Below are 513,562 nucleotides of genomic sequence, written 5' to 3' on the forward strand. Positions count from 1 at the left end.
CCCAGGATCCTCACCACCCACTTAGAAGCTAGAGTAGTCAGGGTAAATGGAAGAATTTAGGCCTCTCTGAAAAGAGTCAGCAGTGACCCTTAGAAATTTTACTTCTTTTTAAAAATAATGGTATTTTGAAATATTTTCACTTGAGGTAGAAACAAATTGCATGTATACCTAGCTCTTGATTTCACCAGTGTCTATATAACATCCCATTCTTCTAATAATGAACCATTTTCCTTTGGCCACAGGGTGGGCACATTACCCAGGCTAGGTGAATCATATTACACCATCCACAGTGAATGGTCCAATAGGTGGGCATATGACACAGACCTGGCCAGTTTCCACCATAGGTCTCTCAAGCTGAACCTAGGAAAGAGAAGTGCTTTAGCTGAGAGGTTGTGATGTTGAACCTGGCTGAGGTGCTATTTCTCACTCCCTGAAGAAAAGAGACCACATCTGAGTCTCTAGTTCCAGCCTGCAAGTCCCCAAAATAACCTAGGTTCCCGCAGTACTTCTTTACTCTGTGAGCTAACCCAGTATATTTCCAATAAATCCTCCTTTTTGGCTTATTACCAGTTGGGCTTCTGAAAAAAAAAAGCCCTAAAATATGCAGTTCAAGGAATGCCTCTAGCTTAGAAAAATGTACTTTGAAGTTTTAGGAGGGTCTTTGCCTAAAAGTTACACTGACTCAAAAGCATGTCAACCTGAGTTCACTAAAGAATTCAAGTTGCCTACATTTTTTTAAAGAGACAGGATCTCCTTCTGTCTCCCAGGCTGGAGTGCAGTGGCACAATCAAAACTCACTGCAGCCTCAAACTCCTAGGCTCAAGCAATTCTCCCACCTCAGCCTCCCAAGTAGCTAGGATTACAGGCACACACCACCATGCCCAGCTAATTTTTTTAGTTTTTCTAGAGATGGGATCTTGCTATGCTTCCCAGGCTGGTCTTGAACTTCTGGCCTCAATCAATGCTCTTGCCTCAGCCTCCCAAAGTGTTGGAATTACAAGCATGAGCCACCACACCCAGCCGTGCTTACATTTTATAAAGCATGAAGCTCACACTTAGCCTTCCTTTTGAACCAGGGAAGATTAAATTTATGATTTATATTTTTTTTTCATGTGAAACCTCTCCTTGGACTTCTTGAGGCAGTCAGAAGTGCTGTGGATAGATGCAAAGAAGGTGGGGGGTTCTATTTCCCACTTTGGTGTTTTGAAGATGAGGGATCGGGGGATAGGATGAGACAGGCAGTCCTGGTCCTAGATGGGGAGATAATGGAGCCAATCTCATTATTGCTCCAGAGCTGGCTGGATGCTGGTTTTACAGGTAACTGAAAGAAAGCCTGAGGAAGTAGCTTGTACTATGATCTGGCACAAGCCAGAACAGGGTTTGTGCTTCTACCGCTGTGCTCTAGAAGCGTGACTCTAATTAGCTCATTTTGCCCTTCCTTAAGGTCAGAGCGGGAATGATAAATAGAGCTAGACTAAGCACTCTAATAAAAAACCTGGGTTGGGAGGCCGAGGCAGGCAGATCGCAAGGTCAGGAATTCTCGAGACCAGCCTGGCCAACGTGGTAAAACCCCATCTCTACTAAAAATACAAAAATTGGCCGGGCATGGTGGTGGGCACCTGTAATCCCAGCTACTCAGGAGGCTGAGGCAGGAGAACTGCTTGAACCCGGGAAGCAGAGGTTGCAGTGAGCCGAGATCACGCCAGCGCACTCCGGCCTAGGTGACCAAGCGACACTCCATCTCAAAAAAAAAAAAAAAAAGACCTGAGGAGACAATGGAAAGGGCATTGACCTAGATTAGTCACTCTTATTGACAAGTGGGTAGAACGTTCTAGTATCTGTTCAGGAAGAACAGGCAAGCATTCTAGTTGTTTTCAATGACATTTATGAGATGCTTGTTGTAAGATCCCATGTTCGCCTGTCACTCAGGCTTTCTTGAACCTACATTAAATCAGTGCTTGTTTTCAGAAAATTAAGCTGGTTGGGTCCTAAGGGAGAGTAATGTGCTTCATATACTAAAATCATCCCCAAAGCATTTTAACTACTTAAAAAAAAATAAAAATCCTTGAGATCTGCTATGTCCTTTAAAACAAAATAAATAAAAATAAAAATCCTACTCTTAATAACATAGCCAAAGTTGCCCACTTAGGGGAGATGATGCCCAGAATTGCAGTGAAGACTGCAGAAACATTAGCCCAGAAGAAGTTCATTAGCCTTGTTAGGAAATTTAGATGTTTAGAATTCCTAAAATATTTTATTTAAAATGAGAAGTCACGCTAATTTTCTAATACAATTTAAATCAAATGATAATTTATTCTAAGGGTTTTTACAAAATACGAAAATTTTACATACATAAGAAGAACAGTATAACTGAGCAACTTACATTCTAATTAAAACTTTGTTGCAAAACATGTTTGTGACTACTCTTATGCTGCTTTCATATAGTAAAGTTATAAGAAAAACAATCATATATATGCAGGGTTTTAAAAAAATAAACTCATAAAAATACAGGCTTGAGACCTATTTTAGAATTAAGTCAAAACAAGCCAACAACTGAATTGTACCTATGGCCAGTGGGTGGCACTAAAATACATTTGAGGCTTGTTTTAACTGTTTGTTTTCTCAAGGCAGAAAAACACCAGTAGTTTCAGTCTCATTGCCCTAATATGGAATTCCATATTTTATTAGAGATTACAGAGTAAATAGTTTCTTAAGGTCCATTTTTTTTTTTATCATCACTGATGTCTGTCTCCATTCCCTGCTCCACTTTGAGTATCTTTCTGCGACTTTTTCCCACAACCTACAAAGGTCCTGCAAGGGTACCAGACCCTCTTAACTGTGGCACAGAATTGTGGTGTGAAACACATGATGGCAAACAAGAACATTTTGCTTCTTAACAATACCCCATGTTTAATGCTCTGGGGCAGCTTTTTCTTTGAAGCAGCAGCAGAAATTCAATTTTCCTAGCTTGTTCAAATATCTTATTTAATATTAGAGTCACAAATTACACATTTTGTTATATTTAAATCCCTTGGGCCTTGTAATCAAAGAAGCACATGCAGATTGACTTTTACATGCTGTGTAGTATTCCTTAGGTGCAATAGATAGAAAGTGAGGATATTTGTCCACCTACTCAGATTTTCAAGATCAGATTCCACCGGTTTAGTAGTTTTCAGTGGAGGAGCCAGTGGAATTTGGGCTCATTTGGAAATCTTGGCAATCAAAAGCATTCTGAGAGGCAGTGTTGCTTCAATCCAAGTATTGGGGGAGTTTACCATCTTCTCCCAGAGAGCAACTTCCTCTGAAGTAGAGTCCATCCAGTCCACTTCAGTCCCATAACTTTTACCTGAAAAAAGGAAGCTTTGCATTTAGAAAGAAACAGCTCATTGGGGGTAGGGGAAAGAGGGAAAGTTATTCCCTAATTATAACCACCAGTGGAAGCTAGGAGGAGCTTTCTTCACTGGGAGGGCAGATGTGAGACTCAACATAAGGAAGAACTGTTCAATTGTCTGAGTGACTTCATGTTTGTAATCATTACCATAATTCCTAGAGCAATGATTTTTCTTCAAGTTAATGTAAAGGCCAGATGAAAATTCATCAGGGAATAAGGGAGTTGGGAGGACTCCTGCACTGGGTTGGAGATGACACTAGATAATCTCTAGGTTAGTGTGACTAAGGCTTTAGTGTCTAACAGACTCAATTTTGAATCTTGGCTCTGCCACTTTGTAGCTATGTTACTTACTTTCTTGGACTATCAGTTCCTTTGGGGTAACATTAGTAACTACCTCATAGACTTGTGAGGATTCAATGAAATAATGTAAATGAAGCATTTAATACAGTGACTGGTGCTCCAAAAATGTTATTGTTATTACTCAAAGCATATATTTAGCCTTGAAGGACCATAAATGTTTTTGCAGGGCAGACTAGTGATGAAGGCTTTTCTGTCCCTGCCACTGCCACAATAACTTAAACTCTATATGCAGAGACACTTCACCCTGTTAATCCTCATATCTGGAGCCCTTGGCATACAACCTGACATTTCTTTACTCATTTATTTCACTATACTTAAGAGATATCTGTTTTCAGGATATCTCGGTTTTCACTGGGAAGAAGCAAAGCAACAAACAAACCTCTAGTATCTCTAGAAAAATTTGGCTCATGGAGAATTAAAAATGTAGCAAACAGTACCTGTTCCAAAGCCAATACGAAGACCTCCCAAAAATTGGTTGGTTAATTTGTAATGGTCCCAGACAGTAAGCTCTACACAGGCTTCCATCAGATCTTCAGGCCTGAACCCATCATACACCATAGTGTGGTTGAAGATAGGGTTGGTGGTTTTCCCTACAGCTCTTGTCTTCTGGCGACTTTTCCTACTTGTATCTGGAAGGATGGTACTACAAAAAGAGGCATGATTGTGGGAGCATTTTAGTAAGATAGTGAACATTCATGCTTTCAATACATAACAACACAGCTATTAAAGATTGACAATGGAGGAAAAGATGTGGAGAGATAGTGGTGGTGGTGGTTTGGCAGACAGTGGGGTAGGGGGTAGGAACACATCATGCTGAAAAGACTCTGGACCTAGAGTCAGCTATACTTGGTTTGAATCCTGACTCTGCTACCTCCTGGGTATGCATTTTAGGGAAAGTTACTCAACCTTACGGACACTTGCTTCTTCATCTATAAAATGGGAATGGTGATGCTGATTTCATAAGGCTAAAATTAGAATTAAATAACATATGCAAAACACTTAGCTCCATGCCTGCATTTAGTAAGTGCTTAATATGCTAGTAATCATTTGAGGATTCCTTTAAAATTTGCAAGCACAGGCTATCCTGATTAGCTGTGATAGCCTAAGACATTTGTGTTATACAGAATAGAAAAAGAAGAGAAACCTCTCCAAATTGCTAGATTTGACTTTGGAAATAAATTATGTAATTTTTTTTTTACAATCACTTACATTTCATTTATGATAACAATTAAATGAACTTTAACCTACCATGCCTCTTGTAAGTGGCAATATAAGACAATACAAGTGGCAACACAAGGCAAGAAGGTCTGTGAATGGTCTCAGAATGTGACTGACTGACTTGGTCTTAGAATGAGGCTGACTTGAGCCAAAAAAATCTTACCAGCTGACATCTATAAAGATAATGTGTAGGGAAAATCATAAATAATATCATCTATGCTACTTAGATATATGTCACATATATATTTATTTATTTAATAGAGAAGGGGTTTGGCTATGTTGACCAGGCTGGTCTTGAACTCCTGGGCTCCAGTGATCCGTCCGCCTTGGCCTCCCAAAGTGCTGGAATTATAGGCGTGAGACACCTCGCTGTACCAGATATATGTCACATATATTTAAAAAGCTACAGTTGGTCTTCTGGTAGACTATATATAAATAAAATTAGAGAAACTAGGAGAGCATACTAATATCTGTTTAGTTATTATTTACTAGATGCCAGTCACTTTATATGTATAACAGAGAGAAGAGTTTGCCACTTAAAAACCCAAACTGTCTCAAGCTCTTAGTAAGGGTTGATTAGCAAATCATTTTCCAAATATCTGCAGTCTCATACAATGACCGTTTGCAAATAGGCCACAAAACAGGTGGGACAAAGGAGAGAAGGAATTCTCCCTGCTCCATAAAGGAGTCAAGGGGTGTGACATCTTACCATTAGAAATTTAATAAACTCTTTTGAACTGATTATTGCCCTCACCAACAGATGTTTTCCCTAGAACACATTACACATTGAGTATGAGGTCTCTAGTTTCATTTGACCTCTTACTTTATGATTTTAAAGCCAAATGAAGCCTTGAGAGTTCATGATATAGATTCCTCCAATTCATGTCTCCATTATCCCAAGTAAATTCATTTAAATTATGAATGATGAGTCAGTATTACAGATATAGAGAACCGAAACTAACCAGCAAAGACCAGGCTACAGAACTGTTGCAGACAGAGTCATCAATACTATTACCATTTAACAAAAGAATTTAGATGACTTCCCCTTAGCAGTGGTAGATCAAGGCATTCCTTCACCCAGATGTGCACTTCTCCAGTTGTAGGAAGCTTTTTACCTACAATAGAAAAAGAAGAGAAAATTTTCACTGCCAGTTCTCCCTTGGCAATACTGCGTCCAAAGATGTCAGCCTAAAAATGTTCTGGCATGGAGATACTAGCTAGTATTTGATGATATCATCTGAACTGATTAAATCTATACAGTCTTAACTAAGTCTTCATAATCTGGTTTTACTGAACTCGATAGCTCTATAAAAATAATTCATATTGGCTTTAAGTACCAAGTATTACATCATTAGCACATCATTCATTTGGGGTTTTGCTTGATTCAACAAAATCAAACACCAGGAATGTGAATCATCCATTTACAGTTATATTCAAAACATTTCAATGAAATGCATATACCTTGCAAACATTAATACCAGTATCAGTTGGTGCTAGTGGAAGACATTTAAAACATATTTGGGTATAAAGTAACCAAAACAGGTATTGGCTAAGGTATAGTCATTTTTAAGAGTAGTTATACTTTTTTTTTTGAGACAGGGTCTCACTCTGTCACCCAGGTTGGAGTTCAGTGGCACAATCATGGCTCACTGCAGCCTCAACCTCCTGGGCTCAAGTGATCCTCCTACCTCAGCCCTCCCAGAGGAGCTGCAACTACAGGCATGTGCCACCACACTTGGCTAATTTTTAAATTTTTGTAGAGACAGAGTTTCGTCATGTTGCCCAGGCTTGTCTTGAACTCTTAAGCTCAAGGGATCCACCAGCCTCAGCCTCCTAAAGTGTTGGGATTACAGGCGTGAGCCACCACCCCCAGTCAAGAGTGGTTAAACATTTTATAGGGATACTGTATGTACATACGTAATAGTTAATATTATGGGCAGATAGTTACTAAGAAGTTGGCTTAGTCTGAAATTGTTGTCTAGGCTGGGTTCATACGAACAGAGGAATGCCACCAGATTTTTCTGAATGGGTTAGCTCAATCAGTCAACCAAACAGTACTTAGTGAGGATCTATCATAAGCTCATCTCTATGCTATGCTAGGAACATCATTAGATATACAGAGAATACATGAAATAATCTATGCCCTTGGGAAATGTTTATAGTTATGTTGGAGAGAATAATTCAAATAAAATGATAAAAATGTAATATACAGTGAAACTCCAAGTTATTACTGTAATGTTCTAGAAGATGATATGATCAGTGAGATCTAATATAGTTAGGGAAAGCTTTATGGAGGAGATGGGGCTTCATCTAAGACTTTGGTAGGTTGAGGAGAAGAGGAAGCCATTTCAAAGAAGAAAAACTACGTGGACAAAAATTCAGACATGGTGGCACCCATCACAACACACAATACCCCTGCCCTCTACTACCAAGTGATAGAAGGAAAAAGGGAAATGGGATTTCTATGAATGTTGACTTTAAATGATAGGATACAAATTATATGCAAAAGAATCTACCTTTTAGGAAAATCCAGAAGTTCAAAGGTGGCAGTCTGACAGCAATCCAGCCTGAAAATATGCTTTACTTGCCCTCTAATTCTTTCTTTTTTGGGGGGCGGGGGGCGGTATAAACTACATCAGAATGCTTTTCTTTAGTTCAGTCACTATCCTCACCATCAATTATTTCTTCCATCTCACTAGCTTCACTGCCTGGTTACTGAAAGCATTTGAGTTTACAACCTCTGATTTCAGCCATAACATTCATACAGATTCTTAAAGAGACTAACTTGGGGAACTTGCTTGGGAAATGGAGCAAGGAGCTGGCTGGCATTCATTTCCTGCTAGTCTCTTGCTCCTTAACTGGGCTGAAGACCTGACAAGGAGGCAATTAATAATCTTGAGGGAAAAGCTTTATCTCTTAATGAGACCCTGAGAGTGGAGGGTGAATGAGCTTTAAGTTCTCTGGAGTCCTCTTAATTCCCACCTGTGAAAAAGAACACTCAGGTTCTATTCTTATAGCACTATCAATAAGTCCAAATTCCAAACACAGGAATACACAAATTCTGAATACAGGCCATTCACATTGTGCAGATACAAATTTTTGGAGAGTGAGGTGAAACCTAATGACTATAAACTAAACTAAAAAAAAAAATGAGAACTTTCTTATAGAAACAGAAAGTAAAATGATGATTACCAGAAGCTGGTAGTAGAGGAAAAGGAAATTGTTGGTTAATAGATAAACAGGTTCAGATTTGCAAGATGAAAAGGTTCTGGAGATCTGTTTCCCAACAGTGTGAATATACTTAGCACTACTAAGCTGTACAGTTAAAAATGGTGAAGATGGTAGATTTTATGTTTTCTTTTTTTTTTTTTTTTGCCACAATAACAAAAAAAGAATTTTCTTATTTACAACTGTGAATAGACTCATTTGGTCTATACGTTACTAACTTGATAAGTTTCTTTAGGGCCTCACCTTTGAAAACGCATAGTAAATACTGTGAGAAGGGAGGGATAAGGAAAGGACATAAATCTGAATAGAAAGTCATTACATACCAGGGACTGGCTCTGGGACATACTGGAGAGCTAGTTTCATTTCACCTCTGTTTTCTGCTTCAAGGGCAACTGGTGCTGTCTGAAAAGTGAAGAAATGTCAGCAGGTGGGAGACAAACTTTTCATCCTGTTTGTTGGTATAGGTCTCATTACAGAACCATATCTGTCCCATTTCTGGGACCATGTGTCACTCATGAGTGCTCTGGATTAAAATTTCTCTCTGCATCAGAACTAGACTGTTGCCTTAATACCTGGGAAAACTAGGTTGTATATCTTGAAAAATCTTGCAGGATACCCAGAAAATATTTCAAGGCCTTTAGTCTCAAAGATGGTGAAGAAACCAGAATGGCTTTCTTGGAGATGGGAGAGGTTTCTTTGAATGCTTTAATTTTGATCAAAACACAAATATTTTGTTAGCTATTCAGCCAGCATATAAAACAATTTATTTGTATTCCCTTTATTTGAAGGAGTATGAGATAGTGTGTGAAAGTAAGGGGGGAAAGGCCATATCTTACATTTTCAAAGCTGCACTAATCTGATTATTTTAGGCCAAATGCATAGAAGTCTGTAAGTATAACAAAGACTGAACAATAATTTTTTAAACTTCTATCTGTTATTTTCAAGTACACGTTGAATATTCCTTATCTGAAATGCTTGGGATCAGAAAAGTTTCAGATTTCGGATTTGTTTTTTGAAATTCGTAATATTTGCATATACGTAATGAGATATCTTAGGGATGGGACCCAAGTCTAAACACAAAATTCATTTATGTTTCATATACATCTTCTACACATAGCCTGAAGGTAATTTTATATAACATTTTTAATAACTTTATGCAACCCATCACATGAAGCAGGTGTGGAATTTTCCACTTACGGCATCATATCGGCACTCAAAAAGTTTCAGATTTTGGAGCATTATGGATTTGAAATTTTTGAATTAGGGATGCTAAACCTGTATAAGAAACCTGCATAAGATAGTTTTTTACTTTCAAATTCTGGCTCTTTAGAGCTTTATTTTCAAAATATGGGTATGTATCAGAAACGTAATGGTAGCCAGTTAAAAATGAGATGCTTTTGATATCTTCTGAGGAGTTCAGGTCTTGGGTAGGGCTAGAAATAAGTGCTTCAAGTGATTTTGATATAACATTTGAGAACCATTTCTTTAGTGGAACTAAAACAGTTCCACTGTTGTGTAGACACTAAGTTATGGTTTGTATTAGTTATTTATATTTATCACTTCCTACTATGATGGACTAGCTTGGATCACATCAACCCCTAAACTAATAACAATTTAAAAGGTGGGATTTTAAATATCAGTTTGAAAGTGCTAAAGAATTATTAACACAGACAGGACTCAAATGAACAAGATCTTAGAGTCTGACATTCTTCTCTGCTTTTCACTTTGAGACATTTAAGTAGTGCCAAACTGAGCACATAAAAAGCCTAACAGAATGAGACTGAAAAGGTAAGCAGGACTTTTAGCAGTTTCATGAGGCTGGGGAGACAAAACTTGGAGCCCACGGCCTGTCAAGAAGGAATGGCACTGGAAAAACACTCTAGACCAGTGGTTTTCAAAGTACCGTTTCTAGGTCAGCTGCATTGACAGGGAACCTGTTAAAAATGTATATTCTTGGGCCCGTAAACCTTGGGAATAGGGCTCAGAATCTAGTGGGTCTATTTTTTTTTTTTTTTTGAGACAGGGTCTCGCTTTGTTGCCCACACTGGAGTGCAATGGCGTGATCTCAGTTCATTGCAACCACCACCTCCTGGGTTCAAGTGATCCTCCCATTTCAGCCTCTTGAGTAGCTGGGGCTATAGGTGCATGCCACCAAGCCTGGTTAATTTCTTTGCAAAGGCAGGGTTTTGCCACGTTCCTCAGGCTTGTCTCCATCCAACTCCTGGACTCAAGCAATCCACACCTCAGCCTCCCAAAGTGCTGGGATTAAAGCTGAGAGCCACCGCACCCAGCCCCAGAATCTGTGATTTAATAAGTCCTTCAGGTGAATCAGATGCATGCTGATTTTGAGAACTATTTCCCATGGCTTTCAGTTGGAACCTCTGAAGGGCCTTAGCCTAGGAATATAAGCAAACAAAAACTAGACCAGATCACATGAAAACTGGGCTTGTGCTTCAAAGTCAGTTTATTCCCAGATTAAATGAAGGTGGTCTGTGCCTGCTGTATCAGAAGCAAAAGTAAATCCTCCCCAATTATTCCTAGAACGTTCTCATATGCAATACCCCACATATGATCAAAAAATGAACGGGCATACCAAGACAAAGAACTAAGTGTCCAAACTAAGATTTTAAAAAATAGATAAGCAGGACTCACAAATGTTTAAGATACTGGAATTTTTAAGTACATACATTAAATAACTTTGCATGCTATATTTTTAAAGACAATGTTAAGATAGAGAATTTTAGGAGAGAAATGGAATCAAAATAGTCAAAAGAAAATATGCTTTCGAAAATATAAGCTTTATATTATAGATTGGCTTAAATTGTAGATGGTTTTAACAACAGAATAGACATAGCAGATAAAATTGTTGAATTGTGAAAAGGTTAGCAAAACATGGACTGAAATATAAGAAAAAAAGTATACAGAAAAGACCATAAGAGACATGTTGGACAGAATAAAAAGGTATAACATACTTGTAATTGGAGTTTCCAGAAGGAGAGGAGAAAATAGTGGGGCAAAAGTAATATTTGAAGAAATAGTTGCTGAGAAATTTTCAAAGTGATGAAAGATACCAAAACATAGATAGATTCAAGCAGCTCACTGAACCCCAAACCTCAGGATAAATTAAAGAAAACTACACCTAGGCTCATTATAGTACAATTGCTAAAAATCAAAGACAAAGAAAAGTATCCTAAAATCTGGAAAAGAACACATAACCTTCAAAGGAGCAAAAATAAGACTAACAGCTGACTTCACAACAGAAATGACCAAATACTATGAAATGACATCTTCAAAACACTGAAAGAAATAATTGTCAACCTAGCAACAGAGCAAAAATATCCCTCCAAGATTGAAAAAGATGTTATGATACCAAGAAAATCTGAAATAATCTGTTGCCAGGAGATATTCACTAAGAGTAAAACTAAAGGAGAGTCTTGAACAGAAGAAACAACTCCACGGATAAATCCAGGAAAGGATAAAGAGCAAGGGAAAGGCAAATATGTGGTTAAATCTAAATTAATAGACCGTATAAAACAATAACGGTAATGTCTTATGGGACTTAAAAATATATACAATTAAAACATGACCAAAAATAGCACAAAGGATGAGAGAATGGGTAAATGGAGTTAAAATGTTCTTGGTTCCTTCCACTGTTCTGAAAGTGGCAAAAGTTCTAATTTATATTACAGTTTGAATTCAAGGGTGCATATTATAATCTCTACAGGAACTAATAAAGAAAAATGAAAATAAACTATGACTGACATATTAAGAGAGAGAAAAAATGGAATAATAATCCCAAAGGAGGCAATTACGAAAATAAGAAAACAGGACAAATAGTAAGATACTAGATTTGGACCCAAATACATCAATATTTATATTAAGTGCAAATGGACTAGATAATCCAATTAAGAGACAAATATTTTAAGACTGGAAAAACATCAAAACTATTGCTTATAAAAATATATCTGAACTATAAGAATTTTAAAAGGCTGAAAATCAAAAGATAGAAACAAACTTCTAATCAAAAGGAAGCTAATAGAGCTATATAAATACAGGCAAAGTAGATTTTAAGGCAATAAGCATTACTAGAGATAAAAAGGGAATTTCAAAATGATAAAATGGTTAATTCATCAAGAAAATATAACAATTACAGTTGTATGTATATGTAATAAGACAATCTCAAATATAGTGAATCAAAAATAATAAAACTAAAAGGAGAAAAAGACAAATTCACAATTGTAACTCTCCTAGTAATTCACAGTACACACAGACATAAAACCCATGAGGATATAAAAGATTTCAGGAACTAGTTTTGACTTAATTGATAAATATAGAACATTACATCCTTTAATCATTGAATACACTTTGGTCTCAAGTAACACATGGAACATTTATCAAAATTCAGCCAAATATTAGGCTAAAAGTCAGTATCAAATTTCAAAGGACTGAATTATTTAAAAGACCTTCCTGAAGTCTCTGAAACATTTGTGTTAAATGATTTAAACATGTTCCCAATAACCTTTTTTACCTTTCTTTTTTTTCCTCTAGTTTAAAATTCTCCCAAACTACAGATCTGTACTCTGAATTAAATGCAATTAAGCTTTTTCCTATACACTAGGTACCACATCAACCAACCAAATAAACAAACAAAAAATTCCGGACTCACCTTCCGCTTCAGAGGGTACCATCTCAATTGTTTATTCTGTTTGTTATCCCAGTCCCATGTTTCCAAATCAAGTTCCACCTCCCCTAGGAAACTATTGCGCTTAAATGTATCCCGATGCCAAATGGACAGGTTCAATTTCTGTGTCTTTAAGATTTGTTTTTCAATTTTATACTGAAGTTCAAAGAAGAAAATTAAATGATGAAAAACATTACTTGATGCCAAAGTTATAACACAGAGATGAAGAGAAATTCATCTGTATATAGCAAATTTTCTTATCTGTTAGGTTTCGAGTCCCAAAAATATTGCAAAGTCATCTTATTCTAAGCATCTTGTTTCAAAGAGCTAAAATCCATCTTTCATAAAAGCTGATTTGCTTCCCCACTCTGGAAAAGCAAACCAAGGCTCAGATATCATAGTTGGTAATAGCTCTCTAACAATAAAAGCCAGTTTTTCAATTTTCGCTGAATATTTTTAGACTAGATGTAATACAAAATTGAGTCTAAAATACAAATCAAATGTAACCGAATTCTCTGTTTTCTACTTAAGAACAAGGTCTTTTTTAAAATAGTCTTTTTAGAGCAGTTTTCGGTTTACAGCAAAACTGAGCAGAAAGAACAGAGTTCCCATATGCCATGTATGCTGCCACATACACACACCTCCCCCACTATCAACATCCCACACAGATGAGGTATTTAAAATAAATAAATAAATAAACTTGTCTTTTCCTGCTGCATATGGCCAAGTAGAAAAGGTCTGGCATCCTAACAGTTTTTCATCTCAAATGTAGTCAATCTTTAATTACATATAATCATGGAAAGGACAATAGTACTTCTAATCTAAAAATAATTTCCATTTGGCTTCATGATGTACTACTTGAATGTCCACTGTGGTTGTAGTAAGTCTGCCTTTCTCTGAGCTTAACATTTAAATTATCTGGCTTTTCCTGAGTATAGGGTTGAAGTAGCTGACCCAGAAATAGCCAGGGTACTAGGGTATATCATAGTCAAACTGTAATTAAAAACTTGGTACAAAAATTCTACAGGTGGTTAATTCAGACCATGGATGACTGAGTGTTGATTTAACTGCTTATTTTTCCAGAGGATGATCAAATACTTGGACAGAGTTTTCAGAAAGAGGGAATGAACAACACTTATTTTTAGTTTTAAATGATCTGTTAGTCATGACTAAGGCAGCATGATGTAGTTTTGGGAAGAAAAAGAATATGAGCCAAGTATACTTTCTATTCATCTGTCCATTTATCTTTCCAGTAAACATATTTTGAATACCTATCCCAGATTAAGGATCAAGATTTATTAAATGCTTAATGTGTGTTGATCTTTCACACAAATTAACTAATTTACTGTTCTCCACTGCTAAGGTAGGTAGGTAAGTACTATTATTATCTTCCTTTTGCAAATCTGAAAACTAGCATTAACCCGACTTGGCAGATCTGAGGTGCCCAAAGACACACAGTTTACAAACAACACCAAGTTGGTCCCTACCCTCATGGAACTTACAATTTAGTGGCAAGGAAGACAATAAAACCACTAGTTAAACTGCTGTTAACATATCCTGCTATAAAGCAAGATTACTGAGGCAGCAGACAGCAGGAGAACTTAGGGGTTAAGCACAGCCCCTCATAAGAGGAGGTATTTAAGACAGTACAGGAGGCAGTTAGGGAAATAATGTGTGGAAGAATATTCCAGCCTGAAGGAACAGAAATTCACAGAATTGTGAGAAAATGTACTTCCTTAAAATAATGAAAAGAATTCAGGGTGACTGGAACAAAGACTATGAGAGAGGAAAGTTGAGGCTGGAGTTCAGGTTGTGAAGGGACTGGTGTGCATGTTAAGAAAGATGGCTTTGACCCTAAGGGTTATAGAAAGCAGAAAAATAGCATAATCAGAATTGTGCTTTTATAAGATCATTCTGGTTGCAATGCTCAACTTTATCAGCTGTGGGTTTTTTTTGTTTTTTGTTTTGTTTTGTTGTTTTGTTTTTTGAGACAGAGTTTCACTCGTCACCCATGCTGGAGTGCAGTGGTGTGATCTTGGCTCACTGCAACCTCCGCCTCCCTGGTTCAAGTCATTCTCCTGCCTCAGCTTCCCAAGTAGCTGGGATTACAGGTGCCTGCCACCATGCTGGCTCATTTTTGTATTTTTAGTACAGACAGGGTTTCACCATGTTGGCCAGACTGGTCTTGAACTCCTGACCTCAAGGGATCCACCCACCTCGGCCTCCCAAAGTTGCTGGGATTACAGGCGTGAACCACCTCACCCAGCCAAGCTGTGTGTTTTTAAATAAGTTACTTCATTTCTCCAAGTTTCATTTGCCTCATCTGTGAGATGCAGATACCAATACCAGCCTGGCAGTTTATATATGGGGAGTGAATGAAATAACGTATACAACATTCAGGTTGTTTTGTCTCAAACAAAACAGTCTCAGAACATTTGTATTCCCTTCCTTCTCCTCTCTTGGTGACTGACTTTATCCTGTAGAGCTACTACCCAAAGAAGACATGGTAAACAGGTCACCATCTAGGATTTTCCTATAGAGAGAGTTCATAGATACCCGCAGTATTTCGTTATACACAGGATTCAAGGTTTTCTTCACTACGAGTGTTTTCTTCTTGCCCATTTTGCCTTTGTCTGGTAGCAAATAGGCCTTTACATATCTGAAAAGGAGAATTGAACAGACAAAGTCAAAGAAAATAAAAGTTATGTTTCCACCTCTAGTTTTTTAAATACATTGAAAACTGACAGCAGAAATAATTATTTCATGACACTGAGAAAAGCAGTGAATAACAAATTTTCCTACCAATACCTTTATACTTAAATGTGTAAAGGGTTTTAGTGGAATTGATCATTTTATATTGTTTTGAAGATTTTTAACGGGCATTTCCTGCATTCCTTTTTTCCTTTGGCCTTAACTAATATGCAGGGGTGGAAAGGGGCAGAAAACACACTTCCAGGCCAGGCACGGTGGCTCACACCTGTAATCCCAGCACTCTGGGAGGCCAAGGTGAGCAGATCACCTGAGGTCGGGAGTTCAAGACCAGCCTGACCAACATGGAAAAACCCCATGAGCCAGGCTGGTCTCAAAAAAAAAAAAAAAAAAACCACACACACACACACACACACACACAGAGCTACAAAGTTAGCTGGGTGTGGTGATGCATGCCTGTAATTCCAGCTAGTCAGGAGGCTGAGGCAGGAGAATCGCTTGAACCCGGGAGGCGAAGGTTGCTGTGAGCTGAGATCGTGCCAGCCTGGGCAACAACAGTGAAACTCCACCTCAAAAAAAAAAAAGAAAAAAAGAAAACACACTTTCAGCATAGAGCTTAAATCTGTTTGTTCCCCTAGTTTGTTCCCCTCTGAGAAAACGCTTTGGTGCTTGCAGTATTTTTAAGTTTTTGTTACCGTCTTTTGAAATAAATTAATCTTAGTAAATACCTAGTCAAGTTATCTTCAATGTTAAAAAAATAAAGGATGTTGAGCTCAGTTGTTTTTATAATAAGAATAAAAGAAAAAAGGATTGCACTTGTCTCAGCAAAATAATTAAGAATCAGACTTCTGTATAGGGATAAGTAGGGAATACCATTCAGCGTTTGCAAAAAAAGAAAAAAAACTGAAGTGCAATTAAACCTGTGATTTAAAACAATAATTTTAGTAATTTCCCCTAAAGTTCTGTAAGATATAATTTAAATATGAAAATTCTCTCATTCTAGAGTCTTAACTATTTTTATACCACTGAGCTTTATGAAGTGTGTCCCATGTATCCCTAATTTTGTAAAAAGTTTGAGAGTGTGGTGGAAAGAGATGGGTTCAGGTCCTCATTCCTCATTTTGCTTCTATCTGAATTCACATATATGGGTTACTTGTCTTCTCTGGTCCTTGCGTTCTTATCTGTAAAATGAAGGAACTGAACAAGATGACCCCAAAGGTTCTTTCCAAGTTGAAACATTTTGTGCTTCTCTGTGATTTTTTTTTTTTTTTTTTTTTTTTTTGAGATGGAGTCTCACTCTGTCGCCCAGGCTGGAGTGCAGTGGCCCGATCTCAGCTCACTGCAAGCTCCGCCTCCTCGCCATTCTCCTGCCTCAGCCTCCCGAGTAGCTGGGACTACAGGCGCCCGCCACCACGCCCAGCTAATTTTTTGTATTTTTAGTAGAGATGGGGTTTCACCATGTTAGCCAGGATGGTCTCGATCTCCTGACCTTGTGATCCGCCCGCCTCGGCCTCCCAAAGTGCTGGGATTACAGGCGTGAGCCACCGTGCCCGGCCTTTCTCTGTGATTTTTATAATTTAATGTTTGACATATGAATTTATAGAATAAAACAGCATTTCCCCCCAACTTTTCAAACATTCCTCTTAACACATACCCTCCCTCCTCTTGATTACTTTATTTCCTTCCAATTCCTGTAAGATTGACAGTTGGAGAACTAAGAGAAGGTAGGTGACTCTAAAATGTACTTACGGGTCTGAACGCTGTTTTTTTACATCCGCTGCTGCTAAGTCCTTACACTGGGCCACAAAAACATGCAACTCCTTCAGTGACTCCACATATTCAATTGCAAACTGAATATTTCCTTTAACTTCCAGATTGCCAAAGTCTCCACTATAAACACTCATCACACTGCCACTCACCTGAAAGCATCAGAAATACATAGTGTTTGTCTCTATCTCATTCTTAAACCTAGCACAAGGATCATGGATATAATCCCTGCTGGCATTATTTCTTTAGCTTGCTTATAAAAGCAGTTAATTCAATATAGCATAAAGACATATCTATAAAGACAACCTGACATGATATACATGACTAGAGTTTTTTGTTTCATTTTGTTTTTGAGACAGAGTCTCACTCTGTTGCCCAGGATGGAGTGCAGTGGCTTGATCTCGGCTCACTGCAACCTCCACCTCCCAGGTTCAGGCGATTCTCCTGACTCAGCTTCCCAAGCAGCTGGGATTACAGGCGCACGCCACCATGCCCAGCTAATTTTTATATTTTTAGTAGAGATGGGGTTTCACCAGGTTAGCCAGGCTGGTCTCAAACTCCTGACCTCAAGTAATCTGCCCACCTCGGCCTCCCAAAGTGCTGGAATTACAGGCATGAGCCACCGCGCCCAGCCGACTAATGTTTTTAAATAATTTTCCCTATAAGACATAGATGAAAAGTGAAATGCAATGTTATTTAGATGCTGGCTCATTTCAAAGCAGGGTGATTTTATGCTAGGTGGCATTCAAAGGCATCCATTTTCTGGCATGCTTAATATTTAAAATCCAAAAGAAAGAAGATGTGAGAAAACCCAGACACTCTAATCATAGTGACACACTGCTGTATCGAATTTCCAAGGCACTAAAAAGGAATTTTACCATGTTACCCATCCACTGAATCTAGAAAAATGCTTACTGAGCCATGCGCTTTTAGAGGTCAGGAAGGGTAGAAAATGGATGATTGATGAAGGGAGTTTAAAACCTTCCCAAAGGCAGATGTTAGATTTTTATCAGCAGAAACTCAATTTAAATAGGTTTTTAAAAAAGGTTTCAGAAACACAAGGCTAGCAAGAATTTAAGCACAGTTTTATCATTTCTTCAGCATACTTGGGTGAATATATGTATGTGTATGCACATCTGATACTCAGATAAGTGTATGTGGATATATTTACATATATTTTTACATACATACTACATGCACATACAACTTCACCTTATGCAAGAAGTTCTATGTAAAGTCAAATTAGTTAGATTCCCTTAAATCAAATCTGAGTAACTACACTTAAGGATATTTCCTTTTAAAATGCTGCTCAGATGCCTTCTAAAAGGCAAGGAATTACCTCTCATATTCTTTCATGTCAACCAGTATATTGATTGCTCAGGATTACTAAAAGAGAGGTTCAATTCTATGCCTGCAAATCATATATAAAAGCATATCTGATACAAGCAGATTTTATCATAGTTACCCCATTTGTTGCACAGAAAAATTTAGTGGTTCATCTTCTTGGCAATTTAAGTTTATTTGTGAAGTACTTACATCAACAACAACAAAAAACCCCACAAAGATTTGTTTATGATGGATATGAACCCCGTTAGTCTAAAAAAAAAAAGATAGATGTAGCTAGCCAGAAGCTAATTATGGATTAGAGAAACTGTTTGTGCCCTGAGAAATACAGGAGGAGGCTGTTTTACAATGAGCATGAGCATGTCAGAGCAAGGTTCAGAGACGCGGAGAGATATTAATATGGAGCCTTTGTTTACATACAGAAGACAAGGACGTCATGCCAGAGGAGCTGCTAAGATTGGTTAAAGAGCTCGGGCTCTTCTTGTGTCTGCTGAGCTGGTAACTGCTTTCTGATGCTGTATCTGTTTCTCTGTCATCACTCTACAAAACAGCATATAATATGCACAATATTTAAATTCAGAATGAGTCAAGATCAGAATCTCTGTTTAGGCAAAGATGAGATTTTGGTATTCCACTGACATTTACGCAAGGTCAAAGGATGCTAGTGCTAATTGCCAGGGTATGGGATTCAGGATGGAGTGGGTGGTCTGCCTTGACCTCACCTAAGGAGGAAGGCAGTGCTTAGCTACCAAAATAACGAAGTGATTTCTTTTCACCTACAAAGTAGTCTTTCCCAAAGTGCTGCAGAAGACAGCACTATTGTGAGCTTTCTTGCCAGTCTTTTAATATTATATATTTATTTGCCTGGGGAACTCTATTGGTATATATGAGAAATTAACTTTACCCAGATAATAAAAAGATTTACTGTTAAAACCAAAACATCATGTTTAATTCCTCTTATTAGCACAGCCCCTAACTTCTCTAAAAATCAAATCTTTTACTTGACACACTATTAAACTAGGAAAAAAGAAATGCTAGTCTCATCTGTTTCAACTCAAGGCCATATATATATATTTTTTAATGTTTAAAATTTTTAAACTTCCCCTTACATATTCCTGTGTTATTATGCTTATCTTTTTGTTCCTAGAGTTAAGTATATTAAATTATACATTCTACCCACATTAGATTTTAACACATTTTTTAAAAAGAAGTAAAATACAGGTATTTATTTTAAATATGTCCGAGGAAGTATTTACCTGGGACAAGAAAGAAAAGTGACAGTAACAAATTTTGTTATATTTGAATCTAAAGTTTATTAAATAGTAGCTTTAAAAATTTATGATTCAGAGTGAGCTCCTTTTAGGGTTAGAGAGCTTATGGAACAGTTCAGTGGCACCAGGGGTTAAGGGACACCTTTATGGAGTAGTTAGTTCATGCCAGCATATTCCAGGACCATGCAATTATGCATCAATATAATGGATGCCAATTGTAATGCAGATTAATAAAGGAGTTAAAGGAAAGCAAAATTAATGCTTTACGTGGATAAGAATCCTTTCTCAAGGATTAAAAAAATTCATATCTTTTAAATGTCTCTGTTGTCACACTCTCTCCCCACATGCTGATAGTCATTTCCCTCTATTTTAGCGCCTACTGCATTCTACCTAGTATATCAGATCATTAGTGAATTATTGGAAGGATAGGACTCTGCCTTGTTGATCTGGAATGGTGTTTTACATGTAACTGGCACTCAACAAATGTGACTGATGATAAGTCTCAAAGGGAACAGATGAGCAAGGCCTGATTGCATTTCCACTTTCTTTAATACCTAGTTCAACCCTATACCCCATGCAAAATGATAGAGCTTAATTCTGGCATCTCTGATACACAAACCCAGATGATTTGAACTCTCTTCTGTGTGGAGCTATGAGACAGCAGGTTAAAACTGAAGGAAGGAGAAAAATTAAAAACCAGGAACTTATATAATTTGCCTCGAAAATACATATACACACACACACACACACACACACACACACTTTTTTTTTCAATTAGAGTCTCACTCTATCGCCTAGGCTGGAGTGCAGTGGCACAATCTCGGCTCACTACAGCCTCTGCCTCCCGGGTTCAAGCAATTCCCCTGCCTTACCCTCTCAAGTAGCTGGGATTATAGACATGAGCCACCATGCCCGGCTAATTTTTTGAATTTTTAGTAGAGACAGGGTTTTGCTATGTTGGCCAGGCTGGTCTCAAACTCCTGGGCCTCAAGGGATCTGCCCGTCTCAGTTTCCCAAAGTGCCAGGATTACAGGCATAAGCTACCATGCCCGGCCTCATATTATTATATGGTTGAACTGCATGGCATGCCTACTGTTGGCTTCTAGCTAATGAATTACTTCCAAAGAATGAGTGATTCTTTCCAAAGGAAACTGTAACATGTGCTCTTAACCATAGGCAAGGGCTGAATATTTGCAGATACAGTTCATCAAAGGCCCAAGAATGGACAAAAGGATGCCCAGGCCAGTGACAGAATATAATTTATGTGTTGCCCAGAGCTTTCCTCAACATTCCATCTACTAAGAGAATTCTTGATAATGAAGCCTTTTATTTCACCGTTAGAAATCAGACCAAAACTACAAACAGTAGCAGCTAACATTTACCAGGTACTCATTATATGCCAAGCACTGTGCTATGTGTTTTCCCTGCATTATCCTACCGATACCCCACAACCTCACGTGGTAGGTGCAAGGAAACCAGACTCAGAGAAGGTACTGAATGTGTCCATGATCACACAGAAAATTAGTATCATAACCAGGACTAGGGATATCTGGCTCCAAAGCTTAGGCTCCTAACTACCTGACTGCAAGAACATGGAATCTTAATTAAGTCAAAGGACCTGAGTTAAAGTCCTAGATCTACTCTTCAGTAGCTATTGGATTTGGGGAAAGTTATTTAACCTCTCTGCGGCTCTTTCTTCATTTGTAAAATGAAGAAAATAGTCCTTACCACATATAGTTAGTAAGAGTGAGATGACAGAATGAGTATTAGGTACCTGGCACATATTAGGTACTCAATGAATAGTAAATTATAGTCATGTGCTTTCTTAAGACCGTACAGTATATAGTATAGTCATTAACAGCAGGCAACTTGGATCTGTGCTCCAGTCCTGGTTGAACCCCCTTCTAGCTGAGTGAGGTTAATCTCCCTTAGTCTCAGTTTCCTCACCTGTAATGTGTGGGGATAATGATGGTGCCTGCCTCCTAGGGTTGTTGAAGGATTAAATGATATATGTAAAGTGCCTGGCACCCAGTAAATACTCCTTAAAGCTTGATGTGTCATTGTTACTTTATTAACAAACACTTTCAAACTAGTCATGCTGCCTAAATTAAGTTTTCACAAATCAAGTCTACTCCAAACTACAGAGGAATAATCAGTTCATATACCTTCCTGGATTTCTTATTTTGTACTAACTTTGAAACAAAAGTCACATTCCCAAATCTATGCAATTTGACTTCACTAACCAAAAGGAGTTACTGTTTGAGTCAAATGAGATGTGCCTTTCCCTGTTCCAGGATGAACAACACTACTTCTATTGACTTGAAAGGCAAGGGCCAGTCCTTCTGACCTCTTTGATCTCTGCCACAGTGGAATACAAACACACCAACCTTGGCATAGCAATTCCAACCCTCTGTCTCCATTTTTCTGAAGGTACAAAAGACAAACTTGCCTCATCTTGGAGAAATGCTGGAACAGACTTGCTCATCCTTTTGAGTTTGTCAGGGTGAGAAAATGGATTATCAGGTTGTGTAGGCACTGTGGAAACTAAACAGCAGCATTTCCATTTCAAAATTATTCTTACAATTGTCAGAAAACATTAGACATTAAGTTGAAAACATACTTTTATTTAATCTATGAACAAACATGTTTTTGTAAAAAAGTTAAAGGCAGAGTAGTCCACATGCACAGGATCATGAGATTAGCAACATGCAGTTTTTATAAATTATATAGAGAGAGAACTAGCAAGGAGTTGAACCAAATACAAAACAAAGTTAATTTTAAAAACATTAGTTTTTATTGAACTGGAGCTGCACTTGAATCAAATTATACTGTCAGTGTGAATTGGTTTAGCTTATTTTTTCACAACAGAGCTTCAGACCACAAAGTCTGTACTTTATTGGTTCATCTCCTTGAGATATATCACTAACACACTGCAGGCTGAAAAACTATTTCATCTGGACAGTCAAGATTTTTGTACACAACTCAATAATAAAACTGTTCTGGTTGTTGAGTGTCTTAGAGTAGGTTTGTTTAGTGAGCATGAGGATTACTTTTCTGATAGTGTTTTACACTCAGAATTATAAAATAAACATTATTTTTTGAAAATATAAATTATTTAGATACCTCACTGATTCAGAATTTTCAATATCCCAAGGCAAAGTTAGAATGGTTAAAGTTAGGGTACTCTAAGAATTTAATAAGAAAATGTAGCATATGTCTTCTTTCTGATATAGAAAGTATATGTGTAGAAGGTACAAGAAGAGGATAAATTATAATCCTAATTTGCATACACCTAGTTAGAAAACTATTTTCTTCTTTTTCTAAGAATCACAACATCTAAGCTTTTCTTATGGTGAATCACAGCTCTTATAATGAATAAGTTAATATTTTCCAAGGCACTTAGTGCCTAGCACAGAGTAAGCTCTATATAAGTATTTTCTAATCTAATAAATATCATATGATAAAGAATCTTAAATTATATTGTGAATGAAACAGATACATTGACTTTATCATTATAAGAGATATTAAGAAAATAGGTAAAAATCAAATTATATTTATATACATAACACAAAAGACTCAAATTCATGCTTAAACATTAAATTCATCTTTAAAGAAATCTAATGAAGGAAAAACTAAAAATTTAGCTACACGTACTAAAGATATCCTTGCTCACATAACAATTTTCACCTATCCTTAGGCTCCCATAGGTAAATGCACATCAGAATGCATTTATGGTGTCTCACTAAAATGACACCTACTTTAATCACTTCCCATGAAACAACAATGTGTGTGTATTAGGGAGAGTTATACTGGTAGCAGTGTAAGATTAGGTCCCACAATATGGTCCAATGAGAATGCAAAAACTTTTTTGTTATAACATTGCACCCTACTATTTTCAAAGTATATTGTTGGATGATGCTATGAAGGTCAAATTCAATTATACCCACTACTCAAATGTAATCAATTTTAGATTTATGGGCTTTCATCATTTGTGTTTGGATCATGTATTTGATTTTTGTGGTAAGAATATACTCTTTACCAGTGAAAAGGCACTAACAGTCATTTTGGAAAATATCACAAAAAAGGGACAAATTAATTTACCCAGAGTTCAGCACAGGAGTAGTCTATGTGCCTTGACCAATAAACTAAGCCAATTAGGAGATCATGAATAAAGATACAGATATTTAGGCATATATGTCTATGTGTGTTTTGCTTTTACTCCACAGACTAAATTTTGAACAAAACATAGCAAGATATTATAAGATGCTCAAAATTAAATATGTCCTAGTTCAAAAGTAACTGGAAAAGCCCCTTTACCTAACACCCCTTAGGGGCAGAAGGCTTGTTTCATCTGCAGTAGTCAGACAGAGAGCACATACTCACAAGAGCTGAAGCCTGGACTCTCTTCTTTCCTAGGCAGTTCTTAAGAATTTGTCAAGTCATGTGCCAAAGTTCAGCACCTTCACTGCTGGCAGGAGGACCTCATAAGCAAAGTTTCAGGTTTCCCACTACATGTCACTGACTTTTAGCCATCAGCACATTGGTTTTCTATCTAATGGCTCCTCCGTTTAGCTGCTTTCCTCATTAAGCCCTATTAGCATATCCAAAGACTGTTGGGAAATTATTATTTAAAATATTGTGGCCCTGAGGGTAGACATGTGTATCATTATCTTCATACCCCCAGTGCCTAGGGTTTATGAAACAGAGTGAAACCAAGAAGCTAAAAAATCATACACACACACACACACACACACACACACACACACACAGAGCTGCATGCTTTACTAGGCCATCTGAGTACTTTTTAAATGTGTTATTTGTCCTTAAGATAGTAGTCACAGCTAAGTAGAGTAATCTTAAGATTGAACAGAAAAGATCGAACAAACATTATCTTTGCTTGATGATAGACATTAATTAGTAGATGGGCATTAGTCACCACAGGTATACATTTACTTCTTAGATTCACTTGTTCACTTGGTTTATACTTAGAACATTTACCATTCAAGGCAGTTTTGAAACTCAGAGTTTAAACCCTGGGCATAATAAGATTTGCTTTTATGGATATGGAGAGAAGCACATACTCTAACAGTTCTTTCATAGGTCCAAATAAGTTATAAATGAATTCACATCTACAGTTTCGTACAGAGGCCACAAGAGATCCAATACTCAAAATCATACTGCAACATAAAAACCAAATGAAATCAGAAGGTGCCAACTTGCTTTTAAGCAGAGATTCAAACAGCATAGAGACTGACAAAAGCACAATAATATCAGCAATAACATATATATATATATTTAATATACAACTCTCCCTCAGTGGAACCACAAATCATTCTTTCAACACAGACAATAGTAAAATGTTTTCAATAAAACCCTTATCGTAATGAAATAGCTTTGCAAGCTGCAGGAGTTTAGTGCCAATAATAAATACTGTGTTATTAATGGGGTTAGTTATTTCAGTATATTTAATATGTAAAGTGGAATGTTTAGTCATTTGTGAGAAAGATCCTGCTACTCACTTCTTGGTACGCATTCATTTGTAACTGGCTTCTGATCTGGTTTCTCATCTACTCAGGAGGGCAACATTGAGAATAAATACCATTTTAACAGAAGGATTAAAGAGACATGAAAGTAAAGCTCAAATGTCAGTTTCACAACTGAGACAGCAGAATACATCTGACAGGTTTTCATCTTGCTTTCATCCATTCCTCACTGTGACTCTTCTTCATTAGCCTCTTTAAGGTCTCCTGTTCAACTAAAAATCTGGGATCAAACAAAAGAGATACGGAGCATCCTTCCTGTAATTCACTAGACCACAGTATGGAAAATGGGAAGGAGCACTGGACTAGGAGTAATGAAGCTGAGATTCTATTTCCTGCCCTCCCAGTGACTGACTAACTATAGGATCTTAGAAAAGTCACCTAATTTCTCTGAGTTTTTCTTATCAGCAAAATGAAGATAAAAATCCCTGCCCCATCAACTTCAGTGAGGTTGTTGTAAACATAAAATAAGAAAGACAGAACGATTACATAAAAGTAAAGAATGACCTTTAAGGAGCTCTGTTGCTGCATTTATATGGGAAAGCTCAGTGAGTACACATTTTTATGATTATAGTGAAGGCAAATTTAACAACAAGTAAATAAAATCCAGCATGCAAATACAAATTATACATTTGCATAAATTCTGCAATATAAAAATCAGACTCATTTCTGTCTCTCCCTCAACCAAGGCACCACTATACTATTCATCTTATAACAGAGCCAAGTAATACCTGATCCACTGACAAGCTTCAAGATCTTCTGGCTCCATTATATTCAGAATCAACTTCACCCTCTGTCTATATTTAGTTATTTATATAAGCAGAGGCACGATTTCCCACCCTTGTTCTGGGACTCTTTCCTTTGAATTTAAGATTTTACCAGTTGTGCCCAGAGAGATCTAAATGCTGAGACTTGAGAATCAAACAGAAGAATAACTTAACCCAGGAATTCACTCCACTCTTCCTGCCTTTACAAAGAGTTCTGCAAGTCAGAGTAGCAAAAATCAGCTCACATCCAAAGAAATACAATTTTCTATTTATAGAAACCCTTGCTTCACAAGGGTCTCTGATGAGATCCTCATGACAGTATCACCAGAAGAAGCCTTAAGAATACAAACTATATTAAATGTACCAAATCAGAACTGTTTTATAGTAACTTAGGCACTATTCACCACATAGTGGCAAATGACGTTCTTCTGTTTACCCAACAGCTGCGTCCCGGAGACTGCCCAAATCACCCCAGAAGTTAATACAAAGACAGACACGCAAATACATAAAGATATTTACCATCTTCAGCACTACGCACTAATTCTTCTGGCTGATTATCTACTTTTGCTTGATCTGTTCAGAAGAAATTAACAAATGGTTAACATGGCTGACCCTTGGAGAGAAAAGAACAATGAGATTGTCCCTGGAAGCCCCCGGAGTTGGAAGCAATTAGTCAAGATGCAATGAGGGGTGCAACCAAGATGTCTTCCCCAAAATACTTTCTCTTTAGATTAGCTCCTTGAGCCAGTGCCATAGCGGGAGCTCCCATTTCAGCCCGGATGCAGCTCACATCACTGCTGCACACAGACTCCCAAGGGTTAGAGGGTTAGTTCAGAGCAAGCAATCGGCCAGCAGCAGGAGAAAGCACGGGGCTGCAACAGCCTCTCTATTCTTCTGTAAAGGGTATGATGCTAGCCATGACTAACACCTTCCCAAACCCATGGTCATTAACAAATATTTGTGTGTGTGCATCATCATTCACATATGCCTCTGGGAGGCTTGCTTGGGAAGTCAACTGAAGAGATGTAACTGGGGACCAGCTGCTAAGTGGAATCTTGGCAGGCTAGTGTGAGAGTGGGTATCAGTATTTGGAAGGGAGCGTGCAGGAATACCCGTCAGCTGATGGTGATTTTTTTTTAACCCTATACATTCCTGAGTACTTTAAAGCTGCACCATGGAAATAGCCCCATGTTTCACAGGCAAGAGGTTTGCTAAATGGGCCAATTGTTCTGAGATTTTTTTTTTCTTTTTTTCTTTTTCTCAAGGCCCATCACCAACATCAGGAAAAACAATCAGGGCTGTCCAACAAAGGATTCGACTCGCCTTCTCTGGAAGCATTCAGGCGGATATGGGGGTTGGCCGCCTGTTGAGGAGGCTTTAGAGAGAATTCCTGCATTGAGGGGAGGTTAAAATGGGTGATTTTTAAGATCCCTTCTAACCCTGAGATTCCAAGATCCTTGGGATAGTCAGGACTACATTCCAAATTGGGAATACTGTCTTCAAACCCCTGGGAATCTGTGAATTTTAGGAAATGTTTGGTGAAGTGGCTTTTTCTTTTCTTTTTTTCATTTTTAAATTCTGACTTTTTATTCTTAATTGCAAATGCACAAAAAATATTCTAAACATAACAATGGCCAATTTTCAATCATATGAGTTTGGCAGTGGTTAACTTTTCACTTGATAATTTTTCTTATGACCATCTGCAATCCCAGGGGTGCATTTTAGCTTGAAAATAGCAAGAACAAAACCCCAAGAAATCATGGTTTCTTAGTCCATTTGTCTAGCACACAACTCTCTTTATATATTATGTTTTCTGCTAGTACTCAAGAAATCCTTCACCATTAAAGCAGCTGCCAGTGGGGAATCGTGTACCTAAAGTCTTTCATGTTAAGTAGTTTTGGGCTTATAGTTCCAGTATCTAGAAGAAAAGTGTGAACAGAATAGAAGGGATAAAAGAGAAAGGAAAGTCCTTGAAGCCAGGGACTAATTCAACTCCGTATCATGCAAAATTCACTGGACATCCAACGCTGTCATATATAATGTGGTCCCTTCATAAATGTTCTTGATAATAGCCTGTTAATTTTGAGTCCCAGATCTTCCGTGTAATACTAAAAAGGTCATTTCACATTTCTGAGCTTCATTTTCCTCATCTTTAAATTTGGATAACAATAATTCACCTCTCATAGGGTTGCTTGTGCTGGTTAAATGAGATAATACATGTAAAATTGTTAGGCACGTTTTGGCAAATAATATTCAATAAATGCTAGTTATGACTATTTTCACTAATACTACTAGCTACCACTATCCTTTGAAACTCACTGTACTTGAGAAACACTCAAACTGGGATTCTTCAATTAAAGGAAACCTAGTGTTTTAGTAACCAAATGTAATATATTATTTTATAAGCAAAGTTCCAGCCACTTTAGGTTGAGCCTCTTCAGCGCACTTTGGAGAGGTTATTTTCATCTGTTAACTGCCCCCATTAGAGGGTGCAGTGCACAACAGCACGCAGTGAGGCTACAGGAGAGCACATAGGCATTTTTAAGCTTAGATGGGGCATGAACAGTGAGGCGAACTTTATTCTCACTTGATGAATCTGATGAAATGTCTTCTAGACTTTTGGAAGGCATTTTCCTAGCGGCACTCCTTTCCAAAGTTTTCAAAACAGGACTGGGTTCTTCTTCTGAACCTGTTATAAAACAAAATCGATGAACACTGCACAATACCAAAAAAAAAAAAAATCCTCTAACATATGGACATAGAAATGGTAGGCTGAAAAGAGACATTATGCTATGAGTTTCTACTTTAAGAAGCACTTATTTCACAGAAGAAAATAAAATTTCTCCACTATTAATATGCTCTTAAACATAATTTTCCTGGTCAAGAAATATTTGCAAACGTAAACCCTACAAAAACAAGATTACCACATTAATAGAAATGTGATCTCTTAGTTGTTTACTCCTATTTTAGACATATGATTTGTCCTATGCCAGACATTGACTCTTCCCATTTAACATTCTAGCTTTTGAAGACAGCCATGAAATACTTCTAGGAGCATTAATAAAATTAATTCAAAACCGTGGAAGGCAGGATTCAGATGTTTAACATCTGTGTATAATTGGGTACACATATGAGTGCATTCTCCAGATCAAAGGTTGTAGACTTTCTGGGTTTCATGATCTAGTATAATTTCCAATGAAATGTTGGGAAATAACATGGGATAGTCAAATTTTTATTTTAGTAAGGCATTTTAAAGTTGCGGGAGGGAGGCCTCTATCATTTACTAATGCCGTTATTTTATAAAAGGAATGGCTGCATCATGAATAAGCTTAAGTACTGACATTTATTACTGCTGTATTCTCAGTGCCTAGAACAGTGGCTGGAAATAAACACTTCAAAATATTTGCTGAATCAATGAGTGATTCGATTAAGGAATCAATTAATTTAAGAACCACTTCTCTAGACAATAATTTCCTGAAATACATTCCAGTTCTGCCTAGTACATTCCATAGCAAATGGATTCTAAGATGAATTAGATTTGGATGTTCTCTGTTCAAATTTAAAATGTTCCTTACTGCGGACCTTCTCTGTGCATAATGGCCCAGCATTTCCAAAAGTATTTGACTACTGAACCTTTAATTTTTCCCAAAGGAGCATACTGAGGTATTGCTTAGTTAAGAGCTCAGCCGCAAGTCAAATGTGTTAGCTTGCTCCCCAAAATTACAGTACCCTTATAGTAGGTTTCTCTTCATTTTTCACCCCACCCCCACTGCAGTTTGCTTTAAAATAATAATTTAGGTTAGAGTATATAAACCTAAATTAAAATCATGACTATACCATTTGATACTTCTTAATTGGCTTGTTATTCTAAAATGTCTTCTCTGGGCTCTGTTTAGGTGATTTTTTTTTTTTTTTTTTTTTTTTTTGAGATGAAGTCTTGCTCTGTAGCCCAGGCTGGAGTGCAGTGGCGTGATCTCGACTCACTGCAAGCTCCGCCTCAGGGTTCACACCATTCTGCTGCCTCAGCCTCCCGAGTAGCTGGGACTACAGCCACCACCACGCCCGGCTACTTTATTGTATTTTTTAGTAGAGATGGGGTTTCACCATGTTAGCCAGGATGGTCTCGATATCCTCACCTCATGATCTGCCCGCCTTGGCCTCCCAAAGTGCTGGGATTACAGGCGTGAGCCACCGTGCCCAGCCTAGGTGATTATTTAACGCTGCCTTTTTAGATAGGCTTTTTACTATTCAGTCAGTTATGCTGGGATACACATTAGATGATAGTCTCTAACATAATTGCAAATTTGCAAGCGCTCCTTCTCCTGTGGGTCAGTTTACACTAGCAACTCATGGGCAGTTTAGTAAGAGCCTACCTCAACAAGTTTAACATGCTGGCTTTATTCTTGCCATTACATTAATTAATTATTAATTAATTAAATTTATTTACTTTAGAGATTAAATAAATTTAGAGATTTAATTAGAGATTTATAAATAAATATGTATGGTTTTAGAGATTGATATTTCAATTTCTTTCTTTTTTTTATTAACAACAAAATTTTTTAGAGGGGCTTCAACTTAACTGAATAGGATTAAAGGTGGATTCTTTGGTCAGTGTTCAAGAAGAGACCCTATAGCTACTTACAAAGGAGTCCACACCTCAAAGTAAGCCACTCAGTAAAGCTTATCTATTTTCACTGGAACGAAAAGGAGCTAAACAAATGACAAATTCTACTAAACTACAAGGAAGGCAATCAGCATCAGTTGTGCAACTTTGGTTAAAATGTCCCAGCCAAAAAACATTCTCTATCATTTCATCATTTTAATCAGGTAGCTTCTCATTCCTATTTGCTCTGGGGTTTCTCTGCTAAAATGTCCACATGTTGATTAAATAGCAAACTGAGACAAGCCCTACATTTTACAGCCTGGCCGCCAAAACCAACGCCCCCACGTTCATGTAGATGAATGTGGAGATCGACTCAGGTCATCAACTTAGCCAAGGCTGGAGCCAGAGAAATGTACCTGGCCAGGCAATGCCCTTAGGTGGCATCAGGTGAGTCATCTGGCCAAAGTCATACTCTAGAAAGGGAAGATTGTGCATATAATTGAAAATGAGAGGGAGAAAGTGGCAACAAAACACCACAGCACAAGGTATCTGAGGGAAGGAAAGTTCCGGCCTTGTATTTTGTCCCTAGCATTTAGCCACCACTGTGGTAAGATATTGCTCCCGAATGGGAAATTTGTGTCCATCTGTGGCACATCTTTGCGACAAATCTTACCAGACTTCTATAAAGGTTGCCAATTAAGGAAGAAATTCTAAATATTTCCAGGAGGAAAACTAGCTTAAATGTATTAAAGGTACTTTCCAAACCCAAAAAGTCATTTAAAAAGTATTTTTTGAAACCTAAAAGTTCTATAGGTAGATTAAAGAGAAGTCAACTCAGACTCTGAAACAGCCTTATAGGAAAGCTGTTTTACGTAATGCATTTGATTAAAAAATATAAATAATTTTTTTAATTAAGAAAGTCTCAGGAACACAGAAGTGGTAAGAAGAATTTAACATCATTTAAGAATTATGTAATGCATTTGATTAAAAAATATAAATAATTTTTTTAATTAAGAAAGTCTCAGGAACACAGAAGTGGTAAGAAGAATTTAACATCATTTAAGAATATCAAATTAATCCCAATTAAAAAAAATCATCCTTTACATCAGCATTCCATAAAGCAGACTCACTGTGAGTTAAAAAATTTTAAATGCTCACTGGAAGGATTTCTCCAGCTCTCTGCATTAGAACTGGTGTTTCCATCTGAAAAATCAGACTCAGAGAAACCTTCTTTTTCTTCCTCTTTCTCTTGTTTCATATATGGCGATGCTAGAGTCAATTCAACTTTACTTGTTTTTGTAGAGTTTTCTTTGTTCATCAGGAGAGGAATGGGTTGCCTATTTCTGGACACACTAATTGCTTCAGAAGCCTCTCCAAAGCCAGGTTCCTGAAGAGTCCCTTGTCCCCCTGCAACCCCACTTTCACTGTCCCTGTCCTCTGGGGGGGTTACAGTTTTAATGGTCCCTATTTCATGAGCCACATAAAGTTGTGGGGTTCTAGGGATCTCAACTCCACTTCTGGAACCACAAAAATCTACCAATAAATCAGTCACAAGTGCGTCTCCTCCCAACATTTTATCACATTGGTTGACTTGAGATTCCAAACCATTACTTTTATCCTTCATTTCAGAGGTCTGTGAGGCTGCCCTGTAAAAATGGGGCACTGTCCCCAAGAACCTGGTCTGCTCTGACTGTGAGGACTCCTTCTCGTGAGTTTCTTCTCTCACTGACACCTGGGGCTGATAAGGAGGAGCTTCAGTTATTTCTTTAAGAAGTTTCTCAAAACCAGCATCAAAAGCACTCTCAGTTATTAACGGAGCCTCGGCCTTTTCTACTGTTTCTTTTAATTCCTCAGGATGGCATTCAGAAGTGGCTCGCCTGGGCTCCTCTGTACTACCTATTAACTTTGATGGAGAAAGATTCCCTGTATCACTTTCATATTTTGAGGGGAAGGTTTCAGTTTCTTCCTTCAGTAGTTTTTCTAAGCCAGCACTGAATTCGAGGAACTCTGATTTGGGTTGAACAATTGTTTCCCTCACAATTTCTTCCACTTCCTGAGGGAGGCCTTTGCCATATTGAGCAACAATGGAAGCAAATGAGCTAAGCGTCTGGTCTGATGGAGACATTTGGGCAGCTAAATAAGATCCAACTTCATGAGTTTTATCAGGAACTACATTGGAGGAATAAAAATCCTTCCTGTCTGGAACTATGGTGTCCATCGTAGCCCATGGTGATATCACTCCTGGAGGATTTAGGGGGCTACATACTGGCTGTACTGCTTCAGGAAATTCTGGGTTCACTTCTCCAGGACCTACTTCCCTTCCAGCTGGATAACTTAACCATACTTCTCCACACAGCTTCTGTAATGCAGCACTTACATCATTCAATACAGGTCTGGGTGGAAGAATGACTTTCTCTACAGTCTCCGAAATTTCCGTTTGAGAAGGGTGTACCCTAGCCTGGGGAACAAGATGAGCATCCTGGGGAAAAAGCATATCTTGGGGAGGGCTGGCCACATCCCCAAAAGAACCCTTTCTGGAAAGCTGGGAAGTTGGATCCAATGGATGAGAATCTTCTGCAGCCATCTGAATCAAATTCTGTGTGCTTAGCTGGCACTCACCACTTTCAGCTTTCTTGAGGAGAGCTGTATTTCCAAAAGTTTCATCTCTCACTGGAAAAGGAGCTAGTATTTCTCTCTTATCAGCTGAAGTATTGTGACTCTGTTCTATCCCTTTTCCAAAAAATCTCCCCTCTTCCAGCTTAGAGTTGGTTCCAGTGATAACAGGCGCCAACTTGGCTTGCAAGGGAGAGGGTGAAGTTCCAGTTGCTTCCTTCAGGAGTTTGTCTAGACTAGCAGTCAAAGAGTTCCGTTTAACCTTTGGATGAACTACTGTTTTGTCAACATGCTCATTAATGATCTTCTCAGGTCCTTTGACTTCTTCCTCAGTATCAGCAAAATCTGTTTTTTGAGGCCATGTCCTATTTTCAGAAACACTTGGTTCAAGCACTTGTTTTCCATGAACTTTTCCACCAGAGGGTTGAATTGCTGGTGTTGAGGTTTCTGAAAGCAGTTTCTGCAAGCTGTCATTAAAAGTGTCTTTGCAGTCTTTAGACAAAACATTGGTTTTTATTATGGATTCTTGAATCTCTTGTTCTGAGTAATCCTTTTCTTCCTTAAACACTGGAGTAACAATCCCTTCCGTATTCTTTTCCACATTTTCCTTTGATGACTCATTTCCTGGCAACTGATAAGTATACTTTCTAAGTGGACTCAAAGGAAATGTGATTTCATCTGGTAGCACCTGGAGTATGCCCTTTGAATTTAATTTCTCCATTTCCTCTCTTGCCATAACTTTTTTTGGGCTTAGAAGCACCTCTGCTTCATGGGTATTTTTACCTGATAATTTAATGTCGCTGAATTCCTTGTGTTTCTGCCTATTAAAAGGTGCAGAATTTTTTTGGCTTGTGGTGGTAATATTCTTGTCATTATCCTTACTGTTTGAATTAGCTTCTAAGTCCCAAAACTTTCTCAAATTCTCAAACTGAGAGGGATTATAGACCTGTTCTGCATTGGGTTCATCCATTCTTTCTTTTAGGGACATAACTTTAAAGTTGGCATTTGATTCACGAACTAGAGGTCTGTCTTTCTCCAATGGAGCATGTCGTTCACTCCCGACATTTGAGGGAGGTTGCAGTGCTGGTAAAGTAATGTTTCTTCTAGAAGGCAAACTGTCTGCCACTTGTGATCTTTTTATAGGCTCATTTTTCTTATTCTGAAACAGAGACACTTTATCTGATTGCTCAGCTGAAAGATAGTATCTGGATGGACCTGCTATTTGTGGCTTGGTCTCTTTAGATTTATTTGAGGAATAAGAATTGGAGAGCTGGGATGCTTGATCATCCTCATCTAAGACCACTCGTTTGGGAATGGCCTGATTATATTCACTCTGGTCTGTAGATAAACTGTCCATGGATGATACACCCTGTGACTTCTTCACAGGCTGATATGCTTTAGCAGAAGGTTGTTCCTGGCTACATGAAGATGTGGGTTTTTCATGAGTTATCTTAGCACCAGCTTTCTCTCCTTCCCAAAAGGATATTCTGTCACTCACTCTTTTGTATTTCTCTCTCTGCACTTGGTTCTTGGGAACCTCACCAGCTTCTTGCTGGAATTGGACCTCAGGCTTCTTCCAAGGAGAGCCATTGTTGGCAACCCCAGGTGTTGACTTAATATTCTCTGGCTCTAAGGAGGCTTTCAGGATATAGGTATTTCCTACTTTGCTCTTTCTCTCTGCATTCATGTTATCTTTCAAACCTGGTTCTTTGACAACTGTTGAAGAGTCAAAATTCACTTCTGAGTGTCCTCTATTTTCTTCATGAGCATGAAACTTGGGTTCTTCTTCACCCAAGTTGCCAATATTATTAGTGTTGCATGGAACTTGGTTTTCTGCATCAGATTCCTTGAGAACACTGTAGGAATAGTTACTATTTGAAGGAGATGCCCCATTCCCTTTTCCTGGGCTTTTTGAATCTTGGCTATAGTCCATATTTTTACTCCCTTGACTTGGGGTGCCATAGCTTTCAAATGGTTGCAATATACCTGGGCCTTCCTTTGGGGTGCCTTTTTGGGACAAATTCATGAATTTGGATTTGATATTCACATTATTATCTTGGCAACTTTCAGAAACCAGCATATCTCCCTCTGCTTGGAATGGTGAGTCAGATCTCACAGGCTTCAATTCAATTTTGCTGGGTGATAGGGTCTTTGAGCCATTTTCTCTTAAAGTAGTGTCATCTGTCACCAAGTCAACAGCAACCTGTGATTTTGAGTCTGTTTTTTCTTTGGACTCTATTCCTCGGGGATGTTGGAGGAATGACTTATTGTCATCTGAATAAGAACTTCGGTTAAACCAGTCTAGAACTTTAAATATGGAATCATCAGTTGACTTCTTTATCTCAGTGGCATATGGACCAGAACGTGAAGATGTCTTAGCTTTTAGAGCCGGGAGAGGAGGGGGCTTACCTTGCTGACGGTCTCTAGAACTGCCACCTGGCACCTGAGATGGCTCAGGCTCAACACAATGAGACAGTTCATCTGCAACATAGAAATACTTTTCTAAATAAGAAAAGAGCATGCTTAAAGAACTGTTAATCATTCACATCATCATCTTTATAAAAGCACTTTGTATTTGCACTTTCTATACCAATAGCTGTTTATACCAGCATTTTTCAGGGGTTAAAATGTAAGTTGTCCTAATTAAGGTATTCTACCAAAGGTGCCCTATGACAGTAAAGGAAAGGAAATGTAGAGACCTGGAAGTACATGGTATAGACCTAACCGAAAAATTTCTTTGTAGTTCCTTCTTTATTTTAAAAATACATGTGAATTTTGCATTCTGTTTCATGTTACATTTTATTTTATTATTTTTTTTGAGATGGAGTCTCGCTCTGTTGCCTAGGCCAGAGTGCAGTGGCGGGATCTCGGCTCACTGCAACCTCCGCCTCCCAGGTTCAAGCGATTCTTCTGCTTCAGCCTCCCAAATAGCTGGGATTACAGCCATGCACCACCACGCTCAGCTAATTTTTGTATTTTTAGTAGAGACGGGGTTTCACCATATTGGCCAGGCTGGTCTCGAACTCCTGACCTCATGATCCACTCACCTCAGCCTCCGAAAGTGCTGGGATTACAGTCATGAGCCACCACACCCAGCTCCATGTTACATTTTAAATGTTAATTTTCTCTTACTTTTAAATCTTTGTATAAAACTGACACTCCAGGAAGATATGCCATGCCGATTTTATGACTTCACCCATCCCCTGGCACATATCATAAACCCTAGAGGGGGCTTAAACCCAGGTTTGAGAAGCACAGACTTAAGTGATTTCAGGAGTTAGAAAAATAACTTTCAAATAAGACTAAACAAGGAATTTTATCCACAATATTTAAATGGGAAAATGAGGATATTTCCATTCCTGGGCCTTACTATTGATGTATTGAATGAGAAGAATTTCTGAAGATTGGGCACAGTAATCTTTACTAACAGCTATTCTAGTGATTGTTCTGCATACTGGGGTTTAAGAACCGTGTTTTCAATCCAACAAAGATCAAAAAGACAAAGAAGGGCATTACATAATGGTAAAGGGATCAATGCAACAAGAAGAGCTAGCTATCCTAAATATATATGCACCCAATACAGGAGCACCCAGATTCATAAAGCAAGTTCTTAGAAACCTACAAAGAGACTTAGACTCCCACACAGTAATAGTGGGAGACTTTAACACCCCACTGTCAATATTACACAGATCAACGATACAGAAAATTAACAAGGATATTCAGGATTTGAACTAAGCTCTGGACCAAGTGGACCTAAAAGACATCTACAGAACTCTCCACCCCAAATCAACAGAATACACGTTCTTCTCAGCACCACATCGCACTTATTCTAAAATTGACCACATAATTGGAAGTAAAACACTCCTCAGCAAATGCAAAAGAATAGAAATAATAACAAACGGTCTCTCAGACCACAGTGCAATCAAATTAGAACTCAGGATTAAGAAACTCACTCAAAACTGCACAACTATATGGAAACTGAACAACTTGCTCCTGAGTGACTACTGGGTAAATAACGAAATAAAGGCAGAAATAAATAAGTTCTTTGAAACCAATGAGAATAAAGACACAGCATTCCAGAATCTCTGGGACACAGCTAAACCAGTGTTTAGAGGGAAATTTATAGCACTAAATGCCCACAGGAGAAAGTGGGAAAGATCTAAAATCAACACCCTAACATCACAATTAGAAAAACTGGAAAAGCAAGAGCAAACAAATTCAAAAGCTAGCAGAAGACAAGAAATAACTAAAATCAGAGCAGAACTGAAGGAGATAGTGACACAAAAAACCCTTCAAAAAATCAATGAATCCAGGAGCAGGTTCAGGTTTTTTGAAAAGATCAATAAAATAGATAGACCATTAGCCAGACTAATAAGAAAAGACAGAAGAATCAAATAGACACAATAAAAAATGATAAAGGGGATATCACCACTGATCCCACAGAAATACAAACCACCATCAGAGAATACTATAAACACTTCTATGCAAACAAACTAGAAAATCTAGAAGAAATGGATAAATTCCTGGACACACACACCCTCCCAAGACTAAACCAGGAAGACGTTGAATCCCTGAATAGACCAATAACAAGTTCAGAAATGGAGGCAGCAATTAATAGCCTAGCAACCAAAAAAAGTCCAGGACCAGATGGATTCACAGCCGAATTCTACCGGAGGTACAAAGAGGAGCTGGTACCATTCGTTCTGAAACTATCCCAAACAACAGAAAAAGAGGGACTCCTCCCTAACTCATTTTGTGGGGCCAACATCAACCTGATACCAAACCCTGGCAGAGACAACACAAGAAAAGAAAATTTCAGACCAATATCCCTGATGAACATTGATACCAACATTCTCAATAAAATACTGGCAAACAGAATCCAGCAGCACATCAAAAAGCTTATCGACTATGATCAAGTCAGCTTCATCCCTGGGATGAAAGGCTGGTGCAACATATGCAAATCAATAAACGTAATCCATCACGTAAACAGAACCAATGACAAAAACCACATGATTATCTCAATAGATGCAGAAAAGGCCTTCGAAAAAATTCAACAGCCCTTCTTGCTAAAAACCCTCAATAAACTAGGTATTGATGGAACGTATCTCAAAATAATAAAAGCTATTTATAACAAACCCACAGCCAATATCATACTGAATGGGCAAAAGCTGGAAGCATTCTCTTTGAAAACTGGCACAAGACAAGGATGCCCTCTCTCACCACTCCTATTCAACATAGTATTGGAAGTTCTGGCTAGGACAATCAGGCAAGAGAAAAAAAAAAATGGTATTCAAATAGGAAGAGAGGAGGTCAAATTGTCTCTTTTTGCAGATGACATGATTGTATATTTAGAAAACCTCATCGTCTCAGCCCAAAATCTCCTTAAGCTGATAAGCAACTTCAGCAAAGTCTCAGGATACAAAATCAATGTGCAAAAATCACAAGCATTCCTATACACCAATAATAAAGAGCCAAATCATGAGTGAACTCCCATTCACAATTGCTACAAAGAGAACAAAATACCTAGGAATCCAGTTTACAAGGGATGTGAAGGATCTCTTCAAGGAGAACTACAAACCACTGCTCAAGGAAATAAGAGAGGACACAAACAAATGGAAAAACATTCCATGCTCATGGATAGGAAGAATCAGTATCATGAAAATGGCCATACTGACCAAAGTAATTTATAGATTCAATGCTATCCCCACAGAGCTACCATTGACTCTCATCACAGAATTAGAAAAAAGTTTAAATTTCATGTGGAACCAAAAAAGAGGTTGCATAGCCAACACGTTCCTAAGCAAAAAGAACAAAGCTGGAGGCATCACGCTACCTGACTTCAAACTATACTACAAGGCTACCATAACCAAAACTGCATGGTACTGGTACCAAAACAGATATATAGACCAATGGGACAGAACAGAGGCCTCAGAAATAATGCCACATATCTACAACCATCTGATCTTTGCCAAAACTGACAAAAACAAGCAATGGGGAAAGGATTCCCTATTTAATAAATGGTGTTGGGAAAACTGGCTAGCCATACGCAGAAAACTGAAACTGGACCCCTTCCTTACACCTTATACAAAAATTAACTCAACTAGATTAAAGACTTAAATGTAAGCCCTAAAACCATAAAAACCCTAGAAGAAAACCTAGGCAATACCACTCAGGACATAGGCATGGGCAAAGACTTCATGACTAAAACACCAAAAGCAATGGCAACAAAAGTCAAAATTGACAAACGGGATCTAATTAAACTAAAGAGCTTCTTCATAGCAAAAGAATCTATCATCAGAGTGAAGAGGCAACCTACAGAATGGGAGAAAATTTTTGCAATCTATCCATCTGACAAAGGGCTAATATACAGAATCTACAAGGAACTTAAATTTACAAGAAAATTTACAAATTTACAAGAAAAAACAACCCCATTAAAAAGTGGGTGAAGGATATGAACAGACACTTCTCAAAAGAAGATATTTATGCAGCCAACAAACATGATAAAAAGCTCATTATCACTGGTCATTAGAGAAATGCAAATCAAAACCACAATGAGATACCATCTCACTCCAGTTAGAATGGTGATCATTAAAAAGTCAGGAAACAACCGATGCTGGAGAGGATGTGGAGAAATAGGAACGCTTTTACACTGTTGGTGGGAGTGTAAATGAGTTCAACTGTTGTGAAGACAGTGTGGTGATTCCTCAAGGATCTAGAACCAGAAATACCATTTGACCCAGCAATCCCATTACTGGGTATATATCTAAAGTATTATAAATCATTCTACTACAAAGACACATGCACACGTGTGTTTACTGCAGCACTGTTCACAACAGCAGAAACTTGGAACCAACCCAAATGCCCATCAATGATAGACTGGAAAAAGAAAATGTGGCACATATACAGCATGGAATACTATGCCACCACAAAAAAGGATGAGTTCATGTCCTCTGCAGGGACATGGATGAAGCTGGAAACCATCATTCTCAGCAAACTATCACAAGATCAGAAAACCAACCACCGCATGTTCTCACCCATAAGTGGGAGTTCAACAATGAGAACACACGGAAAACAAGGAGGGAAACATCACACACCAGGGCCTGTTGGGGTGGGCAGGGGGTGGGGAGGGACTGCATTAGGAGAAATACCTAATGTAGGTGACAGGTTGATGGGTGCAGCAAACCACCATGGCATGTGTATACCTATGTAACAAACCTGCACGTTCTTCACATGTATCCCAGAACTTAAAGTATATATTTAAAAAAAATTTTTTTTAAAAAAGCAAACTTGATTGTTGCTATTGTGAATTATCCTGACTATAAAGAAACTATCATAGGGTTCGATGCAGGCTTACTGAAGATGGCAGAGGGTACACAGCATGTTTTTTTCTATTGTTTCTGTTTTTTTAAAAAACATAAGAAATTATGATTATAAAACATTATGATTACTTCATGATCATATAGGTATAAAAGTAGTTTCAGGCATCCCCTGAGAGTGGTAAGACCTTCAAGACAAGGCTAGTTAGCAGGGAAAAGCAGTACCCTCATTGCCTCTCAACTCACACAAGCTGAAGGAGAAAGTGCCTTCAGGGCTTTTAAAGCCTAAGAACAAATGGCTGGAGGCCTGAGCAGGCCAAAGTCTGAGGCTTTTGCATAGTAAGGCCTCAAAGTCTAGTTTCCCATCCTTTGACACTAAGAAAGTGAAGGTTCTCTTGAGATTACAAGAGAAACCAAAGTCTGGTAAAATTGTAATTAATAAATTTGCATTAGGTGAGTAATAATACATTTACCCTGTACAAAGGTATTAGCTAATGAAAGGAAGTCTTTCTTACTCTATTCCACCTTGATTTAACTAAAAACATTGTCATTTGTTTAAATAGTTGATATGGTTATATATATTTTAGGGTAAAGCATAATGGGCCAGAAACTGTGCTATCCTGGTACTTTTAGTTATTGGTGATTGAGGAAAATCTCCAAGCCCATTAAGAGGTATAAACATTTCCAGTGGCATCTGTCTGAATTGTAGATGGAATGCCTAGAAGGTTAAATTGGGCTTCTACAGGACTAGCTGGCCTGGGCATTTCAAGCCCACCAAGTTTTTTTTTTTTGTTTTTTTTTTTTTTTTGAGACGGAGTCTCGCTCTGTCGCCCAGGCCGGACTGCGGACTGCAGTGGCGCAATCTCGGCTCACTGCAAGCTCCGCTTCCCGGGTTCACGCCATTCTCCTGCCTCAGCCTCCCGAGTAGCTGGGACTACAGGCGCCCGCCACCGCGCCCGGCTAATTTTTTGTATTTTTAGTAGAGACGGGGTTTCACCTTGTTAGCCAGGATGGTCTCGATCTCCTGACCTCATGATCCACCCGCCTCGGCCTCCCAAAGTGCTGGGATTACAGGCGTGAGCCACCGCGCCCGGCCCCACCAAGTTTTTATAATCTAGTAGTGACAACTCTCTTACCAGCAGGGCTTCTGGGTAATACAGATTCAAGCCTTGTTAATTCTGATGATTTATCTTTGGGTTCATTGATGGTTGGTGAATTCTCCATAGACTGTGGTCTTGCAGTTAAAACTTCTGAATGAGAATGCAGCCCATTAATTGGAAAAGAACCAGAAGTCATTGGCTGATGTGTTTCACTTTTTGATACATATGGGCTTGAGGTTGATTGATGAAAAAGCGAAGGCTTTCTGTATTGAGAAGGCTTAGGGTCACTCTGAAACTCTTCTGTGTCCCCTGCATCTTCCATTCCATTTTTCAATCTGTCAGATTCTAAAACACTAAATTCTCCTACTTCCCGACCATGGATTAGCCCAGGACTCTGTGGAAGCTCATCCTTCACTGCAGAGAATCTCACATGCTTTAATGGCTCCAGGGAGTTTGGGGAAGAGTTGTCTTCTAAAGAATGCTCCTTCTCAGAAATTCTCTCATGGATGGTTAGGCCAGGTGACACAATTTTGCTTTTGGGTTCAAAGTTGTGATTATAACGAAGGGTTTCTGAGTCTGTGCTACTGGAACTGGAGTTGCGCTTGAGGATCCCTCTCGGAGCCCCTCTCGCTTTCAGGGAGTCTGTCCTTTGTCTAGGAAAAGACTGGTTATCATCTTTGTTTAAATCAGTTGATTTGTAGATCATCTTCCTGGCTTTGGGGATTGGAGCCTTGATTTGGGACCCATTTGAAAGGCCTGGCAAAGTCTGCTTTGATTTCTCTAACTTTTGGATTGAAGTATCTGCGACAGTTGACTTTTCTTTTGACTCTGACAATTCATCTGAAAATTAAAACACAGTAGGTGATATATCATATAGAGAGTAATATATAATTTAAAATACCTGTCATAAACTTAACCTACACTTAGTGAAACTATTAAAATATTAAAGACAGTAAAGTATGTGGCACAACTACAGGCCTAATGTGAAAAGCTTTTAAAAATTCATGCATTGGAGCACAGAGGACTTTTAGGGCACTGGAACTACTCTATGACACTACAATGGTGGCCGCACACTATTATACTTTTGTCTAAACCCATAGAATGTACACCATGAAGAGTGAACCCTGATGTAAACGATGTACTTTGGGTGATAGTGATGTCTCAATGTGGTTCATCACGTGTAACAAATGTACCATTCTCATGAGGAATGTTGATAATGAGGGAGGCTATGCCTGTGTGGGGAGAGGGTGTATATGGAAAACGTCTGTATCTTTTGCTCAATATTGTGAACCTAAAACTGCTCTAAAAAATAACGTCTATTCGAAAAATCATGTATAAACTTCATTGCACTGTACATTTAAGATTACTGTGCTTTATATAGTTTGTGATTATTTTACACCCAATACAGAAAGTTTTTTTAAGAATGAAAAGAAAATTTCTCAAAAGAGGCTTAAAGAAAAACATAGAAGTCACTTAAATTCACCTGCAGAAATCAGAAAAGGAAATTCAGTTTAAAAAAATAAAACCCCATTACCTAACACAAAATTTATTTTTGTCAGAAAGTTAAAAACAGGCCAAGCGCAGTGGCTCACACCTGTAATCCCAGCACTTTGGGAAGCCGAGGTGGGTGGATCACTTGAGTCCAGGAGTTTGAGACCAGCCTGGCCAAAAGGGTGAAACCTCATTTCTACTAAAAATACAAAAATTAGGCGGGTGTGGTAGAGCACGCCTGTAGTCCCAGCTACTCAGAAGGCTGAGGCACTAGAAGCCCCGGAACCCGGGAGGCGAAGGGTGCAGTGAGCCGAGATTGCACCACTGCACTCCAGCCTGGGCAATAGAGTGGGACTCCATGGCCAAAAAAAAAAAAGAAAAGTTAAAAACAAACATCTAACATGTTCCAGTGATTTTCTTCTACAAAATATTTTATGTAATCTAAAACGTGCCCAGTGGAAAGTATTTTAATATTCAGACAGGCTAATTGAAAACCCCAGCTCCACTGTTTTTTAATTTTCTACCCCTAACCACTCTTTAATGCTTGTGGAATCTTCTTCAAGTTGCTTTTGAAGAGATTGAAATGTTTAGCATTTCCTCTTAACAGTATATAAAAATGATAAAATTCCATAGCAGGCTGACTTACATCAATTGAGCCACAAACCTGATCAAACGCTTTTGGGCGGCTGGGCTGAGAATTACAGATTAGAGGATCATAACATTGTCAACAGGCTTTTTCTTCTTGAGGCAAGCCCTTTTAAACAGAACTTTGTGAACACACAGTAGGCATCTAATAAATACTGTTAAGTGGAAGACTGAATGTCTTGGGTCAAAAAATCTCCCAATTTACTGATGAGGGAATCCAAGACACAATGGAAGTCACGTAACAAGTCACAGCTCTGAGACTGGAATGCGTGAGCTATCAGTTTCTCAAATTTCTGCTTCCTCTCCCTCAGGAAGGAAACCAACAAGCACCGTAAAATAAGAAAACCATCAGGACTTTTCACTTTCTCTTGGAAGTTATTTGAGCAAAAGGAACTCTGAGAATTTCCCTTAGTCCACAGATAACAAAGATAAAAAAATCAAGTTCATAAAAATAATATTTACCCTCTTTTGAAGTCTGAAATAAACCAGTTCTTCCATTTTTTGACTGTTCATTTTTAGTTTGTTGTGATGAGTGACCTTCTGGCAACTTGGAGCTATTAAACGGATTCTTCCTCTGCTGGGGACAAATATTGTTTATTAAACTTATTTTAAATGTCATGACAGCAACTCAGTGTTGGCAAATGCCTATTATCTTCAATTTTGATAGTTTTATCCCATAAACTCCATTATTTGGCATGTTTGAAAAACAGTTGTCCTGATTAATCTGCTTAGCACAGAGTTACCATATATGCCATTTAAAAATTATATAAAATATATGCAAAGCCAGAGTCCTACAAAGTTAGCTCAGAATCAGACACTTAAATCAAAATCCCACATTTTACAGGTGAAAAAACTTGGCCCCGGATATAGCAAAGACCAGATCAAGGTCAAAGGAAACTTGGGTCTCTAATCAGGTCAGAGTCCCACCAGTGATTCTTCTACCATACCAGACTCTCAGTGTGCTAGATCACAAGTGTACAAAATACAACTGTAATTGACCTTTCCTAAAGATTTTGGAGACATTTTAGGTATCTTGAAGTGCTTCATAGTCATTATTATTATCATCAATTCTAATGATAAAAATGGTATCAATAGAGGTTTTAAAAATTAATATAGGAATCAATAACAATGTTTACTGTCTATAGTTTAATAAATTAGCAATTCTCTCCCAGAAGCAGATCTCTAACAGAGATTTAGGAAGCTATGCATAGGAATATAGGAATAAGGACTGACATGGAACTAACAAGCCTTATTCCATATGCTAAAAAGCAGCAGCACCAAATAGCTTCAGACTTTTTACCCTCTAGGGCAAGAAATCTGGGTCTTCAGCAATGCAATGACATGGTATCCATCCACTTTTTCCACCATGAGAGTGACTTCTTAAACTAGTGACTTCTTAAAATAGTGAAAATTACCTGTATTTGGTACCAAAAAACTGTACTACAAAATTCTCTTTATTTTGTGGTGCTTTGACACAATGAGGAAAAATGGCATTCCTAACAAATACAAGATTTTCAAAATCTGGGCTCAGTCTACCTTCTCTGGAGACACATTTGGTTTCCTTGTGTTTTCCTGGGACATATCAATCACACTGGAAGCTGGATTTACCACACTGGAACTGCAAAAGAAACAATAATTCAGAGAATAAAACCTCACCTTTTGAGGAATCATAAATTATGCCTCTGAAGTGGAAAGCTATCAGCAGGCTAGGAGAGGAAGCTGGTGCAGAAGAATAAGAAGGATTCTCTAGAGAATTATTCCCTATCCCAGGGACAGGACAGCACCAGAGTGAGAGTAAGGCAAGAGTGAGTGGAGACAAGTGAAGTGAGCAGGCTCCCTCCAGAACCACCACACCCTTGACTGTTGATTGAGAAGGGCAAAAGAGGGTCACGGAGGCCCTGGGTGGGGAGAGGAACAACCTGCTCAGACTTCCTGTTCCAGTGGTCTTGCCTCAGGCACAGGAGGTGAAGTTGCTATTGGCTGAAGCCTTCGTGTCCTGTTACCACCACCAGTTCTCTCAGTGGCATCACAGAGTCAGGAGCTTGGAAAACACCTTAGTTTGTGGAGGTAGGGGTAAGATTCCTGCTTTTCCCCATGAAGTAAGGAACCAAAGGCCTGGAGAGGAGGGGAATAATTTGCCCCCAAGGCCACAGAACCTCAACCAAGATTGTTGTCACTAAAACCATGGGCTAGATGTTCCTGCAGCCTCATTTCTTTTCTTTATCTCTGTACTTCAATTGCTATTTTTACACAATTACTCCCAAGAAAAGGCTGAGCTCTTGAAGAAGCCATTCTTCCTTTCATTACTTCCTTTCATTGTTCCAGAAAGGCATTATAGCAGATGAGCAGAAGGATATAAAATACAGCCTGATTACATAGAGGCGAGAAAGGGGGAAAATAGAGGATGGGAGGGAAAGGGGAGGGAACAGAATAGGAATGTATAATGGAGCCCGAATTAAGACTAATAGACACATTACAGGAGTCCTCCATTCCTGTAATAGGTGTGCACAAACTTGAATCAAGCTATCTAGAAACAGTGAAAAAAGAAACCTAGTCACTGATATAATTCAGTCTCTATATAATAAAAACAACCAATAGCTCAGAACCAGAAAGCAATTTCTCTTGAATGTCATTTTTAGAAGCCAGTGGGTGATATGAGGAACAACATCCCTATAGTCGATGCTATGCTCAGTTTCTCAGAGTGTTCTGCATAATCTTCCTTAGTAAATAAAGCAGTTACATAATCAGAAGACCTGAGCCAAGTGCTGATGGTTGGGGGTCTCTGTGGAACACCTGTCTTTTTCCACCATCTTTCTCCTTTCCCCTTCCCACTCACCAAGCCCAAAGGATAAGCAGAGTGTCTATATCCTTCTCCCTCTGCTCCCTGAAATTCCAGTTCCTGTGCCTCCAGGCCGCCAGCCTCAACAGCCCATATTGCAAATCATGTAGTCCCTACCTCCTAGAGATGAGGTCTCTCCCTTACTGAGCTGTACCTAGCTATGTATTTCATGTCTACTATGCAACCTCCTCTGTGTATACATATCTTACCTCGCATAGTAAAGTGGGAGATCCCTCAAGAGTATCTCAAACATCTTTATATCCCCTGCAGTGCCTTGCACAGTGCCTGGTACATAACTGGTGAATGGCTAAATAAACGAAGGCCAATTGAGCCAGTGCCAGGAGAAGCAGCAACAGATAGTAAGCAGGAGGCTGGCTTTTTTTTTTTTTTTTTTTTAATCCATGTTATTTGCAAAACTGCAGTGAGGCAGACTATTCAGGTATTAAACAAAATGTCTGTTTCCGCTATTCGGAAAGAAAAAGAGAGGAAGAAACAAAACAGTCAGAACACATAGTCAGACACTAAAATATTAGAAACACACAGGATTCATTCAGTTACCTTGTGGTTGGGATAGGGGCAAACTGGGATGAGGGGGGATACTCAGTTAAAGTTTACAGTCTGCTTAATAGGAAAAAATTAAAACAAGAGTCTTATTTCCTCAAATTTTGTCTGAAAATGCAGCTACTTCCTAGTAGCTTTGTTTCTCTCAAGGGATACTATAATGTTTTGCTTGTCTGTCTTTTATTGGGCAATCAGTACTGCAACCACCTTATTCTCAATTGATCCTTGCATCATCTCTATGTTATCTATCATTTTATCTATCATTCTCTCCATCTCACTTATGAAAAAACTGAGGTTCACAGAGGTTAAGTCACCTGCTTGATGTTACAAAATTGGCAAAAGAGCTGGGGATTTGAACCCAGGTGTGTCTGACTCCAAAGACAATCATGGTAATGGCTAGGCTATACTGCCTCTGGTTTCTTGCATTAAAGCAGTGGCTTGTGGCAAGAGGACTGGAGGCAAGTCTGGGTGATTCTTCCCTCCCAGAGACTCCCACATCTGTCTCTTCTACCTCTACTGACACCTCCTTTATTTGTGTCAACTCTATTGGCCTCACATTTGGCTTCCTGACTCCCAAGTTCCACTCTCCTAAACCATTCTACGTTCTACCACTACGCTGGAGTGGTCCAAAATGCAACTTTGGTGGTGTCTTTCTTCTGTTCATTACCTTTGCAGGATCCTCAAGGCCTGTGGAATGAAGTCTGAACTCCTTGGCAAGGTACTGGAGACCATCCACCATCTGCCCCAATATACTTCCCATTCTTCCTTTCTATTGACCTTTCATGCCAAACAAAATGGTCAATCTACTTACTGCCCCAGAAACTCACCTGACTCTGCTATTTCCACTTAACCTATTCCCAGTCCCTCCTTGTAAGTGTTCTTTTTGCTTTCTTTGTCTACCCAAATCGTCCCTATCCTCTTCATGCCCAGTCCAAATCTCACCTCTTATATCAACCTGGCTAGGAGTATGTCTCTCTTGCCTCAATTATTGCAGCACATTTTATTGGTACTTTGGATTAGGAATTTCCTTTCTTCCTGGCACTATTTGCTATCATGTGGTCATATCTTCATAAATCGGTGCATTATTTTTCCTAAGAGAATACAGAATAGAGCCAGATACTGTGTCTTCTGTTTCTTAGAATTCCTCTCAGAGGGTAGCAGACTGTGTCCTGAATATAAAAGATACTCCATACATTCCACATGATAAGATTTTTAAACTATGAAGCAAGCCAAATTCCATACCCTGTGTTCTGTAACCTTCCCTCAGGCACTCTTCAAAAAAGGAACTGCAACATTAGAAGCAGCACTCAGACAGAATTAGTTTACTTTGTTAAGAAGATTATTAAAATATTAGACTATGGTATTGGCATCAGGGTGCCCCTCCTAAAAGCATCTTCATTTTAATACAAGTCTTTGAAATCTTAAATAAAAAGAATAAATAACATCAGGAAGGGCCACTGGGGGAAGAGGTTTTACAGCCGTTTTAAAATTATACCACACAGGCAGCTGCCTGCTATACCCAGCCACAAGGTGCTTCTATGCACATGCAGTCATTTAAAAAAGGTTTTTAACGTTCACCAGCCTTTCTCTCTACAACAGTTAAAAATAGTAGCAGATATGCCTTTTTCTGAGGTTTTTTTTTTTTTCTTAGCTTAAATGTTGTTTATAGAACCAAATTCTACAAGTGTTGTTGACTTGTTTTTTGTTGTTTTGATCTCTCCCTTTGTACTGTGACTTCCTTGGGGGCTCAAGCTGTGTCTCATCCCCAGCACCCAGAACTGTGCTGGCATGTGTTGGCACTTAATGAAGCATGAACAAATGAGCAAACAAATGAAGAAACGGCTCAGGGATGGAGTGAGGGAAGCAAATTAGAAAATATCTTATCTGAAGCACCTCAAGTCAGTATTTCTTTAAGTAAAATATTACTTGTGAGTATACATAGTTCTCCAGTGTTCCCACTGTTCAGGCTACAGAGTTGTTGAACATGCATATAAAAGTATGAGGCATTTTTATGTCACAGTGAAACTATTCTTACTACAACTGATATGAGTAAATCTGAGCTCTTATAGAATTAAGAATTATTATTTTAAGAGTTCAATATAAATGACTTTGTAGGCCAGGCCTCCAAGAAATGAAATCTTCACATTACTAGATTTGCTATCAATCCTGGGAAAAAATATCAGATGCATTATCTCAGATTGGCTCATCTCTACCCTGCCTTTGGGAGCAAGCTAGGTACCTTACACTCATCTTAATACTAGGGGTAAACGCAATAGCTAATCCTTCTGGGAGAGGGAAATTAATATCTACGAAAGACTTTCAGGAAAAAGAGCATTGTGGGGGAAAACTAAGAGCTAAAGATGTGGCTTTAATTGATTGGTTCCTATTCAACAGACGGTAAGAAGGAGACTGGTGTCAGAAGCATCCCTAAGGCACAGGCAATGAAGCACAAAGACTTACCAAATAGTGTTTTAATTCTACCAAAAACAAAGTTAGGTGTAAATGCACAGTTTTTCTTGCAAGGAAATTTATCATTTTCTTGCGATTTTACAGGTAAGTGCCCAGAAGAAAACCTGCCAATGCCATGGACTGAAATACAACAGTGAAGGGTTGATCTTGTTCTCCCTGAACTCATTTGGGAGACATTCTCTAGAGATGTTTGATTACTAGCCATTACAAACCTCTGCAGCAGCCAAGCCTCCTTACAAGCCAAGGACAGGGCATGGCCACGCAGAGGTTTATTGGCTACCTCCTGCAGTCTAGTTCTCCATCTTGAATGCTCTTCTCTCATAGCTATGCAAATCTGAGAGGGCCCTCAAATTCTCCTCTATTTTTCTATAATTGCCAGGGCTTATGGGGACACTTCTGAAGTGACAGCTTCTTAGTAAAACCAGAACAGACCTAATTTGATAGTCAGGAAACATTATACCTCATTTACGGACAGGGTCCTGACCTTCATGGGATGAGTCTTCATTCTGTACTCCCCACCTTGGCTCAGCCATGTCCTGTGGATTACTGTGTACATATTCAAGAGTTATTTTCTGTTGTGGGGGGCACACAATGTGCTATCAGCATATGGTTCATGGACCAGTGCCCATCCATGCACTGTTTGCCACTGGTTCACAATGAGATAAGTACAGAAACGGAGGCTATGTGCTGAAGAACTATTTATAGCAAACATGATCGACGGGCTTATCTTTTGCATGCCACTGTTGTTTTCTGTATTTTATTTTTCTAGTATTTATTTTCATTATATTTTACATAAGATATCAATCTGTGATGATTAGAAATAAAAACTTTAAAATGAAACAAAACTAGTCCTTCACTACAAAGGGTTTATGAAGTGCTGGTCCAACCAACACTGCCCACCTGAAAAGTCTGTAACCAGAACTAGAAATGTGAGCATTCAGGGTTTTCCTTTTGCTACTCCAGAACAAGCCTTATTTTCTTCTCCTCTGCTCATAAACCTCTCTGCTTCCTTGTACTCCAGGTGCAAACAAAGGTGAGTTAAGAAAGAATGCAGTCAGCTGCCAATGCTTGACTACATGCTGGGTACCCACAGTGTTTTACTTCTTCATGTGTGGAACCCCACAGAATCGTGCCCACAACAGAAAGAAAGATGTTGCCACAGAGCCTATTAGCAAAACTCCAGAAACTACAATAACCAGCCTATCACCTTACACTCCCCAACTTCTGACTCCTGGCTAAGGAAATACTGACAGGTATTGAGTCATTCTATTAAAGTTCACTTAGTCTAAAAGTACAGGCCCCAAAATACACTTAACACACCCAGTTCACAAAGGTTAAAGTATAGGTAAGAAACATTGCAGGAACTTGATACTGAGTAAGGTAGTAGTTTCTAATATAGAAAGAAGGAAGTAAAAAATAGCTCATTCTAACTTTCTGGATAATTACCACCCATGGCATGTGTTATAGGACTGGCCTTTAATGAGCAAAGCATCCTGGATACGCCTAACATCTTTATTCTTGCCTTCTCAAACATACTTCATCCATGTAATAATAACAATTTTCATGCCACCGGAAAATGGCCAATTTTCTTTCTTCCTGAGAAATGCTGACTGATTCTCATACCTTGTTTCATTTAATCTCACAATGTCCTGGTGAGGAAATTCTGTTCTGATTTACAGATGAGACCTGAAAGACTTGCCTGAAGTCACACAAGGAATGCAGAAAATAACGGAGATGCTAATCTTGAATACTATGTTATTAGCCTCAAGTTGAGGAAGAGTGGGAGAATACCCACCAGCCCCACGGTTCATGAAGAAAAAGTTAGGCTATGAGGACAGTGGCACCTCTGACCCTCAGGCCCACTGAGATAGAATAAGTTCCTGGAAGAAGGATGGAAAGTCTGACCCAGATAAAATGGGGCAATGAGCTATTTGTCTCTGATGCTCCCAAATCATCTCCTTTCCCCTTCTGTGGCACCTGCTCCCTCCTCCCTCAGCTGGTCAGTGTTCTAGTGCTCCCCAGTCCCCATCAAAGCCAGCTCTTAAGAGCTTCTCTCAGCTTCTTGGTGGTAAATATAAATAACTATGTTCTCTCTCTTTGTGTTTCTTTAACATGACAATATTTTAGGTCTCATCTTTCTTTATGAAGGAAGGCCTTCATTCCATTAGAGAGATTATAGGCAGGTGGCAAGTGGGGAGTCACCCAGGGGGACAGAATAGTGTGTCCTTCACACTCCTTCCTGGTGTTCCTGAAATATCTTATATGTAGGCAAGAGCTCATGCTTCCATTTCTTGAGCACTTACTACGTGCTAATGGGCTGCACTGGGAATTCTATATTCACTGGCTAATTAACTTCTCAGTAATTCTGCTAGCAAACTATTAATATTATTGTTCCCATTTTAAAACTGAGGAAATAAAAGTCCAAGGAGTTAAGTCAGTACTACTGTAAGGTCACATTATCAATTAGTGACTACTATTAAGGTGTTTTATCCCCAGCAAAGATGGCCTCTACAGATATAAAAGAATATTACAAATAGTCCCAGAGGGGAAACAGTGCAGCCTGCCATTCATGGGAAACAGAATGATCCCCTTTCCAAATGGGAAATAGATAAATAAAGGGTACCCTTAGAGTACCCATAGAGTCAGTATTCCATTATCCACATGATATAACTTTACTCATATTTGACTTTAAAATACCTATTGGTACTTATATCATATACCCTCCCTGACACCTATAAACTATGCTAGAAATATCCCTGTTTCCAGGTGCCTCAGCCTTAGACCCTGATTCAGTGACATCCCACCAGTAAATTCATCAACTTCATCCCAATTGAAGACTCTGAATTGAACTAACTTAATTGAGGAGCTACAGGTAAAAGGCAACTGCCCCTCTCACTAAAGGGTAACAACTATGCCCTCAAGGAACAGACACCCATGAGAAGATCCTTAAATACCTAAAAACAAATCATTATGGCTCAAAAGGTTTATAGCAATGTAGGCCCACAATTGGCTGCATCTCAGCAAAGATGTACAAATGTACATTTTGATTGGTCAGATAACAACATGTAGGAAAAACACCAAAAAACCCCAAGACTATAATATTGAAGATAATCTATATCCTTAAGAGGCATTTACTGAGTATCTATCATGCCAGGTATTCTACATACCTTATCACTAATTCTTGCCATAGCTTTTCAGGTATATATTATTGTTCCTAGCTATAGTTAAGAATATAGACTCAGAAAGGTTAAATGTCTTGCCCATAGTCAAATGGCTAATAAATCGCAGATTCGGCAATTGAATTCACATCTATCTGGTTCTTGTGCTTGAGCTTCTTCCATTGCACTAGGCTGTTACAATCTGATCATAGTTTATCTTTTCCCTGAAATGACTTATTCCTTGATATTCAAATTGAAGTACCTCTTCATTCTACTCTAAGGAGAAATCCATGGGAGAAATAAAAACGGCTCTTGCTGGTACTGGAAGAAATCACCACTTAACATTTTTATTTTATTTAAGATATAGATTTGTTGGAAATTCTGGAAGCTGAGAAAGAGTACCACTTGGGCTTTATCTGCATCGGGGCCCAGAATTCTCTCATACACTGCCCCTTCCCCATGCCCATGACCCCAGTCTGGCATCTGTACTCATAGCCTGCCATTCTGCCCATGTGACACCCCAGGCCATGAAAGCCACATGCAGCAGCTCTCCCCAGAAGCTTTGCCTTACCTCGGGCTTGCTGGTGCTGCATCTTCTTCTGGCTCTTCTACAACGCCAGCCAGCTCTGGAGGAAGGAAAGCATCTTTGTTGACATTATTCACCCAGCTTTCCTTTGCCCCATTTTCTCTGTCTTTACTCTGCTCAGCTGAAACAGGAAACAGTAAAGACAGGAAGGTTATCTCTCACCTCCATGACCTACAACTCTCTTATCAGCTCTTATCACTGAAGCCTTGAACCTGAACCTCAGGCCTTCCCAGTGCCAAGGCAATCACTGGGTCTAAGTAGTTGATCAGAATTACATCTAAGAGAGAAGTCAGTAAATTCCCACGACATTAGATTTCCCCAAGCAGAGTCTCTTGAGAGAATGAGCATACCTTTAAATGTGAGAGTAACTCCAGAGACCATTAAAGCAAAATTCTGACTGCCTCTAGGTTAATCTGAACTGAGTTGGGGTCAGGTCTAAATGTGCATGGCCAGGGGATGCTCAGGGCAGGAAGTCCTCAGTGGGATAGAAGCACCATCATTACCAAGCATTTACTGAATAGCTACAATGTGTTCAAATATCTTGTATGTGCTCTAAGATACAAAGGGGAACAAATGATTATGGTCTAGGAATGTCTTCCTCTGCTGCCTTCTCCTCCTCCCCACAGTCTCTACAAATCCAAAACTACATATTCTTCAATCCCAGCTCAGGTGTCAGAGCCCCCATAAAACCTCTGTGCTCCTGCTTCAGAAAATAACCTCTTTTGCCTCTGAACATCCAGCACTCACTCTTTACCTGAACATCTCTGATAATTAGCAGCAACTGAATGATAACTAACTACCAGGCACTGTGCTGAGTTCTTTGCATGCATTATTCTATGAGAGCTATTTTCCAAGTACACAGATTTGAAAACTGAGGATCAAAAAGTTCAAGAAACTTGCCTAAGGCCACAGAGCCAGTAAGTGCCCAGAATACTTTCATCAATATTAGGATGAAGCAGTGCTGGAGCTTCCAGTTTCCAAATACCCATATTCCAGGAGAGTATCCCCCCACAGGTCCTGTTACATGTAAGCCTAGTTTCTTCAACTGCAAAATGGGGTCACCTGGTACTAACCAGTACCCTCAAGATTTCTGAAGGTCTGGGTGATTTTGAAAAGCAAGAGGGCTACAAACAATGCACTGTACGTACTAAGCAGTCAGTCCTTTTCTGCAAGGAGTATGGCACTAATTCAGAAATATTTTGAAATCCTGGCTCTGCCATTTGCCAATTACATAATCTCGGGCAAGTTACTTAACTTCTCTGAGCTTCATATGCCCCATGTATAGAATGGGGGAAATAATGCCTACCTCACAGGATTACTGCAACAATTAGAAATAATAGAAATTAAATGCCTATCCTATATCACATGCTCAAAAGATGATGGCTATTTTCCTTATTGAGTACAGGGTAGACCTTGACAAGGCTTTACATGGACTAAGCCAGAGTTAATTAGAGAGAAGGCAACCAGTAAGTATTTAATGAACTTGATAGAATTTTAAACAAGCCCTCAAAAGATTGCCTTTGCCAGGCATGGTGGCTTATGTCTATAATCGCAGCACTTTGGGAGGGTGAGGCAGGAAGATTGCTTGAGGCCAGTAGTTCGAGACCAGCCTGGCCAAAATAGTAAGACTCTATGTCTATTAAAAAAAAAAAAGACATAAAAATAATGCCATGATATAAGGAATACGCACTATCATAGTAACCTCCCTGGCCACAGAAACCATGCTACAAGCCCATCTGGGGTGGGATGCTGGCTGCCTTTGCCACTTTTAAATGGGCATTGTCATGATAGTATAAATCCCATCAATTCAGTAGATGGGTGGATAAGTAAAGATTTCCCCCCAAACCTTTAGGCAGAAGTGGGTTTTTGGTTGGTTGGCATTTTTATTTCCCCCCTCTTTTGACTTTCACTTTTAAATGTTACTATTGTAGGCCACAGGCATGACAGGCAATAAGCAGGTGAAGAACCAATGGAAAAGTGTTTTAAAACTCCTGTGTTAGCTAACAGGCTCTTGAATATATCACTGTGGTCCACAGAGAGGGCTGGAGTAGGTAGCAAGGAGATGCTGTGTCAGCTACTACAGCCTCAAAACAAAGTTGATGTCTGTCTGGACTTTAAACTTGTTCCTATACAGCTTAATTTATTTTTGTTTAATCAAATAAACAAGAAGGTTTTTCCATTAAAAAAATGTCTTTACGGTCTCTTAAATAATGTACTTGGTTAATTAAGAAAGTACTACCATATGTTAAGATCACTGAAAAGAGAGGCTGATATCTTTTTGTCTAAGCCCTTCATTTTACTCAGAAGATTCTGAATCTTCAGAGTTAAAAGCCAAAGAAGAGGTGGTAGATCCTTTACAGGCCCCAACTATCTATGCTACTATAATTCAACAGGGCACCTAAAGGGCTTCCTATGTTCCTCTACACCACACTGAGTCACTTAGCTCTGCCCTCATCCATCCAAATCCAAGGCAAGGGAAATTTAAACTAGAGGGCCACACATTATGAAAAGTGTACATCCAAATGATTTCCATCAGCAGATTTCTGACACCATTCCCTTCTCCCCGCTCCTCCTTCCCAAACGAATGCTTGTTGTAAATGCACTAGCCAAGTCAACTCACCTGCTATCTGGGGCCTCTTCTTTCTCATAGATGCTCTGATGATATCTGCGCCATGGATTTTGTCCCTGTGCCTTTTTGCCTTGGCTTCATAAAACCATTGGCCACTCATATTCTTCAGCTGCTGGTCATCCTTAATTTTTTCAGGCAAATGTCTACAAAAGGAAAAGATCTTTAGTTTGCTGAGAACCCACAGTAAATAAATGAGTTCATTATGACACCGCATAAAGACATGTGTAAACACACAGATAAAATGAAGCTTTAATATTTCAGATGATCCCAGAAACTTCCCAGATGACTAACAAGTGTATGTTCACCTTTGAAAAGTCAGAGAAGACAAGGCCAACATTTTTTCAAATAAAGGTTTAATCCACGATTCCCGTATGATGCCTGAAATTTCTCAAGAGCAGATTCACTTTTTGGCTGCATTCTTCAGTGTCTGCTGTTCAAATGCAAATACCCCAGGGAGGGATAATACGGTAGGCTTCCCTAAGCCTTGGTTTCCTTATCCGTAAAAAAGCATTAGTAATAGTAACCTTTGGACTTTAAAATTGGGGTTTCTTTGAGGTTTAACCGAGTGAATTCATTCAATAGCTCTCTGCACCTCCCTGGCACCTAATAAACACTGGATGGGGTAGTCATTAGCTCATCAGTCCTTTCCATTTTGGGTGATATGAGTTTATTAGAGACTTTCCTGGAAGCCTGTGGAGGAGGAGTGATGTCTCTGATGCTTATTGTTAGGGAAAGGCATCTTTAAAAGGCTGCTGGAATCAGGGAAGACCAAAATTGAGGAGGAGTGTGTACAGGCAAGTTCCATTTGTGCAGATCCTGCATTTAAGAGTTTCACAATTATTCATGCTTACTGAAAAGCTAAAACCTAAAGAACAAACAAGATAGTCTGCCCTCCTAAAACTTCCCTAAAAACTTTGTTCTAACTGACAAGTCTTAACCTCTCCATCTCTCTATCCATCTCAGTAAAATAAAAAAATCACAAAATCTCTCTTGTTTATAGAGATGTACTTAGAATAAAGTGGAATAAAAGCTGTAAGGGAACACTATACTCTTGGAAGATAATGTGCTAACATAAATCCAAGAGGGTTTTAAGATAGTCATACAAACTAATATGCACTCTTCCTCAATTAGCAAATCAAAGTGCTTCAGGCAGAGAATGTGAATGGGCCAAGGTGGTAGCAGCGCTGCATGTAAGGGTTGCACACAGGCATACCTGGGAGTGGGAAAAAGAGGGGGAGCAGTTATCCCAGGTCTAGCAAGAATGTCTCCTCTCTCCCAAGCGTGCCTGGAGAGTGTCCTTCCACCCAGAGTAAACTCTTACAGGAACTTCCTCTCTTTGTCATGACAGCCCCATCTATAAACCCTAACAGGGAGAGCATCATTGCTTCATAGTTCTCAGTCAGCAACGATATCATGGTTTTTATTAAATGTTCCTAATGGTTTGACACTGCTTTCAACACTGTTTTCAGCAGAGCAAACAACTGCTGGACTGTTGGTGAACCTTTGCCTTCTCCTCCCAAAAGGACCAAGTTTGAGTTCAATTCCAGAATGGAGAAGTTCTTCTACTTCTCCCTGGTGAGTTCCTGGGGGCAGGGTCTGTACTCAATACATCTTTGTTTAGTGTCTGGAAAATACGGGGTATTTATTCAGATCTTGCAGAGTGGAGGAATATCAGATGAGGCTCCTGACCACCTAAAAAGGCTTCAGGTTACCTTTTCAGATTCATTTTTCCAGCACTCACGCCCATACCCCACTTGCCAGCAGGCTCAGCTTCTTACAATTCTCCAGTGCTCTTCTGTGACCTCTGTAGATGACAGAGGCAGGAAGTTGTGGCAGAAAGACTCTGGGTTTTCAAGGCTCCCCAAATTACATCCAAATCTCAGTTCTGACCCTTCCTAGATGGGATCTTGGACAGTTTACCAAACTCCTCTAAGCTTTAGTCTCCTTGTTTTTAAGGATCAGGGAAAATAAGACCTACCCTCCAGGACTTCTGAGATGATTGAGATGTTTAACTGAAAGTACTTAGTACTGCCTAGATCTTGGTACAAGGCCAGTTAATGTGAAGTCTCATGGGATGTCTTTCCCTCACTTCTCTGTCCAGCCCGTTGCTCCTCATCCTTCAAATCCAGCTCAAACACTGCCTCACTGGGAAGCTTTCCCTAACTCAGGAGGGCACAGTTATTACAGTTTCTCCTTTTCCATTGCTCCCACAGCACCTCCACTTCAGTCCTTACTATATCATATTCCAGTGATCTGTTTGCACATCTGTTGTACTCACTAACCTGTGGTCTTTGCAAACTCCTTGAAAGTGAGGACTATGTCTTAACCACCTTTGTAATGCCAGCACCTAGCACGGAGCCTGGAACAGAGCTGATACCCAATAACTGTCTGTTGAGTGAATAAATCAAAGAACAAATAAACGCTCAGCAGCCATCCTGAGTCAGGCAAGAGATCAAGAAGATCCTGTCACTGCTGTGATTAAGTGAACCTCAGACCCCATCACAATGAATGGTGTCTCCTCCTGATGCAGCAGGACATGCTCATCTCTCATCAGAACAGGAAAAAACATCATGAAATGTGGTGTCGGTCAGCATTCTTGTTGAAGGAGGCCACAAACCCTTATAGCAGAACAACACCCAATTTCTTTTCATAAGATTGTTTATTTTTGTTTTTCAACTAAAATGCACTTTGTGGGGATTCTTGTGCAACCCTTGATCTGTTCCTGCCTAAATGACTGTCTGTAAGCCCACGATCAATGCACAATGAGCACAGGTTTTGCATCGACTCCCTGAAACACATGGTCCCTACAAAGGCTGATAGCCATTATAGTAAGGAAAGGGTTTCTGGCTCACTTGTTTTAAAGTGGCAAAAGAACAGGAAATTCTTTCAAATGTAGTTAAGTGCCACTTACATATTTCCTTACATGACTATCACTACTAGGTTTAATAATCAACTTCTTTTTCTATCTTAGTCACTTGTACTATTTCGTAGATAAATCCATATGTATAACATCAAAGTTTTGTAAAGATGTAGATCATTTTTAGAATCCCACTATCTAGTGCTGCTGTTAAAATCTTCTCGTTTTCCAGCCCACGTTCATCTCTCATTTTTTTCTGAACTCTAATTACATCAACAAAATGAGCATTTGATTCTCTAATTATCGTACCATCTAGATGAAGAGAGAAAGGGGTAAGTTTCTTGGGACTGACATTTATCCTTTACCATCCTCTCCACACACACACGTTATGTTTAGCAGAGAGTTAAGTAGAGAGAAGACGCTCAGTAAACACCGGTGGGCTGGTGGGCAGAAGTGAGGGCTGAAGAAGAGCACTCAATCCAGAAAGTACACTGGCCTGCTGGCCTCCCAGGTGGGATGTCCTGGTCATTCTCTCGTTCATTCTCCCATTCCTTCAGCTAGCACACAGTATCTGCTTTGTGCTGAACCACACATCTGACACTTAACAAGCCTCTTATCATTTCATCCTTACAATTTCACCATGCTGTTCAAAGAATTTCATCCATTTCAAAAGATGGCCATTTTACCTCTTCTGTATGCTAAAAGCCATATCTAAACCCTGTCTGGCTATTTGTTCACTGACTCATTAATTCCCATACCAGCCATCTGCTTCAAATTGGACATTAAAAATTCTATCTACAGCCCTAACTGTCAATGTCAACTCCTTTTCATGCCAAGAGTGTGAGCACTTACAGAGGAAAGCCAGAAGAGCAGAAATGCCCTCTGGGCTGGATTCAACACATTTGCCCTCAGCCTACCCCTTTTCTCCTTGTGCTCACTTATGTACACCTCAGCTTCCAGCTACTCAACAGGACTAGGCAAAGCTCGAACATCACCTGCAGGACCTGGTTCATAGTATTTAGTCAACTGTGGACAGCTGCTGGCCAGATAGGTTGACTGGTCTATTCTCCAGCCTTTCTTTTTTCATCTTGCCCAGAATATACTGGGCAAGATGTTTAGACTGTGTGATTTGGAGGTGCTCTCAGATGTTTGTTTTGAATGTGAGAGCTGAAAGGTACCTTAGATAGTTACAAATGACCTCACTTTCTAGATAAAATGATAGAAGCCCAGAGAAGTTAAGAGGCTTGCCCAAGGTCACACAGAGCTGGCAGCAGAAGCCAGTCTGACTCCCAGCCAACACACTTTCTACTACCCGATCCTGCCTCAGAGAGCCAAACATGATTTCGGTTTCTAAGATGGCTGTCACACTTCACTCTTTCTCCTAAGGAACTCAATCTTTGATGAAGAATCTGAAAACCAACATGTGGAAAACAAACTACAAACCTTCCTTAGAGTAGAAAACAAGAAATATCCACCTTTTACATGACACATCGTAGATCTCTGCAGTCTGCTGAGAGGCAGCACAGTGTAAGGGAAGTGCACAGGCCTTGATGTTGGATCAACAAGGCTTCAATCCTGCGGGGCACTTACCCTCTTCAACCCTATCTCCTCATCTGTTAAGTGGATTCAGCTACACTGTTTTGAAGATGAAATAGGAAAATCTATGTGAAGATCCATGTACAGTCCCTTGACAAATGTTAGTTCCTTTCCCCTTTGCTTTGACAGAAAAACACCATGAGAGGTCCTGGAAATTAGTCCTTCAATGACAACTGCCTTCATTAAAAAAAAAAAAAAAAAAAAAAAAAAAAAAAAAACACAACTAGGTCTAAGGAGGCAGCTGAGAATCATAAGATGTGGTGGCGGTTGAGATCGTATCTACTGCAAAAACACCCATCGCTGTAGATGTGGTTGTGTGTATATGGGGGTGGGGGATGCAGTGCTGGTGGTGGTGTACAGACAGACATGAGCAGCAATTTCCTGCTGGCAGTGTGACGCAAAGCACAGGAAATGCCACCTTTTGAGTATGTGATTTTCAAACCATAAAAGACTAAAATTACATATGTGTATGTATGGTTATGTTTCCTTAAAGGTGGGTCAGGGCAGCAGGAGAGAAGACACAGGATAGGGGTGGAAGAGAGAGAAAGAATCCACCCTGATGTCTCCTTCACTGCTGGTCTGTGAAATGTCTCCACATGGGAGTTAGGGAAGCAGGCTGTGTAGCGATACATGGTAATAACTGGGTCCAGTACTTGTGGCTACAGGTAGTGGAGCAACATAAAAGACAGTGTGGTAGCAACAGTGATCTGGAACCGTTATTGTCTCAGCTGTACCCCAGAGACACCCCAGTGACTATTTCCTTGGGTACGAGTCCATGTTCTACCATTAACAGACCAAGTGATTTAGGAACTGGATATGTCTCTGTGCAACACTCACTTTTCCTATCCATGAAATCAAGATGGGAAGTAACAAAACCTTTTTTTTTAATTAGCTGGATGTGGTAGTACACACATGTGGTTTTAGCTACTTGGGAGACAGGAGGATCACTTGAGCCCAGGAGTTGGAGGCTGCACTGAGCTATGATTGCCTCACTGCACTCCAGCCTGGGTCACAGAGAGAAACTCTCTTTTTTAAAAAAAAAAAAAAAAAAAAAAAGATGGGAAGTGACATATAAACTAAATCATCTCCAAAGTATCTTGAATGAGCTTGGCTGTGAACAAGTCAAAGCACTGGACATATTAGGAATGGCAACATTTCCATTTGAATGCCAGATCTCATCTACCGCCATACTGAAAAAGATTCTAAAGTGATATCTGGTCTTGCAGGCAACAGTGGTGTATCCATTAGTGATGTCCTCTTGGCTACGGGAGAGTTATACTCCAAAGTCTATAAAACATTAGTATTTAAAAGAAAAGTCTGAATTTTAGTAATAAATTGGCCTTTCTAATGATGTTTTGATTGGGCTGATATAATTATATAATGTGTTTCTAAGCCAAATAACACCTAGGAGGAATGAGGCATTGTAAAGTCATGTTAGGGAAACAAAATTGAGATTTTAAATTTGCAACTGATAATCCATTAAATGGATAAAGGTCATTAGATAGTAAATTCCTTGAGAGCTGGGGCCATGTTTTCAATCACCCTGGAATTCTCTTCATATCATTGTCCAGAGCAGTTCCTTGTACTTAATAGGTGCTCAATTAACTTCTACTACATTAAATAATTAAGAGTTTTAGGAGTAATTTCCTTCTAAGGAATCAGTCTACTAACTAGAATCTCCTGCCCCTTTTTGGAGGTATAGGTAGAGTGGTGAATAAAGGAATTAAAATGAACTATCACATATTATGTGCCAGGAAGATTAAAAATTATTTTTAATTTAATTGACAAATAATAATTTTGTATATTCATGAGGAAACAGTGATGTTTTGATATACATAACATATAGTCATCAGGTCACTGTAATTTTGTATCCTTTATCAAATCTCTCGCTATCTCTTGCTTCCTAAAAATTATTTTACTTAATCCTGACATTAATCTTTTGAATTTAAATGTAGTATTATGATCATGCCCACTCTGAGTTGAGGCTCAGAGAGGTTAAATAACTTGCCCAGTGAAACACAGTTCATTAGTGGTAGGAATGAGATGCAAACGCATGTCAGTTTCATCTCCGGTTCCAAGCAGCAGAGTTTTTTGTGTCATGATCAAACCCTTACTGTTCCTTTCTGAAAGAATAACAACGATGAGCAGAATAGAGCAGAGGGAAAAGCACCGGCCCAAGAGATTTCTCATCATGGCTTTGGCACTGACTTAATGTGTGGCCCTGGGCAAGTCATTTACCCTTTCTGGGCTTTATCTTTTTTTCTGTAAAATGACTGATATGGAACAACAACAAAAAAAAATTTCATAGTTATTAGGCTATAACTCTGGTAGAAGAGGCAAAGACAAACAGCAATGGAATGGAAAAGGCGCTGACAAACAAAAGCCCATGGAGTAACATTTTCAGAGATCCAGTTCTGGTTCCACCATCCGAGGAGCAGAACAACCTCCAAACTATCCCCACAAGTCCCTTCAGGCCTAAAGCAAAGAGGGGGTCAGGCTATGAGTTGAGCCTTTTTCAGGGTCCACAAGCCATAGGTCTGCCATCTATCTGTGCACTGTCACTGCTCCCTAGCTCCAGGGTCCTGAAACTGTCCATGGCCAAGTCCACATGAGGTACATGGTGCCTAACTAGAAAGTCTCTTGGGAAAATGATGGTAGGTAGGGCTTGACTCACACCAGGCTTTTCACCAATCCAAGCCTTCTTCCTGCCATTTAGTCACAAAAGCAAAACACAAAGGCAGCACCAGTCGCAGCTGCTGGGGCACCTTCAGAAACAACAGACAGAAGGAGTGTCTGCAACACCAACACTAGGAAGGGACTCACACCATTTTCGCTGAAGTTGTAGATTGGCTGATGCCAGAGGGTACACACTCACACCCCTTATAAGGCCTAATTTCAGGCAGAACTTTGCATTTTTTGAGGATATTTTCATCAACCAATGCAAGTGCCCAAGAAACACCTTCACTCTATTCAGACAGAATCATAGAACTACAGACAAGACTCAGCAGCTTGGAATCCCAGGTGCCAAGAAAAGATAGAAGGGAGGGAGGAAATGAAAGGAGGCTTTCTCCTCGTAAGCTGACTATCTAGAGGGGCAGAATTGCAGACCATAAATAACACCTCCTGAGCAGAAGGAATCAAAGGTACTTGCACCTCTCCAAAATGCAGGGGCCCACATCCTGAGGTAGAAAGAGAGACTCAGTGCAGTCCCAGCTCTACTGCTTTCTAAGTCCTTCCCCCAATCTTTTCTTTTGGGAGGGTAAAGGAAATACCATTTCCCCTTATGCTTAAAGAATCAATATTTTCTCTATGCTCCCCCACCTCCTGCCCTTACTCCTCAATGGTTGCAATAGTCCCTGCTTTGCCAAATGTCAGGGTTGCTGTGAAGAACATAAGAGGATAACATTCATAAAAGGGCTTTATAAACTGTCAATGGGTAGAGGATTAATGCTACCAAGAGGCTCTAATGCCTGGGTTAGTGACAATCCTTCACCTCTCCTGGGGACACTGTTTAAGGCACACCATTTGCGGAGAAGGCACAGCAGAGCCCCATCCAGGTGTGCATTGCAAGGGACCTTTGAGGAACAGCATGATCCCCACTACCTACAGCCACTGCTTGTCATCATAGCTCAGTGTCCTACTTCACACCATGACAGCCAGCCCCTTCCTCCATTGCCAGGTCCTGGGATGGCCTGTCTGTTATTGTTTTCTCAGGGAGAGGAGGTGGAGTTAACAAATGAGTACCTAAGACTGGGATTTGATTCTCACTTCTGACACCTACCAGTTGTGTGATATTGGGCGAGTCACCTGACTTGTCTCAAAGTCAACTTCCTGACACATCAAATGGGGTAATTATATCCCACTCCACCCACCAACCGCAAAAGAGTATGTGAGCTCATAAAAAATAATGGGCATGTTAAGCCCTTTGCAACTTGTTAAATACTGTCTATATAGAAGTTATTTTAGTAGTCATAATCAGACATTCTGTAGTGGTTGAAGTGAATTCTAGCATGTTCTTTTATAAATCATCCACGTTAAATCAGTGTCAAGATACGGAAATGGTAAAAATAAAGCCATTATTCATGGTCCTGTGTCCCAGGAAGTAAGAACATATCTTATGCTCCTTTTGGATAACTCCTGGAGCGAGAATCATAAAATTAATAATACTAACTTACATTCAGGAAGCCTGTCGCTGCCTTCAAAGCCCAAGATTACACAGGCAGTAAATGGCAGGGCCTGGACAAAGTCAAGTTCTTCAGCATCCTGGCCTAGTGCTTGTTTGACAACAAAGGTGAATGAAAGTGGCAGGAATGTTGACATGGAACATTTGGGTTCCACCCAACAAGAATAGTGTATCAAAGTTGCCACTCCTCTTTATGGGACCCAAGACAAATGAAAAATTGGCTCAGAGAATACTTTCAGTTGCCATTAAAACCAATTCCAACATTTCTGAAAGCATGCAGAAATGTGAGCTAGTTTAATTTATTTTCTTTTCAAAATTCTAAAAATTTTTTAAAATTCTAATTTGGTTCATGATTCAGTTAAAAAAAAGTAGATCCAGTTTTTTTAAGTGGATAGAAATACACACACACACACAAATGTAGATGTATGTGGTTGTATACATTTCATTTTTATCTCAGTATTTAATAAGTTAAAGGAATTTAGTTAGGTTTTTAATCAAGACCCTATTTCTGGTAGGAGTCCAGTAGGATAAATTAAGAGGCACCAAGAGGAAAAATGTTTTGTCCAGGAAGTAAACCTAAAATTGGAATCCATAAATTCAGTCTTCGAGTCAGAACTACCACTTATAGTTGAAAAAAACCCCAGTGTCCTATTTTCGTACAGACTGCCTCTTCCTTCCCTCATGCCCAAGGCTTCTCTGGCCTCTTACCTGACTCTCTCTTCTTCGGCCCTCTTCAGAGCAGCATCCCGCTGCAAAACCTTCATGATGGCCTCTTGTTCCTCTTCAGTCAGGAAGCTTAAGTCAATCATTTTGAAAAGTGCATGCAAAAATAATAGCAACAAATGTGGCTCAAAATTCTCAGGGCTGAACAACTAAGACTGCAACCAGGAAGATTAAAACACACAAAAATGAAATATCTTGTTCAGTTCTGCATCAAAGTCTTATTTTGGCTCAGCAAAAGTTTAGGGCAGCTGATAGCAAGATCCTAAGTGCTCTTTCCCATGAGGAAGTCCTGGTCTGTGGGATAGTGTCGAGAAGAGGCTCTCAGAAGGATGCTGTATTCCTTGCCAAACAGGTCGCTTGTTCCTATGGTGGCTTCCAGCACACTCACTCTCTGGTCCAGTCTTAGACACAGTTTATTCTCTCTCTGCACCTGTCGTCAATTCATAAGAGGCAGCAGCATCAGAGCATCACCTACCTGGGGAATCATGAGACAGCAAACACCAGACAGTGAGAGGCAGTTCCTATAAGCACTACTCATTACTACAAGATTTTTAAATGGCCATGCGAGATGGTCTCTGAGATCAAGGAAACCAGTTCAGCCAGCTTCCTGAGCAAATGGTAAATGGGTCATGAAACATGCTTCAACCCTATTCCAGACGGCCAAGATGGAGAACCCACAAAAATGCCTGTCAGTGTTTAACGATCCACCTGAGTAAAGGATGGTTGCAAAAATGAACTGGTTCTCTCTCTGCAAACTCTGGGGATGCTAGGCTAAAAAGTCATGTTAAAGGTCAGTAAGATCAGGGATATGTGATTCCAGTGGTCAAGCAAGAATCTAGAAATAAAAATTTTAAATGCTCACCTCTTCACAAGTAAGAATATTCCACTGTACTATATATGTGCTCCATATTAACAGGAGAACTAGTATTAGATAGAGATAGTTTGCAGAAGAGTGAGAATTGTTATTCTTCATCCAGTCTCACTGCTAACCTTTGCTGGACCTAGAGGAACCTAACAAGCTTGTCTACTTTCATTTCTCAGGGGAAAAACACCTACCTGTGTGTGTATATAAACTGGAGGAAAGGAAGAGGCAGAGTTTCAAAACACCTCACCATCCAAAGTGAGGATTTTTCAGTTGCACAATGTGCAAGAATCCTATTTTCTTTGAGGCATCTTCAATACATATGTAATGGGAAGGAAGTGAGAAGTGAAGAATGACACAGCCCTACAGAAATTCGGAGGTGATCCACTCAAGGTTGGGGCACTTTTAACAAGTGCAGTGCTGAACATACACACTAAAAACCTTTAGTAAATTTTAAAGCAGGCTGGGTGCAGTGGTTCATGCCTGTAATCCTAGCACTTTGGGAGGCCAAGGTGGGTGGATCACCTGAGGTCAGGAGTTCGAGACCAGCCTGACCAACATGGTGAAACCCCGTCTCTACTAAAAAATACAAAAATTAGCTGGGTGTGGTGACACACGCCTGTAATCCCAGCTACTCAGGAGGCTGAGGCAGGAGAATCTCTTGAACCCGGGAGGCGGAGGTTGCAGTGAGCCGGGATCACACCACTGCACTCCAGCCTGGGTGACAGAGTGAGACTCCTTATCAAAAAAAAAAAAAAAGAAAGAAAAAAAAATTTTAAAGCAGCCCCACTTAAGAATAAAACAGTATGTACATTAGTGAATAAAATTTATAAAAATTAATTACTTGAAAAACAGAATTACTGGGAAGTTATCCTTCTACCACTTACTAGCTATAAGTCATTGGGCAAGTTACCGACCACTGTGAAGCTGTTTTCTCATTTGTGCTTGACATTAGGATGTCCCTCACAGATTGTAAGGATTAAATGAAATAATGAATATAAAAAGAGCACATGTCTTGCATTCTGTACCAAAAATAGCTACTAAAACTATATTCTAGCTTCCGCTCTGAGTTCACACTTTTTTTCCATCCAGCTGAATAAGACTATACTTAGTAATATATTTCTCTTTTGTATTATGTCTCTTTCTGATCTCCCCCCATGAAGTTTGGGCTTCATTGACAGGGAATCTAATGACCTTTGTTTTAATTTCCTCTAGCTCTCTGCATACTGTCCACAGTAATTACTCAAATAAATATTAAGACATTACTTCATTTTCTTTTTAATTTGCATGTGCTTGCATATGCTACTACCTGCTTGTTCATCTTGAAAACTACTTACCCTTCAAGACAAATCAAAGTTACCACCTCCATGAAGCCTTCCATAACTTCCATACCCCAAGTTAAAGTTGCAGCAGATTCAATGATTATTCCTAACTCTTCATTTCCTCCCTGTAACAGAACTATACTATCATGTTCCCACCAGAGTAAGCAAAGAATTCATCCCTATCCTCCTAATGTTGGGCTTGGCCTGTGACTCGCTTTGGCCAATGGAATGTTAGCAAATGTGATGCAAGCATAGGCTGTAAATGTGCTTTTGTGGTTTGATCTGGCTTCTTGTATTCCTGCCACATGCCATGAGAAGAGCTTGTCCCAGTTATTCATTGCCTCTTCATCCTGGGTTCCAGAAAGAGATAAAAGGACAGACCTGAACCTGACCTCCCTGAAGCAGGTATCCCTGCTGACCTATAGATATAAAAGAAAAAACTAAGTATTTGTTGTTGGAAGCCACTGAGGTTTGGGAGTTGTTATACGATACTCCCGCAGCAGGAACCTGCTAATACAAACACTTTCTCCTCCAAATACACATCCACTGCTGTGATGATCTACTCTCAGTCTCTCTTGATTGTGAGTCTCTGAATGTGAACAAATAAAAGAATGAGCAAATGAATAAATGAACCTGATTCAAATATACAATATCACCAAGAGATGGCTATCTCAATTATTTCCTTTCTTTCACGTGCAGTAACTTCCTTAGATCTCAAAAGCTGGCAAGAAAATAGATTTAGGCCACATTCTGGGACCCAGGTTCCCAATGAGGTCTTACACTGCCATTTGGTTGGTTCGATGTGAGACTTTAAATTCAAGGAGTGGTGGACAGGAAGAAAACAACAACAATGAAAAACTTAGGTCGTCTAGCAGTGGTAACTGGCAGGGTTGCTGAAATGGGCAACATTGGCTTCCACGCCTTCAAGCAGAATACAACCTAACAAGTGCTTCTGTGTCAAAGCTCTGAGGGTTAAAATTTCTCCCTTAAAATAGGCTGTTAGTGAGGCAAAGGGCAATGTTTCCACTTTACAAAGGAGTGAAGGGCTGGAACCCTTCCCTTTTAATTGGGTAGGTAGGAATCAGTGCCCAATCAAACTGTAAGAGAGCCCTCAGAGGGCAATCAAGATTCTGCAGTATGAGGTGCTCACCCAACTCCTAATATTCTGGATGATGTCCAGCATGGGAGCTAACTGAACATTTCCCTCACTCACTTGACAAAGATTTATTGAGAGACTGGCACTATTCTAAGCACTGGAGGTGCAGCAAGGGAACAAGACAGAAAAACTTCCTGCCTTTGTGGAGTTCATATGGCAATGGATGGAAACAATCAAACTAAATAATAAAAATAAGTTTTTGAATACCAAATAATTAAATTATAACACATTGGAAGGTGATGAGAACTATGGAGGAAAACAAAAAAGGGAAGGGAGGAGAATAATAACTCAGGGAGAGTAGGAATTTTAAAGAGAGTGGTTAGGGTAGGCCTCATTGAGAAGGTGATATTTGAACAAAAACGTGACAGCGATGAGGAAACAAGCCATGCAGATATCCCAGGGTTCTGAGGTGGGAGTTGTCTGGCACATTCAAGAAATGGCAAGGTGACCAGTGCTGGTACACCAGAATGCCCCCAGGAGAGCAGGAGGAGAGGAGGCCGGAAAGGACACGGGTAAGACTGTATTAGGCCTTGTGAGGACAGTAAGACTTCTGGCTTTTACTCTGAGATGAAGCAGCATTAAAGAAAGCCAGACAAAAAGGCAGCAAACATTTACTTGGTCCCTTCTACACATGTGGCGCTGTACATACCTCTCATGGAATCCTCACAAAGACACTCTGAGGTAGGTCTTATGTATTGAGACAGGGTCTCACTCCATTGCCCAGGCTGTAGTACAGTGACACAATCTCGGCTCACTGCAACTTCCACCTCCTGGGTTTAAGCAATTCTCATGCCTCAGCCTTCCAAGTAGCTGGGATTACAGGCGCCCACGACCATGCCCAGCTAATTTTTGTATTTTTGGTAGAGTTGCAGCTTTGCCACGTTGTACAGGCTGGTCTTGAACTCCTGGCTTCAAGTGATCTGCCGGCCTCGGCCTCCCAAAGTATTGGGATTACAGGCATGAGCCACCACACCCAGCCCAAGGTAGGTCTTATTATCTGTGTTTTTCACATGAGGAGAGTGAGGCTGAGGGGGGCATTTGCCACCAAGCTTATGTCTGACTGGCATTTGCTGATGGTTGTGTCAGAATAAGCCAACCCAACATTGACATTTCATTTAATTCTTCTCTTCACACAGATTCCTCCAATCAGCGAGGCAGAACAAAACCCCTGTCTCTGTGGACCCTCATTCTCTGCTTAAGTATAAGAGACTCACCGACCCAGACCCGGCAGTCAGAACGGGGGCAACCTCAGTGCTAAACTGTGAGGGAAGAATTTTGGCTACTACAGTGTCTTGCATTCTCACCAGAGCCTCACAATAACCTCAGTAAAGAAGGGAGGGTAGGAGTGAATATACCCATTGTTCACAGATATTATTGATGTGTTCACAGGAGGAACTCCTGGGGCAAGTTCTCCTTGGGTTCAGCCTCTCCTACCCATCCTCCATTCAGCATGATGCTGAGTCATTTTTCTAAAACTCAGTTCTGACCAAGACACATTCTCAGGCTTAAAATCCTTCACCAACTTCCCACTGACCATTGACTAAAACTCAAAATCCTTAAGCGGCCTGTAGGACTCTCCATGAACTAGCACCTGCTTTACTCTCCAAGCTCTTTTCCTTAGGCTCCAGCCATTCTGAAATTTTCCAGTTCTTCTTGCCTTCAGGCTTTTGCATGTGCTGTTCCTTCGTCCTGGAACAGCATTTCCCTGGTTAATACTTGTTAGGTCTCAAGTTACATGTCACTTACTGCACAAAAGTCTTCCCTAACCCCTCCAAGCCAGCTTAGGTGCCCCTCCTATGTGCTCAATTAGCACCTGACTTCATCAGTCACAGTACTCATCACACGGTCTCAAATCCCTACTTACTCATGTTTGTCTCTTGCCAGTTTATGAACAAGGCTTGTGTCTCCCAGTGATTTGTATTCCCAGCTCTTGCCACTGTCTTGCATCTACTAGGCACTCAAGTGTTCATGAAAAAAAAAAATGATGAACACAGGTGGAAGGGGATTGAGCTTCTATTTCCCCCTGAACATGAACATAGCTCTAGGGCCCATAAATGAAAAACTAGGTCAATATTATTCAATGGGTTCCAGCTCCAGATCTTTCACATCATTCTGTGGTTTGAATAAGTTGAATGACTTCTCTAAGTCTTGGTTATCTCATGCATATGATGGGTATATTCTCTTCCTTGTGGAGATTACTGTGAGGCTCTGGTGAGAATTCAGGACACCGCAGAGGACAAAGAAGGATAAGGAGCAGCGGTAGAAATAGCAGCACAAAGGGAAATTGGAGGACTCCAAATGTGGACTCTGCTTAATTCATATTTTCCATGTGTCAGCCCTACCATGCCACATCTATGAATACTAATACTCTTCTTGTCAATTGTCCAAAAGTTAAGCTAGAGAGAAAAACTAAGGCCCCACATAGTTGGTGCTTGCCTTTGATAGGCAGCAAAGAGTGGATCTGGGCTTCTAACTCTAATTCCAATTAAAATTCTAATCCCAGGTTAAAGTCTAATTAACAACCAAATTTCCTTCCCAGCAGGCTCTGCTGTGAGGAGGGGCCCAGATAACACAGATAGCATCTTCTGCTTTCCCAGACAGTATTGTTGTACCAAAGGCAAGGAGTGTAAAACTTACATAAATGGTGACTCTCACATGATGAGGATTTCAGAAGACAGGCAAATTGTCCTGACAGTCCCATGACATCAAGAATGAAGGCTTCAAAAAAAAAAAAAATCCAGGCAGCAACAGAAGAGCAGTAATATGCCTGAGTTGGGGAGAATGCCGCCAGACAAAAAGGCCCTGATCAACAAGAAGGCTCATCCCCACCGGAACACTTACGAAACCATTGTGCATAAAACTAAATGCTTTGTAAACTTCCTAGGATCACAGCAGCATCAAAGGATGGAAGGAAGGAGAAGCCAAAGACGGAACAAGTTGAATGTGACAATCAGAGACTCTTTGCTCACCTCCCTCTCAGCAGAAAGATTTCCCTCCAGTGTACCAGCCCGATGATCATCAGATCACACTGCCAGGGCATCCATGCCTAAAGCTGCTAACTGCACAGCTGGGCTGCTCCGCTTCTCAGGCTCACTTGGTTGGACTTGCCCCTAAGTTCTTCACATTGGCTACATTTTACCCTGCCCACTTGAACCCCATTTAATTTATTCTCCCTTGCACATAATAGTTTACAAAAAAGATGTCATGCTCTCCCCACCTCTTCTTAGTTGAGGGGATAAAAAACTTTGTTGTTCCCTCAACTGTTCCTCACATGTTGTTCTCTAAGCCTCTCATGATCTTGGTCATTTCCCTCCAGACTGAAAAAATGCGCAGGCGGTGCTAAGCCCTTTACACATATTTTAGTTTAACCACTCTGACCACCATGCAGATAGGTATTCTCCACATCCCATGGAAGAGAACACTGGCGCTCAAGTTAAATAACTTGCCTAAGGCTACTCAACCAGGATATGATTTGAACCCAAGTCTTCAGATTCTGAAGCCACTATTTTTCATCTTTCACTGCATCACTAATCCCCTACTTCTCAGAGAGATCACACAGCTGGTTAGGGGCAAAGATGACACTAGAACCCAAGTTTCCTGATTCCTAGACTGTTCTCTTTTCACCCTGCTGTTTCTCCCTCTGTACATTTGACTTTGTCATTTCTTATGGGCAACATGCATCAGCCCTCAAGGCATGGCATGCTCTTCTAAGGACAACTTGTTAGGAATTAGAAAATGATCAGTCCCTTTGGATTTGGTTTATGGATAGACATGGAAAAGAGGATATGCATGAGATAGAGGGGAAAAAAGGCATCTGTGTCAACATGCACCTATTTATATATGCCTACTAGCCTCTTAGAATGGTATCAATCCCTCGAACCAGAAACTATTACTGAAAGAACCTACATTTTATATGCTTAGGCTCAATCAAAATGTTTTGTAATATGCGTACACAGAAATGTGTTTATACGAAAAGCAAACTTTGTCCACGCACAGGTGGGTAACAATGCTACATGAATATTTTGTTTCTGTGTGGTCAGAGTCTTCAGTGTTCTATTTTTAAAAAACACATAAATTACTCAATGTAGTGGGTGGCTTAAGTTGGGCTTCTTGAGAGGAAAGAATTGTCTTGTGACTGGTTCAAGGTAGCCTCTTAAAAAATAATAGTTGAATGAACAAATAAAATGAACTTCTTTATAAAGAGGTGAACAAATGAAAGGATATAGATAGAATAAGAAAGGATAAGCTATCCAACAATAGGTTGCCTTTTTTTTTGAGACAGAGTCTCGCCCTGTCACCCACGCTGGAGTGCAAGGGCGTGATCTCCGCTCACTGCAACCGCCGCCTCCCAGGTTCAAATGATTCTCCTGCCTCAGCCTCCTGAGTAGCTGGGATTATAGGCACCTGCCACCATGCCAAGCTAATTTTTGTGTGTTTAGTAGAGACGGGGTTTCACCATGTTGCCCAGGCTGGTCTCAAACTCCTGACCTCGTGATCTGCCCACCTTGTCCTCCCAAAGTGCTGGGATTGCAGGCGTGAGCCACCGCGCCTGGCAGTTGCCATTTTTTATAGAGCCAACTGAAAATTAAAAATGGACAGCATCTCAAAATACAAAGCTTTCACTTTTGTAAGGATTCTTCCAAAGATGGAAGCCATCTTTCTACTTCATTCATCTCCTCCAGGTCCAGGCTGAGTAGCAGACAGCTAGTATCTTCTGGAAACTGGCTTGGTGGTCTCAAATTATGAATGAAGAGGGAAAGACAGGTAGAAAGACTACCTTATCTGACAATTCCCCCTACTCCTTAATCTCATATTCACACCTAACAATAACATCCCTGGGTTTCTGAAAAGCTCATTTTCTGCAATTGCTAGGCCACAGGTTTAAACTTACAATACCCCTAGGAATAAAATATGTTAACCAAGCCCCAACCAAGCGCAAGATAATGGGCTATGTGAGGAGACAGCATCACACATGACCAACCATAATACAAGTATGTCAGCTACTAATAAAGGAGGCACACACCAAGTGTCAGGTAGGCCACAGAGATTTAGGAAGGAGATAAAATGAGGTGAGCCTTGAAGGCTGTATTAGAGAAGGAGGTAGGCATTCTGGGCAAGAGCGCTGGACCCTGAAACCATAAAGGTATTCAAAAAGAAGGCTGGTAACGGGAGTACAGGGTGTAAATGGGGCAAGTGACCAAGGTTGGACCCCAAGAGGCCTAAAGTGTCAAGGGGGGGAGTTTGAACCTGAATTTTTCATGCTTGCCAGTCTTGATAAATGTGCTAGAACCATCCTTTTAATCTATATTTTCTTGATCAGCATTCTAAGAAAGAAAAACAGTAAAGAAAGAAAAGATCTGAGGAAATGGGCAGCTGAAAGTTCATTTTAAACTTCATACCTGAGCTGAAAATTCAAATCATATGTAGAAGAGAGACGGCAGTCTACAAAAGGGGTGACTTATCTTTGACAACATATCACGAAGGACTTTAAGCCACATAGAACAGAGTTCTGATATTGCATGAAGCTGCTGCAAAAGCCACCATATCCATGGGCTTTTATTAACTACACAGCTTGGGAAGCACCAAGAGGCTTGCCTAAGTTCAAAATACCAGAGAGAAACTTCCTCTCTCCTTGGAATGGCAGCATCCACCGCAGGCCCAGATCTCATTCTGGAAGAGGGTAATTTGTATGCGCCAGAAGTTCTGATAATGTATGCCGTCCCCTGCCTCAGAGAGTTTAGATTCTGGAAAGGAGGGCAGATACTGAACAAGCCCAAGAAGTCTCACAGAGCAGAAAGGCAGTGGGCTATAAAACTTTTAACCAGAGGATTTAATGTACTCTTGGGGAGCCAGGGAAGGCTTCCTTGAAGAGAAGTACGATCTCTGTCAACAGCACACTCTACAGTGACATCTAAATTGGGAGTGCTATCACTTTCATTATATTCATGATTGCTTCAATAAACAGCAGTATTCAAATCTGGCTGATCAGCAGCAGATTCCCAGACATTGCTCAAGGCTTACTGAACCAAACTCTTCAAAGCTGATGTCCAGCAATCTGCATTTTCTAAAATGTTCCCACATGATGTGGATACACAGCAATTAGCAAAGTTAAACACGCATATTTGTATATCAATTGTTTTCAGCTGTTACAAGAGAAAACACATGAAACAAAGTAACAGTCAAATCAGAGAGTCATAACTAATTCTTTGCGTGGATGAGGAATCTGTGATGAAAAAGGGTTAGACCAATTGCTTAAGGTCACACAACTGCCTAACATTGGAGCTAGGACATGCAGAGAAGATCTCCTTTACCCTCTAGGACATACACAATTTCAACGTAAATAAGGATTTGCAAACTGGCTAATAAATGGTTTGGGCTGCATTTCACAGCACCCCTAAAAGCCAAACACTGATAACAGCCCAAATTACAGATGAATATCAGATTTAATTATTTTCTAGGTTTCAAATTCAAAGGAAGGGAGTGGAAGAACAAGCTGATTTATTAACTAGGCTGGAATTAAACTCAGGATCATAAAGTTAACTGAACTGTAGCCATCACCAGCCCAGACTTTAAAAGGACCACAGAAAAACTCAAAGTGAGAAAGCCTCACTTTTGGTACAATCACATACACTCCTAACCAGACTGGGAATGAGGGACTCTCCCCAAATGTACCAACTTGGGGGTTCCAAAAATTGGCTGTACATTAGCATCATCTGAAAAGATTTTTCTAAAAATACCAATGCCCAAGTCTCTTCATCCTCCCTCTCTCCCCCAACAATTCTGATTTAAATGGCCTGGGGTGAGACTCCCACCTAGGATATTTTTCAGAATGGTGCCTAGATGATTGTAATATGCAGCCAGAATTAAAACAATTTAACCGGTTCTCTCCCACTTCTAGCTTCTGCTCAAATCCAGGACCTATAGGTGAAGCAAGCAAGGCACCCAGAGCACAAAATACAAAGAGGCAAGGTCACGTGAGCTCAGCACTATGCACCTGCAGCACTCTGAGAATTAGTGTCTCCTTAAGAGCAAGACACCCAGGGCACATAGTTAGACACTCACTATCAGGGTACTACAAGTGAGCATCAGCACTTGCATGACCTTGTCTCCAAGGACTTTGTGCTCTAGGCACTTCACCTGCCTCAGCCTAGTCCCAGACCTGCTCAATTCCATCTGGTCAGGCCAAATTGCCCCACTAAAGATGCACTGAGCTCCTACTGTGTGCAAGATCTTCCTTGATCCTTACCATCCTCTAAAGAGACACTGATTTTGAAACTAATACAGGTAAATAATGTCTACTATATTCATTTTCTATACCCCCAATAGAAGAAGTGTTGTGATGTAGTAGAATGCACTTGTAGCTTTGGAGTCAAAAGATAATTGAAAGTGGATTAATCTATTAGTTCTTTGGCAGTTTCCCTAATGACTCTCGTTTGTTTCTTCATCTATTCAACATGGGCAGCAAAACAGATCTACCTTACAGGGTTACCATGAGGATGACATTATGCTGTAAGTAAAATGGCCTGGGACACAGTAAGTGCTCCATAAACACCTAATGACAATACATAAATCCCCAACATTTCACTAACTCAATCCCTTTCCATGCCATTATAAGGTTGGAGAACTACTTCTGCTACCTTTTCTATTTACCTCACTAGACTGTTTCCTATCCTCTAACCTCCTACACCATTTTAAGAATGAGTCAAATTCTTGGTTTCTGCAAGCACACACACTCCCACCCCCTGCTGCAGAGACCTTTGAGGAGGGTTTTTTAAATCTTCTAAATTTGAGATGGGGTATTGGTAGGAGAAAAGTTGGGTGAAAGGATCTCATTCTTCAAACACAAGAATTCTCCTAAATCTTTCCATCTTAGGCCTGGACCCCAATCTCAGAGAATCAAAAGCCAAGAGTTTGATATCTTGGTCTCTGGTTCTGCAGTAACAGCCCTCCTCTAGCTTCCTCCAGCAGTGGGCAGAAAGGCTTTGGTAACCTGTGTCTCCAGCATATAGCAGGCGCCTCATTTATTGAGTAAATGAAGAAGAGGAAAAAAAAGATCATTAAGAAAAAAAGCAAAACAATTCAATGGAATACAGAAAAGGCCAAAAAAGGGCTGTGCAAAAAAGTTTGATAAGTTATGTTCCATAAGTATGTTAATTCTATGGTAGGCAGAATAACAGTCCTCCAAAGATACCCACATCCTAATCCCTGGAACCTGAAGATATGCTGCCTTACATGGTAAAAGAAACTTTGTAGATATCATTGTTAAGAATCTTGTGGGGAGATTATCCTAGATTATCTAATGAGGCCCAATGTAATCACAAGGTCCTTATAAGAAGGAATTAGAATAGTCAGAAGGAGAGAGAGGAGATATGAGGCTGAAAATGTTGGAGTGATGTGTTTTGAAGATGGAGGAAGGGGCCATGAGCCAAGGAATGCAGGCAGCCTGTAGCAGCTGGAAAAGGCAAGGAAACAGATTCTCCCCTAGAGCCTCCTGAAGGAATTCAGCTCTGTTGATCTCTTGATTTTAGCCTGTAAGATCCATTTCAGACTTCTGACTTCTAGAATTATATAAGTTTGTGTTGTCTTAAGCCCCTAAGTTCATCACAGCAGTAATAGAAAATTAATACACAGTCTGAGGACACGATGTTACTTATTCATCTCTGAGTCCATCTGTGAGTTGTGCCAAACCCCTATTGACTCCAACAGGGATGGCACCCAGTTTAAGAGGCTGAAGAAGAGACCCAAAGCCTGCAAATGAAACATGGGGTTTTATCAGCGGCTTACATACAGGGAAGAGAGTCCAGTAGCGGTGGGCTGGACAGGAGAACCACCAGTCCAGTGGCAGCAGGCTGGACAGAATAACCGCACAGGCCCGTGGTGGTAGGCTGGGCAGGAGAACCACAACCACTTGCAAAAACACGCAGTTTATGTAGCATTTTCACTTGGCACCCTTCCCCTAACAACCTCCACCTGGCAACCATCATTTAACCCAAAACAAAGGGCCTCATTTCACAGGACAGCTGGGGGCTCAGATGTTCCTCATAGATAAGGAATAGATCTCCAGGTTGGCCACTCCCAGATTCATTAGCTCAGAACTCTGAACACACATTCTGGTAAATCTGCCACACAGTCATGCTCAGGGTGTGCTCAAGTCAAGTTATTGCTGTTGGATTCGTATTGCATCTGCTATACAAATCCCTAGCATGCTGCCTGGAACCTGTTAACTAAGTACATCCTCATAAGTAACTCTGAGGTGACACTATGGATGCTTTCCTCTCCTCATCCTAAAAACCAATCATTGCCAGACTGAACCTGTGCAATCTCCCTCCAGTACAACTCTTTCTCCCCTTGTCTACCACTCATGTAGGCGGATGTAATTTTCTCTGAACATGGCTTCATTCACTCCTGGTTCTCCCTCATTTCTGTCTACCATACACAATCCAGCTAGACTCATATCCAAAGCACCACTCTCATCATGCCATGCCTTGACTCGAAAACCTTCCCAAGCACTTCCCTGATGGCAGAGAAGTCCAAATTCCTTACTCCAGTATTGGCATCCTTCTCATTTCATTCCAAGTTCCCTATCCAATCTTCTTTCCTACAGGACCATTCCTACCCCTTGAACTACAGCCCATCCATTCCCCACATATCACCTGTACACTATCATCGCCAGACCATTGTTTATGCCATTCTCTCTACCTGGAATGTCTTTACCTTTTATCTGCACACATCCAACCCTTTCCTATCACTCAAGTCCCAGTGTAAATGACACCTCCTCCATGAAACTGCTCCTGCAGCCCATTTCCCCTCACAAATACCCCTACCACAAGCAGGCAACATTTTCTCTTTCACTGAGCCCAATAATACTTATCCGTACATCTCTCATCTGAAGTAGGAAAGAGCCCAGGCTCTAGAGTCAGATAGACCCGAATATAATGTGGCCCTATTATACAAGTTACTTAGCTTCCCTGAGCCTCGGGTTTCTCATCTGTAAAATGGGCATCATACCTATCTTACTGAGTTGTCAAGAAAATTAATGCTTATATATAGGTACCCAACACAGTAATTATTCAATAACTAACATTTTGTAACTTATAGATATATCAAATTCCCACTTCTAGACTCTTTGAGGGAAGGATTTTTGTCCATTTTTAGCCACACTGCACCTGATACATAGTAGTGGAAAAAAACATAAATAGTTACCAAAGTGTTGAGAGCATCTCTCGAGACTTCCTGACCGGTGTAGTCTAAGGATGGTTTCACCTTTAGACACTTCAGAGAGCAGGGGAGAAGCACACTGGATCTCTGCGATCATCAGTGTTCAATATAATTCTTAAAATGGAAACTTGGCAAGACTCCCTGTCTTTGGTTAATTAACGTAAATGAATGTAAACAACTATTCATCCCAACCAACAGTAATAAAGTAATAAATCAGTATTTCTTTCATTAGCATAAGTTACATACCGTTAGTTTAATGTCACTGAGTTCTAGCTCAGACAACTGTTGTTTCAGAGCTGGGGGGACAAAGCTCACGTTTATTCCATCCTGTTTAGAAACCCCATGCTGTGGATTCTCCTTCATTCCTTGGTTGTGTATGCAACAGAATTCCCTCGCTTTCAAGGCATTCCCTGAACCACTTTTACACTGTAGGAGAAACTGGCCCTTTTTCCGCAGTCTAGTTGGCAGTGTCATGAAGGAAAAAGAACGTAAGATTTAAAGTCACAAGATCTGGTTTGAAATCTGATTACCCACTTACTAGCTTGGTGACCACCAACAGCATTTGCTTGAGCCTTAGTTTGCTCATCTCTAAAATTGAGACTAACCACTGCCTACCCTCTTTGCTGAATCACCACAGGGAGCTGATGAGACCCTGCATGGAAAGACATTTTATAAAGTGCAAAATATTATATATAATTATAGTTATATATATATATATTTTTTGAGACAGGATCTTGCTCTATCACCCAGGCTAGAGTGCAGTGGCACAATCTCAGCTCACTGCAAACTCCGCCTCCTGGGCTTAAGCGATCCTCCCATCTCAGCCTCCTAAACAGCTAGGCCTACAGGCATATGACACAACGCCTGGCTAATTTTTTTATTTTTTGGTAGAGACAAGGTTTCGTCACACTGCCCAGGCTGGTCTCAAACTCCTGAGCTCGAGCCACTCGCCTTGGCCTCCCAAAGTGCTGGGATTACAGGCACGTGCCTGGCTGATCCATTCTCCTTCTAACATAGCATGATCTCTAAGCAGATACCCATAAATTTGGTTAAGAAGAAAGGTTCATAGTACAGTCTAGAAGAAATGAAGAATGCTTTTACTTCGCCTATCTTCATATATATAGTTCCTGAGACACAATAGGAAGTAGTATTCTACTTGTAGAAAACAAATAGCCACAAGCATGCTCCCATTGAATAAGTCTTAATGAATATCTGACTTGCTATCTATGAAGTCCTATAAGGTTGTATTACTAAATAAAAGGTGCTATTACATGGTAGTTACACCAGTCAGTCAGCACCAACTCTGCCCAGGCATTATGTCTCTGAATCTGCAAAATCCAGTCATCCTTCATGATAGCTGTCATATTCCAGAAGGACCTTCACTATGCGTATGAAGGCAGAATGACCAACCATATCTAAAACTCCATTTAACATTAGATATCAAAATGGGCAGCAACCAGCCCAGCCCCAGTTTTGTTTTCCCCAAACTCCAGTCCCCTTACTTATATCTCAGGCCAGCCTGAGCTCAGACTCAGTATAATGCCTCACAGAAGGATAAAAACCCTAATGAGCAAATTTCATAAAATATTCAGCTGGCCTTTTGGAGAAAAACAGCTGGAGCTAACCTTAGGAATTCCACTAATTCCCCCTACCACACAGCCTAAAAATAGCCAAAGAGCATTTCTTGCTAGTGATGGCCTTTCCTTTAAAGGAAATAATATGCAAAAGGCATGCTGGGGTCATTAGCCCAAACCATGCAGTCCCCATGATAAATCCTTGGCCAAATGTTCCTATGAGAATCTGCCTTCATAAGGTCAACACTGAAATTTCCTTGGGAAGGTTCCCTTCTCCCTACTTCCCACTGTATAAAAGACATAGGTTATCAGCCACTAATTCCCTGTATGGCCATGAGTGTTTCACTTTCCTTTCCTTTCCTTGGCCTCAGTTTCCACATCTGCAAAAACAAGAGGGCTCAGTTCTGACCTCTAAGGTCTTCTGCCATTGTAAGACTCCCTGGCAGGTACAGTCAATGGCTTCACTGCCTTCAGGATAAAATTCAAACCACTCAGCGTTACATTAGCCCCTCCAGATCTACACCCTGACTTCCTTTCCATTTCTCCCGACACAGTACCTTGAAGTTAGTTCTTTAAACTTACCTTTCACACCTCTGTCTTTGGAACATGCAGCTCCTTTTGCCTGCAAGGTCTTTCTCCAGCTTCTTAAACTCCTAGTCATCTTTCAAGACAGAGTCCAGGTGTCACCTCCTGTCGGAAGATGAGTCTAGCCCCTTCCTGATAAGTGGAGTTAGAGTCTCCTCCTCTTTGGTCTCACAGGACTCGGCATTATATAGCAACTGTCTGTTTCCTTATCCGTCTCCTTTATCAGCCTGAGCTCTCCTGGAAGAAGGAGATGCCATGTTCATCTCCTCTGTATTTCCAACACCTGACCTGTGCCCGCCACTCCATGTTTGGTGATATTGTTCCAAATTCCATCAAAGTACCACATTCATTTTATAGTGTTATTCCAAAAGACCAGAAATTTATTTTTTCAATAAATGTTTTCTCTATTCAAAAAAGAAAGTAAACTGTCTCTAAGCCTTTGCCTTATTAGGAAAAAATATATAGCTATTCAGATTTATAATGTAATCTTTGCAGAGCTGAAAAATATATATTAAATTTGTCCCTGAAAAACCTCTCTTTAAACCAACTAAACCATAGTTCTTAAAAAGGCAATTCAAAGTTAGAAATGATGTCCAGCTATGTGGTTTTTTCTTTTACCAAGAGGAAGGAAAATCTCTAAAAGGAATAAATTATACACTAAACTTTCTGAAAATCTCAAGCCCTGGAAATTCAGATGAAAGCCAGCAAGAAAGAATGTGATATTACACAGAAAACCAAAAAGCCTTGTTCACTACTAATAACATTAAAAGTTATGTGCATATATTATAGAAAATAAAAAACTAAATTAATGCAATTAATTGGTAGGACTTGAATTTTATTGAAGAATTAGAGAAGGAACTGACATTTAATCTTTCTCCAATACCTTTTTTAATCTTTACACACATTTTCTCTACACCATAAGGCAAACCAGCAAAGTAGGCACCATCACCCGCATTTTATCAATGAGGAAACTGAAGTTCATGGATCTTAAGGGACTTCATTAAATTCAAATTGCTTCCAAGTAACACAGTTGGGATTTGAACTCAGGTCTACCTAGCTCCAAAGTTCTGACATAACAGGAAGAGCAGCAGTAAAGGTGGAAGAAAAGGCCAGGTACACAGTGCCCTGCAAAGGAACCCCAAGAGGCAAACAGGAGCTGGGGTTTCCCTCAAACCCCTACACACCCCAAATACCGAGCTTTGCAAGATAGAATGTTGTTAAACTTGATGTGAAATGAGACCAGTTAAAAAGGAATTTTTATTTTTTACGTGATCCCAATTTAGAAGCTTATATAAATAAACTCAAAGTGTGGAGAGCAAGCAGGAAGTATGAGGTTATAGCATCAGCAAATCTATTTCTCCTATACCCTCATGAACAACAAAAATCCTTGCACTGATCTGGACAAGAGCTTTATAGTATTAATCAAACCTTAAACCCTTCCAAAGGCAGGCACAAATGATCATTAGTACTTCATTAATTAGGGTCAGCCTGTGCCCTGCCTAGAGCAGTTGAAGATCTGGGTTCTGGTCTTCGCTCTGCTACTGAAAACTGAAACTCTTTGTTTCACTCACCTCTCTGGGTGACTTCACCTGTAAAATGAGGCATTTGGACTCTGATCTCTCAGGTGCCTTCCTGTTTTTTTTTTTCTCATGGACATAAAATCAAATGACAAAATGAATGCCAACACCATCACCAAGCTAGCTTAGGGAGAAAGAGATGAATAGGCAGACTACTGGAGAAAAATGTCACCCTGCTGCCCAGTGCAAAGCCTTTTTAGAAACTAAACACTTTTCATAAGACATCACTACAGTGAAGGAGAGAATAATTAGGAAAATAGGGTATAAAACCTAACAAAAGTCTTTCTTTTCTTCTTTCTGTCCCTCCCTCCCTCCTTCCTGAATGACAGTATCCTCTGTTTGGGATTAAGCTAGGCACAATGGGTACAACTATTAAGTCCTAAGACCTGGTTCCTGTTGTGAAGAACATATTGGCCCACAGCAATAATAATAGCTCCCATTTGTACAATGTTGGGGGTTTACACTGTACTGTAGCACACGTACTCTTCACAACCCTTCTTGGGAGGTAGGTAGAGCGGATAGGAATAAGTATCTTCATAATCCCCCATTTATTTATTTATTTATTTAGAGACAGAGTCCCACTCTATCATCCAGGCTAGAGTACAGTGGCGCTATCTCGGCACACTCCAGCCTCCACCTCCTGGGTTCAAGTGATTCTCCTGCCCCAGCGTCCAGAGCAGCTGGAATTACATGCATGTGCGACCACGCCTGGCTAATTTTTGTATTTTTACTAAGACGGGTTTCACCATGTTGACCAGGCTGATCTTGAACTCCTGACCTCAAGTAATCTGCCCGCCTCAGCCTCCCAAAGTGCTAGGATTACGGGTATAAACCACCATGCCCAGCCCACCCTTTTATTGATATGAAAACTGAGGTTCAGCAAGGTCAAGTGGCTTAGCCAAGATCACACAGGTGTTAAGTGACAGAGCTGAGAACACATTTGTAAAGGAAGAGAAGAACTAAAAGCAATGGGTGCTATGGTTTGGATGTTTATCCCTCCAAATCTCATATTGAAATTTAATCCCAATGATGGAGGTACGGCCTAATGGCAGGTGTTTTGGTGATGGGGGTAGATCCCTCACAAATAGATTAATACTCTCCTTCAGAAGATGAGTGAGTCCTCACTCTATTAGTTCCCTTGAGAGCTGATTGTTTTAAAAAGAGCTACCCAGTTCTCTCACCCTTTGCTTCCTCTCTTGCCAAGTGATCTCTGCACAGCTGGCTCCCCTTCTGCCTTCCTCTAGGAGTGGAAGCAGCTGAAGGTCCTCACCAGATATAGATGCCCAATCTTGAACTTCCCAGCCATCAGAATCATGAGCCAAATAAACCTTTTATTATTATTAAGTTCTGGATTACATGTGCAGAACATGCAGTTTTGTTACATAGGTATACACATGCCATGGTTTGCTGCACCCATCAACCCGTCATCTACATTAGGTATTTCTCCTAATGTTATCCCTCCCCTAGCCTCCCACCGCGCAACAGGCCCCGGTGTGTTATGTTCCCCTCCCTGTGTCCATCTGTTCTCATTGTTCAACTCTCATTTATGAGTGAGAACGTGTGGTGTTTGATTTTCTGATCTTGTGATAGTTTGCTGAGAATGATGGTTTCCAGCTTCATCCATGTCCCTGCAAAGGACATGAACTCATCCCTTTTTTGTGGCTGCATAGTATCCATGCTGTATATGTGCCACATTTTCTTAATCCAGTCTATCACTGATGGACATTTGGGCTGGTTCCAAGTCTTTGCTATTGTGAATAGTGATGCAATAAACATGCGTGTGCATGTGTCTTTATTGTAGAATGACTTATAATCCTTTGGGTATATGCCCAGTAATGGGATTGCTGGGTCAAATGATATTTCTAGTTCTAGATCCTTGAGGAATCACCACAAACCTTTTTTAAAAAATAAATTACCCAGCTTCGGGTATTTCTTTATAGCAACACAAAATGGAGTAAGACAATGGGGTGTATTTAAGTGTCAGCTCTGTGGTTAGAGGGGTAGTGAAGAGATCAGGGCAAAAACCAGGGTGAGGTAAGACTTAACCTGAGCTTTGGACAGGGGGAAAGATTCAGACAAGTCACATGCCAACTCACTGAATTCAATGCAGAAGACAGCATAGTACAGCTTTGGAGAGGGTGGAGTACAGGAAAACAAAAGGACATCTATTTTCCTACATACACAAAAGAGCATTGTCTTTCATTGAAGAAGTGGACATTCTTTAGTCACCTCAGTAATTAGCATGTGTATGCTCTGAGTATTTTTCTTGGTAGCAGAAATGGGTGGCCCCAAGCCCTACTTTTCCCTTGGCAGTAACAGTAAGTATCAGGAAGAGGGCTAACATGGGGTTAAGAACATGTAATCTGTACCACTGAGTGAAGGTGAAAACAACTAATCTTGGCACTCTTGACCATTACCAAAAGTGTCTGAGCTAATTGGCCTTTTAGTCAAGGTATTCCTCTCTGCAGGTGTGACTTATCACATGCCTGTACAGCAAGCCTACCTTCCCAGACTGCATTCATTGCTACCAACACTCAAGAATGTAATTAATGAGCACCCTGAACCTGCTTCTGAGGCACGAAGGGAGAGGAGGGGAATGGCTAGAAAAGATTTCAAGGTGAAGATAAAGCATCAAAATTATAGAAGGGATTATAAAACAGGCCCAGGCTCTGTACACTAAAAGAATGGGATTTAATCCCCCCCCAACCCACACCCCCTGCCAAAAAAAAGAAAAAGAAAAAAAACTACCAAAAAACAGGAATTGGGACTCTGGAATCAGGTAGAGGTCCTTAACAGAGTAGGCTTCAGACACAAGAAGAGTAAAACTTAGGTCATAGGAATCCTAAGGTTTCACTTACCAGAATTACAGGTCTTACTTCTTTTTTTTTTTTTTTTTTTTTTTTTGAGACCGAGTTTTGCTCTTGTTGCCCAGGCTGGAGTGCAATGGCATAATCTCGGCTCACTGCAACCTCTGACTCCCTATTCAAGTGATTCTCCTGCCTCAGCCTCCCGAGTAGATGGGACTACAGGTGCCCACCACCATGCAGGCTACTTTTTGTATTTTTAGTGAAGATGGGGTTTCACCACGTTGGCCAGGCTGGTCTCCAACGCCTGACCTCAGGTGATCTGCCCGCCTCGGCCTCCCAAACTGCTGGGATTACAGGCAGGAACCATCATGCCCGGCCGGTCTTCTTACTAGTGAGACTTTAGTCAACCTGCAGATTCCAATTTATTTTCATCAAGTAACACTTCAAACAATTTCACCAAGGGTTCTGAGATGAAATTCACAGGTGTAATTCATACAATGTAGGTTATGATAAGATTAAACAATCCTCCCTCACCCTTACCCCATCCCCTCACCCCCCAAAGCAATTAGCAAGCAGTGGGGATGGGGTAGAGCCCAGGACTATTTGATAGTGTTACCCAGGAGTGGTTTTGGAGTTTGGACTCGAAGCTGAAAGTGACTTTCTACCAAAGAGAATTTAAACCGTCTTTTCCATCACAACAGTACCCGGTACTAATTGCAGAGTGAATGCAGTGACCAAAGAGAAGCAGAGCTCCCAAGTTAGAAAGCAGAACCAGTTCTAGCATCTTTTCAGCCATTCTGGCATCTTGAGCAACTCAACAGAAGGCAGCAAGACCTGTAGACATGCACCACTGAAGTCTTGAAGACTTATCCTTGAGCAAGTGCCTAACAATGTCTAAGCTTAGTGAAGAGGAGTAGCATAGACACATGCATGCACTATCTATTTAAAATAAGGCTGGGCGTGCAGTGGCTCACACTTGTAATCCCAGCACTTTGGGAGGCTGAGTCAGGCGGATCACTTAAGCTCACAAGTTTGAGACCAGCCTGGGCCACGTGGCAAAACCCTATCTCTACAGAAAATACAAAAATTAGCTAGGTGTAGTGGTGCATGCCAAGTAGTCCCAGCTACTTGAGAGGCTGAGGTGGGAGAATGGCTTGAGACTGGGAGGCAGAGGTTGCGGTGAGAGGAGATTGCCCCACTGCACTCAAGCCTGGGTGATAGAGCCAGACCTTGTCTCAAGAAACAAATACATGAATAAAATAAAAACAAAATATAGAATCTATATATTCTGTAGTGTACTATACTATATATATTATATAACATATACATCTATATACATAAAAACTACTATACATTTAGTTCTCAGTCATTTGCAACCAATTTATGAAATCGTGAAAACCTCTTGACCTATTATTACATAGAAAATTAGGCTCGGTGGCTGCTAAGTGATGATAAAACCAGGATCCTCATCCCCAGGTAGTAAAATAAGGCATCCCTTTGCCATAGAAGAGTGTTCTAACAAGGGTATTTTGGTTCAGATGTGGTTGTTTATTGGGAGGGGGACAGCAGGATTACATGTGAAGTTATTGCTATTGCTATTATTTCTATGAAGAGCCACCAGTCTGGAACACTTACACGGGCTATCTCCCCAAATCCTCAGTCCAACACTGTAAGGAAAGTGTCATTATCATTCCTATTTCACAAAAGAGGAACTGGGTTCAGAGAAGCAGAATAATTTCACCTCCATATGTGCTCTTAATTACTATGTTGTGTATAGATATGTGTATATATGGATATATTATAGATATAAGTTACTATCTACAAACTGACATAATGGAATTTCAAATGTTCATTTCAAAAGCTATAAACATATGGAACAGATAAAACTCATCAAGTGTTTTTTTTTTTCCCTAGCAGAAGTAGGACTTAAAAAAGGTCACACTATCATGGAAAACTGAAAATATTTAGGTAAAACAATCTTCAGTTTCAGAAGAAGAAAAACAGTCATTTTATAAATTTTTAATCAACAAAGATCAATCAGTAAATACTTCCTAAGGACATACTGTGTGAGAAGACTTGTTAGGTACATCTCACTGAAGAGAGGGGCCATGATTTTAGAAAACTGGTGTGTACTAGAGAAAGAACACTGTCCAGGGATTAGGCAAGGTCAACTTTGCTCCCAGCTCAGTCTCTCTCTCTTGCTATGTGATGCTGGGCAAGTCACTTAACCTTCTGAAGCTTCTATCTCCTCATCTGCAAAGTGAGGGAACTAAAAAGGATGATCTCTCACATAGACTCCTTCTGACGATAAAATGCTGTGACTCACACTGGTGAAAGAAGACAATTCAGGCCACAGCAGAATTTGTCTACAATGAACTATGGCCCTATACCTCTTATTGCATTTCAAAGCCCAGAGTAAAACCATCCCAAAGTCTGTAGTCAAGCAAGCAACAGTCATTCTTTCAATAGTGCTTATGCTCATCTAAAGAGTAGGATAATTTTCCACCAAATGAAATGTCTCTCTGTGATATTGTGAAATATCTTTGTTCTCTTTTCCTGGTACATAGCTCCTAAAACCCTTGGAATCTCTGGAGTGATAAGAGTGTCTTTTGTATGCTAAGGTGATAACTGGTGGCTGGCAGCCACTAGGTAGCTTCAGAATGGGGGCTGGTCACAATAAAGACTAAAGCATGATTAAACTTTTCAGTCCAAAGCCCCAGTCTCTGGGGAGAAGAGAGGTCCCTGCCAGCACAAAGGTTAAGCTAATCACTGTGTCCATTGGTTTAATCAGTCACGCCTATGTAACGAAGCTGCCATAAAATCCCAAAGGGATTGGGTTTGAAGAGCTTCTTGTTAGCTGAACACATGGAAGCTCCATGCCCCTTCTCCCATACTTTGCCCTATGCATTTCTTCTATCTGGCTGTTCATCCATATCCTTTGCAATATCCTTTATAATAAACTGGTAAATACAAGTAAAGTTTTTCTCTGAGTTCTGTAACATTCTAGTGAATTAGTCAAACCCAAAAAAAGGAGTAGTGAGAAATCCAATTTACAGTCAGTCAATCAGAAATATAGGTGACAACCTATTACTTGCGATTGGCATCTGAATTAGGGACAGTCTTGTGGGACTGGGCCCTCAGCCTGTGAGATCTGATGCTATCTTCAGTTAGGCAATGTCAGAATTGAATTGAATTAGAGGATACCCAGCTGGTGTTTGCTGTAGAACTGATTGCTTGCTTGGTATGTGTGGGGAAAACCCCTGCACATCTGGGGTACAGAAGTGTTCTGCGCTGTGGTGAGTAGAGAATAGGAAGAACACTGCAGTAGTCCATTCCAATGCTGCTAATGAAGACATACCTAAGACTGGGTAATTTATAAAGGAAAGAGGTTTAATTGACTCAAAGTTCAGCATGGCTGGGGAGGCCTCAGGAAACTTACAATCATGACAGAAGGGGAAGCAAACACATCCTTCTTCACATGGTAGCAGCAAGGAGAAGTGCTAAGCAAAAGGGGAAAAAGCCCCTTATAAAACCATCAGATCTTGTAAGAACTGACTCACTGTCACTAGAACAGCGGCATGGGGGTAATCACCCCCATGATTCAATTACCTCCCACCAAGTCCCTCCCACAGCACACAGGGATTATGAGAACTACAATTCAAGATGAGATTAGGGTGGGGACACAGCCAAACCATATCATTCTGCCCTGGCCCCTCCAAAATCTCATGTCCTCACATTTCAAAACCAGTTATGCCCTCCCAACAGTCCCACAAATTCTTAACTCATTTCAGCATTAACTCAGAAGCCCACAGTTCAAAGACTCATCTGAGACAAACCAAGTCCCTTATACTTATGAGCCTGTAAAATCAAAAGGAAGTTAATTACTTCCTGGATACAATGAGGGTACAGGCATTGGGTAAATACACCCATTCTAAATGGGAAAAGTTGGCAGAAATGAAGGGGCAACAGGCCCCAGGCAAGTCCAAAATCCAGTAGGGCAGTCAAATCTTAAAGCTCCAAAATGATCTCCTTTGAGATCTCCATGTCTCATATCTAGGTCATGCTGATGCAAAAGGTTGGCTCCCACAGCCTTGCGCAACTCCACCCCTGTGGCTTTGTAGGATACAGCACCCCCTCCCAACTGCTTTCACAGGCTGGCATTGAGTGTCTACAGCTTTTCCAGGCACACAGTGCAAGTGTTGGTGGATCTACCATTCTGGGGTCTGGAGGATAGTAGCCCTCTTCTCACAGCTCCACTAGGCAGTGCCCCAGTGGGGACTGGGTGTGGGGTCTCCAACCCCACAGTTCCCTTCTGCACTGCCCTAGCAGAGGTTCTCCATGAGAGTCCCACCCCTGCAGAAAACTTCTGCCTAGACATCAGGCATTTCCACACATCCTCTGAAATCTAGGTGGACGTTCCCAAACGTCAATTCTTGACTTCTGTGCACTGGTAGGCTCAAAACCATGTGGAAGCTGCCAAGGCTTGGGGCTTACAACCTCTGAAGTAACAACTTGAGCTGTACCTTGGTCTCTTTAAGCCATGGCTGGAGTAGCTGGGATGGAGGGCACCAACAAGTCCTAGAGGCTGCACACAGCAGGGGGGCCCTGGACCCAGCCCAGGAAACCATTTTCCCTTCCTAGGCCTCCAGACCTGTGATGGGTGGGGGGGCTGCTGTGAAGGTCTCTGACATGCCCTGGAGACATTTTCCCCATTGTCTTGCTGATTAACATTTGGTTCCTCATTACTTATGCAAATGTATGCAGCCAGCTTGAATTTCTCTCCAGAAAATGGTTTTTTCTTTTCTGTCACACAGTCAGGCTGCAAATTCTCCAAACTTTTATGCTCTGCTTCTTTTTTAAACGTAAGTTCCAATTCCAAACCATATCTTTGTGAATACATAAAACTGAATGCTTTTAACAGCATTCAGGTCACATCTTGAACACTTTACCGCTTAGAAATTTCTTCTTACAGATATCCTAATCATCTCTCTCAAGTTCAAAGTTTCATCTCTCTCTAGTTCAAATCTCTAAGACAGGGGCAAAATGCCACCAGTCTCTTTACCAAAGCATGATGAGCTTTGCTCCAGTTCCCAACAAGTTCTTCATCTCCATCTGAGACCACCTCAATCTGGACTTCGTTGTCCACATCAATATCAGCATTTTGGTCAAAACCATTCAACAAGTCTCTAGGAAGTTCCAAACTTTCTCACATTTTCCTTTCTTCTTCAGAGCCCTCCAAACTGTTCCAACCTCTGTCTGTTACACAGTTCCAAAGCCGCTTCCACATTTTTGGATATCTTTACAGCAGCAACCCACTCCCAGTACCAAATCACTGTATTAGTCCATTCTTATGCTGCTAATAAAGACATACCCGAGACTGGGTAACTTATAAAGGAAAAAGGTTTAATGGACTTACAGTTCCATGTGGCTGGGGAGGCCTCGGGAAACTTACGATCATGACAGAAGGGGAAGCAAACATGTCCTTTTTTACATGGTGGCAGCAAGGAGAAGTGCCAAGCAAAAGGGGGAAAGCCCCTTATAAAGCCATCAGATCTCGTGAGAACTCACTCACTATCACTAGAATAGCAGCATAGAGGTAACCACCCCCATGATTCAATTACCTCCCATCAAGTCCCTCCCACAACAGGTGGGGATTATGGGAACTACAATTCAAGATGATATTTCGGTGGGGACATAGCCAAACCATATAAAACACTTTGATTTTTATATATAGAACTCTGGTTCTTCATATATCCTAACACCCTTGTTCTTGATGGTATATAGCAAACTAGGCAAAAATAGTTAATATTAGTTAATAAAAACAATAAGACTATCAAAGTCTTACATAACAGAATATTCTAGGCACGGTTTTAAGTACCTTACATATATTAACTCATTAATTTCTCACAGCAACATGAAGTAAGCATTCTACAGATAAGAAAACAGGTTTAGAGAGGCCAAGTAACTGCTCATTACTCAGTTAACTGCTAGTAATGGCAGCACAACTCCAGCCAGATTGTCCAATTCCAGTGTCCATGCTCTGTGCTTCCACCCCATGCTGCCTTCTTGGACAGAAGTGTCACAAAGCACAGAATCATTCTCCAGGTGGCTTGGGTTGTACATTTTTCAGTCCTTGGCTCTTCTTGCTCCTTTCTCTATGATCCCTGCACACTCTGTGGCCTGGCTCATTTTCTGATCTCTGGCTCAGATTCTGGCCACAGATTTCCTCAGACTGGACTTCCCCAGGCAGCCCAGGAAGAGGAGGTCTTTACCTATCTGATGGGCATTACTTGGCCACAACAACCACGTGCCATGTGCCCATGGCAGGCTTCCTAGTATGACCCAGAACAGAGTCCTGAAATCAACCTTCACAAGGTAACTGGAAATTCATCTTTCTTAAACCTGGCAGAACCCTCACCTTTCTAGAGACCCTGACAGAGGAGAAAAGCAGCATTTCCCCCAGGAAAGACATTCAGTGAATTCAGCTGAGACTATGCTTTGCAATATTTAATGACAGAGACGGTGCAATGCAATGGTTTGAAAACAGAGCTTTCTAGGCTATGAACCACTAACGCCTCAAATTCCTTCTGCTGTATTCTCCCATTAGGAAACCAAAGCCACCAAAATAGAAAAAAAAAAAATTATGGTAAACCTCATTAATGTCTTGCAAAAAAGAATAAGTAAAATAACAGAGATGTGAAGAAAAAAAATCCCATCTAAAGATATGATATTCTCTGTCTTACTGGTTTTCTTCCTTCCATCTTAGATAGAAGAGAAGAAGAAAAACAAGTGGAAGTAAACATCAAAGGAGATCAAGGAGAATAGTAAGGCTGAATTGCTTTACTTCAAATTCAGGGTCCATAATTATATTATTCTCTAACATAATGGCTTTCAAATGCCACTACTATTTAGGCTGAGATACAAGGGAAATAAATGATATCATCATGCAGCTTAACTTTATTACATGTTCGTTTTATTAAATCTATGCACATTAGAAGCATAGGAAATTGCCAGCCTTTAACATTCACACACACGCAAAGAATTATACAAAAAATACATCATCTTGAATCCTGGTCTTCAATTTCTTTCCACAATTCCACAGAGCTGGTAAGGGGTAAAGAAAAAAAAATGTTCCTATCATTGAGATTTATAAACTGATTTCTTTCATCCTCGGAATCACTAGTTACTCACACCACAGCCTGTGGCTGCCGGCAGCAACACATCAGCACTTGCATGTATTTAATGCGGTATCTTCTTATTTGGGTATTATTTCTCATTAAACCAATCAGAAGAGGCTTCAAGGTAGAGAGGGAGAAGTGGGAGGTGAGAAAGGGGAAATTTGAGCCAAGAGAAATGCCACACCCATTCCACATGGAAACCACAACCATGTATGGTCGCTGAGTGAAAAGGACTTGAGTGCCCAGCTAAGAGCTGGAAGGCAAAACACCAATGAGGTCCCCTCTGTGGAATTCAGTCTTTCACCTCAGGATAAAGGTTTTTGTAATTCTCAACAAAACTAAAATGAAAAGACATTAACTAAATACCAAAATGGATAGGACAGAGTTTCAGGATGAGCTCAAGCAAGCAACACAGCTGGACCCAGGACAGCCAGAAATGAACCCCCGTCAGGTACGGAAAACAGAAGGAAAAGTGGGATTTTGCCTTTTCCCTTAACTATTATTCAGAAAGTGTTTACTATCTTCCTAAAAGTAAAAATCCTTGTCTAACAGTTTTATAAAAAGAAAAACAGATCTTAAAACAATTGTTGCAGAAACTTCTTCCATTTCTGTTTCTAAAATAATTCAAAACACTAATTTTTAAGATTTTTAATGAGAATTTGAATCATCATGAAATCTTACAGAAAATATGAGTTGGCTCAGGAGAATTAAAGAAGGTATACTCCCCAAGTTTTAACTCTCAAGGTCAATCAGAGTCCGCAGGAGCTTAAATGAGGCTCATGGTCTGGACTGGCTGTTTTCCTCCAAAGAAGCTACATATTAAGATGTATGAAGCCTGAGAGTCAACAGATTTTCACTCATCTATTTCTCAGTAGAATGTAAGTAGCACAATGCCTAGCTCAAAAAATACCTGTTGAATGAGTGCTAAATGAAAGAATAAAATATTCCCAAGGAAGGAATGACAGTGACTTCCACTTCACGCTCTGCCTAAGGTTAGACCTGACTATGTTACATAATACTATGTTTAAAAAAGTCCTGTTCATTCCAGCTTTATTTGTAATAGCCAAAAATTAGAAATAACCCCAGTGCTCTTCAACAGGTGAATGGTTAAACAAACTCTGGTACATCCATACCGTGGGATACTACTAAGCAACAAAAAGGAAAAACTCTTGATAGACACAACTTGGATGAATCTCAAGGGAATTGTGCTAAATATAAAAAGGCCAATCCTAAAAGGCCACTACTGCATGGTTCTGTTTATATGACACTCTTGAAATGGCAAAATTATAGAAATGAAGAACAGATTAGTGGTTGATAGGGGTTAGGGATGGGGGCTGTGGAGGCTGTAGGGAGGTGGGTGTGATTATCAAAGAACAAATGGAAAGAATCTGTGGTGGTGTAACTGGTCAGTATCTGGCCAGTGATGGTTGACACATGTGATAAAATTGTATACAACTTAATACACACAGGCCCATATGCACACACACATTAGTAAACTGGAAAAAGTCTATGCCAATATCTGAGTTGTGATATACTATAGTTGTACAAAATGTTACCATAGGGGAAACTGGGTAAAGGGTACACGGATCTCTGCACTATTTCTTACAGCCTCATGTGATCTACAATTGTCTCAAAATAAAAAGATTAATTTAAAAACATTCTGAAGCGACCTCTCCTCTGCTACCATCAGCACTACCAGTTTGAGAGTGTGTGTATGTGTGTGCATGGCAGGTCGAGAGAGGGGGCATCAACACATAAAACTTAACCACCTCCACAGAGCTCTCTATGGGGAGTTTAGAGGCATCTCTAACTTCCTTTAAACTTCCAATGCACCAATTGTTTTTCACACAACCTAAATTTTGCTCTTATATTAAAAACAAATATTTCAGGACTCTTATCTCCATATCTGGGATAAAAGGTCATGAAGTAAGCATTCTTACTTACCATGAGAGCCCATGTTTTATACCTGTTTGATACCCTCTCAGTGCCTAGCACAATGCTCAACCCAGAGTAGAGCCTGAATAAAAGTGCTTTTAATAAATGGATAAGCAAATGAATGGATGGATGAACTTTCTCATCATAGTAGAACCAGATAAGCTGAAAATTCACAATGTTTTTGCTCCAATTTTCTCAACTTCAAAAGGTCAGCAATAGGTGTGCCCACCTGCCTCACAGGCCTGGGGAGAGGATCCGAGCCTGCTGTAGTAGCAAGTGCATACATAGCTTTGTTTAGAGATCTGCCCTAATTATTTCTTGTGTGTTCTTGTGCCAGCTTATTTCTCTGAACCTGCGATTTCCCATTTGTAAAATGTGGGATAATATTTATTTCTGCAAGGCTGCTATGTGAAGGAGACATGGTGTTCATAAAAGGCCTTGCTCAATGTCACCCTCACTAGATGATCACTAAATGTTTTCACCCTTCCATAGATACTTCCAGGAACTAGTGCTCACCTCATAGCTCAAAATAGCAGCCATTTCTTAGTAACTTTATGGTTTTTTATAAATAAGTAACCAGTGTTGTATTCATGTAGCATCTTCCTCTAAAGATCAAACTTTGCTTACATTTCCAGTGGCAAAGTAGTGTGGACAAAGTAAATGTAGATAGAGGATGGAGTAAATGGGAAGAGACAAGTTCAAGTGGAAGATGACAAGGGCATTTGTGGGTAGCTGTTAGGACTGTACCGCAAGTCCTCTCCCACTACATCACTTCAGAAAGCAACTTGTCTTGGGCTTGGTCTCCTCCCCAATGGTTTATTTCTTTTTTCTGTTTTTTTTTCTTTTCCTTTTTTTTTTTTTTTTTTGTATTTTTATGGTATTTAGTATATTCATACCCAAGGCAGCCTAGATAATGGAGGAAGACACCTGAAAAGTCTACTGGCCTCTAAGAATGGTGGGCTAGAGGTATGGAAAGGAAGGAGAAGGGGCCTCTGTTTATTTTCTCTGCTGTGAAAGCTACTTGTACTCAGGAAATATCTACTGCTTCCTTCTCAGGGCTGGGAATGCCCTAGTCTGTTCTTACCCAAGGGTGGTAACTTTTCCTCCAAGTGTGCAGCTGTCTGAAAATATATTTGCTCTTGATGTGTCACCGGGTCATGAGTAGTTATCTGAGAAATACTTTACACATGGGTGTCTCCTGAGCCCAGGCAGTGGAGATATTTGCTTACCCATGGGGCAGGGAAGGACAAACAGGGGATATGGTTCCAGGGTCCAGTTTTTAAAGACTATGCTAATTCAGTCAGTTTGTCAACTGCATTTTGAACCCTAACTATGTGCCTGGCCTCTGATGAAAATGAGAAGGACTTTTTCTAAGGTAATAATGATACTGAGAGAGGTGACATTTTTTATTAGTTACTAAATGCCATGTCTTCTTCTTAAGACTTTGCACGCTTTATCTTATTCAGTCTTCGCAACAAGTTTGTGAGATGAGTCATATTATTAACCTCCTTTTAGGTAAGAAAATGGGGTACAGAAACAGTAAGTTGCAGAGTTAGTGTCAGATCCCAAAGATAAGGGAAGTAAATAGCATGTTTTCTATTAGTTGAACCAATTGCTTATAAATATGTTGTGAAGCTGTGAAATATACACAAGTTGTGAAAAAGACACCATGCAAAAGTCTGGAAACTTGCCAAAGTAATCACATCACCTTTAATAATGAGTGTGGAAATGTACCTTCTGGGTTCCAGAGACCCTTAGTTCATCCAGGTTTCTAAGGCATCCATTACATCATAGTAAAATAGCTAACATTCCTTTTCCCTTCCTCTTTGTCAATAGCTGCTCTGACCTTAATTATCTGTAGAAGGCCTCTAGGATGAGATTTTTGACAATATGCATTACAAGTAAAATTATTCTATAATTATAAAAAAAAAAGAAAGGAAATGAGAAGGAATCATCCATGACTGAGACACAGAATGTCCCCTCCCTTTATAGAGCTCATGGTCTCATTCTGCATACTCACATTTGGTTGCTTTACTTCTATCATAATAATCTTGTGTGGCACACAGCACATGTGTCAAAGCAACGGTCTCAAAAATAGAATATCATTCCACACATGTTCCCTATAACAAGCAGAAGAATATGAAATAGAGATAATATAAAGATATGTCCCTGTTAGACAACAAAGGTTTGGCATATCTTGCAAACCTCAAAAAGATGAATGTTCTTTCCAGAAAAATTACACATTTTATTTATTTATATATTTATTTATCATTTTGAGATAGGGTCTCACTCTGTTGCCCAGGCACAATCCTAGCTCACTGCAGCCTCGACCTCCTGGGCTCAAGCAATCCTCCCATCTCAGCCTCCTGAGTAGCTGGGACTACAGGCACACACCACCATACCTGGCTGATGTATGTGTGTGTGTGTGTATATATATATATATTTATTTATTTATATGATGTGTGTGTGTATGTGTGTGTGTGTGTGTATATATATATATATATATATATATATATATATATATGTATATATATATATATATATATAATTTTTTTTTTTTTTGTAGAGACAAAGTCTCCCTATCTTGCACAGGCTGGTTTTGAACTCCTGGGCTCAAGCAAGCCTCTCACCTTGGCCTCCCAAAGTGTTGGGATTACATGTATCTTCCACCGCCCCTGGCCAAATTATACATTTTGAAAGCCTTATCAGTTTTATTCTCTTCCTTTTTGATACAATTAACAATAGCATATACTTATTAGGTACTTACTATGTGCCAGGTACTATACTAAGCCCTTCAAAGAATCATCTCAATCTTTTAAACAATCTTATGAGTGATGCACATAATATTATTCCTATTCTATTGATGAGGAAACTTCAGCTTAGAAAGAACAAGGGATGTAAACCCAGGATCAACAGATTCCGAACAAATGTGGATCTCTACATTAAGCTGTAATATTATATGCTTGCTTGGTTTAGAGAGAAGGCCAAAGTTATGATTTCTATTATTGAAATAAGAATGTATACAGTATAGATCCTTCAAAACATATTAGGGTGAACCAGTATTAAATTGCCAATACCGGTTGAGTATCCCTTATCCAAAATGCTTGGGATCAGAACTGTTTGGGATTTTTGGATTTTTTTTCAGATTTTGGAATATTTGCATATATATAAGATATCTTGGGGATGAGACCCAAGACTAAACCCAGATTCGTTTGTCTCATATACACCTTATACACACAGCCTGAAGGTAATTTTTTATAATATTTTTAATACTTTTGTGCATAGAACAAAGTTTGTGTACACTGAATCATCAGAAAGTGAAGATGCCAGGTGTGGAATTTTCCACTTGTAGGGTCATGTCAGGGCTCAAAATGTTTAGGTTTTGGAACATTTTGGATTTCAGATTAGAGATGCTCAACCTGTATACAACTGTTTTGACCTACAGAAATAGCAATTTCACTTGGTTCAACCTAATATAATATCAAGAGACAGAATGACCTAAGCCTATCCCAAGCACAACCCCTGACTAGCTGTATGAATTTTAACAAGTCACTTAACATTTCTAGACTTCACTTGCTTTACTGCATAATATAAAGCATAACTATAAAAGTTAGACTGGATTTGTCTTTAGGTTCCCCAGCTCCATAATTATAAGAGAAGAGGTGAGGAGAAGTATAATTTATTTGTTCAACAATTATTTATTAAGTACCTACAATGTGCCCAACCCTGTGCCTTCTCTCCCATTCCAGGTTCACCTGTATTTCAAAGACAGGCTCCCAGTAGCTTCCCATGATTCCAGGGATTCTACATGTTAGAAATAAAGAACAAACTTGAAGATTCTCGCTTGTCTGTTCAGGATAACTGGGATGTGCCCTATGGTGCTGGCAGGTCCTCCCAGATCACAATTCCACAGCAGAAGAGATAAACATAGGACCTGGAAACCACTTTAATGTGAAGAGATGAAATGCAGCAGAAGAAATGTTCATGTGAACAAATGTGTATCTTCCAATAAAAAAGAAATATCAGTAGGCTGGGCGTGGTGGCTCATGTCTGTAATCCCAACATTTTGGGAGGCTGAGGCAGGTAGATCACCTGGGGTCAGGAGTTTGAGACCAGCTTGACCAACACAGTGAAACCTCGTTTCTACTAAAAATACAAAAAAAATTAGCCGGGCATGGTGATGCACACCTGTAATCCCGGCTACTTGGGAGGCGGAGGCAGGAAAATTGCTTGAACCCCAGAGACGGAGGTTGCAATGAGCCAAGATCACGCCACTGCACTCCAGCCTGGGCAGCAGAGCTAGAGTCTGCCTCAAAAAAAAAAAAAAAAAAAAAAAAAAAAACAACCTTAGTAAATATTCTGGCTCACAGAAAATATCTTACTTTACTTGTACCTCCCAGGAAGACAATGATTTAGACTTTTAACTTAAAAATATACAAAATTCCACAAAGAAAGAGCCCTCACTCAGCTTTGCTGGGTACAGCACCTTAGCAACTAGCCACAATCTTTGCAATGATTAAGGATTGGGAGTAGAGAGATACAGAAAAACATTAAACAGCAAGTTCAAAGACACCAATTCAATACCTAGCTATGTGACTCACTAGCTTTGTGAGCCTGGACTTAACATTCAGCCAGCCTCAGCCTCAGTATCTCATCCATATAATGAGGATTGGGATGATGAACTCTAAACATCTTTCCTGTTCTAAAGGTCAACCAGTTCCTTATCATCTAAGTTTTTACCATCTAACTGCCATCTGTTCCCTTTTGTACTACTATCCATTGTGAACACAGCAAACAGTTGTTTTCCAATGTGCCTGCAATAGCTCTTCAAATACGTACCTGAAGACTCTTTTGACTCCCTCTCTTCTAACATAAGTCAATGGCCCAGATGGAGTCATGTGGTTAGCAAGATGTTTGGAATAACTCATGTGGAGTCATATGTCTAAACTTGGAGCCATAAGGAAGGGAATACATGCAGCAAAGAGCTGCTTGCTTTCTCAACATCTTGTAACTGAGAAAGGCCCATAACTCCCAATCTCATTTCCTGGGAATTCTACCAGCAGCTGCGATAGGATTACAAAAGTTGCAAGAGAAAGGGATTAATAACCTTGATGAGCTGACCATCTAGCTGAGAAAACTGAACCTATAGAAAGTATATAACTGGCGAATTGTATAGAACAGATTATTACTACATACAAAATTTGGGGATGTACCCAGTAAGAGTCACAGGAAGTTAGACAAAAAAAATGGTTAGATGAGGGGTATAGTCTGCTCCAGGGAAAGCCTATTGCTCTGTAGGAGGTCAGACTTTGAATCACTGAAGAGGACATGACTTACTTGGGAAACCATGACACCAACCCAGCCTCTAGTGGGTGGTGATCTTCAAATTAGGGGTGACTTGGGGCTCTGCCAATAGAGTTCTCTCAAACCCACCCTAACGGGGTAGTTAAGAATAGACTATCTGACAGGGCAGTGGAGGCAATTGCAAGCCAAATGTCACTTGGCTTTTCTATGTTCTAAGTCAAGGATGTTCATTTCTCTCTTAACTTGTAGATTAACTTTGGAGCCCATTTAATGAAAACCATCTCTGAATGGGGGACCTATGAAATGTGTCACTCTGAAGTTGCAGAAAGTTATTTTTTCTTCTTCAAACAAGCACTCCTTGGAAACAATAAACCAGTAAGTAAAAATAATTCCACAAAAGAAATCACAGAAGCAAATGATTAATAAATACCACCCCCACCTAAGATTCTTAGTTTCAGAGCTTTTTTTTTTAATTTTATTATTATTATACTTTAAGTTTTAGGGTACATGTGCACAATGTGCAGGTTAGTTACATATGTATACATGTGCCATGCTGGTGTGCTGCACCCATTAACTCGTCATTTAGCATTAGGTAGATCTCCTAAAGCTATCCCTCCCCGCTCCCCACACCCCACAACAGTCCCCAGAGTGTGATGATCCCCTTCCTGTGTCCATGTGTTCTCACTGTTCAATTCCCACCTATGAGTGAGAACATGCAGTGTTTGGGTTTTTGTTCTTGCGATAGTTTACTGAGAATGATGATTTCCAATTTCATCCATGTCCCTACAAAGGACATGAACTCATCATTTTTTATGGCTGCATAGTATTCCATGGTGTATATGTGCCACATTTTCTTAATCCAGTCTATCATTGTTGAACATTTGGGTTGGTTCCAAGTCTTTGCTATCGTGAATAGTGCCGCAATAAACATACGTGTGCATGTGTCTTTATAGCAGCATGATTTATAGTCCTTTGGGTATATACCCAGTAATGGGATGGCTGGGTCAAATGGTATTTCTAGTTCTAGATCCCTGAGGAATCGCCACACTGACTTCCACAATGGTTGAACTAGTTTACAGTCCCACCAACAGTGTAGAAGTGTTCCTATTTCTCCACATCCTCTCCAGCACCTGTTGTTTCCTGACTTTTTAATGATTGCCATTCTAACTGGTGTGAGATGGTATCTCATTGTAGTTTTGATTTGCATTTCTCTGACAGCCAGTGATGGTGAGCATAGTTTCAGAGCTTTTATCATGTCTTCTTTATTTCAAAATACAAATACCTTTAAGGAAGGAAATAATTTGAGAACTCTTATCATAATATTTTATGTTTTAAAGATGAACAGTTTTCTTTTTCCTGTTCAGGGACTTTGAATTTAAAAATTTCTCAAAGAGGCAGACAGGGAGAAAAGTTTCAGCCACCTCAAACTCTGATAACATCCATGAAATTTAATTTGAGATATCTCATAACCAATATTTTATAACCTGTCCTTAAAAATGAAGGACATGCTCTCAACACTTCCTGTCATGGAAATTGTTCCAACAGACAAAGAAATAGGCATATCCATGGTTAAAATCTCACAGCTGTCACATTATTTAGTTCTGCACAAATGAAAAATCCTATTACCCAAAAAAGGTTGGAGAATCTGTAGCTTTAATTTGGCAAGCAATTGCATTTCCACATTGTTTTAGTCATATCTTCCCTCATACAGATATGAACCCTGGAAAATATTTAATTAAATATAACTATGTGGTATGAAAAATAAGTCAAAAAAAGAAGTTAATGCTTTGCCATCTTTAATGCTGTTATGCAATTCATTAGAGAAAAGAGCACACAATCCCTCAATCCCCATCCTCCAAAGATTCAAAAGAGCAGATTCAGTTTTTTTTTCTTGTAGAGACAGGGTCTCACTATGCTGCCCAGGCTGGTCTTGAACTCCTGGGCTCAAGCAACTCTCCCACCTCAGCCTCCCAAAGTGCCAGGATTACAGGCATAAGCCACCTTGCCTGGCCAGATTTAAATTTTTTTTTCTTTTTTTAGAGACAGGGCCTCTTTCTGTCACCCAGGCTGAAGTGCAACAGCACAGTTATGGCTCACTGTAACTTCAAACTCCTGGGTTTAAGCAATCCTCCTGCCTCAGCCTCCCAAGTAGCTGAGACTAGAGGCACATGCCATTACATCCAGCTAATTTTTAAATTTTTTTTCTAGAGACAGGTTCTCCCTATGTTTCCAGGGTGTCTCAAACCTCAGGCCTCAAGTGATCCTCACACCTCAGCCTCCCAAAGTGCTGGGATTACAGTCACGAGCCACCACGCCCAGCCAGTTTTAAATTTTAAAGGACAACAGAACAAATAACAAAACCTCCCACTTTCTCAAGGTCACAAAAGAGACTTTCATATCACCAAACTCAAAAGAATCCAGATTCTCAAATGGGCATCACATCTCTCCATGAATTATCCCTTGGTGAGGAAACTTGCATTTATCAAGACTTTTCTACTTGCTTGGGCTTGATTTCTGCTATTTGTCTGGTATTTGAAGGGAGGAAAAAAAATCATTATATTGCTGGGGACGTACAGGAAGTAAGTCTCAAACATGAAATTGAATTTGTATTTCTTTCTGAAAAGAAAAGTTCATTTGAGGTTTATACAGAAGTAAAAGAAAAGCAGAATTTCCAGGAATTGCTCCAGGAATTCATGGAAAGTAGATCCCTTCATCATTTTTTTCTAATAAAGAAAACCAAGAAAAAACAATAAAGAGATGGTCTTTCAAAATGCCTAGCTTCCCATTCCTTTACAATATCACTAAGGAGAGGTTAAGTGGCTGTACTTCGGTCTCCACATTTACATTTCAGAAGTATTGCCCACTGTGTGGCCTTGGGCAAGTTACTTAGCTTCCTCACTGGTAAAATATCTACTTAAAATTGTGTTATAAGGATTACATGCACTTGTATGTATAAAAGACTTAGTCTAGCATGAGTCCATAGTGAACCTTGTATTAGCTGTAATACTTATATTAGCTAATATAAGTATTAGCTGTTATTATTACTACCACCACCGCTAAGTTTATTTTCAGCCCCCCAAATAAAGTCACATCCCCCCAAGGAATAATGCTTGCATTTTATTTTCTGAAATGATGATGGCCTGGCTCCAGGCTCACCATCAGATCTAAAAAAAAACTGAACCCTCTCAGCCAGAGCACACTAATGTGAACTGGGGTCTGGGCTGCTCTGTGATTTGGGCAGCAGAAAAGGCCAGATACTTACGCCCAGTAGCCTGAGTTGCACTCATTTAACAAATGTTAATTGTATCCCTAGTCTGTGCCAGGCAGTGTACCAAAAATTTATTTGTTCATGATCAGCACTTTCACTGTATTTTCTAGAGCCCAAGGCCGTGTTTTTTGTTTTTTACTATAATGTGCTGCTTATGTTAAAAAAAGAAAAAGTTACATAGGAAACATTTTCCAGGATGAAACTAACAAGAATAGTAAAAGCCACTCCAAACCATCTATTTCTATCTTCTTCCTTATATTTCTACAATATAAAAATTTTCACCTTTTTAAATTTGATAAAGCAGATTATTCCCAGATGAGTTTTTGCCAAATATCTGCAAGAAAGGATGACTTCAGGTGAGCTGGCTCTGAAATCAGCAAACTGACAGAGCAGGCCACAACTCCCCTTCCCTCATATCTACCAAACTGCAAATAGTGCTGGGAAGGCTGCCACTCTGGAAATCCCAAAGGACTCAGGAAAGGTGACACACAAGCACAGAGCATACACATAAGCCATCATCACCAGGGGAATCTCCTGCTGTAAAAACTCTGAGTAGGCACCAGAAGCTTAAACTTCTTCATAGAAGAGCCTTAACATTCACTGAGGCTCAGGTTAGATTTAACCACTTACATAAGAACTGATCTAATGATTATTATTTTATGAAGTTGCATCATTGTGTTCAGGCAGCACAGGGAAGAAAAAGAGCACTGACTTGGGAGTCGGGCTTGAGCTTGAATTCCAGGGCTACCCCTTAAAAGCTGTGAGACTCTGGGCAAATATTTAACTTCTCCAAGTCTAATTTTTCTTATCTAGGTTATATGGCATCAAATTTCTACCTTTGAAGATCTTTGTAAGAATTAAAAGGATGATTCACGTTAAACACCCAGCTGATATCTGACACACCATAGAAACTTAACACGATATATGCTCTGACCAACTCTTATTTTGGGGCAGGAAAAATGTCCCAAGAACTCCTCCCCTGATTTAGAGAAATAATGAAAGTGAATCCGAGGCAAATATTGCCCCTCATTTTTCTAAGAGTCTAATTCTGATAAGTGATATTTTTAGGACTCTGACAGTATCTGAGATATTATGAAAAATGCAACCAAACCTTCTCCAATAGCTCTTTGTCACCCAGATCTTACAGTGGGCAATCAAGAAGGCTTCAACTTTCTCCTGCAGAGTACCATGAGCTTTGGAACTGGAGCCCACATCCTCCCAGCTCCTCTGTTCTAGTCTCTTTCTATCCAAATCCCAAATGCAGCTTCTAAAAAGAAAGATCAACTGTTTCCCCACAATCTATACACAGGATGGCACAGAGTGAAAGTAGGCAATTTGCCTCAACTTCTTTTCATTCATTCAGTAATATCTGTCAGGTCTGAGACTTGACTGATATATACTTTTAAATAAACTTAAATATATCAGGAAGCTAAGAGACTTTATAGTTCTTATATTTCCCAGGATCTAGGTTTAAAATCAAAAGGATTGAATTTGGGCTCACGCCTGCAATCCCAGCACCTTAGGAGGCCAAGGCTGGAGGATCGCTTGGGCCCAGGCATTCAAGAGCAGCCTGGGCAACATAGCAATACCCCATCTCTATAAAAAAAAATTTTAAATGATCCAGGTGCAGTGGCATGCACCTGTAGTCCTAGCTACTCAGAAGGCTGAGGCAGGAGGATTGCTCGAGCCCAGGAGGTCAAGGCTGAATAGCTAGGACTACAGGTGTGCAGCTCAAACCGACCATATTACTCTGGGCAAGCTATTCAGTTCTTCTGAATTATAGTTTCCCTAGCTGTGGAAACTAATAATACTTCCTACCTTATAGGATTATTTTAGCATTAAATGATATTGTATGTGAAAACATTTTGAAAACTGTAAAGTTCTATACAAATGTTATATTAGAAAATGTTAGTCTTTTTTGGCCAGGAGCAGTGGCTCACACCTGTAATCCCAGCACTTTGGGAGGCTGAGGTGGGAGGATCCCTTGAGGTCAGGAATTCGAGACCAGCCTGGCCAACATGGTGAAACCCCGTCTCTACTGAAAATACAAAAATTAGCTGGGCATGGTGGCAGGCATCTGTAATCCCAGTTACTTGGGAAGCTGAGGCACAAGAATCATTTGAACCTAGGAGGCAGACATTGCAGTGAGCTGAGATCAGCCACTGTACTCCAGCCTGGGAGACAGAGCGAGACTCCTTCTCAAAAAAAAAAAAAAGAAAAGAAAAAGAAAAAGAAAACATTAGTCTTTATTATTATTGTCCCTTTTGTCAGCTACAGCCTATGTGATCTAATAAAATCTTAAGAAGTCTGTGTTTATACACAGCTTCCCCAGCTGGCCATACCCCACCTGGCCACTCATCTATCTCATACCATACCTTAGTCTATACCCACTGATCTCAAGACCACAAAGTTTTTGTTGTTGTTGTTGTTGTTGTTCTTGCTGCTTGAGAAGGAGTCTCACTCTGTCACCCAGGCTGGAGTGCAGTGGTGCAATGTCGGCTCACTGCAACCTTTACCTCCCAGGTTCAAGAGATTCTCCTGCCTCAGCCTCCCGAGTAGCTGGGATTACAGGTGCACACCACTATGCCAGCTATTTTTTTTTTTTTCATTTTCAATAGAGATGGGGTTTCACCATGTTGGCCAGACTGGTTTCAAACTCCTGACCTCAAGTGATCCACCTGCCTCAGCTTCCCAAAGTGCTGGGATTACAGGCGTGAGCCACTGCACCCAGCCTATACCCACTGATCTCAAGTTCAGTTTTTTTGTCAGCCCTCCCATTCCCTGTTCATTTTCAAACAAACGGATCATCACAGCTTCTGACACTCTCAAAGTTTGAAATTTTAAAGCTTGACACTTATTTCTAAAAGGTGAAATGTGATTTGGTTTACGGAATGACAAGAGAAACCCGTGAAACTTTCTTAAGCACCTTCTTCACATGCCTAAATACATAGCGTCTTGAGAAATGGGCCCTTCTCTTATGTAAAGACCAATAACTTCTCAGAGTCTTTAATATCTTCAGAGTCTTAGCCAAAAACAAACCAAAAATAAAAAACAATTGGCTTCACATATGTGGCATTTCATGGTGCGTTGAAGGGATCTCCAAGTCCAGTCCCAGGTTTGATGATTCACTAGGATAACTCAACAGGACAACATACAGTCATATTCACAGCTATGACTTATTACAGTGAAAAGATACAAAGCAAACTCAACAATGGAAAAAGGTGCGTGGGGTGAAGTCTGCATAAAACTGGGTGGGAGCTCCCACGGGTCTTCTCCAAGAGGAGTCACACTGGACACACAAGTTGTGACAATGCATCTGAAATGTTACCAACCAGACTGTTCATTAGAGATTCAGTGCCCAGAGTTTTTAATGGGGACAAGTCATGTAGGCACCCCTTCCCTGGCATGTACCCAAATTCCAGACTCCCAGAAGAAAAGCAGGTGCTCGGCATAAACCATATTGCTTGCACAAACAGTTTAGGCACAGTGAGCTACTCAATCATTTAGATTTGTGGGAATCCTCCTGAAATCCAAGTTCCCTAATGCCAGCCAAAGGCCAACTTGCAAGCAGGCCTTTCTATGGACAGGCAGTTTCACACCCACTATGTTAATTCTTTTCTGCACACATGAGAATAAAAAGCCAAATATCTAATTAATTGATAACTGCCCATTGACCACTAAATTCTTAAAGCCCATCAATGTACTAAAAACCTTAAAAAGACAGGGAACATAACTTAGCACTTCAAAATATATTCATTTAACACACTTGTACTATCTCAGCCTTCTGGGCTTTGGGCATTAAGGAAATAGTAAGTCCCTTTAGTCCCAGCGCTCTAAGAACTTTTGGAACAAAAGGGAAGATAAGATGAGGACATAAAGAATGATAACACACAGTGGTATGTGATGATGGCCATAAAAGAGGTATAAGCCGAACACTAAACCAGTTAGAGGAGGGAAAGAAAACTTCCTGCCATGATGAACCAGGAAGATTTCAGGAAGAATTAGCATAGAGCTGCAGTTTTAAGAACAGCTAGGATTTCAGAGTTAGAAACAGGGTTAGGAAGAGCTCAACAAAAGGGACTAAAAGTCCATAAAAAGCATCCAATCTCCTTAATAACATGTACTACACTCTTCATGATCAGCCCACTACCTACTTCACTGGCCTCAGCTCCTGCCAGCCTTACCTTGAACATGAAACCATGCTTGCCATGCTATTTCCCAGCCTTTTGACCTTCTGATTCTTATTCACCCAGATCGCCTCTCAAATGCCACCTCTTCCAGGAAGCCCTACCTTGGCACTTGATCTCCCTTCCCTCTTACCACCCCACCTCCTTCCTCTGTGCTCACATCTGACTATGAACATCACACTGAGTGGTAATTACAGATATCTATTTTCCCCACTGGACTCTGAGCCTAAAACAATTTGGCACACAAACATAGAAAACACTCAGTGAGTATCTATCAAATAAATTAACTCTTGCCTCTAAATCTGATATTCTTCCCACTACAGCATGCTGACCCTTTTATCAACAAATGTTCACTGTTTAATAATAGTTTAAAGAGAATAGCAAGAGATTTTCTGTAAAGATCAATCATACCATACTTAAGTATTAAACTAAGCTCACACCCTTGGTCACTGCATCTACAGGTAGTGATGCACACAAACACACCCTCAAGGACCTAACCATTCCCACACACAGTTCATCAGTTTTGGTGCTTTGGTCTCAAAGTAAAGAGACCAAACCAGAATCTATCAAAGGACTAGACTGAGACTTGACTAACACAGTGAAAGGGCTTGGGGATTGGCACATGAAAGAGTCCAGGTTCAAAGGTCTAGTATTCCAAAACCCCAATGTAGGATGTCTCCAAGAGTTTCCTGGGTTTCTGCCGCCCAGGCTGGAGTTCAGCAGCACAATCATGGCTCACTGCACCCTTGATATCCCAGGCTCAAGTGATCCTCCCACTTCAGCCTCCTGAGTAGCTGGGACTACAGGTGTGCACCAACATGCCCTGCTAATTTTTTTCTATTTTTCTGTAGAGATGGGGTCTTGCTATGTTGCTCAGGCTGGTCTCAAACTCCTGGGTTCAAGCAATCCTCCCACCTCAGCCTCCCAAACTGCTGAGATTACAGGAATGAGCCACTATGCCTGGCCCCCAGGAATTTAAAAGGTACAACTTACTCCCTATGCACTGAATGTCAGCCCAAGACTTGCTTTTAGTTCCTGGCTGCTGAGAGAGTGGACTTGGAAAAAGTATGCCAGAGAAGGAAAAAAACAAACACATCCACTCCCTCCTCACTTCCTCACACACCAAGCAAATACCTGTGCTCAGTTCCACAACAGGGTCACATCTGTCCCCTGCAGAATCTGACCGGTAGAGCCACGTCTCCTCCACACCCTTGGCTCCTGGCCACACATTATTAATAGTTCAAGTGCAGATGCAGGTGACTGTCTTCACATTGAGGCACCTCTAGTAACCAAGGCTAATCTCCCCAGTGGCTTTCCCCAAGGAACCCAGGTAATGTCGGGTTTTCCCTCCAGCATAGATAAAGCAGGCAACTATCCGGAAAACATAAACACAGGGCTAGAAACACAGAAACACACATCTGTGTGTACCTGGGTCTGATCCTGACTGCTTAGGGAGAAGGGCCACCTAGCTTCTTGCCATTTCCCATAGATGATAGTTTTGTAGTCTGAGCCTCTCTGCTCCTCCCTCTAAGAAACTCAACAGCTGCTAACCACAATAGTGCATGCTAAGCACAAGAAATTCTACAAAGCACTAACCAAATTCAGCATGCATTAGGTATCTACTATCCCTAGAACCTTAAACTCAATTTTGGAAATACAAAAAGGGGCCTTAAACTTTTTTTTTCTGGATTCAAGCTTCAATCATTTTGCCAGAAACACACCTGGTCCTTTGTTGAAAAGTGGTAAACATGCTTAACTCAAGGTAAGACATATTTATATTTTTGGAACAATTTGGCTCCAATGTGATCCAGTCCATAAATTAGCATATGGAGTCACCATTTTCCAACACATTATGTACTCTCCTATAGAAGTCTTGAATAGCAGCACCATCTCTACAAGTACCATTACCTTTTACCAAAAAAGCTTTAATATATGTTATCTCCTCTGTACACACAAGTGCAAACAAGTATGCCAATCAACCCCAAACCCATCTTTCATACTGTGAGCAGTGTTATTATCCTAAAGAGAAATTTCATTATCTCACTTACAATATTGAGAAACTTCAAAGATAAAGGGCAGCCTCCAAGATAAAGGGTCAGATTGTAGCCTCATTTCACCTTTGGTCTTTGGTGAAACTCCACTACATTAGCAGCGCCACCAACCATAATTTACCTGTCCTGTGTGCCAACTCAGTAGTCTCTTCCCCGTTCTTTTTTTTTTTTTTTTCAGATGGAGTCTTACACTGTCGCTGGAGTGCAATGGCGCGATCTCGGCTCACTGCAAACTCCACCTCCCAGGTTCAAGCGATACTCCTGCCTCAGCCTCCAGAGTAGCTGGGATTACAGGCACCCACCACCATGCCCGGCTAAGTTTTTGTATTTTTAGTAGAGATGGGGTTTTACTATGTTAGCCAGGCTGGTCTTGAACTCATGACCTTGTGATCCACACGCCTCAGGCTCCCAAAGTGCTGGGAATACAGGCATGGGCCACCGTGCCTGGCCTCCCCATTCTCCTGGTATCCCTTCTCTCCCTGCCTCCATGGCTTTGAACTTGAAACATCCTTCAACGTTTCCTCCCCACCACACTCTCTTTTCTTCTTTTTCTTTTCTTTTTTTTTTTTTTTTTGTGAGCCGGAGCCTTGCTCTGTCACCCAGGCTGGAGTGCAGTGGCATGATCTCAGCTCACTGCAACCTCTGCCTCCCAGGTTCAAGCAATTCTCCTGCCTCAGCCTCCCAAGTAGCTGGAATTACAGGTGCCCACCACCAGGCCCAGCCTCCCAAAGTGCTAGGATTACAGGCATGAGCCAATGCACCCAGCCCTCAGTCTCTTCTTAACCTAGCAAACTCCTACTCAGCCATAGGTCTAGCTTATCTGTCACCTTCCTACTTTCCCTGGCAGTTGCTCTCTCAGCAATCTCACAATAAGCTGTATGCATTTCTAACTAGAACACTTACCACACTGTACTGTAAGTACTACTTCACCATTGTCACCTTCAATAGCCAAGAGGAAGGGAAGGAAAGAGAAGGAAAGAGAGGAAAGAAAGAGAAGGGAAGAGAGAAAGGAAAGGAAGAAAAGGAAAATGAATAGAACTGACATTTATTGAATAGTGACTCTATGCAAGACACAAAGTCAGAGGCTTTAATATATTTATTACCCCATCTTGTGAGAAAATGAATGCAATTTTTGCAGAAAAGGAAGTTGAGAGTCCTATCCCAAAGAAACTCAAAAGCTGCTAACCACAGTTAAATTAGTTGCTTTATAACACAACTAGTAAGTGCATTCATGTTTAAATTCAAGCTTATCTTATTCCAAAGCCAAGTTTATTTCCACTACAAAGTGGCCTCTATGGGAAACATGGACACTAGCCAGAAACATCTTCTTAACCATGACCCCTCTCCCATCACCTTGTTGGCCACTATGCTTCATAACTCTGGCTTCTGACCTTCCACCTATGATTGCACCTCAAAATCATCTGCTATAACCATCAGATGGCAAGGTGTTGCTAGGAATCTGGCAAGAACACAGTGAATACATTTGCAGAAAGGTAGTATGATACTATTTCAAAAAGGTTCAAGAATGCATATTATAAAACTGTAAAAATGTGTCATATCTAAGTGGTCCTGCTAGGACAACTCATATAAAAATTCTTTATCTTTATAAAATCCTCATATCATGCACAACATGAAAATCAACTTCATTTCTACTCAAGTTCTTCAGTATATTCCCTCTCACTTATCAAGTTGTGATGCCCCAAAATAAACTGTAATTAAGGTCTTCTTGCCAGTTCTCCATAGTATTTCAGTTGCTCTAGTCCTGGGTGGTGCTGCTTCATAACTGCAGGAATAAGTGGCTGACTCCTTAGGCCATGGAGCGCTGGGAGAACCCAGTTGTTTTTCCTGGAAGATTATGTTAAGCCCATCATTACATCTCTATGGTAACAGAAATATCCTAGGTTTTCTGGAACAGTCCTAGTTTTGAATATTTATAATCTGTTTCAAGACTAGTGACAAACATATGTCTTAACACAGGATTCAGTAAGCATGAATATAACATCTTTCCTTTAGAGAACTCCCCCCAAAGAGGCAATACTGGGTTGTGAAAAGAGTACAGGTTTTCCAGTCAAAGTAACCTGGGATCAATTGTTTGTTTGGCCATTTACCACCTCTGTGACCTTGGGCAAAGGACTTGTCTGTGCTTCCATTTCCTCATCAGTAAAGTGGATAATTATCACCTACTTTAGAGAGTAGTCCTGCCAATTAGAGGAACAAGGACATAGCAAAGGGACTGACACAGAGTATGCACTAGATAGATAACAGACATTCTGTTTATTATGTTGTTGTTATTTGTAGCATCCCTAAAAGGAATGGAAAAGAAAGATACTATTTTTGCTTTTCTAAGTAAAGGACTATAAATTATGTGATTTACCTGTATTCAACTTCCTAAACACAACACTTCAGTTACTACATTCCAGGTAGTGTTGATTCTTAAATAGTATACTAAGTTGCTGACTCATCACTTTGTAGTCTGGTGTCACCCCCTAATATTTCCTGAAATACTTAAACTTTATTAATTATTACTATCTCTGTGTAACAAAATTTTCTAAATTTTTGCAACAAGCCCATTTTCAAGGGTTATCCTGTGTAGTCAAAACACTATCGCAAGCTATGTACCCTCATTCTGCATCTAGAACTCAGTTTGCAGCTTCGTACGTAATTTCATGAACAGTAGAGCAGAATACAAGTAGGGTACAGATAGCGTACAATTATATCAGATTATCTTCCAAAGATCCAAGGCATGGGCTCTGGAGTCAAACTGCCTGGATTCAAATCTCTGTTGTTGTTCTTATTGGCTGTGTCACCTTGGGCAACTTATTTAAATTATATGGGCCTCAATTTCCTCATCATAAAATAGAAACAATCATAGTACCAAAAATAGTATCAATAATAGATTATTGTGAGGATTAAATAAATTGATGTAGGTATAGTGCTTGGAATACTGCCTGGTACATAGTAAGTGCTCAATAAATGTCAGACATCTTCATCATTCACTTGCTTCAGACTGTTTTTCAGTCTGAAGCAATTAGACGTGATATAGTATGTTACATTAGCAACCAAAAATACCAGATCAGGTAAAATACCTTTAAAATAACTGAATAAAATGAATCCTACATAACCAGTTACTACCTCTAGGTGCCATAACAGCAGTAGATCTATCATATTTGCATTTGAATGCCGGTGGCTCCAACTATTCATAACTTACCTTGAAGACGTCATGTAGAAATTGTAGCTAAATCAACAGTAGCACCAGAAAGGAATGAAGTCGTGAGTCCTTGGCTGGTAAGTCTTTGGTCAACCACCCAGCACAGCATCTCAATCTGCTTTTGCTGGTTTTCATTAAATACAGGACCTCATTTAATCCTCTAAACAATCTTGTCAAACAAATCTGATCATTCTCATTTTATAGACACATGGAGGGAATTACATGCTATGACAATAGTTGCAGTCTTGGGGATAGCAAAGGTCTCAGGATGAAAACCCTGAACGTGTCCCAAAATGGCATAACTGAAACAACCCTAGACTATAACTAAAAGAAAAAGGGCCGAGTGTGGTGGCTCATGCCTGTAACCCCAGTGTTTTGGGTGGCCAAGGTGGGAAGACTGCTTGAGCCCAGGAGTTCAAGACCAGCCTGAGCAACACAGTGAGATCCCATCTCTACAAAAAAAAAAAAACAAAAAAACTGAAAACCTAAACCTTTTACTTATAAAACTCAAATGCTAGTCTAAAACCAACAGTGGTAAAGAATCTGCCCTAAGAAATCTAACACAATACAGCTCAGCCTTCCTCCCAACACAGATCACTGGCAAAGGGAATGGGAATTGTCAGGCAATAGATTTGACTGAGGAACTTAGCTTGCCTGGGATCCAGCTAATGCCCTCAGCCTCAAAGCCCTGTGTTTTAATCAAGTGACTCAGCCAGAGGCAGGAGAGTCCAGGCTCCTGTGGCCGGGAGGGATGGCAGCACAAAACACATCTGTCTAATCAGAAGCTAGTGGTGCTGGCATCCATTCTGTCAAGACTTACAGTAAAACAATGCTTCTGCAAGGGAAAAAAAGAAACTTATATTCACTCAGAAATCAACTGATACCTTTCTTTCCCCCTCTAACTCAGAAGGCAAATACGTGGAATTGTTTGCTACGTCTTATATCTACCTACCCCCAAATATTTACTGATGCATTTATAGAAAGAGGACAACTTATCTCGGAATAATAAACCAAATCTATACTAGTAGCTACAAACTGTTTAGAAAGTATAAGATTAGGAAATGCTCTTATTTTGGCCTTCTTTTATCTCAATCATCAATACAAGGGATAACACATAGGAAAGTGGTTTTGTAGGTTGCAGGTAGTTCACATAGGTGAAGAAGTCACTGCAGTAATCTGAGGACACTGCACCACATTTCAGCAGAGTGATTCATTCATTCTTTTATTTGTTCATTTATTAATTAATTTAAATTACTTATACTAAGTTCCCATTGAGTGCCAGGAACAGTGCCAGGCTATGTGGATACAGAAATAAACCACAAAGTCTGAGCCCTCAGGGGCTCAATCTTTTCCTAAATTGTTCTTTTCATCTCCATCCTATTCCAATCATAGCTGCACATGTCTTTGCTCCCTTTTTCCTTCTCTTTCTCCCCCTCTCCAGTTCTGAGCCACTTAAGAGTGAGGTCATGTGCTTCTCCCACATTCTGCAAAAGTCCTAGCACAGGTCCAAGTGCCCAAATGGGCACTAGGCAAAAATACTGTATGTAGTGACTTTAGAGGCAAATACTTAGTGAAACACATGGCTTTATTACCATTTTTTAAACCTGCTTTCATTATACTGTATTTCTGTCAACCTACCTTCCCCAAAATTCCCTTAAAGCAGTTTTCCTAACAATCTCAAGAGGTTATAGATTAATAATAAAAAATAAATAAGCAGAAACCACTCTCCTCTCAATGATCTGTGGATCATGTGTTCTGCATGAAGGCAGTCAATAGAGGAGGCCCTTAGAAAATCAGGAGGAGGCGTCAAAAGCTTGAAGCAACAGAAAGTAGAAACATTTTCTCATATCTCATTCATCTGGATGTGGAAATTCTCTACCAGACTTCAACTTGGGAAACCATGAATAGAAAACAACCCAGAATCAGACTTTTAAGACAAGAAGGACCCTCATCTGGTCCAATTCTCTAACTTTATAAGGAAACCAAGGCTCAGGGAGAAAGTGTGACTAAACCCAGATTGCACAGATTGTCTTTGCCAGATGCAGAAGTTGAAACCAAGCCACCTGCCTCCCAGTGCAGGGCCCATTGTTTCCTCAGAGCATCCAGGAGCACGGCGTATGCCTGAGAGCAGTCCTTGAGGCAATGGCTACTGGCACTCACATGCCCCCATGGGTACACTGCCTTTCCAGTGGCTCTCATTGCTTCCTCTTAGCAAGCCTCTGCCTTGCTTAGGGCAAGTCAAGACAGCTCCCAGGAGCTCTGAGACTCCCTGTGTAACTGAACAATTCCCTTGAGTGGCAAGCCTGCTTTCATTCTATAAAATGGGACTATCTTCTGTCCTCTTCTGTTCAGGATTGTGATGAGGATCAATGAGATACTAGCCACCAAGGAAACCTACATTCTTTGAAGAAAACTTGAGTCCCAATAGAGCATTTACATCATGATTAAGTCCTACTAATACCAAGAGTTGGATTCCAGGATTTTATAAAGACTGATAATGTTTTATTGCCTCTATGTTTAAACATTTTTAAAATATTAATAGCATACACACATGCATGCAATCCAAGTAACAAACAATAACACCTGACACTTGATCCTTATAGTGATTCTGGTAAGTGAGGATAGAATTTGTTTATTATCATCAATTTATAAAAGTGGAAACCAGCTCAGAGAAGCCATCTGTCTTGCCCAAGGTCACACAGGTAATAAAATGCAATGCTGGGGCAATGACTTTCTCCAGGACCCTCCTGAATTTTCTGCAAATTACTGTGCAAATTAGTTTTTTAATTTTCTGCTCAAATTTTGCACATCAGCAACACTAAAGAGCTACCTTTTCTGTTATATTTGAGATGTTTAGCAAGAGTACAGCTTGACCCTGCATTTTCAACAGCAGCCCCATGGCCCAGCACTCATCTCTCCCACAAGATAAATACAGGGAAATTATGAGGGGTGAACTTCGGGGCTCACAAACAAGATTAACCTTCATGATGCTTTTAATTATTCATGATTTTTTCTCTACATTCTGTCAAAAACAATCTGAGATGGCTCTTAGCTCTGACAATAATTCAGTCAAAAGGGCTGTATTTGTGTGTGTGTTTTTAAAATTTGTTAATATAGATGCAAAGAAAAAGATTTGGAACGCTATATCCCAAGTTTTGCTTTAATTATTTGAGTATAGATGTATTTATATCATTATTATTATTATTATTATTTGAGATGGAGTCTTGCTCTGTCACCCAGGCTGGAGTACAGTGGCATGATCTCAGCTCACTGCAACCTCCGCCTCCCGGGTTCAAGAGATTCTCCTGCCTTAGCCTCCTGAGCAGCTGGGACTACAGGCGCATGCCACCACGCGCAGCTAAGTTTTGTATTTTTAGTAGAGATGGGGTTTCACTATATTGGCCAGGCTGGTCTCGAACTCCTGACCTTGTGATCCACCTGCCTCGGCCTCCCAAAGTGCTGGGATTCCAGGCATTAGCCACTGCACCCGGCCTGATATTATTATTAATGTTAATCTGGATCTTATATTTTTTTCTACAATGAATATGTTTAGTTTTGGTAATAAGAAAATAAAGGATATTTTTATTTTTAAAACATTCTTCATTCTGAAAAATGGGAAAAAAGTGGATGTCTCCCCAGGGACTAGAGAAGCTCTATTACTGTGAACCAGAGAGTGGAAAATTCAAACAGTAGTCTAAGCCCTCTAGAACCTTGGTCCTACTTCTCCATCTGGGTACTCGAAGCCCCTAAGAATATATAACAATCTGCCAGGACACCAGTTTTATTCAGATATTTTGAAGAAAAAACTTTATATTTTTAAATCAAAGTCCATATATTATGAAATCAAATGAAAAAAATTGCATAAGCACAGGAGCATGTGTTGGTCTTCTTTTCCATTGCAGGATCTTCTATGGAAAAGTTTGGTAAGCCCTAAGACAAACATTATAATCTTATCCCCCCAACTTTTGAGAGAGTGACAACCTCATTAATACCAAGTAAGTTTTCCTCTTAATTTAAAAAAAAAAAAAGCCACATTTTTCTTCATCTACTGTATGTTTAAAAATTCTTTGTAAAACAGGTGACAAGCAAACATATTTCCAGGGAGCTCTGGAAGCCTATACAGGCACAGTTCACCCTACCTCCCTTGCCCAAAGAGGAGAAACACCTAGACTAGCATCTGGGTTTTGAAGATGGTGGAACCTGGGCTTCCCCTAGGCTGCCTCACATTTCTACAAGGCAGCAGACCACTCTGCACAAGGTGCTAATTCATTCATTCCACAAATGTTTATTGAGCAAAACCTGAAAAAGGCCTCTTAGGGGACAGTGGAATCATTCACCAGCCAACGGTTAGGGCTAACGGGTCAGATGTGGACAATCAATCTTTCATTAGACCCCAAACCACCTCTAGGATAAAGCAAACAGGGCCCTGCCCCACCCACGCACTAGCAGCTGGGCAGGATTAGGGTAGGCCTTCTAGAACAGTACTGCTGCTGAGAGGCTAAGGCAGTCACAGATTACCTCCAGAATAACGGAAACTCCTGCACCATAAATGACATAATAGCTCTAAGATGTTTTGCATAGTGCCTGACACCTGGTGAGAACACAATGTTAGACATTTTTGCTCTCCTTATTCCAGCTTGCTCTTACTTAAGGAGCACAAAGACAGTGTAAAGAACACAGGTTTTAGAATCAGAGATTGGATTTGAATTCCAGCTATGCTACTTCCTAGCTAAGTGACTAAAGGAAGCAATCTTTCTGAGCCTGTTTCTCACCTATAAAATAGGGTATAGTACATCACCCCTCATGTGGCTTTGTGAGAATTAAGGATATATTACATACAAAGAAGTGTCTGGCCCATAGTAAGTGCCCACTAAACAGCAGTCAACATTGCCCTGCTGCCGTCCCCACACCTCTTCTCCTTCCTAGCTGCTCTTGATGGGTTCTGCAATCTGATTTCACCTGGATACCACACTAAGGGTGAGAAGGGGCAGAACTTCAGGGGTGGAGGAAAGTGAGGGAAGGGAAATGCTGGAGACCTTCCATAGAAATCCAGCCAAGTCCTCAGCTCCTTTCAATCATCCTACTCTATCTGGCTGCTCCATCCAGCAGACAGCAGGGGTCACCATCCTGGTGGGGAATGGCTGCCAACAAGGGGACGGGAAGCTGGATGGCAGTTTGCATCCACCCCACCTTCCAGGGTCTATCTGTCTGAAGCCCCACCGGGCTTCCTCTGCACATCCCTGCCGGGCTGTGTGGCTCAGGGGGCTGACAGGGTGATTCATAGCCTGTTCTTATCTAGGCTTCTATCTCAACCCTGCGCCCAAAGCCCTGGAGGCTGCTGGTCACAAACCAGCACTAAATGAAAAGAAGAACTTTTCATTAAGGCAGGAAGTGGAGCCCCTCAAGGTCAAAGGGGATTTATAAAGAGAGGAGGAAAGAAAGGGAAGACGCGGCAGGATGGGTGCAGAGAAAGAGAGACCCACTTCCTATATGCTGGTGGAGCCCTGTGTCTTAGACGCTAAAAACAGTCGCTTTTCCACTTCAAAGGATGATAAAGCCCACTCGTGTAGTTTATAGCTCGCCGTGGGACGAGGTGTGGGTATGGAAGAGAATTCCAAAACACGTCTTATTTTCAAAGGAGAAATCATCATCCCCTGGCCGGCCCTTCCCAACACCCCACCTGTAAACAGGTGCTGACGCTCCTACCTTTCTGCACCTGAGCAATCTGGGGGCAGTTACTCTGCAGCCAGGTCTCCCCAGCACCCAGCCCCAAGCCCAGGTCAGTCCCTGAAAGCCCTAGAAAACGCGATAGCTCAGCAGAACCCTCGCCTACCCGGGCATCCCAGCTTCCTGGCCGCCTGGGCAGCGGAGGTGGCTCTGGAGTAGGTGGGAAACTGAGGAAAGGAGCTTTCCCCGTGCCAAAACGCAGTTCCCATTTTAGAACTGGTTAGACTAAGGAACAACATTCTACACCACCTCCCTCACTTAACAGAGGAGGAAGCAGAGACCAAGAGAGGGAAACAAAGTTGCCCGAGGTAACACAGCGAGTGGGCCAAGTAGAGACTGGAACCCGAGTGCGCACCTCCGAGTCGCTGCCGGGCAGGGAGCGCGCCTCGCCGTCTCTCTTGTCTTCTGGCCCCCAGCCCTCGGCCTGGCGGTGCAAACCGCGCAGCCCCGGGCGCGGCGCGTTACCTTCCCCCGGGCAAGGCGTTGCGAGCCTTCACTCTCCCGACGGACGCTGGCGGCACGGCCCGGGTGTCGCCCGGCACTGTCAACGCAGAGCGGCGTGCGCGAGTCCCTCCCCGCTACCCCCGCCCCCGGCGGGCGGTGCGGTGGGGCCGGTCCCGGGTGCTCGGGCCAATGGCGCTTCGCCCGCTCCCCGCCCCGGCCCGCCCCGGCCTCCTCGCCCGGCACACAGCGCCTGCCAGCCCCTGCCCTCTCCCCTTCCCTCCCTTCGCCCTCCGCCCCCGCCTGCTGCTTCTCTCCGGTTCCTAGCCTCCTTCTCAAGTGTACCTTGCCCCGAAACAACCTGTTTTCTGTGCAAATAAAGCAGCACTGTTGTTATTGTTATTATTATTTTTATCACGGCGCGTTAGGGGGCCTTGGAGCCCGAGAGTGTGGAGCACTAGGAGCCTCTGCACTCCGAGAAGGGACAGCCACCGCGCAGGGAAAGGGGCGCGGAGGGTATGGAGCCCGGTCATGGGGTAACTTGCTTTAACCCTCGGGACGTCAATTTCCTCACATGTGAAATAGAAGAAGGGGGGAAAAAAGTTGTTGAGAGGACTAAATGAAGTGATGCTTTAAAATACAATAATACCTAGAGAAAGGTGAGGGCGTCATGCACTGCCTGAGCTACTTACTGGGGTATGCACAGAGGACTGGTAAGCTCCTGGAAGACGCTGTGTGGCAGGGAGGCAGACAATGCAATACAGTAAATACAATATTGTGGTCGGGCGCGGTGGCTCACACCTGTAATCCCAGCATTATGGGAGGCCGAGGCAGGTGGATAACCCGAGGTCAGGAGTTCGGGACCAGCCCGGCCAACATAGCAAAACTCTGTTCTAATTAGAAAAGAAAAAAGAAAAATTAGCTGGGTGTGGTGGCGAGCGCCCGTAGTCCCAACTACTTAGGAAGCTGAGGCAGGAGAATCGCTTTAACCCGAGAGGTGGAGGCTGCCGTGAGCCAAGATCGCACCACTGCACCCCATCCTGGGTGACAGAGCAAGACTCTGTCTCAAAAAAATAAATAAAATAATTTAAAAATTGTATCACGACCTATTTTTTACAAGTTACCCATGATGGGGCCAGCCCAGGCAAACCTCTGAAGGAGATGAACCTTAAAGCCTTTTTCCTTATCATTTCCTGGACTAGTGTTGTCCATTTAACTGAGGGTGGCCCAGGTCTGCCTTTGGTTCTTCCAAAGGTCTTCCTTCTCCCAAACTTACAAATACTTATCCCCAAGGGCTTCAGTTAGTGCCCAGTGCAGGCTGCTAGCCTGGCCCAAGAGTCCTGGCACTGTGCAGAGATGTGTATTCTGGCTTCCTTCAGCCTTTGAGAGCCTGGTGTGTCCCTGTGCTGGGTGAGCATGCCACATGCAAAAGAGGAATAAGCCACTGGTCTTGCCTTTGAAGAAACAAATTTGTAAATAATTTCATTTTAGGGTAAGTGTTATAATAGGTTGACAAAGTGTTGTAGAGTCACTACGCTGAAGGAGGGGGACAATAAAAAATACAAATGTGACCAAGGTAGGTCTTGAAGGAGGGCTACAAATTAGGTCAGATTGAAGGGGTGACAGAAGACTGGGCACAGAGAGGCAGGCAGAGACATGGAGATGCCTGTCATATGTCACGGCTATTGCACAGGATTTGGGACAATGAGGCAGAGATGAAGCTAAGGAGGTAGGTGGGCAGATGTTGGAGGAGTGGCTGTACCTGCCTTGCTGAGGGAAGCAGGCTGTGTCCTGTTGGTGATGGCTGTTGGCGAATGATTTTAGGCAGGGGAGTAGCGTGACCTCAGATGCTTTTGGTACTTCACTTTTATTGTTGATTGCACCTGCCTTGGTTATCCCCTTCCTGCCCCTCTCTAGCTCTGGAGGGCAGGCACTGGGTCTTGCTCACCTCTGGGTGCCTTGTATCATCTGGCATAGGACTTTGAAGGAACTAAATACATGCTGTTCCCAGTATCACTCGTCCCCTGGAAACAAATAGCAATGCCTAAATGCTAGAGAGGGTCACAGGATCCTTGCTTCAGGTTGTGGGGCAGGCAAGTGGGGGAGAAATTTTAAGGCAGGGTCTTGTTATGGCTCCCAATTCATCTAAATCTTGTATGGCTCAGAGACTAAATCTTAGAGCTCTTGGCCAAGATCCAAATGCTGTTAGAAATGTCAATTTCTAATAAGACCTTAGACCAATTACTCAACCTCCCTGTGCTTCAGTTTGCTCATTTGTTAGAGAGAAAATAATTGCACTGCTCTCTCAGGCCTACTGTGAAGATTAAAAGAAGATGCACATGTTTAGCATGATGCCTTGCACATACAGTGCACTGAAAAAGCCTTGGTTAACACGATCATATCAAGTCAGCAATGGCCTGTTCCACTTATCCCATAGGAACCCTTCAAAATGGTTTACATATAAGTGACACTTAAACTTTAGAGAATTCTAGGTTGACATTGAAGGGGAAGGCAAGAGGGTAGGGATAGCATGGTGTAAGGTTAAATGCACAGACTTTGGTGTATCTCCTGGCTCTACCACAGAACTCGCTGGTTGACTTTGGACAAGTCACTTAATTTCCTTCTTTCTCTGGGTGACTTTAGACAAGTCTCCTCCCTCCCTCCCTCCCTCCCTCCTTTCCTTCCTTCCTTCCTTCCTTCCTTCCTTTTTTGGCAGGGTCTCACTTTGTTGCCCAGGCAGTGGCACAAACACAGCGCACTGCAGCCTCAACCTCCCAGGCTCAAGCCATCCTCCCACCTCAGCCTTCCAGGTAGCTGGGACTACAAGCACACACCACCACGCCCAGTTAATTATTGTATTCTTAGTAGAGACGTGGTTTCGCAATGTTGACCTCTTGAGCTGAAGCGATCTGCCCGCCTCAGCATCTCTAAGTGTTGGGATTACGGGCGTGAGCCACTGCACCCAGCCTAAGTCACTTAACTTCTGTTAGCGATTGTTCTTCTATAAAATAGAAGTAGTCATATTACCTGCCCCATGCCAAGGAGATAACACATAACACATATAGCATATTGCCTGGCCCAAGGTAAGATCTCAATTCCTGTTAGCTAATGGTGTGATAATGGTTGGAAGAGAGTTATTATAGTTTTTGGAAAGAATAATCTCCATGCCTCTGCCTGCCTCTCTGCACCCCAGTTTTCTGTCACCCCTTCCAGATGACCTAACTTGTAGCCCTCCTTCAACATCTACCTTGGTCACATTTGAATGTAAGCTTTTATTGTCCCCCTCCTTCAGTGTATGTGACTGTAACTAATATATTGGAAAGGGGAAATGTAATCCTGGAAAAAACTAAACCTACATGTAAAGGTTGGTGCTGGATCTGTGAAAACTAACTGGGACAGGAGTAGAAGTGAGCTTAGAAAACTGCAGGTAGGGCATGGGCCTGAAAGAGTTTTGTAGGTAGACTTATTTAAGTTGAGAACCCCTGTCTGAACAAGGATAAGATTCTTGTAGCTCTATGGAACTGAACAAAATGGAATATTGTTTGCAGAATTGAGTATGACCACTCTCTGAGCTGCCTTCTTGGAATGGTGGAAGGCTGGTGCTTTTAAATGATAATCTGAAATTTAACCCCTAACACCACCCAACACCACCTGTGACTTTGTAGAGTCACAGGCACATTGCTAAATCGTTTAGTTTTATCAGCTAGTAAGTAAATATTTATTGGTAGCATAAGCTAGGTGTGGTTCCTTCAAGCTTGAAATATCCTTCCCTCTGTTTCTGACCCAAGGAATCCTTCTTATGCATCAAGGCCTAGGACAAGTGTCACCAGATTCACCCTCCTAGACTGAAAAAATTAATCCTTGCAACCTCTCCAATTCCCATGGTGTATTCCTCAAGCATTTTCTTGGCATCGATTTCATCCTGTCTTTATAGTTACTTGTCACAGGATCTGCCACCCCCTACTAGTTTTAAAGCTCACCCACTTCTGGGACCCCTTCTTTCTCTTGTATTTCTTCTTACCACCTCCATCCTTCTCCCCACCTCATTGATACCCAAAATGACTTATACACAATAGGCACTAAATAAATGCTTGATAAGTTGCATTGACAAACAGGTCTCTCATAGTATGCATGTTACAAAGAGCAGCACTTTTGCCACAATGAAAAAGTAAAAGAACCTTTCTCTTAAAGACATGACTTTGTCTTTAAGCTATGTGAATTTATAACTTCTTAACCACCAGAAATTGTAGATATTGCTAAAATGCTATATAATTATATCTGGCATGGTAATGTGGTTAGATGACTTATACCAGTTACGTATCAAATGTACAGCATTTAAAACACAATTTAGTCATGGTACTGAGTCACCAAAGCAAGAATTTGGTTTTTTAAATAATTTGTAAATACTGAATATTCTTTTAACTTTCAAAAGTATAAAACTTTGGCCTTGAATCAAATTGTGTTAGCAATCTCTCCACAGTCTTTAATAATGCCTTGAACTTCTACAGCTCTTTGTATTTTTCAAAGCCCTTTCACTTTGATTATCTTGTTTGATCTTCATTCAACCCTATGATGTAGGAAGCGCAGCTATTAGTGTCTGCATTTTACAGATGAAGATAGGAGGCACATGAGAGGATCAGGCCCTTAAACCAAGGCCAAATTGCAAATGACAAAGTCAAGGTTAGGACCCACGGATCTACTACACCAGAGGTATTTCATATATTCATGAAAACTGTGGCATCATTATGTATCATCTTTATGAGCAACAATCTCATATATTATAATTTATAACCCTGTGTATGTATTTTCATATGGCCTTCCTTTAAAAAGTAAAGAAAAACTGGCTGGGCACGGTGACTCATTCCTGTAATCCCAGCACTTTGGGAAGCCAGGGCTGGTGGATTGCTTGAGCTCAGGAGTTCGAGACCACCCTAGACAACATGGTAAAACCCCATCTCTACCAAAAGTACAAAAAATTAGCCAGGTGTGGTGGTGCATGCCTGTAATCCCAGCTACTCGAGAGGCTGAGGCAGGAGAATCGCTTGAACCTGGGAGGCGGAGGTTGCAGTGAGCCGAGATCACGCCACTGCATTCCAGCCTGGGTGACAGAGTGAGACTCCTTCTCAATAAATTAAAAAATAAGGAAAGAAAAAGAAAAAGTAAAGAACAACTTTTGTAGTGATCACTTCCCTCAGATATGTATGTGTCATCATCATTAGTTATTACTTCAGTGTCTTTCATCTGTGACTGTCAACATTACACTTTTTTAAAAACCTCTAGGTTTCCTCTATAACTGTTTTAGAACAGATTTTGTTATTTTGTTTAATGAAAAAAACAAATATTACTTCAAAAAATAGAGGACCTCCACTTATATGAGGTACCTAGAATAGTCAAAAGCAAAGAGACAGAAAGTAGAATAGTTGTTACCAGGGGCTAGGGAGGAGAAGGTAATAGGGAGTTACTGTTTAATGGATACAGAGTCTCAGTGTGGGACAATGAGAAAGTTCTGGAGATGTTCTGCATACACGTGCAAAACAATGTGACTGTACTTCATACCATAGAACTGTACATTTATAAATGGTTAGAATGGCTGGGTACAGTGGCTCACGCCTGTAATACCAACACTTTGGGACGCTGAAGCAGTAAGAACGCTTGAGCACAGGAGTTTGAGACCAGCCTGGGCAGCATAGTGAGACTTGTTCTCTACAAAAAATAAAAATAAAAAATAGCTGGACGTGGTGGCACATGCCTGTGGTCCCAGCTACTCAGGAGACTGAGGTGGGAGGATCACTGGAGCCCAGGAGGTCAAGGCTACAGTGAGCCATGATCATGCCACTAAACTTTCCAGCCTGGGTGACAGAGCAAAACCCTGTCTCAAAAAAAAAAAAAAAAAAAAGACCATCTTATAAGAGAGTCTTTCTGGTAGAAGAAGTCTAGTTATAATGTCATAACCCATGACCTTTTTAGTTTTATTTATTTAATCTTTGAAATTCATCTTACCTAAGAGCCCCTCTGCACCTACTGCAGAAGAGAAAACAGTAATCTGTGTAGTGACTCTTACTAACTTTTTAAAATAATCCAGAATGGGGTTGAGCACTTGTGTGACAAAGTGAGATCCTGGTAGATTATTACAGCTACTACTATTTGAGTACGTCCTACCTGCCAGGAACTAGACTAAATTCGTGTATACCCATTATTTCATGTAATCATCTAAGCAGCTCTCAGTGGTTACAGATGAGAAGCTGAGTTATATGAGGGTAGTTACTTACCCAAGGATACACAGCCTGTGCTGTTTAAAATGGTAGCCACCAGCCCCCTGGGGCTAGTGACTAGTCTAGATTGAGACGTACTGTAAGTGTAAAATATATACACACACACACCCCTCATCAGTAATTTTGTATTGATTACATGTTGAAATGATATTTTGAATATATTAAATGAAATATGTTATGAAAATTAATTTCATCTGTTTATTTTTACTTTTTAGTGTGGCTACTGGAATATTTTAAATTAAATATGTGGCTTATATTATATTTCTTTTGTAAAGGCCTGCTTGAAGCTGACTGGGTACATTCCCTACCTCAGTTTTCCCACTTGGGAGAAGAGGCAGTCAGCTCTATTTCTCATTGTTTCAGTGGCAAGTTCTCCCATCACCTCCTTCCTACCACGGTGCCACATCCAGAGAGGGACTTGTGAGTTATTGTATACAGGATAAGAGAGTCATGTTGAAAGATCTTACATCTGTGTTAGTTACTCTGCTTTAGAATTCAAAGCACAATAATTACAAAATGTTATCATTGCTACTGACTGGGGTTTTTATCCCCTGTTTATTTTCAAGTACAGAAGGACCTTTGTGTCTTTTCTTTTTTTTTTTTTTTTTTTGAGACAGAGTCTCACTCTGTGGTCCAGGATGCAGTGCAGTGGTGTGATCTTGGCTCACTGCAACCTCTACCTCCCGGATTCAGCGATTTTCTTGGCTCAGCCTCCCAAGTAGTTAGAATCACAGGCATGGACCACCATGCCCAGCTAATTTTTGTAGTTTTAGTAGAGACAGGGTTTCACCATGTTGGTCAGACTAGTCTTGAACTCGTGACCTCAAGTGATCCACCTGCCCCAGCCTCCCAAAGTGCTGGTATTACAGGCGTGAGCCACCGTGCCTGGCCAGAGGAACCTTGATTAACCATACACTTCAAGGATGAAGTGCGTGGTGCACATGAGACATACACATGAAACATAATTTTGTTACATCCCTTGTTTATTAAATTACTCATTCATGTACTTATTTCATATTATAAATACTTATTGAATGACCATTATATATGGTATATTGCTATGAAGAATTCAAAGATGAATCAGATTAGGGTTTGCTGTTGATTCTCTTTCAAAAATAGTTTATTTCCTTGCTTTTTATATTGAATATCACAGACAACGTAAGTAAAAAGCCCTGGACCGGGGGTCATATGGCCAAGAATCTAGTTCTGGTTTTATGTAAAAATCAGCAGGTCTCTTCAACTCTGAATCTCAGATTTTCCATCAATAAAAATTGGAAAGGATGGAAAAAAATATCCACTTGCCTATAGTAAAAATGTAAATAAGATCATGGTAATGTATAAATTACTATCTATCTATCTATCTATCTATCTATCTATCTACCTATCTATTTATTTATTTAAGACGGTCTCGCTCTATCACCCAGACTGCAGGGAAGTGGTGTGATCATAGTTCACTGCAGCCTTGACCTCCCGAACTCAAGCATTCCTCCCACCTCAGCCTCCAGAGTAGCTGGGACTATAAGCATGCACCACCATACCCAGCTAATATTTTGTATTTATTAAAAGATACTGAATTTGAAGTCAGAGATTTGTCTTTTCTTCTGGACCCTACTAACAACATACTGTGTGGCCTTGAATAGGTCATTTAACCTCTCCTGCCTCGGTGTCCTTATCTCTAAAAATAAGAAGTCAGGCTGCATAGATTCCAAGATCTCTTCAGCTCAAAATCCCAGGTTTTAAGAGTTTATGATTTTTAAGACAGTCACTCTCTGAAGATCAGCATTTAAATTTACCTGTCATAATTTTCATATCAATTCTCTAGTCATAGATCTTATAGGGTTTAAACATATAAAATACTAGTAGCTTTTCTGAAAATTGTGCTTACTTGTTTGCAAAAAAATCTCTGCTTCAGATTATGTTACCCTCTGCATCTTTAAAAGACAAATGGAAAAGGAAAAATATTAAAGAAATTTAAAACAACTGTTTCAGTTATCTATTGGTATGCTTGCTGCAAACCACTCCAAAATGCAGTGGTCAAATGATGATTTATAATTTCTCACGATTCTGTGGGTTGGATGGTTCTGTTGCCGCACTCACTACTTGGGATTCCTTATGCGGCTGCACTCAGCTGAGAGCTCAGCTGAGGGTGGAAGCCCCAAGATGGTCTCTCCTTCTCCTAGGCCTCTGCCCACATGGCCTCTCATTCAGTAATTTAGCCTAAGCTTTTCACATGGCTGCTGGATCCCAAGCATTGCAAGAGTCAAGCCTCAATGTGCAAGTGTTTATGTCATGCTTGCTAATGTTCATTTGGCCAAAGCAGGTTTTGTAGCCAAGTTCAGTATCAATGTGGGAGGGCCTGAATATCTGGAAGCATGTTTCATCAGGGACCACCAATGTAACAGTCTGCTGCCACAACTTCCATTCAACTGGATTCTAGTTAACTGAGATCTCATCCCTCTCTCTCATGCTCTAACATAAATCATTCCATCTTCTACTTACATGCTTTGTGCATTCTTGTATTTCTGCATATGTAACACTCCACTTTAATTATTGTTTATATTTTGGTGTTCACTCTCCAAAATGGAAGTTTCATGAATAAGGGAAGAGACAGTATCTTATTCCTCTCTCTCAATGTCCAGCATCACTGTCTCTGCATGAGGGACACTGCACTGAATTGAATTTTTGAGAACTTCACCAAATACAAAGCGCAGATCATTTCATTTTAGATTGCAGCATGGCAAGGATTCCTAACCTAGGTTCTTTATTTTCATCAATGCCTATTTGAAATTTAGCATTTCCTTCCATTATAAATGTAAGCAACAACCCACAGTAGTATTATCAGTAGATGCAACTTTATCACCAATAGAAATCTCACATTTTTATTTAACACTACAGTTGACTTGTTGCAGATATTGTAAATACTAAATTTTTAAAAATAACTTTAAAATAATTTGAACAACGATTTAAATATAATTGATTTTCTATGTAATCCTGGGTATTTTATTTTATTTCATTTAGAAACATTATTCTGAGAAGGAGCACATGGGTTTTACCAAACTTCCCAGACTGCCCATGGCAAAATAAAGATAAAGAACCCCTGCCTAGAGTGAGCACCTGATTTGGAAGACATTTAATACCCAGAAAAAGAATCTATTTTCCACCCCATAGAAGCAGCATCAGCATCACCTGGGAACATGTTAGAAAAGCAGATTATCAGGCTCTACCACAGACATTCTAACTCTGGGGGTGAGGCCAAGCAGTCTGCACTTCTGTAAGCCTTCCAGGTGATTCTGGCATGTACGAGAGTTTAAGAGCCATTAAACTAGGAAAAATAGTTGCATCTGAGGTATACAGGGGTTGCTAAAGCCTATTTAATCAATCAGTAAGTATTGATAAATACTGATGTGTATCTCCTATTCCTCAGCACTGGGAAACATACCACAAGAAAACGTTCTACATCTTCATTTGAGAGATGTATACATACGTAAAAAGACTTTAGGCTGCACACTTAAGATTTGGGCACTTTACTAAATGCATGTTATATCTCAATTTTTAAAGTAAGTATACTGTAGGAGACATATAAGAGTTCAGTGCATAATCCCTGCCTTCAAGGAACTTTTCAATCACTTTAGAAATCCATTTATCCAATCATTTATTGAGTGCCAGGCAGGGTGCTGCATGCTGGGGGATACAACAGTGAATGAGCCAGGCATGAAGTCTGTCCTCATGAAGTGTACTTTCTAGTGGGTGAGTCAGTGAAATAAACAGGCAACTCTGAAACAGTGATAACACCTATTAATTATGAATAATATCCATACTAGTTACCATATTTCATTGATTCTAAGATGCACATCTTTTTTTATAGCTTAACATTTCTGAAATAAGGATGTGTTCTGCATTCTACAATTGCCAGTTTAATTAGAAGTGTTTTTCTAATGGTACATAAAGTAATGGTTTATCTTCAGTTTAGAGCATCTTATAGATTCTAAAATATTAAGTATCACAGGAGTTCAGAGACATGTAGACCAATAAGGACTCCAGGAGTCAAAAAAGGGAAAGGTGAGACTTGAGCCACGTTAAAGAAAGAGTAGGATTTTTAAAAGAGGAATAACAGGGACAACTGGAGGTGAAGGCACCAGAGCTGGGAGAAGCAAGCCGTGATTGAGAGACACAGGTTCCAGTGGGACAAAGAAGGCGAGTGTTAGGAAGCAAAGGGAGCAGAATGGCCAGACATGTTAAAATCAGATTATAAAAGGCCTGGAAAGTCCAGCAATGGTACAGTTAAATATAACAAGCAACTGAAGATTTCTGAGCAGAAGAATGAAAGAAGCTTAAGTATGTGGAACGGACTCAGGGACAGGAGCTATATATATGTCCATTTTCAGTTTTTGGTCAATGTTTTTTGAGATTAAAGGAAGTAGATTCAGTACCCAGAGAGGTAATGTGCTCACAGCAGAGCCAAGACAAACATAAGATGACTATATACACATGAGCATGTGGCAGAGATGAATGAGCCAACATCCAACCACTCCCCAGAATCCAGTGGGAGAGCACAACCACTGGGTGTTGTTGCTCTTGAATAGCTCTACCTGAATGACTGTGCTAGACCCTGCCAGTGGCAGCAGAGCCAGCCACACCAGCACTGGGGCCCTGGCCATTTCCACCCTTAGTTGGGCCTCATAGAGAGCCCTAGGTGCTCAAAGACTCATTTATCTGCTTTCCATTTCAAAGAGATCTAATAGTTATACCAAATTCATTGAATCCTTACCACATCCCTGTAAGGCAGGTGTTACCACTCCCATTTTACAAGTGAGGATACTAAGGATCAGAGAGGTGAAGGGATTCGCACCCTAGTCTGTCTCCTCTCAAAGTCTGTTCTTGCAGCCAGTTTTCTCTGTGAGTCTCAGGTGTAAGCAGACTACCAGATCAATGATCTCGGACTCCTAGTCATGGGGTCTGGAATGGCTACTGCTAACAAAAAATGAGCTTGGAGCCCACCCCTTGCAGCAAGGTACAGCCTTGCCCCAACCTTGGCCATGCTCAAGCATCTATAAGACTGGATCTTACTATTTGCTCTACACTTTACTTATTCTGCCAGGGCAGAGAACCTGTCTTGAATCCCTGAGCCATTGACCTTCTCCTGTCAAACTCCTCCTCCTAGTTGTGGTCCTATTCCAAATTAGATGAACCCCTGCAAACTCAGCCTTGCTGCCTGCCTGGATCTGAGAGCCATCACTGTCTGGAAACTGCTGCTGCTAAGTTCCACTCCCTGACATCTCATTTCCCATTAGGTCAGGGAGTATCTAAGGCTTCAAATCAGAAACTATAGCTGTGCTCAGATTGGGATAGATCTGGCCATTAGCTAGGGGAAGTAGTAGATAAAGACAAGAAGGAATCCCAAGGAAAGTATTTAGGGACAAAGGCAAGAAGAGGAATCCACAGTCAGGCCAAAGAAGTATCAATCCAAAGAGCCTGGCAGAGAGGACGGACAAGCTGACAGGGAGTAGGACCGTAACTAACGCCAACATTAAGGAACAAGTGCATGCAAAAGGGAGGATGGAGGTGCAAAAAGCAATGACTTCCCAAGCAAGCACTTGAATATGGAGACAGGGCCTCCTTGTAGGCCTCTGAGTGTGAAGAGAATGGTAAGGTCGCCATGCTGGCTTAAACACTTGGACCTAACCTTGTGGCTGTGACTAAGCCCTCAGGCATTATCATGGAACATTGGTTGCTTTCACCACAATCCAGCCTAGTCCCAGCCTCCTCCCTCTTGCCACCCTCCTTCATTTATTCACTTACTCAACTAACAAACATTTGAGCCTCCACTAGAATATAAGTTCCATGCAGGCAGAAACATTGTCTTTTTCATCATTTTAAGGCTTAAAATCCAAAGCAGTTTCTGACACATAGTAGGCACTGGATATATTTGTAGAATGAATAAATAATTGATGAGTGTTTGGGAAATGTGCTGAGTCCTAGATTATCTTCTAGTGTGCCAATAGCCTTAAATAGAATATCAAGTACATGTTGCCGGCTGACATTCACCAACAGTAAAATTCAAGATTTTAGTAGTCTAGCAGCTGCCAGCTTGCACAGTCTTCAGTCAGATACTTTCTACATTAAGATCATTTACAAATTTCTAAGGCAAGAAATAGCATGTGGACTTGAAAGAAGGTAAAGATATAGTTTACCCATTATGCTTTATATTAGTACTTTAATCCACTTTTAAAACATCTAAAATGTACTAATTTATTTCCCTTTTTGTTTCTTTAAGTTTCCTATTTTTAAAACACTTGTGGTCAATTCTATCAATACTACTAAGTATCCGTTACTGGGTTGAAAGGAATTTTCCATAGAAAAATGCCTGGAAATTGCCAAAATTATACAGTCAAAAATTATAGAGTTGGACCACAAGACCTTTTATACTTGAGTGGAATACCAAAAAGAAAATATTGATGCAAAGCTTTAAGATTTTACTCCGGGTTACTTCTTAAGGCACTAGCTCAAATAACACTCAAAAGTTTTCAAGATGCATGTAAACTCTACGTAAGCTCCAGTCATCTATGTGCTGACTACAGGATGCTGTGGTTAGTCAGGTTGAACTTCCATCAGCCACCTTCATGTTCAGAGTAAACAAGTAACAATTCTGGGACTTGCAAAGAAACCATGGGAAACCCTGAATGGGACTTTAACTTTGAATTAAAGGAAACCACAGGCCACCACACTGCCACCCATGAACATGTTTACATTTTGTCTGAGTGCGGGTGAGTGCAAATGGAGTCTCAGTGACTTACAGAGCACTGTTTTAACTATGATGTGGTTAAAACAGTCTAATAATATAACTCCTCCAGCAGGCTGCTGAGTAGTATATGCTGGGGCCTCAGCAATACAGACAGAGGTGGGGAAGAAGATTGGAGAGGTTAGGATCAGAGCATCCAGCTGACATTAAACTACAGGGTCTGAAGGTCCACGGCAAACTTGGGTTTGTGCAGGATGGGTATTACTGACTGTTGGGTGTGTGTGAGGAGGGAAGGAACATTTATACAAGCAGGAGGCATCATTCAAAATGACATACCATCCACAGAAGATTTACCTAAGATCAGCTTTATGATCATCTTCCTTGAGGATTAGAATGTGAAAGAAAGGATCAGCCTGGGTATGGTTTATAGAATTTCACTGAAGATTTCCCACTAAAAGTCACACTGAGTGTCTTGGGGTAGAATGGTTTGTATTGAGTAACAGAAAATATTGCAATGGTCAGTGAGAACTGGCAATTATACATTTCTCAATTCCTATTTCTAAATTCTGCCATTCTAAAATAAAATAGTTGAGGCCATAGCAAAGATTTCTCCTTTTCCCTGTCCTCCAGGAAAACTAAATGAGTAAGGGAGCCAATAGAAAGTAAGCTCCTTGCTTGCTTGAGAAGCAGGTCCTGCTTAGCAGGGCAGGGGAAAAGAAAGTGCGGGCACTAGGAGAAGTCAAAGCCATGACCACAGAGGAGAGCTGCTATGGCCTGTGTAACATTTATCCTGCGAAGACGACTCCTCCAGAATCTATCCCACCCTTTCTGCTCTCCCTAGAGCGCTGGCAGAGAGACTAGCACAGCTGAGATAGGGTTTGGGACAAGCCACTTCAGGAGCTCCACTAGCTGCTACGTCCATCCCTAGGAAAAGGATGTCTGGATCATTAGTGCATTGCCCTGGGTTAAGAGGCTGGAGAATGAATGCTGCATAAATCAGTGTCACTTCCTTCTTTGTTCACTACGCCTAATACATAGCTTACTTATGTTTTGAAGTGCCTGATGCTGAGTGTGCAGCTCTAAAGGACCATGAGTTGGGAGGCCGAGGCGGGCGGATCACGAGGTCAGGAGATCGAGACCATCCCGGCTAAAACGGTGAAACCCCGTCTCTACTAAAAATACAAAAAATTAGCCGGGCGTAGTGGCGGGCGCCTGTAGTCCCAGCTACTTGGGAGGCTGAGGCAGGAGAATGGCGTGAACCCGGGAGGCGGAGCTTGCAGTGAGCCGAGATCCCGCCACTGCACTCCAGCCTGGGCGACAGAGCGAGACTCCGTCTCAAAAAAAAAAAAAAAAAGGACCATGAGGTTGAGTTATAGAGGGAAGAGAACATTTTCCTGGCTAGTTCCTAGAAGCTATTTTGCAACATGGAGCAACGGTTTGTGTTTCCAAGCAACTGGACTATCTATAGGAAGACCCCACAGGGGATGGGTAGGTGAGGAAAGACTGGAAAGAGCTGGGTCCCTGATCTCTAGCAAGATTTGGGGAAGAGGGTTGGAGCATAGCTCAGCCTAATCCACAACTAAAGTGTTAGGCAAGGAAACTGAGGCAGAAACACAACTGTATGGATTTGGGCAGCACAAAAATATCAAGAAAAAGGTGCATGAGATATCCTAGAAAGCATGAAGGCCCAGAGCCAGAGCAATGTTTTAACTGGAATCCAGGCTGTCATTTCCCGTTAGTGTAATCTTTCACAAATCTCTTAACTTCTCTAAGACTGTTTCCTTATGTATAAAATGGCACTAATCATGATTTCATAGGGATCTTGTGAGAATTAAGCAACGGAAATATTATTTTGTTAGATTGTAAGCTCCTTGGAAAGCAAAGAATGGGTCTTAGCAGCATAGCAACTGCCACGGAGAGAAAGAGTGTTTAATAAATGTGTACTAATAAGTGAAAAACTCTTAAGAAACTAATTCCAGATCCCATTCTCAGGTGAGGCTGAGGCTGCTAGTCTATTCACATTCTCTTTCTTATTACTCAAAGTGGAGTTCATGAACATTGATATTCCCTGGGAACGTCTTAGAAATGCAGGCTGTCTGGCCCCACCCCAGACCTATAATTTTGGCCAGATCCCCAGGTGATTCTTTTGACATTAAACATTGAAAAGCACTGCTTATGTCAGGATGCACAGGAGGACTGAGGAGGCCTGTCTCCTGCTGGAAGACATCTAGTGGCTGCAGCTGGGAGTGGCTGGGGAAGGCAGAGCTGTCAAGTAGTGTCCAAACTGATTCCCTAAATTAGGACCACTGTCTGTGAGGGTTTGGGCAGATGGCCAGGCTGCTCTGCATCAGAGGAGCCAGGCCCTCAATCCATCTGTGCAGAGACAGTCTGCAGATTCCATGTGTATGTGAGCAAAGGTTGAATTTCAGACCAGGAGCCTGGTCTTGAGGCAATGTCCAGAGGTCAAGGAGGCAAGAAATCAAGTCCAGGGGAGTCAGGTGAGAGAGAAGCTAAAACAGGCTGTGCTGGTCTAGGGAGCCAGCGTCTGGAGGACAAGGGGCTGGGGAGAAACAGAAAGCAAACAATTCTGCTGATACTTGCTGAGCCTCTAACGGTATGTCAGAGAGAGAGCTCTCACTTTAGGAGAAGTTGCTACCCATGCTCGTTTAACTCCCTTCAGCCTGGAGGTGGATGTGCTATAAAGCTCTAGTTCACAGTCGGCAGGGACTCAGCATCACAACATATTCACTCCTCGTGAAGGCAGGTATGAATCCTGCCGAAAGGTCTTCTCTCCTGCTGACATGAAGAGATGAACAGTGAAAGTGGGAAAGTGAAATTTCAGGGACCATTTCTGAAAGTTCTGTGAAAAACAGGCTAGCAAGTCCCAGGACCTTTGCTCACACCATAACCCTGAGTGTTTTCAGTCAGGAATGGGCTCCTCCTTAGGAGATAATAAGCCGAAGGACCCAGTAACCCAGAAAGCATAGTCTCAGGGAGATCAGCATGGAATACTATTATCCAAGGATGTCAGAGTCAGAGGGGACCTGGTGGCTTTCAATCATTTTTTTAATCCATGGAGCCCTGTCTTCCAATGTGATCTTACTCAGATCCCCAACATTTGAAATGGATATTAGCAATGCTGTTGTTACTGAGGCAGAAGTTGGATCCCAGAGCCATTCCCTTCCCACCTCTATTCCCCAAGGCCCTCTGAGGCCCCTAGGTGGACCCCACTGGATTCCATGGAGCAGTTGGGAAGCACTGCTCTGCACCGGTCCTAGCTTTAAAGAAATGAGGAAAAGGGATCCCATGATGACAAGGTCCTCCAGCATCTGGCACCAGCTCACCTCACTACCCCTATGGCTCCCTGTACTTTATCTATTGTGGTCTCTCTTCAGTCTTCACAATATGCCATTCATTCTTTTCTGGGCCTTTCCAGGGGCTGTTCTCTCTGCTGGAAGCACTCTCTGCTCCCCTCCATGCTTCTTTGTCTCCCCACCCCTAATTCCTGCCTGCCAACTCCTCCATATTCTATGGATCCTAGCAAAGGCCTGTTTTGTCCACTGTGGCCAGCACAGTGCCTTATAAATAGTAAGTTCTGGGTATCTGTCTCTTTTTTGAATGAGTGAATGAGCACACTTACAGGAAGCTTGTTCCATGTCTCCTAGCTAGCTCCAAGGTTCAGAAATGTTGACAGCCCCTCCACCCAGATATGGGGTAGTCATAAGAAAATCCTTGTCAAGTCTGTGTTGATTCCCACTCAGAGAGTTTTGACTGGAGTACAACAGTGTTAGGTTGAAGATCTAGGTAGTGATAAGAATGTGTTTAGCAAATGCAAAGTGAAACACACTCACAAAAAGTTGCTAGGCAACCTCAATGTGGCCATTGAGAGTTACTGGCAAATATCTGTTTCTTAGGATGACAGTTTTCAGACTTTATCTTAACCCTCTGCCATCCTGAGGGTTTGGAAATAAATAGGTCTTCAACCTCACTACTAGCTAACTGTAGTGACTACGTTTGGCATTCCTACTAGATTGTCTTCTAAAAGTTCCACAAGGAATTATTTATAACTTCCCTGATGGCAAAATACAGCCATAAAACATGCTGTTTGGTATTTCTCAGGCATCTCTGTGGTGGATGAATGAGTCACTCCCAGAAGACTTATCTGGCAGAAAAATGAACTAAATAAATATGAATTAATGTTATACTAAATTTTTTCTGCATATGCAAGCAGCTGCAAACACTAAGGTCAACATATTCCAAAATATGTTTGAATTATTAGTATGTAGGCAGTAAATGGTTAAGAAAAATGATCTCTTTAGATAGTATTACTCAAACATTACTTTTACAAGCTTTGTAGAATGATTCAACCGGTTAACTCAAGTCTCTGCTTAAGTGACTCATCATAGTAAACAGGTTTTTAATTAAAAAGGAAAATTATATTTGCATCCCTCTAAGATAAGGCAGAAACTACAGACCATTTAACTATTTACATTCTCTGTCTATCTCTACCTATCTTTGGCACCAGTTACAAAGGAAAACTACCTGGAAGGATAATTTCTCCCACAATAATCCCTTTCAACTAAACAAGACTTAGCAATTTATAAACTATAATCACATGCATGATTTCATTTGATCCTCTCAACAGCCCTCTAAGACAGGTTTGACAAGAATCAGAGTCAATGCCATTTAATAAATGAGGATGCTAAGGCCACGGAGACTACATGATTTGTCCATGGTTGTCCTGCTAGTAGGGGTACAGCCAAGGCCTTGAACCCAAGGTTTATGATCCCAGGTCTATGTTAATGTCATCATCAAGTAAATAGTGGTTAAGTCTGCCTGCTGTCTCAGATCATATTGCAGTAGGACCCTGGTCTTCTGTGCAGTAGCTCTCAAACTATACTTCTTGAAACCCTGAAGATCCACAGTGGTGCTTGGGAAGCCACCTTAGGGAAGGTAAGAAGACAGGATACTGGGCCACCATACCCAAAAAAGAGCTCTGTTTTTTTTTTTTTGTTTGTTTGTTTGTTTTATAGTTTCAACTTTTATTATAGATTAAGGGGTAAATGTGCAGGTTTGTTATGGGGGTATATTATGTGATGCTGAAGTTTGAGGTACAAATGATTGGGTCACCAGTTAGTAAGCATAGTACCAAATAGGTGGTTTTTAAGCCCATGCCCTGCTCCCTCCCTCATCTGGTAGTCCTGAGTGTCTATTGTTCCCATCTTTATGTTTATGTGTATTCAATATTTAGCTCCCACTTATAAGTGATAGCATGCAGTTCTTAGGATAATGGTCTCCAGGTCCATCCATGTTGCTGCAAAGGACATGATTTTGTTCTTTTTTATGGCTGTGTAGTATTCCATGGTGTATATGTACCACATTTGCTTTATCCAATCCACTGTCGATGGGCACGTAGGTTGATTCCATGTCTTTGCTATTGTGAGTACTGTTGAAATGAGCATACAAGTTCACATGTCTTTTTGATAGAATGAATCACTTTTCTTTGGGTATACACCCAGTAGTGGGATTGCTGGGTCAAATGGTAGTTCTGTTTTAAGTTCTTTGAGAAACCTCTCAACTGCTTTCCACAGTGGCTGAACTGGTTTGCATTCCCACTAACAGTGTATAAGTGTTTCCTTTTCTCCACAGCCTCCCCAGCATCTGTTATTTTTTAATAATTGCCATTCTGACTGGTGTACTATGGTATCTCATTGTAGTTTTGATTTGCATTTCTCTGATGATTAATGATGCTGGAGCTCTGTTTTTATATGTCTTGTATACCGACATTTTAGTATATAAGGGTTGATGTTTCAAGTAAAATTTCTTTGGAAGAAGGTAGGTATTCCACTTCTTTAAAAAACTTTGAAACAGCAGTACACTAATCCAAACTTCTCATTTTACAGATTGGAAACAATTTCTAAATGTCAACTAATTGGTCCATATTCACATCCAACTAAGACCAGAAACCAAACAGTTCTCTTTATACACAGTTAACTACCCTGTGGTTGGGATAAAGTTACGTCTCACAGTACAGTGTTTTGTCTAATATCAATCATTCTCAAACTTCAGTGTGTATCAAGATTTCTTGGAGGGCTTGGCACAGATTTTTGAGTACCACTCCGGAGTTTCTGAGTCAATAGGGCTGTGGTGGGCCCCTATTCATTTCATTCCTAACTAATTTTAAGTGATGTTGATGTTGCAGGACTGGAGACCATGCTTTGAAAACCAATGGTCTACTGGATACCAAACAACTGAGTTGACTAGCCAATTGTGCACTTCATCAATTTTCATTCTGAGAAAAAAATGGTGAAGGACTCCTTCAGAGTTTATAAACCCATTGCTTTAACCATGCCACTACACATTCATTGACACCTTGCATTGAAAATCTGTCACATCAAAGATCCTAAACCTTCCATGCAGCATGTGGTGTTTATGCTCCAGACATATCCCCTTGTCCAACCTCTGAGTTTACCTGCAGCTCTATCTCAATGGCTGATGTCTCTTTGTGTCTTTGTCTAGGACTTTCTTCAGCTCACAAGAGTTTGCTCAGCCCACAAAGGGGTGGGAGAAAGGGACAGATGCCCCTAATTCTCAGGGACATATTTCAAACAATGAAGATAGGAATATGTGGATAAATACTCTAGCTTCTCTATCCTGTGGTGGGACAATTTTGGAGCTTCTTCCTTCAGCGTCCTTACAGCATCCCTAGTGAGATGGACCCCAGTTTCCTGCAGCAGAAACTTACTCATTAACACATTTTTAAATTAACATTTCTCCCTTCCCTCTCCACTTCCCCCACTTCCTGATTTATGCTTCCTAGGATCACTTCCTTAAAAAACTACCTACATCCCAAGTTCTTGCATTAGGGTCAGCTTTGGGGCAACAAAAACTAGGCCACTATATCTCAAAATTCTTCGCCAGATTCATGGAAGCAGCACCTGCTCTTGATCAACTTTCAGTTCTACGCCCTGGGGTTTTATTCATGGGTCTTTGGGCTGGCTAACCCAAGTTGAGTGTATTCAGTGGGTGTTAATAAATAAATAATAAAGATTGTTGCTGCCTTAACAATAGCAGAAATACAGACTATTGAGTCATGTGTGGATACTCATAATTCATCAATTGTGTGCTTAAGTAGTCACTCTTCAGAAAAAGGCTCAAGTTCACCAGTATCAGATCTATGAAGGATACTAGCTTTAAAAGAAACTGGCATTATGCAGATTTTTCAGGGCACCACTGTGAAAAGCACCTGCCAACTTTGAAATGTAGAAAGTTTGCTTTTGTACTATCAAAGCAAGATTAACCTTCAGCAAATATTTACATTTGAGGAGTGGAGTTTCAGCAGTGATGGTCAAACTGCAGAGCAAATCTCAAAGAGAAAAACCCATCTGAAAAACAATTAAACTGTCCTCAAGTTGAAGCCAAATAATGGAAATAGATCCTTTTGGTTAAAAAAAAATTAAATGATCAAACTTGCTCCTAAATAGCAGAACTAATTCACATAGTTCATTATACATGATGATGGCTTAATATTTTTCTATTTTAAAAAACAGATTTCTAAAAACACAAGAAAAATTCTGGAGGTGATGGATACGTTTAGTACTTTGGTTGTGGTGATAGTATTGTAGGGTATGCATATATCCAAACTCATAAAGATATATACATTAAATGTGTACAATTGTTTGCATATCAAGACACTAACTGCAAAAGCCATAAAGGAAAATGATGGACAGATTTGACCACAACAAAAAACTCAGGAGTGATAAGAAATAAGCTAAACATAAGGAACAAACTTGGAAGCTACACATAATAAGCTGCACATACTTAAAATGTACAACTTAATAAATTTTGACATAGGTATACATCCATGAAACCATCATGCTGGCTTATTTTTAAAAAGTAAATTTTACCTAGTTTTAAGTCTGTATCACTTTTAAATGACAATTTCTGGAATAATTCATTAATTATTATCTTTATATAGTGACTCATCAAGGGCTGAAAGTTCTTTACATTATTCTGTATTTGAAATGCTACAGGAGTATGCTGAAATTGCATATGTGCAAAAAACTGGTTGGCACAACTCTGCAGAACTTAGGAGGCATATCTGGCAAACAATAATAAAAGCTACCACTTATTGGGCATCTATCATTGCCAGGCTCCATTATGTCAGTCTTTGGGTACATCATTTGTTACCCTCATAACAACCATATGAGGTGGGTATTACTAATTCTATTTTATAAATGAACAAGACTTTGAGACATTAAATAATTTAGACATGTTTACATAGCAAGAACATTGCAGAGCTAGGAACTAAGTTTGTTCCATGGTAATATTTCCCAAACTATTAATTCATTTTTGTATTCATTCAACAAATATGCACCAGGCCCTACGTTAGATGTTAGACATATAGCAGTGAAAGTTGTTGACAAAGTTCCCAAAAACAGTAACTTTACAGCCAGTGATGAAGAGAGTCACTGAAATATAACTACACAAATAATTGAATTCAAGTGTCATGAATGCTATGAGAAGAAGTACAAGGAGGTATAAGAACATGCATTGGAAATCTGACTTAGTTTCACGATAGGCAGTTAGTGGAGGTATTTATGAGGAAATAATGTTCAAGCTGAGACCAGACAAATGAGTTGGTCTATAGGTTTTTAAGGCCTAGTTTAGTGGTCCATGCTTCTAATCTCAGCAGTTTGGGAGGATGATGCAGTAAGAATTGTTTGAGCCTAGGAGTTCAAGACCAGCCTGGGCAACATAGTGAGACCTTGTATCTACAAAAAAAAAAAATTTTAATTAGCTGGGTATGGTGGCATGTGCCTGTAGTCCCAGCTACTTGAGAGGCTGAGCTGGGAGGATCACTTGAGCCCAGGAGGTCAAGGCTGCAGTGAGCTATGATTGCTCCACTGCACTGTAGCCTGGCCAACACAGGGAGACCCTGTCTCAAAAAAAAAAGAAAGAAAAGAAAGAAAGAAAGAAAGAAAGAAAGAAAGAAAGAAAGAAAGAAAGAAAGAAAGAAAGAAAGAAAGAAAGAAAGAAAGAAAGAAAGAAGGAAGGAAGGAAGGAAGGAAGGAAGGAAGGAAGGAAGGAAGGAAGGAAGGAAGGAAAGAAAGAAAGAAAGAAAGAAAGAAACAAAGAAAAAATAGGCAGCAATGTAAACAATCCTTTAAAAAAATTATATCATATAACATATTGGGCATCTATCATTGCCAGACTCCATTATGTAGGTATTTGGGTACATCATTATATCATATATATCATATATATACACAATATATATCATATATATCATATATATACACGATATATATATGAGATATATGATATATCTCATATATATATCATACATACCTATATATCATATATATGTATATCACATATATATGATTATATATATGATATGTATATATGTTTTTAAGTAGAGGAAAGTGACATGATCAGATTTGCAAGACTAATAACGGGAAAGCCATTTGGACACTGGGGAGAAGTGAAGGGGGAAAATTGCTAACTACAAGTTCAGCCCTCAGGCAGGTTTGGAACCAGAATCCACAAATCTGTGTAGCATAAGAAAACCTCACACATAAATATCCTTCAAAGTGGTTCTGGGTTGGTAATGCTCTGAGGCAATTAGTTAGTAAAAGCAAACTTTCAGGAAAAGGACCTTTGAGTCGAAGATTTCTTTTTTTTTTTTTTTTTTTGAGACAGAGTCTCACTCCGTCATCCAGGCTGTAGTGTTGTAGTGTAGTGGTACGATCGTGGCTCACTGCAACCTCCGCCTCTCGGGTTCAAGCTTTTCTCCTGCCTCAGCTTCCTGAGTAGCTGGGATTACAAGCATACGTCACCATGCCCGGCTAATTTTTGTATTTTTAGTAGAGACGGGGTTTCGCCAAGTTGCCCAGGCTAGTCTCAAACTCCTGACCTCAAGTGATCCACCCATCTCGGCCTCCCAAATTGCTGGGATTAAAGGTGTGAGCCACCACAGCCAGCCAAAGTTTTAAAGAGTTCTCACATATAAGGTTTCAATGAACATGAACTTGCAATTAAAACACAAGGAAACAAGCTACCATGCACAAGAGTTCACAGAAAAAATAAAATATAGAATCAGAACTACAAATACTGCAGATATTATCACATTCAGAATATAAAATAAGACAGATTGAAAAAGAACAAAATGGGACTACTATTAATAAAAAGTATATATGTAGCTAGATAAATAATATTAATCCATTATTTCTTAAAATATGTTGCACATATTTTCTTCCAAGTTTGTTGCTTCTATTTACCTTGTTTCTTATTACTTCTAAGTTTTTCATTCTTTTGAAGTCAAATCTGTCCATCCTTTTTCTTTATGGTTTTGCAGCTTGTTTCTTGCTTAGGAAGGCTGTTTCTATTCCAAGGTTATTTTTAAAGCCCTTATCTTAAAATGTTTATTACAGACAGTCCTCACCTCATGATGTTCAAATTAATAATATCTATCTTATAATTTTATGACTTTATGATGGTGTGAAAGCAATACACCTTCGGTAGAAACTGTACTTCAGTACAGTATTTAATAGATTACATGAGATACTCAATACTTTATTATAAAATGGGCTTTATATTCTGTGATTTTGCCCAACTGCAAGCTAATGTAAGTGTTCTGAGGACATTTAAGGCAGGATAGATTAAGCTATGATGTTCAGAAAAGCATATTAAATGCTTTTCTTTTTCTTTTTTTTTTTTCTTTTTTGAGACAGGGTCTTTCTCTGTCACCCAGGTTGGAATGTAGTGGCACAATCAGCTCACCATAACCTCAAACTCCTGGGCTCAAGTGATCCTCTCACCTCAGCACCCCAAGTAGCTAGGACTACAGGTACACACCACCATGCCTGGCTACTTTTTAAAATTTTTGTAGAGACTGGATGTCAGTATGCTGACCAGGCTGGTCTTCAACTCCTGGCTGCAAGCAATCCTCCCACTTCGGCCTTACAAAGTGCTGGGATTACAGGACTGAGCCACCATACCCAGCCCTTAAATGCATTTTTGGCTTATAACATTTTCAACTTATGATGGGTTTATTAAGACATAACACCATCATAAGTTGAGGAATATCTGTACTTTAATTATTTAAATATGGGTTTTATATTAAGATAAGGGTCTAATTTTTATTTTTAATAGATTCCATTTGGAAATTCCAGCACTGCTTATTAAATATACCATTCCTTCTCACTAATTTGAAATATCACTTTTAACAAAAACTAAATTAATTTCTCGTTATGGTAGATGAGAATTAAGTTATCCAACAACTTCTAACTTCACTTACTCCATCCTCTAGCCTCCCAATTTTTGGTTAAATAATTAGTCACTATTTATATAACAAAAATGCATACAAATATTATGCAGTGTTGAGCCAGGTAGTATACTATGATTATTTTTCCTTTCTTGAACAACTTTTTATTTTTCCAAGTGTTAATACTTGCCTTGTTATTTTCAGTTGCACAGTTTTCTGTGAATCTATACAAATGCTTATTTGGGCCTGTCAAGGTCCTATTATTATTGTCCAAATACTCAGATATATCCAATAATCTTTCTACTCCATTGTTTTCCTGGCAATATCCCTCTCAGAACCCTCCAACTCTCCTGCTCCAGTTGGGGTGATTACTGTCTAGATCTACTGCACAACTATCATAATGGGATTTCCTTCACTGCTTTCTTGTATTGGAGGCTTCAAATGTCAGTATGTAGACGTGTTTTCTCTTGAGAAAAAGCCTCCAATCTCCTGCCTGCAGGGGAGGGCAGCATATGTCTAGTTGCTATTTGGTAGTAGGGTCTTTCTGGGACAAGGTTTGAGAAAGAAGGCTGAGGATCTCACTGTTCATTACTCGAATTTTCCCATAATCAGCATGTTTCAGCCTCTTGCTATAAATTCAATTCCACCTCACCCCTACATGTGTGGCATCCCTGAGTCTGTCTGGGCTCTCTCTGGTTCATTGTCTCCAGAGAACTTGTCTTCTGTCACCTGCGGAGGGTAGCTGCATAGCATCAAGAGATGGGGAAGAGGTCCTTTGGTGCTAATAGCTCCAAACAAACATATAACTAATCCCTGCACCTCACTTATCTTCCATGGTATTGGTACCACTTTAAGTCCTGTGTTCTCTATGCGTTCTCACATAGTAACCTCTTCTGCTCAAAATCATTGTTTCTCTCCTCTACTAATTTTCTACCTTCCAAATTTTTTTTTCTGAAATTTCCCATTTGCTGATGTCTCCTTTCCAATTCTCTGTCTTTTTGGATTTACACCACACCCCACACCTACCCAACCCCACCATACACGTATACATTTAGTGAGGTTTCAGTAGGAAGAGGAGATAAACTTTGCCATGTTTAACTGGAAATCTCTAATCTTATAGTCTCATACATGTATATACGTATGGCACTATGAGGTATGTAAAATTATCATGATAATAATAATAATATATTAAGAATAATGGTAATCAACCCTAAATGCCCCCTTCTACCATTTCTCCCAAAGCCCCAGGGCCCTCTGACAAACAGGCCTCTAACATCCCAGAGTTTCTCAGGGTAGATATGCATGATGGCTCTTGACACATATGATATAACAAAGAGATATGTTGAGAAGTAAAAAATAATTACTTAGTAATTGAAAGAAAACATATTTCTAGCTAATAAATATGAAATATATTACATATTATATTTTATTACAAACTTTGTTATACTTAGTATACTTTATGCCTCCAAAGTCATAATGTGACCTTAGATCTGTTTGGAAATGTGTATACACACACACACACAGATACATAGATAGATGATTAATAGATAGACAAGGTAATTTAGAATTTAGATACATAGACATATATTCCTTCTGGCATTTTTAACCCTCAGAAATGACTATTTCTCCACCCCATTCCATGGCTTCACTGTTACAAAAGTTGTTTACTATGTTTTGGTTTCAACCCTTTGCTCCTTTCTGTAATTAACCCAAAAAGTAGTGAGGAGAGAAAATTCCAAATGTTCTCCTCAAGCAATCAATATGCATCCTTTTTCTAACATTCCATTTACAGAATCAGGCTCCAAATTCAGTCATCATTATATCCCACACTTATTTGTAATGCTCCTCTTAGAGACAGAATTGTATCCTCCCAAATTCATATGTTGAAGCCCTAACCCACAATGTGATTGTATTTTGAGGCAGGGCCTTCACGGAGGCAATTAAGGTAATGAAGGGTATAAGAGTGTGGCCCAATTCAGTAGAACTGCTATCTTCATAAGAAGAGGAAGACCTAGCAGCGATCTCTCTCTTTCTCCACGTGAACAGAAGAAAGGCAATGTGAGGACACAGTAAGGAGGCAGCCATCTGTAAGTCAGGAAGAAAGCCCTCCCCAAGTCAGGAAGAAAACCCAACCCTGATGGCACCTTAATCTGGACCACTTTCTACTGTTTATATCCAGTCTGTGGTATTTTGTTATGGCTGCCCTATCAGAAGAATATACTTCCCCCTATTTTTCCGAATACATCCTTTTTAAGTCAAAATGATGAGGCTGGGAAGCCATATGATGGAGCTACTCTCCTGATGATTGCTGACAACAGAATTAAGCCCTAGTGACAGCAGAACCAGGGTCTCTGGCTACTGCTATGACTCCAAATCTGATTTCTACCCTGGAGGAACACACATTATAATGACTAGTCCTCCCTCAGAATGGAGCCTCTTGATTATTTATAAGAGCATATGAAGAATAGGTGAATAATGATGGAGCACTTTACTTTCTGCAATCCCACAATGATATTAACCCTTCTGTAACTGGTCTTTTCCAAACCACGCTTTCTCAATCTCAGTACTGTTGAAATTCAGGCCAATTGTTGGGGGCATCCTGTACACTGCAGGATGGTTAGCAGCATCCCTGGCCTCTACCCACTAATTATACTCACAAATGTTATAGAACGTTTAAAAGCAAGTTTTTATTTATTTATGCCGGTAGCACCCCTTCCCCAGTCATGACAATTTAAAATGTCTTCAGGCATAGCCAGATGTCTCCGGGGGAACAAAATCACTCTGTTTAAGAACCACTGTTAAGCCTTTAGTGGTTCTGGGTTACTGTTATTAAAACCTGTCAACCTCTGACAAACCTGTGTCAAAAATAAGTGATAATGAAAAGTAATACTGTATTTCCCCCTCAAATATAAGCATTGGGACAAGAATTTGTGAAGAGAAAAAAATTCTTGTGATACCAGCAGGAAATATATTATTTCTTGGGAGATAGTATGTATCCATATTTTGCGTTACACAAAGGTATTTTCTCTGGAGATATAGATATGGATGTAGATATAGACATAGGTGTATGTATTAGGACGTTCTTGCTTTGCTATAAAGAAATGCCTGAGACTGGGTAATTTATAAAGAAAAGAGGTTGAATTGGCTTACAATGCTGCAGGCCTTACAGGAATCATGGTGCCAGCATCTGCTTGGCCTCTAGGGAAGCCTCAGGAAGCTTCCAAACCCAGCAGAAGGCAAATGGGAAGCAGGTATCTCACACGGTGAAAGCAGGAACAAGTGCGAGAGAGTGCCAGGGGAGGTGCCATGCACTTTTAAATAACCAGATCTCAAGAGAACTCACTATGGCAAAGACAGCACCAAGCCATGAGGGATTCACCCCCGTGACCCAAACACCTCCCACCAGGGCTCATCTCCAGCACTGGGGATTACAATTAAACATGAGATTTGGATGGGGATAAATATCCAAATTATATCAGCAAAGATATCTCCACATATATAATAGTCATATGAGTTTTCACATATCTATACACTCATGAAACCAACAGCACAATCAAGATGTAAAACATTTAAAAGCAAGTTTTTATTTGTTTATTTACTTATTTTTAGAGACAGGATCTCACTATGTTGCCAAGGCTGGCCTCAAATTCCTGGGCTCAAAGGATCCTCCTCATCCTCTAGAATACTAAGACTATAGATGCCCACCACTGTGTTGGGCCTTTTTAAATTTAAAAATTTAAGGGAAGCACAAAGTTTATTAGTTTCAGAGAAAGTCATATGATGTACATGGGGGATATTCATGAGTTATCCCATGAACATACAAAAATAAATGCCACTTTACCTCCTTTTTAAACTTAAACAGCTATAGGAACTTGCATTCTTGATTTTTTTCAAATGTACAATTAAGTTATTATTGACTGTAGTCACTCTGTTTTGCTATCAAATAGCAAGTCTTATTCACTCTTTCTAACTATGATGGAACACTTTACTGTCTGCTATCCCACAGTGATATTCACCCTTTCGTAACAGATCTTTTCCAAACCAGGCTTTCTCAATTTCACCATCCCCACCTCCCAGCAGCACATCTGAAGCCCATCTGAAGGATAGTTACCAGAGGATGGGAAGGGTATGGGGGATTGAGGGGAGGTGGGGATGGTTGAACTCTCATGAGTTCAATTGTTTTCATTTCTAGACCCCACAAATAAGTGAGAACATGGAATGTTTGTCTTTCTGTTCCTGGCTTATTTCACTTAACATAATGATATTCAGTTTCATCCATGTTGCTGCAAATGACTGAATCTCATTCGTGATTAAATAGTACTCCATTGTGTATATATGTTACATTCTCTTTATCCATTCATCTGCTGGTGGACACTTAGGTTGCTTCCAAATCTTAGCTATTGTAAACAGTGCTGCAGTAAACATAAGAGTGTACATATCTCGTCAATATACTGATTTCCTTTCTTTTGAGTATATACCCAGCAGTGGAATTGCTAGATCATATGGTAGCTCTATTTTTAGCTTTTTGAGGAACCTCCAAACTGTTCTCCATAGTGGTTGTACTAATTTACATTCCCACCAACAGTGTACAAGGATTCCCATTTCTCCACATCCTCGCCACTATTTGTTGTTGCCTGTCTTTTGGATATAAACCATTTTAACAGGGTGAGATGATGATATCTCATTATAGTTTTGATTTGCATTTCTCTGATGATCAATGATGTTGAGCACCTTTTTATATGCCTGTTTGCCATTTGTATGTCTTCTTTCAAGAAATGTCTATTCAAATCTTTTGCCCATTTCTTATCAGATTATTAGATTTTTTTTCCTATAGAGTCACCTGAGGTCCTTACATATTCTGGTTATTAATCCCTTGTCAGATGGGTAGTTTGCAAATATCTTCGCCCATATTGTAGATTATCTCTTCACTTTATTGATTGTATTCTTTGTTGCGCAAAAGCTTTTTAACTTGATGTGATCCCATTTGTCTGTCTTTGCTTTGCTTGCCTGTGCTTGTGGGGTATTACTCAAGAAAGCATTGCCCAGTCCAATGTTCTGGAGATTTTCCCCAATGTTTTCTTGTAGTAGTTTCATAGTTTGAGGGCTTGCACTCAACTGGGTATTGTCAAAAAATATCAGAGATCTGCTATCCAACTTCAAACTATACTACAGGGCTACCAAAACAGCATGGTACTGGTACAAAAACAGACAAACAGACCAATGGAACAGAATAGAGAGCTCAGAAATAAGGCCACACACCTACAAATACCTGTTCTGTAACAAAGGTGACAATAACCAACAATGGGGAAAAACTCCCTATTCAATAAGTGGTGCTGGGAAAACTGGCTAGCCATATGCAGATTGAAACTGGACCCCTTCCTAACATCAAAATTAACTCAAGATGGATTAAAAACTTAAATGTAAAACCCAAAACTATAAAAACCATGGAAGGCAACCCAGGCAATACCATTCTGGACATAGGCACAGGCAATGATTTCAAGATGAAGACACCAAAAGCAATTGCAATAAAACAAAAATTGAGCTTCTGCACAGCAAAAGAAACCATCAACAGAGTAAACAGACCAGCTAAGGAATGGGAGAAAATATTTTCAAACTATGCATCTGACAAAGGTTTAATATCCAGCATCTATAAGGAACTAACAAATTTACAAGCAAAAAACAACTCCATTAGAAAGTGGGCAAATGATATGAACAGACACTTCTCAAAAGAAGACAGACATGTGGCCAATAAACATGAAAAAAAGCTCAACATCACTGATCAGCAAATCAAAACCACAATGAGACATCATCTCACATCAGTCAGAATGGCTGTTACTAAAAAGTCAAAAAATAGATGCTAGTGAGGTTACAGAGAAAAAGGAATGATTATACAAGGTTGGTGGGAGTATACACTAGTTCAACCATTGTAGAAGACAGTGTGGCAATTCCTCAAAGACCTAAAAACAGAAATACCATTCAACCCAGCAAACCCATTACTGGGTATATACTCAAAGGAATATAATCGTCCTACTACAAAGACACATGCACGCATATGTTCGTTGCAGCACTATTCACAATGGCAAAGACATGGAATCAACCTAAATTACCATCAATGGTAGACTGGATAAAGAAAACGTGGCACACATACACCATGGAATACTATGCAGCCATAAGGAAGAATAAGATCTTGTCCTTTGCAGGGAAATGGATGGAGCTGGAGGCCATTATCCTTAGCAAACTAATGGAGGAACAGAAAACCAAATACCACATGTTCTCATTTATAAGTGGGAGCTAAATGATGAGAACACATGGACACATAAAGGGGAACAAGACACACTGGAGCCTATCAGAGTATGGAGGGTGGGAAGAGGGAGAGGATGAGGAAAAATAACTAACGGGTACTAGGCTTGGTACCTGGGTGACAGAATAATCTGTACAACAAATCCCCATGACACAAGTTTACCTATATAACAAACCTGCACATGTACCCCTGAACTTAAAATAAAAGTTAAATTTTAAAAAATCAAGTGATTTATGTGAATTCAGATGTCACAATAACATAGAGGTTTTATTACACAGGTGTAACTTATTTGTCAGGTACTACTTTCTGGCATTCTCACAGTATGGCATGCCTGGTTTACTTTCTGGAAAGAATAATCATTTATTCATTTATCCAAACATTCGCTAAATATCTCTGACCACCTTTTACATGTCAGGCCCTGTGCTAGGCAATGGTGGTATAATGGTGAAGCAGAGAGACATGGTCTACACCCTTACAGAGTTAAGAGATTAGCTTGAAAGACTGACACTGAATGAGTTCATTTCAAGGGTAAGGAGAGCTACAAAGGGGAGGTCAAGTGCATTCTGAAAGCTGTGGTCACTCCAGTGGCTGCCCATATCCCCTCAGCATTCACCAGGCAAACCCTTAGCTTCTTCCTGTAAGCACCTCAATACTCAGTCCTGAGTGAGGACTTCTCTGACCTGCAGTGGGTAGGGGCATGGTTAGCCCCTGTAGGCTATTGGGGCCGGGGAATCGATGCCCTCAGGACCATCCTCAACTGATGATAAATGAGAGTTAACCACCCAGCTTCCTCACCCTTTGGGTAAGACAATTCTGAGCGTATTTTCTCCTGTCTCCCAGGGTTCTCAGTGAAACCAAGCCCCAGTTACCCATCTCCCAATAACTTGTTTGTTAGCGTATCCTGATTGGCTTTTCTTCCTCCCTCATCTCCCCATTTTCCTACCATAGCTTTCTAAGACTCCCTCCCTAATAAACTACTTGCACTAAAACCCCCATATAAGGGTGTTTTTGGGGGAACCCAACTGGAGCATATAACAAGGGGACCTGACCTAGACCTGGGTGGGCCTGGATCTTGGAGGGCCTTATCAGCCATGTCAGAAACTCTTTCCTAAGAGATCTGTGGAAAGTCATTTATGGTCTTAAACAAGGGAATGGGTCTGTGGAAGAATGCGAAGACAGGAATGAATTCAGGATAGCTGGGTAGGAAGCCATCTCATCAGTCAACTCAGGAAAGATTGGGACCTGTACTAGGGAGGAGGCAGTGAAGAGAGAGCCTACCATAGTGCCTAGCTCATAGTAGCTGCTCAACAAATATCATCCAAAATACTTTTGGATGAAAATTAATGACTCGGTTAAATCTACTGTAGAATGTGTTCAGTTCCAGCTGTGGCCAATGGAATCTGTCAATAGACTGCTGAAACTTGAAGCTTGTTTAGATCTGGAGGTGAGGAAAATTAAAGAGTCTAAAATGGGCCAGGCATGGTGGCTCATGCCTATAATCCCAGCACTTTGGGAGGCCGAGGCGGGCAGATCACTCGAGGTCTGGAGTTCAAGACCAGCCTGGCCAACATGGTGAAACCCTGTCTGTAATAAAAACACAAATTGGGTGTGCTGACACACTCTTGAAATCCCAGTTACTTGGGAGGCTGAGGCAGAAGAATTACTCGAACCTGGGAGGCAGAGGTTGCAGTGAGCCAAGATCATGCCACTGCACTCCAGCCTGGGTGACAGAGCAAGATTCTGTCTCAAAAATAAAAATAAAATAAAAAATAACAGTCTAGAATGACTCCTAATCTTCAGGTTTGAAAAGCTAAGTGGAGGCTGGTGTCATTTACTAAATACGGAACATAGCCTTGAGGAGGAGGGGCAAATTGGAGGGGGTGGAAGATAATGAGTTTGGGGCATGGTGCGACTGTGAGCCATCTAACTGATGCTGAGTGTGTGTGTGCAGGCTTGGAGCTGGGTCCAAGATGCATATTTGGGTCCCATCAAATTTAGACACTAACTAGGTGGAGAAAGCCCTCTCTGGTTACATGGGAAATGTGACACAGAAAAGTTTCACATTCTCCTACTTTCCAGCATTCTCACATAACAGTTAAAAGGCTACAAGGAAGAATTAACATTTATTGAGAACCTACTATGTGCCAGGAATTGTACCCAGTAATCTTCAGAACAGCCCTGAGAAGTATGCAATATTATGTCCATTTTATAGATAAGGAAATTGAGACACAGAAAGGTAGAGTAACTCATCCAAGGTCACACAACTAGTAAGCAGCTTCAGAACCCTGAACTGACCCCAAGTTCATGTTCTTAAACAAAATAAGCATCAACAAAGTGTGGTTACAGAAAGTATATCTCTCAGTCTCACCAGATGCCTCAGTGGGTAGTTCCCAAAGTCAGGGGCATTCGATAGAAGAAGGATTTTTCAATTTCAGGGTCAAAGAATATTCTTCTCTGCAATACCCCTTTCAACTGTTGATGGCTTCACTTGGACAGCCTCCTCTCCAAGCAGTCCCCCTGTTGGTGACTCTATCGTGTAAGCCCTAGCTGAAGCCTCTCAATTTCTGTCTCAGTAAATTTGCCTTTTGTAGACATTTCATTTACATAGAATAAGAAAGTGGTCTTCTGGCAGTGGGTGTTCTTAGCTAGTGTGCTGTATAAAGGGTAAAATAGTATGTCCTCAAAACCATATGAAGCGTGTAGGGAGTAATTCACAACCTTATTATTCCCTTATTTAAAAATGGAGCACAGTACCTTGGGTTTGCTAATATTGGTACATATTCCTGAAAATGTCATTTTATTTTCCTTTCCATAAACACAGTTCTTAAAATATGGAAGTTAGAATGTATACTGCCTCATTCTCCAGATGTGAGGTAGTGTTACTCCACATATTCTCTGGTGGTGTGGTAATAGTAGTTTCATAGACTACTTCCTGGTGTGGAGGTGGGCATCTCACCTGAGTCATAGAAGACTTCAGAGATTAGGCAAGCTGATAACTTGAGCCAAAGAGATGAGGTCATTCTTTTTGCCAGTCACTGCAATCTTGCAAAGGGCAGAGCCTGAGACAAGCTCCTTGGACCAGAAACTGGAACCAAGTGAGTGACCCTTAGGCAAAAGAAAGATTGAAACTGTGGTCAGTGGAACTCATTCTGGAACCTGACCCTGTCCTGCCTGTTCCCAGCCTCCTCTACACTTGCCAGAGTGAACTTCTGTCATCATCACAGAGCCTGTAATCTTCTGTATGGCTCAGAGGACCCGCCATGATTTGTCCCTACTTGCTTCTCCAGCCTCCTGTCTCACTTCTCTCCTATCCCTGGGAGCCTATTATCCAACCATGGTAATCTCTTCTGCTCCATTAGAAACTCATCATTTTCGTTTTTACCTCTAGGGCTTTGTGTTTGCAATGCCCTCTGTCCCAGGCCCTCCCACTCAATGTTCCAGTCTTCCTGCACATTGTCAAGTTCCTGCTCATTGTCAAGTTTTAATTTAGATCTCAATTCCTCTGGAAAATTTTCCCTGACTCTCAAGACTGGATTAGGTTTTCCACAGCACCTTGCTTTTACCCCTTTTCTGGAAAGTATCCAACTGTTTTATAATTGCAGAATAACTTGATTGCTCATCACTTCCCCTAAAATGAGAACTCCTTCAGGCAGAGATAGAATCTGTCCAACATCTGACCTCATGAGTTACAACAAGCTACAACTGCCCAATGAAGTTGCTCCCAAATTCCTGATCCACAGAAACTGGGAGATAATAAATGATTATTATTGTCTTGAATTGCTAAATTTTGGAGTAATTTGTTGTGCAATAATAGACAACTAATACACTAACAAAACTAATTAGTTTAAAACAACAACCTGGGCTGGGTGCAGTGGCTCATGCCTGTAATCCCAACACTTTGGGAGACTGAGGCGGGAGGATCACTTGAGCCTAGGAGTTCAAGGTGAGCCTGGGCAACACAGAGAGACCTGGTCTCTACAAAAAAAAATTAAAAATAAATAAAATAGGCCAGGCGTGGTGGCTCACACCTGTAATCCCAGCACTTTGGGAGGCCGAGGTGGGCGGATCACGAGGTCAGGAGATCGAGACCATCCTGGCTAGCACAGTGAAACCTGGTCTCTACTAATACACACACACACACAAAAATTAGCCGGGCATGGTGGCAGGCACCTGTAGTCCCAGCTACTTGGGAGGCTGAGGCAGGAGAATGGCGTGAACCTGGGAGGTGGAGCTTGCAGTGAGCCAAGATCGTGCCACTGCACTCAGCCTGGGCAACAGAGCAAGACTCTGTCTCAAAAAAAAATAATAATAAAATAAATAAATAACATAAAACCACCACCACTTTATTACAGCTCACAGATCCTGTAGGTTAGTAATTGGTGATCTCTCGCTCCTGTGGCTTCAACTGAGATTAACTCAGCTATACTTAGAGGATGGATGGGCCAGCTGGGACAGTCCAAGATGACTTTGTTCACATGTCTGGCACTTTGTGGGTTATAAGGTGGGGTCAGCTAGAATGGTGGACCACAGTACCTATACTCAGCCTCTCCAGCATGGTTGTCTCATAGGAGATAGACTTCTTACATGGCAGCTGGCTTCCTCTAGAGCAAGTATCCCAAAAGAACCATGGGGAAGCTGCATGACTTTTTATAACCTAGCCTCAGAAGTAACACAGAGTCATTTCCATACTCTCTTGCTTACAGTAGTCATAAGACCACCAGATTCAAGGAGAGGGAACAGAGATGCCACCTCTTGAAGAGAGGAGTGTTAAAGAATATGAAACCTTTATTTATTTTGTTGTTGTTTCATTTCGTTTTGTTTTTTTGAGACAGAGTTTTGCTCTTGTTACCCAGGCTGGAGTACAATGGTGCAAATTCAGCTCACTGTACCCTCTGCTTCCAGGTCCAAGCGATTCTCCTGCCTCAACTTCCCAAGTAGCTGGGATTACAGGTGTGCACCACCACACCCAGCTAATTTTGAATTTTTAGTAGAGATGCAGTTTCACCATGTTGGTCAGGCTGGTCTCAAACTCCTGACCTTAGGTGATCCACGCACCTCAGCCTCCCAAAGTGCTGGGATTACAGAGGTGAGTCACCACGCCCAGGTTGAAACTATTTTTTTTTTTTTTTTTGAGATGGAGTCTCGCTGTCGCCCAGGCTGGAGTGTGCAGTGGCACAGTCTCGCCTCACTGCAACCTCCGCCTCTCGGGTTCAAGCGATTCTCCTACCTCAGCCTCCCAAGTAGCTGGGATTTACAGGCATGCACCACCACACCCAGCTAATTTTGTATTTTCAGTAGAGATGGGGTGTCACTATGTTGGTCAGGCTGGTCTCAAACTCCTGACCTCAGGTGATCCACCTGCCTCGGCCTCCCGAAGCGCTGAGATTACAGGCATGAGCCACCGTGCCCAGCCTGAAACCATTTTAAAAAAATTAACTTTGTTAAAGTACAATTTATATACAATAAAATGTACCCATTTTAAATATATAGTTCAATGGGTTTTAACAAATCTATACACCCTTGTAACCACCACCACAATCAAGATACAGAGCATTTCCTTTATTCCGGCAAGTACTCTCCTGCCCCCTTGCAGTCAATCCCACACCCCAGCCCCTGAGCTCAGGGCCATCACTGATCTGCTTCCAGGCTTTTCTAGAATTTCATATGATACAGCATATAGTTTTCACACTTGGCTTCTTCACTTAGCTCAATTCTTTTGAGACCCATCCAGGTTGTTGCATGTATCAATAGTTATTCCCCCCACCCTTTTTTTTTTCATTCCTAAGTGCTGGCAACATTCCTTTTTTTATTAAGTAGTATTACAAGCAGCTATGAACATTCATTTTCATTTGTCTTGAATAAATATCTAAGAGTGGGTTTGCTGGGTCATACAGTATATGTGTTTAACCTTATAAGAGACTGCTAAACTGTTTTCCAAAATGGTTGCACAATTTTGTTTTTCCATCAGGAATATATGAAAGTTCCAGTTACTCCACATCCTTGCCAACACATGGTATTGTCAGTCTTTTAGGGTTAGCCATTCCAGTAGGTGTGTAGTAGTATCTCACTGTGGTTTCAATTTGCATTTGCCTGATAACTAATGATATTGAGCATCTTTTCATGTGCCAATTGGCCATGAATATATCTATTTTTTGGAGCATCTATTCAAATCTTTTGGCATTTGTAATTAGTTGGTTTTTTTCCTATTGAGCTTGAGGAATTATTTATAAATTCTAGATCCCAGTCTTCTGGCAGGTATATGTATTGCAAACGTTTTCTTCCAGACTGTGGCTTGCCTTTTCATCTTCTTAAAACTAAAGAACAGCCTGGGCATGGTGGCTCACACCTATGATCCCAGCACTTTGGGAGGCTAAGGCGGGAGAATCGCCTCAGGTTGGGTGTTTGAGACCAGCCTAGGCAACAAGACAAGACCCCCATCTCTACAAAAAATAAAATAAAAAACTAAAAAATCAGTTGAGCATGGTGGCACGTGCCTGTGGTCCCAGCTACTTGGTAGGCTGAGGCAGGAGGATCACTTAAGCTTGAGAGTTTGAGGCTACAACGAGCCATTTCCATACTGCTGCATTCCAGCCTGGTGACAGAGCAAGACCCTGACTCAAAAAACAAACAAACCAAAAAAAGAAAAAAGAAAAAAAAAAAACCAAACCCTCAAGAGCAGATATTTTAAATTTAAATTTGATGAAGTTCAAGTTCTTTTTTTCTTTTTTGAATCATGTTTTTTGTGTCCTATATAACACTTGGCTGATGCAAAGTCAAAAAGATTTTTTGTCTTATTCTAGAAATTTTATAGTTTTCACCTTTATGATTCATTTTGAGTTAATTTTTTGTATGGTTTTTGGTCTGAGTGAAGCTTCATTTTTTTTTTCCAAATAGATATCCAATAGTTACAGTCACATTTGTTCAAAAGATTATGCTTTGCTTATCGAGTTACTTTTACAATTTTGTCTGAAGCAATTGATCCTATATGTACAAGTATGTTTCTTGATTTTTTGTTATATTCTATTGGTCTATATGTTTGTCCTTTTGTGTTCATATTTTAAAACTATAGCAAGCAGGCAGCAATTCATTGTTGCTAAATACTCTTGTGATGTCACATGCTAAAGCCCTCAGGCACAATTCAAATCATATAGTCCAGGTTCCTGGGATAAGAAACCCTGGCTCCAGCTTACTGTCCTGGGCTCCTCTTATATCTGAGAAAACAAAGAGATCATAAGAGTAATTTCAAACATTAATTAGGCAGACGAAGTAAGAAGGAAAAAAAAGACATGTGGTATCTTTTTGCCAGAATTCTGGTTATTTAAGTTAAACTTGGTTTGGAGAGACAAAGAAAAAAAAGTGAACTGCAGGTATGTGCCTCTGGCTTAAAGTGAAAAAATATGACCCTTATAAACAGTGAGACACCATCCCATTTTATAATACAATATTGCAACGTGACAATGGACGTTGGGTTAAAACAATCTCCTTCTTAAAGGTAGCATATACTTTCTTCCTCTTAAGAGAATATTTTCTTGTAAATTTGTTTGAGTTCATTGTAGATTCTGGATATTAGCCCTTTGTCAGATGAGTAGGTTGTGAAAATTTTCTCCCATTTTGGAGGCTGCCTGTTCACTCTGATGGTAGTTTCTTTTGCTGTGCAGAAGCTCTTTAGTTTAATTAGATCCCATTTGTCAATTTTGTCTTTTGTTGCCGTTGCTTTTGGTGTTTTGGACATGAAGTCCTTGCCCATGCCTGTGTCCTGAATGGTAATGCCTAGGTTTTCTTCTAGGGTTTTTATGGTTTTAGGTCTAACGTTTAAGTCTTTAATCCATCTTGAATTGATTTTTGTATAAGGTGTAAGGAAGGGATCAAGTTTCAGCTTTCTACATACGGCTAGCCAGTTTTCCCAGCACCATTAAATAGGGAATCCTTTCCCCATTGCTTGTTTTTCTCAGGTTTGTCAAAGATCAGATAGTTGTAGATATGCGGCGTTATTTCTGAGGGCTCTGTTCTGTTCCATTGATCTATATCTCTGTTTTGGTACCAGTACCATGCTGTTTTGGTTACTGTAGCCTTGTAGTATAGTTTGAAGTCAGGTAGGGTGATGCCTCCAGCTTTGTTCTTTTGGCTTAGGATTGACTTGGCGATGCGGGCTCTTTTTTGGTTCCATATGAACTTTAAAGTAGTTTTTTCCAATTCTGTGAAGAAAGTCATTGGTAGCTTGATGGGGATGGCATTGAATCTGTAAATTACCTTGGGCAGTATGGCCATTTTCACGATATTGATTCTTCCTACCCATGAGCATGGAATGTTCTCCCATTTGTTTGTATCCTCTTTTATTTCGTTGAGCAGTGGTTTGTAGTTCTCCTTGAAGAGGTCCTTCACATCCCTTGTAAGTTGGATTCCTAGGTATTTTATTCTCTTTGAAGCAATTGTGAATGGGAGTTCACTCACGATTTGGCTCTCTGTTTGTCTGTTGTTGGTGTATAAGAATGCTTGTGATTTTTGTACATTGATTTTGTATCCTGAGACTTTGCTGAAGTTGCTTATCAGCTTAAGGAGATTTTGGGCTGAGACAATGGGGTTTTCTAGATATACAATCATGTCGTCTGCAAACAGGGACAATTTGACTTCCTCTTTTCCTAATTGAATACCCTTTATTTCCTTCTCCTGCCTAATTGCCCTGGCCAGAACTTCCAACAAATTTACAAGAAAAAAACAAACAACCCCATCAAAAAGCGGGCAAAGGACATCAACACACACTTCTCAAAAGAAGACATTTATGCAGCCAAAAAACACATGAAAAAATGCTCATCATCACTGGCCATCAGAGAAATGCAAATCAAAACCACTATGAGATACCATCTCACACCAGTTAGAATGGCCATCATTAAAAAGTCAGGAAACAACAGGTGCTGGAGAGGATGTGGAGAAATAGGAACACTTTTACACTGTTGGTGGGACTGTAAACTAGTTCAACCATTGTGGAAGTCAGTGTGGCGATTCCTCAGGGATCTAGAACTAGAAATACCATTTGACCCAGCCATTCCATTACTGGGTATATACCCAAATGACTATAAATCATGCTGCTATAAAGACACATGCACACGTATGTTTATTGCGGCATTATTCACAATAGCAAAGACTTGGAACCAACCCAAATGTCCGACAATGATAGACTGGATTAAGAAAATGTGGCACATATACACCATGGAATACTATGCAGCCATAAAAAATGATGAGTTCATGTCCTTTGTAGGGACATGGATGAAATTGGAAATCATCATTCTCAGTAAACTATCGCAAGAACAAAAAACCAAACACCGCATATTCTCACTCACAGGTGGGAACTGAACAATGAGATCACATGGACACAGGAAGGGGAATATCACACTCTGGGGACTGTGGTGGGGTGGGGGGAGGGGGGAGGGATAGCATCGGGAGACATACCTAATGCTAGATGACGAGTTAGTGGGTGCAGCGCACCAGCATGGCACATGTATACATATGTATCTAACCTGCACCATGTGCACATGTACCCTAAAACTGAAAGTATAATAAAAAAAAAAGAGAATATTTTAGTTCATGATTATTTATTTTTGCAAAACATCTATTTAATTGTTTCAAGTTTGTGAGGAACAAAGTTATTGGACAGGAAGTTGTAGCAAAAATTTTCTATTTCTCAAAAGTAACTGCTGTAGGTAAAATGTCTGATTTACCAAAAGTTTGAACTGGTTCGCAAAGGCAGTAAGTTCATTCCTAGTTCGGGTCTTTACAAATTATTGTGAGATTTAATAATAATAAGACCCTGCAGTTGTTTCTGTTTAGCAATTGCTCATCTCAAACAGGTTCTTTGTGGTTTTTCCAAAAACAGACAGCATATTTGGCTTCTTCTACTATAGATACTTTCCTACGTCTATTTCTACATCATTCAACATGGCAAGGCTAACAGAAAATCAAGGTCAAATGAGGAAACTCAGCAAATGGTTTTTATCTGGCTTCACACTGACCACCAACTGGTAAACACTATAAGAAAAACTGTGCAGGATATAAATGATAGGTAAAAGTACATTTTTTCACTATGGGCCCAGGCTCTCATAATAGAAGCAGGCCTAAGATTTAAAACAAATGATGTGGGAATCAATTCAAAGTGCTGAAGAATCACAAATTGCTTTTCTATTTAACTAAAAAATCTCCATGCTTTAAAAATTTTCCGCTGGTAGCTTTTTCTCCTGAATTTGCACTCTTAATAATTTTATCCTATAATCCCATCTGATGATGTTATTTTAGGGAAAACCAGGTTAACAGAAGAACATTTATCAGATGTGTAGATCATAGCAAATTCCTGGCACTTAATAAACACAATACTGATAGACTAAAGGGAGGTTAAAATGAGGTGGAACACGTAAGTTATCTCTAACAATGATTAATTTTTGTATATTTTACTGATGAGAAAAACTCCTTTAACCAAAAGCTGCTTAATATTTTTATTAACTGCTTCAGTTCCCTTCAAGTTCTTAATACGTTATTAATATAACACAGCATGAATAAAAAATATGATAATCCATTTTTTAAAAAACAAATTCAAGAATGCCAAACAGGTGACTTACGAAGGGAGCAGGGAAGCCTAAAGGGGCCTCATTTCTGTCTTCCTGGGACAAAAGGATAAGTAATTGACTGAAATGTAACTACCAGGACATAGACGCTCCTAGGATGTAAAAGAAAGTTGTCTGCCTCCCCCTCCCCCTCTCCCTCTCCCCACGGTCTCCCTCTCCCTCTCTATCCACAGTCTCCCTCTGATACCCAGCGGAAGCTGGACTGTACTGCTGCCATCTCGGCTCACTGCAACCTCCCTGCCTGATTCTCCCGCCTCAGCCTGCCGAGTGCCTGCGGTTGCAGGCGCGCACCGCCACACCTGACTGGTTTTCGTATTTTTTTTGGTGGAGACGGGGTTTCACGTGTTGGCTGGGCTGATCTCCAGCTCCTAACCGCGAGTGATCTGCCAGCCTCGGCCTCCCGAGGTGCCGGGATTGCAGACGGAGTCTCGTTCACTCAGTGCTCAATGTTGCCCAGGCTGGAGTGCAGTGGCATGATCACGGCTAGCTATAACCTCCACCTCCCAGCCGCCTCCCTTGGCCTCCCAAAGTGCCAAGATTGCAGCCTCTGCCCGGCCGCCACCCCGTCTGGGAAGTGAGGAGTGTTTCTGCCTGGCCGCCCATCGTCTGGGATGTGAGGAGCCCCTCTGCCCGCCTGCCCAGTCTGGGAAGTCAGGAGCACCTCTGCCCGGCCGCGACCCCGTCTGGGAGGTGAGGAGCGTCTCTACCCGGCCGCCCCGTCTGAGAAGTGAGGAGCCCCTCCGCCCAGCAGCCGCCCCGTCTGAGAAGTGAGGAGCCCCTGCGCCCGGCAGCCACCCTGTCTGGGAAGTGAGGAGCGCCTCCGCCCGGCCGCCTCCCCGTCCGGGAGGTCGGGGGCGCCTCTGCCCGGCCGCCCCTTCTGGGAAGCGAGGAGCCCCTCTGCCCGGCCGCCACCCCGTCTGGGAGGCGTACCCAACAGCTCATTGAGAACAGGCCATGATGACAATGGCGGTTTTGTGGAATAGAAAAGGGGGAAATGTGGGGAAAAGATAGAGAAATCAGATTGTTGCCGTGTCTTGAGTAGAAAAAAGTAGACATAGGAGACTCCATTTTGTTCTGTACTAGGAAAGATTCTTCTGCCTTGGGATGCTGTTGATCTATGACCTTGCCCCCAACCCGGTGCTCTCTGAAACATGTGCTGTGTCCACTCAGGGTTAAATGGATTAAGGGCGGTGCAAGATGGGCTTTGTTAAACAGATGCTTGAAGGCAGCATGCTCCTTAAGAGTCATCACCACTCCCTAATCTCAAGTACCCAGGGACACAAACACTGCGGAAGGCCACAGGGTCCTCTGCCTAGGAAAACCAGAGACCTTTGTTCACTTGTTTATCTGCTGACCTTCCCTCCACTATTGTCCTATGACCCTGCCAAATCCCCCTCTGCGAGAAACACCCAAGAATGATCAATAAAAAAAAAAAAAAAAAAGAAGAAAAGAAAAGGGCCCCAAAGTGACGTCAGCCCCATCTCAAATTCAAACCCCATAGTAAACGAACAAGATAGACCTTAACTACTGACTAATTCTCCAAAGCAAAAAGTCAGGAAAATAAAAAAATCTCGTTAAGCTGTAAAAAATAAAAATAAAAATAAAAATACATATCCAGGTACATACTCTTTCTTTCTTTGAGACAGAGGCTCGCTCTGTCACCCGTGCAGTGGCAGTCTCGGCTCACTGAGATCTCAGCCTTCCAGGCTCAAGCAATTCTTCGGCCTCCACCTCCGAAGTAGCTGGGACTACAGGCACTCACCACTATGCCTGGCTAATTTTTCGTAGAGATGGGGTTTCGCCATGTTGCCTACGCTGGTCTCAAACTCCTTACCGCAAGCAATCTGTCCACCTCGGCCTCCCAAACTGCTGAGATTACAGGCGTGAGGGATTGTAGGCGTGAGGGATTACAAGCATGAGCCACCGCGCCCTGCTATATTACTTATTTCTTAAACACCTGCAATTCATTAAAATACACCATGTATAAATTATAAATCATAATATTATCAAGAACTGTTATTTCTAAGTGCTGAATAAATGAATATTTCCACTCATTAAAAAAAAAAAAAGTTGTCCGTTCAAAGCCAGTGTCAAGTACCAAAAAAAGAAAATTATCTTGCGGCAGATAATGAGAAATAATGCAGGAGAGGAAAGAGGAACTTTAAAGGCTGTACGTGTAGGATTTTCTTTTTCTCTCTCGGAGGAAAGAACAGCAAAAAGCGAAGAGTGGGAAATGCTGGACTTAAATTCCTTTCTTTAGGTTTACGAACAAAAAAGGAAAGCGAGAAGAAAAACAGAATCAAGGACTTATACAGCAGGAAGTTGCCCTGTAAGCATTTAGTCCAGGGACCTGCCATTCTTATTAAGAGCTAAAACCAAAGAATTAGTGCACGAAAGTAGAAAGAAGACAAGCCGCCATTGTGGAAGGAGCGCAGCGGGACAGAGGCGCGCAGAAGCCTCACCAGACAACCAGGCCCCGTCCCCGTCCCCCGAACTGTGCGGAAAGCGCCACCGAGTCCAGGCGTCTCATTTTACAGCGGAAGACACAAACTCTGAGATCCAAATGACCTGCTCACGGTCACAGCACGAAGCCCGTGGGCCCTGTGTCTACAGTCACCAACTTCCAGGCTTGCGACTAAAGGGAGCCAACGAGCGCGTGAGCGTTTGAGACCAGCTGGCTGAGGGACGCCGAAAATCCCGCGCGGAGGAAGGCGGGAGAGCGCTACCGCTGCTACCAAGGCGGCGGCGCGGGCGCTCGGCCGGGACCCTTCCCTGCGTCGCCACCAGATGGCGCGCTCGGCCCGCCGTTCGCGGCTAAGCTAGGGCGGGTGGGGAGGGAGTAGGGAGGAGGACGTCGGTTGCCTTGGAAATGCAGGGCGCAGCAGCCGCTGCAGTGGAGCCGGTAGGCCTGGCCGGCGGGCTGAAAGGAAGTGCGAGCTGTCCGCCCAGGGCCGGGTATCCGCCCCTGCAGGCTGTGGAGGGGATGTCAGGAGACTGGCTGGCCTCTTTTCTTGGCCCCCGACTCCTTCCAGTCTGACACTGAAGACTTTATAAGCTTCCCCCCGACCACCCTCCACGGGCTCCACTCTCCACGGGCCTGGGCTTGCGCCGCTTCGAGATCAGCCTGGGGGTCGCGCCCTCCTGGTCTTGTCCACGAAGCGCCGTTCTTGGGCCGTTAGGAGCTGCTGGGAAGGGCTCTGATAGGCCCACTCCTCTTCTCCACCCAGGAGATGAGAAGGAGGGCAGGCCTTTTTAATCTGATCAGAATGTTAACCCATCTCTCCGCCTTGCGGTAGAACCCCTGGATACATTATTTGCCCTCTCGAAAGGCAGGCTCTGAATTTGATTCAGGTTTGTAACCTTCACGGTGCCCTCACACAGCCCCTAGCACACAGCAGACGCAGAGCAGACTAAGAATGCCTTCCATTCTTATGAGGCTTTATCACTTGACAGTTTTCCCAAAGCGTTTGGAGCCTCATAGCCCGGACAGCAACTAGGACAGATGGAGGAGGAAACAGGTCAGAGGTTCAGAGACTTGGCCTAGGTTATACAACTCTGTGCAGGAGCTGGGACTAAGCTCGGTCTTGCTTCTCTTAGTGCCTCTCTCACCAAATTCTGAGTCTAGTGAATGCTTTCTGAGGACCTCACATACTCTTGCATCCTTCTCAATACCAGCGCAATGCTCTTCCGCTGTAGGTACTTCATATGTGCTAAGTGTGTTATTGATGTCTTTTACCCTCATATCCCAATTCATAGATTGGTTTCAACTTCTTGCTCTGGATACTACAACATTCTTCTAAAGAAAACACTTGGTTTCTTTTATGAATTTGTCACATTTGTACAGTGCCATGTTGTTGCCTCACTCCCTTCCTTATCCCATAATTTTCTGCTGGGCAAGAGAGAGAGTTGAGGAAGTGATTAAGAGATGGGAAAAAGTGCCCTATCTAAGCCAAAAAAAAAAAAAAAAAAAGGAAAAGAAAGATTCCTGTGATGACAGAGGGGAAAAATAATGACTGGGTATTTATCAGTCTATGTGATAATTGCTCATGGATTGCCTTACAGCCACCTCCAGAAGATCCTCTTTAGACTCACTACTGCTATTTGAAGGTAGAAAGAAGCCTTTTTGTTCTCTACCATTATTATTGCATATTTTTCCCTTATCCTCATAATAATATTTTCATAGTTATTTTTCTTTTCTTTGTTGATAATTCTAAAACTGAAGGACAGTAAGAGTGGGAAAAAAATGTAGTTCTGGTTACTAGAGAAGTTAGTGTAATATACTGCAGTTCAAACTATTTGATATTAGCAACTCTGGATCAGAAGACGGACTAATTTTAAAGCTAAGACTCCAATATCTTTGGGTACTGCAGTAGAAAAATGTGCCATGACTAAAGGATTGGTGAAGAAAATACATGCTAATGTAATGTACATCATCAGTCGTCCAAGTGAAACTTGAAAATGTCACTCATCTAGATATTTTTAAATACCTTGATTTTAATATATGATTTTAACATATTTCCAAACCGGGCAAATTTTACATTTTAACACTAACAATTTTGGTCCCTATCATATATACATAATCAATATGAAAAGCGGTCTCAATTTTTAAAATTAATGTTTTAGGTGGTACTATTACCACTGAATGGCTTTAAATTAATTCAGGATTTTTAAAAACATTTACTGGAGACCATTTCTAATTAAGTTAAACATGTGTTCTGTGCAATCTCATTTGCAGTAGCCACAAAACGAATAAACTACCTGGGAACCCCCTGCCCAGTGCCATACCCCCAGTGCCTGTCCCCAGATCGAGGCTTGGGCCCCTTCAGCCATGTCTATCACAAGCACCACCAGCATGTCTGACAAACTGCCCTACAAAGTCACTGACATTGGCCTGGACTTCTGGGGATGCAAAGCCCTGGATATTGTGGAGAACCAGATGCCGGGCCTGACGTGCATGTGGGAGCTGTACTCAACCCTCCAAGCCCTCGAAGGGCACGCGCATCACCAGTTGCCTCCATAGGACCCATGGAGATGGCCATCCTCATTGAGACCCTCATTACCCTGGGTGCCAAGCTGCAGTGGTCCAGCTGCAACATCACCCAGGACCATGAGGCAGCTGCCATTGCCAAGGCTGGCATTCCAGTTGTACGCCTGGAAGGGCGAAACAGAGGAGGAGTACCTGTGGTGCACCAAGCAGACATTATACTTCAAAGACGGCCTCCTCAACGTGATTCTGGATGTCGCTTGGGCCCCCACCAACCTCATCCACACCAAGTACCCACAGCTCTTGTCGGGGATGTGAGGCATCTTCAAGGAGACCATGATTGGGGTCCACAAGCTACACAAGATGATGGCCAATGGGATCCTGAAAGTGCCTGCCATCAATGTCAACAACTCCGTCACCAAGAGCAAGTTTGACAACCTCTCCGGCTGCCAGGAGTCCCTCATAGATAGCATCAAGTGGGCCACAGACGTGATGATTGCCAGCAAGGTAGCAGTGGTAGCAGGCTGTGGCGACATGGGCAAAGGCTGTGCCCAGGCCCTGTGGGGTTTCAGGCCCATGTCATCATCATCAAGATCGACCCCATCAACATACTGCAGGCTGCCATGAAGGGCTATGAGGTGGCCACCATAGACGAGGCCTGTCAGGAGGACAACATCTTTGTCACCACCACAGGCTGTGTTAACATCATCCTTGGCTGGCACTTTAAGCAGATGAAGGATGATGCCATCATTTGTAACACTGGACACTTTGACATGGAGATTGATGTCAAGTGGCTCAACAAGAATACTGTGGAGAGAGTCAACATCAAGCCCCAGGTGGACTGGTATCAGCTGAAGAATGCACACCACATCATCCTGCTAGCTGAGGGTCAGCTGGTCAACCTGGGTTGTGCCATGGGCCACCTCAGCTTCTTGATAAGTAACTCCTTCACCAACCAAGTGATGGCGCAGACTGAGCTGCAGACCCACCCAGACAAGTACCAGGTTATGGTTCTCTTCCTGCCCAAGAAGCTGAATGAGGCAATGGCTGAAGCCCACCTGGGCAAGCTGAATGTGAAATTGACCAAGCTGACTGAGCTGCAAGCCCATTACCTGTACTTGTCCCGTGATGGCCCCTTCAAGCCAGATCACTACCACTACTGAAAGCCAGACCTGCCCTTCGCCTTCCAACTGCTGTCCTTGTCCAGGCCCTGCCTCTCCTCCCTAAGAGCAAATGGCACCCACTTTGTGATTGGTTTGTCAGTGTCCCCTATTGACTCCCTGGGGCTGGTCACTCAGTTTTTGGCCTCTGCTGCATCCCTCATACTGTTCCAAGTGTGGCAGGGGGAATTGAGAGGCCCCTCCTCAAGCCTTGGTCATGATAGGGGTACAAGGGAGACAGCCACAGGGAACTATGAATTCAATGATCTTGGAACTTCTCACTAAGTCAGTCCTTCCTTAGCCTGGAAGTTGGTAATGGAGTCACAAAGCCCATATACTTTACCATCTAGGCATTCACCCGGTCTGTGGACTTATACCTGTGTGCTTGGTTCACAGGTTCAGTGGTACCTCAGCCCATGACAGAAAAGCAGCAGCTATATTGAAGGGCAAAGAGGAACTGTTGTTTGAATTTTCCTGAGAGCCTGACTTAGTGCTGGGCCTTCTCTTCCACCTCATAACAATGAGGTTGGTACTTTTAGTCTCTGTTTTATAGGAGTTAGAATAGACTGTTAAGGGACAACTGAGAAAGGACAGAGAATTGATAGCCAGAGGTTGAGAGGGGCCATAAAAACATAAAAGCAAGCATAGATCTGCTACCACTTTGTAACAAGATAATTCCTATCACAACCCTGGGTCAAAAAGAGAATAATCTGGTCCATAATGTTTATGTTAAAAAAAAATAAAAAGCAGGAAGGTGGGTAAATAAAAATCTTGGTGCCTTAAAAAAAAAAAAAAAAAAAAAACCCCTAGGAATACAGCTTACCAAGAAGGTAAATGAGTTCTACAATGAGAATTTCAAAACACTGCTGAAATAAGTCAGAGATGAACACAAACAAATGGAAAAACATTCAATGTCATTTTTCATGGAATTAAACAAAACTATTCTAAAATTCATATGGAACCAAAACAGAGCCCTAATCACCAAATCAACCCCAAACAATAAGAGCAAAGCCAGGGGAATCACACTACCCAACTTCAAACTATATTACAAGGCTACAGTAACCCAAACAACATGGTACTGTTACAAAAACAGACATATAAACTAATGGAACAGGTTAAAGGACCCAGAAATAAAGCCACACACCTACAACTACTGGTTTTGTGACAGAGTCAATGATAACAAACAATGGGGAAAGAACTCCCTATTCAATAAATGGTGCTGGGATAACTGGCTAGCCATATGTGGAAGATTGAAACTGGACCCCTTCCTTTTACCACATACAAAAATTAACTCAAGATGAATTAAATACTTAAATGTAAGACCTAAAACAACAAACACTCTAGAAGAAAACCTAGGAAATACCATTCTGGACATTGGCCTTGGCAAAGAATTTATGACTAAATTCCCAAAAGCAACTGCAACAACAACAAAAAATAGACAAGTGGGACTAATTAAAGAGCTTCTGCACAGCAAAAGAAACTATCAACAGAGTAAACAGACAACCTGCAGAATGGGAGAAAATATTCACAAGCCATGCATCCAACAAAGGTCTAATATCCAGAATCTATAAGGAACTTAATTCAGCAAACAAAAAGCAAATAACCCCATTTAAAAATAAGAGAAGGACAGGCTGGGTGTGGTGGCTCCCGCCTGTAATCCCAGCACTTTGGGAGGCTGAGGCAGTCAGATCACAAGGTCAGGAGATCGAGATAGTCCTGGCTAACACGGTGAAACCCCGACTCTACTAAAAATACAAAACAAATAAATAAATAAATTAGCCAGGCATGGTGGCACGTGCCTGTAGTCCCAGCTACTCGGGAGGCTGAGGCAGGAGAATCACTTGAACCCTGGAGGCAAAGGTTGCAGTGAGCCGAGATTGTGCCACTGCACTCCAGCCTGGGCAACAGAGTGAGACTCCGTCTCAAAAAAAAAAAAAAAAAAAAAGAAGGCAAAGAACATGAACAGATACTTTTCAAAAGAAAACATACATGTGGCCAACAAATATATGAAAAAATGCTCATCATCACTAATCATTAGATAAATGCAGATCAAAACCATGATAAGATACTATCACACAGGAATCACAATGGTAATTATTAAAAAGACAAAAAACAACAGATGCTGGTGAGGTTTAGCAGAAAAGGGAACACTTATACACTGCTGGTGGGAGTATTAAAGAACACGTGGAAAGCAGTGTGAAGATTTCTCAAAGAACTTAAAACAGAAATACCATTCAACCCAGCAATCTCGCTACTGGATATATACCCTAAGGAAAATAAATCATTCTGTGAAACAGACACATGGACTCATGTTCATCGCAGCACTGTTCACAGTAGCAAACACATAAAATCAACCAAGATGCTAATCAGTGGTGGACTAGATAAAGAAAATGTGGTACACATACACCATGGAATGCTACACAGCCATAAAAAGAACAAAATCGTGTCCTTTGTAGCAACATGGATGCAGCTGGAGGCCATTATCCTAAGCAAACTAATGCAAGAACCCAAAAGCAATACTGCATGTTCTCACTATAAGTGCAAGCTAAACATTGAATAAACATGAACACAAAGATGGGAAAAATAGACACTGTCTATTACAAGCCATAAATTGTGGGGAAAAAAAAAAGTACAAATTGTGGGGCCACAAGGCGAGGTTATTTATCACTAGTTAGGACAATAAGAAGAGGCTTCTCAAGATGAATTTAAATATTAAAGGATACAACATCTCTTTTTGAATTCCCAAGATGAGGGTTTATAGAAGTAGTTAGGTGTCACTGGCATTAAAGGAATTGTATTTTGTTGAAGATGAGTACCATGAATGGTTTTGAATATGTATTTCAGCTTTGCAATTAACATTATAGTGAGGTATGTGCCTTCTAAGTTAGATTGCTCTTTAATAAGGCTTTTGGAAGTACTGCATTACTACTACTACTATTACTTTTATTAGCCTTACAGTTTATAGCTGAGAATCCAGTATAATTTGGGAACTGCAGTTCAAAACCATGCAGTTAATGGCTCAGTTTCTAGCTAGTTAATGGCTGAGCCACAACTAGACTTCAAGACTCCTAGCACCCAAATAGAGATCTTTTATATCATGCACTCATGCCTTGATGGAATCTTATTCTGAACTTCTGTCATTGCTAATGCTGTTAAGTAAATATCTTTCATTTTAATCTACATTGTATGTAAAACATTAGCTATCAAACCTCAAACTCCATTTTATATGTCCAGAAAGGTATTAGGGCAGAACTGCCATCCCTCCCAGCCTCCACAGAATTAGGAAAGGAGTCATTGGGAGGCTTCTGGATATTCACGCCTTCACAAAGTCATTAAAATAGTCATTTTGGGCCAAGTGCGGTGGCTCATGCCTGTAATCCTAGCACTTTGGGAGGCCAAAGTGGGTGGATCCCTTGAGCTCAGGAGTTCAAGACCATCCTGAGAAACATGGCAAAACCCCCTCTTTACAAAAAATTAAAAAATTAGCCAGGCATGGTAGCATGCGCCTGTAATCCCAGCTACTCTGGAGGTGATGTGGGAGGATGACTTGCACCTGGGAGGCAGAAGTTGGAATGACCCTGCATTTTTAGCTTGGGCGACGGAGCCAGACCCTGTCTCATTAAAAAAAAAAAAAAAAAAAAAAAGAGAGTCATTTATTTTAAGCTTTCTAGATACTGAGCCAGGATGCTGAGATAGTGCAGGAAGGGATACACTGTGTGTTCTATAGGTAACTTTGCAGAGCCAAAGCAGTATGGGATAACTACATATGAAAAAAATGATTGTGATATGTCCATTTTTAGTAAATAAACTTCTGGCTTTTCACTGAGAGGCGTTTGGGAAATATTTATTGCAAGATTTTATGACAGAAAATGATGGAGTAGATTCTGGAAAGGTTGGCTGGAGTCCTGAGTCTTTCAAACCCAGGATGCTCACCTGTCCTTACATCACGGTGTATGTTTTAGAGACCTCAGACACAGTCGGGAGAGGAAAACACACATGGCCACAAAAGGGAGGTCACATGCTGGATGAAGATCTCCCTAGCATTATCTGCATGATTTTGCAATGAATTTTAAAGCTGCTCATTTTTTTAAAGTTCTGCTGCAGTGTGCTTCTGTCTTCCTATCTGTCTGAGAAGGGTCTTGCCTCATCTATACTTTATAATTGGGGGCCAGGTAAAGCACCATGCACAGAGCAGGCATTGAATAGATGTTTGTAGTTACTGACAGATTCGACGTCTATTTGTCAGATATTCTAAGTGTAACCTTCCTGGAAGATAATTGCTTTTACTTTGTGAATATTTTTCTAGGATTCTCACCCTTTACTGAGAGAAATCTTCTGGGTGGTCAGGAACTGTGAATCCTTGTAAATGTTTATGAAAGTCCCCATGATTTATAGCACATTATCAAATGCAAAAATAGATGTTGAGGTACTATCATTAGCCCATTGGAAAAATGCAGCTATTAAGCAGACAGTCCAATTGGCTTACTAATTTTCTTAAAGTGTGTGAAACAATGAATCTTAATAGAGTTTATGTATAAAGCATTTGTGCTTTAATGGGTCCACATTTTCACTCATATTTTATTAAAATCCTTTGCCATAAGCTGCAGTTAGGTAAGTAATTATACATTAGTCAGAGAGTTAAAAACATAAAAGCCAGGTAACTAAGGTAATTGAGCAGGATGAGGTCATTTTTCCTCCAGCACCAGATGGGTACCACAGGTAAAAACCGTAACACTTGATCTCTTCCATATGACTTAGAAAGAGATTAATGTTGGCATTGGTTTTAACTTTTAAATATTTTATAGTAAAAATTATTACTAAATGGTAAGTTATTGTTTTAAAATGAAACATTTGTTAGTATGCTTTTTGTGCAACAGCCAAGTTTAAAATTCTAATTCTAAAATGGAAAATAATATAAAAATTCAACTCTGCATCTGAAACAAAGAGTAATCTTCTCTTAGCTGATAATTTTCTGTGAACTGTGGTGGTATCATGATGACACCTTTTGGTGGGAGCCTATTAAATTATTCTCAATACTTTCATATTTGAGAAGACACTACTTAATGTACTAATGTATTAGATCTTTTTGTTGTGTCATCTGTGTGCTTTTCAGTTGGAAAGTATTGTGGTATATTTGCATTCATGTATATGCTCAAATTAGTTAGCATACAGAGTAGTGCAAACTTGGTTAGAAAAGTCACAGACATAAAGACAGCCTGACTGGAAGTCTGAGTGTGCAGGCAGCATGTCTACAGAGAAAAAGCGTGTTTTCATATTAACAAGTTTCTCCACTTTGGAGCTGAATGGTCTACAAAGATCTATGTGGATTGCCAATTCAGTGATCCAAATCAATGAAGGTTGACAACAGCAAACCTTATGGATTAGTCTTTCCACGCATCATCGTACTTGCAGAAGGCAGCCATTCTATGCTTTAGTTACCCAGAATTTGAAGAAGCTTGACCTGGAGCAACAACTGAAGGGAAAGAGGAAGGGGCACTATACAGAGATAGAGCTAGAGATATATGCCCTTTTTCTATATCTCAGACACTATGCTAGGTGCTTTAAATATTAGCTTATTTAATCCTTACAATAGCTCTTAGAGTAGAATTGTTATCCTTCTCCCTTGACAGATGATGCAACTGAAGTTCCTCAAAAAGATTAAGTAACCTATTCAGGGTCACAGAGATAACAGTGATGGATCTAGGATTAAAGCCCATGTCTGCCTGATTCGTTCATGCATCCACTCATGTGTTTATCTGACAAGCATTTATTGTGTGTCTATTGTGCTTAGTGAGGAAATACAGTGGTGCACAAGAATTACATTATCCTCACCCTCATGAGAGTTTCCAGCCACTTAAATAATTACAAAGGTTATATTTTATGCTTTCTACCACACTTAACTACTGATACATTTATTTAAGGCTAGGTACTTATTCTTTTAAGATTAGTGGAAATTAAAAGATAAAAATGTGTTAAGGAAGACTATAATCTGAAAAGTCTACTTTAGTACCCAAACCAAACCTATGAAAGTACTCCTGCTTACTATAAACATCTGTGAACAGTGGGTCTTGATTTTCCCTTTTAAAAGGTGTTTTTGATTTTTTTATTATTAGGTATGAAACCAGTTAATAGCTGATGAGCAGTTATTAGTACATTATTATTATTCGCATGTGTAAATCTCAACCATTTTAAAAGTACTTCAATGTGTGCTTTTATTTGCTGTTTGTAACAACCCTGCCCAAACCTAATTTTTTTGGATCCTGATTCTAATTCTTAAGTCTTTTGGATCCTAGCTTCTTCGTGCTCATAGAAAATTGTAGTTTTGTTTTCATTTTCTTTGAAAAATTAATAGACATTTAATTAATGTCTCTCTGCCAAACACTGTGGAGAAATAAAATTATTGAAAAGCTCAGTTCTTTGCTCTTAAAAGACCTAGATACGGGCAACAGATATAGATGAATAACATAAGAGAGGGAGTCTCTTAGAAAGTTTTGGGTGGAGGGAATGCTATACATGGGCTAAACATGGAATTCACCAGAATCAAGAATCCAATCATTTCATGATGTTCCACCATTGTGGTGAATGTTAGATCTGGGGACATGGAAGCAATCAGGATAGAAAGCCAGTATTAAGTCCCAGAGGTACCTTATCTAGAGTAAACAAAAGTAGGGAGGCAAAGATGGAATTTTTCACTTTCGTATGTCTCCTTTCTAAACAGGTATATTTCTTCATAGCTAACCAGCACAATGGAAAACTCAGGGAAAGCAAATAAAAAGGATACACATGACGGGCCACCAAAAGAAATTAAACTGCCTACCAGTGAAGCACTTCTAGACTATCAGTAAGTTTTTATTCTGAAATCTGAAAGTTGCCATAGATAAAAGGCAGTCATTGTTAAGACTCATATAACTGCAAATGCAAACAATACATGCAGCAGCTGCCAAAAGAATAGAGGTGGGTTTGGAGGCCTAATTGCACTCTTGTGCTATGCACATATTTTTAAAGGTTTTTGAAACTTTGAATATAACATAGTCCAAGTAGTAGCTATGACTACTTAGACTATTTTATGAAATGAAATGAGAGCTGCTATGAAACAGCTTTCATTGATGTACTATTGGCTCCTTCAGTTGTTTATTGGTTACTCTCACCTATGTATACAACAGCTTGCTAGCTTACCTCTTAAAATACAACACAGAATGGTTAGTTTACATTTATAGAGAGTAGAAGAGGCCGGGCATGGTGGCTCACACCTGTATTCCCAGCCCTTTGGGAGACCAAAGCAGGCGGATCACCTGAGGTTGGGAGTTCGAGACCAGCCTGACCAACATGGTGAAACCAGGTCTCCACTAAAAATCCAAAAATTAGTCGGGCATGGTGGCGCGTGCCTGTAATCCCAGCTTCTCGGGAGACTGAGGCAGGAGAATTGCTCAAACCCAGGAGGCAGACGTTGCAGTGAGCCAAGATCATGCCACTGCACTCCAGCCTGGGCAACAGAGCAAGATTCCATTGAGGTTCCATCTCGAAAAAAAAAAAAAAAGAGAGAATGGAAGAGAAATTTTCCCTTTATGTGACCTTTTATTTCTTAGACATTCCAACTTACATTATTCCTAAATGGCTACATATCAAATCCAAATGATTTACAGAAAATTCTTTTTAATAATAATAAAATTTTATAATGTCTCACTCCTAGGAGCTGGAGACAAAACCATGGGTAACATTTATTCCATATTTATGTTTTATTCCAACAAATAGCTCCTTGAGGGTCTGTGAACCTTAGCTTTTGGCACAAGGTAAGTGTTTTAACTTGTAATTCTTACAGAATTAATAGATAAGTGTTAGTCTTTTCTTGCATAAGGCTGAAATATACTTCATTCATGTACTTATTCAATAAATACTTGGGTGTTTACCAAGTGCAAGTCAAGTGCTGGGTACTGGAATGTAGCAGCAAACAGGACCACATGGTCCCTGCCTTGATGAAGCATGGGAGACAGACAATAAACCACTAATTTGAGCTTTAAAAAAAATGACAGGGTGGTATGGTGGCTCATGCCTATAATCCCAGCCCTTTGAGAGGCCAAGGCAGGTGGATGAGCCCAGGAGTTTGAGATCAGCCTGAGTAACATGATGAAAACTCATCTTTACAAAATAAAAATTAGTCCCTGCTATTTAGGAGGTGGAGACGGGAGGATTGCCTGAGCCCAGGGAGGTCAAGGTTACAGTGAGCCATGATTGTGTCACTGCACTCCAGCCTTGGTGACAGAGAGGGACCCTGTCTCAAAAAAACAAAACAAAAAAAAAAAACAGAAAAAAACATGGCTATAATAAAGGTACTATAAAAGAAAACTGTAGGGTGCTGTTTAACAGTGTAACTAAAGGACTTTAGTCAGAGGAGTTAGGAAAAACTTGTTTGAGAAAGCTTTGAGCTGATTTCTGGAAAAGGAACAGGCATTATGGAAACTCAGAGCAGTGAAGAGCATGACTTATGGAAGACAGGAGGGTAGGAAAGAGCTTATCACAGGCCAGAAACTGAGAAAAGGGAGGGTGAGGGAGGCAGGGCAAGAGCAGATGCTGGTGATTTAGGCAAGGGTCAGATCAAGAAGAACACTTGGGTTTTTATTAGAGGAGTATAAAGTTGAAGATGGAGAGCCCATGATGCTAGTGACTAGGTCTTTGTTTAAGAGAGTTGTTGTTGTTTAAAGACAGAGTCTCACTCTGTCACCCAGGCTGGAGTGTAGTAGCCTGATTATAGCTCATTGCAGTATCAAACTCCTGGGCTCAAGTGTTCCTCCTGCCTCAGATTTCTGAGTAGCTGGGAAGACAGGCATACACCACCAGGCCCAGCTAATTTTTTAATTTTGGGTAGAGCTGGGTCTTAAACTCCTGGCCTCAAGCGATCCTCCTGCCTCAGCCTCCCAAAGTGCTGGGATTTCAGGCATGAGCCACCTCACCTGGCCAAGAAGGATTTTAGATTTTAAAATCTAAAAGAAGGATTTATTTTAAAAAATGTACCATAAAAGATGTATGTTGTCCTTAACAACATTCAGGGAAAATCTGTCTCCTTCTTTGGAGATCCCAATATATTCGTATGAACTTTTTAGGATTGAGTGAAGGGATCAGAACACCAAGAGAGAAGAGGCTTTCACCTGTTTCCTTTTATTTTCTACTTGAAATAACATTAACTAATAACTAGATACTATTCATACTCATTTCTCAACATAACTGAAAACTTTGTTCATCTCATCTTAGGAGAGGTGGACAAAAAGCCAAGCTCTGTGAATGTAACCTGGTCTCTAATTTGCTCCCATGGTGTAACTGGTGACATCCAGTTAACAGCTGTTTTTCTCTCTTTTGGGTGGACCAGAAACCAGTCTTTCTCCTCTTTAACAAAGGTTTACAAAAAGGCAAACGTTTAAAAATTCTCATGATCTAGTGCAAGTTATAAACTGAACATCTCATACCCTTGTTCTTTTGTATTTGGTAAAACTAAATAAATAATCTCATGGACTGGAACAGCCAAGGCCTTGCTGTACCATGCTCTACTGATGACAGTTTATGCATTCCATGTGTTCCTCGGTGACAGAACTGTTGTCACATGACACATAGCCAAGACATTTCCTCTCACCATCTGAGGAAGGATTGTCCAGGAGTTCCCTGGCGCCTCTTATATCTCTCTCAGCTCCTAACAAAGCAGTGAGCACATAGTAGATAGTTAATTCATGGTTTTTGAGCAACTGAACTTTTTTCAAATTTATCCCAAGAAAAGAAAGTCATGAACTTCTATGGTTGTTTGTGAAGAGCTGATACTACCAATGTTCAGTCTATAAAATTATCGTCTCTGAATAATGATGGTTTTTATTTTCTCCTTTATACTTGTCTTGCCCCCCGTTTTCTACAATAAGTATGGATATAGATATAGAAACGGGTGAGAATATGGTCGTGAGTGAAAAAATGGAGATTATGATATAGATTTTTTTGAAAGTCAAGTTTATTTGGATCAGTGATTTGTTTGTTTTTGAGACAAGAGTCTCACTCTGTCACCCAGGCTGGAGTGCAGTGGCATGATCTCGGCTCACTACAACCCCCGCCTCCTGGATTCAAGCAATTCTCCCACCTCAGCCTCCCCAGTAGCTGGAATTACAGGCATGTGCCACCACACCCAGCTAATTTTTTGTGTTTTTAGTAGAGATGGGGTTTTGCCATGTTGGCCAGGCTGGTCTTGAACTCCTGATCTTGGCCTCCTGCCTTGGCCTCCCAAAGTGCTGGGAGCCTCCCAAAGTGCTGGGATTACAGGTGTTAGCCATGTTTGTTTATTTTTATAGAGACAGGGTCTCCCTATGTTGACCAGGCTGGTCTCAAACTCCTGGGCTCAAGGGATCAGCCCACCTCAACCTCCTGAAATGTTAGGATTACAGGCGTGAGCCACTGCGCCCAGCCCAGATTTGTGTTTTTATATGAATAAGGCAGTTAGAATATTTGAGGTGAAGGAAAAAATATGGCAGGTCATGTGTGCTTCATTCTCCCTCAACAAACTGTGAGCTCCTTGAAGACTATTCTTTACTCATCTCTGTACCTCTAGTATCTAGCACAGCCTTATAGTATGAGCTCAGAGTTTCTTTGTTGAGTAAATGTTGTCGGATCTTGTCTGAAAGCAAAATCACACTCATGAAAACAAATACAATGTTATTTTTGCCTGTTGATACAGGAAACAAATTTTTTAACGTACTAACACTCAGTGATGAAATGCCCACCAATAAACAAGCTCTTTCTTACCCACTGGTGAGTATAAATTGTTCAAATATTCTGAAAACATTTGTAACAAAGCAATCCTGCCCTTTTATCAGGTAATTTCATGGATATAGGAACTCTTTCCCGGAACATAAGGTCATGAACTTCTATGGTTGTTTGTGAAGAACTGATACTAAATCTATAAACCAATACTAAATCTATAAAGTGATCATCTCTAAGTAACGGTAGTTTTTATTTTCTCCTTTATACTTGTTGTCTCCCAGTTTTCTACAATGAATATGGATAGAGATATAAAAACATGTGGGTATGGTTATAGGTTTAAAGAAAAAAACACAAAAATATAGTTTTTTTGGAATTCAAATTTATTTGTTTTCCTTCCCAGAATTTTCAATGAAATTGCATGGGTGGGGGGAACATTGACACATTACTAACATTTTAACAATATAGAGAGTGGGGGAAAGGTGACATATTGTCTTACTAACAATTTAATATCACTGTGCTTTAGAATAGTGCCATAACCTTTTCAAACTGCTTTAATGTATATTGCTTTATTATCACCCCACTTGCTTCAGCACCTAGTGTGACATGTCAGATTCTAGGGCACTGAGTAGATGGGGGAGATATTAAAAAGGAAAAAAGTGTATAAGGAACAATGATGCTTGAAGTCCCCATAATAGTGTTGAGTTCTGAAGTTAAGCTTCATCTGCTTCCTGGTAAAACACACCTTTTCATGAAGCCAGAGAAGGCTGAAGTGGCTTTCAAAGACAGGCTCAGCTAAATTAGACCCACAGCTACCATAAGCTCCACAAGCGGGCCAGTGAAGCTGCCAAAGCATTTAGGGCATCTCAGAATTCCCCACTGAGGCCTGCTGCTGCCACTCACATCATCCTGAACTGCTCACTCCACAAATGGACAAGAGACAAAGCCTGAGGCCATTTGCTCCTAAATGCTCTGAGGGAGGGGTGGTGGGCTTAAGTGTGGGGATGCCAGTTGTAGCAAATAGAAATAAACGATGCCCAATTAAATATGAGTTTCAGATAAACAGCAAATAATTTGCTTAGTATAAATATGACCCATGCAATGGGGCTGGGGCTGCACATGGTCTCCAGCCCAATCGTTGCATGCTCAGTCATCACCAAGGAAAGCTCTCAGCTGCAGCCAGGGAATTGGTCTATTAACGAGCCCATCTGTAGACTCAGTTTAACCAATGAAGACCACATCTTGAGATTCATTTGCCTGCTCTACCCATGTAAAGAAGTAGTATTAATAGATTTATAACTGCAGAAATTATGTCAGTAATTTGCACATTTGCATAGGTTCTTTTCAGATAATTTTCATTTATAATACTTTTTTTTTAATCTCCTGAAAAACGGGAGGTAGAAAAGGCACTCCTTCAAAATTTTTGCACAAATGTAAGCTTTAGGTAAGAAGTCAAAGATGAGCCAAGTGTCGTGGTGCACATCTGTAACCCCAGCTACTTGGGAGGCTGAGGCTGGAGGATTCCTTGAGCCCAGGAGTTCAAGCCCAGCCTGGGCAGCACAGAGCCTTATTTTCTTATTATTTTGTGGAGGCTGCCCTATCTACTATAGTAGTCCCCTCCATTTATGGTCCTTCTTATATCCTGTTATTTTCCCCATGGTATTTATCATAATGTGTAAACAATATGTTTCAATATGTTTATGTGTTTACTTCTTATTATCCAGTAAAAGGTACTCCTTGAAGGCAAGGATCATGAAGGTGTTGTTCAAAATTATCTCTGTAGGCCAGGCGCAGTGGCTCATGCCTATAATCCTAGCACTTCGGGAGGCTGAGGCAGGTGGATCACTTGAGACCAGGATTTCAAGACCAGCCTGGCCAACATGGTGAAACCTCGTCTCTGCAAAAAATTCAAAAATTAGCTGGGTGTGGTGGCGTGTGCCTGTAATCCCAGTTACTGGGGAGGCTGAGGTGGGACAAGCGCTTGAACCTGGGAGGGGGAGTTTGCAGTGAGCCGAGATCATGCTGCTGCACTCCAGCCTAGGTGACAGAGCAAGACTCTATTTCAAAAAAACAAACAAACAAACAAACAATCTCTATAATGCCTAAAACAATGCTGGGCACCTTTCAGCTCTTTAAATCTACATTGTATGTATGACTGTTTGAAAGGGAATATTGGTCCATTTAAATTGCAGAATTTTGTAACTGAAAAGGAAGCATAGAGTTCATCTCCATCAATCCTCTTATTTCTGGAGGTTAAATATCCTTAGAGAACTGGAAAACCAGCTCTAAAATTCAAGTTTCATAGTATCCAAACGAGCTTTTTTTTGACCAGTAAAGGATTTTTTTTTAATGTTGCATTTTCTCATTATTGGGAAAGAAAGAGCCTAGTTTTTCTCTCTAATGAGTATACAATGTCACAAATATAATTGATGTTTGGGGGAAAGGGCTAAGGATATAAGGTTTAATTCAACTGAAATTTACTAAGCATTTATTTTATGCTAGAAACATTCACATATGATTTCTTATTTTAATCCTTACGATAATATGCAGAGCTAGGTATTTTTATCCCATTTGACTGCTTGGACATTTAGGCCCAGGGAATTGACTTGCCTGAGATCATGTAGACAAGAAGTGATAAGGGCAAGACTTAAAACCAGAGTTTCTCATTCTTTAACTACTCTTCACTCTACTACAGAGGTACTATATTTCTGTTTTTGTTTTATTTTGTTTTTAATTGAGCCAAAGGGTTTAGGTAACACACTTCTGTTGCCTTATTTTGGTCTCAGATTTAAAGTTATAAGATTTATTAGGTTATAGTGATACAAGATATACTATAAAGTTTTAAAAATTATTTTATTTATTTACTTTAAGACTGCATCTCACTCTGTCACCCAGGCTGGAGTGCAGTGGCATGATCTTGGTTTGCTGCAACCTCCGCCTCCTGGGTTCAAGCGATTCTCATGCCTCAGCCTCCCGAGTAGCTAGAACTACAGGCATTCACCTCCACACCTGGCTAATTTTTGTATTTCTAGTAGGGACAGGGTTTTGCCATGTTGGCCAGCCTGGTCTGGAACTCCTGTCCTCAAGAGATCCACCTGCTGGCCGGGCACGGTGGCTCACACCTGTAACCCCAGCACTTTGAGAGCCCGAAGCGGGCAGATCACTTGAGGTCAGGAGTTTGAGACCAGCCTGGCCAACATGGTGAAACTCCGTCTCTACAAAAAATAGAAAAATTAGCCGGGTGTGGGGGCAGGCGCCTATAATCCCAGTTACTCGGGAGGCTGAGGCAGGACAATCGCTTGAACCCAGGAGGCAGAGGTTGCAGTCAGCCGAGAACATGCAACTGCACTCCAGCCTGGGCGACAGAGCGAGATTCCATCTCAAAACAACAACAACAACAACAACAACAAAAACCCAGATCCACCTGCCACGGCCTCCCAGAGTGCTGGGATTACAGGTGTGAGCCACCATGCCTGGCACATGTTTAAAGAGATACACTATACTTAACACCTCAAATAGCTATCAAATAGCCTATAAGAAAGTCTTTCTGCACTTTTCTATCTCTCTTTCATACCTTACAGACACTCAACAAATACTTGTTGAGTGTTAAAGAAATGTATTTGTGCCAGGAAAGAAGTTTTTATTATTTGTAGAAGAGATGGCACACTAATGAACTTGAACCAATAGGCATGCCTAGTTTACCTTAGTATTTCAAGAAGGTGTGCTTGCCCTTATAAAGTCTTAGATTTGTTCGTCGTTTTTGTCTAAATGTTTTTAGAATTCTAGAAAGCATGTTTTCTGTATGCCCACTCCTAGTTTTCCTTTAGGCTAAATTATTTATAAACAATTAGAAAGTATAAAATTATGACTATAAAACATGAACAGGGATTTTTTTTTCAAAAAAAAACAAACAACTTTGAAGTTTTCTCTCCAATATATATTTTAGTGAGTAAAATAGATTCAGAAACACAAAACCGTTTAGGAAAGGTTTTTATCCCTAAATGTGTTTTCATAATACATTTAATAATTCACTTCAAATACCTTTTAAATTTTTTCTCATTTCCTAAGATAAATGATTCTAACACATTTTATCTTTGTTGATTCTCAGATGTCAAATAAAGGAAGATGCCGTGGAGCAATTCATGTTTCAAATAAAGACACTTAGGAAAAAGAACCAAAAATATCATGAAAGAGTGAGTATAAAATTTAGAACCTATATATAGTCATTAAATATTTACACTCATGCTTTAAAAAATTGTGGATTATGGTGAAATATACTCTAGGAAATTATCTTCTTCAAAGCTTGGAATTGATTGATTTACAATCTATTTAAGTTTCTTTATACATGTGAGGCAGAAGGATACTGCTGTTCCCATTATATTAGTTATAATGTCAGTGGAAGTTGGGTTGAATTATGTTATTTAGACCCTGAAGACACTGAATCTTAACTTCAAAATTTTAAAGTTTTGAAACCACATTTATCTTTTGACTTTTTATTTAACCAAACCATAAAACATTGGTTCTCCATTTTAAATCTCTTTGTCTTTTTTCTTTTAGATTTTCAGAGAGTATGCGTATGTAAATACCATTTGAAAAGCACAATCTCAGTTGTTAAAATTAGTAATTGCATATTTAAGATGATATACTGTTTTTATAAAATCAGATTAAAATGAATATCAAAAAGGTGCTATATATGACTATCGGGACTAAAGATCAACAGAAATAAAGTTTGGGAGCAATCAATGATAATTAACACAATTTATCCCTCAAGGTATCTCATGAATGATGAAATACTGAGAGTGCCCCCTTTTAACACATTTATTTTATATGGGCCCTGAAACTTTCACAGCTAACTGTTTTATTTTGGCTTCTGTCTAAAAAGAATATATCTACAAATTTTAGTAGAGCCTGGAGTCAGAGACCTGAGTTTGCATCCTGACTGTACAGCTTACTGCTGATGTCATTTTGGTCAGATTTGGTATGAGCCTCAATTTCACTCTTGTAAAATGGGGATTCCTGTCTCCCCCATAGGGCTAATTTATTTGTTCATTCAGTACATATTTAGTGGATAAGACAAGCCAGTAATATAACTGTGACTCTGACACTATCACGATTCTTAAGGTTCATTCACTTGTAATAGGGACTAAAACAGAAGCTCAGTTTGGCCTGGTGCCTGAATGCAGGCTCCACATGAGATCCAGAGCACTAAAGAGAAGTAAGTCCCATCGATGCACCCATGCACATCCTCCAGTGATCAGCACAGGGACTTGTAGATCAGGACTTGGTTGTGGAAAGTAAAACAAATCAGGATTGAGTAATCATTTTCCCCTTAGCCCATCATTTGGAGCCAGAAATAGTTAAAGTTCTTGTTTCCATGAAGATTGGCTCAAGAATGCACATTAGTGGACCCAGCAGTGAGGAGCAAGGAAAGACAGATTCTAACTACAACTCTGTATCTGAATATCATCCATTTCTTTCCTTTTATGTTGTTATTGCTGTAATTTAAACCACCATCTCTTACTCATCCTTCCCTCAAAGTACATTTTCCACAGTGCAACCAAATTACCTTTTGAATATTGTAAACCAGGTCCATTCTTTCATTCCTACTATTCTACCACGACTGCTCTAGCAAAAGTTATTAATGACTAATTTGCCAGGTCTAATAGACTCTTCTTAGTCCTTAAACTTTACCTCTCATCTCTTAACATCCTTCAGTGGCTTCCTATTGCACAGAAAATAAAATCTATCGTCTTTACTAAAGTCTTCAGCGCCCTTCAAAATCTGACCCCTGTTCACCTCTCAAACCTTGTCTCCAGCTGCTGATGGAGGATTTTTTGCTCCTTAGCTCAGCTAGGTCTGGGTTCTTGACTCACAACCAGGAAGAGGTAGGCATGCAGACATGCGAAGAGTGAGCAAGGCGGGAAGTTTTATTGAGTGATGAAACAGCTTTTAGCAGGGAGGGGATGCAGGGGTGGTCCCCCTACCCAAAGGCAGGAAAGTTCCCAATATGGCTGAGCCCAGGGATTTTTATGGGTTCAGAGTAGAGACTGTGTGCTGATTGGTTTCTGAGCATGCAAAAAATGTTAGGGTGGGCACAATAGTGTAGAAAACCAATTAGGAAAGGGTAGGTATATGTAAAATAGGTGAAGGATGAGGACCAATCAGAGGAAAGCTCGCCAAACAGGAAGGCGGGTTATCAATATGGTTGGAGGATTTACCCAGGACTGTTTCCAGCTTGAAGGTTGGATTTCACTGGGGACCGGCCCCATCTGCCTAGGCATTTGTCTGCCTCCTGCCTCTATCACTGCTCCACCTTTTGCTTACCATCTCTTCTTTGAAATCTTGAAAAACCAATCTATTTATTTATGCCTTTACTCATGCTGTTTCCTCTTCCTGGAATGCTTTTTTCTTGGTTAGCTCCTTTTCATTCCCCCAACCTAAGTTGGAATATTGTGTAAAATTATATCTCCATTATTAAACAGCAAGCTTTTTAGACAGCAGCAATCCAGTCTTACTTCTTTGTTTCTCCAGAAGAGTCCAGCTTAAGTAGGTGTTCAATAAATATTTGTTGAGTTGATTCATGCTAACACTAGTGGAAGAAAAAATGTTTTGAGGTCATAGATATTTAACATGACTCATGTTTTCTCTTCAGTTATTTCAAAATCAGAAATGCCCCTCTTCTTTCCTACACATCATCTCTTCCTATGTATATTTAGTTCTGTTTGGATTATCACCCCATTTATTATCTTTCTCTCAGTTTGCATTCATTGCTCCACCTACCTCATTAGATGTTCCGTAGTTCACTCTGTCTACTTCCCTACTCTCCATTCATTCTTTCATTCCTACTATTCCACCACAACTGCTCTAGCAAAAGTTATTAATGACCAATTTGCCAGGTCCAATAGACTCTTTTTAGTCCTTTCTTTACCTCTCACCTCTCCAGCAGCCACTTCCTTTATCTTAAAACCCTTTTCTCCTTTGGGTTCCAGGACCTCACTGCAACTTAACTACTTCACTGACCATTTCTTCTCATTTTTCATTCACTGCTCTTTGCCTAGACCCATCCCTTAATTATCACATTTAGCAGAGTTCTGATCTCAACCCTTTTCTCTCACTCCTTTTTGGGGTCATCTCACTTAACACTATGGCTTCAAATAACCATCTATTTGTTAATAATTTTCATATCTATATTTGATAAATTTCATAATATTGTACACCAAAAAAAATGAGTGTATGTACAAACGGAAATGAATAAAGTCTCTAGCTTAGTTAATAACATTGTACTAATGTCACTTTCCTGGATTTGATAATGTACTATGGTTATGTGGAATCTTATCACTGGGGAAAGTAAGGTGAATAGTAGATTGGAACTCTCTGCTCTGTTTTGGCAACTTCCTTTCTTGTTTTTTCATTTGTTTGTTTGAGACAGTCTCACTCCGTCACCCAGGCTGGAGTGCAGTGGCGCGATCTCTGCTCATTACAATCTCCACCTCCCAGTTTCGAGGGATTCTCGTGCCTCAGCCACCCAAATAGCTGGGATTACAGGCATGCGCCACCACACCCAACTAATTTGTGTACTTTTTGTAGAGACAGGGTTTCACCGTGTTGGCCAGGCTGGTCTCAAACTCTTGACCTCAAGTGATCCATTTGCCTCAGCTTCCCAAAATGTTGGGATTACAGGGGTGAGCCACCACACCCAGCCTCTTTTCTTGTTCTTATGAGTCTTAAAAAGTTAAAAGGGTAAGCATGACATGACTTTATATGAAAACAAAATCAATCTTTTTTTTGTAGCTTATTTACTGAATATCCTTTTTCCATTTTTATAATGTGATAATTATTCTTACCTTAAATAGTAATTATTTACCTCACTTTGTAGGATAAACATATTTTTAGCACATTAGTGATACAGCTAACTAAATTTCGTTTCTGTATATTACTCAAAATAATTTTTGAGACATTGAATTCTGTCAAATGCTATCAGACACATTCTCCTTCCATTCAAAATTCATATGGGGTTTGGGAAATTAATATAGATGATATTAAATTTATATATAATGTCAAATAGTGTTTAATAATGCTTATGCAGGCCAGGCACAGTGGCTCATGCCTGTAATCCCAACACTTTGGGAGGCCAAGGCAGGAGGATCGCTTGAGGCCAGGTGTTTTGAGACCAGCCTGGGCAACATAGTGAGAGCCTGTCTCTACAAAAAATTGTAGAAAGTAGCCAGGTGCAGTGGTGTGCACCTGTAGTCCCACCTACTCAGGGGGCTGAGGCAGGAAGATGCTTGAGCCCAGGAGTTTGAGGTTACAGTGAGCTATGACCATGCCACTGTACTCCAGCTTGGGCAACAGACTAAGATCCTGTCTCTAAAATGGTAAAAATTAAACAATTTTTTTTAAATTTTGTAAATGAAAAATATCACATGCTTGAAAAGAATAGTCATTGTGTTAAATATTTGATCTAGGAGATCTGGATTTATTTTAAGAAGTATTGTGTCAAGTATGGAAATAAAACTAAAATTTCTTTGTATATTATATACATTTCTTTGTCACTTGTATGTAGTGGTTTTAAAATTACCACTCTTTGGAATTTTTTGCCTGTATATCATGGTAAATATTTTTGAGCTGGGATTGAATTTAGAGGCCACTGTTGTCTTACTAAAATTAACTAACATAAGTAAAATCAGATATCTTTACTTAGGATTCAAAACATAGTTGATAAAGGAATTTTCCACTTCTACAAAAATAAGTGGAAAAGTCCATATTAAGAAAAAGTAGTAGCAGAGCAATAGTTTGGCAAGTGATATTTCCATTGCTATTATTCAAGTTTCTATAAATATTTCATTTTAAAATAACATGTCAAACTAAAATAATTCAATTTATTTATAAGCAAACAAAACATGAATCTATTTCATTTCAGAAAATAAAATATCTGAGAATTGGTTAAAGAGTAGTAAATTATTTATTTTTCAGTTGTTAATATTCATTGGCCTTCATTTTTTAGTTAAACTTCATTTTGAAATAAGTATAGATTAACTTATAGTTATAAAAATGATATAAAAATGATAGAAAGTTCCTATGTACCTACTACCTAGCTTCTCATAACATACTACAAAATCACAGTACAATATTATAACTAGGATATTGACAAGTTTAACATGGAAAGTCAAGATACAGAAGATTTCCATCACCACAAGTATCCCTCATGTGACCTTTAAAGCCACTCACTCCCCTCCCAGTTCTGCCCCCTCATTAGACCCTGGCAACCATTATTCTGTTCTCCATTATTATAACGTCACTTCAGGAATGTTATACAAATGGAATCATACAATAAGTAACCTTTTGGTACTTGGCTTTTTAAAATTCAGCATAACTCTCTGGAGGTACATCCAGGTTGTTGTGTGTGTTATCAGTTAGTTTCTTTGTATTGCTGACTAGCAGCATGGTGGGGATGTACCAGTTTGTTTAACCATTCACCTGGAGGACATCTGGGTTGTTTCCAGTTATTGGACATTTTACATAAAGCTAATATAAACATTCATGGACAGGTATTTTTAAGAACAAAAGTTTTCATTTCTTTGGAATAAATGCCCAGGAGTTCAATTGCTGGGTAGTATGATAGTTACACGTTAGTTTTTAAAGAAACTTGAACTACTTTCCAAACTGGCTGTACCTTTTACATTCCCACCATCATATAAGAGGGATCCAGTTTCTCCTCATCCTCTTCAGAATTTAGTGATGCCGCTATGCACTATTTTATGTTAGCCTTCTGGTAGGTGTGTAGTAATATCTTAGTGTGGTTTTAATTTGCATTTCCCTAGTGGCTAATGATGTTGAATATCTTTTCATGTGCCTGTCTTTTGCTAATTTTATAATTAGACTTTTTGTACTCTTGAGTTTTACGTATATATATAATCTTCTAAAACTAGTCCTTTCTTGGATATGTTATTTGCAAATATTTTCTCCTAGTCTGTAGTTTGTCTTTCATCCTCACAAAAAGGTCTGTAACAGAGTAAAAGTTTTTAATTTTAATGAAGTCCAGTTTATCAATTTTTCCTTTATGGATTATGCTTTCAGTGTCAAGTTTTCAAACTCTTTGCCTAGCCCTAAATCTCAAAGATTTTCTCCTATGTTTTATTCTAAAATTTTTGTAGTTTCACCTTTTACATTTAAATCATGGTCCATTTTGAGTTAGTTTGTGTATAAGGTGTGAGGCTTAGATCAAGATTCTTCTTTTTTTTTTCTACCTGCAGATGTCCAGTTGCGTCTGCACTATTAGTTGATAAAGCTCTCTTTCCTGCATTGAATTGCTCTCATACCTTTGTCAAAAATCAGTTCGACATTGAATAGGCATTTCTCCAAAGAAGATATACAAATGGCTAACAAGCACATGAAAAGATGCTCAACATAGTTATTAGAGAAATGCAAATAAAAACCACAATGAGGTACCACTTTCTCCTAATAACTGAGCCTCAAAATACATAAAGTAAAATTTGATAAGGATAAGTTTGAGGATTAACAATTTTTTTTTTTTTGAGATAGAATTTTGCTTTGTTGCCCAAGCTGGAGTGCAGTGGCATGATCTCAGCTCACTGCAACCTCTACCTCCTGGGTTCAAACGATTCTGCTGCCTCAGCCTCCTCAGTAGCTGGGATTACAAGCAGCTGCCACCATGCCCGGCTAATTTTGTATTTTTAATAGAGATGTGGTTTCACCATATTGTCCAGGCTGGTCTTGAACTGACCTCAGGTGATCCGCTCGCCTCAGCCTCCCAAAGTGTTGGAATTACAGGCGTGAGCCACCGCGCCCTGCCTTGTGTGCGTCTGTTTCTGAGTTCTCTACTCTCTTCAGTTGATCTCTATGCCTACCCCTCTGTCTATACCACATAGTCTTGACTACTATAGCTATATAATACGTCTTGAAATAAGGTAAATTAATTCCTCTTACTTTATTCTTGTTTTTCAAAATCATTTTAGCTATACTGTTTCCTTTGTCTTCCCATATAAATTTTAGAATTATCTTGTATATATTTGCCCCCTGACCCAAAGAAAACTTACTAAGCTTTACATAGGGATTATATTAAAGCTGTATATCAAAATTGGGATATCTTTACTATGCTGTCTTCCAATCCATGAACATGATATGTTTCTCCATTTATTTAGATCTTGTTTTATTTTTATTTATTTAATTAATTTATTTATTGAGACAGGATCTCCTTCAGTCAACCAGCCTTGAGTGCAGTGGCACAATTACGGCTCACTGCAGCCTCAACCTTCTGGGCTCCCACCTCAGCCTTCCAAGTAGCTGGGACTACAGGCATGCACCACCACACCTGGCTAATTTTTAAATTTTCTGTAGAGATGGGGTTTCACCATGTTGCCCAGGCTGGTCTTGAACTCCTAAGCTCAAGCAATTCACCTTCCTTGGCCTCCCAAAGTGCAGGGATTACAGGCAAGAGCCACTGTGCTGGGCCCAGATCTTGATTTTTTTTTTAATCAGCGTTTTCTAGTTTTCACTATGCAAGTCCTATACATGTTTTGTTAGATATTTTCACTGGGTCTAGCATTCTAGATGGACAGTTCTTTATTTTCATCACATAAAAAATAATGTGCCACTTCCTATTACCTTTCTTCTAGCTAGCATGGTTTCTGATGAAAAATATGCTGACATAGTTCGAGTACCCCTTAACTGAAATTCTTGGGACCAGAAGTGTTTCCAATTTCAGATTCTTTTAGATTTTGGAATATCTGCATATACAGAATGATATATCTTGGGGATGGGACTCAAGTCTAAACATGAAATTCATTTATGTTGCATATACACCTTATACACATAGCCTGAAGTTAACTTTATTTTCCCCTTGGGGATGCTGAATAAACTGTGTTTGGTGTGCCTGCATTTTGACTGCAACCTGTCACATGACATCAGGTGTGTCATTTTCCATTTGTGGCATCATGTTAGTACTCAAGAAGTTTCAGATTTTAGGCTGGGCACAGTGGCTTATGCCTGTAGTCCCAGCACTTTGGGAGGCCGCGGCAGATGGATCACCTGAGGTCAAGAGTTCGAGACCAGCCTGGCCAACATGGTGAAATCCCGTCTCTACTAAAAATACAAAAAAAAATTAGCCAGGTATGGTGGTGGGCGTCTATAATCCCAGCTACTTGGGAGGCTGAGGCAGGAGAATCGCTTGAACCAGGGAAGTGGAGGTTGCAGTGAGCCAAGATCCCACCACTGCACGCCAGCCTTGGTGACAGAGCAAGACTCCATCCCCCCCCAAAAAAAAAAAGTTTCAGATTTTAAAGCATTTCAGATTTTGAATTTTCTTATTTTTATTTTTTGAAACTGGGTCTTTCTCTGTCACCCAAGCTGGAGTGCAATGGTGCGATCATAGCTCACTGTAACCTCAAACTCCTGGGCTAAAGTGATCCTCCCTCCTCAGCCTCCTGAATAGCTGAGACTACAAGCACCACCATGCCTGACTAAATTTTAAATTTTTTGTAGAGACAGGGTATCACTATGTTGTCCAGGCTAGTCTTGAACTCCTGGCCTCAAGTAATCCCCCCAGCTCTGCCTCCCAAAGCACTGGAATTACAGGCATGAGCCACCACACGCTGCCCAGATTTTGGATATTCTAATTAGGTATGCCCTGTATGCTAATTGTTTTTCTCCTATAGGTAAGGTGTGGTTTTTCTCTGACTGCTTTTAAGACTTTTCCCTTGTATTTAGTTTTCAGAAGTTTGATTATGATGTGTCTTAACATGGATTTCTTTCTGCTTATCTTGTTTGGGGTATGCTTAGCTTCTTGAATTCATAGGTTTATGTCTCTTGGAAATTTGGGAAGTTTCCAGCCATTATTTATTTGAGTACTTTTTCAGTCCTGCCCTCTTTCTCTCCCTCTAATACTCCAGTAACATGAATCTTTTGTTATAGGCCAGGCTTGCTGGCTCACACCTGTAATCCCAGCACTTTGAGAGGTCAAGGGAGTTTCAGACCAGCATAGCAACATAGCAAGACCTCATCTCTAAAAAAACAAAAATAATAATAATAATAATAATTCTAAAATGTCAGCCACCTTAGTATTGGCATCTACATATTGTCATTTTTCATTTAGTTTACAATCTTCCTGGTTCTTGGTATGATGAGTGATTTATTGAAACCTGGACATTTTTTTAATAATGTCATAAGACTCTAGATCTTATTTGTAATCTTCTGTTTTACCTAGCTTTTACTGGCATTGCTCTGCCAGGGGAAGTAGGGATACCACCTCATAATGTCTGATGGAAGTAGAAGTCCAGGCTTCCCACTTGCCTTCCTGTGATACCCAAAGGCCGGGAACTTCTTGACTCTATTTTGAGGAAACATAGTGTACATAGTTGATCAAACGTGAATTACTGTTGATTTTCATGACAGAATAGCCGCTTAAAAGAAGAACAGATTTGGCACATACGGCATCTACTAAAGGAACTGAGTGAAGAGAAGGCAGAGGGATTGCCAGTTGTAACAAGAGAGGATGTTGAAGAAGCGATGAAGGAAAAATGGAAGTTTGAAAGAGACCAGGAAAAAAACTTGAGAGGTGATTTAGGAACATAGAAAACTATCATAGAGTTGTGCCAAGTTATTTCTTGAATATATTAATGCTTTATTCTTCCAATATGTTCAAAATGCTGTTAAGTGTATTTTAAACGGCATCATTACCACCGCAGCCACAAACACATGTAGGTAAATGGGCAGGAGAGGGAAATAATAAAGTGGGTAGAGGTAATGAAGCCAAGCAAGGAGGTGGAAGAAGGGTAGTGATCAGAAACAGATGAAATTTATCTGACTGTTTTTTTTGGGATAGGGTGTAGTTCAGTCACCCAGGCTGGAGTGCAGTGGTGCGATCTCAGCTTACTGCAATCTTAACCTCCTGGGCTCATGCAGTCCTCCCACCTCAGCCTCCCAAGTAGCTGGGACTCCAGGTGCACACCACTATGCCTGAGAATTTTGTTCCTTTTTTGTAGAGATGAGGTCTTGCTATGTTGCCCAGGCTGGTCTCGAACTCCTGGGCTCAAGGGATAGTCCCACCTCAGTCTCCCAAAGTTCTGGGATTACAGGCGTGAGCCACCATGCCCAGCCTCATCTGACTCTTACAACAGGACAGTATCTTGTTAAACACCATTACTCATAGTAGGGTTTTGTTCTTTTTCTTTTTTTTCTTTTTTTTTTTAATTCTGTTGTTTGGTGGTTTCATTGACTTCAGCTTCAGCTTAGATTTGGGAATGATAAGGCAAATAAAACCATGAAAAATGTTTCTCCCAATATCTCTAAGGGAGCCAAGCACCCCATTAGATGGAGGAAATAGGGATTAGCGTTGGGAAAGGGGAAGTTTGGAGAACATGGGTAGTAATGACACTAGGTGCAGGCAATGAAAGACCCAGGGCATACTCTTGCTGTAGGCTTAGGAAATACCATGGTACTGAGGGTAAATCATGCAGTTCTGACATACACATTTTGAAATTCCTATTCTTTCATTCTAAACTTGCTGCTAAGATTTCTAGGACCACTTTTGCCAAAACCTCCATAAATAACATCCCTGCTAGGAAGCTGGAAAACATGAGAAAGAGACCTAAGTGCTATCATTTGTTAGCCCTTAGGAAATCCACGTATTTCTGGATTTCTCCAAGTGCCTACTTAGCTGAGCACTTTGCACACAGCAGGCTCTCCACTCAATAGATATTTGCTGTTTTGAGTGAAATCGTTTCCAAGACCAAACATCAATAGGCAAGTTTCATTTTTAGGGGAGTCCAAAACTGTTCCCATAGACCTCCTCCTACCCAAGTCTCTTCATTGGCAATAGGGATGTCATGACATGGTAGATAGTATATTTTGCATGACTTCTTTCCAAAAGAGTTCTGCTTATATTTGGAAGGAATACTTTAGTAAGTCCCTTGAGATGGAGTGAGACCCCAAAGGATGCTCAGCTGTGCTCGCTAAACTGCCTTCTAAAGGAATGGGCCCAGTTAGTTGAGATGCGCCTGTTGATGGTTTGGGCTGAGCATGGGGATGTGTCATACAAGACTGGGCCACACGGCATGACTGAGCACAATAGAGGAGGACTGGACATGCATGGGAAGAAAGGAAGCTCACAGACATGGAGGAAGAGAGGGAAAGTAAGAGAACAGAAGTGTCTGGAAAACATTTCCGAGGTAGTCACTTTATGTCCCAGGTAGTCCCTTGCAACTCATTTTGGTGTGGAGCAGCAGCAAGTGCTTCACCTATCAGCTTGTTACAATGCCAATTCCCAGGCCCCACCCAGACCTACTGAATCAGAATCCGCATTCTGACAAGATCCCAGGGGATTCCTATGCACAGTAAGGTTTGAGAAATACTGCTGCAACCCTTTTCATCCAACTTTTAGTAAGGACTCTTTCAGTTGCAAGGATAAAAAATCCAAGTCAAACTAGCCTAAGCATAAAGGGGATGTTAGTCTTTTCACATCACTTAACACAGAAAGACAGAGTGCTTCTGACCTGGATACAAGGCTTCACATGCTGTCAGATCTCAGCTTAAACAAACAAACAAAAATCTCTGGGGCGTATGTGTTACTAGAAGGGAAGGGAAGAAGTTCTAAGAAAGTAGAAAAACAGCCACTACATCCATCTCCCTTTTACAATCTTCAGTGACATCTACCAACCCTCCCCTCAAAGGCCAAATGGGGCACTGGCCTGAGACAGTAGCAGTCTGCTCGAATGAGAGAACAACTACCCATCTGGCTTATAGTAGTACTGATAATTGTTTAATGAAAATAACCACCATTTGTTAAGAGATTTTAAATATAGTATCTTGTGGCCAGGCATGGTGACTCATACCTGTAATCCTAGCACTTTGGGATGCCAAGGCGGGCAGATTGCCTGAGGTCAGGAGTTCGAGACCAGCCTGGCCAACATAGTGAATGAAACCCTGTCTCTACTAAAAATACAAAATTAGCCGGACGTGGTGGTGGGTGCCTGTGATCTCAGCTACTTGGGAGACTGAGGCAGGAGAATCACTTGAACCTGGGAGGTGGAGGTTGCAGTGAGCCGAGATCGCGCCACTGCTCTCCAGTCTGAGTGACAGAGCAAAACTCCATCTCAAAAAAAAAAAATTAGTATCTTGTGTACATCTTTGGAAAAAGATGAGTCCTGAGTCCTTCTGGACCTCTGGACTGAAGAATATCACCCTGGCCTGATTGAAATGCTTCAGTCATTCAACAGACATTTATTGAGCGCCAACTAATTGCCAGGCTCTGTGCTAAGTGCTGGATTTACAGAGATGAATATAATGTAGTCTTTCCTTCAAAGAACTCTCAAACAAGGTGATATATGGTGATGAGATAAACAGCCATTAAGTTTGTTGTACTTGACTCTTTTGTAATGCTTCTTTTTCAAAAATATTCAGCAACATGATATTCGGCCTAAAGATTGAATAGAATATCATGTTTAGCAAACAAAGTTTATATCCCTGAAATAGTTCAGTATTTGTACACATTTAACTGGGGAACTTGCCCATCACTCTGGTTTTACCAAAGGGGGGTGGGAAAAGACATGTTATTATGACTATCAGAGGCTATCATTTCATACAAGAGAAATCCAAATAAATGAACTTTAGATGACTGAATCAAACAATTTACTTACAAAAATGGTTGCCAAGGACCTGGGAAGGACACAAGTTGAAATCACTTTTGCTCAGAGGGTATAATGGCCAGAAAAATGACAATTTCCTAATAAAGAATACATATTATACATATTATATGATACACTGTACAAAATAGGACCCTTATCAGGAATGATGTAAACTTGCAGCTTCCTAGGCATATGGGTTGTCTATTACGTCTTTCAATCAACCCTCAAACCACACATCTACTTTGTAGTCAGAAGTTTAATTTTGCTTAGATTTTGAATCAGGGGAGATAGATAAACAACAGTTTGAATAGTTTAGAATTTCCTAAATTTTAGATATAAAATAGTATTTATGAGTTAACAGTATTTTAATATCAGATCTTAACTTCTTAAAACCAGATTGCAACATATAATGGTTACAAGGAAAACAGAAATGACACAGTGTCTTTATTTTCAACAGATATGCGCATGCAAATAAGTAATGCTGAGAAACTATTTCTTGAGAAACTCAGTGAAAAGGAATATTGGGAGGAGTACAAGAATGTAGGGAGTGAACGACATGCTAAACTCATTACCTCCTTACAAAATGACATCAACACAGTTAAAGAGAATGCAGAGAAAATGTCAGGTCAGTTGCAACAAAACTAGTTCAAGTTCAGTAAAAAACATCTTTAGTAGGGCATACATTGATGGAAGAAAAAAGTGCATACTCCCTGAATCATTCATTACTCTGCTGTCAGCACAAGCAGCTGTGAGCCTAAGGGTAAAGGTGGAGGGAGGAAGCAGAAAAATGATCCCAGGACCACCTGTGAAACTGAGAAGGGGAAATAAAGAAATGGGCGGGTGGGGGGCAGTGTGCAGAAGCCCTGTGACCAAGTGACTTTAAGAAAGACGCTTCTGGCTGGATGCGGTGGCTCATGCCTGTAATCTCAACAGCCTGAGGCTGGAGGATCGCTTGAGCCAAGAAGTTTGAGACCAGCCTGGGCAACACAGTGAGACCATATCTCTACAAAAAATTAAAAAATCAGTTGGGCATGGTGGCTCATGCCTGTAGCCCCAGCTACTTGAGAGGCTGAGGTGGGAGGATCAGTTGAGCCCCGTGGTCAAGGCTGCAGGGAGCTGTGATTGTGCCACTGCATTCCAGCCTGGGTGACAGAGCAGACCTTGTCTCAAAAAAAAGAAGAAAGAATCTTCATTCAATGGATGGGGTCTGTATGTTTCCACACTGGGACAGAAGCAATTCCACCAAGATAGGAGTGTCCTGAGGCCAGGTTATATTAGAAAGAGAATTCACCTGGGGCAAGCTAAGTCAGCTTAGCCAGGCTGGATAGCCAGAATCATCATGGAGAAACGTCAAAGTCAATTAAGTTGTAACCAGGGAAAAACTGGGGAACAAACATGAGATGAGAAGTGGAGAGGCTATAGAGTAGGATGCCGTCAGGAGCAATGAAGCTTACCAGGACTAGATCTGGACACGATGAGGGCCAGCTGTCTGTTACTGAGGCAAGCATAGCAGCTTAAAAGAACACCAGAGACCCAGACACAGAAGAATCATAGGACAGAATTAATGGGGGAAATCTGGCCCAAAAGAGTTGCTGTGGGTGGACAACAGTCCAGGACTCAGCTGGAGATAGTGCCCTGCGTTGTGGAGGGGTTCCTGTGGGTGGTTCCCATGTCCCCCTATCAGGGCTCTCTGCTTGTGGACCAATTTGTATGTAAGTTTCTCAGCTTAGGGCCTCTGCACCACAGTGGTGGTGTAAACTTGGCCCCATATCAGTCTGGGCATGAAGTTCCAATTTGTCAAAAGGTTCTTCTTCTGAAAAGAGAACAAGAGTGCCAGCCTGCTACTCCCTCTGTCCGCACTCAAATCCTCTCCCACTACTACCAGTTTCTTATTTAGCAGTCAGAAATATTCTATGCATATATATATATATATATCACAAATAGCATGCTATAAATATGATGTCTTACTTGCTTTTCATGTAACAACATGAACATCCTTCTAAATCAGTATATCTTAATACTGCCTCATTCTTCCAGTGGTTGCATGGTTTTATTGTACCTTTTTTTTTTTTTTTTTCGAGACACGGTCTCACTCTGTCACCCAAGATGAAGTGCAATTGCATGAACACAGCTCACTGCAGCCTCAACCTCCCAGGCTCAAACAATCCTCCCATCTCAGTCTCCTGAGTAGCTGGGACAGCAGGTATGTGCCACCATACCTAGCTAATTTTATTTATTTTTTGTAGAGGTCTCACTGTGTTTCCCAGGCTGGTAACCATAATTTTTTGACCAGTTTCTTACACATAAGCATTAAGGTTGTTTCTAGTGTTTTAGTATTACAAATAATGCTGCAATGACTATCCTTACACATGTCTCATTTTCCTATGACAAATATTCTTGTATTTATGTCATTTCACTTATGTGTATCTCTGAAAGAAATGGTTGTGTGAAACAGACTATTTTACTGTGATAAATGTGGCCCTCCATAAAGGTTGTACCAAGTGGTACTTCTAACAGTATGCATGAGGATACCTATTTTCCCACATCTTCAGCAACAGGGGGTGGTATCCAAATTTTTGTTCTTTGTCAGTCTTATGGGTCGAAAATGGTATCTCATTGTAGTTTTAATTTCCATTTCTTTTATTAAAAGTGACACTGAATGTGTCTTTTCATAACTTCAAGAGCTATATGAATTTCCTTTTCCATAAACCATCTGTTCATATCTGTCACCCATTTTTCTAATGTGTTGTGGCACTCTTTACATTTTAAAAAAATTAGCTCTTTAACTGTGATATAAATTGCAAATATTTTTCCCATTTGTCATTAGTTTTTTTGTTTGTGGGTTTTTTAATGAAGAAATGATGTGCTTTTAAAGTGCCCAACTTATCAGTCTTTGATTTTACGTTTATGAGATTATGAATGAATTCTCCAATATTTTATTCTAAAATTTTTATGGTTTTGTTTTTATATTTAAGTCTTTGTTTTTGTGTGAGAGAGTGATCCAACTTTATTTTTTTACCAAATGGTTTTCCAGTTGTTCCAACATCATTTATCATCAATTTTTATCCTACTGATTTGAAGTGCTAACTTTATTATACTTTTATTTCTCATATATATCTGAATCTTATTCTCTACTATCTATTCTGATTCACTGATCTGCCTATGCATTTGTTAACCAGTAGAATACTTTTTAAAAAGTTATTGTTCTGGTACATTTTCAAAATTTCAAATATTTTAGCCAGTATTTATTTCACATTTTTAAAGTAGGAAAAGTGATCTTCTCATATAAACTTAACCCATTATCTTGATCAGAAGTTTGGATGATTGGGCCAGGCGTGGTGTCTCACGCCTGTAATACCAGCATTTTGGGGGGTCCACGGTGGATGGGTCACCTGAGCTCAGGGGTTCGAGACAAGCCTGAGCAACAGGGTGAAACCCCATCTCTACCAAAAATACAAAAGTTAGCTGGGTGTGGTGCCGCACACCTGCAGTTCCAGCTCCTGTGAGGCTTAGGTGGGAGGACGACCTGAGCCTAGTAGGCAGAGGTTGCAGTGAGCTAAGATTGCACCACTGCACTGTAGTCTAGGTGACAGAGAGAGACCTTGTCTTAAATTAATGAATTATTAACTAGGATGATTTCTTTGACTTAAAAATTTTCATGTGGTTGTATTCAACTTTGGGGTGGTAAAAACATTTATATATTGAATTACTTGCTGGTCAAGCCATGGGGCGCAGCCATAAGAAAATGGTTGTTATGGGCTTGTGTTATTTTCCATTAGTTTTAGGGACTTGTCTTAACCATCCAGGTAGCAGCAGCCACTCCACCAGGGGAACTATTAGAACATGTTGGGGACCACTAACTGGACACAATGAATATGAGCAAGACTCCTAAATCAATCTATCTGAAGGCTTACTACCATCATCCCCTCTTTTTCTCCTACCTTCTACACAGGCTGCCTTCTTTCATGATTTTCCTGGAATTCTCCTCCAATGATTATGGGGTTTGCGTTAGTTAGGCTGCTTTACATGCAAGGAAGAGAGATCAAGTCAGGCTATTGTTGTGGGCTGGGAGGTTGCTGTAAGTGAAAGAGGATATTAAAACTTTTTAAAGTCTCAGTTTACGCTGAGGTGGCAAAATGAGATGAGATACCACCACATAGATTTGCAATTTGATGAAGAAGAAAACCAGTTTCGCACCTTTGATCATCGAATTCCAGTCTATACAAGAAGTTAGAGAGGCCAGGAAAAGGTTGTTAGAAATTAGGGGACAACTTTTGGAAAGAGCTTTTGGTGTGCTATCAGTCCTACTCTTTCCCCCACCGAGGAGCAGGTAAAAGGTAATTCCTCCTCCATCTCAAATCTGGGTGAAAGGTCTTCAGAGAGATTTCTCAGATGGTTCAGTATGTGTCCCCTGCAGTCTGGGCATTCAGGTCTAGTTTATGACTCATCCCTGAGAAATCTAGGGAGTAAGTGGCTGAGGAGCTAACCGCACTGACAGCAGAACACAGAAGAGGTGGCTGCTGCCCTGGGCTGGGCCTGCACTCCCGAGTTTGTCAGGGCAAAGAATGGAGGAGTGTTTCTTGTCAACTTGTTATGAGAGAGAGTTGGGGAACAGTCATGTGAAATCTTGCTGGAGACAGCTGACTAGGGTGTTGGGGGCCGGTGATAGGTCCCCAACAGAAAAACAGGGATTTTGTATGTGTGGGAGGGGAGTGCAGAATTGAAAACCAGGGACCAACAGAAAAGTTGTTACCAACTTCTAAGGACAGTACTTGCCCTGGATCAAGGGAATGCAGATGAAATCCCATTTGAAATGGGGAAGCTTGTCCTCCAAAGAACCTACTAAAACACTCCCATGAGACAATGTGTCAGCCTTAAATGCCAGCTAGGTCCAGAAAGTAGACATGAGCTTGAGACAGTATCAGTCAAGTGAGAGCTTTCTTACCGTTTTCCATGTTTCCCTCTTCCCTTCAGCACTGAGAGAGGAATCATGGAAGCTCAAGGCAAAGAAAATGGCAGCAGGCCCAAGTTAGGAAAGGGGATTGGCATAACTTTGAAAGAAGTTTAAATTGTTGCAATATTCTGAACATACTAATTACTCATTGGAGGACCTTTTGTTACCACAAAGAAACCAGAAGTCATAGGATTTACCATATATTTTATTGAGCAGAAGTCAATAGCCTCACAGTATGAGTTTTAAAGGAAAGAGACAAAAATTAAGTTGCTTGACTCCCCAAGAGTAATGCTTGTTGGGTGTAACACAAATGAGGAAAGGGAAGACTGAAGACAGAATGATATCAGCGGTGGTTCTAGGCATGGCTCCTCCCCACATTTCTCTCCCCTGATCTGTGACTGTCCCTCTCATTGGCACCTCTGCTTTGCTCTGCATACCTGTCCCCCTTCTCTTCTACTTCCCACAGAACAGTCCTTGCAGTATTCTCCAGCCCATTTCTAAAGACATCTGGTGCCATCATGCACCTTATCAAACATGACCAATGGCCTTTGTCCATACCACCTCATGGGTCACCAGTCAGCCCCAGCACAAACTGTTCCTCGGTCACCTGCCTTACTCAGCAGCCTCTGCTGAAACCCAGGGGGCGAGGAGGAGAAAACACTTAGAGCTGCTTCCCTGAACTTTAGCTAGAATGGGATATTGGGATACTAGTATAGAAAACAGTCACTAACATATCCAGGCCAAGGTTACTTCTCCTCAATAAAAGGAAAAGGAACCTTAGAATAAGCCCAGGAATGAGAAGGTGAGGGGTTATTACAAGTCATTAGATAATTACAGTCACAGAGCATTTTTATTTTTGTCCTTTACTGGGGCACAGGACAGGGATTCTTAAAAGTTCTTTGTACACTAACAGTGAATTTTTTTAAATTAGGTTCAAGACTCCGTACAAAAAAGTAACATTGTTTCTTTGAATGTTAATTTTCTTGCCTATAAAATCAGAGTCCCTAGGTGATCTCCAAGAGGACTCACATTTCCAGCATTTGCTTTTCCATGTCTTGTCTAATCCTTACAAGTTCCTTTGAGTTAGATATAATTAGGCCAGTTTAAAGATAAGAAAACAGGCCCAGGGAAGTTAATTGCCCTAACCAAAGTCACAATGCTAGTAACAAATGGAACAGGGATTTGAACCTAGGTGTGTTAGGCCCCAAATCCATCTGCTTCAAATAGTCCCCCTGAATCTGTGATTCAGTGAGTTGGGGCGGCTCTAAAAAGATTACTACCTGGCCAGTGTTTCTGCTAGCTCCTGTTCAGTTTTCTGCAAAAGGGACTAAGAAGAGGCCACTGCCACAGGAGAGGGTCAACACAATGGAGCTATGTGACCCCAGAAGTCAGAGAAGAGTATATAATAAAGCTCTCAACAGGCCAGGAGGAGTGAACCAAAGCAGAGCCAGACACAGCAGGGAAGGTGGAACAGTGCAAAGCAAACTTTAGCCAGTGCAGTGTGGGGTCAGCTTCTGGGAAGGGACGCCATTAGATGGGGTGTCTGAGAAGCAAGGAGTCTTCTGCACAGTCCTAATCTGCCAAGCTCCCCCTTGCAGTGTTTCGAGCTTTTACGAGGAGACTTTTACATGCCCCACTTTCTTTGGCTGCATTCACCAATAAATGGTTAATTGTTACCAGAAGCATCATCTGAATCACAGAGGCTAACAATGAGATTCTCACATTCACCCTTGTCCTGGGTACTGTGTTTTTAAGAAGAAAAACGGTCCATACACTTTTATATGGAAGTTGGAAGAGAATAGATTGTGAATATTGCTTTTTCAGTATTAATAAGGCAATAGAGAAAGCTACATCTTTAGTCAGAGTGTATTTGATAATCTATTTTTAAATTATTTATAGCAAAGAATTAATACTTCATGTTATCAAGCTCCAGGTTTTATGGTTTCTTTTAGATGCTAAGAATGTAAAATCCATTATGCTCCTGATCCATTGCAACTTTTAGATTGATTATTGTGTTTTGTTGGGTAGAAGTTCAAATAAATAACCAACATTAAGCTGATGGGCTAGGGTAAATTGAAAAAAGAAATTCCATCAGAAATTAGTTTGGAAGGATTAAAATATTCATGAGATTAGTTCAAATAAGTAAGAAAAACGCAGGCTGTATAAACAGGAATATGTAGGTTGGAATAATAAAGGCTTCCACTTCTTATTCTCTAGATGTCAAATTAGACTAACTCCAAAAACCTAATGAATTCTTGCTTATGAACTACTGCCTCACTCTAGTCCATCTCTATTAGAGGCAGAAACTGCCCTCTCCTGACCACCTTTTCTGGCCACCCCACAAGTTAGGAGAACTCTCCCTTTCTCTCTCTCTCTACTCCCTCTTCCCCTTCCCACCCAAGCTGCCAGAGAAGGGGAAGAGCCAATATTTGCTTTCTGGTGCTGAAGCCTCAGATCACTGCCCACCAAAGACTTGCAGTTTGCCAAATTTGATTTTCTTCAAAATATTTTTTGGCACGTATTGTGTCCCAGGGATACAGTAATGAAAAGATATGGAAGAGAAGTTTTTACTTTCTGCTCTCAGCGTTTTCATCTAATGGGAGAAACAGTTATGCTAGTACAAAGTATAGACGAGGGCTGAATAACTCTTGCCCAGCTCTCTGGCCTGAGTTCTGGTGGTAGCTGCCTTAGCTGGGCTCCTGGTCAATTGAAAGACCAGACCTGCAGATCTCCTTCCCTACAGCATAAAATCCCTGAGGGTTCTGCTTTGGCTGACTTGGTCTGTGAAGAAAATTTTCCCTTTGAAACAACGCCCTAAGTCAGGGGTTCCCCAACCCCCAAGGCCACAGGCCAAGATTAGTCTGTGGCCTGTTAAGAACCGGGCCACACAGCAGGAGGTGAACAGTGGAGAAGCAAGTGAATCTTTGTCTGTATTTACAGCGGCTCTCCATCACTTGCATTACCGTCTGAGCTCCGCCTCCTGTCAGATCAGCAGAAACCTTAGATTCTTTTAGGAGCGCAAACCCTATTGTGAACTGCACATGTGAGGGATCTAGGCTGCATGCTCCTTATAAGAATCTAATGACTAATGATCTGTCACTGTCTCCCATCACCCCCAGATGGGACCATCTATAACCAAGAAAACATATCACAAGGACAGGGTTTTTTTCTGTCTTAACCAGCAATATTTGCAGTGTCTTACATACTGTTTGGCATACAGAAAGAGCTTGATAGTTACTTGTTGAAAAAAGGAATGAACAAATTGGACTCACTTGTCCAGCTTTCTTATAATGTAGAATCAGGGCTCCCACTGATTCTACATTATAGTGAGTTGTATAATTATTTCATTATATATTACAATGTAATAATAATAGAAATAAAGTGCATATGTAATGCACTTGAATCATCCCAAAACCATCCCCCTCTGCCACCCAGTCTGGGGAAAAATTGTCTTCCAGGAAAACAGTTCCTCATGCAGAAAATGTTGGGGACCGCTATCCTAAATGGAAATAAGGTTCTATAGTACTGTTAGTACAATACTGTTGTTTAGCTGTAGAATAAGTTAAGTGAGCCTCTGGACCTGCCCAGAAATCTAGCAGCCACGATTTTCAACATCATTTGTATGGGAAAATACTTTCTGAATTCCAAACAATTGCCCTGCCTATGTTACATAAATAAAGCACAACTAATGGGAACATATAACACAGAAGTAATAAAACACAACTAACTTTGATTATTCTCAGATTAACTCGTTTGGAGTAGTACAGGTTCCTCATTTTTCACATTGCTGACTACCTGACTCAGTCCCTGAATGTTACCTCCTCAAAAAAAGCTTTCTCTGATCACCCGATCTAAAATTGAGAATTTTAGTTTTTCTTCCTCATACACATCACCACCTGAAATATTATTTATTTACCTGCTTACTTATTTATGATCTGGCTTCCCCATTAGAATGTACATATCACAAGGACGGGTTTTTTTTCTGTCTTAACCAGCAATATTTGCAGTGTCTTACATACTGTTTGGCATACAGAAAGAGCTTGATAGTTACTTGTTGAAAAAAGGAATGAACAAATTGGACTCATTTGTCCAGCTTTCTTATTCTCCACTCTTTAAAGCAGCCTTGCTGTCACAGTGTCTCATAGTCCTTAAGAAGGGATATTGATTTCATGATCTCTAAGCATCTTTCAAGGCCTAAAATTTTATGATTCTTTGCTCTCTCAATAATGACATTTGTGAGCATATGAAAATCTTGAGAGGACAGAGAATCCTGTGCTTCATTTCTGTCTGTATTTCTCACCTGAGCCTAACTTATAACCAGGTCTATCAACTTTCTGAGCCCCCTTAATCCCTCTCTACTCTCCTCTCCTCGTTCTGTCTTTCCTGGCCCAGGAAACATATGCCAAGAATAGTGGAAATCTAGTTAGATGAAGTCAGACAGAATGCTACCCGAACAGATAATAAAGTCTTCATACTTCTGTTGTGGAGTAGTAAGTTGTGTGATATGAAGAGTAGACTGCCACACATAGTTTTACCTAGAATCATGCTTGATAAGGCTTTTAATTTTCTTTTTTTTTTTTTTTTTTTTTTTTAAAGAACACTATAAAATCACTCTGGAAGATACTAGAAAGAAAATAATCAAGGAAACTTTGTTGCAACTGGACCAAAAGAAGGAATGGGCCACACAGGTATAATTCAATTTTCTTAAAAACAGAACAAAACAAACATTTTCCCCCTATTTTTTCTTTGGGTATATTATAGTGGTTAAGAACTTTGGATAGATTCTCAGATTTGGGATGCTCAACCTGTAATAATGGCTGTAACATAATATTAAAAGTTTTGAACGATTTATAAAATGAAATATAATTTGTCTAAAAAATACTTTATTTTATATCCAAACCTAAGAACGTGGATTCTGAAGTTAGACAGTTTGAGTTTAAATCACAGTTCTACACTTACTGGCTGTATAATGAATTTGTTACTTAGCTTTTCTGGGCTTCTGTTTCCTAACCTATAAAATGGAGAATAATACCAGTATTTACCTTAAAGAAATAGTGTGAGGGTTAAATGAGATGATTTAAGTACTATAATCTCTCACAAGAAGCAACAGCTCAGTGAATTTTTTCTTTTTTTTTGAGGCAGGATCTTGCTCTGTCGCCCAGGCTGGAGTGCAGCGGCACAATCACAGCTCACTGCAGTCTTCACCTTTTGGGCTCAAGCAATCCTCTCACGTCAGCCTCCTGAGTAGCTGGGACTACAGGCATGTGCCACCACTCTTGGCTAATCAGTGAATTATTAATCAGTTATTTTTTTAAGTATAAGAAATATACGTTGAGTATCCCTTATCTGACACATGTTTCAGATTTTGGATTTTTTCAGATTCCGGAATATTTGTATTATACCAGTTGAGCATCTCAAATCCCCAAATCCAAAATCCAAAGAAGTCTGGCCTGGGTGCAGTGGCACACTCCTGCAATCCCAGCACTTTGAGAGGCCAAGGCGGGTGGATTGCTTGAACTCAGGAGTTTGAGATCAAGCTTGGGCAACAGGGCAAAACCCTGTCTCAGCTAGTCCCAGCTCAGTAGTGCCAGCTACTTGGGGCACTGAGGTGGAAGGATTGCTTGAGCCCAGGAGATCGAGGCTGTAGTGAGCCGTATTTGCGCCACTGCACTCCAGCATGGGCAACAAAGTGAGACCTTGTCTCAAAAAAAAAAAAAAAAAAAAAAAAAAACCAAAAAACTGAAATTCTCCACAATCTGAAATTTTTTGAGAGCCAACTTGATGCTTAAAGGAAATGTTCTTTGGAGCATTTTAGATTTCAGATTCTCAGATTTTGGATGCTCAACCTGTGATAATGGTTGTAACAAAATATTAAAATAAAAGTTTTGAATGAATTATAAAATGAAATATAATTTGTCCAAAAAGTACTTTCTTATATACCCAAACCTAAAAGAGTATATTCTACACTGCTGGCACTTTAAAAATCTGGAATATAAAATATTTTTGAGGCATAATTTTCAATCTTATATGTTCTCTAATTCCTTTGTTTTTACACAAAATATCTGATTTTTTTTTTTTTTTAACAATCTTGACCTCTCTTCAAACTATCTGCAAAATCAGTGAGGTCCCCACTAAGATTGTCTGTTCATCTGGGACATTTCTGTCTCAGAATCATAAACATCTGGTCTTTTTTCAAAAGGTTCCTTACTGAATTTCAGTTGCTGTTATTGGTTGCATCCATGTTGGTTCAGTTGTTCTTTTAGTCTTACTTTCTTATTGCATTATTTTTACTAATTTACACAAATACAGAAGGTTTTGGAAAACTGATCAGCAATTTGTTTGCTCATGCAATTCAGCTACTTTGTAAGTGAATCTGACTCACTCACATGGTGAAATCAACCATTAAGTAATCGGACCATAGTTAGACGATTCAAAGTAGATATATAGGCCAAATAAGCCTATAATTTCAAGCATATATCGTGAGGACTATTCTAAATATTCTTTCAAGCATTACACATTTAAGTCCCTCAGCAACCCAGTAAGCTGTAGAGACTTGCTAATGAGGAGACTGGAGCACAGAGAAGTTTTATGACTTGCCTAGAGCAAGTGGGAGAATCGAGATTCATTTCAGGAGGGCTCCTTCAGATCACTGCTCCTAATCACTAAACTATACATTTTCTTTTCTCCACATAATGTCGAACACTCACATGCTTGAATGAACTTTCCTCATTTTAGCTGGCTATTTTATCATACAGTTCAACATCCTATAATCCCAATGCTGTGCAACCTTAGATGCACATTAGAGTCACCTGAGAAATTTTTTTAACCCAGGTGATGCCTGTATCTCACCCATACAGAAGGCTGATATATTGCCCTGGGATGTTGTGTGGGCTTCTGGATTTTTCAAAGCTTCTAGGAGATTCAAATGTGTAACTAAGGTTGAAATCACTGATCCACTGTTAGTGAATCCAGCCATTAGCCAATTAACTTCAGTTAGGAGCAACTTCTTGCTTTTGTCCACATGAAATTCTATGTTGGAGGAAACTAGAATTATTAGTTGTAACTGGAGTATAAAAATTCCCGGCTCCTAAGAAATATAGGTCCACTTATAATGTAATAAGCATGACTTACAGAAAAATTTTTATGGCAAATCTTTCAACTCTTAAAGACTTTAATAGGGCTGGGCGCGGTGGCTCACACCTGTAATCCCAGCATTTGGGGAGGCCAAGGCGGGTGGATCACTTGAGATCAGGAGTTCGAGACCAGCCTGGCCAACATGGTGAAACCCCATCTTCTACTAAAAATACAAAACTTGGCCAGGCACAGTGGTGGGCGCCTGTAATCCCAGCTACTCAGGAGGCTGAGACAGAAGAATCTCTTGAACCCAGGAGCAGAGGTTGCAGTGAGCCAAGATCACACTATCACACTCCAGCCTGGGTGACAGAGCAAGACTCCATCTCAAAAAAAAAAAAAAGACTTTAACAGATAAATTTACCCTTAACACACTTTTAAATCATTTCTGTCCCTGTTTGTGATCTAGATTATTTTTCTTAATTTTTCTTCTTTTGATCGTGCCCTTCAGTTACTAAATATTGAATTTGTACCATAGTATCCATATAAAAGCATCTCGCAGAGAAATACAGTTGGTTATTCACTATAAAATTCTTTTCAATATCTATGTAATTGAAAATAAATTTATATTTTATGAACCTACTGACAAAGTAAGACTTTTTTGTCTTCTTTGTCTAAAATGCCTTTCTTCAGGAGACTAGCTACAGCCTACCCTGAAACTACTTGCTGTTAGATTTACAAATAAGTACGTTGTTATTACTGACATGCAAAATCTTTTCAAATTAAAAAGATAGTAATCTGTTCATGTTTTTGCTATATGTTGGATTATGTCTGTGACTATAAACTTAAAGAATGTTTGATCACTGCAGTTTAACCATCTGAATTGTGAAACATGATTTCACCATAGCAGTCAGATTCGGTCACAATGGAGGTGAATTGAATGGTCAGTTACACATTGTCCAGTTCTCCAAATCACCTGTAATAGACAGTGTAAAACAGCAAAAGCAATACAATAGGATAGTAAAGAATGAACAACCAAACCAAAAGTTCTTAAGTATGTTCCTAAAGTAATTGCAGACACAATCTAAAATGAATGATCAGAATAACTGCACATCACTATTGCTAAAATTGTGAATCAGCATGTGGCAACTCTTCCTTAATCCAGAAACTTTCTTTTAGAATGCTGTAAAGCTCATTGACAAGGGCAGTTATCTAGAGATCTGGGAGAATGACTGGCTCAAAAAAGAGGTAAGTGGAATTTATCAAAACAAACAATTTCTTCGTTCTCATTTTTTTAAGTGGAAATGACTTTTAATTATGAACTGAAGTCATGGGAAAAGCATGGTACCATGACTGACTGAGACAAAATAAAATTCAAGTGGAGTCCTCATCTCATTACAAGCTGTTACTCAAAAAATATCATAATCTCAATAATAATCAGAAAAAAATGTTGGGGTTTATAATTCACACAGTAAACTCAAATGTGCAGTTTCTTTATGTCCTAAAACTTGATTTGGTCTTCCTCATGAGCCTGCTTCCTCCTGGGTGATGGGGCAAGTCTAAAGGACCATTCTAAGCTGATTCTCTGCTGGGTTAAATTGTCTCTTTTGAATGACATGTTCTCCTTTGGTCTGTACCACTGACATTTGAACCAGATAATTCTTTGTTGTGAGGTACTGTACTGTTTTCTCTAGATTGTACATGCTGGTCCTCTGGTCTTACTTCCATATCTCCTTATCCTCATCTGTCTAGAAAACTCCAACTCACCCTCAGGCTTGGACTTTGATTATCAATTTCTTTGTGAATCATTTTGTAATCTCTCCAGGAAATCTTGGGAGCTCCTTCCCCAGTGTTTTCTTGTTTTATTGTAATTCTTGCTGAAAGATGTTGAAATTGTCTATTTATGCATCTGTCTCATTAATACACAGAGCAGGCTATATCTTTTCAACTATATTTCCATGGCACCTGATAAATAATCTGTGCTTATTAGTTATTGAATGACTGAATGTCAATGAATATAGATATATTCATTGAAGGGATTAATCAAATAAATAGCTTAGATCATAGGTTAAAACCTTTGTGAATTGTTTATTGTAGTTCAAGATGGTAGGCTGCATCCTACCTCTCCTGAGGGCTCGCTGAAATAAAATTATAAAAATTATAAAAATACAAAAAGAACTCATCCACAAAGAGAACAAGAGGAGTTAACTAGCAGGTGAGATTTCAGAAATCTTCTGAAAGACAAAAAGTAGATGTGAGAGTATGTTGTTGGATGAAACGAGAAGGTATTGCTTGGGCCAGACGTTACAAGAGAACTACAGAGGATGTGCAAAACTCAATGTTTTTGGAATCCTGGGAGATTCTCTGCTCAGAGTCTGTGTGTGCTATAGATGGTGGGAATGGGAACTGGAGCAGAAAACAAGAGGGTTACTTGATGATCTGAATAGGGAGCATCTGTATCAGTAAGCATCTGCCATCACCCTCTACAATTTCCCTCACATACCACCAAAGTGTTTACTTTTGACCTAAGAACCTGATGACTGTCCTCTGAGAACACTAAACAAATTATCAGATAAAGGCAAAGGTTTCTAGTGTAGACCTTAGATGTTTCTGTGCCCCACAGAAAATCCTTCCTATGTTGGCATTTAGGAAGCCACAACCTAATATCCCACTCTTGCCTTCTCATCCTTTGGGATTTGCCAGTTCACACCACCTGCCATACCACATACAGTCTCCAGTCCACATTCCCATTCAGAGGAAAAATTTGGTATGAAAACAGTCCTATTTACACAGTGGTGGGGAAAATCCATGCCACTCCCCAGACTTTTCTTAAATATAAATAGACATCCAAGGACCACCAGGCATTTGAGTACATTTGGCACAACAGAAGAGAAAGGCCAAGTGAATTAACAACAAAATAAAAAATAAACAATAACAACAAAAACAGCCTGTGGAAGAAATAGAAAAAATTTAGGGAACTGTGAAGGTCTTTTGTTAGTATACTCAAAATAATCTGGCCAGGCATAGTGGCTCACACCTCTAATCCCAGCACTTTGGGAGGCTGAGGAGGGCAGATCGCTTGAGGCCAGGAGTTCAAGACCAGCCTGGCCAACATGGCAAAACCTCATCTCTACTAAAAATACAAAAGTTAGCTGGTCACGGTGGCTCACACCTGTAGTCCCAGCTACTTGGGAGGCTAAAGTATGAGAATCGCTTGAGCCCGGGAGGCAGAGGTTGCAATGAGCCAACATCCCATCAATGCATTCCAGCCTGGGCGACAGAGCGAGACCCTGTCTAAAAAAAAAAAAAAAAATTCTGGCCAGACACATTGGCTCACATCTATAATCCCAGCATTTTGGGCGACCAATGCAGGCAGATCACTTGAGTGCAGGAGTTTGAGACCAGCCTAGGCAACATGGTGAAACTCCATCTCAATATATATATATATTTTAAATTTGAGAAGGCATTTTATTTATAAAACAAGATGCTTTAAGAACAAAAATCAAATATAAAACAGGAAATAGACCAGGCATGGTGGCCCATGCCTGTAATTCCAGCACTTTGGCAAGTCAATGCAGGAGGATTGCTTTAGCCCAGGAGTTTGAGACCAGCCTGGGTAACATAGTGAAACCCCATCTATACAAAAAATAGAAAAGTTAACCAGGCATGGTGGTGAGCACCCGTAGTCCCAAATACCCAGGAGGCTGAAGTGGGAGAACTGCTTCAGCTCAGCAGGTCAAGGCTGCAGTCAGCTGTGATTGAGCCACTGCACTCCAGCCTGGGCAACAGATTGAGACTCTGTCTCAAAAATAAAATAAAATAAAATAAAATAGGGAACAGAGAACAAATCTCAAAACAGGGAAGACCACAATACAAAAAAAAAAAAGGAAGAAGAAAAATAAGAGACATAGAGTACTAATGTAAGATGTACAATATCCAACTAATACAAATACACAGTAATTTCAGAAAGAAAGAATAAGAACCAGAGCAGTGGCTCACTCCTGTAATCCCAACACATTGGGAAGCTGGGGTGGGAGGATTGCTAGAGCCCAGGCATTCAAGACCAGACTAGGCAACATAGCAAGATCCCGGCTCTACAAAAAATAAAAAAAAATTAGCCAGGCATGGTGGTGCAGGCCTGTGGTCTCAGCTACTCAGGAGGCTGGAGTGGGAGAATCACTTGAGCCCAGGAGGTCAAGGCTGCAGTGAGCTATGATCGCACCATTGCACTCCTGCCTGGGTGACAGACTGTCTCAAAGAAAGAAAAAAGAAAGAAAAAAAGGGCAAATAGAGGGAAGGGAATCATCAATGAAATAATAGAAGAAAATTTCAGGGTTCTGAAAAGGACATGAATTTTCAGAACACCAAGAACAAAAGGAAAATCCTAAAAGATTCTGGCAGAAGCAGGTGGGGGTGGGGGTGAAGTTAACTACAAGGGAATAAGACCCAAACTGACATTTGATTTTTCAATAGCAAAGTTCAGATGAAAAATTATTTTTAACTTGGAGTTCTATAGTCAGCTAAAGTAGATTAAGGACAAATAAAGCTATTTTCAGAAATGCAAGGGCTCAGAATACTTCTCATGTTTTCTCAAGAATTTACTTAACCATGTATGTCAGCAAAACAAGAAAGTAAACTGATGAAGAGAAAAACAGGAAACAGTATACTTCCCAGTATACCAGGGAAGAAGTGTCTGAGGATGATAATTGTGTTGCAGGCCTAAAAAGCATCCCGTCCAAGTTGAAACTGATCTCAATTCCAGGCTCTAAAACCACATATTCAACAACCAGCTGTGCAACCGGTGCAGACATCTCAAACTCCTAAATTGACCGCATCTTCCCTTTTTCTGAAAACTGCCTCCTCTTCTACTCTATCTGTCCCACTTAAGGATCCCACCATTATCCAGTCACCCAAGCCAGAAACTTGGGAGTTAAGTCACCCCTGTGTATACTCAGGGGATTTGTTCTAGGACCCCTCCACCTTCCCCACCCTGCCACTTATACCAAAATCCAAGCACACTCAAATCTGGCAGTCAGCCCTGCAGAGCCCATGTTTATACCATGGGTCATAGTATACAGCATGGGTTATAGCATGTTTATAGTATATACCTCTGTATATGCCGGTTTTGCATCCCAGGAATACTGCATTTTTTATGTGTTTGATTGAAAAAAATCTGCATGTTGGCCAGGTATGGTGGCTTATGCCTGTAATCCCAACACTTTGGGAGGCTGAGGCATGTGGATCGCTTGAGGTCAGGAGTTAGAGACTAGCCTGGCCAACATGGTGAAACCCCCATCTCTACTAAAAATACAAAAATTAGCTAGACGTGGTTGTGGGCACCTATAATCCCAGCTACATAGGAGGCTGAGGCAGGAGAATCGCTTGAACCCAGGAGGCAGAGGTTGCAGTGAGCTGAGAGTGCACCACTGCACTCCAGCCTGGGTGGCAGAGCAATCTAAAACAAACAAACATACAAAAAATCTGCATGTGTTGTTCAAGCACCAACTATTTTATTTTTATTTTATTTATGTATTCATTTACTTTTGAGACAGAGTCTCACTCTGTCACCCAGGCTGGAATGCAGTGGCATGATCTCGGCCCACTGCAAACTCTGCCTCCCAGGTTCAAGCAATTCTTGTACCTCAGCCTCCCAAGAAGCTGGGATTACAGGCACATGCCACCACGTTCCATCTAATTTTTTTTTTTTGTATTTTTAGTACAGATGGGGTTTCATCATGTTGACCAGGCTGGTCTTGAATTCCTGACCTCAAGTGATCCACCCGCCTCGGCCTCCAACAGTGCTGGTATTACAGGCGTGAGCCACCACCCCCAGCCAAAGAGCCAACTATTTTAGAAATGTTCTTTTCACTTTCCATATTCAGAAGGCCTCCAAGTCCCATCAGTTCTACTTTGACCACTTCTCCTTCTCTGCCATGGTCCTAGTTCAGGCCTTATTATCTCTCACCCAGATCTTTCAATTGTGTCTTACCTGGTTTTCTTCCCTGACTAGACTGGAATCTTTCCATTTCTCCTTCACACTGCCTCAGAGTCACCTTTCTAAAACATAAACCTGCCTGTAGTCCCTGCTACTTGGGAGGATGAGGCAGCAGGATCACTTGAGCCCAGGAGGCGGAGGTTGTAGTGAGCCAAGATTGTTCCATTGCACTCCAGCCTGGGCAACACAGCGAGACTCTGTCTTAAAAAATCAAATTAAATTTAAAAAATTAAATTTAAAAATTAAATAAAATAAAAAATTAATTAAAAAAATAAAATAAATGAAACATAAACCTGGTCTTGTCAATCTTCTGCATAAAACCATTCAATTAATGACTCTCCCGTCAGTTCAGAGGTGCCAGGGAGCATGAAAGGGGTTTTGTTCTTGACTGCTTTTTTAAAAAAATAAACTTTTAAAATCAGTTTTAAATTTACAGAATTATTGCAAGGATACTAAGAGAGTTCTCATATACGCCACAACAGTTTCCTCTATTACTGACATCTTACATTGTACGGTACATCTATCATAATAAATGGAGAAGTAGGTCTGGCCCAAATTGTGTGCCATTCAGAGAAGTTTGAACTCTAGCAGGTAATAGAGAGTCATGGAATTCTGTTTCTTAGTAGCCTGTTTCTGGTTTATGAGGACAGCAGTACCTTAAGCTTATCTAGCCCAATCTACCCTTCTACTTGAAATTCCCTTTAGATACAAAGTAGCCACCCAACCTGTGATTCAATGCCATCTATAAAACAAAGCTCACTGCCTTTTGAGAGAACGCACTTCAGCTACATGCAGTTCTTGTTAATGAGTTATTTTTATATGATTCTCAAATGTACATCTTCAGCACAAACTGATGTGTGTCCTCGTCTCTGGAACTACATTTTTTTTCCCTGCCAAATATTTTCACGTGGATGTCCCAAAGGCATTTCAAATTCAATGTACCTAAAGCAGGACTCATTAAGTTTCTCTTCAAAAATTTTCTCCTCCATTTCCTTTTTACCATCTGCCCAGACACTCAAGATAAAAATGTCACCGTCAGCTTCTACTCTTTCCTTTTTCTTGCTCCCTATTTGACTGAGTATAGTGAGTCTAGGAAACAAGGAATTTAAACATTCATATGGCTTCTATGATAACTGACAATTATCTTTAAATTGTCATTATTAAGTCATGGTGAATAGGAGTTCATACTATCTCCCCAAACTAACTAGGATGAATTCACAATTTTTAAAAAGGTATTAACAATTTTTAAGGCTGGGCATGTTGTTGGCTCATGCCTGTAATCCCAGCACTTTGGGAGGCTGAGGCAGGCAAATCACCTCAGGTCAAGAATTCGAGACCAGCCTGGCCAACATGGTAAAACCTCATCTCTACTAAAAATACAAAAATTAGCCAGGCGTGGGCCAGGCGCAGTGGCTCACACCTGTAATCTCAGCACTTTGGGAGGCTGAGGTGAGAGGATCACCTGAAGTCAAGAGTTCGAGACCAGCCTTACCAACATGGAGAAACCCCGTCTCTACTAAAAATACAAAATTAGCCGGGCGTGATGGTGCATGCCTGTAATCCCAGCTACTCGGGAGGCTGAGGCAGGAGAATTGCTTGAACCCAGGAGGCAAAGTTTGCAGTGAGCCGAGATTGCGCCATTGCACTCCAGCCTGGGCAACAAGAGTGAAACTCCGCCTCAAAAAAAAAAAAAAAAAATTAGCCAGGCGTGGTGGCATGCATCTGTAATCCCAGCTACATGGGAGGCTGAGGTAGGAGAATTGCTTGAACCCGGGAGGTGGAGGTTGCAGTGAGCAGAGATTGTGCTACTTTACTCCAGCCTGGGCAACAAGAGCCAGACTCAGACTCAAAAAAATAAAAAAAAAAAAGGTATTAACAATTTTAAAACCTCAAGGTGAGCTCAACAGTTAAAGAATATTAGGGAGGGCCAGGCGCAGTGGCTCATGCCTGTAATCCCAGCACTTTGGGAGGCCGAGGCAGGTGGATCACGAGGTCAGAAGATCGAGACCATCCTGGCTAACACGGTGAAACCCCGTCTCTATTAAAAACACAAAAAATTAGCCAGGCATGGTGGCGGGCTCCTGTAGTCCCAGCTACTCAGTAGGCTGAGGCAGGAGAATGTCGTGATCCCGGGAGGTGGAGCTTGCAGTGAGCTGAGATCCTGCCACTGCACTCCAGCCTGGGCGACAAGAGCATGACTCCGTCTCAAAAAAAAAAAAAAAAAAAAAAGAGTATTAGGGAGAAACTTACTTCTTATACATTTATTAAATACAAAGTATGATCCTAATCAAATAACTTAACAATTCTCTCTTTTTTTTTTTGAGACGGAGCCTCACTCTGTTGCCCAGGCTTGAGTGAAATGGCACAACCTTGGCTCACTGAAACCTCCACCTCCCAGGTTCAAGCGATTCTCCTGCCTCAGCCTCCCAAGTAGCTGGGATTACAGCTGCCCACCACCACACCTGGCTAATTTTTCTATTTTTTAGTAGAGGTGAGGTTTCATCATGTTGGTCAGGCTAGTCTCAAAGTCCCGACCTCAGGTGATCCACCAGCCTTAGCCTCCCCAAATGGTGGGATTACAGAAGTGAGCCACCTTGCCCAGCCTCAATTCACTTAATCTCATGAGATGTCATAAATCTTAGGTTTAGGGAAAATGACTACAAAAAATTTGCATTTGACTAATAAGAAGGGCTGTTTTCATGACTTGACTCTTCCTACTGAAGCCAGAAATTATGTTTCTGCTTCTCACAGTTCAATGGAAATAAATGACAGAAAAAAAAGTCTAAGTTTAATGGCATCAGGAACAAAAAGAGCTTTATAATAAAGAACAAATCACCTGGGCATGGTGGCTCCCACCTATACTACCAGCACTTCGGGAGCCAAAGGCAGGAGGATTGCTTGAGCCTAGGAGTTTGAGACAAACCTGGGCAATATAGTGAGACCACATCTCTACAAAAAAAAAATTTTTTTAAAGTAGCCAGGCATTGTGGCACACATCTGTGGTCCCAGCTACTTATGAGGCCGAGATAGGAGCATCACTTGAGCCTGGAAGGTTGAGGCTGTAGTAAGCCATGTTCAGGCCGTTATACTCCAGCCTGGGTGACAGAATGAGATCCTGTCTCAAAAAATTAAATTAAATTAAATTAAATTAAATTAAATAAATAACAAATCATTTTATGGAAATGTAATAGATTTAATTTCTCTTTGTTTTAATAAATATTCATTTTTAACATTATTAAGTTTACTTGCAAAAGTAATTAAAACTATTTCTGGTACCATCACAAGAATTGAAAATTGCCTGGAAATAGAACAATATATGTTAATTAATTTCTTTGGTGAAAGTTTAGAATGAGTAACAAAGGATATTTAATAATGGAACTAATGAAAATATTTCTCCATTTATCTCTCAGCAATAACCAAAAATATAAATCACTGGGAAGGCTACACAGCTGTTTTGTTACATGATTATCTTTTTTTGTTGTTGTTTTAATTTATAACTATTTTCTTTTTTTCATGTATTAGTTGTTATAAGTAACACTGCATGATTTCAATTATCTGGTTTTATTTAGCATGCTTATTAGAAAATGAAGGAAACTGGAATTTCCAAATGATTGAGATTAACAAATGGAAAGCTGGAGAAACTAGACAAAGGGAATCAAGGAAATTACCATCAGGATTTCAAGTATGAGGAGACATAAGGCTAACTTGGATCTTTCAGGAGAAAATTTCAAGAACATATATTTTAATCAGGATCCTAGGTCCCCAACTTAACGTTTTAACTAAATTATCTCTCCCAGTTTCTATGTATATTTCTTGGGCATTTTGCTGGGGGGCAGCTGAGGCAGGGAGGGAAATGTGGTCTTCCACTTCTTCCTCCTTTTTACTTTCTGACCCCAGAAATCCAAAGGTGTTTGTAGGGTTATGAAAAAGAAGTAGTTTTTATTCCCTAACATTTCAAAAGGCCGAGGGAGATAGCTATTGAGGAGCACATTACTATTCTAAAGGGATACGTGATGTCATAGGAGAGCCTTAGCCTCTAAGAGTGGATGCAACATCTCAAAAGGGCCCCCATTCCCAGCTTTCGAAAGAGACCAAGAACTGTGTGTGCTACCTCCCAAGCATGCCAGGCCCTTAGGTCAAACATCTCCCAAATGTTGCATTAATTCCTTCTGTTTACAGTGTCTAACTATAGTTTTTTTTCCTCATCCTTTGACATTTGAAAATCATAAATTTTCCTTAAGGCATTCAAGCTTGTAATCAAAATAATTATCTCTCAACATATGAGATCCTAAAACACCAAACCCTAGCTTTGTAATTTAGTAATCTGGACTTAAACGGTTTTACTAAATTGTTTGAGGCAGATAAATAATATATGCCTTTCTTTCTAACTTCAAGCCACCAGCAATATTTGAGCCTTTTCCATGGGACTGGTATTGCTTTATATTATAATTATTTGTGGTTTTAATCATTGGATTATAAGCTCTCTTGAGGGAAGGAGCCATGCCTTATTCACCCTTGCATCCTTCTACATCTAGCTCTGAACCTTGCCCATAATAAGAATTTATGGCTGGGCACCGTGGCTCACACCTATAATCCCAGGTGTGATGATGAAACCCCGTCTCTACTAAAGATGCAAAAAAAATAGCTGGGCATGGTGGCGGGCGCCCGTGGAAGGCACCCGTGGAGGCTGAGGCAGGAGAATCGCTTGAACCTGGGAGGTGGAGGCTGTGGTCAGCCAAGATCACGCCACTGCATTCCAACCTGGGCAACACAGCATAGACTAGATGATTAGATAGATAGATAGATAGATAGATAGATAGATAGATAGATAGATAGATAGATAGATAGACAGATAGAATTCATGGCCGGGTGGCTCATGCCTGTAATCCCAGCACTTCGGGAGGCCGAAGCAAGCAGCTTGCTTGAAGCCCAGGAGTTTGAGACCAACCTGACCAACATGATGAAACCCCGACTCTACAAAAAAAATACCAAAAAAAAAAAAAAAGATTAGCCAAGTGTTCTACTACTGCAGTTTCGCTACTCAGGAGGCTGAGGTGGAAGGATCACCTGAGCCTCAGGAGGTTGAAGCTAAAGTGAAGCTGAGATGGTACCACTGCACTCCAGTCTGGGTGACAGAGCAAGCCCTGTCTCATGTTTTTGGTTTTTTTGGTTTTTTGTTTGTTTGTTTTGAGACAGGGTCTCGCTCTGTCACCTGGGCTGAAGTGTCATGGTGCAGTCATAGCTCACTGTAACATTGAACTTCTGGGCTCAAGCAATCCTCCCGCCTCAGTCTCTCAAGTAGTGGGGACTACAGGTGCACACCACTACGCCCAGCTAATTTTTTATTTTTATTTTTGGTTTTTGTGTTATTTGCTAAGAATTCCTGCATTTAAGAAATGATCATGTGATAGAGATATGCATGTGGTAACATATTGAATGCTTTAAGATTCCTAAATACAATTAAATCTCAGTGACAAAGCAGAAAATGTTATCATCTCCTTCTAAGTACCCATCTCAGTTACACTCTTGGCAGCTTCTGACAAGAGATACTGAATCTAAACCCCTGTGCCTTTTTTCTTTCATCATATTCCCTCAAGACTTTTATTACTTCCTCCAGTTTATATCACCATTATTCTCACCAGCCTACCTCTTTCTATTTTATGCTCTTGCTTCTAATTCTCCTATTGCTCTGTTGTCTCCCCATGAGCACCTCCTGATCCAGCACCTGTGTAGCTCAGGCTGCTTTGGGTGGTGGAGAGGTGGGTTTGGATGTTCTATCTAGTAACATTCTTCTATATACTCTTCCCACTATCAAGCCCTCTTTGGACAAAAGTCATCAAAATACACTTTTTTTTTTTTTTTTTTTTTTTTTTTTTTTGAGACGGAGTCTCGCTCTGTTGCCCAGGCTGGAGTGCAGTGGCGTGATCTCAGCTCACTGTGACCTCCACTTCCCGGGTTCAAGTGATTCTCCTGCCTCAGCCTCCCGACAAAATACACTTCTTAAAAACAGATGAGAATTCTACCAACAGAACCAGGACATTTTTTCCTATTTGAATTAGCCACATTATTTTTCTTCTTCTTTTTTACAGGCCCAATTGATGTACAAAAGTTAGTCAATTTCTTCAGTAAACATTAAGCCTGCTATGTTTATCAATGACCTTCCATCACCTACAGGATAAAAACCAGACTCTTTAGCATTATTTGGCCCTTCCTTAATTGTCCAGTTCCTCTCCTGCTTCTCCCCATTCTTATTTTGTATCTATCCACACTAAAATGGTCATGCCTTTGCACATGTGGTTTCTTCTGCCTAGAGCACAGCCTCCTGTGTCTGCCCAGGGAGTCCCTGCTTAGTTTTCAGGATCCAGATTAAGTGTCATCTCTTCTATTAATGCTCCCTTATCCCCGACAACTGATAGAAGTAGGGTGAACCTCTCTCTCCTCCGATGGCACCAGGATGGCTTCCATTATGGTTATTATCATGCTATTTTCTGTTTTCATTACCATCTTTCCCACTAGGGTACAAGATCCTTGAAGGTTACTACACCTTGTTGATCCTTTGTTCCCAAAGTGTAATATCATTTCTGCCACATGATAGCCATATGATACAACTGAATGAATGAACGAATGGACAAACAATATTTCATCTACCTGACAGTTCTCAGAATTACCTAGCACTCAGAGAGAACATCATTGTATTCTAGAGGCTGACAGAAGGACTACTAGCCTGTGCTTCTCCTTTAAAAAGTCCCAATAATATAGCATTTTCCCAGTGTTATTGGTTTTCATTGTATTGTTTATAATTACCCTTAGATAGGGCCTAACTTAGCTACTAATATGCCCTATTGCTAAATTCATCAGCCATGTTTTCTTAGTTATGTCTGCCTCTGACTTATACCTAAGTTCAGCAGTGTTTTTGAAGGGTACAAAAGGACAATTCCTGCTATTCTATCATAACTGCCTAACTATTCAGACAAGTTCTGCTGATGATCTAAAAATGATTTCCACCTATTCCTTTTAAGGGAGGAAGGACAAAGCAAGCCCAGTAATAAATGATACACAATAGGTCTTCCCCTCAGGCAAATGCACTTTTAGAAGTTGAGTTTATTATAGAAAACTTAATAGAACTTGGCCAGTCATGGTGGCTCACACCTGTAATCCCAGCACTTTGGGAGGCCGAGGCAGGCAGATCACCTGAGGTCAGGAGTTTGACACCAGCCTGACCAACATGGAGAAACCCTGTTTCTAATAAAAATACAAAATTAGCTGGGCATGGTGGCACATGCCTGTAATCCCAGCTACTCAGGAGGCTGAGGCAGGAGAATCGCTTGAACCCAGGAGGTAGAGGTTGCAGTGAGCCAAGATTGCACCACCGCACTCCAGCCTGGGAGACAAAAGTGAAACTCCGTCTCAAATAAAAAAAAAAAAAAAAAGAAAGAAAAAAGAAAAAAATAAAGAAAAGAAAACTTAATAGAACTGAATCAATAAGTACCAACATTCATTCTCTTCTTCTGAGAACAGGTTGCAATTCACAGGAAGGAAGTTGAAGAATTAAAAAATGCTATTCATGAACTGGAAGCAGAAAATTTGGTGCTTATTGATCAACTATCCAACTGTAGACTTGTGGATCTCAAGATACCCAGGTGAAAATTGTTAATATATAGAGAGTATTTTGTAAACATTTGTATCTGCTGTAAAAAGTTGTTTTTTTAAAACAAAAAAAGATGATTTAATTATTCAGTGCTCCAGCAGTAGTCAAAAAGAAAGGGACAAAAAAAATGCTCATGGTGAAGGTATAGGATTATTACTATTGACCATTGGTACAATGTAAAGTTTGGCTTGTTTTATCTTGCAATGAACTGTAGTCACAATAGCCAGCACATAACATGAACATCATAACTGCCAACATTCAGGAGCCTCCAGACCAGCAGGGGTAATGGTCATGAAAATAAGTACATAACAGTACGGCAGAAGATAGAGGAGGTAGAGAGTTAGCACAGAGGAGGAGGTGATCCACTTGCTGGAAGTTTCATGGAGGTGATCTGGGCTCCTGTGGATTGTAGAATTATTTCTTTCGGTTGAAAGAGTCAAAACTACTCTGTAGGCCGAGAAAAGGGCTTGGCATTCCAAGTCATATTTGTTCTTGCATACAAGAAACCAAGTGGTGCATATACCTTTATATGTTTGGTTAGCTGTCTTCCTTATCTGACAAAAAAAAAAGTCTTAATATATTTATCCTGACAGAAACCTAGGGCCCTTGAATATAAAATTAAAATTCAAAATGGCACTCATAATTTAGACAAGTAGTCAAAACCAAAAAATAATCTAAATAGTAGCATGTTTAGGAAGAGAGGGGAAGTCACACAAATGTAGGGTGCATGTGTGCAAGTATGGGAGAGAAATGTCTAGGTCTAGGAATTAAAGCAGATGTTAAGTTGAACCTGGTGGAATAGCCAGGAAAAACTTTCCACACAAGTAGTTCCTATTGTTTGTGTGACATGGAAGACTACTATTTGAGACATGATCATGTATTTGTTATGTATAAACTTTCTATTGTTTTCCAGGAAAGGTGGATACAGGTAAATTATGGGTTCCCTGTTTGCTAGGCTAAATGATGGGTGTCAGGATACAAGATTAGAGAAATTGGGAGATAAGCTGGGTGGGGCAGGATAGAGAAAGAGGCCATCTGCCCCCTTTGCATTATTACTTTGTGTGCTTCAGAGAGAGTAGATACCAATATAGATGAGGTGAGGCTGAATGAGGATTGATTACTGAACTCCTGTACTTCCAGTCTCTTGAGCTGATGCCCTAGAGGGCCCCTAGGGGTAGGTGCTCACTGTTGCCCAGTAGGCAATGCTCACTTTTGCCAGCCCTCCTCTCTGTGATCAGGTATCCAGTGCTACATTCCTGTCCCACCTCTAATCCTCGTCATCTGCTGCTGCTGCCTTTGGAATCATGTCTAATCTCTGCCAGGCGTTGCTGGTATGTGGCTTCTAACTACCTACTGCTATAGCTGCTGTCCACTGCCCTCTTTTCTGAACTGGCTAATCTTTAGGAAAGAGATACCCTCTAAACTGCCAGACCCGTGTCTCTACCTGGATCAACTCAGTCTGGTATATTTGATTTTGTTCTGACATGGTTGTAAAGTGCTAATAATTCTAAAAAAGGGAATTATTTCATTGGCCAAAGGGGACTTGGCAAGAACAGAATGGGAGACTGAGAAACTTTTAATGGGGATTTTCATTGAGTTGTTTACTGTGCAGTATATAATCTAACGTCATCCTCGCTCTTCCCTATAAAAATCTTCTGTAAAATCCACACTGTTCATCAGTGCTTTAGGGGCTGGTTTTCCTGAGAGTAATAGAATGCTTAGTCTAGCTTCAGAGTTGGAAGAAATGAAGTCAAAATATTTTCAAGGGAAAAGAAACACCATGGGTGACATTTATAGGAACTGATATATGTGTCCTTGCTATATGCTCCCACAACACCCTGAACTTTTCCTTTGTAACCAACCTTTATCACACTTTTGATTACTTATTTAATGTCTGCTGCTTTACTAGATTGTAAACTCCTTGAGGCAACTGTTTTGGACACTTTAGAAAGACCTGCATAAAGAAACTGGAAAATTTGAAAGCCCTCAATTATCTGCTAGACTTCTTATGCAGAAAGATAACCTGAAGGATGTTCAGGAGATTTTACTGTACCCATTTCCAAGCCAAAGGAATATTACACATATTATATCTTTTTGGTAACTTCCCCCTCCATCTCTTTGTTGAGAATTAAGTTTTGTAAAATACTAGTAGGGTGATAAGAAATAGACATGAACTGTCTCCAGTGGACACAGAAGAAGTTCTATTTCCCTATTTGGATGAGGAATGGGATATTGTGGTTAATAGAGTTACCACATTTCCTATGTAGTTACTCAAACTTTTTCCCATCTCAACTCACATAGAATGTCATAGGATTTGTTTGACACATTGGGGCAAACAGATGAGGAAACTGTCAGCCAGAGGTGACTGCCCAGGACTCCAGTGCCACAGGGCTGAGGCTAAGTGGGCCAACACCTACAAATCTAACACTAACTTACCATAATAACATCTTTTAAACTATTTTCCATATCATTAAGTATCAAGTGTTGTTACCCTGTAGTAGTACAGAAGTAACAGTAAACTAGCAATTAATAGAAAAAGCTAGATTCCTGAAGGTTATGGCATTTAGAAAGATCTTAATTGTTCACAATGGTAAAACTAGGAAACAAAAGAATTCTATAGCCTCAGACATGTCTCCCTGAAGACCACAGCTACATGTGAAACTTACGTTTACTAAGGTACCTTTACTAAACTTACCTTAACTAAAGTTAAGTTTTTAGAAGTTTTCATAGGTGTAAATATTGTATGTAGTTACAGTATTTGCTGGAGCCATTAGCATCTGGATAACACTTTATTCATGTTCTTTAAATAACTCACAGCCCCTAATTTAGGGGATTCACTTTACTTGCTTAGCTGCTAAGCGTGAAGGGTTGTTTGCACATTTGCAAGCGTTCAATTACTTCATGCTGTCTTCAGGTAAACCTCATGGAAATGCCATACAGAGTTTTCAAAGCATGATATTTTCTGATTGAAAATTCAGTGGACACTCTAAAAAGGAGAGCACAGAATTAAACAATGTAGAGAGAGCTACAACAGCATATGGACATCAGTTCGCTGGGCTTGTAGGTGAAGCATACCACTAAGCAAAAGCCAGGACCTAGATGGTATCTTGGATTCCTACTGTTCGCTTTCTCTTTCTCTCTTCATCTCAAAACGAAAACCACTCAAAAGTGGTCTTTCAGGACACTATCATTCCGCACCTGAAATACTACAACAGCGACCTGACTAGTGCCATGCTCACTCTCAATTTTTTGAACTTTAAGTGTGTTATTTCCTTATTTGGAATGCCCTTCTTTCACCCCTAGCTCTTCCCTGGCAACCACCTCCAGGTTCAAGACTGTATTAGTCCATTCTCATGCTGCTATAAAAAACTGCCCGAGACTGGGTAATTTAGAAAAGAAAGAGGTTTAAGTGACTCACAGTTCCACCAGGCTGGGGAGGACTCAGGAAACTTAGATTCATGGCAGAAGGGGAAGCAAACATGACCTTCTTCACATGGCAGCAGGAAGAAGTGCAGAGCGAAGGTTGGAGAAAAGCCCCTTATAAATTATCAGATCTCATGGGAACTCACTAACACGAGAACAGCATGGAGGTAACCGCTCCCATAATTCAATTACTTCCCACTGGGTCCCTCTCCCACAACATATGGGGATTATGGGAACTACAGTTCAAGATGGGATTTGGGTGGGGCCCAGCTAAACTGTATCAAAGACTAAGATCAGGTTTCATCCAGGAAAACTTTCCTTCCCCCTAAAGCTGACTCAGGTGCTGCTTCTTTCTGCATCCCATTATTCTCACACTATGGTAATTACCCATCATGGTACACACCATGACTTTAAAATACCGTAAGGCTGTCTGCCACCCCACTGGGCTTTATGCTCCTCAGGGTAGAAATTATGTCTCATTTTTCATCTATGCATTTCTAGCACCTAGTAGAGAGATAGACCCTAGTAAGCATGCAATGCAATATTTATTGACTGACAGATTGTTTTTCTCATTTGTTCTTTTAGGCGACTATATCTTACCCAAGCTGCTGGACTAGAAGTGCCACCTGAAGAAATGTCTTTGGAATTGCCAGAAACACATATAGGTATTACTTTATTGCAATAATGATGATGATTTTTTTCAAACTCTTGTTTTTCAATTTAAAAAACACTTACCTATTGTGAGCAGGTGCCCCACATACAAAAGCTATTCAGAGAATAGACACCTGCCAGCTTCTCTAAATTTCTCCTCTTGCAGTGCTTGTCCTAATCTATCTCCTGTCTGTAGTCCCACTTTCAAATTAAGGTCACCATGTTTCACAGTAAATTAAATAAATACTGGTGAAGAGGGATGAGACTGCTGTCTACACTGGCAAGGTTTAGGGCCCTATTTAGCCAACCAAAATGACAACATATACTTAGGCACCAATATAATTACTATAACTTATTAGCTAACAGAAAGAAATACAACTTAGAGTTTCTACAAATGGGACTCCCTCTTACTTTAATACATAAATTCTACATTTGCAATTCTCAAAGTTCCATCCAATTAAAAATGTGACAAAGTATGTATTGCATTTTTATTTGTATATGTTCAAAATGTATACATAATTAATTCCTTTGTATTTATCCAAGAAGAGAAGTCAGAATTGCAACCCACAGAAGTAGAAAGTAGAGACTTGATGTCCTCATCAGATGAGAGCACTATCTTACATCTTAGTCATGAAAATAGCATCGAAGATCTCCAGTATGTGAAGATAGATAAAGAGGAAAACTCAGGCACAGAGTTTGGGGACACTGATATGAAGTACTTACTATATGAGGATGAGAAGGATTTCAAGGTAAGATTCATAACAACACAACTTTGACTACTAAGAAAATGCTGTTTTGAGAAATGCTGTTTTAATTGAGAAAATTAACCTAAAATATGGATATTGAAAATTCCATTTGCAATTATTAGTAAAATTGGCCCACCATTCACATCTCTCATTTGGATACCATTTTCACTCCTACTCTTGCCCAATTTGCTACCTATATTCCTCTATAGGCCTCCATTAATAGTATACAAAGTAAGTTATCTAATGCTACATAACAATCCCCAAAACCTAGTGGCTTATAACAATAACTATTTATTCTCGCTTAGGGCTCTGTTGGTTAGAAATTCAGGAAGGGCTCCACTAGACAGTTCTCACTTGGTGGACTCTCAGTCAGTTGCAACCATATGTTGGCTAGGGCTGCACTCATCTGAAGGCTTGATCGGGGCAGGAGTCTTCATTTCCAAGGTGGTTTATATGGCTAGCATGTTGATGCTGGCTAAACTGAGGGCCTCACTTCTTCTTCACATGTGCCTCCTGACAGGGTGTTTTGAATTTCTTTTGTTATAGTGTCTGTCTTCTCCCAAAACAAGCAACCCTAGAGACCAAGATAAAAGCAGCAATTTGGCTGCAGTGGCTCATGCCTGTAACCCCAGCACTTTGGGAAGCTGAGGTGGGCGGATCACCTGAGATCGGAAATTTGAGACCAGCCTGGCCAACACGGTGAAACCCTATCTCTACTAAATATACCAAAAATAGCTGGGCATGGTGGTGCGTGCCTGTAATCCCAGCTAGTTGACAGGCTGAGGCAGGAGAATTGCCTGAACCTGGGAAGCAGAGGTTGCAGTGAGCAGAGACTGTATCATTGCACTCCAGCCTGGGTGACAGAGCGAGACTCTGAAAAGAAAGAAAGAAAAAAGAAAAAGAAAGAGAGAGAGAGAGAGAGAGAGAGAGAGAGAGAGAAAGAAAGAAAGAAAGAAAGAAAGAGAAAGAAAGAAAGAAGGAAAGAAAGAAAGAAAGAAAGAAAAGAAAGAAAGAGGGAAGGAGGAAAGGAAGGAAGGAAGGAAGGAAAGAAGGAAGGAAAGAAAGAAAGAAAAGAAAGAAGGCAGTTTTATATGGCTTAGCCTTGGAAATCATACATTGTCACTTCCATCATATTCTACTGGTTGATGTAGTTACAAAGTTCCATCCAAGGGGAAGGAACATAGCTCCTACATCTTGATGGAGGAAGGTCAGTATCACATTGTAAGAGAAGCACTTGGGATAGGATATGAATTAGGCTATCTTTGGAAAGTACAGATTGCACATATACCATTCATTAAAACCTGGAGTATTAAGCCTTTTAATTTTGAAACTTCTTTCTAGTACATTCCAGTTACTCCCACAGCCATCCCTTGTTATTTTCCCTCTTGATACTTTAAAAGTTCTCCTAGAATTTGATGTCTGGTAGTGGAAAAAATGATGTAAGAAAGCAGAAGAAACTGAATAAACCAACACAAACCATTTTAACTAACTACAATTCAATCCTGCTGCCATCAAGCGATGATTTAAAGACTAAAGTTCTAGTTCCTCTAGCACTGAAACATCTCCATGCGTATCTTGGAATCATGACTCCTGGGATGTCATGATGATCTCAGGCTAGTGGACAGTTGTCTACAAAATCCCCAAATAGCATACCATTTGGTTGAATGAAAGACTTACTTTCCATGAAAGTTTTTGATGTAGTCAAACTGCCATGGCCATGGTGTATTACTTGAGAATCCTCCTCCCAGTGATTCTGAAATATGTGGTAGGTCTCCATCAACTTGCTTTTCTACTATCTTACATTTATCACAGCTACATATTTTGAAAGCTAAATAGAATTATATGTATTTTGAGAAATAAGACATCACCTTCCTTTTTCATTCTTTGATTCTTCTAAATTCAAATAAATATTTATTGAGAACCCCACAACATGCCAGGTCCTTGTTAAATGCTTGTGCATTTAAGGGAGAGAACAGCAAGAAATGAAATCTCAAATATGCCTATACAGCAGGCCTTGCCCCCAAATCACTTACAGACTTGTAGAAGACAGGTAAGAAAATCAACAAGTACCATATAAGAGTAAACAGACCACCTGTACCTGTGTCCCTGATCAGTCTGTGCTTATCATTGCACCCCAGCACTTGATATAGGGCCTGGCATACAGTGAACACTTGGGAAAGGTTTGCTAAAGTGACGTGTCAAAGGAATTAAAAAGCAAGAGTTATGGCATGGGAGACTTCCTGGAGGAAGGGACATTGGGTAGGGCGTGAGCTCTGTCCACCCAGTTTTGGGTTGGCTATGGATTTCATATCAGTTAGACTTCAAATTCTGTTTGTTGATATCTTAGATTTGTAAACCAAAAGCTATCTGAGACAGGTCTCAATCAATTTAGAAGTTGATTTTGCCAATGTTAAGGACAGTACCTGGGAGAAAAAAAACCCACAAAATCACAGAAATAGTGTGTGGTCTGTGCCTGTCTCCAAAGATGACTTGGAGGCCTTCAATATTTAAAGGAGAAAAGTGGGCTGGAGGGGAAAGCAGGAAGGTATGGTCATCCACATGTTGCAAGAGAAAAGGAGCAGGTAGGGGAACAGTCAATTATGTATTCACCTCGCACTTTACAAAAGATCAGCTGAACATAGAGTAGCTACCTGTGGGGATATTTAACCTTTTATCTGTACATATCTGCTTAGGAACAAAAGCAAAGGCAGTTGCTTACATGACTCAGCTTTCAGCTTAATTTTTTCCTTTTGGCAAAGTGAATTGGGGTCCCATGTTTTTATTTTCCTTTCACAGACTATAGTTAGTTTTGCACTAACTATAGCCAGCATCCCTCCCCCATTAACCCACTATGAGACAAGCCTTCCAGCCTTGCTGCCTGCTTTTGGAAGATCTTGCCTACTGTGTATGCCCTACTGGGTATATAAGTTTCCTGAGTATTTTGTTTTTTTCCCATTTATAGTGGCTCTCATATTTCATGTGCTACACAGCATCAGGCAATTAGGGGGCAATGAAGTCTGTCAGATAAAGGCCAACTGTAATAAAGAAAGCCTAATCTATCAAGCTGGTAATTTGCTGAATCACCTCTCCTATTCTTTTTTGTGCCTGTTCACCATAGGATTATGTAAACTTGGGCCCCCTGGGAGTGAAGCTTATGAGTGTGGAGAGCAAGAAAATGCCCATTCATTTTCAAGAGAAGGAAATTCCAGTCAAACTCTATAAAGATGTCAGGAGCCCAGAAAGCCACATCACATATAAGATGATGAAGTCTTTTCTCTAAGACGGAAAGCTGCAAAGGAAACACAACTTTTCCTTATAAATGTTCTTTGGGAACTGAAGTATATCCGTTGCCCATTTTACTTACACTTTGGCTCATTTTTAAACCAGCTGTTATTTCTAAAGGTCATATTTACATTTAAAATCAAAGGTATTCAGCTATTCATTTACTTGCATGGTATGAGTGACCAAAACGGAAGCACGCTTTGTATTTCTACACTGAAGTATTCAGAAGCATGACAGTGGGTTCAAGGTAGTCTCTGAGGTTCCTTTTCACACACAAAAAATTCACTGATTAATCTGTGATTCCAGTATGAAATAGTTCCATTAGAAATGTTTCTAAGAAAAACTTAGAAGTTTGCATAGCATTGTCTACACATCTTTCCCTCTGAGGATGCTCAATGTGATAGACAGCCAGTCTATAATGCAAGCCAATTCTCCGTAGTTTAACCCTGTGTATTAGTCTGTTCTCATGCTGCTAATAAAGACATAATTGAAACTGGGTAATTTATAAAGGAGGTTTAATTTATTTACAGTTCAACATGGCTGGGGAGGCCTCACAATCATGTCAGAAGGCAAATGAGGAGCAAAGTCACATCATACATGGTGGCAGGAAAGAGAGGGCTTGTGTAGGGGAATTCCCATTTATAAAACTATCAGATCTTGTGAGACTTATTTACTACTTCAAGAACAGTATGGGAAAAACCTGCCTCCATGATTCAATTACCTCCTACCAGGTCCCTCCCACAACACATGGGGATTATGGGAACTATAATTCAAGATGAGATTTGGGTGGGGACATAGCCAAACCATATCACCCTGTTTATAATGAATATAAAAAATGAATGTTGGAAATAAACTTGAGAGTGTTAATTTGTTGTATAAAAATATTCCACTGATAGGGAGCACTCCCTCCCTCCAGCTGTATCTAGTCTAAACTACCACATTCCTATCCAAAGCAAATACCACTTCTCTCAGGGCTACCACAAGCCAAGGACACTGTGAGTACCTGGATGTGACATCAGCATTCCATTTGGATCCTTGAGACCAGATAATACCACCATATGTCATATTTCTGTAATCTTTAGTGATATAAGGATTAATTTAATCATCAGTGGGGGATGTTATTGGCATTTAAAGTAAGGACAATTGTGCAGCACTGTCTTGAGCCCACAGGATGTTAGCACTCCTGCTCCCTCAATCTCAAATGCTGCTACATTAACACTCTTCATTGTAGAAGTTGAAAACACTCGTCATCTTTCCCAACACCCCTTACATTGTAGTACCATCACCAATTGAACATCTTTGAGTTTCTCAATTTTTGGAGACAAGGACTCACTCTGTCACCCAGGCTAGAGTGCAGTGGCACTATCATAGCTCACAGCATCCTGAAACTCCTGGGCTCAAGCAATCCTCCTGCCTCAACCTCCCGAGTAGCTGGGACTGCAGGTCTGTACTATCATGCCTCAACCTCCAACAGTGCTAGGATTACAGGCATGAGCCACCGACCGGCCTCTCCTGTACTTTAATCTCCATTGTGTTCGGTGCTTTCCTGGACCCTTCCCATTCTCTCCCAAAACTTCCAACAACAACCTCTAAAAAAACAATAAACAAGACAAATGCCACTGTTGAAGGTGTAAATGTCCAAGGGGTTCACCTTGCCTGCTGCCTATACAGAGCCAATTCCTCAAGACAGGGGAGCCGGGCATGGTGGCTCACCCCTGTAATCCCAGCATTTTGGGAGGCCGAGGCGGGTAGATCACAAGGTCAGCAGATCAAGACCATCCTGTCAAGACCATCCTGGCTAACACGGTGAAACCCCTTCTCTACTAAAATTACAAAAAAATTAGCCAGGTGTGGTGGCAGGCGCCTGTAGTCCCAGCTACTTGGGAGGCTGAGGCAGGAGAATGGAGTGAACCCGGGAGGCGGAGGTTGCAGTGAGCCGAGATCGCACCACTGCACTCCAGCCTGGGCAACACAGCAAGACTCCGCCTCAAAAAAAAAAAAAAAAAAAAAAAAAAGAGGGGAATTGCAACAGACAAAAGAGTAATTCACACAGAGCCAGCTGTGCGGGAGACCAGCGTTGTTTTATTACTCAAATCATTCTCCCTTAGCATTCGGGGAGCAGAGTTTTTAAGGACAACATGGTAGATGTGGGGAAGCCAGTGAGCCGGGACTGCTGATTGGTCAGAGATGAAATCATAGGGAGCCAAAGCTGTCCTCCTGACCAAATCAGTTCCTAGATGGGGGGGCCACAAGATCAGATGAGCCAGTTTATCAATCTAGGTAGTGCCAGCTGATTCATGATGTGCAGGGTCTGCAAAATATCTCAAGCACTGATCTTAGGAGCAGTTTAGAGACAGTCAGAATCTTGTAGCCTCCAGCTGCATGACTCCCAAACCATAATTTCTAATCTTGTGGCTAATGTTAGTCCTACAAATGCAATCTACTCCCTAGGCAAGAAGGAAGACTGCTTTGGGAAAGGGCTGTTATCATCTTTGTTTTAAACTGTATACTAAGTTTTTCCCAAAGTTAGTTGACCCTCCGCCCAAGAATGAAAAGGACAGTTTGGAGATTAGAAGCAAGATGGAGTCAATTAAATTAGATCTCTTTCGCCGTCTTGGTCATAATTTTGCAAAGGCAGTTTCAAAGGTGTCTTTTCTTTTTGAGACAGGGTCTCACTGTCATCTAGGCTGGAGTGCAGCAGCATGATCATGGCTCACTGCAGCCTTAGCCTGCCAGGCTCAAGGGATCCTCTCACCTCACCCTCCCAAATAGCTGAGATCACAGAAGCACACCACCATGCCCAGCTAATTTTTTATTTTTTGTAGAGATGGTGTGGGGCGGCGGGGGGGGGGGAGGTCTTACCATGTGACCTAGGCTGGTCTTAAACTCCTGAGCTCAAGTGGTCTTCTTGGCTCAACTTCTCAAAGTGCTAGGATTATAGATGTGAACCGCCATGCCCAGCCTGTTGAAGGTTTCTTTTACTCTCTGGTTTTGACTGGCACCTGGCTTTCCCCAGAAAGAGCTCACTTCCCCTGTGGCTCTCTCTCTAGTGGTTGGTATTGATTCTTCTCTGCCACCACCTTCTGTGGGGCTACATGCTTTCACTAATGCAATGCCTCTTCTAGACCACAATTCCACCAGTCTCATGTAAAAACATGCCTTTTGAAGCTCAGTATATATATCACCCTCTACTACTATTCTTTGCTATAAATTTCTAACCCTTCTCATCACTCTTCTCCATAATCTTTAATTTGGCACCTGGTTCACAGGCCTCTTTTCCACTCTACTCCATTCCCTAACAGATCCATCTATTGAGATACCTATTAGTCATTCATGAGTATAAAATTGTTGCATGTATGTGTGCTTCTGTTTGACCATCCCAGATCCACTCTCTACCCTTATCTCTGTGTCTCAAAGGGTGACCTTTATGGACTGCGTCAATGTCCTTTGCTTCTAACCTTCTACTGAGTTTGTTTAATAGGAGTTTCTAGCAGGAGATCAAAGAAAGTGAGAAGGGTGAGATTTCTTCCCCCAGCTCTTTCTCTAACAGGTCATGTAGATTAGCAGGGTTCCTCTATCAAAGGCCACTATTCCTGTTGGAAGGCTCACCTAACAAAGGTTGAGCATCCCTAATGTGAAAATCCAAAATCCAAAATGTTCCAAAATCTGAAACATTCTAAGCACTGACACAATGCTACAAGTGGAAAATTCCACACCTGACCTCATGTGATGGGTTGCAGTAAAAACTTTGTTTCATACACAAAAAAAAATTTTAAATAGTATATAAACTTACCTTCAGGTTATGTGTATATGGTGTATCTGAAATATAAATGAAGTTTGCGTTTGGACTTGGGTCTACCCCCAAGATATCTTATTACGTATATGCAAATATTCCAAAATCCTAAAAAATCTGAAATCTGAAACACTTCTGGTCCCAATCATCTCAGACGAGAAATACTGAATCAGTATAGCTACTCTCTAGGTCTGGTAAGTACTCCCTCCCTCTCCCCCTTTAGACCCAGGAGTGGAACAGTTCCCATCTGTTGATAGCCCCAGGGAGTGTTACCATTCCTGTTGGTTTTCCTTGATGCTGCCCACACCTTTGTATATATTGCCTTTGTTAAATTTTCTCCAGGTATCCTGTTTGAATGTGCCCTTTGTTTCCTGCTAGGAAAGGTAAAGGCTGGAGATTCAGATCTGGGAATCAACAGCCCAGGACTGAATTTAAAGCCATGAAAGCTTAAATGACATAACCTAGGGACTGAGTTTCAATAGAGAAAAGAGACATGGATGCACCTGGAATAATTCATTCTGTAGATGTGGGCCCTGAAACTAAAAGGTATCACTCTCAAGAGATTTCAGAGCAGAGGTGGACTGAATCTAAGTAAAACGGCAAACTAGCCCTGACCCAGTTCAACTCTATTTTTTTTCTTCGCTCTCCTCTCTTTCCTTTCCCTCTCCCTCCTCACTCACCACCTACACACGGCACCCACTCCTCACCAGAGCCTCTCGATTCCCCCAGCTCAATTCTTGATTCCTTTGAGGTGATTTTCTCCTCACCTAATATAACTAACAGAGGATAGATTCTTTTTTCTCTGGGGAACAAAGAATACCAACCCAGACACTATACTCCTTGTATTCACAATGTTGAGCATACAAAACTTTATACGTGTGTGTGTGTGTGCACGCGCGTGTACAGTGCAAAGAAGCAGGAAAATAAGACTAAGAATCAGGAGGAAAAGCAAACAATTAAAGCATGCCCACCAATGACCCAGATATTCAAGTCAGTAGGCTAGGACTTTAAGAATATTATTATATGGTGGCTGGCAATATGGCCGAATAGGAACAGCCCTGGTCTGCAGCTCCCAGTGAGATCAACACAGAAAGTGAGTGATTTCTGCATTTCCACCTGAGGTACCCAGCTCATCTCACTGGAACTGGTTAGACAGTGGGTGCAGCCCACGGAGGACGAGCTGAAGCAATGTAGGGCGTCGCCTCACTCGGGAAGCACAAGGGGTCAGGGAAGCCGTGAGGGACTGTGCCATGAGGAATGGTGCATTCTGGCACAGATACTATGCTTTTCTCACGGTCTTCACAACCTGCAGACCAGGAGATTCTCTCAGATGCCTACACCACCAGGGCCCTGGGTTTCAAGCACAAAACTGGATGGCCATTTGGGTAGACACCGAGCTAGCTGCAGGAGTTTTTTTTCATACCCCAGTGGTGCCTGGAATGCCAGCAAGACAGAAACTTTCACTCCCCTGGAAAGGGGGCTGAAGCCAGGGAGCCAAGTGGTCTAGCTCAGCAGATTCCATCCCCATGGAGCCCAGCAAGCTGATATCGACTGGCTTGAAATTCTTGCTGCCAGCACAGCAGTCTGAAGTCAACCTGGGATGCTGGAGCTTGGTGAGGGGAGGGGCATCTGCCATTACTGAGGCTTGAGTAGGAGGTTTTCCCCTCACAGTGTAAACAAAGCCACTGGGAAGTTCGAAGTGGGCAGAGCCCATCACAGCTCAGCAAAGCCCCTGTAGCCAGACTGCCTCTCTAGATTCCTTCTCTCTGGGCAGGGCATCCCTGAAAGAAAGGCAGCAGCCAGCAGCCCCAGTCAGGGGATTATAGAAAAAAGTCCCATCTCCCTGTGATAGAGCACCTGGGAGAAGGGGCGGCTGTGGGCACAGCTTCAGCAGACTTAAACATTCCTGCCTGCCAGCTCTGAAGGGACCAGCAGATCTCCCAGCAAAGCACTTGTGCTCTGCTAAGGGACAGACTGCCTCCTCAAGTGAGTTCCTTAACCCCGTGCCTCCTGACTGGGAGACACCTCCCAGCAGGAATCAACAGATACCTCATACAGGAGAGCTCTGGCTGGCATCTGACGGGCGCCTCTCTGGGATGAAGCTTCCAGAGGAAGGAAGAGGCAGCAATCTTTGCTGCTCTGCAGCCTCCACTGGTGATACCCAGGCAAACAGGATCTGGAGTAGACCTCCAGCAAACTCCAGCAGACCTGCAGCAGAGGGGCCTGACTGTTAGAAGGAAAACTAACAAACAGAAAGGAATAGCATCAACATCAACAAAAAGGACGTCCACACAAAAACCCCATCTGAAGGTCACCAACATCAAAGACCAAAGGTAGATAAATCCATGAAAAGGAGGAAAAACCATCACGAAAAGGCTGAAAATTCCAAAAATCAGAGTGCCTCTTCTCCAAAGGATCACAACTCCTCGCCTGCAAGAGAACAAAACTGGACAGAGAATTGAGTTTGACGAATTGACAGAAGTAGACTTCAGAAGGTGGGTAATAACAAACTCCTTTGAGCTAAAGGAGCATGTTCCAACCCAATGCAAGGAAGCTAAGAACCTTGAAAAAAGGTTAGAAGAATTGCTAACTAGAATAACCAGTTTAGAGAAGGACATAAATGACCTGATGGAGCTGAAAAACACAGCATGAGAACTTTGTGACGCATACACAAGTATCAATAGCCGAATCAATCAAGCAGAAGAAACAATATCAGAGACTGAAGATCAACTTCATGAAATAAAGCAAGAAGACAAGATTAGAGAAAAAAAGAATGAAAAGGAATGAACAAAGGCTCCAAGAAATATGGGACTATATGAAAGTGACGGGGAGAATGGAACCAAGTTGGAAAACACTCTGCAGGATATTATCCAGGAGAACTTCCCCAACCTAGCAAGACAGGCCAACATTCAAATTCAGGAAATACAGAGAACACCGCAAAGATACTCCTCGAGAAAAGCAACCCCAAGACACGTAATCGTCAGATTCACCAAGGTTGAAATGAAGAAAAAATTGTTACCGGCAGCCAGAGAGATAGGTCGGGTTGCCCCCAAAGGGAAGCTCATCAGACTAACAGCGGATCTCTCTGCAGAAATCCTACAAGCCAGAAGAGAGTGGGGGCCAATATTCAACATTCTTAAAGAAAAGAATTTTCAATCCAGAATTTCATATCCAGCCAAACTAAGCTTCATAAGCAAAGGAGAAATAAAACCCTTTACAGACAAGCAAATGCTGAGAGATTTTGTCACCACCAGGCCTGCCTTACAGGAGCTCCTGAAGGAAGTACTAAATATGGAAAGGAAAAGCCAGTACCAGCCACTGCAAAAACATACCAAATTGTAAAGACCATCGACACTATGAAGAAACTGCATCAACTAATGGGCAAAATAACCAGCTAGCATCATAATGACAGGATCAAACACATAACAATATTAACCTTAAATGTAAATGGGCTAAATGCCCCAATTAAAAGACACAGACTGGCAAATGGGATAAAGAGGCAAGACCTATCAGTGTGCTGTATTCAGGAAACCCATCTCACGTGCAAAGATACACATAGGCTCAAAATAAAGGGATAGAGGAATATTTACCAAGCAAATGGAAAGTAAAAAAAAAAAAAAAAAAAAAAAAAGCAGGTGTTGCAATCCTAGTCTCTGATAAAATACACTTTAAACCAACAAAGATCAAAAAAGACAAAGAAGGGCATTACATAATGGTAAAGGGATCAATTCAACCAGAAGAGCTAACTATTCTAAATATATATGCATCCAATACAGAAGCACCCAGATTCATAAAGCAAGTTCTCATAGACCTATGAAGAGACTTACACTCCCACACAATAATAGTGGGAGACTTTAACATCCCACTGTCAATATTAGACAGATCAATGAGACAGAAAATTAACAAGGATATTCAGGACTTGAACTCTGCTCTGGACAAAGTGGACCTAACAGACAGCTACAGAACTCTCCACCCAAAATCAGCAGAATATACATTCTTCTCAGCACCACATTGCACTTATTCTAAAGTTGACCACATAATTGGAAGTAAAACACTCCTTAGCAAATGCAAAAGAACGGAAATCGTAACAAGCAGTCTTTCAGACCACAGTGCAATCAAATTAGAACTCAGGATTAAGAAACTCACTCAAAATCACACAACTACATGGAAACTGAACAACCTGCTCCTGAATGACTACTGAGTAAATAACGAAATTAAGGCAGAAATAAATAAGTTCTTTGAAACCAATGAGAACAAACACACAATCTACCAGAATCTCTGGGACACAGCTAAAGCAGTGTTTAGAGGGAAATTTGCAGCACCAGATGCCCACAGGAGAAAGTAGGAAAGATCTAAAATCGTCACCCTAACATCACAATTAAAAGAACTAGAGAAGCAAGAGCAAACAAATTCAAAAGCTAACAGAAGACAAGAAATAACTAAGATCAGAGCAGAAATGAAGGAGATAGAGACACGAAAAACCCTTCAAAATACAAAAATTAGCTGGGCATGGTGGCATGTGCCTGTAATCCCAACTACTCAGGACGCTGAGGCAGCAGAATCGCTTGAACCAGGGAGGCGGAGGTTGCAGTGAGCTGAGATTGCACCACTGCACTCCATCCTTGCGACAGAGCAAGACTCCGTCTCAAAAAAAAAAAAAAATTTAATGAATCCAGGAGGTGTTTTTTTGAAAAGGTTAACAAAATAGATAGACTGCTAGCTGGGCTAACAAAAAAGAAAAGAGAGAAGAATCAAAAGACACAATAAAAAACGATAAAGGAGATATCACCTCTGATCTCACAGAAATACAAACTACTATCAGAGCATACTATAAACACCTCTATGCAAACAGACTAGAAAATCTAGAAGAAATGGATACATTCCTGGACACATACACCTTCCCAAGACTAAACCAGGAAGTTGAATCCCTGAATAGACCAATAACAAGTTCTGAAATTGAGGCAGTCATTAATAGCCTACCAGCCAAAACAAGCCCAGGACCAGACTGATTCACAGCTGAATTCCACCACAGGTACAAAGAGGAGTTGGTACCATTCCTTCTGAAACTATTCCAAACAATAGAAAAAGAGGGACTCCTCCCTAACTCACTTAATGAGGCCAGCATCATCGTGATACCAAAACCTGGCAGAGACAACACAAAAGAAAATTTCAGACCAATATCCCTGATGAACATCGATGCGAAGACCCTCAGTAAAATACTGGCAAACCGAATCCAGCAGCACATCAAAAAGCTTATCCACCATGATCAAGTCAGCTTCATCCCTGGGATGCAAGGCTGGTTCAACATATGCTAATCAATAAACTTAATCCATCACATAAACAGAACCAATGACAAAAACCACATGATTATCTCGATAGATGCAGAAAAGACCTTCAATAAAATTCAACACCCATTCATGCTAAAAACTCTCAATAAACTAGGTATTGATGAAACGTATCTCAAATAATAAGAGCTATCTATGACAAACCCACAGCCAATACCATACTGAAGGGGCAAAAGCTGGAAGCATTCCCTTTGAAAACCAGCACAAGACAAGGATGCCCTCTCTCACCACTCCTATTCAGCATAGTATTGGAGGTTCTGGCCAGGGCAATCAGGCAAGAGAAAGAAATAAAGGGTATTCAAATAGGAAGAGAGAAGTCAAATTGTCTCTGTTGGCAGATGACATGATTGTATATTTAGAAAACCCCATCCTCTCAGCCCAAAATCTCTTTAAGCTGATAAGCAGCTTCAGCAAAGGCTCAGGATATAAAATCAATGTGCAAAAATCACAAGCATTCCTATACACCAATAATAGACAAACAGCCAAATCATGACTGAACTCCTATTCACAATTGCTACAAAGAGAATAAAATACCTAGGAATACAACTTACAAGGGATGTGAAGGACCTTTTCAAGGAGAACTATAAACCACTGCTCAAGGAATTAAGAGAGGACACAAAAAAAAAAATGGAAAAACATTCCATGCTCACGGATAGGAAGAATCAATATTGTGAAAATGGCCATACTGCCCAAAGTAATTTATAGATTCAATGCTATTTTTATCAAGCTACCATTGACTTTCTTCACAGAATTAGAAAAAAAAACTACTTTAAATTTCATATGGAACCAAAAAAGAGCCCGTATAGCCAAGACAATCTTAAGCAAAAAGAACAAAGCTGGAGGCATCACACCACCTGATTTCAAACTATACTACAAGGCTACAGTAACTAAAACAGCACGGTACTAGTACCAAAACAGATATATAAACCAATGGAACAGAACAGAGGCTTCAGAAATAACACCATACATTTACAACCATGTGATCTTTGACAAACCTGACAAAAACAAGCAATGGGGAAAGGATTCCCTATTTAATAAAAGGTGTTGGGAAAACGGGCTAGTCATATGCAGGAAACTGAAACTGGACCCCTTCCTTACAGCTTATACAAATATTAACTCAAGATGGATTAAAGACTTAAAGGTAAGACATAAAATCATAAAAGCCCTAGAAGAAAACCTAGCAATACCATTCAGGACATAGGCATGGGCAAAGACTTTGTGACTAAAACACCAAAAGCAATGGCAACAAAAGCCAAAATTGACAAATGGTATTTAATTAAACTAAAGAGCTTCTGCACAGCAAAAGAAACTATCATCAGAGTGAACAGGCAACCTATAGAATGGGAGAAAATTTTTGTAATCTATCCATCTGACAAAGGGCTAATATCCAGAATCTACAAGGAACTTAAACAAATTTACAAGAAAAAAACAACCCCATCAAAAAGTGGGCAAAGGATATGAACAGACACTTCTCAAAAGAAGACATTTATGCAGCCAACAAACATATGAAAAAAAAAAAGCTCATCATCACTGGTCATTAGAGAAATGCAAATCAAAACCACAATTAGATACCATCTCACACCAGTTAGAATTACGATCATTAAACAGTCAGGAAACAACAAGTGCTGGAGAGGATGTGGAGAAATAGAAATTATTTTACACTGTTGGTGGGAGTATAAATTAGTTCAACTATTGTGGAAGAGAGTGTGGCGATTCCTCAAGTATCTAGAACCAGAAATACCATTTAACCCAGCAATTCCATCACTTGGTATATACCCAAAGGATTATAAATCATTCTACTATAAAGACACATGCACATGTATGTTTATTGCAGCACTGTTCACAATAGAAAGACTTGGAACCAACCCGAATGCCCATCAGTGATAGGCTGGATAAAGAAAACGTGGCACATATACACCATGAAATACTACGCAGTCATAGAAAAGGATGAATTCATGTCCTTTGCAGGGACATGGATGAAGCTGAAAACCATCATTCTCAGCAAACTAACACAGGAACAGAAAAACAAACACCGCACGTTCTCACTCATAAGTGGGAGGTGAACAATGAGAACACATAGACACAGGGAGGGGAGCGTCACACACTGTGGCCTGTCGGTGGGTGGGGGGACTAGGGGAGGGATAGTATTAGGAGAAATTCCTAATGTAGATGACGGGTTGATGGGTGCAGCAAATCACCATGGCACATGTATACCTATGTAACAAACCTGCACGTTCTGTGAGGTATTGCTCCTCACAAGATGACATTAGCTGCAGGGGTCTGCCCACCGACCCAGACCCAAACGATGGATGAATAAAACGTACACTGACACACAGATACTCTGTTTCGCCAGTCTTGCTGAGTGTCCAACCGCCTACACACCAAGAGAGGTTTGTGACGTGGCCGGTCCTGAGCAGCCCGCACTTCAGGCATTTATTTAGTATAAAATTAACAACAGAAGCTTTGAATAAACACACTTGTGGATAATTAACATGGTTAAGAGAGTAGTTCTACTAATGATTAAAGCTCAGGTACTGCAGTTTAAAGTAAATACCATTGGGGGCAATATCCTTGGTCGACCTCCCTCCGAGAGGGCCATCTGGCTCAAAGGTTAGTTAATGGAGGTAGGGTAAACAGACATAACTGGGGAAGCCTCTATTGTCCCTAGTATTTACCCTATGACCTAATGCTCTAAGGTAAGAACCCACTGCCTTCAGCCTGTTCAATTATTACAATCTATGTAATCTTGCAGCCTTCCAAAAAGGTTTGTGACTATTCTCTAAAACTTTCCCTAATATTTCCCTTTAATATTTCTGCCACTATCCTGAGTGAATCCCAACAGCTCTGCACATGTATCCCAGAACTTAAAGTATAAAAAAAGAGAATATTATTATAAATATGTTAAAGAAAGCAAGGAAAAGATGAATAAAACAGGTAAAAATATGAAGAATTTCAACAGAGCATTAGACTCTATAAAGAAGAACCCAACGGACATTCTAGAAATCAAAATATACAAAATCAAAAAGTAATAAATCAGTCTAATGGCAGACTGGATATGGAAGAAACCAGAAATAGTGAAATTTGGGATAAGTCAATATCCAATATCCAAAAATAGTCAAACACAATTCCAGAAAGAATAAAGAATAGAAAGAGCAGAACACAGTGGTAATGAACATGTGCAATTAAGCAGTCCAACATCCGCTAACTGCAGTTAGTGTTCAAGGAAAAGCGGTAGTAGGGATAAAGGAGAAGAAATATTTGAAGACATAATGGCTGAGTTTACCAAAACTGATTAAAGACAATCTACAGATTCAAGTTCTAAAGAACTGACACATGGAATCTAAGCATAATGCTGTTAGCAGTGGCCAATCTGTATGGGTCTGCAGCAAACTGAATTCTTGCCTCCTCAGAAGAAAGAATTCAACCAAGAGGCATAAGGCAAAGGGAGAGACCAGGGCAAGTTTTAGAGCAGGAGTATTAAAAAGTTTAGAGCAGGAATGAAAGGAAGAAAAGTACACTTGGAAGAGGGCCTAGCAGGTGACTTGAGAAATCAAGTGGATGGTGTGACCTTCGACTTGGAGTTTTACATGCTGGCATGCTTCTGGGGTCTTGCGTTACTTCTCCCCTGGTTCTTCTCATGGGCTGAGCTGACCGCATGTGCAGTGGCTTGCCAGCCCTTGGGAGGGGCTGCATGTCCAATGTGTTAACAGGAGTTGTATGCATGCTCACTTGAGGCACTCTTACCTTACCAGTTGAATGTTCCTAGAAGGTCATATAGCAGTTAAAGTCCCCCATTTTGCCTCTCAATGTACATGCTTGAGCCCACTCCCCCAACTACTGAGATCTTATCAGGAAGCTGCTGATCACGAGTTCCAGGTGTTTCTATCTATTGGGAGACCGCCTTTCCCTGGCACCAGTTGTAACCAATATTTATTTATTTATTTGTTTATTTATTTGTTTATTTAGAGATGGAGTCTGGCTCTATCACCTAGGCTGGAGTGCAGCAGCGCAATCTCAGCTCACTGCAACCTCCACCTCCTGGATTCAAGCGATTCTCCTGCCTCAGCCTCCCAAATAGCTGAGATTACAGGCATGAGCCACCACGCCCTGCTACTTTTTTTGGATTTTTAGTAGAGCCCGGGTTTCACCGTGTTGGCCAGGCGGGTCTCAAATTCCTTAGCTCTGGTAATACGCTGGCCTCGACCTCCCAAAGTGCTGGGATTACAGGCATGAGCCACTGTGCCCTGCCAATTATTATTTTAAAGAGACAGTTAAAACCGCCTGACCATCACTTGATGGTTGCCTGATGTTCCTGGTGGAGTGGGGACCCTCTCCTGCCTGCTAATGTCTGCCTGACTACCTACTGTAACAATGCCATATCTTGAAAGGGGGTCCTGATACAGAGAATGAGACATTTGGCCAAAACTAAGCAAATCTGAATAAATGTATAAACTTTAGACAAGAACAACACATATTGCAATATTGGTTCATTAATTGTGTGAAAAGTACCATACTAAAGACAAAGATTAATACAGGACAAACTGAGTGTGGCGTATATGAGATCACTGTACGTCCCATCATTGTCTTTTGTAAATCTAAAACCTTGAAGATAATAGTCTGTTTATAAATAAATAAAGTCACAGACTGCAAAAAGATACACCATGGGCCAGGTGTGGAGCACTTTGGAAAGTTGAAACCAGAGGATCACTTGAGTCCCCAGGAGTTCGAGACCAGCCTGGGAAACATAGGGAGACCCCCTTCTCTACATAGAATAAATTTTTAAAATTAGCTCGAAGTGGTGGAGTGTGACTGTGGTCCCAGCTTCTCAGGAGGCTGAGGTGTCAGGATCACCTGAGCATGGGAGGTTAAGGCTATGACTATACCACTGCACTACAGCCCAGGTGATGGAGTAAGACCCTGTCTCAGAAAAAAAAAAAGGATACACCATGCAAACATCAACCAAAATGAAGACAGTTTGACCAAACTAATATCAGACAAAGTAGACTTTAAGGCAGGAAGTATTAAGATTAAAAAAAAATGAAGAAAAATATAATAGTAAATGAGCCAGTTCATCAGAATGACATAACAATCCTAGATTTGTATGCACATAATAAACATGGTCTCAAAATACATAAAGCAAAGTTTACCAAAGTAAAAAAGATACAGTAAATTGTATGTTATATATATTTCATAATAAAAAAGGAAAAAGAAAAAAGAGACAAATACAGACTTGAAGATCTTACTGCACCTCTCTCAACAAGTGATAAATCAATTCGACAAAATTAATATAAGTTAACGACTGTATAACGTTCATTCCTTTCATGTGGACATGAAACATTTCCAAAAATAGACCACATGCAAGTCATAAAGAAGTCACAACAAATACTCAGAAAAATTGTAATCACATAGAATGTGTTCTCTGACCACTGTGGAATTTTATTTTTTTATTTTTTTTTTTGAGATGGAGTTTCACTCTGTCGCCTAGGCTGGAGTGCAGTGGCATTATCTCGGCTCCCTGCAACCTCCGCCTCCCGGGTTCAAGTGATTCTCCTGCCTCAGCCTCCCGAGTAGCTGGGATTATAGGCGCCTGCCACCATGCCAAGCTAATTTTTGTATGTTTAGTAGAGACGGGGTTTCACCATGTTGCCCAGGCTGGTCTCAAACTCCTGACCTCAGGTGATCCACCGCCTCGGCCTTCTAAAGTTCTGGGATTACAAGTGTGAGCCTCGGCACCCAGCCCACGGTGAAATTTAAAAACAACAACAACAAAAACCCTTCAAATAATTAGAAAGTAAGCAGAACACTTTTTAATAACTCATGAGAAAATATTTTGAATAATGAAAATATGACATGTCAAAACCTTTTGGATCCAGCAAAAGTTGTGTTTAAAGACAAATATATAACTTTAAATTCATGTATTAAAAAAGAAAGGCTGAAAAATCTCAAGCTGTTACCTTAAGGATTGTGAACCCCGAAAATTTCAGGCAGGTCTCAGTTAATTTAGAAAGTTCATTTTGAGTGCGGAGTTCAGGAAGCTCGGACCGAAGGCCGCCACTGGGCGGGCGCCCAGCCTCCCGCCCGCGTCCGCGCCTCGAGCCCCACACGCTCTGGCGGCCGCCGCGCCAGCGTCTGGGAAGGCCAAGCTGACGCACCTGGGGAAGGCGATCCTGGCAGGCGGCCTGGCGGGCGGCATTGAGATCTACATCACCTTCCCCACCCAGTACGTGAAGACGCAGTGGCAGCTGGACTAGCCCTCGAACCCGCCGCGGTACCAGAGCATCGGGGAGTGGGTGTGGCAGACAGTCCGCAGCCATGGCGTTCTGGGCCTGTACCGCAGTCTCAGCTCCCTGCTCTACGGCTCCATCCCCAAAGCGGCCGCCAGCTTCGGAATGTTCTAGTTCCTCGGCAACCACCTGCGGGATTCCCAGGGACGGCTGGACAGCACGCGCGGGCTGCTGTGCTGCCTGGGCGCTGGAGTGGCTGAGGCCGTGGTGATCGTGTGCCCCATGGAGACCATCAAGGTGAGGTTCATCCACGACCAGACCTCCCCAAACCCCAAGTACCGAGGATTCTTCTACGGGTTAGGAAGATTGTGCGGGAACAAGGGCTGAAGGGGATGTATCAGAGCCTCACGGCCACCGTACTGAAACAGGGCTGGAACCAGGCCATCCGCTTCTTCGTCATGACATTCCCTGCACAACTGGTACCGAGGAGACAACCCCAACAAGCCCATGAACCCGCTGATCACTGGGGGCTTCGGAGCCATCGTGTGCACAGCCAGCGTCTTTGGAAACACTCCTCTGGACGTGATTAAGACCCGCAGGTAGGGCCTGGAGGCGCACAAATACCGGAACTTGATGGACTGTGGCTGGCAGATCCTGAGGAAGGAGGAGCTCAAGGCATTCTACAAGGGCATTGTCCCGCGCTGGGCCAGGTCAACCTGGATGTGGCCATAGTGTTTATCATCTATGATGAGGTGGTGAAGCTGCTCAACAAAGTGGAAGACGGGCTAAGCCCAGTGGGGCCACTGGTGCCCCAGGCACCTCCAGAGGCCCCACCACTCTTGTCTCACATGATTCCAGTGCAGTAGTGCCAAAAGGCTCCTTTCCACATCCCTTGAGCTCTGTGACCTGGTCTGTGCATTGTGGCCGTCAAGTCCATGTGTCCTATAGCGCCGTGTCTCCCCTGTGGTCTCTGTGTGACACCACCACTGTGTCCCGCTGTCTGGCCCAGCCATGCTTAGTATGCATCTGGCCTGTGAACCTGTGCCCACTTGTCCATGTGCTTACTATGAGCCTGTGCCTGTGTTTCATGTTCTGTGTCATGTGACCCTGTGCCCGCCTCCCAGGGTGCCCTGTGGCCTGGGTCCTTGGCCCTGTAGCCCTGGCCCGGTCCCAGTCTGGTGCTTTCCACCCTCCACTGGCCTATCACCGCTGCCTCCGGGCCTCCCCCTGGCTTCTCCGCATTCTAGAGTCTGCAGCACCCCCCTTCTCCCGCCATTGGCCTTAACTGGCCCTTGGGCCCTTCCTCCACCCAGGACAGGGTGGCACCCACCACTCTCAGGACCACCGTGCAGAATTTTAAAAAAAGGTATTTTGCCAAGGTTGAGGACACACACCCATGACACAGCCTCAGGAAGTCCTGATGACGTGTGCCCAAGGTGGTCAGGGCAGTTTGGTTTTGTATATTTTAGGGAGACATGAGACATCAATCAACATATGTAAGATGAACATTGGTTCTGTCTGGAAAGGTGGGACAACTTGAAGCAGGGAGGGGGCTTCCAGGTCATGGTAGATAAGAGACAAATGGTTGCATTCTTTTGAGTTTCTGATTAGCCTTTCCAAAGGAGGCAATCAGATGTGCATTTATCTCAGTGAGTAGAGGGGTGACTGAATAGAATGGGAGGCAGGTTTGCCCTAAGCAGTTCACAGCTTGACTTTTCCCTTTAGCTTTGTGATTTTGGGGGCCCAAGATATTTTCCTTTCACAGGATCTAGGAAAAAAAAATAAATCCAAAGTAAAGGTAAGAAAATACAGATGAGAACACTGTTTCAGGAAAAACTGTCGCAAACAGTGTTTTTCCTTTACTTGCCCACCACAACAATCAACACAGAGGACCTCGTTTTAAAATTTTTATATTTTTTTACCCAAAACAAAAATGGTCAATAATACAGAAGACTTCTGTGACCAAATGTGGGGTTTTTTGCCACATGCCGAGCAGTAGACACCAGCTGGGTGTTCTCCAATTCAGTTCCAACACGATCTACCTGGATATGGTGTCAGAACCCATAGAGTGAGGGGGCTCAGTCCCCAAGACTGCCCCGCTTAAGCCCCACAATCAGAGTGGCAGGGAAACATTAGACTCCTGCCTTGGGGCAAGTGAAAGGAAGACAGGAGAGAGATTCTGTTTTCTGAGGCCGCTGGTTGGGTCTAACACATCCAACATTATAACAACAAAAGATTGTAACAAGGTGTTCATAGAACGGGTAATTTTAAAAAAAGAAAAAAGACCGCAACGAGGGATATGGGAATGATGAACCAACTATATATCATAACACCACAAGCAGAAACCAATTAAAGAGAAAGCTGACATACACAGGAGAAAATCAACAAACCCAAAAGTTGGTTCTGATAAACTCTAGTGCTGCCTGATGGGTTCATCTTACCTGCTGCCCAGAAAGCCCAACACACTGAGAACAGCAGGTTTTTTGCAGCAAAGAAAGAGTTTAATTAGGCCGGGCATGGTGGTTCACGCCTGTAATCCCAGCACTTTGGGAGGCCAAGGCGGGTGGATCACCTGAGGTCAGGAGTTTGAGACCAGCCTGGCCAACATGGTAAAACCCTGTCTTTACTAAAAAGACAAAAATTAGCCAGGCATGGTGGCACATGCCTGTAGTCCCAGCCACATGGGAGGCTGAGGCAGGAGAATCTCTTGAACCCGGGAGGCAGAGGTTGTGGTGAGCCAAGATCACACCATTACATTCCAACCTGGGCAACAGAGCAAGACTCTGTCTTAAAAAAAAAAAAGAAAAGAAGAAGAGTTTAATTAATGCAGGGCTAGCCAAGCAGAAGATGGACTTTATTACTCAAATCAGCCTCCCAGACAACTCAGAGGCTACGGTTTTTTGGATAATTTGGTGAGCAGGGGGCTAGGGTATGAGTGCTGCTGATTGGTTAGAGATTAAATTGTAGAAATGTAGAAACCAGTCCTTGTGCGCTGTGTCAGCCTCTGGGTGGGGGCCACAAGAGTCATGAGCCACAGGTCCAGGTGGAGTCAGTCAGTAGCCAGAGTGCAAAAGTCTGAAAAAACATCTCAAAAGACCAATCTTAGGTTCTACAATAGTGATGTCATCTATAGGAGCAATTGGAGAAGTCACAAATCTTGTGACCTCTGGTCACATGACTCCTGAGCAGTAAGGGATTATAGAAAAGCAAGCTAGGGAACAATGCTGGTTATCTTTACACCTACATTTTAGTAGAATTCAATCTCCCCTCATAACCCTAATCTTGTGACTTTTCATTAGTCTTACAAAGCTGGTTTCAGTCCCAGAACAAAGAGGGGATGAGTTTTAGGGAGGGACTATTATTATTTTTGCTTCAATGCTAAACTGTAAACCAAATTTCTCCCATTGTTAGCTTGGCCTATGCCCAGGAATAAGCAAGGCCAGCCTGCCTGTGAGTCTAGAAGCAGGATGAAGTCAGCCATGCTAGACGTCTCTCGCTGTCATAATCTTTGCAAAGGCAGCTTCAGTTCAAAACCAGCCTGGGCAACATAGTGAAACCCTGTCTCTACAAAAATTTAAACATTAGCTGGGTGTGGTGGTGCATGCCTGTAGTTTGTTTTAGCTACTTAGGAGGTTGAGGCAGAAGATTGCTTGAGCCCAGGAGTTTGAGGTTACAGTAACCTATGATCATGCCACTATACCCCAGCCTGGGTGACAGAGGGGGACCCTGTCTCTAAAAAAGTAAAAATAGGCCAGGAGCAGTGGCACACCTGTATTCCCAACACTTTGGGAGGCTGAGGTGGGACGATTGCTTGAGCCTAGGAGTTTGAGACCATCCTGGGAAACACAGTGAGACCCCATCTCTACAAAAATAAAAATTAAAAAATTAGCCAGGCCTCGGTGGCATGTGCCTGTGGTTCCAGCCACTTGGGAGTCTGAGGTGAGAGGACTGCTTGAGCCCTGGAGGTTGAGGCTGCAGTGAGCTATGATCATGACATTGCACTCCAGCCTGGGTGACAGAGCAAGACTTTGTCTGAAAAAAAAAAAACAAAGTAAAAGTAAAAAAAGAAAGGAAAATGTTGAAGAAACTAAACATCGACAAGAATACAGAGCACCTGAAACTTTCATATAATTGGTGGCAAGACTGTAACTGGGAATGAACACTGAAATATGTTTTGCCAATATTTATTAAACCTGAACATGTATATACATATACTGCATGACACGGCAATTCCACTTTGGGCTTTATATCCAACTGAGATGAATGCTTATGTTCACCAGAAGACATGTACAAGACTGTTCCCAGCAGCTGTAATGATAATAGCCAAAAACTGGAAACAACCCCAATAACTATCAGTAATAGAACCTGTAAGTCAATTGTGCTATTCTCACTACTAAGCACTCAATAAAAAAAAAAAAAAGTAAATTGTGCTTAGTCACACTATGGAATATCACACAGCATAAAGAAGAATAAACTACTGACACGTGTAGCTATAATATACAAGTGAATCTTACAGATGTAATATTGAAAGAAGGCAGACATACAGTATGATTCAATTTAATAAAGCTCAAAAAGAAGACAAGCAACCAATCTATGATGATAGAAGTCAGAACAGTGGCTATCTTTGTGGTGGGTAATGACTAGGATGAGACATGAAGGGCTTTTCTGGTAATCTTGATCTGAGTGGTAATTAACCTGGGTGTGCTCACTTTGTAAACATTCATCAAGCAGGACTCTTAAGGTTTGTGTATTTGACGGGTGTATCTTACACTTCAAAATGGAGTGAAGTTGCCATTTTTTAAAGAATGGTAAACTTGTTATAGGTAAGATTTATCTCTATTTTTCTCAGGAAAAAAAAAAAACTTACTTTCCACTGGGACAAATCAAACAGCTTCTAGTAACCAACAAAAACAGCCTATGTGGCAACTCACTGATTTCAGCAGGTCAACAGAAATTGATTTTTTCTCTCACACTTGGAGAGTTCGGATCATGATTTTAAAGCAAGCCAGTCATAACATGTTAAGAATCCCACCTAATTTGTTAGTTGTGGCAGTTTTTCCTTCACAGTGTGAATTTGAGTCAGAAGAAAATATCAAGTGACTATATAAGGAAAATGGCTGTGCTTCCAAGACAAGGATACCCTCTCTCACCACTCCTATTCAACATAGTATTGAAGTTCTGCAAGGGCAATTAGGCAAGAGAAAGAAATAAAGGGTATTCAAATAGGAAGAGAGGAAGTCAAATTGTCTCTGTTTGCAGATGACATGATTGTATATTTAGAAAACCCCATCCTCTCAGCCCAAAATCTCCTTAGCTGCTAAGCCACTTCAGCAAAGTCTCAGGATACAAAATCAATGTGCAAAAATCACAAGCCTTCCTATACACCAATAATAGACAGAGAGCCAAATCATTACGGAACTCCCATTCACAATTGCTACAAAGAATAAAATACCTAGGAATACAACTTACAAGGGATGTGAAGGACATTTTCAAGGAGAACTACAAACCACTGCTCAAGGAATTAAGAGAGGACACACAAAAAAAATGGAAAAACATTCCATGCTCATGGATAGGAAGAATCAATATTGTGAAAATGGCCATACTGCCCAAAGTAATTTATAGATTCAGTGCTATACCCATGAAGCTACCATTGACTTTCTTCACAGAATTTTAAAAAACTACTTTAAATTTCATATGGAACCAAAAAAGAGCCCGTATAGCCAAGACAATCCTAAGCAAAAAGAACAAAGCTGGAGGCATCATACTACCTGACTTCAAACTATACTACAAGGCCACAGTAACCAAAACAGCATGGTACTAGTACCAAAACAGATATATAGACCAATGGAACGAACAGAGTCTTCAGAAATAACATCACACATCTACAACCATTTGCTCTTTGACAAAGCTGACAAAAACAGGAAATGGGGAAAGGATTCCCTATTTAATAAATGGTGTTGGAAAAACTGGCTATCCATATTCGGGAAACTGAAACTGGACCCCTTCCTTACACCTTATACAAAAATTTACTCAAGATGGATTAAAGATTTAAATGTAAGATGTAGAATCATAAAAACCCTAGAAGGAAACCTAGACAATACCATTCAGGACATAGGCACACCCTAATTGAATGGCTGATGGTGGCCATACAAATGGTATGGAATGACACCAGAGAAATACCAGAAACTGTGAGTAAATGGCAGTTGTATACAGATTTGGTGCAAGTAATTTGGGAGATGGGTATATGGCAGGCTATGTTCGATCTGAATACCTGAGGGCCAGATGATGAACGCTTTACCTCCCACATGAGGGACCTTGTATTGGGCTCTGCCCCGCCAAGTGCCTTCGGCTCCCTGGCCGCTCTCCTCACTCCATATGTGGGGTGCCACATACTTGAAGTGACTACTGCCATGGCGGCCCTTGGGGAAGCAAAGGGCCATTAGTGGGACCTAGGAATCTACACCATAAAAAGGGGAACAGTACCCCTTCTGCAGGGTGCCACCTCATGGGACAAAAAGGGGCCCCAGTGGATGACCCACATGCCACCAGATATAGATTGATTTGATTTTGGATAGGGTTGACCAAGAGAAAATTGATAGGCAACCCAATGAAGTGCCGTTAACTTTGTAGAGGCAACTGTCCCTGGAGCAGCAATTCCAGAAAATGCCCAAGAGGTGGCAGGATGATGCTGCTCAGCTCAGTACCCCCGGCCACTCCATCTCAAGCACTACTTGCAGATGGATGGAGGTATAGAAATTTTTGTGTTTGATAAGGGAACTGGCCGAGGTGCTCGGCTTGGGGGAACACTGGACAACTGGAGGCCACAAGTGGAATTGACAATCCACTGGTCCCCCACCAACATACAGCGGGTGCTGGTGCTGGTAGACACTGGCACAGATTGTACTCTCGTCTGTGGGAACCTGGATAAATTTCCAGGCAAGGCTGCATATATAGATGGCTATAGAGGTCAGTCAGTGAAAGTGAAACCTGCATCTTTGCACCTTGGCATTGGCTGCTTGGCTCCCCACTTATAAACTATGTTTCTCCCATACCTGAATACATTTTGGGGGTGGATACTTTACATGGCTTGGCTTTACAAACCACGGATGGGGAATTCAGACTCCAAGTATGTGGGGTTAAGCTGGTACTCCACAGACATACACATCACTAGCTCCATGTCCTGCCACAACCCTTATGGATTACTTCCACGTGTCAATACCACTTGCCAGGTGAGCATACAGAGATAACTGAGACTATTAAGAAGTTAGAAAAGGTGCAGATAATGTGTAACACCTACAGACCCTACAATTTTCCAGTATGGCCAGTCAAGAAGCCTGATGGAACTTGGCAGATGACAGTGGATTATTGAGAACTAAATAAAGTAATACCCCTTTTACATGCAGCTGTACCCTCTATCATGGATTTGATGGACCCCTTGACAATGAAGTTGGGAGAGTACCACTATGTGGTGGACTTGGCCAATGCATTCTTCTCAGTTGACATTGCTCCAGAGAGCCAGGAAGTTTGCCTTCACATGGGAAGGGCAACAGTGGACTTTCACAGTGCTGCCGCAGGGCTATATGTGTAGCCCCATCATACATCATGGTCTCCTTGCCACGGATTTAGCCGCCTGGAAGTGTCCAAAGGGAATCCACCTATTCCATTATATTGATGATATTATGTTAACCTCTGATTCTCTTGCAGGTTCAGAAGTGGTGGCACCCCTTTTACAACAACATTTGGCAGCATGAGGTTGGGCAGTCAACAAATCCTAGGTCCAAGGGCCTGAACTGTCTGCCAAATTATTGGTAGTTATCTGCTTGGGTAAAACAAAGGCTATACCAGAGGCCATCACTGATAAAATTCAGGCATATACCCGGCCCACAACAATGAGGCAACTACAGACTTTTGTAGGCCTCTTGGGATATTGGTGGGCATTTGTACCCCATTTGGCTCAGATGGTAAAACCGTTGTGTCAGTTGACAAAAATGGGAACTACTTGGGATTGGGACAATGAGGCTGAGATGGCTTTTCTGGCAGCCAAGTGGGCCATACAGCAAGCACAGGCCCTACAAGTAATTGATCGGGGCGCCCATTTGAACTTGATGTGCGTGTGACCACAGATGCTTTTGGCAAGGCCTATGGCAGCACACAGAGGGCTTTAGAATACTGGCAGGCTTTTGGTCCCAACTTTGGAAGGAAGCTGAGCTCTGGTATTCATTGATAGGGAAGGAGTTAATAGCTGCATATGCCACCCTTCAGGCTTGTGAGAGTGTGATGGGACAAACAACAGTAGTCATGCCTGTAGATGACTTACCCAATAGTGGGGTGGGTACCTTCACGGGTAATGACCCTCCGGACTGGGATGGCACAGACATCTACCTTAGCAAAGTGGGGAGCCTAGTCAAAACAGCAGAGTACCCTGAGTAAAAGCCCCTTATCAGCAGAATTACAAGAAGTCTTGGGACCTGTAGTCCTGATGCAAGATAAGGCCATGGGTCAACCTGAGGCACCCTTAAACCCTGAGCCATTACCATTTAAAGAGGGGCAGGCACCTCTTCCATTCCCAGTGGAGCATGGTATAAAGATGGGTCCAGCCAGGGTGTTACTGCTGCCTGGACTGCTGTTGCGGTCCAGCCTAGTATTGATACCATATGGTTTGATACTGGAGGTGGACAAAGTCAGTGAGCTGAACTCGGGGCAGTATGGATGGTGATCACCAAGAAGGAGACACCTATGGTAATCTGCCCCAGTAGCTGGGCAGTTTACTGAGGCCTGACCTTGTGGTTAACTACCTGGAAGTTACACGATTGGCTAGTTGGTCACTGGCCCATTTGGGGCCAGGCCATGTGGCAAGACCTATGGAAAGAAGGATGACCTCCTCTGACCAGGTATGGGGACCAACAGTAACCTGTGGTTGCCTGCCCTAATGCCCCTAAAGGCAGGGGAACAAAAAACCTGGCTTTGAACATGGACCCTTCAAGTCCCCCATTGCCAATGGTTGGCTATGGTAGCCCTCTGGGGGGAGGGCCTACAGTATGATTTACATGTCACTCCTTGGGTATTCAATATATGGCTTCCATGATTGACCGTTCGTAGGGGAATGCTCAGGGAAGGAACCCCCCTCCTTGTATTGTCTGTATGGCCTATTGTGAGCTCCCCAGTGACTTTGGCACAAATACAGGACACAAAGAAACCATGGGGAGCTGAGAAGCTGTGGTACCATTGCCCAGGGCAGAAGCCCTTGGCGGCTGCATTGTTATCCAGAGATAAAAGGTTGGCTTGTATTTTGCCTCAGAAGAGTGATTTACCTGTGTGTGCCTGCTTTGTCATTCTGACCATAAGTTGACATGCTCTAACAGCATTGTGGAATGGGCTATGCTGAGATGACCAATGTGTCCAGCTGTTGGATCTGCACCACCCTTCCCGTAGCAGCTGCAGATGACTTGCCCTGGCACATACATCCAGCTTCTGCAGAAAACCAGACATGGTTAGAGACTTGGGGTCCCATGGCCAATGTTTGTAACATGACACAGCAAGCTTTGGCTAGGGAGTGCTATAAGACCCATGGCATTCCCACCCCCTGGCTGACCTGTAGCATCTATGATGGATGGGGCTGGTTAGTGGGGGTTAGCCCCCACCACAGGTACCATGATGTATAGAGCAGCTTTGGGTAATGCCACCATGGGGTGGTTACCCGCCATAGCCTGCACAAATATAATATATGTCACCACACCAAAGGTGCGGCAGAATAGGCAGCTTCAGCAAGGTCAGGCCCTAGTAGACTTTGTGCCCCCCCTGGGAGTTTATGGGTCTATGGAGACACGGGATGGTTCTTTTTGCCAGTGAACTGTCTGGCTGCTGTACCTGGGGGTGGCCTTTTGTGCCTGCCACTGATATTCCCACATTGCCTAGACACCCACATAACTGGGAAGAGCTACGTTCCTGGTTTTTGGGAGTGCAAAACCAGGTGGCTCTACCCCTTAGTATTAGCCATCCCTAGAGCAGGTGTCATAACTGTAGAAATGCAGGTTGCAGCCCTTGCTGAGCACACTGCTCAAGCCTTGAATTACACCCAAGTTGCCCTCCTTCTGTTGACAGATGAGGTTGATCAAACCAGGAAGGTAGCACTGCAGAACCAGATGGCCCTAGACATATTAACTGCTCCCCAAGGTGGCACCTGTGCTCTTTTGGGAACACAATGTTGTATCTTCATCCCTGGCATCTTTTGGGAACACAAAGTTGTACCTTTATCCGTGACAATCAACAAAACATAACAGCAGCTTTGCAAGGAGTTTCCCAGGAAATCAAGGCAGTTGAAAGCCTTACTGATGACCCCCAACAAACATGGTGGGCATCCCTGGGCTCTGGCCTATGCTGGACTCTTAATAATTATGGGTAGCATAGTGAGAATATTAATAGTGAGTTGAGTGAGTTGTTGCTCTCTGTATTGCTGCTGTGGCCTCTGGGTCCAGGGTTCTGCCCTGTGGGCACATCTCCCCACTAGGAGAACTCCCTCAGCCTAGGGGGTGGAGTATAAGGAAAATGGCTATGCTTCAGTCAGGAGTAGGCCAAGGCAGACATCCAGTACAGCACGACACAGCAGGTTTGGAGTGCAGGCACAAAATCTTGTGCACTATGTAATCACACTTATGTAGTCATTTAATGTAACCTGTTTGTGTGAGCCCATATGTGGCTTTAAGCCACTGTTGTCTGTGAGAAATATAATGGCACTGCTGACTCTGTAGGAGAGGGGGAGAGAATAAAGCCATGTCCCAACTGCCTATGGTCCCTCGAGTGTTCTTTCAGCTACCCACCACCCATCCACCAGCTCCCCTCAGACCTCAGCTCAGGTTGGAACCTGACAGACTAAAAAAGTCTTGTTTGCTGCCAAGAAGATGTCAGAGTTGAGAAGGCATCATTTGGAAAGGGAAGGGGAAAGAATGTCTGTATTAGTTCATTTGCATTGTTATAAAGGGATACCTGAGGCTGGGTAATTTATTTTAAAAAAGAGGTTTCATTGGCTCACAGTTCTGCAGGCTCTACAGGAAGTGTGATGCAAGCATCTGCTCTAGGCAAGGGTTGCAGGAAGTTTACACTCATGGTGGAAGGTGAAGGGGGACAGGTTTATCACATGGCAAGAGCAGAAGTGAGAGACAGAAGGGAGATGTTCCAGACTGTCTTAAACAACCAGATCTCATGTGACCTGAGCAAGAACTCACTTATCACCAAGGGGATGGTGTTAAACCATTCATGAGGCATTTGCCCTCATGATCCAATCACCTCCCACCAGGCCCTACCTCCAACATTGGAGATTACATTTCAACATGAGATTTGGAGGAGACAAACATTCAAACCATATCAATGTGCTTTCCTTCCATTAGTATCATTTCTTGTGTTTGAGATTTGCAGAATAGCAGTATCTCTAAAATAAATCTGCAGTTTTCTCAACAACTCAAATTCCAAACAGCTTACAATGGTAGCTTTGTTAATGACTACATTGCAAAGCAACTCTCAATAAAGTTGTACCACTGTGAACTTCCTATGGGTGTCACTCATTCAACAAAGCATTTATGGAACCAGTCAGGCACTGTTTGTAAGGTTTTAGGGATGCAAAATCAAACTGCTTCTTTCCTCAAATAGCTCATGGTCCACTAAGAGAGCCTGAGCCATCATTGCTGCTTTCAGTCTTCAGCAATAACAAGGAGGGAAGGAAGCAAGGAAAGTGGGAGAAGACAGGAAAAGCTATTCTAGGTGTGGTGGGTGAGGCTACCATGTGTTTAGCTCACACTGTTTTTAGTACCTTTAGTAATAGGCTTGGAAAAAGCAATTTAAGTAAAAATGAGTTTAGGAGGATTTTTATGTAGGTTTCAGTTCTCAGAATAACAAAGTATTTGAGTTTTGCATGTTGTTATTCAAGATTTGAGGGGCAGGAACAAGGTGGTTGGAGCTTGAGCTTCAGGGTAGTAAGTTGCTTACTTTAGGCCAAAAATTAGCTAGGTTTGAAGAAATTAAGGAGGTGTAAAGAGACAGAGTATGGGAAAACACATTCTGTGGAGTCAGGCTGGCTGCCTTTGCATCTTGGGTGGTCACTTAACCTCTTTAAACCCTGGTTTCCTCAACTATACTTTACAAACCTAATTCCCATACTGCAGTATTATTTAAGGATTAGAAAGTGTGTAACCTACACATAGTAGACATGCAATATATGGCAGTTGAAAAAATTGACATATAACAGGAATCTCTAAAGATTCTCTGGAAGTAGCCAAAGAGTATGGTTGTCTTTGCAATGCATTCACGTAAAGGCACACAGAGCAGAGTCTGTGTCCAATCCGTCACATGGTGTCAGGTGCAAACCAGTATGATGACAGCCGGGCTCTACACACTTTAAGTTTTAATTTGTATAGATATATGATAGTTTTATATGCATATGGGGTAACTACATGCTTATTAATCCAAAGGCTCGCTCTGTCTTTTGCTGAGAGCAAATCAGTCACCGCCCTGGTATAGGGGCATGGTCTTCATCCAGTAGGCTCCAAGGGCCCATCCTGAATCTGCTGATCTACTTGAGGCTGTAGGGACAAGTAGTAAACCTAGTTCCAAAATTCTTATGTGTAGCAGGAGGTGGGGTACAGGCATTTTTGTCTCTTCTCAAGCCATGTAGTCAGACACTAGAACCATTCAGGGAACAGAGAGGCTAGGTTAGTTTTATGGCAACAAAGGGCTGTTTGTTAAAGGACTGATTTCCTTGCTTGTTTTACTAGATGCCAACACAACAGTTCTCTGTATTTTTCTTGGAATAAACTGGCTTTTGTAACAGACACAAGGAAATGCACCCTCGAACAACTGAGGCTTTCTAAATATTAGTGACTTTAACTTGATTAAGTATTTCCATTTCCTATTCCTATGACTTTGTGAGGCTCATGTTCCCAGAAAGCCTTTTTTTTTTTTTTTGTATCGTGACTCTTTAGGTTGGTTATGTTTTAGGTCATTCTGTTCTTATGATCTGAGTAAGTGCTAAAAGCCTTTAAGATACTTTTAAAGAATCTTTAAATAGAAATGTTTTCAGATTTCCAGCACAACAAATGAGTCTTAAAGTAACTGCAGATTCAGATATCCTCACAGATTCTTAGCATAAGGTTTTGTCAGCATTTCCTTCCTCAAGTCCTGTGTCAACTCGCTGACCTCTTGCCTTCTTGGGTTACTGCCATCTTTTTGTATAAAAATATGCTAGCCCTTGCAACATTTTCCTCCTAAGAAGAATGAAAATTAACCACGTGGGATTCCCCTCTCTATGACTACTCTGAATGAGGCCAGCGAGTCACTTTTACCTCAAAGTCCTCAGACACCAAATCAGAGGGATGGTGTACCCTGACCTCCCTTGAGGTTCTAGCACAAGTGTGTAATTAACCTTAGAGCTTTAATGTTCTTCGTTACATCTCATTTTTACATCAGTCATTTTCGCCTAGCCACTTAAAAAGTGTCTTTTTTTACTTTTATGCTATTTATATGGAAATGTCAACGTGAGATATAGCTGGACCTAAAATCTGGTGAGAATGTACATATTTTCAACATGTCTTGTAACATTTACTCAGCACTAGCAGCTTGGATCTGCTTAGTTTTCATTTTTTTAAGCTTTTGATGTTTTTTGTATTTGTTTTCATTGACACATTTCAATTCTAAAACATTATTTTAAAAGATTTCTCAGATCTCAACTTGCAGTATGTGTCATGGGTTTTGAAGTCACAGATCAGAAAAAGCTTCATGAAATTAATTCTTCTAATAAAAATTGTAGGACTGTGGCACTGGTTGCTATTTTGTCTTTAAATATATTCTCCCTATTAGCAATAGTACAAAATATAAGTGAAAAAAATAAACTACTCTCCCCCTTCTTCTATAATCATCTATTTAGCTGTTTTAGTTGGTACACGGTCACTCAAATTAAATACATTTTTTTAGTCTTTAGGCTTTTTTTTAAATAGCCATATGACAAAGTTCTGGCCAATGGAATGTGAACAGAAGTGCAAGAAGTGTGCACAATTTCTGGGTCATCTCTTCTCCTGTCCCCACCCACCTGAATCCTGCTGCTTGGAATGTGGTTATGCTGCTTAGCCGTATTGGATTGTGCACCTGAGAGTAATACCTTAAGGACTGTGCGACACCAAGACACCTAGACCTAAAAGTGGACACTTAACAATCTTGTGGGGCAGAGTAGGCACACATACCAAGTCACACTTCCATGTGTGAGGGAAAAGAAACTATCTTGTTTGAATCATTGTTAGTTTAAGTTTACTGTTATACACAACCAAAACCAATCCTCATACAGAGACTGAATATTTCCCTTATGAGAAGTCAATGGTTTCAATAGTAAAATATTGTCTCTGCCAGGTGTGGTGGCTCATGCCTGTAATCCTAGCACTTTGGGAGGCCATGGTGGGAAGATTGCTTGAGCTCAGGAGTTCGAGACCAGCCTGGGCGATATAGTGAGACCTCCCCTCTACAAAAAGTTAAAAAATTAGCTGGGTGTGGTGGCATACACCTGTAGTCCCAGCTACTTGGGGGCTGAGGTGGGAGAATTGCTTCAGCCTAGAAGTTCAAGGCTGCAGTGAGCCATGATCTTGCCACTGCACTCTGGTCTGGGTGACAGAGCCAGACCTTGTCTCAAAAAAAAAAAAAAAAGAAAAAGAAAAAGAAAAGAAAAGTAGTCTCTAGTCTCTAGGACATTAAATAGGGCTGGGTAAGCAATTTATTCTGTTAAATTTTTTTTTTACAAATTGACATTTTGGGCTGGATGATACGAAGAAAAAATGTTTTAAAAAGGGCTCAAAGTACATTAGAAAGTATTCTACTTAGAAAATATCTATGGGCATCTAAACTGTTGCCCTAAGTATACTTATGTGTGGGGTTGGCTGTTTTCAAAAATGTGTTCTGTCACACCAAACTATAATATTACTGAAGTTGCCCCAGGACCAAGAACTCCTGCTTGTCGTGAGGACATGTGGAGTCAGGGGTTCAAAGTTCTGCTTTGAAAACCACTCATGGGATCTCCACAGGCATTGGGCTTTGGTCAGCTATGTAAAAAGGCAGAATTGGCAATGTCAACAATTTAGTAATACAAACAATAGCAAACACTTAAATGTGCTTATTATATGCACTTTACACATACTGATCCTATCTATTATAACCCTATGAGGTAGGGTCTATAATTACACCCATTTTACAGATGAAAAAACAGGCAGAGGGAAATTCAGTAACTTTTTAAAGTTCTCCAGGTAGTAAAGGAGCAGAGCCAGGATTTGAACACAGGTAATTTGGATCCAGAATCTAGGCTCTTGACTACAAGCTGTTCTGCATCCCAGTGAGAATAACAGTAATTACATATCACATCTTTATCATGTTCTGAGTGTATCTTTTAAATTCATTAAATACAAGTCAGGCATGGTGGCACAGGCCTGTAATCCCAGCACTTTGGGAGGTTGAGGTGGGCGGATCACTTGAGGTCAGGAGTTCACGACCAGGCTGGCCAACATGGCGAAACCTCATCTCTACTAAATACAAAAATTAGCCAGATGTGGTGGCTCACACCTGTAATCCCAGCTACTCGGGAGGCTGAGGCACAAGAATCTCTTTAACCTGGGAGGCAGAGGTTGCAGTGAGCGGAGATGGCGCTACTGCACTCCAGCCTGGGCAACAGAGTGAGACCCTGTCTCAAAAAAAATAAATAAAAATTTAAAAAATTCATTATATACAACAGTCTTATGAGGTAGGCACTATTATGATAATTTTACAGATGAAGAAACTGAGACAAAGGGAGAGTATGTAACTTGCTCAAACTGGGGTTTAAACACACAGCATGGCAGAGTTTACACCATTACTGCTATGCTGTACTCTCTCATCAAGCAGTAGTTGCTTCCCTCAGTGATGGTGATACTCTCCAAGGAAGGGATTTCTGCAAATGGTCCTCTGCGTATTTCCATATTCCAGGCTCTTCATCTGCCTTTCTTCCATCTCCTACCCCATAACATTTCCAGTCCTAACCACTCAGCATTTCCCTTTCTCCCGCTGATTTTGCAACCTATCTGATTGTCTCTCACCTAGCTATCTCCTCTAGCTCACTACAGCTTTCAGGGGCTAAGTTTTGCTCATGTTGGAAGACTGTTATAATAGTCTCCCTATAGTTCCTTCATAATACAGCAGCCAGAGCGAGCCTTTTAGCAACAAAAGTTTTTAAAGAATCCTCTGGTCAACATTTTCGGTGGCTTCCCCACTGAGAAAGAAATCCAAGCCTCAGCATGGCCTAGCCTAGGCCCACTGCCACCCCTGACCTCAGCTCCAACCTGCTCGCTTTGTTCAAACCTTGCTGGCGACAGTGCTGTTTCTGACTAGGGAAACAGGGCCTTTGTTCTGCCCTCTGCCCCCATATGTGGGGAGGAGAGCCACTCTCCAAATCTTACCATCCTGCTTCCTTACTTAGTATCTCTGTTCAAAGATGACTTCAAGGTCTTCCTTGACCCTATCCCAAACAGCACCACACTCTGCTCACATCACTCTCTCTACTATTTTTTTCTCACAACACTCATCATCATTTGTCATAAAATATTTGCTAATTGCCTACTCTCACAAGAAAATAAGCTCAATGAAAGAAGAATCTATGTTTTGTTTATTGATTCTTGCACCTAGAACTACTGGCACATTGAAGGCACTCAGTGTATTGAATGGATGAACGAAGAACTCAATCTGCTTTCTAAAAATCTTCCTTGGTCAGTCTTTTGCTTAGTATCTCTTTTAGTTCATAGCTTTTTGATATCTCTGCATTTTCTCAATGCCATGTGATCTGCCTTCTGTCCCTGACAATTCCCAGGTATATCTAGGGGTAAGGTTCAAGTTCCTAATTGCTAGAACCAATGGGCAGGTTTTGGTCTTTATTTTACTTGTGTTGGCCATTCCCTACTTCTTCAGTTATATCCTTGACATAATTATCTTTCCTGGTTCTCCGCCTCCAGCTTTGATTGTTCTTTCCTGGCCTTCACCCCTTAATAAGGGTGTGTTCCCTGGGACTCATCCTTGGCCCTTACTCTGGCACACAGTGGTTCCTTTGGTAATCTCAACCGCTGTCATAGGTACTTTTTTTTTCTTTATTTTATTATTATTATACTTGAAGTTTTAGGGTACATGTGCACAATGTGCAGGTTTGTTACATATGTATACATGTGCCATGTTGGTGTGCTGCACCCATTAACTCGTCATTTAGCATTAGGTAGATCTCCTAATGCTATCCCTCCCCGCTCCCCCCACCTCATGACAGTCCCCAGAGTGTGATGTTCCCCTTCCTGTGTCCATGTGCTCTCATTGTTCAATTCCCACCTATGAGTGAGAACATGTGGTGTTTGTTTTTTTGTCCTTGCGATAGTTTGCTGAGAATGATGGTTTCCAGTTTCATCCACGTCCCTACAAAGGACATGAACTCTTCATTTTTTATGGCTGCATAGTATTCCATGGTGTATTACGTGCCACATTTTCTTAATCCAGTCTATTGTTGTTGGGCATTTGGGTTGGTTCCAAGTCTTTGCTATTGTGAATATTGCCGCAATAAACATACGTGTGCATGTGTCTTTATAGCAGCATGATTTATAATCCTTTGGGTATATACCCAGTAATGGGATGGCTGGGTCAAATGGTATTTCTAGTTCTAGATCCCTGAGGAATCGCCACACTGACTTCCACAATGGTTGAATTAGTTTACGGTCCCACCAACAGTGTAAAAGTGTTCCTATTTCTCCACATCCTCTCCAGCACCTGTTGTTTCCTGACTTTTTAATGATAGCCATTCTAACTGGTGTGAGATGGTATCTCATTGTGGTTTTGATTTGCATTTCTCTGATGGCCAGTGATGATGAGCATTTTTTCATGTGTTTTTTGGCTGCATAAATGTCTTCTTTTGAGAAGTGTCTGTTCATATCCTTCGCCCACTTTTTGATGGGGTTGTTTTTTTCTTGTAAATTTGTTTGAGTTCATTGTAGATTCTGGATATTAGCCCTTTGTCAGATGAGTAGGTTGCGAAAATTTTCTCCCATTTTGTAGGTTGCCTGTTCACTCTCATGGTAATTTCTTTTGCTGTGCAGAAGCTCTTTAGTTTAATTAGATCCCATTTGTCAATTTTGGCTTTTGTTGCCATTTCTTTTGGTGTTTTAGATATGAAGTCCTTGCCCATGCCCATGTCCTGAATGGTATTGCCTAGGTTTTCTTCTAGGGTTTTTATGGTTTTAGGTCTAACATGTAAGTCTTTAATCCATCTTGAATTAATTTTTGTATAAGGTGTAAGGAAGGGATCCAGTTTCAGCTCTTTTAATACTTCTGGACTTCTTTAAATGTCTAGAAGTGGAATTACTGAGCAAAGGAGACAAACATTTTTATGACTTTCTGGAAGGGCTGGCCAATTTACAGTGCTCCTAAAAATGATCAGAGTTGCTCACTTTCCATCCCAATAATTACAGACTTTGAACAGGCAAATAGGTAAAAACAAAGGCACAGAGAATTCCAGAGTTTCAATTAAGAGGCAGGGAAGAGACAGTTAGCCTGAGCAGAAGCTTCAAGAGTGGAGGTATGAGAAAGGCTGCAATGGTTGTAGGCCTTGAATATTTGATAAGCAGTGAGCCACCCAAACACACTGAAGGATTCCAGCTGTTAAAGCACAGGATTCAAGGGAAGGGGCTGGAGCCAACCAGAAACATGAACACCCACCACGTGATGGATCACTCCTGCCCTTCTCAGGAAGCTACATTTGGGCAGAAAATTATCAAGAATGAGAACTTTGTGAATCATGTATGCTAAGTGTTGCAATCAATAAACTGCCTGGTAAATGAAACTAAAAATGCCTGATGGGTCCTGTGGTTTCCCATAACACAAGACAAGAGGCCTGGGAAGTCCTGCTTACTTCCCAAGTTTCCTATAAGACAGTAAAATAAACATTGATGAATGGAAAGCACGCTTCTCTATTGGGTGACTGATAAATATTGTTCTCCTAAGCCCATTGGACCAGTATTCCTCCTGTCTGCACCAAAGACCAGCCTTCCCCCAAAAAGAAAATCCATCTTTTTCCCTTGGGTTGGCCTGAGTATCAGCAGAGCCAGCTATCAGGTAGTGTAGACTGGGCTCTAACCTGGGATGATAGCAATAAAAATCTGCACTGAATGTCTATTTGTGACCTGTGAGACCAAGGCTCTTTTGTGCTGCAGGTTTGGTCTCAAGGGGTGATACATCCCATTAATCTGACCTCTTATTCTTAAGTATGAATTCCTGTTTGTAAACAGGCCTGCTCTCTACTTTGTCTTTGGCTATGAGTAAAAGCTTCCTGAAGCCTCACCAGAAGCCAGTGCCATGCAGCCTGCCATGAGCCAATTAAACCTCTTTTCTTTGTAAATTACCTAACCTCAGGTATTTATAGCAACCCCAAGAACAGACTAACACTACTACCCTTCTTAGGACAAAAATGATCAGAGATGCAGATTTAATATTTTGTGCCTTACACAGGCACTAAGCTAGCTGGCAGTGCCAGTGTGGTGTGCTTAATGCTTCCATGTAGTGTTCTTAAAAGTTTAAAGAAATCTGACTTCCTAGATAGCCTAAGTGGTGGGCAGTGGGGGGCTACTTGATATTTCCTTCCCTAGGGTCCCAGTCAGAGGCACGGTAACTCAATACTTGTTTATCCAGAGGACAGGACAGCTGCCAAGGGACCAAGGCTCAAGGAAGACAGACAGGGTACCTAATTGGGGAAGGCTCCGACAGAGCAAGGTTTAGCTCACAAGGTCAATCACACACAATTTTTATTTCAAAACCAACTTTAGGCTGGGTGTGGTGGCTCACGCCTGTAATCTCAGCACTTTGGGAGATGGAGGCGGGATCACTCAAGGTCAGGAGTTTGAGCCAGCCTGGCCAACATAGTGAAATCCCATCTCTATTAAAATACAAAAATTAGCCAGGCATGGTGGCAGGCACATGAGGCAGGAGAATCGCTTGAACCTGGGAGGTGGAGGTTGCAGTGAGCCAAAATCACGCCACTGCACTACAGCCTGAGCAACAGAGTGAGACTCCACCTCAAAACAAAAACAAAACAAAACTTTAATTTTTTTTTTTTTTGAAGCAGGGTCTCACCTCACTCTGTTGCCCAGGCTGGAGTGCAATGGTGTGACCTCGGCTCACAGCAGCCTCAACCATACCGGGTTCAAGTGATCCTCCCATCTCAGCCTTTGGAGTGGCTGGGACTTAATTTTTTTTTTTTTTTTCACTGTTGTAGAGACGGGGTTTCACCATGTTGGCCAGGCTGGTCTCAAGCTCCTGGGCTCAAGTGATCCGCCCACTTTGTCCTCCCAAAGTGTTGGGATTACAGACATGAGCCACTGCACTGGCCTAAAATTAGCTTTTTTATTAGATAAAAAGCTATTTTGAACCAGGGCTTATCAGAAAACAAAACTTTTTCTAACCTCACCTTTCTCTCCTAGTTGTCTGCCTAAAATCAGTTTAATATTCGCTTCAAGTTACATCTGCCCCAGAACAAATACCATAGAAGGAACTTTCATTAACAGTGTTGTCAGTTTCATACAGCTTTCATGCAACTACGTCTGCATACTACATCAACAACAAATGGGACACAATGAGTGCTTATGCTAACATTAGGAATACTAGCTAGAAACACAGAAAACCTTTTGGATTGGTGATACTTCAAATAGGACATTACTTCTTAGTAACAGCAAGAAATCAGCTTAATGTTTTCAGCAAGAGACAGCATGGATGATAATGCAGCCTTTCTTTTCCGAAACTTCAGACAGCAGAATTCCAGAAGGGCTAGTCACACCCATGGAAGGCAGCAAGTGTGGCAGAACAAAGATCTAAGCTGACTGCAGAGGCCACTGATGAAAGCTGTGAAATATCTTTCCTGGAAGGCAAGAATAAATTCATCTGGCTTACTACTGTGGTGTCTCCATACATTGTGACCTAGTCACTGCTAGCACACAGGAGCCACACTCACTCTTAAGAGAGATTTTTTTTCTCTGTGGAATTTTGTAGAATAAGCAAACAGAGTTTGGAAGCGTGTTTGTGAGTTACGATAAATGAGAAGAACCTTGAAATTATTTTTAGTTCAAGAAAAACATCCCATTAAGGCCTATTTCTCATAAGTCACATTTTGTTGGCTTCTGGAAAAGCAGAAGATTCCTAGGCTAACATAAGGAAGTCCTCTTCCTAAATATGTATTCTCATAGTCACTTGTTAAGAAAGGGATACCTTTTAAAAAATGCTGAATGCTGATAGATGTTAAATCAAAGGCAAATAATTTTGAAAACGATTTGGGACAGGTACAGTTGTCCTCTGCTTACAATCTTCTCTCTTATCTCAGCCAATAGCTACTTGCTAACTGGATAGTAAAATGACATGAGCATGTATGAGTTTACAGCCTGATGTAATTATGTAATCAATAGCTGATTTACTTCACTCATTATATTTTGGTTAAAGTTGCTCTTGTCGCATGTTTGCATTCTTCCTTGTCAACGATGTCTGGGCATCAGAGGAGGAGGCAGGAAATGTACTTCACTAAAGACCACTGGGAATAAAGAGTGGCCATCAGTCTAGATTGCAGAGGGAAACAATCTCCATGTCAGTATATATATATGAATTACGTGACAGCAGGTCACAGAGAGAACAATGGACCATGAAAGCAAAGATTTGATTTCCATCTGTTAACTTACTCATCTGGGCAAGTTCCTTTTTTTTTTAAACAGGGTCTCACTCTGTCACCCAGGGTGGAGTATGCAGTGGCATGATCCCAGCTCACTGCAGCCTCAACATCCTGGACTCGGGTGATCCTACCACTTCAGTCTCCCAAGTAGCTGGGACTATAGGCATATACCTGGCTAATTTTTGTATTTTTGGTACAGATAGCGTTTCACCATGTTGCCCAGGCTGGTCTTGAACTCCTGGGCTCAAGTGATCATGTACCTCAGCCTCCCAAATTACTGGAATAACAGGTGTGAGCCACTGCACCCAGCTCCTTTTCTGATTTCTGATTCCTACATATAAAATGGGTAAAATATGGATAACACTTATCAAACATAGCCCAAAAGTTGTTTAAACAATGAAATAAAAATGGCTATGAAGCACGTCACATACTGAAACATACTTAAAAAAAAAAAGGCAATATGAAAGAAAACAAGCCACAGACCTTAAATATAAACACCTCCTCAAACACCACAAGAGACAAAAATTTGTAAAGTTAAGGAGGGTAACTTATAAAAGTACAACTTCCCAGTTTATATGAAAATGGTTTAATAATACTGAAACTTAAAAGCTGATAAAATTTATTGGCTACGACTACATTTTTTCTCCAATCACAGCAAATATTATGAGACACTTATCAATGCAAAGCTTTTGATCCTTTATCATGTACTCTGAACCCTATGCACTACTAAATAGGCAATATGATACAATCAAAGGTTTCTTTGGCAGACATAATTATATGTACCAAAACATTAAACTGCGTATTTTCCCTTAAACTTACCTGACTAAAGGCATCTGATCAAAAGACAAAAAGTGAACAATTTTAATAAGTAGTTGCATTTATCAATAAGAGTCTACAAGGTAACAAAAAGTGTAAAGAGACATCTTTTTGAAAATTCATATAAAACAAACCTTCCATGTTATTAGATCAACAAATATAATCACCTGGGTATATTTTATTAGGGAAAAATGACAATATTGATAATAAAAAGAGAAAGGAAAAATGAAAATGCATCTCAGACCAGAATACCATAACAAAACTTTTGTGGAAGCTGCATTTTATTTGAAAATCCACCCATTTTGCTAACATACATTTTAATATTGTAAACAAAAATAGAATCTGCAGAGACAATGCAACAAGAATGCTTAAACTCATGTACAGAATTGCTTTCCTACAATGAACTGTCCTTCTTAAGGCCCCTCTCCACCCAAATGTTAAAGATGTATTTACACAAAGCACCGATCAACAGTGCAGTTTAATTCTTCGTTTACTAAACTCTTGGCTAGACATTAACTTTAAAGATACTATTTCCCCTTATTTAAAAGGTATATGATCATAACATGGCACGAGCCAAAGAAAATGTTCAAGGACTTTGCCCCCCTTCCCTCCCCCTTGTAACACCTTCTAGAGTTTTAGTGAAAAGAAGGAAAGTCTTGAAGTGAAAGCAATTCCTCACATTCATTTTGGAAAGGCCCTAATGTCAAATGGAAAATAATGACATGCCAAGCACAAAGCAGTAAAGATCCTTCCCAATGCACTAATGCTGAATTTAAAATGTAGTGCTTTTCCTAGTCAGTGAACTGTTCCCTGGCAAAATCCTAGGCACAGAATTGACTATAAGGATTAATGCATTTATAATGCTTCCCTAAATCCCACAGAGGCCGAGAATTCTTAAGAGATTCAGACCTATGGACTTGCCTTAAAATATTTAGTGCTCTGTATGTCAGCTGAGAAAAGCATTCTGAATCAGATTCATTCTTGTGGATAAAAATCAAACATACTGTGCACATCCATACTCATTTTCATAAGGAGGTCTGATACAATATTAATGTTATGTAAAATTGATAATCATAAATAAATACAAATACTTAAGGAATGTCTACTGCAAACTGAATATAATTTTTTTTAAAAAAAGAAAAGTTAATTTCAGTTATTGTTTCTGTATTTGTGAGGACTGGAGAAAAGAAAGATAATGCATAATTAGGAATTTTAATTTTGATCCCCCAAAAGAGTCCTGTTGAAATACAGTAAAGGACACAGTTCTTCTCTCCAGGCAGCTTTTCCAAATACAAATTTCACACTTTCCAAATAAGGGCTTTTCTTGATAGGTTACTGATTATGGGTATTAACAGGAGTTGAAAGAATTGAAGGGTTAGTCACCAAAAAGACAGATCTTAGTCTTAAATCATAGCAATTCTTGGCTTTATAAACTGTATTGATACGTTCTCCTATAAACTAGTCCCAATTTCCTTCATGGGCCTTCACTGAGTTACTTGTAGCATTCTAATGGAAGAAGAGAGTTTAAGAGATTTAAGAGACAGCAGTTTGGATTTTGCTGGAAGTAAGGATTTTGCTGCTTGAGCACTTGTCTTTTTGGAGTAATTCCATTTTCTTCCATCAAGTTACATAAACTGTATCTGGAAAAAAAAAGTGGGTATGTTAATTCATTGTATTGTAGGATGTCTTCTCATAAATAAAAATGCTTTGTGGTCTTTACCATTTAACTGGCCCAGAAGTGTTCACAACATGCTTATCACAAACCCTGTTTATAAAACAAAGTCAGTATTATCAACTTATGTGCCAGAAAGCTCAATATTTGACACATATAGGGACTTCCAAATAATGTTTTTTGTTGTTGTTTTTGAGACAGAGTCTTGCTCTGCTGTCTAGGCTGGATTGCAGTGGCATGATCAAAGCTCAATGGCTGGGCACCATAGCTCACACCTGTAATCCCAGCACTCTGGGAGGCTGAGGTGGGCAGATCACCTGAGGTGAGTTCGAGAGTTCGAGACTGGCCTGGCCAATATGGTGAAACCCCGTCTCTACTAAAAATACAAAAATTAGCCAGGCGTGGTGGCGGGCGCCTGTAATCCTAGCTACTCGGGAGGCTGAGGCAGGAGAATGGCTTGAACCCAGGAGGTGGAGGTTGCAGTGAGCTGAGATCGTGCCACTGCACTCCAGCCTGGGAGACAAGAGCGAAACTCCATCTCAAAAAAAAAAAAAAAAAAAAAAAGCTCATTGGAACTCCTGGGCTCAAGCAACCCTCCTGCCTCAGCCTCCTGAATAGCTAGGACTGCAGACAGTCGCCACCACACCTGGGTAATTTTTGGGTGGGGGTAGAGACTAGGGTCTCACCGTATTGCCCAGGCTGATCTTGAACTACTAGCCCCAAGTGATCCTCCCGCATCAGCCTCCCAGGGTGCTGGGATTACAGGCATAAGCAACCACATCCAGGCCAAATACTTAACTGCTAAAAATAGAGGAATAGCATGTGGAGGAGGAAAAGAAAGAAGATCAATGACCTATTTTTTCATGACAAGTTCAGAAAAATCTCTCCATAAGCACAAATACCACAAGCAAAATCTCATTTGGGAAGCAAAATTTGAAATATTATTTCCAAATGATATACAATTAGAGACAATAAAGGGAACAGTAATATTATACTAAGTCTTTTTATTAACATAAATAAGAACCTGAAAGAGCCATAAAAATATTTTTCAATAGGGTACTACTGTTCATTCAAAGATATTTCACTCACAATTTCCCTTAAACTGCCCATCCAAAGATTACTGAAGTAGATGTGCTAATAAACTTGCCAAATCAGAAGACTATAAACTCCCAAAGATCTAGAAGGTATATCTAAACTGGGGGCTAGAGCATCAAGAAGAACAAATTACACTGTCTTCCAGCAAACAGAGGCAGTGTGGATCATATGCAGAATCCTTCTAATCGAAAGGGCTTAAGTATTCACTTGCCCTTAATTAAAAAGCAAACTTTATCCGATCTCATCCATTTACTGTGAGCAGTGGATGAGATTACTTTAAATAATTATGTTACAGATATTTTCCAAAAGTTGTTTTTCCTTATGTCCTATCTTTTCATTCTGCACCTAAAGAATAGAGGAAGAGGAGGAGGAGGAGAGGGAGCCTAGAGTCCTTTAAAGAAATGAAAGAGAAGCGTGAATTGTGTTTAATGTTTGGTAATTGTTTTTAAGTATTTAAGTCCCCATCTCCCAAAACAAGTAGCAATACCTAAAGTGATTTATAAGAAATCCTCCAAAGAGAGCTCTGCAAAGGGGTCCTTTCCTGAAGCTCTGTGAGGACTGTGACTGGAGGGGCTGGATGCTGCCGACAGCTGGGGGAAAAGAAGACAGAGAGAGGGAAAGAAAAAAAGATCTCAGAATGACAGAACATGAAAGCAGAAAATGTATGAAAGAAGAAGTGGTTTTGGTTTTGTCATCTTTAATAAATATAAGGGCAGTCTTTGTAGAAAATGGATTGTTAAGACAAAAGTTTCAGTCATATGTCAAGTTAAAAGGTATGCAATGGCATGTGTTTTTCAGAAAACAAACTCGTGCTTCTGAAGTTTCAAAGGAATAATGTCTTTTACCCAAAAGGTCGATATAAGCTGACCCATGGTTAAGAATTTTAATGTGTGTATGGGGGGTGGTGGGGGGATAGGGGAGGGAATACATAATTGCATTTTTGTTTAAAATTGAGAGAACATGGTTTCCTGTGTCCAGGCTATCTGTCCAAAGCTGTGCAACTCTGACCTCAGTCCGGACCCAACACATCTAGCTGCAATATTCTTTCCTTTCTTTCTTCATAAGGGTCGAAAAGTCCTGTCCTAGGTTCACACACTTTTTACACGAAGTTGTCTCCTGCTCATTTATCTTGACGAACTGCAGCTGACACACGTACTGTGGGAGGTGAAAGGGACCTTAGAGGTCACCTACTGTAACTGTCCACATACTGCCCTGAATATGGGGAATACTTAAGATCTTTGATTCTGCTTCCTGTTTGGACAAATTTACTTGATTCTTAGAATCTGTCCTATTGTTTAATTCGAATATACTGTAAGGCAAGTAAACAACTGAATTCAGTATGTATCTTTATTCTCCCAAACACAGACTATTCCTGAAGAACCAAGATATTAATTTTCATACATGTATCCTTCATTAAGCTGACATGAGCGTTTCAAACCCGACATGAACCTTTTTACTTTGGAACAAGCTTTTAATTCTTTTTCTCCCTCTGTATAAGATTGCAAAGCATATAAGCACAGGACTATTACAAAATGAGCTTTTCTTTTAGGGATGTCCTAGTGAGTAATAAAAGTTGACTAACTGGAAATAGTTTCAATTCATACTTCAACATTCAAATCCTATAGAGGATTTCTTTGCTGGTGCCAAGTGATTTCATTTCTTTCTACCTATTTATTTATTTATTTATTTATTTATTTATTTTCGGAAAAGCACTACAGAGAATGAACAGCCAATGAGCTTCGGCAAATATTACATCACTAGTATATGCAACTTGTTCTGGATGCCAAGATCAATTTATAGGCATCAGTTATACTCATGGTTGAGTAATTTCCTAATGCATATCTTGTTCCCAAAAACAAATGTTCAAAGACAATGGGAAGAGACAAATGGAACAATGATGGAATCACGCAGGCAGCTACAGATGGGAGGACAGAGCAGCATGCCTGGGCTTGAGGTTTCAAATATCATCCATGCAGAGACAAATTAAGGTATAACTACTGGAAAGACTCCCCCTCCTCCCTCTTCAGCGCAACCACGGACGGCCAATCAAAAGCACAACGATTTCAAGTAAAGTGATCCTCAGTTACTGAGCTGGAGGGAGTCCAACATCCACACTTATCTCCAAGATGAACTTGGTTTCTCTCTGAAGCAGATTTTCTTTTTCACCTACAGTTAAAACAACAGCAACAACAAATCCTACTTATTGCAGATAGACTGCATCTAAAATCAGAAGTTTCCTATGATAGCCCCACACCGAAATACCTTCTTAAATCACGTTTTCACCAGGGTAGCAGTCTGAAGACCTGACAGACCCACAGTAAAATGCCCCTGAAGAATACGGAAGAGACAAATCTATTTTCAATATGTGAGCATACTGCTAGACAAGTCCTAGAGGCTTATAAACAATGTTGAAAAGGATTACTTTTCCTTGAGAAAAAGAGCTGGTTTTTTATTAGAACTCCTAGTAGTCTCTTAAATTGGTAAAACACATACACGTCTCATATCTATAAAAATGTAGCCAAACTAAAACATGACAGAGACCACCAATAAGAAAACAAGACAACATCCCTGGAATAAGTTTCTTATCATCAATATCTGTATCAAGCGGATGAAACCATAGCCAGGGCTAGCTAGGCTGACTGCACAGCTCCAAGGAGTGGGACATACAGCAGCCCCTGACCATCCTACCCCTTCCTGGCATCTATTCCAAAGCACAGACACACCATGCACTGGTGAGAAAGTAGTCACCCCAGAGAGTAAATAAGAGAAGGAAAGGAAATGTGCTTCAGTAGCCCAATTACTGCTCAGGAAAATCAAGAACAAAATAGCATGAAGAGGCAATGGGTTCTTGGTAGGTGAGAAGTAGGAGAATTTTAAAACTATAAGAGCTGACTTGACTCTACTTATTTCTGTGAGTAAATTAAAGAACATGATGTAGGGTTGCTAAAGAACATAAAAAGGCAAGGTTAAAGTACTAGAGGATAAAAAATTAAAAACACAAACCAGCAACCAAAAGCTGTTGCTTTCACATAAAGCTATTCACATAAAGCACAAAATCATCAAATTTTACAAGAGAGCATATGTAATTTGTTGTTCTGGACACCAAGACAAATCATAATTGATCTTTCCAGTCAAGCCCTACTATTACATCACCAGGTATCTATCACAAATAAAATTAAAACAAAACAAAAACAAAAAGAGCCTTTACCTATTTACTTCAAATAACATTCTCTATCCCAAAATTCCCACAGAGCCAAAAAAAATTGGTATAGCTATCAGTTCGTTCAAATCAAAATGACCTATGTCACAACTGAAGATGTCTTCAACAAAGTGGTCAATTGTAATGGTCCAATACAGACATAGTCTTTTCTCATGTATAGAAAAATGAAATACTGAGAAGAGCAGCGTATAAATATACTAAAATCTGCAAGTGGTTGATGATAGTATCTCTTAAATTCCTTCTCCCCTCCTCCACTACTCTAATCAATCAATAAGAAAAAATACGGTAAAATGTTACCAAAATCTTTGCATTATATCCAGAGCAATGATTTTTTTGGTTATAGAGCGTGTTTCATATAGTCTATCTATCAACAGTGTCTTGTTCTGTCACCCAGGCTGTAGTGTAGTGGCGCAGTCACGGGTCACTGCAGCCTCAATCTCCTGGGCTCAAGTGATCCTCCCATCTCAGCCTCCCAAGTAGCTGGGATTACAGGCATGCACCACCACACCTGGCTTTTTTTTTTTTTTTTTTTTTTTATTAAAGTTAAGGTCTTGCAATGTTGTACAGGCTGGGTCAAACTGACTTTAATAAAGGACAAACACACCTAGCTTAAAGAAGGTTAAAAAAAGTCTATTGATAGACTATCATAAAATAAAAATGGTTACTCCTTCATTATACTCCTGTTAACATCAAACAAAGAAAATTTCAGGTTAGAACAAGAAAACATCAACAATCTCAGAAAGTGAGGCTAGTGGAATTAAAAGCTTATGAAAGACTAAATGGTTGGATATTTAGGAAAAAACTTGTGACATATCATTTGGCTGTACTTAAAATCCTTAGAGAACCAATTTTGCCACATCTTTACATTTGAATTTTTCAGTCACCCAAAAGACTGGGTAGAAACTTAACAATGCTGTAGAGATTCATTCTGTCTCATTGGCAAAATCAACCTCTTAAGAGAAAAATGGATTGTACTCCCTTTGCCTGGAATGACAGTGCCAGGTTTTGTAGAAAGATGGAACTGAATCTAATCCTAACTCTCTTATAAAATGGGATTTAGAATAATAGGCCCAATACCTGTACTGCCGCTTATGGCTGTCTTGAGAATTAAATGAACACAAGCACTCAGCATGCTGCCTGGCATATATTAAGTAGCTCAAATATTCTTAGTTCCATCTTCCCTACTACCTACCATCAAATGTTCATCTACAGATATAAGAGGCCTAGCTCAAATGTCATTGCCTCTGTGTTGTTCTTGCTCCTCTGCCGTGCTCTGTTATGTCTTTCTTATAAGGGGTCTCATTCCATTATCAACCAGTCACTTGTGCATCTGTATTACACTCACCTTTAGGCTGCTCAGGTGCAGGAAACACTTTATCTGTCCTTTGTTCAGCAACTAGCAGTCAATTACACATTGTAAGAATTCTAAAGTGTGCAAAATTAAAATGCCTTTTGGTGATAAAACAAGCTCCATATAAAAACAGTCTCCAAAGTGGAATGTACAAAGAAATTATTACAACTGTCCTATTTTTAAAAATTCCTATTTTTACATGCTTAAATGTACCTCATATATATTGCTGTAGAAATATATGAATGTATTTTATAAATACACATACAGTCATGGTACATACTTGCTATGGTTTTGATTGAGTGTTTGTTCCCTACAAAACTCTTGTTTAAATTTGGTTGCCATTGTAAACAGCATTGAGAGTTAGGACTTTTAAGAGGTATTTAGGTTCTCATCAAGGGAGTGGGTTCGCCCCCTTTTGTTCTCTCTCTGCCTTTCTGCCTGCCGTGTGATACCTTCCACCATACTATCATGCACCAAGAAGGCCCTTGCCAAATCCCAGTACGCTGATACTAGACTTTCCAGCCTCCACAACTGTAAGCCAATAATTTCTCTCTTTATAAACTACCCAGTCTATGGTATTCTGTTACATCAGCACAAACAGACTTAGACAATGCTTCAAACATGTTTTCCTAATACTGATGTGTAATCAAAACATTTAGAGACCATGGTGCTACTAAATAGGATTCCACAGAGACACTGAGTCACAGAACAGTTAGGCTGTTTTGGGGTAATGTTTAAAACATGACCAGGCCATTAGTGGTACGTTGAATCCAGTTGCTTAAGGATATAAATTATACAGTGCTGCATTTCATTTATTTATATTAAAGATAATGTGATTCCTCAGCTTCCCCTGTGAGATAGTGCTAAAAGACAGGATTTCTCTACTATATACATGTAGGGGTCTGTCCTTTGGGTTAAGTCTAGTGCCACAAATAATTGCTTCTTGTGTTTATGCTCAACAAAACCCCACCTTGGGTTTCTGCCCATCAACAACATAACAAAGTAATGCCAACATTAACCCTGTCACCTTGAATGCATTACCCATTTTGTTTTTTTGTTTTTTTTTTTTTTTTTTTTTTTGAGACAGACTCTCTGTCGCCCAGGCTGGAGTACAGTGGTGCGATCTCAGCTCACTGCAACCTTCGCCTCCCAGGTTTCAGCAATTCTCCTGCCTCAGCCTCCTGAGTTGCTGGGACTACAGGTGCCTGCCACCACGCCTGGCTAATTTTTGTATTTTTTGTAGAGACAGGGTTTCACCATGTTGGTCAGCCTGGTTTCGAACTCTTGACCTCGTGATCTGCACCCCTCCCCCAGCCTCCCAAAGTGCTGGGATTACAGGTGTGAGCCACCGCACCCGGCCCGCATTACGCATTTTGTTTTAGGGGATGCCACACAGTGACCTGGGAGCATTCCACTTTGAATGTATGTTGTATCTGAACCTCTCTAAAACTGTTTTTCCCCCCCCAAAGACAGGGTCTAGCTCTGTTGCCCAGGCTGGAGTACAGTGGTGTGATCATTGCTAACTGTAGCCTCCAATTCCTGGGCTCAAGTGATCCTTCCACTTTAGCCTCCAAAAGTGTTGATATCACAGGTGTGAGCCACTGTGCCCAATTCTCCTCTTAGAATTAGAGAATAAGGACAATTCAGGGAATAGGAACAATTTCCAAAAACAGGGCAACCTTTAAATATTTTCTTAGTCAGTTTCAAATATTTTCATTTGATCCTTACAGCAAAATGATAAAGTACACAAAGTAATACCACAATTTTACAGGTAAGGAAACTAAGGCTCAAAGTTACATAGAGAATTTGCTCTCAACACATGGTTAGCTGAGGAGTCAAGTCAAGACTGCTGAATTGTGACCCCCCAAAAGATGTGTTGAAGTCCTAACCCCTGGTGCCCATAAATTTGACCCTACTTGGAAACAGGGTCTTTGTAGATGTAATCAAGTTAAGATGAGGTCTTTGGAGTGACCCTAATTTGATGACCAGTGTCCTTATAAGGAGAGGCACGTGGAGGTAGAGACCCATAGAGAGAATGCCATGTTGACAGGTAGAGACTAAATGGCTACAGATGCAAACTATGGAACGAATGGGGCTACCAAAAGCTGGAAAAGCCAAGGAAGGACCCTCCTCTAGAAAATTCAGAGGGAGCATGGCTCTGCCGATACCCTGATTTCTCCAGAAGTGATAGAAAACAAATTTCTGTTTTAATTTCTGTTTTTAAGAGCTTAAAAACTTTTAACATGCTTAATCAAGTTTGTGGTACACTTTGTTACAGCAGTCCTAGGAAACTATAATATAAACTCTAATGCAGATCTGCTGGTTCCAAGGCTGGTGTTTTTTTCCTCTTCAAACTCTGCTATCCCAATTAATTTCAATTCAGCTAGAATTTACGGCTATATTGAATTTACAAGAAAAAGTTAAAGTTGGAGTAGAGAAATAATTTTTTAAAGGAACTTTTCTAGTAAATGTGAGACAATACATTCCCATTCTTTCTGTATACACAGTATTATACATGGTCACTGATGTTCGTCATGAAGATTCTGCAGAACTTCACAGGCACCCCGGACTTTAAGAATACTTTCTGGTTTTATTTATTAAGACAAGAAATTAGATTTCTACCTTTTCGAGAATGTCCTCAGCAAAAACCTAGTAATAAGCAAGGTCTTATTCTATAAGTTGTCTTGTTAGCAATAGTGATCAGCAGATGAGACTTCTAACATTTCTATTTCGAATGATTCAGGTGTGTGTACTAGGAGCTAGTTTTCACCTATGGTACTACATCCCAATCCCCAAGGAAACGTCCCTCATGGTATTCTGCAGTAGGCAAGGATGAATGAGCACAACACATTGCTTACAAGGCAAAAAGCCTTCTTCACAGAAATCCAGCTGGAGAGATCGGCTGACAGAGGAGGTACTGCCAATACTCACAATTAACACACCAAGAGAATAAAACAACAACAACAAAACCAAAAAACAAAACCAAAACGAAACCTAAAAGCAGCCACTAGTTCTTAAATACAAGAAAGTACTTTAAAAGGCTTTTTCTAAGACTTAAATTATTCGAATATCTAAAGGCAACAGTGTTCCCATTTAGAAGGATAAAAAGCACTCACAACAAGCCATCATTTCCTTTCAGACACTTAACTGATGTCAGACTGATTTAAAATTAGCCACTGCAAACAACAAAAAACAGCAGCCATTTTGCATCTTTAACCATATCCTCCATAAACAAAACTGGCAGTCCTCCTTTAAAAAAAGGCCTAATACCAGTCAAGAAACCAACAAAACTTGGCCAGGAGCAGTGGCTCATGCCTATAATCCCAGCACTTTTGGAAGCCAAGGTGGGAGGACTGCTTGAGATCAGGAGTTCAAGACCAGTCTGATGTATGCTTGCTCTACAAAAAATTAAAAATTAGTCAGGCATTGTGGTGTGTGCCTGCAGTCTTAGCTACCCTGGAGGCTGAGGCTACAGTGAGCCATGATTGTGCCATTGCACTCCAGCCTGGGGGACAGAGTGAGACCCTGTCTCAAAAAAACAAAACAAACAAACAAAAACAACAAAAAAGAAACCAACAGTTAATTTTAAAATTAAATGCCCAAAGGTAATACTCTGTATTTTTCATATTGCTTCTGGGAAAATAGGCAGATTGATATGTGATCAGTGGGAATTTTTCATATAAGGAAATAAGATGACAACAACAACCCTTGTCACCCCCAAAGAGCTTCAAAAATACCTAAACTGCCATATAAACATTCATTTAAAAAGTGTTATTTCATATCACAATGACTTTCAGAAGAAAATTGAAACTATAACTGTCTTCATGCTTAATAACATAATAGCTGTATATTGCAACTAAAGAATTAGTTTATGAACTACTGGCTTAGCAATGGACATTTCAATTTATGTAAAGCACCAGTAAGAGAAAGCAGGAGTCCCCTTTCCAGACACACTAGCAATCTGTACCAAGTAACCAAATAGTAAGACTGTGAGGAAGCACAGAAGAGAAACAAAAGGAAAACCACAAGGACCTAGAATTTATCATGAAGTTAAACATCTAGGAAGATGCACTAATGTAGAACAACATAATAAAGACAGCTACAATGTTAGGCATGAAACAGAAAAACAATAGTATCTGTTGTTAAACAATTCCATGAAAATATCTAAAAAATACAGAAAAATGACTCAACACACACACACACACACACACACACACACACACACACACACACACACACGGAGAAAAGGGTATGTGTATAGGAATTCATAAGTTCAAAGCTACAGCGCAGTCTACTGAATTAAAGCCATAATGACAATTTCCTGAAGAATTGAATCAAGTCTGAGCTAACAGCCATCTGGAAGGTGTTAGCTGCTTCCTCATAAACAAGCACTAATGCAGTGCTTAGAGTAACCTAGATAAAATGTAAGACACACAACACACTGGAATGTCTCACTAAATGGCAACAAGATAAAGGTATCTGAGAGGGCTAGAGCTCTCTCAAAAATGTTAACTTGATATAATAGTAATCAGGCAAGAGACCAAGAGCTACAAGTTATGCCTTAGGTAAGTAACAGCTCTCAAAACAAACACTTCAAAGAGCAAGGAAGAATTTTGGGAACAGCTGTAGAAATTAGATTTGATTAAAAGATTCCATTTTGATGGAATTTCATTTTTCATTTAAACTACCATTTACTTTACCCCATACAAAGAGATGGATGATCTCTGCCCTTAATAATTTTTTAATCCAATTGAAAAAAAGGGAACAAAACAATGAAAGAACAATTAAAAGGTAATTCATTAAGAAAAATCTTTTGGTTTCGGCTAGCATTCTACGGACAAAATTAATCCAAGAGACTGGCTGAGAATCATTAAACATGCTTTAAAGCATGAGAAAAACCTTATCTAGTTCAAAGATAAACAGTTTACTTTTTTCTTTTTAAAAAACAGACAGTCTCACTATGTTGCCCAGGTTGGTCTGGAACTCCTGCACTTAAGTGATCCTCCTACCTCAGCCTCCCAAAGTGCTAGTATTACAGACATGAGCCACTGTGTTCGGCCAACAGTTTAATTTTTAATTATTAAAAATGTTCAATCATAAACATAAAATAAAGCTGTCTTCATTCCTCAGGTGAGCCGTCTAATGTTTTAGCTCACCATAACTATTAGCCAACAAATCAAACCAATTTTGAACACCACTGCAAGTTATTATAATGGTTACAAGTAAGTGAAATGAGAGATTAAGGAGGGGCAGAGTAAGTTATATGATGAAAAAGGTAAGTTTACAAGGTGATTCATTTACTTAACAAATAATGTCCAAAAACTATTACATGTCAGGCACTGTTCTAGGAACTAGGGACAGAGAAGTAAACATGCCAGAGAAGCTTGCCTTCATGAAGCTTATAATCTAGTAAAGAAAGCCCTTGCTAGACTGGATGGATGCCAGGTAGTCACAAGGTCTGTAAGAAAAAATAATGCAGAATAAGGAAAAGAATTCCAGATCTCATAAGGATGTGAAAGGGACACCAGATGACTGAAGACTGGACAAAGAATAAACCCACTTTATGGCAGGTGAAGGACTTATGGAAAAGACAAATAACAGCAGAACACTGGATACTTATTGAGAATTGTAAAAGCATGGAATCGAAGAACTTGAATATTCCGTTAACTCATTATTACTCTTATAAATAGGGAGGCTTCATGAGGTTGTTTTAAGATGGAAGGAAAGCTGAGAAAAGGCTTTAAATGTTCAGTTATATTTAGATTCACCTCCTTAGGCTGGACACAGTGGCTCACACCTGTAATCCCAACACTTTGGGAGGCCCAGGAGGGAGGATCACTTGAGGCCAGGAGTTTGAGACCAGCCTGGCCAACATGGTGAAACCCTGTCTCTACTAAAAATTAGTTGGGTGTGGTGGCGTGTGCCTGTAATCCCAGCTGCCGGGGAGGCTGAGGCAGGAGGTTTAACACAGGAGGCAGAGGCTGCAGTGAGCTGAAATCGTACCACTGCCCTCCAGCCTGGGGGACAGAGTGAGACTCCATTACCCACACACAAAAAAGATTCACCTCCCTAAATGTTTGAGTATGGAGATGGGTATTACAAATACTGCCTACAAAAGATTGTTCCAATATTTACAAAACGGATTAAATCGGGGAGGCAGAGAACATGAGTGACTATTGCAAAACAAGTGTGAATAAAGAGGTTCCAAGACTGGGTGAAAGCTGTAGAATGCAAGGAGAAGGGTGGGTCTAATTATAGCAGAGGAATAATTAGTGAGACTTTGTGATTAGATACATGCAGAACAAAGGAATTACAAAATAATTAAAAGTAACATTAACAAATTTAAGATTCTGACTTTCAAATGATTCAAATGACTATGTAGAGAGACCAAAGCTTCTTCAAGCCATTTCATTGCTGCCTGATTTTATTTTCCTAGTTATCAATTTGCTTCCTTCATTTGCTTTTTCAGTAATACTTAAGTACTCATTTCAAATTTTATCTTTCAACTAGAAACTTATTACCCTAATGTTCTCATTCACTTCTCTTCTGATATAAAGTAATTAAGAAAAGGTATTTCTGTCCCTGTTTTTTTTCATGCACAAGGAAATTCTGGCACTTTTCTGGTGTTTCTGTGAAACGGTTATGTGGGTTTTAGAAGGCAACAGGACGTAAAACCTGGGTTAAGAGCAGATGCTGGGTGGGTACGGTGGCTCATACCTGTAATCCCAGCACTTTGGGAGGCCGAGGCAGATGAACTGCTAGAGCTCAGGAGTTCAAGAACAGCCTGGGCAACATGGCAAAACTCCATCTCTAAAAAAAATACAAAAATTAGCCAGGCATGGTGGCATACACCAGTAATCTCAGCTACTCAGGAGGCCAAGGCGGGAGGATGGCTTGAACATGGGAGATGGAGGTTGCAGTGAGCCGAGATCGCACCACTGTACTCGAGTCTGGGTGACAGAGCAAGACCCTGTCTCAAAAAAAAAAAACAAAACAAAAACAGAGCAGATGCTGGATGACAAGCAATTTTTTGTTTGTTTTGAGATGGAGTTTAGCTCTTGTCGCCCAGCCTGGAGTGCAATGGCCCAATCCAGGCTCACTGCAACCTCTGCCTCCCTGGTTCAAGCAATTCCCCCACCTCAGCCTCCCAAGTAGCTGGGATTCCAGACATGCACCACCAAGCCCAGCAATTTTTTGTATTTTTAGTAGAGACAGGGTTTCACCATGTTGGCCAGGCTGGTCTTGAACTCCCGACCTCAGGTGATCTACTCACCTTGGCTTCCCAAAGTGCTGGGACTACAGGCGTGAGCCACCGTGCCTGGCCAACAAGAAATTTTTTAAAGGTAGATTTTTGCCAACATTAAAAAAAAATGTTTAGGTTTTTAAAAAGCAAAACTCATACACAATGTTTCAAGGTTGAAGGTTATTACCCAAAACTGTAGAGAATATTCTTTACAACTATAGTAGTTACATCCTGAATGTGTAAATGTGGTTTACAATTTAGCAGAAAAACCTAAGGAGTGTGCAGACTGTTCACTGCTGACGAAAGAAGATGGTGCTACCGTATTGGCCAGTAAGGGCTCAGTACCACTAGCAGAGAGACTGTGGTATAAATGAGCACTGGACTAGGAATCAGACACACCTGGGGATAAGTTGATTTCACCATTTAATTAGTTGAAGAACCCTTCCAAGTCTGTCTTCTTTACCTATGAAATGTGACGGTGAGAGCAGACCCATCTACCTTAAAGAATCGGCTAACACAATGTATGTGAAAGTAATTGGAAATTGTCTGGTAGTATCCAAGCTTAAGGTAGCAATATATTCTGACAACAGCCTGCAAATCAAGATGCAGAGTGGGTGAAGGGTTTAACTACATATCAGGAAAAACACTTCTGTAGTCGAAGGTCCCTAATAAGTTTTTAGCATGGACTATAGCTTTAAAAAAAATTACTTAAATACATTTAGGTTTCTATCACTTAGTCTCTTGTACCAAAATAATAATAATAATTTTTAAAGTAAATGATACATATCTGAAGTTAAATGTACAAATAACAAAATAAAAAACAAAAGGACATGAAAAAGACATTAACTGTGTATCAAGAAAACATCTACAACAGATAGGGAAATCATCCATATACTTCTTAAAAGATTATCAAGTTAAACCAGTAATGAGATTACTGCTGGTAAAAGTTCAATAACAATTACTATAAATACTGTAAACACTCATAGTCTATTTTATAAAAACAAATGCACAAAAAGTGACTGACTTATAAAAGTAATGACTGTGTCAATTACCCTCACTCCAAGTTATTTTCAATTTTCACTGTAAATACTTAACTGATTAAAGAACAAGGAGGAAGTCATTTTAACATGGACAAAGGGTGGGGTAAAAAAAGAGGCATGTTGGTAAATGTATTAATTGCAACCAACATGAATTTTACCCCTTAATCAGAACTAAATTCACTACCCACTCTCAGCCAAACAGAGATATCAATTTATTAAGAGACGCATTATTCAAAACGGCTGAGAAATGAAAGGATTGCCTAGGCTTCACTAGTCTATGAAATACAGTCCACTATTTCACTTTCTGTGGTTTCAGTTACCCAAAGTGAACCGTGGTCTGAAAATAGGTAAGTAGAGGATATTAAGATAGTTCAAGAGAAAGACAGAGAGGGAGAGAGCAAGCATGTCCGTGAGCAAGAGCACACATTAACAAAACTTTTATTACAGTACACTGTTACTGTTCTATTATTCATTATTATTAATCTCTTACTGTACTTAATTTATAAATTAACCTTTATCAGAGGTATGTATGTATAGCATATATATGGTTCAGTACTACCCCATTTTCAGGCATCCACTGTGGGTCTTGGAACATATCCCCCAAAGAGAAGAGGGGACTACCGTGCACAGAGACTAGATTCAAATTGGATCAAATAAACTAATATTGGCAATGTAAGACTATATGCTTTGGCAAATGTAATATATATGCATTCAAGTGAAAGGGGAATAACAAGTCCACTAAGCAAATGCTCATTCAAATGTTTTCAAGCATTAAACACATAACCAATCAGTTAGCATTAGCAACCATTTAAGAAAAGGAGGGGTGTTCTAACAATTGCATATAATTAACTACTTCTAGATGTCAAAACAGTACGAGCAGAGCCACAGACACAGAAGGATAAACCATCCTATCACTTCACAAGAGCCTCATCCCAGAGTATGCCACCAGAGAAGTGAATAACAAAGGAATTTCCTATATCTTCTAACCGTAACGGGTAAAACATTAAAAAAAAAAAATTCTTCTAATGCAACAATAATGGGACAAAAAACAATGTATATTTATGGTGTATTTTCAGGAACTAGGAGAGAAAAGCCTTAGAAACACGTCAAGAGGAAAGTCTCTGGATTAAACCATCTAAGTTTAGCATGACATTTCAAGCTTTTTGACTCCTTTTTTTGGTTTTTGAAAACAATCCTCAGTGGCAGAAAGTTATCTAACGAAAAAATAACATTCAAAACTTTTTGGAGAGTTGCCAAGAGTTTCACAAGCATCTCAAGGCCAACACGCCCTGCTGTAGCATCATTCTAGCCATTAGCCAAGGAACTAAAGCTCTGAGTTAATGGTTTTGAGGTTCACAAAGGATACTACACCAGAATCACGAAGAGCAAGTAGGCTCCTTAATCTCAGAAAAATCATCCTTTGGATCTACCAACTATAAGTTACCAAGAATTTTCTGTCTTTAGTATTTGCTATCTACTTATCCTTTCCCTCCAAATAATCAATATTCCTAAAGCTCTTATATAAGAAAGATATGAAGCAAGCAATATCCATAATGAAGGTAGAAAGTGCTAGTAACTTGTTTCTCAAGTTGTACAAAAGGGTTTTATAGTATCATATTCCTTCCAAATCAAACACATTACCACAGTTACATGTAGTGTGTAATACCTGTGCTCCTGATACAGGGCCAAAGGGGTTTGGAGGTCTCATGACAGGCTGGCTGTATATTAAGGTTGGTTGCGTCATTACAGGAACACTTCCCATTTGTGGAGGCTAAAAAAGAGAAAAATATCAAAAGATACTGACTCCTATCTTCCTTATTGTGACTAAGTAAATAACAATGACAACAGGGATGACAGGTCCTAGTACCTTTGCTTGACTCAAAGGGTAACTTCCTCTGAATATAAGTAAGACTAACAGCTACAAACTTTCGAGAGTATTTTTTTTTCTTTTGGTAAGTAAAGTCTTTAACATGCTCATTTTTAAAATGTAGTAACAAAGCCTAACTTTTTCTATTCAATGAGTTGCAAAATGTAAACTTTATTGTATTACAACAGATAAAATGATTAAGACTAAGAGTTTCCAAATTTATCAGGTTTAGACATCAAGAAAACTTAAGACTCTGTCTTCGCTGCTAAGAAATTTCAAAGTAAATTTGTATAACAAATCAAGTACTTTTGCCATTATGCAAGTGATCACAAGTGAAGACAGTTGATTCTCTGAATAAGCCTGCTCTAGTTCTTCCATTTTATTTCATATAAGAATCAAGAAAGAGCTTAAACTACAAACCAGAGGTTAACTCTTTCTTGAGTAACTGAAAATACAATCTCAACCAAATATGTTTCTTTAAAAATTACCACTACAGGGTATAAAATTAACCTAGTAAGTGACAATACCTAGTGTAAAAATAATGCACAAACAGAATACTGTTTTGGTTAAAATGCAATGCTCTAAAATCTTTCCTTTCAAGAAGTTCTATTTATTGTTTCAAGCAGACTACTATTTGCATTTAGAGCTTCATTTTAAGTTTATGGCCTGAGTTTCTCAGCAGACTTTTTTTTTTTTTTTTTTTTTTGAGATGGAGTCTTGCTCCGTTGCCCAGACTGGAGTGCAGTGGCATGATCTCAACTCACTGTGACCTCTGCCTCCTGGGTTCAAGCCATTCTCCTGCCTCAGCCTCCCAAGTAGCTGGAATTACAGGTGTGCGCCACCATACCCAGCTAATTTTTGTATTTTTAGTAGAGACGGAGTTTCACCATATTGGTCAGGCTGGTCTTGAACTCCCAACCTCAGGTGATCCACCCACCTTGGCCTCCCAAAGTGCTGGGATTACAGGCGTAAGCCACCACACCCAGCCTCAGCAGACATTTTAATGCAATGACTATGAAAAAAAGCTGTGAAACTTCTCCACATGTATAAAAGGAGTTACTTCCATATCATATACATAAAGAAGTAACATAGCAGGCACAGTAGCAATACCAAGGGACACGGTACTGCCTTCTACCAGGAACAGTTCCTCAAATACATACCAGTGGGTTGAAGCTACTAGCACCATTTCTTTTCTAATTGAGTCTCTATATACTGAGAGTTGGGAAACTAAGGGCAATCTAAAATGCACATTGTGGCATTTTGAAAGGTTAAAAGACTGTTTTTGTACTGTAATAATCATTGTCACAGGAAAATTTCTCTAGCCTTTATCAGACTAAATTTATCTCTATACAATTCAAGTGTTAATCCCTCCCATGCCCTACAATATCAGGTTATAAGACCTCACTGGTATTTAATATATGGTCACAGCAACAAAGGCTTAGAATTAACATTAATGTTTGAAATATAAAAGGCCCAGCAAAGTTACGAGGAGAAAAATAAACCAAGTAATACTATGAACATTAATGCATAAGATCTCTTGTATAATGATTATTCTAGACATACTTATGAAACCAATGCTATGGTTCTACTGCATTAGGCACTAGGGCTAGGAGTATGAGGAGCACTAAATTCTTTTTTAGGTTAAATTGTAATAAAAACATGTTATATATGAATCAATATTTTTTCCAAAAGCTGTACCTAGGAAAATACTTACAATTCCATATCCTATCATGCCTGTTGGTGTAGTAGCAGGATAGGCCATTACAGGGGGTGCCTAACATAGTGAAAGGAAAAATGAACAAGAAAGTATAACTCATGTGTGTCAACTGAGTTCAAGGAATTAGTAGCTGTAGTTCCACTAAAAAGAATTGCTAAGACAGCTGTGAGTAAGTGACACTTGTGATCATTAAGAACTGTCGATTAATGGTCAGTGAAAAAAAGTGTTTTGAAATTAGCAGAAAAGCAGACTTATTAGAAGGATAACTATACCACTTAAACTTAGATACAGCAGTGATCTAAGATTTCATCATGCTTTTTACAGCTTTAAAAATCTTTAGATTTAAAAAAGTATCTTAAATAGTTCTAAATAGTTCTAAAATTTAAAGCCTATCACTATCATTAAAAAATGTCTACCCAGAAAAAGTATTATTGAATGTTTTCTTACTTAGGTACCTGATTGCTTTAGCATTCAAAGAAAAAAATGTAAAGATCTCAAATCAATCAATAACCTGATCTTCCAAAAAGTTAGTTTCTAAGGATCTTACTCACTCTTTTCAAAAAACTCCAAAGGTTTCAAACTACTATTGAGTATGACTATTTCTATGAGCCATAGTTCTTATATAGAGTATGTACGTTAGCTTTCTAATTTATTCCAAAAATTATTTAAGAGGAACAATCAATTAGGTCAGTTTATGCTTTCATGTTTAAAAGAACCATCTATCACTATGATGTTTAAGTTCCCCTCTTCCTACTACTTTGATTATCTGTAAACATACAATTTGAGAACAGAATCATTTTAGATATAGTTGCTGTCTTAACAACATTTCCTGTGTGTGTTTCTCATAATGAAAACTGAAATTGAATAAAGGTGAAAGACCAATAACACTGCTAAAACATAAAATAACTGAAATTATATGGCAATTTGAACATATGCATGGAGAAATTAAATGAAATATAACTTTAAAAAAATAACACTAAAGTGAATAGTTATAAGTTTAGTATTCGGGTGAGCGTGTAGGACTTATTGGTCTCTCCCTACTTAAAACCAAGATCTGCAAGAGCAGTAGACAAACTGCCAAGAAGAGCAGAAGCCTGTAAGATTTCATGCAGTTGTTATTTTAAACATTACCACAATCAACATTTCCCTTCATTCAGAAGTCATCAAGTGCATAGTGGCAGCACAGATACACACACAGACACCCAGCCATCTGGCAGCAAATGGCGGAATATTAAGCAAGAAAAAAAATCGGTATTTCCCATGCCACCATCAGAATCAATTCTGCAACACACCCATGAAATCAGTAGATGCTAGGAAGAATTTCTGGCACATTGAAAATCTGAATGTGAAAACAAGTAATAGCTGAAAGGTTATGAGATTCTGCTACAGCAGTGGTTAATAGCATGCCAATTTATTGCAAAAAGGCTCGTTTTTGGTCACTTACGTATTGTGGAAAATGCATGCCATTCTGTTTTTCCCAGGGAGAACAATTACATAATGCAATAACACTGGATTAGAACAAGTACTTACACAACAGAAAATACACAGAGAGCATTTTAGTTCACATGTACATTCACTAACTACCTAAAATCCCTTGTATTTCCAGTATCTAATGAAAGAACATCTATACTAAAACACTATCAAGGTTGACAAGGGAATTGTAGTCTTTGGCCTCATCTCTTTATATAAAAAATAGTTTATTGATTACAAGTACCATTAAAACATCAATTCTATCAACAGTGTCAACAGTGCAAAATTTTGGGCATTGCATAAACAGGGTTGCATCAGATGTCTACCACAGAAAAAAAGCAAGCACTAATTAAAAGAATTTGTAGTATAATATATATTTTAATAAAATTCCAATGAATTTGTGTTAAATTTAAAAAACACTGAAAAACCTTGACAGTGTTTAAGGATTAATAAAAAGGTTAGAAATGTAAAGAAATGTCAAAAGCAGCAGTTTATCTTAAGTAGTGAATCACATTATCAGCCCCAAACATTAGCCATTAAAAAGAAAACTCCATAAAATACATATAAATATTTAAGCAAAATCCTTAGGAGATGATACACATTACCATATATAACACAGCAAGATAAAGACTGTTACCTTATCAACTTAAATACAAATTCTACATGACTAAATACCTACTACATTTTAGTAGTCAGTCTTAAGTGCTATCTATGAACTCCTAATACTTCATATAGATTAATACTAACTTAATATAAGAAAATATTCATTATATTTTAATAGCAGCACTGGTATTTATATCATTCCTCATACATCATCAATGTCATAATTCACACGAGTCCATAAAATCCACTACTCTAAACTCCTACCATACCCTAGTCAGTGAGGTGTGTTATAGTGGGAAGAAGACTGGATTCAGAGTCAAAGAGATGGATTTCAACTTAAATCTGCTTTTCAACTGCTTTGCACTTAGGGAAAAAAAAAATCTTTAGAAGTGGGGTGATACATGCTCCAATTCCCTCAAGACAGCAACATTTACATGTTTAAGATTGTGTATTTGTGTGTATAAAAATCTAAACTACTTAAATGCAAAGTTTTAAAATCAGTGATGATAGGCTGGGCGTGGTAGCTCAGGCCTGTAATCCCAGCACTCTGGGAGGCTGAGGCGGGTGGATCACTTGAGGTCAGCAGTTCAAGACCAGCCTGGCCAACATAATAAAACCCAGTCTCTACTAAAAATTTAAAAATTAGCTGGACCTGGTGGTGGGCACCTGTAATCCCAGCTACTCGGGAGGCTAAGGCAGGAGAATCACTTGAACCTGGGAGGCAGAGGTTGCAGTGAGCTGAGGTCGCGCCACTGCAATGTAGCCTGGGCAAAAGAGCAAGACTCCGTCACAAAAAAAAAAAAAATACAAAATAATAAAATTAGTGATGGCAATGAACACTGTCTGAAAGAAAACAAAAACAACAACAAAAAAACACTGCCTTAAAAAGGTAGCTAAATCTCAATATTACTTTCCATTTATGAAGTCTTAAGCTATATAATAAAATGCACAAATTTTAACAAACATACTATTTTTAGCTCAGTCCTACTAATTTTAACATATCATTAACCCACGGAAAACAGGGCAGTGCTCTGGAAGTGGCTATAAGGACAACCGCAGCCTCTAACAGTAACAGGACAGCTGTCAGTAACGTGTAGCCCGTGTAATCAAAACACAGCTACTAGCCTACTGTCTGGAGAAAGAATGCTTCAAACTTTTCCACAAGGAGTTTTCTTTGACTGACGAAAATTTGTTGGTTGGTAAGATAGAAACTGGCCAAGGACAGGAGAATAGCCACAGAGCTATTCTGGGTCTACCATACCTTACAGTAATTAAAACATACTAAAACCTCTTCATTACTAGATGCTAATTATTTAATTAGAAAATACAGTTAATCCTCATTATTCATGGATTCCATATTTGCAAATTCACCTACATGATAAACTTTGTGACACCAAAAATCAACACTCCTGGTGCTTTCAAGGCCATTCATGCTCATTTGCAGAGGGGCAAAAATTTGACTCATCCAATACAGTTCACCTCCAGCTGAGATGGAACAAAGGACACTCTGCCTTGGTTCAGCTCTCATACCAGACCAGAGGATAGAGAAGGAGGATGGGGAGTCCATCATACTGCAAGAAACTCTGACTCTGGGGCCAGCTGGACAGGGCTAAAATTCCAACTCTGGCACCAGTTAGTGCGACAGCCTTAAGCAAGTCACTTAACACTTCTGAACTTTATTTCCTCTTTCATAAAATAAATAGAATATACTAGAATGAGGTTTTCTAAAAGGACCGTCTATGTGACATATACATATATGCATATATTTCCCCCAGCAAGGGTTCAGTGTTCACTAATTCAGTGTTTGGGGTGACTTAAGTACTTAACTGCCACAAATAATGAGTATCAACTGTGTAAGTTATATGACATATATATAATTGCCAAACACATTGTCATATATATAAATTATATGACAAAACCGAAGCAAGTATAGTTTCTTTACCAATAATGAAATCACAAGATTTTGTATTTTAGAAAAATAAATAAAAAATTTGAGGTCAGTAATATAGAGTAGTGATTAAGGACATATGTTCTATAGTTAGGCTGCCTAGGTTATAAAAATTCAACTCATCATTTAAGATCTCTGTAATCCTGAGCACATTGCTTAATAACTCTGAGCCTCCACTTCCTCATCTGTAAAATAGGGATAATAATAGTGACTAACACATTAATAGGAGGATTATAAAAAATAAAACATTATTATTTACTGGAATATGTCTGGCACAAAGTAACCCTTAAATACTTGTTAGCCACTAAAATGTATCTGGTAAATATAGGCAACCAGCTTCCTTTGAAAGAAATACAATTACTTATACTTCTAAACTCAGTAACAATCCTTCTATTTATGTCTATCACTTTAAAAACATTTTCATGTTACATATTTAACTAAATTATTCAACTGTTAGTCTATCAGGAGCTTTTTCAACTCACCATTGTTGCAGCATTCCAAGCGGTTGTTGGTGCAACCTTTGGTTGCCAGTTAGATCCCCCAGTTAACTTCTTTTCACCTGGTTGACTCCAATTTACATCACTTTAAATAAACATAAGTGAGAATATTAAATGTCTCTAATTATAAAGTTTCCTTAGCTATATACTTATATAGAACAGAGTAAGATAGAGACTTGAGGCTGGGCGTGGTGGCTCATGCCTGTAATCCCAGCACTTTGGGAGGCCAAGGTGGACAAATCACTTGAGGTCAGGAGATTGAGACCAACCTGGCTAACACGGCGAAACCCCGTCTCTACTAAAAATACAAAAAAATTAGCCAGGCATGGTGGTGGGTGCCTGTAGTCCAGCTACTTGAGAGGCTGAGGCAGAAGAACGGCGTGAATCCGGGAGGCGGAGCTTGCAGTGGGCCGAGATTGCGCCACTGTACTCCAGCCTGAGCAACAGAGCGAGACTCCGTGTCAAAAAAAAAAAAAAAAGATGCAGACTTGATATCTCTACACATATTTTTGAGAGGAAAGCCAAATCAACCCTCCAAATAACACATGGAGAAAACACTAAATAACACACGGAGAAAACAATGTGTATATTAAACACTCACTTCTTAGTGGTTCCATTTCCGATGCCAAGATCTAGGAAAGGAGAAAAACAAAAAAGCATTTTATAACACGAGACGCAGTTTAATAAAACAACATAAAAGAAGATTAACGTATCCAAAGACTACTTACTGCCCACAAGGTTGGCTAAAGATGAATCCAAGTCATCAGATACTAACTTGCTAGGTGGGAGTTTGGCAACAGGAAGGTTCTGGTTCTGAGAGGCCACTGTTGGTTTGAGAAGTCCACCTAGTTCATCAAAGCCTTAAAGTTACAAACAGACGAAATAGAATTTGTAAGGAACTTTATGACGCTATGGTTTTCTAAAGGAGGTCTTTGCCTTTTCTCCTTGTTTATTCACTGGAAAAGTTATCCAAAAAATAGACATTAGTAAATGTCTTTAAATGGAAAATGAAGAAAGTCACCACTTCATACTGAATTGACTGAGAAGGCTGTATTTGCTTTGACAGAAATCATCTCTTATCTCATGACAAAATTACATTAGGGTTAAAGGGGATAAGAGAGAAGTATTATAAAAGAGAAAAAAAACAAATGTAATTCTCCTGCTAGCCCAGCAAAATTTTCTGAAGACTCACTTATATCTAAAGCAATATAGGTTAAAAAATAGCTCTCTGGAACTTTGAAAAAAGTTCCTTTTACGTTAAGAAATAAGATTTTATAGACTTTTTTTTTTTTTTTGAGACGGAGTCTTGCTCTGTCGCCCAGGTCGGACTGCGGACTGCAGTGGCGCAATCTCGGCTCACTGCAAGCTCCACTTCCTGGGTTCACGCCATTCTCCTGCCTCAGCCTCCCGAGTAGCTGGGACTACAGGCGCCCGCCACCGCGCCCAGCTAATTTTTTGTATTTTTAGTAGAGACGGGGTTTCACCTTGTTAGCCAGGATGGTCTCGATCTCCTGACCTCATGATCCACCCGCCTCGGCCTCCCAAAGTGCTGGGATTACAGGCGTGAGCCACCGCGCCCGGCCGAGACCTTTTTTTTAAAAGCAGAGAATGTAAGAGTGAACTATATCTAAGAAACTGCTAAATACTGTAATTGTATAAGCCCATCTAGTAAATGAGAACAATTCTTAAAAATGAAAATAAAATTCTTTAAGTTTTCCTCACCAAATTATAGAAAATAAAAGAAAATCCAATCAAACAAACCCTCTATGGGACTCAATAGTATGATCTAGGAATATTACAGTTTGAAAAAGAAAGTCACCAAAGATGATAGTTCACAACAATGATTGGTCTCTCTTTCCACTTTCCCAGGCAAGACAAACTAAAACCTACCGCAGCAAAAAAATATTATCATAAACCTACTAGTGCATAGAAAAAAATAAATTCTTAGTCCATACATATTCTTTATAGGCTTGCTTCTTAGTTTTTGAAGGATAACTAATTATATGTTATAAAATTAAGAACATCTCAATATATTCTCTCTAAATGGCTAAAAGTTAATTACTAACCAAAATCAAAGGCCATCCGATGGTAAGAACAGAATTATGAGTGTCAAAGTTTTACAGGCACTTCAAATTAACAAGGTATTAATGAAAACACAAAGTGGAAACCTGGTTCTACAGATCTATAAAGTTCCTTTAAGACAAATGAACCATAATAAGAATCATTCATAAAACAATAAAAAGCTCCTGTACCCACAGGCCTGATTATTTAATACATTCTAATTGTTTATACACAGACTATTTAAACAAGTCAAGGTACCACAAGTTATATTATTCTAGTTTACAAACATAGCCAATTTCATACATTAAGAGACAATACAGTTATTATTCATTTCAGTAAAAGTAAAAATTGTATGCCTAAAAAGGCACAACATCTACACATAGTCACAAGCAACTTAGCATTCTACAGAGCTAAATCTCTTTTTCTCTCTTATTTTGCTCTAGGACTAACTCACTCTTCCCAAAGTCTAAATTGGCACCAATAAAAGAATAATGACTAAACAGCTCCTTGAAGTTCTCATCTAGTGCTTGGGGGGATGGGACAATTTCTTTGGCTACCCCAGTTTAATATATCTAAACATTTTAAAAGCAGCATTATTTTTCCTTACACAGAATCTAAATTAGGACATTATAATATTTTTAATAAAATTTTTTTTCCTTACCCCCAGAATCTACAATAACATTTGTAGATTTATTTCCAAACACAGATTCAAAGTCAACATTAAGGCCAGCTGAAGGGTGTGGCTGTGCAACTGGAGAAGGAGTGAATCCTGAGTAAACCAAAATGGAAAAAAGCTCAATTATTTAATAACTCTACATTTACGACTATTTAATAATGATGACAATAGAATGGAAAATGCACTAAATTCCCCACACAAAAACAAAGCCAATCCTTCAAGCAAAATGTTTTCTATATCACATTTTTCGCAGTGATTGCGTTTTCCCTAACAAAATCATCCTACTGACAAAATTAACAAATGAGCAACTCACACTGAACTGAAAATATGCTTCATTACAGAAATCTTTGCTTATCTTTTACCTTAATTTTATATGCAGATAATCTTTAAAAAACTAAACACATCTAAAATTACAAGATTTTGCATGAAGCAAAACATTTAAGGGATCAGCTGAGAATGCAGTAAGAATTCTGTGGTGCTTTAAAAAACAAGTATGAAACTTCTAGTAGCCCCAAGATAAAAGTTTTTCTCCCTCCCACCTACCCATTTTCCGTATTTCTCTCCATCCTTCCTTCAACAGTTAATCAAAAGCGAAATAGCTTAAGTTCAGTGATGGGATTCTGAATGTTCCAACTCACTAATCCTTATGTCCACCTGTATCCATATGCTTTTAAAACATCAAAGAAAAAAGATATGCCACTTTCAACTCTCAACCACTCTCTAACTTCAACTTAGTACTTGCAACAGTGGGGATGACAAGCACAAACTCAAGCATACTAATTAAGGTGACTCTAGTTTTGCAACACAAAACCATTAACAGACCTTATTCTTTCTTGCCTGCGTTACACTAATGCTAGTGGTATTACACAGACAATAAGCTCACATCTTTAAGATCAGCCTATACAGAGTTAACAAATATAAGATTTCCAATTATGTGAGGTTATATTTAAGTAAGGTTCTGAATGTCTAGGGGCTGAAAAGAATTAAAATCCCCTAAAAATATTAGGTCTGTCATGTGATTTGGAGAACTTTCAATCATTGAGTATATCCAAATAAATATCAACCTCACAAGGATCACAAAGAAGAAATTATTTCACCTCGTGGAATGTCATAAGGCTCCTAAGGTCTCTTCCTTTTCTAAATTCTACTAAGTCAGAATATAAAAAACCCAAGAAGCAAACAAAAACCACCTATATTAGAAGGTTAAAAACTACACCATTAGGGAGAAGTTAAACTTTTGGTGTCCTAAATTTAGGATCCCTTTCTTCCCCTCCTCTATTCAGGTCAGAATCTCACTTTGAATTCTTAATGTGTAACACCAGGACATAAAGTATAATGATGTCATGCTGTACTAGAGAGACTGATCTCAAAGAAAACTGTAAAAAGTAGGACAAGATTTGGTGAGATGTCCAAGAAGGTCCTCAAAGACAGAAACAACAATTTATTATTAGCAAAGAACCATACAAGCTGATCCACACTAATGATACTACTTTAAAGTAGCATTTTACACATCCTATAATGACTATTCTGTAGCGCACACATTTTTAGAGAATGTACCAGTTTGATCTTGTTCCATAATCACGTAACCCTTAAACTACTATTAAGTCAAAGACATTGGTCATACAATGAGAACACAAAACACTATCAAAATACGAAATAATTTAGTATATAAATCTTCTGACTATTCATCAAAAGGATCTGAGAATCCTAGACTTACCAATTTAATAATATTTTTAAGTGTGCAAGGTGTTTAAGAATTATGCCATCAGCTTATTGGTTGTTCTCTTAACTCTTTACATAAAAAGCGAATGTATCTACTCAAGAAAAAAATCCATCATGCTTAATTATGTGTCCATGCTATCATCAGAGTGTAAGTAGTACAAACAATGTTCTTTAAATCATTCTGGTAATAATCTTGGCTATTGATGTCACTAACTTTTAGATTATATATGGAACAACAATTTAAAATTAGGCCAATATATCAAATTCCCATTTTCTCCTGCTACTTTGCCTCAGCCTTCTAGAATATGATTGATATAAGAGATAAGCCTATCCTTTATAGTCACACAGAAATTACTTCATTACTTTCTGTAAAAAGAGGAGCCATCTCCTGAGGTGCCTAGAGGTACCAATCTGTGAAATTATGACATAATTACCTAAAAGTATACAAGGTTAGAAAGACTATAAAGTAACCCAGAACTTGTATCTCAAGTTTTAAAAACATCTATAAACAGAGGGAAAAAGTAAAAAAAAGTTAAAAAAAGAAATTAATAAATTGCAATAGCTAATCGGCTATTAATATTTGCTTAAAGTCACACAGTTATCAGGGAGGCAAGCAGTTTATTTCCAAATTTCCAAAGTAAAAATCTTTTAAGTAATTACTGCATGCCTGAAACACATACACCAACAAGGTTAGAGTTTTACATCATAATTTCAATGCACATTATCGACTTTTTGTGAAACTATCAGGACTGCCAACTTTTAATTTTTTTTTTTTTTTTTTTTTTTTTTTTTTTTTTTTGAGACGGAGTCTCGCTCTGTCACCCAGGCCGGACTGCGGACTGCAGTGGCGCAATCTCGGCTCACTGCAAGCTCCACTTCCTGGGTTCACGCCATTCTCCTGCCTCAGCCTCCCGAGTAGCTGGGACTACAGGCGCCCGCCACCGCGCCCGGCTAATTTTTTGTATTTTTAGTAGAGACGGGGTTTCACCTTGTTAGCCAGGATGGTCTCGATCTCCTGACCTCATGATCCACCCGCCTCGGCCTCCCAGAGTGCTGGGATTACAGGCGTGAGCCACCGCGCCCGGCCCTCGCCAACTTTTAATTTTTAAAAGTTATTTAAAACAAAAAGACCCAGCTAGTATCACTATTCTAAAAGAGAAAGTTTACAGAAATACACACACACACATACACGCGTGCGCACATGCTAAAAAGAGCAGGCGCTGAGCTCTGAGTTAAGGTTAACTTTATGATATCATTACATTGTCCTGCTTACTCTTCCATTTCACCAAGGCCCAGTGAAAACTTTCTCACTAACCAGCACCAATCCACAGTTTATCATTTAGAAACCACTGGCCTGCAGGTTAAATCTCAAGAGGACAATAATAAATTAATTGAAAAGTACAAGATCAACAAGCTTTGGGGACAGAAAGACATTCCAAACACCTTTTACAAAATTTGGGTGGATTGTTAATTGATTTTGGTGGTAGTTTCACAATAAATTAGGACTCATACTTTTTTGTCAAAGTAACTACTACCATTTATTAAACACTACTAAGCACTAAGCAAGGGCTTTATAAACAGGGTATTATTTAAACCTCACATAAACCCTATGACATAGTTATTATTATCCCTGTTTTACAGATGAGGAAACAAAGAGAGATTACATAATGTACCCAAGGTCAAAGATTTAGTAAGCATCAGAACCAAGACTTGAACCCCCATTTGTTTGATTCTAGAATCTATTAGGGTTTTCAGTTTAATCCCAAGTATTTCACCTTACATAATATAGTAAGTAGAAAAAGAAATTTTTTACTATTGCTATAACTATTATTAAAAACAACCCAAATTTTATGAACTTCTTGAGCTTTTCATTGCTAATATTAGACCAAAAAAAGTGAATAATCTTTGGCAATTTTAAAATCTAAAAGCAATAAAGAAAAAATCAATGTTTAGGATTTTAGTTGATGACTACATAATAATTTAGGTGAGAAGTACATTCTAATTATGATGTGGTCCACATATACAAGAATTTTAAATTCTTTAAATTTTCTGAGAGATAGGGTCTTGCATGTTGCCGAGGCTGGCCTCAAACTCCTGGCCTCAAGCTATCCTCCTGCCTCAGCTTCCTAATTAGCTGGAATTATGGGTACCAGCTACTGTACCCAGCTCCCGAGATGGTTTTTAGTAGTAGTCATTTTGATACTTTTATATACCTAGCAAAGTGCTAGATGTTACATAGTCATGTATGTAAACTTCAGGACAATCCTGCAAGACACTATTATCCCAACTTGCATAGCCTTAAAAAGGTTAAATACTTGCTTAAAGTCAAGTTCATGAAGCAGAACTAAAATTCAAACCTAAGTTCACTAGGCTCCAAGCATATACCATCAAATGCCCTAATAAATTCCATTTTAAAATACATTTAGTCCTGTCCAATTCTTGTAATCAAGAGCCTCAATTCTTTAGTTGTGTCAAACATTCTTTTTAATGCCAACTTAACTACAGTAATAACTACTATGCACACAGAAAATATCAGCTGGACTTTTGAGGTTTTATTGCTACCACACTGGCCTTGAACATATGTGGAAAGACATAGATAATACAAAACTTCAGATTCCATAACCTTGTAATATTAAAACGTTTTCATGCTTCTGAAAATTTAAGGTTTTGAGAATGGAGTAAAGTAAGAAGATGATAAGCAACTATTCATAAAACCACCAAGTGTTTAATTAAGGCAAATGAAGTTAGGCAAAAACTAGTGTGTTCTCTGAAAGCAAATAAGTATATTTTTTCTTACCAAGTTTATAAAAACTCATTTTAAGAAAAAAAAAATCCTTCCTGCATAAATAAGTTGTAAAGATACTGTTATCTAGCTCCAAATGAGCTGGCTACAGTAGAAGAAACAAGGCACATAAAGGAAGTATTAGGACAAACTTAAGTGACACAAAAAATTCTGACAAGGCATACAAGGCAGGAAGGCAGGAAAGGAGTAAGGAAAGGGAGAAAAAGAGGGGAAGGGGAAGGAAAGAATCAGGGAAGCAGCTAGGGAGGCACGTGAGGAAGAAGAGGAAGAAGAGAAAAAAAAGAAAGAGAAGAGGAGGAACAGTTATGAGTGGGATGGGTAATCAAGAAAAACAAAAAATGGGGGGAGCCCAAGCACTTGGCATTCTTCAAATTACAACTTGCTAAAAAAAGAACTTAAGGCTCCATGAAGTATTAAAAAAACATATTCCGTTTGCATAAATTAGAAAGAAAAACCCAACACTGTATCTCATTAGAAAAGAAATATTAGGCAGTTGGCTTTTTAGCCAACACTATCGTGTCCTCTAATGTGTGGTTTTACAGCTAAGAAAGCAAGCCTACACACTTTCACAGACACTCACATATGCAGCATAGTTAAGACCACGACTCTCCTTTATGTACAATTCAGTGTTCTTAAAGCTTCAATGAGGACAAGCTACCTATTACACTGATCATTGTATCAGATAAATGTCTTCCCTCTGTCAAGGTCAGAGGCTATCTAGATACATAGCTCTTCTGATTTTTCTGGATTGTTCTTAATCCTATAGAGTAAGGGCTGGCAACTTGTATCAAAATGACATGAAGGAATTACTGCAATGAATTATCACACTTTGGATATATATGTGTTTTAAGCTATTAGACTAGTCATATTTTTACAACACCTGACTTGGAACTTTGTCTGATCTACTAACTTGCTTTCTAGTTAATTCTTCCTTCTCTTCCTTCCTCTCACTTATATATATCTAAGAGAATATTTAGAATGTGGTCACATGATTTGTTGAGGGTATACTGATGACTTTCTGCATGCTGTTTTAATCAAATATTTAAATTCACATCACCGTTAAGCTGTTTCTCTGAACTGAACAAAAGAAATTTCATCATCTTTGGGGCTGAGGGGGAGCAGAGTTAGCATCTTTTTCAGCAGAATTCAAAAACATTTATTTCAGCTTCAGCATATACTTTAAAACTTACTATTCCCTATATAACCTCAGTGTGAAATTCTGCCTTTTTATACTGTAATTACAGGATATCCAAGTCGTGTTTCTGCTTTACTATTTAAAATGAAACACATACTTCCTACTTTTATCTCCATACTATCAATAAAGTGAAATCCTTCAGAATGGGATAAAAGATATGCATAGATTTTGGACAATATAAAACTGTGACGTGCAACAGTTAAAAGAGAAATAAAATATTAAAGATAGCTGCTAAGAGTGATTAACCACCCTCTCTCCCAAGCACAAAGAGAAAAATATAATCACATATAAACATGTAAGTTTAAGTGATGTTACTTTTCAACCAGTTCTCCAAACTAAAACAGGAAGCTGCATGTGATACTAGACAGCTAGAGTATTGCACTATAACACGACAGAGAACCAAACACCAAAAAAAAAAAAAAAAAAAAAGTTCAACATCAAGAGAAATTTTCCTAAAAGTCTGTATAAATAAAATTGGGATACCAGTGTCAATTTAAAAACCTCACTACATTATGGCTGGTTAGTTTTAGAATTTGATATTAAAATCTAAAGTAACTATTGCAGTGCTTTTAAAATAATTAATGGACACGTAAAATATAGTTAGGCAGTATAAACATTGATTGGAAAAAAAGGTTAAATGGTACTTTACCAACAAACATTTCATGAGTAGGTGTCCTAGTAGTAAAAGTAGATACATCTGAAGAAATGGAAAGGTGAACATCACCACTACTTTTTGTGAGGAAAGGATTTAAGCTTGGAATGGCATCATCAACAGCATCTACAGTAGCAGAGAAAGGATCTGTGCAGTCCAAATGTATTATAGCAAAATGAAGAAAGGAAGTAAATAAATTAGTATTGTAATTAGTCAAAAGATGCAAAGTGAAAAGTAGTAACTATATTATTGTTTATTAATCTTAAATATCTAAATTATCAAAAACAAAAAATACCTAATCATCAAGATAGAAGAATTGCATTTAATATATTTTTAAGTGAATCCTTAGAAAAAATCCTTTTATTTGTTAACACCACAAAGCCAACAGTCAGGTAGTTAAAAAATGGAATAATAACCAAGATGTTTCTATAAAGAGCCACCCATCTTGCACCAATCTTCCCTGTCCTAGGTGAGTGTGCTGGTCGTGGTGGTATAGCTGTGTTTACTTGAATAATTGATATTGACAATTGGTATGTGTGTTGTGAGTAAACTTTCAAAGAAAAAAAGAGGGTAATGACAAATTAGGGCTAAGAAGCTGTTTTTGGCATGTGCAGATAATTCCTGCATAGATTCAAAATAAAAAATAAAGATGAAGAAAAAAATCTAAGGATGGGGGAAAGAATTTTAGATAATTAAGAACAGAGATGAAAGAATGTCCACTTAATAGACTGCGAACACCTTTGAATGTCTATCTAAGAGCTTTAGTCTTTAAATGAATTGCTAAAGGAACAACAAAAGTGTTGTTTGCCTACTAGAATGATATAAATATGTATTATATCAAATCCTTTATCTAAAGTTATTCTAGAGTCAGATAATTATTATACTGATACCTTATTCAAGATAATTATCATTCTAATGACTGAAATCTATTTTTCCTTACTTCTCAAGATTTAAAGAGCTAACTAAATGGGGAAAGAAAAAATAAAAAGCAGCAAAAATAGTATAATTTTTTCTTTGTAACATAATTAAAATAAGAGGATACTCCTGTAATTCTCAACAGTGGAATCTTCTTGTCTGTTCTAGTTTAGTTCTTGACCTTCACTGAAATATACTGTGGTATCTTCATAGTACTAGGTACTGTATTTTACTCTTAAGATTGTATGATTGAACATTAAGAAGGCAACAGTGGCCTAAGGACCAGCTCATTTACTATGATATAGGCACACTTCCTTTAAAGTCAAAAAATTCAAGGCAAGCATTCTACAAGCTCAAATACAACTGTCTGAAAAAGGAAAAAAAAAAATCAAGAAAATACTCAGGTTATGATTTTAAAAACAACACATCTTTTAAATACAACTTTTTCTGTAGTAAGAACTTTTCTATATAGTATTCTTATGGAACATCAATTCACACTAAAAAAAAAAAAGTCCTACAAATCTATCAAAATATGCTGATTATGCTATTCAAACTCGAAATCTTTCCCATCATTCCACCCCCAATAAATGGAACACTGGGAAAAAAGAATCAGAAAACAGTAATTCAGAAATAGAAACTAGAAAATAGTTAAATAGTTACAAGAAGTTGCAGGGGGGCACGGTGGGTTTTTTTGTTTTCTTCTTTTTGAGAGTGGGTCTTGCTCTGTTGCCCAGGCAGACTGCAGTGGTACAATCAGAGCTCACTGTAGCCTCAAACTCCTGGGCTCAAGTGATGCTCCCACCTCAGCCTTCCGAGTAGCTGAGACTACAGGCATGTGCCACCATGCCTGGCTAATTTAATTTTTGTAGAGATGCTATGATACCAACGCTAGTCTTGAACACCTGCCTGGACTCAAGCAATCCTCCTGCCTTGGCCTCCCAAAGTGCTGGGATTACAGGCATGAGCCAACAAGGACATTGGTTTTTAGTACTAAAAATATATATATATTTTAGCTAATATATATACTGATGGCCACTCTAGCTTCTTCTTGCATAAGAAAGGAGTTGCATTAAGCTTACAGTTGGCCAGTTAGGCTGAAAGTTCTGGGTGTGTTTTGTTTTTTTTTTTTTTGAGACAGAGTCGAACTCGCTGTGTTGTCTAGGCTGAAGGGCAATGGTGTGATCTCAGCTCATTGCAACTTCCGCTTCCTGGGTTCAAGCAATTCTCCTGCCTCAACCTCCTGAGTAGCTGGGATTACAGGCGCGTGCCACCACGCTCAGCTCATTTTTCTATTTTTAGTAGAGACGGGGGTTTCACCATGTTGGCTAGGCTGGCCTCGAACTCCTAACCTCAGGTGATCCACCCGCCTTGGCCTCCCCAAAGTGCTGGCATTACAGGCATGAGCCACCACACACGGCCGAATGTTCTGTTTTTAAATACATGATATTAACAGCTGCATAGAGTTTTAAAAGTACATTATATTTTGTCAGACAAGTAAAATATCTGTTTTTCACGCAAAAAAAGCCATGAAATACGTAATTTTTTAAAGACACATTATTTCTGTAACAGATCCATTGGTTTATGAGAAAACACATGTTCAGGAAAGGTTACCAGTCATCCGCTGTTCTACTGACAGATAGGTTTTATCTAGCACCTAATTTCAATCACTTCCTATTACGTGAAACACCTTAGAGAAGAATATTCAGAAATATTTGCAAATGCATTCATAATTAGATCAATCAGATAAGGAAAACCAGTTCCTAATCTACTTGACAAAACACTACAGGTAATCTACAAGATGTTAATCTATTAATGGACATTACACTATAATAATAAAAACCAATTCATTAAGGTATAATAATAACGCTCCAGCTATTTCAAGTTAACCTATTAAACTGGCAATTCGAAATCCCTTAAAGTTTTTTTTTTTTTTTTTAAATAAGAGTCTTGCTCTGTTGCCTAGGTTGGAATGCAATGGCATAATCATAGCTTACTGCAGCCTCGACCTTTCTGTGCTCAAGCAATCCCCCCACTTTAGCCTTCTGAGTAGCTGGGACCACAGGTGTATGGCACCATGCCTGGCTATTTTCCGATTTTTTTGTAGAGGCAAGGTCTTGCCATGTTGTCCAGGCTGGTCTCGAACTCCTGGGCTCAAATAATCTGCCTGTCTCAGCTCCCAAACTGCTGGGATTACAAGTGTGAGCCACTGCACCCAGTCTAAAATTTTTAAATATAGTTTTGTCCCTTTTTTTTTCATTATTCATTCAAGTTTAATTTTTTCATTTTTTTGAGACAGAGGTTCGCTCTGTCGCCCAGGCTAGAATGCAGGGGCATGATCTTGGCTCACTGCAACCTCTGCTTCTCAGGTTCAAGCGACTCTCGTGCCTCAGCTTCCCGAGTAGCTGGGATTACAGGTGCACACCACCACACCCAGCTAATTTTTACATTTTTTGTAGAGATGGGGTATCACCATGTTGGCCAGGCTGGTCTCAAATTCCTGACGTCAAATGATCCACCCACCTCAACCTCCCAAAGTGCTGGGATTACAGGCGTGAGCCACCACACACCTGGCGCAAAAGTTTAATTTTATGCTACACTAGAGTCATCTAAAAAAATCCAAAAAAAGTTAAAACAAGGATTAAAATGGCACCACAGTCATATTATCGCCTTTAAGTCCTAAACAACTGATACCTACATTCACACACACTAAACTGATTTTTTTTTTTAAACATGGTAGAGACAAGGTATTGCTATATTGCCCAGGCTGGTCTCAAATTCTTGGGCTAACGCAATCCTCCTGCCTTGGTCTCCTAAAGTATTGCAATTACAGGTATGAGCCACTGCACCTGCCCAGATAATCAAATTTTTTCATCAAGTGTTTTGTGTTTCATGCCAGCTAAAAGTAAAGCAAATTAAACTTCAGAATGGATAATTCTATTACACCTAAACTAAAATCTGAAATCTTGCTTCAAATATTCAACAGTGTACCAAACTGATAATATTGTATATTTTTAGATATAAAAATTCAAAGTTTGCTATCATCCAAAATTTTCAGGGTGATGAAAACCTAGGTCTTCTCAGATATTAGTATTCAATACCGACTGCTTGTTTAGACTCCACAACATTTGTTGAAAAAGTCAAGGCTCATTAATAATACAATGAGGCCAACAAGAGAGCTTGTGTTCTCCCATTTTCATTCTACCAAAAGGTAGAATCTTAAATGTCTTTCATATATACATATAAACTTTTCTTCCCTTTATCTCTATCTTATCACTAATCTATGACTAGGAATGCGCATCATTTCTGTGGTGTTTAAAAGAACTAAATTAAATACTACGTCTGTTATTGGCATTCATTTTTAGCTAATAAAAGCCAATAAAAGAACAGTACAAGATTTGGGGATTATGAAAAAAATCATACCTTTGCTTTGTCATATACTATAACAGCAGCATTATATGTAAAATGTTACATATTTAAGTGTTCAAGTAAATAGTTAACTTCAAAATACCTTAAGCATTTAATGTTATGATCTAAGCTTCTCATACATGAGATTTCTTTTCTTTTCTTTTCTGTCTCCCAGGTTAGAGTGTGGTGGCACAAATCTCGGCTCATTGCAATTTCCGCCTCCGGGGTTCAAGTGATTCTCATGCCTCGGCCTCCCAAGAAGCTGAGATGACAGATGTGTACCACCACACCTGGCTAATTTTTGTATTTTTAGTAGAGACAGGGTTTTGCCATGTTGGCGAGGCTGTTCTGGAACTCCTGTCCTCATGTGATCTGCCCACCTTGGCTTCCCAAAGTACTGGGATTACAGGTGTGAGCCATCGCACCTGGCCTTATATGAGATTTCTTTATTTCAGTCTAAGTTTAAGTTAGTTTAGTCTAACTTTAATTTTAAAAATTAAAAAAAATATATCGATCTGATTGTCCTGGATATGAGTACTGACTTGAATTAGAACTTTCTTGGCTTAAAGTACTCTTCAGTATCATGCAGAAGTCAAAACCTTGTTTATCACCAACTCAGAAGCCAAATATCCTTATATGAAAGTTAAGACAGGATTTAATTCTGATTAATTTATAGGACTTAATATGGGGGAAATTTTTACAGAAACAGCATACAAAGCAAAATAACCGAAAATAGAAAAGTAAAACATGATTAAATGTATTCCAATATATTGCAGTCTGTCACATAGAGACTTTGATGGAATAATGTCTTATAACAGGACATAGAACAATTCTTACAGACTGAAATTACTTAGAATTGTTCTTCCACAGTAATAGTCTATCTGCTTTCATATGTGACTTTAACAAGTTCAAGTAGAAACTTCAACTTGTCATTTTTAGTTGTACATGGTGTCCAGACAAAACAGGAATTGCAGTTCAGCTTCTTTGAAATGTTTAATATATTTTTATTTGGCCTTCTATAAAATTTTTAGTCTATTTAGAAAAACAACTCAGCCTTAGTTTTAAAAAGACTACTACATTTCTTTAAAAAAGGAAATAAGCTGAAACTGCTTAAATGGTCATGTTAATTCTACTAACCTTTTCTAAAGCAATTCACAATAAGGCAGAAAATAATTAAGAATCCAAAAATCAGAACATAACATTAGGATATTAAGAAACTGCTTTCTTAATCTTAATTTACTATCTATAGTTCATTCTGAAATAATTCTAAAATACTTAACTTTAAACTATTAATATCTTGTCATTTTTAGGAATTACTCTCAGATCTTAAAACTTAGCTAAATTAAACTAGCCTTCAAAGTCAATTAGTTTTTTAAATCAAGTTCAGGCTCACAAAATTACCATGAAATCTAGTGTTTTAGGGTTTTACTATCTGCTCTGTGCCCCACCTTATTCAACAAACATTTACAAACTACTTGTCGGAACAAAATATTTTAAAACCTGCCTTCACAGAGCTTACTTTCTAGGATATAGTTCCTTCAAAAAAATAATTTAAAATGTTCTTAAATTCAAATCATTAAAATAAAATGAAAAAAAGCTTTGTTTATATACTATAAAAACTCATTAGAATAATTAACTTATCTTGCTATGAGAGATAAGCCTATCACTTCAGAACTGCTTAAGGGCAGCAAACATTCTTATTGGTACAAGGGGAAAATTCTTTGACTAGCAAAATCTTTCAGGTCTTAATTAAAAAAACATTTAAAACATTTATGTCTTGACCATAAAGCTGGTCGAGACAATTATGGTCACAACATGTTCCCTGTGTGATAATACCATCTGAGTTTTATTAGAACTATATCATATACTTAACACAAAGATAAGTTATTCCCCAAAAGTTAAAAAAAAAAAATTCTACACCAAAATCGAAATAACCACCATGCATTTTCTGGTTATGGAATAAAAATTCAACATTAAAAGAATAATCTCATAGTTAAAAACACACTTGGTCCTTCCTCTTACATTTAGTTTTATCTTTATTAAATGTCATTTCATAATTTAATTGAACATAAATTCCTAAATTATTTATAATAAATGAACATACCTTCAAGGGATAAAATTGCTTCATTGCCATTTTAATACTTATCAAGTTCTCATGTATCAAGTGTAATAAAAAACTACAAATAAGTAAACACCACAGAATGAGGAGGAGAGATGCATGTAACATCTAAAATAGAATTCATCAATGCTTACCTCCCCATGTACTTGCTACCTGAGAAGCAGTTGACATAGGATGTACAGATGGGTGAAAAGTTGGCTGCTGCAAATCAAGCAGATCATTGGGCAGCTTTGATGTGCTAGAAAGATATTTTGGAAACGTGTTTTATTTACCAGAAAAACTTTGCTACTTTAGTGTCACCTTCTCCACCCACCACAGATAAAAACATTAAAAACAAGGGAGAAAAGTCTCATTAATATAAATCTCAAAAGAGGAACAGTTTCTTCATATGACAGCATATTTCTAAGGAGGCTTGGAAAAATAATCTAATATCATATCTTAAGTTTATATAAGATTCAAAGAACAGTAGCTCTTCTGAAAAGGATGAATGTCTTCCCCTAGAAAAAACTAATTTCCCTATTAAAATGAACCTAAACAACAAGATTCTAAAATACAAAATATCACAGCAATTTTAATATTTTTAATAAAACTCTTTTCTTACTTTTAATATTCACAGAACTTGAATCACATTTGCAATACACTACACAGTAAAATACTCATTAACCTCACTTCTAGTGCCTCAGTGTCCAAACTATGTATCAATGATACAGGGAAAAAATTTTACATGCATTTATGAATAGAGCCACCCCATCACACAACACACTATTTACATGATATATTTCTTTCTTCTTTTTTTTGAGACAGAGTCTCGCTCTGTCGCCCAGGATGGAGTGCAGCGGCGTGATCTTGGCTCACTGTAACCTCTGCCTCCCAGGTTCAAATGATTCTCCTGCCTTAGCCTCCCAAGCAGCTGGGACTACAGGTGCGCAGCACCGCATCCGGCTAATTTTTGTATTTTTAATAGAGACAGGGTTTCACCATGTTGGCCAGCCTGGTCTCAAACTCTTGACCTCAGGTGATACGCCTGCCTCGGCCTCCCAGAGTGCTGGGATTACAGGCGTGAGCCACTGTGCTCAGCCTCTTTTTTTGTTGTTGTTTTGCTTTTTTTGAGACAAGAGTCTCACTCTGTTGTCCAGGCTGGAGTGCAGTGATGTGATCTTGGCTCAATGCAACCTCCACCTCCTGGGTTCCAGTGACTGGCATGCCTTAGCCTCCCAAGAAGCTGGGATTAAAGGTGCATGCCACCATGCTTGGCTAATTTTTGTCCTTTAGTAGAGACAGGGTTTCACCACACTGCCCAGGCTGGCCTCGAACTCCTGACCTCAGATGATCCACCCACCTGAGCCTCCCAAAGTGCTGGGATTACAGGCGGGAGGCACCATGCCTGGCTTACATGATATATTTCTACCTCAAGACTTCTATGTAATTTTTTTTATTTGAGACAGAGTCTCGCTCCGTCGCCCAGGCTGGAGTGCAGTGGAGCGATCCTGGCTCACTGCAAGCTCCGCCTCCCGGGTTCATGCCATTCTTCTACCTCAGCCTGCCAAGTAGCTGGGACTACAGGCGCCTGCCACCACGCCCGGCTAATTTTTTATATTTTTAGTAGAGATGGGCTTTCACCGTGTTAGCCAGGATGGTCTCGATCTCCTGACCTCATGATGCGCCCACCTCAGCCTCCCAAAATGCTGGGATTACAGGCATGAGCCACCATGCCCGGCCGACTTCTATGTGATTTTAATGAACAACTCAAAACATGACCCCAGAGTGTCTAAGAATTCAAACACAGTACAGATAATTTTTTTAAGAGAAGGGGTCTGGAGGCTGGGTGTAGTGGCTCATGCCTGTAATCCCAGCACTTTGGGAGGCTGAGGCGTGCGGACTGCTTGAGTTCAAAAGTTCAAGATCAGCTTGGGCAAAATGGCGAAAAAATACGAAAAATAGTTGGGCATTGCGGAGTGCGCCTGTAGTCCCAGCTACTCGGGAAGCTAAGGCAGAGGGAATGCTTGAGCCCAGGAGGTTGAGGCTGCAGTGAGCCATGGCTGTGCCACTGCACTCCAGCCTGGGTGACAGAGTAAGTCACTGTCTCAAAAGAGAGAGAGAGATTGAGAGAGAAACAGACAAACAGACCAAGAGATGTTGCCCAGGCTAGCTTGTACGGCTGGGCTCAGGCCTTCCTCCTGCCTCAACCTCCTGAGTAGCTGGGACAACAGGCACACGCCACCACACCCAGCTCCTAATTTTTAACTTATATATTCTCCAAAATAGAATGTTTTTCTTTTTAAATGGATATACAATAATTGTACATATTTATGGGATACATATGATATTGTGATACATGCATACCATGTAATTATCAGGACATCTATCACACCTCAAACATTCATCATTTCTCTGTGTTGAGAACATTCTAAATCTTCTAGCTACTTTGATATAGGTAATACAATTGTTTTTAATTAGTAATTCTACTGTGCTATCAAACACTAGAACTTATTCCTTCTAACTGTATTTTTATAAAAAAGTTTTGAAGACATGTCTTTTAGATGTACAATAGTTGTGTAGATAGTAGATATAAACGCATTTAGTGCTTTGGGGAACATATAGAATATACAATAATAATTCTGTAAATGGGCTGTAAGATTTGCCCTTAATTACTATTAAAAAGGTGAAAATTTTTAGTATGTGACATAAAACATAGTGAAATTAGTTCTTTATCCAATAATTTGTTTCAGCCTCGAACAATGAACATTCTTTTCACTTCTTTCTCCTAGGACAGACTTCTTTTCAAGATCTCCATGTTGAGAACTTGCCCCTTAATGGGGTCAATGTTACTTAACTGGGGATTAAAGAAGGTAGCATACATGAGCAAACAAATCATAAAGCTGAAAGAAAAAAAAGAACTAAATTCAACAAACACCTACTAAGATTTCAGGGAGCAGGTAGCAACTGAGCATGCATACAGCAAGCAGTTCACGTAGTAAAACTTACACTGAGCTATTAGGCTCAGCTATTAGGAGTCAGTAGGCAGGCAGATGAGCTTTTAAGGGTGAGTTAATAAACAGCAACAACAAAGTGAAAGGAAAAAACTCACCACTCTCTATGGAACATTTAACATGTGCTAATAATGCACTGTGCTAAAACCTAGTCACCTGGGAGCATCTTAAAAACAAAAATTCTTGGGCCCCAGGCCCCACCTACTGAATCAAAACTCTAGGATTGGGACTCAGATATCTGTAGTTTAATAAACTCTCCAAATGCTTCTGATGTTAAAGTTGAGAACCACAGTCTCATCTGAAAACAAGGTTTCTCAAAAAAAGTTAAGAACTAACAGAGCCAGGATTCAAACCAGAATCTGACTTTTAAAACTACTTTAAGCCACTCTGAGGTTCAGAAAATGCCAATTGTTTTACTTTACCTGGCAATATTATATTTCCATGTTAAGTAGCTTAAATTAGACAACAAGATTATTAAAGTTAGTCTGGTAGGCTTCAATACCAAGAAACCTGGCAACTAAACTCTGTCACTGTGTTCCAGATTACAGAGTTTAAAACCAGGAAACAGATATGACAGACGTTTAATATCTAATGAAATGGTATTTTGAAATATATATCATATCCATATGTCAAAGAGCTATAAAGGGTCTTGAACCATTAGATGCCTCATAAATGTGTTTAATCATAATTTTTACACAATGAAAAGTTGGCCCAGAGATAACAGCTATATTCCTATTAGTATAAATCAGTGATTTAACTATCTTCCATTTCGTAAATACGTAAAATATAAACTCATCACTTTATCTTTAGGTATTATACCAATATCACCATTTATCGCCACCTCTTTGTGTGAATAGATTATAAAAGCATAAATAAAAGTAAACCTGAAAAGTTCTGCAAAATTTCTATTAGAAGTCTTTGAACCTACATATTCAAAGGTAACCTTAACTTCTACTCCTACCTGTTAGAAGAACTAGGGGTAGAAAATATGTCAATGGCTGGTGCAGTCATTATCCCTCCTGCTGAGGTGGATACAGGAGAGGCTGCAGTTGTTAAAGAGGTATGAGGTTTCTTTGCAAGTTCTTTTAGGCGCTGTTCCTGTTAAGAAAGGGAACTACCATAAGGATTCCAGAAACCAGATTTCTTTGTACAGCCTCTGAAAAAAGCATTTTCTAATTTGTTCTGATAGCAGATATTCTGTTTTACCTAATTCTATGTCAGGACGAAAAGTTAGACTGAGTTTCAGCCCATTAGGTAGCTATACATTTAAGACTCTAAGTCTGTGCAGAGGCCCCATTTACCTAATGAACACCTGTACTCATTTTTCGAAATAAGGAGAATGCACAAACTTACCTTTAAAGCTTTCAAACGTGCCTGTTCTTCCTCTAATGCTGCCTGCTTTTCCCTTTCATCCACTTTGGTCAGAGATAGACCAGTGCTTGCCAGGGAAGACACTGCATTGGAAAGTGTAGTTGCCCTAGGATAATTGAACAGAGATAATTTGGCTTTTTGCTAAACACTTCACATTACACCCAGGTCATGAAATGGTCTGGCAACCTTGCCATGGATAGGCACTATAATTATAAACTTAACTTCTGGATTCAAATCCAGTACTTCAGATGAAATATTCTACCTAGTGATCTACAGGATTAAAGCAATTAGAAAAATCTTGACTTAATATACACTCACTGCTTTCAGAGTAAGTGTTTGACTTTGGAAAGGGTTCACAACAGAGTGGGGCACATTGCCTCTTCCAAGCCCCAAGAGAGGAAACCAGTGCAATTGGGAAAGAGCCCACATAATCCCACAAAATCCCTGATGGGAAAAAGTGTTGAGTTTATCACAGGGAAAACCCTCTGCTAATTTACAGCCTACGTTTCGGCAGTGCCACAGGAACACCAAAACATGCATACCAGTAACACGTAACGTAAGTCTAGGTATGTTTCACCTATAACAACATCCCCAGAGGACTTCAGGTTCCTTCAAAAGAAGACTGGTTTCAATCTAGTCATCAGGCCATTTGGCATCTTTCTATGTGCTGCCCTTTTGCCAAACCAGAATTTCCTTTTTAATATACATGTACAATGTATCATTTTTCACTGGCAAGGCACCTCCTTTCCCTTTTATCAAAAACGTATCCACACTATAAACCTCAACATTAACTTTCCAAATGTTAACTCTAGGCTAAGTAAAACAAGTGGTAAAGAATTCTAACCTGAAGAACTACCTTGAGCTTTATTAATTTTCCTTTTACCACACACCAAACATCATTAGTTTCTACTCTTAAGCACGTAAAGTGGTAAAAACTACCTTTTAAATTTTATGTAATATTAGTATTATAAATAAGCCAATAAAAAGGTACAATTCAGAAGACAAAGGAAGAATAACATAGTTGTGACAGAAATGCAAGAAAACCAATAAATTTTATGATAAACATTTCAGGTAAATTGGTGCACCTGAACTACGTGGCTCTTTTTTTCGTTATTCTCTCAAATAAATGAGACTTATTGTTTTGACTGCTACTTCGAAAATCTTACTAGAAAATTCAAAGTACAAATCTAGGATTAAAAATGAGTACTAAAATCCAATAACGGCATTTCCCTTTGGAAATTATTTAAATTTTATTACTAAAAGAAAGATCAAAAGTTCTGAAACAACCAGAAAGTCTAAAAAGAACCAAAGGAAGGTTCTCACTATACAAATTCTTTCTTCATGCTGTTTTAAAAAAAGGTTCATAAGAAAACATGAGAATAACTCAAGTAATTTCTTAACCCAATACAAAAATCATGTTACCAGACTGATATGAAATGATTTCTGTTACTTTCAATTTGCTAGGTTAAATGGTCTTAGTCTGAGGAATTAGCTTAAAACATAATAAAGTGATTAAAATATAAAATATCAATAATCAACCCCATGAACTGGCATTAGGCAGAGATGATGCAATTTGATGTCAGATATTCTAGGTTTGAGTCCCAGCATTGCTACTACATACTTCACAGGGCTATTGTGAGGATTGAGCAAATTAATACGAAAGTATCTTGCAATTATAGGCCTGGCACGGTGGTTCATGCCTGTAATCCCAGCACTTTGGGAGGCTGAGGTGTGCAGATCACTTGAGTTCAGGGGTTCGAGACCAGCCTGCTCAACATGGTGAAACCCTGTCTCTACTAAAAATACAAAAATTAGCCGGCCGTGGTGGCATGCATCTGTAGTCCCACCCTTGGGAGGCTGAGGTGGGAGAATCGCTTGAACCCAGGAGGTGGAAGTTGCAAGTGAGTTGAGATTGTGCCACTGCACTCCAGCCTGGGCAATAGAGTGAGACTCTGCCTCGGGGGAAGAAAAAAAAAATGTATCTTATAACTACAAAGCACCACATAAAACAATGCATTAGCATCTTTAGGAGAAATTTTGACATCATAAACACAATTCTAAACTATGCAGTCACTGTCATTATCTTAACAGATGCTGACATTTATTGAAGGTCAGAAACAATTTCAAGAATTTGCATGTATTAATCCATTTAATCCTAATACTAATTCTATGAGGCTGATATTATGATTAAATCCATTTTATAGAAAATGAAATCAAGATATAGAGAAATTAAACAGCTTGGAACTTGAGCTGGTTTCATCTACTGCCTCAGAAAAATCACTCTGGCTTTTTGGCCTACAAAGAATGATATACCTGCTTGCAGCTGTAGAATCTTTGATTTTCTTTCCTTCCAAGGAAGCTAAATGTTGTTCCAAAGCATCAAGAAGACTGCTAGGGGCCTGCAATTGTACAAATATTAAGAATTTCATGATAATTAGGCCACTGGTCAAATTAAATCAAGTATCATCTAATTAGAGAGCAACAAAAATAAACAGGTATGTTCTTCATGTACTAATTAACAGTGGAGTTTTAGCTACTTAATAAGAATGACAATCTTACTTTTGTTATACAAACGTGACCTAGTTGGAGATATTAAGAAACATTATCAAAAACGTTAAGAACTGAAAACTATGTAAACATGAAACATTTTTTAAAAATCTTGCAAGTACTTAAATTTTAAAGTAAAACCATACTCCTAAAAGCTCGACATACTACTGAGCATGCAGAAGGTACTTAATAAGCACCTGATGAGCAACTGAATGTGTTCAAACATGACTCTGGAATAATTACTGATAAATGACACTGAACACTGTCATCAGGGAAATGAAAATGAAAATCACAATGAGATACACCTTTTCACTTACTACAATGACTAAAGTTAAATACATCTGCAGTATCAAATGTTGGTGAGCATATGGAACAACTGGAACTCTCATATATCACTAGTAGGAGTTTATCACCTTGAAAATGGATTAGGTTGTTCTTTACAAAGTTAAATACACACCTACCTTAATGACCCAATTCCATTCCTATTTACCCCAAAGAGATAAAAACTTATCTCTGTAAGAAAAGACTTAATGTTTAATGTGGCTTTATTTACAATAGTCAAAAACTGCAAATAATCCAAAACTCCATCATTTGGAAAATGGATAGACAAAATTGTGGTAAATATTATTCAGCAATAAAGAAGAATTAATTAATGGTATATTCAACAACATAGATCTCAAACAATACGATGAGCAAAAAAAGCCAGAATGCAAAAGTAAATACTTGTATGATTACGCTTATATTAAGAACCAACAAAATTATGCTATTAGAAATCAAAACAGTGACTGTGGAGGTGGGTAAGAAGTGACTGGAAGGGGGCATAAGGATTGGGGAAATAGAATTTTCCTATCTTGAATGATGTGTTGGTTACATAAATGTTTATTTATCAAACTGCATTGAAATGAATACTTACGTTTTTTTTTTTAATGGAAGACTAATTTTAAACTCAGGCTATAGGTCAAATCTCAACTTAATATGAAGAAAGCTCTCAAAAGGAAACCTTTTCAGTGTGCAGACTAAGAACTGTCCGCTCTAAGTGAAGCAAATGCACCAGTAGCATTTACTTACCCTAAATATTCTATAGGATTTGAGACACAGTTTCTGGATACAGGATCTAAAAATAGTTAAAGGGGCAATACCTGCTAATTTCTCTATCATTGATGGCTTTAACAACTTCTTTCATCCACTATTCCCTCTATATACCAGGACCCTAGCCCAAGGGAGACACAGTAGAAAACCATTTAAAACCAAATACTACATTGGAAGATGAACTTCTTTGTTGAACTGAGAGTATACATACACTTTCAAACAGCCCCAGCAAAAATGTTTGCTAATCAGCAAGCAAAGCACTGTCTTAAGAGCTTTCAGAGATGATAAGGAGGATGTTGATGATAGTGGTTAACATTTAAAAAGCTCTTCTCACACAACAGGTACTGTGCTAGCTACCTTGTAGTAGTCACTGAATCTATGAAGTAGACACTACTGGTATATCCATATTACAGATAAACAACCTGAGACAGTGAAGATTAAGTAATCTGTCCAAGATCACATATCTGATACACAACAGAAGCCAAGATAGGGAAGGTATCTCTGACTTTAAAGACTACATAATTAACTACTATGGTACCAAATCCTGGACTGAAACTGTGGTCATAGAAACTGTAGTTTATCTTTTTTCTGAAGGGTTTAAGCTGTGGCTTACAAATAAAAATATTAAACTACCAAGTTATGATTAGTAAGACAAACCATTTCTAAAATCCCTTCTAAATATATCTGGCTATTTTTCAAAAGTCAAATCCACACGACAAAGAGTGAGGAGGCTGGGCACAGTGACTCACACCTGTAATCCCAAAACTTTCGGAAGTAGATAGAGGTGAGATGACTGCTTGAGCCCAGTTGTTTGAGACCAGCCTGCGGAATATAGGGAGACCCTGTCTCCACAAAAAAATAAAAAAATTAGTTGGGTGTGGTGGCATATGCCTGTGGTCCCAGCTACAAAGGAGGCTGAGGTGGGAGGATTACTTGAGCCTGGGAGGGTGAGGATGCAGTGACCCATGATTTTGTCAATGCGCCCCAGCCTGGGTGACAAAGCAAAAGCCTATCTTTTCTCTCCCTCCCCCAACAAAACCCAAAGAGTGAAGAAAATGTGATGCTTTACACCTTAAAAGAAATTACCAAAAAAAAAAAAAAGAGTAAATAATCTCAAATTTTCACTCTTCTGCATTACCACCATCGTCCCTAAAGTGTAAATAGCTTTGTTTTGTTCACTTTTGAAAATTTTCTGAATCAGCCAAAGAATGCCTGGCAAGTTACCTTTGCTCAGAGATCATCAATACAGAGGAAAAGAGGAACGGAGGTTAAAGAACCCTACTCTAATTACAATAGGGTGAATATTAACATACACAGATACATGATGACGGCCTGTAACTTCTACATCTAGCCTGAGGACAATGATTTTTAAATAAAACATAAGGGAAGCATAACAAATGGGGTGGGTAACAGGTGAATCTAAAGTTGCCAAATCATTTTATAATATACGTTATTCAAGCAATGACTTGTCTCATGTTCAACCCAGAATCATGTGCTTGCTCTTAATAAAGCCAATTTATTTCAAGTGGACATATACAGGATTCTTTACTTACATATAACCCATGACTAGATTTATTGCATACTCTTAGCCTTGACATTAGAGGGAAGAATCAGAACAAGTGAGTACAGAGAAACTCAATAATAACTGTTAACAAGGCGTTTAAAAGATGTACTGGAAGCTGGGTGTGGTGGTTCACGCCTGTAATCCCAACACTTTCGGAAGCCTAGGCGGGCAGATCACCTGAGGTCAGGAGTTTGAGACCAGCCTGGCTAATATGGAAAACCCCGTCTCTACTAAAAATACGAAAATTAGCTGGGCGTGGTGGCTTACACCTGTAATCCCAGCTACTTGGGAGGCTGAGGTGGGAGAATCGCTTGAACCCAGGAAGCGGAGGTTGCAGTGAGCTGAGATCATGCCACTGCACTCTAGCCTAGGCGACAATAGCAAAACTCTATGTCAAAAAGAAACAACAACAAAAAAATGTCCTGGAATAATTCAAAACAAGGTAAAACAGATGTCAACAAATGAGAGAGTTGATGGAAATGTTACAAGGATAGCTTATGCCAGGTACTTTCATTCTTAATACTCCGTAAAGAAAACAGAGAATCAGCCAGAACAACCAGCAGGTATGAAGTTTTTTCCTAGAAAATTTTTTGATGATGATGATGATAAAGACAATATTAAAATAGCAAACATTAGTTGAGTGTGTTTAATGCTCTAATTTTTTTTTTTGGCATTAACTTATTTAATCCTGTGAACTACTTACTGTCTGAGGTAGGTACTGTTGTATCTTCATTTTACAGATGATGAAACTGAAGAATAGAAAGTAACTTCCCCAAAGTCACAGGGCCAGCTAATGGCACAGCCGGGACTGAAATTTCGACGTATCCCAAACCCTACTCTCTTAATCTTATGTTTTGTGGTTTATCCCTAAATTAATACTCCCACCTGAGTCAAACAGTCAAAGTGGAAGTTTAAAACAGGAAAAATAAATACTGGATAATTCTCTACCAGCATTATAGTGAAAATTGTTTTTCTAAATATCATTTTCTAAATTCAGGTTCCAAAAAGTTTTTTTTTCCTTTTTTAAACAATGATGATGGGAAAGAAAGAGTGATTGAAGAGATTAAATAAATGGTATGACAGTGGGTAGGCAACAAATATAAGTGGTAAGCAGATCATTTTACGTGGTCATAGTGTTAGAACAATCTTCAGGAATACATCAAAATGTTAAAACTGGTCAAAAACTGCATTGATCCCTTTGACAATGGGGGCTATATGTTACTTATCTTAATACTCTTCACAACTTGTACACAACAGATAGTGGATTGGTATTTTAACAATAAACTTACCTGTGAAAGGTCTGGTATATCACCTCTGTCAATTCCAACTTGCTGTAAGAAAAGCATTGTATTTAATAAATTATAATAAAAATATTTTATAAATAAAATTTGGAAAAATGACATCACGGCTAGTACCAGTAATATTTTAAACAGACTTCTTAAGAATCAGGAAAATATTTAATCTCCAAAAATACTCAACATTTCCAATGGCTTAGATATTATTTGGTGGCCCTAAAAGTTCTTAACAGTAGGGAAACTAGAGTTGGAAAGTCAACAAATCTAAGTTACCATCCCTGTCTTCTGAACACCTGTATGTAAGCTACCTTGTCACAATCTGAAAACTCCCCTCTCTTCTATGTGTAATATGATAAAAACACTATGGTAAGAATGAGAAAGCCTGACCATGAACAAGCTCTTTGATGCAAAAAAAAAAAAAAATTTAAGAAACAAACCTGAAGACATCGACTTTGTCTTTCTCCATAAAACATGCTTTCCCTGGAAATCACCACAGATAACACTTTAAAAACTCATGCTCTGTCAGGTAGGCCAGGTTTACATAAATGTCAAGTGATATCTAATCAGGATATAACTGTCTTCTCAAACCAATTCCAATATACCTTCATGATGCTCAGGCCCTAGGCAATTTCCAGCAAAAAAAGATAGAAACGGTTCCTGTGTATTCTAGCACCCCAATTAGAAAACTATTTTCTGTCCCGTGGCTGTGTTTCATTTTCTAATCAGTCTCCCTTCCTTTTGTGACCTCTCAGGGGCTGGTCTCAGAATGATGTCAGCAGAAAATCTGATAAAGGCCAGATATGGTGGCTCATGTCTGTAATCCCAGCACTTTGGGAGGCTGAGGTGGGCGGATCACGAGGTCAGGAGATCTAGACCATCCTGGCTAACACAGTGAAACCCCAGCTCTACTAAAAATACAAAAATTAGCCGGGCATGGTGGCAGGCACCTGTAATCCCAGCTACTCAGCAGGCTGAAGCAGGAGAATCGTTTGAACCCGGGAGGTAGAGGGTGCAGTGAGCAGAGATTGCTCCACCGCACTCCAGCCTGGGAAACAGAGTGAGACTCCATCTCAGGAGAAAAAAAAAAAATCTGATAAATTCATTATTACTCAGATGTTACTAATCACTGCCTGATATATTTGTCCTCCTCAAACATGTTTCAAGAGGTTACTCTTGCCTTCTTCCAGGAACTAAGGCGTTCTAATTAAACTGCAAGCCCAAACACAGTCTCAAAACAGAATATTTTAAGGTAAGGGACTCTGGCCGGGCGCGGTGGCTCACGCCTGTAATCCCAGCTCTCAGGGAGGCTAAGAGGCGGGAGGATAGCTTGAGCCCAGGAGTTTGAGACCTGCCTGGGCAATATAGTGAGACCCCGTTCTCCAGAAAAAGGAAAAAAAAAAAAGCCAAAAAAAAAAAAAAAGAAAAAAAGCGTAAGGTAAGGGACTCTTCATATTTTTCTTAAATCATATGGAGCAGGCTGGGTGTGGTGGCTTATGCCTATAATCAGAGCACTTTGGGAGGCCAGGGTGGGTTGATTACTTGAGGTCAGGAGTTCCAGATTAGCCCGGCCAACATGGTGAAACCTCATCTCTAAAATTAGCTGGGCGTGGTGGCGGGCACCTGTAATCCCAGCTACCCAGGAAGCTGAGGCAGGAGAATCGCTTGAACCTGGGAGGCAGAGGTTGCAGCGAGACGAGACCATGCCATGGCACTCCAGCCTGGGTGACACAGCAAGTCTCTGTCTCAAAAAAAAAAAAAAAAAAAAAAAAAAAAAAAGTCATATATAGCAGACAGTCTATTGCACCTAAGAATAAGTTAACAGCAGATCTGGAGTACAGAAGGGGGCTTACAACTTAAGTTTGGGCGGGATGCCATGGCTCACGCCTGTAATCCCAGCACTTTGGGAGGCCCAGGCGGGCAGATCACCTGAGGTCAGGAGTTCAAGACCAGCCTGGCCAACACGGTGAAACCCCGTCTCTACTAAAAATACAAAAATTAGCCGGGTGTGGTGGCAGGCACCTGCAATCCCAGCTACTCGGGAGGCTGAGACAGCAGAATCGCTTGAACCCAGGAGGTGGAGGTTGCAGTGAGCCAAGATTGCGCCATTGCACTCCAGCCTAGGGGACAAGAGCAAGACTTCATCTCAAAAACAAACAAACAAAAAAAACTTAACTTTGTAACTACAACTACCAAATGCAAAGAACATAAAAGGCCAAGAGGGAAGGTCAACAAATTAAAACTTACTTGAAGAATTTACTAGAATCACAGCATAAACACCACCTTCTTCTGTTTTAGTACGTGACTGACCCTTAAAAAACGGAAAGGATCTTTCTCCTTGAAACATTTTTAAATTCAAAATTAATTTCAGTAGGCTTCATAAAACAGCAGACTAATAACAAAGCTATTGTTGATCATCCTGTTCTGTCCTATTGCATCTAATATAGAATAATATATCACCACAGTAACAAAGCCTAGAATCACTATGTTGCTAATTCCAAAGTAACTGCTTTGACATAATTGAGCAAATTATCCTAGGAAGAAATCTTTGGTGGAGATGGGTAGAGGCTGGAGAATGGGAGAACAAACAAAAAAACCCCTTAAGAACGCCTCTGTGGTAGCAAGATAATGCCTGCAAGTATTACCACACCTGCCTTCCGTGACAATTTCAGAAAATTATTTTTAAGCAGAGCTGCAAAATTAGATATCCTATTACCTACATTCATAGTTTTCACAATCAATGATAATAAATACACAAAATCCATTTCTGTCGGGGAACAAAAGCTTTTTTTTTTTTTTTGAGATAGAGTCTTGCTCTGTCGCCCAGCCTGGAGTGCAGTGGTGCGATCTCAGCTCACTGCAACCTCCGCCTCCTGGGCTCAAGTGATTCTCCTGCCTCAGCCTCCTAAGTAGCTGGGATTACAAGTGCCCGCCTCCATGACTGGCTAATTTTTGTATCTTTAGTATAGACGGGATTTTGCCATGTTGGCCAGTCTTGAACTCCTGACCTCAGGTGATCCACCCACCTCAGCTTCCCAAAATGCTGGGATTACAGGTCTGAGCCACGGTGCCCAGCCAACGAAAACATTTTGAACTATGGCTCCAGCTGTCTCACTGGAAAGAAACCTGCACTGATACTGGATATTCTCTACCACATTTAACAATAAACATTCTCAAATATATGGTTCATTCCAACCATAAAAATCTCTGGCACTACTGTATGTCACCTACTTAATTTTATAGAGAAGTAAACAATGTAAAAACAGGTAACTTTTCAATACTCGCTATTGAATTAAATTTACAGCATGTATTTTATTCACTACTTTATCATATTCATATCTTGCCACAGAATTCAATACAGCATAATAATGATTGAATACTAAATTGAAGACATTTATTTTATTTGGATAGTGAGTGATGACTTCAAAATCCATACTTACAGACAAAAAGGCAAGTTAGGAGACAGTCACTTAAAGACAGTTTACCTCTGCAACTTTGAGGAACTCTGAGATTCTTGTCATCCTAGTTAGGAACTTCTTATAGATGTCAAGACCTTCTTTGCATTGGTTCTTTTTCATATCAAAATATTTTTCTGACAAAATAAATGTAAAAATTCTTTTGTTCACATCAAAATATAACACCCAAAAAAGGAAAAAAAAAGTAGGTAATAGCTCCAAATAGGTCTCTAAAGGAGCATACATACCCTACTAGAAAAATATCAGTGTTAAGTTAGCTTAGGTATTTAAAGCAAATTAGAATAGAGGTGCTATTATACTAAAAAAAGAAACATTACTTGACCCTACTCATATTCCTAGTTTGTGCCATAGTACTTTTCCTCACAATTACCTAAGTACATATTTGTGTGTAAACACGTACCACACTTGACCCCATTTAAAACAGCACTAACATCTATTTCCAATCTTACTAATAGTATATTATCTAAGATAACAACTTTACCATGCCCAAATGTCACTCAGAAAGTTCATTTAAGTTTAATGTATACATAGAAAAGGTTAATTTATACTAATTATAGTATTGAAGACTATGCCTTCCAAAGCTTTATAGAAAAACCTTTATTTTTCACTTGTGAAAAAATAAGCCAAATTTCCCTATCCCTATAGATTAAAGCATCCCTGAGTAAGTCCACGTTACTTCAGACTATAAAAAACAGATTTAAATTTTTTAAAAGTTCATTATGGAGTTGATTATGAGAAAACAATATTCTTCTGGGACAAAATATTTGTTTTTTTCCCATCTTTTTTTATTGTGGTAAAATACCTGTAACATAAAACTTACTATCCTTTTTGTTTTTTTTTTTTTTTTGAAACTGAGTTTCGCTCTTGTTGCCCAGGCTGGAGTACAATGGCACGATCTAGGCTCACTGCAACCTCCGCCTCCTGGGTTCAAGCAATTCTCCTGCCTCAGCCTAAAACTTACTATCTTAACCCAGCTAAATTTTAAAGGCACTTTTATATTTCTAAAAATTAATAAAATGGGTGGAAAAAACATAGATACATCTAAAAAATAAAGTTCATCTTGCTGAACATCCTGGGTATAAAAATATGTAATCACTTGCAGAAGTAATTAGGTATAAAACTCTTTTCTCCAAATTAACTGTTACAATGAATGAATATATCATAATAAATTTTTAGCCAGCTTTAAGTAACAACTCAGTCAATATTGTTTATCCATATGACACAAGATAAGAAATGTTATTAGGCTACAGCAGTATTTACCCAACAAATTAATAATTCCTTCATTGTATGCTGCAAACAGTCTAATGGCATCTTTGAACAGGAGCATGAAGGCAGCATTTATTACCCCATTTGTAAGTTCATTGCTATTAACCTAGGGAAAAATTGGAAAATAAAATTAGCTAATCTTAGGTTTTAAATGACATTGACAAAAAGATTTCCTTCAAATTAAGATACAGTAAATTCATGCATTAGGCATGTTAGTGAAAAATACATTTATTTTCTCTAATACATACATAAAGATCACGGTGCAGTAGCTACCATATAAATGAACATTATTTATTATTATTAAATTTGCTGTAACCAGATAATTGTATTTATTTGACTAAAAGAATACTGGAAATATTTTTAGTTTTATCTCAAGGAATAAATCAAAAAGATAAACCAAATTAATTCTAAGTTCTTTTTTAGCACATGAAAATTAACTCGTTATATATAGAAAAACTAAGCACAAAATTGAATGGCAAACAAAAAACTGGTAAAAAAGTTATTTGCAGACTATCTAGTAGAGCTGATGTCCATTATATAGGGAGAATCCTAATAATAAATAAAGTAAATGAAAACAATTTACAAAATAAAAAATACATATGGATAATAACGTGAAAAGAAATACAACTTCACTTATCAGGTAAATTAAAATACAATAATCAAATCAAATTACTAAAATATCCTTTCCTGAACATCAGACTATATTACTCAGTGCCCATAAGAATGAAAAAAGAAAAGAACACGGTAGCTCATGCCTGTGGTCCCAGCACTTTGTGAGGCCGAGGCAGGAGGATTGCTTGAGCCTGGCAGTTTCAAATGAGACCAGCCTGGGCAACACAGCAAGACCTTGTCTCTACAAAAAACTAAAACCAAGAAAAGGCAGCTGAGCATGGTGGTGTACCCCTGTAGTCCCAGCTACTCAGGAGGCTGAGGTGGGAGGATTGCTTGAGCCCAGGAGTTGGAGGCTGCAATGAGCTATGATCATGCCACAGAACTCCAGCCAGGGTGACAGAGAAAAATGCTGTCTCAAAAAAACAAAAAAAAGATGAAAAAGCAAAAACAGACACCTGTTGAGAAGTTAGTGGCTCACCCTTTTGGAATATAAGCAATATTTATTAAAAATTTAAATGTTTATATTATTTGAACCACCACATTCTTTTTCTGGGTGTTAAACCTATTGAAATAGGTTTACAAATAGAAACACACACACACACAGAGGGAGAGACAGACAAGAGACAGAGAGAGGAGAGAGAATTGAGTGTAGCACTGTTTAGGATAAAAAAACAGAATAAACATCTATCAACAGGAGGATTAGATAAATTGTTATTATATAACAAAGTACAATACAGACATTGAAAAGAATAAGAAATTTTAAACAAATACAATATATTAAGAAAAATATGCATGGTTGGACCCTGAGATTCTATACAAACCAAAATAATGTTGAATAACTGCATCAGTACCCCATGCCTTCTAGAGCAGGGGTCAGCAAACTTTTTTTTGTAAAGGGTCAGATGGTAAATATTTTAGACTGTGGGCCACACAGTCTCTGTCATAACTTTTGAACTCTGCTGTTGTAACATAAAACAGCCATAGATAATATGTATCAGTGAGCTTGGCTGTGTTCCAATAATACTATTGAGGACACTGAAGTTGGAATTTCATGTAACTTCCACCTGTTACAAAATACCATTTAATTATTTTCAACCACTTAAAAAACATACAAAAACAGGCAGTAAGCTGTAGTTGGATAATCTCTGTTTTAGTCTATGAAATACCTGTAAGATTTATTGAATGTTTACTGAACACTTACTATGTGCCACATTAATAGGCAATGGGGGTACAACAGAGAACAAAAGTGACCTAGTTCCTGCCCTGAAGAAGCTTAAAAACTAGCAATTAAACAATTTAAAGGAAAAATCTATTTCAGCATGAAACTGTCACAGTTCCATTCACTAACTTGCACTCACAATCTCTAAAACAAAATGACAAATAAATAATAAACAAAACATTGTTAAGATAGATGACAAAAAAACAGAACAGAGTTGAAAACGTTAACTTCTAACACATTATAAATGAATGACAAAGCTGGCAGCTTGGTTCAAGTCATGGTCATTAAAACAAAAATTCCAGCGAACACAATGCCCTTGGGCAATAGCTACATAATAAGCTATTATAACTGCTATTTAAACTTCTTCTTCTGAATAATTGCCATGCTTTGAGTCCCATTAAATAGACAAAAGTAAAATATTAAGTTGGCTATTTATTTAAAAAATATCCCTGTACATTTTCAAGATCTAAAAGCCATTATCAAAAGAAAATATATTTTCAGATCAATCCTTTCACCACTTTAGCTTGTATATCTTAAAATTCTAGAGCTAGAGAAGCACTAAAGAAATAAATCCAAAACAGTCATAAAAATCAGAAAGTAATTTGACTTGAGACTATTTTATAAAAAATCCTTAGCCATATAGGATATCAGGATGTGAAAAACTAGAGTCTGTGAAAACTTGAGGTTAAAAATTCTCATGAATTATAATGACCTAATTTTTTAAAATCTTAAATTACAAAAGCATAACTCACATTAAAATCAAGAAGTGCATCCATCTGATTCTGAATAATTGGTACAGTTTTTAGGAGTTTTTCTGTGTTCATTGTTCTCATAACTCCATCAGCCCTGTTATGAAAAAACCAGAGAAATAAACAAATGAATCTGCAATTAAATCTACATTTCAAACTCCCCCCCTGGTTTTCTACTAAAACAGAGAACCAAGTTGCTATGAAATGTCACATATTTTTAAGTCATTATGGAACATGAAAACTGAAGCAGAGATCATACAGAAAAAACAAAAACAGGCAACACAATATGTCAAATATCAAGGTACTCATTTAGAACTAAAAAAGAACATAAAGCATGAGCCATAAAAGCAAAAGTATACATTATACAGCAAGGTCTATAGCTTGTATTTTCACAAGATGAAATGATCTGATCCTCACAATCATTGGTGTGTAAAGAGCAGTTTTACCATTTTTTAAAATTACAAATAAAATAATCATTTGCCTCAAGTCAAAAAACAGTTAAACACTCTGTAGGCCAAGAGTTAACAAAGTCTTAGAGCTCTGTTTTATTTAAAGTATTTTATTCATGACCCAACAGCAATGGCTTTTAATTCAGAAATTATAACTAAAACTACTTTATTACAAAATAAAGAACAATTTTACCAAATCATTCTAATCTGGCTATTACACAAGAGATACTTTCAATGGACAGCCTTTAATAAAATAGTCTGTTAAATATTTCCAAACAGATATTTCTAAAGATAGAGAAATTATTGGCAGCACCAAAACAGATTTAAAAACCAGTACATGAAAGGTACTGGGGCTAACGTACACAACTAATATTAAGAGCTTATTATATATCACACTAAGTATTATTCAGAGATTGCCCTATCATTTTCAAATCCTCATTCTACTGATTTACTGTTTGGTTGAGTAACAAGGCATTTCCAAAAAATATGTCAGGTTCCCCTAATTTACAAATGACCTATACTTATAAATGGCTGTTCTACCCTACGATAAACCATGAACTATGACCTCAGACGCCAAAAAACAATTAAGCTATAAAAAGCAACAACTGTGCTTTGTAGGACACAACAAAGTTTAATAACCAAATACTAGACTGCCTTAAGTAGTCACCTATTGATCAGCTTCGGCCTAATTCTCCCTAATGTGTTAACTTATGGATGCCTGTTTCCGCTCAAGTGCTAAACAGCATTGGCTGGAAGCAGCTGCTGGAGCTTGGGCTGAGGACACCATTCCTTCTTTTGCAACTCTTCTTACTGATGTCATTTTTTTACCTCTGGTTACTTCTCCATCACAGAAGATTTGAACATTGGCTCAGTCTTTCTTGTCATTAGCTTCAACATCTACATGGACAACCAATCCAACACCTTGATGTCAAAATCCCTGATTCTAACCTTACTGCCCCCAGAAACCACATCATCCTAGCCCCACCCCTGAAGAACAACAACAAAAAAAGGTAAAATTCAGACACCTTATTCTGTGACAATTACCTTTTAACCTTTCAGCTGCTTTGGTCACATATCCCTGTGGTAAAAACTATTTGACCTCATCAGAAACTTCAATGTTTCAACTCCACCACTACCCACATTGATCCTTTCTCATTTTTACTTTCTTCATCTAGCTTAGAATTCCACAGATCATTAATATAATCACTCCTTTACAAATACCTTTAACTTTCTTGCACCTCTTTTCTTCCCTGCATTTCAGTCATCTGGCAAATTCACTATCCTGGCTGAGCAAACACCTAACTAATCCATGCCTGTACACACATAGCTGAGTGCTGGTAAAGAAAACAGCACAACTGGGCAAACTGGCAAAACTATAAACTCATGATCATCAACCTCAAATGAATACTCAACATTGCCAGCAATCCTCTTAGCCGTCTCTAATAAAATCCTCTCCTAAGTATCTTCGAATCCTCTTCTCTTTCCTTGTCTCCTTACATGAAACACATAAGCTCTCAGCTCTTAACTCCCAAAATATTTCATTCTGGAACAGAAAATAACAAAAAGCAATTGTCTGGTCTTCTTGCCACCCAAACTATATTTCTATTTAAAAAGTGTTGGCTAAGGCTGGGCGCGTTGGCTCACGCTTGTAATCCCAGCACTTTGGGAGGCTGAGGGGCGAGTGGATCACGAGGTCAGGATTTCGAGACCAGCCTGGCCAATATGGTGAAACCCCATCTCTACTAAAAAATACAAAAAGTAGCCGGGCACAGTGGCATGCGCCTATAGTCCCAGATACTCGGGAGGCTGAGGTGGGAGAATCGCTTGAATCTGGAAGGCGGAGGTTGCAGGGAGCAGAGATCACGCCACTGCACTCCAGCCTGGGTGACAGAGTGAGACTCTGTCTCAAAAAAAAAAAAAAAAGTTAGCTTCTACCTCATGTTTTTCCTACCATGGTAGATTCCAAATGAATCCAAGATTAAAATATAAAACACCTAATCCATAAATATAACTGATGAAAACATAATCATTTTAGCTCACTGAGCTTGCTTGAAAGATAAAAAACATAAAAATGAAGATAATGATTTTGATCACCTAAGATTGTAAAGCTTTTAACAATGTTAAAAAACAAGGAAAAATACTCATAACCTATAACAATTTATTTTCCTAATATACAAAAAGTTCATTTGTTGAGTGTTTGTTATGTGTTAAGCACTACATACAATATCCCATTTAATTCTCACAACAATCCTGACAGGAAAGTACTAATTAACATCGTAATTTTACAGATGAAATAACTCAGAGCTTAAGTAAGGCCTTCCCAGTTTTGCCACAGCATACTAGTATGGTAGAAAGGGTTATAAGTGTGCCAAGATGTTGATCCTTTTTAACCCTTTAGCCTCAAGTAGTCTCTTGTATAAATAGTTAACAGTTTGTGTGCCACCATGTGAAAGAAGTTTAGCAAGCTGATAGATACGTAATAAAATATCCTTGTTTTTAGAAAATATTCACCAAAGTATTAAAAGATATAAACTATAAAAGGCATCAGGTATGTAACCCACTCTCAAATGGTTCAGAAAAAAATGTGTGTGTGCGCCTGTGTGAATATACACAGAAAGAGAAATGCAGATGTGGCAAAATGCTAAAAACTGGTGGTTCTGAGTAAAGTATACAGAAGTTCTCTAATATTCTTGCTACATTTCTGGAAGTGAAATTATTTTAAAGTAATATTATTTTTTAAAAGTCAGTAAACCAGCTAAAGTATCTCACTGAAGTCTCTCATCTAATTGGTGTGAAGCTAGAATTCAAACCTAGATTCATCTGACTAAAAAAGCTTGTGAGTTCTTACCACTATTAAACACAATGGAAAAGAGTGAAAAACCCAATAGAGAAGCTGTCAATGGACATCAAAAGACAATTAATAAAACAAGTATGGCATTCAAAAGGAAGGGGGAGTGTGCTCAATATCACCATTTATTCAATCAACTAATATAAAATGAACACATATGAACGCATTTTTCATGATGATGGAAGAATACAAATAACTATTTAAGCCAATAATTTAGTATAACTTTTATAAAGGATAATTTGGTGTTTTGTATTAAAATGTTAAATGTATATATATCTCAATGACTCATCAATTTTAATAATTTATTCTATAGAAAAACTCAATGCAACCATACATAAAAGGATGGTCAATCCACTGCTTTTATAAGATTAAAAAAAGGGAATAAATCAGATGTACACCTGCAACATAATTCTACAGCCATTCATAAGAATGAGATGGATTGAGGCCAGATGAGGTGGCTCATGCCTGTAATCTCAGCACTTTGGGAGGCCGAGACAGGTAGCTCACTTGAGGTCAGGAGCTCAAGATCAGCCTGGCCAACATGGCAAAACCCCATCTCTACTAAAAATACAAAAATTAGCTGGGCATTGTGGCGGGCACCTGTAGTCCCAACTACTTGGGAGGCTGAGACAGAAGAATCGCTTGAACCCGGGAGGTGGAGGTTGCAGTGAGCCAAGAGCACGCCACTGCACCCCAGCCTGGGTGATAGAGCCAGACTCTGACTTAAAAAAAAAAAAGAAAAAAATGAGATGGATCTATGTGTACAGACATTGAAAATGTCCAAAATACACAGGAGGGGAAGAAAAGCAGCCTTCAAAGAATCTGATCCAATTTTTATGTAATTTTCTATGTGCCTTTATATACATATTTCTATTTACTCGCACAGAAAAGGTTAGACACACTAAAATGTTAACATTTTCTATGAATTAGGATGGTATTTTTCTTAAATTTTATTACTTTTGTAAACATAAAAAAAAATCTTAATAAATCAAACTTTACTACTTACAATGAGAGTCCTCTCCAAAAGGTGTAGCCTACTGAGGTTTTTGCCATGATATAATAATTTCAATTGCTGTCATGTCCTCAATTTATACCTGATATTCTTGATTTTTTTCTTTTGTATTTATACAGTCTGACGTGTATATGTGTGTGTATAATGCCACTTTTGCACTTCTTCTTGGTCCCCACTCAATTATGGCTCCTCCTTGATTCAACTAAGTCAATACTAATTTTATTGTACTTAATCAGGAGCTATTTTCCTCCAATTAAAAAAGACTGCTCTATTAAATAAAAAAATTCACCAACTATTCTCAAGACTGGCCCTTCAAATTAGAACAAAAGTTACCATTTTAAAAATCTATTATTCTGAAATCTGTAAATACACTGAAGATCAACTTCACTGAAGACACTTTACAGTGAAATATTATTGGACAGGATACAGAGGTTAAAAATCAGACTTCTAAAAAAGTTCTCCACCATAATCTTCTACAAAGTGCTTAAATATATGAAACAAAATCTGTAGAATTTACTTTAGGTATATTCCAAAATAATCACCTCCTGATGGATTTGGAATGGCAGCATAGAACATTTAAATTCAGCTTTAAATTTTCTTGCATAACTAAGAGGTTACCTCTATATTTTAATTAAATTTTTCACTTCAGTCCATTAATTTAAAATTTCAATAGAACAATCTAAAGGAACACATCAATTGCTTAGACCTTTGGGATCACTGAGCAGCAGAGTGGCTCAGGAAGGCATTCACCAGACTATTTCTGTACATGCCAGATTCCCTTCAAGACAGGTCTTCATAGCTACAAGGGTCATCGCTGCTGCTAAGAATGTCTTCAGTGGCTTTCTCCTGAGGCCTCATCCTATATCCTAGGAAAAAAATCTGCATATCAGGTGTTATCACTTATAGAAGCACTGACTATATCATTCATGTGACTGGATCATGTACTAAGATGATTGTTATTTAGGGTGCAGCAAAAATTAAATGCATCTTCTGCATTTAAGATTAAAAGAAAGCTTAAATACAAAACAGCACTGAAAGAAATGAAAAAAGATCCAAATAAACAGAAACACATCTCTTGTTCATAGACTAGAAATTTAATCATTAAGAAGGTAATACTCCCCAAACTGATCTATAGATTCAATGCAATCCCCCACAAAATCCCAGCTATCTTTTCTGCAGAAATCAAAAAGCTGATCCTGAAATTCACATGGGAATGCAAGGGGCCCAGAACAGCTAAAACAATCTTGGGAAAAAAAAAAAAAAAAAAAGAATAGAATTGGAAGACTCACACGTTCTAATTTTAAAACACACTGCAAAGCAACAGTAATCAAGACAATGTGGTACTGGCATGAAGATATACATACAGATCAACAGAACAGAACTGCAAGTCCAGAAATAAACCTTTACATTTATGGTCAACTCATCTTCAACAAGGTACTAAGACTATCCAATGGGGAAAGAAGAGTAATTTCACAAAATGTTGCTGGGATAACTCAATATCCACATACAAAAGAATAAATTTGGACTCACCTCTCACACCATATACAAAAGTTAATTCCAAATAGATAAGAACCTAACTATATGGGCAAAAAATACAAGATTCTTAGAATAAAAAGTAGGAGTAAATCTTTGTGACCCTGGATTAAACAATGATTTCTTAGACATGATTACAAAAGTACAAGCAACCAAAGGAAAAAAAAGATACACTTAATTAATTAAAAATGTTTGTTCTTCAAAAAACACCAACAAGAAACTGAAAAGACAAGCCATGGGAGAAAAATATTTGCAAATTATTTATGCGATAAGAAACTGGTGCCCAGAACATATTTTTTAAAATTCTTGCAACTTAACAATAAAAAGGGCAAGTAACCCAATTTAAAAATGAGCAAAAGGCCAGGTCAGTAGCTCAAGCCTATAATCTCAACACTGTGGGAGGCCAAAATGGGAAGACTGCTTGAGCCCAGGAGTTCAAGACCAGCCTTGGCAACATAGTGAGAACTCATTTGTATGAAAATTTTTTTAAAAATTAACTGAGCATAGTGTTGCATGCCTGTGTTCCCAGCTACTCAGCAGGCTGAGGGGGAAAAATTGCTTGAGCACAGGAGGTCGACACTGCAGTGAGCTGGGATGGTGCCACTGTCTCAAAAAGTGAAAATAAAAAATAAAAACAGGGCAAAGGGTTTGAAGAGGCATTTTTTCAAAAGACGATATGCAAATGGTCAACAGCTCAAAAAAAATGCTCAATATCATTAGCCATCAGGGAAATGCAAACTAAAAATCACAAGACACCAGTTCACACCCACTAGGATGGCTACCATTTAAGAAAAAAAAAAAAAGGCAAAAAAAAACCCAGAAAATAACAAGTATGGCAAGAATAGGGAGAAACTGAAAGTGCCATACATTGCTGGTGGGAACGTAAAGTGATTCAACTGCTTTGAAAAATGATTTGGCAGTTCCTCAAAATGACAAACATAAGAGTTACCATATGACACAGCAATTCCACTTCTAGGTATACACCGAAGAGAATTAAAAAGATAATCCACATAAAATCTAATGTTCACAGCACCATTATTCCTAATAGGCAAAAGTAGAAACTATTCAAGTGGCCATCACCTTATGAACAGATAAACAAAATGCAGTATATGTCCATAAAGTAAAATATGATTTGGCTAGAAAAAGGAATAAAATACTGATATATGAAATAACATGGATGCTATAACTTGGACATATCATGCTACACAAAGGTCACATATTGTATAATTTCATTTATATGAAATGTTCAGAATAGACAAGCCCAGAGACACAGAAAGTAGATTCATGGTTGCCAGGATCTAGGGGAAGAGGGAATAGGAAATGAATGCTAATAGGTATAGAGTTTCTTTGTGGAGGTGATAAAAATGTTCTGAAATTAGTGGTGATGTTGGACAACTTTGTAAATACACTAAAAACCAATGAATTACACACTTTAAAATGATAAATTTTGTTATGTGAATGATATCTCAATAAAGGTGCTATAAAAAGAACTTAAAAACAAATCCTACCACAAAAAGTACTTGATATACCTCATCAAAGAAAAATGAGGCTCATCTTTTAAAACTGGCTAAAATTTCATAATTCATAATCTAGTAACTCCTATGTTTTACATTTTTAAAAATTCAAATCAATTAGATGTCAAAAAAAGCTTAACTCACCCTCTCTTCACTTTTGTGAAATCAAATGCAACTTGTCTGTATGAAACTGCTTTCTCATTTAAATATCTACTATACCGCCTAATAAATGTAGACATGTCATATCCTGTAAAAAAACAAAAACAAAAACAAAACAAAGAGAGAGACAAGTTTTTATAAATGACTAAAAATCCCAATATGCCTAGAAAAACAACTCATTGCATCCAATGGCTATAAAATGTCTTGATATCCCAATTCAATTTAGTATGTAAATTAAGTAACTAATTAATAACATTACCATTAAATTCTCTTAAGGCTTCATATTTAAATCAGATAAGTCCTATGTAGTTTTAAAAAAAAAACCTCTTCCCTTAGAACTTCACTATTCTCTCAATATTCCTATTCTTTATTCATCAGGAATTAGAAAAACGTTCTTTTACACAACTTGATAATCTCACAACTCAAATTTAACATCCTATGGAACCACAATCCCATTCCTCAAATCAAGCAACTTTATATAATTTTTATACTCCTAAAATCTTTAGCTGTATTTAGAACCATAACTTGTATGTGCCAACCTTATAAAAAGTATAAAAAATTACTGTGTAATATAAGAAATGGCAACATGCAAGTTCAGGGTGTAACAAAAACAATTATATGAATGTTTTCAATGAAACTTTCTAAATGAATACATAAATCATTCTAAGATTTTGTTTCATCATGACCTTGACTTGAAAACTTTAGCAACATAAAATCTAATCAATATTATTTTCTAAAAACACCAAAAACTTTGTGTTTTAGTTATTACCTGGCTCAAGGAAGTCTATAAATTTTTGCTCCTCATTGAAAAGTGAACCCATTTTATCTCATATTCATCTAACAAATTTAATTACTTGGTCTTTGCTACCTTTAAAAGACAATACCAAAACCAACCAAAATGTAAACTAACTGGATTTCAACATCACCAGTTCATTTATTTAGCAAAATATTTATTGAGTGCCTATTAAGTACCAGTGGAGAAAAATCAGTGAACAAAATAGAAAAAAAAATACTGCTCCCATATGACTTCATACCTACTACTGTACACGTCAGGTGTTACATGCTCACATTCCTCAGCTCTTCGGTTCATATGGTTCTATCTACTATACCCCATCCTAAGACGGTAAACACCTCTCATCCTTCAAGGCTCAACCTCTCGTCTACATAAAAAGAGTGAAATTATTAACACCTTACCACTAGAATTGCTTAATTTCCATCTTAAGAAAATGATAAATCAGTCGCTAATAAGACACAAAAAACCTACTTGGATATATGCATAAACTCTGCCTAGAGCACTGCTCTGCATCTTGTTTTCCATAGACTTTTAAAGTTAAAATGAACTGAATGAGGGAGGAAGTGAAAATTAAAGGATGAGTAGGCAGTTTCTTCCATGCCCCTGAAAATAGAGACACTCCATTTTTATCTATAATATATATCTGGCTTCTGTTTAAGATTTCAAAAAGAGGCCAGGTGTGGTGGCTCATGCCTGTAATCCCAGCACTTTGGGAGGCTTAGGAGGATCGCTTTAGACCAAGAGTTCAAGACCAACCTGGTCAACAGAGCAAGAGCCCATCTCTACAAAATATTTAAGAATAAAAATATTAGCCAGGCGTGGTGGTGCACATCTGTAATCCCAGCTGCTCAGGAGGCTGAAGGGAGGACCGCTTGAGCCAGGAGTTAGAGGCTGCAGTGAGCTACGATCATACCACTGCACCCAGCCTAGGTGACAGAGCAAGCCCCGGTCTCTCTTACTCCAGCCTCAGCAACAGAACCAGATCCTGTCTCAAAGAAAAAAAAAATTTTTTTTTCAAGAGAGGGGGTCTACTGTTTTAATTTTTTTTCCTTAAGTTAGAGCGCCGTAACTCTTGTTAAAATATAATGCATTTTGTAACAATGGGTCCTACATATAGATTACTGGTCTTCTAGAATGTCTGGAAGATAGGGTATTAAATTCTTTTTAAGCAATACCTGCACTTACCAAAGGGAAACAAGTATTGGACTGAACACCTCCAAACTCAAATACAGCCAGTCACATTAAAAAAAAAAAAAAATTCCCCTGATCTTTTTTTTTTTTTACACCTCCAGAAGAACCACAGTTCAGGCCCTGATTAACTCTACACTAGATAACCAGAACAACTGAAACAGTCTCAGCATCTTCAAGATTTGGTTTACTCTGATCTAACTTGACTAAGCTATGATGCTTTCCTGGTAACACATAATTCCCTCTCCCCTCCTCTCTCTACTGCATTATAAAATTCCAACTCTATAAAAAATTTTTGTGCTTGATTTTGGCTCTGAACAGCTTCTTGAGGGCTATCTGCCACTACATGTTCTCAAATACACCATTCATATATATTCTATTCACATTCATTTGCTCTGTAAATCTTAAATACTCATATCCATGTGAATGACTTTCACATCCATATACATCTGTGTATCTGTCCTTACTTTCACATTCATGTATTGTACCTGTGCTTAAGCCAACTCATCTTCTCATCCTTCTCTTGAAGCCCAGCACAAATCTCACCTTCTCTAAAGACATTTCCCTGATTGAGCCTCACTGTTGAATATTCCCAATTCATTTGGCATATCCTTTATGAGGTTCTCCCTAAAGCTAACATTCTATAATGCTAACAGCCTAGTTACAGAACTAAGTAAAACAGATCCCATTAAGACAATGTGCATGGACAGCTATAACCACATTATGTCCATTTCAAGTTACTAAATAAAAAATAGCAGGCCGGGTGTGGTGGCTCACGCCTGTAATCCCAGCACTTTGGGAGGCCGAGGCAAGCAGATCATGAGGTCAAGAGATGCAGACCATCCTGGCCAACATGGTGAAACCCCATCTCTACTAAAGATACACAAAGTAGCTGGGCGTGGTGACATGCGCGGGTAGTCCCAGCTACTCGGGAGGCTGAGGCAGGAGAATCGCTTGAACCCGGGAGGCGGAGGTTGCAGTGAGCCAAGATCATGCCACTGCACTCCAGCCTGGTGACAGAACGAGACTTCGTCTCAAAAAAACATAAATAAGAAAATAGCTACGAATATGAAGGAACAATTCATCTCAACAAATTATATCCACTTTAGCTACTAAAACATGTAATATTTCAACTACATTTCTTGGAATGAAACATAATATAATAACAATGAAAGCAAATATTACATAGCATTTCTTTTTTTGTTTGTTTTTTTGAGACAGAGTCTAGCTTTGTCACCCAGGCTGGAGTGCAGTGGCATGATCTTGGCTCACTGCAACCTTCGCCTCCTGGGTTCAAGCGATTCTCCTGCCTCAGCCTCCTGAGTAGCTGGGATTACAGGTGTGCACCACCAATCCCGGCTAATTTTTGTATTTTTAGTAGAGACGGGGTTTCACCATGTTGGCCAGGCTGGTCTTGAACACTTGACCTCAAGTGACCCACCCGCCTCAGCCTCCCAAAGTGCTGCAATAACAGGCATGAGCCACCGTACCCAGCCTTACATAGCATGTCTTGTGTGCCAGGCACTGTTCTAAGCACTTTGTAGTAATTAACTAGGTTAAGTCTCATGACAATCTTACTGGGTAGGTACTATCACTATTACTCGATTCTACTGATGCAGAGGTGAAGTAACCTGCCCAAGTTCATATAGCTGGTAGGCAGCAAAGATGAGATTCAAACCTAGACAGTCCAGCTCCAGAATTCATGCTCTCAAATAACTACTCTGTACTCCGTCTCAGAGAGCTCTGAGTATCTGGTAGGAAGATTATTATTAATCTTCAAATTAAAAGACAGTTTTTTCTTTCCTACAACCTTCACTAAAATATAAGGTTTAAAGTAGCACATGTTCTAAAAGACAGAGTTCTACTCTGGAGTAATCATCATGTGGGTGTCATTCTTTTGATTTTCTATAATGTAAAAGTTATCTTTACCTTGCAATCCACTTTTATCCAAAAAATTGCTTAAGTTAAACAACGTGTTTCTTGAAGCCAAATACTGAATAAAACGCTGGAAAAAAAAAATTACATCATATTAAGGTACTGCCATCTCACCAACTCTAATTCGAAAATTAGGAGGAAAAGTTATGGTTAACACATTCTATTAAGCTTATCTAGTTTAAATTTCTCATCCTCACTCTTTCCATTAACTAGTTACCAAACCTAAAAACATAATACATATTTTTCACTAGCATGCGAGAATTTATTAAAGCCTAATGCCCACAGATATAGTATTAAGTCAAAACAATAAAAGCAAATAGGCAGTGGAAGCAGTAGTTTTGGTTTTATTACAGCATACTAAAACTATAGCTAATCATTTTTAGGTGGCATCTGTATTTTAAACAGCCGTCTGGTAAACCAAAGTTTTGGCTTTAAAAAAAAAATACTTCTAAACATACAAGAAAGCAATAGAGATCCTCTTACCCACTGTCCAGATTAAACAAATTCACATGTTCACTTCACATCTTATATAGAATCAAAACATTATAGCCTCCATTGAAGAACCACACCTTCAATCTCCCTTCCCTCCCTCTTCAGAGGTGAGTACTTTTCTGAAACAGGTATACGTTACTTTCACACAGGTTTTCACCATTTTACTAGACATACAAGTATCTATAAACTATCCAAGTGTTTTCTATTTGAAATTTACACAAGTATCATAGTGTACTTACTCTTTGCAATGTGTTTTAACTCAACTTTTCCCTAAGAATTGTCCCACTTAACATTTCATCTTAAATGATGTTCTAATATTCTAATGAATACATCATCATAAATCCATTTATTTATTATGGATATACTTTGTAATTTTCGCTATTATTAACAAAGTTGTATTGACATATTTCTTCATGGTCTCCATGCATAAGTATATGAGTATATGAGTTTTTCAGGATATATACCTAGGGATGAATTATTAGGCCAGCACATATGTAAAAGCTCATCTTCTCAATATTGCCAAAATGGTCTCTGAAGTGCTTACCATAGTACATAACCTTAGTCTCCTTCACATACAGCCTCTAAATAGCTAAAGAAATGCCTTTCAACTTCGCTTCTTAGGATTACTTTACTTTCTTCTTCATTTTTTTTTTAATGCATGTAGAGGCTAATAATCAACTAGGATGTACACCATCACCTCTGAAATCAGTATTTTTTTTTTTTTTTGAGACAGGGTCTCGCTCTGTCATCCAGGCTGGAGTACAGTGGTGTGATCACAGCTTTCCACCCTCCTGCTCTCAAGCAATCCTCCCATCTCAGTATGAAGCACCACCCACCATCCACCCCTCACCCTCGCCCCCAAGTAGCTGGGACTACAGGCATGTCCAGCTCACATTTTTAAAAAAATTTTTTGTAGAGACAACGTCTTACTACATTGCCTAGGCTGGTCTGGAACTCTTGGGCTCAAGCAATCCTCCCGCCTTGGCCCCCCAAACTCTCAGGATTATAGGTATGAGAAACTGCGCCCGGCCTCCAAATTAGACTTGTACAACTGAGATCACCCCAAACTAACAAACCAGGATTTTGAAAATCAATGTGTAAACTGAAGACTCATATTTCACAATTATCCTAAAATAGTGTTTCAAAAAGTTATAAAAATATCGTAAGACAATATTAGACTATGATTTTAATAGATTTTGATAAGACTCTTCTTTACCTCTGCATTCTAAATTAATGTAAATAATTTCGTCTACCAGGCCATTTCATTCATGATTTTAGAGATAATAAATCTAAATTTTCCTTTTCATTTTATTAGTCCTTTCTACGTTCATTATATTTAGCTGCAAAGACATATATGGCTTTAATCAAGTTTTGATTTTGTTTTCAACAGCATCCTAATGATATTCAAAATGGTATTAAATTGAGCACCATGCCAACACTCTGGCAAGTAATAAGGCTTCACAGGTTCCCATTTTGGGTCATAAGCGGTAACCTGAAATGGATTATCCTAAACCTTCATTTAAAGAATGGCAATGTGGAAGGTGGGTGATTAGGTACATAAGCATTTGTTATGCCATTCACTCTACTATTGTGTATATTAGAAACTTTTCATAACAAAATATTTAAAGAACATATTTCAGATTATTTTACCCAAAATGGTATTAAATACTTTATAATAAATCCATGCTTGGTACTTCTCTTTTCTAATTTCATCTACAAATTTTTAACTCTACATTTTCATGTATTAATCATCTATAACTTGTCATACTATAGTAAGAGCCTTGGTCAATTCTATTTACCATGAAGGTACTATCATATTATTGAGGAAGCTCCAGAAGTGACTTACCCAAGTCACCCAGTTGGTAAGTGAACAACAGTATAAAAGTACCTACCTGCCTCATGTTAAGGGTCTATAACACAATGCTCACTCAGCCTTACCTTTTGAGATTTTTCTCTGTGGCCAGGTTTCTCAACCTGAGTACTCTGACACTGAATCAGGTAATTCTTTGTTGTTGGAGACTGCTCTGTGCATTACTGTTTTTAATTTTCTTTTTTTTTTTTTTTTGAGATGGAGTCTCTTGCTTTGTTGCCCAGGCTGGCATGCAAAGGTGTCATCTCGCTCACTGCAACCTCCGCTTCCCAGGTTTAAGCGATTCTCCTGCCTCAGCCTCCTGAGTAGCTGGGATTACATATGTGCACCACCACGCTTGGCTAATTTTTGTATTTTTTACTAGAGACGGGGTTTCACCATGTTGGTCACACTGGTCTCGAACTTGCGACCTCAGGTGATCCACCCACCTTGGCCTCCCAAATTGCTGGGATTACAGGTGTGAGCTACCTCACCCAGCCTGTTCTGTGCATTATTGTAAGATGTTTTGAAGCAGCCCTGGCCTTTACCTACTATATACCAGCAGCATCCCCTTCAGTTGTGACAAATGTCCCCTAAGGGAAAAAAAAAATCATCCCCCTTCCCCACTCAGTTTTGAGAATCACCGCTCCATGGTATTCCAATCACCACAGTATAGTGAAATCCTATGTACAGCCTCTAACAAATTAATGGCACCTGCCAATGGGAACATCTGAAGGTTGTACAAACTAGCATAAAAACCTGAAGGTTGTACAAACCAGCATAAAAAATGAACAGAGCATGGAATTTGCTTTAACTGCCTACAGGAAGCTAAACATGAGTTTATCAAAAAACACACTATCAAAAAAACACACTAAAATGCTATCTTTCTCCCCTTGTCAGTCAATCTACAAAATGACTGTCAACTTTCTGTTTTGTCTTTATTAACATTTTGCCTCTAGTACTATCAATTACCTTATTTACAGCCTCTGAAAGCCATTATTGATACTTTGTTTATCTGGCAGTGTAGCTGGTTATATTTGTGGCTTTTTCTTTTTAAAAAATAAACTACATCAAATAAATAAAGAAGAAGAAGAAAAGTACATACACGCTTGGAATTCTTCAGAATAATCATAATCTTAACTAAACATATTCTTGCTAAAAGTAAAAACTATTATCCTAGTTAAGATGTTTCAAGTTACATTTAAGCTAATACAGCCAAACATTTCTATTAGCTCTATCAACTGGTTATAATGAATTAGAAAGCAACTAACATAAGTCCTAAAAATGGTCATGTCTGTTGACTTAGTAATCACATTTCAGGTAACACTTAGGGGAAATCATTTTTAAAAATTAAAAACTACAAATAAAATCACTCAATGTGGTGGTATAACGATGAATCAGAAAACTCAATTTCTAGCAAGGAAAATAGTTTAAAAATTGTGAACTATACGATCAATTACATAGTTACTAAAGATGATAAAAAAATACAACATGGCAATGCTGATAGTGTAATATTATATAAAAAGCTAAGTATATTTTATCTACATTATGATTATAGCCATTTAAAAAATACAAATACTTTTGGACAAGAACTAGAGGGAAGACCAAAATGTGCCAAAAGTAAGATGTGCTGGAACAATAAAGTTGTGGGTAAATTCTTGCTTTAATTTTGAACTTTAATAATGCTATATTGGTAGTTGTCAAAAAATAGTTTCAATACTGAAAAGCCCAAAATAACACACAACGTGATGGATGTCAACAAGTCATTACGCTCAGAAAACTAATACCAATGACTAAAGTTCTTTCTCATCTCTAGAAGGTTATCTTCCCGGGCTGCATTTTTCTAAGGCACATACCGAAGAAGATTTATCTAGTTCTACTCAGATGTTCTTGAAAAGCTCCTGTTAATACAATTTTACAAATAAGTTTATTGAGCTGAGAAAATGAACCAAAAAATTAGCTGCTAGGCTATCACGGAAAGTAAGATGATTCTCTCAAAACAGATTTTCAAAAGCGTATATATCTTATTTGTTACCCTTTTAGGCAACAAAGGCTTCAGACACACCTCTCTGCTGAAGAAGGCACACTTCAATCAGTCCCTCTCAGCAAATGCCATCTTAGTCCTAAATATCACAGCTTTGAAGTAGGCAAAGTGCTTCCATAAACAACTATATGAGATCAGACAAGAATCTAAAGCTGGGTGTGATGGCTTACGCCTGTAATCCCAGCACTTTGGGAGGCTAAGGTGGGAAGATCACTTGAGCCCAGAAGTTCAAGACCAGCCTAAGCCAAGATGGAAAGACCCCCATCTCTACAAAAAAATTTAAAAATAAGCCAGGCATGGTAGCACACACTTGTAATCCCAGCTACATGGGAGGCTGAGGTGGGAAGGTCCCTTGAGCCCAGGAATTTGAGGTAGCAGTGAGCTATGATGGTACCACTGCACCTCAGCCTGGGCAACAAAGCAAGACCCTGTCTCAAAACAAACAAACAAAAAATCTAACTGGACTATAATAAAAGAACAAATGGATATAGACAAAATATATAGTCTATAAACAGGACCAGCAAAAACCAGGGATGCTTATGGAACCCATTTCTAGGCATTAATCTTTGCTTCTTGATCCATTATTGATGTCCTCTGTGCTCTAACCCACTTTTTGCTTTCTGGCTTACAAGCTATCTTTCCTCAAATTACAGGGTCTATAATTATATTTCTGGCTAGGCACCTTGACCTTTGTACCTGGGAGCTGTTTCTGAAGTTTCAGTGAGAGAAGCTAGCTAACAATAAGTCAACACATCAGTATACTTGTTCAATAAAAATTCTGCTTACCTCATTTCCATACACCATCAAATGATGAGTTGTAATGAGAGATTTGAAGACCACCACCCAACTACTATTAGTAGTTCTTTCAAATAAACTGTCTGCCAACTGTGGGATGTTCACATTCATCTCATTTGTGCACTGAATTAAGTCTGCAATAAAAAATTTTTAAATGATTAATTTCCTCTGTGGTTTTAATTTATTGTTAATACCAGATCTGCATACAAACAGGCAAAAGATTTAACACAAAGTGGAGCAGTAATAGTTTGGAGATGTTGTTAAAAATCTCTCAATTAGAGCAATTGAGACTACCATAATCTACCTAAGAAGCAGGGTACCAATTAGAATCACATAAATGATCAACAATACCAAAAAATAAATCAAACTCCCTCAGGGTATAATTCTCTCTCAAGTACTTTGGTCATCTCAAAATGAATTGTTTCAAGGTTTTGAGGAACCTTCTATTTCCTTACTACTTAAAAACCTTCCATTAAAATACTGGTATTATTCATCTCTTTAAAATTAACTTTAACATTTTTCTTTAAATAAAGCTTATTTAAAGAAATCATCCATACAGAAGAATGAACAAAATGAAGATCAAACTATCTTTATGAACATCCACCCTAGAATGCTGTCTTTGCAACAGGAAGATAACAGGGCAGAGATCTGGTCTGTAATTGAGTTGGATCTGTTTGTTCATACAAAAGATTTATACTCCTTCTCTCCCCTCTGTTCTACTGAATTAGCTCAGATCAGTTGATAACTAGGTAATACTGAGAACAAAACTGGAAAAAAAGATTCTCAATAAAACTTAAGAAGAGTAACCTACAATCTGTTTAAGAGATATTATTCGTAAACTCAATGAAGAAAATGTAAAATAGGTTGGGTGCGGTGGCTCACCCCTGTAATCCCAGTACTTTGGAAACCTGAGGTGGGGTGGATCACCCAAGATCAGGAGTTCGAGACCAGCCTGGCCAATATGCTGAAACCCCATCTTTACTAATAATACCAAAAACATTAGCTGGGCTTGGTGGCGGGCATGGGTAATCCCAGCTACTCAGGAGGCTGAGGCAGGACAATTGCTTGAACCTGGGAGGCGGAGGTTGCAGTGAGCGGAGATAGTACCACTGCACTCCAGCCTGGGCAACAGAGTGAGACTCTGCCTCAATAAAAAATGTAATATAATATAATCCAATTTAGAGATATAACAGAGGAGAAAACCAAGAAATGAGTTACTTTTAAAATATATATAAAATGTAATGTATAAATGTCTCAGCTATACTACAATAAAGGGAAAAAAGTTATTCATGACATTAATTTGTTCACTTTTAATCTTCAGTGTGTAATGATTAAATATGAATTCAAATGATCTAACTTGGCCTTGATTGCTAGCAAGAAATGACAATGTAACTACCAACATTTACTTAAAATTTTTCCTTTAATAGGTCCAATTATTATATAAGTTAATATCTGATAAACACATGCATTTTAGATAAGCAGCTACGGTGGCCAATACTGCTTAAAGAACAAAGAACAAAACAGAGTGCCCATGGAACAACAGAATGACACAAAGCTTTCACAATTCAGACTATTTGCAACAAAAATGAAACAGTAAATCCAACTTGGATATGCATGCTTCAACTTCTGAGAGTAAAAAATGGAATTTAATCTCTGCCTTCTCTAGATCTTCATAGCACTTTATAACTGGCCTATGGCACTGAACATATTACACTAGACTTCAGTTTCAACGACAGTACTTTATACACACAAACACACACACAATTTAATACTATATAGTGCATGGTGCATGGTGTGTGTGTATATATATATACTGTACTATGTATGTTATAAAACATATGTGTATGTATATGTACATATATCCATACTATATTCCCTTTGTGATCTGTTCTTCCCCCCACTGCATCACTGCCATCTTCTTTGCAATGCCTCCCATATGCCAAGCACTCTTATCTCAGGTGTTTGGTACTGTTGTTCCTCCTGCCTAGAATTCTCTTCTGCTAGATACCTATGCTGCTTGCTCCCTTCGCTTCCTTCCCATAGCTATTTGCTAAAGTGTCACCATATTAGATAAACTTCCCTGAATATTTACGCAAAATAACAAAGCCTTGGGCATTCCCCTACCTCTAAACCCTCATTATCCCCCTTACTCTGCTTATTTCTCTCCAAAGCATTTATTGCCACTGAACTCATCTTAATTTGTTTAATGTCTTTCTCTCTCAATTAAAATGTTTTTAAGTTCCATGTGGGCAGGGCTTTTTTGTTCTCAACTCTATCCCCAAAGACCTAGAATAATGCCTCAAACATAAAGATCAGTCATATTTTTTAAGACACATTCATTTTGGTATGCATATGGGTATTCTTAACATGACATTTTTTCAAAAGCATCCAAGATTGTGTCCTTACATTAAGTTAAATCAACATCTTACAACTATCTGTACAACCTGCTATTCCCAAGAGGTTGAAAAACAAAGCCGAGCCCAATACATGTGCAAATTTTCAAATTTCAAATTAAAAGGGGATCTAACAAATAAAGGTTTTTACTATAATGCTTATTAAAAACTATAGTATGCTTTTAGTACTGATCACAGAAAAACTGGAGTTATTTTGAAGGATAACTCCAGAAGCTAAAAAAAATTCTTCACACATAATAAAACAGGAAAAATTAAGTAAGAATTCACACTGAGATTATGAATCCAGAATAGACCAAATGTAAAACCAAGTTATACAAATATGACAGGTGGGGTGGGGAGGATATTGAATAAAATTAGCAGTCTATACCTCCCATAGTATTTAACTCAGCCAGTCATTTTCTCCATACAGTAATTTTTTATCTGTACAATGTTTCTCATTTAATAGTACCCTGAAAATGCTTCCAAGTTTGAGCTCCAAGTCAGGAAGGAAAATATTCTTCCCACCTGTGACTAACCAAAAGTAAACTGTTCCAAACAAAAGTAACACTTATCGGGGACTCTCAATAGTTAACTGCTTTTCCCACTCTCAATCCAGAAGATACTATTTCTTAAAAAGCAAAAACTGTAACGATTTCCCTTGCCAACCAATAAGTTACCAAAATGAGGACAGATCTTATATTTTCTTTTCATTATTTATCTCAATAACATAAAAACTGAAGTACCTTCTTGAATATTCATTATTAACAATTTCTGAATCCCACACACACTAAAAAAAAAACAAGTACCACATGGCACGTAGGTTCTCTGCTTTAGGTATGAGTGAGAATTTACAAAGATTTCCAATATTTAAGGGGATGAAGACAATAGGCCTAAAAATAAGCCTACCATAGAAATGACAATCACTTTTCCATGTAGAGAAAGCAGAAGGAACCAATACCCACCATACAAACACAAATGCTCTTTTATTATTTCATATGCTCTTTCAACAAACAATGACTGAGGTAGATAAAGCTGATGTTAACTGTATTTACACAGGCAAGGTCACAGGAGCTAAGTGACAGATTAATGACTAGAATTAAATTTTTGCAAAGGATAAGGATCCACTAAAACATACAGCAAGTAAATGCTCAACTAGCCAATTTAATACACGTTCTCGACTGAAAACTAATTAAAAACAAAAACAATAGAAAAACAGTGAAATGCAAAACAGTATTTTTGTATTCTGAGGAAGTCTTTTTTTTTTTTTAACAAAGTACAAAAAATTTAGAACTAAGCAGTTACCAAATGGTTTCATTAATCTTACAGTCATATTCCTAGTGTAGGCCTTTACAAACTCTCCCACCAGGCAGAGTTCACCAACTTCAGCCTATATAGATTTCCCCAGGCAGAGTTCATCAACTTTAGAAACTTAAATTAGGACACTCAGGGTTCACTTCTACAGCAAGTCAGGCAACCCAGCCAGTGGCCTGTGCCATCAGAATGCAGAGTTCTCAAGTTCCCATCTAAACAGCAACTCACTAGGCTACATCAAAACCACACTGATACCCGAATAAGATTTTCTAAAAAAGAAGCCTGGCCTAAACCAGTATTTGTTTGTTTGTTTTTAAATCAACATACCACAATCACTTAGCCAAACACAGTAATACATATAAAATTTAGTAATCCCTTTCAAAAAGGTCATTTTGAACGAGAACTTCTTTTTTACACCTGCCCTCATAAATTTACAACCTAAAATTGATTTATTCAGTCATCTAGAAAACTGGAGATACGGCTGGGCACGGTGGCTCACATCTGTAATCCCAGCACTTTCGGAGGCCGAGGCGGGCGGACTACCTGAGGTCAGGAGTTCGAGACCAGCCTGGCCAACATGGTGAAACTCTGTCTCTACTAAAAAAAAAACACAAAAATTAGCCGGGCATGGTGGCACACGCCTGTAATCCCAGCTACTTAGGAGGCTGAGGCAGCAGAATTGCTTGAGTCTGGGAGGCGGAGGTTGCAGTGAGCCGAGATCATGCCACTGCACTCCAGCCTGGCCTACAGAGCGAGACTCTGCCTCAAAAAAAAAAAAAAAAAAGAAAAAAAAAGAAAATTGGAGATAAAATTAATATGGAAGGCAAGGCAAATTAACTGGTTAATCAAATTTTGCTTCACTTATCAAATCTTTGTAATTTTTCCTTGGTGGGAGTAGAAACAAAAAGCATATTCATCAAAAAATAGTAAACAGAGGATAAGGAACTTTTATATGAAGTATCAGCAAAATTTTTTTCATATAGCAAAATTGTTTTAAGTATTTCAAAACTATGCAAGTTGAAATTAGACATAGGCTAATCAAAGTTAAACACAGGCAAATTTGCCTAGTCGTAAGTGTCAATGTCCAGGAAATGAAATGAACAGTCTTATTTCTTACTCCAATGATTTGTGAAAGGGATCATAAAATATGGTCCAAATTAAGATGTAACTGTTAAAATTTTATCTGTAAAGTTCATGGGGTCTTCTGTGAGAAACACAATGTTTTATTTTTATATAACTTCCAGTAGAATTAACTCAAAACTATGCTCTTCACAGGCTGACTTACACCTTAAGAAATCTAACCAACATAATTGGACTTTAATAACTGGGGAAATACTCTTAAAGACAGAATATGGAACGCTGAGTACAATGACAAAGATTGACAAAAATAATCAGATGGCTTTTAGAACAATACTAATGAAGCTAAGGGACCTAATTCATAATTTAAGTGGACATATCCAAGAGTGAAGAGTTAATCAAATGACACTACAGTCTGACTATGAAATACTATGAGGCCAACGAATGCATGGCACAAAAAATAAAAGCTGTCAGGAGAAAATGTTCACCACATATTAAGTCAAAAGTTATAGTAAAGAAAAATACACAGTACAATTCCATTTTTTAAAACTGTATGTGTGAGGCTAGGCATTGTGGTTCATGCCTGTAATCCCAGTGCTTTGGAAGGCCGAGGTAGGATGACTGCTTGAGGTCACGAGTTTGAGACCAGCCTAAGCAACACAGGGAGATCCTGTCTCAACAACAACCAAAAAAAAAAAATTTTTTTTGAGATGGAGTCTTGCTCTGTAGCCAGGCTGGAGTGCATGGCGTGATCTCGGCTCACTGCAACCTCCGCCTCCCAGGTTCAAGCGATTCTCCTGCCTCAGCCTGCCAAGCAGCTGGGACTACAGGGGCCCGCCACCACGCCCAGCTAATTTTTGTATTTTTAGTAGAGACAGGGTTTCACCATGTTGGCCAGGATGGTCTCAATCTCTTGATCTCGTGATCTACCCGCTTCGGCCTCCCAAAGGGCTGGGGATTACAGGCATGAGCCACCACACCCAGCCAAAAAAAAAAGAAAATTTTTTTTTTTTTTTTTTGAGACGGAGTCTCACTCTATCGCCCAGGCTGGAGTGCAGTGGTGTGATCTCGGCTCACTGCCACCTTTGCCACCCAGGTTCATGCAATTCTCCTGCCTCAGCCTCCCAAGTAGCTGGGATTACAGGCACCTGCTACCACGCCCGGCTAATTTTTGTATTTTTAGTAGAGATGGGGTTTCACCATCTTGGCCAGGCTGGTCTTGAACTCCTGACCTTGTGATCCACCTGCCTCGGCCTCCCAAAGTGCTGGGATTACAGGCGTGAGCCACCGCACCCAGCTCCCTAGTTTTTTTTTTTTTAATTACTGCTTGTAGTGGAGGTTGAGGCGGGAAGATAGTTTAAGCCCAAGAGTTTAAGGTTACAGTGAACTGTGATCACGACATTGCACTCCAACTTGGATAACACAGCAAGACACTGTCTAAAAAAAAAAAGTTATGTATGTGTAATATTTTTTTGTATATATTGTATTTGCCCAAATACAAGGTGATGCATACACAATCGAACACTTCCAAAATGACTTAGCAACTATGTCATATATGAAGTTAGAGAAAAATAATTTATAAAGGAACTATAACACTGTTACTTCCATAAACTAATCTCAGTACCTCTCATGTCACATAGCACACACCAGTTCTGTACTGTAATTTATTCCACACCCTTTAGAACGTTATCATGATCAAGAGCAGAAAGGAGAGCCATGACACATTCTTTATCTCCTCAAGGATGTGAGGAAGAGGTGGTACAAGAATAAGAGTGGCTGGGCCAGGCATGGAGGCTTACGCCTATAATCCCAACACTATGGAAAGTTGAGGCAGGTAGATCACTTGAGGTCAGGAGTTCGAGACCAGCCTGGCCAATATGGTGAAACCCTGTCTCTACTAAAAACACAAAAATTAGCCAGGCATGGTGGCACATGCTTGTAATCCCAGCTACTTGGGAGGCTGACACAGGAGAATCGCTTGAACCCAGGAGGCGGAGGTAAAAGGAAGCTGAGATCACAGCCATAGCACTCCAACCTGGGCAACAGAGCGAGACTCCATCCGAAAAAAATTAAACAAAACAAAACAAAAAAAGAATAAGAGTTGCATGGTAAAGTACCTGAGAATTTGGCAGCCACTATGCCAGAAGTAGGTCAGTATTTTGAACACAAGTTCAATCTCTTACAATGGTAAATGAGCCTTAAGGAATCTCCAGACCCCACACCCAAAGTAAGTCAAAGTCCTGGCCGGGCACGGTGGCTCACGCCTGGAATCCCAGCACTTTGGGAGACCGAGGCGGGTGGATCATGAGGTCAGGAGTTCAAGACCAGCCTGGCCAAGATGCTGAAACCCCATCTCTACTAAAAATACAAAAATTAGCCGAGCTTGGTGGCAGGTGCCTGTAATCCCAGCTACTTGGGAGGCTGAGGCAGAGAACTGCTTGAACCCAGGAGGCGGAGGTTGCGAGCTGAGATCACACCACGGCACTCCAGCCTGGGCGACAGAGCGAGACTCCATCTCAGAAAAAAAAAAAAGGTAAGTCAAAGTCCTATCTTAACGTTTAAAAATAAAAGACCAGGTGCAGTGGCTCATGCCTGTAATCCCAGTACGTTGGGGGTCAAGGAGAACGGATCACTCAAGGTCAGGAGTTTGAGACCAGCCTGGCCAACATGGTGAAACCCCAGCTCTATTAAAAATACAAAAATTAGCTGGACGTGGTGACAACACGACTGTAATCCCAACTACTTGGGAGGCTGAGGCAGGAGAATAACTTGAATCTGGGAGGCAGAGGTTGTGGTGAGCCAAGATCATGCCACTGCACTCTTGTCTGGGCAACAGAGTGAGACTCTATCTCAAAAAAAAAAAAAGTGCAGCTGTAGGAAAAAAATCAGTATATTAGCACAACTAGATATGCTATTTCTGTCACTGTGTTCTTAGCAACATGAATGGACTAAGATTCCCACACTTAAAAATTAGAAAATGTAAAAATAGAGTGGAACATGGTGACATGCACCTGTAGTCAGCTACTTGGAAGGCTGACAGGAGGATCCCTTGATCCCAGGAGTTCAAGGCTGTAATGTACTATAATCATGCCTGTGAACAACCACTGCCCTCCAGCCTGGGAAACACAGTGACACTCTGTGTCTAAAAAAAAATAAATTAAAATAAATTTTAAAAGGCAATCCTCCCCCCACCAGAAATGTAAAAATAATTCTACCATTTGTAAAATTGCCAGGTAAAATGACAGCACTTTCCCTCTCTAAAAACTATTCAATAGAAAAACTGCCATAAGTCTTCACAAATCATCTCATTATCTGGTCTGTTTATTTTAACAAAGTTCTTCCTGAAGAAGGTAACCTGAAAAGACCTCCAACAATGCTAGTTTCAGGTGCTTATGAAGAAATAAAAAATTTAACAGAGGTAAGTATTCCTGGGAATATATACCACATAATTGCAAAATTGTGTTGGGTGTCTTCAGAACTTTAAAAAGCAACAAAATCATTTTGGGAGGCCGAGGCGGGCAGATCACGAGGTCAGGAGAGCGAGACCATCCTGGCTAACACGGTGAAATCCCATCTCTACTAAAAATACAAAAAAATTAGCTGGGCATGGTGGCGGGAGCCTGTAGTCCCAGCTACTCAGGAGGCTGAAGCAGGAGAATGACATGAACCCGGGTGGCGGAGCTTGCAGTGAGCCGAGATCGCGCCATTGCACTCCAGCCTGGGCGACAGAGCATGACGCCGTCTCAAAAAAAAAAAAAAAAAAAAAAAAGGCAACAAAATAAAGTTATGTTGCAGATGCAGAGATCAGAAATATAGAAATATACATGAGGAACGAAAGAAACAAACTGTCTTAGTGTTATAAGAATGGATGGTGATAGTCTGTGAAAAAATTTCTAATGTAAATTAGAAAGATCTTACACAAAAGGAAAGATGTTATATAACTTTAAAAAAGGGGCTGTGGATGACCAAAAAAACACAAAATATCCAATATATACATGAATGTAAAATGAGTCAAATGTCATGTGGTGAGGTATGTATGAGTGGCGAAAAGAAACTACTATTTTAAAATCACAGATTACTTCTCTTTCTAATAACTTTTTAAAATTTTATTGATTTATTTTTATAGAGACGAGGTCTCCCCCTCTGTTGCCCAGGCTAGTCTGGAACTCCTGGGCTCAAGGGATCCTTCTCCTCGGCCTCCCAAAGTGCTGGGATTACTACAGATGTGAGCCACCGCACTCAGCCAGATTACTTTTTATAGTAATCTTTCATATGTATTCTAACTAGTGAGTTTCAATATTATGAGGCTGACTGCTTCATCTATATCCCTAACATTTACATATTTAAATAGGTTAAATAAATAAAACTTGAGGGGCTGTCAATGTCTCTGGGAAAATGCAGGCTTGCTTTATATTTGGGGTTACCTTACATTCAGGTACAAACAGTATAGGTGTATATATGTTTAAGTGTGTGTATATATTCCAAAATGCTTTAAGTGAGACACAGGATGAAGCCACACACTTTCAGAGCTATCCCTTTTGCTGGAAATGACCCGGATGCAATTCAAATAAACAATGGATTCACCTAAGTATATGCCAAATACTTAGATATACAAAGCTGAGAAGATGCAAAATTTCTCCCCTACTAAACTGAGGTCTTTGGGGGTAAAGATACAGCCTCACAATACATTATGGTGATTGTAATCTGTATGTATAGGATTCAGAGATGGCAAAAAGACCAGGCAATTGTTTTGGAGGGGAAAGCAAATTTTCCCTGGTTTCAATTTCATACTCTCTTAACTCATCATACAATAGTTACAGCACTTTTCACACTTCATTACAATTACTAGCTCATATATCAGTCTCTCCTATGAGAGAGCTCACTAAAGGCAGTCCATGACTTCTTCATCCTCAAATTGCCAGCACCTAGCAGGATACACCTTAAATATTTATTAAATTAATACTAGTAAATGAAATGTAACTTAGAAGACATCTGTAGAAAGCAACAATATTCTATTTAGTCTAAGCTTCAGTGCAGCAAATTTGGAAAAAAATATATTAGCAATCTAGAGAGCAGCATAATTGCTTTTTCAAGTTTATACCACCCCATATTCCTCCTCCTGCCACTATACTGATATTATGAACTACCTCAATAAAAAGCCTCTACTTCAAGAACGGAACACAGAAGAGATTTTTTAAAAGGCATTTTCCTGGCAGAGAAAGGACTGACATCCTTTTTATTTGTGGCAGAGGAAAGATGAGGAACTGAAAAGGGAATATGTAGAGAAGAAAGAATTCAGATAGAACTGGGTACACAAAGCAAACTCCTAAGATACTATATATTAATATATGTCTGAAATTTAGCCTCTTAAGTCATGGCTGAACCCAAGCCAAATTTACCGAACTGTTCAAACTTTAATTTTAAAAGTGCAAACTAAATTGTTTTAAATGAAGTCATTATGTAATTGCTCTAAAATTTTAATCAACACTGAAAACACATTTTTCAGATCAGTCTAATCTACTGTCTCTTAAAATTATCTTTCATTTGTCTCTTTACCCACTAATGTCATAAATACAAAAACTCTTAGAACAAAAGTGGAAAGTTTAAGTCATGAAAATGCTCTATAGAAAAACATATACTCTTGGAATACTCTGACTTCACTGCCACTGACTTGTATTTTCAAATGAAAGAGTTGTTCCTCCCCCCTCCTCTGATTATCAAAATGTTTTAAATTACTACGTAAGCCTTCTTAATATAAGAAAGTGTAAACCTAGAGCTTTCCGTTGGCATTCTGGTAAACTCTGCATTCCTACCACTAGATGGCAGACTGTACAGAGGAACAACAGGACCCTGGCAAGAACACAGATGCATTCAGGCTCATCTGTAAACCACATTCTTAAATCTGAGATTGTTTAGGATTCCATTCTAGTACTCTAAAGTGGTGATTTTCAAACCTAGATACCTTAGGCCCATCCTAGATTCCAAATAAGGATTACTGTAAGGGATGAGGAAAATCATATTTTGGTAAGCACCATCTCAAAGATTTATTACTTCTATGTCAATTTTAAATTTATCAGAAATACAAGACAATAAAAAGCTACTTAATGGAATAAAAACTCATCACTTAATATAAGAATTAAAAATTTTATTTAAACAATAAGAAAACAAACTGAAAGTATTACAGTGCTCCAACATGAAAAAATAACATATTCATGGTATAAATTACATTCTCTTCTTTGAAGATCTTAAATTTCACAATGACAACCCCACCTATAGGAAAGAAAACATATTAAGTATCAAGTAATTTAAGAACAAATGCCAAAATTACAAACACTTTTTTGTATTACATGCTAAGAACTTACTAACTGTTCGTTAGCCCAGTTAAATATCATCAGGACTCTCAAAAAAAAAAAAAAATCTAGTACTGGATCAGAAAAATACAGAAACCTCATTTCCTAAGCAAAATGAAAGTCAACTAACAATACATTGAGAATACTACTTACCTCCACCAATGCTGTGAACCCAAGCAGGGTCCAGAGTGGGGGCAGAAAAATTCTCCTTTCTTTCCAACAAGACAGGGAAAAAGAAACCAACAACTGAGAGGCTCTGCAAGTGCAGATCAGAGTACTATAAAGGAAAAAACATTTATGGTATAATATCTATAATTATTTATAGATAATTCTGGAGAGGTTAAAGGAATTGGGACTAAGTCTGGAGAAAAGTACGTTATTAGTTAGGAATGACCAACCGTCCTGGTTTTGCTGGAACAGTCCTGGTTCACACCTGTTGTCCAGGGTCCCATTCAGATAGCACACCCTTTCACTCTTAAAAGTGACCCAAGTTTGGATGACATATTACACATCACCTTAGTTATAAGCACACTAATAAAAGTTTACATGTAGCTAAGAAATTAATACACTACCAGTAGCAGCTATTCACAGTGCATTTGCATTTTCCTTTTATGAGTGCTATATTCTAGTTCTTAGCCTCCTTAAAACACAAACATGCTTCTATTCTGCCTACTTTGCCCTCTAACCCCTCTACCCATGACCATTTTTAACAATAATCTCTGCTTCTGTTTTTTTCACCCCGGGAAACTCATCTAATTTCTTAACCTCAAAGAAAATCTCTATGCAAATCATTCACAAATTTCTTCTCAGAAAAATCAATCTAAGGTCTTCTGGGGGAGTTAGAGACATTAGAATTTTTCACCTCTGTGTCCAAAAACATCTCACGTTTAAAAAACAAGAACATGGTCTCAACTATAACCTAAATGTCCCATTTTTGTTTTAATTAATAACACTCATTCTTAACTTTGTTAAATTCTCAGGAATCCTGTCTCTTTGTATCTTCCACAATGTGACACAGCGCCTTATACATGTGTTCATATGACAGCATAAATATTTGTGGATTTGTAAGTGAAACAAAGGCTCATTTCTCCACTCATAAGATCCAGGAGACAGAAGTAAGGGTAACAGCGAAAAAGCCTTCCCTGTAGGTAGGTTAAAGTTTTTCGTTAAGAGCCAAACCCATGTCTAAATTAAGTAGGAATCCAGAAGATTTTTCATCTCTTCTCTTAAAAATTTTTAAATTCTGCCCAGTCACAGGGAATAATGGATTGCAGTTAGACTCTCTGCCAGAGGCTCCCTCACTCAGAAAACACAAGTTCCGTTCCATGTCCCCAATGCACACAGAACAACGAGAATCTTTATATTCCACTTTCATGAAGCTTTGCAAACCTCAGTAAGAACAAACAGAAATCCCATTTATTCTAGTATTAACTGCATACTATAATACGCCAATAGTGTCTTAGGAGTTAGAAATATACAATAGTGGACAAAGTTTCTATTATCACGGAGCTTATATACTAATGGGAGGAATGTAATCAGTAAACAAATGAACAAATAGATGGTGGCAAGTGCTAAAAATTTCTTAGCTCTTGGAAGGGATGGAGCTATGTGTTTGAGGGAGGTTGCTAGGAAGGAGCCCCACATAAAATGACTTTTAAGAATTATGGCAACAGTGGTAGTGTGTCACCAGTGGCCTGGAGGCCTATGGAACTGACCATCATGATCAACTACCACCTTCCACATAGTGAGTAAGTGTGAAGGCCTCCCATTCATTCTATATCTCACATGTCTGCTCCACCTGTGCCAAACCAAAGACACATCAAACGGGATCGTCTCTTGGTAATTTTGCAAAGCCTCTAGTTTTACGTATATAGTACCAGACGGTGGAAATCTCATTTATTTATTCACATGCTTCACAATTAAAACAATCTGATCACTTTAAGTGACTCAAAATTACACGAGCCATTTATTACACGATTAAGTGACGTAACTGTAGCTAGTAAGCATGTGAAGACCCTGTAAGCCAGGGGTTCCCAACCCCCAGGCCGTGGACCATTACTGGCTCATGACCTGTTAGGAACTGGGCCACACAGTAGCTGGTGAGCTAGGAAGCATTACTGCCTGAGCTCTGCCTCCTATCAGATCAGCAGGGGCATTAGATTCTCATAGGAGCGCGACCCCTATTGTGAACTGCACATGCAAGGGATCTAGGCTGTGCACTCCTTATGAGAATCTAATGCCTATGATCGAGGTGGAACAGTTTCATCCCGAAACCATCCCTCCACACACCCCCTGCCAGTCTGTGGAAAAACTGTCTTCCATGAAACCACTCCTTGGTGCCAAAAAGGTTGGGGACCGTTGCTGTAAGCCACTGAGTAACAAGTGAAAGCCATTTCTGAAAAATCATTTTTCAAACTGCTGGAAACCAACTGCAGTAATGGCGGATGTAGCACCAAATAATAACCTATCTACATGGCTTTAAATTTTGAAATAATACTCTCTAAGTGGAAAATATGAGCAATTTTAATACATTATTAATATATCACTATAAAATAAAGCCATTAATAAATCACTACAAAATAAAGCCAGAGTTATTTTTCCTAATAAGTTTAATATTACGCCTTTAAGTTTCTACAAGAAGGAAAAATCACCAGGATTATTCTACAAGAAGAAATAATCACCAGGACAAAAAATATCTCTATCCTCATACACCTCATAACCATACACCTGTTCTTATAAGATTCCTAGAAGGGTACAGTGGTATGCACCTGTAGTCCCAGCCACTCAGGAGGTTGAGGTGGGTGGATCACTTCAGCCCAAGAGTTTGAGGCTGTAGTATGCAATGATGACAACTGTGAATAGCCACTGAACTCCAGCCTAGGCAACATAGTGAGACCCTGTCTTGAAATTCAAAAAAAAAAAAAAAAAAAAAAAAAAGACTCCATATAACCCACATTCACCTATTTCCTATTTCTCAGCACTAAAAAGTCTGACAATTTTACTTCCTGACAAATGTCTTTCTTAAAAGGAATTATAAAATTTTATATAGATCTATATTTATACAATATCCCATTTATTTTCAAAACCACATTCTATCTATGAATGGATATATGAAGAGTCTCCTAAATTTCTTAAAGAGTGTATCTTTATCCTGGCTTGTGTGAGAAAGTAATATACATTTTAAGTGGTCTAGACAAGTAGGAAGGGAAATTTAATCATCTTTCTCCCATCATTCTACAGTACCAATCTTTCACCAACTTTTTTTTGCTATGATGCCAAACGATCTTCAAATAAACCTTCTACCCAACCACAGCTTTTCAAGTTAATCTCTTCCTAAACTTGACAAACACTGGAGAATGTTAACTAGTTTTTACTTTCATTGCTACATTAGATACTCTCCAGAGTGACTGGGATTGGCAGGTATCTTGTTTTTAACTCTTTCTACAAGATATTTCATTAAAGTTAATTTCTCCCATTAAAAATCTTCTGGCTCACATTTATTTGATAGTCTGTCCTAAGAGCTATTCATTTTCAATATCTGCTTCAAATACTGATAATGAAGATTTTAATTTGCCATCACTGAAGTTCTGCTCTAGACTCTCTGGCTTCCATGCATGGTCCCATCCATTTCCATGTGCTACAACTGTACTATAACAAGACTAACCAACACATCAGAATGAGCAAAAAAAATCTAGAATCAAATTCGAGATTCATGATTCACCATTGTGATTTCAGGCATGTTAATTAGTCACTCAGTTTCCATTTCAACATTTAAAAAATAGGACTAATACTTAATTTTCACAACATCTTGGCTTAGTAAGGTGATATATTTAGGGTATTTTAAAAGTACCCTAAAGCTTTAAAGCATCATTACAAATATTTTCATTTCTTTCTTACCATCATTTTGTATTGATGTTTTCCCTCATTTTAGGAGACAACTCCTCTATCACCTTTCCAATACACTGTCATGAAAATAGCTCAAACTCAATTACTGCTGCAAAACCTTCATTATCTAATGCCCAATTTCTTCATCAACTGGGAAGTGTTACCATAGATCCTTGCACTCAATCTTAAGAGTGGCAAAATCTTTATAATGCACATATGATTTCTTTCTTTCTTAATAAAGACAGGGTCTTACTCTGTCACCCAGACTGGAGTAGCTGGGACTACAGGTACATGCCAGCACATGCAGCCAATTTTTAAATTTTCTGTAGATACAAGGTCTCACTATGTTGCCCAGGCTGGTCTCAAACTCCTGGCCTTAAGTGATCCTCCCACTTTGGCCTCCCAAAGTGTTGGGATTACAGGCATGAGCCACCGTGCTTGGCCAAGATTTCTTTATACATTACAAAATTCTTTCATATCCTTAGTCTTCCAATTTAACAACAGCCTTGTGCCAAGGCAAGGAATGCTCTATTATAATATCTCTATTGCAAAGATTTAAATACTTGTCTAAAGTAGCACAAACTAGTGGCTGTGTTGGAACTACATTTTTCAAACAGTAACCTTTCCACTAGCAGGATAGATGAAGACACACATCCACAACACACACACACTCTACCCCCATTTCCATGTGGTCTGAGTGAGACTTATCATTTTCTCTAATTACTCTAAACTGCACACATTTTCACAAATTCAGTGTTGTGTTTAGTTCTCACAAATCTAATTCCTAGTATACACAGTAGGCCACCTCTTGTCTGGTTTAGTATAATCCTCATTGGCATAATCATCTTCTTTGTGGCTACAATGAACTAAAGTTGACAGACTATGAGGAAAGCGACACATTATTCAACTCAAGTTCACAAGTTGCGAAAGTTCTGGGCATTGCCCATTTCCAAATGACTCAAACTGCAAGCCTTAATTTATAAGCAAGTTTAAAGAAGCCAAGAATGTCAGAGAACAAACTAAATCAACTCACTAGATTTTAGGTGAACAGGTCTTATATGATGTTACATGAGAAGAACACAAAGCAATTTTCCAGTCATCTTTTGCCCTAGAGATGTAATTACTATCAATTCTAAGTAATAGCAGAAGGGGTAAACTACGTTAAAAGGGGCCTCAACAGTTATAACACATTCTTGGTTAGTCATTAAGTTATGAAAATATAACTCTGATGAAGAAAGTCAAAGAAAAATCAATTCTAGATTAAGTCTATAAGCCCAAGGACAGGAAGCAACTTATTAGTAAGTTTCTCTCTTAAAACGTTTCCGGCTGGGTGCAGTGGCTCACACTCGTAATACCAGCACTTTGGGAGGCTGAGGCGGGCAGATCACCTGAGGTCAGGAGTTTGAGACCAGCCTGGCCAACATGGTGAAACCTCGTCTCTACTAAAAATATAAAAAATTAGCCGGGCATGGTGGCGGGCACCTGTAATCCCAGCTACTTGGGAGGCTGACGCAGGAGAATCTCCTGAACTCGGGAGGCAGAGGCTGCAGTGAGCCGAGATCCCGCCACTGCACTCCAGCCTGGGCAACAAGGCCAAAACTCCGTCTCAAAAAAAAAAGGTTTCCAATCTCCTGATGCGAAGCAATGGTTCTCTCCTTGCACTGCACCTTCATGCAGTCAAGGAGTATCTTAGTATCCCAAGCTGCTCTATAAATAGCTTTCTAACTTAGCTGCCAGTTGCAATTCTATAGCTAATTTTTAAGTTAGTACCTATGGCTGTTTTTCATTGCCACTCAGCTATGTCAGGCAGTGTTTCTAGGTTAGGCTACTACAGAAACCACTTGAAGATAGTGCCTTGATCCACTCTAGGTCACCAAGTCAAAACAGTATTTTGCAAGAATACGATGAACAAAAATAAATGAGGGTTTATACTCTATAAAGTCTAAGACTTTATATTAAATTGATAGCCAACACAAATTCCAAACCTGACAACAAATACACAAATACATAGTTCTGTGAAGAAAAATTACTAAAGCTAATGTTAATAAAAGAAAAATAGGCCGGGTGCAGTGGCTCACACCTGTAATCCCAGCACTTTGGGGGGCTGAGGCGGGCAGATCACAACATCAGGAGGTCGAGACCATCCTGGCCAACATGGTGAAATCCCAGCTCTACTAAAAATACAAAAATTAGCCGGGCGTGGTGGCGCATGCCTGTAATCTCAGCTACTCGGGAGGCTGAGGCAGGAGAATCGCTTGAACCTGGGAGGCAGAGGTTGCGGTGAGCCAAGATATAGCACCACTGCACTTCAGCCTCCTGGGGAGTAAGAGTGAAACTCCGTCTCAAAAAAAAAAAAAAAAAAAAAAATTACTGCCTGCTAAACTGTAACTTTTCAGTCATTAAACAGCTGGTTTTACTTCAATAAGGAAATGTACAAATGGGAATAAGGATAATGTGGGTATATCTTCCAATTCTGAAAATGGGAGGCAAAGTGACCACGTAAAGAACAAATCAGAGGGCCGGGTGCGGTGGCTCCCACCTGTAATCCCAGCACTTTGGAAGACCAAGGCGGGTGGATCACATGAGGCTAGGAGTTCCAGACCAGCCTGACCAACATGGCAAAAGCCCGTCTCTACTAAAAATACAAAAATTAGTCAGGCACGGTGGGTGCACACCTATAATCCCAACTACTTGGGAGGCTGAGGCATGAGAATCACTGGAACCCAGTGCAGTGAGCTGAGATTGTGCCACTGCACTGCAGCCTGGGTGACAAAGCAAGACTGTCTCAAAAAAACAAACAAAAAAAAACATAAATCAGATCTTTACTCCGGTTCCATACCAAAAGATCAAATGCAACTATCCAGTTAACTTATTTTATCTTTGATATTCAGTTTTAACACACAAATTCATTGCAGAGCAACCCACTCCATTTTGTATGTATCAATAAATCTTCACACTGATCTTATATCTCAAAACCAGACAAATTCCCCCATGACAGCTCGCCTGAAATAAAGCCAGTAACTGTTAATTGGAGAAATTCATTTTCTTTTATTTTCCCTTTTTTTTTCCTTTTCCCTGAGAAAGAGTCTCACTCTGTCACCCAGGCTGGAGTGCAGTGGCGCAATCTCGGGGTTTCATCATATTGGCCAGGCTGGTCTCAAACTCCTGACCTCAGGTGATCCACCTGCCTTGGCCTCCCAAAGTGCAGGGGTTACAGGCGTGAGCCACCATGCCTGGCCTCTTTTCTATTCATCTAAGAGAACTGCTACCTTCCAAAATTCTGCCCATCCCCTTCCAAAGATGCAATCTGAAGGTAGATGAACTTAGAGAAGTTAAAAAAAAAAAAAGGTACCAACAATTAAAACGAGTTTGCTAGGTAAAACTACATATTGGACACAACTAAAGATTATTCTAAACTACATCAGGCCAGGTGAGGTGGCTCACGCCTGTGATCCCAGCACTTTAGGAGGTCAACGTGGGTGGATCACCTGAAGTCAGGAGTTCACAACCAGCCTGGCCAACATGGCAAAACCCCATCTCTACTAAAAATAAAATACAAAAATTAGCCAGGCGTAGTGATGAGAGCCTATAATCCCAGCTACTCAGGAGGCTAAGGCAGGATAACTCCTTGAACCCAGGAGGCGGAGGTTGCAGTGAGCAGAGATCGCGCCACTGCACTCCAGCCTGGGCAACAGAGCAAGACTCTGTCTCAAAAAAAAAAAAAAAAAAAAACTATATCAGTAAGTTGCTTAATTTCAAGTCACAAAAGGCCCCCCCAAAAAAAAAGCCAAAAAGAAAGTTCACCCTTTTTTGACAAATAACTCAAAACTAGATGTACATGTACTGCAAGTAAAAGCAAACTTTTCTGGCTCTTAATGGTTGTCACTGGTACACAAAAGTTTATAAGCCAAAAATGTGCAAGCAATTACAGCCACAAAAACTGATGCAGCCTTGACCTATTACAGATTTCTAATATTAAACAGATACATGCAATTCCCCATTCTACAATACATATACACAGCATTCATATAATTTAAGAAACACAGTCCTTCCATCATGCAAATTAAATTAAGGATCCTGGCAACAATAATAATGTTTACATTTCTGTGTTTCTGAAGAATTAAAATGAAGAGATAAAAATAAGGTGAAGCAATTATCCATCAATTCATCACTTAATAATTTTAAGATTATGTCACTGTGGTAGAACATAAATGGTGATGGATTAGTGATGCTCCTTACACACCCTCAGCTGATCCCCCAATATGAACAACAGGCAACACATATAAGACAATTTTTAATAAAGGTAGAAAGAAACTCCCTTTTTTTTACATCCAAGATACACACTGGAAAAAAATTATTTATTGTTATTATTTTTTATGTGATGTGGTCTCGCTATGTTGTACAAGGTGGCCTCAAACTACTGGCCTCAAGAAATACTGCCACCTCAGTCACCTGAGTAGCTGGGACTACAAGGATGCACCAACACACCCAGCTGAAAATTCACATTTTTGTTGCCCATTTCCTCCTAAAACAAGAATCACATAAGACAATGCCACCTATTCCTACCAATGATAATAAGATATGCAAATTCAAACTGTTTTTCAAATAATGATATAGTAGTAAATGGGACAGAATACTCTGATGGAGAATGAAGCAAAGGCTCAGAGAGAAACTGTTTCTGGTATTCGTTTCCAAAGGACCAAGCCTACAACAAAAAAAGCTAAAGGAGCACAATTATAGCATCACAGAATAACAGAGTAAGAAGGTAATTTAGAAAATAAACTATTTTAGTAACAGATTTTTGTGAGGTCATATGGAGCTAGGGTCAGTACCCTACATTCCAGTTAGAGCTTACTCCTCTTGAAGCATATGGAAAATTTATCTTAAGATAAAGTGGTGGCTCACTCCTGTAATCCCAGCACTTTGGGAGATGGAGGTGGGCGGATCACTTGAAGTCAGGAGTTCCTGACCAGTCTGGCCAACATGGTGAAACCCCATCTCTACTAAAAATACAAAAATTAGCCAGGCATGGTAGCGTGCACTCACAGTCCCAGCTACTTGGGAGGCTGAAGCAGGAGAATCACTTGAACCTGGGAGGCAGAGGTTGCAGTGAGCTGACATCGCGACACTGCACTCCAGCCTGCGTAACAGAGTGAGACTCCATCTCAAAAAGAAAAGAAAAAAAGTATAGAAAGTTGACATCTCAAAATGTAATCTTACATATTTACATAAATTATATTCCTCAAAGAAAAGCTCTCTCCTATCTATATCTCATTCCATATAAGTTTTCTGTGAGCTAAGAAGCTCCCCTTCAGATTGCCTGACCTCTAGTCAAGGTTCTTCATCGCCATCTAAATGTCAGATTTATTCTCTATGTCTTCTTACTAATAGTGTTTTGGTTTAAGTATGTGGAAAATAAAGCCAATAAGACTATCTGATGAATAGGTTTGTATAAACATTGTGTTAACAATGCATGTCAATTGCCCAAGACATAGAAAGGTTTCCTTAAAGGTTAGCTATTCTCCCCATTTTGTATGTCCTAACTAAACCAACTGAAACGGTTTGGCTCTGTGTCCCTACCCAAATCTCACCTTGAGTTGTAATAATACCCATGTGAAGGACAGGACCAGGTGGAGATAACTGAATCATAGCGACAGTTTCTCCCATGCTGTTCTCATGATAGTGAGTGAGTTCTCATGAGATCTGATGGTTTTATAAGGGGCACTTCTCTCTCCTGCCATCATGTGAGAAAGGACATGTTTGCTTCCCTTTCTGCCATAATTGTAAGTTTCCTGAGGTCTCCCTGGCCATGCAGAACTGTGAGTCAATTAAACCTCTTTTCTTTATAAATTACCCAGTCTTGGGTGTTTCTTCATAGCAGCACGAGAATAGACTAATACACCAATTTTTATCAGACTTTGTGAATCCCTGAAGACTGAAAGTTTCCTTTCTTTTATAAAATTTCTTCCTTCAGATCAAAGTTAGGTTTACATTATTTCTGTTGAGAAGACTTCTTCAATGATTCCTGTGCAATCTAGAGACTCGGAAATCCCCAAACCTCAGTAATTGCCACCATTCATTCATTCTATAATAAAGTTAATACAAAAACTTGAAGCAGCAAAATCTCATCTCAGCTTCCAGATCAGCAAAACTCCTTGCCTTTCCTGTTTTCACACTGGCAGCAGAAACTACAGATAAAGTGTAATTTTGAAAAATTGGCTCTAACTATGGTCCAACTTGACCTACAGTAGCCAAAAAGCTATATCTAAAGGTCATATAATTAAAAGTCATACTCCCTTCACAATCTAGCCTCAGACAATTGCTCCGACTGTATTTCTCATTGCACCCAACCTGTCCCTCTCACAGTCCAAAAGCACCCCATTTACAAATCTCTTTGTTCCTCAAACACAATTTCAGCTTCCTGTCTACAAATGTTTGCTCATGCTCTTTCCTCCACCTGAAATGCCTAGTGTTCCTAATAACTTATCATTTAAGGTCCAGTTATCTTCCCTTATCAAAAGCAGTATCTCTCTTATCTGATTTTTAACATCATTTGATCTGTACTTATCTCACATTGTCTGGCAATACAGCTATCTGCATACGTCATCTACCCTACTAGACTGAGGACAGATTAGTGTTTCACAATAATCTCAACACAACCTGAATAGTGACACTGTTAATTAAATTTGGCCTAAAGCTGCTTCCATAAGCAGGGAACTGCACCTCAGTATGTTAAAACTGCAACCTAACTCGAGTATATTCTTGTAACGAGGCTAAGCGTTCTGCCAATCACAAGCGGCAAGCTGCTCAGACATGTCCAAATAAGGCAAACGTGGACACAAACGTGGACCTGTAACCAATCAGACTATGTCTGGATGTCACTTCTTTTTCTGTCTATAAATCCTGACTATCCACATTGCTGGGTGGAACTCTCTGAACCTTTACTCCTTCAGGGTGCTGCTCAATTCATGAATTGTTTCTTTGCTCAAATTAACTGCCAAATTTAATTTGTCTAAAGTTTTATTTTAACAAGACTCAATATGTAATGCTAATGAGCATATTAATTTCCTTAAGACGAATAAAGTCTTTTTTTTGAGACAGGGTCTCACTGTCACCAAGGCTGGAGTACAGTGGCATGATCTCGGCTCACTATAACCTCTGCCTCCTGGGCTCAAGTGATCCTCCCGCTTCAGCATTACAAGTAGCTGGGACTACAGGTGTGTGCCACCATGCCCAAATAATTTTTATATTTTCAGTAGAGATGGGATTTCACTATGTCACCCAGGCTGGTCTCAAACTCCTGGACTCAAGCAATCTGCCCACCTCGGCCTCCCAAAGTTCTGGAATTACAGGGATGAGCCAAAGCACCCATCCAAGACTAACAAAGCCTTGTTTGGTAGAAATCCAGCTTTAAAAATGCACAAGTGACAATATATCATTTTCAGATATATAAAAGTCACTAATTAAATCAAACAGGCCACGAAGATTCTTACTGACTTCAAACTGATTTAACAAATCTTATTTATTCATACTATCACCCAATAAGATAGTTTGTGTTAAGTTCATTCATAAATTTGGAACTCAATAAAAGCTCAATTCCCAGACAAGCCCACAAAAGCCATGAGTTCACAGTATGCCTGATTTTACTTATTTGGAGAGCCAAACACTATGTATAACAACATTCGGAGGTCCAATTTTGGGTGGCAAGGTATATTTAGCCCCCTGCACATGTGCCAACAGAATCATGCATTCCTTCTTTCCTGTCTTTCTCAACAACCTCACTACAAACTATGTGTGAAAAGGAAAAAATACATTGCTAGTTTCACAGCACTGGTATCTAAAGCTAGGGAAGCAGCTAATAAATGGGAGAAAGGAGGGCTCTAAAATGAAGACGGAGGATGGCACTGAAGAGCCCAGAGTTTATCAAGACAAGTCCTGCTCCTTTAAGAGCTCCCTCTCCAGCCTCATCTCCCCTTACTCCCATTAACACTTTGCATTCTACCACACAAAACTATTCAGTTTCCCACAAACACACCATAAAGCGCTTTTTTGCCCCATGTCACTGCTTATCATCTGCAAATCACCATTCATCCTTAAAGTTCCTGTTACCTCCCCTCTGTGAGGTCTTTACTAACCTCCTTCAAAGTTAATTACTCTCTCCTACTTTGATCTTTATGTAAAAATTTATTATGCATTTACCTTAATGTATTATAATCAATTATTAGTTTGCACATTTTACACTATTAGATCTCAGGCTCCTTTTAAGGTAAGAATCAAGTGTCACTCATTTTTTCTTTTTGAGACGGAGTTTCACTCTTGTTGCTCAGGCTGTGGGGTTTCTCCATGTTGGTCAGGCTGGTCTTGAACTCCTGACCACAGGTTATCCATCCACCTTGGCCTCCCAAAGTGCTGGGATTACAGGCGTGAGCCACTGTGCCTGGCCCACTCATCTTTATAATATTTTCTGGACTGTCACCATTTTTCCTTAGCACTCCAAAAAAAATATGATTTTTTTTAAATGTTGGCAAAAATCTACCTTTAAAAAATTGCTTGCTGGCTGGGGGTGGTGGCTAATGCCTGTAATCTCAACACTGTGGGAGGCTGAGATGGGTGGATCACCTGAGGTCAGTAGTTTGAGACCAGCCTGGACAACATGGTGAAACCCCCGTCTCTACTAAAATACAAAATTAGCCAGGCGTGGTGGCACACGTCTGTAATCCCAGCTACTTGAGAGGCTAAGGCAGGAGAATCGCTTGAACTCAGGAGGCGGAGGTTGCAGTGAGCCTAGATCGTGCCACTGCACTCCAGCCTGGACAAGAGCAAAACTCCGTCTCAAAAAAAAAAAAAAAGATACCATGGAAACATACAATGACACTATTATTTGTGGACCAAAACAACTTATTGATAGTCATGCAACTATTTGTTACCTTCTTCATATATCTAAGACTATTCTGAAAATGTAAAAAATATAAACTGGATCAGATTAAGTGGTTTATCCAGCTGAAAGAATGACCCAAATAATTCCAGTTATCCATCACCAAACTATACCCAGTAGTCATGGAGATTGCCATCAAGTAACATTTTTCTCCTGCACAATTCCATTTCCACATTACACAGAGGTAGTAGAGTTGTATTCCATGTCAACTTCAAAAGATTAAAAACCCAAATATCTTTGGTTTTCCTTAATACAAATGTGTTTCTTCATACCATATACAAAAGTTAACTCAAAATTGATCAATCTTAAATCTAAGAGCTAAAATTTCTTCCTAAAACTCTTAGAGTTGTAAAGGTGCATAACCTTGAATCAGCCAATGATTTCTTAGATATATCGAAAGCACAATCGAAAAAATCAGAGGCTGGGTGAGAGTGTGATGGCTCACGTCTATAATCCCAGCATTTTGGGAGGCCGAGGCAGGTAGATCGCTTGAGGTCAGGAGTTCAAGACCAGCCTGGCCAACATGGAAAAACCCTGTCTCTACTAAAAATACAAAAACTTAGCCAGCATGGTGGCACATGCCTGTAGTCCCAGCTACTCGGGAGGCTAAGGTGGGAGGATCACTTGAACCTGGGAGGCGAAGTTGCAGTGAGCCAAGATCACACCACTGCACTCTAGCCTGGGTGACAGAACAAGACTCTGTCTTTAAAAAAAAAAAAAAAGAAAAAACCCTTGAAAAATTAGACTTGAAAATTTAAAACTTTTGTGCATTAAAAGACATTGTATCAAGAAAGTGACAAGCCAAGCCACAGAATGGGGAAAAAAATTACAAATCATATAAAGATCTAGTATGTGAGGTATGTAAAGTACTCTTCTGGTATCCAGAATACATAAAGATCAAATTTTAAAACAGGCAAAAGACCTTGAATAGATATTTTCCCAAAGATATACAAATAGTCAATAACCACATAAAGAAATGCTAAACAGCATTAACCACTAGGGAAATGGAAACCAAAATCACAATGACATAACACTTCACACCCACTAGGATGACTATTTTTTAAAAATCATAAAACTAAAATCCTGAAAATAACAAGTTTGGCAAGAAAGTAGAGGAGAAACAGGAATCTTCATACATTGCTGATGGGAATGTAAAACAGTGTCACTGATGTGGAAAACAGTTTGGTAGTTCCTCAAAAAGTTACACAGAATTACCATATAACCCAGTAATTTTACTCCTAGATATATACCTAAGAGAACTGAAAATATGTTCACACGAAAACTTGTATGTGAATGTTCATAGCAGTACTATTCTTCACAGCCCAAATGGCTAAACAACCCAAATGTCCACCAACTAATGAAGGTATAAATGAAATGTGGGTAACTATACAAGGGAGTATTACTCACCTATAAAAATGAATAAAGTACTGATATGTGCTACAAGGACAAACCTTTAAAACATTATAACTGAAAGAAGCCAGGCACAAAAGGCCACATATTGTATGACTCCATTAATACGAAATGTACAGAACAGAAAAATTCATAGATAGAAAGTGGATTAATGGTTGCAGGGGGGCCGAGGAGAGCTTAGGAGTGACCGTTAACAGATACAGGATCTCTTTCTTGGGTGATGGAAAATGTTCTAGAATTACATAATGGGGATGGTTGCACACAACACTGTGAACATACTAAATAACACTGAATTCTCTACTTTAAAACTGAATTTTATGTTATGTAGATTATGTCTCAATTTTAAAATTGCAAAAAAATGTGTACTCTAAAAGGGAAAAAAAATAAATAATTGCAAAAAAGAAAATTATGTGTGTGGGGCCAGGCGCGGTGGCTCACGCCTGCAATCCCAGCACTTTGGGAGGCCGAGAGGCAGGCGGATCACGAGGTCAGGAGTTTGAGACCAGCCTGACCAACATGGTGAAACCCCGTCTCTACTAAAAATACAAAAATTAGCTGGGCCTGGTGGCTCGCGCCTGTAATCCCAGCTACCCGGGAGGCTGAGACAGGAGAATCGCTTGAACCCAGGAGGCAGAGGTTGTAGGAGCTGAGATCGTGCCATTGCACTCCAGCCTGGGCAACAGAGTAAGACTCCATCTCAAAAACAAACAAACATATAAATAAATAAATAAATAATGAATAAAAAATTATGTGTGTGTGTGTGTATGTACACACAATTAGCCCTCCATATCAATGGGTTCCATTATCATGGATTCAATCATGAATCGAAAATATACCAAAAAAATGCATCTCTACTGAACATGCGCAGACATTTTTCCTTGTCATCATTCCCTAAACAATACAGTATAACAACTGTTTATGTAGCACTTATATTGTATTAGGCATTTTAAGTAACCTAGAGATGATTTAAAGTATTCAGGAGATGTGCATAGGTTATATGCAAACAATGTCATTTTACATCAGGGATTTGAGCACCCTTGGATTTTCTTATCTGTGGGAGGTCCTGGAACCAATCCCCTATAGATACTGAAGGACAACCGCATATATTTATCACCTCACCTCAAAATCTCTTTATCTTAGCTTTGGATTAGTTAAATGCTAATGTTTCAAATTATTCAATACAGTGCATGAGGCGGATTTCTGCCAACAATTGTTTGAAGTATATTAAAAAGACTTGCCAATCCTCTGCAGTGTGAATACCACCCGCTATTTATTTTTTGCGATATACTTAAATTACATTAAAATTTTTGCATATAAGGTGTATTTAAAATATGGCACACATTCCTATTTCTTAAATATCCACAAGATAACTATTACCAGCACATAAAATTTTAAGTGCACACACACACCCCCACAAAGATGACCCTTGATCTCAGAACTTATAATCACGTGGGACCTATAATCAGAAGAAACATGTAAATTAAAATATGACAATTGAGTATATTCTGTGAAGTCACTTACAGAGTATATCTGCAATCTTTAGTGAGGAAAGAAGTTTTGGAAAGCATACCCAACTTCCTCAACCACTACTTGGAAGAACTGCCCCTTGATTAAGACTTGGGTCCCTAGGATGCTTTCAAGTAATAAGTTCATGGCTATAAATACCAGCACCATTCCCCTAATCACTGCTAAAAATTCCATGTATTCAGATGAAACTTTCAGCAATTCCCACTGGCCCCTGGAATCAACTTACTGATTAAGTAATCTAGATTAAGTGATCCTATTTTTACCACCATTGCTACCACCACCCTAACCTTTGCCTATTATCTCATACAGCTTCCTTCTAAAACAGACACTTCTTTTCTTTTACATTTTGATATCATCTGTTAAGTGTGCTTTATCCCTTCTTATATCAAAAATGAGTCTACTGTACAGTTATACTCTAGGAGGCACCTTTCATACAAAAAGGTGTGACAGGCACCTTCTAGAGTTGTGCAAGGAAGCAGCTCTGATAAACTCCTCAGATCTATTTCTGGTCCTCTGTTTAATTCTTAAAAATTACATTCCTAATTTCAAGAATATGTCCTCAAAAATGTGCATTTTAATATAGTGTTCAACTGGAGCAGCTACAAAAATTTTGAAGTAACAATGTTTTGGAAGACACTACCTTGTATCTAAACAAAACTAAATAAGCCTCTTAATGCCTCATGAGTTCCATGAAACAGTAATTTGTTATGTTTTTATCAATGTTACTGACTCTATATATAAATTTGTAACCAGGCAATTTCCATAGTCACCATAAAAAATATCCTTAAATGTCTACTGGCATAGATTTTTATGTCCATAAATTGTTCATGGAATAGTCTGAGCTATGAAGGGAGGTTAAGTATAATCATTCAATATTTACTGAGCACCCATGGGGGGTTGCTGACTAGGTACTTGGAGAAGAGATAGAGAACAATACCGAAAACAATTCCTATTCTGTGGAGGAAATGTGCATAAACCCAAAATACATAAAAGCAAGATAGCCACTACAGTTTAACAATATTTGAAACTCTATAAATGGTGAGAATAATGCTGGACTGACAGGACCAGGGGGAGTTATTCAGTGATGTTTTTATGAAAGCGGTTACCTTAAATGTGAATATTAATGGGAGCAAGGTAAAGACAGTTTAAAAGAGGCCGAGCATGGTGGCTCACACTTATAATCCCAGCACTTTGGGAGGCCAAGGCCAGAAGTTCGAGACCAGCCTAGGAAAGAGACCCCTTTCTCTTTAGCAGGGCATGGTGGCACACACCTGTAGTCCTACCTACTCAGGAGGCTGAGGCAAGAGAATCCCTTGAGCCCAAGAGTTCAGAGTTACAGTAAGCCATGATCATGACACTACACTCCAGCTTGGGTGACAGAGCCAGACCCTGTCTTTAGTCCAAGGAATCATATGTGCAAAGGCTAACGGTTTGGTAGTCAAGAACTTTTGGCACAATTGATACCTAACCTGCCTAACTTTCACAAAAAAGGATAGTTTTGACATAAAAAAAAAAAAGAGAGAGGACAAATAATCAAGAGTTCCAATTAATAACTAATTTTTAAGGCCTTTGGGAAAAAAATTTAAATATTATTGTTAAGACTTTTTTGCCCCAGCAGTTTCCTTTCCAAGTCATACTGAACACTCCTTCCAATCTATTTATGGACATAAAGTGGACATAGGGATTATGATACCACATCTCTTGCTTGAAATCTTCCAAAAGTTGAGGCACTGTTACCTACAAAATCAAATCCAAAATTACTTTGAGAATTCAAAGGATCCCTTAGATCTAGTTCCTCTTTGAGTACTCTTTTGTCCCTTCTAATACACACTCATCCCTAAAGGTGCATTTTTTTAGTCTCAGAACCTTCACACTTTTAAAATTGAGGAGCCAAGAGCTTTCATGTGGGGGTTCTCTACCAATATTTACTGTTAGAAACTGAAACTGATAAATTTATCAACATTAATTCATTTGAAAAATAACAGTATTTTCAAAAAACCCCACAATTTAGAAGAGTGGCACTGTTTCACATTTTGGCAAAACTCTATTTTGTGGTTTAATAGGAAATAGTTGAATTATCATTATCTGCTACTACATTCAACCTATGGCAATATCACACACACATCACACAGCCTCTAGAAAACTCCACTGTACAGTGGTTCTTGAAAGAATAAAAATAGAAAAGGCAAATAATGTCTTAGTATATGAAAACAGTTTTGAACTCACAAACTTGCTGAAATGGTCTTGAGGACCCCCAAAAGTCCCCAGACCACACCTTAAGAACCACTGCCAGCAAAGGAGAAAGGCAATACAATGCAGCAAAGATAATCTTTTCAACAAATAGTACTGCACAACTAGATATCCACAGGCAAAAAAAAAAAAAATGAATCAGGAGACAGACATTACACTCACAAAAATTAACTCAAAATGGATCACAGACCTAAATGTAAAATGCAAAATTATAAAGCTCCCAAATGGTGACATAGAAGACAATCTAGATGACCTTGAGTTTGTTGATGACTTTTTAAATACAATGATGAAGGCATGACCCATGAAAGAAAGAACTGCTAAACTGGACTTCATTAAGATTAAAATTTTCTGCTCTGTGAAAGGCATTGTCAAGAGAATGAAAAAGACAAGGCACAGACTGGGAGAAAATATTTGCAAAAGATACATTTGATAGCCGGGCTCAGTGGCTCATGCCTGTAATCCCAACACTTTGGGAGGCTGAAGCAGGCGGATCACCTGAGATGAGGAGTTCAAGACCAGCCTGGCTAATATGGTCAAACGCCATCTCTACTAAAAATACAAAAATTAGCCAGGCATGATGGTAGACACCTGTAATCCCAGCTACTTGCGAGGCTGAGGCAGAAGAATCACTTGAACCCCTGGGAGACAGAGCTTACAGTGAGATGAGATGGCCCCATTGCACTCCAGCCCGGGAGACAGAGCAAGACTCCATCTCAAAAAAAAAAAAAAAAAAAAAAAAAGAAAAGAAAAGACACATTTGATAAAGGACTGTTATTCAAAATAAACAACTCTCAAACCTCAACAATAAGAAAACAAAGAACCTGACTTTAAGAACAGGACAATGACCTTAACGGACACCTCACTAAAGAAGATATAAAGATGGCGAGTATGCATATGAAAAAAAGTCACATAATCAGGAAAATGCAAATTAAAACAATACCACTACACACCTATTAGAATGGCCAAAACCCATTAACAGTGACAATATCAAATGCTGGTGAGAATGTGAACAGAAACTCCCATTCATTACTGGTGGGAATATAAAATGGTACCATCACTTTGAAAGACAGTTTAGAGGTTTCTTGCAAAACTAAAGGTATTCTTACCATATGATCCAGCAACTGTGTTCCTTGCTATTTACCCAAACGAACTGAAAACTTATGTCCACACAAAAGACACGCACACAGATGTTTGATGTTTATAGCAGCTTTATTCACGATTGCCAAAACTAGGGAGCAACCAAGATGTCCTTCAGTAAGTAAATGGACAAATAAACCCGGGTATATCCAGATAATAGAATAGTCAAGTGCAAAAGAAAAAAAAAAGCTGTCAAACCGTGAAAAGCCATTGAGGAAATCGTAAACGCATATTAGTACGTGAAAAAAGAAAATCTGAAAAGGCTATAGACTGTATGATTCCAACTATGACATCTTGAAAAGGCAAAACTATGGAGACAGTTAACAAAAAATAGTGGTTGCCAGTGGCTGGGGAAGAGAAGGGATGGCGAGGGGGAGCACAGAGTATTTCAGGGCAGATAAACATTGTACCGCTACAACAGTGGATATGTGCCATACAATTGGCCAAACCCATAGAACATACAAACAGCAAGAGTAAACCTTGGCCGGGCGCAGTGGCTCACGCCTGTAATCCCAACACTTTGGGAGGCCGAGGTGGGTGGATCACCTGAGGTCAGGAGCTCGAGACCAGCCTGGCCAACATGGTGAAGCCCCATCTCTATCAAAAATACAAAAATTTAGCTGGGCGTGGTGGTGGGCACCTGTAATCCCAGGTATTTGGGAGGCTGAGGCAGGAGAATCCCTTGAACCCAGGAGGCAAAGGTTGCAGTTAGCTGAGATCGCACCACTGCACTCCAGCCTGGGCAACAAGAGCGAAACTCCGTCTCAAAAAAAAAAAAACCCTAATGTAAACCATGGACTTTGGGTGGTAAAGATGTCTGAATGTAGGTCCATCAATTTTAACAAATGTACCACTTTCGTGGGGGATATAATATATCTTGATAATAATATAACTTGAGAAATCCTTCATTTTCTGATAATCTAACAAATCACAACTCTGAACATAATTTTTAATACAAAGGCTTAGGTTCATCAAGATTCTCTTTTAAAGAACTATCTAACTGCCCAAAATGATTCACATACACAGTGAACATACAAAATACTAAAAGGTCAAGTCCAAAATTTTGATTCTCTAGAGAAACGTATAAAGCAGTTTAACTGGGAACATACTAAGACAGAACACAAAGTAACGGAAATGCCACTTTAGCTACCAAAAGAACAGGAAGAGCAAATACTAAGACTTTACTTTGAAAGTCTAAGGCTACTTCTTCCTGGTAGGGCTCTAACCTCTTGCCAAGAAGCCTGTAAGTTTATTTTTCTTACTTCTTTATTTTAAGTGAGAAACCATGAAATTAACCATTTCAGAGCTGAAGAAAACAAAGGAGAAACAACTATGTCTACGGTGAACTTTCACATTAACTATTCTAAATGATTATCATGGCCAAATAAACAAATATTTTTAAATGAAAGCAATTCTGATTATTAAAATAGATTATTTTTAAACAATCAGTGTTTTTTAAACATCAAAGTAAATGTTTCATATAAATGTCTCACAAAGCGTATGAAAGAAAAATGTCAATCACATCTTATGAAGTGTTTCACTTCTCACCTGCCATAGTAACTTTAAATTCAAAGACACCTTTAAAAATTATCCAGATATATAAAATATTCAGTAAACACAAAAGGTATATAGATGCCCAAAGTCTTATACTATTTCTTAACATAGCAAATAAATCCATCAGGGAACAATAATTACAAAAGTATTTCAGAATTCATTTGCTAATTATGAATAAGCGGCTACAAAAAATAGTTGAATATTAAGTTCTCTTTAGAGTTCCTCTTTTAAAACACATACTGTTCAGAAACTTAACTAGACATATCTGGGAGGAAAAAGGATACATTTGTGAATTTTATTATATACCTCAGGCATTCTGTTCTGCCATGGCGACAGAAAAAATAAAAATAAATAAAATGCCTCAGGCATTTGACATGTGTGATCAAATCTTACTCATTACTACCACTTTGATAACTCTATTTCTATTTTCTGTATTGCAAAACTACTAAAAGACTAGTAAGGATAATGAAAAATGAAAATATAAATCATATGACTAATTCTTACAGGAAAGAATAGGAAGCCCAGACATTAATTACAAAATAACTGTCTTCTTAAAACAAGATCCTTTTGGAAAAAAAAAAAGTCCCAGTTACCTTACTTTTAAATAAAAGATATCCTGGGACAGATCTTCTACTTTATTTCTTCCTTACATGCATCTTCTTAGAAATCACATCCTAGTTACCAGATCCTTCTTGACAATACGCAAACTAAGCACCCATAAGATATTATTAACTGAGACATTAAAAACCATTTGTGCTTTAAAAGGGAATTAATTCAGGTACAGTCTGGTATGTTATACGCATTTTTAATGTAGTTACACAAACCACTAGCCCAAATACAAATTCTACATATGCAAAATATTCAAATCCTACTTTTTAAAAACTTATTTCCAATTTCTAGATCCAGTTCACAACATACAAATAACCATGCTGTATCGACCAGAGATATGTTGATAATGGATGCTTAGTAAGAACTTGATCTTGATTTTGTTTTAGAAAAGATAAGGCAGTGGTTGAAATGAAATGTCCCTGTAAATTAACTGGGGAAAATATGAATTAAAAAACAGAGACATACAGGATATGGTGACTCACACCTATAATCCCAGCACTTTAGGAGGCTCAGCTGGTAGAGAGGATCCTTGAGCCCAGGAGTTTGAGACCTGCCCGAGCAACACAAGGAGACCCTGTCTGTATAAAAATTAAAAATTAGCTGTGCGTGGTAGCAGATGCCTGTGGTCCCAGGTACTCAGAAAGATTGTCTGAACCCGGGAAGTCAAGGCTGCAGTGAGATGTGATTCCACCACTGCACTCCAGCCTGGGCAACAGAGTAAGACCCACCTCATTTTAAAAAAAAAAAAAAAAAAGGAGACATTACAGCCATTAGTATAAATATTACATTTCAGTGAAATATGTCAAAATATAAATGTCCAACGATAGTAAATAAGAATAAAGAAAATTAAGAATTCATATCAAAAAATAGGATAAGGGCCAGGCATGCTGGCTCACACCTGTAATCCCAGCACTCTGGGAGGCTGAGGCAAGAGGATTACTTGAGCCCAGGAGTTCAAGACCAGCCTGGGCCACATAGGGAGACCCCCATCTCTCCAAAAATAAAAAGTTTCTTTAATTAACCAGGCGTGGTGGCACATGCCTATAGTCCCAGCTACTTGGGAGACTGATGTGGGAGGATTTCTTGAGCCTGAGGAGGATAAGGCTGCAGTGAGCCATGATCCTGCCACTGCACACCAGAGACAGAGCAAGACCCTGTATCCAAAAAAAGGGGTGGGGTTAAGACTAAAGATTGTAAGATCAGATAAAAATGATTTTTATATTAAGAAGTTATAAATTAAAAATTGTGGGCCAGGCACAGTGGCTCACACGTCTGTAATCCCAGCCCTTTGGGAGGCCGAGGCGGGCGAATCATGTGGTCAAGAGATCCAGACCATCCTGGCCAACATGGTGAAACCCCATCTCTACTAAAAATACAAAAATTAGCTGGGTGTGGTGGCATGCGCCTGTAGTCACAGCTACTCAAGAGGCTGAGGCAGAATCTCTTGAACCTGGGAGGCAGAGGTTGCAGTGAGCCAAGATCGCACCACTGCACTCCAGCCTGGCGACAGAGCGAGACTCCGTCTCAAAAAAAAAAAAAATTTGTTTTTTCTATCCTGCAATAATTATGGTTCTTTTAAGCATTCTGTACTGCTAAATGGAATTAGAAGCTACTTTCTATGTATATGAATTGCCCCCACCTCCAGCTGTGAGACAGGATTAAATGAGATGATGAGAAAGTGCCTGGAAAACTGAAGTTCTTCAAATATAAGGGCTGCTATTCCTCTACCTTGATTATGGCTACTAAAGGCCTAAGATTAAACGGAAATCGTGTTTATTTTTACAAACATATTTCAAGTTTGACAACTCTTTCACACTAGGGATGCTAGTCAACACTATTATCCACTAACACCTACAGTATAAGCAAAGCAAAAAAATCTTTCTTCAGTAAGTATATAATGTAGTATGAATTAAGCCATAATTCATGAATTATTAATAATCACTTCCTAATGTGGAAAGATCTTGGCGAGAAACTGACAGAAACCACCTCCACACTCTAAGGGCTTATACGAAAAACAACAGTCCTAAGCATATTTTTTGTTAAATGCTGCCATTTTAAAATGAAATCATTTTCATTAGATTCATATAAATAAGCATCAGTTGCTAGGGGCATTAAAAGGTGCACATAAACTAAGCTTTCACTATAAAGAAAAATTCCTAAAAGACAAAAAATTACTTGAAATGACAGGTTTCTGTATTAAAGCCTAAAGTTCATGATGTCAACACCATGAACTGTCCGTAGAAGACTTTTTAATTTTCTCAAAGCATGTTAGTGTGTGCAAGGAAGGTATTTGTTTAGTAAACCACTCACTGGTCAGACTTTACCTAAGATAAAGGTATTTTATTAGTGAGAACTGATTACAGGACATTTTAATCAACAATGTAGGGAAAATAGTATCCCTGTATTTTAAAACCTCATTGAAAAGAAACAGAAGCACATTAACGACACATATATTTTTAAATCAAATACTACCAGGTATATTCAAGTTCCAAAAACGTGGGAGCTTGTAAACACAGAAGTGGTAGAGAAAAAGAACGACAAATGCAAGATTATCCTCCAAACCTAATCCCAGTTACCATCTATCTGCAGTAGTGGCTATAACAAGAGAAATAGCTAATAACATTTATGAAACAACATGCAAATAGCACTCTTCTAACCCTACCTATTTTCTCCTCTTTTTGACAATGCTTTAAAAGAACCACTGCTACATTTGAAATAAGACACAAACCTTTACAAAAAAAACTTTTAAAAGCCTTATCGATTCTTATTTTGAATGAGGAAAGAGGAAAATAGTTCACACAGTCACAACTAGTTTCTTCATACTCCCATACAAAAAAAAAAAACAAAAAAAAACCAAAAGCAACTAACAAAAGAATTAACACAGTGTCAGGACAAACTGTAAGATTTGGTAGGGCAAACCAAGTAGTATTTGAAGAGCCGTAAATAGCAGAAACGTCTACTACACGTATCAGATAATCAAAAAATCACATATGGCTTTACGATGCATTTTAAAAAGTTTTCTGTTCATAAGAGTGTCACCATTTAAACATATTCTCCATTCTCTAAGACAAGCAAGGACTGAGAGTTTAAAAGCAGCCTGCATGCATATCTGAAAGAATCAAGCACTAATGCTTTTTTATTTAAAACTTTTTTCCACAGTGGAGGAACAATCACAAAGAATAATAGGCTTCTGTGTAGCAAAAACTTGTTCTAACAGCATTCATGAGCACAGTAACTTGGAAGAATCTACATTTCGTACATTTTTTTTAAAGTGCAAACTTTACGGCCAAAGTCCAAATGAGAAATCAAAACAGGCTTCCAGACAGTGAATTATCTTTCAGGGCATGCTCACTCTTGCTTCAAACAGTAAAACAAAGTAACTTTCATGTATGATGAAAGTCAGTCAGACTAATGTGTCCAGTCATTTAAAAAGGGAACTTACTTATCGTGACTATTGCCCTATTTTTCCCTGAAAAGTTTCAGGTCTAAGCTCCATTGGCTTGAGTGATCCAATGAGCTTTGTACCCTGGGGTAAAAGAGCGCAAAGAAAAAGGAGGGTATTACAGGTGACTTCCAGGTTAGAAAAAAGTTACGAGGAGTTAGCTCTACTAATTGTATCTACGTTAGCGAATGGACGAATACTATGTCGTGTAAGAGAAGCTAAAGCTAGTTCCTCAAAAGGTAACTGGCATAATTAAAACATCCAAACTCAAGCATCATCAAACATCATTTTGCCAATTTTTTTAAGGGATGTATGTTATTTGTAAGTAAATTTATTAATCCATTTGGAATTCCAACAGTCTACGCTTAACACTCAAGCTTCTGAATTCAAGCCGCCAGAATTAACAGTTCCAGGAACTGATAAGAGTATCAGCAAAATGCCTTTTTCCATATCCCCATGTGAAAAGCTGGGGGGCAGAGCTGACAGTCACAAACTCACCCCAGTCAAAAGTATGGACAACACAACGATTAAATTCCACCAGAGGCAAATAAAAATCCCAACTTTCCAGAAAGCTTTCCCTACACCAAATTGAATCCTTTTACTTTCACTCCCACAAAGAAGGTAATCTGAAATAAAAGTCGGGTAACTGGGTATGGTATTTAAAATGAGTCGAAGAAACTACACTGAAGCTACTATAGAGGCGATGAAAAGGTAACCCAAAAGCAGGAGGGAAGGTGGAACAGAAAGCCAGGAAGGGATGGGCGAAGCAGCTAGTGGAGCAAAGGAAGTGGGGGATCCCTTCCAGGGAGGCAGCCCGGAGGGATAACAAGGATCTGGATGCAAGGAACCAGGCGTTTACTGAAACCCGAAGGAGGCTGATGAAGAAACAATGGGGCTTGGAGACGCTCAGACGAGGGCGACGAGGCGGCACCGGACGGGTGGGAAGGAAGAGCAGAAGGCTGCAGTGGAGACGGGTAGGGGGTGAGAAGCCAGGTGGGGAAGCAAGTTGGTTGGGTATGATGGGGTGTGGTAGCGCACCGGGCAGGGAGACGAGGGTCCCCTAGGAATAGGGAGGGGAGTGGCTTGTCAGATTTTGAGACGGGGAGCGGAGGCCGTGAAGGCAGGTGTGATGGAAGCAAAAGAACACAGCTCAACGGGCACAGGACCGGCCGTGCCAGAGAAGACGCAGGGAGGGAAGAGGCAGTAGAAGGGTGAAAGACAAGAGAGAGAGAGAAGGACGCGCGCGGGTCGCGCGGGCGCCGGGGAGCGGGGGCCGCGGTCGGCTTCACTCACAGTCCAGGTGCTTTTTCTTGGGCCCCATGATCTCGTGGGTCGTGGCCTTGCATACTGTCTTGGATACGGCAGAGCCGGTGACACTGTGCTGGGCGGCAGTGATTCGGTCCGTCAGGCTCTGGCCGGACATCTCTGCAGCTCCTCCACCACCCCACCCGCTCAGCAGCCGGCGGGGACTGGGACCCCCAAGAGCCGGAGGGTCCCCACCCCCCACCGCACCCCCTACCCCCACCGGCTCCTTCCCCGCCTGCCGGCCTGGGGCGCGGTTCGGGGCCGCGCGCTGCCACCAGTCCAGAGAGAACCGGCTCGTGTCACCCGCGGAGTCGGACAAGATGTCGGGCACTCCCTTGCCCCCGCCTCAGTTCAGCCCACCCCTTCCCGGGTCAGCTGGAGCCGGGCAGGGTAAGAGGAACAGGCAGCTGCAGGAAAATGGCGGCGCCAGGCTCCTCCTCGGAGCTTTCCGGGCTGCCCCGGGTCACGTGACTCGGACACCGCCCCTCCTCCCTTCTCCCGCCCCTTTCCCCTTCCCTTTCCTCTTCGACGCCCGCCCTCCCTCGCTCAGCGAGGGAAGAGCTGGGCGGCGCCCGCGCGTTACGTGATGGAACTCGCCAGGCGGGCGCAACAGGAGGCCCGCCCGAGGGGAGTGCACAGCCGGCGCATCACGTGACTCTCCCTGCCAACAGGTCGCCTGAGGCTCGGCCCGCGGGGTCACAGACGCCGGGCGGGGCGGGGCGGGAGAGGAATGGCGAGGGCGGTGTGCTGGCGGGGGTGGGGCGGGGCGGCAGGCTTCTCCCCTTATCCCCCCACCTCAAGTGTGTCCTCGTGTCTGTGGTTGAAACCAACAGCTTGACAAAGGAGGTGCAGCTGCCTTCACAGCTTCCCCTGAAGTGGGGGGTATTAGGCCTCTGGCTCCCCGAGCTTTCCCAGCAGAGTCAAGAATGTATTTCAAGACGCCTCCCAAAGCCGCCCTCCTGGCTTAAAGGAGAAGGTTCCAAACGGCCTATTTTCTGAACCTTCCAGCAGGCCTCTCTCTACCATGGAACTATTGAAGCTCTCCTTATTTACTTACCCCAGAAAGGTTTTTTCCCCCCTTTCCTTGAGAGGCTTGGAAATGTCACCTGGTTTTGTTTATCTCTACTCCGAAAACCCGACACGTTGCTGCCATTCTAAATTTAGATACTAGCTGGCCGGTATTCATTCTCTAGGGTGTGGAATAGGACAGGAAACACATAGCTTCACTGGAATTTGAAAAGGGAAGTAGTAGGATGATGTCAACAGCGATTAGCTTGACCCTACATGGCTGACTGCTGTGGTGATTAAAGGTCCAGACCATAGAAGGAAGTGAGAGGGGCGGTAAATGGAGAAGTCCCATTCAAACAGTCCAGACATCACTGCCTGCCATCTCCCCTGGTTTAGTCTTTCTTACCTTTGGCCTCTTTTCTCTTATTGGGTGAGCCAGATTTCCATGGAAAGACGTTGACACTGCCCTGTGGACATTTTAAAAGAAGTATTACATCCTGAAATACTATTCAATGAGACCCAGACCATACATTAACAAAGCCTTTTATATGTTATTAGAGCCTCTACATTCAACCCAGGGTTAGGGATAAGTTGAAAAATATGTGAGTGCTAAGTTACCATGATAGTCACATGTAATCTTGCTAGTTTCAAATGAAATGCTAACATTCTCAGAAAGTCTGTGTACACCATCTGCCAGCCAAATCCAAAATACTGTGCTTCAATCTGGTGACTCTCAAAGGATGCAAAGCTGATAGATATTTAACATTTTATGTATCATATCAGGAATTTTGTGGTCTCCCATTTTCCCCACGCCCCCTCACCCCTCTTTTTTCCCCACTATGGCTGGTGAAATTCTGCAGCAACATGCTCTTGCCAAGAACACACAAGTTTTTAATCCCAGCAGGCTTCATCTTTGTCAAGCCAGCCTCCAATTTCACAAAACTATAATGAATTCCTTCAGTGTACTGCAATCCATCTGTGGTTTGGTGCCCAGTTTGCTGCCCCACGTCCACTGGGCAGTGGAATTACCAAATTCTCAAGACATGTTATCAGCCATCATTGCTACTGGTCTATGGGTTCCACTGTATAAGTTACTGATTGGCCTGAGCCTCTGCATTGGTAAACCCCAATCTGAGGTCAACACTAACATGGTCTAGCTATCAACAGCTGAATATTTTATCCTTAGGGAAAATGCCAGTCATTCCTAAGTACATAACAGGAAAGTATTACACTATTACTTTTACCAAAGAGGTTCTTTCAGACCACTTTTGTGACAATAATTGTTGACATGTTTACCCTATTAACAAACAAGCTGCTGTTAGAAATATTTTATTTTTTTCCAAGTATACATAGTAGAATTTCTAACTATGTAAATAATCAGTAATCATTGAAGAGGTTTATGTGTGGTTGTGAACTGAAATATATGGAGAAATTTAAAAGAAGATGGGGAATTGTTCTAAGGGTAGACATTACTGACCTATGTTGTCTTATATGCTTAAGTTTTCTGTGTCAGTTTCCTTGGTCTATTCAGGAAATATCTCTACCTGAAGTTCCACAGATGCCAACTCACCATGGCCAATACTGAACTTCTCTTGCCCTTGCCCAGCATCCTACATCTTTAATCCATACTGTTCCCTATATCCGTTAATGGCCTCACCACATGTCCAGAAGCTCCGCTCAGAAAGCTGTGATTCTGAGTTCTCCTTCTGTCTTATTTCCCTCATCAAGCCTAATCTACTTTTATCTCTCAAACACATCCCATCTCTAACCCCACTTCTGTTGCCTTAGTTCCAGCCTTTATGATCTCTGTTATACTAGACTGTTTTAGTAACTTCTTAGCTGATTCTCTGTCTTTTATACCCTGACTCTCCAATTCAGATCCTTCTGAAACCAAAATGTGATTGTCTTTTCTTTGCATTAAAATCTTCCAGTAACTCCCCCATCGCTACCCTAAAGGATGAAATTAAGAACTCTCAACCTGGCATACATGGTTCTTCATGATCTGGCCTCATTTTAGAAGTTTCTAAGTATGTAAATAATCAGTGACCATTGTAGAGGTTTATGTGTAATTGTGAAATGAAATACATGGACCAATTTAGAAGAAGATGGGGAATTAGAACTAAGAATAGGCATTACTGACCTACTTTATCTTATATACTTAAGTTTTCTCTGTGTCAGTTTCTTCAGTCTATTTAAGAAATATCTTACCTGAAGTTCCACATGTGCCAACTCACATGGCCACCTAAACCTGTTGAGCCTTGTCTCTTCCCATTCCTCTAAATTCCCCTACCTACCTACTACTTGTTGAGCCTCATCTCTTCTGATTCCTTTAAATGCACTCCAGACAGTATCACACTACTTGACATACTTGGATGTCATGCTGTTTCACATACCAATAAGCAGTTACTGATTTCCTTTTGTTACTCATATATCCTTCTGTTCTCTAATTATTATTGTGATTGACTAATTGCACTAACATGGGGGTGCAGAGATACATCCATGCTAGTATTATGGTTGATGCAAGGTAGATACACAGTAGATGGTGATTGAACGAATGAATGAGAACGCTTTGAAATCACGCATTCGGACACACCATCACTCCAAACCTCTCATTTGATAAAATCTGCCCACTTTTTCACACATTTAGCATGTCTACTGGGCATGGAGGCATAAGCCTATAGTCATAGCTACTTGGGAGGCTGAAGCAGGAGGATCCCTTGAGCCCAGGAGTTTAAGCCTGCAGTGAATTATGATCCTACCACCGCATTCCAGCCTGGATGACAGAGCAAGACACTGTTTCTAAAAATAAATAAAGCATGTCCATCCCATAATTATCTGGTTGGAGCATCATCCTTATTCAGTACCTTGTTAATTAATTTACTCTTTCAAAAAATATGTGTTGAACTGTGTGTCAGGCATAAAGGTTCTAAGTGCCAAACACTATTTACAGTGAACCCATCAGTCCTTTGGGAACTAGTTAGTTCTCAACTTGAAGGCCTCTTTGCTTTGATTGTAAAGGAGCAGACCAAAAACAGAAGGAAAAAACTTGAATAACACATTTCCTAGGTATTTCCTAGGCTCTTCCAACTAAAAGGTATGTTGTAGAGAGGCAGGGAGTGTTCGGAGAAGGAGCAGGTTTTTTTTATTGCCTCCTATGTGCTAAAAACACTACATTTTAAAAATGTAATGCTCATAACAATAATTTCAAAAAGTATCATGTCCAAGTATCGTGCCCATCCAATACAAGAAAACAGACAAGTCTTGGAAATTTTTTTTTTTTTTTTTTTGAGGCAGTCTTGCTCTCTTGCCCAGGCTAAAGTGCAGTGGCATGATCTCGGCTCACTGCAAGCTCCACCTCCTGGGTTCACGCCATTCTCCTGCCTCAGCCTCCTGAGTAGCTGGGACTACAGGCGCCTGCCACCACGCCTGGCTAATTTTTTGTACTTTTAGTAGAGACGGGGTTTCACTGTGTTAGCCAGGATGGTCTCGATCTCCTGTCCTTGTGATGCGCCCACCTCAGCCTCCCAAAGTGCTGGGATTACAGGCGTGAGCCATCGTGCCCGGCCAAGTCTTAGAAATTGAGTAACTTTCCAAAATCCCACAGATACTAAGTGGCAGAAGCAAGATTTAAAAAATAATTATCCTTCCAATACTCTGCCCAGACCCTTTAGCCAGTACTTGAAGCAACTGCCAATATAGACTAAATTTATTCAACAGATAGTTCTTGCCTTCCTGCCATGTGCCAGGCTTTTCTAGACGCTATGATAAAATAATGTGCAAGACAAACAGGGCCTCTGTTCTTAGAGATCTTAGTGTCTAAGTCTTAACAAAGGAGAAAATAGGTAAAAGTATGCTGCACCTGAGGAACCTTAAGTCATCGTCAATGACTTAAGAAAGTGGCAGAGAAAAGGAATATGGAAGAGAGAATTGACCAGAATTTTTACTTTTATTATAACACTTTGTTATCTAAATTATAATCTTTTGATATTAAGCTAACTAAACTGATATGAACACATGGCAAACCCTTCCCCCCTCACCTTTCTGTGTTTACACTTCCTGATGCTGCCAAATCAGTTAGAGATCATAACTTCACATAACCTTAAAAAGGTAAGGACTTTTCTTCATAGCTAAGTTCCCTTGCTAGAACCTCTAAACAAATAAAGTCATGTGCCGCGTGACATTTCAGTCAACAACACACCACAGATACAGTGGTGGTCCTATAAATTATAATACCATATTTTTACTGTATCTGTTCTATGTTTAGATATATGTTTAGCTACACAAATACCATTTTGTTACAGTTGCTTATAGTATTCAGTACAGTAATGTGTGGCACAGGTTTGTAGGTTAGGAGTAACAGGCTATAATATATAATCCTGGTGTGTAGTGGGCTATACCATCTAGGCTTGTGTAAGTGCACTCTGTGATATTCTGAAACCGACAAAATTGCCTAATGACACGTTTCTCAGCACTTACCCCATTGATATGTGATGTATGACTGTATTCCACTTCCAACTGCAGGAAACTTATTCAGGCTCCCAGAATACATATTTTTGACAATAATACATAACTTTGTTGATTACTTACCCTGTTCTAAGCATGTTACATACATTATCTCAGTTACACCCTAAAACAACTTCATGACCTTAAGTGGAGGAGACAGCAAACTGTGTCCTTTTCCCCCTGAGCACATAGTTAGACCACATTTCCCAGCCTCCTTTGCAATTAGTTGGGGTCTTGTGACTGACTTCTGTCCCACAGAATGTGGACAGAAATAATGAAAGCCATTTAAGGCTTGACCCATAAGGTCTCAAAAACCTCCTACAAATCTTCCACATTCTCTTTCTTTCCCTACTTGCGGGCTGAATGAAGACTTCAAAGAATCTAGAGAAGGTCAAAACCACAAAATGGAAGAAGCCTGGGGTCATAGATGAATCCTTGGAGGAATGCTGCCTGTGAGAACTGCATGACCAGAAACATAAATTATGCTGCTGGGCGCGGTGGCTCACGCCTGTAATCCCAGCACTTTGGGAGGCTGAGGCGGGTGAATCACCTGAGGTCAGGAGTTAGAGACCAGCCTGGCCAACATGGCGAAACCCCGTCCCTACTAAAAATACAAAAATTAGCCGAGCGTGGTGGCACGCACCTATAATCTCAGCTACTCGGGAGGCTGAGACAGGAGAATTGCTTGAACCCTCGGAGGCAGAGGTTGCATTGAGCAGAGATCACGTCGCTTCACTCCAGGTTGGGCGAAAGAGCAAAACTGTGTCTCTAAATAAATAAATAAAGCCCCTGAGATTTTTGATGCTGTTTGTTACAGTGATCAGCTACCCTACCTAATACACTTCTTTTCTCTCCATTTTACTGATAAAGAAATTAAAGCTTAGGAAAAGTTAAGTAACTTGCTTAAGCTTGCTCAGCTATTAGGTTGGGGAAGTAGGATTGGAGCTCAGATCTACCTAACTTTAGAGCTGGGCTCTCACTGCTTGTGTTCGTCGTGGAACTATTTCATGTACTTCTAAAATTTTCATAAAAATTCCATATGGCCCTTTAATACAAACTGCTACATCTAGCATGGCTACAAAAACAATAATCTGGGTAATCTCCAGCTTCTCTAACAAGTATGAGGCTCTCTTACTATCTTTAACACATTCCTGCCACACTTTCCTTTCTTTCAGATATATTACTTTTACAATTTCAAAATAACAATATGTTTGGACTTTTTTAGTTATTCAGAGATGATGTCTAGACTGGCGGTTAAATACAATCCTTCCCTTGAAAGGGAAAATTAACCAAACCTTGACCCTGAATCATCATAAAAAAACTGTCTAATTAGGCATGGTACAGTGGCTCTCAACTGTAATTCTGGCACTTTGGGAGGCCTCAATGGTAGGATCACTTGAGTCCAAGAGTTCTAGACCAGCCTAGGCAACATAGTGAGACTCCTTATCCACCAAAAATTTTAAAAATTAGCCAAATGTGGTGGTGTGCAGCTATAATACCAGCTACTTGGGAGGCTGAGGCAGGAGGATAGCTTGGGTCCAGGAGCTTGAGGTTACAGTGAGCTAAGATTGGGCCACTGCACTCCAGCTTGGGCAACAGAGTGAGCCTCTGTCTCAAACACACACACACACACACACACACACACACACACACACACACCACACACACAAACAACCTCCCTATGAAGCAGAATAAAATTAGTACACATGAGATGTTAACATACCTGGGGGCCATTTTTCTCTGTAACCTAAGAGGATGAATCAAGTAAAAATGTATTAGAACATGCAACATTGTGCTAAAATGAAATCAGAAGCTTAATGCTAATGTTAATATTGGGATATTGAGTTTTGACCAGTAGTTGTCGGAAAAATGAAGGAGATTTATTAATTCATTTGAAGCAATGGGAGACGTACTGAATTTGGAGTCAGACACATTAGATCTTGAACTTAGGTTCAAAACTCTGGGCAAGTTATTCACTTTCTAATACATAACGCAGGGATAATAGTAAATATCTTGCAGATTTCCTGTTAGGATTAACATAACGTATACAAAAAAACTGGTGCAATGCTTGACACACAGTTGTCACACCAAAAATAAGATTAATCAATATTTACCCAGGATTTGCTATGAGCAAAGTACTCTGCTACATTCTCAGGATACAGAGATGACTTAGACAAAATGCCAACGCAGTGTGTTAAGTACTATGATAGAGGTGTTGCATGCAGTATTAAAAGAACAGAGAAAAGGAACACTGAATTCTGCTTGGAGGAATCGAGGGTTTCCCAGGGGCATAAATTGCCATGTTCTTCTTTATATGTTTATCCTTTTGGCTTTGCATCTTTATCCTCTTGGCTATCTTATTCCCCCTCTTCTGGATTAAGGTCTTTGATTGTTAATGAACACCTTTGTCCTTTACTCATGGTATTCCCAAGACATTTGACAATTAACAAATATGGGACCAATTCTTCATACAGCAGTAAGGTTGAACAAACCCTACCCAAATTAAAGGGTAAAAGACACTTGATTATATAAGGAAGATCTAAATGGATTATGGCACATGCTTCCATTGTCCAGTTTTGAAAACCTGGGACTATGGCTTTGAAATACCCTGTGAACTCTATAATCATCTTTGTCTTAGTGTCTGTCTGCATTGCAGTTACTAGATATATGATCATCAGAGTCTTGAATGCTGCTGCACATCCACTGTTAAACTAGATAATTTACAGATGTTCATTCAACAAAAAGGATGAGAAGGTTTCATAAAGAGGTCAAAATAACTACCATGAAAAACTCAATACACCATTGCAACTTATTAAATAGCAATGCAGATCTGGACTGATCACGTCCCAGGTAATGATGGTGTTTCTTCCAGCTTGGGTTGAAGATTGGCTGAAAGAAAGGAGACTGAGAAATGAAGCAAAAACTATAATGATTTGCAAAATGAATCAACTGTACCATTCCGTGACATGCAACACAAACACAAAATTGAAGCCCTTGTTGTTCTAACACCAACTTGCTTAGAGACTTAGAAGTTAAACCACAGATGAACTGATGTAACTGTAACTCTGCAGACACATATGCTCTAGTAGCTCATCTAGTTGACAAATTTAAACCAATCCCTGCACTGGCTACTAACGTGCACCATAAATTCCCCCCTATGATTAACACCAGCCTCCTCTCAAATCCTGTAAGTAATACCTTTCCCTAACTTCCCCCTTTTGAGACATTTTGAGACTAAAATTTTGTTATGGTGATGCTTCTCCTTATTAGTAACTTTAATAAATCCAGATTTGCTTATAATCAGCAGGTTTTCTCATGATCTTTGTATGGAGCTGGCAGGCTAAATTATGTCCCTTCCCTGCCAAAGATGGCAGGTCCTAATGCCTGAAACCTACGGCTATATTTTACATGGTAAAGAAATGTTGGCCAGGCACGGTGGCTCACACCTATAATTCCAGCACTTCGAAAGGCCGAGGCAGGTGGATCACTTGAGGTCAGGAGTTCAAGACCAGCCTGGCCAGCATGGTGAAACCCCATCTCTACTAAAAATACAAAAATTAGCCAGGCATGGTGGCACACACCTGTAATCCCAGCTACTTGGGAGGCTGAGGCAGGAGAATCACTTGAACCTGGGAGGTGGAGGTTGCAGTGAGCTGAGATCGCACCACTGTACTCCAGCTGGGAGACAAAGGGAGACTCTGTCTCAAAAAAGTAAATAAATAAAAATACAAAAATTAGCTGGGCATGGTGGCGCATGCCTGTAATCCTAGCTACTTGGGAAGCTAAGGCACAAGAATTTCTTAAACCCGGGAGGCGGAGGTTGCAGTCAGCCGTGATTGCACCACTGCACTCCAGCCTGGGTGAGAAAGCAAAACTCCATCTCAAAAAAAAAAAAAAAAAAAAAAAAAAAAACAGAAGTGTTGCATTGCAGATTTAATAAAGTTTAGGATGGGGAGATTATCCTGGATTATCTGGGTGGGACCAATGTAATCACGGGGTACTTATAAGAAGAACACAGGCAATCAGAGGGAGGAGAAGGCTATGTAATAACAGAAGTAGAGATAGTGATATCTCCTCCATCCAAGGAATGCCAGTCACATCTAGAACCTGAAAGAAACAATGAATACATTCCCTTTGGAAACTCTACAAGGAATCATCCTTGGCCACATCTTGTGCTTAGTCCCACCAGACTTATTTTAACACCAACATAAAAGAAGGTAATTTCTGGAGGTTAGAAATCTAAAATCAGGTAAAAGAATAAATTTCCATGTGTTAAATCACTATGTTTGTGGTCATTTTGTTACAGCAACAAGAGGAAACTAATACAGGGAGATTTGGCAGCAATTTGCAAAGTACATTCTTGTTGCTGTGTGGAGAATGGAATGTAAAATAAGAACAGAAGCAAGAAAAATAGCTAAGAAGGAATTGCTGTAGACCAGAAGAGCAGTGATCGTGACTTAAATTAGGGTGGTAGGCATGGAAGTCAAAAGAAGTAGATAGGTTTAGATATATGTTGAATAAAGAATCAACAGAATTTGCTGGTGGATTGAATGGTAGGGAGTAGAATCTGGGGACAAGTTGCTCAAGTAAAGACTATGAAAGGGTGACTCCTAGGATTTTGGACTGAATAACCATGTGAATGGAGAATAAGGACAGATGAAGTTGGAAGGAAGATAGCTTATATGCCACAATTAAAAAGAGCCTGGATATTGTCCTGAAGGCAAGAAGAAGATTGAAAGATTCTAAGGACAGAAATGATATGGAGGACTAACTGATCTTTGTGGAACCTCTCATACTTGAAATTCAATTAGTCTTTTAAATGATTCCCTGAGCCAGAAACCATGATTCCATCTCTTTCCTTCTTCCTCTACCCTGTATAATGATTTGGTTTTTAGTTCAATTACAGCCTTGTTATGAAATATCAAGAAAGTTTTGGACAGCTAAATTTTACATTTTATGGTCTTCCTTAGGCCTAATTCACAGTGGATTACATAAGATTAGAAAACAAAAAGCTCATAAAAATAGTTGTTCTCCTTTATAACACTTAGCCCAAGGGCAAGATCAAAATAAAACTAGATGGTGGATAGAGTACTTTGTGATAGTGGCATTAGAAATAAGAAGAAGCCTATTGATTCTAGAGGTAAAAATGCATAGGAGTTGGCAAAGAGATTGCATGAAATGGATTAAGGAGATTGCAAAGTTTAGGTTGATTCCTAGGTTTCCGGTTGTATCATGATGCTATTCACTAAAAAGGAGAATCCTGGAGCAGGGGGAAGGTGGAAAGGTAGCAGGGAAAGAATGTTGTATTTAGTTTGAACATACTGATTTTTTAAATTAATAAACTTACTTTTTTAGATAAGGTTTAAATTCACAGAAAAATTGAGTGGAAAATACAGACAGTTCCCATGTAGTTCCTGTCCCAACACGTGCACAATCTTCCCCACTGTGGACATCACGTGCCACAATGGTACATTTGTTACAATCAGTGAACCTACATTGACACATCATTGTCACCCAAAGTCCATGGTTTACGTGAGGGTTCACTCTTGGAGTTGTACATTCCATGGGCTTTGACAAATGTATGATAACATGTATCCACCATTACAGAATCACACAGAATAGTTTTACTGACCTAAAAATTCTATGTGTTCTGCCTATTCATCTCTCCCTTCCCCAGCCTCTGGCAATCATTGATTTTTCACTGTCTCTATAGTTTTGCCTTTTTCAGAATATCAAATAGTTGGAATCATACAGTCTATGCCCTTTTAAGATTGGCTTCTTTCACTTAGTAATATGCAAGTAAGATTCCTCAATGCCTTTTCCTCAATTGCGTGATAGCTGATTTCTTCTTAGCACTAAATAATATTTTGTTATCTAGATGTACCACAGTTTACTTATCCATTCACCCACTGAAGGACATCTTAGTTGCTTCCAAGTTTTGGCAATTATTAATAAAGCTGCTATAAACATCTATGTGCATGTTTCTGTGTGGACATAAGTTTTCTTTTTCCTTTTTCTTTTCTTTTTTTTTTTTTTTTGAGACAGAGTCTTGCTCAGTCGCCCAGGCTGGAGTGCAGTGGAGCCATCAAGGGCTCACTGCAACTTCCTAGGTTCAAGCGATTCTCCTGCCTCAGCCTCCGAAGTAGCTGGGATTACAGGCACCCGCCATCATGCCCAGCTAATTTTTGTATTTTTGTAGAGACAGGGTTTCACCAGGTTGGCCAGGCTGGTCTCAAACTCTTGACCTTAGGTGATGTGCCTGCCACGGACTCCCAAATTGCTGGGATTATAGGCGTGAGCCACTGCACCTGGCCAAACATAAGTTTTCAGTTCATTTGGGTAAATATCAAAGAGCACAACTGCTAGATCGTATGGTAAGAATATGTTTGTTTTGTGAGAAACTGCCAACTCTCTTCCAAAGGGGCGCCACCATTTTGCATTCCCACCGGTAATGGATGTGAGTTTCTGTTGCTATGCATCCTCTCCAGCATTTGGTATTTTCAGTGTTCTGAATTTTGGGTCATTCTGATAGGTGTGTAGTGGTATCTCGTTGTTTTAATTTGCATCTCCCAATGACATATGATGTTGAACATCTTTTCACCTGATTACTTAACGTCTGTGTATCTTCTTTGGTGAGGGTGTCTGGTCAGGTATTTTGCTCATTTTTAAATTGGCCAGTTCATTTTCTTATTGTTGAGTTTTAAGTATTCTTTGTATGTTTTGGATAACAGTCCTTTATCAGATGTTTATTTTGCAAATATTTACTCCCAGTCTATTGCTTATCTTATTCAATTTTACATTGTCTTTCACATAGCAGAAGTTTTTCCGTTTTTTTTTTGTTTTCTGTTTTTTTGTAAGACAGGGTCTCACTCTGTCACCCAGACTGGAGTGCAGTGGCACAATCAGGGATCACTGCAGCCTTGACCTCCTGGGCTCAAGTGATCCTCCTGCCTCAACCTCCCTACTAGCTGGGACTGCAGGCATGTGCCACCATGCCTGGCTAATTTGTTTATTTTTTGTAGAGATGGGGTTTCACTATGTTGCCCAGACTGGTCTCAAACTCCTGGCCTCAAGCAATCCTCCTGCCTTGGCCTCCCAAAGTACTGAAATTACAGGTATGAGCCACCATGCCTGGCCAAGTTTTTCCATTTTACTGAAGTCCAGCTATCAGTTTTTTCATGAATCATGCATAGGGTTGAATCTAAAAAGTCCCTGCCATACCCAAGGTCATTTAGGTTTTCTCCTATGTTATCGTGTGGAACTTTTATAGTTTTTTGTTTTACATTTAGGTTTGCTGTGGTATGAATGTTTGTAACCACTCCCCAAAATCCTAACCCCCAAAATGATGGTATTAGGAGGTGGAGCCTTTGAGAGGTCATTAGGTTACCGTGGGTGGAACTCTCGTTAATTGGATTAGTACCCTTATAAAAGGCCTCAGAGAAATCCCTTCCTCCTGCCATGTGAAGACACAGTGAAAAGGGAGTGACCTGTGAATCACGAAGTGGACCTTCACCAGACATCAAATCTGCCAGTGCCTTGATCTTTGATTTACCACTCTCCAGAACTGCAAGAAATACATTTCTGTTATACATAATCTACCTGCTCTATGGTAGTTTGTTAGAGCATCCTAAATGGATTAAAGACAAGGTCTATGATCCATTTTTTTAATCCTTGATGCTGATTCTAGAATATGATCCATTCTGACTTAATTTTTGTGAAAGGCATAAGGTCTGTGTCTAGATTCATTTTTTTTTTTTTTTTTTGCATGTAGATGTCTAAGTTGTTCCAGCAAAACTTGTTGAAAAGACTATCTTTTCTCCACTGAATTGCCTTTGCTCTTTTGTCAAAGATCAGTTGACTATGTTTATGTGGGCCTATTTCTGGGCTATTTTGTTCCATTAATCTCTTTGTCTATTCTTTTACCAATACCATGCTGTCTTGATTACTGTAGCTTTATAGTAAGTCTTGAAATCAGGTAGTGTCAGTCTTCTTATTTTGTTCTTCTCCTTCAACGGTGAGTTGGCTATTCTGGGTCTTTTGCCTCTCCATATAAACTTTACAATTAGTTCATCAGTATCCATAAAGAACATGCTAGGATTTTGATTGGGATTGCATTGGGAAGAACCAGCATCTTGACAACATTGAGTCTTCCTATCCATAAACATAGAATACTCCTCTATTTTTTTAGTTACTTAATTTATTTGTAGTCTTCCTCATATAGACCTTGTACGTATTTTGTTAAATCTATACCTATTTTATTTTTGGGGTGTGCTAATGTAAACACTAATGTGTTTTCAACTTCAAATTCTACTTGTTTATTGCTAATATATAGGCGAGTGGTTAATTTTTGTATATTAACATTGTATCCTATAACCTTGTTATAATAGCTTATTAGTTCCAGGAGTTCCTTTGGTTGATTCTTTTGGATTTTCTGCATAGATGATCATGTCATCTGTAAACAAAGCCAGTTTAATTTCTTCCTTCCCAGTCTGTATATCTTTTCTTTTCTTTTTTATTTTATTGCCTTAGCTAGGACTTCTAGTACAATATTGAAAAGGAGTGGTAGAGAGGACTTCCTTGACTTGTTCATGATCTTAGTGGGAAAGCTTCGAGTTTCTCAGTGTTATGTATGAAGTTAGCCATAGGGTTGTTGTAGATGTTCTTTATCAAGCTAAGGAAGTTCCCCTCTATTCCTAGTTTCCTGAGAGTTTTTATCATGAATAGTGTTAGGTTTTGTCAAGTATTTTTTCTATATCTGTTTATATGATAACGTGAGCTTTCTTCTTTAACCTGTTGATGTGGTAGGCTACACTGATTGATTTTTTAATGCTGAACCAGCCTTGAATACTGGGAATAAGTCCCACTTGGTCATGGTTTATAATTTTTTATACATACTTTGATTCAATTTGCTAATTTTTTGAGGATTTTTGCATCTATATCATGAGAGATACTGGTCTGTCATTTTCTCATGATGTTCGTCTGATTTTGGTATTAGGATTCTGCTGGCCTCATGGAATGAGTTAGGAAGTATTCTCTGCTTTTATCTTCTGAAGGAGATTGTAGAGAATTTGTCTAATTTTTTCCCTTAAATATGTGTTAGAATTCACCAGTGAACCCATCTTGGCCAGGTTCTTTCTGTTTCAGAAGGTTATTAATTATTGGTATCATTTTGTAAATACACCTATGCCTATTCAGATGGTCTGTTTTTTCTTGTATAAGTTTTTGTAGACTATGTCTTTCACAATTCTTTTTATTTATTTATTTATTTATTTTTTGACATGGAGTCGCACTGTGTCGCCCAGGCTGGAGTGCAGTGGCGTGATCTCAGCTCACTGCAACCTCTACCTCCCGGGTTCAAGCGATTCTCCTGCCTCAGCCTCCCAAGTAGCTAGGATTACAGGCATGCGCCACCATGCCTGGCTAATTTTTGTATCTTTAGTGGAGATGGGGTTTTGCCATGTTGGCCAGACTGGTCTCGAACTCCTGACCCTGTCATCCATCTGCCTCGGCCTTCCAAAGTGCTGGGATTACAGGCATGAGCCACCACTCCCAGCCTCACAATTCTTAAGTTACTGCATTTCATCTAAGTTATCACATTTGTCAGCATAGAGTTGTTCATAATGTTCCTTCCTTTTAATGTCCCTTCTTTCATTTTTGGTGTTAGTAACTTGTGTCTTCTGTTTTTTTCTTAGCCTGGTTAGAGGTTTATTGATTTTATTGATCTTTTCAAATAATCAGCTTTTCATTTTTTAAATTTCTCTCCATTAATTAATTTCCTGTTTTCAATTTCATTGATTTTTGCTCTAATTCTTATTATTTTCTTCTGCTTACATTAGACTTAATTTCCTCTTATTTTTGTCATTCCGTAAGGTGGTGGCTTAGGTTATTGATTTTAGATCTTTCTTCTTTTGTAACATATGCATCCAGTGCTATAAATTTCCCTTGAAGTACTCCTTTTGCTGTATCCCACAAATTTTGATAAATTGTATTTTCATTTTCATGTAGTTTAAAATATTTTTAAAATTTCTCTTGAGATTTTTTTTTGACTCGTGTTATTTAGAAGTGTGTTGTTTAATATCCAACTATTTGGGATCTTCCCACTTTCTATTGCTGATTTCTAGTTTAGTTCCATTTGGCCTGAGAACAGACATTGTAAAATTTTTATTCTTGTAAATTTGTTGAGGTGTATTTTATGGCCCAGAATGTCGTCTTTCTTGATGAATGCTTTACATGAGCTTGAGAAGAATATATTATCTGTTTTTGTTCGATAAAGTCGTCTATAGATGTCAGTTATATCCAGTTGAGTGATAGTTTTGAGTTCAACTATATCCTTACTGATTTTCTCCCTGCTGGATCTGTTTATTCCTAATAGAGGAGTGTTACGGTCTCCAACTACAATAGTGGATTCATGTATTTCTCTTTGTAGTTCTATCAATTTTTGCCTCACGTATTTTGATGCTCTACTATTAGGCACATATACGTTAAGAATTGTTATGTCTTCTTGGAGTATTGACCTCTTTATCATTATGTAATGCTCCTCTTTATCCCTGATAATTTCCTTGCTCTGAATTGTGCCCTGTCTGAAATAATAGCTACTCCTATATTTTGATTAGTGTTAGCATAGTATATTTTTCTACATCACTTCATTTTTAATATGTATATTTCTTTATATTTAAAGTAGGTTTTTTGTAGACAGCGTATAGTTGGAGCTTGGTTTTTGATCCACTCTGACAAAGTGTGCTTATTTTTTATTTGTTTGTTTGTTTCTTTGAGACAGTCTCACTCTGTTGCCCAGGCCAGAGTGCAGTGGCGCAATCATGGCTCACTGCAATCTCTGCCTCCTCCCAGGTTCAAGCGATTCTCCTGCCTTGGCCTCCTGAATAGCTGGGATTACAGCCGTGCACCACCATGGCCTGGCTAATTTTTGTGTTTTTACCAGAGACTGGTTTTCACCATGTTGGCCAGGCTGGTCTCCAACTCCTGGCCTCAAGCAATCTGCTGGCCTCAGCCTCCCAAAGTGCTGAGATTACAGGTGTGAGCCACTGTGCCTAGTCTGACAAGGTGTGCTTAAGCCACTGATGTTTAAAGTAATTATTAATATAGTTGGGTTAATATCTACCGTATTTGTTTTTGTGCTCCATTTATTGCCCTTATTCTTTGTTCCTATTTTTGTCTTCCACATGTTTTCTGCCTTTGTGGTTTTAATTGAGGGTTTTATGTGATTCTGTTTTCTGTCCTTTCTTAGCATATTGATTGATTATACTTGTTTTGTTTTTACTTTTGTAAGTGATTGCACTAGAGTTTGCTATATACATTTACAAGTAATTCAAGTCTACTTTCAGATAACACTATACCACTTCACAGGTAGCACAAGTACTTTATAATAACAAAGTATTCCTAATTCCTCCCTCCTATCACTGATACTATTGCTGTCATTTATTTCACTTATCCATAAGTATACATAAGCCTATATATAATATACATATATAGTCAAATACATTGTTGCTATTAATATTTTGAACAAAATGTTACATTCGAAAAATTAAGAATAAGAAAAATAAAATTGATTCCCAAAGCTCTTCCTTTCTTTATATAGTTCCAAGTTTCTTACCTATATCATTTTCCTTCTCTTGGAAGAATTTCTTTTAGCATTTCTTGCAGGGCAAGTCTACTGGTGGCAAATTCCTTTCATTTTTGTTTGCCTGAGAAAGTCTTTATTTCTTCTTCACTTTTTTTTTTTTTTTTTTTTTTTTTTGAGGTAGAGTCTTGTTCTGTCACCCAGGCTGGAGTGCAGTAGTGTGATCTTGGCTCACTGCAACCTCTACCTCCCAGGTTCAAGTGATTCTCCTGCCTCAGCCTCCTAAGTAGCTGGGACTACAAGCACACACCACCATGCCTGGCTAATTTTTTTGTATTTTTAGTAGAGATGGGATTTCACCATGTTGGCCAGGCTGGTCTGAAATTCCTGACCTCAACTGATCTGCCTGCCTCAGCCTCCCAAAGTGCTGGGATTACAGGCATGAGCCACCACGCCTGGCTCTTCTTCACTTTTGAAGGATAATTTTGCAGAGTACAGAATTCTAGGTTGCTGGGTTTTTTTCTTTCAACACTTTAAATATTTTGCTCCACTTCATTCTTGTTTGTATGATTTCTGAGGTGAAGTCAGATGTAATTATAGTTAAGGTGTTTTTACCCTCTAGCTTCTTTCAAGATTTTTTCTTTATTTTTGATCTTCTGAAGTTTGAATAAATGTGCTTAGTATAGTTTTGGTGGGCATTTATTTTGTTTAGTGTTCTCTGAGCTTCTTGGATCTGTAGTTTGGTGTCTGACATTAATTTGGGGAAATCTCAGTCATTATTGCTTCAAATATTGCTTTAGTTCCTTTCTCTCTTTCTTTTCCTTCTGATATTTCCATTACCTGTAAATTACACTTTTTGTAGTTGTCTTACAGTTCTTGGATATTCTGTTCTGTGTTTCTTTTTTCCAGTAATTTTTAAATCTCTTTTTCTTTCATTTTTGGAAGTTTCCTTGTCACATCCTCAAGCTCAGAGATTCTTCCCTCAGCCCAGTCCAGTCTACTAAGGAGCTCATCAATGGCATTCTTTATTTCTGTTAGTGTTCTTGATCTCTAGCCTTTCTTTCTGACTTTTTCTTAGAATTTCCATCTCTCTGCTTATATTTTTCCATCTGTTCTTAAATGTTGTCTATTTTTTACATTAGAGCCCTTAACATATTAATCATATTTGTTTTAATTCCCAGTCTGATAATCCCATAATCTATGCCATATCTGAAACTGGTTCTGATTCTTAAGTTTCTTCAAACTGTTGTTTTTTGCCTTTTAGTGTGCTTTGTATAGTACTATTTTGTTGGAATCTGGACATAATAACTAAGTGAAAGAAATCCCAGTAAATAGGCCTTCAGTGATAAGGTCTGGGTAAAGTGGTAAGGTTTGGGGGGATGAAAAGCATTCTATAGTCCAGTGATTTGATTCCAGTGTTTTGTGAGCATGTGTACTTCCAGTCTTCCAGATAGGTTAGGCACTGATAGGTTAGTCCCCCAGTAGGTTAGGCTCTTGTGGTATCATATAAAATATAATAATCTTGTGTATAATATAAAAATATATTTGGTCTGTCCCTGTCTTCTGGCACAGAACTCCTAAAACCTTTGGAATTTCCCTTGGAATGATAGGAGTGCCTTTGTTATTCATAACGAGTCCCTTTCAACCATGTCTATGTTTATACCAATAAGGTGACTTATGGTGGGGCCCTTAGACGGCCTCAGGATAGAACTGGTCTCCAGAAAGAGCAAGTGATTAGAGGGTGAGAATTTTCAGCCCCATTCATCAATCTCTGGGGAGGGAATAGGGACCTGGAGATTGAGCTCTATAAAAACTCTTGAACAATGAAATTCAGAGAGCTTCTGAACAATGAAATTCAGAGAGCTTCTGAATTGGTGAATACATCCATGTATTGGAAGGGTGGTGCATTCTAATTCCATGGGAACTGAAGTTTCTGAGCTCAGGACCATTCTAGACCTTGCCCTGTGCATTTCTTTATCTGGTTGTTCATTTGTGTCCTTTATAATAAACCAGTAAATGTAAGTAAAGTGCCTTCCTGAGTACTGTGAGCCATTCTAGCCAATTACTGAACCTGAGGAGGGGCTCATGGGAGCACCATATTTATTTATTTATTTTTTTATTTAATTTTTATTTTTATTTATTTATTTATTTATTTATTTATTTATTTTTGAGATGGAGTCTTGCTCTGTCACCCAGGCTGAAGTGCAGTGGCGCGATCTCAGCTCACTGCAACCTCTGCCTCCCAGAAGGAACCCTGTATTTATAGCCAATCAGTCAGATGTATGAGTGCCCAGGGACTTCTGATAGGCATCTTAAATGGAGGAGGTCTTGAGAGATTGAGCCCTTAAACCTATGGCGCCTGATGCCAACTCCAGGTAGTTAGTGTCAGAATTGAATGGAATTGTTGGCATCCACCTGGTATCCAGAGAATTGGAGAATTGGTTGCTGGTGTTGGAAAAAAATCCATTCAGATAAAATAGTTCCCCATGATGGTAGGCCTTGTTAAGAAAGAAGTGCTCTATCATATTTAAAAATAGTTCCTTTTCCTCTTCCCCTGCAAGAAGCCTAAGGGATTTTTCTCCAGTAGTCACTGTGTGTACCTGGTAGACCTTCAGGAGGTAAAACTCACAAAAGTGTTGGGGCTTCCTAGGACAAGGTCCCCCTGGAGTTTTTAACTCTAAGACTTGTCCACATTGAACCTCCAGCAATTCGTTAATTACAGGTTAGGTTTTCCTCCCCTAGCACTGGCTCCTGCAGAGGTTTCTGACTGTGGGCTTCCGCTCTGGTAAATTTTGATTCCCTGTATCTTCCTGCCTGTCTTCAATTTTGGGGCAGCAGTTTGCCCTGTGACCTCGTTTTTTTTTTTTTTTTTTTTGACAGATCTAAGAAATGTTGTAGATTTTTCTGTTTGGTCAGCTTTTTTATTTGTTGTTAGGATGGAATGGTGACTTTTTTTTTTTTTTTTGAGGCGGAGTCTCACTCTGTTGCCCAGGCTGGAGTGCAGTGGCATGACCTCGGCTCACTGCAACCTCCTTCTCCCGGGTTCAAGAGATTCCTCCTGCCTCAGCCTCCCAAGTAGCTGGGATTACAGGCATGTGCCACCACACCTGGCTAATTTTTGTATTTTTAGTAGAGACAAGGTTTGACCATGTTGGCCAGGCTGGTCTTGGACTCCTGACCTCGTGATCCACCCACCTCGGCCTCCCAGAGTGCTGGGATTACAGGTGTGAGCCACTACGCCTGGCGAGTGTTGACTTTTAAGCTGCTTACATGCGAGAATAAAAACTGAAAGTCCTGGACATACTGATTTAGAGTTGTTCCTGAGATACCCAAATGGAACTCTCCAGTATGCCAAAGGGTATTGATGTGGCTTTCAGTAAGCTGGAGATCAGACCCAAACACTGTGAGTGTGTAAGAAGTTGGTGAAATCATGGAATGTATGAAGTTAACCTGGGAGTGAACTAAAGACAGTCCTGGGTAATTCCGACATTAAAGGGGCAGCATACAATTTTGAATGAGCACTGAAGATACATAGTCACTTTCTGATAAAATTAAGTTTTCCCTGGTACCTTGTTATAGCTCATATAAATTTATCAAAGTTCATTACCTTTTACTCTTTTACACCCACACCTCCCACACCTCATTTAACTAAAGCAATTATATTATATAATCTGCTCATCCTGGGGCAATTTTTAAGATGTAGACTTTTTAACAGTGGAATAAAGTATTTCCAACTACCTTTTAAATAAGGTTCTATAGATTGTTTAATTCAAATCTTTTGTTTAAACATATCACTTTAAAGCAAATATATTTTATTCCAGTTGGCAAACTAAAGAAAGTTTCGAGTACTGAATTCTAAACCTCCAGAAGTAGGATTAAAAATTTAGATGCTTGAGGATTCCAGGAAACAGCAACATTTCTGCAGGCTACAGTAGAATAAAGGCTGGAGGGACACATCTGCCAAACTTTATATTATAATTAAATCACTTTGTACTGTCATAGCTTTAGTTTAGAAGAGAATGTTTGTGGGGATTTTTAATCAGATAAAAATAGGGCTGCTGTTTTCTCTATACCAATTAACATAGTTGACATTTAGCCAGATCTACCCTGGACACAGTAGGGGATGTACAGTTTGTCCTGGTTCTGTGGGAAATGGAAAATGCAGTACTTGGCACAAGAAAAATATGTGAACCCAAAAAAATGTTGTCAAATATAGCAAGTCAAATTAAGTAAATTGATTTACTGAAGGGCAGTCTATGCTTTCGAGAGAAAAAAGCAGGAAGAAAGAGTTTCTGGACTACTAAAAAGCTGAAGAGACCTTGAGTTTAACTGTTAACATTATATGTTAATAAATGAGCATATTTAGTTACAGCCATTTTTCTAGCACTTAAATATGCAATTCTTACGATGAGTTTAAGAACGGAACTGGTAGTGGCTCATACCCAGCATATAAAGACATGTTAAGGTTGGGCGCTGTGGTTCATGCCTGTAATCCCAGTGCTTTGGGAAGCCAAGGCAGGTAGATCACTTGAGGTCAGGAGTTCAAGACCAGCCTGGCCAACAGGGTGAAACCCTGTCTCTACTAACAATACAAAAATTAGCTGGGCGTCGTGGTACACACCTGTAATCCCAGCTACTCAGGAGGCTGAGGCAAGAGAATCGCTTGAACCTGGGAGGAGGAGGTTGTAGTGAGCCGAGGTCGTGCCACAGCACTCCAGCCTGGGCGACAGAGCAAGACTCCATCTCAAAAAAAAAAAAAAAAAAAAAGACATCTTAAAAATTTTTAGCACAGAAAGACTACTTACATGCCATCTAACCCAATTCCTTCACTTATAGATGAGGAAAATTGATCCCAGGGATGTTAAACTGCTTTCATCAAGTCACACTGATATGTTGCCCTCTCAGAACTTCTGCCACACATCCTTTGGCTCATGCACCAAAAACTTTAGGAGAATATCAACGATATAGTAACATTTCAAATAACTACAATGCTTGAAGAATAGTTTATTCTCATTCATTTGAAATTCTGATTAACTAATGTTTTGAAAGAAAAGTAGTTTTATATTTATAACTTCTTAAAAATTTATCCCAGGTGTCTTAGCTCATAGTAGCACCTTTACAAGTAATAGGTTGAAAACATGAAATTGCTGATATTAGCTACTTTTTTTAACCACAAAAATAGCAAATTTTAACCAAGTGCAGTGGCTCATGCCTGTAATCCCAGCACTTTGGGAGGCTAAGGCAGGCAGATCACTTGAGGTCAGGAGTTCGAGACCAGCCTGGCCAACATGACAAAACCCTGTCTCTACTAAAAAATACAAAAATTAGCCAAGCATGGTGGTGGGTGCCTGTAATCCCAGCTACTGAGGAGGCTGAGGCAGGAAAATCGCTTGAACCCAGGAGGTAGAGGTTGCAGAGAGCCAAGATCACACCACTGCACTCTAGCCTGGATGACAAAGTGAGACTCTGAAAAAAAAATCAAGAAAGAAAGAGAGAAAGAGAAAAAGAAGAGAGAGAGAGAAAAAGAAAGAAAGAAGAGAAGAGAAGAGAAAAGGAAAGGGAAAGAAAGGAAAGAAAATAAATTTTGGGACTTGTACTAGTCAGCATCCAAAATGGATCTCAGTGATCTTTACCTCTTGGTATTCAAGTCCTTGTATAGCCCCTGCCCATGATGAAGAGAAAAAGAAAGAGAGAGAAAGAAAAGAAAGAAAATAAATTTGGGGACTTGTATTAGTCAGCATCCAAAATGAATCTCAGTGATCTTTACCTCTTGGTATTCAAGTCCTTGTATAGCCCCTGCCCATAATGAATAGGAATGACCTGTGCAACCAATAGAATATTGAGGAGTTGAGGATGTTTGACTTCTGAGGCTGAGGTCATAAACAATATTGCAGCTTCCACTTTGCTCTTTCCTGGCTTATTCACTCTGGCAGGAATCAGCCACCAAGTTATGAGAACACTCAAACAGTCCAAGGGAAAGGTCCACGTGGCAAAGAACTCAGACCTCCCGCCAATAGCCTGCACTAACTTGCCAGCCTGTGAATGAGCCATCTTGGAAGCAGATCTTTCCACACCACAGTAAAACCTCCAGAAGTCCTGACCAACATCTTGATTGCAACCTCATGAGGCACCCTGAGCCAGAACCACCAGCTAATCTCTTCTTAAATTCCTGGCCTATGGAAACTATGTGAGATACTGTTTTTTGTTTATTTTTTTTTAGAGACAGAGTCTCCCTATGTCACCCAGGCTGGGAGTGCAGTGGCTTTTCAAAGGTGCACAATCAGTACACTACAGCCTGGAATTCCTGGGCTCAAGACATACTCCTGCCTCAGCCTCCCAAGTAGCGGGGACTACAGGCACATGTCACAGTGCCCACTGAGATGCTATTGTTTTAAGCCACTAAGTCTTGGGATAATAGGTAACAAATATGGAGCTTTTACAAATATGTATCTGGGCCAGGCGCAGGGGCTCATGCCTGTAATCGCAGCACTTCGGGAAGCCAAGGCAGAAGGATCTCATAAGCCTAGGAGTTCGAGACCAGCCCAAGCAACATAGCAAGACCCTATCTCTACAAAAATTAAATTGAAATAATTTGCTGGGTGTGGTGGTGTGTGCCTGTAGTCCTTGCTACTAGGAAGGCTGAGGGGGAGAAGAACACTTGAGAGCGGGCATTTGAAGTTACAATAAGCCATGATTGTGCCACTGCACTCCAGCCTGGGAGTGAGACCCTGTCTTTAAAACAAACTATATATATATATATACACACACACACACATACACGCACACATGTATACACGTGTGTGTGTGTGTGTGTGTATATATATATATATATATATATATATGACTAGAGGCTGGGCATAGTGGCTCATGCCTGTAATCCCAGTACTTTGGGAGACTGAGGTGGGAGGATTATTAGAGCCCAGAAGTTTGAGAACAGCCTGGGCAACATAGTGAGACCCCATCTCTATGAAAAAAAGAAAGAGGCCAGGAGCAGTGGCTCACGCCAGCACTTTGGGAGGCCGAGGCGGGCAGATCATGAGGTCAGGAGACTGAGACCATCCTGGCTAACACGGTGAAACCCCGTCTCTACTAAAAAAAAATACAAAAAATTAGCTGGGCATGGTGGCGAGTGCCTGTAGTCCCAGCTACTCAGGAGGCTGAGGCAGGAGAATGGTGTGAACCTGGGAGGCAGAGCTTGCAGTGAGCCAAGATTGCGCCACTGCACTCCAGCCTGGGCGACTTAGCGAGACTCCATGTCAAAAATCAAAATAAAAAAATAAAAAATAAAGTATAAGACTAGATAGTATTAGGAAATTTTACAGCATTACTAAGGAATGGAATTTTGTTTGTTTTAAAATATGGTTTATAGTTCATGTGGTTTCCTTGGACCAATAAGACCCTTCCTAAATCCATTCCAGAGATTATTATTTTGGGTCTCATTCCCTCCTTAGAGAGCCCTCTAAGAATCTCTCCCTGCAAGGTGACTCAAGTTCACACCAATGTTTCTCTGCTTTGATCCTTAGTAAAACTTGTTGGACTTCACAGTTCATTCTTTTAGCATCTAATCTCTAATTGTTTCAAGTATGCATTGCTTATCTCTTCAATTAGATCAATTCGATTGTAAAATTCCTGCAGCCAGGACCACATCTTTTACTTGCTTTAGACCTTCAACATTGTTGTCTGCTGGGGGCACATTACATGAGTATCATTACTCATTTATTGATTGACCAAATTAATAGAATCGCTTCTCAACATAGTTTTCCTCCTTGAAGATCATTTTATCCTAGAAACCATTCTTTATTTCAGAATGTGGCATAGATTTTCGACATGGACTTTTTTCCCCCAAGAAAATCATACAGTACTTTAAAACACCCAAGTCTATCATATAATCCTCTTTGAGTTATTCATATTTCCTAAATGTGCTGAATTTTTTGCTATCACTTTGTGACTTTCTCCAATTGTGAAGCTACTAATTTAATTATATTATTTTATAATTGCTAAAATACAGGTTAGGCCAAAAAGAGCTTGCTGTGGTAACTACATGGACTCTGTCTGAAAGGCCCACCCCTAACATTTGTAATAGTGGGACCAAATGATACATAGAAGCCTATATATCATATGTCTAAATATTTCAAAGTCAGGTATCAAACTATCAAACTTTTAGAAAAAAAAAAGAAGTATGTTCTATTCTTCTGTCTTGATAAGTTTTCTTCCTAGTTATTTCTTCTCTGAATTTCAGTTTTATATTTTCTATTTCTATCTTGACCTTAACTTGTACTCATTCTCAGAGTCTTAAAAGATTTAAAAAAAAACCAAAGTGACTGTATTCAAAGTGTTCAAATATGTCGTCCATCAAAAAATGTAAATTAAAAACTGGAAAATTCCCATTATTTAATGTTAGAAAGGAATTTTTCTAAAGTATTCAAAAGAATCTCTCCTGATCCTTTTGTAGTTCATGAGTGTAATGATTGAGTGTTCATGCACATGTGTGAGATATGCCACCCTTGAACCTTGTTACACCGTTGTCACATTGCCCGTTTGACATGAAAAAAAGAAACAAAAGAAAAATAATCTTTCCTAAAATTTCTAAAGAGAAAAGCAAATTAGAATCATTAAATATCAACTTCTTTTTCAGATTCATCATCTGCTCTGAAAATGTCAAAATTTTAAATCAAAAGAATTAAACAAAAAATGTTTTAAAAATTATTTGCATCATTTAAATATTTTAATAAAAATAAAACCATTTTTAATGGTCACATTCAATGGCCACTCAGTGGCCAATGTGAAGAAATGGTATCACACTTCACGCATGTTATGTATAACCTTCATATACACACATTTGAATAATATAAATTGTTTTATCTTAGAAAATGTTCCTCAGCCACCATATTTAATTATTGCAAATAAAATACTAGTTCACAAGTAGTCAGGAAACACAAATTAAAACATGAAGAAGGCCAGGCACAGTGGCTCATGCCTGTAATCCCGGCACTTTGGGAGGGCTAGGTGGGCAGATCACTTGAGGTCAGGAGTCTGAAACACTAGCCTGGCCAACATGGCCAAACCCCATCTCCACTAAAAATACAAACATTAGCTGAGTGTGGTGGCGCAGGCCTGTTCCCAGCTACATGGGAGGCTGAGTCAGGAGAATCACTTGAACCCGGGAGGCAGAGGTTGCAGTGACCCAAGATCGTGCCACTGTACTCCAGCCTGGGTGAGAGTCTCAGAAAAAAAGAAAAAGAAAAAGAAGAAGAAAATGGATACTTTGTGTGTTGGAAAATGATACTGCATTACGCAAAAATCTTTTGCACTCTTGATAACTGAAAGGTCTGAAAAGTTAGTCTCTTCTCTTACCTAGGTGCTTCTGTTATTCACATTCTCCTAAATTGCTCATGTTCATCTTCATATCTTGTGGTGGTATAATGCAGAAGACATCACAGAATTTGGACACAATTGCCTTTTCATTTAATGACGTAGGATAAGAGATATAAAGAAGCATTTTCCTGGGCCTTAAATGCTGTTAAGCACGAGTGGATGCTTAAGAACACACTGTGTCAATGCTAAGAGCCAGATCTTGAGTATCAGAAGTGCCCATGTGTTGTTAAATAAATTTTTTTGGGGACGGGCACAGTGGCTCACACCTGTAATCCCAATACTTTGGGAGGCCGAGGCAGGTGGATCATGAGGACAGGAGATCGAAACCATCCTGGCTAACACGGTGAAACCCCGTCTCTACTAAAAATACAAAAAAATTAGCTGGGCGTAGTGGCGGGCGCCTGTAGTCCCAGCTACTCGGGAGGCTGAGGCAGCAGAATGGTGTGAACCCGGGAGGCGGAGCTTGCAGTGAGCCGAGATAGTGCCACTGCCCTCCAGCCTGGGCGACAGAGTGAGACTCCGTCTCAAAAAAATAAAATAAAATAAAATAAAAATTATTTTTTGTGTTGTGATATGTAGGGCCTTCTAAAGCACAGGGCCTAAGACTAGGGCCACTTTGCCCAGGTAGCAGGGTTGTACTATTTTATCAAAAGTTAATCACCGAAAGTCAGAAATTTTTTTCTAGTCTCATGTATGATTTACAGATTAAATAATAATATTATTATTTTTTTCATGGCAAGGTGTCACTCTGTCAACCAGGCTGGAGTGCAGTGGTGTGATCTCAGCTCACTGCAACCTGTCTCCTAGGTCCTAGTGATTCTCCTGCCTCAGCCTCCCAAGTAGGTGGGATTACAGGCATGCACCACCACACCAGCTTATTTTTGTATTTTTAGTAGAGACAGGGTTTCACCATGTTGGCCAGACTGGTCTCAAACGCGTGACCTGAAGTGATCTGCCCACCTCAGCCTTTCAAAGTGTTGAGATTACAGGTGTGAGCCACTGCACCCAGCCCAAATTAAATAATTAAGTTATTCATAGTGATAGAATAATGAGAGTGCAGATTCTGGAGAAATGGTGATTGGGTTCACATCTCAACTTCTCAACTTTGTTACTTAGTTGTGTGACCTTGGGCAAGTTACTCAACTTTCTGTGCCTCAATTTCCTCAACTGTAAAACAGGGATAAAAATAATAATATCTAGAGGGATGGTTGCTATGCTTAAAAATACCAATCCTACTGAGGAAGGTGCTGAGAACAGTACATGGATCATAGCAAGCTCTATATATGTATTGCTCTTACTATATGTGCACTCTCCAAAGCATTCTGTAGAACCTAATCCATTCTTGGAAATAACACAATAATTAATGATAATTATGATAATTACAGTGTTTGAATACCTCCCATGTGCCAAGCACAGCATTTATATTATTTCGTTTAATCCTCAGAACAACCTTGACAGGTAGGCATTATTCTCAATTCTCAGAGGAAGAAACTGAAATTAAGAAAGGTGAAATAATCTGCTCAAAGGCACAGATAGTAAGTGACAGAGCTGAGCTTTAAATGGAAGTTTTCTGAATCCTAAACCTGTGCTCTTTCTACTTTGTTCTTGGCGGACAAACCATGTTGCTTAATGCCAAATTCCTGGTTCTGAGATCCCAGAATACAATGGTTTTGTTATTTGTGAAGATGAAAATTACAAATAATTTGTAATCACCAAACTGAACCCCTTGAGGGGACAGATTGTTTCCTTCTGCACCCCTAGCACCATGCCTGGAACACAGTAGATAAATAATATTTGTCCAAACAATGATGATTAATCTGGAGACAACAATATGCTAGGGAAATGAACAAACTTTTTTTTTTTGAGACAGGGTCTTGCTCTGTCACTCGGGCTGGAGTGCAGGGGCACAATGATGGTTCACTGTAATCTGGAACTCCTGGGCTCAGGTGATTCTCCTGACTCAGCCTCCTAAGTAGCTGGGCCTACAGGAGCACACCATCATGCCCAGCTAATTTTTAAATTTTTATTTTGTAGAGATGGGGTTTCACTATGTTTCCTAGTCTGGTCTCGAACTTCTGGCCTCAAGCAATCCTCCCCCTCAGCCCCCCATAGTGCTGAGATTATAGGTGTGAGCCGCTGCACACAACCAAACATAACATTTTGTGAATTGACAGTCTATAGGTTCATTGAGACAGCTGCAGTGCTTCCTCTACTTCACGTAACAAATTTTTATGATAAGTAATAATTTTTTCAGCCTGAGCAATATAGTGAGACCCTGTCTCTAAAAACATTTTTTTAAAATAAATAAACCAGGAACATTTATGCATACCTGTGGTCCTATCTACTTGGGAGGCTGAGGTGGGAGGATGGCTTGAGACGAAAAGTTTGAGGCTGCAGCGAGCTAGAATTGTGCAATTGCACTACAGCCTGGGTGACAAGGAAGAATCTTGTCTCTTAAAAATAATGATCATCATCATTTTTAAAGTTCAGTTATACTTATGCCCTCTGTTCTTGCTTTGACATTTTTAACCATGACGTATAGACCTTGACTCTCCCTTGCATCTTTTTGAAATGAAAACTGAGTTTATTCAAATTTCTTCTGGCTTTAGCTATTATTCCCATGATCCTTGCTAGAAAACAAATTACAGGATATTTGGAGATGTTTCCTTGTTTAGATTTGAATTGCCTGGGCTATTTTTTTTTTCTCGGAAAAATCTCATAGTACACACAGTTTCGTACCAGCTTGGAACATGGTTATTTGGCCCATCTGCCATTTTAAATAACATTTAAATTTAGGTTTGTATATTTTTAGGGATATGGTGGTGATGCTATAGAGTTTTATTCTGAGAGTTTCAGTTCTTCAGGAGTTCCACAACGAGCAACTTGCATGTAGTCTGAACAATGTGTTTAGATGCATTTCCCAGCAAGTTTTAGGGGAAAAAATTAAACTCCTCAAGTTCATCTCTCTTCTGCTTGACCAGAGGAGCAGCAATTTATTTACACTTGAGTTCAGATTAGGAAAAAAGAGGAAGGGGGTTTCAAGCAAACTCATACAGCTCAAGCATCTGGCAACTGTTAACCAAAATGGTGGTGGAAAGAGAAGACTTGTGTCAGACAAAATCTCAAGTATCTACTTCCTCATCCTTTCTTAGTGATGAAAACTTTATTTTGGCTGGGTTTATAGCCACCCAAAAAGAAAAGAAACCCTTGCAGTTAGGTATGTAGGTATGTGACTAAATTCTAATAAATGAGATGTCATTGAAATTGTTCTTTTGAATTTCCAGGAAGGCTCCTTAAAGGGAGATCATGCAGACAGATCATCTCTGGCTCCTTCATTTGGGCTGGAAATAAAACATGATGGCTGAAGCGTGAGCAGTGCTTCTGGGCTATTAGGTAGAAGCCATGTGGCAGAGCCATGGGGTAGAAAGATTCTGTGTGCATGATGATCATAGAACTGTTATACCAACTCTGGATGGCTTACTTCTGGACTTCTTTTATGTAAAAGAGAAATGAATTTATATATCGTTTAAGGGCACTTATTATTCACTGTTTTCTCTTTCTCATCTATACCCAATTCCAAGAGACAGAACGATCCATTAGGATCTTCATATATGGTTCTATCTTGGAAAAGGTTAAAAAAAAGGATCTGACTATATTTCCATGATACTCCTCACCCCAAATATTACACTCTTTCCACCTGGCCTATGAAAGCCAAAGACATCAGGACAGCCTCTTCAAAGAGAGGGAACTTGTTAATTAACCCTAGTTTATGAATATGATAGCAATTTCTCAGATAATATGCTTATATTGTCCCAAGATGGACTAATTACATATTCTGGGTTTTGTTCTGTGAAATTAGCTTAAATGATTTCTCTGTATTTGATACAATTCATTAATTGTTAATTAATTGTTAATTGGTCCTTTAAGATCTCTAGAATCATTTTTTAGAGTACCAAGAAAGGCAAACTAGCCAAATGTGACTTTTTGACTTTTTTTTTTTTTTTTTTTGAGATGGCGCCTCACTCTTGTTTCCCAGGCTGGAGTACAATGGCATGATCTTGGCTCACTGCAAACTCCGCCTCCCAGGTTCAAGTGACTGTCCTGCCTCAGCCTCCCAAGTAGCTGGGATTACAGGCGCCCTCCACCACATCCAGCTAATTTTTGTATTTTTAGTAGAGACGGGGTTTCAACATGTTGGTCAAACTGGTCTCGAACTCCTGACATCAAGTGATCCGCCCACCTCAGCCTCCCAAAGTGCTGGGATTACAGGCATGAGCCAGCGTGCCTGGCCCCGAATGTGACTTTTTACCTCAAGCATCAAACTGCTTTATACATTACATTGAAATATACCTCACAGCTGTTTCCCCAGAAAGACTAGTTTTCTTTTCAAATATTCTCTCATTTTTACATTCTAACCTCTAAAATGTTTCAATCTGTTATAATGTATTGAGTCTTGTAAGGTTATAAATTAATTTCTTTTTAAGTATGATTTTTGCCCTGGAAAAGAGATTTTACATGATCAATAATGAATAATTAGTAGGGAAGTAGCCAAGAGTAGAGGATGGGCAGAGAAAAGAAAATGAAAAAAAAGTTAGACTTTAATACAGAAGAAAATTTATCTTACGTTTTCTTCCACATTAAACATTTTGGCTAAGTAAATTCTTATAAGGGAAACCAAAAGATTTTTAACCAGCAGAAACAAATGCCTGATAAAACCAAAAGACAGGTTTCCTTATGATCTAATAAAGTAATTTTGTCTTCATAATTAGCAAAGTGCTATTGCTAAAATAGCACTTAGGAGATGATGCTCAGATATTCCCCCAGTGGGAATAATGTACATGATTCAGACTGTGAGCAATGACAGCATAGGATAACTTACACATTGCCAAATCATATCCCCGGGTGCCAGAATGTGTGTGAATCTTCTACCTACTACCGACTCATGTCTCTAAGATACGTTGACAGACCTATTTGTCATGTCTCTTTAGTCTGTGGTGTGGTGTAATACAAAGAGCACTGGGTTGAAGGTCAGAAATGTTAGAGTTCTAGTTCAGGCTCTAACACCTGTGACATTGTGCATGTCACGTGACCTTGCCTGGTGTCAGCTTCCTCATCTGTAAATTGAGGTTAATGATACCTACATTACTCGCTTTACATGTCTGTTCTGAAGATCAAATGGTATGTACTTATGAGTGTTTTGGAAATTTTAAAATATTAAATATTCTATTACTGTAGGTTTTTTCACATATACCTTTGGCCCTACTTAGGGGTCCCCTCCCTTCCTCCCTTTTTCCCTTCCTCCCTTCCTCCCTCCCTCCCTCCCTTCCTCCCTTCTATTCTTCCTTTCTCTCTTGCTCTCTTTCCTATTTATTTATTTATTTTTTTTTTTGAGATGGAGTCTCACTCTATTGCCCAGGCTGGAGTGCAGTGGCGCCATCTTGGCTCACTGCAACCTCTGCCTCCCAGGTTCAAGCAATCCTTTTGCTTCAGCCTCCTGAGTAGCTGAGATTATAGGCATGTGCCACCACGCCCAGCTAATTTTTGTATTTTTTTTAGACATGGGGCTTGGCCATGTTGGCCAGGCTGGTCATTCTTTCTTTTTTTGTAGAGACAGCATCTCGTTTGTTTTGCCTAGGCTGGTCCAGAACTCCTGGCTTCAAGTGATCTTCCTGCCTTGGCCTTCCAAAATGATTTTTTTTTTTGATACGGAGTCTCACTCTGTCACCCAGCCTGGAGTGCAGTGGCACGATCTTGGCTCACTGCAACCTCCACCTCCTGAGTTCAAGCGATTCTCCTGCCTCAGCCTCCTGAGTGAGATTACAGGCAGGTGCCAACACCCCCAGCTAATTTTTTTTGTATTTTTAGTAGAGACGGGGTTTCACCATGTTGGTCAGGCTGGTCTCGAACTCCTGACCTCAAGTGATCTACCAGCCTCAGCTCCCCAAAGTGCTGGGATTACAGGCTTGAGCCACTACGCCCAGCCCAAAATGTTGAGACTACAGATGTGACCCACCGCGCCCAGCTACTTCTGACATTTCTTTCCCTCCAAATCTCTTTGAAAATTAGAACCCAGTCTAGGAGATCTTTCAATGACCTCTCTCAAAAGCAAATCACAACCTTCTGAGCCTCTATCTGTAAATGAGAAGTTGAAATAGATTAATAGGCCCAGATTTTATTTTGAAGCAGAACATTTTTTAATAAACTTATTCTGAAGATCAGCAGGTGAAATGGACAGAAACGGGTTTGCTCTTGGTTGAGACAGTTGAAGCTGGAATGAGGATAACTCGGAGTCCTACCTAATTAGTCTTCTTTCCCCCACTGTATTCCTAGCTCTCTTTTAGGCAGCCACTGAGGCTCCTCACAACAAACCTCAGATCCTTCCCACTCGAACCTTCTACAGTGTTGATGGTATGATTCTAGCCCTTACGTATCTATCATTCTTCAAGCAAATTCTCTCTATTATAAAGCGGTAAAAGATAGCTGTAAAATGTTATAGATGACAGATGTCTTGGCCTCTCCAATGACTTAAATACTAGGTAGTCCACCATTCCATCATCTGAATCATTCTGAACTCTTGTTAGTCACCCAACAAATTTGTTGAAATGTAGCCAAGTCAATAAAACCAGATAGGTACCAAATTTCTTGAGCTAGAAGATGACTTTAAAAAGTAATGTAAAATATCGCCAAAGCTCTCAGGGAGTAGGAACTCTGCATGAAACTATAAAATATCGAATAAGCAATTCTCCAAGTTGTTCTCCACTAAATATACAGCAATACTGCAGGCTCTTTGAATCTCTTTTAAATAGGAATGATTCAGAGATTAAGAAGCCATTTATAATAAAGCAAACAATTCAATGCCATTTCTCAATGGCCCAAACAAGAGAGTTTGTTTTGGGAAGTTGGTTCCAGAATACACAGATCATATAATTGCACAGTGTCAGAGCTGGAAATGCTGTTAGGGAGTAACCAGTCTATTTTACATATGACAAATGTGAAGTTCAGAACGACTGTGAGTGAGCTGTCCAAGATTAGGGATGCATTCAAGCTTCATTAAATAAGTATTAACTGAGTGCTATGTGCCAGGTGATAGGGATAGGAAGGCAAATAAAACACGATCTTTGTCCATGTAGTGGAAGAAGACAAATAAGTGAATAATTGCAGTTAAATTGTTGCATAAGTGGGACTCCAACTCTGTGTCCAATTTCATAATCAAAGGTCTATCCCACTACCTTATACTGACTCACAACTAAACAGCTCGAGAAATTAGTAGTGGGGAGCCATGGTCAGTATATCCAGAGATATGTTTATGTCAACTAAGCCTTGGTCTTTGGGGTGCACAGGTACTTATCCACCTTTCTTGAGGACCTGTGAATAATAGGGAAGACTCTATTCTTATATGAAAGGAAATTCTTACAAAGATTTTTTGCCAATACTTATAAGGACTTCTTAGAGCATTGAGGAAACCATGAATGGTAAAGGCTTACAAAGCAAAGTAATAATAGTATAGCCTTTGCTCGGACTTTTGAAGAAGTTACCACCAAGGTCAAAGTCATGAAAAATTATATGGCATACTTTTCAACCTACTTAAGTAAGAAAAGGACATTTTAATTAGCTGTCCGCATATGTTTCTTTTTCCTTAGTATATAAAATATTGAAGAAATATACAAATATTTCAAAGATCTGTACCATCATCCAGAAAGAACAACAAACGCAAAAGCCAAACAACAGCCTGGGCAACATAGTGAGACCCTGTCCACCCTCACCCTCATCAGCTGTCCATTCAATAAAAAATGAGCAACTTTATGAAGAGATATTATGCCTACAAATTAATTACAATAGAATGTAAGCGTGCACTCACATTTTTATGAAAAAATGCATCTATGCATAAAAGCAAATTTGGAAGACTACACATCGAAACATTAAGAATAAGAAAAACCTTTAAGGAAAATATAAACAAATACATAATGGTTTTATAGAATACATACACAATAAAAGTAAAAAGACCTAAGCCTGGTGATGTGTTCCTGCAGTCCCAGCTACTGCAGAGGCTGAGGTAGGAGGATGGGTTGCCCCCAGGAGTTCAAGTCTGTAGTGCATACCTGTGAATAGCCATCGTACTCCAGCCTGGGCAGAATAGCAAGTGCTCATCTCAAAAAAGAAAAAAAAAAAAAGGAAAAGTAACCAAAATCCTTTATTTAAAACTCTCATGTATAATTTTTGTATTTTCTAATGTCTCTGGAATGGAAAAAAATTCCCAAATCCAACCATAGAGAGTATTGTTGAGAATTGTTAGTGACCATGTTCAGACTTTTCATATTACTGGTAGTTTCAGACCTTCCCAAAACACTACATATCAAATATTTAAGTTACGGAAAGTATCATCAATGTTACTTACCAAATGTCAAAAGAAGAGAAATAGTCACCAATGAGAATCTATAGTGTAGTTAATTAGGTAAAATATTTATTTAATTGAACCAACATTTGAGTACCCTCCACAGATGTAGTTTTATCCTGGAAAAAAATGTAGAAGTGTACTAGCTAAAACAAAAAAGATAATTTAGTAGGAAACAAGTAAGGAATAATGTGAAAGCAACTTATAAACAAATATATGGTGGTATAATCTAGATTATAGATAACATCTAATGTCTGATTTAATAACCCTAAACCATGTTTATCTCAAACTACAGTGGATGAGAGCAAAATAAACAATTAGCTTTTTTGGGCAGCATTGACACAAGATAGACATAAACGTATGCACAAACTTATAGGAAGTTCTGAAACAGAGCATCAACCACTGTGTGGTAGTTATGCTCTATGGCAATCAAGAACAGCCTCACTCTTTTTAACAGAAAATTATCTATGAGTCACCAACAATTGCCATTGCTCTAGCTGATCACAGGGCTCAGAGGCAAGACTGAAAACAATGAATCAACAGAACAATTAGTAGCTATGTTTAGGCCATTAGGACAGTAGCTGGCTCCTAGTAAGAGCTCAGTAAATGCTCTCTGTAGAATAATCATTCATTTTTAAAGAGCTGCTGGTGATACACTAGTCTATCCAACTCTTCTCACACCTTTTCCTCTTCATTTTCTCACTTCTCTGGGTCCCTGTCATATACAGCGCTCAAAGAGAATCATCATCCACAATGTCATCTTTGAAGGAAATAGAAAATTTATATCTGGATGCCAAACACTTAAAAATACAAAGGCTTCTGAACCTAAAAGGTACAATTAGCTAGAGGTCCATCTGAAAAAAAAGAAAGAGTAAAAAGCAATTTGGGTTCAAATACAAAGAAATTTTTGTGTTGTTTTTATGCATAATATTTCAAGCTTTGTCTCTATGAAGCTTAGAGATTTGCTAACAGCATATTAAAATGAAGCTAGGGATGCCCTCTCTCACCACTCCTATTCAACATAGTGTTGGAAGTTCTGGCCAGGGCAATTAGGCAGGAGAAGGAAATAAAGGGTATTCAATTAGGAAAAGAGGAAGTCAAATTGTCCCTGTTTGCAGATGACATGATTGTATATCTAGAAAACCCCATCGTCTCAGCCCAAAATCTCCTTAAGCTGATAAGCAACTTCAGCAAAGTCTCAGGATACAAAATCAATGTACAAAAATCACAAACATTCTTATACACCAATAACAGACAAACAGAGAGCCAAATCATGAGTGAACTCCCATTCACAATTGTTTCAAAGAGAATAAAATACCTAGGAATCCAACTTACAAGGGACGTGAAGGACCTCTTCAAGGAGAACTACAAACCACTGCTCAACGAAATAAAAGAGGATACAAACAAATGGAAGAACATTCCATGCTCATGGGTAGGAAGAATCAATATCATGAAAATGGCCATACTGCCCAAGGTAATTTACAGATTCAATGCCATCCCCATCAAGCTACCAATGACTTTCTTCACAGAATTGGAAAAAACTACTTTAAAGTTCATATGGAACCAAAAAAGAGCCCACATCGCCAAGTCAATCCTAAGCCAAAAGAACAAAGCTGGAGGCATCACGCTACCTGACTTCAAACTATACTACAAGGCTACAGTAACCAAAACAGCATGGTACTGGTACCAAAACAGAGCTATAGACCAATGGAACAGAACAGAGCCCTCAGAAATAATGCCGCATATCTACAACTATCTGATCTTTGACAAACCTGAGAAAAACAAGCAATGGGGAAAGGATTCCCTATTTAATAAATGGTGCTGGGAAAACTGGCTAGCCATATGTAGAAAGCTGAAACTGGATCCCTTCCTTACACCTTATACAAAAGTCAATTCAAGATGGATTAAAGACTTAAACGTTAGACCTAAAACCATAAAAACCCTAGAAGAAAACCTAGGCATTCCCATTCAGGATATAGGCATGGGCAAGGACTTCATGTCTAAAACACCAAAAGCAATGGCAACAAAAGACAAAATTGACAAATGGGATCTAATTAAACTAAAGAGCTTCTGCATAGCAAAAGAAACTACCATCAGAGTGAACAGGCAACCTACAAAATGGGAGAAAATTTTCGCAACCTACTCATCTGACAAAGGGCTAATATCCAGAATCTACAATGAACTCAAACAAATTTACAAGAAAAAAACCAACAACCCCATCAAAAAGTGGGCGAAGGACATGAACAGACACTTCTCAAAAGAAGACATCTATGCAGCCAAAAAACACATGAAAAAATGCTCACCATCACTGGCCATCAGAGAAATGCAAATCAAAACCACAATGAGATACCATCTCACCCCAGTTAGAATGGCAATCATTAAAAAGTCAGGAAACAACAGGTGCTGGAGAGGATGTGGAGAAATAGGAACACTTTTACACTGTTGGTGGGACTGTAAACTAGTTCAACCATTGTGGAAGTCAGTGTGGCGATTCCTCAGGGATCTAGAACTAGAAATACCATTTGACCCAGCCATCCCATTACTGGGTATATACCCAAAGGACTATAAATCATGGTGCTATAAAGACACATGCACACGTATGTTTATTGCGGCACTATTCACAATAGCAAAGACTTGGAACCAAGCCAAATGTCCAACAATGATAGACTGGATTAAGAAAATGTGGCACATATACACCATGGAATACTATGCAGCCCTAAAAAATGATGAGTTCATGTCCTTTGTAGGGACATGGATGAAATTGGAAATCATCATTCTCAGTAAAGTATTGCAAGAACAAAAAAGCAAACACCGCATATTCTCACTCACAGGTGGGAATTGAACAATGAGAACACATGGACACAGGAAGGGGACCATCACACTCTGGGGACTGTTGTGGGGTGGGGGAGGGGGAAGGGATAGCTTTAGGAGATCTACCTAATGCTAAATGACGAGTTAATGGGTGCAGCACACCAACATGGCACATGTATACATATGTAACTAACCCGCACATTGTGCACATGTACCCTAAAACTTAAAGTATAATAATAATAAAATAAAAAAATAAAATAAAATAAAATGAAGCTAACTGGTTAACTCACATGTCAAGTCTTGTAGGTATAAACCGTTATTATTTAAATTATTACAGTTTTAATAAACATTCATATAGCACTATATATTACTAAAATGCTTTATAATATTGTTGGCTCTTATTCTTCTAATACTAAATCAGTTAAAACTAAAAGCAATTATTTTTTTATTCACTAATGAGAATAAAATTTGACTGCTTTGTAGAATCTACAGAGAAAAAGACAGGTGGACTTAAAGTTTAAATATTTAGCGTAAAATTTAATTAAAATATTTAACTGGATAATTTAGGAGCATAAGAAGTTGTACACATTTAAAAATTCATTTATTAAAATATTATTTTATTTTGAATTTTGCTTATAATTATAGAACATAACAGACACTGATAGTCTATATCACTGTTTTTCCAATTTTTCTTATGGTATGAATCATAAGGAGTGTTTGTTAAAAATATAGTTCCTTAGCTTCCAAGTCTTGGAATTTCTGAATCATCAAGTCTGCGATGAGACCAGGGAAATTGTATTTTTAACAAATACCATAAGAAATTATTATTGGGGAAATTTGGGAAACAGTCATTTCTGTAAACTAGCATCCAATTCCCTGGCCCCATAGAAACTGGGAACATATAAATTTTACTTGTATCTTCAATCTTTCACCCACCGGGCTCAAGAGTTTTGAGATCTCTTTTGATCTTCATAGCATTCCATAAGATAGAGAGTGTTACCATTTCCTGGAATCAAACTCTGAAAGTTTGAATAACTAGACCAACAGAAAAGTTGAATAACTAGATCAAGGTCTCAAAGCCATGTCTACGTGGCTCCAAAAGCTATGCTGCATCAGTACACTGTATTCTGTATTTTCTTCTGTACATTGCCAAATCTTGCATCTCAGACAAAAAAAGAAAAAGGAGAGATAAAGAAGAAAGCATAATTCCGTAAGTGCACTCCATATTTTCAAGAGGTTATTGCATATATACAGTAAATTAAAAAGTTAAATCCACCTTAAAAGTCTCCAGTTGATATGTAAAATTGTTTTGAAAGAATCATGTAGAAGTCCCAGGGGAAGACTAGGAATGGTCACAAAATAGATTGAAGATTATAGTTAATTGTATATTAGTATTGAGGTAGGTGTTATTTTTGTTAGGAAGAGCCTCTTTTGGTTAAGGAAATAGAGAAAAGAGTAAATAGGTCTTGATATTTGATGGGATCTAGTGTATCATTTCTCTAAAGCTGGCAATTCAAACTATAAGATCATTCTTTTCTGGTAGGTGCAACTCTTAATCTTGACTGGAAAAAAAAAACTAAGAAAATCATGCACAGTACATATGTCCAACTTTTTGTTCTACCTTGATGCTGAGAAGGGAGATCCTTCAAAGTCTTTTGATAAGTAAGCCTTGTTATAAGAATCAGGTTGTCATGTACAAATGCAAGAAATAATTCACCTGAGTCGAGCTAACTTTTTCAGAGAATGCAAGCTGAGTTGAGCTAGTTTTTGTGGAGAACACAGGCTCTAATATTACCTTGAAAGACCCAGCAAACAAAACGTTCAGGCTTTTGATGCAGAAATGGGACAGACAACCTGTGACAAGACGAGGGGGAATATGTCAGCAAGTTGCTATTGAAATAAACAAATCCCCCACCCCTAACACATACCCTTTTATTTTGTGGTATTAATTTAATGTAGACAATGGGGATTATTTTTTAAATTTTATTACAGGATGTGGCTGCTTCCTTGGCTTTCAAAAAATTCTACTTCCTCCATTTGTTTCTATCAGTGTTATATTTCTGCTTTACAACCATGAATGGAGGTGGTCTTGGAAGCAGACTAGTGTCCGTATGTGGCGGGGTGGGGTTGGATTTATGGCTTAGGGGAGATCACAGTTTGGTAACTAGCTTAGCTCAGGGGAGATTCCAGAAAGGTAACAGATGGATCAAGCAGTAAGAGGACAGTTACAGCTACAAGACTGTGTAGTGAGAAAAGAGTTAAAGGGTCTGATAGGCTGAAAGGATCTTGCTGTAAAGCAATTATCAAAAACCATGGCATTCCATTTCTTCTTATGTAGACATGATACACCAGAAATTAAGAACTTTGTATTAGAAAAGCTAAGTAATATCCCAGGGAAGAAGTTTCAACACTTGGGGGAAAATGATTTTCAATCACTTTGAAAGTATAATTTGCATATGAAAAACTATCCTACTGATTATATAGCATTCTAGGTCCTAAGAGCTACCATTGCTTTGTTAACCTTGACAGTGTTTGGTGGTCTCTTGTTTGTGGGATGTCTGGCTACTAACTTGATTCTTTTTGGCCCCAAGATAATATTATTCTGGTCACTACCACAGTAGCCCAAAGCACATGTTTTCCTTTGGTGCGTTGATTTGACTACCAGTGTCTTGGAAGAAAGGCCAAAAGTCAAGAGAAATTGAAAGACTTTGGGCAGTGGTTAAGCAGCTACTTCATATTTCAAAGGACAGACACTTGAAGTCCACAGTGAACTCCAAGTTATGAGGAGAATAATTCACCTGCTGTATTAGGCCGTTCTCACACTGCTGTAACGAAATACCTGAGACTGGGTAATTTTTACCCAGAAGCATGGCAGCATCTGCTCAGTTTCTGGGGAGGCGTCGGGGATCTTATAATCACGGCAGAAGGTGAAGAGGAAGCAGGCACATCTTACATGGCCAGAGCAGGAGCAAGAGAGAGAGTTGGGGGAGGTGCTACACACTTTTAAACAACCAGATCTCACAAGAACTCACTCACTCACTATCACGAGAACAGCACTGAGGGGATGGTGCTAAACCATTCATGAGAAACCACCCCCATGGTCCAGTCACCTCCCACCAGGCCCCACCTCCAACAGTGGGGATTACAATTCCACATGCGATTTGGGTGAGGACAAAGATCCAAACCATATCACCTGCTCACCACCAGCACGTCGCTCTCTTGTTCGTTTCGCTCCCTTGTTCGTTTGCTTTTGCTCTTCCTCTCTTTCACTGCCTATTTTTCTGTTTCTTTGTATGTGTGTACTTTGTTTGTTTTCTTTTTCTCCTGTCTCTTCCTCTCCTCCTTTATCAATTGTTTCCCCCTCCCTCTTTGTCTCTTTCTTTGACTTTCTTCTTTTAAAAAAATATAACTAGCCCTGCCCCTGCCCCTGCCCCTGCCCCTGCCCCTGCCTCTGCCTCTCCCTCTCCCCTCTCCCCTCTCCCCTCTCCCCTCTCCCTCTCGGTCTCCCTCTCCCTCTCTTTCCACGGTCTCCCTCTGATGCCGAGCCGAAGCTGGACTGTACTGCCTCTGCCTCTGCCTCTCCCTCTCCCCTCTCCCCTCTCCCCTCTCCCTCTCGGTCTCCCTCTCCCTCTCTTTCCACGGTCTCCCTCTGATGCTGAGCCGAAGCTGGACTGTACTGCTGCCATCTCGGCTCACTGCAACCTCCCTGCCTGATTCTCCTGCCTCAGCCTGCCGAGTGCCTGCAATTGCAGGCGCGCGCCACCACGCCTGACTGGTTTTCATACTTTTTTAGTGGAGACGGGGTTTCGCTGTGTTGGCCGGGCTGGTCTCCAGCTCCTAACCGCGAGTGATCCGCCAGCCTTGGCCTCCCGAGGTGCCGGGATTGCAGACGGAGTCTGGTTCACTCAGTGCTCAATGGTGCCCAGGCTGGAGTGCAGTGGCGTGATCTCAGCTCGCTACAACCTCCATCTCCCAGCCGCCTGCCTTGGCCTCCCAAAGTGCCAAGATTGCAGCCTCTGCCTGGCCACCACCCCGTCTGGGAAGTAAGGAGCGTCTCTGCCTGGCCGCCCATCGTCTGGGACGTGAGGAGCCCCTCTGCCTGGCTGCCCAGTCTGGAAAGTGAGGAGCGTCTCTGCCCGGCCGCCATCCCATCTAGGAAGTGAGGAGCGCCTCTTCCCGGCAGCCATCCCATCTGGGAAGTGAGGAGCGTCTCTGCCCGGCCGCCCATCGTCTGAGATGTGGGGAGCGCCTCTGCCCCGCCGCCCCGTCTGGGATGTGAGGAGCGCCTCTGCCCGGCGGCGACCCCGTCTGGGAGGTGAGGAGCGTCTCTGCCCAGCCGCCCCGTCTGAGAAGTGAGGAGACCCTCCGCCCAGCATCCGCCCCATCTGAGAAGTGAGGAGCCCCTCCGCCCGGCAGCCGCCCCGTCTGAGAAGTGAGGAGTCCCTCTGCCCGGCAGCCACCCCGTCTGGGAAGTGAGGAGCGTCTCCGCCCGGCAGCCGCCCCGTCCGGGAGGGAGGTGGGGGGGTCAGCCCCCCGCCCGGCCAGCCGCCCCGTCCAGGAGGGAGGTGGGGGGTCAGCCCCCCGCCCGGCCAGCCACCCCGTCCGGGAGGGAGGTGGGGGTGTCAGCCCCACGTCCGGGAGGGAGGTGGGGGGGGTCAGCCCCCCGCCCGGCCAGCCGCCCCGTCTGGGAGGGAGGTGGGGTCAGCCCCCCGCCCGGCCAGCCGCCCCGTCCGGGAGGTGAGGGGCGCCTCTGCCCAGCCGCCCCTACTGGGAAGTGAGGAGCCCCTCTGCCGGGCCAGCCACCCCGTCCGGGAGGGAGGTGGGGGGCTCAGCCCCCCGCCCGGCCAGCCGACCCGTCCGGGAGGGAGGTGGGGGGTCAGCCCCCCGCCCGGCCAGCCGCCCCGTCCGGGAGGTGAGGGGCACCTCTGCCCGGCCGCCCCTACTGGGAAGTGAGGAGCCCCTCTGCCCAGCCAGCCGCCCCGTCCGGGAGGGAGGTGGGGGGGTCAGCCCCCCGCCCGGCCAGCCGCCCCGTCCGGGAGGGAGGTGGGGGGGTCAGCCCCCAGCCCGGCCAGCCGCCCTGTCCGGGAGGTGAGGGGCGCCTCTGCCCAGCCGCCCCTACTGGGAAGTGAGGAGCCCCTCTGCCCAGCCAGCCGCCCCGTCCGGGAGGGAGGTGGGGGGGTCAGCCCCCCGCCCGGCCAGCCGCCCCGTCCGGGAGGTGAGGGGCGCCTCTGCCCGGCCACCCCTACTGGGAAGTGAGGAGCCCCTCTGCCCAGCCACCACCTCGTCTGGGAGGTGTACCCAACAGCTCATTGAGAACGGGCCGGGATGACAATGGCGGTTTTGTGGAATAGAAAGGGGGGAAAGGTGGGGAAAAGATTGAGAAATCGGATGGTTGCCGTGTCTGTGTAGAAAAAAGTAGACATGGGAGACTTTTCATTTTGTTCTGTACTAAGATAAATTCTTCTGCCTTGGGATCCTGTTGATCGGTGACCTTACCCCCAACCCTGTGCTCTCTGAAACATGTGCTGTGTCCACTCAGGGTTAAATGGATTAAGGGAGGTGCAAGATGTGCTTTGTTAAACAGATGCTTGAAGGCAGCATGCTCGTTAAGAATCATCACCACTCCCTAATCTCAAGTACCCAGGGACACAAACACTGCGGAAGGCCGCAGGGTCCTCTGCCTAGGAAAACCAGAGACCTTTGTTCACTTGTTTATCTGCCAACCTTCCCTCCACTATTGTCCTATGACCCTGCCAAATCCCCCTCTGCGAGAAACACCCAAGAATGATCAATAAAAAAAATAAAAATTAAAAAAAAAAGTTAAAAAATATATATATATAACTAATTAATTTTAACAGACAAATGATAATTGTGCATATTCATGGGGTACATAGTGATGTTTCAGTACATACAATGTATAGCGATCAGATCAGTGTAATTAGCATGGCCATCCTCTCAAACATTTATAATTTCTTTGTGTTAGGAACTTTTACCATCCTCCTTCTAGCTATTTGAAACTCTGTAATGTATGATTGTTAATTATAGTCATCCTCCAGTGCTGTAGAACACTAGAACTTGTTCCTCCTATCTAGCTGTGATTTTGTTTCATTTAACAAATCTCTCCCTATCCCTCCCTTCCTCCAACTTTGTTTTACCTCTTCTCTTCTTTATTCACCTCCACTCTCATGACCATCTTTGAAATCAACCAAATATGGAACTTAAATACAGCATTTTAGATATTCATATTTGTAGAAAATAATTTTATACTTGCAGCTCTTAATTTTAAAAGCATATAAGTTTGCATATCTCTTTCTTAAAAGAGAATTCAAGGCCAACAACTTAAATTTTACTTCTGACAGGATTTTTTATTGTTTTCTATAGGTCAGTGAGCCTGAATAGACAAAATATTTCCTAGCAAAGCCCTCATATTTAATATTATGTGAATTTAAAGTTTTTAAATCATAATTGTAAAATAAATATTTAATAACTCCTTTACAGATAGACTTTCTTCTAAGTTGTGCTAATTTGGTGGTGTTTTGTTGTATAAATATACTGGTTATATTAACATAAATACAATAATCTAAATGTAGCATAATTTTTAAAATGAGTTTCTCTATATTTATTTTTTAATTTTTTAATTTTTAATTTTTGTAGAGATTGGGTTTCGCCATGTTGCCCAGGCTACTCTCGAACTCCTGGGCTCAAACAATCCTCCCGCCTCAGCCTCCCAAAGTGTTGGGATTTCAGGCATGAGCCACCATGCCCAGTCGAGTTTTGCTTATATTTAATTTATTTCATTTACACTTAATTTTGTAGCTGAAAATAGGTTTTGAGGAACCTGAAGCCTTAAAGTAAGAATGTTGAAGAAGAGGACCAGTTCTCCAAGGCAGAAAACGCTATTACAAAAAGTAGTATGATTCTTCTAGGCATTGTGTCCCTGAGATCAGGGGCTAAACCAATTTTTTTTAGACACTCCCTATCTAACATCTATAAATCTAGGAACTGGAATTGGAAGTGGAAGAGTCTATGTATAGGAAACATGTTATTGTATTATTTTTTCACATGATGCCATCTTCTATCTATGTGCCAAGTGGAAAATGTCACTGGAAGTGTTTCTTGGCCAAATATAACTCTGTTCTGGGAAACTACTTCCTTTATCAACCGCAGGTATCTAGACACATCTTAGAATATACTACAGCTCTCCGAGGAGTGCCCACCATGCTCCTCTGAGCCCAAAAATCAACTCTCAGGAAAAAATTGCAAATTAATCACAAAGGCATCTAGACTAGCATGCATGTTGCTTCTTTTTCTGGCAGATCCCTAACCTGGCCAACCAGCTGGACATGCAGTGTGAGAACTGGGAATGGGAGTATCCTGTAATAGCCAAGCAAGCTGGCTTTTAGAGATCCCCTTATGATTGTCTCATAGGTCTATCACACTTAACATTTTCAAATCAAAACCCAATCCCCAAAACATGTTCTACACTCAGTCTTTCATATGTCAGTAAATAGCACCACCATACCCCAAGGAGTTCAAGTCAAAACTTAGGACTCATTCTGGTTTCCTGTTTACCTTGCTCCCAAAATCCAATTCATCAACAAATCCTAGAGGTTAATTCCTCCTAAATAAATCCTGAATTTTACCATCACCACTGATATCATCCTCATCCAAGCCACCATCATCATTTACCTGGACTTTTGCAAAGGATTCCTGTTTTCACTATTGCCCTTCCATACTCCATCCTCTATCCAGCAGATAGAATCATCTGTTAAAAACAGAAATAAGTCCATATCTCTCCTTTGCTTACTCCAGCCCCATCCATAGTCTCCCACTGTAATTAGAACATAACCAACAGTTGTGCCATACCCTGTGAAACCCCATATGATCTGGCCTTTCTCCACCTCTACGGTCTCACCTCTTACCTTTCACCCTTTTATTCAGTTCATTTCAACTACATTGTACTTTTTTCTCCTATCTCATTAACCTGCACACCATGCTCATTTGCACTCAGAGCCTTTGGATTGCTGTTCCTTCTACCTGATGTGGTTTTCCCCAGGCCTTCTCATAGCTGTGTCCTCATAATCCAAGTTTCAGCTTAGTTATCATCTCCTCAGAGGAGCCTTTCTATCCCTCCTCTCCCTATTAAACGTTTTAGAATTACATAAATTTTTAAAAATTATGTGCATCTATTCCAGCTTTCTTTTGATTAGTAAAGATTTAAAAAATAGAATTATGTGCATCCATTTTTTCTTTCTTTTTTTTTTTTTTTTTTAGACAATATCACTTTGTCACCCAGGCCGGAGTGCAGTGGCATGATCTCGGCTTACTACAACCTTTGCCTCCCAGCTCAAGCAACTCACATGCCTCAGCCTCCCAAGTAGCTGGGACTGCAGGCGTGTGCCACCTCACCTGGCTAATTTTTGTGTTTTGTTTTTAGTAGAAATGGGGTTTTGCCTTGTTACCCAGGCTGATCTCAAACTCCTGGCCACAAGTGATCTGCCCACCTTGGACTCCCAAAGTGCTGCGATTACAGGCATAAGCCACTGCACCTGGCCAGTGTGCATCTATTATTTTGATATTTTAAGTTAAAGTAAAAACAAATATATAAATAAAATAGCCTCTCTAGTCACTATTATATCACTTTGCTTAGTTTTCTCCATTGAAGAAATTATCTCAAATTATTTTCTTTATGTGTCTACTTGTGTATCCTGTGTTTCTCACTACAATGTAAGCTACATTAAAGAGGGGATTTGCTTTAGTGACCCCAAGACTGCTAACCTCATGTCCTATCATGTATCCCAGCACCTTCAAAGTCTTTTGTACATTGTAGACTCTCAATAAATATTTGTTAAATGAGTAGATTTCAGTTATCCAAGAGACAGGCAGTGTTCTTTTGGCTGATGCTTATATGCATTCACTTGAAAAGAGTATTGTAACAAAATTTGTTCAAGTTGGATTTTGTTTGCATATTAAGATACTACTGCTGATACCCATGCATATGGAATGGGTCTTTGATACAAGTGAGAAATTGCCAACACTCATTTACAGCCTATTAATAAATGGGCTTTATCCTATAGATTAGTATCTATGTCCCTGTCAACATGGCAGTGGTAAAGTTCACATCAAAGTAAAAATTGAAAAACAAAATTAATGTTAATTTGGATTTAAAAGCTCATACCTGAGTTCTGCTTTCAAGGCAGTGAGGAACTGTGGGGAACTGTCTGGAACTGTTGATGCTGCAGGTGAAGCTAGAACATGAGAATGCTATAGGCTGGTTTGTAGCACAATGAAAATGGAAGAATAAGAGGTAAGGCCAGTTGCCCGGAGACTCCAAATAAGAAACATGGTTATGAGGAAGTGGTTTAGAATTAGGGCTTTGAAAAATAATAGCTGTCATTGATTGAGTGCCTACTATGTGTGAGGCCATTCTCCATAATCCTTACGGAAACTCCTAAGCTAGGTATTATCTCTCCATTTTACAAATGAGTAAGCTGAAGTTCAGGAGGTTAAATGACTGCCAAACCATACAGTTATGTAAAAAGTGGAGCAATGATTTAAACTAGATTTTTCAAATCCTAAAGCTGACATGCTTTCCACTGTACCACAATGTCTTCCTTTGTACTGGTGCACTCCATTTATTTCTGTGATTCCTGACACCAATTTTAGGGCCTGGGACAGCATCCTAATGGAATCATGCCTAGCTGGATAGCAAATGCCTCTGCTGCCAGTAGAGGGGCAACTTAAGAGAAAGGTCCAAGCCAAATTGGATCCAAGAGTTTCTGACTAAGCAGGTTTCAAACCTCCTGCTCACACCTCTTCCTCCTCACTTTCTTTCCCAACATCCTCCCACGGCTCACCTCTACCTCTGTCCACTGGAGACACCATCCTCCAGGTGCTAATAAGAAAGCTACTCTGACCATGGAAAAAGGGAAAGAGGCAGCTCAGCAAAATCACTGCTGAGAGCCTGGGCAGGCTTAGGCAATGTGATCTGAAGAGCTGAAGTGTGCAGCCCACAGAGAGAAAGAATTGGATAAAATACAAAACTAAAGAAGAGGATAAACCTAAGAGGAAAATCTTCCTGACAGAGATGAATTAGTTACGGGACTAACTCCGCAAAGGAAGAGATTGGGCTCCGTTCCCTGAGGCTCCCTGAGCAGAAACCATGTTACAGAGAACAAGTAGGGGGGTTGTGGTTAGCAGGGACATCAATGACTAATAGGTGCTTTCCACCTCTGAGTTTTATGAAGATGAGTGGAGTCTTTTTGAATAGAGAAAGAAATGAAAATAATAATTAACATGGAGAGATGGGGCTGACTAAAGCATGGCAAAGATAAACAGGAATGAGGCTGTTGGCCCTCGTAGTGAGTGTGGAAAATCATTTCTTCCAATTGGGAGAGGCAGAGGTGATCAGTTCAGAGGTTTAAATTCAGAGTCCAGGCTCTGTCACTTACTGATTATCTGAGCAAATTAGTTAGCCTTTCTAAGCTACAAAATAGGAAAAATACACTATTTTTCAGATTATTTCTCACTGCAGATTAGGAGTAATGCCATTGAAAAGGTTCTTATGAAGATTAAATGAGACAACTCATGTAAACAACAGTATCTACTTAGCATGAAGTAAGCACTCAAATGACAGTAATTATTATTGGAATATGGCTTCGTGTGGAGGGGGAAATAGAGCTGGGCAATTATTATCAAGGTCACCATATGGGGATAATTTTTCCCTTTGGACTTAATGATGGCATCTCCTTGGTTTAATTATTTGCTGTGTTGGTAGCTCACATCCTCTCTACTGACTTGGCTTTCAGCTCACGGGAAGATGAAGCCCAAATACAATAGATACCAAGGCAAGCTTGCCAAAGAGCAGCTCAACCCATACTGGTACTCTGAGTCATTCTAAGGATAAAGCCGCCTCTCCATGGAGAAGGATATTGTACACAGGAGATAATACTAATGACACCGTCCATTTACTTAGTCTCTTACAGTTTACAAAGCACTCTTACCTGGGAAGGGTTACTATCTTCATTTTATAGATGAGGAAACAGAGACTTAGAGAGGTGAAGCAACTTGATTAAGGTTGCATAGATAATTGGTTGTGAGGATTCACTCCCAGCTCCTCTGACATCATGTCTGGGGGCTCTTTTATACCACAAGATGCTGCAGGGAACATGAACAGGTACCAGATTAGGAGGCTAGTTGCTTTCAATCATAAAAACAGTGAATTTAGGAACAGGAAGAAGCTTTCAGATGACCTAATACTGTGGTTTTAGATTGTGTCCAGGGGTCTAGTAGGCGGTGGAGGGAGCCAAGCAGGAGGCGGGATCAGCTTTTATCAATTAAATTCATCAGATTTTAATTTGATGAAATTAAAAAGAAAAAGAAAGTTGGAAAAACCTAATCTAGTTCAACTAACTGTCTCATTTCCCCAAGAAGGATATTGAGGCCCAGAAGGGTTAAGTAACTTATCCAAATCAGAGCTAAGACTAGCATAGCACTCAGTCCTCAGTCACCTGCATATTTGATAAGCATGTCATAAATGTCCTCATTCTCCAAATATTTTCCTTTGATTACCTCAAGCAAGTCACTTACATGTAATAATCAAATCATTGAAGAGAAATTAGCTCTGGTGTGAGTCTCTTCTGATGACACCATGTGACCTTGGAATAGTCGATTGATCTCTGGACCCTCAGCTTTTCTATAGGTAAAATGGGGATCATAATTTCTGTCTAGACTCTCAGTGGGGCTGTTGTGATGAATGTAAAAGAAAAGACCATATGGAAGTTCATAGAGTTCTTCCTGGGAAGGAGACTCAGCAAGTTCAATGTCTTATTCTTTATCAATACCTACCAAGAATGTCACTGCTTCTAAGATGATATCTGCAATTTACCATTCTCATTTATTTGTCATTCTTTACTCAAAAAGGCAATGAGGTTTGTAACCATGTCAGTACTACTGGTTTGTGAAAAAGTCTCAGAAAGTTCTTATCACGTTGGCTTTCTGATAAGACTTTTTGATTTCTACTACTTACATGTGGAAAGTAAATCATTTTAGGTTAAACACCTTTCCTTCTAGACAAGTGACAGAGGCAGATGTCACTCAGGGTGTTGTAGCAAGCCTGGGGAGCTCATAGCCAGATGAGATCACAGGACTTGTGTGCAGGGTACAGAGTTTGGAACTCTCCCACCTAACTGGCAGTTTCTCCTCCTTCGACAAGGAATACTAAGAAGATATTATCACAAACTCTTAGGCAGATCTTGAAAACAGTCTAATTTGTTTGTGACCTTAGCCAAATTCTTGATCTCTCTAAGCTTCAGTTTTCTCACCCGTATCATGTACACTTTCCACCTCACAGGGTTGTCAAGGATCAAAAGAGAGAACACAGGGTGTTTTTGAAATTGTTGAGCATCTACTAACTAAAAGGATTGTTATTTTTAAGAATGTGTAAATTATTGCAATTATTTATAACATGCATTTCAATTAAATACTTTCAATTTGTTAGAAATACCCACTTGGATAGATCAAATACTAAGGTTGAAGAGAAACAGTGTTTTAATGTATTCTGGTCTCTATGTAGAAAGTAAAATGGTAATACTGAGCCAGACGGAGTTAGAGCTAGGGAGCCAGTTAGCCCCTTGCTTGGCATCATCATAAGACAAGAAATACTTTCATGTTTTCATTAAGGACATTTTAAATTTAAAAAGAAGAAATTTTAAAAGCCTTTACCAAAATTCTGGGTTCCCCAAATTTCTAACTACATCCCTTAGAGAACAGCATTTCTTTGCTTATCCGTGTTGATACTTTAAAAAATCTAGACCTAGTTTCCATTATGCAGACAGCCCAGGCACAGAAGCCAACCAGTATTTTAAGACTGCAATGTTTACTAATGGATGTCTGGCTAGAAACAGTGTTGGCAGAATCCTGGCAGAGGCATTTACTCTCACTAATGATGTGGAACAGGGCTGCATAATTATGTCCACTTGTATTAAGTCTACCTAAGACTGTGATGTTTTGTAGTGGAACCAGAAACAAGCATCCCAAAAACTCCTGGGATTTTCCTGCAAGAGGCATTACATCAGAACTGGTTCAAGGCCAGGCACGGTAGCTCATGCCTGTAATCCCAACACTTTGGGAGTTCGAGGTGGGGGATCACTTGAGGTCAGGAGTTTGAGACCAGCCTGGCCAACATGGTGAAACCCCATCTCTACCAAAAAAGACAAAAATTAGCTGGGCGTGGTGGCAGGTGCCTGTAATCCCAGCTACTCGGGAGGATAAGGGGGGAGAATTGCTTGAACCCAGGAGGTGGAGGTTGTAGTAAGCCGAGACCATGCCACTGCACTGTAGCCTGGGCGACAGAGTGAGACCCTGTCTCAGATAAATAAATAAATTAATTAAATAAATAAATAAATAAATAAATAAAATTTTAAAAAATCATAAAGAACTGGTTCAAACATTCTCACAGTCTTTGCCCAGCCATTGATTTCATTTAAGGCCTTCTTCACAAAAATGACTTCACGGAGTACAGAGATCAGAATGCTTAGCAGAAAATTTTGGGACGTAAAGACAGTATATACCATACATGGACTATCCCAGGCCAGGAAAAACCTATTAAACATTTCCTTGGAAACAATATGAGGTACTTTTCTTGCACATATACAAATGTAGAAGGACACTTAATCTATCCCCTGCTCCCTGCTCCAGGAAAGCTATTGAAGTTATACATCATCATTTTCTTTCCTAGCTGTACCTGGGACTAGAAGCATCAGCAGTTATTCATCAGCAAGAAAGAAGGACAATTACATTCCTTGGGACTGCCTGGACACTATTCTCATGGAGAGTAATTTCTGCCTACTAAAAGAGGTAGATTCCAAACTTAGGTACGTGAGAAATCATTTGGTATTTAATAGAACTCAAGTCATCCACATAGCCCTAGAAAATGATAATTAATAAGGAGCTATGCATTGAAAATGAATAACAGTAAGCCTTTAAAATGAAAACCCTTAGAATAAAGGAATAGCTGTTGTTATTATTATGTTAGTATTACTTAGTATTAAAAAGGTCAAGATAGTGTCATCAGATTTCTTTTCCATCTACATAATTCCTAGACCTCCAGAGAATCTTCATGTCATTTTCTGAAATGGAATGCTGCTTCAAAAATTTTGGAAATAAACCCTAAAACGAGGACACTAAAGAAGCATTGATTTTTGCAAATTACTATTAAATAATATCTTTATCCCATATTAATAATTTAACCACAATGTTTGTCAAATAACCTAAAAATTTGGCTACTTTAGAAAATATCCAGTATCATCTGAAACCAAATATTAGGGTTTCAAAAGAGTTGGAACTTGGATCTGGGGTAAGAAAAAGTACCATGTCCCTGCCTGCCTCCCTTCCTTCCTTCCTCTCTCTTTTCCTTTCTTCTATTCATCCTTTCTTTTTTCATACTTCTGGCCTTTTGGTGCCCCTTATCTATATCTAGGGTAACATTTCAGTGGAAGAGATTCTAGAAACAAACAATGTGTGGCATTCAAATATAGAGAGTTATTTGCAAGGCAAGATGTAGTTTCTGCCACTCATATGAATCCTCTGTCAAGATGTTTGTCCCTCAGTTGTTGATGCAGATAGTCAAAGATTATCCCTTTAATCTTTAACATTGTCAAAGTTAATATATACCCTTTACTTTTCAACACTGTCAATGTTAATATAAACCTTTTAATTTTTAACATATTCAAAGTTAATATAAACCCCATTAATGCTTCTCAGGTGATCAAACACAGGAATGATCACTATGAACTAGTTGTATCAGTAGTTTTTCCATTCGGTAGCTGGTACATATTTGGGGGTATGATATCGTCAAAAGTCATAGTGATAACTGCCCTTAGTTATAGTATTTTTAATACAAAATAATATCACCTTTATTATTTCATTTGAGACTCCCATAGACCACTGCTTGCTACTCCAGAAACTGTTCCCAATTGTGTCTGCCATTTCATGCCCTCTCCTGAGTACTGCTGCTCCCTCTCCCCTGAGTTTTATTCTCTACTCCTTCCTTTATCCTTTTAAGTATAGTTAACACAGGCTATTATGTTTAACACACTGTACTAAATGTATTAGTTTCTTAGAGCTATCATAACAAAGTACCACAAACTGAGGGGCTTAAACAACAAAAATTGATTGTCTCTCAGTTCTGTAGTCTAAAGTCCGAAATCAAGAGGTCAGCAAGGGTATTCCATTTGAGGACTTTCTCCTTAACCTGTAGATGGCTATATTCTCCTTATGCCTCTAACATCATCTTCCCTTTATACTCTCTGTGTTTTTGTATCCCAATTGCTAGTCCTATAAGGATGTCAGTCATACTGCACTAGGGTCCAGCCTAATGACCTCTTTTAAACTTGATTATCTCTGTAAAGACCCTGTCTTCAATTAAGGTCACCTTTTTTTTTTTTTAGATGGAGTTTCACTCTTCTTGCCCAGACTGGAATGCAGTGGCCCAGACTGGAATGCAGTGGCACAATCTTGGCTCACTGCAACCTCCGCCTTCTGGGTTCAAGCGATTCTCCTGCCTCAGCGTCCTGAGTAGCTGGGATTACAGGCATGCACCGCCATGCCCGGCTAATTTTGTATTTTTACTAGAGATGGGGGTTTCTCCATGTTGGTCAGGATGGTCTCGAACTCCCAACCTGAGGTGATTCATCTGCCTCGGCCTCCCAAAGTGCTGGGATTACAGGCATGAGCCACCACACCCGGCCTTTAAGGTCACATTTTGAGGTACTAAGGGCTAGGGCTTCAGAAACATATCTTTTTTAGGAGGACACAATTAAGCCCATAACACTAAGCCTCAAAGATAACAGATGAGAAACACAATATAGAAAAGAAGAACTTAAATGAAATCTCAAGTGTCATTATCATGAAATGCATTGGCCATGCCTGGTGTAGGACCTGATTGTCTCCCTCCTTATGTCCAACCTGCTACCATGTTTCTGGGGCCAGCTCATCTCCTTGGATGGAAATCTGATCATGCACATTCCTTCCTTCCTGTGATAGTTAATTTTATATGTCAAATTGACTGTGCCACTGGGTGCCCAGATATTTGGCCAAACATTTTTCCAGGTGTTTCTGTAAGGATATTTGTGGAGAAGATTAATATTTAAATCTCATCTTGGTAAAGCAGATTGCCTTCCATTATATGCATGGGGCTTATCCTATCAATTGAAGGCCTGAATAGAACAAAAGCTGATCCTTCTTTGAGTAAGAGAGAATTCTTTTGCTTGACAAACCTTCAAACATGGACATCATTTCTTCCTGGCTCTACAGTAGCTTCCAGCTTTGAGGCTCAAACTGGCACATCAGCTCTGCAGATTTTGTACTTCTTAGCCTTCATAATCATGTGAACCAATTCCTTATAATAAGTCAATCCCTCTCTCTCTCTCTCTGTCTCTCTCTCTCTCTTTCTCTGTACTCTCTCTGTCTCTGTTTTTCTGGAAACCCTAGTATACAGTCTAAGACCAGGTCTCACTTAATGAAGAAAAATCACAAACCATATCAGCATCCTTTCAGGATTACAACTTAAGAGCCCCAGAGCAAGCTCTTTATCTTACTAGAAACAATACTCAACTTCCCTAATCTGAAGCCCCTATGTCTGGGTTATTCCTCTGGGTTTCAGTCATAAAGATGACTGAAATCTGCCCCCCTATCCCCACTGATCTCTCTTGAGAATAAAGCAAGAGCCTGTCCCAAAGTCAAGTCCAGCTGCTAATCTTAGTGCAATCATGGATTGGAAAATACTGAGATCTGAACTCAGAGCACTCTGCTACATGCACAAAACTTTTCACATCTTCGCAACATTTCAAACCTTTGTGGACTTTCTCAAATTTTCCCTATCTAATTTCATTTAGGGCTTTTCATTTCCTTCACCAATTGTCTGGTAATTCCTTTACTAACTGCCAGTTAGGTAATTACCCAAATTTCTAACTACATCCCTTAGAGCACAGCATTTCTATGCTTATCCATGTTGATACTTTTAAAAATCTAGATCTAGTTTCCAACATGCAGACAGCCCAGGCACAGAAGCCAACCAGACAATTCCTTTACCAACGGTTTTTTATAGCTCAATAATGTATACATGTGACTTTGTAAAGAATTAGCCTTGTCTACTTAAGGCTCAATACAAAACCTTCCAAAGTTTTCACAGATTAACCAAATTAGTCTTGAAAAATATCTCCAGGTTAGAAGAGGGTAAACCACTCTCCCTGACTCTGCAGCCTCACTCTCATCCCTACTTTGGGTTTCTGCTTTCCAGATTCTCTTATGTCACCACATCACCTATTCACCCCTCCCCCAAAGCGGTATGATTCTCCTTTAAAAATTTTAATGTGTACAAAAATGTTTTCCCTTGGCATAACTGAGACAGGCTGGTATTTTCAAGAACAGCTTTACTAAACATGAGGGAAAACAGAAAAGAAATAATTACAGAAAACATACACAGTATAAAAATAGCCAAGTTTCCAACTGCAGGTTTCTGTTTCTAAAAATTCCATTTGAAGTAGGAACGCTTTACTGGGCCTCAATCTCATTTACCCTTAGTCAACCACATCCCTTAATTTTGCTGTATCCTGTCTGGACTCCTTCTCCCCTTCCACCAACACCTCACCCTTCCCTGAGCCCTGTGATCTTGAGCCACTATCTCTGTTTTTTGAACCCACATCTCCAAGAAAAAACACCCAAGAACTTACTTTTAAAACTAAACTTACTTTTTATTCTCTTAATTAAAAATATCCTGGACTCACAAAGAGCTGCCAAATTGCTAGCTTACAAGAGATTTTCAAGTTTTGATGTTTAAGATTTACTGGGTTTCAAATATTAGCCCTTCTCAATACTGAAGTTAAACCAGCATAAACCAAAGTGTAATCTAGGAAATGATCCTTGGGATAACAAATATTCTTTACAAAGGCAGGTAGTATTCTATAATCAAAAAAAATCTGAGGAATTCTGGGTTAAACAAAGTTTCATAGTTTTCTCCATTGCATAATTTCTCAAACCATTCCATGCAGTTAACAAATATTTACTGAGCACCTATATTGTGCTAGGCACTACTGTAGGTACTGAGGATTCCCTGGTGAAGAGCGAACAGGACAGATAAAATCCTTGCCCTGCCCTCATGGAATTTGCCTTGTAGGTGGGGTTCACCAGAAAATATGAACAAACAAACAAGAGCATTTCAAATCGTGGTATGGACTTTGAAGACCTTAAGGGGTAAGGTTATAAGGGTATAACTGGAAGTGGGGAAGCCCAGGAGGCAGAGGAAACAGTGAGTCTAAAGACCTGGCAGGAAAAAGCTTGGCCTGTTGGAAGAAGAGAAAGGAGCTTCTGTGGTTGGAGCTGAATAATTAAGGTGGGGAGTAGAAGTGATGAGGTATGATCTTAGAGAAGTAAGATGTTGTTGGTGCAATGGAAAGCAATTTGGAAGGTTTTAAGCCTTGGCATGATTTGACTTACCATTTGAAAAAGAAAAATTCCTTGCATGTTGTGTGGAGAATGAAATTTAGAGGCTAAGATTACAAGTGGAAACCAGTTAGGCTCTTGCAATAGTTCCTTTGAGAGATGGCAGGAGTGTCAGTGCAGATAGAGAGAAGTGAATGGCTTCAGCACATGTTTGAGGCGTAGTGACAACAAGACTTCCTGATGAGTTAATGTGAGAAATAGAGATCAGAGAGAAGACACTAATGACTTTCAGCTTTGGGGCTTGAGCACTTACATATATGTTGGTGGTATTGACTGAGCCAAGAGAGACTAGGAAGCAGAGGCTTAAAGGGGTGAAGGAAATGAAGCCTTATCCATGATAAGTTCAAGATACCTATTTAGGTTGGTGCTAAAGTATGGTGGTTTTTGTCATTGAAAGTAGTGGCATAATACATGTGTAAGAGGTGCTATCAAGTAGATAAATTTTATATATATATAAAACATAAGAAAATAAGTAATATATATGATAATTTATAATAATAATATATATATGAGTCTGGAGTTTAGGGGAAAGGTTTGAGATATATGTTGAGAAATCATCAGCATACAGATGGCATTTAAAGTCATGGAACTGGGGTCGGGCGTGATGGTGCATGCCTGTAATCCCAGCACTTTGGGAAGTCAAGGTGGGTGGATTGCTAGAGGACTGGAGTTCGAGACCAGCCTGGCCAACATGGCAAAACCCCATCTCTACTAAAAATACAAAAATCAGCCAGGTGCGGTGGTGCACACCTGTAATCCCAGCTACTCAGGAGGCTGAGGCATGGGAATTACTTGAACCCAGGGGGCGGAGGTTGCAGTGAGCTGAAATTGCGCCACTACATTCCAGCCTGGGTGACACAGTGAGACACTCTCAAATAAGCCCAAAGAAACAAAGTCACAGAACTGGATGAGACCACCTAGGGAGACAGCAGAAAGGAGCCAAGGCCCAAATTTAGAAATCTGGTACAGACAGGAACCAACAGAGGACCACTTTTAACATGTTCGTGGGCATTATGACTCTATAAGAGGTGGAAACAGAAGGCAGCATTTCCCTAACTTTTTTGACTTTGAAACCTTTCATCATGTAGCATGTCACAGGACTAGGGTTTTAAGGAAAACATTTTGGAAAATATTGCTCATACCCTTCTAGTTACACTCCATTATGGCATTATGTATTAATTTCTAAGGTAACACAGGCTTTCTCTCTAGGTAGAGAGGTATTTCCATAAAACTTCATCTATCCCTAAACCAAACACTGTCCGGAGGATCCAAGCCCCAAAATATACCTATAGGAAGCACACATGTGCCAAATGCAGTGAGCGGCAAGGAGGGCTGTCTCACCACAGCCTTGTTGAGCCCAACCTCAAATGCTGCCAGATTTTAGCCTTTTTTTTTTCTTCATATTTCTAATAGTATTTTGGTGGAGGAGTAAGATTGAAGGTCTGGAGAGAGGCCCTGGGAGTAAATTGTCCTTTTCTCTGGTGATGTATGTAATATTGTTCAGGGTACTAGCATTTGGGTGTTTCCACCTATATACACTATATCAGAGTGTCAGAGTGTCACTTGATGCTCTAGAAAGAATTAAAGTTTTTTTTTCTATTTTCTAATGAATGAGGTTTTTGTTTGTTTTGTTTTTGTTTTTTTGTTTTGGTTATAAGGAATAGAAACTCACTCAGAGGCCCCATAAGTAAAAAATGTATGAGGGAAATACTGAAAGGGAATTTATCTGGTGATAGGAAGTTAGAATCTGAGGCAGCCGTAGGGATAGGTTTCTCTCCAGGACAAGTCTTCTCTTTTTCTCTCTCTCTCCGTCTCTTTCTCTCTCTCTCTCTCTCTCTCTCTCTCTCTCTCTCACACACACACACACACACACACACACACGCACACGCACGCAAATTCACAAAGACTCAGAGGCTGCATGGTCTTTCATGGTACCTCTGAGACCTCTCACATTTTATAGTTATACACTAAGAAATCATAATAAAATCTTCTATGTTTGCATACCACAATCTAAGTAAGTCTTGAAGATTTGCTTTGTAAACAAGGAGACCAAGGCCCAGGGAGAAGACACCACCCAGTGAAAGGAGCCCTAGTTGGGTTTAGTAAATTTGAATTCTGCTCCTGTGTGACTGTAGGCAGGTGGCTTCATCTGGGTTCAAATTCCTCTTCTGAAAGGGAAGTGACTGGATAGAGATAGGTGATCTTCAAGATGCATTCCACAGTATAACATGGCTGTGGTCATACAGCTGGTGGATTATGGCCAAGTAAGAATCACATCTCCTGTTACCTGGTCTAGTGTTGTGATTTGTTTCATTACACTATACTGCATTTTCATTTTTAAATGTTTTTTTAAAATCTCAACCCATTTTTTTTCTCATCTGTTTGGATTGCTGTGAAAACACTTTTAAGAAGGCAGTATGGTACTGTGAAAAAAGTGTAAGCGTTGAAACCAAAGAGATGGATTTGGATCTAGGTTTACTGTCAGCTCTGTAATTTTAGAGCAGTTACTTAACCTCTTCCTCAGCCTCAGTTCCATCATCTGTAAGACAGGTGTATATAATACGTGCCTTGTAGGCTTGTTGATGAGATTAAATAAGATTGTGTCTATAAAGCATCAAAGATAGTATGTATAAACATTCCATCTCACATTTTACATCTCCATGCCTCTTAATTATTTAGGGAGATGAGGAATTACAGCAAATCATTTACGAACCAAGATGAGGACGAGGCAAGCGATAGCTTTATTGTCTGCATAAGTAATATTTATCAGAGAAATATTTTAGGTTAATTTTTCTGTTCAAACATTTTCAAAATATCAGTCCATGTTCCTTCTTAAGAAAGCACACACACAATCTTTAGAAAGATTATAACTGAATCTTTGTTGATTATTGAAGATCTTGCTGTGCCTTGGGCTTATTATTTCAAACTTGAATTCGTATCATTCAACTGCCTTGGAAAAACGTGCAGAAGGTACAAAACTTAGTTGGAATGTGTTAAACTCAGGAAATCTAGAATTTTGTTGTTTGTTTTGAATTGAAATTCTTGTTAACAATTTCTCTGTGGTTCAGACTTCTAAATAGTACAAACATTCCATTTATAGTTGAGGATCTTGGGTACTGTGTTCTGGTTAAACAAATGATCCACAGAATTTTTTTTTTTGAATGCCTACTTTGTTGAAGGACCTGAACCAGACACCATTTTGGACATGAGGAAATATTAAAATTAATATGAGGCTTTAAGGAATGTACACTCTCATTAATTAGGCAAAACATAAACTTATAAAAAAAAGTAGCTACAACAGAAGTCAAAAAAATGAGAGAAGGCTTTATAAAGAAGTCAGTACTTGAAATGGGACTTGAACCATGGTAGGATTTGCACTAGCAGTGCTCAGTGGTAGGAGGAATGTTTGATGGAGAAGGATCTTTAGGGCAGAGGGAATAGTTTGAATAAATGCACGGGGATGGGAAAGCTTAGGTTATATCTAAGAGACTTTAAGTTGTTCATTTTGGAGATAATTAAGGCTAACACAGATACTTAGTTTTTCTTTTGTTTTTTTATTATACTTTAAATTTTAGGGTACATGTGCACAACGTGCAGATTTGTTACATATGTATACATGTGCCATGTTGGTGGACATTCCTAGTTTTTCATAACATCTACTGAATGTACAGATGTCTTGAAAAGTGTTTCTTAGGCCCCTAGAGTGATGAGAAACTGATTTGCTGTGCATTCTTTCGTACATTAGTTTATCTCTGTAGGCTGATAATAGGTAGGTCACAAAAGAAATCATAGGGCTACCAATTTGCCTGTTTGTTAGAAGCTAAGATCCATTTCTTGGACATCAGAGATGTTTGGTACACTCGACAGCCTTCCCAGGTTCCATTCTCCTTTCTAGAAAACCATTACAGCCATGGGCTAGGTCCTGAGTTTGGGTATCCACTGCCCCTCTGTAAACAGCTCAAGCCAGGAACATGAAGGAGGAGGGCACTAGGTTTCTCTAATGTTCTTTCCATTTGCCTCACTTGCCCCTTGTTTGCCAGCCCAATCCTGTGCCCATTCTCACCCTTAGAAACAAGGCTACTTAAACACAAGGTCGCGTTCCTCAGAGGGAAAGATAGCATTTCACCTAATGGTCAATGGACTTACATATTCCCTTTATAAAAGTGGAAAATGAGAGAAAGCAGGTGGGGGGAAATCCATGCAGAACCCTGGTGTTATGGGACATCTCTCAACCTACTTTGCTGAAGCTAATGCTTTCAGCAGAGGTGAAAAAGGCATGACACAGCAATGTGTATTACACATTGAAGTATCTGGGCAGTGAGACTCCCATGAAAAATTGCTAGATAGTTACTCTCTTGAACATTTCTAAGCATTGGTTGATTCTGTTGATATGGTTTGACTGTGTCCCCACCCAAATCTCATCTTGAATTGTAGCTCCCATAATTCCCATGTACTGTGGGAAGGACCCCACTGGAGGTAATTGAATCATAGATGTGGGTTTTTCCCATGCTGTTCTCATGATAGTGAATAAGTCTCATGAGAACTAATGATTTTGTACATGAGGGTTCCCCTGTGCAAGCTCTCTTGCCTGCTGCCATGTAAGATGTGACTTTGGTCCTCATTTGCCTTGTGCCATGATTGTGAGGTCTCCCCAGCCATGTGCAACTGTAAGTCAATTAAACCTCTTTCCTTTATAAATTACCCAGTCTCAGGTATGTCTTTATTAGGAGCATGAGAACAGACTAATTCACTGTTAAGTAGAGAAAATTGAGATTCTCAAACTTGGCTTTCTATATGTAAAGCAAGTCTATGCCAAGGAACATGGCAGTTTTGTGTTTTAAAGAAGCAAATCTTTCATCAGGGACACCTAATGAGGAAGGTTCTCTTCTTGTCTTCTTTTTTTGTTGCTGTTATTTTTCTATATCTGGCTTCTTTGTTTCTGCCCTTCACTTTCAACCATAATGCACAACTTCTCCCCATTTAATGAAAAACTCCTTTCCTAACATAGTACAGCGTCAGAGTGGTAGAGCTGGGAGGGAACTTAGACATTATTGAAGTCACCCTTGACTTTTGAGATAAGGAAAATAAGCCCCAGAGAGATAAAATGATTTTCTGACTGTAGGAGTGGTAGGGATAGACATGAATGGTGGGAAGTTATAAAATAATTCACAGAGTGTTTTATGGTTTACAGAGTGTTATTACTTATGTGATTGCACATGATCTCATAACACCTGTGATGTAGGTGATATTATTATGTCCATTTTACAGGTGAGGAAACTGAGACCCACAGCATTTTCCTATAAGGGGAAAGAGTATATATTTTTCATCAGGGAAACTGCTCATGGCAAAGCCTAGTGACTGTGAAGTGCCAAACCCTGTTCTGAAGGGCTAGGCATACAAAGATTAATAATGACTGCCCCTGCACTCATATCTGTTAGGAAGAGGTTGTTGGTCTCCCCAAAGGCCACACACGGGCACCCTAATGCTGTCAAAAATTAACTGAACTCTAGTGGAACTGCATCTGGTACAGCCATTTGACTCCCTCTAAGCGTGGCCATGTAGAAACTTTGGACAGGGCAACTCTTCTAAAGAGGAACCTACACTTTAAACTGTATAAAATTGAGAGTCTATGTAATGTGAAAAGTGAAAAGTGAATAAATTAAAGTTGGCTCAAGATCATAGAAGCATTTGGGTTCTAACTGGCAGGGGAAGTTGAGTGGGGATGAATTAGGGGCTTTCAGATCTCTTCTCTTCTCTTTTATTCTTTTTTGTGAATAGTCCCCATCTCTGTGGCCCTACTTTTTCAGAGTAACACTGACAAATACATACTCTTTTTGTTTTTCATTTTTATTCTTGGTAAAATAATCTGATCAATAACTGGATCATACCTTCATGGATGCTGGAAAATTCTGGAACTTTTGTTTATCTAAGACAAGGATCAGCAAACCACTGCCTGTGGGCCAAATCTGGCTGCTGCCTGTTTTTATAGGCTTGCAAGTTAAAAAATCATAACTGCATATATATATGTGTATATATATATATATATATACACACACACACACACACATATATTTATTTTTATTTTTATTTTTAATTTTTTTGAGACAGAGTCTCACTCTGTTGCCCAGACTGGAGTGCAGTGGCGAGATCTTGGCTTACTGCAACCTCTGTTTCTTGGGTTCAAGCAAAGAATAGTTTTTATATTTTTTAATGGTTGAAAACAATCAAAATCAGAAAGCTATTTTTTGATGTAAATATAATATTAATTAAAATTTCAATGGCAAAAAGTAATGTTTTATGAGAATGCAGCCACTCTTTTATTTACATCTTATTTATGCTTTTGTCCCACACAATGGATTTTAGTAGCTGCAACAGAGACTACATGGCCTGCAGAACCTAAAAATATTTACAGTCCTGCCCTTTACAGAAAATCTTTGCCAATACTTCTCTTACAGCACTAATCATACTGTATTAGAATTGGTTCTCTCCATATCCATCTCCCCAGCTTGACTTTTGAGCTTATGGAGGGCGCCTCTTTGCTTAAGATGAGGCTTTAACTCCTGGTGGGCACTCTAAATATTTGTGGGATGGAAGAGAAAATGAATCAATGATGTGGGCTTGGCAGAGTCGATTACCCCTTTGGGGTCTCAGCTTTCTTTTCGTGAAATGAAAGAGTTGGTTAAGGTGACCTTGGTCCCCATCTAGCTCTGACATTCTATATTATATATTAAGGTTTCTGTAGCTAAAAATAAATATCACGTTTGGTTCATTGAACTTCAACTTTGAGTTCTCCCTTGCTGATCTTCTAACTATTGGTTGGTTTCCCAGGTCTTTCAGTATCATGAAAGGGATGCCCTTATGAGCTAGCTTCCCTGGGCATATTGTGTTAGTGTATGTGGTGTGTGCATTGCATGTAGTATATAAATATATTATATTAAGAAATCAATAACTTCCTTCTTCATTTCTGCCTGTCTTGTGTGAGTCTGGTGACATGAACAATTTTCGCAGGGTCTGGTCATTCTTTTTTTTTTTTTTCTTTTTTTTTTTGAGATGGAGTGTCACTCTTGTTGGCCAGGCTGGAGTGTAATGGCGTGATCTCGGCTAACCACAACCTCTGCCTCCCGGGTTCAAGAGATTCTCCTGCCTCAGCCTCCCGAGTAGCTGGGATTACAGCATGCGCCACCACAACCTGCTAATTTTGTATTTTTAGTAGAGACGGGGTTTCTCGATGTTAGTCAGGCTGGTCTCGAACTCCCGACCTCAGGTAATCCACCCACCTCAGCCTCCCAAAGTGCTGGGATTACAGGAGTGAGCCACCGTGCCCGGCCGGGCCTGGTCATTCTTAAGAATCTGGGGCCAGGCGTTGTGGCTCATACCTCTAATCCCAGCACTTTGGAAGGCCAGGAAGGGTGGATTGCCTGAGCCCAGGAGTTTAAGATCAGCCTAGGCAACACAGCAAGACCTCATCTCTACCAAAAAAAAAACAAAAACCCAAAAATTAGACAGGTATGGTGGTGTGTGCCTGTAATCTCAGCTACTTGGGAGGCTGAGGTGGGAGGATTTCTTGAGCCAGGAGTTCCAGTTTGCAGTGAGCTATGATCACACCACTGCACTCCAGCCTAGGTGACAGAGTGAGACTTTGTCTCAAAAAAAAAAAAAAGAAAAGAAAAAAAATAGATTTTATAATCAATACCCCTGTATTTGAATCATGACTTTACCTTGTACAAACTGTAACAAGTTATCTTGTGTATATTCATATCTCATGTATATATTAGTATCTTCATCCTGTATATTTTAAGACAAATTACTTAATTTTGATTTTCATTTTCCTTAGCTGTCAGATTGGATTGAAAATACCTTCTAGAGCCAGGTGTAGTGGCCTGTGCCTGTAGTCCCAGCTACTCTGGAGACTGAGGTGGGAGGATCACTTGAGCCCAGGAGTTTGAGGCTGTAGTGAGCTGTGGTCATGCCGCTGCACTCCAGCCTGGATGACAGAACGAGATCCTGTCTCTTAAAAAAAAAAAAAAAGTCTGAATGTTTGGAGTTCAGAGACCACACACTGGAGTTATGGCTACTCCCTCACCTCTATGCATCCACACAATAGACTCAGAAAAAAAAAATCTGCCTTTACTTGGAAAATCTCACTACTTAGAAAAGCTTACTACTTGGAAAATCATGGTATTTTCAAACCAAACGGAGATAAAAGTCCTTGTGGAAACTTTACAAGCGCACAGTGTCATTCCCTGAGGTGGTTCAAAGAACACCTTCATCAGGCTGGGTGTGGTGGCTCACGCCTATGATCCCAGCACTTTGGGAGGCCAAGATGGGTGGATGGCTTGAGCTCAGGAGTTCAAGACCAACCCGGGCAACACAGCAAAAACCCGCCTCTGTTAAAAAGAAAAAAAGTAAAACACACAAAAGACAAAGAACACCTTCATGAGGCAAGGTCAGGGCCAGACATAACATCAGTGTGATTTGATTTAAACCATTATCCTGCACTGTTTCCTCTCAGAAATGTTATTGCCTCTCTTCAACCCCATCATTGTTAAAAAATGGACAGAATCTTAGAACTGAGACATATGTGACCTAAGGAAATGTGCTTGCCTATAAATATGGTCCCATAAAGTCTGCCTGTACTGAAGCCAAGAGCAGCTCTCAAGCAATAGACAAAATTTCTTTTGCGGACTCTTGTTATTTTTTCTACCCTTTCCTCCCAGGTTTCTAACACTGTTCACTGATTATCATGGGCCTCTGCTATGATGCACCCAGTGTGGAAAACATCTAAGCCTTCAGTTCAGTGTCTCCCTTCCCTTCTCACTACCCTTAAAAGAAGGGTAGTGAGGTATAGTGGAAAAGAGTAAAGCACTAAGACTCAAATAAATCTCACACCCAGCTCCTCCATTTGTTGATGGAGCCTCAGTTTCTATAATCTACTAACACTTACTATCTCCTACCTCTGCTAATCACCCCTGAGTCCCTTACCAGCAAGAACCATGCATTATTTCTTCTTTTTATCTCATACTACTTAGTGTATAGCATGCAGCAGAGGCTTGACACATGCCTCTGGAGTAAAATTGAACCAACTTGACACATAATCTTGCATGGATCATGAAATGTGGAATGTCTGTGCTAAAAGGAACTCAAAGACCTACCCAGTGCAGTGTCTGCAAACACAAGGCAGTTGCAACCCACTCCCCTCTTCTGTGCTAAATGGACAGAAATGACTAAATAGTCACAATATTCTTTCTAGCAGAGAGTCTTTCCTGACCTAAGCTTCACAATTTTCAATGGAGCTCCCTTGGAGGCCACTGCTGAAATTAGCACTGGAGAAAAAAACCTATGTACCATTCTGGATTAAGTATAACTTGCATTTTATAAATGAAGAAACCCAGACCTAGATAGGTGATATGATTTGGCCAAGGTCACACAACTAATTGTAGGGTGAATTCAAAATAGAACGTAGCCAGCCCTCCATATCCACAGGTTCCAAATCAGAGGATTAAACCAAAAACAGATAAAAAATATTTGGAAAATTTTTTTTGAAATAACACAATAACAAAAAATAATACAAATTTAGGCCGGTCGTGGTAGCTCATGCCTATAACCCCAGCACTTTGGGAGGCCAAGGTGGGTGGATCACTTGAGGCCAGGAGTTCGAGACCAGCCTGGCCAACATGGCAAAACCCTGTGTCTACCAAAAATACAAATACTCCTTGGCTTGAAGGCATTGAGACTTCTGTTAGAATCCAAATGTTAAGCTGTGGATAGAGCACTGGATGGACAGCATGGAGACCTATACAGTCCCTAGGTATGGGGAGAATTTCTAGCAATGACGAATGTGCTTTTTGGTGGGAGTGGTGGGGTGCTTGGCAGACAGGAGAGCCTTAGAGTAATGTGGATACCTTCTTGGTATTTCAGAAGGCAAGTCAATTGCTCAGCACACTTTCACTGAAGGCCTCTTCCAGGCACAGATGCAAGGACTTAGAGGCATAGATAGATAAAACCAGGACTCTGCCCAGGGCTTATAGACCAAAAAACAAACATTGTAAAAAAAACCACAATGATAAGTGAACTAACAGAGATATGCCTAGAGCCTTGCAACGGCAAAAGGACATGACCACACATTGCCTAGAGAAGTCATAGGGAACTTAACTGAGGAAGTAGCTTCTGAGCTGATTATTTGAAGAGAAGTCACAGTTTTCCCAGGAAATTAAGAAGGAAAGAGTGTTCCGTCACAGAGAACTGTGTGTACAATGGCAAAGGGCTGGAACAGAGTCTGTCATATACTGGCAACAACAGAGAGTTCTGTGTGCAAGGAGTTCCAAGTGTGTGATGAAGGGGGGTGGAAAAGAGAAGGGAATGAGGGCAATGTCCAGTGTCAGGAGAGGGATCTAGAGAGAGAAGCAACACCTGCTTTGAAGGAGTCTACAAAGGCTGATAAGACATGCATAAATCATTATAATGCATGGTAGAATGATCCAGTGTTTTTCAGAGGATCAAAGGATGGAGAGGAGAGCTCAGAGAAGAGAGAGATGACTTTTCACTGGGAGTTAGGGATATATTACTGATAAGTCAAGCAGGGTTCAAATTGATCCTCTTTTACTATTGAAATTCAAGTAGAAGTTAAAAATCTGTGATATGATTACTTGTGCAATCGTGTTCTCATTGGGTCACACCTTTAACTTGATAGACCTGATCCTAAGTCCCAACACACCACCCAGTGGGGTGCCCATTCCCATTACATAACATATTGGTGTTTTCTTCACTACTCTGTTACCCATTGCCTACAACAGTGCCTGACACCTGGTAGGTACTGAATAAATATTTGTGGAATCAGTCTTTTAAATGATATATTTTTATTATGGCAACTACACACTCTAGGTTTTTCCCAGTGTCTTAAAAAGTCTGTCTCCCTTGGGAGGCCGAGGTGGGTGGATCACGAGGTCAGGAGTTCAAGACCAGCCTGACCAACATGATGAAACCCTGTCTCTACTAAAAATACAAAAATTAGCTAGGCATGCTGGCATGTGCCTGTAATCCCAGCTGCTCAGGAGTCTGAGGCAGGAGAATCACTTGAACCCAGGAGGCAGAAGTTGCAGTGAGCCAAGAAAAAAAAAATATATATATATATATCTGTCCCTTAGTCGCCATTAGTACCACTGTATTTGTCATGCATCTGGATTTCTGACTTAGCTAACACGGTAAGAGAACCCACAGATACAATATAGAAAAGCTTCATTCTCAGAAACTCTCCCTATGCGAGCTGGAGTTTTTGGGAGGGAGGTGGGAGAGAAGTGTGGTTTAGTAAGAGCACACCATTTCCGGGCTGGAGGCCTCAGCCATTCCCTGCTGCACAGTTAACTGCCCATGCAGTCTTGGACCAAGGCATCTTGTTGTCTCGTTCTTTGCCCACTGAACACACAGGCTCTGAGAGTCTTGGATGGAGGTGGAAAGCATTCGCATCTTGAAAAGGATGTAGTTGGGGCACTTGTGGCCTTGTTTGTTTCTTTCCAGAGCTCTGGCTACTGTATTGGAAAAGGTAAACTTTCAGATCTGCAGGGATGAAAAAGTGTGTTGCTTCACAACTTAGCATCTACCTGATACTGCCTGGAATGTAACATTTAATGTGTTTAATTATCATGGTCAAATGAATCATCAGTGAAAATCATTATCAACTAAATATGTTCTGTTTTTTTTTAAACAAAAGATTCCAACTTTGTTTAGTTTTAGGTTCAGATGCCAAGTTTTTTAAGCTGAGGAATAGGCTTGCTTTATATTCTGACCTTCTACAGTCTCTACCTCTACCTCTCCTTGAAAATTCTGAATCCCTTCTGTATTTAGGAAGTAATAGAGAAGGCTGTCTTTCCTAATGGTTTCACCGGCCTCTCATCAACCGAAACTGAAAGCCTTTGGAATTCTCTCCACCATTTCACCACTGCACTCTTGAGTCCTCTTGATTCTATCCCCAGATTATTCTTACATGTATTCCCTCTTGTCCAGCACATTAATTGAGGTTCTCAGACTGAGTTATTCTAACTGCCTTTTAACTAATCTCTCTGACTCCAAGACCTCATTATCAAGCCAGCCTTTGCACTGCTACAAAACTAACCTCCCTAAAACACAGGTTACACTATGGCCCTCTCTTCCTTTCTGGGCATATCCTTATAACGCAGGGAATAAAATACAAAATTCTAGCATGCTATTCAAGGCCACCTCAAGTCTTGACAATGCTTTGTGAGCCCAACCTCTGGAAAATGAAAAATACATAGAAGAAAAATAAATTTATAAAATAAGCTGGATATAGTTCATAAAATCTGTGTCCAAAAATCTACTGCAAAAAGTGTTTTGTGTGTGTGCATACAAATATAAATTTAGATAGATAGAGATATGTATATGACACACAATGTTATAAATGGTTAAGATTTCTAGACAAGCCCATACAAATCTATTTGATGTATAATTTGTAAACAAACTACTGTGCATGTGCAACAAAATTACTCTGCAATGCCGATAAATAAAATAGGAAAACCATTAAAATTTAAAATAATTTTTAAGAAATATATCTTGACCACTGACCCTTGAGATGACAAGATGGACAGATGACTCCATTTGTCTTTATAGCTAACATTTACACTGTGCTTACAATATGCCAGGCCATATTCTAAGAGCTTTACAAGCAATAGCTTTACAAGTATTTGATCTCACAACAACCTTATAAAATAGATACTATTTCTCCATTTTGTAAACAAGGAAACTGAGGCATGGGGTAATTAACTTGCCCAAAGTCACATGCAAACTGGTAAAGGTGGGATTTGAATTCAGACAGCTTGGTTCCGAAGTTACCACTGCTTAAATTAGCACAGCCATTATGGAAAACAGTATTAAAGTTCCTCAAAAAATTAAGCATAGAACTACCATGTGATCCAACAATGTCACTACTAGGTATATATACAAAGGAAATGAAATCAGTAAATTGAAGAGATATCTGCACTCCCATGTTTACTACAGCATTATTGACAATTGCCAAGATATGGAATCAATCTAAGTGTTCAACAATGGATGAATATGGATAAAGAAAATGTGATATATATATATGTATATATATACCACAATGGAATACTATTCAGCCGTAAGAAATAACGAAATCCTGCCATTTGCAACAACATGGATGAATCTGGAAAACATGTTAAGTGAAGTAAGCCAGACATAGAAAGACAAACACAACACGTTCTCACTCATATGCAGAATTTTTAAAAATTGATCTCTGGCTAGATGCAGTGGCTCAGGCCTGTAACCCTAGCAATTTGGGAAGCCGAGGCGGGTGGATCACCTGAAGTCAGAAGTTTGAGACCAGCCTGACCAACATGGTGAAACCCCATCTCTACTAAAAATACAAAATTAGCCAGGCATGGTGGCACATGCCTGTAAACCCAGCTACTGGGGAGGCTGAGGCAGGAGAATTGCTTGAACCCAGAGATAGACGTTGCAGTGAGCCAAGATTGTGCCACTGCACTCTAGACTGGATGACAAGAGTGAGATTCTGTCTCAAAAAATAAATCAATCAATAAATAATTATAAAAATAAAGATAACCAAAGTTTCCACATTTAATGACAATTCTATCTTGAGAGCCACTGTAGAGTTACCAGGAGGAGCTAGAGCTGGTTAATGGTGGAGAATGTGCAGGAAGTGTCTAAAACTGTCAGGGCTAGACTGGCTGGGGAACAAAACTGGGTAGTCAGGATTGGGTATTGGGTACATGATGTTTTACTGAGGTAGTTTTAGTGCCAGTGATATTTCAGTGTTCAGACTTAATTCATTACTGTAAAGAATAAATTATTAAATTTTCAGCTTTTAAAAAATCATCAAATAATCTGTGTAGATAATCTCCTTAATGTCAGGATGAAATGAGGGTCAGATGAGGAATTCAGGAATGGGGCTGGACACAGAGATGTGGTGAGAGATGGTGAAGCTTATGAATGGGGTAAGGTTGTTACCCATGTCATTTGTTCATTTTTTAAAAGTGATAACCAATTTCTCTGAGTCTAAGATCTCCTAATCAAGCCAGCCCTTGCACGGCTACAAAACTAACCTCCCTAAAACACAGGTGAGACTATGGCACTCTCTTCCTTTCTGGGCTGCTCCTTATTGGCTTGATTTTTAGGGTCCAGTATATCCAAAGTGTCAAAACAAAAATGTATTACTTCAGAGGGACATGCAGGAGGAAGAGGTTAAGCACTGAGTGCTAACCACAGTCTGCCTTGGGCAGAAGCAGAAAGAAGCCTCAGGCCAAATGATAGAAGGGAAGTCGCTTTCTGTTTTTGTTGCCGGAAAGGGCAAAGAATCAAAACACCACTTTCGCAATGAATGATCTTACAAAATTGCAATAACTGTGACAAGACCTGAAAGACAAAACGCATTTTTGAAACATCTTCATGCAGTATCTTTTTGCTTTGAAGTATTTCCCATTTGAAAATTGGGATTGTTTGATGATGTACCATCATCTCTGGTATCAAGACAAATACCAAGACAAATCTTGGTAGATCAAGACAAATAAAATATTGTGAGAAAATTGGGATACAGAACCAGGTTCAAATCCAGGCTTTACCACGTATCAGCTGTGTGTTTTTAGGCAAATCTTAACCTCGCTGAATCTCAGTTCTTTCATTAATTAAAGGGGAATAATTTTACTACCTGAGCCTTAGGATTGTTAGAGTGCCTCAGACAGTCAGCATTCAGTAAATATTCAAATATTCATCAAATAGCAACAGTGGTTAGTGGGATTACAGTTGATTATTTATTTTAGGTCTCTGTATTTCTTAGATTGTCTACCATGAGTATATGTTGTTTTTGTAATTAGAAAGAAAAATAAAACTTATTCTTTTTAAAAATGAAGGCCGGAGGGCTGGATACAGTGGCTCATGCCTGTAATCCCAGCACTTGGGGAGGCCAAGGCAGGAGGATCACTTGAGCCCAGGAGTTGGAGAGCAGCCTGGGCAACATGGGAAAACCCTATCTCTATCAAAAATACAAAAATTAGCCAGGCATGGTGGTGTATGCCTATAATCCCAGCTACTTGGGAGGCTGAGGTGGGAGGATGGTTTGAACCCAGGAGGCGGAGGTTGCAGTGAGCCGAGATCGCACCACTGCACTCCAGCCTGGGCAACAGAGCCACACCTTGTCTCAAAAAAAAGGCCTGGTGTGGTCACTCATGCCTGTAATCCCAGTGCTTTAAAAGGCCAAGGAGGATCGCTTGAGGCCAGAAGTTCAAAACCAGCCTGGGGAATGTAGTGAGACCTCGTCTCTACAAAAAATGGAAAAACAAAAAAAAATTTAACTGGGTGTGGTAGCACACGCTTGTAGTCCTAGCTATGTAGAAAGCTGAAGCAGGAGGATCTTTGGAGCCCAGGAGTTTGAGGCTGCAGTGAGCCATAATCATGCCACTGCACTACTGCCTGGGCAACAGAGCAAGACTCTGTCTCAAAAAAATAATAATAATAAAAATTAAAGACGAGGGGCATAATTTCTCATATTTTTACATTTGCTCTCCCCACCCTTGTCTCTTTTATGTCTCTTTCTGCTGTTATAAAGAGTGCATGCTGTCTATGCAGCGATATTCAGAAGGCATCATAGAATGACAGTCATTCTCTATTCTCCAGCACAGTGCTTTTGGGGTCAGCTGACTCTACCCAGGCCTGCAGTACTGAAATGAGGCTCAGATCAGGGTGGTGTCTGTGTCCACGGGAGATCTGTTCTCTCGATTACATATCGATTCCCATCCTACCATTTCCTCAGTTTGACACTAAGCTGGATGCTCCCAGCCATCCCCAGTCCTCAGACAACTGTATTTTTTCCCTCTAGTTTTATTTATTCGGCACCAAGGCCTAGTGGCACCGACATGGCTGCAGGAGTCAAGCCTGCAGTTGGTCTTTGAAAAACAGGGAGAGTGTGGGCGAGTGCATTAAAGGAAGCAAAGCTCTGGCAGCAAACCAGCTTCTAATCTTGACGCCACCCCTGGTTCTCTTCTTTTCTTTATCATTTTAGGCTTGTGGGTCCCAGATCTCCATATTTGCCTTCTGGAACTGCTTTAGCAATAAGAAAAAAGATGGATGAGGGAATTAGGGCCGAGTTACTCCAGCCCCATGAAGCACTCCAGCACCAGGAAGCATAACCTGAGGCTCCATCACGTTTGGAGCTGCCTGCCTTGCAGTGGCCCATCCCTCTCATGCAGAGGGCCTATTTTCAGAGTCACAGAGGTAGGGAAAGAGCCAAAGGGCCAGAGTCTTTCTGAATATGTGGGCTTTGGGAGTACAAGGTGCCCATCATCAGATTCCTCTCAAACCCGTGGCTACTTGCTTGCTCCCATCCCAGTAAACATTGTCGCCATCCACCAGCTGCCCAAGTCAGAAATCTAGGAGTTGCTTTGGACCACCTTCCTTTCTTCACATGTCTCATCCAAGTATACACACAATCCTACTTACTCTACTTTGTAAAAGTGGCCCTTGAAGCCACCCACTTCCCATTTCCAACTAGTTGAGACAAATATGCTCTTCTGTCTCTATAACTGGTATCCCCCAAATATGACAATTGTTTAAATGCCTGGTAGTCCCAAATAACAGCAAGAGAGCATAAGGTCACACAGACAGTCAGTGACACATAGATCCAGAGGGGAGTGCAGGCTTCCTGATTCCTAGTCCAGCACTCCTTCTGGATTTGTTCATTTGTTCAATATGCTGTATTGAGCCCTTAAGAGATGCCAGTCACACTGCTAGATACACTTATCTCTGGGGTTTCTCCAGGGTCACCTCTGGGGTGACTTCCCATATTGGATTATGGTTTTCTGCCTGTTATTTTATGTCCCTTTGCTCCGGCATATCACAGAGTAGGGCATCCCTCAGGCCCCTGCCGGACCTCTCATCCTAGCAATCCACAAGTTGGCTTCTGTGTGGTTTACTCACAACAGCTTCTAAGCTGTGGGGCCAACAGAAAATACACACATTGAGGCATTTCTCCAGAGGAAGAAACTATGTGAGTCAAACATTTAAGCCACAAGTAAGTGCAACTATTTCCCTCTAGACCAAACTTCTGTACATAGGAAAGGGGAACAGGAAGGTTGATCTGGGTTCAGTTTTCATTCCTATCTCACTCCATGACATCTTGGGAAGGAGGAGCTCACAGCATAAGTCCTTAGCATATCCAGAATTCCACTGATTCATTTAACACATGTTAATGAAGGTGTGCCATGTGCCAGGCATCAGCATGGGTTCTAGGAACCCAGTGCTCTGTCACACAGATGGAGATTCTGTCCTAGGGGATTTTGTAGACTCACACAATTGGACGTAACCTACTACTTAGTTTCCTTTTAAATACATTCATTTTTTAATGCCATATTCACAAATTTCAAATAAAGGATTATAGAATCATAGAATACAGGAGACACAAAGGAGATACTCATTTAACCCAATGCCTTTCTCCTCTTAGTCAATGTTTAAATCTCTTTCCCAATATCCCTCTCAAGTGATCATGTGATTCCTCCTTGGACACCCACAATGACAGAGGATTTACTGCCTCCAAGGTGATCTATTCTATTTCTGAACAGCAGCAAGGGTTAAATGTTCTTCCCTGTGTGAAGCCAAAATCACTTTCCCTAAAACTTGTATTGCGTTCTGCCCTTTGGGCCTATACAGGACAAGACAGTCTCTTCCATTCTGAGTGGGCCCTGGCTATGTGAGGATGGTTGTTACAGTGCCCAAGTATTCTCCAAACATCTCCCCTTGATGCTCCCTCTCCCCTTGAACATGGTTTTGAGCTCATTCTCTAGTCAAATGGCCAACAGAGCCACCCTCCCCTGCCCAACTCTGTGGAAGGAACTTCACGTAAACAATATTTTCCTTGATTCTCCCACATTAAGTTCAGAGATCATGCCACTATAGAGCATCCTTCTCTCACCTCTACAATACCCCATCACTTGTGTAACTCTGTATGTACCATTGAAACAAGCAGGCAAACTAGAGCTAATAATATTGAGCTTTCAGGGTGGCTTTGATTAAAAGAGATAATGAATGTTGAATCAAATACTGAACAAGTATTGATTGAACACTCATCCTACACTGCACACTGTGCTGAGCTCCGTGTGTGACACCATTCTGAGGAAGATAGAAAAGGTCTCTAACCTTACGGAGATTTTAGCCTAGATCCTGAACATAAGCCCCTCTCCAGGGCTTGTACAGTTTTAACCAAAGGTGGGGGTCTTCAGAAGCAAATCTCCATGACCTAAGCTGAAAGCTCAAAAATGGTACCATTATGATGGTCATCATGATGAACTTAGATACGACCATATTAATGCCAATACAGCCTTTAGATGTTACAATTTCCCTGTGAGAATAATACTTTTGGAAACCTAAGAAAGTCCATAGTGGTATTTCTAATGACTAACAACCATGGTATCAACTATGGCCTCATTTTTTCCTACTAGAAACTCCGTATTTCCCATAAATCAAGGAGTTTTATAATAAATGACCTGGGTTAGCTTCTACTGAGCGACTATTCTAATCTGGATCACTTTTCCTACCTTGGTCAAACCAAATGTGAGATTTTAGGGCAAAGCAGCAGTTTTATTGAGGGAAGTGCAGTTGCACTTACAGGCATGGTGCCAGGCGCCTTTCCTCCTTCCACTGTCTGCTATAGTCATTATCCTGACCACAGTTCTCTTCGGCCACCATCTTATTCGGCATGCTACAGTTGACAGAATTTGCATCCAATATTAAAGAGGCTTTCAGCTTTTCCAAAAGCTGTGCCTTGGCTTCCTTATCATTTCACATTACAGCTTGCACATTGTTTGGTCAGGGAACTGATGGGAATGGAAGTTATTTACTGAAAAATAAATCACCTCTTATTTCAGTTGAAACCACTGTTCTTCCTGTTTCTCTGTTACTGTCAGATAATCCACCATCTTGGGTGGAGTGTGCATGAAACCACTACCTAACATATGACCAGGGGAGGGAAGTGACCACAGGATATCACTATCTGTGTCAGAAGAGTGGCAAATGTTTAGCAGGAAGCACTTCGCATTTACTGGTACAGCAGAGTTGTATATCTGGGAAGATGGTCCATGGCCACCATGTTACTAGGATGAGAGTTAAGGTCTCTTTCATTACACCTCATCCACTGCCCCTATATACTGACAACATTTATTAATACTATCTACGCTTTTGGATATTAATCATAATTTTTTTTTTGAGACAGTTTCACTCTTGCTGGAGTGCGATGGTGAGATCTCGGCTCACTGCAACCTCCACCTCCTGGGTTCAAGTGATTTTTCTGCCTCAGCCTCCCGAGTAGCTGGGATTATAGGCACGTGCCACCACACCCGGTTAATTTTGTATTTTTAGTAGAGACGGGGTTTCTCCATGTTGATCAGGTTGGTCTCGAACTCCCAACCTCAGGTGATCCACCCGCCTTGGCCTCCCAAAGTGCTGGGATTACAGGAGTAAGCCACCACGCCTGGCCTATTAATCATAATTTTATCCATGTGGCTAATATCTACAATTAGCCTGGCATTGTGCTTGACACTTTATGTACTCTATCTCACTCAATCTGCACAACAAATCTTATGTGGTAAGCATGATTATTCTGTTTTCATATGAGAAAACTGGTTCAGAAAGGGCAAGTGGGTTGCTCAGGGTAACTTTAATAAGATTCAGGCCCAGTGTGGTGATGCACAGAGCCTGACATCTTTTCACTCTCTTACTTTACCACCTGGTACGCACAGAGCCTGACATCTTTTCACTCTCTTACTTTACCACCCTGTACACATGAATCCCAATCCAGAAAAGAGGGGGCCTCTCTCAGAATGTCCTTCCTCCCATACTTGTTCACTCCCTCCCATTATTTGTGTTTTTATCTCCTACACAGGCTTGCAAGTTCTGATGAGGGGAAGATGCCATTCATCTTTGTAGTCTTCCAGAGAATAGAATACGATAGTGTCTCAAAAAATGCCAAGTGAAAGCACACACACAAACCAGAATATAACGCTATAGCTGGAATTTCCGGCTCCTAGTTCAAAATTGCAGAAAGACTTCCTTCTTAAGTATAATAATGAATCTAATCTTATGTAGCCTATGTGATATTAATAGTAGCCTTGCAGTGACTGAACAGTAAAACCTCTTTTTCACTGTGGCTCCAAATTGCACATCCTCTTGGTGTCCAAAGCCAAAGAGAATAAAAATCCTCCCACCCATAGTGTGCCAGTCAAAAGTAGCTGAGTCAAGACATGCAGTTTCTCAAATATGAATAGAAAAACTTTCTGCTCTACATCAATAGGAGAAGCTTCCCCAGAAGCACAAGAAACTAGTGAGAGTCATTGTGCAAAGAGCGTAAGAGGAGAGATCTCCTCTTTATATACAAAGCTGGCTTTGCTGGGACCAGATGCAGATTGAGAGGCAGTGTTCTCAGTCATTAGTATTTAAGACCCTGACACCTGAAAATCATCATTCCAATTAGAATGGAAGAAACATGCAAGAAATAGGTGCACAGGGATCAGCAAGCCAAGAAAGAAAGAGGACTGGGATGGCAATAACTCTCCAAATTTATGGAGGGCTTCCTATGTGCAGGCACTTACTTTATTAGTTTTAGTATTTATAACAATTTGAGGGGTAGATCTATTTTGCAGATGTAGAAATGAAGCTGTAGAGCAGTAACCTGCCCAAGTTCTCCCTGTTGGTAAATGTAGAGCTGAGAGAATTGAACTCAAATGTCTGACTCCAAAGCCTAAGTGCTTAACCATTAATGCTAATCATTAACCACACTTAACTAACCATTTCATCTTTTCCTTGGCGAGCAGGGACTAGAGGTTACATACTAGAAATCCACTGCATATTCTTTATTGGCCTTATTTACATTATGAAAAAACTAAATGTACAGTTCTCATTCTGTAAAATGGATGCAGTCATTCAAAATTAATCTTTTTGTTGTCAATTTCAGTCCTGGGCTAACAACCTCCCCTAGATAATGTACAGAGACATCTGGACTCAGTGTCTCCACATTGACAATTTTATTCAAGAAACTCATATCCAGAGCGGCCAGCCAGATAAGCAGCAGCCGTTATAGGCTTGAGCCTGATAAAAAATGTTGCTTGAGGCCGGGCATGGTAGCTCATGCCTGTAATCCCAGCACTTTGGAAGGTCAAATCCGAGGCAGGTAGATCACCTAAGGTCAGGAGTTTGAGACCAGCCTGGCCAACATGGTAAAACCCTGTCTCTACTAAAAATTAGCCAGGCCTGGCAGTGTGCTCCTGTAAACCTAGCTACTTGGGAGGCTGAGGCATAAGAATCGCTTGAACCTAGGAGGCGGAAGTTGCAAAAATGTTTTTTAAAAAGCTACTTGTTTCACTTATATTAGTAGAGTGGATTATAGTCTACCATGCACTTCATATCTATTATTTCATTTGATCCTCTGAAGAATGTTATGAGATAGATAAAATAAGTAATATTATCCCTATTATATATATGAAGAGGCTCACTTAGAATTACAAAATTAGAGCCGGGTGCAGTGGTTCACACCTGTAATCCCAGCACTTTGGGAGGCTGAGGCAGGCAGATCACCTGAGATCAAGAGTTCGAGACCAGCCTGGCAAACATGGTGAAACCCCATCTCTACTAAAAATACAAAAATTTGCCGGGCATGGTAGCAAGCGCCTATAATCCCAGCTACTTGGGAGGCTGAGGCAGGAGAATCACTTGAACCCAGGAGGCAGAGGTTGCAGTGAGCTGAGATCGCCCCACTGTACTCCAGCCTGGGCAACAGAATGAGACTCTGTCTCAAAAATAAATAAATAAAATAAAATTAGAAAGTGGTGGAACTGGGACTGTAGTTCAGGGGGACTTTGAGTTCAGGTCCTGATAATCCAAAACCCAAATAAACAAACTTCTAGCCCTTTAGAAATATGGATGGAACCATGCTCAAATCTTGACGTTATCACACAAGTCTATCAGCTTCACACATCACTATCACATCTGCCAAATAAGAATGAGGATATCTGCTTTGCAGGATTGTTCAACTAAATGAGATAATGTAGGTAAAGCCCCTTCAATAAAGTAGTGAACAGAACAGACATGGATCCTGTCCTCCTGAAGTTTATAGTCTGGAATCAGGAGGTGGCGATTAAGAAGAAAACATTCAATAATACACACTTAACTATCAAGTTATACTAATAAAAAGTGTCATAAGGGAAAAATACAGAGTGCTATGCAAATGTGCAGTGGGGTGACATAACTTAGAGTGTGGTCCAGAGAGGCTTCCCTAGGCAGTGACAGCTAAGCTGAGACAAGAGGATGCAGTATAATAAGCCAGGTGACATGGGGAAGTGTGAGGCCATGGGTGTGGGTGTCGGTTACAGCAGAGAGCGTTCCAGGCATAAGAAGCATTTTTGAAGACGTGTGGTGCCCATGAGAAACAAAGAAATTACTTGTGGGGCTGGAGTGTGAAGAGATCCAAGAAGAATGATGTGACAGGATGTTGGTGAGGTTGGCAGCCTTCATGGCATGTGGGGCCTTGCTGGTCAAGTTTAAAATTTTGAACTTTATCCTAACAGCAATGGGAAACAACCAAAGGGATTTAGGCAAGGGGGCAACATCAATAGGTTTGAGCTTTACAAACTTCCAATTCCTGACTAGGGAAAGTTGGGATCTTTTTAAAACTTTTCCTTTGGCCGGGAATGGTGGCTTATGCCTGTAATCCTAGCACTTTGGGAGACTGAGGCAGGCGTATCACCTGAGGTCAGGAGTTCAAGACCAGCCTGGCCAACATGGCGAAACCCCATCTCTACTAAAAATACAAAAATTAGCTGGGCGAGGTGGCGGGCGCCTCTAATCCCAGCTATTCAGGAGGCTGAGGCAGGAGAATCACTTGAACCAGGGAGGCAGAAGTTGTAGTGAGCTGAGATCGTGCCATTGCACTCCAGCCTAGGCGACAGAGTGAGACTCCATCTCAAAAAATAAAAACAACAACATCAAAAAAGCCCCTTTTCTTTATTTTTTTGAACAAACACTTCCTTAGTACCTCTTATATTGCAAAGACAGCAATAGGCTGTTTGTTTCAAATGTAGAATCTGAAGACTTAGAATGGGGCAAGAACCAACATGTCCCTTTAAGGAGCTAGAACATGTCACCTCAAAGGCTCCCTCCACTTCTGCCACCTAACGCAGTTGCTTCTTACTCTAAGCAAGAAGTAACCTCCAAATCCTAAAAGTACATTAAGAACCAGTGGGACATTTCTGGGAAGCTCATTTATTTATTCTTTTTGTTGAGCAGACAAATATTAAGCATCAACTATGTACCCAGCACTGTACTGGGTGCTGAGGGTACAGGATTGATAAGATGGAGGTCCTATACTTTAAGAACTCATGGTTTGGGGTTGAGGTAGGCCAGAAAAATAACAATCCCAACAAACTAGAATCTGTTACAAGAGAAAAAGCCAGGAGGGAGTTGCTCACAGAACCTAGAGTGAGGAAAGCTTTAGAAGAGGTGATTAGCACCTAATATATGCTCCGTAGCTGCATACTGAGTAAATTTAAGTTTGAGCTGAGTCTTGAAGATGAGGGGAAGGTTAGCAGGGAGAATAAGAGGAGTAGGGAATGAACAAGATCACACATATCAGAAGAGTGTCTTTTGAGATTATTTTATCAGCAGTAAACTGGATGGGTTGAAAGGGAGAGATTATAGGCAAGGAGGTCAAGTAAAAACCTGGAGCAGTGATCCTGCTGAAAATTGAAGAGGACTTCATGTGCACTCAGCAGTAATTGGGACTGTGCTCAGTTTGCCTAACCTTAGCTTGCTCTCAGTGGTATGGTGCACGGCTTGTAATTGTTATTCGCATCTCCCCATGAATGCATGCCTGTTCTCCCTCACTAGGGTGGAGACTGTCATTGACTGAAATCCTTATAACACTTAATTCTGTACCCTGCACCCCATGCATCCCCATCAAAAGCTGGGTTGATGATTGGATTCCTCGAGCTGGCGTGGGAGTGGGAGAGCTGGAACAAGGGAGCAGGGAGAGGAAGGGAACCAGGGCTGGCAATGAGGGTCAAAAAGCATTTCATGTTATCTTAAATTTTTTTCACAAGTGTAATGATGCCTTTATGTGTTCATGACTTAATTAAATAGTTTTTTTTAAGGTAATAAAATCATTAAGAATATGCAGTATTGCTTTTCACTGCTTTTCTATTTTTCCTTTTCCTTTTTGTTTGTTTGTTTGTTTGTTTGAGATGGGATTTTGCTCTGTTGCAGGCTGGAGCACAGTGATGCAAGTATGGCTCACTGCAGCCTTGACCTTTCAGGCTTAAGAGGTCCTCCCACCTCAGGCTCTTGAGTAGCTAGGACCACAGGGGTGGGCCACCATGTCCAGCTAATTTTTTTTTTAGAGATTAGGGTCTCACTGTGTTGCCCAGACTGGTCTCAAACTCCTAGCCTTAAGCAGTCCTCCTGCCTGAGCCTCCCAAAGTGTTGAGATTATAGGCATGAACCACTGTGCCATGCCCAGTAGTGCTTTTAATAGTGAAAAGTTTGAATTACCTAAATATCCAGCAATAGAAATATTACCAAATCAATCATGATACAATTTCAATGGCAGAATTTAACAAAAATAATGTTGTTGAGGTATGTTCACAGATATAAAGAAGTTAGTATTTTATAGTTCCACTTAAAAGTAAGTAGATATTAATTACTATATTCTGAATTATCCCATTTTTGTTAACAAATATATGCACAAAAAGGTTTAAGATACCTTTATATAAGAAGTTTATGTAGTTTCTACATCAGCGGGATTCTGTTGTGCTTTCTTTTACTTCTCTATTTCCTAATTTTTAAATAAAAAATAAATAATAAGAAAACCCCAATTTTTAAAAATGTTAATGAAATGAGAAAACTGAACTAGGAACAAAGAGAGTAAGAAAGCTAAGAGGAAAAAATGTACCATGGTGCCATGGTGGATGGGGATAATAAAGAAAGTAGAGAAAAGACGTTCTTGGAATTGTTTTTTTTGAAAGAGATTTTCTTATTTTCCATAAAGTTAAGGGGAAAAATATTTTTGTTCTCAGAGTTTTTCAGTGTGCTTTCCAAGCCATCAAATTCCTAAATATAACCAAAGTTGATGATTTTACAAGTAAGCCAATATAAACATAGTAGATGTTTATATTTCAACATTAACAACGTGACATTGGAGCTGCAAAAGATCTTCCCAATTGGCCATATTTTATTTTTCTCAAAAGTTTCCATTTTCAGTCCCCTTTTAAAATACATCCAGTCCCCCCTCCCCACCCCCACTCCACCCCTTTGTGGCTTTAAAATTTCAAGAAAAGGCAGAACCAGATTAACATAGTAAAACTGGGGACAGAGCATGTGGAAGAAAGGAGCAAGAGGGAGGTGGTAGAAGGTTACGCATTTGGGGAGGAAGAGGAAGAGAAGGAATTTTTGCAGAGCCTTGCCTCAAAGAGGTACTACTCAAACTTAGTCAAATCATGTAGGCTCTTGTTAAAATGCAGGTTTTGATTCCGCAGATCTGGGTGGGACTCCCTGGTGATACCCATGCTTACTGGTCCATGGACAACTTTGAGCATCAAGGCCTTAGACTCTGGGACTTTGCTCTTCCACCCTGGTCACATTTCACATGGGCAGCCTCTGGCTGTGATAACCTCTTTCTTTCTAACCTAATAGGGTTTTATTTTATTTATTTATTTATTTATTTTTTTGTCAAAATACCAAATATTGGAAACTTTTCAGAAAGTAGTTTAACCATGAGCAAGGTACAGTTCAAGGTACTCTCCATGGAAGAGAGTAAAATGGGAAATACAATATGGAATGGGTAGAAGCCCCTGATATACGAATGTTATTTGTTATAAAGGGCGTGGTGTTGTGGAAAAAGCCCTGGACTGGTTGTCAACAAAACTGGCTTCAATACTAGTGATTACTAACTAGCTATATGCCCTTGTGCCAGTCATTTTTCTCTGGTTCTCTGTTTCCTTTCCTGTTAAATAAAATAATTGGTCTACATGGCTTCTAAAATCTTTTCAGTTCTGACACTTGAAGAATCTATAAAGGAGATCCTATATCAATAGGAAGGGAGGGAAAGGGATGTGCCACCACACGCGCAGCTGCCAAGGATCCTGTACATGTGGTATTACTGTGGTGGAATCTCCCATTTGTCTGCCCAGATGCAAAAATGTTATTGGAGTGAGAGACTGGGAAACTTGCCTGGTATGAAATCCTAGTACCCCAACTTCCTGCTTTTGGCAATTTAGAGTCTTGGGAATCAGTCCCAGCCCCTATAAAATAAGGCAGACCCTGTAAACATGCCTTCCAAGAGCCTCCAATGTAGCTCTGACAGCTTTCAAATTCTAAGCTCCTCAATCCTCCATTCTCAGGCCACCCTCAGGTTTCACCTCATTCCCCTGTACTGGTCAGCAGCCAAATTCTGCAGCCTCTTGAGCTTAAGGTCCCAGCCAAAAAGCCTGACTGCCCTCCTACTTGTGAACAAATCCCAATTCTTGAAGCAACCCCAGCCCTCCCCAACAGACTCCCTGCTGAACCCTGAGTCTCCCAGATACTCAAACTTAGTTCAGCCCTGTAGCAATCAAGCCTCAGGGATTTGGGCTGGCTGGAAGCTGACACTTCTCTGTTTAAGATAGTCCCATCTGCAGAGTGAGGATCAGCCCCTAAATTGATAAGCACAGGGTGGGAAAGCGACCTGCCCTAGTGAGATTACCCAGACTCTAAAGTAAGGTCCTGCAGCTCCACCTCATACCTCCATGGACACACACTCTTTGGCTTTTAAGTTATGAAACAGACCTGTTGCTATTCTAAGGAAGTCTCACAAGTCACCATATAAACATGCCAGCTTCAGGCAGCTTCCTGTGGTTTGCCAAAAACCAGCTGGGAAGGCAGCCAGACTCCCGCCACCGTCCTGGAACCCCCTCCTCTAGCAGACATTCACTCAGGGCATGACCTCCTGAGGTGCCCACTTGGGATGCAGGAACTTAGTGGCTGCTAGAGTTGTTATTTTTCCCTCCAGCCCCAGCCTGGGCTGGGCTGAATGATGTGGCTGGCTGGTACAAAGGCTGCTTTTTATAATGTTCTTCTTTGGTATTTTTGCTGTCTGGAGAGGGCTTCCTTTCCTCCCACAGTTAATTAGCAGCATCAAGCATTTCCCTTTCTCCAAAAGAAGTCTGTTCCCACCCATGAGGCCAGGCAGAGGAGGTGGCAGGTGTGGCTAAATGCCCCCTGAGGTTAACCTCAAACTTAAACTTAGAGCCCTACTTGGTTAGAAGTGATGTGAAATGCAGGGCTAGCTTCCATTCTGGGCAGAGTCGGCAAGTGGGCACACGTCCCTGGCAAGCTAGCATCCCAATCAGGTGAGGGGACAGAGAAGGGGGTGGGGAACCAATGTGTGTTTGACACATTTGTGAATTGTTTCTACAACAAAGACTTTTTTAAAACAACAGAGTGAAGCTTTATATATTTGAATGAGAAGCACACAGAAGGACCTATTGTCTGGAGGAAAAATTGCATGAGTAATTGTGCATGACTTCAGACTTCCCAGTTGAAATGTTAGGCATATTAAGGATGATTGAGGGCATTCCAGTGTTTTCAGTGTGGAGAAGAGGGAGGACAGAGCTCCCAGGACTAGGGGAGGGAGGCAGGTTGTGTAGCAAGACAAGGGAGGAAGGAATCTGAGGAACTCTGTACCCCACTTTGCTCTCTGGTTTCCATTTTTCCTCTATTTAATTGAACTGCCACCTCCTACAGGAAGCCTTCCTGACCCTATCTCCTTCCTCCACCTGTCACTCTAGGTGTTCTTCTTGATACATATCTCCTGTCTTTTCATTATTTACTTGACTATGATACTGTGGATGGGCCATAGAAAAGAGAGGATGGACTCCAGATGCCACTTCCTAGATGTGTTACCTTGGACAAGTTACTTAGCCTCTCTGTGCCTCAGTTTTCTTGTCTATAAACAGTAATACCTTGTAGGGTTGTTGAGAGGATTAAATGTGTTAAAACCCATAAGGAACTGAGAATAGTGCCTGACATACAGTGTGCACCCTCAATAAATGTTAGCAATTATTTATTTTTATTTGCATCCCCTCTTGTTTGCACAGGACCTAATATATCATGGGGCAGCTGTGTTCAACCCTCATATGCATCTTAATTGCTTGAGGAGCTTTAGAAATGTACAGGCCTGGCCTGGGCTCCATTAATCTATGGGTGAAACCTGGTAATGGTATTTTGGAAATGTTCCCTGGGTGGTTTTATTATGTAACCAGGTTGAAAACCAGTGTCATAAATGCTCAAGGAATATTTGTTGAATGAATGAATGAACCAAATGGGATCAGAAAGAACAAACCCCATGCTGGCTTCGGCAGCACATATACTAAAAATTGGAATGATACGGAGAAGATTAGCATGGCCCCTGCACAAGAATGACACACAAATTCATGAAGTGTTCCATATTAAACATATATATAGAGAGAGAAAGAACAAACCCAGGTTACCCCATCTTTAGGAATGTGAAGGCATGATGATTCTGTCTCCTTCAGAAAGTTGATTCTTCCTGAGACAGGTTTCAAGAGAAAAATATGACAGAGAATATAATGGAATACATGAAAGAAAGAATCATAATCCTAGTCATCTCAACATGAAAGTATTGAAGAAATAGAAAAACAATTGCCTAGAGCTCATATTAGAGATCAACAGTTATTTTCTCTTGCTCTCCCTTCTGTGTATGCAGATTTATTTCCTGGAGTTGCTATAACAACTCTAGCTAGAAGGTGAACTTTGACTTTTCCTCTAGTTTTAATTTCGATTTGCTACTCAATCTTTAATTTAGAGGACATAAAAATTTATCTCAAATAAAGCATTTGCACCACTCTAATGTATATTCATGCATGATGATAGCATAATTATAATTAACTGCTTTACCTAGTTGGTCCACAAAATTTAAACTGATTACTGCTTGTAGAACATTAAGTCAGGCACCTCAAAATGGAAATAGGAAACTAGGCCGGGGTGGTGGCTCACACCTGTAATCCCAGTACTTTGGGAGGCCAAGGAGGGCGGATTGCTTGAGCTCAGGAGTTCAAGACCAGCCTGGGCAACACAGGGAAACCCTGTATCTACCAAAAATACAAAAATTAACTGGATGTGGTAGCATGTGCCTGTAGTCCTAGTTACTTGGGGGGCTGAGGTGGGAGGATCACTTAATCCCAGGAAGTCAAGGCTGCAGTGAGCCATGAAGGAAAATTAAATTTAAGAAAAGAAGATGCTATATACAAGGAACAGTGACAAGGTGAGAAACTAGCAAACCTACAGTTGTCTAAGTAGTTTTTGATGCCTAATATTTAAAAAGTTAGTAAAAATCTTGCATTAATTCCCAAATGAAGAGAACGGGAAATTTTAGAAAATAAAAATACTTAAATATAGGAATAAATATTCTTCATGACCTTACTAAACAACAACAAATAATGGGAGAGATGTACCATTTCCTGAATGGAGGATCAATAATGTGAAGGTGTCATTTCTCCTCAAATTGATCTAAAAGGCTGGGTGCGGTGACTCATGCCTGTAATCCCAGCACTTTGGGAGGTAAAGGTGGGCAGATCACTTGAGGTCAGGAGTTCGAGACCAACCTGGCCAACATGGTGAGACCCTGTCTCTACTAAAAATACAAGAATTGGCTGCCGTGGTGACACATGCCTGTAATCCCAGCTACTCAGAAGGCTGAGGCATGAGAATCACTTGAACCTGGGAGGCAGAGGTTGTAGTAAGCCAAGATCACACCACTGCACTCTAGCCTGGGCAACAGAGTGAGACCCTGTCTTAAAAAAAAAACAAAAATTGATCTATAAACCGAATAAAATCTCAATTAAAAAACCAGAAATATACAACAAAAATACTATAAGCAAAAGTTAAAGAGTGAAAAGGACAGATTACTTGCCAATTATACAACAGAAGATTAATATCCTTAATACATAAAGAGTACTTATCAATGAATATAAAATACAAATTAAACTATTAAAAAATGAAGCAAGGAATTGAACAGTTAATTAAACAGAGGAAGAAATGTAAGTGGTCAATAAGCATATAACAATGTTCAGTCTCATGGGTACATAAGGAAATGTAACTTAAAATAAGTCTGAAATATTTTTAGTCTTCAGGTTGTAAAAAATGAATAAACAATAAAATCCAACATTAGCAAAACTTCAGGGGAAATGACACTCTCAAACTCTCTGGGAGTATCAGTTGTTATCACGGTTTCTAGAGAGCAACTTGGAAGTATGTATCAAAATTTTCCATTTCTAGCTATCTAACCTGGAGAAAAGTTTGTAGAAGAGTCCATTTACACTGTAAATTAAGTAAAAAATAGAGAGAACACCAGGAGGCTCCCATAGCACAGCCAGTAAACAGTGCCAACACTGGAGTTAAAGTGCTGTGGTTCAAATCCCTGTTTGGCTACTTACTAGTCCTGGGGCTTTGGGTGAGATTACCTTAGCTGCTTCAGCAGTCAAGTAGGGATGACAATATGCAGTACCTATTTCATAGGGTTATTCTGAGAAACATTTTGCATGCCAGGTGCGGTGGCTCACGCCTATAATCCCAGAACTCTGGAAGGCAGAGGCAAGAGGATCGCTTGGGGCTAGGAGTTCAAGAACAGACATGCAAAGGGCTTAATGCCAGGGATAAAATACTTCCCTGTGCCATGGTAGTCCACCCCTCTCTTTCCCAAACCCCTAACCGTGTATGCCATTGCAGGTTCCTAAATATGTAAGTGCGTAGAGAAACTTATGGCAGAAACTGATAGCACGGTAACTTACAGAAGAAGGTGGGGTTGAGTGGGAATATGTAAGATTTTTACTTTTTACTTTCTACTTGTTTATTTTAAAAACATTTTGCAGGCCAGGTGCAGTGGCTCATGCCTATAATCCCAGAACTCTGGGAAGCAGAGGCAAGAGGATCGCTTGAGACTAGGAGTTCAAGACCAGGCTTAGGCAACATAGTGAAACCTAGTAAGGCCCTCGTCTCTTAAAAAATAAAATGCAAAGAATGTATTCATTTATTTATAATCACTTGTGTAATTAAAACTTGTTAAATTTGACAGAAGAAATAGGATGGTAGGCAAAAGTATTTATCCCAGGAAGTTAGAAAAATGGAATATGATGATAGCATATATCATGTCCTAGATATTTTAGATGATGGAATATGGGTTACGTACAGAGACTGGGTTTTCAGAACTAAAAATCAGAACCCAATGTCTACCAAAGGATTTTTAGTATAATTTCTGTGTAGGAGAGGCAGCCTGGATCATTCAGTCTGGATGCCAAAATAATGGACTTTCTGGAACAATCTAATGGTTTATTATTACAAATAGACTGAAACTGGGCCTGTTCAAAAATTCCCAATCACATTCCGTTTTTGGATCCTGTTGGAACTGAATTCCTCCTGACCCAAAACCTCCTGACCCAAAACCTAGCATTCAGCCTGCCTTATCCTAACTCCCCTAGGTCCAAGGCCTTGCAGATTTCCTCCCTGTGAGATCTCCCAGGAGCCCTGGCAGAGCATTCCTAACTTCTCAATTGCTTCTGTGGCATCTCTAGGCACACTGTCTGCCCTCACCTGCTAGGGAAGCTACTTTCCTGTCTGTGTCATCCCCCTGGTTCCTCTATGACCAGCCCCCAGCCCCCAGCCCTAGCCTGGCATGAAGCTGAGCCAGCTCAGGCATGGCCTGGGCTTCTGATACCAATCCTGCTGAGGTTAGCACAGACAGTCCCAGACACAAGGTAAGCTGAGGCCGTGAGAATGAATTTCTGGGTAACAAAAGGAGGAGGGCGATAGGGCCAGAGATAGCAAAAAGAGTTTGCCAGGAAACCAGAGACACGGGTGCTGAGTGGAAAAGAGAAGTTGGAGCAGGACTCAATGAACATCTTGAGGCCACTTAAAGGAAGTGGGAAAAATGTAGAAGCAAAACATACACAGCAGTGTTAGCTGTAAGTGTGAGAAAGGATGGCCTTCATCTCATCAATTGATGATGTTGATCATCAATGATCAAGGTAAACACATGGGTTCATCCCTGAGAAGATCAAAACAAAAAGCTCCAGTGCGCCCCAGAAGGTTCTGCTGGGGAACAGGGAAAGAAATGAGTCAGAAAAACCTGCTTCCCACCCTGGCTGTGTGACGTGGAGCAACCGCCTTTACGCCCTGAGCTTTTCCAGCAAGTTGGGTTCCTTCTAAATATTAAATGTGTTTGGATAACTAAGGCTCTCAGTCTGCTGTTCAGTAAATCTGAATTTCTTTCTTTTCTTTTTTTTTTTTTTTGAGACAGAGTCTTGCTCTGTCGCCCAGCCTGGAGCGCAGTGGCGTAATCTTGGCTCACTGCAACCTCTACCTCCTGGGTTCAAATGATTATTGTGCCTCAGCCTCCCAAGTAGCTGGGACTACAGGCATGCACCACCATCCCCAGCTAATTTTTGGTCTTGGTAGAGACGGGGTTTTGCCATGTTGGCCAGGCTGGTCTTGAACTCCTAACCTCAGGTGATCCGCCTGCCTTAGCCTCCCAAAGTGCTGGGATTACAGGCCTGAGCCACCGTGCCCTGCCGGTAAATCTGAATTTCTTTCTTTTTCCATCAAAATGTTGATGATGATGAAAACTCACCCCAGTCTCTTGCTACCCATGTCATCCTCAGTGTCAGCAGTCAACACACCATATAATAGTTGTGATAGATAATATTTACTGAAGTGTGTATTGTTTGCAGGCTCTGTTCTGAACCCCTTGCAGTAGTAAACCTCACAATAACCCTATGAAGCGGGTAATAGTATTCTTCCTAGTTCACAGATAAGAAAATTGAAGCCCAAAGAAGTTTAGTAATTCGCCCAAGCTGAATAGCTAATAAAAGGCAGATCCAGGATGAAAATCCAGCTCTAACTGCAAAACCCATGCTCTTTACTACTGCACCATATGCCTTCCTGACAGTAAGGCAGAAAATAGAAAAAAAGGTAAAACAAGGGAAGGTCCTAGCAGAGATACTGAGGGAGACTAAGAGGAGGCCTCTGATCCTGGGTAGGAGCAGCTGTTGAAGGAGGCTTCCTAGAAATCTCCCATTTGACAGTGGGATCCAGGGGGGAAATGCCACTGCTAAGATGAAGGAGCAACCTCCTCCCCTCCTGTGGGACATGGGGGATGGCATCTGAAAGGAAGCTGATCATAGATATAACCTGTGCAAATAAAGCTGTAGGCTGGGGCACTGCTTCATGTTATGAAAACATCTTGCAGTAAAGGAAGGTAATGTGGTAATAAGTCCAAACAGAAGGGTGATGGGTTGGCAGGCAGTTTGAAACAAGCCAAGTCAAAGTTTGTCCATGTGTCTCTAGCTCTGCCTACTCTGATTTCAAGTGTTCTGTCCTAGTTCCGTAGGCAAAATCCCTGGCGGGAGGAAAAGGGCCTGAAGGAGATGCTTCCTGGAGAAAGGCAAAGCACAAAACAAGTAGAAGACATTATTCCTGTTAATGTAGTAATGCCGAGGATACTAGAGGTTTTCATTAAAGTTACAATCATTGCCACCATTTTCATTTATTCACTCACTCATGTATTTATCCAGGATTTCCTTATGGAGAATCTCCTATACTCCACGCCCTCCACTAGATGCTGGGACATAATAAATGGTCTCTAGGAATTTTCGATCTAGTCAAGAGACAATAGAGAGTGGGCTCTTCCAACCTGATCGGGTAAAAGCACTGCTGTCAGTGAGGGCCTGCCACATGCAAAAACATGAGCCTTCCTGCAAGGAGGTGATGTGCCAGTGGGGAGTAAGGAAGTACCTCCTACGATATGCAAGACAAAAAGGTCCTTTGGGAAGTAGTCCAGCTTTCTCAGTGTATGGAGAAGAAACCCATGAACCTGAGATACAAACAGGATAAACTGCAAATCAAGACTCCTTAGGGTAAATACCAGCTGAATGGCACCATTGCAAGTGCAGCAGGAGTTTGAGGGAGACAAACATCACTGTGAGTCGAGGAAGGCTTCCTGGAAGAGGTGGGACTTAAGCTAGGCTTTCCTGGAAAAATAAGGGGTGTGTGTTTGTGTGTGTGTGTGTTTGTGTGTGTGTGTGTGTGTGTTTGTGTGTGTGTGTGTGTGTACACACAGGCATGTGTATGTAGGGAAAATACCTGGCTCTTAGATGTTGGGCAAATTGTTCCTTAAAGCTGTTTAATTTTTTTATCTGTTTTTTTAGTCACCAAAAGTCCCTCAGATCTGCAATTGTTTGTTTGAGAAGATCTACCGCTAGATATGATATGATTAGTTGCACAGGCTTTGGAGTCTGATAGGCCTGGGGTCAAATCCAGGCTCTGCCATTTTCTAGTTGTATGACCTTAGTTTCCTCATCTGTTAAATGGGGATAATTACACTTATCATAGGCTTATTATGAGTATTAAATAAAATATGCAAAGCACATATCATAGGGCCTGTAACTCAGGAATCACCTAGCCTAATTCCATAAACATAATTATTTACCTGTATTGAGCCAATGGCATTTTCAGTGTCCTCTGAATTTATTTAAATTCCGTTAATTTTTTCCATCCAACTGTTAGGCACAGTGCCAAGCATCATCCTGGATGGTAGACACAGTCATGTGCCAGAGATATGTTCCTTGCCCACTCAGGGCAGCCTAGAGGGATATCAGACACATAAGCACATGATTGCAGTACAGTGTGAGGTGCACTATTAACAGCGGCAAGTAGTCGTTATTGGTGGTCATCTCTGAGTGGTCTATGGACTTGAAAGGCCATACAAGGGGCCAGTGGGGCCTGACCTCACCAGGATGCAGCTGCTCTGGAAACCCACCAGCAAAGTCATTATCACTTCTGGACAGCTCTAAGTCTGCTCTGTATTATTTACAATGTCATTTTCGTTTAATAGCAGAATAATCTAAATAGAAAAAAAATGTTCCCTCTTAATAGCCCAATATCCAGCAGAGACTGTGAGAAGCAGTAAAAATGCACCTGAACTTAAGCTTCAAAAAACTTTTCCTGGCTCCTCTTCTCTTCCAGTATGTTGGGTACCTTCGACAGCAAGCATTCCAGGTGGCTCCCAGTGAGCCCCACCTCCTGGTTTTCACACCCTTGTGTAGTCCCTTCCTGCTTTGTACCAGGGTTGGTCTCTGTGACCAATACAAAATGGCAGAAGTGAAAATGGCAGATCTCATATGCTGCTTATGAGATTAGGTTGTAAAAGACACTACAGCTTCCTCTTGGGGGCTTTCTTAGATGGGCTGTCTCTTTTGCATATCTCTGGGGAAAAGCCGTCTTGAGCAGACCTACAGAGAAGCCCACATGACAAGAAACTGTAGCCTCCTGCCAACAGGCATGTCAGTGAGCTGGGAAGTAGATTTGTCATCTCTAGTCAAGACTCAAGTCTCTAAAAATTGCAGAAGGCCAGGTGCGGTGGCTCACACCTGTAATCCCAGCACTTTGGGAGGATGAGGCTGAGGTGTGCAGATAGCTTGAGCCCAGGAGTTCAAGACGAGTCTGGGCAACAAAGTGAGAGGGAGACCCCATCTCTTAAAAAAAAAAAGAGAGAGAGAGAGATTGCAGCCCACAGCTTGATTCCATGAAAGTTCCATGAAAGGCCCTGAGCCAGAACTATCCAGCTGAGCCATTCCCAGATTTCTGACTCTCAGAAATGATACGAGATAATAAATGTTTGTTGCTTTAAGCTGCAAAGTTTTGAGGTAATTTGTTTTGCAGCAATAGATAACTCACACTATGCCCTTCCTTTGTGCTTCAGGCATTCTGCCCCTCCCCTGATATGGCACATACCACACTGTGTTGTATTTACTCATGTACTTATCTCTCTCCTCATCAGACTGCAAGCTCAAAAGAGATCATGTCTTATTGTCTTTATATCCTCATCACATGGCACATGCCTGAGCCATACCAGGTGGTCAAAAATATTTGCTGGATGAATAACTTGCATTTGTATTGCACATTAGAACTGACAAAGCATTAGTGTATTCATCTTCTTCCATAGTCTTCAGGCAACCCTAGAAGGTAAGTACTGATATCCTATTCCCATTTAACAGATGAGGAAATTGAGGCTTGTCAACTCACTTGAATATCTCATAGCCAGTAATTCATAAAATGAGGACTCAAACTTAAGTCACTAAGTTCCTAGTCTATGCCCCTTCCTCTATACCAAACTGTTTTTCATTTAGCTTGGTGAAGGTAGGGGTGGGAGAAAAACTAATCTGAAGAATGAGGTGCAGTCCAATCATGGATGGAGCTCCAAAGAAAGGACAATGGAGAAGAAAATTACTCACTTTTGAGTAGGCCAGGCCTCTACAGGCCTTCATACATATGTTCAATGTCTTGTTTAATGTTCTATTAAATGTCTTGTTTAATGTTCTATTAAACAATCTATTAACCCTAAAATAGATTGGTAACTTTTATTCCTCCTTCACAGACGAGAAAACCAAAGTATGGTTTCACATCTGTTAAATAATAGAGCTGGAACTCAAGCAAATGTATTCAGACTTCTAGTCCAAGTAACTTTTTCTAAAACCCAAACTGCTTCTCCTTTTCACAGTACTGGACAGCTGGATTTGGGCTCCAGATCTAATCCCTGATTCCAGCAGGAAAACACATGCAAAATATCATGGAGTCTCAGACAATGAGCAGACTCTGTCTTATGTAAGGATTCTACCTGGGGCTATGTCCTATCTTCTCCTGTGCTGAGCTCCAGTCACTGTTTCTCCAGCCTAAGGTCAAAGGTTTCACAATATCTCTTTTATTAATGAAAAACAAAAAGTGCAGTTGTGCTTAGAGTCAGTTTCAGTTTATACATCTTTACAAGAGGAAAATAATTGCCATGATGATTAAATGAGAAAAAAAGGTGTATGTAAGATGGCTGGTACATAATAGGTATTCACAAGCATGTAAATACACTTCTCCTGGCTCTCGCCTATATGCCTATGGGACATTTTTCAGGACAAGAGCACACATCCTTTTGTGAGCCTCTGTTCTCCACATAAACTGAAGTGTTAGCAGCAACCATGGAAAATAGAGGAAGAGGAAACTTCTGAGGGCTCTGTGCACAGTTTCCAGCCTGAAGGGAGCTCTGCAGTGGGATTTCTGCTTTAAGTCAGCTGCACAGGGGCCTGGAAGGCTTCTACCCTTGGGGGGAAAGTATGCCGAGGAGCTGAAGAACATCTTTCAAGAAGAAGCCCCAGCTGTTACGTGGGCAGTAGTAGAGAGTGGCTGGGGGGCTGCCTGAGGCCATGCTTGGTTGGGTAAACTTGGTCTGTTCACTTCCATCCAAGAGACCTTTCACTTTGAGGGCTCAATGATTAGAAAAACATCCCAGAAGCCAATAATTTCTCATTCTCCAGAGAGCCAGGAAGCATTTTCTGGGCTAGATATCAGGACAAACCCATGAATTGTGAGAGGTTCTCTCTGCTGAGAGCTCCCTCTGATCCCAGGAAATGGAGTGCTGGTTCCATGTGCTAGAAGACACAGCTTCCTGCCAGAAAGAGGATCTGGGCCTCATCTCCATGTGTGCCAGCATTCAGATGCGGCTGTCTGGGCTTTCATGGATGAGTCATGGCAATGGCCAGACCTCAGCTGCAAGTTGGGGTGAGCCTGACTCTCACAGTCCTAGTCAAAGCAGTTCAGAGCAATTAAACAATCAAATGGGAACCTACTAGGTGCAGGCCTTTGGGGAAGGAGAGCTATTGTGGAAAGGTCATGAGTTTTGAAGTTTTGAAAGAAAGGGGCTTCAATGTAAATATTAGCTTTACCACCTACTAAGTATAACTTGGGAAAGATACTTAGCTTCTTTAGACCTCAGTTTCTTTATCTTTAAAGTAATGGCGGTAGTAATATTTAATTAATTAATTAGTTTTGAGATAGGGCCTTGCTCTGTTACCGAGGCTGGAGTGCAGTGGCATGATCACAGCTCACTGGAGCCTCCACCTCCCTGGCTCAAGCAATCCTCCCTCATCAGCCTCCTGAGCAGCTGGGGCTACAGGGGTATACCACCGTGCCAGGCTAATTTAAAAAATTTTTTTGTAGAGACTTGGTTTCACTATGTTACCCAGGCTGGTCTCGAACTCCTGGGGTCAAGCGATCCTCTCACTGTGGCCTCCCAAAGTGCTGGGATTACAGGCATGAGCCACTGTGCCCAGCCAGTAAATAGCAGTAATAGTAATGGTAATGTGGGCTTTGCAGGGCTGAGATAAGAATTAAGTGTTGTTACCAAATATGAAGGGGACAGAATAATGCCTACTGTCTGATCAAGGCTCACAAAGCCCAATCTTAGAATTAGATTTTATATATAGAGAGAGAAGTGAATAACAGTCACAGTTAGGGAGACAGTTCAGGTAAAATTCAATATAACTCATTTGATTTTATTCAAACAGCATATATTGTAGAACCTTCTCAGTGCTGGCAACTAATAATGGCCCCTGGCCTAGAGGAACTCAAGAGTTTTGCAACTGAGATAGATGGATGAGTAAGCAAATTTCCATCAGGGTTATAAGGGATCTGACATAAACAAGAGAAAATTCTATGGGAGCAGAGTGGAGGAGGTGCTCACACTCACTGAAGGAGTTAGAAGAGGCCTTGTTGAGAAAGCAACTTCTAGGGCTCCACTGTCTGGGTCTTAAAAGATGAACAAATAGGAGCTCGCCAGGTGGAATGACTGTGGAAAGTTGTTGTTATTGATGCTTTTTTTAGACAGAGTCTTGCTCTGTCACCTAGGCTGGAGTGCAGTGGTACAATCTCAGCTCACTGCAACCTCCACCTCCTGGGCTCAAGCGATTCTCCTGCTTCAGCCTCCCAAGTAGCTGGGACTCCAAGTGCCCACCACCATGCCTGGCCAATTTTTGCACTTTTAAAAGAGATGGGGTTTCACCATGTTGGCCAGGCTGGTCTCAAACTCCTGACCTCAACTGATCTGCCTGCCTCGGCCTCCCGAAGTGCTGGGATTACAGGTGTGAACTACCGCGCCAGGCCAAAAGTTGTTCTGATATCAGAGCCCATGTGTAGAAGAAACACAAAGACATGAAAGAGCTTGGTTAGAGGAATGGGGCCATGGAGTAATGGATATAAGGAACTTGACAAAGGATGACCAGTCTCAAAGGATGACCTTGCTTGACTGCAGAGAAGCTGGACTTTGCTCTGGAGGCAACAAGGAGATTTTAAAGCAAATAACCAAGATGATTAATTTATTTTCAAGAAAAATAACTGGGTGGAGGATGGGTGCAAAGGGGAAAGACAGGAGGCCAGAGAGTGGAAGCCTAAGGAGATAAGAAGCTCATCTAGGTTACATAATCGGGAAGTTGAAGTGGGATGGATCAGGAAGAGAAGCTAGACCTCTTGGCTCCTAGTTTGAGCCTTTTCATTAGATTGGTCCCCATTCCACAACTTTGAAACCTGCTTACTAAGCAAACCCTGATCTAAAATTACAGTGCTTCTGTGAACAGGAACATAAAGCAACAAAATTGCAAGTAGGTTTGAATTGGACTAAAGCACCTGTTTTTTTAATCCATGGTTTGCCACAGCTTTAAAATATATTTAGCATTTTTCTTGGTACTCACCCTCTAAGGTCTGTCTTACAAGGCGAATGCAAACTCTTACTGATTTGGGTCAGTCATCCATCCGTCCATTCAATCCATCTGTCTATCTATATGTCAGTCCACCTACAGACATGTATTGGCAGCTACTATGTACTTAGTCTTTGGTTAAGTCCTGGGAATATTGAGATGAAAGGCAGTTTCTGCCCTCAGAGAGCTCACAGCCTAGTGGGGAGGGAGACAGAAAACTAAATAGACAGGGACAATCCAATGCAATGAGTGCTGATCCACGGAGAAGGATGTGCTTATTGCTATGGGAGCTCAGAGCAGGGATACCCAACAGTCTGAGCCATCAGGAAAGGAGGGGACACTTGTGCCAAGCTTTGAAGGGCAAAGAAGAGGGCACAGATGTATTCTAAGTAAGAGGAAGAGCATATGCTCTTTGGGGGTACAGTGCAGTGGTGGGAGTGATTATAATTTGGGAACCCAGCAATCTTCCTAGTCCTGAAGCCAAACACATGCTTTGCCTGTTTTAATTACACAAACCACATTAATTCAGATCTTAATTTATGGCTTCCCTCTGGTATACAAGGCTGCAAGCCAGTGCCCACTTTCTCCAAATCACCAAATAGGTAACATTTGTTTGGCATTTTCTGACCATCTTCTTTTAGTGCCTGTCTCAGGACACCACCCATTTTTGGCTCCAGTGCCTTAAGTTGGTCCTCCAGCAACCGAGAGCCCGCTTTAGCCCCAGATGGGCAGTGGCCCAGGTTTCCAGTCTTTGTCTGTTCTCGCTCACTTTCCTATCAAGTCTTAGCTTGTGGGTCAAATTCTGCCCAGCTTACTCTGTGAAACTGGAAGGCTATTGTTCATTCTACTTTCTTAATTACCACTAGCCAACTTAAAACATTCACCCTGTCAGAGATATCCACACTCAACATTGTCTTTGCTCATGTACTTGTCCCCTGTGAGGACCATGTTTCCACTATGCACACTTTCTCCTTGTGATTTTCTATGAGACCCCTTCTCTGGGTCACCTCCTATACTGGCAGCCCCATAGGTACAGCTCTATCATGATAATCATCAAACACAGAATTTTAGCTATCTGCCTATTTCAATCTTCCCCCCAGACAAAAAGTTCTGTGTCCTATTCGTTTTTCTCTTCCTAGTTCCTGCACATAGTGGCACTACTAAACATTTGAAGAATGAAGGAATTAGTAAAGGAATGGACAAAAGTCTGTGGAATAAACTCCTGCCAATGGAACACTACTCTAGAAGTAGGAACACCAAACACAAGAAGCAGGTTGGACCTAGGTGATACCATTCAGGACATAGGCACGGGCAAATATTTCATGACAAAGATGCGAAGAGCAATTGCAACAAAAGCAAAAATTGACAAATGGGATCTAATTAAACTAAAGAGCTTCTGCACAGCAAAAGAAGCTATCAACAGAGTAAACAGACCACTTATAGAAGGGGAGAAAAGTATTGCAAACTATGCATTTGACAAAGGTCTAATATCCAGCATCTATAAGTAACAAATTTACAAGAAGAGAAAAACCCCGTTAAAAAAGTGGGCAAAGGACAGACACTTTTCAAAAGAAGACATACATGCGGCCAACAATGATATGAATAAAAGCTCAACATCACTGATCATTAGAGAAATGCAAATCAAACCACAATGAGATACCATCTCACACCAGTCAGAATGGCTGTTACTAAAAAGTAAAAAAATAAGATGTTGGCAGGGTTGTGGAGAAAAAGGAACACTTATACACTGTTAGTGGGAGTGTAAATTAGTTCAACCATTGTGGAAGACAGTGTGGCAATTCCTCCAAGTCCTAAAGGCAGAAATACCATTTGATCCAGCAATTCCATTACTGGCTATATACCCAAAGGAATATAAATTGTCCTATTATAAAGACGCATGCACACATATGTTAATTACAACACTATTCACAATAGCAAAGATGTGGAATCAACCTACATGCTCATCAATGATAGATTGGATAAAAAAATGTGGTACATACACACCATGGAATACTATGCAGCCATGAAAAAGAGTGAGATCATGTCCTTTGCAGTGACATGGATGGAGCTGGAGGCCATTGTCCTTAGCAAACTAATGCAGGAACAGAAAGCCAAATATGGCATGTTCTCATTTATAAGTGGGAGCTAAATGATGAGAACACATGGACACATAGAGGAAACAACACACCCTGGGGCCTACTAGAAGGTGGAGGGTGGGAGGAGGGAAAGGATAAGGAAAAATAACTAATGGAACTAATGGGTACTAGGTTTAATACCTGGGTGATGAAATAATCTGTACAACAAACCCCCATTACACAAGTTTACCTGTGTAACAAACCTGCATGTGTACCCCTGAACTTAAAAGTTCTTTTTCAAAAAGGAAGAAGGTTGGAGAATCAACTTTTGAGACTTCTGGCACCCCTCTATGCCATAGGCTTGTACCTACTTGTGTCTTAGGTTAGTTATAAAAAAAGACATGCTGCTTTGAGAGCAGGGGGAAGATAGCATCTTATACCTTAATTTATTTAAGCTCTGTTTGGCCTAATTTCTCCAGGCCCATTTCTGTGGACCTGTGCTACTTTGTGTGGCTCTTATTCATGAACTACGTACTATTAATGACACACCAGGAGCTGATATTCTACTTGACCTGAATTGTGCTTTAACATTAATGCTGTGAAATTCACTGAAGAGAAGAATTAAACTGAAGTTAATACTCAGTTAAAAAAAAAAAAAAGACTAGTCCCTGATTTATTATTAGAAAAATCCTGGCCTTTGTTCTAATTTTATTTTATTTTTATGTTAAGATCCCAAAATAAGCTGGGCATAGTAGCAAATGCCTGTAATCCCAGCTACTTGAGAAGCTGAGGCAGGAGAATTGCTTGAGTTTAGGAGTTTGAGACAAACCTGGGCAAACTAGTGAGACCCCCATCTCCAAAATATATATATATATGTGTGTGTGTGTGTGTGTGTGTGTGTGTGTATGTATGTATGTATATGTATGTGTGTATATATATATGCATATGTGTATGTGTATATATGTGTATATATATGTGTATGTGTATATATGTGTATATATATGTGTGTGTATATATATATACAAAAAAGTCTGAGTAGCCACACAAAGCATATGTTGAGAGTCCTCAGTTGAAGCCAAATATAGGAAAAGCCAAACAGTGTATAGAAAACAAACAAATGAATCACAGTGTTGGGTAAACTGCTATTTGGCATAAATCCATGAACACAGGCCAAAAAAGTGTCTCTGCAAAGATGTAAGACATAGCTGTAGAAAATATCTCAGAAATAGATCTGAATTTGACCTGAAAACTTGACTCTGATGGAACTTTGGACAAATACATAATATTTTCCACTAATACATGTTTGTCCACCAATTTGTTCATGGATCACGGGTGAGGCTGCTCTCTGCGGTGTGAACTGCTCCATGGTGGCTTTGGTTGTTGTGCATGGCCAGCCAGAGCCAGACTAACCCACAGTCATGGGAAGCAAAGATAATACAATTTGGCAGCTTGGAGCAGTGGAATGGGCCCTGGACTGGGAGTCGGGAGCCCTGGGCCAGAGTCCAGGCTCTACTGTTAAATAACCGTACAGCACATGTAACATTCTTTAAAAATGTCTGTCCTTACCACATGCATTAACATGCAACTAACTATAGACTGTTTAATCTAATGTCCAATTTGACATTTAATTACAATAAGTCTGTTTAATTCATGGAATCACTAATTTCATGTAAAGGCACCTTGTGGATATGAAAAGGGGGAAAGCATTTGGCCTTAAGTTTTCTGAAATCTGTCAAATAATTAATTTTGTGTGTTGACTATATTCTAGGCAAAAAGGAGCTTCAAAAAATGGACGGGCTTGGCCAGTCATAATGGCTCATGCCTGTAATCCCAACACTTTGGGAGGCTGAGGTGGGTAGATCACTTGAGGTCAGGAGTTCAAGAACAGCCTGACCAACATGGTGAAACCCCGTCTGTGCTAAAAACACACAAAAAATTAGCCGGGTGTGGTGGTGCATGCCTGTAATCCTAGCTACTTGGTAGCCTGAGGCAGGAGAATTGCTTGAACCCAGGAGGTGGAGGTTGCAGTGAGCCGAGATCGCGCCATTGCACTCCAGCCTGGGCAACAGGAGCAAACGTCCATCTCAAAAAAAAAAAAAAAAAAAAAGCAAAGAACAAGCTCATGTCCTCCTACCCTCAAACTGTACATTCTAAGAGGGAACATAAGACAGAGATGTTATTATCTTTATTTTTATTTTATTTTTTGAGACAGGATCTTGCTCTGTCACCAGGCTGGAGTGCAACGGCACAATCTTGGCTCACTACAACCTCCACATTCTGGGCTCAAAAGATCCTCCCGCCTCAGCCTCCCAAACAGCTGGGACTACAGGCATGTGCTACTATGCCTGGCTAATTTTTGTATTTTTTGTAGAGATAGGGTTTTGCCATGTTGGCCAGGCTGGTCTCAAACTCTTGGACTCAAGAAATCTTCCTGCCTCGGCCTCCCAAAGTGCTGGGATTACATATGTGAGCCACTGTGCCTGGCCCAGAAATGTTATATCTGTAAAATGAGGTAGAAGGAGAAGAGTAATAATGAGAGCTAGCATTTATTAAATAGTCACTATAGGCAAGGCACTATTCTAAATGCTTTATATTGGGCGGGGCATGGTGGCTCATACCTGTAATCCCAGCACTTTGGTAGGTCAAGGCGGGTGGATCACTTGAGGTGAGGAGTTTGAGACCAGCCTGGCCAACATGGTGAAACCCTGTCTCTACTAAAAATACAAAAATTAGCAGGGCATGGTGGCGTGCAACTGTAATCCCCGCTACTCAGGAGGCTGAGGCACAAGAATCATTTGAACTCGGGAGGCAGAGGTTGCAGTGAGCCAAGATCGTGCCACTGCACTCCAGCCTGGGTGACAGAGCGAGACTCTGTCTCAAAAATAAGTAAATAAATAGTTTATATTTACGGCCTCGTTTAAACCTAACAGAAACCTTAAGAGGTAGGAACTACCATCAACTCCATTTTTACAGGTGAGGAACCTGAGGCATGGAGAGTTTTTGTTTGTTTGTTTTAACTTCCCCAATATTGCCTAGCTAAAGAGCCCTGGAGATTTGAACTCAGGTGGAGGTGGTATGACTGAAGGTCCTACGTGCCTAACCTCTGTGCCACTTGGTCTACCAGGGACCACCTGAGAGGTACATACAAAAAGTATCCTGGGAGCTCCACTGAGGGAGACATTCACCCAAAGAGAAAGATTACCTCTACTTTGCACACTAAGCTTTGATGAATGGGAGGATTTGGACATACAAATGTTGGTTGTGAGGTCAGAGAAAGAATTCAGACAAAGGGAAAGAAGTGCTTCCAGGTGGAGAGCAGCATTAGTAAAACATGAATGCAGTAAACACACAGGATCTAAGGAAATAGCCAAGATCAGTCTGGATATAACAGAATGAGTGAAAGCAAAATCATGGGAAAGAGGGTTGGGAGAATAAGCTGAAGCCGAACATGAAAGGTGGGCTCAGGCCGGGCTCAGTGGCTCACACCTGTAATCCCAGCACTTTGGGAGCCCAAGGCGGGCAGATCACAAGGTCAGGAGTTGAAGACCAGCCCTGCTTATTTTGCAGAGAGACCAAATGAAATTAAAATGGTCAAATAGACTTACTCAAAGTCACCTAGCAAATAAAATCAAAGTCACCTAGAAAAATCACTCTTGAACATGGAATTTTTGAAAAGTAAAACAAAAGCTTTTGTTGCACATTTATAAAATCTGCACGTACAGTAGATGTATCAAATGTTCTTCTCTCCCAACATTCATTCATGAGTCTTTGACACTTGGTTAAAACACAATATCCAAACAGGAGGCTTTTACAGTGTTGAACACAAAATCTTTTATACTTAGAAAAGTGATTATTTATATGCCATGCTACAAAATAATTCAGTAGAGATATTAACATTAACAATAGCTGACCCTGATTGCGCACTTGCTCTGTGGCAAGCATGGTTCTGAGCACTTAAAATGCATTTTCTCATATCATTAAGAAAACAATCCTTACATAGGTACTACTTTTATTTACTTTTTATGGTAGAGGAATCTTAAAAGACAATTAGTAACTTACTTAAGGTTATACAGCTTGTGAGTCCCTATCTGGGATTCAAACCTAGGACTGCCTGACACCAAATTTTATGGTTTGCTTTATGTTTTTTTTTTTTTTTTTTTTTTTTTTTTTTTTTTTTTTTTTTTTTTTTTGAGACAATCTTGCTCTGTCACCCAGGCTAGAGTGCAGTGGTGTGATCTCGGCTCACTGCAAGCTCTGCCTCCTGGGTTCACGCCATTCTCCTGCCTCAGCCTCCTGAGTAGCTGGGATTACAGGCATCCGCCACCATGCTCGGCTAACTTTTGTATTTTTAGTAGAGACGGGGTTTCACTGTGTTAGCCAGGATGGTCTCCATCTCCTGACCTCGTGATCCGCCCACCTCGGCCTCCCAAAATGCTGGGATTACAGGCGTCAGCCACCGCGCCCCGCCGCTTTATGTTTTTTGGGTTTTTTTTTCATTCTGTGGCCCAAACTGGAATGCAGTGGCACAATCTTGGCTCATTGCAACCTCCCCCTCCTTGGTTCAAATTATTATCCCACCTCAGCCTCCTCCTGAGTAGCTGGGACTACAGGCACGTGCCACCATGCCTGGCTAATTTTTCTATTTTTAATAGAGACAGGGTTTCACCATGTTAGCCAGGCTGGTCTCAAACTCCTGGTGTCAAGTCATCCACCCACCTCGGCCTCCCAAATTGTTGGGATAACAGGTGTGAGCCACTGCGTCTTGAGCCACCGAGTCCGGCTGAATTTTATGTTATTAACTATTACACTACATGACCTCCATAGCGAGTAGAGGATGCCACTTACCTTCTTACCAGAAAACTTTAATTAGCCAGAGAAGCTGTAGAAACTAAGAAGTTTAATCTTTAATAATTTCTGCCCTTAATTGAAAGTCTCTAGGTAAACAACTTTTAATAAGACTCCTTAACTCCCTGTCTTGACCAAGCATCTTTGCTGGGAAACAGATGCCCTTGGTTTGTTGCACAGTCAGGATTTCAGTGAGGGTTTGCAGTCTGTAGCCTGCCCAGTGGCCATCAAATAGCTGCCCTGCCATGAGTGAAGACTGCCTGGTGAGCCTGGGACCCTAGGCAGGAATCTGGAGTCTTGAAAAGCTATGCTTGGACTGGCCTGGGGCCCAGCCTCCTGCTCTACTCGGCCCTTCCACTGACCACCAAGTCCCATTAACCGCATTTAAGAAATGGTGTTTGGCAGGTTCTCATTTATATGTAGAAACGTAAAACGTTGATCTCATGGAAGTAGAGAGTGGAATAATGGTTACTAGAGGTGGGGAAGGGTAGAGCAGAGGGGGAATAGCCAAAGGTTGGTTAACAAATACAACAGTGCAGCTAAAAAGGAGGAAGTTCTAGTGTTCTACAGCACTGTAGCATGACTATAATTAACAACAATGATTGTGTATTTTCAAATAGTCAGAAGAGTGAATTTTGAATGTTCCCAACATGAAGAAATGAGAAACGTCTGAGGTGATGGCTATGCTAACTACCCTGACCCGATCATTACACATGGTATACTTGTATCAAAATATCACCCTGTACTTCATAAATATGTACAATTATTATATGTCAATTCAGAATAATAAAAGAAAAAGAAGAAATGGCCTTTGGCTCTGCTTGCTCTCTGTCCTTACTGCCACTGCCCTTCTTTAGATCTCCATCAATCATCTCTTGCCAGGACTACTCTAAAAGCCCCCTAAGTCCTTGGGCATCTAATTTGACACCTTCCAATCCTCTCCTCTGCTGCTAGCATGCTCTCTTTAAAGCTGATCATGTTAATCCTCTTCTCTGAAATCTTTGACGGACTGTTGCCTACAAAATAAAAACCACACGCCTAAGCATATCCTCTTATACCCTTAACAATTTGGCCATTACTTACCTTCTAGGACTCAATAAATATTTGATGAAAAAGTGAATGCTCTCCTGCTAGAAATCCTGTTAACAACATTCCCCACACTTCTTATTTAAGAGTCAAGTTTAGTGAGTGTCCCCAATGCATTGAATTTTAACAATCACTATTTTATCATAGGATAATAGAAACAGTTGGAACATAGAGTTGAGTCCTGCATTTGAATGCATTTATGGCTTTTTCTCTTTATATAAATCTGGGCAAGTTAATTCCTGCTTGTGGGCCTCAGTTTCTCCATTTGTGTAAAAGAGGGTAAACAAAAGATCTCTAAGGCCCTGCAACCCATGTCTGTACTAGTCCCTGACACTAGCATCTCTTTGAAAGAAGGAACCAGGAAGGTTAGTCCCTAGCCTGCCAGAGATGTGTGCCCACAGCTAATTCCTATACTCAGTAGCTTGAAGGCATCCTTACTTTATCACCTTTAACCCTTCAGCACTGTGTCTTGTAATCTCCTAACTGGGCCCTCACTGAGTCACAGTACTGGGGTTTTAATCTTCTATATAACAGCATCTGAAGCTGAGACAATGGAGCTCTCAGAGCCTTTAGCTATGATCTTATCTTCTGATCAAGATTTTCTTGGCTTGTGATTGCTCAGCCATGATGGGGTGGAGAAAAGCCCCTACGCTAGGAAGTGCTAGTGCTGACTCAGCATGCTGCAGGTCTGGAATTGGAGCAGAAACTTGTGTGGACCAGCAGGGACCTTGCAGGCTTAAGGAAGAAAGAGAGGAAAGGGCCAGGCAAACCTAAGAGAAACAATCCTGAAGGCAGAGATTTCAAGACATGCAAAACAGCAGGGTTTCTGTAAAGGAGAACTTCTTTACTGAGAACCTCCCGTATAGTAGACACTTTAACCTGGGCTACAAATCTGCAAGGCAGGTATTATTATTATCCCATTTCACACATGGGGAATCAAAAGTTCAGAGATTAGTCAGGTGCGGTGGCTCATGCCTATAATCCCAACACTTTGGGAGGCCAAGGTGGGTGGATCACCTGAGGTCAGGAGTTTAAGACCCGTCTGGCCAACATGGTGAAACCCTGTCTCTAATAAGAATACAAAAATTAGCTGGGCATGGTGGCACGCGCCTGTAGTCCCAGCTATTCGGGAGGCTGAGGCAGGAGAATTGCTTGAACCAGGGAGGCGAAGGATGCAGTGAGCCATGATCGTGCCACTGCACTCCAGCCTGGGTGACAGAGCAAGACTCTGTCTCTCTCTCTCTCTAGCAAGACTCTGTCTCTGTCTCTCTCTCTCTCTCTCACACACACACACACACACACACACACACACACACTCTTCAGAGATTAACTTTTCCAGAACCACATGACTAGTAAGTAGCTGTGGGGTTCAAATGTAGGTCTCCAAAGGTCTGTGCCCTTTCTTTCACACACACTGAGAGGCATCTGAGAGGGACTTAGGAAGTCTTGAGAGTAAAACTAGATGGTCAGTGAATGCCCATTGGATGGCAATTTCAAGCAAATGGACAAAATAGTAATGGGATAATATTGAATCCTAAATCACCAGCAGTAACTGTGAGAAAGGTAGAATTACAAACTCCCTGCTAAATAGCTTTAGGTCATAAATGAATGTTATCCTTTGGAGGGCACAAAATGAAGTGGTTAATTCCTTGAACACCAATGTGACTAATAAGCAAGCCATGGCATCCGTCATCTCGTCCGCACAGCTGTCTGGGTAGGCTAATCTCTGGCTCAAGGCCCTGGCTCCTGTCTGCCCAGTGGCATGCTGCACTCTGATCTCCTGGCTCCACAGTGAGCTTGACATTTCTGCTGAGTCTGACTCACTTGCTCCCAGCCTCAATTGTTCTGTGCCAATGCAGACTTCTTTTACAGTTGGCCTACTTAGAAACACAGGATGTTAGTGTTGGAAGGGAGATCCTTTAGAAGTCACCTAGTACAATCCCCACACATTACAAATGAGAAAACAGGCCCCAGATGAGGCTTGGTGATGACGTGCCTAAATTCCGGTCAGTTTAGTTATAAGGCATGATAAGACCTCAGCCACATGGCCCATAGGGAGGAAGCTGGGAATGAGCAGGACTGGAGCTGGCAATGCTGCATCAGCTGTAGGACTCCTAGGGCTGGGGTGGAGCACAGGGAGTGGATCCAGCTCCTTGGAAGAATGAGTTGGGTTAGGGAAGCAAAGCGTCAGGAACCCAGCCAGGCAGTGTGGAGTTCAGGGTAGCACTTTTGAAATGTGTGGCTGGGGAGAAGAATGAGGCTGAAGGTCAGTTGTGAAGACTGGACCAACATGCCCAGGAGGGTGAGGGGGTGTGAAGAAAAGTCACAACTTGAGGCTATCAGGGTGTGCAGAGTTCACCAGAGATGTGATAAGGTCCAGAGCAGTGGCAGCACACCCCACCCCCATGCTGAGTTGTGGCTGGTGCACTTCTGCCCTCTTTTTTTTTTTTTTGAAATGGAGTCTAGCTCTGTCGCCCAGACTGGAGAGCAGTGGCATGATCTTGGCTCACCACAACCTCTGCCTCCTTGGTTCAAGCGATTCTCCTGCCTCAGCCTCCCAGGTAGTTAGGACTATAGACGTATGCCACCACACCCGGCTAATTTTTGTATTTTCGATACGGACAGGGTTTCACCATGTTGGCCAGGCTGGTCTCGAACTCCTGACCTCAAGTGATTTGCCTGCCTTGGCCTCCCAAAGTGCTGGGATTACAAGCGTGTGTCACTGCACCCAGCCACTTCTTGCCCTCTTTAGGAAGGTTCCAGCCTGAAGCTGGAGGGAGCTGGTGATTTCATATCATAGCCAAAGAGCTGGGGAAGACAGCACTAAAGAACACCATCTATTCTGCCTCCCAAATGTCTCTAAGGTGTCCTTTACCTCCATTTCTACTGTCACCACCCTGAGCCCTGGTTGTCACCCACCTGAATTATTGCAACAGCAGTTTAGTTAACCACTTATCCTCTGCCTGTACTATTTCTAAAGCACTCTTCTCATTGCCACCCAAGCAGTGTTTCTATGACGTGAAGATGTCACTTGCTTTCTATAAATGTTGGATGGCTTGCACTGCCTAGCAGGCTTTCTCTCCTGGGCTTCCATGTGAGAACCAAGCCCTCCAGAAAATTATCTGAGTGACTATTTCAGGTCTTTCCAGGATGGTACATAGTTAATACCATTCTAGGTGTACAGGGGAGAGAAATTTATTTGTATGATAGATGTCTTAAGTCATCAGGGCTTAATTTTTCTGGTGGAATCCTGATTGGGAAGGGCTGGATAGAACAAAGCCCAGATATATGAACCTGGCACATTAGATCCTACATGACTTCAGCCCAGTGTTCCTTCTAGCCTTATCTCCTATTCTCCCCACTGTGCATTCTGTGCTCCGGTCACACCGAACTCTTGCCATTCCTTCATCTAGCTATTCTGTTCATCTGTTAATGTTCCTCCTTCAACCTGGTCTCCTTCTTGGACTTTAAAATCTTAGACATCCATCATTCAAGACCAAGCTCAGATGTCACCTCCTCTCTGCAGTGGTGCTTTCTACAGCCTTCAAAGGCACATCAAATTGTTCCTTCCCCAATGTGCCAATAATATTTTTGTATGTGTGTACCACTTCATTATTCATAATTGGAGGTTTACAAATCTGTGTGACTTAAAAATTTTGAGTTTCTGCACAGCAGGGAACATCTCCTCCACCCCCTGACCTGAATAGATGTTTGTTTAACTGAATGGCCTGAAGCCCACTAGATAATCAATGATAATGCTAATTCTGGAACACATGACTTAACTCTTATTCCATCATTATTTGGGTTTCTATATATGACTACAACTAGATCGAACATGAAGTATGTCACTGTCAGATATGCAGCTGTGCATGGTGATAGTGTGGGCTGGGAGAAGACTTTCTGAATAATTACTGACACAATGAGGGAGTGAGACCTGGCAGATCTAAGTGGGAATGGGGAATGGAGCCAGAAAGATGTTAGATAAGGTATAGGGGTAGACTTCATCAAGAGGTATGCAGAGGACCAATTTTATAATTTCTACAGGAAATAAGAAAAGGAAAAAAGAAGAAATAATTAGTGGTGGGGTTAAGTGAAGGAAATATGTCAAGAACTAATGTCTGAAATGACTCATCAAATCTGAAATCTGATAAAGGGAACTTACATTTGCGTAGTGTAGAATATCGTCACATAGATGATCTCATTTAATTCTCAGAACAACCCTGAGGTGGAGGGTGGGGTGCGTGGAGGGCAGGTAGGGAGTGTTGCACTGTTGTTACAGTCCTCTCTTTACAGAGGAGATGACCAAAGCTCAGAGAGCAGAAATTACATGCCAAACATCCAGTGTCCCTAAGTGATGCAACTGGAACCAGAGACAAGTCAGCCTGTCTCCTGGTCCAAAGCCACATTCACCTTTTTTTTCAGAATGGGGAGGCAGCTCCTCTGATCTAAAAGCTGAAAGTCTTCATAAAATCAAATAGAATGGCTAGGCACAGTGGCTCATGCCTGTAATCCCAGCACTTTGGGAGGCCAAGGCAGGTGGATCACCTGAGGTCAGGAGTTCAAGACCAGCCTGGCAAACAATGGCCAACATGGTGAAACCCCATCTCTACTAAAAATACAAAAATTAGCCAGGCATGGTGGGAGGCACCTGTAATCCCAGCTACTTAGAAGGCTGAGGCAGGAGAATCGCTTGAACCCGGGAAGCAGAGGTTGCAGTGAGCCAAGATCGTGCCACTGCACTGCAGCCTGGGTGGCAGAGGGAGATGCCGTCTCAAAGAAACAAACAAACAAAAACAAAACAAAAAAAAATTAAATAGACTGACATGTAGAGGTTTTTCTGAGCACTGACTCAGAGAGATTCTCCATAAATTCAATTTTTTCTAGGCTGCTTTAAAATGAGGATAGAACACCATTTAGTCAGCTGACTTTCAGGGAGTCAGCTGATACAGAGTAATTCTCCACTTGAGCTGGGAGAAGTCTGACTTGGCTAGAGAATCTGGGGCAGGAAAGAAGAGCAGAGAGCAGTTTATTTTTTACCTCCCTGTGGCTCTAGGGGGTACACAGGACAACCAAAGATGATGCTGCACTTTTTGGTCAACTCTAGACAGAGAGAGAGAAAGTCTCAGGGTGATGGAGTGAAAGAGTTAGGAAGACAAGAGTTCTCTCAGCTGGCCCTCTGTTTCTCAGATCTACCCACAAACCTTGGAACCTGTGAGACTTAGACTATAAGTACCACTGACCAGGCTCTGCAGAGGATCCTTTCTGCTGTATTTAACAGAATACAACATTTCCTGTCCCCCTGACAAAATGGTCAGACCCTCAGGGGCACAGAGTTGGTTTAAATAACTTTTTACCCCACTATGTTGCACTGTAGGCAGATCACTTGAGGTCAGGAGTTCGAGACCAGCCTGGCTAACATGATGAAATCCTGTCTCTACTAAAAATACAAAAATTAGCCGGGCGTGGTGGCAGGTGCTGGTAGTCCCAGCTACTCGGGAGGCTGAGGCAGGAGAATCGCTTGAACCTGGGAGGTGGAGGTTGCAGTGAGCCAAGATTGTGCCACTTCACTCCAGCCTGGGTGACAGAGCAAGACTCCATCTCAAAAAAAAAAAAAAAAAAAAAAAAAAAAAGATTAGGGCAACATAGGCTGGTGTGGTTGAAAGAGACTAAAGACACTGTCTAATTCAAATGCTTCATTTTAGCAGTGAGAAAATGAAGGCCCAGAGAAAGGAAGTGTCTCACTAGATCACACAACTAGTCCATGGCAAAACCAGATAAAGAAAATAGTTCTACTTTTCAATTAAGATCCTGATCTGGCCGGGCGTGGTGGCTCATGCCTGTAATCCCAGCACTTTGGGAGTCCGAGGCAGGTGGATCACCTGAGGTCAGGAGTTCGAGGCCAGCCTGACAAACCCATCTCCACTAAAAATACAAAAATTAGCCAGGTGTGGTGGCACATGCCTGTAATCCCAGCTACTCAGGAGGCTGAGGCAGAAGAATCGCTTCAACCTGGGAGATGGAGGTAGTGGTGAGCCAAGATTGCACCATTGCACTCTAGCCTGGGCAACAAGAGTGAAACTCCGTCTCAAAAAAAAAAAAAAAAAAAAAAAAAATTCCTGAACTGAAGTTATTCAGGAGGCCAAGGAAATCATTCTCTTCCTTCCCTTCTGTCACAACTCAGTAAATCTTTCTTGGCTTCTTGATTATTGGAGGAAGTAAACATTTTTCTATGCTGTCTTTTCTGGGACTGAGCATGGTCTGTAAGTAATAAACAAGAGTTTCTTCATCCTCTGGAACTCTATCCTCTGTATCCTTTGTAAACCCCACTCTCTAAAAAGCTCTCAGTTTTATGACTGGAGCCCCAGAACCAGGGGAAACATGCTGCCTGGGTTTTGCTTTTTCAGTGGAAGCAGATTATATCAACCTTGGTCAGAAAACATCATGAAATTCTGTTCCACTGTTGTTTAAAATAAATATTTCTGTGAAAAATGCTGATAAAATTTGTATTAGTCAGGGTTCTCCAGAAAAATGGAACCAACAGGATTCATGTATGTGTGTGTGTAAAAAGAGCACTAAAGAGATGTTAAAGAATTGACTCATGCAATTATAGAGGATGATGTCTTAGTCTGTTTTCTGTTGCTTCAAAAGAATATTTGATCCAGCGTGTATTCTGTACTTAAAAAAAAAAAGAAAAAAAAGAAAATCTGAAACTGGGTAATCTGTAAAGAAAAGAGGTTTATTTGGCTCACACTTCTGCAGGATAAGAAATTCAAAGGCATGGCCTTGGCTTCTGGCGAGAGCTTTCATGCAGCATCACAACATGTTGGAGAAGGTCAAGCCGGAAGCAGACACATGCAAACAGGGGAAGCCAGGGGAGCGTCCTGGCATTATAGCAACCCACTTTCACAGGAACTAATCATTGCTATGAGAACCAGTTCAGTTGCCTGACAGCGAGAACGGACTAACTTGAGAACATCACAAAGCCATTCATGAGCGCTGTCCCCATAATCCAAATACCTTCCACTAGTCCCCACCTCCCAACACCAGCACACTGAGGATCAAATTCAGCATAAGCTTTGGTGGAGACAACCAACCATATCCAAACCATAGCAGATGGCAAGTCCAAAATCTGCAAGGCAGGCGAGCAGTCTGCAGAACCCAGAAAGAATTAATGTTGCAGTTCAAGGCTGAAGGCCGCCTGCTGAAAGAATTTCCTCTTGCTCAGAGGAGGTGAGTCTTTTGTTCCAGTTAGGCCTTCAACTGATTGGATAAGGCACACCCACATTATGAAGGGCAATCTGGTTTCCTCAAAGTCCAATAAATTAAATGTTAATTTCATCTAAAACACTTTCACAGAAACATCCAGAATAATGTTTGACCAATATCCGGGCATTGCAGCTCAGCCAGGTTGACACAAAATAAACATCACAAGACCACAAGCTGAAAGTTTTACAACCCAAGAGTCCCGTTAGAACTCTGATGTAGCTGGATGAGTGCCAGTTGCTAGAGGAGCCGCTGCACATAAAGGTCTTCATAATACTGGACCTCGCAAAACCATAGATCTACATCAGAGGAGAGAGAAGGAAGCCTGGCAAAGACGGAAAACTCATCAGGTAGACAGAAAGGTTATGACTGGGAAAGACTATTTTGGCAAACAGAGATTCCCTAGCCCTAATCCCTTTCCTTCTGTTTTTGTTTGTTTGTTTGTTTGTTTGTTTTTTTTGAGACAGAGTCTCGCTCCGTCGCCCAGGCTGGAGTGCAGTGGCATGATCTCAGCTCACTGCAACCTCCGCCTCCTGGGTTCAAAGGATTCTCATGCCTCAGCCTCCCGGGTAGCTGGGATTACAGACCCAACACCACGCCTGGCTAATTTTTGTATTTTTAGTAGAGACGGGGTTTCACCACGTTGGGCAGGCTGGTCTCAAACTCCTGGCCTCAGGTGATCCGCCTGCCTCGACCTCTCAAAATGTTGGGATTACAGGCGTGAGCCACCGCACCAGGCCCTTCTGTTTTGTTTCATAAATTAAGCAAAAGACCAGATAGGGGAGACACTGCCTTGTTTTTCCTTCAAATATACTTGGTGGACTGGAGTTCCAACAACCAGACCTTTGGGGCTGAGATAAGTTTTTCTTTCTAAGTCCTCAGTGTGGGGAACTACGACATCTGGCTTCCTGTTAGGAAGTTAAAGCTTGTGGCTATAGGAGAAGGTCTGACTCTTGGTGAAGCTGCAAAAGTCTTAGAGCTCTAAATATCGGGCTTTGGACATGGAGATTCTTTTATACGTTCAACAAGTATCCTTTGTGCCAGGCTTGATTGTACATGCTGGCAACATAACCATGAACAAAAGTCACAAAAATCCCTGCTTTCCTGGAGTTTTCATGCTACCAGGGGAGACAGACAAGAGACAATATGAATACGTGAAATACAACATATAATATGCTAATTACAAGTGGTAAAGAGAAAAATAAAGCAGGGAAGGGGACTAGCAAATGCTGGGGAACAGATGTTGTGATTTCAGATAAGGTGGCTAAGGAAGGCCTTGCCAAGTAAGTAACATTTGAGTAAAGACCGGAAGCACAAGAGAAGGTGAACAGTGTAGACAACTGAAGAAAAAGCATTCTAAGCAGAGAAATAACTGTAAAGGCCATTGTTGTGGGTTGAATTATTTCCCGTCGCCAAAACATATGTTGAAGTCCTAAGCCCTGGTACCTGTGAAATGTGACCTTATTTGAAGACAGGGTCTTTGCAGATCAAGTGAAGATGTGGTCATTAGGGTGGGACCTAATCCAATATGAATGGTGTTTTTATGAGAGGACACAGAGACAGAGAGACACAGGGAATATGCTGTGTGATGACAAAAGAGAGATTTAAGGGATGCAACTGCAAGCCAAGGAATGCCGAGAGTTGACAGCCATGGCCAGAATCTCAGAAGAGGCAGGCAAGAGTTCTCTCCTACAGGTTTTAGTGGGAGCATGGCCCTGGTTAACACTTTTCACCTCCGGAACTGTGAGACAGTAAATTTCTGTTGTTTTGAGCCACTCAGTTTTTGGTACTTTGCAATGGCAGCCCTAGAAAACTAATCCAGCCATGAAACGGGTATGTGCCTGGCATGTTGAAGGAAGATGGAGGCCAATGTCACATGGGAGGAAGTCATAGGAGATTGGATCAGAGAAGTTACACAACAGATGGCGAGATCATGTGGCACCTTATGGTTGGAGATGTGACATGATCTGACTTACCCTTTAACGGGCTCACATATAGTTATAACTGTGTGTTGCATTCATGGCTGAAGGGAGATGTATAGAAGAACCCAGACAATATTACATACACTAGATAATCATAAGAGGTATAGAGATAGGTGCCAAATTGTGTAAATACTAAAATCACCGTGCTTATAATTAAATCTTTCATTTGCTCTTTAGGTGTATTTTAATCTGTAATGTTAATGCATAACTAATTTTTAAAAGATGAAATTAAAATTTTTATTTTCAAAAACAGACTCTTAGGTGGCAAAGCATGAATTTGCTGACCTCAGGTGAACACATTAGTGACTATCTGGGTTGCTCTAACCATAATCATGGCATACCCCTCACCTGGTGTCATAGACAAGGAGACCCATTGGCTAGATTCCCCTTCTAGGAAGGACTTGCTATTCTGTCAGGGGAAATATGGTCAGCAGACAGCCTTCAGCTCCTTCAGGGTTTGTCTCTGTTGCAGAGAACAGGCTATCTTGTATATGGTTCAAAGACAGAGAAAAAACTGAGTTAGCTTAAGAGACAGGAAATGTATTTATGAAGGATTAAGTATATCTCACAGAACCCAACCTCATGAAGGACTGGAAATGGAAGAAGATGGTCTCCCTGTTTCTGTATCTCTCATCATCATCATCATCACCGTGTTCTGTCTATACTTCTTATGGTAGATCAACTCTCACAGCTCATCAGATGACATGACCCAAAACGGAAGTCCCAAAATGTCACCCTCTGTTGCCCTTATTGTCTGCCACCATATAGGTCCAGTGCCTGTAGCCAACTGATCCTATCTCTCTAGATTCTCAGGAGAGATGGTCTGACTTGGCTCTCTCTTTGGTCAGATGTCCACTCCTAGCCAGTCAGCTATAGCTGGAGACTGGGTCATTTTGAATGGAAAACTGCCCTTCTTCCAAGGCTGTGGATGGAGTTTATTTTCTAAGAAGAGATGTGATGTTGGGAAGAATATGCAGTGCATCTCTAGCACAAAAATCCTCACAGCTATGATATTGTAGGAAAAATGTTCAACTTTGAAGCCATGGGATCAGTTTTGAGTTCTTGTTCTGCCATGTATTAATTGTATGAACTCTAATGGGGTCAATTAAACTTTTAAGCCTCTGTTTCCTCAACTGAAAAATTTCACATTTTTTGAGATGGGCACTAGGCTATGCACCAGCAATATAGAAATAAAAGATACAGTCCCTGCTAGACAGATGTTCACAGTCTAGCAAAGCAGGCAGGTAGGAAAGCCCAATAACTACAGTTCTAGGTCCATATGCAGTGATGGAGAGAGCACGCCTGGGTGAGGTGCCCTCCTTGAATGCCCCAGTGTGTGGGTGTGTGGGCATGCACGGTGTGGATAGAAGAGAAGAGGAAGGGAAGAGAATGGGGGAAAGCTTCCTAGAGGAGGTCAACCTGGGGCGGGAACTTGATAGGCAGGAGATAAATGTGGGGAGGAGGAAGTATACCCAGGCAAGGAGAGCACCATGTGCTGAGTCACAAATACGTGAAGGAATGTGGTCATCTCAGACACATGTAAACGGGAGGGCAGGGCTGAAGTAAAGAACTGCATCTGGCATGGAGCCAGGCAGGTGTGGTGGGGTGGTAAGAGATGAAACTCCTCTGATTGAGAAGGAAGACATGTGGGCAAGCGCTCTGAAAACAAACAGTGCTACAGACACAACAGTGGTGAACAGGGAGTGTTGATTATGTGAAACCAGGAGCTAGGCTACTTGGTGTCATGAACGTGTCTCTCTATGAGGCAGGAAATATAATCTTCATTTTACAGGGCCTTATTGAGTCATAGTCCCAAGGTCTCATGGTGTCTTGGTTTGGGTTCTCTCAGAAGTGGACGTTGAGAAAAGGATTCAAGCAAAGGTAGTTTATTTGGTGGACGATCCTAGGAAACCCCAGTCAGAAAGTGGGGAAGCGAGGTGCAGAAGAGAAGGAGCCGATAAAGTGTGTGCTATCAAAGACGTTACCACTGAGGGTACCTGGAGCTCAATCCCACTGGGAAATGTGGGAAGACAGAGAGGAATATGCCTCTGAAGTATTTCCCCCAAGAGGCAAGGAAGCTGGGGTGTTTCTCTCCAAATCTCCATCTGTCACTGTTTGAGGACTATTTCTCAGATATTAACTCTGGAAATCCCAGCTTCCCTTGCACAGGGCCCCAGCGTGCTCTTCAGGCAGTGAGTCACAAGGGTTCTCAGTAAGCAGACTTCAGGGTGCACAGGGGAGGGCTGAGAGGTTATGGGCAGAACATTGACAGCATGTGCTATGCACAAACAGTGAGGAGGGGAGCAAGGGCTTGGTCCCAAGCAGCCTGGCTTAGGTTTAACAACAGTATTATACTCTTTCCCAAATGTAGAGTATTATTAATATACATATTTATACTGATACTTACAGTACTTTTCAGAAACCATAGTATTGAGCCTAGAATAGAGGGAGTCTGTTGTCCTCATCAATGATTGACACATAATGGATACTTAATGAATATTTTTGGATGAATGTTTTAAAAGTCAAAACATAACTAATTCAGTGTTATTTACCTATAAAGAGCCTTTGGCTGGGAATCAGAAGATTTGGATTGTAGTTTGAGTTCTGCCATCAGTTTGGGGACCTCAGGGAAGCCATCTAGACTAATTGAGCTTCACTTTTCTCATTTTAAAACCTCATTTTATTACCCACCCCACTTGCCTACTGTTAGAGTTGTGAGGATGAAATGTAATAATGAATGTGAAAAGTTAAAAGTATGGCAAACTAAGGAGTAATTCTGTATCTCTGCCTTGATTTTGAATCAGGAAGAAGTGGGCCTTTGGTTTCCCAGGACCCAGGACCATGTACTGTGAGGCCACCAAGTCCATCAGTCAGGGCTCTTTGTTGTAACAGGTGCTAACTCTGACTATCTTAGTCAAAAAAGAGTTTATTAAAGAGATAGCAGGATGATCACAGAATTGATAAGCAGTCTAGAGAATCAAGCTAGGAAAATGGACAGGAACTGAAAAAGAACCATGGGGAAGACCACACCTCAGAAACATCCTGGTGAAAATGCTGCTTCCTCTCCCACTGAGCAGTGGACACCAGTGCTGCCACCAGCACAAATTCTAAACCGTCCGAGTTTCTTGGGTCATTTGCTTCAAACTTAGAGTCTCAGGCAGTAATATCAGGGGGGCCAAGATTAGGTCATATGCTTGTGCGCCAGCTGCCAGGGACCCAGGAGGCCAACCGTCTGGCCTGTTTTCCAGCTTCCATCAGGGGAAGACACATTCTACCTCCCAGCATGTCTCATGCAATGGCAGTTTCCCCAGACACAGGAAGGGGGCTCAGACGCTGGGCAGCCAAGAAGAATGTAAGTTCCATCCAAGTCAGAATGTAGGGAAAGTGAGGATACTGGTTCAAAATTGAAAAACCAAGATAAAGAGAAGGTCATGTTTTATTGAGTAGCAACATTGACTTGAGGCTTTATTAACCAGGAACTGTTCAAGGTGCTGGGTACAAAGAGGACTTTGACACTGGTACTGGCCTCAAGGTGCTCTAGCCAGTTAGGAAATGTATATTAAAATAAAATATGATAAGAAAGGGCTATAACTGAGATGTAACAAAATTCAACAGGAGCACAAAATAAAGGATTAATGCTGGGGATCATGTGGGTGGTCAGGAAAGTTTTCACAGAGATGGGTCTTGAAGGACGGAAAGAGAGAGAAATGAAAGAGCATTAGAAGCAGAGCCACCTCTGGTATCTGTTACTCTTTCTAACCAGCCAGAATCTGGGTCCGGTATTTCCTGCTCAGTCCTTTCCTACTGCCACCAAGCACAACACATATGCTACTACAATTAAGGTCTAAAATTAGTATGATTAAGGTCTAAGCAATATGAGGGTATTGTTCAAGCCAGGATTTTCTTCCTTGGCTCTCCCCAAACTCTCTAGTGCAGAGTGATGTTGGCAAAAGTTATTGCTGCTTTTGTTGTTTTTAGCTATTTTAGATGAAAGCATATACTCAGACCTGAGTTTGTTTGTTGGCTTGTTTTTTAGATATGGTGGTCTTACTCTGTCATCCAGGCTGGAGTACAGTGGTGCAATCATAGCTCACTGTAACCTTAAACTCCTGGGCTCAAGCAGTACTCCCACCTCAGCTTCCAGAGAAGCTAAGACTATAGGCACATGCCACCATACCCTGCTACTTTTTTATTTTTTATTTTTTGTAGACATAGTCTTGCTATGCTTCTCAGGCTCATCTCAAACTCCTAGGCTCAAGCGATCCTCCCATTTTAACCTTCCAATGTTGGAATTACAGGCATGAGCCACCACGGCCAGCTAGACCTGAGTTTAAATAATGGCTCAGCCACTGACTAAAATCTCTCTGAGCCTTGATTTCCTCAAAGATAAAATGGGAATAAAAAATACTTGCCTTCCAAGTATTCCAAGGACTTTTGAAGATTAACTTAGATAATGTTTGCAAAGTGCCAACGATTGGCAGTTGGCAGGTGCTGTTATTGCTGTTGGTTTGAAACAGTTCTTTGAAAATCTGGTGATGAAGAAGAGACCTTACTCTTCTTCCCCTTTGACCTCAGGGGTTTCATACAAAGAGTGAGGAGATTACAAGAAGGAAATGTCTTCCAAGAGAGAAAGAACCCAGAGGTTCTGCCAAAAATGTGAGACTATATGGGGGAAGCAGATATGAGCTACTTTCAAAGCCTGACTCCGTGGTGGGACTGAGAGCCTGGCTCCTGAGTCGAGAGAGGCTTTCCAATCCCACAAGAATGATTTCAAAAACAGCCCTCTTGGCATTACTGACATTTGCCTCTGCCCTTTTCAAGGAGGAAACAATTTACCCAGATGCAGGCCCGCTTAGGCTCCATTCTCTAGCAAGATCAAGCCAAGAACTTGGAAGGGTGGAGGACAGCACATTCATGAAGCCATTTTCACATACTGTTCCTGCACAGCCTTTGAAAATGTGTGCCTTGTAACAGGTTGAATAACACTGGTAAAATCGCATTGTGTCCATTCTGAATAACAAGTATGATATTTGAGAGGAATTAGCTATGGGCTGAAGAAATTTAATAAACAGGGAAGATACAGATGTGAAAATGCTGTGTGGCTTGGAACAGACACCAAATTATGTGGAGTATGAACTTAAATCTCCTTTCTGAAATTCCTGGCCTATAATTTAATAGTCTCTTCTTCCTAATAAACAATAGTGTTCTATTCCAACCTTGGACTTCTAGGTAAATTCTGACCATTCATTCATTAAACAGCTATATGTTGAATACTTACTACATGCCAGGCATTGCAATGGGTGTACAGGATCTTGATTCTGATTCTGGAGAAAGGAGAAGAGATTGTTTTGTAAACATTTAGGGCTTCTCCTTTCAAATGTTATTTGTGGGAAAGCATGAATGCCTCCCCTGTCTGTATATGGAGAAGATAATTTCATGTAGAATGGCGTAGTTCTGGTGTTTACTAGGCTCATCATCCCATCTGGGGGTAGGCCCAGGATTGGGAAGGATAGAGCAGCCATGCATGTTGCTATGGTAACTTGGCATTAACACACCTTAGCTCCTTTGTGTCACCCCCAAATTTCCTTTAAAACTAGTGTACATTTTCAGAATGTGGAAAGCTTTTCTTAATTTTCACGTGGCCAGTTATAAAGGCATTTTTCAAAGCACTCAGGCAAAAGGATGGTCCTTTTTTTTTGAGGCTGAGGCTATGCTGATGCTATTTTCTAAAAGCATAATCAGGATCTAGACTATCTTATTCTTTCATAGGAGATTGCACTTTCAAATCCCTTTCACATATGTTATTGTGCTTTTATTGCCACCTTGTTTTAACCTCCTGCTTAAGCTACTCTGAAGGGCAGGAAAATGAACCCACTAAATTTTTATGCCTCAAAATAACCATGTGAGGTAGGAACTAATACCTGTATTTTATAAATGAAAGAACTAAGGCTCAAACAAGGTCACATGGTTAGAAAATAACAGGATGAGGAGGAATGGAACCAGGCCTTTAGATTGCAGATCTGGTGTCTTTCTGTTATACCTTCACTGACTCCCAGTATCTTCCAGCCTTTGTTACTTTATAAAAATATAGATGCATACAAAGCAGTGACTAGTTTGTGCTTTTCTTTCCTTTCTTTTTTTTTTTTTTTTTTTGGTTGAGATGGAGTTTTGCTCTTGTTGCTCAGGCTGGAATGCAATGGCACGATCTTGGCTCACTGCAACCTCCACCTCCCGGGTTCAAGCAATACTCCTGCCTCAGCCTCCCGAGTAGCTGGGATTACAGGCATGCACCACCACACCCGGCTAATTTTTTTTGTATTTTTAGTAGAGACGGGGTTTCTCCGTGTTAGTCAGGCTGGTCTCTAACTCCTGACCTCAGGTAATCCACCCACCTTGGCCTCCCAAAGTGCTGGGATTACAGGCGTGAGCCACCGCACCCAAGTGTGTTTTTCTTTTCTTTTTCTTTTTTTTTTTAAAATAGCTTGGCTGGGCGTGGTGGCTCACACCTGTAATCCCAGCACTTTGGGAGGCCAAGGCGGGTGGATCACGAGGTCAGGAGATCGAGACCATCCTGGCTAACACAGTGAAACCCCGTCTCTACTAAAAATACAAAAAATTAGCCAGGCATGGTGGTGGGCGCCTGTAGTCCCAGCTACTCAGGAGGCTGAGGCAGGAGAACGGCATGAACCTGGGAGGCGGAGCTGGCAGTGAGCCGAGATTGCGCCACTGCACTCCAGCCCAAGCAACAGAGTGAGACTCCGTCTCAGAAAAAAAAAAAAAAAGCTTTATTGAAGTTTTTGTATGTATGTTATATATTTCTTCATAAAATTTACCCACTGTAAACATACCATTTAATGATTTTAAAAAATTTTTGTAATAGCTTTATTGGGATATAATTCACATACTATACAATCCACCCACTTAAAGTGTACATCCAGTGGTTTTTGGTATATTCACAGAGTTGTATAACCATGACCACATCAATTTGAGGACATTTTTAGCATCTCAAAAAGAAACCCTGTACCTTTTACTATCACATCTGAATCCTCCCTCATAGAAATGGTTTTATATAACATGTGGTCTTTTGTGACTGCCTTCTTTCACTTAGCATAATGTTCTCAAGATTCATCCATGCTGAAGCATGTACCTACTTTATCCTTTTTATGGCCAAATAATACTCCATTGTGTAAGTATAGCACCTTTTGCTTATCATTTTATCAGCCAATGGACATCTGAGTTGTTTCTACCTTTTGACTATTATGAGTAGTGCTGTTATGAATATTTGTGTACAAGTTTTTGTGTGGACATATGTTTTCATTTCTCTTGGGCATATACTTAGGAGTGACATTGTCAAACGATAACTCTATTTTTAACTTTTTGAGGAACTTCCAGGTTGTGTTTTCGAAAGTGGCTGTACCATTTTATATTCCCACCAACAATATATTGAGGGTTCCCACTTTCCTATGCCCTCACTGACGCTTAGTGTGCTTTGCTTTTTTCACTCAACATTATTTCATAGATATGTTTCCATGTTCACTTGGTTATCATTTTTAATGGTTACACAGCGTTCCAAATCAGTTAGTTGGATATTATTTAAAAATTACTTTAAAGCTCAGGACTTGGATTGTTTTCATTTTGTGCCATTATAAATAGTGGTACTAGAATCTTCACTGCTTACTACATTTTTCCTTTAGCTTATGTCCTTGAGGTATGTTCCAAAGTGGAACAAAGGGCACATACAGCTCATGTACTGCTTCCCTGGTTAGTCTGCAGAAGAGTTGACTGTACCTAAAATGCTATCAGCAAAGTTTGCACTTGCCTTCCTCTCCACAGCCTCTGCCAACATAAGGCTTTGTTGCTTTATTTGTGTATATTAATGATATAGTTACTGTATTAGTCTGTTCTCACACTGCTAATAAAGACATACTTGAGACTGGATAATTTATAAAGAAAAGAGGTTTAATTGACTCACAGTTCCACATGGCTGGGGAGGCCTCATAATCATGGCAGAAGGCAAAGGAGAAGCAAAGTCATGTCTTACATGGTAGCAGGTAAGAGAGTTTGTGTAGGGGAACGCCCATTTATAAAACCATCAGATCTCATGAAACTTACTCTCTCCCATGAGAACAGTATGGGGGAAACCATCCCCATGATTCAGTTATCTCCATCTGGCCCGGCCCTTGACACATGGGGATTATTACAATTCAAGATGAGATTTGGGTGGTGACTGAGCCAAACCATATCAGGTATAGGTACATGATAGAATCTTATTTTTTATTTTTATTTTGAGACAGAATCTCACTCTGTTGCCCAGGCTCAAGTGCAGTGGCACGATCTTGGCTCACTGCAACCACTTCCTCCTGGGTTCAAGTGATTATCCTGCCTCAACCTCCCCAGTAGCTGGGAATTACAGGCATGCACAACCACATCCAGCTAATTTTTGTATTTTTTAGTAGAAATGAGGTTTCAGCATGTTGGCCAGGTTGGTCTCAAACTCCTGGTCTCAGGTGATCTGCCTGCCTCGGCCTCCCAAAGTGCTGGGATTACATGTGTGAGCCACCACACCTGGCCTGAATCTTAACAATCTTAGGCTGTTTCGATTTGTATTTCTTTCATTGTTGGTGAACTCACAATATTTTAACAGCCATCAGCTGTTACTCTAAGCCATCCATCCAAAAAAGCCAAGCAGTGCAGGAGAATCTAGGGCCATAGCAAAAGGCAGAAGATGGAGCTTAAAGAAATTCCCTGGGTTTGGGCAGGGCGTAGTGGCTCACGCCTGTAGTCCCAATACTTTGGGAAGCCAAGGAGGGGAGATCACCCGAGGTCAGGATGATCTCAGGTCAGGTTCGAGATGGTGAAACCTCATCTCTACTAAAAATACAAAAATTAGCCTGGGCGTGGTGTCAGGCACCTATAATCTCAGCTACTTAGGAGGCTGAGGCACAAGAATAGCTTGAACCCAGGAGGCGAAGGCTGCAGTGAGCTAAGATCGCACCACTGCACTCCAGCCTGGGCGACAGAGTGAGACTCTGTCTTTAAAAAAAAAAAAATTCCCTGGGTCTGGGAGCAGGCTCAGGAGGTATGTTTGATAGCGTGACTGCAGCCTCAGCTGTAGATGAAGAGGACACTGGTAATGATGCTGAACTGATTTAGACATCATATCCTTTTCCACGTTCTCCTTTCATTTGGCACTTCTCCTGGTTCTGCTTCTCCCTCCCTGGCCATTCCTTCTAAGCCTCCTTTCAGCATTTCTTTCCTTCTACCTGCTTCTTATACATCGGTATTAAATATAGGATTTCATTATTGGATCCTTCTTTTTTAACTTAATACTCTGGGCAATCTCATTCACCCCCATGGCGGTAATGACAATTTAAATGCTGAAAATTCCCAAATATGTATTGCCAGCCTAGACTACGCTCTTGAATTCCAGAAGCACATATCTAGTTTCCAACTGTATATCTCCATTTGAATGTCCTCTAGGCACCTTGAGTCCAGTATCTTCCCCTCCGATCACTCCTTTTTTTCCCCATATGCCCTACCTGTATGACTGTAGCAACATCAACCCAGTCACTGAAGCCAGAAATGTGGAAGGCACTCCAAACTCTTTCTTCTGCACCTACATATTCCTAAATGTGCACCTTCTTCTCCCTAAACCTATTACACGAATTTGATTAATGTTTCAACCATTTCTCCCAATAACTCTAGCATTGTTACATGTATTAGGGTTCTATTGGTTGCAACTCGTTGCTTCAGAAGGGAATGGAAGAAGATTTATTGGATGTATACTTGTGTGGAATGAAAGGAGAAACTGAGAAATCATTGTGGAGAGGCAGGCTTCAGAGTGGCTCCGGGGACCTCAGCAGCAAGCAGGTTGCTCTGGGCCTTCTCTGGAGAGTCTCCTACGAATAGACTTGGTTCCAACAATGCTTAGCCTCTGCATCTCTTGGATCAAAGTTCCAAATTTCTAGGGAAATCTGGGGACCAACAAAGATTAAGAAGTTTAGGAAGTTTGAGTCATGTGATGGGGACACAGCTCTGGAGGATGACTTCTATGTATTAGAGGCAAATATCAAAGAAAAAAGAGACGGCATGAGATGGACAGTCTTTCCAGAAATTGTCTATGACATTGCCACAGTTTCTGAACTGGTCTTCTTGCCTCTGGTCTTACATTTCACCAACCCACATTGTGCATTCTCTTCCAAAATACAAGTCTGAGAGAAAAAAAAAAAGAAAACTATAGGCGTGAAATCCTTCTTCATCTCTTACTAAGTCTTGGACTTTGAGCAACAGCAACTACCATCTGAGTCCCTCTGATCTGCTAGCACTGTGTCAGTACTTTACATATGTTATATTCATGACCACTCTGCAGGGCAGATATTGTAATTACTGTGCAAAAGAAGAAAGTGAGGCTTGGAAGGAATTAGTAAGCTTGTCCTAGGGGCCCTGACTGGCAAGTAGCAGAATTTACCTGATTCAAGGCATTTATTAATGGATTATACTCCTTCTCTGAGATTTGCAGTCTCTTGGTTTATAAAGTGAGTATAACTTTTTTGTTTTTCAGGATTAATGTTAGAATTAGGCAATACTGGCTACATAATTTGTGAGGCCCAGTGCAAAATGAAAATGCAGGATGGCCCCTTGTAAAGTAATTATTAAAAATTTCAAGAGAGCAACAGCAGGGCATTAAACTCAGTATGGGGCTCTGTTTTTGGGAGGCACCAAACACCCAAACCATATCAGGATGTGAAACCATCTTTGGGGGACCATTATTCAGCCTACACAATAACAATATTCTTATTCTTATTATTTTGTTGTCCTTATTTCATGCTTCAGTGGTTTCAGAATAAAGTTCAAACTCTTTTCCAGGACATGGCTAGCCCATTGTGATCTGACCCATGCCTATCATTCTAATTTCAATTCTTTCTATCCCCCCACATGCATTGAACACTCCAGTAACATTGAACAACTTGTGATTTTTCCACTGCAATCTGCTGTCACTTGCTGACCAGCCTCTTTCATACTGTTATTTCTGCACAGAATATTCTCCCCCATTTCCCCTTTTCACCATTCTTCTTCTCTTTCAGTTCTGTCTGATTTTATTGTTGTTGTTTTTAATACTTAGCCCAGGTTTTCTCCTTGGAAAACTTCTCTCCACCACTTATGATCTTGGAAAAGTTTCTTCTCTATTTTCACATCTAAAGAATGAAAATCACAGAATAACACCTGCATTATTATGAGGCTCAAATGACATAATCCACATAAAGCACTTGGCAGACTGCCTGCCAGGTGGTAAGTGCCCACAAAAAAATTATCTGTAATTATCGTAAATATTCTTTGACCTTCCCCCATGGTGATATAAGAGCTTTCTCCTCTGTCCTCTACTAGCAACCAGAGCATAGAAGGTGGCAGGCTTTCCTGTAATTTACTGCTCATGTGTAAGTCTGTTCTGCTGTACTGACCATTCTTTGAGATCAAGAGCTCAATTGTTCATTTCCATATCTTTAGTGCCTAGCACAGGGTTTGGACATATGGCAAGTTAATACTTATTGAAGCAAAATAGGGAAATAATTATTAAGAGGACACATGCTAATTCTGTTCTCAGAATATTTTTTAAAACATTCATTCCATTCTTATGTTCCTGCAGTACAAGTCTAAAAATATTTCATTTGTCTACCTTCTATTTAAATAAAAGTGCAGCATTAACAAAACCTACCCTGTTGAGCCAAATTTCCTTTTGTCTTGCTTTGCTCTAGTCACTTCCTCTTTTTTTTCTTTCTACTTCCTCCTGGTAAAGGTCATTTCTTTCTGTGTCATAATCTCACCTTTTTTTTTAAAAAAATAATGTCAATGTTTTTCCCAAAATATGCATTCCCAGAAAGCTGCGTAGTCGTTACCCGTAACAAGGAAAACCCCACCCTTCCTGTCCCCCGCTGTGCTGCAGCCCTTGAAGTCTCCAGGGTATCTGTAACCTTAGCATGGAGTCAGTATGAGCTCCCTCTCCTGGCAGGTTATAGTCATGCTAAAGCTAGACACGGCTAGAGTATCCCAGTCACACATCCAGAAATGATTATAAAGCATGAGATAACCCAGGCCTTTCTGTTCCCTGAGCTCAGATTTAAGGCAGGTGTGGGGCTATCTAATTTGTTTGTAAAATCATTCGCTTGACAGGCATCACAGAGATCTGAATCCCATCCTACTGCTTGGAGGAAAGAAGCTGCACCGTTTATGAAAAGAATAAGAATTTGGATTTGTGCCCTGTTCTACCACTTATCTAGCTGGCTGCTCTTTTGTCAAATTACTAATACCTGCAAGCCTCTGGATCTTCAACTTTAGGGTAACATTAGACCTATTTCACCTACCTTATAGGGTAGATGTAAATTTTAAAAACAATATAAAAACGGTGCTACTTATTGGGTAATAGCTATGCTTCAGGCACTGATAGGTGCATTATCCCTATTTTGTATATGAGAAAACCACAGTTCAAGCAGTTGTCACATAGTAACTCTGTTAACACATGGAGAGCCAGGATTCATACCCAGGTCTTTCTGACTCAAAAGCCTTTCTTGATGTTTTCCCTTTAATTATACCAGACTAATGTTCCTGAATCATGCATCTGAAAACATTTGGGGGAAAACAAAAGTAAAATTCTATACTACGAAGGTAAATTTTTATTTTATAGATGTTGAAATTGAGGCCCAGAGAAGCGCAGTAACTTTCCCTAGGAGTTGGTGGCAAATACAACTCAGTAGTTTATTAAGGACTCAATAGTATTTACCCAATAGGGCTAGCAAGTGTGCAGGCTACTCGGGTGTTAAAATGTAGCTGCACCCAGGTGAAAGGGCAATCCAATAAAGGTTTCAGGTACTTTACACTTTTTTTCACATGCTTTCCACTTCATGGTTGCACTGGACAGCTTAGGTGATACAATCTCAATGATACTGTCCAGATCACGAGGGTTTCCTGAGTCCTTGTTGTGAAACACAGGAGGCCCTCTGTGTGACTTGGTCCCAGCATCAATTTCCAGCTTCATCTCTCATTAGGTCTCCTGGGTCATCATCTAGCTCCAAACCTCCTCCTCAGTCATAATGAACTGCTTGCAGCTCCTGGAATGCATCACATGGATTTGTGCCTCAGAACCTCCATTCCTTTACCTAGAATATATTTCACCCGCTGAGCATCTACTTATTTTCCAAGACTCTGTTTAAATGTCACTTTTTGGATACAGTCTTATTTGATCTCCTACCACCCCTCCCCACTTGAGATAGAATTAACCATTCTCTCCTTTGGGCCTCTAATATCTCCTCTTCATATTTTTAATTGGGACATATAATGTTTTTATTGCACCAATATGCAATAAAACTGGTTTGTTTGCACTTCTGTTTGTTAACACCTTAAGAATAAGGACCATCTTGAGATGGCGGCCACCGAGGGGGTCGGGGAGGCTGCGCAAGGCGGTGAGCCCCGGCAGCTGGAGCAGCCCCCGCCCCAGCCGCACCCACCGCTGCCCCAGGAGCAGCACGAGGAAGAGATGGCAGCAGAGGCTGGGGAAGCCGTGGCGTCCCCCATGGACGACGGGTTTCTGAGCCTGGATTCGCCCTCCTATGTCCCGTACAGGGACAGAACAGAATGGGCTGATACAGATCCAGTGCCGCAGAATGATGGCCCCAATCCCGTGGTCCAGATCATTTATAGTGACAAATTTAGAGATGTTTGATTACTTCCGAGCTGTCCTGCAGCATGAAGAAAGAAGCGAACGAGGTTTTAAGCTAACCCGGGATGCTGTTGAGTTAAATGCAGCCAATTATACAGTGTGACATTTCCGGAGAGTTCTCTTAAAGTCACTTCAGAAGGATCTACATGAGGAAATGAACTACATCACTGAAATAATTGAGGGGCAGCCCAAAAACTATCTAGTTTGTCACAATAGGCGAGTAATAGTGGAATGGCTAAGAGATCCATCTCAGGAGCCTGAATTTATTGATAATATTCTTAATCAGGATGCAAAGAATTATCATGCCTGGCAGCATCGACAATGGGTTATTCAGGAATTTAAACTTTGGGATAATGAGCTGCAGTATGTGGACCAACTTCTCAAAGAGGATGTGAGAAATAACTCTGTCTGGAACCGAAGATATTTTGTTATTTCCAACACCACTGGCTACAATGATTGTGCTGTATTGGAGAGAGAAGTCCAATACACTCTGGAAATGATTCAACTAGTACCACATAATAGTTCATGGAACTATTTGAAAGGAATTTTGCAGGATCGTGGTCTTTCCAAATATCCTAATCTGTTAAATCAATTACTTGATTTACAACCAAGTCATAGTTCCCCCTACCTAATTGCCTTTCTTGTGGGTATCTATGAAGACATGCTAGAAAACCAGTGTGTCAATAAGGAAGACATTCTTAATAATGCATTAGGGTTATGTGAAATCCTAGCTAAAGAAAAGGACATGATAAGAAAGGAATATTGGAGATAAATTGGAAGATCCTTTCAAAGCAAACACAGCACAGAAAATGACTCACCAACAAATGTACAGCAATAACACCACCCAGAAGAACTTGATGGAATGCTTTGATATTTTATTAAGGGACTCTGCAGGAGTTTAAAATGAGGGTGATCCTTCCCTTTGCCTGTGGCGTAAAAATGCATCACACAGGTATTGCTTTTTAACAAGAACTGACGCTCCTTGGGTGCTGCTGCTACTCAGACTAGCTCTAAGCCATGTGATTGTTCTAAAGCAAAGTCATTGCATGGGAAGAGGAAGAAAAAGTCCCATAAACGAACTTTTGTAGTCTTATCAACATGTAATCAAATCCCTTAGCATCAGCTCCTCCCTCAGCGGTACACGCGTCAAGATTTGTAGCAGTAATAACTGCAGGTCACTTGTATGTAATGGATATGAGGTAGCTGAAGTTTGGTTCAGTAAGCAGGGAATACAGTGGTTCCATCAGAGCCAGTCTGCACACTCACATTATCTTGCTATCACTGTAACTAACTAATGCCAAAAGAACAGTTTTGTAATAAAATTATAGCTGTATCTAAAAACAAAAAACAAACAAACAAACAAAAACAATAAGGACTATCTTGTTTGTCATTGCATCTTTAGTCTTCAGTATTCTGAGCACTTAGGGGCAGAGCATGATGACCGGCTAACCCAACAACTACACCCAACTAATCTTTTGCCTGCTTCCACTATAAAAGCCAGAAAAAAAAGAATCATTTTTCCCAACCTCCCTTGCAACCATTAGACACTACACACACAAAAAAGCTCTGCCCAATAACATCTGAGCAAAGATCTTAGGGAGAAGCAGACTGCTTCTAAGAGCACTTATGCAATTCTGATAAAAGGGTCAGAGTGACTGATACAAACCGTCTCCCTTTCCTTCTGTCTTGAATACAAACATGATGCTTGAGTTGGAGTAGTGCCATCTTGCAACCATGAAGGAAAAGCCCAAAAGGCCACTGAGCCACCCAACAAATGCAGCTGCTGCATTTATGTTACATGAGAAAATTGTACCATCGCCGATTCAATCTGCTGTGTTTGTGTCATCTGTTACTTGCACCTGAGAACATTCCTAAGTAACTTATAAATTAATAATTTTTGTCACTTAAAAACAGGTAATTTTTTTATTTCAAATATTTTCAAATGTTTAGTCCCAGAAACTTCTCCTCAAGAGGAATTTTAAACTAAGCCGAATAAATAATGTTGATCAAAGGAGAGGTGTTCTCACTGAAGAGGAAAGGAGATTGCTGTGTGGACTACCAGCCTTTTTCTTACTCCCTTGTTTTCCCCAGTAGCTCCTGAAGCACATATTTAAAACTTCTATGGCTTCTCTGAATACTGAACTACTCTCTAACACTTGATGGGAGTGTAAACTTGAACAGCCTTTTTTGTGCACAGTTTGGCAGTTTGAGGACAATTCCTATCATGTTGTTAAATTATGTAATCTTTGACTCAGCAATTCCATTTCTAAGAATCCAGCCACAGATATACTGGCATTGTTGTACAGAGATATGTATATATATACAGAAGGTGGTTCATTACAGAATTGCCTAAAGGTTAAAAAAAGAAAGAAAAATTTTAAAAAACAACATAGATGTCCAATAAGGAACTCATTAGTTACTTTATAGCACATTCATCCTCTGGCATATTCTGCACCCATTACTGACATTGAAAGGTCTCCAGGATATAGTAAAGTAATATACCTTTAACATATATTTAAAAAGTAACTCATAAAATACTATTAAAAGAAAAATCAAATGAGTACATAAAAATATACATATGTAGGTATGTTAATGCATAGAAACATGTCTTGAATGAAGACAATGTTAACAGTGATTACTTTTGGGTAGTGGGATTGAGAGAGAGAGAGAGAACTTCAACTTTTTACTTTGTAAACCAGTATATTGTTTCAAAAATTGGCATGTATTTATTTTTCTTAGGTAAAAAATAGAGAATAGTACCTTGCCAAAGAAGATAAACTGATGATAAATAAGCACATAAAAAGATGCTCAACATTATATGTCATCAGGGTATTGCAAATTTAAAAAACAGTGAGCTACTACCACCTATTAGAATGGCAAAAATCCAAGACACTGATAGTACCAAATGCTGGTGAGGATATGCAGAAACAAGAAAGCTCATTCATTGCTGGTGGAAATGCAAAATGGCAAAGCCACCTTGGAAGATAGCTTGGCAGTTTCTCACAAAACCAAACATGTTTTTACTATATGATCCAGCAATTATGCTTCATGGTATTTAATCAAATAAGTTGAAAACTCATGTCTACACAAAAACCTGCACACAAATGTTTATAGCAGCGTTATTCATAATTGACAAAACTAGGAAGTAACCAAGGTGTTCTTCAGTAGGTGAACTGGTAAATAAACCATGGTACATTCAGAGGATGGAATGTTTTTTAGCACTAAAAAGAAATGAGCTATCAAGCATGAAAAGAGTGGCATTCTCTCTATTCTCCATGAAAAGACATAAAGGAAACTTAAATCCATATAATTATACTAAGTGAAAGAAGACAACTGGAAATGGCTCCATACTTTATGATTCCAGCTATATGACATTCTGGAAAAGACAAAACTACAGAGACAGTAAAAAAGATCACTGGTTGCCAGGGGTTAGCAGGAATGGAGGGATGAATAGGCAGAACACAGAGAATCTTTAGAACAGTGAAACTACTTTGTATGATATAGTGGTGGATACTTGTCATTATACATTTGTCATAACCCATCCATATACATATAGCACCAAGAGTGAAGCCTAATATAAACTATGGACTTCGGGTGGTAACAATGTGTCAATGTAGGTTCATTCATTGTAATAAATGTACCACTCTGAGGCAGAATGTTGATTGTGGGAGAGACCATGTGTGTGTTGGGGCAGAGGATACATAGGAACTCTCTGGACTTTCCACTTAATTTTGCTGTGAACCTAAAACTGCTCTAAAAAATAGTTTGTTTAAAAAATAGAAACAACAATTCAAGACTTAGCCCAACATATTTTATTTTATTAATTTTTTTTTAAGGCAGACAGGGTCTTTCTCTGTTACCTAGGCTAGAGTGCAGTGGTGGGATCATAGCTTACTGTAACCTTGAACTCCTGGGCTCAAGCAATCCTTCTGCCTCAGCCTCCCAAATATCTGGGACTACAGGTGCATGCCACCATGCCCAGCTAGTTTTTTATTTTAGTTTTATTTTTTGTGGAGACAGGCTTTTGCTATGTTGCCCAGGCTGATCTTGAACTCCTGGCCTCAAGTGATCCCCCTGCCTCAGCTTTCCAAAGCACTGGGATTACAGATGTGAGTCACCATGCCTGGCCTAGCCCAACATGTTTATTCAACAGGATGGACTAGGTCCTGTGAGGGTACAGTGAAAATTAAGACATAGTCCCTTTTCTCAAGGTGCTTGAATATAATACAGCGAAGTTTTAAAACTATACCATACTATAAAGCAGATTTTTTAAAAAGTGCTGTAAGAAAAACACAAGTAACTGATTATGAGAGTCTAGAGAAAGGAATGAGTTCCTCTGTTCTGATTAGGGGGGATATGAGAATACTTCACTGCAGCAGAAGCATGTGAGTTGGATCTCAAAACATAAATACATTCTTGTCAGTCAGATAGAGTGGGAAGGGAACAGGAAGAGCACTCTAGGCAGAGGGAACAGCACAAGGAGGCCTGAAAGTGTATATTATATGTGAGGAATTGTGGCTGCCTGGATGGCTATCATGTAAGATAAGTAAAGGGATACCTTGGGAAATAAAACTGGACACGAAAAGTGGGGTAAAAGCATGCAATATCCTTTATACTCCATGCTAAGCTGTTTATATTAACAAAATATAGGGAGTTAGCACAGGTAGGCCAAGTCAATCACTGGTAGATTAGATCTGTTGTCCTGCAGCCAGGACAGGAGTTAAGAGGCATAGGCCTCTGTCCAGGGGCCTGGGCCAGGGTTCAAGAGGGATAGGTTCTGATGAGCCCACACTCTGAAGCCTGCAATGGGAGCACCAAATACTTGAACTCCTGGGCTAAAGCAATCCTTCTGCCTCAGGAGGATTATGGGGTTGCGCCAACAGCCAATTAAGGGCATCTTAGCACCTTTTGGATCTGAGCAGCTCTGGCCTCCCTGCTCAGCCCCTCTGGCTGGCAAGACCTTCTATAATTAGAAATCATGCTTTCTTATGCTTGGTGTCCCCTTTTAGGGTCATCTTCTCTAGCTAGACAGAGGAGCCTTGTGGGGATATTGGTAAGGATCCATTTTCTTCTTCCTATACCCGCTGTTCTAGGAGTTGGGTAGGAACATGTCCCTATTGACCTACCTCTCTTGAACCACCTATAATTCAACCAAGGAGTTTGTACTCTGGAACCTTCCTCATTTCTCTTGATTCTGGTTTTCTAAGCTCCTGACATTAAATTACTCTCTTATTTTTTCTCCTTGGTTTGATTTGTGTTCCTGGCTCTGATTCCCAATTATTCCAAAACATATTAGTTTAATGGTTTGGCCCTACATTAAACCTTACTGTGAACGACAGCCTTAAATGCCCCCTCAATAAGGGCTTTTTATCTAATATAGACCCTGCATCACATCATTGCACCTAAGCTGCCTATGATCTAATCAAGGATACATGATTTTTAAACACTAAACAAAATATAAGGTTGAATAGGATTAAACTGTAAAACATCTTGCAGTTAACAAAGAAAAGGCAGTAAAATGCAGTGGGAAAGAAAATGCATTCGAGACATCTGGATTCTAGTTTTATTTGTCACTAACTGGTTGCAGGACTAACCAAGTCTCTCAACCTCAACTATAAAATTGAAGGATTGTTCTATATGACTTCTCAGAGAACTTTAAACTCTGTGACTAGTGCTATGTGGGTAGAGAAAGGGAGGGATCTCTTTGGGTGGGATTTGTTGAGTAAGTCTTCTGGGAAAAGAGGAAAAGGGATATAAGGTGAGCTTTAAAGATGTGTGGGATTTTTTACTGGGAAGATGAAAGTGAGAGCACTTGCAGAGTTGGAGGTAAAAATGTTGGTAAAATAAGGAAGGAGGAATGAGCAGAATGGCTCACGGCACAGCAAACACCTAACACGCCAGCCTGAGCACAGCAGCTGGTAAGCAGTGGGAGAGGCCTGGAGGGGCAGGCTATGGTGAATGCTGTTGGACACAGGCTGAGGGGTCACAGAGGATCTTTGTGGAGAGAAGATTAGTCTGGAAAGAGTGGGCAGGATGGAGGGGTGGGAGAATATATTGGAGAGGAGGAGAGGAGTTTATGACCATGGTCCAGTTATGAGTTAAATACATTTGGACTAGGGTAGCTGAGATGTGAGTAGAGAAAGTGGTAAATCTGAGAGGCATTTTGAAGCAGAGATTGAATAAAGAGGAATAAGGAGGAAGTGATCTAAGTTAACTAGCAAAGCTTGAGGGGAGATTTTGTTAACAGGAAGGGGAAAGGAATTTTTTTGGGGGAGGTTTGGTCTTCTAGGGAGTTTCATTGTTTCATTCTTAGACATGAACATGTGTGAACAGTTGTACTGGGAGTCTTTTAAAATATGTACATTTTTGTAGGCAGTTAGAAATGTGAATATTATTGTCAAAACAGATAGATGAGTTTCTAAGTGTTCACACTGAGGCAGTAGTTGAAACTGTAAAAGCAGATGCTGTGTATGAAGAAGAATATTACAAAGAGAAAGACATACAATAATTAGAAGAAAGAAATTATTACACATTTTATAATGCTTAACTATTTAGCTTTACATTTTATTTCTAACTTAAATCCAACTCTTATAGTACTCCTTTGACCTGTCCTACAAATTTATCTCTCTCAATCTTTTTTTTTGCATAAATATTAGCAATCTTTTCCTTTTCTTTGTGGGTAACTGTATTAGTAAAGACAGGTTAGCTTATACTAACACTCCAAATCTCAGTGGCTGCAAGGTATTTCTCATACACTCTACATATCTGTCACTTCCCCTCACATTTTATTGGCCAATGCAAGCCACACAGCCATATAAATCCTCAAAGGAGGTGGCAGTTTGATCCCCCAGTGTACATTAATGGGAAGAGTGGGACTATTTGTGAAAAGTTCTAATGATAACCATAGTAACACACTTTTTTCCTTAGACCGTTATCTACAACCATGCCTCCTCCACCTTTTTATTTGTACCGTCACTAAAACGTTTTCAGTATGAACGTTTTATAAGCAGCAGTATGGTGGCATAATTCTGTGGCATAATTCCAAGTTGTTTCTGCTTCTTTGCTCTTTTCTCCTTATTTTGATGCTGTCTTCCTTTGGTTCCATGACAGGCTCTCTTCTTTTCTTCCTTTCCCTATTCTTAGAACTGAAGAGACTCAAGGAAATGCTACAACGGAATCAAAACAATTTTATTTTATTTTTTGAGACGGAGTCTCCCTCTGTCGCCCAGGCTGGAGTGCAGTGGCGCGATCTCCGCTCACCGCAAGCTCCGCCTCCCGGGTTCACACCATTCTCCTGCCTCAGCCTCCGCAGGCGCCCGCCACCACGCCCTGCTAATTTTTTGTATTTTTTTTAGTAGAGACGGGGTTTCACCGTGTTAGCCAGGATGGTCTCCATCTCCTGACCTCGTGATCCGCCCGCCTTGGCCGGCCTTCCAAAGTGCTGGGATTACAGGCGTGAGCCACTGCGCCCGGCCTCAAAGCAATTTTTACCCCATCTCTCCTCCCTGTGGTTGGTTCCACTTCTCTTCCTTCTTTAGCAAGAGTCATTTCTTCCCCTTTGAGTCCTGCTGCACTTCCTTCTTTTTCTCACTTCCATGTCACTCAGAGGTTAAGGCAGTTGTAGAGCAAAACAACCAGCTGACAAGCAATAGATGTTATGCAATTCACCATTTATTCTGTGCAACATTAATTAGCTGGTTGTCCTGATTTTCACAGCCTGTGCCCACCCCATACATTGTTGACTTCATTACTTCTAATAAGAATTAATCTTTTTTTCCATTTGAATCCCACAGAATGTGGTTTGAGTCTCTAATCTGATTATTACAGTCTGCCCTTCCTCAGGGTTATTTTTGTATATGCTCCCTCACTAAATCACAACATCCTTATAAACAGTGATGTGCACATAATAGATACTCAATAATTGTTAACTCACTGATGAGTCCTAAATTTGACTAACTTGCCATTGGTTTTGGTAACATTTGGGTAAATCTTGATTCAGCAATTGGCACTCAGACTTTTGCTCATATCTAGAAAAAAAGGAACATATATAAATAGAAAAAAATATTATCTGTTGAAGACCTTTCTATTTTTCACCCTCCATATTAAGATTGTAGTACTATTGTTTGTTTACAATTCATACCACACCTGCTTTCTAAGAGGCTTTAAGTAGACGTATTAGGCAATATATTCACTTATTCATTAATTCATTCATTCACTGATTTACTCAATAGTCACTTAATGAGTCCCTATCATAGGCTAGGGATAGGATAGAAAGTCTAATAAAAGGTTGGGCATGGTGGCTCATGCCTGCAGTACCAGCACTTTGGGAGGCTAAGGCTGGCAGATGGCCTGAGTTCAGGAATGCTAGACCAGACTGGGCAACATGGCGAAACCCTGTCTCTACTGAAAATACAAAGTGTGGTGGCACCCACCTTTAATCCCAGCTACTTGGGAGGCTGAGGCATAAGAATCACTTGAACCCGGGAGGCAGAGATTGCAGTGAGCCAAGCTGGCACCACTGCACTCCAGCCTGGGTGACAGAGTGACACTCTGTTTAAAAAAAAAAAAAAAGTCGAATAAAATGTGGTAACCTCTTTCAAAATCTGGGAGCAGGGGGGAGACACATAAGTAAAGCAATTGCTACTGTGCCATAAACACTGTAGCCTAAAGGAGAAGCATCTAAGTGAGATTGGAACTTCTTGGGAGATGCGACCCCTGAAACTAGCTTTGAGGTTAAGAGGAGGAGATAGCTGGAGAATTGGGGATGGTGGAGCAAGGGTTTTTATGAGAAGGAAATGTGCCATGTGCAAAAACTGAGATGGGAAATAAAATTACATGCTCCAGAAACTGCTCAAGAAATTCAATAGGACAGATCCATAACATCCTAGTTGAGGAATGGCAGGAGACAAGCTAGTGAAATGAACATGTGTCAGATCTAAAAGCATCTTGTGTCTTAAAGTAAGGAATAGTAACATCAAAGCTATGGAACACATCGAAACTCCTCTGCCAGGCAAGTGGGGTCTCAGATGCCATTCTGGGATTATACTTACAGAAGCTGGGTGTGGTTATGGGTAGGGTAAGACACTCCCCATAATATGCATGGAATAGAACTGAGAGGATCTGAAAGTGAGGGCCCAGGGGACAAAGCTAGGATTAATTCAAAGCTGACAGGAAACCAGAAATAATTAATATGAAACATGACCAGAAAGTACTAAGACATAGCAAAGAGGAAAAAATGCAGGGTCAGAGGCACAGCTTAGCATCTTTTTGTTGTTGCTGTTGTTCAGACAGAGTGTTCAGTCTGCTGCCCAGGCTGAAGTGCAGTGGCGCAATTTCAGCTCACTGCAACCTTCACCTCTTGGGTTCAAGAAATTCTCATGCCTCAGCCTCCCGAGTAGCTGGGACTACAGGTGTGCACCACCACACCCAGCTAATTTTTTGTATTTTTAGTAGAGATGAGGTTTCACCATGTTGGCCAGGCTGGTCTCAAACTCTTAGCCCCAGGTGATCTACCTTCTTCAGCATCCCAAAGTGCTGGGATTACAGGCATGAACCACCACACCCAGCCACAGCTCAGTATTTTAAAGCCACCTTTTCCCTTTTTGAGCTCCTTGAGCCAGTGTCTGGATGGTAAAGGAATATTTTGAACTGATTTGGACCTAAGGCTATCCAAGTATTTTAAGCAGAAGAGTGATAGGGCCTGTTGTTGCTCTTTTAACTCTAGACACACAGCATCTTGCTATGTCCTGTGAGCTCTACCCCATATGTGTCTGGCCCAGAGAAAGTCCTCAATAAATATTTAGTGAATGGCATGGACTTGCTACTAATTGTTAAGCACAGGAATGTTTTGTTTAGTCTATATTAGGTGAGTATAATGCTACAAGAAAACTGATTTCATAGAAACCTACAAGAATTTACTCTTCTCTTTTATTTATTGTAATAAATGTCCACTAAAATTATGTTATTTACCAGCCATCCAAATGTAAAATTAATCTTTTTTTTTAACAGTATCTCAGACATACACATTTAAAGCATACACATTAAGGAATAAGACAATAGAAAAGACACCCAAAGAAGTAGAACCAACTAAAATATAAAAACAAAATAACAAACAGTTTACCAATAA

At 40.1% G+C, this 513,562-nt stretch overlaps 3 protein-coding genes, 3 long non-coding RNA genes, 1 other non-coding gene and 4 pseudogenes across 119 annotated transcripts, besides 26 other annotated features; 7 read left to right on the plus strand and 4 right to left on the minus strand.

The window, feature by feature from the left end:
- Window positions 2,235-162,876, minus strand: SYTL2 (synaptotagmin like 2). Of its 73 annotated transcripts, NM_001394453.1 has the most exons (21): window positions 162,702-162,876; window positions 161,866-162,196; window positions 65,631-66,120; window positions 56,278-56,429; window positions 53,643-53,778; window positions 45,581-45,662; window positions 44,507-44,621; window positions 41,945-42,748; window positions 35,902-35,973; window positions 28,864-28,965; window positions 26,796-26,849; window positions 25,489-25,536; window positions 22,419-22,513; window positions 19,119-19,238; window positions 17,337-17,506; window positions 15,435-15,537; window positions 12,864-13,034; window positions 8,521-8,599; window positions 5,985-6,084; window positions 4,189-4,394; window positions 2,235-3,346 (listed from the first exon to the last, which is right to left on the minus strand). In NM_001394453.1, exons 3-21 carry the CDS (start codon window positions 65,729-65,731, stop codon window positions 3,201-3,203), a joined length of 2,856 nt encoding a protein of 951 aa, NP_001381382.1. In that variant the 5' UTR covers window positions 65,732-66,120; window positions 161,866-162,196; window positions 162,702-162,876; the 3' UTR covers window positions 2,235-3,200. The 73 variants fall into 73 exon arrangements, with proteins under 73 accessions (NP_001381382.1, NP_001381385.1, NP_001381390.1 ...); NM_001394456.1 differs by lacking the exons at window positions 161,866-162,196; window positions 162,702-162,876 and adding an exon at window positions 118,960-119,147 and having other exon boundaries at window positions 44,507-44,618; window positions 65,631-66,075; NM_001394461.1 differs by lacking the exons at window positions 161,866-162,196; window positions 162,702-162,876 and adding an exon at window positions 118,960-119,147 and having other exon boundaries at window positions 44,507-44,618; window positions 53,643-53,697.
- Window positions 69,342-70,541: an enhancer, noted in NCBI's record as "MED14-independent group 3 enhancer chr11:85472379-85473578 (GRCh37/hg19 assembly coordinates)". NCBI's record gives its function as "activates an origin of replication core promoter dependent on BRD2, BRD4, P300/CBP and CDK7 cofactors, and independent of MED14, by STARR-seq in HCT116 cells {active_cell/tissue: HCT116}" and the evidence as "EXISTENCE:reporter gene assay evidence [ECO:0000049][PMID:35650434]".
- Window positions 119,106-119,285: a silencer, noted in NCBI's record as "silent region_3822". NCBI's record gives its function as "represses an Ori minimal core promoter by ATAC-STARR-seq in GM12878 lymphoblastoid cells {active_cell/tissue: GM12878}" and the evidence as "EXISTENCE:reporter gene assay evidence [ECO:0000049][PMID:35858748]".
- Window positions 163,072-228,019, plus strand: CCDC83 (coiled-coil domain containing 83). Of its 11 annotated transcripts, none has more exons than XM_011544839.3 (12): window positions 163,072-163,141; window positions 173,102-173,224; window positions 181,217-181,301; window positions 190,519-190,681; window positions 194,206-194,373; window positions 203,299-203,390; window positions 206,953-207,021; window positions 219,287-219,408; window positions 220,655-220,747; window positions 223,425-223,504; window positions 224,034-224,239; window positions 227,355-228,019. In XM_011544839.3, the coding sequence occupies exons 2-12, from the start codon at window positions 173,130-173,132 to the stop codon at window positions 227,514-227,516; spliced, it is 1,335 nt and encodes a 444-aa protein (XP_011543141.1). In that variant the 5' UTR covers window positions 163,072-163,141; window positions 173,102-173,129; the 3' UTR covers window positions 227,517-228,019. The 11 variants fall into 11 exon arrangements, with proteins under 11 accessions (XP_011543141.1, NP_775827.2, XP_011543144.1 ...); NM_173556.5 differs by lacking the exon at window positions 163,072-163,141 and adding an exon at window positions 163,389-163,590; XM_011544842.2 differs by lacking the exon at window positions 163,072-163,141 and adding an exon at window positions 163,389-163,590 and having other exon boundaries at window positions 224,037-224,239.
- AHCYP6 (adenosylhomocysteinase pseudogene 6) lies at window positions 165,007-167,163 on the plus strand (annotated as a pseudogene).
- On the plus strand, window positions 242,673-243,856 carry SLC25A1P1 (solute carrier family 25 member 1 pseudogene 1; annotated as a pseudogene).
- Window positions 243,550-244,141: an enhancer, noted in NCBI's record as "H3K4me1 hESC enhancer chr11:85646587-85647178 (GRCh37/hg19 assembly coordinates)". NCBI's record gives its function as "activates a minimal SCP1, AML or CMV promoter by ChIP-STARR-seq in primed H9 embryonic stem cells {active_cell/tissue: H9 hESC(primed)}" and the evidence as "EXISTENCE:reporter gene assay evidence [ECO:0000049][PMID:30033119]".
- Window positions 244,142-244,732: an enhancer, noted in NCBI's record as "NANOG-H3K4me1 hESC enhancer chr11:85647179-85647769 (GRCh37/hg19 assembly coordinates)". NCBI's record gives its function as "activates a minimal SCP1, AML or CMV promoter by ChIP-STARR-seq in primed H9 embryonic stem cells {active_cell/tissue: H9 hESC(primed)}" and the evidence as "EXISTENCE:reporter gene assay evidence [ECO:0000049][PMID:30033119]".
- Window positions 256,052-256,101: an enhancer, noted in NCBI's record as "active region_5371". NCBI's record gives its function as "activates an Ori minimal core promoter by ATAC-STARR-seq in GM12878 lymphoblastoid cells {active_cell/tissue: GM12878}" and the evidence as "EXISTENCE:reporter gene assay evidence [ECO:0000049][PMID:35858748]".
- Window positions 262,699-263,199: an enhancer, noted in NCBI's record as "H3K27ac hESC enhancer chr11:85665736-85666236 (GRCh37/hg19 assembly coordinates)". NCBI's record gives its function as "activates a minimal SCP1, AML or CMV promoter by ChIP-STARR-seq in primed H9 embryonic stem cells {active_cell/tissue: H9 hESC(primed)}" and the evidence as "EXISTENCE:reporter gene assay evidence [ECO:0000049][PMID:30033119]".
- PICALM (phosphatidylinositol binding clathrin assembly protein) lies at window positions 265,181-377,866 on the minus strand. Of its 31 annotated transcripts, none has more exons than XM_047427660.1 (22): window positions 377,726-377,866; window positions 339,475-339,617; window positions 334,298-334,373; window positions 330,373-330,475; window positions 322,876-322,969; window positions 320,287-320,398; window positions 319,036-319,142; window positions 315,548-315,589; window positions 311,372-311,457; window positions 309,041-309,164; window positions 308,649-308,785; window positions 304,832-304,935; window positions 298,256-298,405; window positions 291,872-291,979; window positions 289,878-290,009; window positions 289,751-289,781; window positions 289,135-289,234; window positions 286,076-286,099; window positions 284,629-284,688; window positions 282,714-282,818; window positions 268,681-268,783; window positions 265,181-267,066 (listed from the first exon to the last, which is right to left on the minus strand). In XM_047427660.1, the coding sequence occupies exons 2-21, from the start codon at window positions 339,592-339,594 to the stop codon at window positions 268,691-268,693; spliced, it is 1,908 nt and encodes a 635-aa protein (XP_047283616.1). In that variant the 5' UTR covers window positions 339,595-339,617; window positions 377,726-377,866; the 3' UTR covers window positions 265,181-267,066; window positions 268,681-268,690. The 31 variants fall into 31 exon arrangements, with proteins under 31 accessions (XP_047283616.1, XP_005274379.1, XP_016873870.1 ...); XM_005274322.4 differs by lacking the exon at window positions 377,726-377,866 and adding an exon at window positions 376,657-377,090; XM_017018381.3 differs by lacking the exons at window positions 268,681-268,783; window positions 377,726-377,866 and adding an exon at window positions 376,657-377,090 and having other exon boundaries at window positions 289,878-289,994; window positions 298,256-298,384.
- On the minus strand, window positions 350,395-371,882 carry LOC124902730 (uncharacterized). The gene is made up of 2 exons (XR_007062822.1): window positions 350,768-371,882; window positions 350,395-350,534 (listed from the first exon to the last, which is right to left on the minus strand). It is a non-coding gene; the product is annotated as an uncharacterized LOC124902730 (long non-coding RNA).
- Window positions 375,736-376,438: an enhancer, noted in NCBI's record as "NANOG-H3K27ac-H3K4me1 hESC enhancer chr11:85778772-85779474 (GRCh37/hg19 assembly coordinates)". NCBI's record gives its function as "activates a minimal SCP1, AML or CMV promoter by ChIP-STARR-seq in primed H9 embryonic stem cells {active_cell/tissue: H9 hESC(primed)}" and the evidence as "EXISTENCE:reporter gene assay evidence [ECO:0000049][PMID:30033119]".
- Window positions 376,439-377,140: an enhancer, noted in NCBI's record as "NANOG-H3K27ac-H3K4me1 hESC enhancer chr11:85779475-85780176 (GRCh37/hg19 assembly coordinates)". NCBI's record gives its function as "activates a minimal SCP1, AML or CMV promoter by ChIP-STARR-seq in primed H9 embryonic stem cells {active_cell/tissue: H9 hESC(primed)}" and the evidence as "EXISTENCE:reporter gene assay evidence [ECO:0000049][PMID:30033119]".
- Window positions 376,439-378,079: a biological region, named in NCBI's record as "MED14-independent group 3 enhancer GRCh37_chr11:85779916-85781115".
- Window positions 376,705-376,754: a silencer, noted in NCBI's record as "silent region_3823". NCBI's record gives its function as "represses an Ori minimal core promoter by ATAC-STARR-seq in GM12878 lymphoblastoid cells {active_cell/tissue: GM12878}" and the evidence as "EXISTENCE:reporter gene assay evidence [ECO:0000049][PMID:35858748]".
- Window positions 376,825-376,874: a silencer, noted in NCBI's record as "silent region_3824". NCBI's record gives its function as "represses an Ori minimal core promoter by ATAC-STARR-seq in GM12878 lymphoblastoid cells {active_cell/tissue: GM12878}" and the evidence as "EXISTENCE:reporter gene assay evidence [ECO:0000049][PMID:35858748]".
- Window positions 376,880-378,079: an enhancer, noted in NCBI's record as "MED14-independent group 3 enhancer chr11:85779916-85781115 (GRCh37/hg19 assembly coordinates)". NCBI's record gives its function as "activates an origin of replication core promoter dependent on BRD2, BRD4, P300/CBP and CDK7 cofactors, and independent of MED14, by STARR-seq in HCT116 cells {active_cell/tissue: HCT116}" and the evidence as "EXISTENCE:reporter gene assay evidence [ECO:0000049][PMID:35650434]".
- Window positions 377,015-377,184: a silencer, noted in NCBI's record as "silent region_3825". NCBI's record gives its function as "represses an Ori minimal core promoter by ATAC-STARR-seq in GM12878 lymphoblastoid cells {active_cell/tissue: GM12878}" and the evidence as "EXISTENCE:reporter gene assay evidence [ECO:0000049][PMID:35858748]".
- Window positions 377,335-377,604: a silencer, noted in NCBI's record as "silent region_3826". NCBI's record gives its function as "represses an Ori minimal core promoter by ATAC-STARR-seq in GM12878 lymphoblastoid cells {active_cell/tissue: GM12878}" and the evidence as "EXISTENCE:reporter gene assay evidence [ECO:0000049][PMID:35858748]".
- On the plus strand, window positions 377,930-380,507 carry LOC124902731 (uncharacterized). Its single transcript, XR_007062823.1, has 2 exons — window positions 377,930-379,703; window positions 380,324-380,507. It is a non-coding gene; the product is annotated as an uncharacterized LOC124902731 (long non-coding RNA).
- On the plus strand, window positions 402,198-402,301 carry LOC124902829 (small nucleolar RNA U13). Its single transcript, XR_007063014.1, has one exon. It is a non-coding gene; the product is annotated as a small nucleolar RNA U13 (small nucleolar RNA).
- Window positions 424,296-424,765: an enhancer, noted in NCBI's record as "active region_5372". NCBI's record gives its function as "activates an Ori minimal core promoter by ATAC-STARR-seq in GM12878 lymphoblastoid cells {active_cell/tissue: GM12878}" and the evidence as "EXISTENCE:reporter gene assay evidence [ECO:0000049][PMID:35858748]".
- Window positions 442,618-443,101: a transcriptional cis regulatory region, noted in NCBI's record as "candidate enhancer chr11.4678 targeted for multiplex CRISPR interference". NCBI's record gives its function as "positively regulates expression of the PICALM gene with high confidence and the PRSS23 gene with lower confidence in K562 cells {active_cell/tissue: K562}" and the evidence as "EXISTENCE:mutant phenotype evidence [ECO:0000015][PMID:30612741]".
- Window positions 451,599-451,981: a transcriptional cis regulatory region, noted in NCBI's record as "candidate enhancer chr11.4679 targeted for multiplex CRISPR interference". NCBI's record gives its function as "positively regulates PICALM gene expression with high confidence in K562 cells {active_cell/tissue: K562}" and the evidence as "EXISTENCE:mutant phenotype evidence [ECO:0000015][PMID:30612741]".
- Window positions 456,525-456,575: a transcriptional cis regulatory region, noted in NCBI's record as "candidate enhancer chr11.4680 targeted for multiplex CRISPR interference". NCBI's record gives its function as "positively regulates PICALM gene expression with high confidence in K562 cells {active_cell/tissue: K562}" and the evidence as "EXISTENCE:mutant phenotype evidence [ECO:0000015][PMID:30612741]".
- Window positions 459,271-459,781: a transcriptional cis regulatory region, noted in NCBI's record as "candidate enhancer chr11.4681 targeted for multiplex CRISPR interference". NCBI's record gives its function as "positively regulates expression of the PICALM gene with high confidence and the EED gene with lower confidence in K562 cells {active_cell/tissue: K562}" and the evidence as "EXISTENCE:mutant phenotype evidence [ECO:0000015][PMID:30612741]".
- Window positions 459,271-459,872: a biological region, named in NCBI's record as "CRISPRi-validated cis-regulatory element chr11.4681". NCBI's record gives its function as "regulatory_interactions: EED | PICALM".
- Window positions 459,372-459,872: an enhancer, noted in NCBI's record as "H3K4me1 hESC enhancer chr11:85862408-85862908 (GRCh37/hg19 assembly coordinates)". NCBI's record gives its function as "activates a minimal SCP1, AML or CMV promoter by ChIP-STARR-seq in naive H9 embryonic stem cells {active_cell/tissue: H9 hESC(naive)}" and the evidence as "EXISTENCE:reporter gene assay evidence [ECO:0000049][PMID:30033119]".
- RNU6-560P (RNA, U6 small nuclear 560, pseudogene) lies at window positions 461,233-461,340 on the plus strand (annotated as a pseudogene).
- Window positions 482,484-482,981: a transcriptional cis regulatory region, noted in NCBI's record as "candidate enhancer chr11.4684 targeted for multiplex CRISPR interference". NCBI's record gives its function as "positively regulates PICALM gene expression with high confidence in K562 cells {active_cell/tissue: K562}" and the evidence as "EXISTENCE:mutant phenotype evidence [ECO:0000015][PMID:30612741]".
- Window positions 484,177-484,886: a transcriptional cis regulatory region, noted in NCBI's record as "candidate enhancer chr11.4685 targeted for multiplex CRISPR interference". NCBI's record gives its function as "positively regulates PICALM gene expression with high confidence in K562 cells {active_cell/tissue: K562}" and the evidence as "EXISTENCE:mutant phenotype evidence [ECO:0000015][PMID:30612741]".
- Window positions 491,789-492,063: a transcriptional cis regulatory region, noted in NCBI's record as "candidate enhancer chr11.4687 targeted for multiplex CRISPR interference". NCBI's record gives its function as "positively regulates PICALM gene expression in K562 cells {active_cell/tissue: K562}" and the evidence as "EXISTENCE:mutant phenotype evidence [ECO:0000015][PMID:30612741]".
- Window positions 499,474-501,504, minus strand: LINC02695 (long intergenic non-protein coding RNA 2695). The gene is made up of 2 exons (XR_001748524.2): window positions 501,439-501,504; window positions 499,474-500,920 (listed from the first exon to the last, which is right to left on the minus strand). It is a non-coding gene; the product is annotated as a long intergenic non-protein coding RNA 2695 (long non-coding RNA).
- Window positions 503,137-504,777, plus strand: FNTAP1 (farnesyltransferase, CAAX box, alpha pseudogene 1; annotated as a pseudogene).
- Window positions 510,216-510,716: an enhancer, noted in NCBI's record as "H3K4me1 hESC enhancer chr11:85913252-85913752 (GRCh37/hg19 assembly coordinates)". NCBI's record gives its function as "activates a minimal SCP1, AML or CMV promoter by ChIP-STARR-seq in naive H9 embryonic stem cells {active_cell/tissue: H9 hESC(naive)}" and the evidence as "EXISTENCE:reporter gene assay evidence [ECO:0000049][PMID:30033119]".
- Window positions 510,717-511,217: an enhancer, noted in NCBI's record as "H3K4me1 hESC enhancer chr11:85913753-85914253 (GRCh37/hg19 assembly coordinates)". NCBI's record gives its function as "activates a minimal SCP1, AML or CMV promoter by ChIP-STARR-seq in naive H9 embryonic stem cells {active_cell/tissue: H9 hESC(naive)}" and the evidence as "EXISTENCE:reporter gene assay evidence [ECO:0000049][PMID:30033119]".

Source organism: Homo sapiens, chromosome 11 (assembly GCF_000001405.40).
Source record: "Homo sapiens chromosome 11, GRCh38.p14 Primary Assembly".
NCBI classification, from domain to species: Eukaryota; Metazoa; Chordata; class Mammalia; order Primates; family Hominidae; genus Homo; species Homo sapiens.

Excerpts from the sequence above, each read along its gene's own strand:
- CCDC83 (XM_011544839.3), top strand. The coding sequence starts at position 173,130 with ATGGAAAACTCAGGGAAAGCAAATAAAAAGGATACACATGACGGGCCA. Across the intron at positions 219,409-220,654 it reads GTGGATCTCAAGATACCCAG|GTATCCAGTGCTACATTCCT; the intron begins GTGAAAATTGTT and ends CTCTGTGATCAG. Across the intron at positions 220,748-223,424 it reads ATCTCTGCCAGGCGTTGCTG|GCGACTATATCTTACCCAAG; the intron begins GTATGTGGCTTC and ends TTGTTCTTTTAG.
- PICALM (XM_005274322.4), bottom strand. The coding sequence starts at position 376,786 with ATGTCCGGCCAGAGCCTGACGGACCGAATCACTGCCGCCCAGCACAGT. Across the intron at positions 334,374-339,474 it reads TGATGGTGTATGGAAATGAG|CGTTTTATTCAGTATTTGGC; the intron begins GTAAGCAGAATT and ends TTTTTTTTCCAG. Across the intron at positions 290,010-291,871 it reads TGTTATTGTAGATTCTGGGG|GCTTTGATGAACTAGGTGGA; the intron begins GTAAGGAAAAAA and ends TGTAACTTTAAG.
- SYTL2 (NM_206927.4), bottom strand. The coding sequence starts at position 65,731 with ATGATTGACTTAAGCTTCCTGACTGAAGAGGAACAAGAGGCCATCATG. Across the intron at positions 28,966-32,037 it reads GAGCTGGAGAAATCCTTCCA|GTTCAGAAGAAGAACCCAGT; the intron begins GTGAGCATTTAA and ends GTTTTATAACAG. Across the intron at positions 26,850-28,863 it reads CATTTCATCAGATTCATCAA|ATCAAGCAAAAGTAGATAAT; the intron begins GTGAGAATAAAG and ends TCTTCTGAACAG.